This window comes from Macaca mulatta, chromosome 19, assembly GCF_049350105.2.
Source record: "Macaca mulatta isolate MMU2019108-1 chromosome 19, T2T-MMU8v2.0, whole genome shotgun sequence".
Taxonomy (NCBI): domain Eukaryota; kingdom Metazoa; phylum Chordata; class Mammalia; order Primates; family Cercopithecidae; genus Macaca; species Macaca mulatta.
Genome location: NC_133424.1, coordinates 47,963,558 through 48,483,932, shown reverse-complemented (window position 1 = coordinate 48,483,932; position 520,375 = coordinate 47,963,558). Strand labels below are relative to the sequence as shown.

Sequence of the window (520,375 nt, the reverse complement as noted above, 5' to 3'; positions counted from 1 at the left end):
GTGAGGATGGAGCAAGAAGGCTCTCACTAGATGCCAGCACCTTGATCTTGAATTTCCCAGACTCCAGAACTATAAGAAATAAATTTCTGTTCTTTATTATTTACCTAGTCTGTGGTATTCTGTTAAAGAGGCAAAAAAGACTAAAATAAAGAAGCGGAGTGTGCTATTAAAAATCCCTAAAAATGTGGAAGGGGCGTTGGAATTGAGTAATGGGCAAACGCTGGAAGAATCTGGAGGAGCAGGCTAGGAAAAGCCTATATTGCCATAAATGAAGCATTAAGAGTGATACTGGTGAGGGCTCAGAAGACAAGAGCTATAGAGAGAGCCTACATCTTAGAGATTATTTAAGTGGTCATGAACAGAATGTCAGTAGAAATATGGACCATAAAGGCTATTCTGATGAGGTATCAGATGGAAATGAGGAATATCTTATCGGAAATTGGAGGAAAGGCCATCATTGTTATAAAATGGCAAAAGACTTGGCTGAATTCTGTCCATCCCTGAGGGCTCTATCAAGGAAGAAGTTAATAGCAATGAACTAGGTAGGATATTTGGCAGAAAAAAAAAATATTGAAGGAGCTGCATGGCTTCTCTTAATTGCTCTTAGTAAAATGTGAGAAAAGAGAAAAAAATCGAAGACATAATTTATAATTAAAAGTGAAGCAGAATATAAAGATGTGAAAAATGTTCAGCTTGGTCATGTAAAGAATAAAAAAGGATATTTAGATGAAAACCAAGGGTGTGGCCAATTGGCTATTCAGTAAGATTAGTATGGCTAGAAGGAAGCCAGGTTCTGTTCATCAAAATAGTGGGAGGATGACCCCAAAGACATTTTAGAGATCTCTGAGGTTGCCATGCCCACCAAAGGCCCAGAGTAGCAGGGCTTTGAGGGCAGAAAGGTTTTGAGAAAAAGGCCAGTGTGCCCATGGTACCCTGAGGCTCACTGTCCAGGGCTGCCTCGGGTCTCTGCTCCCTGCATTCCAGCACAGCACTCCGCTGCCTCTGCTGTGGCTCAAGCTGGCCCAGGATGTCATTCAGGTTGCTGCTCCAGAGGGCACAAGTGGTGAACTTTGGTAATGGCCACATGGTGCTAATTCTGCAGGTGTGCAGTGCAAGAGCTGTGGAGGCGTGGCTTCCTCCACTTAGATTTCCAGCCTGGGAAAGTTGCAAGCATGCAACTTCAACATGTGACAGCTGAAGAATGGGCTGCACCCAGCAAAGCTGTGGGGGTGGGGCTGCTCAGGGATTTGGGGGCCCAACTGCTTCCCTAGTGTGTAGAAAGTAGGACATGAAGTCAAAGATCATTCTCAAGACTAAAAATTTAATACTGTTTGCCCTTTTGTGTTTTGGACTTCGTTGAGACCTGTTACATCTTTCTTCTTTCCTATTTCTCCTTTGGAATCAAAATGTCTGCTCTATGCCATTGTATTTTGAAAGCACAAAACTTGTTTGATTTCATAGGCTTACAGCTGGAGGTAGATTTGCCTCAGAATGAATTGTGCCTTGAGTCTCACCTAGATCTGATCTGGATGAGACTCTGGACTTTAGACTTTTGAGATGATGCTGGAATGAGATTTAGGGGCTATTAAGAGAGAATTAATATATTTTTCATGTGAGAAAAACAAAATTTCTGGGGGAGGGGGTGCTACAGGTAGAATGCTATGGTTTGAATGTGTATGTCCCCTTCAAAATTCATAGGTTAAAATCTTATCTCCAAATGCTATAGTATTAAGAGGTGGGGACTTTAAGAGGTAATTAAGTCATGAGGGCAAAGTCCTCATGGATGGGATTAGGGCCCTCATAAGAGGGATTGAGGTTGAAGGGAGCTCTCTCTTGCTATCTTGCCCCTTCTGCCTTCTACCATGTGAGGATGCAACAAGAAGGCCCTCATCAGATGCCAGCATCCTGATCTTGGACGTCCCAGACTTCAGAATTATGAGAAAATAAATTTATATTCCTTTTAAATTACTCATCTCAGGTATTCTGTTATAGCAGCACTAAACGAACTAACACACCCAAGATGCAGAGGGCCTTTTAAACGTGAATCAAAACTAAGAAGCCTTAAAGGAACAAATTGGCAAATTAGATAATATAAAAGTCAATTTTTCATGGCAAAAGGACCATAAACAAATTCAAAAGACAAACAGCAAACTGGGAGAAAATAGTTGCAAGTCACACAAAGTACTCATTTCCCTGCTATATGAGAAAAACCCTAGAGTCCAGTTGAAAATTGGGCAAAAATATCATGAGAGTTCACAGAAAAGAAGTGCAAACTCATTCAGAATAAGAAAAAAGCCCCAAATTAAAACTACATTGGGAAATTGTGTTCTACCTATCAAATTGATAAAAATCCAATAGTTGGTTGGCTTGAGCTAACAGACAAGGACTGAGAATACCTTTTCTTTTTATTTTTTTCTTTTTTTCTTTCTTTCAAGACAGAGTCTCGCTCTGTTGCCCAGGCTGGAGTGCAGTGGCGTGATCTTGGCTCACTGCAATTTCCACCTCCCAGGTTCAAGCGATTCTCCTGCCTCAGCCTCCCAAGTAGCTTGGACTACAGGTGCACGCCACCATACCCAGCTAATTTTTGTACTCTTGGTAGAGACAGGGTTTCACTATGTTGGCCAGGATGGTCTCGATCTCTTAACCTCATGATCCGCCAGCCTCGGTCTCCCAAAGTGCTGAGATTACAGGTGTGAGCCACCACGACTGGCCTCCATATACTTTTCTTTTTTTTTTTTTTTGAGACGGAGTCTCGCTCTGTCACCCAGGCTGGAGTGCAGTGGCGCAATCTTGGTTCACTGCAATCTCCACCTCTCAGGTTCACGCCATTCTCCTGCCTCAGCCTCCCGAGTAGCTGAGACTACAGGGGCCCGCCACTATGCCAGGCTAATTTTTTGTATTTTAGTAGACATGGGGTTTCACCGTGTTAGCCAGGATGGTCTTGATCTCCTGATGTCATGATCCACCCATCTCAGCCTCCCAAAGTGCTGGGATTATAGGCATGGGCCACCAAGCCTGGCCTGGCCTCCATATGCTTTAAAAATAAACATGACAGTTATGAAAATTGATCACATATGAGGCAGTAAACGAAGCCTCATTCAGTTCCAAAGAATAAATGTAAACATCAGACTATCCAGCAATAGCATTAGAAAAAGATAGCCAAGCCTTTTAAATTAAAAAAAATACATAAATTACAAAACATGAAAATGAATAACAATGAAAACATTAAATGCCAAAATTGTGGGACATAGCTTATGTAGTACTTAGAGGAAAATTACAGCTTTAAATACATTTATCAAGAAAAATAAAAACCAAATTCTCAGTTTACAAGTATGGAATACGAGGAATAGAGCACACTAAAAGAAACAAAAAAGAAATTATAAATATAAAGAAATCAATAAAATAGAGAATTAGAAAAAAATAAGCTATCCTGGCTAACATGGTGAAACCCCGTCTCTACTAAAAATACAAAAAACTAGCCGGGCGTGGTGGCGGGCGCCTGTAGTCTCAGCTACTTGGGAGGCTGAGGCGGGAGAATGGCGTGAACCCGGGAGGCGGAGCTTGCAGTGAGCCGAGATCACGCCACTGCACTCCAGCCTGGGAGACACAGGGAGACTCCGTCTCAAAAAAAAAAAGAAAAAAATAAGAGAAAAGGATAACAAAACTGATACAGGGTTTTGAAAAGATCGATGATCAATAAGTTACATAAACCTCTGTTGGCCGGGCACGGTGGCTCAAGCCTGTAATCCCAGCACTTTGGGAGGCCGAGACGGGCGGATCACGAGGTCAGGAGATCGAGACCATCCTGGCTAACACAGTGAAACCCCGTCTCTACTAAAAAATACAAAAAACTAGCCGGGCGAGGTGGTGGGCGCCTGTAGTCCCAGCTACTCGGGAGGCTGAGGCAGGAGAATAGCGTAAACCCGGGAGGCGGAGCTTGCAGTGAGCTGAGATCCGGCCACTGCACTCCAGCCTGGGCCACAGAGTAAGACTCCGTCTCAAAAAAAAAAAAAAAAAAAAAAAAAACCTCTGTTAAGGCTGATATTCAAAAAATGAGCAAAGATTCAAATAAGAAAATGAAAAAGATACAAATAAGAAACGAAGTTAAAATAATAAAAATATTATAAAGGACTATTTGTAAGAAAAGTTGATAACCTAACAAAATGAATATATTTGAATTAACCTAATAAACTGAAGTCATATATAGAGACATTCCTTCCGGGAAAAAGAAAAAAAGTCTCAAGGCCAGATGGATTTATAACTAAATCTTAACTTTTATGAATGGAGTTGATAAATTATTTGATAAGGGATAAACAGGGTAAGAATAAACACTTCATAGAAAGTGTCCAAATGAGTGACAAGTATACAGAGATGTGCTCTAATTCACCAGTAGTCCATAATAATGCAAACTAACACATTCAAGAACGAGTGTTTGCAAGGATGTAGAAAGAGGTGCTGCTGGTGAGAATGTAAACAGTTGCAGCCATTCTAGGAAGCAATCTAGTTGTTCCTGGTAACATTGAGTGTACAAAAAAACTCTTTATCCCACTAGCCAATTGCCAGGCAAATAGTCTAATCTAGTTCCAGTCTGCAAGAATATTCTCTGTGGTGGCCAGGAGTTGTATCCATCACTACAGGAATAGATAAGTAAAATGTAGTAAATATAGACAGTGAATTACTACACAAATGTTAGAAGGGATGAACAGTATTAGAGCACTGTGCACAGAGAAACACGAAAAATCTAAAAATCAGTTCTCACTAGGAAAACATGAATTTGTAGCATAGTACCATTCGTACTATGGGAATACACATTCATTTAAGAATGCATATCAAACATACCTGTGTGTTTGCCTATGAAGAACAGGAACTGGGAATGATGGAGGGAGGAACCAAGAAATTGGTGTGACAGTAAATTATTTTGATAATGTACTATGAATTGAAGTCTTAAAAAAAAAAAAAATCAATGCAAAATGAAAAAAAAAAAAAAAACAAAACCAAGACCTCTGCCTATCTTTTTCTTTTCCTGGTCTCTGTTAATAAAAGTCAGCATCTTGGCTGGGTGCCTGTAATCCCAGCCCTTTGGGAGGCTGAGGCAGGTGGATCAACCGAGGTCAGGAGTTTGAGACCAACCTGGACAACATAGTGAAACCTGGACTCTGCTAAAAATATAAAAATTAGCCGGGCATGGTGGCAGTGATTGTAATCCCAGCTATTCAGGAGGCTGAGGCAGGAGAATCGCTTGAACCCAGGAGATGGAGGTTGCAGTGAGCCGAGATCGCACCACTGCACTCCAGCCTGGGAGACAGAGCGAGACTCTGACTCAAAAAAAAAAAAAAAAAAAGAGTCCTAACAGTCTCAAATATCAAGGCTGGGTGTGGTGGCTCACACCTATAATCCCAGCACTTTGGGAGGCCGAGGCTGGCGAATCACCTGAGGTCAGGAGTTCAAGACCAGCCTGGCCAACATGGCGAAAACTTGTCTCTACTAAAAACACACAGACAAAAAATTAGCCGGGTGTGGTAGCAGGTGCCTATAATCCCAGCTACTCAGGAGGCTGAGGCAGGAAAATCACTTGAACCCAGGAGGCAGAGGTTACAGTGAGCCGAGATTGTGCCATTACACTCCAGCCTGGGCAACAAGAGCAAAACTCCATCTTGAAAAAAAAAAGGCCGGGCGCGGTGGCTCAAGCCTGTAATCCCAGCACTTTGGGAGGCCGAGACGGGCGGATCACGAGGTCAGGAGATCGAGACCATCCTGGCTAACATGGTGAAACCCCGTCTCTACTAAAAATACAAAAAACTAGCCGGGCGAGGTGGCGGGCGCCTGTAGTCCCAGCTACTCGGGAGGCTGAGGCAGGAGAATGGCGTAAACCTGGGAGGCGGAGCTTGCAGTGAGCTGAGATCCGGCCACTGCACTCCAGCCCGGGCTATAGAGCGAGACTCCGCCTCAAAAAAAAAAAAAAAAACAAAACAAAAAAAAATACATATATATCCAGAGGGAGCTCTTAAGAGACTCTGGAGCTGCAGCTACCACTCCAGGATCAGAAAGATGGGCTGGGGCCACTGCTGTTTGGGACTCAACCCATGTATGTAGAAGCAGGACATGGGCTGAATTCACAATTCCGTCCCCTATGAGTAGCTGGCTTTCAGGGACACAGTCCAACTCTTGTGACTGATTTTATCATTAATAATAACCCCATTGTTAACTGTTTACAAATTACATTCTTTCGATTAATCCTCACAAAAAATCAAAAGGCTAGAATTATTATTCCAGTATTACAGATGACTAAACTGAGCCTGAATCACTTATTCGAGATCTCCTGACAAAGAGTTGACATCCATATGTAGGTCTAACTCCAAAGTCCCTACTTGTCCCAATATCCAAAGAGCTGATCCTTTCACTACTCTTTCTCGAAGAATATGTGAGGAATTACTGTGTAAATGCCTAAGAAAGCTGTCCAGGAAGGTGACTTATTCCTCTGTTAGTGAAGTATCGCCACCTCATGGCTTCCAGCAGTCTACTTTTCTCCACCAGCCAATCTATTACCTCCCTGTCTCGAGTTTTGTGAATAAAGTTGAAAATCTTAGTAGTGTATAACAAAATATATTGAGACAGAACTAGAAATTAGCATGAAACCATGTTCTAAAAAGGAAACATTTTTTTCCCCAGCGATCTCTAAAAGGGGCTCAATCATAATGGCAGCAATTTTGTCCAAAATTCAAGTACTGGAGGGAGCAAGGGGTTTTCTTAAAGTAATCCCCAGTGGCTAAATTCTGACAATTAAGCATCAACATTAAATACACTATAATTAAGTGAAATTTGTTTAGATCTTAAAAGGCCATAAATTCATCTGAGTCAAGTGTTAAAATGTAACACATAAATATGTAGACATGATAAAATGAGAATAAATTAGTAAGTATAAAGTGTAAATGTATATATACCACTAAAGATTTCCTTCCCATTAGTTATAAAGGCATATAAATGTGTCTATAGGTGGGCATATATATGTAGTTTGGATAGATGGATGGATGAGTAGGTAGGTAGGTAGGTAGGTAGATAGATAGATAGATAGATAGATAGATAGATAGATAGATAGATACATAGATACATAGATACATAGATACATAGATACATAGATCTCTCTCTCTTCACTCAAAAGTTAACTTCAGAAGAGGCCTTCCCTGGCTCCCCATCCCTTCCTTCACCTCTTTCACCTTGGAATTTACTTTCTTACCTATTATATATTTTACTTACATATCTTTTTCTTTGTCTTCCTCATTAGAAATTAGCTCTCTGAAGGCAGGAATTTTTGTCTGTTTGGTTCACTGCTGTATCTCCGTTGCTTAGATTAGAACAAAGCCTGGCACACAGTAGGCACTTAATACAAAAAATTTAAATAAAATACACATCTTCAGATGCACATACACACACATAAACAGAAACCTCTAGATGATCCCAATAATAATCAAATATTAATAAAGCATAAATTTTCACTAATCCTAAGAGATCAGGTCAATATATCACAAGACAATGGGTTGTACAGTTGAACAGAAACAAAATTTAGTACCTCATTGTGAGGAGAAACATCAGATTGTAAAATACAAACACTTATGCTAAAGACATGGGTATAAAAGATTTTATCAACATTACAAGTGAAGTTTAACTGTATAAACAGAGAATGAACCAGTGGCTTAGGTTTACATCACTCTGGAGGATGAAATCAGGTGCCAAACTTAGATCAAATATCAATTAGTAGCTGTACACAGTGGCTCATCCCTATATTCTCAGCACTTTGGGAGGCTGAGATGGGCAAATCACTTCAGGCCAGGAGTTCGAGACCAGCCTGGGCAACTGGTGAAACCCCATCTCTACAAAAAAATGCAAAACTTAGCCAGGTGTGGTAGAGCACACCTCTAGTCCCAGCTACTCAGGAGGCTGAGGTGGGAGGGTCGCTTGAACCCAGGAAGTTGAGGCTGCAGTGAGCCATGATTTTGTCACCGCATTCCAGCCTGCGTAACAGAGTGAGAACTTGTCTCAAAAAAAAAAAAAAAAAAAAAAAAAAAAAATCAATTAGTGAGTAACTCAGACTCTTCTTACTGGTCTGAGTCATTCTTCAAGCTTGGTAAGTTTACTGTAACCTTGTGAAACTTTCTGAAATAAATTCTTACTCAGTGCTTGGAAATTATAAAAATAAATATCCCTATATCTCCAGGAAATAGTTTTAAAAAATAAAGAAATGATGACATGAATTAAGCCTATTAATATATTTCAGATTAGATGTAACATCAGTTTGGAAATTTTTTTTTTTTTTTTTTTTTTGTGACGGAGTCTCGCGCTGTGTCACCCAGGCTGGAGTGCAGTGGCGCGATCTCGGCTCACTGCAAGCTCCGCCTCCCAGGTTCACGCCAATTCTCCTGCCTCAGCCTCCGAGTAGCTGGGACTACAGGCGCCCGCCACCACGCCCGGCTAGTTTTTTGTATTTTTAGTAGAGACGGGGTTTCACCATGTTAGCCAGGATGGTCTCGATCTCCTGACCTCGTGATCCACCCGCCTCGGCCTCCCAAAGTGCTGGGATTACAGGCTTGAGCCACCGCGCCCGGCGGAAATATTTTATAATCATATTTGTTTCTGTTCAAGGTTTGAAGTATTGAGTCACGAAATCTGTATTATAATCTGTTAAAGGGAATTTGAATATTTATGAAAAATAATTTTCAGATTGTATTAGATATAAGTATAAACTGAATATTAAACAAATTATGAGAGTAGTAGTCACTGTTTCACTGTTTAACATATAAATCCTTCATTCTTTCCTCTTTCATTTGTTCTGTTTTTATAGATGCTCTTCAGGCAATGCCCAGTATTCTTACTGGTTCTGACTGTTCAAATGGCCCAGCTGCCAAAGCACCAGTTTATTTCCCTACATCCATTCAGATAAAAAAGAAATGTATTGCCCCACACTTTCATCTTCCTCATTACTCCCAATAATGGAAATGATTTAGTCTCTAAAAATTTTAGGCATTCATTGCTTTAGTTTTACCATTTGTTAAAAATGACTCATTCTTTCTGCCAGCCATATCTTTGTCTGATATCTCTAGCTGCAAAGAAGTTATCCATAAACTTCTTAAACCAAATTTATTTACTTATTTATTTAGAGAAGGAGTTTTGCTCTTGTTGCCCAGGCTGGAGTACAATGGCACGCTCTTGGCTTACTACAACCTCCACCTCCCGAGTTCAAGCGATTCTCCTGCCTCACCCTCCCAAGTAGCTGGGATTACAGGCATGCGCCACCATACCCGGCTAATTTTGTATTTTTAGTAGAGACGGGATTTCTCCATGTTGGTCAGGCTGGTCTCAAATTTCCAACTCAGGTGATCTACCCGCCTCGGCCTCCCAAAGTGCCAGGATTACAGGCGTGAGCCACCGCACCCAGCCTTAAACCAAATTTACAGCCCACCCTCAAAATACCTCATTTACAATTTAATTTTATTATATTCTGCCACAGAATATGTTTAGACCCATACTGAAAGAAGAAAATCAAGTAATTCCTTGAAGATGAAGAGTCATTCATTAAACAAATGAAACCATTATTCCCTTAGCTTTCCATTCTCTCTTTACAGGTACATGGTGAGTCACTGTGACAAATGATTTCAACTCCTTAAGGGGAAGCCTGTTAAAGAATTTTACTTGGTGAATTTTAAAATATTCATATTGTGAAAAAAGCTAAGAAACACTAAAATAATTTTATCGACAAATAAAATGTAACAATTATCTCAGTTTTATGAAGGCTGTGTATCCAACTTTGAAAAACTTGTTATATCATAAGGTTTCTCCTCAGTATAAATAATTATGTCACGAAAAAAATTAAGGCTTTCTCTTATGTATAGCAAACATAGAATGTGTGAATCAGCACTCTAATTCCATGAGGCAAAAATCTAATCCAAATTAAGAAAAAATAAATAAAAGGAAATTTATTGGATCACAAAAAATGAAAAAGGATGGTGTAGCTGTCAGGAATGACTGGATCCAGGAGATCAAACAATATCATCAGATTTCTGTCTCTCGTCTCCATTTTCCTCTGTTAGATTTCTCTTTGGGAAAGCTTTCCTCATGAGTGGCAAAAAGGCTCCTGGTGAGTTTTTAATCTTATTAAATCCTTGAAACTTGCAATTCCAGAAAAAAATCTCTTACTACCCATAGGAATACTCGCAAAGGACTTCATTGATCCAGACAGGGCCATTTGCCAATCCCTTATCACTAGGTTGGGGGAAATAATTGGCCAGCCTGTGACCAATCCACTACTGTCCCTGATTAACAGTTTCACCAGAATCATATGCATTGAGGGTGGGGTAAGCCAGGTACAGAACAGATCAAAAAGTAACAGATGTGGCCGGGCATGGTGGCTCACACCTATAATCCCAGCACTTTGGGAGGCGGATCACCTGAAGTCAGGAGTTCGAGACCAGCCTGACCAATATGGTGAAACCCTGTCTCTACTAAAAATACAAAAATTAGCCAGGCATGGTCACAGGCACCTGTAATCCCAGCTACTCAGGAGGCTGAGGCAGGAGGATTGCTTGAGCCCAGGAGGCAGAGGCTGCAGTGAGCCAAGATTGCACCACTGCACTCCAGCCTGGGCAACAGAGCGAGGCTCTGTCTAAAAAAAAAAAAAAAAAGTAACAGATGTCTACTACTGAGCTACTTCAAATAATGGATACTCATGAACTGAAATATGAACTACATTCAAAGAATTACTAACCAAGAAGAACTCACTAATATTCAATAAGGACTGAGTGGTAACCAAATGTTTTCTTTCCTATACTTGTTATAATCAAAGCGTTTCTCTATTATGAATTCTTTGATGTCGTCTAAGGGCTGAGACACAGCTAAAATTATTCCCACATTCATTACATTTATAAGGTTTTTCTCCAGCGTGAATTCTCTGGTGTAGTCTTAGGGACAAGATCTGATGAAAAGCCTTCCCACATTCATTACATTCATAGGGTTTCTCTCCAGTATGAATTCTTTGATGTTGATTAAGATATGAGCCACAACTGAAGGCCTTCCCACATTTGTTACATTCATAGGGTTTCTCTCCTGCATGACTTCTCTTATGGTGAATTAGAACTAAAGCATCACTGAAGGCTTTCCCACATTTACTGCATTCAAATGGTCTCTCTCCAGTGTGAATTCTATGATGTCGATTAAGTTGTGAGTCAGTCCTAAAAAACTTCCCACATTTGATGCACTCATAGGGCTTTTCTCCGGTATGAATTCTCTGATGTTGATTCAGGTGTGAGCGATAGCCAAAGGTCTTCCCACATTCACTACATTTGAAGGGTTTCTCTCCTGTGTGAATTCTTTGATGCAGAGTAAGGGCTATGCGTCTGCTGAAGGCTTTTCCACACTGATTACATTCGTAGGGTTTCTCTCCCGTGTGAATCCTCTGATGTTGATTAAGGTGAGCACTCTGTCTGAAGGCTTTGTTACATTCTTTACATTCATATGGTTTCTCACCTGTGTGAATTCTCTGATGTTCAACAAGGAAGGCATAACGGCTAAAGGCCTTCCCACATTCATTGCATGCAAACGGTTTCTCTCCAGTGTGGATCCTCTGGTGTTGAGCAAGGTGAGCACTCTGTCTGAAGGCTTTGTTACATTCCTTACATTCATAAGGCTTCTCCCCAATATGAGTCCTTTGATGTTCACTGAGAAAGAAGCCATGGCTAAAGGCTTTTCCACAGTCATTGCATGCGTATGGTTTCTCTCCACTGTGAATTCTCTGAGGTTGAGTAAAGAATGAGTAACAGCTAAAGGCATCACCACATTCACTGTATCCATGGGGTAATTTTCCAAAATGAGTTGTCTGATGTTGAGCAAGTAATGAGTGGAAACTTAAGAGATTTGAAAAATCATTACTTTCATAAGGTTTCTCACCAAGAGGAATTCCTGTATCTTTACTAAAGTATGTACTCTGGTTGAATTCTTCACATTCATTACCTATCAAAGATTCCTTCTCAGCACGGAGTCTTTTATATTCAATTATGACTGAATTTTGGGGGAAGAGTTTATCATAAATATCAAATTTATGTACTTGCTCTATGGTAGGAACTTTCTGTTGCGTTAAAAATACTGATTTCCGGGGTATGCTTCTCCCAAAATTACTAAATTCATTGTGTCTTTTCCCAGTAGAGATTTTCTTAACAGCTGTCACTTGCATGAAATGCCTCTCCGCATTTCCCTCATGTAGCTCAAATTCACCCTTACATTTCCAGGCTTCTCTGAAACTGGAGCATTCAAGGCCATGACTTGTTAGCCTTTCCATTATCATCTCCTGGGATATTTCATCTTCATCAATGAACCATTTTGGAGATAATTCCTTGATTTCACACCAAGACTCCCAGTCTGAAAAATATCAAGAAAGGAAATGTCTCCTTTGTTCCTTTGCTATGAGGAAGAAAATTGTTATAGAAGAAATGGAAGAATTTAACTGGGGGGAAGGAGGGTAGAAAGTATGTGATTCTAATAGCCCAAATATGGCCATGCGATATGATCAAAAGACAATGGAAGCACAAAGAATAAAGAGAGCTGAGAAGGGAAGGTATATGTGTTGATGGTAGTAGAAGGTGGTAGTTGGGGAAACAGGTAAAACGCAGGTCATCAAAAGGTAGGCAAAGCTAAATGCTAACAAGATAAAGAATTGAGGATGTCTGATTAGATCACAGCCAGTTTCCCTGCCTCTAGTCTTTAAAGCCTCCAGTTCATCCTGCACTGGTATTCATAAGACTGAAAACTTCATGAGGGCAGGGACTGATGTTCACTCCTTTTTCTTCTACTGTTGCACCCAATGCCTTGGACAGTGTCAGCATGTTGTTAAATGGATGACTGCTGCCAGATTAATCTCATGGCATCTTTTCCCACTAATGCTGTTCAACAACTTCTAAGATTTTTATCAGGGTCCAGGGAAAATTTACATATATTTTTTCTCAGTGACTAAAATAAACCTATCCTTTGTTAGGTCCATCAGCTTTTCTCATCATTCAGGGAAAATGATGCCTATTGAGAAGATACGTGATACTTTCAGGAGAGGATATTGGTTGGAGTAAGGTAGAAAGAAAACCATTTTTTAGAAGATGATCTCAAAAAATGAGAAAGTCCTTTTCACACCACAATAATCAGCCAATATGTTCAAATACATAGAACCTATCAGTAGGTCCAAAGTACCTACTGAAGGCGGGAAAGCCTGACACAAGGTCTTTCTACCTTTTGTAAATTCTGAGAGCTCAAGCCTGTGCAGATGATAATTCCATGTGGCACACAATGAAGGATAAGCTAATATGATATAGATTATTACAGGTATAAGTGTCAGGAAAAAAGAGATCGAAACTCACTAGCTTACTTAAGGAATAATTCTTGGAGAATATGAGCTTGGTGTTCAAGGCTATAATCAGGATTCCAAAATACAGTGGCTATTCAGCGACAGAGACATTTTCATGTTTAGATGTGGTTAGGGATTATTTTAGAACCACATATTTTGGCATTTGGAGGTTAAATGGATACAGTCTTTGCCATAACAGTTTCTCATCTGTTGAAAAGTAAAGCTATCGGCCGGACGCGGTGGCTCAAGCCTGTAATCCCAGCACTTTGGGAGGCCGAGACGGGCAGATCACGAGGTCAGGAGATCGAGACCATCCTGGCTAACACGGTGAAACCCCGTCTCTATTAAGAAATACAAAAAACTAGCGGGGCGAGGTGGCGGGCGCCTGTAGTCCCAGCTACTCGGGAGGCTGAGGCCGGAGAATGGCGTAAACCCGGGAGGCGGAGCTTGCAGTGAGCTGAGATCCGGCCACTGCACTCCAGCCTGGGTGACAGAGCGAGACTCCGTCTCAAAAAAAAAAAAAAAAAGAAAAAAAAGAAAAGAAAAGTAAAGCTGTCTCCAGTATAGGTCAGAACGAAATTGAAAAGGAAGTATTATTCATCTGTGTCTTTCTTCTTTCCAATACACCCTTCACCCAAGGAAAGCCTCATCCCTATCAGTCTGTCCTAAGCACCGCCTTGGATTTTCTTACCTGTCTTTACCCAGGCCTGAGAGGCCTTGTTCGCCTATCCTTTGTTAGGTCCATACCATTCATTCTTTCCCTAGAAATACAACTACTTCTGATCCCTCACTCACTTGCCTGGATCTCATCTCTCGTAGGCATCACCTGAAGCCACTATACTCCATCTTACCAAAAATAAGTCTTTACTCCAGGCAAATAGCAGATTTATACAATAACTAACTTAATGCTGAATAAAAGAAGCCTGATGGGAGAAGACTAGATATTTTCCAACATGGGAGACTCTGAGGTGCCTGAAGCTCCAACCACTATCTTTACACATAGACTTACAGATTGGATCCCCTTGATTAAAAGACTGTATGCTATCCAATATGGTAGCCACTAAGTATATGCAGCAATTTAAATTTAAATAACATTTTTAAAAGTCAGTTCCTTAGTCACACTAGCCACATTTTATGTACCCAAAGCCAAATGTGGGTAGTGGCTACTGTATTAGAAAGCACACATATAGATTATTTCCATCATCACAGAAAGTTCTACTAGAGGCTGAGCATGGGGGTTCCTGCCTGTAATCCCAACACTTTGGGAGGCCGAGGCTGGTGGATCACTTGAGGCCAGGAGTTCAAGGCCAGCCTGGCCAACATGGTGAAACCCCGTCTCTACTGAAAATACAAAAATTAGCTGGGCACGGTGGCTCACATCTATAATCCCAGGTACTCAGGTGGCTGAGGCACGAGAATCCCTTGAACAAGGAGGCGGAGGTTGCAGTGAGCTGAGATCATGCCACAGCACTCAGCCTGGGCGACAGAGCGAGACTGCCTCAAAAAAAAAAAAAAAAAAAAAAAAAAAAAAAAAAGTAAGTTCTACTAGACAGAACTGGACAGAGATCCACATTAATATGACAAAGATCTTATGGTAAATGAGGAAACAACAGTAAAACAGGGGAAAGAGTCCGTTAAAGGGAGAGAACAGAGTTTTGAAAAGAGAAAATGGATAGTGGTAAGAACTATCTTATACATCTCAATAAGCTGAGGAATATGAAAATGAAAAAGGGTACCTGCATTTAGCTAAACTAGAGGGGTAGAAGCCAGATTGCAAGTGATAAGACAGTGGAAGAGAACCTGAGGTGAAGGCAGTGAGTTGAGATGACAACTGCTATGTAAGTAATTGGAAGAGAGAAGGGAGTATGGTTGGCAAGAACACAAAAAAAGTCCTATAAAATGCTATGAAATTCTTCTAAGCAAGATTTAAATGAATCAATGTAATATATAATTGCAAGAAAACAAAAAAAATAATATATGCATACATTTTTACCACAGGTTAATTTATATCAGGTCAGTTTCAACCAGAATTCCATAAGGATTTTATTTCCAAACTTAAGAAAATTATTTTAAAGAAACTTGGACAAAAGTAATCAATAATATAAAAGAAAATTATGAACAAAAAAAGAACATTCCAAAACCAATAATAGGACCTAAGCTCTTGCATTTTATACCTTTCTTCCATCAAAATCTCCGTGAAAGAACTCAACCAGGGTTGACTTGTAAAATTATTTATCATTGTGGAAAAGGTCAAGAAAAAATATCCAGAGAAACACACTTAGAGCATTAAAACCTGCAAGACACAGAGAACACAGTGAAGGGGAGCACGGCCTCCTCACTACCATCCTGACCACATCTGGTTGAAGGGAATGAATTTGACATCAACCTTGAAAACTTGCGTGTGGGAGAAAACACCACAAAGTCAAAAGGCAAGGGACAATCTGAGAAAAAACAACTAAAACATGTATTATAGAAAAATGAATAATGTCCAGAAAAAGACACATTCTCCAAAATGCAAGTATGCCAGCAATCCCAACAGTTTGGGAGGCCGAGAAGGGAGGATCGTTTGAGCCCAGGAGTTCTATACCAACCTGGGCAACACAGTGAGACCTCATCTCTACAAGAAAAATAAACAAAAAATCTAACCAGGTGCAGTGGTGCACACGCTGAGGTGGGAAGATTACTTGAGTTCAGGAGGTAGAGGCTGCAGTGAGCCAAGATCATGCCACTGCGCTCCAGCCTGGGCAACAGAGTGAGAACCTGTCTCAAAAAACAAAACAAAAAAATGTATGAGCACGTAATTCACAGAAGAGAAAAACTTTATAGACAATGCATTCCTAGACAGATGCTCAGTAATATCACTAGTAAATTAAAACCATAAGAGCATTTCCCTTCCTCGTGTCAGCAGAAATTTCAGTTAGACAATATTAAGGACAATATCAAAAACTTAAGTTGAAGAATATCAAGAGAGGAAGAAAAAGCCATTCTCAGACACTGTCATTGTTAGTACGAGCATAAACTGATACAATCACTTCCCAGAACAAGTTGAGTATCTTGTAAATTAAAACATGCACTTCCATGTTCCAGCAATTTTACTTCAAGGTACACATTGTGTTGTTTGTTTTGTTTTGTTTTGAGACAGGGTCTTGCTCTGTCACCTCGCCTAGGCTGGAGTCCAGTGGCACTATCATAGCTCATTGCAGCCTTGAACTCCCAGGCTTAAGTGGCCCTCCTACCTCAGTCTCCTGAGTAGCTGGAACAATAAGCACACGGCACCATGACAGGCTCATTTTTTTATTTTTATTTTTTATTTATTTTATTTTTTTATTTTTTTCCGAGATGGAGTCTTGCTCTGTCGCCCAGGCTGAAGTGCTGTGGCACAATCTCGGTTCACTGCTACCTCCGCCTCCTGAGTTCAAGCAATTTTCCTACCTCAGTCTCCCGAGTAGCTGGGATTACAGGCACACACCACCACGCCTGGCTAATTTTTGTATTTTTAGTAGAGACAGGGTTTCACCATGTTGGCCAGGCTGGTCTCGAACTCCTGGCCTCGTAATCCACCTACTTCAGCCTCCCAGAGTGCTGGGATTACAGGCATGAGCCACCACACCCAGCCTGAAAGTGCTTTTTAAAAACTATAAAACCCAGAAAATATAACATAAGACAATATATAGGATTAAGCCCAAATTTATCAGAAATGTAATTAGACTTTCACCTATTAAAATGAAAAGATAATCAGACTGGTTTATAAAGTAAAACTCAAATCTGTATTGCATATAAGCCCTATACTTAAAGTTATCTTAAAAAGTTGAAAATAAGGCCGGGCGCGGTGGCTCAAGCCTGTAATCCCAGCACTTTGGGAGGCCGAGACGGGCAGATCACGAGGTCAGGAGATCGAGACCATCCTGGCTAACACGGTGAAACCCCGTCTCTACTAAAAAATACAAAAACTTAGCCGGGCGAGGTGGCGGGCGCCTGTAGTCCCAGCTACTTGGGAGGCTGAGGCAGGAGAATGGCGTAAACCCGGGAGGCGGAGCTTGCAGTGAGCCGAGATCTGGCCACCGCACTCCAGCCTGGGTGACAGAGCGAGACTCCATCTCAAAAAAAAAAAAAAAAAAAAAAGTTGAAAATAGGCCAGGCACGGTAGCTCACGCCTGTAATCCCAGCACTTTGGGAGGCCAAGGCGGGTGGATCACAAGGTCAGGAGTTCAAGACCAGCCTGGCCAATATGGTGAAACCCCGTCTGTACTAAAAATACAAAAATTTTGTATTTTTATACAGTGTACAAAAGTGTACAGGCATACACCTGTAGTCCCAGCTACTTGGGAGGCTGAGGCAGGAGAATCACTTGAACCCAGGAGGTGGAGGTTGTAGTGAGCTGAGACCACAAAAACTGCACTCCAGCCTGGATGACAACAGCAAAACTCTGTCTCAAAAAAAAAAAAAAAAAATCAGTCAGGCGTGGTAGCTCACACCTGTATAATCCCAGCACATTGGCAGGCCAAGGAGGGTGGATCACCTGAGGTCAGGAGTTTGAGATCAGTCTGGCCAACATGGCGAAACCCTGTCTCTACTAAAAATACAAAAATTATCTGGGCATAGTGTTGAGCACCTGTAATCCCAGCTACTCAGGAGGCTGAGGCAGGAGAATCACTTGAACCCAGAAGGCGGAGGTTGCAGTGAGGCAAGATCACACCATTGCACTCCAGCCTGGACGACAGAGCACGACTCCATCTAAAAAAAAAAAAAAAAAAAAAAAAAGCATGAAAACTCAAGGAAACACATTCTCCCATAGAGCCTTAGGAAGGAATGTACACTGCTGACATCTTGATTTTAGCTCTGTAAGACCTAGTTTTTACTTCTGACCTCCAGAGCTATAATAAATTTGTGTTGTATTAAGTCACTAAATGTGTGCTAATTTATTACAGCAGAAAAAAAAAACTAAGCAGACAACTTTTCTGGAGGGGAATGTAGCAATTCCTTATAAAACTACATATGTATGGCCAGGTGTGGTTGCTCATGCCTGTAATCCCAGCATTCTGGGAGGCTGAAGTGGGTGGATCACAAAGTCAGGAGTTCGAGACCAGCCTGGCCAATATGGTGAAACCCCATCTCTACTAAAAATACAAAAATTAGCCAGGCGTGGTGGTGCAAACCTGTAGTTCCAGCTGTTCAGGAGGCTGAGGCAGGAGACTCACTTGAACCCAGGAGGAGGAGGTTGCAGTGAGCCGCGATTGGGTCACTACACTCCAGCCTGGTGACAGAGCGAGACTCTTGTCTAAAAAAAAAAAAAAAAAAGTGTATATGCACTCACTCAGCAATTCCACATCTACGAATCCATGCTGAAGATACAGCCTCAACAATAAAAAATATATATAAGTTCAAGGTTATTCATCACAGCTTTTGCAACTGTAAAATATTGCGAACACTAAATGACCATACATTAGTGTAGCTGAATAAATTATGATAACGGGTACATAATGAAGTATTATGAAGCAGTCAAAAAATGAAGAAGGGCAGGGCATGGTGGCTCACTCCTCTAATCACAGCACTTTGGGAGGCTGAGGCAGGCATATCACTCGAGATCAGAAGTTCAAGACCATCCTGACCAACATGGTGAAACGTTTTCTCTACTAAAAATACAAAAATTAGCTGGGCATGGTGGTGCACACCTGTAGTCCCAGCTACTCAGGAGGCTGAGGCAGGAGAATTGCTTGAACACAGGAGGCAGAAGTTGCAGTGAGCCAAGATCCTGTCACTGTACTCCAGCCTGGGTAAGAGTGAGACTCTGTCTCAAAAAAAAAAAAAAAAAAAAAAAAATGAGGAAGATCTTCACGAACTAATATAAAGTGATCTCCTTTTAAGTGATAAAAGCAAAATGTATCTATAGCACACTATTTGTCATATAAAGAAGATACAAGAAACTACACATGTAACTGCTAATTTGTGCAAGAGAAACATTTATTTCAAGGATAAACTTGAAACTAAGGAAATTGGTAACATACAAGGGGTGGGTGGGAAATGGGTAGGAAGAAGCAGGGAAAAAGAATAAAGTAGTAGGAACAAGGAGGGCACAATACTTTTTGGAGATCTACTTTATACTATTTTATATAGCTCTGATCTGAGAGGCATAGTAATGTTTTAGATACCAAAAAAAAAAAAAAAAATTAAAACTAAGCAGGACTTAGTAGGAATGCAAAATAGAACATTTGTTATAAACAGTAACAAATGGGCTGGGCAGGGTGGCTCACACCTGTAATCCCAGCACTTTGGGAGGCCAAGGCTGGCACGGATCATGAGGTCAAGAGATTGAGACCATCCTGGCCAACATGGTGAAACCATGTCTCTACTAAAAATACAAAAATTAGCTGGGGGTGGTGGCACACGCCTGTAGTCGCAGCTACTCAGGAGCCTGAGGCAGGAGAATCGCTTGAACCTGGGAGGCAGAGGTTGCAGTGAGCTGAGATTGCACCACTGCATTCCAGCCTGGGGACAGAGGGAGACTCCATCTCAAAAAAAAAACCGTAACAAATGGACCTAAAATAACTAACCTAAGTAATTTTGGAAATAGTATTTTTGACTGGACAATATAAGACTGAAACAAAAAGTACTATACACGAATACCTAAATCTAGTTGTTAAATTTGTTTCTCTGGCCGGGCGCGGTGGCTCAAGCCTGTAATCCCAGCACTTTGGGAGGCCGAGGTGGGTGGATCACGAGGTCAGGAGATCGAGACTATCCTGGCTAACATGGTGAAACTCCGTCTCTACTAAAAATACAAAAAACTAGCCGGGCGTGGTGGCGGGCGCCTGTAGTCTCAGCTACTTGGGAGGCTGAGGTGGGAGAATGGCGTGAACCCGGGAGGCGGAGCTTGCAGTGAGCCGAGATCACGCCACTGCACTCCAGCCTGGGAGACACAGCGAGACTCCGTCTCAAAAAAAAAAAAAAAAAAAAAAAAATTTGTTTCTCACAGAGAAATAGGTTAGAAATTCTGAAAGTACTTTATGTGTATACTAAAATTGAACAAATAGGTAAATATATTTTTTCTCATTATGAGAAAAAGAAATTACAAATAAGTAAAGGAGGAAGGCTACAATAAACCCTGTAAAGCAGGACTATAAATCAAGTTATTCATATAAACTGATAGTTTTAATAGATAAAAAGATAGAGGTAATAAAAAATGGAAAAAAAAGAGGCAGAAATAAATATAGGGGTGTGTATGTAAATATCTATCCATCTATCTATCCATCTATTTCCTAGCTCTATCTATCTATCTATCTATCTATCTATCTATCTATCTATCTATCTATCTGTTTCCTAGCTTTAGCTGCTGTCAGGGCCAGTAGCCTAGTGACATCCCAGTAGCCTAGAGCATACCTAGCTTGGTTTCTAAACACCATTTCCCAATAAAGCAATGAGGGCTCCTTGGAGAAGTGGTTGATTCAAGGCTGGGGCAAGGAAAATAAGAGAACCTGGAATACCTTGTGCCAGAAGGAAGGATGTGCTAAAAAAATGTACAGGGGCATGTCAGAAGGTCAAAGGAACCAAAGTGAAGGAGATTCCAACATTCAAAGCTGGAATGATTTGAGAAACAAAATAATGATTCATTGGATTTACTTCATAGAAATAAAAATCCATAAATCTAAAAATAAATCCATTTAAATTTTATGAAGTCATTACATTTTATGAGGTAAATTAGGTTTACCTCATAGAAAAAAATCTGTAAAGGCCGGGCGCGGTGGCTCAAGCCTGTAATCCCAGCACTTTGGGAGGCCGAGACGGGCGGATCACGAGGTCAGGAGATCGAGACCATCCTGGCTAATATGGTGAAACCCCGTCTCTACTAAAAATACAAAAAACTAGCCGGGCGAGGTGGTGGGCGCCTGTAGTCCCAGCTACTCGGGAGGCTGAGGCAGGAGAATGGTGTAAACCCGGGAGGCGGAGCTTGCAGTGAGCTGAGATCCGGCCACTGCACTCCAGCCTGGGCGACAAAGCGAGACTCCGTCTCAAAAAAAAAAAAAAAAAAAAAAAAAGAAAAAAATCTGTAAATATAATTGAATATATAAGTAAATGGATTGGAAGGAGCAGCTCTTCCTACAGAACAATCACAATTAATATACATAAAGAAAAGAGGGAAATGGAAAAAAATCAACATTAGGTTAATAACACAGTAATAACAGTTGAAGAGATCCAGCAATAAATGCTAAAATAAATGGGTAAAAATTACAGAAGAAACTGAATAATCTCAAAGTATCTCCCCCAAGATATTTCTTAATTACAAAGAGAAAAATAAGAAATTTATAATGGAGAAACCAAGCAGACACTACCTTCACTAAGTGTTCAAACTTAACATCACCAATAATAAGACATTATCGATATTATGCATCCTTTGGAATGATGCACTGAGAGAGAAACAACATTATTTCTGTGACATTTTTTGCAAAAATGCATTACCTCAATCTAATTATAAGAAAATATCAGATAAATCAGATAGATCCAAATTGAGTGCATGCAAATATAATGAGCCATTTGTGCAGAGTGAAGCATATCTGAGGGTTCCAGGAGAGATTACTCCAAGAAGATGCAGTCAATAGATCACCTAATATATCCAAGTATCTTGAAAGATTCAGACAATTGATGATAAGTCGGGAATTGGATTAGGGATATGTACATATAAACTAAGCAAAAAAAAAAAAAAAAAGGACAAAATTCCCAAGTCATTATTAACTCCATGGAAAACAAAAAGGTGTAGAGAAAAAGTAACTTGGCATATGCACAGCACAGCTATTACTAGCACTAAATGGCCATAATAAAATAAATGCTGAATAGTGACTTAATCAAAATTATGACATTGAGATGATGGGGGATGGGAAATGTGTGTATTTGTGTGTGTGTACATGTGTTGAATTCAGGAGAAGAAAGTGCTAACTCCTTCTTTTATTTTCTTTTTTTTTTTTGAGACACAATCTCAAAAGGCTGGAGTGCAGTGGCACGATCTCGGCTCACTGCAAGCTCCGCCTCCCGGGTTCACGCCATTCTCCTGCCTCAGCCTCCCAAGTAGCTGGGACTACAGGCGCCCGCCAGCATGCCTGGCTAATTTTTTGCACTTTTAGTAGAGACAGGGTTTCACCGTGTTAGCCAGGATGGTCTCAATCTCCTGACCTTGTGATCCGCCTGCCTCAGCCTTCCAAAGTGCTGGGATTACAGGCGTGAGCCACCACGCCCGGCCTCCTTACTTTCTTATAAGAAGATATCGAATAAAGGCTCACCCTGAAAAAACAATCAAGAGTAGCAACATTAACATATTTTTGGAGATATGAAGGGAACACCAAAAGAACTACAAAAGAAAAGAAAGTGGATCGCTCTAGGAAGAGGGAAACTGGGAAGCCAGGAACAAGAATTCCTTTTTTAAGGGAAAAAGCCTTGTATAGGCTTTTTGGTGTGAAGGTAATTGTGTTTTTTGGCAAAACGGCAATTATTTTTGCACCAACCTAATGATACTACTTGATTTTTTAAACAATGTGCGTACATATCTTTCATAATTCTGATAAAAATAAAAACTCCGAAAAAGAAATCTGGAAATGAAATATAATTCTAACTGTAAAGGGAAAAGAAGAGCTGAGAAGGATTGAGATTCAAGGTATAGGTGGAAGACTAGAGAGCATAATTTGATAGAAAGAAAAAGAAAAAACCCCAGGGTGTGGTGAGGTTTCTAGGGAAGCACATACTAGGGAGATTTCAGTTCTCATCCCACCTGAAGCCCAAAAGAGTTTCCTACTTACTACGTGGTCGAGTACCTTACAATAGTCCTCCCTGCCTGGTGATCTGTCACTCACCTGCACAGTGACCCTGTGACATCTTTCTCTCCACCATCCACGGCTCCTTCCCTTGCTCCAGTAAGGAGATCATGTTGGGCTTAGAAATGGAGAGTCCTGTTCACAGGGAAAGAAAATGAGAGCAAGAGACAGACAGACATACAGACAAACAAATCAACATGCCACAGCTGTTCTAGGACACAGACCCAATCTCTCGATCATCAGGCAAGAATGGACATTAGAGGAAGGGCTAGAGAATGGAATGATGCTTGTGTGGATGAGGAGGAGGATGAAGCTTCTGCCATGGCAGTGGTTCTCAAAGTGCTACAGCAGCTGCAGCCATCACCTAGGAACTAATTAGAAATGCACATTCTCAGGCTCCAACCCAGAAGTATTGCGTTAGAAACTACAGTGGCTCTCGAACTTTAATAGACATCAGGGTCATTTGCAGAGCTTATTAAAACCCAGACTACTGAGCCTACTTCCAGAGTTTCTGATTTTGTAGGTCTAGAATGGGGCCTCTTAATTTGCATTTTAACACATTCCCAGGACATGTTGATGTTGCTGTTCCAAACCACCATTCTATGGCAAAGGGAACTACCCATTTCCAACTCTATGAAATTACTTCATACACCAGGCGCAGGGGCTCACGCCTGTAATCCCAGCACTTTGGAAGGTCGAGGTGGGCGGATCATCTGAGGTCAGGAGTTCAAGACCAGCTTGGCCAACATGGAGAAACCCCATCTCTACTAAAAGTACAAAAATTAGCCGGGCATGGTGGCGGGTGCCTGTAATCCCAGCTACTCAGAAGGCTGAGGCAGGAGAATCGCTTGAACCTGGGAGGCAGAGGTTGCAGTGAGCCAAGATCGCGCCACTGCACTCCAGCTTGGGCGACAAGAGCAAGACTCTGTCTCAGAAAAAAAAAAAAAAGAAATTACTTAATGTGTTCAGAATGTCTGCCAAAAGTAAATTAATTAATTAATTAAAATTTAAGAAACTTAAAAAGTTAAAAATATATACATATTTCTTTTTGTTTTTGTTTTTGTTTTTGTTTTTTTTTTGTTTTTTTTTGTTTTTTTTTTTTTTTTGAGACGGAGTCTCGCTCTGTCGCCCAGGCTGGAGTGCAGTGGCCGGATCTCAGCTCACTGCAAGCTCCGCCTCCTGGGTTCACGCCATTCTCCTGCCTCAGCCTCCCGAGTAGCTGGGAGTACAGGCGCCCGCCACCTCGCCCGGCTAGTTTTTTGTATTTTTTTTAGTAGAGACGGGGTTTCACCGTGTTAGCCAGGATGGTCTCGATCTCCTGACCTCGTGATCCGCCCGTCTCGGCCTCCCAAAGTGCTGGGATTACAGGCTTGAGCCACCGCACCCGGCCTTTTTTTTTTTTTTTTGAGACGGAGTCTCGCTCTGTCGCCCAGGCTGCAGTGCAGTGTCCGGATCTCAGCTCACTGCAAGCTCCACCTCGCGGTTTCACGCCATTCTCCTGCCTCAGCCTCCCGAGTAGCCGGGACTACAGGCGCCCGCCACCTCGCCCGGCTAGTTTTTTTGTATTTTTTACTAGAGACGGGGTTTCACAGGGTTAGCCAGGATGGTCTCGATCTCCTGATCTCGTGATCCGCCCGTCTCGGCCTCCCAAAGTGCTGGGATTACAGGCTTGAGCCACCGCGCCCGGCCAAAAAAATATATACATATTTCTAATCATTTCCTGGGGACAGGAAGTAGAAAGGCAAGAAAGTGCTTTTAAGATGTCTTAAGATGTCCTAGATATTCTCAACAGAGGAAGCAAAAACACTCCAGAGGAAGATTGTTAAATGATGGGGGAGAAACATCCTTACCAAGCCATACCAAGTTCCTGTAGTTCTCCAACATGACATCTCTGTATAAATCCTTCTGAGATGGCTTCAGCCATTCCCACTCTTCTTGGGAAAAGTCTAGCGCCACATCTCTGAAGGTCACCAACCCCTGAAATAAAAAAATTCTTGTTCACCAGGTGCCCAGACACCCATATGGTCCTAGCCAAAAAGATGCATTTGGCCAGAGTTCAAAGCTCTAAGTGACGCAAAGAAAATAATTATTGGAGAACAATTACATGCTGAGGTTTGTCAAATACTTTAAGAGAAGAGAAATATTAGAAACAGACTCACCGTTTGATAATTTTACATTTTTGTAAAAAAGACATATACACAAAATTAGCTTATAACAAGAAACAGCGAAGACTAAGTTGTATGTTACATATACTAACTATAAAGAAAATCTTATATGGGGGATTCCTTTATATTCCCCAAATTGAGACATCAGATGGGGCACAATAGGAGAAAGGCCTTGAAAAGGGTATGGCCTGAAAGTTAGACTTTATATGTAGTCTGTGACTTAGTATATGTGAAGTATATGTGAAGTGACTTAGAATTTTCATTGGAAGGTTATGCAAAAAATCTGGAAAAAACTTACATGTTCAAAAACAGAATTCAGGCTATAGCACTGAACTGAAGGCTAAATGAAGGGAGAGATATTTGTTTTATAAGCTGATATATATCCAGTGTCTATTACAAAACTGATCACATTGTAAACTCTCAGTAAACATTTGCTACTCAGGGAATAAATGGTGATGTTTCCTATAAAATGTCCATACAAAGAAAGAGTATTCAGTGCTTAAAAATGATAGGGTTTATGGCCGGGCGCGGTGGCTCAAGCCTGTAATCCCAGCACTTTGGGAGGCCGAGGCGGGCGGATCATGAGGTCAGGAGATCGAGACCATCCTGGCTAACACAGTGAAACCCCGTCTCTACTAAAAAAAAATACAAAAAACTAGCCAGGCGAGGTGGCGGGCGCCTGTAGTCCCAGCTACTCAGGAGGCTGAGGCAGGAGAATGGCGTGAATCTGGGAGGCGGAGCTTGCAGTGAGCTGAGATCCGGCCACTGCACTCCAGCCTGGGCAAGAGAGCCAGACTCCGCCTCAAAAAAAAAAAAAAAAATGATAGGGTTCCAGTCTGCACAATATGTTCTCTTTTTCTTATCAAAAATAATGAAATATCAGGCCAGGCATGGTGGTTCATGCCTGTAATCCCAGTACTTTGGGAGGCCAAGGCAGGCAGATCACCTGAGGTCAGGAGTTAGAGACCAGCCTGGCCAAAATGGTGACACCCTGTCTCTACTAAAAATACAAAAATTAGCTGGATGTGGTGGTATGTGCCTGTAGTCCCAACTACTTGGGAGGCTGAGGCAGGAGAATTGCTTGAAATCGGGAGGAGAAGGCTGCAGTGAGCCGAGATCGTGCCACTGCACTTCCAGCCTGGGTGACAGAGCAAGACTCCATCTCAAAAAAAAAAAAAAAAAAAAGAAATATCAAATATGGTTATTCTACATAGTGGAAATAGGGCTGAATGTGTCTAGGGAAAAAATTACACAACTCCATAGTGTTGTATAACTTCCATGTGCTCCTCTACTCTTTTCTGAGTCCTAGGAGGCTGACTGCATCAATAAACTCCCTTGTCCCATCCCATATTCTGTTGGGTTCAGCCACAAGCAAGAGATGAAAGGAAGGTAAGTAAGGCAGAATACTTAGTCCCCTGGCTCCCTCCCTGGGTGGGAGCGCCACCCTGGGTGGTCTCTGTCTTTCAATCAAAATTCAGAGCACCTGTCAGGGGCCTCCTCCACCCAGCTCTCTGTCTCTGGATTCAAAGATCTAGGGTTAGAAGTAAGAGAGTTATGCTGTTATGAGCCCTGGAGTACAGCACGATCCTTCATAGTTTCTCTATGTCCTGATAATATATTGTAAATAGTCACCTTTTGATTGCCTTGCTAGAACCCTGATTGATAAAACATGTTGACACAAAGTACTTCTCACATATGGCCAGAGAGTCCTCAAAAGCACTGCAAAACCACTCTACTATGCTTCCCTAATAAATTCACTCTCCCCATCTCCTGATAACTATTTCATTACTCTGTCATCAACTCATCTCGTTCTCACTTTGAACTTCCTCATCCTCCAGCCACCATATGTACTTACCCTTCTGTATCTGTACTGATAGCTGTATATTCTGTCTGCCCTCTGTGACTATGGATAAAACTCTAGGCCGGGCGCGGTGGCTCAAGCCTGTAATCCCAGCACTTTGGGAGGCTGAGACGGGCGGATCACGAGGTCAGGAGACCGAGACTATCCTGGCTAACATGGTGAAACCCCATCTCTACTAAAAATACAAAAAACTAGCCGGGCGTGGTGGCGGGCGCCTGTAGTCTCAGCTACTTGGGAGGCTGAGGCGGGAGAATGGCGTGAACCCGGGAGGCGGAGCTTGCAGTGAGCCGAGATCACGCCACTGCACTCCAGCCTGGGAGACACAGCGAGACTCCGTCTCAAAAAAAAAAAAAAAAAAAAAAAAACTCTAGGCTTCAAAGACCAGTCCCTCCACTTGCCCACACAAAGACATTTTCACCTCTCTCCCTTGTACTACCAACTATTCTTGCTTTACTGGATCATTCCAATCAGCAAAAAAACTGATGCAATGTCTTCCATCTTGTAAATAAATACATAGATAAATAAATAAATAAGTTCCTTTTCCGTGATCTCACTCTAGCTATTTCCCCATTTCTCTACTCCTCTTAATAACAAAACTCTTCCGATGAGTTGTCTAGACCAGTGTTATCTACCGGAAATATTTGAGTCACATATGTAATTTGAAATTTTCCAGTAGTCACAGGAAAAAAATAAATAGAAAAAAATATCATTTTTATTTAACCCAATATGTTGAAAATGTTATCATTTCAGCATGTAATAATATAAAAAAATTAATGAGATTTCTTACACTTTTTTGTACTGAATCTTCAAAATCTGGTATATACTTTGCACTTACAGCGTATCACAATTTAGAGTACCTCATATGTGCCTGCTGGCTACACTACTGTAAGTCTAAATTCACTGTCTTTGTTCTCACCTTCCTCATTTTCCATTCTCTTTTTTCTGCTTTTTTTTTTTTTTTTTTGGAGATGGAGTTTCACTCGTGTCACCCAGGCTGGAGTGCAATGGCATGATCTCAGCTCACTGCAACCTCCATCTCCTGGGTTCAAGTGATTCTCCTGCCTCAGACTCCAGAGTGGCTGGGATTACAGGCATGTGCTACTACGCCTGGCTAATTTTTGTATTATTAGTAGAGATGGGGTTTCACCATGTTGGCCAGGCTGGTCTTGAATTTCTGACCTCAGGTGATCTGCCCGCCTCAGCCTCCCAAAGTGCTGGGATTATAGGCATGAGCATGAGCCACTGCACCAGCCTTTTTTTTTTTTTTTTTTTTTTTTTTTGAGACAGGGTCTCACTCTGTTTCTGTTGCACAGGCTGGAATGTATACCACATGAATCATAGCCCCTTGCTGCCTCAAACTCCTGGACTCAAGTGATACTCCCACCTCAGTCTCCCAAGCAGCTGGGACTATAGGCATCTGCCACCATGCCTATGTTTTTGGATTTTAGTATCAAATATTTTTTTAGAGACGGAGTCTCCCTATGTTGCCCTGCATACATAGTGGGTCTTGAACTCCTAGGCTCAGGTGATGGTCCTGCCATCTTGGCCTCCCAAAGTACTGGGAGTACAGACATAAGCCACTGCACCCAGCCTCCATTCTCCCTTAAACCCACCACAATGATGTCTTCATCCCAGTCATTCAATGAAGTAGCTCTTGTCCAGAATATTTCTATGTTACCAAATCCAACGGTGAGTTCTCAGTCTTCATCTTCTTCAGTCCCTCTCAGAGGAACTTGGCTCAGTTGATCATCCCATCCTTGAAATACTTTCTCCTCTTGGCTTCCAGAACCCACACTCTTCTGGTTTTCCTTCTACATCAGCTCTTCTCAGTCTGTTTTGCTGGTTCCTCCTCTTCTTGTGTGGCTCTAAATGTTGAACATCCCAAACTCAGTCCTACAACCTATTTCCTACCTACATTCACCACAACCTTGCCCTCAAGATAATCTCACCCTGTCTCATGCTTTAAATACACTAAGGATGGCCGGGCGCAGTGGCTCGCACCTGTAATCCCAGCATTTTGGGAGGCCTAGGCAGGTGGACCACAAGGTCAGGAGATCCAAACCATCTTGGCCAACACAGTGAAATCCATCTCTACTAAAAATACAAAAATTAGCTGGGCATGGTGGCATGTGCCTATAGTCCCAGCTACTCAGGAGGCTGAGGCAGGAGAATCACTTGAACCCAGGAGGAAGAGGCTGCAGTGAGCCGAGACTGCGCCATTGCACTCCAGCCTGGGCGACAGAGCAACACTCCGTCTAAAAAAGAAAGGAAGGAAAGAAAAGAAAGAAAAAGAAAGAAAGAAAGAAAGGAAAGGAAGAAAAAATACACTAAGGACTCCCAAATTCACATCTATAGTCCTGAACTCCAGATGTATAATCAGCACTCCATTTGGATATCCAAAAGGTCTCTAAATATATCCAGAACTCAATTCTCTTTTTTTTTTTTTGAGATGGAGTCTTGCTCTGTCACCCAGGCTGGAGTGCAATGGCGCAGTCTCAGCTCACTGCAAGCTCCACCTCCTGGGTTCACGACATTCTCCTGCCTCAGTCTCCCAAGTAGCTGGGATTACAGGCTCCTGCCACCACATCTGGCTAATTTTTTGTATTTTTAGTAGAGACCAGATTTCACCGTGTTAGCCAGGATGGTCTTGATCTCCTGACCTCGCGATCCACCCGCCTCAGCCTCCCAAAGTGCTGGGATTATAGGCGTGAGCCACCGTGCCCAGCCTTCAGAACTCAATTCTTGATGTCCAGCCCACTTCACATTGTCTTTCCAGCTCAGTAAATGGCATGCCTATTCATGTAGCTGCCTAGCCAAAAATCTCTGTAGGCATCCTGACTTCTTCCTCTCACACACCACAACTAATCCTTGATCAAATCGCATTTTCTATCTCCAATGTATACCCAGAATCTCACTAGCTCCAACGCCACCACCATGGCCCAGGCTGCTATCACCTCCTGTCTGGATTACTAAAACAGTCTCCTGACTGGCCTCCCTGCTTCCACCTTTACTCCCCTGCTATCTGTTTTCACTTTAAGGCATAAATCAAATCAGATCACAAACGCTCCAATGAACTTAACTCTCCTTCACTTAGAACCAAATTCAAAGTTCAGATCATGACTTGAAAGGGCCTACATAATTTGGTCCCCAGCATTCCTCTGACATCATAGTGATCATTTCTCTTCAAGGACAGACTCATTGCTATCCCTGGAACACACCAAACACGCTCCCACCATAATAACTTTGTACTCCTTCTTTTAAAGCTCTTCCCCAGATCTCCACAAAACTTACTTGCTACTTTCACTGAAGTTTTGCTTTGCTAAATGTCACTTTCTCAGAGAGGCCATCCTTGACCTCCCTATTTAATAGATGAGTCAGTAATCAACCTCTATCCCTTATTTCACTTGCACCTCATCACCAACTCAAGAAATCATCATCCATCTAAAGAGGACAGCTCTGCTCCATCACACAGGTGAGCATAACGCTGAGTAAAAAAGATATGGCCGGGCGCGGTGGCTCAAGCCTGTAATCCCAGCACTTTAGGAGGCCGAGACGGGCGGATCACAAGGTCAGGAGATCGAGACCAGCCTGGCTAATACGGTGAAACCCCGTCTCTACTAAAAAATACAAAAAACTAGCCGGGTGAGGTGGCAGGCGCCTGTAGTCCCAGCTACTCGGGAGGCTGAGGCAGGAGAATGGCGTAGACCCGGGAGGCGGAGCTTGCAGTGAGCTGAGATGCGGCCACTGCACTCCAGCCTGGGCGACAGAGCGAGACTCCGTCTCAAAAAAAAAAAAAAAAAAAAAAGATATTAAATGTTTTGTAGAAGGATTATATGAACAAAAGGTGGAGAGAGAAAAGTGGAGGGGTGCTCATTGGGCTATTTGTGACTTTCCCTGTGGTTCCAAAGTCCTGAAAAATGAGGTCAAATGTCTGAAAACAAAGCAAAAGAGCATGCTTACCTGGGACATGGCTTTACAAAGCCCCACAGCCATTCCTCCTTCTTCAGTTTTCTCTTCTGAAGAAGAACAAAGTCCTGAGAAGGGAGAGTTAAGGAAGAAATGATGGTGTGTCAGCCCTATGTTTTTGGTCCAAGACCCACAAAATGGAACTATTGCCCCTTTCTTCTCCCTACATGGGCCAGTCTCACCTTTTCCAAGATCTGGCAGGGGGTGGCGCGGGGGAATCCAAAGCTGAACTTAACTCTCAAAGTCTTGACTTATATTAAGCGTCGCCTGAACTCAACAAAATCCAAAGTCTGTCCTACGGCCAACAAGGTGGTTCATGATCCAGCCCCTGGCTGTACCTCTGACCTAATTTCCTACCCTTTTGCCCCTTGCTCACCACACTCCAGGCACACGTGTCTTTCTGCTGTTACTCAAACACTGCGTACACCCCTCCTTCAGGGTTGTGACCTTTTCCTTCTGCCTGGAACCTTCTCCCAGACACCAGTATGGGCCACTCCTCTTTATTCCTATATGCATTCAGGTGTCCCTTCATCAGAGGGACTTCCCTGAAAATTCTACCTAAAAGGAACCCCTGTTCCAGGTACTCAATTTTTCTTTACGCTGAATTATTTTTCGTCTTAGCGTTTATCACCACTGGACATGTTACATATAGCTTTGTTTCATTGTTTCTCTTCCCATACAAGATTATAAGATCCAAGAGAACTAGGTTTTGTTTGATTCACTGGTGTATTCTAATGACAGAACACCACCAAACCATGGTAGTTTCTCAAAAGTATTAGATAAATGAAGAAATTTTACTATGCCTCATGTAATATAAATATACCATGTTAACTCATGCTGTGTTAGGCAAGTAATTTTAATTTTCCTGTGCCTCACTATCAGACTAGATCCCACATAATTAATCCCATGATCTCACATACACATAAAATTCTCACCCAATCACAAACATACACACATTTACACAATCATAGGCATAATCTCTCTCACACACACAGCCATATTAGCACAAAGACAGAGACTGTCACACATAGGTATCTATGTCACACATAGGTATCATTGTGTCATTATCTCATTTAATCCTCAGAGCTACTACTCCACAAAACTATAAAGATAGGTATTAATATCTCCACTTTACTGGTAGTAAAAGGGAGGTTCCAGAAGCTTAAACAACCAACTCAAAGTCAGGGGTCCAACTGAAATGTGACCCCAAAACCAGTCCTCTTTTGAAAGGGCACGATGTCTGAATGGGGAATATTCAACACAACCTGAGTAATCAATGCCATATATTCCTCAGAGAGGCATCTTTAGAGATGGCAGATGTTACCTTTATTTCCCTATGGAAATGCAGCCTGAGGGAAACATTGCCAAATTTTAATACTACAGGAACTACAAACTGGGCAGTCTGAAGTAAGTTCCTTGTCCTCTTAGGGTCAACATTTCTTCATCGTCAAAATAGGGACAGGCTGGGCACGGTGGTTCACACCTGTAATCCCAGCACTTTGGGAGGTCAAGGTGGGCAAATCACTTGAGCCTAGGAATTCAAGACCAGCCTAGGCAACGTGGCAAAACCCTATCTCCTCAAAAAGTAGAAGAATTAATCGGGCGTGGTGGCATGTGTCTGTAGTCCCAGCTACTCGGGAGGCTGAGGTGGGAGGCTTGCTTGAACCCGGGAGGTAGAGGGTGCCGAGAGCCGAGATTGCACCATTGCACTCTAGCCTACAGCACAGAGCAAGACTCTGTCTCAAAAAGAAAGAAAGAGAGAAAGAAAGAGAGAAAGAAAGAGAGAAAGAAAGAGGAAGGAAGGAAGGAAGGAAGGAAGGAAGGAAGGAAGGAAGGGAGGGAGGGAGGGAGGGAGGGAGGGAGGGAGGGAGGGAGGGAGGGACAATTGTGGTTGACCTAGAATTCAGTATACATCACCCCCTAATTTCACCCCCTAATTCTGGACTACTTTGCACTAGACAACTCAGTCCCTAGCAGTTATTTCCTTAGTGTAATGCAGCTTGAAATTGTCCATACAAGCTTCTGCAGCAGGGCGCGGCGGCTCAGGCCTGTAATCTCAGCACTGTGGGATTCTCAAAAAAAAAAAAAAAAGCTTTTGCAACCTGAGAAGAGAATCAATGTAGTCTTCTTAGAATCTGGGAGCAGAAGCCTTAAGTAGCGCCTGCATAAAAGAAACTTCAGTTTGTTTGTTTTGTTCTGATAGCTGTGTATCTCTTGGGCAATCAATCAATCAATCAATCAATATGTTTTTTGTTTGTTTGTTTGTTTTTTGAGATGGAGTGTCACTCTTGTTGCCCAGGCTGGAATGCAGTGGTGTGATCTCAGCTCACTGCAGCTTCCACCTCCCGGGTTCAAGTGATTTTCCTGCCTCAGCCTCCCAAGTAGCTGGGATTACAGGTGCGTGCCACCACGCCCAGCTAATTTTTGTATTTTTAGTAGATATGGGGTTTCTCCATGTTGGCCAGGCTGGACTCAAACTCCTGACCTAGTGATCCGCCCACCTCGGCTTCCCAAAGTGCTGGGATTACAGACGTGAGCCACCATGCCCAGCCTGGGCAATATAAAAGTTTGGAATGAGCCATTAGTCTCCAAAAAGAAGGTATGATGGAAAAAAAAACAACTTTGTTTTTATGTAGCACCCAGACCCAGGTTGACTTTCCACTCCTTCCCTCATTGGCTACATGACCTCAGGCAAGTTAATCCATCTCTCAGAAACTTTCTTTTCCACTGTGAAGATTGCATGAATGAACACCTAGGGCAGAAAGGTGCCACCCTTGTTCCTGCTTGGATTCTACACACATTTGGAAATGAAATAATATTTTTCTTTATCAACTGAGAAGGTCAAAATAAAAAACTCAGCACACTTGGTACATCAGAAAAAGAGCCATGGGTCCAGACTCTCAGCACCAAATATGGAAGAGTTTTGAGAAGGATAAAGCTAAAATCTCAAACTCAATAACCTAAGGAGAGGAAGACTGGGCTTTCAGATTAGGCTTCCCTCCCCCAGAAGCAGCTGAGGATAGCCTCACTAGAATGTTTTTAGACTGAGTCCTGTCACTCACAAGGGGACAGAAGGAAGAGACCCATATATAAGTTCCCATGTTCTGAAGGTTCCTATTCCAAGACCAGACCATCTTTTCCAAAACCCTCAAAACCCAGGGCTACCATTTTTCACACTCTCAATGTGGGAAAGAACAAGGGAATTTAGTAATTAAAGGGGGGAACTTGACTGGACACAGTGGTTCAGGCCTATAATCTCAACACTTTGGGAGGCCAAGGTGGGAGGACTGCTTGAGCTCAAGTTTCAGACCAGCCTGGACAACATGGCATGAAGTCTCTACAAAAAATAAAAATAAAAACAATTAGCCAGGCATGGTGGCACGTGCCTATGGTCCCAGTTTCTTGGGAGGCTGAGGCAGGTGGTTTGCTTGAGCCCAGGAGGTCAAGGCTGCAGTGAGCTGTGATCACACCATTGCATTCCAGTCTGGGTGACAGTAAGATCCTACCTTGGGAAAAAAAAAAACAAAAGACCTGGCGTGGTGGCTTACGCCTGTAATCCCAGCAGTTTGGGAGGCCGAGGCAGGTGGATCACTTGAACCTGGGAGGCAGAGGTTGCAGTGAGCCGAGATCACACCATTGCACTCCAGCCTGGGCAATAGAGTGAGACTCCATCTCAAGAAAAAAGGAAAAAAAAAAAAAAAAAAGAGACCGCTAGAGCTAAACTGCTTGGGTTTGAGTTCTGTTGCTGTCACTTGTTAACTGTGTGAACTTGGGCAATTTTAATATTCCTGTGCTTCCTAAGTCAATCCCACAATCTCATATACACACACAAACTCTCACTCAATCACAAACATATACAGAGTCACACAAACACACCCATAATCTCACACAATACACAGCCACATAAGCACAAAGATAGATGGTCACATACAATTACACCAACAGAGATAAACAATCACACACAATCGCACACATAGCAGCATACCACACAAGTCACACATCTTGTCACAATTACCCATACAAAACTATACCTACAGAGGCAGATGGTCATAGTCGCACAATCACACTTGCTGTCACACACATTCAAACGCAGTTGTATTCGCAGAAACAGGTGGTCACATAACCACACACATGCATTTACACACACAATGTCACACCGCAGCCTCTCATAAACACACCTGCAGCTACACCTGCAGAGACAGTCACACACAAACGCACATATTCACAGTTTCACCCCCAGACACAAATGGTTACAGTCACACACAACCGGGCGCACGCGCACAAACACACACAGTGACACAAGATGACATTCTGTCACACCCGCAGCCTGTCACATAGTTGGTAACACAGTGAAACACACACGGCCTCCCCAGCGACTCCTACCGGGTTCCCATCCCTGGCGCGTCCGGTCCACCCGGAGCCTGCCCTTGACCTCCCGCTCTCGCTCGGGGCCCGGCCCCACTCACCTCCCGGCGCCGCGGGCTCTGCAAACGGGCCCCGCGACCAAGACCCGCGACGTCACCTCCCAGAATCCTCCGCGAGGAGGAGCGAGGCGAGGACTGAGGCGTGCAGGACTCTGAGCTCTGCGAAATCTGCCAGCGACACCGCGTTCCCCATGGACCCCGCGAACCACGAGCCCCAGAACGCTTTGCGCCACGGCCGTCATCGTTGAACTACACCTCCCAGAGAACCCCGCGGCCCCCTCCTCTGCGCGCCTGCGCCGCGGGGGCTGGCACCGGAGAGGGCTGTGTGAGGTCCCAGGCGCTCAAGTGAGCGTGAGCTGCTGTGTAGGGAAGAGCGGCCAGGCTGCGCGCTGGGCTGATTGGTTGAATGCTTGGGTGTGGTGGTTCGTGTGTGACTGTTGCTGCACACCTTTATGCTTGCTCACGAAAGGAGCGGCGGATTTTGTCAGTGCAGGGAGCTTCTGTATTTTAAATCACGTCCCGTGATTGTGGGTAGCTGAATGTGAAAGTGATTGTGGATGAAAGAGACTATGGCTGACATTGGGGGTGACCGTTTCTGTTACTGTGAGGATACCACTGATCCGATGTGTGTATCTCTGACTGTCTCCCGGTCTCACTGTTCCTTCTCCCCCATCTCCTGCCATGGGCCGGGTTTGTGGTTTTGTTGTTGTTGTTGTTGTTGTTGTTGTTTTGAGGCTATCTTGGCGCTCGCTCACTGCAACCTCCGCCTCCCAGGTTCAAGCGATTCTAGTGCCTCAGCCTCCCCAGTAGCTGGGACTACAGGCGCCCGCCACCATACCCGGCTAATTTTTGCATTTTTAATAGAAAAGGGGTTTCTCCATGTTGGCCAGGATGGTCTGGAACTCCTGGCCTCAAACCATCCGCCCACCTCGGCCTCCCAAAGTGAGGGGACCATAGGCGTGAGCTACCACGCCAGGCCTGTTATCCTCATTTTTATGCCCCATCTCTGCCTGTACCTAATGTGATGCCAGTCACAGAAGGGTGATTAGATTTCATTAGTCTGAGGTTGCTTGTTTGCACCAGAGCCGTAAGTAGTTTGGTAGCTGATAGCCCTGGTGTTCCTCCTGCTGTTGTTTCCATCTTTTCACACTACAACTCTAGGACCCAGCTTTAAGAAAACTGCCCACAGTCAGGACAAGAATGTGAGCCCCTGAGTGAAAAAGTTCCAGACTAAAGCAGCATTCTTCCCCATCCCCAGTCCCTGAAAGATCTGAAAGGTGCATCCATGTCAAGATCTTAGTAAGTCGGGCGCGGTGGCTCAAGCCTGTAATCCCAGCACTTTGGGAGGCCGAGACGGGCGGATCACGAGGTCAGGAGATCGAGACCATCCTGGCTAACACAGTGAAACCCCGTCTCTACTAAAAATACAAAAAACTTAGCCGGGCGAGGTGGCAGGCGCCTGTAGTCCCAGCTACTCGGGAGGCGGAGGCAGGAGAATGGCGTAAACCCGGGAGGCGGAGCTTGCGGTGAGCTGAGATCCGGCCACTGCACTCCAGCCTGGGTGACAGAGCGAGACTCCGTCTCAAAAAAAAAAAAAAAAAAAAAAAAAAGATCCTAGTAAGTCAAGATTCTTATGTGGAGCAAGGGAAAGTTCTTGAGAATGCCTCCTTGGAGAATACGTCCTCCAATCCCCTGCCACAGAGAGCCCTCTAATTGCTAAGGCTAGAGAATCTTCTACAAAAGGAATATGGGTATTAGAACTGATTGCTGTTTACTCTGTGAAATTATTACTTTCAGAAGAAATCAGATTTTTTTTTTAAGGCTCTACAAACATGTAATGGTTGGGTTGCTTTAATGGGGAAATTTACAAATTCAGTGTTTTTTTGGATGATAATTGTGGTCTGGTACTTGACAATTAGATTAAACAGTTCTTCTCTGGACTTCATTATCAGGAAAGTTAGAGATCATCTTGGATGTTTCATACCAAGGTGCTGAAATTTAAGATTCTCCATTCTTTTTGTAGAGACAGGGTCTCTGTCACCCAGGAGTACGGTGGGGCCATTTTGGTTCACTGCAGCCTTGACTTCCTGAGCTCAAGCAATCCTCCCGCCTCAGCCATCCAAGTAGCTGGTACCACAGATGCATGCCACTACGCCTGGCGAAGTTTTTAATTTTTTGTTGGGGTGTATATGACTATCTCCTTATATGTCAGTGATTATTGGAAGGACTTTTGTCCTTTATTTTTCTTATATCACCAAGTCCAACACTAGTTTGAGTTCGGTCATTTCCACAGATTAGGCAGTGGTTCTGAAAGTATGCCAACCATGTGGCTGCACTGCTAAAACAAATAATGGTAGTGCTCTGTTCATCATGGTCTAGTCAAGAAAGCACAACCACAGGGGAATTTAATTACAGGAAACTGATGACGTAATGTTGAAGGGCTGAAAGCACAAAGGGAGAAATTTGTAACTTAAGGAAACAGCTAACACTCTAGAGCTTGGAGAACAAAAAGGAAGAGATGGATTTGCCACAACCTAAGAGCTCTGAGGAGGGGATCTCAGCCCGGCAGTAACTGGTTTTGGCAGTCTAGTGCCTAGGGAAAGATAAAGCATAATTTTCTTTGGCCTTTCTTATTAAGATCTTTTAAATGAATCCATACTGTAGTATTAATGCCAGTGAAGAACCTCTCTACACAATAATTCATGAATTTCAAATCCATATAAATAAAAAATCCGGCCAGGCGTGATGGCTCATGCCTGTAATCCCAGCACTTTGGGAGGCCAAGATGGGTGGATCACGAGGTCAGGAGATCGAGACCATTCTGATTAACACAGTGAAACCCCGTCTCTACTAAAAATACAAAAAAATTAGCTGAGCATGGTAGCAGGCACCTGTAGTCCCAGCTACTCGGGAGGCTAAGGCAGGAGAATGGCGTGAACCCGGGAGGCGGAGGTTGCAGTGAGCTGAGATCACGCCATTGCACTCCAGCCTTGGCAACAGAGCGAGACTCAGTCTCAAAAAAAAAAAATTCTGGAGAAGATAATTTGCATTTAATGGGTGACTTCTAAGATCCAAGAACTGTGTAATTTCCTTTGTAAATGTTCTCATTTGTTACAATACTAAAAAATTAATATTTTTATCCAATCTTACAGTTGGGGGAATTGGGGTACAGAGGTGTGACAACTTAAAAAAGTCCAGATATGCTGGTATGGGACAGGAAGCAGCACTATTTACTTCTCTTTGGCATACATGCCCATGAAGGTAATAAGGCTGATCTTCCTTTATCAGAGCAGTGGTCTTTAAAATGTTTTGCTCTATTCCTCTTGAAACAATTTCAAAAAATAATAAAGCCTTTTTACATTGTTAAATAATGCAAAGATATCATTTTTAGCATTTTTTGTGTGTGTGTGAGATGGAGTTTCACTCTGTCGCCCAGGCTGGAGTGCAATGGCACAGTCTCGGCTCACTGCAACCTCCACCTCCTGAGTTCAAGTGATTCTCCTGCCTCAGCCTCCCAAGTAGCTGGGACTACAGACACGTGGCACCACACCTGGCTAATTTTTGTATTTTTAGTAGAGATGGGGTTTAGCCCCGTTGGCCAGGCTTGTGTCGAACACCTGACCTCATGATCCGCCCGCCTTGCCCTCCCAAAGTGCTGGGATTACAGGCATGAGCCACGGTGCCCAGCCTCTAGCATATTTTTAATACTGATATTTTAAAATAAGATTTTTAGGCTGGGCACTGTGGCCCATGCCTGTAACCCCAGCACTATGGGAGGCCTAGGCGGACGTATCACTTAAGGTCAGGATTCAAGACCAGCCTGGCCAACATGGTGAAATCCCCTCTGCACTAAAAATACAAAAATATGCCGGGCGTGGTGGCGGGTGCCTGTAATCCCAGCTGCTCAGGAGGCTGAGGCAGGAGAATCGCTTGAACCCAGGAGGCAGAGGTTACAGTGAGCCAAGATCATGCCACTGCACTCCAGCTTGGGCAACAGAGTGAGACTCTTATCTCAAAAAACAGTAATAATAGGACGGGCGTGGTGGCTCACGCCTGTAATCCCAGCACTTTGGGAGGCCAAGGTGGGCGGATCATGAGGTCAGGAGACCGAGATCATCCTGGCTAACACAGTGAAACCCCGTCTCTACTAAAAATACAGAAACAAAATTAGCCGGGCATGGTGGCGGGCGCCTGTATTCCCAGCTACTCAGGAGGCTGAGGCACGAGAATGGCGTGAACCCGGGAGGCGGAGCTTGCAGTGAGCTGAGATCGCACCACGGCACTCCAACCTGGGCAACAGAGTGAGACTCCATCTCAAAAAAAAAAAAAAAAACAAAAAAAAACAAAAAACCCAAGTTATAATAAATAAATAAAAAATAAAATAAGATTTTTATATCATTCTTTAAAACCCATGCAGTGGAATCTAAATATCATTGCAATTTTATAACCACCATCATTCATTAAACATACATGAGCCAGCTCTTTTTTAACATTTATAGGTGCATGCACTGTATCTTTTTCTTATAATCATTTCCATTCCACTTTTGCCACTGAAATTTTATCTTAATATAATAATTGATAGGTCAGGTGTGGTGCCTCAGGCCTGTAATCCCAGCACTTTGGGAGGCCAAGGCGGGTGTATCACTTGAGGCCAGAAGTTTGAGATCAGCCTGACCAACATGGTGAAACCCCGTCTCTACTAAAAATACAAAAATTAGCCAGGCTTGGTGGGAGGCACCTGTAATCTCAGGTATTCAGGAGCCTGAGGCACAAGAATTGCTTGAACCCTGGAGGTGGAGGTTGCAGTGAGCCTAGGTCTCACCACTGCACTCCAGCCTGGGTGATGGAGTGAGAATCCATCTCAAGACAAAACAAAAATAATAATAATAATTGCTTACCCTTAAAAGTCTTAAACTAATTACCGTTTTATTTCGCTGTAACAAAAATGAAATTGTACTTTTTTTCTTCCTACCAAAGGTTCTGTCAAAAAATTATAAAGATTCATTTTATTATTATTATTGTTTTTTTAGATAAAGTCTCCCTCTGTCAATAGTGTCTCACTGCAACCTCCACCTCCTGGGTTCAAGCGATTCTCCTGCCTCAGCCTCCCAAGTAGCTGGGATTACAGGCACCCGCCAGACGCCTAGCTAATTTTTTTTTTTTTTGAGATGGAGTCTTGCTCTGTCGCCTACACTGGAATGCAGTGGTGAGGTCTAGGCTCACTGCAAGCTCCGCCTCCTGGGTTCACACCATTCTCTTGCCTCCACCTCCCGAGTAGCTGGGACTACAGGTGCCCGCCACCACGCCCGGCTAATTTGCCCAGCTAATTTTTGTATTTTTAGTAGATACAAGGTTTCACCATGTTGGCCAGGATGGTCTTCATCTCCTGACCTTGTGATCTGCCCGCCTTGGCCTCCCCAAGTGCCGGGGTTACAGGCATGAGCCATCGCTCCCGGCCTATTTTATTATTATAATTATTATTTCTCAATTGGTCAAAATAATATATTTAACATTTTAATATTATTAAACATACAAAAGGCCACACTTTGGCCCTCCTCTAGTCAAGCAGTTCCCTTCCTGGTGAAAGTCCATAGGCAGAAACATGCCTGTGAAGATCTCACCTTCTTTTCAGACCATGCTCTGGGTATCCAAATTCCTTGGATTTCCTGTTCAAATGGACTCCAGCCTGCTTCCAGAGCCTGTATCTCTTGTGTCCAAAGCCCCTTCCCGCGATCTGTCTTCCAAAGATGCAATGTGCTGCCTATCCACAAAATGTGGCCAAATGAGAGCAATTTGGTAAGGCTGGACAGAGCTTAGATATGCAAACTGGAGTGTCCACATGTGGGAACAGACTTCTTATGATGTGGGACAAGGATGGCGGTGGGAACAGAAGGGGACTGGCTGGGGACCTCCATCTGTACTGTTGACCCAGGTCTCTACATGTCAGTGGCAGGCTTGTTTATGTATAAACTATTTTGGAGACCACTGGTCTTATGATGGTGGTGGTTTGAATTAGGGTCATCACTGGAAGAGGCAATGAGAAATTGTCAGATTGGGATACAGTTTGAGTGTAGAACTAACAGAAGTTGCTGATGCTTGGTTGTGAATATAGGGAAAGAGAGAAGTTCAATATAATGCCTAAATGTCTTGAGCCCCTTGATAAATGGTAGTGTTATTTACTAAGATAGGGGAAAATGAGTATGTGGCAGGTATCTAGGAGGGGGTGGGTGATGAGGTATCATGTTAAGTCGCAGATGCTTGTTGGATATCAAAAGAGTAATATCAAGTAGGCATTTAGATATATGTGTGTGGAGCTCAGTGAAATATTGGTACTAGAGATATGAATTTGGGAATTTCAATTAAGATGCTTTTAATAGGAAGTTATACAATGCTCAACTGAAAGTAGCTTATACAGTAAATATATTTATTTCCCCACTTAGCAAGAAGTTCAGTCGACTTAGCAGGTGACCAGTTGTAGCAAGAATCCTTCTTCCTGCTCTGCAATCCTCAATGTATTGGCAGTGTTGCTTTATGTGGTTGCAAGGCGGCTGCAACAGCTCAGGTACTCACACAATGTCTTCATTCTGTGTCTAGTTCCGGAATGAAATACTTTTGTTTTGTTTTTCATTCTTTCTGGTCTTTTTTTTTTTTTTTTTTTTTTTGAGATGGAGTCTTGCTCTGTTGCCCAGGCTGAAGTGCAGTGGTGCAATCTTGGCTCACCACAACCTCTACCTCCTCAGTTCAAGTGATTCTCCTGCCTCAGCCTCCCAAGTAGCTGGGGTTACAGGTGCGCCACCATGCCCGGCTAATTTTTGTATTTTTAGTAGAGATGAGGTTTTGCCATGTTGGCCGGACTGGTCTCAAACTCCTGACCTCAAGTGATCCACCTGCCTCAGCCTCCCAAAGTGCTGGGATTACAGGCGTGAGCCACTGCGCCTGACCCGCAAACATTATCTGACTATACTTAGATAACCACTGTTACATAATAATTAGAACTAAATGAAATAGCTATTTTAAAACTTACTAAGATCAGGCATAGTGGCTCATGCCTGTAATCCCAGCACTCTGGGAGGCCGAGGCGGGTGGATCACCTAAGGTCAGGAATTCAAGACCACCCTGGCCAACATGGGGAAACCCTGTCTCTACTAAAAATACAAAAATTAGCTGGGCATGGTGGTATACACCTGCAATTGTAGCTACTCAGGAGGCTGAGGCAGGAGAATCAGTTGAATCCCGGAGGCGGAAGTTGCGGTGAGCCAAGATCGCACCACTGCACTCCAGCCTGGGTGACAGAGTGCAACTCTGTCTCAAAATAAATAAATAAATAAATAAAAATTTAAAAATAAATAAAATAAATAAATAAGTAAAAACTTACTATGACCTCTTTTAAAATTGAACATTTTAATGGTCACCATAACAGACTTGTGGATTTGAGGTGATATTGTCTCATACTGTTTACCATCTGTTCTTCAAAATTTTCTTTGTGCAGTGTAGTCTACTACTTACCGTGAGAATGGTAGGATGGACAGTGGTTACTCTGGGACAGATTTCTGTTTGTTTTAAACATTTAGAGCTGTCATCTCAGATGGGAAAGATAAGACAATAGTGAATGGCTTTCTAGACACAGACTGGAAAATCATCAAAACAGCAGACTCCGAAGAAACCACATAACTGAATACTTTGTGATGCTTGCCTCCTAATCAACTTCCAAGTTTGCACGCAGATTTTAGTACCAGGCCAGGTCCAGGTGGACAGCTCAGGTTATCTGCCTCAGTTTTCTCTCCTGAGAGGTTCTGAACAGAGGGCCTAATGTCAACAGGGTTGGGGCTGGGGCTGGGCCAAAGGATAGAATGTAGCTTTCTACCCCTTTCTTAGAATTCCTGTTCTCTTTGTGTGGCTCCATGGAAACCGTATTCCAGGGTTTGTATGGAACAGGGTTGGTATCTTTTTAAATCTATTTGAGTCTTCAGGTAGCATTTGTTCTATTTTTTGCTAGCAGTTTTTAACAATTTAATACAAAATCTTAGTTATATGTATGAATTAAATTGAAAGCTGTGTACTATCACACTGGCCTTTATTATTATTTTTGAGACAGTCTCACTCTGTCGCCCAGGCTGGAGTGCAGTGGGCAATCTCAGCTCACTGCAATCTCCGCTTCCTGGGCTCAAGCAGTTCTCCTGAGTAGCTGGTATTACAGCCATGCACCATCACGGCCTGGCTAATTTCTGTATTTTTAGTAGAGATGGGGTTTCACCGTGTTGTCCAGGCTGGTCTTGAACTCCTGGCCTCAAGTGATCCACCCGCCTCAGTCTCCCAAAATGTTGGGATTATAGGGGTGATCTACCACACCCAGTCACACTGGTCTTTAAAAAAAATAAAAAGTTGAAAGCTGTGATATTCTTTCTAAAAGTTAAACACTAAAAGAATATGTTTACCTTTGAAATCATTTTGTGACATGATTTTATGGAAGAGAATAATTAAATTCTAAGACTCTAGGGAAATAAAACTCAATAGTTTTAAAACTATTATAAAATAGTTTATCTCAAAGTATTTTTCTTTTTCTTTTTTTTTTTGAGATAGAGTATCGCTCTGTTACCCAGGCTGGAGTGCAGTGGTACGATATCAGCTCACTGCAACCCCCGCCTCCCAGGTTCAAGTGATTCTCCTGCCTCAGCCTCCTGAGTAGCTGGGACTACAGGTGCCCACCACCACACCTGGCTAATTTTTGTATTTTTTTTTTTTTTTTTTGAGACGGAGTCTCGCTGTGTCTCCCAGGCTGGAGTGCAGTGGCGTGATCTCAGCTCACTGCAAGCTCTGCCTCTCGGGTTCACGCCATTCTCCCGCCTCAGCCTCCCAAGTAGCTGAGACTACAGGCACCCGCCACCACGCCCGGCTAGTTTTTTGTATTTTTAGTAGAGACGGGGTTTCACCATGTTAGCCAGGATAGTCTTGATCTCCTGACCTTGTGATCCACCCGCCTCGGCCTCCCAAAGTGCTGGGATTACAGGCTTGAGCCACCGCGCCCGGCCTAATTTTTGTATTTTTAGTAGAGATGGGGTTTCACCATATTGGCCAGGCTGGCCTCGAACTCCTGACCTTGTGATCCACCCACCTCGGCCTCCCAAAGTGCTGGGATTACAGGCGTGAGGCATGACACCCGGCCTCAAAGTATTTTTCTGTTGAGAAGTATGAAAGCCAGCCCATGAATTGCCATGGGGGAGGGCTGGGAAAAGCAGGTCATGCCAAGTACTCCACCTAGGATAACACTTCATAATTTTTTACCAGATCTTCTCACTCTACTCACTCAGATGTTGAACAAAAATTAAGACCCTAACATCTCGTATCATTTTGGACAGTGATGCCCTAACTTTAACTCCTATGGATACTGCGACTTTGGGATATACATTTTTTTCCCTAAATTGATAGCCAACAACACAAACACTGAATCTTGTGATTGCCATTTTCACATCAATTTGAAATCCTGCTTTATCACTTTCAAAATGCTCATATATGGATGGGTTTGTTTTTCTATGTTTTTAAATATGGTTCTAAAGAGCTATTCTAAAAACCTGTATGTGAACCAAGACATGTTACTATATAGTTTCTATATTTTCCTACTGATTCTTGGTAATTTAATTATCTGAATAAAATTCAGAATCATTCAGTCTAGTTCCATAAAAACAAAACAAAACAAAACTGGGACCTAACCTAGTATTTTAAGTTAATTTGTTGAACACTGCCATTAAAAAACATGTATGTTCCCAACCAGAAGAATGGTACATTTTACAATGGTTGGAAATATTTAAACTCAAGAATTACCTGTAGGATGTTGTTTGGTAATTCAAAGGAGAATAGAAAGTAATTTCATTTTCTATTTCTGCATATTGTGTTTTTATAAAGAAAACACACAATACACTTCTAGTCTAAATACATCAGCCAATAAAAATATCTTCAATGTGGATTCAACCCAGAAACCAGAGAAAACCCCAGAAGACTTAAGCAAAGGTAAGGTATTTTTTTTTTTTTTGAGACGGAGTCTCGCTCTGTCGCCCAGGCTGGAGTGTAGTGGCCGGATCTCAGCTCACTGCAAGCTCCGCCTCCCGGGTTCACGCCATTCTCCTGCCTCAGCCTCCCGAGTAGCTGGAACTACAGGTGCCCGCCACCTTGCCTGGCTAGTTTTTTGTATTTTTTAGTAGAGACGGGGTTTCACCGTGTTAGCCAGGATGGTCTCGATCTCCTGACCTCGTGATCCGCCCGTCTCAGCCTCCCAAAGTGCTGGGATTACAGGCTTGAGCCACCGCGCCTGGCCAGGTAAGGTATTTTTAAAAATGGACCTCTTCCTAAAACCTAGAGCTAGGATACTTGCAGTCACCTAGATATTATATAATAAAACAATCTTCTACCCATGGACTATGCCTGTCTCCATGAATTAACTAATCCCCAAACTCTCCCGAGGCCGACTCTGTGGGGTCATGGTCTGGGGAACACAGAGTAAATCAGCCACGGTGTCTTCCAAGTCTCTTGTTCCCAGTTAGGACAGACAGACATCACAAGACAAGCTCTAGTGTTGTGGTTTTGAGGCAGAAATGAGACAAAGAAGAAAATAAAATTTAAAAAGAGAAAAACAAGCTTTCTGTATTAGGCTGACTCACCCTAAAGGCGGCAGCAGGCAAAGCCTGGACCCAGGCAAAGTCTTGATAACATTATCAAAGAAGCAAAGGCTCGAAGGAATATGCTGTGTAGACTCTCCCAGCACTCCCTCAACATAAGGATAAGAAAAGTTCCCCTTAGAATCCCACCTCCCTCCGTGTGATTGTACCTTGCTCTGCAAGTTTATGAGGTTATAGATTCCTGTTTTCTGTAACTAGTAACTTCAAGTATTCTGTTTTATCTAAGCAGCACAGTGCAAGTTTTAAGACATGCCTGAGCAGGCCTGGGCTGCAGCCATCTGGGCGCCACAGCAAAGGTTATGAGATAAGCCCATGCAAGGCTCTTTTGAGCAAACCTAGATAACAGCCATCTGGGCTGCATAAGCAAGGGTCATATGTGATCCTGAGTTATGCACCTGTCACAATTTGATTAACTGCCTTTGTTCTGCCTCTGTATCCTGGCTTTTGCACCACTACATTTTGCACCACTGTAAGCTTGTTTCAAGTTAGCCCACCCACTTTTAGAAGTGTGTATAAAAGTCAAATGCTGTCTTTGTTCTGGGCCCAATTTTTGGATGTTAATCCCCTGGGTCTGAGTGCACTCAATAAATCATCTTGTCTCACCCTGTGGTCTCTCTGGTCCTCCTTCATACCGGCAATAGCTTCTGTAACATCCAGTATACAGTGGAAGGAATGTTCAAGTGTACCTGCAAAATGATACTGGAATAGTATTCATTTCCTCATTTCAACCTATTTAAAAGTACTCTCTCCATCAAAGTTACTGACACAGGATTTTTCTTAGCCATATTGCCAACCGAGGACCTCCACAGCGGGCGACAACCCCCCGCCTTGACCTCACTTAGCCCTGGGCCTGCCACTGGAGGTACCCCGCCCTCTTGGCTGCCTGTATTATTATAGCTTATACCCACGTTCAGCGGTTCTGAGCACTTGTCCTGAGTCCAAGAAGAATGAGGATACACTGACAATTGAAGGGTGAGGATGGGTAGAAAAGAATTTTATTGAGTGAAAGAACAGCTCTCAGTGGAGAGGAGATGCAGGGAGTGGTCCCCAACTCCCACAGCAGGGTGATTTCTCTCCCACTGTGGCTGAGACTGGGTCTTTTATGGGCTCAGAATAGGGGAGTACATGTTGATTGGTTTGCAAGTATGCAAAGGCATCACTCAAAGGTGGGCACAGCAGTGTAAAAACCAATTAGAAAAGGACAGGAATATGCAAAATAGGTGAAGGGTTGGGATCAATCGGATGAAAGCACACCAAATGGGAAGACAGGTTCTCAATTCAGTATGAGGATTTAGCTGAGACTGTCTTCAGCTTTAAGGTTGTGTTTCACCGGGTACCTACCCCTATCTGTCTGGGCATTTGACTGCCTCTGGCCACTATCATTACCTGACCAGGCTTTCACAATCCACCATCCCCAGTGAGGAAGGGCAGGGCTCCTGAAAATGAGCCATCAATTCTCCTTCAGGTGGATGGAGATACAAGTCTTACCAGTACAGTCTCATGCACAATCACACATACAATGTCTCCACTTTGGTATCTAGCAATGGCTGACAAAGCCACAGCGCTGTGTGCATCCTCTGGTGTCTGATGAAGTATGACTCCTGGGTAAGGCTGTACCACATTCCCTGTACACATGAAGTTTCTATCCTGAGTGTGTCCTCTGATGTCTGATAAGGTTGGACTTCCGACTAAAGCCCCGCCCACACTTTCTGCAAATATAAGGCTTCTCTCCTGAATGTGTCCTCTGGTGTCTAATGAGGTGTGACTGCCGGTTAAAGCCTTGCCCACACTCCCTGCACACATGAGGCTTCCCCCCTGAGTGTGCCCTCTGGTGTTTAATGAGAGTTAACTTAGCACAAAAGCCTTGCCCACACTCCCTACACACAAAGGCACCTGAGTGTGCCCTCTTGTGCCTAAACAGGTTAGGCTTCTGCCGAAACCTTCTGCCACACTCTCTGCACATAAAAGGCTTTTCCCCTGAATGTGTCCTCTGGTGTGAGACGAGGGTGGACTTATCATTAAAGCCTCGTCCACACTCCCTGCATACAAATGGCTTCTCCCCTGAGTGTGTCCTCTGGTGTGTGATGAGGGTTGATTTCCGGGTAAAGCCTCGCCCACACTCTGTACATACAAACGGCTTCTCCCCTGTGTGTGACCTCTGGTGTTTGTTAAGGTTTGACTTCAGGCTAAAGCATTGCCCACACTCCAGGCAGGCATAAGGTTTAACCCCTGAGTGTGTCCTCTGGTGTGTTTTGAGGTTTGATTTCCAGCTAAAGTGACGCCCACATTCTGTGCATACATAAGGCTTCTCTCCTGTGTGTGTCCTTAAGTGTCTGATGAGGTGTGACTTCTGGCTAAAGCCTTGCTCACACTCCCTGCAAATGTAAGGCTTCTCTCCTGAATGCGTCCTCTTGTGTCTGACCAGGTGTGAATGCTGGCGAAAGCCACGCCCACATTCCCTGCAAACATAAGGCTTTTCCCCAGTGTGCGCCCTCTGGTGGGTGATGAGGTTTGACTTCAGGCTAAAGCTCTGCCCACATTCTTTGCACACATAAGGCTTGAGCCCTGAGTGTGTCCGCTGATGTGTAAAGAGGTTCGACTTCCAAGTAAAGCCTCGTCCACAATCCTTGCACACATAAGGTTTCTCCCCTGAGTGTGTCCTCTGATGTGTGATCAGGTTTGACTTCCAGGTAAAGCCTCGCCCACATTCCCTGCACACATAAGGCTTTCCCCCAGAGTGCGTCCTTGGGTTTTTGATAAGGATTGACATACTGCCAAAGCTGTCTCCCCACTCAGTGTACATGTAAGCTGTCTCCCCAGTTTGTGTCTTCTGGAGGCTAAGGAGGTTTGACTCCTTGATAAAGCCTGGCCCAAACTCTTCATATTTGATTTCTCCAAATCCTGAGATTTCTAAACCATGCAATACTTTGTCTGTTTCCTCAAGGTCTGCCTTCCTTTCAGGGCTGGGTCCTATATCCACCACTGTGTTGTCTTTCTCGGACCGTGCTGGCTGTTCTTCACGTGGGCTGGAGAGTGCCTTTGAAGTGCCACTTTTGCTTACTCTCCCAAACAGGAGTCTGGAGTCTTCTCCCTCTTGAATCCATTCCGTTTTGCCACTCAAGCAGAATGGATCTTGCTGTTCTTTCTGATCTTCCAGATAGTGTTTACCCAGCTGGAGAGGATTTCCTGCCCATAAACTTGAAAACAGCTGAGAGAGATGACTCAGCCACACATGTTGGCTGAGAGCTTGCTGATTGGAGAATATCAGAGGGCAGGAGGGGCAAAGTCGAATTTCTGGCTTTGATTCTGCTGAAGAAAGAACATTTTCAGAAGGGTCATAGGCAGGGCTGTGTAGGCAATTTTGCCTTGCCCATTGGTCATTCATAATATATTTACATCACAAGCTATCTCCCAGCTAGACAAACTTCCCAGGATCTATTTTTCATTTCACATCATGCATTACACTTTCTTTTTTTTATTTTTTAAACAGAGTCGTTCCTTCACCCAAGCCAGAGTGCAGTGGTATGATCTCAGCTCATTGCAACCTCCGCCTCCTGAGTTCAAGCGATTCTCCTGCCTTAGCCTCCTGAGTAGCTGGGATTACAGGTGCCCGAGACCACGCTCAGCTAATTTTTGTATTTTTAGTAGAGACAGAGTTTCCCCATGTTTGCCAGGCTGGTCTTGAACTCCTAACCTCAGGTCAGCCTGAGGCTCCCAAAGTGCTGGGATTATAAGCGTAAGCTACTGTGCCCAGCCCTATGCATTACATTTTCTTTTTTCTTTCTTTCTTTTTTTTTTAAGATAGAGTCTCGCTCTGTCGCCCAGGCTGGAGTGCAGTGGCGCGATCTCGGCTCACGGCAAGCTCCGCCTCCCGGGTTCATGCCATTCTCCTGCCTCAGCCTCCCAAGGAGCTTGGACTATAGGTGCCCACCACGACGCCCGGCTAATTTTTTAATTTTTTTTATTTTTAGTAGAGACGGGGTTTCACCATGTTAGCCAGGATGGTCTCAATCTCCTGACCTCATGATCCCCCCGCCTTGGCCTCCCAGAGTGCAGGGATTACAGGCGTGAGCCATCATGCCCAGCTTACATTACATTTTCTATTGCAGGAGTTGGTAAACTCACCTGACAGGGCAAATCCAACCTGAATCCTGTTTCTGTATGGCCTGCCAGCTAAAAATGGTTTTTACCTTTTTAAGGGGTTGAATTCAAAAGACGGAGACAGAGAAAAGAGAGAGAGGAAGGAAGGAAGAAGAAGGAGGAGAAGGAAAAGGAGGAGAATAAGAAAGAAGAAGTGACAAATATTGCACGTGTTCTCAAAAACTTAAAGTATGACGCCTGTAGTCCCAGCACTTTGGGAGGCCGAGGCAGGCAGATCATGAGGTCAAGAGATCAAGGCCATCCTGACCAATATGGTAAAACCCTGTCTCTACTAAAAATACAAAAATTAGCTGGCCATGGTGGCATGCACCTGTAGTCTCAGCTACTTGGGAGGCTGAGGCAGAAGAATAGCTTGAACCCGGGAAGCGGACATTGCAGTGAGCCGAAATTGCACCACTGCACTCCAGCCTGGCAACAGAGCAAGACTCTGTCTCAAAAAAAAAAAAAAAAAAAAAAAAGGAGGGGACAAACAAAATGAGGAGAAAACAAATGAAAGCCATCTTAATTGGAAAGGAAGACGTAAAAAAAAAAATCTTTTGTTCACAGATTATATAATTTTGAATGTATAAAATTTCTTTTTTTTTTTTTTTTCTTTTTGAGGCGGAGTCTCGCTCTGTCGCCCAGGCTGGAGTGCAGTGGCGCGATCTCGGCTCACTGCAAGCTCCGCCTCCCGGGTTCCCGCCATTCTCCTGCCTCAGCCTCCCGAGTAGCTGGGACTACAGGCGCTGCCACCACGCCTGGCTATTTTTTTTGTATTTTTTTAGTGGAGACGGGGTTTCATTGTGTTAGCCAGGATGGTCTCGATCTCCTGACCTCGTGATCCGCCCGCCTCGGCCTCCCAAAGTGCTGGGATTACAGGCTTGAGCCACCGCGCCCGGCCAAAATTTCAAAAAAGCAACTAGAAGTCATAATTGTACTTAGGTCATATAAGATAAATATATAAAAAACAATTATATTTCTATATACTAGCAATGACTATTCTAAAAATGAAACTGAGAAAACAATACTATTCACAATACCATAAAAATAAAATGCTAAGGAATAAATGTGACAAAGCAGCACAAAGTTTGTAAACTGAAAATTAAGGCTGGGTACAGTGGCTCGTGCCTGTAATCCCAACACTTAGGGAGGCTGAGGCAGGAGGATTCTTGAGACCAGAAGTTTGAGGCTGGCTTGGGCAACACAGTGGGATGAAAGAAAGAGAAGAGAACGAGAAAGAGAAAAGGAAAGGAAAGGAAAGGAGGAAAAGAAGAAAGATTTTAAAAAAGAAAATTAACATTGTTGAGTGAAATTAAAGCTCCAAATAAATAGGGAGACAGTCATAGACTGGAAGGTTCACTATTATTAAGATGGTGATTCTCCCCAAAATTTATCTGCAGATTCAACATAATCATCATATCAGAACCACAGCAGGCTTTTGGTTTTTTTCCCTTTTGGAAATTGACAATCTGATCCTAAAACTTACATTGAAATTCAAAGGACATAAAATAGACAAAACAACTTTTGAAAAAGAAAATAAAATTGGGGAGTGTACACTTCTAACTTCAAGACTTAATATAAAGCTATAGTAATGAAGATAGTGTGCTACTGTCATAGGAGGAAGATGGAGATCATGGAACAAAATTGGGAGACTAGAAATGAACACTTAGATTCACAGTCAGCTGATTTTTGATAAAGGTGCCAAGGTAATTCAATGGAGGAAAGGATACTCTTTTTTTGTTTTGTTTTGTTTTGTTTTGTTTTTTTGGGACGGAGTCTCGCTCTGTCGCCCAGGCTGGAGTGCAGTGGCCCAATCTCAGCTCACTGCAAGCTCCGCCTCCTGGGTTTACGCCATTCTCCTGCCTCAGCCTCCGGAGCAGCTGGGACTACAGGCGCCCGCCACCTCGCCCGGCTAGTTTTTTGTATTTTTTTTTAGTAGAGACGGGGTTTCACCATGTTAGCCAGGATGGTCTCGATCTCCTGACCTCGTGATCCGCCCATCTCGGCCTCCCAAAGTGCTGGGATTACAGGCTTGAGCCACCGCGCCCGGCCAAGGATACTCTTTATATGAGATTGTGAGGACAACTGAATATTCACATGCAAGAAAATGAATTTAGACTTTCACCTCAATTGATACACAAAAATTAACTAAAATGGATTGTAGCCCTAAATGTAAGAGCTAAAACTATAAAACTTCTAGAAGAAACCAATGAAGAAAATCTTCATAACCTTGAGTTAAGAATAAAGTTCTTAGTTACAATACCAAAAGCACAACCTATTTTAAAAATTGGTAAGTTAAGCTTCATCAGCATTTAAAACTTTTGTACCTGAAATGAAAATGAGAAAATGAAAAGATAAGCCACAGACAGGGAGAAATACCTGAAAATCCTACATTGATATAGGACTTGTGTCTAGAATATACTAAAAATTCTTACAATTCAATAAGAACACAATCTAATTTTAAAATGAAGAAAAGAATTGAATAGGCATTTTACTAAAAAAGATATGCAAATGGTTAATAAACAATGAAAAGGGCCAGGCATGGTGGCTCACACCTATAATCCCAGCACTTTGGAAGGCCAAGATGGGTAGATCACCTGAGGTCAGGAGTTCTCGACCAGCCTGGCCAGCATGGTGAAACCTTGTCTCTACTAAAAATACAAAAGACAAAAATTAGGCCTAAAAAAAAAAAACAAAAATGAAAAGATCAACATCATCAGCTATTTGGGAAATGCATTAAATGCACAATGAAATACCACGACACACCGCTAGCATGTCTATAATCAAAATCAGTGACAATACCAAGTGCTGACAAGAATGTGGAAAAACTAAAACCCTAATATATTGGTAATAGAAATGTAAAATGGTACAGGCACTTTGGAAAACATTTTTCCAATTTTTTTTTTTTTTTGAGATGGAGTCTCACTCTGTCACCCAGGCTGGAATGCAGTGGCACGATCTTAGCTCACTGCAACCTCCGCCTCTCAGGTTCAGGCGATTCTCCTGCCTCAGCCTCCCAAGTAGCTAGGATTACAGGCACCTGCCAACACGCTCAGGTAATTTTTGTATTTTTAGTAGAGATGGGGTTTCACCATGTTGGTCAGGCTGGTCTCAAACCCCTGACCTCAGGTGATCTACCTGCCTCAGCCTCCCAAAGTGCTGGGATTACAGGCATGAGCCACCGCACCCAGCCCCAATTTTTAAAAAGGTTAAACATAAACATACCATACAACCCAGCAATTATACTCCCAATTATCTACCCAAGAGAAATGAAAACGTATGTGCACACTAAGACTGGTATATGAGTGTTCATAGCAACACTATTCACAATAGACAAAAAGTGGACACATTCACATGTCCATCAATGGGTAAACAGAAAAACAAAATGTGGTATATCCATACAAAGGAATACTATATAGCAATAAAAAATGCATTACTGATACATGCTGCAACTTGAATGAACATCAAAAACATTATGCTAAACAAAAGAATCCAAGTATAAAAGACTATATATTTCGGCCTGGCACAGTGGCTCACACCTGTAATCCCAGCACTCTGGGAGGCCGAGGCGGGTGGATCACAAGGTCAGGAGATCGAGACCATCCTGGCCAACATGGTGAAACCCTGCCTCTACTAAAACACAAAAAATTAGCCAGGTGTGGTGGTGTGCACCTGTAGTCCCAGCTACTCAGGAGGCTGGGCCAGGGGAATCACTTGAACCCGGGAGGTGGAGGTTGCGCCACTGTACTCCAGCCTGGCATGGGTGGTGTACACCTGTAGTCCCAGCTGCTGGAGACGCTGAGGCAGGAGAATGGCATGAACCTGGGAGATGGAGCTTGCAGCGAGCAGAGATCATACCACTGCACTCTAGCCTGGGAGATAGTGTGAGACTCTGTCTCAAAAAACAATAATAATAATAATAAAAAGTGAGAACTGGCTGGGTGCAGTGGCTCATGCCTGTAATCCCAGTGCTTTGGGAGGCCAAGGCAGGTGGATCACCTGAGGTCAGGAGTTCAAGACAAGTCTGGTCAAGATGGTGAAACCCTGTCTCTACTAAAAATACAAAACTTAGCTGGGTGTGGTGGCACACACCTGTAGTCCCAGCTTCTCGGGAGGCTGAGGCAGAGAACTGCTTGAACCCAGGAGGTGGAGGTTGCTGTGAGCCGAGATAGCACCACTGCACTCCAGCCTAGGCAACAGAGTGAGACTCCATCTCCAAAAAAAAAACAAAACTGACAACTGAGGAATTGTATTCTAAAATGTCAGTGTTCAATAAATGTGATTCATCACATAAACAGAATTAAAAACCATATGATCATCTTAACAGATATAAGAAAAGCATCTGATAAAATCCAATATCCCTTCATGATAAAAATCTTCAACAAACTAGGTATCAAAGGAACATACCTCAAAGTAAAAGGAGTTATCTGTGACAAACCTACAGCCAACTTCGTACCAAATGGGCAAAAGCTGAAACCATTCCCCTTAAGAATTGGAACAAGACAAGGATGTCTGCTGTCACCACTCGTATTCAACTTAGTACTGGAAGTCCTAGAGAGAGCAATCATGCAAGAGAGAGAAAAGGCATCCAAATAGGAAAAGAGGGAGTCAGATTATCTCTGTTCTCCAAGAATCCGATACCTAGAAAATCCTATACCTAGAAAATAATTCTATACCTAGAAAACTCTAAAGATCCCTCCAAAAGACTCCTAAACCTGATTTTAAAAAAATTCAGTAAAGTTCCAGGATACAAAATCAATGTATAAAGATCAACAGCATTTCTATACACCAGTAACATTCAAGCTTAGAGCCAAATAAAGAACAAGATCCCATTTACAATAACCACATGAATGCAAACACACACAAAATACCTAAGAATACATCAAACCAAGGAGGTGAAAGGTCTCTGCAAGGAGAACTACAAAACACTGATGAAAGAAATCACAGATGACACAAAGGGAAAAACATTCCACGCTCACAGATTGTAAGAATCAATATAGTTAAAATGATCATACTGCCCAAAGCAATCTAAGATTCAATGCAATTCCTATCAAATTGCCAACATCATTTGTCATTCTAACATTCTAATTCTAATAGAATTAGAAAAAAACAATTCTAAAATTAATATGGGACCAACAAACCTAACTAGCCAAAGCAATCCTAAGCAAAAAAAACAAAGCTGGAAATATCATATTACCTGACTTCAAACTATACTAAAAGGCTATATTAACTGAAACAGCATGGCATAAGTACAAAAACAGATATATAGATCTATGGAACAGAATACAGAACCCAGAAGTAAAACCACACACCTACTACCAACTGATCTATAAGAAAGTTGACAGAAATAAACAATGGGGAAAGGGCACCCTATTCAATAAATGGTGCTGGAAAAACAGGCCAACCACATGCAAGAGAATGAAACTGGACCCTTCCCTCTCATATACACAAATCAACTCAAGATGGATGAAAGACTTAAATGTAAGACCTCAAACTATAAAATTCCTAAAGGAAAACCTAGGAAAAACTTCTCTGGACACTGACCGAGGCAAAGAACTTATGACTAAGTCCTCAGAAGTGATTGCAGCAAAAACCAAAAATTGACAAATATGATTTAATTAAGCAAAAGAGCTTCTTTCTGCACTGCAAAAGAAACAATCAACAGAGTAAAAAGACAACCTACAGAATGGGAGAAAACATTTGCGAACTATGCACCTTATAAAGGACTAATATCCAGAATCGTAAGGAACTTAAGCAAATCAACAACAAAAACCCAAATAACCCCATTAAAAAGTGAGCAAAGGACATGAACAGGTACTTTTCTTTTCTTTTCTTTTTTTTTTTTTTTGAGACCGAGTCTCGCTCTGTCACCCAGGCTGGAGTGCAGTGGCCGGATCTCAGCTCACTGCAAGCTCCGCCTCCCGGGTTCACGCCATTCTCCTGCCTCAGCCTCCCGAGTAGCTGGGACTACAGGCGCCCGCCACCTCGCCCGGCTAGTTTTTTTTTTTTTTGTATTTTTTAGTAGAGACGGAGTTTCACCGTGTTAACCAGGATGGTCTCGATCTCCCGACCTCGTGATCCGCCCGTCTCGGCCTCCCAAAGTGCTGGGATTACAGGCTTGAGCCACCGCGCCCGGCCGAACAGGTACTTTTCTTTTTTTTTTTTCTTTTTTTTTTTTTTTGAGACGGAGTCTTGCTCTGTAGCCCGGGCTGGAGTGCAGTGGCCGGATCTCAGCTCACTGCAAGCTCCGCCTCCCGGGTTTACGCCATTCTCCTGCCTCAGCCTCCGGAGTAGCTGGGACTACAGGCGCCCGCCACCTCGCCCGGCTAGTTTTTTGTATTTTTAGTAGAGACGGGGTTTCACGGTGTTAGCCAGGATGGTCTCGATCTCCTGACCTCGTGATCGGCCCGTCTCGGCCTCCCAAAGTGCTGGGAGTACAGGCTTGAGCCACCGCGCCCGGCCCGGAACAGGTACTTTTCAAAAGAAGGTATACAAACAGCCAGCAAACGTTAAAAAATGCTCAAAATCACTAATCATCAGAGAAATACATATTAAAATCACAAAGAGATCTTGCTACCAGTGAATGATGGGAAAAGAAAACCCACAATGAGAAAGGCCATCTCACACCAGTCAGAATGGCTACTATTAAAAAGTAAAAAAAAAAAAAAAAAAAAGATATTGGTGAGGATGCAAAGAACATGGAATTCTTATATATTGTTGGTGGTCATGTAAATTAGTTAAACCTCTATGGCAAACAGTATGGAAATTTCTCAAAGAAATACAAATAGAACTACCATTCAACCCAGCAATCCCAAGACTGGGAAAATAAATTGTTCTACCAAAAGACACCCACACTCGTATGTTTATCACAGCACTATTCACAATAGTAAAGTCATGGAATCAACCTATGTGTCTATCAATAGTGGGTTGGATAAATAAAATGTGGTATACACACACACCATGAAATACTATGCAGCCATAAAAAAAGAATGAAATAATGTCCTCTGCAGCAACATGGATGCAGCTAGAGGCCATCATCCTAAGTCAATCAATGCAGAAACAGACAATCAAATAACCTATGTTCTCACTTACAAGTGGGAGCTAAACAATGGGTACACATGGACATAAAGATGGAAATAGTAGACACTGGGGACTCCAAAACAGGGCAAAAAGGATGGAGGTAAGGGCTGAAAAACTACCTATCAGGTACTATGTAAACTATTTGGGTGATAGATTCAATAGAAGCCCAAAACCCAGCATTACATAATATACCCATGTAACAAACCTGCACATGTACCCTCTGAATCTGAAATTAAATAAATAAATAAATAAAATGTCAATGTCATAAAAGACAGAGAAAGATTATTGAAATAATAATTTCCTTCCCTTAATAATAACTAAGGGAAGGTAAACAGACATGACATGAAAATGAACTAACTAACCTTGGACTGGATTATGTTCTGGAAAATAAAAAAACATATTATTCTATAGTGTTGACAAAATTATAATACAAATGGTAGGTAATAGGCAAAATTACTGTATCAAAGTTAAGTTTACTGAGGTTGATAACCACACTTGTTATATGAGAGAATATCAATATTCTTAGAAAACTCACAGAAAAAGTTTTAACAAACACTTACAGGCCAGGTGCAGTGGCTCACACCTGTAATGCCAGCACTTCGGGAGACCGAGGCGGGCAGATCACGAGGTCAGGTGTTCAAGACCAGCCTGACTAACATGGTGAAACCCCATCTCTACTAAAAACACAAAAATTAGCCGGGCATGGTGGCGTGCACCTGTAATCCCAGCTACTTGGGAGGCTGAGGCAGGAGAATTGCTTGAACCGAGGAGGTGGAGGTTGCAGTGAGCCGAGATCGTGCTACTGCACTCCAGCGTGGGTGACAAAGCGAGACTCTGTCTCAAAAAACAAAAACAAAGAAAAAAACAAAACAAATACATATGAACATACATATACATATACACATACATACATATGCACTGAGAAAGGGGAAGGATGGAGAAAGGGCATGCATGCAAAAGAGCACATGAATAAATGATGAAGCAAACTAAGTAAAATAGTAGGTCATTTTATGATGCCGTTTACATAATAACATATATGCCACATGTCTTAATCTGTTTTGTATTGCTATAACAGAATACCTGAGACTGGGTAATTTACAAAAAAGTTTATTTGGCTCACAATTCTGGAGGCTGGATGGTAGCCCATTTGGTGACGGTCTCGTGCTGCTTCAAATCACAGCAGAAAGAGGAAGGGAAAGCAAGCACATGCAAAGAGGCCAAACATCAGAAGAAGCCTTGTTTTATAACAACTTGATCTCACGAGAACCAACCGAGTCCAAAAGAACTAACCCAGTCTGCATAAGCCATTCGAGAAGGCGGAGATGCCACAACCAAATACCTCTTAAAGGCCCCACCACCTTTCAATACTGTTAAATTGGCAATTAAATTTCACCATGAGTTTTGGTGGGGACAAACCACATCCAACTCACTGCACCATATATATTTATTCTACTATTTTTATTTTTGCAAATATTCTGTAATTTTGAAGCAATTTCCAAAAATCAATTCAAAAATAAGTATGAGGGCTGGGCGCGGTGGCTCAAGCCTGTAATCCCAGCACTTTGGGAGGCCGAGGCGGGCGGATCACAAGGTCAGGAGATCGAGACCACAGTGAAACCCCGTCTCTACTAAAAATACAAAAAATTAGCCGGGCGCGGTGGCGGGCGCCTGTAGTCCCAGCTACTCAGGAGGCTGAGGCCAGAGAATGGCGTGAACCCGGGAGGCGGAGCTTGCAGTGAGCCGAGATCGCGCCACTGCACTCCAGCCTGGGCAACAGCGTGAGACTCTGTCTCAAAAAAAAAAAAAAAAAAAAAAAAAAAAAAAATAAGTATGAGGAAGCCCACTAACGAAAATGCCAGCAGACTGAAGTGGTCACAAGAACCTTCCAGAAGAAAACAATAAGACTGGATAAAATATAACAAATAACTATTCAAAGGCACTGGAAAATATACACAACTAGCCAGAAGATGGGGAAGAGTTTATGCTAAAAAAAAATCGCAACAGAAAGGGGTAATAATTTTGTTTGTGGCTTTCTTGCCTGAGAGCACTCCTAATACCTACAGAAACAAGAGGAGGGGAGGGGAGGGGAGAACAGGGGAGGTAAGGGGAGAAGAGGGGAGAGAAAGGAAGGGGTGGGGGAAAGAAAAAAACAATAACTGAAATTTTAAAATTCATTAGACAGGTTTAGTAGCAAACAGAAAAAGAAAACAGATGAGTGAATTTGAAAATAAATTAATTAGAAATTACCTATATCCAACCACCCCTCAAAAAAGAGAGGAAAAAGATTGAAGAAAAATGAACAGAAGCTTATGAGATACTATGAATCTTCAGAAACACATTTCCAGCGGTCCAATATACAGGTAAACTGGAGTCCTAGAATGAAAGGAAAGAGTAAAAGGGACAGGAAAAATATTGAAATAATAGCCAAGTATTTCTCACAGTGAGTAGAAAATATAACTTAGAGAGCCAAGAAGCTTCATAATGCTCAAGTAGTAGAAACACAAAGAAAACAACTCTTAGAAACATCACCGTCAAACTGTTAAAGGCCAAAGATAATGAGAAAATCTTGAAGATAGCCAGAGAAGATCAAAATAGAAAAGAACAATATAAAAATTACTCAACAAAAACTATAAAACTATGAAAGCCAGACGACACTGCAATGCTAGAGAAAAATATGTTAACCAGCGATTCTATCTCCAGTTAATTTTCACAAACTGAAGAGGAAATAATCTTTTCAGATTAAAATGGAAAATCCGATGCCGGGTAACTGTACTAAACGTTAAAGGAAGTCCTTCAGGATGAAGGAAAATGGTATCAGGAGGCAACTTGTATCTACATTAAGGAGTGAAGCGTATAAGAAATGTGACAGATATAAAGCACACACACATATTTCTACATATATTTCACTTAATTTCTTTAAAAATACATATTACTATACGATGGCTTAAAAATTGTAACACTGTAGTATTCGGTTTAGGATTAGCCAGGCCTGATGGCACGCACGTAGTCCCAGCTATTCGGGAGGCTGAGACAGGAAAATTGCTTGAGCCCAGGAGGTGGAAGTTGCAGTGAGCCGAGATCGTGCCACTGCACTCCAGCCTGGCGACAGAGCAAGACTCCGTATCAAAAAAAAAGCAAGTAGGGGCCGGGTGTGGTGACTCACGTCTGTAATGCCAGCATTTTGGGAGGCCAAGGCAGGTGGATCACTTGAGGTCAGCAGTTCAAGACCAGCCTGGCCAACATGGTGAAACCCCATCTCTACTAAAAATACAAAAATTAGACAGGTGTGGTGGCACACGCCTGTAGTCCCAGCTATTCAGGAGGCTGAGGCAGGAGAATTGCTTGAACCTGGAAGGCGGAGGTTGTAGTGAGCCGAGATCATGCCACTGCACTCCTGGGTAGGTGACAGAGTAAGACTCCATCTCAATAAAAAAATTTAAAAAGCAAGTAGGTAGGCCACAGATTGGAACATCTGATAAAGAGTTCATCTCAATGATTTATTTTTAAAAATTCAAATTCAAGGCCGGGCGCGGTGGCTCAAGCCTGTAATCCCAGCACTTTGGGAGGCCGAGACGGGTGGATCACGAGGTCAGGAGATCGAGACCATCCTGGCTAACACCGTGAAACCCCATCTCTACTAAAAAATACAAAAAAAAACTAGCCGGGAGAGGTGGCGGGCGCCTGTAGTCCCAGCTACTCAGGAGGCTGAGGCAGGAGAATGGCGTAAACCTGGGAGGTGGAGCTTGCAGTGAGCTGAGATCCGGCCACTGCACCCCAGCCTGGGCGACAGAGCAAGACTCCGTCTCAAAAAAAAAAAAAAAAAAAAAATTCAAATTCAAATCAACAAGAAAAGGCAAAAAGAATGGAAAAGGCTTCACAGAAGAGCAAACATCAAGGCCAGTCAAGGAATGAACATATAAAAAGATGCTCAAACTTAAAACTAATTAAATTACAGCTACTATGAGAGGCTATTTCATATCCAAAAGATGATCAAAACCTGAAGTCTGACCACACAAAGTATTAGGGAGGATGCAGGGCAACTAGAATCCTCACACAATAAAATGCTATGTGAGTGTGAGCAATTGCTATAGATTGAATTCTGTTTCCCCAAAAATGACATATTGGAGTCCAAATCCCTAATATCTCAAAAGATGAACTTGGCCGGGCGTGGTGGCTCAAGCCTGTAATCTCAGCACTTTGGGAGGCCGAGACGGGCGGATCACAAGGTGAGGAGATCGAGATCATCCTGGCTAACACGGTGAAACCCCGTCCCTACTAAAAAAATACAAAAAATTAGCCGGGCGCGGTGGCGGGCGCCTGTAGTCCCAGCTACTCGGGAGGCTGAGGCAGGAGAATGGCGTGAACCCGGGAGGCGGAGCTTGCAGTGAGCTGAGATCCCACCACTGCACTCCAGCCTGGGCGACAGAGCCAGACTCCGTCTCAAAAAAAAAAAAAAAAAAAGATGAACTTATTTGGAAACAGGGTTGTTGCAGATGTAATTAGTTAAGGTGAGGTCATTAGAGTGGGCCCTAATCCAATATGAATAATGTCCTTACAAACAATGGAAAGTTGGACACAGAGACAAGCACACAGGGAGAATGCTATACGAAGATGAAGGCAGAGACTGAGGCGCTGCTCCTCCACACCAGGGATTGCCAGCAAACCACCAGAAGCTAGAGGAGAGGCATGGGACAGATTCTTCCTCACAGTCCTCAAAAGGAACCAACCCTACCAACACCTTGACCTCTACTTCTAGCCTCCAGAACTGTGAGAAAATAAACTTCTGTTGTTTAAGCCACTCAATCTGTGGCACTTTGTTGTGGCAGCCCTAGAACACTACTACAACAGCTTTGGAGAATAGTTTGGCATTACTTTGTCAGATTGACCAGGTGCATATTCTTTCACTCAGCTGTCCTATTCCTAGGTACACATCCTAGATAAACGGGTGCTTATGTGCCCAAGGACATATCTATGAGAAGGTTCACAGCAGCATTCTTTAATTGGTCAAAAGAATACACTGTTAAAAATGGAATGGATAAATGAATTGTATTGTAATTATGCATATAATACAATATTATATAGCCATAAAAATGAATGAAGCAGAGCTACATATACCAACATAGTACAAAATTAGTCTCAGTGAAGAAAACAAAGCACAGAAAGGTATACATAATATGACGACATTGATATAAAGTTTTAAAATATGCCAAACAACAATATACATGATTTAGCGATTCATACATATGAAGGAAAGAATAAGGCCATGCATGAGAATTATAAATCCCTAATATTGAAAAACAATTCCATTGGAGGGATGGGTATAGGATACCATCAGGGAAGGGGAAATGGGGGTTTCAACTGTTTAGATAATTTTTTATTTCTTAAGCTGGGCCACTGGCACGTGAGTATGTATTTTATTATTAGTCATAGCTTAAGTATTGTGTAATAAATTATGGGAATTGGAGAGGTGGAGATAATCAATTAATCTTGGCATAAGAGTAGCTAGAAAGTATCTAGAAGGGTCGTAGACTTAACATTCACGGGGTAGATGCAGTTTTTAAGATCAGGTGAGAAAGAAGACTGTGAATGAGGAAAGACTAAGCATTACAGAGAAAACAAGTGAGGAATGGAGGCTTCCTGGTGTAGGAAAGAGACAAGGGAACCAGGGAAGTCCCTCCCTCAACTGAAGATTATGTTCTGGAAGGAAGACCATGTCAGGCAACCTTCCTCTTGGCTTCGGAGGCCTGGAGAAGAGCTTCTTCCCAGTATCTGAGAGATGCCTCCTCCTTCTCTATCTGCCAAGCTGTAGATTATCCCATCTACCCCACACTCACACTCACCTGGACAGAGGTCCAGCGAACATTTTCTCTCCTCTCTCCAGGGCTCTTCACCTCGCTCCAGCTGAGCAATGAGCTTTGGTTTGGAAGACGGAATTTCTATTCATAGGGAAGAAAATGAGGACATTGTTGGTTATGGGCTCAAGAGGGCATTCTAGAACTCAGAGCTGAAATGGGTGAGGCAACCCAGAGGATACAAAAGACCTATGAATAGTTCTGTCTCTGAAGTAGAAGGGTTGACTAAGGAAAGGTGACTCCAATCAGAAAGACAGCATATTATGAACACTTGGTGGATGAAAAATTTCCTGGGTTTGGAGCAAAATAAAGACAGAGCGCAAGCCTTGGGAAACAGGTCTGGAAATGGAGTGTCATCCATAACATGAATAAATCAATCTATCTGCTTGCAATTCTACTAAATCCAGATTTACCCAGAGGAAAAAGGTAAATTATTTTTAAGCTCAACTCTAAGGGAAAGGTGCTCTGCAGGTAGCCCTTCCTCACGATGAGTGGAAAATACTCTGTAGGGCAGAGTTTAAGTGCCAAAGGAGGCCGTTCTTACCCAGTGAGACCAGGTGGTTATAAGTCTCCAGCATCACCTCCCTGTGCAGGGTCCTCTGAGCAGGGCTCAACAATCTCCACTCCTCCTGGGTGAAGTCCACAGCCACATCCCTGAATGCCACGGATGCCTTTAACACAAAACACACCTCTGCTCATCCAGGAGCCTATCTTTCCCTTCCAGTTTAGAATGAGAGGTCAAGGCCAGGCCCCATGGCTCATGCCTGTAATCCCAGTACTTTGGGAGGCTGAGGTGGGCGGATCACCTGAGGTCGAGAGTTCGAGACCAGCCCTACCAACATGGAGAAACCCCATCTCTACTAAAAATACAAAATTAGCCAGGCGTGGTGGCACATGACTGTAATCCCAGTTACTTGGGAGGCTGAGGCAGGAGAATCGCTTGAACCTGGGAGGCGGAGGTCGTGGTGAGCTGAGATTGTGCCACTGCACTCCAGCCTGGGCAACAAGAGCAAAACTCCATCTAAAAGAAAGACAGAAAGACAAAAAGAAAAGAAAGGAAAGAAAGGAAGAAAGAAAAGAAAGGAAAGAAAGGAAGGAAAGGAAAGAAAGGAAGGAAGGAAGGAAGGGAGGAAGGAAGGAAGGAAGGAAGGAGAGAGAGAGAGAAAGAAAGAGGAAAGAAAGGAAAGAAAGAGGAAAGAAAGGAAAGAAAAGAAAGAAGAATGAGAGGTCGAAAGGCTTCCCTAAGGGAAGCAGAAAAGATTTCTACACCCTACTTTGGATTGTGACCTTGGCACCAAGGGGTGAAAGACCATTGTTCTTCTATCTCTGCCGAGCCAGCATCATTTATGCACCTATTACTTACTGTCAATATCCCAGGCTAGCTGCTATGGAGGATAAAAGCAAACAAAACCAAAGCCCTTACAAGCTAGAGAGAGTTTTAAAATTAGGCAGGGAGAAGAAGACACCACACAAGCACAACTAAATAGTAAAGAATCATCTTGCTGAGTTTGAAAATTTTCTGAGACTACTTGGTCTCAGTATTTGTTCTACTTGAAGCAGTGGCGCCTCTGGGGTTTGGGGGCAAATAACTCACCAATATATATAGTTCCTACAGCAGGACTCACTCCTTCCTCTACCAAATGCTGCCACATGCCTGCTCAGGCCTAAGGAGGGAAACTGGGTGGTGATGAAGAGTGTGGACTCAAACCACACTATCTGGATTTGGAACCCATCTCTGTCCCCAACTAGTGTAACCTCAGGCACTGAATTAGCTGCTCAGCACGTCAGTTTCTCCTGTGAACTAAAAATAACAGTGCTTATCTCAAAGGGTTGTGGTTAGGATTAGGATTACTGTGAAGGGCTCAGACAAAATGCCTGGTGCAGTCCCTGGTTGTTCTATGTAAAATTCCACACCCTCACGCGGGTTTCATTCCCCTCGCCTGCTTTACTGTGTTCCCTTAACTCTAAGATAATACATGATATTCATTTCTACTTTCTGGCTTCCCACTAGACATCAGTTCCATGTGCATGGCTGGATCACTGTGATTGCCCTGGTGTCTATAACAGAATCTGCAAATACTTAGCCGTCAGATATTTTTAAATAGCCGAAAATGATTTATTATTATTAGACAAGCAACAAAGTTTCAAACGAACCTCTGCTACCTAGAAAGCTGTACTTTGGAGGATGGGAATATATAACCGTCCTTGGCATGGAAGTTCGGTGAGATTTCCAAATGAGTCTGGAAACCTAGCACTGGGATTCTTCCCTGCCCAACACTTACTCTCTTTGGGTACAATCTATAGTCCATAGAGGGGTTTAATTTGACCATATACTGCTTTAAAACTTGTGTTTATATCAATTAAATGTTGGAAGATTTCATATGAAAATCTCAATCTGTGGGTTCTGTTAAAAGTCCATAAATCTGACCACCCTGGGCACTGCACTGCTATAGGACCACAGTTGGCTGACGGTGACTCATGCTGGGGGTCTATCAGCCGCAACACACTATTGGAGACTGCCTCACCAGTGTCATTCATTTAGGCATATGCCTTGTCTCTTTGATTTGATTTTGCATCCCCTTCTCAGAATGCCTCCATCACTCCTTGAGGGTACGACATTGTGTCTCTAAAACTAATTCCACACTGTACCCTTCCCAGGGAATCCTCCCTACATTTCCTGTCCCCTACCAGCTCCATTATTCTACACTGGCTGGCCTATGAAATGGCCTTAAGACTCTACCCATACCCAGTTATACTGATAGCTGTCTCCAAACCCAGCCACTCCCAATGCACTGAATCACAAGAGGAGGGCACAGATGAGTGACAGCTTTGGTTCTCACACCTCATCTCTCTCTGGCTATACTTCAGAGCTACCTGGGTGGTGTTTTAAATTATGGATTCTTGAGTCCCACCACAAATCAATAAAACCAGGAGGCCTGGGGGCGGTGGCTCTTTGGGAAGCTGAGGCGGGCAGATCAGGAGGCCATGAGATCAAGACCATCCTGGCTAACACGGTGAAACCCCATCTCTACTAAAAATACAAAAAACTAGCCGGGCGTGGTGGCGGGTGCTTATAGTCCCAGCTACTTGGGAGGCTGAGGCAGGAGAATGGCATGAACCCAGGAGGCGGAGCTGCAGTGAGCCAAGATGGCGCCACTGCACTCCAGCCTGGGCGACAGAGTTAGACTCTGTCTCAAAAGATAATAATAATAATAAAATAAAAAAACAGGGGATGGGGCTTTTGTACTTCTAAAGGCTCCTAAAAGTAGAGTGATAGTTGTGAATCACTAGGTCAGAGAAATTTCAAGAGGGAGAGGTCATGTAGGATTGAGGATCAGGAAAAGCTCATGAGAAGGAGGTACTCACTGTTGAATCTAGGTGGTGGTAAGTGAGTGTTCAATGTATAGGGCTTCCTGGTTTTTTCCATATGTCTTAAACTGTTTATCATTAAACACTGGAGAGAAAAAGACTATTCAGGTACCTGCCTAGTCGCTGTTGTGATTTGCTTTTACAATCCCTTCTCAGAACATACACACATACACCCCTTGAAAATCTCCAGTGAAGGAGCTACATTACAGAGCAACTAATGTTACTTTACTCACATTTAATACAACCGGTTATTCCTCCAGCCCTGGAACAACTCATGGTTTGTCTGTGAACCATGTATGTAGGGGGCATTGTAAACACTGTATGGCTGACCCTCATGATCCACTCCAAATCTCTCCCACGGAGTAGAAACACAGTTAGAAGCTTGGGGGAGTTAATTCATCCACTTGCCAGCTGAAAAGTAAATATATGAAAAATGAATGGTAACCAACAGGCCACAAGAAGTCTTACTGCAGGATTCTAGCAAAAGACTTCTGATTTGTAAGATGGAGTCACAGGAAGTCAGCACTTTTCCTGATGCTCAGAAACATGGGCGCAGATTACCCAAGAGGCAGCAGGGCTTAGTGCACTGGCTCAATGTGTGGTCCCTGAACCTGCAGCACTAGCATCCCCTGGGAACTTGTTAGAAATAAAAATTCTCAGTCCCCATCCTAGGGCTACTGAATCAGAAACTGCAGGGGGGAGGCCCAGCAACCTGTTTGAACAAGGCTTCCAAGTAATTCTGATGCACACTAAAGTTTAACAACTACTCAGTGGCTAAAAGCACAAACTTTGGAGACAAACTGTTCAAATTACAGTCCCCTCTCTTAGTTATCTTATCTACTTAGATATCTTAGTATCTGTGTCTCAATTTCCTATAAAATCGATATTATAATGGCCCTTATAGGGCCATTGTGAGAACTAAACAAAGTTACTAATGGGAAACATCCTATGGCTTTGAGGGGAACCAGCCTGGATGAGGCTGACACTGTAGAGAACAGGTTAGACTGTGGAGACGAAAGAACCCCAGTCCTTGGTAAGCTTATGGAGCTGAAGGACCAACCCCAAAGTGCACCCTCTCTCTGAACTTCCTTTTATATGGGCTAAGTTACTTATTGTTTAGAACAACCTAAATTAGGTTTACTGTTGCCTGTGGCCAAAAGCATTGTATCTAACCAGTGGGTGGGTACAGTGATGGCCCCAGTGAATCATGCCTCCCTGTTTCTACCCTTCATGCAATCTCCTCCTAAACTAACCCTGGGCTTGGCTATGGGACTTGCTTTATCCAGTGGGACATCAGCAAACATGATGCAAGCAGATGTTTGAGAGGCATTTGAGTTCAGGGCTGGCCTTCTCTCTGTGCAAGAAACCTTGAGACCACCATATGAATAATCTGAGCTTACCTGCTGAAGAGGCCACATGGAGGAGAACCAGGAATCGAAGCATCCCAGCCAACCAGGCTGTCAACCACCAGACAGGTTGAGACCATCCGGCTCTAGCTGAGCAGCCTACAGCCACATGTGGATGCCAAGAGGATCAGCCCAGCCATGCCGGGCCTACTTGCTGACCCACAGGATTTTGAAAAAATGATTACATTTTAAGCCACTAAGTTCTTTTTTTTTTTTTGAGACGGAGTCTCACTCTGTCACCCAGGCTGGAGTGCAGTGGCGTGGTCTCAGCTCACTGCAACCTCCGCCTCCTGGGTTCAAGTTATTCTCCTGCTCCCACCTCAGCCTCCCAAGTAGCTGGGACTACAGGCGTGTGCCACCACATCCGGCTAATTTTTATATTTTTAGTAGAGATGGGGTTTCACTATGTTGGTCAGACTGGTCTCGAACTCCTGACCTTGTGATCTGCCCGCCTCGGCCTTCCAAAGTGCTGGGATTACAGGCAAAGGCCACTGCATCTGGCCTAAGCCACTATGTTCTTTAGGCCACTAAGTAGGTACACAGAAGTGAAGTGCTACCATAACAAAATGCCTAAAACATGTGGTATTAGCTCTGGGAGCAGGACATGGGCAGAGGCTTGGAAAGCATCCAGGAAAACTATTAACACAGGCTGGAAAAGCAGTAAACAAACTGCTAGTGGGAACTGGAAAAGGAGTGAGGAAACTGATATGGCAGCTTGAACAAGGCAACTCGTATTATATATTACCAAAGCTATTGCCTGCATGAACTTGGAAAACAGAAAATATACCTGATGAACTTTTGGATCTAGCTAAAGAGATCTCCAGAAAGCCTGTTAAAAGCTTCAGTTGGGCTGGGCGTGGTGGCTTACATTTTTAATCCCAATACTTTGGGAGATCAAGGCAGGCGGATCACCTGAGGTCAGGAGTTTGAGACCAGCCTGACCAACATGGACAAACCCCGTCTCTACTAAAAATACAAAATTACCCAGGTGTGGTGGTACATGCCTGTAATCCCAGCTACTTGGGAGGCTGAGGCAGGAGAATTGCTTGAACCTGGGAGGCGGAGGTTGCAGTGAGCCGATACTATACCATTGCACTCCAGCCTGGGCAACAAGAGGGAAACTCTGTCTCAAAAAAAAAAAAAAAAAAAAAGAATTCAGTTGGATGTTTCTAGCAACATACAATAATATCCAGAAACAGAAGAGCTGAAGAAGTAATTATACAGCTTGCAAGCATAATTTAGAGGAAATATAGACAAGTCAGGACTTGCTAGCTTGGAAATAAAATTGTTTTACATCTTCAGTCTCTCCAGCTGGCACATGTCTCAAAATAAAAAGATAAACTCAGATTAAAGATCGAATCAAGAGTTTGCCTAAAAGACCCAAACTTTAGGACCTCTGAAGTGTTAAGGGGATGCCTAGTGGAGTCTCCAAGCTAGACAAAAAGACTTCTGAGATTCGTATGGGCATTGTCCCATAGCACCGACATCTTGCCAAAGATGAGAGGCCTATTTGACTGTGATTTCAGCTTTTGCTTAATAGAGCAGTCCCAAATGTGGTACATGGGAAACCCATAGAGCTTTCAAGGAAGTCCGAAGGATCTGAAACAGTTAAAAATGAAAAGGCCTCCTCCATGCCTAATTCCTGTCCTTTCTGAATGCGAGCATCTACCGTAGTGTCTCTCACCGCTGTATGTTAGGTAGGGAGTGTTTGGGGTGGAGGGAAACAAATGACTTGCCTTTTTAGTATACAGGTATCTGACTTAAAAAGGATCCACTGAAGAAGCTTTAGCCACATCCAGACTGTCACACAAAAGCTACTGGACTTTTGAATTTGAAGATGAAACTTTTGGGGATCTTGGGAGGGGGGTGAGTTTATCTTGCACACGGTAAGGGTATGAATCATTGGGACCAATAAATCATGTCTCCCTGTATCTACTCCCTTATGTTATTCCCTCCTATGATGACTCTGGACTTGGCCATGTGACTTCCTTTGGCCAAAAGGACATCAGTGAACATGACAAAAGCCAAAACGTTAAAAGTACTTGTTAACTGGGGCTGTCCTCTCTTCCTGTGTAGAGAAACCCAAGACCGTTTGACCAAGCCCAAGCCCACATGGAAGAGAACCAAGAAGAAACTAGGCACCCCAGCCAACCAGCCTCCTGTCACGCATGGATAGTCCTCCAGCCCTGGTCAAAATGCCAGCTGACTGCAGCAAAATGACAAGACCAGGTGAAACCTGCAAAACCTACCTGCACCCAGCCCAAAATATGAACCTACCCAATTATGTGCTAATAAGTGATTTTGTTTTAAGCCATTGATGTTTAGGATTGTTTATTATACAGCAAAGGCTGATACACTGATAGAGCGATCACCTTATATGAAAAATACTTGGTGACTAACGTGACCGTTGGCTTGCTGGGATGCCCATGATGTCAGAAACTCCTAAGCTAGTCTTGGAGAGCAGCAGATTCAGTCTTCTTCCTGGGAAGACTCCTGGGCATGAATTCATTAAATGGGAAAGCGAACAACAGATTAACCTGACCTACTTTTATTTTTCTCCTCTTTTTTCAGCTGAGTGGATAAAAAGTAAATGTATCTAAGTTAAAAGTATACATAAGCCGGGCGCGGTGGCTCACGCCTGTAATCCCAGCACTTTGGGAGGCCGAGGCGGGCGGATCACAAGGTCAGGAGATCGAGACCACGGTGAAACCCCGTCTCTACTAAAAATACAAAAAAAAAAAAAATTAGCCGGGCGCGGTTGTGGGCGCCTGTAGTCCCAGCTACTCGGGAGGCTGAGGCAGGAGAATGGCGTGAACCCGGGAGGCGGAGCTTGCAGTGAGCTGAGATCCGGCCACTGCACTCCAGCCTGGGCTACAGAGCGAGACTCCGTCTCAAAAAAAAAAAAAAAAAAAAAGTATACATAAGATGACTCCCCTGTGATAACAATAAACACATTTTCAGAATGAACAATCAGAACATGATGTCAGACAACAGGATAAAACATTTGAAATGAGGACTATTCTAAATATCTAGGATACTGAAATGAGGCACTAAAGGTTTCTGAAAAGTGATGTTACTGCAATGTTGGGGAAAATGAGGATTACAGAAACATGTAGTAGGTGGCAAAGAACCAAGTCAACATTTGGAAACAAATCAGGGCACTATGTGAGCTTTCACATGAGAGAAGAAAGAAATCTGAGTTGACAGGTCTACCCTGGTAATCAAAATCTGCACAGTGTAATAATTAAAAAAAAGACAAATAAAAGTTGCATAGTAGGGCTGGGCGTGGTTGCTCACACCTGTAATCCCAGCACTTTGGGAGGCCGAGGTGAGTGGATCACCTGAGGTTAGGAGTTCAAGACCAATCTGACCAACATGGTGAAACCCCATCTCTACTAAAAATACAAATGAACCAGGCATGGTGGTGCATGCCTGTAATTCCAGCTACTTGGGAGGCTAAGGCAGGAGAATCACTCGAACCTGGGAGGCAGAGGTTGCAGTGAGCTGAGATCATGCCATTGCACTCCAGCCTGGGCAACAAGAATGAAACTCAGGCCAGGCACGGTGGCTCAAGCCTGTAATCCCAGCACTTTGGGAGGCCGAGACGGGCAGATCACGAGGTCAGGAGATCAAGATCATCCTGGTTAACACGGTGAAACCTTGTCTCTACTAAAAAATACAAAAAACTAGCCGGGCGTGGTGGCGGGCACCTGTAGTCCCAGCTACTCAGGAGACTGAGGCAGGAGAATGGCGTGAACCCGGGAGACGGAGCTTGCAGAGAGCCGAGAGCCGGCCACTGCACTCCAGCCTGGGGACTCTGTCTCAAAAAAAAAAAAAAAAAAAGAAAAGAAACTCCATCTCAAAAAAAATAATAATAAATGAATAGAATAAAATAAAATAAAAATTGCACAGTATAAAGCAACACATGGTGAAGAAGGGAGTCTCAGAAAAGAAAGAAATAATTGGAAGTTCAAATTCTTTAGAACTGGCAGGGTTCACGGCTGGCCGCAGTGCTCATGCCTGTAATTCCAGCACCTTGGGAGGCCAAGGTGGGTGGATCACTTGAGGTCAGGAGTTTGAGACCAGCCTGGCCAATATGGTGAAACCCTGTCTCTACTAAAAATACAAAAATTGGCCAGGTGTGGTAGTGGGCGCCTGTAATCCCAGCTACTCAAGGGGCTGAGGCAAGAGAATCACTCAAACCTGTGAGGCAGAGGTTGCAGTGAGCTTAGATCGATCCCAGCCTGATGCAGTGGGACAGAGTGAGACAGCGAGACTCTGTCTCAAAAAAATAAGTAAAAAAATAAAAAATAAAACAGCTGGGCACAGTGGCTCACACCTGTAATCCCAGCACTTTGGGAGGCCCAGGCGGGCAGATCACGAGGTCAGGAGATCGAGATCCTGGATAACACGGTGAAACCCTGTCTCTACTAAAAATACAAAAAATTAGCCGGGTGAGGTGGCGGGCGCCTGTAGTCCCAGGTACTCAGGAGACTGAGGCAGGAGAATGGCATGAACCCAGGAGGCGGAGCTTGCAGTGAGCCGAGATCGCACCCCACTGCACTCTAGCCTGGGCGACAGAGTGAGACTGTCTCAAAAACAAAAAACAACAAAAAAGAACTGGCAGGGTTCAAATCTCCAACTGGTGTGGTTGCCCAGTGCTTCAAAACAGTCATTTCTATTCACCTTGTCATATATTGTTTTGAGAATAAAAACCTATATAAGAATTTCCTGTACAATGCTGATTATAGAAGTATTATTTGCAACAGTTAAATATTGGAAACAGGAGTCCACAAATTGGGAAACAATGGATGAGTTCATCCATTCAATGGATTACTATGGAAATTATTTTCAGTGGGATAAGTACTGGCTGTTCCTACACCTTTAAAAATCGGGCTGGGTACATACACTGCCAGTAACTTTACTACATTATGATTTTACCATTAGGGCCTGTCAAAATATGTGTTTGTAGGGGTGTGTGTGCATATAAAATTAAATTAAATCCCAGTGAGAAAGGAATCCTAAAACAAAAATGCAAGACTCCTGAGTGTGCAGGCTGTGTTTTACCCATCATTAACTGTTATCTACTGAGTGTTCTGCACATAGCAGACACTCAAGTTTGTTGTATGGCATCAAGGAAAAGGAAAAATGCTAAGGAAAAAAATAACATAATGTGCCTGCTAGTTCATCTCATTGTTACAAATTTAACACAAATTTTAATTTATCTTCTTAGGCAAAGGTCCTTGGCAGTAACACCTAATGTCCTAAGATAGTCTTGCTTTGATTATTTTGTATAATTCAGATGTCATGCATATCAAGAGTACCTGGATATTCGACCCAACGCCCCTGAAATATGTGATTAATCACATGCCTATAATAACACACCAAAGCAAACAATGGAAACTCCTTTGTTACTTAGTTCCTTCAAATCATTTATTTAAGGTTGTGATTCCTTCACGCACCAAACATTTCATGTGTGCCAGACATGAGAGGCACAGAGGTTTCATCTTAAACAACTATTTAAATGCTCATGCCCTTTAATTTTTCCTAAGTAAATATTCTGTTAAAAAGCTACATTGAAGAACATGTCGTTTCTGTTTCTGTACAGGATGCAGTTCCGGGTGGACCTACTGAGAACAAAGAAGGTGGCAAAGGAAAAGTCAGCTACCACAAACTTCTGACTTTTCCCAGCCAATCAGAAAGAATGTTTCCCTGATAACACTGGGAGAGGTGAAGAAAGTACACACAAAAAGGCTGGGTGCGGTGGCTCACGCCTGTAATCCTAGCACTTTGGGAAGCTGAGGTGGGCAGATCACCTGAGGTCAGGAGTTTGAAACCAGCCTGGCCAACATGGTGAAACCCCATCTCTACTAAAAATACAAAAATTAGCCGGGCGTGGTGGCACGCGCCTGTAATCCCAGGTACTCCGGGAGGCTGAGGCAGGAGAATCGCTTGAACCCAAGAGGCGGAGGTTGCAGTAAGCCAAGATCGTGCCACTCCACTCCAGCCTGGGCGACAGAGCAAGACTCCGTCTCAGAAAAAAAGAAAGTACACACAAAAAATATTCAGTGTTACCTTGGGAAATGTCCTGAATTGGATTTCTTATGTATTCCTAGTATTAATACTTTCAAATGAATTAAATATTTTAGAAATGAGAAACAGAAGTCTCAGTGTTGCTCTGATAACATCCAGGAATGCATAATCCCCACCACAGGAGTCCACAATTAAGAAATCTCTTTTCCTGTCTAAATTCCACTCAGATTTCTTCATAAGAATAGTGAAGACAAATCTGAAATAACCAAGTTAACCCATATCAAAAATGACTGTTAACCAGCCTGGCAACTGTGGTGGTGCTTGAGCCACCATACCTGGCCAAGGTTGATTTTTAAATATGCATAAGGGGCCGGGTATGGTAATCCCAGCACTTTGGGAGGCCGAGGTGGGTGGATCATGAGGTCAGGAGATTGATACCATCCTGGCTGACATGGTGAAATCTCGTCTCTACTAAAAATACAAAAAATTAGCCGGGCGTGCTGTCGAGCGCCTGTAGTCCCAGCTACTAGGGAGACTGAGGCAGGAGAATGGCGTGCACCTGGGAGGTGGTGCTTGCAGTGAGCCAAGATGGTGCCACTGCACTCCAGCCTGAGTGACAGAGTGAGACTCCCTCTCAAAACAAAAACAGAAACAAAAACAAAAAACCTTCAGCAAGTCCGCTGGCCACCATAATCCTTATACACTGTAGCGACAGTCCAGCCTCTGAAACTAACTATGCTTCCTTGCCACCTCCCACTGGAATGCCTTCCCCCAGTCTCCAACTTACCAAACCAGTCAGGGGCAACTGAGACAGCCCTACTTCTAGGAGTCCTCCCCAAGCATTTGAAATCACAGGCATCTGTGCTGTCCCTGCCCTTCATCCACATCACCAAACAATTATGCATGTATGTCTCTTTACTTTTATTTAAACTGTTCCATATGTGTTGTTCACAATTAACTATTTCATGAGTGACTGTGGTATGGATGGAACAGAAAGGAATGCTGAGGGAAGACTCCTGTCAGAATGAGCCACTCTTCCAGGACTAGGAATGATCTCAAAGGTAAAATTCAGGTCAGACTATGTTAGGAGTCGAAAAGACCAAAGGGATCATGCCCAACTCAGCATTTCACTGGAGGTTATATAATCAAACAGCAAACTGTTTACCATGAATGCAGGATGTGAGCAAACTCACACTGCACCTGACACCAAAAGGTTTGCTGTGGGCCATCACTGCCTGGCGCTGGGCTCCTTGAAGTTATCTACCAGGAAATCTAGCGCCCATTGTTGGAAGGATGCAGTCTCCCAATTGAGAACCAAATGGCCAACTGACAATTACCTGACATTCATCCCCCTTTTCTCGTTATCTCTTTTACCAATAAATACGGGAGAGTTGTGTAAAGCTCAGGGCCCTTGACCACTAGAGACAAAGTGCCCCCTGACCGCTTCTTCCAAATATACTCTTTCGTCTCTTGTTTTTTATTCCCTTTGTTCTGTCCACCAGGTCCGTGTAGGTTAAAAGTGGCGCCCCGGACAGCGACAGAATCGGATGCTCTACAAGACTTTATCAAACTCCTCCTTGTTCTACAGACTAGTAATGACTAGGACTAGGAATGACTTTGCCCAATACCAACAAGGCAGCCTCCAGGACAAAAGGTAATGGAACCCATTCTGTTGACAGCCAAGATGGAATTACAGGTAATTCTCACCTCTTTTTTGGCTCTCAGGAGCCCTGTGGCCATTTTCCTGGTCTCCTGCGTGCTCTTCCTGGAGAAGGGCAAAGTCTCAGAAGACAGATCTGGGGATGTGAAGAGAAATAAAAGAGTGGCCTAGGTGGAAACTGCCTCCCCATGAGATGAAGCGCAGACCGCTCCAGAGCCCCATAGTTGGGGTCGGGGATGTCACTGAAATCACCGGGGCAGCCAATTCCCATCCAGAGGGGGCCCAGGATGACCCAACACCCTCAAGCTCAGCCGCAAGCTCGGGCCAGGGAGTGAAGCCCTTGTCCCCAAACAACAGAGTGAGGGTTTGTCTCTAACCCTGTGGACTCCAATGAAAAGAAAATGGCCTGGAGGTGCCCACAGGAGAGCGTCCGAGTTCTGAGCCAGCTCTGTGGCTCCCAGCCTGCGTCCCCATGAGTAATACAGGGACACGCAGAGGGGCATGCTGCCTGCCTATAGGGCACTCACGGAACGCGGGTGCACGCTGCAGATCCTGAAGCCGAAAGTCAGGTAACAAGGTGCAGATGGGTGGGAGAGACCTGAAGCGGGAGGCCTTCCCGGATCCCAAAAAGCCTAACGCCGGGCCCACCGACCGGACGGGCTTCTGACGTCAACGCTACACACTGAAGGAGGATAGGGAGGGGGCGGAAGTGACCGCAGAGGCCTCTGGGGATTGTAGTTTCGAAGCTAGAGAGGCGCCGGCCACCACACCCAGCTAGGTTATTTTTTGTATTTTTTTAGTAGAAACGGGGTTTCACCGGGTTAGCCAGGATGGTCTCGATCTCCTGACCTCGTGATCCGCCCGTCTCGAACTCCCAAAGTGCTGGGATTACAGGCTTGAGCCACCACGCCCGGCCCTAATCACCTCTTAAAGGCTGCACTGGTCATCACTGCTGCATTAGGGGTTGAGTTTCCCACGCATGAACTTCGGGGAACACACTCAAACCACAGCAGTCCTCATGGAAACCTTCCAGAAAATCTGTGTGCCTGGCACTCCGGAATCCCTCTTTTCCACCCCTTCTCCCTGCAGCTCTAACATCGTGTCCCTTCATTATTTTCCATCTGAGCATAGGAAAGAACACTTTCCTACATTACACTTTACATTCCTGCATTACACATTACACAAAGAACACTACACCCATTTCTTATGAACCTTTCCTACACTAAAATAATTCCATCACTCAGATAGAAATTTGCAAAAATAAATTTTCATTTTTGACATGAGAATATAATTTAATGGAAACCCTAAAATACACAGAAAATAAAAATAATCACCAAAAATGTTCCATGAATCAAAGCAACACATATAGTGAGATCTTATATCCTAAAATATATAGACCTAAATATGTTATTTTAAAAATCGAGGAAGAAACACAAGGAACTCTATACACACCTTTAAAAATATGCTGTCTAGCCGGGCGCGGTGGCTCACGCCTGTAATCCCAGCACTTTGGGAGGCTGAGGCGGGCGGATCACAAGGTCAGCAGATCGAGACCACGGTGAAACCCCGTCTCTAGTAAAAATACAAAAAATTAGCCGGGCGCGGTTGTGGGCGCCTGTAGTCCCAGCTACTCGGGAGGCTGAGGCAGGAGAATGGCGTGAACCTGGGAGGCGGAGCTTGCAGTGAGCCGAGATCGCGCCACTGCACTCCAGCCTGGGCGACAGAGCGACACTCCGTCTCAAAAAAAAAAAAAAAAAAAAAAATGCTGTCTAGTTTAATTCTAGAATTAATTTGGAATTCTGTTAAGAAAGATATATTTTAATAGGAAAAGTAAGTCATTAATGTATCAAAGAAAACAATCATTCTTGTATTGCAAATAAATGCCCAACCAAGACAAAAAGGCACGTCACATCTTATGGGAAAAGATGGAAATGAGGGTGAGAGGAAAACTGTGACCCTTGAATGTAAGACAGAAAAAAGTCAGGGCAGGATGTTAAGGAATTGGAAATGATTCTCCAAATTAAAGGAATATGAGACAGAAAGAGGAGAGAGGGAGGCAATAGTCTCCCTCCAGGGGTGTGGGGGTATCTCCCTTTCAAAGGGCTGTTTCCTGTATTAACTGACTCCCCATTAAGAAAATATATATATACTGACAAATTATATTGTACCCCATAAATTGTATATGTTTGTTCAAAAATATTTCAAAGAATTTTTTTTGGCTGATTTTTATCTATCTTCTAAATTGTATATATTTATGGGGTACAAGGCCGGGCGCGGTGGCTCAAGCCTGTAATCCCAGCACTTTGGGAGGCCGAGATGGGCGGATCACGAGTTCAGGAGATCGAGACCATCCTGGCTAACACGGTGAAACCCCGTCTCTACTAAAATACAAAAAAAAATTAGCCGGGCGAGGTGGCGGGCGCCTGTACTCCCAGCTACTCGGGAGGCTGAGGCAGGAGAATGGCGTGAACCCGGGAGGCGGGGCTTGCAGTGAGCTGAGATCTGGCCACTGCACTCCAGCCTGGGCAACAGAGCTAGACTCCGTCTCAAAAAAAAAAAAAAAAAAAAAAAAAAATATTTATGGGGTACAAAATGATGGTATGATTTTTCATTACAGTGTGGAATGATGAAATCAAATTAACCTACCCATTACCTCAAATACTTGACCTTTTTTTTGTGATGAGAATGCTATTTATCACTTTCATCATCACCTGCTGATGACATCCATGCTAGGGACAGGAAAGGCTCCACACTCCCAACAGACTCCCTCCAATAGACACTGGGGATGTGAAAGTAGATGGGAATAAAGGAGGAAGAGAGAGCAGTGGGGATGTACATAAAATCACCCTCCAGAGCTGTGCTGTCCAATAAGGCAGCCACTTGACACATGCGGCTGCTGAGCACTTGAAAGACTGCTAAGGCCAGGAGCGGTGCCTCATACCTATCATCCCAGCACTTTGGGAGGCCAAGCCAGATGGATCACTTGACGTCAGGAGTTCGAGACCAGCCTGGACAACATGGTGAAACCCTATCTATACAAAAAATACAAAAATTAGCCGAGTATGGTGGCGAGCACCTGTAGTCCCAGCTACTAGGGAAGCTGAGGTGGGAGAATCACTGGAACCTGGGAGGCGGAGGTTGCAGTGAGACGAGATCATACCACTCACTGCACTCCAGCCGGGGCAACAGAGTGAGACCCTATCACCCTATCTTAAAAAAAAAAAAAAAAGGTCTGGGCACGGTGGCTCACACCTGTAATCCCAGCACTTTGGGAGGCCAAGGCAGGTGGATCAGCTCGGCCTCCCAAAGTGCTGGGATTACAGGCGTGAGCCACCACACCCAGCCTCTTTTTAACTTTTCTACAGTGACTACTAGAAAATCTAAAATGACGTATGTGTCTGGCATTGTATTTCTACTGGAAACCACTGCTCTAGATAGAAATGGTCTCTGGGGAGGCAGAAATATGAGAACCACAAGAGAGGTGGATGGAGGGAAGTGACAGACACATCTGGTGGGTACCTTCAGGTGCTGACAGCGGGAACCCAGGAGATTCGGGTGTGGACAGGCCCCATCTATGCACAGCAGGAGAGGAGCATGGCTGACACTAGGGGTGCTGAGCTGACATACAGAACTATTCAGCTTTATAAACATGTGAAAAACATACCGCTAAGTCACTGACAACCCACAGAACAAATCGTAACAGAAATGAGAAATACACTTAGGAACAAATGAAATGATATATAAATATCCAGTATGAAAACTGGCTGGCTTAAGAAACAAGCCTTTTCTCTCCAATACAAGTTCAAATTATAAGAGAAATGAGGGCCCAAATCAAAAACCCAAGATTGCTGTGATGCTTCATTTTGAAGCAGGAACCTCATTGTCATGCTGGGTTTGAAGGTGCCCTCTACTGTCCCCTCTATTCTTTGCCCTTTTTGATGAAAAGTTGCCTTTCTTGTTAAGTTAGAAATCCGTAGCAGAGAGAAGACTGAGGAAAAACCAAATTTGGGTATTTAAGAAAGTAAAGTTCAAAATGGCCTGCTAAAGAGAATGAATCTTGATGGAAAATATAAAATACTTCTTTACAAACATTAAAGAAAATTCTAACAACCAAAATGTTTGGAATTAGGGTAACTGAAATGGCAGTTTAATCCTCCTGAAGGAATTTTAATTTATCACTAACAGTACTTTAAAGCTAGGGGTAGAAAATTATTTTTATAGCTTTTCGCAAGCATTAAAGCTAAAAATCCAAATTCAGGTCTGTCTCTGATGGGAACGCCTCCTAAAAACAGAAGAAGCCTATAGGACTTTAGCCTGGAAACTACTCAGGGAATCTGGAATATTTCCTCAGGGGTTATCTACAATTGAAACCTGGCAGTAATTAAAAAAACAAAACAAAACAAAACAAAACAAAACAGATAACCTTGGGATATGGCTGGAGGTCTACAGGTGGGTCATTTTATATCCTGAAGTCTAAACAAGATGATTATGGCCCCTTCAAATGATGTAAACAAAAGGAGAATAAATTGGAAGAGAGCACAGATGAGTGGTTTACAGGGAGTACCTGCTTTTTTTCTTCTGGTTTTCAGGTCTCCTTGTTGCTGAGGGATCCAGCCCCAGCTCTAGACCAAGAAATGGGAAGATTTTAGAGTGACTAGTGATCTATCATCTACAATTATTAAACATTCTCAGCAGTTTATGCAAAAGATAACAAAACCACTGCAGATAACTAAGACTAGGTAATACATATCTGTTTCCCAAATACCTACCCACAAGCTGAACGATTTTTTTTTTTTCTGAGACAGAATCTTGCTACGTTGCCCGCGCTGGAGTGCAACGGCAAGATCTCAGCTCACTGAAATCGCTACCTCCTGGGTTCAAGCGATTCTCCTGCCTCAGCCTCCCAAGTAGCTGGGATTACAGGTATGCGCCACCACACCTGGCTAATTTTTGTATTTTTAGTAGAGATGGGGTTTTGCCATATTGGCCAGCCTAGTCTCAAACTCCTGACCTCAGGTTATACACCCACCTCAGCCTCCCAAAGTGCTGGGATTACAGGCGTGAGCCACCGGGCCCGGCCAAGCTGAACGGTTCTAAGATGCTGGGATCATTGCCTCTATTACCACCACGACATCAGGTCACAACCAAACCATCAAGCATGAAACAGACAGAATGTTTCCACTCCTAATCCACTGTGTGGAAAAGCCCAGAGCTTACCCATTGGGGCGCTGCATCAGAAGAGGCGCACATGCACCAGGGTGTGTGTTTGAATGGAGGTATCAAAGTTGCATCCCCATAGCTCCTCTGTTCACGGGCACTGCAGTCTGTGGCCTCATGTCCTTTGGGGGACATAGTGGGAAGGTAACCCACGTGCCAGTGGAAAGAGACACTGTGGGACTTTGCCCTGATTTCTCAGGGGCCTTTTCTCTTTTCCCTTTGGGTTATGTGTAGACTTCCCACTGTCCACCTGACCACTCTCGTGCAGCCCAAAACCATAGCCTAAGTCATCAGCTAGGCCTTTCTTGGTGTAACTACTGAAAGGTGAGTCTTACCTGTTCAACCTCTAGAGAGATTCATCCAAAATCTGGACCTACAAGAATAAAAAAACAAGATTTGCCTGAGTATGTTTGGCCTCTCCCTTCTGTGGGACCCCCTTAAGAACCATCAGCCCCTCTTTGCTCAACAACTCCTTGTGACCCTCCTTCAGGATCACAGGGCAAATCCCACTGGCTCCACACACTATAGCCCAGTACAGACACACAGAGAAAAAGACCCAAGAGAACCCACTTTAATACAAAGTCAGGGAGGGGTGTCCACCATGAAATGTTCAAGCTTGCAGTGGGTGGCAGAGGTAGTGCGTCCTGAGACTCCAGATCCTAGTGGAGGTGGGAGGCGGACATTAGGCTTTGAGGAGACGTGTAGGCCAAATTACATCTGTGCAAACTCACGCACAATGAAATTTACACCAGATCGGGTGAGGTGGTTTAGAAATGACAGAAAGCAGAGGAAGAGGCTGACAATATGGGCTTCTCTATAAAGCATGAGGACAGTAAATGACAGCAACAGTCCCGGAAGTGTTTATAGCACATTCCTTCAATTAACAGGGCAGTTACAGCAGCAAGGACCAGATGGGGGCCAGGCACTTCCCCTGGGGCAACCGATGTAAACTTGGAAATCAGTCTCCCTTGGTGTCACCATTTTTCTCATGATGAATTAAATATACAGAGAAGTTCACTGATGGGTTTGGCATCAGAAAGCTGATAAAGGCTGGCTCTGAACCTAAACAGCGGCTGTTGGTTTCCCAGGCATATACCGAACGCTCATTGACTAAAAATCACCCTCATTTGATAAGCGCAAAGAAACTCACATTCCACATCCAAGTTATCCATTCTGGTGGGTATTTGCTCTGTAAATTACATACGACAGAAGAAAAAGAAAATGAAAACTCAGGAAAGTAAACACACTTCTAAACTCATGAATGGTAAAATACAGGAATACAATCCCCTTGAGAATTCATCAGAATATCCAAAGAAAATGCAATATATATGAGGGTAAAAAGGCCATTTGGCAAAGCCTGAAAAGTGAGTCAAAAATCTGGTTTACAAGGATTTGTAAAAAAATACGTATATACGTACGTGTATATATATATGTATATATATGTATATATGTGTGTCTGTGTGTGTGTGTGTATATATATATTTTTTAGACTGAATCTCGCTCTATGCCCAGGCTGGACTGCAGTGGCACAATCTCAGCTCGGCTCACTGCAACCTCCGCCTCCCAGGTTCAAGCAATTCTCCTGCCTCAGCCTCTTAAGTAGCTAGGATTACAGGCGCCCGCCACCACGCCCGGCTGATTTTTGTATTTTCAGTAGAGACAGGGTTTCACCAAGTTGGCCAGGCTAGTCTTGAACACCTGACCTCAAGTGATCCACCCGCCTAGGCCTCCCAAAGTGCTAGGATTACAGGTGTGAGCCACCGCGCTCAACCCACCAAGATTTTAAAGGAGTTAAGAAGACAGAATCATTACCGTTATAAAAAAAATCAAAACCCACTTTGGGATGCCGAGGCGGGCGAACCACGAGGTCACGAGATCAAGATCATCCTGGCCAACATGGTGAAACCCCATCTCTACTAAAAATACAAAAGTTAGCTGGGTGTGGTGGCACGCGCCTATAATCCCACCTACTCAGGAGGCTGAGGTAGGAGAATCACGTGAATCCAGGAGGTAGAGGTTGCAGTGAGCCGAGATCATGCCACTGCACTCCAGACTGGCAACAGAGCCAGACTCCGTCTCAAAAAAAAAAAAAAAAAAAAAAAAAATCAAAACTAGGATTATATTTCATAAAGGAAATCCCAATACCTCCTTAGCTGGCTGTTTCTTTCACAAAAGTTACTCTATATATTATACGTGCCCCCAAAATAAGATTTTAAAGAAATTGGGGGAGAAACTGCTACTGAGGTACCAAAACCAGGAATTTAATTCCTTTAAAACAATTCCAAAGTAACTTGCTATGCCTTTCACAGAAACAGAAACGTCTCAAAATAAGTGTTTTATTAAGCCTGAGAAGTTGCTGTTGTTAGGACAATCAAAACTAAAAATTGGTTTATTTAGTAACAACAACAACAACAAAAAGCCATTTTAACTGGCTGTCCTTATCGAACACATCCTACTAAATAATACAACTGGCAAAAAGTGGGAAATTTTAAAGGTCGGGGAGCCATATTATAAACATAATCTAAACCAGGAGTTTATTTTATTTAATAAACCTAAACCCGGCAGTCACTCCCTCCCCTCGGGGCATTCTGCAACAAAACACCTGCTGAAAAATAAAAGGATGTTTTACCTGAGTGGGCTGAAAAGTCCCCGTTTTTATACCTTTAATCTCTAGATCCTATGGGTCAGAGGTCGTGAAACTACATCAGCCCCAGTCCGGGCGCCCATGAGACCTGTGGACGGCCAGGGAAGGGCCTGGACGCAGCCTGGGCCCCAGTTTCTGCCGTGGCGATGGCCGACTGAAGGCCAGGACTCCCCGACGCTGACCCTCCAGCGTCCCATGTTTGGCAGACGCTCGGCCGCACACCCCAAAGTTGCTGAGCCACGATTCCCGCTGTGCGCCTGGATGGCGCCTGCAGACCCAGCGTGCGCTGGGCTCCTGGATACTTGGGGGCGGGCTTCCGAAAACGGTGACCAATGGGAAACGCGACCAGTTGTTAATAGGCAGACAGTCTGTATCCAGGCAACACAGAAAGAAGGGAAAGTGGCAGTCACACTTAAGTAGACAGATCTTTTAGCCAATGGACGTGCAAGATAGGGGAGGTTTGCTCCATATTGGGCATTAAGAAGCGCTTGGGCCGACCCGCCTCCAAGTCCTGGGAGGACAGTTCAAATTATGGAGGAGGGGGCAGGTGCTAGGCAGCAGTGGCAAGGGGAGTAGCGGGGAGTAGGGGAAGCACGAGATCATGTACCTTTGCCGCTCAGATTACCAAGCCTGTGACTGAGAATCGGTGTCTTCCTTGCAAGGTTTCAATCTGAGGCTCTTGGGAAGAGGGCAGAGTTGGAGACTGATGGAAGCGCGGTGGGGAGAGGAGCGGGTGAAGGGAGAGTGGAGAATGTGTCAGGCGGTGTCTTTATTCCTGGCACCTCACTTAGCCTGCTCGAGTTTCTCAATCTATTCCAGGAGCACTCTCTTGACCCTGCAGGGGCCTGAAAGGGAATGTTGGTCGCCAGTGTCTGCTTTCTTGGACTGGATTGGAATTGGTCCCACGAATTTAGGCATTATGATACATTGCTGCTTTTAGACTCACTTGGTTTTTACATTGTGCTTTTCCTCTTTCCCTTCAGGAATTTAAAATGTTCTCTTTGCTTTATCTATTTAATTATATATGATTGCCTTGAAGATTTCGGCTTGAATTAAAATTACATATATGTTTTTTGCCTGTCTTTATTATTAAAAAATAATAAAATAACACATGTTCATAATGAAAATGAAATATTACAAATAAATATAAAGGAAAGGCATTATTCCCCCTCCAGTTCCACTCTTGAAATAACGAGTTAACAAGATGATGAGCATCTTCCCATGATATTCTCCACGATTCATGTATTTGCACACACACAGAAGCATATACAGTAGTCCCCCTTTATCCATGGTTCTACTTGCCACAGTTTCAGTTACCCACAGTAAATTGTGGTCTGAAAATATTAAATGCAAGATTCCCGAAAGAAACAGTTCATAAGCTTTAAATTGTGGGCTGTTCTGAGTAGCGTGATGAGATATCTCACTGTCCTGCTTTGTTCTGCCTGGGATATGAACAATCCCTTTGTTCAGCAGATGCATGCTGTATGCGCTACCCATAGTCGGTGAGTAGCCAACTTGGTTATCAGAATGACTGCCGCAGTATCACAGTGCTTGTGTTTAAGTGACTCTGATTTTTACCTAATGATGGCCCTAAAATGCAAGAGTAGTGATGCTGCCAATTTAGATATGCAGAACAGGAGCCCTAAAGTGTTTTCTTTAAGTCAAAATGTGAAAATTCTTGACTGAATAAGGAAAATAAGTCGTGTGCTGAGGTTGCTAAGATCTATGGTAAGAACAAATCTTCTAGGTGTGACAGTGTAAGGAGGAAAAATAAATTTCTGCTAGTCTTGTTCGTTGAACACCAAGCTCAAGGTACAGCCACATGTGTGGTAAGTGCTTAGTTAAGATTAAAAAAAAAAATTAAATTTGTGCTTGGAAAACAAGCAGAAGTGTGTTCTAATTGACAGCAATTGGGTCAATACTATCCACACTTTCAGACATCCACTACGGGTCTTAGAACACATCTCCTGCAGGTAAGCAAGGGCTACTATGTAACGTTTCCTTTTTTATTATAAAGCATTTTCCTTTTTTAATGTAACAATTTGCCTCAGATACCACTTCGGGTACAAAGATATTAGGATACCTTTATAGAAGATAAGGAGTTAACTCATTCTTTCTAAGAGTTAAAAGTATCTTCCAGTATCTTCCATTATATGAGTATTTAAGATGTTAAAGTACTTTTGCACCAAAAATAATGCTAATTTTTTTTTTTTTTTTTTTTTTTTTTTTTTTTGAGATGGAGTTTCACTCTTATACCCCAGGCTGGAGTCCAATGGTATGATCTTGGCTCACTGCAAACTCCGCCTCCCCGGTTCAAGCAATTCTCTTGCCTTAGCCTCCCAAGTAGCTGGGCTTACAAGTGTGTGCCACCACGCCCCGCTAATTTTTGTATTTTTAGTAGAGACGGGGTTTCACCATGTTGGCCAGGCTGGTCTCAAACTCCTGACCTCAAGAGATCCACCCACCTCAGCATCCCAAAGTGCTGGAATTACAGACGTCAACCACCACGCCTGGCCTGTAAATATTATTTTACTTACATGAGTTTTTACTTCTGCTGGGACAAATTGCACGAGTAAACAAATATATGTGTATGTAATGTAATATATGTGTATATATAATTATATATGTGAATATACAACTTAATATATACATGTACATAAAATAACATACACAATTTAACATATACACAAATATAGGCTGGGTGCAGTGAGTCACTCCTATAATCCTAGCACTTTGGGAGGCCAAGGCAGGGGATTGCTTGAACCCAGGAGTTTGAGACCAGCCTAGGCAACATAGTGAAACCCCATCTGTACAAAAAACACAAAAATTAGCTTGGTGTGGTGGCATGCACCTGTAATCCTAGCTACTTGGGACGCTGAAGTGGGAGAATCATTTGAGCCCAACAGGCAGACTTTGCAGTTAGCCGAGATCATGCCACTGTATTCCAGCCTGGGTGACACAGTGAGACTCCATCTCAAACAAAAAGTCAAAAACAAGTGTTGCTGGTGAGGCTGTGGAGAAAAGAGAATGCTTATACACTGTTGATGAGAGCGTAAAATAGTCCAGCCAGTGTGAAAAGCAGCCTGGAGATTTCTCAAAGAACTTAAAACAGAGCTACCATTTGACCCAGCAATCCCATTACTGTGATCTACCCAAAAGAAAATAAATCATTCTACCAAAAAGACAAATGCACTTGTATGTTTATCGCAGCACTCTTCACAATAGCAATGATATGGAATCAACCCAGGTGCCCGTCAATGGTAGACTGGATAAAGAAAACGTGGTACATCAAACTTATCCAACCCACGCCCCATAGGCTGCACGTGGCCCAGGATGGCTTTGAATGCAGCCCCGCAATCCACCCTCATCCAAAATGCACAGCAATGATTGGACATGTTGGTTATATTTTAAAGACCCTTCAACTAGGAAGTAAAGGGTATAAATGAATGAACAGTGATACTACAGCAGATAGGATAATAGTCCAAGTTTATTTATAAAATATATCCCATTCTGTCAAATACTGCTAAAAAAAAGAAGGGTTCATCTAGAAGATGTTGAGGTTAGATCATACATTTTCATTGACAGAACTTCAGTTATTTGAACTTTAGCAATCTCATGTGAATTATATTGTATTGTATTCCAAAAATCCCATGCTATCCACATCTATTTGGTTCCTGAGTTTAGATACTAAGAAATACTGTTATCTAAATCAATTTGATTTTTAAGTTTCAGAAAGTAGAAAGTTTATCAGAATTGGTTTTTCCTAAATTCATGTGACAAATACTTATTTTCAATGGGTTACTAGATTTGATTTGCTAATTTATAATGTTGTATTTTCATAACTGTTTCTGGACAAATTGTTTTGGGTTCTTCTATAGGTTTTAACATCAGGATTATGACAAATTTATAAAAATAGATAATTTGCTATCTCAGTCTATGTCCTGGAAGAGTTTCCCAAGACATTTCATAGATTTCACTAATAAAAATCACTACCTTGGTGTCTTTTTTAGTGCAGCAATTTGACATTTAAAATATATTTTAAGAAAATTTTTATTTTATTTATTTTTGAGACAGAGTTTCACTCTTGTTGCCCAGGCTGGAGTGCAGTGGCGCGATGCCTGCTCACCACAATCTCTGCCTCCCGGGTTCAAGCCTTTCTCCTGCCTCAGCCTCCCGAGTAGCTGGGATTACAGGCATGAGCCACCACACCCGGCTAATTTTTTGTATTTTTGTAGAGATGAGGTTTCTCCATGTTGGTCAGGCTGGTCTCAAATCCCCGACCTCAGGTGATCCGCCCGCCTAGGCCTCACAAAATGCTGGGATTACATGTGTGAGCCACTGTGCCTGGCCGGTCTTATTTTTTAAATAAGTGTATTCTGGAGAGAAGTCTATTAAGATTTTATACCTCCAGTTAATTCTGATGTCATCAACTTACTAAAAATCACAGACATTTTCCAGATTTTCAGATATATTATAAAAATGTCTATAATACTAACTTTTAAGTTTGTTGTTTTTAAATTTTTTTTTTTTTGGTAGAGATGCGGGGAGGGGGGTCTCACTATGTTACCTAGACTGGTCTTGAACTCCTGGCCTCAAGCCATTCTCCTACCTCAGCCTCCCAAAGTGGTGGAATTACAGGCATGAGCCACTGCACCCAGCCTTAAGTTTTTAAATTGAGATCAAATTCACACAGCATAATATTCACCCTTTTAAGGTGTATAGTTGAGTGACCTGTAGTATATAAACAAAATTGTACAATCTTTACCCATTCCACATTTTCATTACCCCAAATGATACAGCTCTTTTAAGTTTAAATATATAGTCATTTCAATTTCTCATATACAATATTGTTTGTCATCCTTATTTCACCTCTGGAATCATTAAAGTTTGTCTCCTTTTTTTTCTCTTCCATCAAATATCAAATTTTGGATTGAGATCCAGTTTTTTTCTTTCAATTATTTCTGCCTTTTAAAATAATACTACCTCCTTCCTCCCACAATTCATTTCAGCTTGTTTTAGTTTCTTGGGTTCTGTATTTTATTTATTATTCCTAGAATACAATATATGCATGAACATTAGGTTATAAAACTTCCAATACAACTTTTACTGCCACTCGCAGGTTTTTCAATTGTTTTCATTTTCGTGTACATTTAAATAATGTATATTTTAGGGATTTATTCCTTAATCCATGTTAATTAAGAGGGAATATTGAATTAATAATCAGATATTTGATGGCTATCCTATTGTACTGCTTCTTCTGGTCAAATAATGTGGCCAGTATGTTTTCTGCGTTTTGGGGGGAAATATTAGAAAAAATGTTATAATCTCTTCCTGCTTTTTTTGACAGCTGTGCTTTCTACTACTCATCATATTTACAGGGTTTCAGACTGGTATGCTTTTATTTATGTATTTTCAGACACAGTCTCGCTCAGTCACCTAGTCTGGAGTGTGCAGTGGCGCAATCTCAGCTCACTGTAACCTCTAACTACCAGGTTCGAGCAATCCTCCCACCTCAGCCTGCTGAGTAGCTAGGATTACAGGTGTGCAACACCATGCCTGGCTAATTTTTTTTTTTGTATTTCTAGTAGAGACGGGGTTTCACCATGTTGGCCAGGCTGGTCTCGAACTCCTGACCTCAAGTGATCCACCCACCTTGGCCTCCCAAAGTGCTAGGATTACAGGTGTGAGCCACCATGCCCGGCCTCAGACTGGTATTCTTTATGTAAAGATGAAGTCTGAGAAAAGACTATGCACACATACTTTTTCTCTTCCTTTTAAAATTCCATGCTAAATAATAATGATGGGGAAAGTCTTCGTTATACTCATTACAAGTGTTTCTCTTTTTCCATCATGAATTATAAATTTCCCAAAGGTAAACAACATGGTTAAAATCCTTTCCATAAATCCTAATGAAGATACTTATGATAATGAATATATCACTGATAATACTGGAAAACTTTTACTAAACCTATATTATGTGATAACAGTTTGAGGTACTTTACATTTATTAATTCATTGACTCTTCACAGCAATCCAATACATACAGCCTGATTATATATACCTAGACATAATTTTTTAAAACACCACTAATGGCCAGGCGCAGTGGCTCACGCCTGTAATCCCAGCACTTTGGGAAGCCAAGGCGGGAGGATCATGAGGTCAGGAGTTCGAGAGCAGCCTGGTCAATATGGTGAAACCCTGTCTCTACTAATAATACAAAAATTAGCTGGGCATGGTGGCGCACGCCTGTAATCCCAGCTACTCGGAAGGCTGAGGCAGAAGACTCACTTGAACTTGGGAGGCAGAGGTTGCAGTGAGCCGAGATTGCGCCACTGCCCTCCAGCCTGAGCAACAGAGTGAGACTTGGTCTCAAAAAACAGAACACCACTAATATCTTTAAGAAAAAATAATTGTCCGGACGTGGTGGCTCATGCCTGTAATCCCAGAACTTTGGGAGGCCGAGGCGGGTGTATCACGAGGTCAGGAGTTCGAGACCAGCCTGGCCAACGTAGTGAAACCCTGTCTCTACTAAAATTACAAAACTTAGCCAGGCATGGTTGCATGTGCCTGTAGTCTCAGCTACTAGGGAGGCTGAGGCAGGAGAATCACTTGAACCCAGGAGGCAGCAGTTGTGGTGAGCCGAGATCATGCCACTGCACTCCAGCCTGGACAACAGAGTGAGACTCTGTCTCAAAAAAAAAAAAAAAAAAAAAAGAGAAGAAAAACAACAACAACAAAAATTAATACCTGGATTGATAAACACCACTTTCATAACAGTGTCACTTTCTAGTATGGCATTGGGATTAGGACTGATGGAAAGGAACAAAACAAGCTCACAAGGAGAAAATGTGGATAATTTTGGCAATTAAAATAAATGTTTTAAAAGTAAAAATGAGCATCCAATGAGGTCAGTTTTTTTTTTTTTTTTTTTACAGAATCTCACTCTGTCCTCCAGGCTGGAGTGCAGAGGCACCATCTCAGCTCACTGCAACCTCCACCTCCCAGGTTCAAGCGATTCTCCTGTCTCAGCCTCCCAAGTAGCTGGGATTACAGGCGCATGCCACCACGTCCAGCTACTTTTTTGTATTTTTAGTAGAGACAGGGTTTCACTGTATTAGCCAGGATGGCCTCAATCTTCAGACGTTGTGATCTGCCCACCTCGGCCTTCCAAAGTGCTGGGATTACAGGCATGAGCCACTGTGCCCAGCTGAGGTCAGCTTTTATAGCTGCAAAAATTCAGAGGCAACCATAATGAGAATAGTCATTTTAAAGTCATTAAATATATCATGAAAATAAAAAAAATTTATATTTACTGAAATGGCACTCATGAAATCTTTGGCATGATAAAAGCAGTGAAAGGTATGGCATGCATATCATAATTACACTTCCTTAAAAAAGCACAGTATAGCATGATTTTCTCTACCAAACTGAGAATAGCCATCTATAAGTATGATTACAATTAAGTTTGGCTTTCTAGCAAGTTTTTGTTTTGTGATTTTGGCTTGACAATTAAAAATGTAAATTTGTAAAATAAAAAGGCCGGCTGCAGTGGCTCACGCCTGTAATCCCAGCACTTTCGGAGGCCGAGGCGGGTGGATCACCTGAAGTCGGGAGATGGAGACCATCCCGGCTAACATGGTGAAATCCCGTCTCTACTAAAAATACAAAAAATTAGCTGGGTGTTGTGACACATGCCTGTAATCCCAACTACTTGAAAGGCTGAGGCAGAAGAATCGCTTGAACCTGGGAGGTAAAGGTTGTGATGAGCCGCGATTACACCATTGCACTCCAGCCTAGGCAACAAGAGCGAAACTCCGTCTCAATAAAAAAGGAATAAAGCCAAGTGCAATTGCTCACGCCTATAATCCCAGCACTTTGGGAAGCCAAGGCAGGTGGATCACCTGAGGTCAGGAGTTCGAGACTATCCTAACCAACATGGAGAAACCCCATCTCTACTAAAAATACAAAATTAGCAGGGCGTGGTGGCACACGCCTGTGATCCCAGCTACTCAGGAGGCTGAGCCAGGAGAATTCCTTGAAGCCGGGAGGCAGAGGTTGTAGCGAGCCAAGATTACACCACTGTACTCCAGCCTGGGCAACAGAGTGAAACTCCGTCTCAAAAAATATACAAAATAATAATAAAAAGATTAACACTGACTTCAAAAAGTTAAACCTCCACAAGGAATTTAAAAATATTAAAGGTCACACAAATATTAAAGGTCACTTCAAATGGTGTGACACTGGTGCAAACACAAATACACAGATCAGAAAAGATTGCCCTAAAAACACAAGCAAATATAAACAAGAGTATAATGTGTCACCAAGAAAGCAGAACAAAACAATGAACCAAAGAATTACAGAACAGCTGGCATTGGTATGTGACTGGAGGAGAGAGGGAATGTCAATTTAGACTCCGAATTTATAACCTGGAGTGAAATACATTTGGATACACAATTTAAATACAAAGTTTTAAAAAACCTGTGGAAGACAGTAAGCATCAGACGTGATTTTTGGTTTAAAAAATGAGGAAGGTGACAGGGGCTTTAATTTTTATTATTCATTAGTATGAATTCCCTGATGACGAATGAGATCCGAGCCACTACTAAATGCCTTCCCACATTCCTTACAGTTATAGGGCTTTTCACCAGTGTGAATTCTCAGATGTCGAGTAAGGTTTGAGCATTTATTAAAGGCCTTTCCGCATTCATTACATTCATACGGCTTTTCATCCGTATGAATTCTCTGATGCTGGAAAAGTTGTGAGTTCTGAGTAAAGGCCTTCCCACATTCAAGACATTCAAAGGGTTTCTCACCAGCGTGAATTCTCTGATGTTGACGAAGCTGTGAGCTCTGAGTAAAAGCCTTTCCGCATTCCTTACAATCATAGGGTTTCTCACCAGTGTGAATTCTCTGATGATTAGTAAGTGCTGAGCCACTACTAAAGGCTTTGCCACATTCCTTGCACTCATAGGGTTTCTCACCAGTATGAATTCTCTGATGTTGAACAAGCTTTGAGCTCTGGGTAAAGGCTTTGCCACATTCCTTACATTCATAGGGTTTCTCACCTGTATGAATTCGCACATGCTGAAAAAGTTGTGAGCTTTTAGTAAAGGCTTTCCCACATACCTTACATGCATAAGGCTTTTCACCGGTGTGAATTCGCTGATGGTCAATAAGATTTGAGCAATAACTAAAGGCCTTCCCACATTCCTTACATTCATAGGGTTTCTTACCGGTATGGATTCTCTGATGTTGAGAAAGGTATGAGCTACAACTGAAGGCCTTTCCACACTCCTTACATTCAAAGGGTTTTTCGCCAGTATGAATTTTCAGATGCCGAGTAACATGTGAACCACAACTAAAGAATTTCCCACACTCTTTGCATTCATAAGATTTTTCACCAATATGAATTCTCTGATGTTGAATAAATTGTGAGTTCTGACTAAAGGCCTTTCCACATTTCTTACATTCAAAGGGTCTGTCTTCATTATTCATTATTTGCTGGAGAGTAAGGAATGTCTGTTGAATAAATGTGGGCATGTATTCAGGAGTGAATATTTCTTGACTGAAATGCCCATTTGGATATCCCAGTTGTTTTGCAAGGCGGCTTCTATATTCCAAAACATCTCCAAAACTGGAGTACTCAAGGCCATGCTTTGTAAGTCCCATTATCTCCCTCTGGCATAATTCTATTTCATAAACTTCCTTCTTTAGAGATAATAACTTGGTTTCACACATTGATTCCAGATCTGAAAGAAAATAAAATGGTAAATGTTTTTTCCTATTTGTGAAAAGTTAAACTTTTATAATAGAAATGGAAAAATTAAAGAATAGCATCTACTAGGAAATGACACAGGGTTCACAAGGATATCTGTGTTATCTGAAAAAATGGACAAGAAAGACAAATAAATTAGTAAGATAATGCGGGAAGCAGGGGAAGGTAACTATGCAAATAAGTTACTACAATGATACTCAAATACGGATGTGGATCAGAATCACCTGGAAAGGCTGGTAAATATACAATGGTTGGGCTATTTTCCATATTAAAACATGACTAGCCATATATATGATATATGATATACATGTCATATATGATATACCTATATCCATATAAGTATGCATGTGTGTATATACGTATATCATACAATATGTGTAACATGAAGTGGGTCATTTTCTAGCCTCCATTAAAGGTCTCCTGAGAGAAATAAATGCGTACGGGGAAGATTCCTTGGCTCTCAGGTATAATAAAGCCCCACACTGAGCTTCAAAAACACCTGGAATTTCCTGACAGGAGGTCTTTGTTATGCTAATAAGGTAGTTCAAGGTGGGACCTTAGAAAGCTTCAGGGTGGGGTCTGATTGCCTGAAACACTAGCTTGTGATTAGAAGGTTGGGATTTTCAGCTGGCCTGATCTCTGAGGAGAGAGAGGCTAGAGATTGAGTGGCCAGGGATTTAATCAATTGTGCCTGTGTAATAAAACCTCAAAAAAAATGCTGAGCAGTAAACTCAGTGGAGCTTTCTGGTTGGTAAACACATTGATGTGATAGGAGCAGGACAAACTGACTCCAAAGGGAGAGGGCATGGAAACTCTGTCCAGTTTCAGATCTTGCTCAAACATGTATCCTTTATAATAAAACTGTAGCTTTAAATACAGAGCTTTCCTGATTTCTATGAGTCACTCTAACAAATTATTGAACCTGAGACCTTGGAGACCCCTTAATTTATTGCTGTTAGCTGGCTGATCTGCAGGTGGCCTGGGGACTCCCAAGACTTGCAGCTGGCATCTGAAGTGAGGACAGTACTATGGAAGACTATGAGGGCTGCACATTCTGAATAGTGTCACAGGTGAACTGCAGTATGCCCAGTTGGGGTGGAAACAGAATAAGTTCTTTAATAAAGGATACAGTGGATACAATACGAATGTGGTGGCCGGGCATGGTGGCTCACGCCTGTAATCCCAGCACTTTGGGAGGCCGATGCAGGTAGATCACCTGAGGTCAGGAGCTCCAGACTAGCCTGGCCAGCATGGTGAAACTCCGTCTCTACTAAAAATACAAAAATTAGCCGGACGTGGTGGCATGTGCCTGTAATCCCAGCTACTCGGGAGGCTGAGGCAGGAGAACTGCTTGAACCCAGGAGGCGGAGGCTGCAGTGAGCTGAGATCGCGCCACTGCACTACAGCTGGGTGACAGAGTGAGACTCCGTCTCAAAATCAAAAATAAATTGGTAACCGTGGGTTATTCACATGAGGGAATGTCCGGAGCTGCACGCCCCGGCCATAGCGAATAATAATTGAGGATTAAACGCCTGAGCTATATTCATTTCCACCCCACACCTTCTCCCTATCTTTGCCTTTTTTCCCCTGTACTAATACCTCATTAAAGATGGCGCTCGGCCAGGCGCGGTGGCTCAAGCCTGTAATCCCAGCACTTTGGGAGGCCGAGACGGGCGGATCACGAGGTCAGGAGATCGAGACCATCCTGGCTAACAAGGTGAAACCCCATCTCAACTAAAAAATACAAAAAATAACTAGCCGGGCGAGGTGGCGGGCGCCTGTAGTCCCAGCTACTCGGGAGGCTGAGGCAGGAGAATGGCGTAAACCCGGAAGGCGGAGCTTGCAGTGAGCTGAGATCCGGCCACTGCATCCCATCCTGGGCGACAGAGCGAGACTCCCTCTCAAAAAAAAAAAAAAAAAAAAAGATGGCGCTCTTCCTGCTTCTTCTTCACTCACTTTTCCCGCGCCCGGGAAAATTGTTACTTAATAGCGCAAGCGCAACATGACTTCCGGACCGGAGAAACCGAAACTAACCTGGCCACGCCCTCCGCAATGAGATCATTTCCGCCTTAGCCCAACCCCTTCCCTTCCAAGTGTATATAAGGCAGTGCATTACTGCCATTAAATGAGACTTGATCAGAGCACTGTCTTGTCTCCATTTCTCGTGTCTCTTGTTCCCCAAATTCCCACCCCCTCCTCCAGGGCCTGCTCTGACTATCCCGCGGGCCGGGATAAGGGAAGAGCTAGATGTAAGTCTAATGTATTGAACTAATTTGATGTAAGTGTGTAAGTGGCAGATAGGGAAACTCAGAATATTTTATATGCTGGGGATTTAATGGAAATATTGTTTGCCTTGGAATTTTGAGATGCTGATCTTATGGGAGAGGAGACTTGCTCATGTACCACCACAGTGAATGAGAGAGAAGACAGCTAAAGTTTAAGGAAGATGGAAAGAAATTAAGACACAGTACAACATACTGCCATAGAAAGATAACAGGAACCAGAACCAGATTGATGAGAGCTGGCTGCCAATTCTGATACTTAATTGTTGTGTGCCACAAGCAATTATTTAACCTCTAAGCTACCATTTCTTCACCTGTAAAAGGGCAATAGTCCTTAACTCATGATTACTGGGGGGTTACAGGAAAACGCACATACATGTTTTGGAGTAAAGTGTTCAGGTATTATTATGAAACAATTTCTTACTAAAAATGGGGATATTAGGCAAATTAAATGGTTTGAAGATATCAAAATGAAGCCTATTGGAGTATCTTGAAACAGGAAGAGGGAATTAATTCCAACACAATCTTTTTCCTCCTATCTCTATATGATCTTGCAATAACTTTTTTTGAAACGGAGTCTCACTCTGTCACCAGCCTGGAGTGCAGTGGTGCGATCGCAGCTCACTGCAACCTCTGACTCCAGGGTTCAAGCAATTCCCCTGCCTCAACCTTCCGTGTAGCGGGGACTACAGGCATGCACCACCACGCCCGTCTAATTTTTTGTATTTTAGAAGAGATGGGGTTTCACCATGTTGGCCAGGATGGTCTTGATCTCCTGACCTTGTGATCCACCCACCTCGGCCTCCCAAAGTGCTGGGATTACAGGCGTGAGCCACTGTGCCCGGCAGATCTTGCAGTAACTTTTATCTAGTTAAGCTCCCAAGTAAAGTTTTAAAACTGCCCTCTTCTGTTTTCCACTGCCAATGTCATCTTCCAAAGCAGAATCAACTCTTTATCCAGACCAGTGAAGTAGCCTCCTCAACCAGTCTCCCCACCAAGCTCTCTCACCCTTTAATCTATTCAGGGAATAATATCATTTGGTTTAGGCTTCCACAGCTCAAAGTCCAAACTCCTCACAATCTCCTGCAAAGGCTGAATGCTGTGGTTCCTGCCTGTCTGTCCAAACCCTGACTCACACTCCACTCCTACTTGATCCTGGGGCCCACCAACACAGGCTTTTAGTCTTTCAAACACACCAAGCTTTTCCCCATCAGAGCCTTCACAGGGATTCTTCTCTCTGCCTGGAGTTTTCTTCTTTAGTAAAACATTAAACAAGACCTAGTGGCAAGCCTAGTACTACAATAATTCTGAAGTAGGAATGAGCATAAATATTTCAATATGCCTACAATAACAGTAACATAATATGAACGTATCTGTGATTTCCATTAATGTCAAAGTCACAGGAACGACTACTACTACTACTACTACTATGGTTTGTCCCATACACCATGATAGGAAGAAATGTTATATCTCAATTAGAGGTTATTAAATATAAAGATGTATTTTTGAGCTGGGCACAGTGGCTCATGCCTGCAATCCCAGCACTTCAGGAGGCCGAGGCAGGTGAATCACAAGGTCATGAGTTCAAGACCAGCTTGGCCAATATGGTGAAACCCCATCTCTACTAAAAATACAAAAATTAGCCGGGCACACTGGCAGGCTCCTGTAATCCCAGCTACCCAGACAGCTGAGGCAGGAGAATTGCTTGAACCTCGGGGGTGGAGGTTGCAGTGAGCCGAGATCACACCACTGCACTCAAGCCTGGATGACAGAGTGAGACTGTCTCAAAAAAAAAAAAAAAAAAAAAGAAAAGATGTATTTTTGATTCTCATCCAAATTCATGGACTCCCTGAATTCTACCTAAAGGAATCCAAAGTTAGGAACCCCTAGAGCAAGAATGATCCTTTACAAACATGATCATGTCACTCTGCTAAATCATTCAATGGATTTACATCTCATTTGGAATAAAATTCAAGGTCCACAAGACCCAAAATCATCTACAGGTACATCTAATTCTCACCCTGACCTGCACCCAGCATGCAAACACTCATAAGCCTGCTACTTTCCTGATCTCCTCTTCTACAATTCCCGCTTTGCTCATTCAATTTCAGCCACAATGGTGGCTGCCAAAAAGCTCTGAACTCGAGTACTTGGTTCTTCCTGTTCCCTTTGCCTGAATCTGTCCTAGCAGATATTTATATTACCTGTTCCCTCACTTCATTCAAGTCTTTACTAAAAGAACACCTCATCAGAGGCCTTCTCTAGCCTCTCTTCATAGCACTTATATATCACCCACCACCTGACATTTCATATACACGTGGACATATAATAATATAGAACTACAACATATTAATATATGATATGTTATTTATACTATACCAATATATTAGTTACATATAGATAAATACAAATGATATATAATTCCAAAAATATATTTATATATTATATAATATTAATGTCAAGCTAATATTGTTTTATGCATATATACTTGACATTTATTTTATTTTCTGCTATGGTTTGAATGTCTCTCCTTCAAAATTCAGCTGTTGCCAATGTGATAGTAGTAAGAGGTGGAGGCCGGACACAGTGGCTCAAGCCTTTAATCCTAGTACTTTGGTAGGCCCAGGTGGGTGGCTCGCTTGAACCCAGGAGTTAGAGACCAGCCTGGACAACAACGCGAAACCCTGTCTCTACAAAAAATAAAAAAATTAGCAGGGCGTGGTGATGTCTGCCTGTGGTCCCAGCTACTCGGGAGGCTGAGGTGGGAGGATCACCCGAGCCCGGGAGGTTGAGGCTGTGGTGAGCCATGATCCTGCCGTTGCACTCCAGCCTGCGTGACAGAGTGAGACTCTGTCTCAAAAAAAAAAAAAAAAAAATCCAAAAACAAAGAGGTGGGGTCTTTAAGAGATGATCGGGCTTTGAGGATCCATCCCTCAAGAATGGGTTTAAAACGGGTGCTCTTATGAAGGGGCTTGATGGAAGGAGTTGGCTCTCTTGCTCCTAGTGCCTTCTGCCACACGAAGATGCAAGAAGGCCCTCGTCAGATGCCAGTGCCTTGATCTTAGAATTCTTAGCCTCCAGATCTATGAGAAAATAAATTTCTGTTCTTTATATATTACTTAATGTGAGGTATTCTGTTGTAACAGCACAAAATGGACTAAGACATTTTCTCTCTTACCCTCTAGAATGTAGGCTTCAGAAGTGCAGAACTTTAGAATGCCTTCATGAATACTATAGTCCCAGCCCTTGGACCAATGCTTGGTGCATAGTAATGCTCAATAGTACTCTTCTGGTTCTCCTACTTCATCCCAAATCTCTCCTGCTCTGCCACCTCTTCCTGTTTAATATAGGCACACATTCTTTTTTTTTTCTTGGCCCCAACAATATCTCTATACATGGTAACTGCAGTCACTTCCAAGGCTCCACCTATACTTCAATAGGGATTAATTCCACTTATACATAGTTAGCCTTTGACTTTCTGCTAAACTCTTTATCTCATTTCTCTTTTATACTACTCTACTTTGTGGAAGTCATATATGTATATATTTTAGCACCACTTTTGGACCTTGAGTTCGTAAAGGTAACATAATCAGTAAACTGTAGCACCTGGAAGATTCCCTTACACAAACCAGGAAATTAAAAAAAGTTCGATAAAGGAAACATTGAAGACAGTCTGATAAAACAGGTCACTGACAGGCAGCTATAATGAAGACCAGTACTTGGGCAAGATGTGTGTGTGCGTGTGCGTGTGTGTGTATATTCACCTGTGTGTATACAGATGCAATTCCATCATTTTGGGGAGTGGTAGTAGAAAACACCTGCACAAGTTTAAAAAATGCAGAAGAGGGGCCGGGCGCAGTGGTTCATGCCTGTAATCCCAGCACTTTGGGAGGCTGAGGTGGGTGAATCAGGAGTTTGAGACCAGCCTGGCCAATATGGTGAAACCCCATCTCTACTAAAAATACAAAAATTAGGTGGGCATGGTGGCACGTGCCTGTAGACCCAGCTACTCAGGAGGCTGAGGCAGAAGAATAGCTTGAACCCGAGAGGCAGAGGTTGCAGTGAGCCGAGATCATGCCACTGCACTCCAGCCTGAGCAACAGAGCGAGACTCCGTCTCAAAAAAAAAAAAAAAAAAAAAAAAATGCAGAAGAGGAAGAAAAAGAATTAGCCAGGCATGGTGGCACATGGCTACGGTCTCAGCTACTTGGAAGGCTGAGGCAGGGAGACTGCCTAAGCCCAGAAGTTTGAGCCTACAATGAGTTATGATCATGTCACTGTACTCCAGCCTGGGTGACAGAGCCAGGCCCTTAAAAAAAAAAACAAAACAAAAAAACAGAGAGAGAGTAAAAGAAGCTAGCAAACAGCTGAATCTAAAATATGGGTAAAAGAGGGTTTTTTTAAGAGGAGAAGTGAAAGGTACCTTCTACTTGAAATTAAGAGGAGAGTTGGAGAGGAGTAGTAGAAAGAGTGGTAAGTGAGGAAAAGGGCGAAACAGGTTACTTAACAACTATGCTAAAAGGACTTAATTTGCTACACTGGCCTAGTTTCTTGATGGGAGCTTCAGAGACAATATCTCAAAGGTGCTGTTTCCTCCTGACCAGCTGAGTTCTGACCTGTCATGCCTTTCTCCTGTCCAGTCATTTCTCACTTACCTGAACACAGGCCTCTTGTAAGCTCTCTGCCAACCATCCAGGGCTCTTTCCCTTGTTCCAATAAGGAGATCACTTGAGGCTTAGGAGTGTAAAGTCCTGCTCACAAGAAAAGATATGGAATATGGTTATGCTGTGGGTAAATGAGATCCAGTCCCTTGATGATCAAGGAAGAGATGCCACTACAGGAACAGCCAAAGAAAGATGAAGACGAAGCCTCAACCACAGCCCACTGGAGTTGCCCATTTCCCATTCTTCCTTTTCATTTCAGCTCAAACCATTTGTTTGGTAATAAAGAATAGAAATTCAGCCAGTAACTTGAGAAGCAGCTGAGAAATTCACTGTGGAAGAAGCAGACATTCCAGAGGAGAACTGGGAATCACTGGTACGGATGCCCTTACCCATTGAAACCAGATTGCTGTAGTTCTCCAACATCACATCTCTGTATAAGTCCCTCTGAACAGGGTCCAGGCAGTCCCACTCCTCCTGAGAGAAGTCTATGGACACATCACTGAACATCACTGATCCCTGAAACAATAAACATACGTCTTACTTGTGTAATTAAAAAAATATATCAGCGACTACTGTGCTTGTACTGTGGGGTAATACAAAATGAGTAGGCCGGGCGCGGTGGCTCAAGCCTGTAATCCCAGCACTTTGGGAGGCTGAGACGGGTGGATCACGAGGTCAGGAGATGGAGACCATCCTGGCTAACACGGTGAAACCCCGTCTCTACTAAAAAAATACAAAAAACTAGCCGGGCGAGGTGGCGGGTGCCTGTAGTCCCAGCTACTCGGGAGGCTGAGGCAGGAGAATGGCGTGAACCCGGGAGGCGGAGCTTGCAGTGAGCTGAGATCCGGCCACTGCACTCCAGCCTGGGCGACAGAGTGAGACTCCGTCTCAAAAAAAAAATAAATAAATAAATACAAAATGAGTAATTATATTGGTGTCACTGAAAACCTGTATCTTTAGATCTCAGAAACAGATGCAAGAGTAGGAAGTTTATATTAAATTCCTGACTCTGTCCATTGAAAAGGAATAGAAATGATGACTAATCTAGTAGCAACGAGCATCCCTAGTGTCTAGATTGTGGTTTCTTTTCTTTACTTTTTTTTTTTTTATTTTATTTTTATTTTTTATTTTTGAGACGGAGTCTCACTCTGTCACCCAGGCTGGAGTGCAGTGGCCGGATCTCAGCTCATTGCAAGCTCCGCCTCCCAGGTTCACGCCATTCTCCTGCCTCAGCCTCCCGAGTAGCTGAGACTACAGGCGCCCGCCACCTCGCCAGGCTATTTTTTTGTATTTTTTAGTAGAGACGGGGTTTCACCGTGTTAACCAGGATGGTCTCGATCTCCCGACCTCGTGATCCGCCCGTCTCAGCCTCCCAAAGTGCTGGGATTACAGGCTTGAGCCACCACGCCCGGCCGTTTTTTGTATTTTTTAGTAGAGACGAGGTTTCACCGTGTTAGCCAGGATGGTCTCGATCTCCTGACCTCGTGATCCACCCGTCTCGGCCTCCCAAAGTGCTGGGATTACAGGCTTGAGCCACCGCGCCCAGCCACTTTTTTTTTTTTTTTTGAGACAGAATTTTGCTTTTGTCACCCAGGTTAGAGTGTAGTGGCGTGATCTCCGCTCACTGCAACCGCCTCCTGGGTTCAAGTAATTCTCCTGCCTGAGCCTCCTGAGTAGCTGGGATTACAGGCACGTACCACCACACCTGGCTAATTTTTGTATTTTAAGTAAAGACAGGGTTTCACCATGTTGGCCAGGCTGGTCTCAAACTCCTAATCTCAGGTGATCCACCCGCCTCGGCCTCCCAAAGTGCTGGGATTATGGTGTGAGCCACTGCATCCAGCCTAGATTGTGGTTTCTAAGTATCATTTTCAAATAAAAGAAACCAAGGTTCTTTGGGAAAAGAACTAATTTCATGAAATCCACAAGAGCAAATTTTACAAAATGCACAGGATGAGTCTGAACGTCTTGTTATACCAAAAAGCAAGAAAGCAACCAAAAACTGTTAGGATCATGCTGATAAGACTAGAGGCCACCTTGAAGACACTCCCACTGGCCAACACTGTTACAACTCGCATATCAAATTATTATAATTTTTTTTGTAATAGGATTTATAAATTTAGGGTTTGAAAATCTTACAAAATTATCTTAAGCCACATTAAATAATTCTATCTTGACAATGACATTGCAAAACTAATAAAATGAAGATACTAGAGATATTACGTAAAAAGTACAGGGAAATGAGGCACATGTTGGGGGAAATCTAGAGAAAATGTGGTATTTGGGTATTTAGATTTTTTTTTTTTTTTTTTTTTGAGACGGAGTCTCGCTCTGTCGCCCAGGCTGGAGTGCAGTGGCCGGATCTCAGCTCACTGCAAGCTCCGCCTCCCGGGTGTACGCCATTTTCCTGCCTCAGCTTCCCAAGTAGCAGGGACTATAGGTGCCCGCCACCTCGCCCGGCTAGTTTTTTTGTATTTTTTAGTAGAGATGGGGTTTCACTGTGTTAGCCAAGATGGTCTCGATCTCCTGACCTCGCAATCCGCCCATCTCGGCCTCCCAAAGTGCTGGGATTACAGGCTTGAGCCACAGCGCCCGGCCTAGACGTTTTATTTGTATTTTTGTTTCATTAGCAACTAATGCTTGAGGCATCTATTTAATAAAATAGATGTGGGCCGGGCGCAGTGGCTCACGCCTCTAATCCCAGCACTTTGGGAGGCCGAGGTGGGCGGATCACCTGAGGTCGGGAGTTGGAGACCAGCCTGACCAGCATGGAGAAATCCCGTCTTTACTAAAAATACACAATTAGCCGGGCATGGTGGCGCATGCCTGTAATCCCAGCTGCTTGGGAGGCTGAGGTAGGAGAATCGCTTGAACCTGGGAGGCAGAGGTTGTGGTGAGCAGAGATCGCACCACTGCACTCCAGCCTGGGTGACAAAAATGAAACTCAATTTCAAAAAAATAAATAAATAAAATAAAAAAATAATAAAATAGACGTGTATTTTCTTTTTTTTTTTTTTTTTTTTTTTTGAGACGGAGTCTTGCTCTGTCACCCAGGCTGGAGTGCAGTGGCCGGATCTCAGCTCACTGCAAGCTCTGCCTCCCGGGTTTACGCCATTCTCCTGCCTCAGCCTCCCGAGTAGCTGGGACTACAGGCGCCCGCCACCTTGCCCGGCTATTTTTTTTTTTGTATTTTTTAGTGGAGACGGGGTTTCACCGTGTTAGCCGGGATCGTCTCTCGATCTCCTGACCTCGTGATCCGCCCGTCTCGGCCTCCCAAAGTGCTGGGATTACAGGCTTGAGCCACCGCGCCCGGCCACGTGTATTTTCTTTAATAAAAAGAAAGCTTCTTCCCCTCCTCAATGTAGAAATTGGAACAAAGATATGCCAAACCCCTATTAAGACATTTCCCATGGGATTAAAAAATCCCAGGCCAGGCGCGGTGGCTCACGCTTATAATCCCAGCACTTTGGGAGGTCAACACGGGGGGATCACGAGGTCAGGAGTTCGAGACCAGTTTGACCAACATGGTGAAACCCCGTCTCAACTAAAAATACAAAAATTAGCCAGGCATGGTGGCATGAGCCTGTAGTCCCAGCTACTCAGGAGTCTGAGACAGGAGAATCGCTTGAACCTGGGAGACGGAGGTTTCAGTTATCCAAGATTGCACCACTGCACTCCAGCCTGGGCAAGAAAGCGAGACTCTATATCAAAAAAAATGAAGTGGTGTAATCCCAGCACTTTGGGATTACACCATCCCAACATGGTGAAATCTCGTCTCTACTAAAAATACAAAAAACTTAGCCGGGCGGAGTGGCAGGCCTGTAATCCCAGCACTTTGGGAAGCCAAGGCAGGTGGATCATGAGGTTAGGAGTTCAAGACCAGTTTGGCCAACATGATGAAACCCCATCTCTACTCAAACTACAAAAAAATTAGCTGGGCATGGTGGCGGGCGCCTGTAATTCCAGCTACTCGGTAGGCTGAGGCAGAGAATTGCTTGAACCTGGGAAGTGGAGGCTGCAGTGAGCTGAGATTGTGCCACTGCACTCCAGCCTGGGCAACAGAGCTAGACTCCATCTCAAAAAAAAGAAAAGAAAAAGAAAAAAAAATTTTTGAGGAAAAAAGGAAAATGTCTTACTTATACAAAAAATACTAATTAGTTTTGTCAATAATTTATCTGACCAAAACGAAAATAGTTAATGTTTATCAAATAAGTAAAAAGTCAGTAATAATAGTGTTACAACTTCTGAAAAAATTTATAAAATTGAAAAACAGAGAAAAATTTCTCAGGCCATCAATTTTTCTCCCTTATTAAGGGAGAAAAAAGGTCTTCATGATTCTGCTAAAAGACCTCACCTAACAATGCAAGGGGTAGTCAGGGAATGTCTTAAATCTCTGTCCCATTGATGAATCATCCCCTTTTGCTTGTCCTATGCAGGAAGACTATTTATGGTCACGTTACACAGCAGCTACATGACCTGGTATAACACAACTATAATCAGTTTGCTTGTGCCTGACGCAAAAGTTCTCAACTCTTGGTCTGTGTTATGTCCAAAGCTATCCTTCATCTAATACATTCTAAACTACCCCCATGTGATCTTAGAGCATCAATCAAAGCTACAAAAAAGATATATGTAAAGTTATTTTATTTTTATTTTTTTGAGATGTCGCCCAGGCTGGAGTACAGTGGCGTGATCTTGGCTCACTGCAATCTCTGCCTCCCAGGTTCAAGGATTCTCCTGCCTCAGCCTTCTGAGTAGCTGGGACTACAGGAATGTGCCACCATGGCTGGCTTATTTTTTGTGTTTTTAGTAGAGATGGGGTTTCACCACGTTGGCCAGCCTAGTCTCTAACTCCTGACCGCAGGTGATCTGCTCGCCTCCACTTCCCAAAGTGCTGAGATTACAGGCGTGAGCCACTGCGCCTGGCCTTTTACAAATTCTTTAATAATTATTTTTCTGGTGGTAGAATTTTCTACAATATAGATACACTGGATAAGACTTAAAAGGTTATTCTGTGCTCTGATGGTGTGATCTAAATGACTTATGCATTGGCTGAATGTATTGGCTGAACCATTGTAAACATCCATTATCACTATCCTTAATTCTGAGATAAAGAAAACTTGATGATTCACAGAAATTCCTTACAATCCAAACTTCCTTGTCAACCTAAAATTGGACTTCTCTCCAGGATGTTCTTACAGAGTTGCAGAGATCTGTATCAGCCACCAACCCCATGATCCCCAAAGCTGCCTAAACCAGATTTTGCAACAATCCAACATTTGGAACTACCAGCACCACATTTCATCCTATCTTACTGGAGAATGCTACTCTGTACAGATAATCTTGGCTTTTCTATATTCCCATCTAAGTAACTCACACCTTCAACTCATCAAATAATGGTCCAGACAGGGTAAGTTCATTTTACAAATCTATTCTTGCTTCCTTGAGATACTTCATCCCCTATCATAGTCCTTGGGAAAGAGTTGAAAAAAAAAGATGCATAGGTATTTACGGAATGAAAATATTAATGCTGGTTGATTTATAAAAATAAAAGGGATACTTAGACATGGTATAGAATTATCTAGCTAAGAAGAAATGGGGATCAGGATTCTGAAGGGGAACTCTGTTAGCCAGAAATGTCAGGATAAGGAAAGCAATTGCTCATGTCTTTTTTTAAAAAAAGAAACCAAATGTCAGGAAGGGAAGAAAAAGCATCAACTCACCTCAGCCATGGCTTCCAGTACTGCAGACGGTTAGTCTTCCTTGCGGCTGTTCTCCTGAAAAAGGATAGTGTTCTGAGATTGCGTGACTGGGGAAGTAAAACCCTCTAGAAATCACCCCAGAGGCCAGATAAAACTACCTCCATACTTCTTGGTCTTAAGATATAACTCTAGTTAGTGGGAATATGGAACAAATCCTACTCCTTCCTTAACCCTATAAACCCCAGGCTTTAGCTGCAGCAAGATGGATCCTGGGTAACTGGATCCAAGGGAAGACAAGGACCCAGATTCATTCTCCCTCATGCAAACAACCTAAGTTCCTGCTTTAGCCAAGGGATTCGGGCCAGACCTTGTCCCACCTCAGTGATGTTGCTCTGAATCCACGATTGAGCTACTATGGCCTGCCCTGAGCTACTGACCTACTATGACCCAAGACTGAGCTATCATGACCTCCTTTGCAGCCCTCAGGTCCCCAAACTAGACTCATACAAATGGTGCCTTTTGGCCAGGAACACAGTGCACTCAGATCAGAAAGACCAAAGACTTCCCTAATCAAGTCTTTTTGTTTCTCAACCCTAAAAAAGTCAACTTCCCTCACCACATGCACACACACAACACCCGCATCCACCCCTAAACACAAAGGGATGCAGGGGGTACTAAGTCTTCTAGCTCTGTTTTATTTAAATATATATATATGCTTGTAATACCAGCTACTTGGAAGGCTGAGGCACAAGAATCCCTTGAACCCGGGAGGCAGAGGGTGCAGTGAGCCGAGATTGTGCCATTGCACTCCAACTTGGGTGACAGAGTAAGACTCTGACTCAAAAAAAAAAAAAAAAAAAGGCTGGGCCCAGTGGCTCACACCCGTAATCTCAGCACTTTGGGAGGCTGAGGCAGGTGGATCACCTGAGGTCAGGAGTTAAAGACCAGCCTGACCAACATGGAGAAACCTGTTTCTACTAAAAAAAAAAAAATTAGCCAGGCATGGTGGCACATGCCTGTTATCCCAGCTACTTGGGAGGCTGAGGCAGGAGAATTGCTTGGAGGTTGCAATGAGCCGAGATTGTGCCACTGCACTCCAGCCTGGGCAACAAGAACGAAACTCTGTCTCAAAAAAAATAATAATAATAAATTCAATCTTTTGCTGTTGCCAAAAGGTGAGGCTGTTTTTAAAAATATCTGTGCTCAAAGGACTCCTTTTAAGAGTCTCCTGAAAGGTGATCCCATTAGCCAACGAATGAAAACTTGCACAACAATAAACAGAATACTTCTGCCACTCCACCAGACTATGATAGTCTTTAACAGATATCAGTCAATTGAAATAGCTGTGAAATGCTCTAAGTCTACAATAATATGTAAGAAAAAAATTGTTTTAAAGTACACAAAAAAGGTAGGTGGATAAAAGTGTTTTTTTTTACATACAATAATTAGAGAGTGATTATCTATGTGTTTTTTTTTCATCCTGTTTTTTATAGTTCCAGTATTTGCGGCTTGTTTCCATCTATACAAGATAAAAAGAATAAACTCAGGAAGTTTGAAAAAGCCAGTTAGTCCCAGAAAAAGGAAAAACTGTACCAAAGTCAGAGGACCCATCACAACAGTGGCCTCACACAATATCCCAAGATAGGAGATTCACTGCAGTTAGTACACATACACAAAACCAAGGATAGAAATGGGATACAATAAAATAACAAATTAGCCAAATGTTCCAAAAGAGAGCTTAAAGCTTATGGCATACTGTGGGCGGCAAGCCAACCAGGTGTTAAGGCAAGAGACCTAGGGTACAAGCTGTTTTAGTATAATACACAAAATATATAGAATAAAAATAGTTGTACCAAAAATAAATTATAATTATATATAAATATTATTAATCATTAGTTTGTAGCATTACTCTTTATTCCAATAATAATCTTTGTGCTACAATTATAACCTATAAAAACCCAGGTCATACAGAGATAGAAACTAAAGGAACACGGTACAGAGATAAAAACTAAAGGGACACGGTAAAAAATGGCCCAAACAAAATCGTGAGCCCTCTGTTATGCCCAGACAGGGCCACTAGAGGGCTTCTTGGTCTAGCGGCAGCACCAGTGCCTGGGTAGGCACCCGTTACTTAACAGACTGGGAAAACGAGTCCCCCTTTCTCCAGAGGAGTTAAAACACACTGCTCCACCACCTCTCGTAAAAGGCCTGACATCAGTCAGGCCCGCCCACAGCCATCCAGAGGCCTAACCGTCTCCCTGTGATGCTGTGCTTCAGCAGTCACGCCCATGGTCTGCTTTCATGTTCTGCCCTGTACACCTGGCTCCGCCCTCTAAATAACAGTAACGAAATTAGTAAAAGTACTAAAGTCTTTAAAATACATTAAAAAAAATAATGATGTAAACTGTCCCCTCTCTCTCTCTGCCTCGGCGACCAAATAGGGAAGGGCCCCCTGTCCAGTGCACACATGACTCGCGTGACCTTACCTATCATTGGAGATTACTCTCACTCCATACCCTGCCCCTTTGCCTTATACACAATAAATAACAGCGTGACCAGGCATTCGGGGCCGCTACCAGTCTCCGTGTCTTGGTGGTAGCTGTTCCCCAGGCTCAGCTGTCTTTTGTTCTCTTTGTCTTGTGTCTTTATTTCTACAATCTCTCGTCTCCACACACAAAGAGAAAAACCCACAGGACCTGTAGGGCTGGACCCTACACATACTCAACCTATTATCACCTAGGAAGTAAACATTCTCTTAACAATATTAAACCCCTAATAATTACATAGTGATATTAATAAGGGAGATTTAAGTTTTTTTAAAATGCCTGGCTGGGTACAGCGGCTCATGCCTGTAATCCCAGCACTTTGGGAGGCTGAGGAGGGAAGATCATGACGTCAACAGGTCAAGACCATCCTGGCCAACGTGGTGAAACTCTGCCTCTACTAAAAATACAAAAATTAGCTGGGTGTGGTGGCGGGTGCCTGTAATCCCAGCTACTTGGGAGGTTGAGGTAGGAGAATCAGGAGGCCAAGGTTGCAGTGCACTGAGATCATGCCACTACACTCCAGCCTGGCAACAGAGCAAGACTACATCTCAAGAAAAGAATAAATAAATAAGATTTTAAAATACCACTAGCCCAGGTCAATGTATCTTAATAACAGGGGGATGAGCTGTAGTGAAACTGCAGACCATGCAAAAATTTAAAGCACATATCTTGTCCAATAAATGAACTGACTTACAAAAATTAAAATCTATATTAAAAATAGAAACTTACATGTCTGATGAAGTATAAAAAGAGACTCAGTCTCATGATCAACAGCTTAGGAAACTTAAATGCACATTACTAAGTGAAAGAAGCCAATTCAAAAGACTACATACTGTATGATTACAACATTCTGGAAAAGGCAAAACTATGGAGACAATAAAAAGATTAGGAGCTGACAGGGAGGGAGGATCAGTCAGGGCAGAGGTCTTTTAGAGCAATGGAATTAATATGCATGACATCATAATGGAGATACATGTCATTATACATTTGTCCAAACCCATGGATGTATAACACCAGGAGTGAACCCTAATGTAAACTATAGACTCAGTGATAATGATGTGTCCACATGGGTTCATGAGTTGTAATAAATGTACCACTCTGATGGGGAACGTTGATGATGGGGGAGACCATACATGTGCGGGTGAAAGAGGCATATGGGAAATCTCTGTACCTTCTGCTCAATTTTACTGTGAATCTGGAAGCACCCTAAAAAATAAAGCATATTAAAACAAATAACAACAAAAAAGTAAGTTCTGTCACATGCTACATGTTTGAACCCTGAGGACATTATGCTAAGTCAGGGATTTAAGCAATGTATTTAAAATAACTGGTGGCTCAAAGAATAAATTGCAATGGAAGTTAAAAATATTTTATCAGGTAAGGGGATCGAGACCATCCCGGCCAACACGGTGAAACCCCATCTCTACTAAAATACAAAAAAAACAAATTAGCTGGGCGTGGTGGTGAGCATCCGTAGTCCCAGCTACTTGGGAGGCTGAGGCAGGAGAATCACTTGAACCCAGGAGGCAGAGGCTGCAGTGAGCTGAGATCGTGCCATTGCACTCCATCCTGGTGAGAGAGCAAGACTCCTTTGCAAAAAAAAAAAAAAAAAAATTGGCTGGGTGTGGTGGCTCACGCCTGTAATCACAGCACTTTGGGAGGCCGAGGCAGGTGGATCACAAGGTCAAGGAGATCGAGACCCTATCTGTACTAAAAATACAAAAAATTAGCTGGTGGTGTGGTGGTCGCCTGTAGTCCCAGCTACTTGAGAGGCTGAGGCAGGAGAATGACGTGAACCTGGGAGGCGGAGTTTGCAGCGAGCTGAGATCGCACCACTGCATTCCAGACTGGGAGAGAGAGTGAGACTCCGTCTCAAAAAAAAAAAAAAAAAAAAATGTAAACTGAATGATAATAAAAAATAACACATCAAGGTAATTTATCAAAGCATTTAACTAATTCATTATTATATTGTATCCCATTACTACTTGGATTATTGTGTGTGTCTACTGACTAACTGCAGTGAATCCTCTTTCTATCTTGAGGTATTGTGATTAGAAAGAAGCCAGTCACAAAAAGACAAATACTTTTTTTTTTTTTTTTTTTTTGAGACGGAGTCTCGCTCTGTCACCCAGGCTGGAGTGCAGTGGCCGGATCTCAGCTCAGCTCACTGCAAGCTCCGCCTCCCGGGTTCACGCCATTCTCCTGCCTCAGCCTCCCGAGTAGCTGGGACTACAGGCGCCTGCCACCTCGCCCGGCTAAGTTTTTGTATTTTTAGTAGAGACGGGGTTTCACTGTGTTACCCAGGATGGTCTCGATCTCCTGACCTCGTGATCCGCCCGTCTCGGCCTCCCAAAGTGCTGGGATTACAGGCTTGAGCCACCGCGCCCGGCCAAAAAGACAAATACTATTATATATGATTCCACTTACAGAGGTATCTAAGGTAGTCAAACTCATAGAAACAGAAACTAGAACGGTGGCTGCCAGGGGCTGGGGAAAGAGGGAAATGGGACATTGTAGCTTAATAGTTATAATTCAGTTTGCAAGATGAAAAAGTTCTAAAGATCTGTTGTACAACAATACGAATATACTTAACACTGGAATGTACATTTAAAAATGACTAGCTTGGTGTGGTGGTTCACACCTGTAATCCCAGCACTTTGGGAGGCCAAAGCGGGTGGATCACCTGAGGTCAGGAGTTTGGGACCAGCCTGACCAACATGGAGAAACCCCGTCTCTACTAAAAATACAAAATTACCTGGGCTTGGTGGCACAGGCCTGTAATCCCAGCTACTTGGGAGGCTGAGGCAGGAGACCACTTGAACCTGGGGGGTAGAGGCTGCAGTGAGCCGAGATCACACCATTGCACTCCAGCCTAGGCAACAAGAGCAAAACTCCATCTCAAAAAAAAAAAATATTAAGATGGCTGGGCATAGTGGCTCATGCCTATAATCCCAGCACTTTGGGAGGCCAAGGCAGGCGATTATGAGGTCAAGAGTTCAAGACCAGCCTGACCAACATGGTAAAATCCCGTCTCTACTAAAAATACAAATTAGCCAGGCGTGGTGGCACGCACCTGTAATCCCAGCTAAAAAAAGATTAAGATGGTAAACTTTATATCGTGTTTTATACCACAATTAAAATGTAAACAAAATCACTAAAAGAAAAAAGCAAGCCAGGCATGATGGCATGTTGTCTGTAGTCCCAGCTACCTGGGAGGCTGTGGTGGGAGAATCACTGGAGCCCGGGAGGTCGAGTTTGCAGTAAGCTGTGACTGCGCCACTGCACTCCAGCCTGGGTAAGAGAGTGAGAGACCCATCTCTAAAAAAAAGAAAAAAACAAAAAACCAGAAAAATTTACATGTTCGATGAAGTATAAAAAGGGACCCGGTAAAATGATCAGTGGCTCAGATTCCAATGAGCTTATTTTGTGGAACCAAGTCCCAGGTACCAAACGCTAATTAATTGAGCCCTCAGTCTTTTTTTTTTTTTTTTTTTTTTTGAGACGGAGTCTTGCTCTGTCACCCAGGCTGGAGTGCAGTGGCCGGATCTCGGCTCACTGCAAGCTCCTCCTCTCGGGTTCACGCCATTCTCCTGCCTCAGCCTCCCGAGTAGCTGGGACTACAGGCACCCGCCACTTCGCCCGGCTAGTTTTTTGTATTTTTTAGTAGAGACGGGGTTTCACGGTGTTAGCCAGGATGGTCTCGATCTCCTGACCTCATGATCCGCCTGTCTCGGCCTCCCAAAGTGCTGGGATTACAGGCTTGAGCCACCGCGCCCGGCCGAGCCCTCAGTCTTTTTTTTTTTTTTTTTTTTTTTTTTTGAGACGGAGTCTTGCTCTGTAGCCCGGGCTGGAGTGCAGTGGCCGGATCTCAGCTCACTGCAAGCTCCGCCTCCCGGGTTTACGCCATTCTCCTGCCTCAGCCTCTGGAGTAGCTGGGACTACAGGCGCCCTCAGTCTTTAAGTTAAGTCTGTTGTTGGTTTAATTTTCCTATTATCAGATATGGGCAATTTTTATGTTACCTCATATTTTGTTTTGTTAGAGATTTATTAATTTCATTAATTCCCAAAACTAAGCTTTTGCCTTTGTTAATTTTCTTCATTGTACATTCATTTCGTATTTCAATATATGTTCGTTATGTACATCAAAACATGTATACCAAAATATATGCAATAGAAAATAAACTAAAAATTTGGGCCGGGCGCGGTGGCTCAAGCCTGTAATCCCAGCACTTTGGGAGGCCGAGGCGGGCGGATCACAAGGTCAGGAGATCGAGACCATGGTGAAACCCCGTCTCTACTAAAAATAGAAAAAATTAGCCGGGCACAGTGGCGGGCGCCTGTAGTCCCAGCTAATCGGGAGGCTGAGGCCGGAGAATGGCGTGAACCCGGGAGTCGGAGCTTGCAGTGAGCCGAGATTGTGCCACTGCACTCTAGCCTGGGGGACAGCGCGAGACTCCGTCTCAAAAAAAAAAAAAAAAAAAAAAAAGAAAATAAACTAAAAATTTTATATTTGGGCTTTTATTCTTATTATTTCCTAGATTTTAATTTTGGGGATTTAACTTACCAAACTTTTCCTTAGCTTCTTGAGATGAATACACAGATCATTAATTTTTCAACATTCATTTATTTATTTTTCTTTTTTTGTGTGTGTCGCCCAGGCTGGAGTGCAGTGGCGCGATCTTGGCTCACTGCAACCTCTGCCTCCCGGATTCAAGCAATTCTCTGCCTCAGCCTCTCAAGCAGACGGGATTATAGGCACCTGCCACCATACCCGGCTGATTTTTTTTGCATTTTTAGTAGAGATGGAGTTTCACCATATTGGCCAGGCTGGTCTTGAACTCCTGACCTCGTGATCCACCCGCCTCGGCTTCCCAAAGTGCTGGGATTATAGGCGTGAGCCACGGCGCCCAGCCAACATTCATTTTTTTCTAACATATGCATTTGCAGCTATATATTTTCCTCATATTCAGCTTTAGAAACATAATTTTGATGTTATTTTTCATTATCACTGTTTAAAATATTTTAAATATCTACTGCAATTTATTTATTATTTGAGTCACCAGTTATTTATAAATACATTGCTTAAATCCCAAACATTGGGATATCTCTTTGTGTTTTTTAAATTTAGAAATCGGGTCTTGCTATATTGCCCAGGGTGGTCTCAAATTTCGGGGATCAAGCGATCCTCCTGCCTTGGTCCCCCAAAGTGCTGGGATTACAGGCATAAGTCACCACACCTAGCTGGGATATTTCTAATTATCTTCTTGTTATTGACTTCTAGCTTAACCTACTCTGGTCAGGAAAGTTACAGTATTATTTCATTCCTTTGAAATTTATTGAGACTCCTTTTGTGGTCCAGCATATGATCAATTTGGATAAATGTCTCATATTCATTTGAAAAGCATGTATATTATGTAGTTGTAAGGTACACTGTTCTATACATATCAATCAGGTCAAGCTTGTCAATCACACTGTTCAAATACCATATAGCTTTATTGGGTTTGTCACTTGTTCTATCAGCTATTGAGAAGAGTGCTAAAAACTCTCCACTAAGATTGTGATTTATCTACTACTTCTTTTAGTTATGTCAAATATATTTGAAGCCATTTTATGAAGGCATATAAATTCAGAACTGTTACATCTTACTGATGAATTGATCTTTTTATTATAAACTATTCCTCTTTATTACTCTAGTAAAGCTTCTTGTTGTAAAATATATTCTTGTCATAAAGTTTATACTGCAGTTTGGAATACAGATTGATACCACTATTTCAGAAAACTGTCAGTATCTACTAAAGTTGAACATATATACATAACCTATGACCCAGCAATTTCTCTCCTAGAAATACACCCAAGAGAAATGCATTCATATGTGCACCAAAAGACACGTACAAGAATGTTCCCGGCAGCATTTTTCATAGTAGCCTCAATATGAAATCACATGCCAATCAATAATGGAATGGATAGGCCGGGTGCGGTGGCTCAAGCCTGTAATCCCAGCACTTTGGGAGGCCGAGATGGGCGGATCACGAGGTCAGGAGATCGAGACCATCCTGGCTAACACGGTGAAACCCCGTCTCTACTAAGAAATACAAAAAATAGCCGGGCGAGGTGGCAGCGCCTGTAGTCCCAGCTACTCGGGAGGCTGAGGCCGGAGAATGGCGTGAACCTGGGAGGCGGAGCTTGCAGTGAGCTGAGATCCGGCCACTGCACTCCAGCCTGGGCTACAGAGCGAGACTCCGTCTCAAAAAAAAAAAAATAAAAATAAAAATAATGGAATGGATAAGTAAAATGTGTTATATTCGGGCGGGCATGGTGGCTCATGCCTGTAATCCCAGCACTCTGGGAGGCCGAGGCAGGCGGATCACCTGAGGTCAGGAGTTTGAGACTAGCCTGGCTAACATGGTGAAACCGTTTGTATTAAAAATACAAAAATATTAGCTGGGTGTGGTGGCGTGCGCCTGTAATCCCAGCTACTCGAGAGGCTAAGGCAGGAGAATTGCTTGAACCCGGGAGGCAGAGGTTGTGGTGAGCTGAGATGGTGCCATTGTACTCCAGCTTGGGCAACAAGAGCGAAACTCTGCTTCAAAAAAAAAAAAGTGTTATATTCATACAACAGAATTTTAAACAGCAATAATAATGTGTTCACTATATTCATTATATCACCTATAACTAATGGATGAATTGTATATATTTATACTACACATTACTGCAGAATGCATTCATATTACATATAAAATACAATATTGAGTAAAAGAAGCCAAGCATCATGTCCAAGTGAGATTGACAGTAGGAAAAAAAAAGTGAAAAAAAAAAGAAGCCAAGCAAAATTCAAGTATAGGTAAAATGAGTCTATGGCCATGGAAGACAAAATAATAGTTACCGGCCGGGCGCGGTGGCTCACGCCTGTAATCCCAGCACTTTGGGAGGCCGAGGCGGGCGGATCACAAGGTCAGGAGATCGAGACCACGGTGAAACCCCGTCTCTACTAAAAATACAAAAAATTAGCCGGGCGCGGTTGTGGGCGCCTGTAGTCCCAGCTACTCGGGAGGCTGAGGCAGGAGAATGGCGTGAACCCGGGAGGCGGAGCTTGCAGTGAGCCGAGATCGCGCCACTGCACTCCAGCCTGGGCGACAGAGCAAGACTCCGTCTCAAAAAAAAAAAAAAAAAAAAAAAAATAATAGTTACCTTTGGGAGAAGTGGGTAGTGAGTGAACTGGACAAGACTTGGGCTTCTGTAATGCCAATAATGTTCTATTTCCTTATCAGATTTGAGGTCTGGTTAAAGGAATATGCTCACTTTTATGCAAGTTATCAGGTCATATACTTTGATTTTGTACTTTTTAGAATGTATGTTTTTTATATATATATATATTTGAGACAGGGTCTTTCTTTGTTGCCCCGGCTGCAAGACAGTAGTCCAATCGCGGCTCACTGCAGCCTCAACCTCCCTAGGTTCAAGCAATCCTCCCACCTTATCCCTGAGTACCTGGGACCATAGCAGCATGTAACCATGCCTGGCTAATTTTTGTACTTTTTGTAGAGATGGGATTTCACCATCTTGTCTGGGCTTGTCTCAAACTCCTGGGCTCAAGCGATCTACCCAGTGGGCCTCCCAAAGAGCTGGGATTATCATCATGCCTGGCCCAGAATGTATGTTATACTTCTTTTTTTACTTATTTTTATTTTCTTATTTTTTTTTGAGACGGAGTCTCGCTCTGTCACCTGGGCTGGAGTGCAGTGGCCAGATCTCAGCTCACTGCAAGCTCCGCCTCCCGGGTTCACGCCATTCTCCTGCCTCAGCCTCCCGAGTAGCTGGGATTACAGGCACCCGCCAACTCACCCGGCTAGTTTTTTTTTGTATTTTTTAGTAGAGACAGGGTTTCACTGTGTTAGCCAGGATGGTCTCGATCTACTGACCTCGTGATCCACCCGTCTCGGCCTCCCAAAGTGCTGGGATTACAGGCTTGAGCCACCGCGCCCGGCTAGTATGTTATACTTCTAAAATAACATGATATATCATGGTATCAGCAGATTCATTAAAGATTAGAATACCAGATAACCATGTGTTATAATACAAGATTACTATTATGTTAATAAACTGTTGGTAGGAATTTAATTTGTAAAACTATACTGTAGATCAGTTCAGCATTATCTAGGAAATTTGAAGATGCAAAATGTACTGTATGGCCCAGGAATTCCTTCATACACTTATATCCTAGGAAGGTATGCATGTATATATACTGGTATACGTGTAAAAACATTTTCACAGCAGCCCTATCATACAGGAAATAACCAATGTCTGAACTGCAGCTATGTATAACAGCGAGGGTGAGGCTAACAAACATAATATTTTATTTTTTTATTTTTATTTTTTAAGTTGGAGTTTTGCTCTTGTTGCCCAAGCTGGAGCGCAATGGTACAATCTCGGCTCACTGCAACCTCTGCCTCTAGGTTCAAGTAATTCTCCTGCCTCACCCTCCCGAGTAGCTGGGATTACAGGCATGTGCCACCATGACTGGCTAATTTTTTTGTATTTTTAGTGGAGACGGGGTTTCTGCGTGTTGGTCAGGCTGGTCCCAAACTCCTAACCTCAAGTGATCTGCCCACCTCAGCCTCCCAAAGTGCCGGGATTACAAGTGTGAACCACTGCGCCTGGCCCAAATATAATATTTTACAAGAAAGCCAAGACTCAAAACAACATTATACAGTACAATTTCATTTATATAGTGTTAAAAAGGTAAAACTAAACTATATTGTTTAGAGATAAGCAGATATGTGATAAAAACAAAACAAAACTTTTTTGAAAAAGTCAAGAATAACGATTACCAAAGTCAGGATAAGTGTTACCTAAAGAGGGAGGTAGGGTAAGTTTATTCTGGTGGAAGGACTGGAGGGCCCTTCTGGAGTGCTGAAGCAAGTTTTTGAGCAGAGGGTCTCTTTATAATTACTTCTTAAACTACACGTCTATATTTTAACTAGTTTTCTGTATGATGTAATATAAAGGGATTAAACAAAGAAAACCAAATATAGGCCAGGAGCAGTGGTTCACACCTGTAAACCCAGCACTTTGGGAGGTCTCACCTGAGTTCAGGAGTTCAAGAACAGCCTGGACAACATGGTGAAACCCCGTTTCTACAAAAATATAAAAATTAGCCAGGCATGATGGCAGGTGCCTGTAATCACAGCTACTCAGGAGGCTGAGGCAGGAGAATCACTTGAACTTGGGAGGCGGGGGTTGCAGTGAGCTGAGATCTAGGTATTGCACTCCAGCCTGGGTGAGCTGAGATCGCGCCATTGCACTCCAGCCTCGGCAACAGAGCAAGACTCCATCTCGAGACCAAAAAAAAAAAAAGAAAAAGAAAGAAAAGAAAACCAAATATAAGAACCATACATAATTTTTAGTGAAAATACAAGATATGAAACGGTAAATGTCATAAAATTCCAATCTTGAAAATAATGTATGTGTGCATAGGAAACTCACTAGAAGGAAATAGACCAAAATATTACTGGGTTGTTTCTGGATAGTAGATTTACTTTTGCTGTTTGTAACTCCCTATTTTCCAAATTCTTTGGAATTGTGTGGGTGTGTGTGAGACAGAGGAGGGCGGAGTGTGTGTGTGTTAAAAAAAAAAAACAAAACTTTAGCACACTGGGAAAAGTGTTCTATTTTCTAAATTAATAAGTGAACATTTTGTAGAAAGAAGTAACAGACTACTGGGCTCTCTGCGTCCACCCCAAGGCTTCTCATCATTTTCTTGAATAGAAACTTATAAGAACCAGGTCACTTGCTGACTCTATGTTAACCACGACTATCCAGAGAAGAGAAGCAAAAAGGAAACCCAATGCACCTTGTATTTGGTTTGGTCAACAGTCATTCTTCCTCTGGGTAACTCTCTGAGAATAGCAGAGCTGAAGAAGAAAGGAATCATGAGATGCCAGGCCTTTCTTGTGGCTCAGACTGAGCAGATCAGAGGTCATTCTGGATCTACAGCTACTATCTATGGAGAGAAGAAGGGATGGGGGAGGTCAGAGAAGTGTAGACGGCCCAGCACAGTGGCTCAAGCCTGTAATCTCAGCACCTTGGGAGGTTGAGGCAGGCGGATCACCTGAGGTGGGGAGTTCGAGACCAGCCTGACCAACACAGAGAAACCCCGTCTCTACTAAAAACACAAAATTAGCAGGGCGTGGTGACGCATGCCTGTAATCCCAGCTACTCAGGAGGATGAGGCAGGAGAATCGCTTGAACCGGGGAGACAGAGGTTGCGGTGAGCCGAGATTGCACCATTGCACTACAGCCTGGGCAACAACAGCGAAACTCCATCTTAAAACAAAACAAAACCAGAGAAGTGTAGGATGTCCTGAGCATTCTCGGTATCAGAGGGGTGATGTCTCTCCTCTCCAGGAGAATCTGTCCTGACCTCACAGGGAGAACTGGAGTCACAAAGACAGTCACAAGCACCCCATACCCAATGCTGCAGTCACCTAGCCACCATGGGGACCCACATACACCTCCACAGGCACACCTCACCCAAACAGTAACACTATATATGGTCACACAATCATTGTCCCACATCTACCTCGAGGATACACAGTCATACTCGCATGTATGCGAGACCCCCCAAACATAGCACCATTCAAAACCAGAGTGCTACAGATAGTCACAATATCACACTCACTACTGAGCCACACAGTCACAGTTCCCCCCTCCCCAGGACCCCTACTGAGCACTACACACAATCACACATTCAAAATAACACAATGACCATTAGGACGCACATATCGTCACCCCGGCACAATTACACGCACTTTCCAACCGCAGACACAGTGCCACATAAAGTTACATGGTCACACTCTCACATTCTCACGTTGTCACTCAGTAAGGCATCCAGTACACTTAAGCGCTGCTAACAGTCATACAAACACAATTACACACGCACCCCTCAGAGTAACACACAGTCACAGCCTCATCATCAGATTCTCTCCACACAAACACCCTCTACAATGTCACGCAAAGTTACACAGACACACACAATCACAGTCCCAACACGGGACACAGTCATACCTACACACACAGCCTTACATTGTTACAATCACACAACCACAACGAGTATATAAAATCACACCCGCGCACACAGCAAGGCACAGTTACATAAGGTAACACACACGTAAGTCCACGCCTCGCGCCCGCCTCCTCCCTACCCCCTTCATCAGCCCGACCAACTCATACATGCCTGACACTCCAAACCAGCCTGGTCAGTCCCTTCAAACTCCCAGGCACGCACCTGCGGGCCCCAGCCGAGCCCGCAAGACCCAGGCCGCTCACCGCGCACTTCCCCTACCCTTGAGGCCGAGGGTCCAGCAGGCAAATGAAACGGCTGCCTTGGACTCGCGGGGATCTCTGGGAAATACAGTCCAGAGTAGGACCGCGCGGAGAAGATGGCGCCCGGTCCTTCGGGTTCCTGCTGCTGCACAGTTCCGGGACATCCCTGCTCCCCACTCCGAACGGCTACTCTGCGTCTCCGTGATCCAGACACAGGCTCAGAGTGAAACTGCCATAGGACGCTGGCCCTGCACCCTGAAGACAATCTTCCTCCATGGTACCGGCCAACCCCAGGGAGTTCCTTGAGAAACAGGAAAAGGTCGCCAGCTTCGGGCCAGAAGTTGGTTAGAGCCGCAAGGACTTCTGGGAACTGTAGTCTAGAGCCGGAAGGGGTGAGGCGCTGCGGCAAGTGGAAGGAGGTCCCTTAAATGACTTTCTGCCCCAAGCCGACCCACAATGCAGAGCGCACCCAGGACCCACTCTACTAGGCGTTATAACCCTCTCTGAGAATGCTAGACTGTTTAAATCGTCATTTTTGCCTTCGTCCGTGGAGGAGCCACATACTGTATGATTGCATTTATATGAAATATTTAAAATAGGCAAATCTACGGAAAAGGAGTAAGAGTTTTTTAGGACTAGCAGGATTAGGGGAACTGTGAGTGGTAATAGCTAAAGGGTTGCTTTTTGGGGTAATGTAAAGCTTCTTGAATTAGATAATGATGTTTGCACAACTTGGAATACTCTAAGAATGACTGAATGGTACACCATAAACGAGCTAATGATATGATTTGTAAATTATATTTGTGTGCGTGTCTTTTAAAAATCAACTTTACTGAAGCATAATTTAGATACAATAAAATGCCCTCATTTTAAGTGAAACGTTTGATAAGTTTCAACGAATGTTTAAATCCTTGTCACCGCCATCATAATCAGGATATAGAACATTTTTAAAAATTAAAAAAATTTTAAGCTTTTTAGTTAAATTTCTGTGGGTATATAGTAGGTGTATATATTTATGGGGTACATGAGATTTTTGATTGTTTTGATACCGGCATGCAATGCGTACGAATCATATCATGTAAAATGGGGTGTCTGTCCCCTCAAGCGTTTATCCTTTGTGTTACTGGATATTTAATTTTTTAATTTTTTTTTATTTTTTGAGTTGGAGTCTAGCTTTGTCACCGAGGCTAGAGTGCAGTGGCGCGATCTCGGCTCACTGCAAGCTCAGCCTCGCAGGTTCAAGTGATTCTCCTGCCTCAGCCTTGGGAGTAGCTGGTATTACAGGCGTCCGCCACCATGCCCGGCTAATTTTTGTGTTTTTAGTAGAGACAGGGTTTCACTGTGTTGGCCAGGCTGGTATAGAATTCCCGACCTCGAACTTCTGACCTCGTGATCCGCCCGCATCGGCCTCCCAAAGTGCTGGGATTACAAGCGTGAGCCACCGCGCCCAGCGCATACAGAATATTTTTATTCACCGCCCTCCGCCCCCCAGATTGTTAAGTCGATTCCCACCTCCCCATCCCTGTATCAGGCATCTATTGACTATTCTAAGGAATGAGCAGTAGTATCAAATTATGTTTTTAATTTGCATTTCCTGATGTCAATGAACTTAGCATACTTTCATATACTTATTTGCCATTCTTTTATCTTCTTTTGTGACATCTATTGAAAATATTCGGCCGGGCGCAGTGGCTCAGGCCTGTAATCCCAGCACTTTGGGAGGCTGAGGCGGGCAGATCACCTGAGTTCGGGGGTTCGAGACCAACCTGATCAACCTAGAGAAACACTGTCTCTACTAAAAATACAAAATTGGCCGGGTGTGGCGGTGCATGCCTGTAATCCCTGCAGGAGAATCACTTGAACCGGGGAGGCAGAGGTTGCTGTGAGCCGAGATCACACTGTTGCACTTCAGCCACAGCAACAAGAGCAAAACTCCATCTCAAAAAAAAAAAATAATAATAAATATTATTTTAAAATTGGTTGTCTTATTATTGAGTTGTAACAGTTCTTAATATGTTTGGGTAAAAGTCAATTGCCATATATATATATTGCAAATTGCAAATATTCTCTCCCTGCCTGGGGCTTACCTTCTCAGGTTTTGGGTTTTTTTTTTTCTTTTTTTTTTTTGAGACAGGGTGTTGCTCTGTTGCCTAGTCTGGAGTGCAGTGGCGTGAACACAGCTCACCACAGCCTTGACCTCCTGGGTTTAGTAGATCCTCCTGAGTAGCTGGGACTGCAGGTGTGCACCACCACGCCCAACTAACTTTCTTGTGTTTTGTGGAGATGGGGGTCTCGCTGTGTTATTATAGGTGTGAGCCACTGTGCCCAACCCTCAGTTTCTTCATGATGTCTTTCAAAAAGCAGTTTTTACTTTTGATGAAATCCAATTTCTCACCTTTAAAATGTGCTTCATGCTTTCTGGTCTTTCTAAGAATCTTTGTTTCCCCTAGTGTTGTAAAGAATTTCTCCTAAGTTTTATTCTAAGGGTTGTATAGTTTTAGTTTTTATTTTTGGTCCATCAGCCACTTGAAGTTAGTTTTTGTGTATATGAGGTAATGTTCAAAGTTATTATTTTCCAGATGAAAGTTCAGTGGTTCTGGCCGGGCGCGGTGGCTCAAGCCTGTAATCCCAGCACTTTGGGAGGCCGAGACGGGTGGATCACGAGGTCAGGAGATCGAGACCATCCTGGCTAACACGGTGAAACCCCGTCTCTACTAAAAAATACAAAAAACTAGCCGGGTGAGTTGGCGGGCACCTGTAGTCCCAGCTACTCGGGAGGCTGAGGCAGGAGAATGGCATAAACCTGGGAGGCGGAGCTTGCAGTGAGCTGAGATCCGGCCACTGCACTCCAGCCTGGGCAACAGAGCGAGACTCCATCTCAAAAAAAAAAAAAAAAAAAAAGAAAGTTCAGTGGTTCTAACATCACATGTTAACAAAACTATCATTTTCCTCTTGAATGACCTCAACATCTAAAGTAGGCAGGATAACGCTCCCCCCAAAATACCCACATGCCAGTTCCTGGGACTTGTGAATGTACTATGTTACATGGCAAGGGGAATTAAATTAACAGGTAGAATTAAAGTTGCTACTCAGCTGACCTTAACATAGGGGGATTATACTGGATTGTCCAGTTAGACCCAGTGTAATCACATGGGGTCTGAAATGAGGAAGAAGGCATAAAAGTCAGTGTAGGAATTGTGCGCTGTGAGAAAGACATGACCAGCCATTATTGGGTGTAAAGATGAAAGGAGCCCATGAGCTGAAGAATGCAGGCAGCTTCTCCAACTTGGAAAAATGAAAAAAGCAGATTGTCCAGAGCCTCCTTTATTTGAGTCAGGGTCTCCCTCTGTTGCCCAAGTCGGAGTGCAGTGGTGCGATCTTGGCTCACTGCAACCCCTGCCTCCTGGGTTCAAGTGATTCTCCTGCCTCAGCCTCCCTAGTAGCTGAGATTACAGGCAACCACCACCACACTTGGCTAATTTTTTTTTTTTTTTTAAGTAGAGACAGGGTTTCACCATGTTGGCCAGGCTGGTCTTGAACTCCTGACCTCAAGTGATCTGCCTGCCTTGGCCTCGCAAAGTGCTGGAATTACAGATGTGAGCCACCTCACCCAGCCTTTTTTTTTTTTTTTTTTTAAGAGACAAGGTCTTGCTCTGTCACCCAGGCTGGAATGCAGAGGTATGATCATGGCTCACTGCAGCGTCAAACTCCCAGACTTAAGCATCCTTCCGCTTAGGCCTTCTGAGTAGCTGGGACTATCGGTGTGCACCACTACACCTGGCTAATTGGAAAAAAAAAATTATAGAGAGGGGGTTTAGCTATGTTGCCCAGTCTACTCAAACTCCTGGCCTCAAGTAATCCTCCCACCATGGTCTCCCAAAGTGCTGGGATTACAGGCATGAGCCACCACAACAGCTGTGTCATCCCAACCCCTCTCTGGGCCTGATCATGTAAAGAGGGCTTGCATTCCTCAGATAAAAAGTTTCTTTTCTTTTTCAACACTATGCGAAGTGAGATAAGCCAGACCAAAAGGACAAATATTGTATGAATCCACTTATATGAGGTGCCTAGAATAGGTGTATTCATAGAGACAGAAAGTAGAATTGAAGTTACGTACGTATAACCTCGTGAGGTTATATGAGGTACGTGATAAAGCCTCTATACTTAAAACAGTGTACTATTTGTGTGTGGTCAGAGAGACAGACCAAGGGAGGATGATGGGAAATATAGAAGTAAACATCCACAGCCAGGCGCGGTGGCTCACGCCTGTAATCCCAGCACTTTGGTAGGCCGAGATGGGTGGATCACCTGAGGTCAGGAGTTCAAGACCAACCTGGCCAACATGATGAAACCCCGTCTCTACTAAAAATACAAAGAATTCGTTGGGCGTTGTGGCACGCGCCTGTCATCCCAGCTACTCAGGAGGCTGAGGCAGGAGAATCGCTTGAACCTGGGAGGCAGAGGTTGCAGTGAGCCAAGATCGAACCACTGCACTCCAGCCTGGAGCAAAACTCCGTCAAAGAAAGAAAGAGAGAGAGAGGGAGGGAGGGAGGAAGGTCCACATAGATGCTTAGTATTTGATAACGGCAGCAGCTCAAATCACCACAGTCACATCATAAAGTTTTATGCAGCCGGTACACACATAGCAGAAAAAAAAAATGTCATCTCTACAGAATGACATTAATTCTAGAATATATAAAAAAATGGAAAGTATAGAACAGTATAACATAGTTTGTCTAAAAAAAGAAAAGGAAATCAGATTAGACATAAGCATTTGTTTATATGCACTAAAAAAAGAAAAGATAGCAAAAAAGAAGTATTGGAAACGTGAACCGGAAACAATACCTATAGTGGTAACCTATAGTGATTGGGGTGGCGGGGGGAGTGAGACTTGATATGTCTTTTTATACAGTTGCATAGGAAAAACAAACTGGTTTTTAAAAATATACTCTCACAACACTCAATACTTCCAGAATGTTTCATTTCTAACACAAAATATGTGGAGTTTTTCTGACACAGCTTCTCCAACCCTCCCTGCCTGGGTGTCCTACAATTGAATTCAAGTCTGACACTAACCTGAGTCAGCACAGACCTTACAGGTTAATTGCTCAGTCCCACAAGACTGCCCACCTCTTCAGATGCCAATGACAACTACTAAGTCACCTGATTACCAACAACTGTCTAGTTTGCCTGAAAATTAGAGGTTCCCATCATCCCCTTCTTGGATTTGATTCTACCAAACTTTTCAGGGAGAACAAATTCCAATATTTCTCAAACTAATCCAAAAAAATTGAAGGGGAAGGAATTTTTCCAAACTGATTCTGTGAGGCCAGCACCACCCTTATACTAAAACCAGACAAGGACAGAAGAAAGAGAAAACTACAGGCCAAGATCTCTGATAAACACAGATGCAAAAATCCTCAACAAAATACTAGCAAACCAAATCCGATAGCACGTCAAAAAGATTATATACATGATGATCAAGTGGGATTTATCCCAGGGAAGCAAAGATGGTTTAACATATGCAAATTAATACATGCAATACATCACATTAACAGAATGAAGGACAAAAATCATATGGTCATCACAATAGAAACAGAAAAAGCATTTGACAAAATTCAACATCTCTTTGCAATTAAAACAACAACAACAACAAAAAAAACTCCCTGGCCAGGCACAGTGGCTCACGCCTATAATCCCAGCTCTTTGGAGTCTCCCTCTGTCACCAGGCTGGAGTGCTGTGGCTCCATCTCAGCTCCCTGCAACCTCCACGTCCCGGGTTCAAGTGATTCTACTGCCTCAGCCTCCAAAGTAGCTGGGACTACAGGCGTGTGCCACCACACCCAGCTAATTTTTGTATTTTCAGTAGAGACAGGGTTTCACCATGTTGGCTAGGATGGTCTCGATCTCCCCACTGAGATGATCCACCTGCCTCGGCCTCCCAAAGCGTTGGGATTACAGGCGTGAACCACGTGTCTGGCCAAGGCTATTATTATTTTTATTGTTGCTGCCTGCTATAGCCATGCTTGAGGTAGCTAGGGTGGATGCTGATGGAGATTAAGGGGATTAAAATATCTATACCTCCCAAAGCCTCCTACGAGCCATTTCAAAGGGGATGCTTAGACTTCTAACCCCTCTTCCATGGTATCTCCTAGGAGAGGATTGTACTAACCCAACTTCTAACCTATTTCCTAATGTGTTTTCAACTATTAAAAATTGTACCTCCCTTCCTGCAGGATACTATCTATTGTGACATAACTCCCTCTTGCCTAGTGGTTTCACCCAGGAGTGAACTCGGATCCCAATCCACCCTTCTGAGTGGTGTCTCCAAAAAATAGATTGTACGATCCTAATGCCTCCTCTTATCTTCCTTATTTCTCTCAGGATCCCTGGCTTCCTTGTTCCCCCATGGTTTCTTCTAGGGAATCATTGTTTTCTGCAGTGTGCCCTAACCAAGGGCTAACTTAGCTATTATAAATATAACAGCCGGACGCGGTGGCTCACGCCTATAATCCCAGCACTTTGGGAGGCCGAGGTGGGCGGATCATTTGAGGGCAGGAGTTCGAGACCAGCCTGACCAACATGGTGAAACCACGTCTCTACTACAAACACAAAAAATTAGCTGGGTGTAGTGGCGCTTGCCTGTAATCCCAGCTACTCGGGAGGCGGAGGCAGGAGAATCGCTTGAACCTGGGAGGCAGAGGTTGCAGTGAGCCGAGATGGCGCCAGTGCACTCCAGCCTAGGCAAGACTCCGTATTAAAAAAATTAAATAAATACATAAATAAATAAAGCTCCAGATCCTATCTTCAGGAACGTCTTCTTCTTGGGTATAAGCGTGGCCAAACTATGGTAACAGTCTTGCATTCTACGTGAAAATCCTTGCCTTACTCTAGTCAACCCTGCAAGAGGCGGACTCCTCCACTGTACGGAATCGATACGCATCCAAGATGGCGGCCCACACGAATAAACACCATAAGGGCGCGGTTATATTCTCTGCCCGATAGCTCCGATTACGGAAACTGCACGATGTCTCTAAAGATGTGTCTGCGCCCTGTTGACTGTGGGCGGAAATTGCTTCCAAGTTAATTTGGAGCATGCGCAATATCAACAGACCACAAGGGGAAGTGCTAGAAGTCGGACCGGAAGTGGAAGTGGTCCCCGAGGGCTAGTTCGCCGCTGGTGTCAGGAGTATTTTCACGTTTTATTGCCAAGAGGTCTCTGTGATGATTTTGGTTGGTTGCAATTAGGAATTCTGTGAAGTCAGTAATAGAGGAGTTGTCTGTGGAATTAGTGATGGTGGTTTCGGGGCTCGGTGATGGGGGTCTGTGACGTCCGTTGATGGTTGTCTGTGACAGGGATTTCTCGGGTCATTGATGGGCCTCTTTGGGATCAGTGATTGGTGTTTAGGAGTCAGTGAGGGGAGTCTGTGGTCAGTGACTGAGAGCCTGCAGGATCAGCTATGGTGATCGGTGAGGACTGTGATCAGCTTGCTTTCTGACCTGAGTTAAAAGTTCAGTTCTTTCAGTTTCAGCCTGTAATATAAAGGTGAACAAGTTTTGATGTGTAGCAGTTTCCTATTGTTCAAATCTAAGTGTTTAAAATTTTTTTCCAGTAATTGTTTTTCTTTGACCCATGAGCCATTTAGAAGTGCGCTTTATGTTTCAATTAGTGTCTGTGGGTGATGCTTCAGTTGAACAATTGCTTTATGGCCTAGTTCTTCCTCATTTTTCATAAATGTCACATCTATTACATGAAAACAGTGTAATATGTTCTCTAATTTGTATTGTTATAGATGTTAATCCCATGTTATATGTATTATGTATCTCCTCACAGATTATTTTGTTGAGGAAGGTAAACTACTCACACTGGAAAAGTTATTTGTCCACCTGTCCTTTCTTCTTTCTGTCAGTTTCTGCTTTATATATTTAAAACTATATTATTGGCACCATTTGAGTGTACTGCTAATAACAGATATGACTGGCCGGGCCTGGTGGCTCAGGCCTGTAATCCCAGCACTTTGGGTGGCGAGGTGGGCAGATCACCTGAGGTCAGGAGTTCGAGACCAGCCTGGCCATCATGGTAAAACCCCGCCTCTACCAAAAATACAAAAATTAGCCCGGTGTGTGGTGGGCGTCTGTAATCCCAACTACTCGGAGGCTGAGGCAGGAGAATCATTTGAACCTGGGAGGTGGAGGTTGCAGTGAGCCAAGATCATGCATGCCATTGCACTGCAGCTGGGGCAACAAGAGTGAAACTCCATCTCAAAAAAATAAAAATAAAAATAATAGATATGACTAAATAGCTCAAAAGACATTATAGCAATTCAAGCCTTAACCAATAATTTATAAAAGAAATTTGCCTAAATGCTTTCCAACAGTGGATGTTGTTACTTTTTTTTTTTTTTTTTTTTTTTGAGACAGAGTCTTGCTCTGTTGCCCGGGCTGGAGTGCAATGCCCTGATCTCCGCTCACTGCAAACTCTGCCTCCCGGGTTCAAGCTATTCTCCTGTCTTAGCCTTGAGTAGCCTTGAGTAGCTGGGATTACAAGCGCTCGCCATCACACCTGGTCTGTTAACTTTTTTAAAGCTTTCATGATTCTAAGGAAAATTTCTCTCTAATTGTTCTGATGCGTTTTTCTTTTAGTTAAGTTGGTATCTTTTTGTTAATTGCCATTTGCTTCCTTTTCTCTGAATTTTCATACCTTTTCCAGTCTCTTTTTTTCTGGCCTTTTCTGCTTAGTGATTGCTAGAGTTAATGTTACAAGGAACCTATCGTCACATATTGAAAAAAATTTTTATATATATGTCAAATTTAATGGTTTATTTTAACATAATTAGGAAACATATAATCATAAATATCTGGGTTTTTTTTCTATTATAACTTCTGGGTTTCCTGTCATGTGTAATAAGATGCCTATCATCCTACCACAATGCTATACAAATGTATAGTCTGAAAATTATTTTAACATCCTTAGGGGTTTTAAAAAATGCATGTATTTGGCCGGGCGCAGTGGCTCAAGCCTGTAATCCCAGCACTTTGGGAGGCCGAGAGGGATGGATCACAAGGTCAGGAGATCGAGACCATCCTGGCTAACACGGTGAAACCCCGTCTCTACTAAAAAATACGAAAAAAAACTGGCCGGTTGAGGTGGCGGGCACCTGTAGTCCCAGCTACATGGGAGGCTGAGGCAGGAGAATGGTGTGAACCCGGGAGGCGGAGCTTGCAGTGAGCTGAGATCCGGCCACTGCACTCCAGTGCACTGCACAGAGCGAGACTCCGCCTCAAAAAAAAAAATGCATGTATTTAAATGTTTAGTGCTGCTGGAATTTGTCTACTTAATAGTGTGAAGTGGGTTGGGCACGGTGGCTCACGCCTGTAATCCCAGCTCTTTGGGAGGCTGAGGCAGGCAGATCACAAGGTCAGGAGATCGAGATCATCCTGGCCAACATGGTGAAACCCTGTCTCTACTAAAAATACAAAAAAATTAGCTGGGCGTAGTGGCATGCACCTAGTCCCAGCTACTCAGGAAGCTGAAGAAAGAAATTGCTTGAACTCCAGAGGCAGAGGTTGCAGTGAGCTGAGGTCGTGTCACTGCACTCCAGCCTGGCCACAGAGCGAGACTCCATCTTAAAAAAAAAAAAAATAGTGTGAGGTGGAGATCTAGTTTGTTTTATTCCAGGTGCATGGCCAATTGCGTGCACCAATTAGGGATATGTATACAATGAATGCCGTGTGCACTCTCAGTCACGTATCATTTTCATTTCATATATAGATCAATATTGTCTGATATATTATCTTACTTGTTTTGATTACATGGTTTTCTGTATTAAGTTTTAATATAGTACATGGGAATTGCTGATATTTATTGCATGATTCTTGCATGGCAGGGAGGCATTGAGTACTTTAAAAACATCATCTCATTTAATCTTAGTAACTGTGACACAGGCATTTTCATCCTTATTTCTGAAACAAAATCTGAGTAACTTCTTTCTATTCTCATTGGTGAAAAGTGGAACAGCTGCAGTTCAAATCCTCAGTAACGTTACTCTAAATTTCATGGCTTTTCCCATGTTTCAGCACTGTTCTCCACAGTTCTGAAGGTGTGGTTCTTGTACCAGCAGCATCAGCATTTCCTGGGCACTTATTAGAAAATAAAATTCTTACGTCCTACCTTAGACCCATCGAAGGGGTGAAGCTGAGAATTTTAAACTATGTTTTAACAAGCCCTCCAGGTGACTTGAATGCACACGTATGTTTGGGAACCACTGCTCTGGTTTCTAGCACAGGGACCTGCACCTTGATGTATCCAGGAAGTGTTTATGTGATGAATGTTGAATGACTATGTGGACATTGTTTTTCTAGGTTCTTGGGTGTCTCTGGGGAGTCCCTGAGCCAGACCTTCCTCCAGACTGCAGCCCACCTCTTCAGAGCAGCTCTGCTGAGTTCACAGATGACCACTAAACTTCAGGCACCCTAGAGAAAAAGGGTTGAGATCCAGTGTGGCCATGCCAGCTAGTTGGACCTCACCCCAGAAATCCTCAGCCCTGGCTCCAGAGGATCAGGGCAGCTCCTATGAGGTGAGGAGGAGGAGTCCCAGGGGGTGGAATTTCAGTCCGAGAGTAGATAGCTCTAATCTGTCACCAGAGCCTTAGGGCAGAGGCAGATAGGCCTTAGGAACCAGCTGGACTCTAGACTTGGTGCTCCTGAAAGAAAACTTGATCTTCCTGTCAAGAATGAACAACACGTGGGTAATGTCTGTATCTCTGGAGGCCGCCTGTATAACAGTGGAGAGGTGGACTGTCAAGGAAAACTGTTGTTTATTTTGTCATCACACTATATTGATGTTTTGGCTGCAAATAGAATTCCTCGTTATAAGTGACTTTTGTTTGATATTTCGAAAGCATTTTTTCATTTCTTCCTAAACCACCTCCTCAAACACAAATGTTTTCTCTATTTTCTTTCTGAAACTTGTTTTTCAGATGTTGCTTCTCCATTTCTTTTCTCTACCATTTTCTGCTATTTATTTCCTGCTATCCATTCTGGGTAACTTTGACACCTTTCGCCTTCCAGCCCTTCTGTTGAGCTTCTCATTACCGCTATCCACATTTGAACATAATGTTTTCATTTTTACAAACTCTAGTTTGTTTCCTTTTTTTTTTTTTTTTTTTTAAAGCAGAGTTTTGCTCTTGTTGCCCAGGCTGGAGTACAATGGTGCGATCTCGGCTCACTGCAGCCTCCGCCTCCTGAGTTCAAGTGATTCTCCTGCCTCAGCTTCTCGAGTAGCTAGGACTACAGGCATGCACCACCTCATCCGGCTAATTTTGTGTTTTTACTAGAGACAGGGTTTCTCCATGTTGATTGGACTGGTCTTGAACTCATGATCTCAGGTGATCCGCCTGCCTCAGCCTCCCAAAGTGCTGGGATTACAGGCATGAGCCACCACACCCAGCCCTATTTGCATGATTTTATATAATATTCACTCATGATTGAATCTTAGACATAGAAGTAACTATTACTCCAGGAGGCGGAGGTTGCGGTAAGCCAAGATTGCGCCGTTGCACTCCAGCCTGGGCAACAAAAGCAAAACTCCGTCTCAAAAAAAAAAAAGAAAAAAAAGAAGAGGAAGAAGAACTAGTGTCATTTTTACACAAACTCTTCCAGAAAATAAAAGAGGAAGACCACTTCCGAACTAACTTTGTACAGCCAGTATTACTGTGACATCAAAACCAAAGCACAAAAAAAGAACACTATAGACCAGTGTCTTTCATAATTTTAGATGCAAACATCCTCAGCAAAATATCAGCATACCGAATCCAGCAATGAATGAAAAGAATCATGTACTACAATAAACTGAAATTCACGGGGGGACCCTCTGTATCATTTTGTAATTCCCTGTGAATCTATAATTATTTCAAAATAAAAAGTTTAAAAAAAATACTCCTAAAGAAAGATTATTCCAAAGCATTTGGAATATTTTGGAGTAGTTATGACTGGAAGATCATTGACAAGACCCACTGCACAATTCATATGAGAGAATGTGAATTACAGTTGACCTTTGAACCACATGGGTTTGAACTGTGTGGGCCCATTTGTAACACAGATTTTTTTTTCAGTAAAATTACACTGAGTGTGCCTCCCTCTCCTGCCCTCCCTTCCACCTTCACCTCTTCCCCTTTTGCCACCCAAAACAGCAAGGCCAGACTCTCCTCTTCCTCCTCTTCCTCTGCCTCCTTAACCTGAAGACCATAAAGGCAAAGACCTTCATGATGATTCACTTCCACTTAATAAATAATAAATATATGTTCTCTTCCTTTTGATTTTCTTTAAAGCATTTTCCTTTCTCTAGCTGACTTTTATTATTAAAATACAAAATATAATACATATACAAAATATCGTGTTAGCCAGGCTGATCTCGAACGCCTGACCTCGTGATCCACCCGCCTCAGCCTCCCAAAGTGATGGGATTACAGGCATGAGCCACTGGGCCCGGCCAAGACAGCCTATTTCAATGGCCAGTTTTGAAAAATGAATAATTGACTGACTGTAGAACACCACAAATAGCTGGAATTCTTTGTTAGATTTCTGTGTTCCACAAATTATGTAAAACTAGATTTTTTTTTTTGAGACAGAGTCTTGCTCTATCATCCAGGCTGGAGTGCTGTGGCATGATCTCAGCTCACTGCAAACTCCACCTCCTGGGTTCAAGGGATTCTCCCACCTCAGTCTCCCAAGTATCTGGGACTACAGGCACGTGCCACCAGCCTGGCTAATTTTTTGTATTTTTAATAGAGATGGCGTTTCACCATGTTGGCCAGGCTGGTCTCGAATGCCAAACCTCAGGTGATCCACCCACCTTGAACTCCTAAAGTGCTGGGATTACAGGCATGAGCCACTGTGTCCGGCCCCCTCTGACATTCTTGCTTGGATTACAAGTGTGAGCCACTGCACCCGGCTAAAACTAGATACTTAATATGTGACCTATGTGAAATATAATTTCTTAGAAATTTCATATTACTCAGGTGTATACATTTGTCAGAAGGTCAAATGGCACAATAAAGATTGTTGCATTTAATTGTGTTGTACTAAATTTTACCTTATCAGATTAACAAATGTTACACCCCAGTTAATGATTTGCATTTTGTGGTGCTTAAGAGAAGTGTAGTGATGACTACAATTTACCCTGAAATACATAAAAAAAAAAAAGTAAGATGGATCAATGCGTGATGAAGCAAGTAGAGTAAGGTGTTAAATGTAGAGCTAAGTAGTAGATGTATAGGTTTTTACTGTACAATTCTTTCTAATTTTCTGAATGTTTAAAATTTTTCATAATAAGCTATTAGGGAAATGGGAGGCAGGTTTTTTAAAAAGGAAGTAAATTGGCCAGGCACGGTGGCTCATGCTTGTAATCCCAGCACTTTGGGAAGCCGAGGTGGGAGGATCACAAGGTCAGAAGATCGAGACCAGTCTGGCCAACATGGTGAAACCCAGTCTCTACTAAAAATACAAAAATTAGCTGGGTATGGTGGCACATGCCTGTAATCCCAGCTCCTTGGGAGACTGATGCAGGAGAATTGCTTGAACCTGGGAGGCAGAGGTTGCAGTGAGCCAAGATCACTCCATTGCACTCCAGCCTGGGCAAAAAGCGAAACTCCATGTCAAGGGGGAAAAAAAAAAAAAAAGGCCAGGCATGTTGGCTCACGCCTATAATCCCAGCACTTTGGGAGGTCAAGGTGGGCGGATCACGAGGTCACAAGGTCAGGAGATCGAGACCATCCTGGCCAACGTGGTGAAACCCCGTCTCTACTAAAAATAACAAAAATTAGCTGGGCGTGGTGGTGCGCGCCTGTAATCCCAGCTACTCGGGAGGCTGATGCAGGAGAATCGCTTGAACCTGGGAGGCGGAGGTTGCAGTGAGCCAAGATTGCACCACTGCACTCCAGCCTGGGTGACAGAGCAAGACTATGTCTCAAAAAAAAAAAAAAAAAAAGGAAATAAATTAAAAACAATGAAACCCACATTCCATAATCCCAAAATATAGTCACTCCACCCTGCAAAGCTGACTATGCACATTGAACAGGAATGTGCCCTTACAGGGATCAGTGTCCTTCAGGGATGTGGCTATCAATTTCAGCAGAGAGGAATGGCAGCACCTGGACCTTTCTCAGAGAAACCTGTACCGGGATGTGATGCTGGAGACCTACAGCCACCTGCTCTCAGTAGGTAAGCACAGTCACCTTGGTGTCTGAAAGCAGGCCTCACTGAGAGTGCTTTCATTCTCAGTTGATGAATGCTGTTGGCATCTCGAATAGGTGATGGTTTTGTCCTTTTTTCCTCCAGGGTTCTCGGTTTGTTTAGGGTATTCAGAATATTACCCTGTTCTCAGAGATATATGGTTACTTTCCTAAAGAACAAACTGTCATTGAACAATAAGACTGTATTGGCTGGGCTCTGAAACATAATTAGCTGGACCCAGACCTTTATCATTTCCCATGAACAGGGTATCAAGTTCCTAAACCAGAGGTGATCATGTTGGAGCAAGGAAAGGAACCATGGGCACTGCAGGGTGAAAGGCCACGTCAGAGCTGCCCAGGTGAGTGACGTGAGGTGAGTGTGACTCAGGTTAGATGGGAGACAGGAGGAAATCTCAGCTGTCTTGAAAAACACTGGAACCTGTGAAGTGCTGTTACTACCACTCTTCAGGAAGGTTCTGAATTTTTTGTATTGCTTTTTTTTTTTTTTTTTTTTTGAGACGGAGTCTCGCTGTGTCTCCCAGGCTGGAGTGCAGTGGCGTGATCTCGGCTCACTGCAAGCTCCGCCTCCCGGGTTCACGCCATTCTCCCGCCTCAGCCTCCCAAGTAGCTGAGACTATAGGCGCCCGCCACCACGCCCAGCTAGTTTTTTGTATTTTTAGTAGAGACGGGGTTTCACCATGTTAGCCTGGATAGTCTCGATCTCCTGACCTCATGATCCACCCGCCTCGGCCTCCCAAAGTGCTGGGATTACAGGCTTGAGCCACCGCGCCCGGCCGTTTTTGTATTGCTTGATGCCTCTCAGATCACTAAATGCCTTCTACCTGGATGACCTTCCTTGTTGATTATAAGTCATGTGCCAGTCAGCCTCATTAAAGATGTATCTTCATTATGTTCCTTTTCTGTAACATTCTTTTTTTCCCTACCTTCCATATTGTCCTAGAGTCTCTTGTTTACATCCAGGCATTCCCGGATCTGCTTTCGTTCAAAATTACTCTGTGTCACACACTCCCACTCCTGCTACACCCCTTTTATTTCTGTCTTTCTCACCGTAAGATGCCTCAGAACTTTATCTCTGGGCCAGGTGTGGTTGCTCATGCCTGAAATCCCAGCACTTTGGGAGGCCTTGGTGGATGTATCTCTTGAGGTCAGGAGTTTGAAACCAGCCTGGACAACATGGCAAAACCTCATCTCTACTAAAAATACAAAAATTAGCTGGGTGTGGTGGTGCATGCCTGCAATCCCAGTTACTTGGGAGGCTGAGGCGCAAGAATCACTTGAATCCGGGAAGTGGAGGTTGTAGTGAGCCAAGATCATGCCACTGCACTCCGGCCTGGGTGACAAAGCAAGACTCAATCTAAAAAAGAAAAAAAAAAAAAAAGAACTTTATTTCCAATCAGGCTTTCTAACTATTTTTGCTATAGGAATGGCCATGAGATTTCTCGTATCTTCCCAGTCTTTCAGGACTTTCATCCAGCTGATGACTTGGGAATCACTGTCACTTAATCTTTGGGAATACCTCTCTGCTGTGTTTGACATGACATGATTAATCACCCTTTCTCACATTTCCTTCTGATGTTGCTTGAGCATTTCCACACTGTTAGGGTCTCTCTGCCTGGTTGGCTTTTTTTGTTCGTTTGTTTGTTTGTTTGTTTGAGACAGAGTCTCACTCTGTCGCCCAGACTACAGTGCAGTGGTGCAATCTTGGCTCACTGCAACCTCCACCTCCCAGGAAATGATTCTCTTGCCTCAGCCTCCCAAGTAGCTGGGATTGCAGGTGCGTGCCACCATGCCTGGCTAATTTTTGTATTTTTATTTTTATGTATTTATGTATTTATTTATTTATTTTATTTTATTTTATTTTTTTTTTTTTGAGATGGAGTCTCACGCTGTTGCCCAGGCTGGAGTGCAGTGGCGCGATCTCGGCTCACTGCAAGCTCCGCCTCCCGGGTTCCCGCCATTCTCCTGCCTCAGCCTCCTGAGTAGCTGGGACTACAGGCGCCCGCCACCGCGCCCGGCTAATTTTTTGTATTTTTAGTAGAGACGGGGTTTCACTGTGGTCTCGATCTCCTGACCTTGTGATCCGCCCGCCTCGGCCTCCCAAAGTGCTGGGATTACAGGCTTGAGCCACCGCGCCCGGCCTATATTTATTTTTGAGATGGAGTTTCAGTCTTGTTACCCAGACTAGAGTGATCTACCCAGAATGGCGTGATCTCAGCTCACTGCAACCTCTGCCTCCCGGGTTCAAGTGATTCTCCTGCCTCAGCCTCCCGAGTAGCTGGGATTATAGGTATGAGCCACCATGCCCAGCTAACATTGTATTTTTAGTAGAGACAGGGTTTCTCCGTGTTGGTCAGGCTGGTCTCGAACTCCCAACCTCAGGTGATCTGCCCACCTCAGGCTCCCAAAGTGCTGGGATTACAGGCGTGATCCACCGTGCCCGGGCTTATTTGTTTTTGTCATGCTTTATGTTTATATTTCACCCAATGAGGTCTGAGTTTAATCATTGTCTTTAGTTTAGGACACACTATGACCATGAATGTGGGTAAAGATTCTGTCTTATTTTTGTGATAAAATCTCCTATTCTCTCTTTCCCCTCACCCATCTCCCTTCCCACCAGAAGCCACTGTTTTGTATAATGGAAGCATTTTTTAATTCGTGCATGTTGTAAAATTTAAAGTGAATTAGGGGCATGGATCATTAGTTTATATAAATCTTATTATGCTATATATCATGTTTTTTGCCTTACTTTTTCCATGTCTATTCATGGTGTTATCTGTTCATCTAGTTTATTTCTTTTAACTGCTGAATTGTTCCCCAGAATGTTTCACCATAAGTAGTGTCACACCCTCCTCATCTAATTACCCACGCTTACCCTTTTCTCTGTGTTCAATCTGGATGAGCCATTTTTACCTTCCCCTCTAGCCTCTGCTACCTGCTCTATGAGCAAAAAGTGACTTACTATCCCTTGAAAAGGGGCATTTGGATTCCAAACCTTTTTTCCAAGGAATCTCTGGAAAAAAAAAGACTTCTTTCCACAATGCAAGGGAAGATGATGACAGAGATGATGTGAGATTGAGATTGTATTTCATTCTAGAATAACTGTGACAGATTGATAACCAGATACAGTATTATCAGAAAAGAAAATAAATATCTAGGCCGGGCGCGGTGGCTCACACCTGTAATCCCAGCACTTTAGGAGGCCGAGACGGGCGGATCATGAGGTCAGGAGATTGAGACCATCATGGCTAACACCGTGAAATCCTGTCTCTATTAAAAATACAAAAAATTAGCCGGGCGCGGTGGCGGGCACCTGTAGTCCCAGCTACATGGGAGGCTGAGGCAGGAGAATAGCGTGAACCCAGGAGGCGGAGCTTGTAGTGAGTGGAGATCGGGCCACTGCACTCCAGCCTGGGCAACGGAGCGAGACTCCGTCTCAAAAAAAAAAAAAAAAGAAAAGAAATATCTAAGTGATGTTGCTTTAATCAAGAAAATATTGACTACAAATAGGCATTATGAAATAAGGCTGTCAGAAGAACAATTCATGTGAACCCAAACATATTGCATCCCCGTAAAAACCCTATCAATGTGATTCATTTGGAAATGGCTTGAAGCATAATTTAGATTTACACATTCATTATAGAAATGATGCTTCTAAGAATGTTAAGAAGAGTACTAAATATGGTAAAATGTCTTTCTATACTTACTGTGAATGTACTCCAACAGGAGAGAAATTATGGGACCATAATCAACATAGAAAAATCATTGGTTATAAACCAGCCTTCTCTCAAGATCAAAAAATTTATCCTAGGGAAAAATCCTATGGATGTGCCGAATTTGGAAAGAGCTTCACCTGGAACTCACAGTTCAAGGTACATCTGAAAGTTCCTACAGGAGAAACACTCTATGTATGTATTGAATGCGGGAGGGCTTTTGTACAGAAGCCAGAATTCAGTACACATCAGAAAACCCATATGAGAGAGAAGCCCTATAAGTGCAATGAATGTGGAAAATCCTTTTTTCAAGTATCGTCCCTTTTCAGGCATCAGAGAATTCATACCGGAGAAAAACTACATGAATGTAGTGAATGTGGGAAAGGCTTCCCTTATAACTCAGATCTCAGTATACATGAGAAAATTCATACTGGAGAGAGACACCATGAATGCACTGACTGTGGCAAAGCGTTCACACAAAAGTCCACACTCAAGATGCATCAGAAAATCCACACAGGCGAGAGATCCTACATCTGTATTGAATGCGGACAGGCCTTCATCCAGAAAACACAATTGATTGCACACCGAAGAATTCATACTGGTGAAAAACCATATGAGTGCAGTAACTGTGGCAAATCCTTCATTTCCAAGTCACAACTTCAGGTCCATCAACGCGTTCACACGAGAGTGAAGCCCTATATATGTACCGAATATGGGAAGGTCTTCAGCAATAATTCCAACCTCATTACACATGAAAAAGTTCAAAGTAGAGAGAAATCTTCCATATGTACTGAGTGTGGGAAGGCCTTTACCTACAGGTCAGAGTTGATTATTCATCAGAGAATTCACACTGGAGAGAAACCGTATGAATGCAGTGACTGTGGAAAAGCCTTCACTCAGAAGTCAACACTCACAGTGCATCAGAGAATTCATACAGGAGAAAAATCATATGTATGCATGAAATGTGGACTGGCCTTCATCCGGAAGGCACACTTGGATACACATCAAATAATTCATACTGGAGAGAAACCTTATAAATGTGGTCACTGTGGGAAATTGTTTACTTCCAAGTCACAACTCCACGTTCATAAACGAATTCACACAGGAGAAAAACCCTATGTATGCAATAAATGTGGGAAGGCATTCACCAACCGGTCAAATCTCATTACACATCAGAAAACTCATACAGGAGAGAAATCTTATATATGTTCCAAATGTGGAAAGGCCTTCACCCAGAGGTCAGACTTGATTACACATCAGAGAATCCATACTGGGGAGAAGCCTTATGAATGCAGTAATTGTGGAAAAGCCTTCACTCAGAAGTCAAATCTTAATATACACCAGAAAATTCATACTGGAGAGAGACAGTATGAATGCCACGAATGTGGGAAAGCTTTCAACCAGAAATCAATACTCATTGTTCATCAGAAAATTCATACAGGAGAGAAACCCTATGTATGCACCGAGTGTGGAAGAGCTTTCATCCGCAAGTCAAACTTTATTACTCATCAAAGAATTCATACTGGAGAGAAACCTTATGAATGCAGTGACTGTGGGAAGTCCTTTACCTCTAAGTCTCAGCTCCTGGTGCATCAGCCAGTTCACACAGGAGAGAAACCCTATGTGTGTGCTGAGTGTGGGAAGGCCTTTAGTGGCAGGTCAAATCTCAGTAAGCACCAGAAAACTCATACGGGAGAAAAGCCCTACATCTGTTCTGAATGTGGGAAGACCTTTCGACAGAAGTCAGAGTTGATTACACATCATAGAATTCATACTGGAGAGAAACCGTACGAGTGCAGTGACTGTGGGAAGTCTTTCACTAAAAAATCACAGCTCCAAGTGCATCAACGAATTCACACCGGAGAGAAGCCTTACGTGTGTGCTGAGTGTGGGAAGGCCTTCAGCAACAGGTCAAATTTGAATAAACATCAGACAACACACACTGGAGACAAACCCTACAAGTGTGGCATCTGTGGGAAAGGCTTCGTTCAGAAATCAGTGTTCAGTGTCCATCAGAGCAGCCACACTTGAGAGAAACAGTGTGGGAAAACCCCACTGAGGGTTGGGTCTGATTGTACACTGTTGCATGCAGCAGAAAAATATGTATATTATTGTAAATAGAAACAGTCACATCAGAATGTCACACATGGCTGTTCTGGAGAGGGCCCCTGAGAAGGCACTGAATGAAGCGAGGGACCCTTCCTACATTGTCACCATCCCCAGTAAACCTTGGGGCATTATTCATACTGACAAGGAACCGAGTCAGTTTGGTGAATAGGAAAAGCCTTCTCATAGAAAACGACAATAGAACACTGTTACCAAATTCTTCGTAAGAAAGATCATATTATGGGAATGATAATCCTATTTACTGTGGATTAGGTATAGTGCCAAGAGTTTGAATGGTAAGACAATATATATGATAGTGATGAATCCTCTGTAAGTTGTTTGTTCCAGAACACACTGTCTAGCAGAATTGTGGGTATTTTCTCATTCTTCTTTTGAATCCAACACAGTTGTGTATATCCAGTTCCCCACTGAGTATTTCTATCAAGCGAGAGATACTGCAATAAGACAAACTCCCTATGTTTTCAGACACAGACCTCAGAGTGTATGTTGAGTCCCCATTGTCATAGAAAAAGACTTGCAGACCCCTTCATTATCTGCCAGGACTGTCTCTGAGCCCCACAGGTCCTCAGCACATTGTGTTTGATACCCAGCACAGTGTTTTTTCTCTTTCTTTCTTTTTCTTTTTTTTTTTGAGACAGAGTCTCACCCTGTTGGCAAGCTAGAGTGCAGTGGCGCTATCTTGGCTCACTGCAACCTCTGTCTCCCGGGCTCAAGCAGTTCTCCTGCTTCAGCCTCCCGAGTAGCTGGGATTGCATGTGCCACCACGCCCAGCTAACTTTTGTATTTTTAGTAGAGACGGGGGTTTCACCATGCTGGCCAGGCTGATCTCGAACTCCTGACCTCATGATCCGCCCGCCTCGGCCTCCCAAAGTGCTGGGGTTACAGACGTGAGCCACTGCGCCCAGCTCAGCACAGTGTTTTGTACACTCCCACCACCCTCAAGAAAGCCTCTGAGGTTAGAATTTTCAGGTCATCTGGGGCAACTTAAATTCTTCCTTCTGCTGTTACAATTCTTCCCACTGAGTTGCCTTTCTTTTTTTTTTTTTTAATTTACTTGTTGCTGAGTTGAAGCCCAGCATTTTACTTTCCATAATGATGTGACTTTCATAAGTTGATAACTCATGAAATCAATCTTACTTTATGTGAGATATGAGATAAATCATAAATCATATGAAATAGATAACTCATGAAAACTAACCCCACCATATGTTCACTGTGTACTTGTGTCCATGTTCATCCCATGCACCCCAGAAGGACCTTGCCTGCCATGTGCCTCAAACATCAGTTCAGTTCCTGACTGAGGGCCTTTGTATTTGCAGTGCCCATTGCAAAGAGCACAATTCTTTATTTTATCTGTGACTTGTCCCTCATGTCTTTTTTTCCATGACACCTCCAAATTTCCAGCCCCTTACCCTTCCTCCTTTATTCTTCTCCCTAGCACTTTCCACCATACTGCCTGGTATATTTTGCTCATTTCTCTGTGGCTTCTACACTAGAAAATATTTCCCTTTTGTTCACCACTATGAGTCTAGACCCATGACTGCCATACAGCAGGCATTCCATAAATGCCCCTGTGGAGAGTTGACCTGTGCTTCTTGCGTGACTTCTGTCTGTTTTTTTCTGTGTTGCAGCATAAGAAGCACTAACAGGGAGAATCAACTTGCCTAAAACACACCAGGCTTTTTCACCTCCAGTCTGTAACTAGGCTATATCCCTTCTCAACCCTAAAGCTAAAAAGTCACTGTAAAACTTTTGGTCTGATGCTAAAGAAGGGAAAACAGGTACAGGAGATCCCATGTGAATGCTTGCTTCTAGGATTCCCTGCCATGATTCCAGAATCCCACAGCTCCAACGTGATTACAAAAGACTCCCTGCTCATTCTTCCTCAGCATGCACAGCTCTGCCCCGTCTCAGTTGCAACTCGACAGAGCCCCACTTACTGCAGAACCCAACCCACACATCTGCTCATCCTTCACTGAGAGGAGTGCCTGAAGCCAATAGCAGGGAACTAGAACAGACATGGGTGGATCTTCATTGGATATTAGCTATCTTGCCCTAGATAGGCGGCAGTGACCTTACAGATGCTGGCAGATGATCTGATTGGATGCGCAGTTGCTGGGTGGCCCCTCTGGAACTTGCAGAATGGTTTGGGGTCAGTCTATTGGCAATTCTGGGAGTGGGAAATATTTGGGCTCTGCAGAGATGGTTTCACCTTTAGGAAGGGCAGTATGGGGAGGTGAAGATGGGGCCCAAAGGGTAGAACATAGTCAAAGGGGCAGGGCCATAATGCCCCTTTAATTCCCAAGCCCTAGTTGGGCAGTGCTTGGTGACACATCCCATTACCTCACCTTACATCAATGTCTACTGAGCCATCATTAGCTCTGCTTCCTCACTTCTTCACAGTATCTGATGGCCCATTACATGCTGCTCAACATCTTAGACCAATGTCTGCTGACCGATTACCTCCCTTCACCTCATCCAGCACTGTGTCTGAAGCTTCACTATTCTTCCTGCAATTCTGGATATCTTGTGATACACTATGATCCCCAACTTAGGACAATGTCTGCTGACCCTCAGGAGGGTCCCTGGAGATCATCTCTTCCTTTTTAACATACCCTAGAACCAAGTCTGGTCCCCTTCATTATTCCCATTTTACCTTACTCCTAAGTGTATCACTCCTCATGAATTCCAGGAAATACGGAGGAAAACACATTTCCCTGTACATGACTTTCAATTATTTGTCCTTTATATTTATTGTAATGTAATATTTTAGTACTGACATATATATGTGTTTGTATACCCATTTATATAAAAGACTAGTTTTTAGAGAAGTTTTAGGTTCACAGCAAAACGGGGCAGAAGGTACAGAGATTTCCCACATATCCCCTACCCTCACGTGTACACAGCCTCCCCCATCATCAGCATCCGCCTTCAGAGTGGTACTTTTGTTACAATTAATGAAACTACATTGACGCTACCGGCCAAAGTCCATGGTTTAATTAGGGTTCAGTCTTGATGTGCATTCTGTGGGTTGAGACAGATGAGTAATGACATGTATGCATTATGATAGAAGGATAAAGAGCAGTTTTACTGTCCCAGTAATCCTGTGTTTTGCCTACACCCCTACACCCCTGCCTATTTTCTTTTTTTTTTTTCTTTTTTTTTTTTTTTTTGAGACGGAGTCTCGCTCTGTCGCCCAGGCTGGAGTGCAGTGGCCGGATCTCAGCTCACTGCAAGCTCCGCCTCCCGGGTTCACGCCATTCTCCTGCCTCAGCCTCCCGAGTAGCTGGGACTACAGGCGCCCGCCACCTCGCCCGGCTAGTTTTTTGTATTTCTTAATAGAGACGGGGTTTCACCGTGTTAGCCAGGATGGTTTCGATCTCCTGACCTCGTGATCCGCCCGTCTCGGCCTCCCAAAGTGCTGGGATTACAGGCTTGAGCCACCGCGCCCGGCCGCCTATTTTCTTTTGTCTCCATAATTTAGCCTCTGAACCATACAGTGTGCAGCCTTTTCAGATGGACTTGTTTCACATAGTAATGTGGATTTAAGTTTCTTCCATGTCTTTTCGTGGCTTGCTAGCCTTTTTTTTTTTTTTTTTGCATTGAATAATATGCTATTGTCTGGATGTACTGTGATTTATTTGTCCATTCACCTACTGAAGGACATTTTAGTTGCTTCCAAGTTATGTTGATTATGAATAAAGATGCTATAAACACCTGTGTGCAGGTTTTTGTGTGAACATGACCGTAATATTTTAAGGTCATATTTATTGAGGTATAATTTACATACAGTAATATTCACCCAGTGTAGAATTTTCAAAGTTTTGACAATTACATCATGCAGTCAATACCACAATCAAGACAGAGAAGAGTTCCCTCACTTCCCTACATTTCCTCCTATTACTTTTTAGTCCATCCCTTTCCCCACCCCCAGCCCTTGATCACAAGCCCATTTTCTGTCTGTATAATTTTACCTTTTCCACATGTTGTATAAATGGAGATATCCTGTGTGTGTCTCTGTGTATATATGTGTATGTATCTCTCCTTTTGAATTTGACTTGTTTCATTTAATGTGATGTATTTGAGATCCATCCATATTGTTATATGAGATAGAAATGGGAAACAAGGTGATGAAAAGATGATTGACATCTTTAATTATCAAGAAAATGAAAATGAAAACCATATGAGATACCTGTACACACCTTTTAGCATGCCTAACAATAAAGACATAATACTGAGTTGGTAACAATGCAGAGCAATGGAAAATTTCCTGCATTGTTGGTAGAAATGCAAAATGTTACATTCACTTTGGGCAAAAAGTTTGGCAGCTTTTTTTTTTTTTTTTGAGATGAAGTTTTGCTCTTGTTGCACAGGCTGAAGTGCAATGGTGTGGTCTTGGCTCCCCACAACCTCCACCTCCTGGGTTCAAATGATTCTCCTGCATCAGCTGCCCAAGTAGCTGGGATTACAGGCATGTGCCACCACGCCCGGCTAATTTTGTATTTTTTAAATAGAGGTTTAGTTAGGGGTTTCTCCATGTTGGTCAGGCTGGTCTGGAACTCCCGGTCTCAAGTGATCTGCCTGCCTCAGCCTCCCAACATGCTGGGATTACAGACGTGAACCACCATCCCTGGCCTTGGCAGCTTCTTATACTGTTAAACATACACTTATCATATGACCCACCAGTCCCGCTCCTAGGTATTTGCCCTAGATAAATGGAAAATTGTTTATATAAAACTATGTGTACTCAAATTTCACAGCAACTGTATAATTGCCAAAATTAGTAAACAACCCAAATGTAACAGTGGGTGATTAATCAAACATCTATACAATTGAATACTACCCCAACGTGAAAAGAAGTCATTTACTGACACTGGCTGCAACATGGATGAATCTCAGAAGTACTGTTTGATTTTACTATGTGATAATTTAAATGACATTTGAAAAATTATTGGATACTAGATTATAAAAATATAGATTTATGTATTTTAATTTTATGTGTGCATATCATTATACAGTGTATATTGTATTTACAGTATGTTATAGCATATTCTAATATTTATTATACCTTACTACAATAAAATGTTCCCATTTTATATAATATATAGTATCTATTGTATGATTATATAATTTTTATATTTTATATATCAAACTTTCACGTAACATTTCAGTTATTTCTACTTTTACATAATCACATTTAATGTTTATAGTATGAAGTTACAACCATAATAACAGGTCTTAGGGTTCGGACAGCCTGCAGTTGGAGGTGGTCAATATTTTTATTATTTGTCAAGAATCCCAATTCTGGCTGTTTTAGCATCCAGGAAGCTTTCTCCAGCTTTGGGCTTTTGCACCAACTGTGTTCTTTGGGCATACTCTGCTTCCCCAGTGCCCATGCATCGTGCTTTCTTCCCCCATCTTTGAAAAGCATCCACCCACCATTTGTATCTGAAGTAACACATCCTTTGGGGTCACTTGCTGCTGCATTATTTTGTATATATTTGTGTTGCAGGCATCACCATCTGACTTGATATTAAATATTTCTTTTTTTTGGTTTTTCATCCAACCTTTCCACTAGACCTCATGAGACCTGGACTTGGTCTGTCTTGTTTCTGCTGTGTCCAAGGCACCCAACACGGTGCCAGCACAAAGCAGACACTCAGTACGAGCTCGTTAAATGAGTTAATGAATAAACGAGCAAATGAATGAATAAATGAATGAATAATAACAATAGTTTTGACATTGACCAAATGCCCCACACAGATTGCCTAAATGCATGGGGAGGTGGTAGGATTAGTTCCAGGTCCTCTAATTCAAAATCTGATGCACCTCCCCATGCTTCAGCATACCCCAGCCCTAATTCCATGTGTGGGCAGTGCCCAACCACCCTGCCACCCTCCTCCCAAGTATCCTGCCTACATCCTTCCCCAGCATTCCACAAGGTCTCCCAACTCAGCCTCCTCTTGGTCACAGTGGCATACCATGTTGGTGGGGGACAGTCGTGAGGGACCCAAAGGCAGAGGTCTATTGCCATTGGCATCCACCCTAATACTTTCAATCCTGTACCCCATCATCAGTGCCATATGCTCCACCCCATTCACTGGAGCAGCCACTGGCAAATATGGAACCTAGGGAGCAAGAGGAATGTGGCAGGGCTGAGGGTTCTGGGCCTCAGGCACTTCATTGGAAAATGAATGTGATGCAGTGTGGCAGATGTTGACCCTGTGGCCAAAGTCAGGTGAAAGCCGTGATTGTCATGCACACTTGCCCTAATGTCAGAATGAATTGAGCCCTCCACCCTCAGGTTCAATGAGGCTACTGTGCCCATATGACTCTTATCTATGTTATATCCTACCCCACCCTATCCTGCTGCACTCCCCAGTCCCCCATATCATACCACTTACTAACTACAATACTTAATTCTATCATTATGTTGATTCCATTATTGATTTTAAGTATAATTATCATAATTTATAACTAATATCACAATCTTTGTCACTATTTGTTACATGCCTTTAATTATTAAGATACCATGAATAATATATTAACTCTGATGCTAAGAAATCCTGTTCCTTCTGGTTTCTGCCACCTTCAGATTGGAGTTTGCGTGAGCACAATAGCCTCAGCTCTAGGGGTAATGTTTTTCTCCCTCTGCAAAATCAACACAGTTAGATTACTTCCTTAGTGAAATTATTATGGTGGTATTTCAATATTTATTATAATAATAGATATTGCTGGCTGGGCGCAGTGGCTCACGCCTGTAGTCCCAGCACTTTGGGAGACTGAGGCGGGCGGATCACGAGGTCAGGAGATTGAGACCATCCTGGCTAACATGGTGAAACCCCATCTCTACTAAAAATACAAAAAATTAGCTGGGTGTGGTGGCAGGCGCCTGTAGTCCCAGCTACTTGGGAGGCTGAGGCAGAGAATGGCATGAACCCGGGAGGCGGAGCTTGCAGTGAGCCGAGATCGTGCCACTGCACTCCAGCCTGGGCGACAGAGCGAGACTCCGTCTCAAAAAAAAAAAAAAAAAGATATTGCTATTAAAACAAAAGCTGGTATTTTCTGTTTCCATCTGTGAAATAGGATAATGTAAGTACCACATCAATACAAGCATTTGAGTTATATTAAGTTTGTGACTGTAATAAACGCCAATCCTGAGAACCCAGTGTGTGCTAGTATACTCTGGAAAATGGGCCCGTTTATAATGCAGTGTTGTCCATTTATATGGTCTAAATGTCTGTGTCCCTTCAAAGTTCATATTAAGGCCTAATCCCCAGTGGGATAATCTTAAGAGGTGGGGCCTTTGGCAGATTATTAGGTCATAGTGGGGAAAAGAGAGAGAGATCAGACTGTTACTGTTTCTATGTAGAAAGAAGTAGACATAAGAGACTCCATTTTGTTCTGTACTAAGAAAAACTATTCTGCCTCGAGATGCTGTTAATCTATAACCCGAGCCCCAACCCTGTGCTCACAGAGACGTGTGCCGTGTTGACTCAAGGTTTAATGGATTTAGGGCTATGCAGGATGTGCTTTGTTAAAAAAGTGGTTGAAGGCAGTATGCTTGGTAAAAGTCATCACCATTCTCTAATCTCAAGTACCCAGGGACACAATACACTGTGGGAAGTACCCAGGGACACAATACACTGCTGCAGGCCACAGGGACCTCTGCCTAGGAAAGCCAGGTATTGTCCAAGATTTCTCCCCATGTGATAGCCTGAGATATGGCCTCCTGGGAAGGGAAAGACCCGACCATCTCCCAGCCCGACACCCCCAGCCCAACACCCTTAAAGGGTCTGTGCTGAGGAGGATTAGTGAAAGAGGAAGGCCTCTTTGCAGTTGAGATAGAGGAAGGCATCTGTCTCCTGTTCCTCCCTGGGCAATGGAATGTCTTGGTGTAAAACTCGACTGTATGTTCTATTTACTGAGATAGGAGAAAACTGCCTTAAGGCTGGAGGTGAGACGTGCTAGCGGCAATACTGCTCTTTAATGCACCCAGATGTTTGTGTACTTGTACATCAAGGCACAACACCTTTCTTTAAATTTATTTATGACACAGAGACCTTTGTTCACATGTCTTCCTGCTGACCTTCTCCCCACTATTATCGTATTGTCCTGCCACAGCCCCCTCTCTGAGATGGTAGAGATAATGATCAGTAAATACTGAGGGAACTCAGAGACCAGTGCCCGTTGCGGGTCCTCTGGATGCTGAGCACCGGTCCCCTGGGCCCACTTTTCTTTCTCTATACTTTGTCTCTGTGTCTTATTTCTTTTCTCAGTCTCTTGTCCCACCTGACGAGAAACACCCACAGGTGTGGACGGGCAGGCCGCCCCTTCACATTGGGAAACCAAACAAATTGTGTGACTCGCTTTATTGTAGTGGTCTAGAACCAAACCCTAAATATCCCTGAGGTATGCCTGTGTTTGTATAATACTATTGTTATGGAAATAAAAGGATCTCAGTCCAAACTCCAAAAGAGGGTTCTTGATCTCATGCAGGAAAGAATTCCAGGTGAGTTGTAGAGTGCAGTGAGAAGATATACTTTATTGAAAGCCATTCCACAAAAGAGTAGGGTGTCCTCAGAAAGCAAGTGGAGGAACATCCGTTAAGTTTTTCTTATATAGGGGTCTTGTCTATGTAAAGACTGAAATAAGCTGTGCCTATGCGTGGGTGGCCTGACATTATGACAAAATTTATTATTCTATTGATTTAAAGAAAACTATCCCTAAAATTTTAGTGTGTAAGTACATCAAAGTATAACTATAATGATCTTGAAAGCATTTATTGTTATGGGTATTGGACATCTGGACTTTCTGTTGTTCTAGAAGTTTGTCCTTGCAGGCATTACCGGGATGCTTCCTTCACTGTAAACATGTTAGGACCATGATTTGTGACTTGCAGTGAATGTGCCTTGCTAGTCTCAAGATGGAGCTGAACTTAAAATGGTGTCACTCTGGGTCTCTTAGGTTTCTGCTTCCCTAACACTATGACCATACCTGCTGTCTTCTTGATGTTTCCTTGTAAATGTTTTTAATTCCTTTATTTTTAAATTAAAATTTTACCATGAAATTTTCACACAAATACTATGGAAGAGAACATTATAATGAATTCTGTCTACTTATCACCCGGCTTTAACATTTGTCAACATTTTCTTTTGCAATACCATATACCCCTTCTCAGTGGAGTTTTTTTTTTTTTCTCAGTGAAGTTTTTAAAGCTAATATTATTCCACCCATAAATATTTCCACATGAATCCCTAAAAGATAAGTCATCTTCTTTTTAACAGAACTGCATTACTGACAAAATCAACAGCAATTCTTAGGCCCGTGGTAGAAATGTGTGTTCACTAATGGACTTCCACAGATGTTTTCTTAGACCATCCTTTGGGAGAAGAAAGAGAACCTGAGATCAGCAGAGTCTAATTCTCTAAACATATTTTTAAGCCGAGTCCCAGAGACAGACATAACTGGTCTGAAGGCATCCAGCATGCCCACATGAGTGTAGGTTCAGTTCCCTGAAAACAAGTTTCCCACCTGCTGGAACTGAACACATTGGGTAGATAACTTCCCACCACTGTCAGGTAGAACTTCCTGTCAGAAGCTGAGCTGTGAATAATGTTTAGGAGTTCACCAAGTGAAAGGAATTATATCTTTACAACTCCTCATCCACATCCTCCAAAAACGGGAGTAAAGAGGTGTTAAGCAGCTTCAGAATTTCCACAGAGGAGAAGCTAAAAGTCAGAGACTGCATTTAAAAAGCTTCATTGACATGGTAAGGCGATTGTTATTAATTATATTTTAACTTCAAGGTAAATGAAAACAGTTTTCTTTAGGTGCTTTTAGTCACACGTTGGCCATACTAAAGACTATTAGTGTTGTTATTATTGCTGCCTACTATAGTTGCACTTGAGGTAGTTATCTCTATTCACCTTCCCACCCGACTCAGCCCTTCAGAAGTGGACGCCTGGACTTCTCCTCCCTCCTCTGGTGGTATCTCCCAGGAGAGGATTGTATTAATACTCTCGGATTTCTACCCTATTTCCAACAGTGGTTTCTCCCATTAAAAGTTGTACCACCCTTCCGGCAGCCTACTACTCATTCACATGTCTCTCAGACTTTCAGGGTGGTTTCACTCAAAAGATGACTCCCATAGTGACCTTTCCACCTTTTCCCTGAATGGCATCTCTAAAAAGTGGACTGTACTATCCTGATTCCTCCTATCATCTGCCTGTGGTTTCTCCCAGGATCCTCTTCGCTTGGTGATTTTTCCCTGGTGGTTTCTTCCAGCAGGTAATTATTATCCTCAGTGTCCTGTATTCAGAAGGGTAACTTAGCTTTTCTAAATACAACATACAGCGCCAGACCCACATTTCCAGTAACTTTCGCCTCCAGAGTAGAAGCCTAGTCAGACAAGAGTCACACTCCAGCGTCCTATGTAAACTATACCTGCCTAGCTCTAGGAAACCCTGCCGGCGGCCAATTCCTCTGTTCTACGGAACGGATATGCTTCCAAGATGGGGGCCCACACGAATAAATACCACAAGGGCGCGGCCATGTTCTCTGCCGTACAGCGCCACGTTACGGAAACTGTGCGCTGTGTCTGCGCCCTGTTGACTGTTCGCTGAAATTGGCTTCCAAGTTTATTCAGAGCATGCGCCATATCAACAGCCTACAAAGGGGAGGTGCTAGAAGTCGGACCGGAAGTGGAAGCGGTTCTCCAAGGCTTTTTTGCCGCTGGTGTCAGGAGTATTTTCATATCCCAATACCGAGAAATCTTTGAGGTGATTTTGGTTGGTCACGACTGGGGTTTCTGTGGAGCCAGTAATAGGGGGTGTCGAGGTTGCCTGTGGAGTTAGAGATTGTTTTGAGGGTTCGGTGATGGGGTTCTGTGGCGTCCGTTGTTGATTGTGACGGATTTCTCGGGTCATTGATGGGGCTCTTGGGGATGAGTGATTGAGGTTTGGGGGTCAGTGATGGGAGTCTGTCGTCAGTGACAGAGCCTGTAGGGTCAGCTATGGTGATCGGTGAGTACTGTAATCAGCTTGCTTTCTAACCTGAGTTGAAAGTTCAGCGTTTTAATTTTCAGTCCCTTCTTTAATATAAAAATTCTCAAGTTTTGGTGACTCTTTGTATAAAAAATGGTTCAAATCTAAGTGTTTTTTTTTTCTTTGATCCATGAGTTATTTAGAAGTTCCTTTTTTGTTTTAAGTAATGTCTGTTTAATGCTCAAATTGAAAAGTTGCCTTATGACCTAGTTCGTGGACAGTTTTCATGAATGTCACATCTATTACATAAAAACGGTGTACTATGTTCTCTGATTGTATTGTGATAGATATTAATTAAGCATATATTCAAAAAATATATCTGTCTCCTCACAGATTGTCTGCTTAATTAATTAGAGGAAGGTAAAGTAGTCACTCTGGAAAGGTTCTTTGTCCATTTGTCCTTCCTTCTTTTTCTGCTTTATATATGTGAAATTATATTATTAGGAACAATTGTGTGCACTTTATTTATTTATTTATTTATTTATTTATTTATTTTGAGATGGAGTCTCGCTCTGTCGCCCAGGTTGGAGTGCAGTGGCGCGATCTCAGCTCACTGCAACCTCTGCCTAGTAGGTTCAAGCGATTCTCCTGCCTCAGCTTCCAGAGTAGCTGGGATTACAGGCGCGTGCCACCATGCCCAGCTAATTTTTTGTATTTTTTAGCAGAGACGGGGATTCACCATTTTGGCCAGGCTAGTCTCAAACTCCTGACCTCAAGTGATCCACCTGCCTCGGCCTCCCAGAGTGCTGGGATTACGGGCATGAGCCACCGCGCCCGGCCTCTGTGCATTTTTAATACGTTATAGATATGACTAAGTAGCTCAAAATATAACAATTCAAGCTCTACCAACAATTTATAAAATAACTCATTTTCCCAAATGCTTTTTCAGCAATGGATATTGTTGCATTTTAAAAGTTTTTAAAATTTTGAGGGAAAATTATATCTAATTGCTCCGATGCATTTTCCAGTTACTAAAGTTGGCATCTTTTTGGTTAATTGCCATTTGTTTCCTTTTCTGTGAATTTTCATATCTATTGTCCTACTTTTTTTTGTGGTATATTTTAACATAAAATTAGGAAATATCATCTAATCAAAATTATCTGATTTTTCTGCTATAGCATCTGTGTTTCCTCTTACGTGTAGTAAGATCCCTCCCAGCCCACGACAGTGTTATACACATATATACTTCTAAAATTTATTTCAATAATCTTTGGGATTTCACAAATACACGTAATTAAGTGATCAGTCCTGCTGGCATTTGCTTACAGTGAATAGTGTGTGATGGAGATCTAGTTTGTTTTTTTCCAGGTGGCCGGCCAGTTATATCACTGCCATTTATGCAATGAATGTCTTATGCACACTCATTTGAATACCACTTTTGTCACATACATAGATCAATATTGTCTGGTATATTTATTGTTTTACTTGTTTTTATTACATTGTTTTTATATTGTTTTAATATCTGATAATGCATGGTAATCGCTGATATGTATTGTATGATTTTTGTGTGCCAGGGAGGTGTTGAGCACTCTACAGTATTATCTCATTTAATTTTTTTAACTTTGAGATCAGCATTTTCATCCTCATTTCTGAAATTAAAAGTGAAGAAATGGCTGGGCACGGTGGCTCATGCCTGTAATCTCAGCACTTTGGGAGGCCGAGGTGAGCGGATCATGAGGTCAGGAGATCGAGACCATCCTGGCCAACATGGTGAAACCTCGTCTTTACCAAAAATTAGCTGGGCATGGTGGCACATGCCTGTAATCCCAGCTACTCGGGAGGCTGAGGCAGGAGAATTGCTTGAACCTGGGAGGTGGAGGTTGTAGTGAGCCGAGATGGCACCACTGCACTCCAGCCTGGCAACAGAGAGCGACTCCGTCTCAAAAAAGAGTGAAGAAACTTCTGTTCTCATAGGTGAAAAGTGGTAGAGCTGCAGTTCAAAAAATCTGCAGTGATGTTACTCTGTCTCTCGTGACTTTTCCCATATTTCACTGTAACTAATACCTATCACAGATTTTGTTAAATTTTATGTTCTCCACAGCGCTGCTTCTCAAAGTGTGGTCCCTGTACTGACAGCATCAGTGTTTCTTGGGCACCAGTTAGAAATGAAACTTCTTGGGTTCTACTTTTGACCTACTGAATCAGAAACTGTGGAGTAGGGCTGAGAATTTTTAACTGTGTTTCATTTAACAGGTCCTCCACGTAACTTGAATGCATACCTGTTTGAGAACCACTGCTTTGGTTTTTAGCTCAGGGACCTGCACCTTGATGTATCCAGGAAGTGCTTATGTGGTGAATATTAAATGACTAACTATGGGAACATTGTCTTTCCAGATTTCTGGGTGTCTCTGGGGAGCTCCTGGGCCAGATCTTCCTCTAGACTCCAGCCTACCTCTTCAGAGCAGCTCTGCTTGAGTTCACAGATGACTGCCAAGCTTCACACACCCTAGAGGAAAAGGGTTGAGACCCAGTGTGGCCATGCCAGCTCATTGGACCTCATCTCAGAAATCCTCAGCCCTGGCTCCAGAGGATCATGGAAGCTCCTGTGAGGTGAGGAAGAGGAGTCCCAGGGGGTGGAAATTCAGTCCAGGAGTAGAAAGCTCTGATCTGTCACTAGAACCTCATGACTGAGGGAGGCAGCTGGGCCACAGGAAGCAGCTGGACTCTAAGACCTGCTGCTCCTGAAACAAATCTTGATCTTCCTGTTGAGAATGAGCAACACGTGGGTAATGTCTTCATCTCTGGAGGCCACCTGTGTGACAGTGGAGAGGTGCATTGTCAAGAAAAACTGTTGTTTATTTTGTCATCACACTACATTGATCTTTGGGCTGTGGATAGATTTTCCTGGTTAGAAGTCACTTTTCTGTGGGATTTTCAAAGTATTTCTCTGTTTCTTCCGAAACTGCCTCCTCAAACACAAATATTTTCTTTTTCTTTTTTTTTTAATATCTGTTTTTTGGATATTGGTTCTCCTTTTTTTTTTTTCCCTCTACTGTTTTCTGTTTCTTTGCTGCTCTCTTTTTCAGGAAGCTTTGTCACATTTACCTTCCAGCTCTTCTTTTGAGTTTCTCATTACCAGTATCAACATTTTAATTCAACGTTTTAATTTTTAATAACTGTAATTTATTTTCTAAATATTCTTTTTGATTAGCATCTTGTTCTTATTTCATGAGTATAATTTTATTTCTTATACCTCTGGAGATATTGTGATAGTGTATTAGGAAAGTTTAGTTTTTTGAAAGGGAACATATACACTTAGTTCAAAAATATTGTTGGTAAAATGGGAATAATAGTAAAAAATAAAAATTAAAAGCCATTAGAAATATATTTAAAGGCAGCACACCCTGAAAAGTGTTATAGGAGGCTGGGCGCAGTGGCTCACACCTGTAATCCCAGCACTTTGGGAGGCCGAGGCGGGCGGATCACCAGGTCAGGAGATCGAGACCATCCTGGCTAACGCGGTGAAACCCCATCTCTACTAAAAAATACAAAAACCTAGCCGGGCAAGGAGACGGGCGCCTGTAGTCCCAGCTACTCAGGAGGCTGAGGCAGGACAATGGCGTGAACCTGGGAGGCGGAGCTTGCAGTGAGCTGAGATCTGGCCGCTGTACTCCAGCCTGGGCGACAGAGCAAGACTCTGTCTCAAAAATAAAAATAAAAAAAAAAAGAAAGTGTTATAGGAAACAAATTCAGGGGAAACATGAATGTGTGGTTGACCTACCTCTGTTCCCCACCTACCCCCATGTTTCTCAACATAAAGGACCAGTTTTATTCTTTTTCTTTGATTGCTTAGTTTTGTAAACAAGTAAAACCAGCTACACATTTTTTTCTATTTCACAAAAGGTGCCATAGTAGACTAAATTTTCACACATTGCTTTTTAAATATTTGTTTGGTAAAATACAGATTATATTATGAACTATGTAGCAGTAGACATTCTTATGTCTTTCTGTTGCATGTATAAGTCATAGTAGAATTTCATTTCAGGGTTTTAGTCACAGATAATAAGAATCTTAGCTGAATTTCACTGAACCTGTACTTCTGTTCTTTTTGGGAAATTTTATAATTGGGTATCTTAATCATTTTTATCTAGAAGATATCTAGAAGATACGAAGGGTAGATTGAAGCAAAAGTTGTAATTGGTAAAGGTATAATTGGCAGTCACTTTTCTTAGGCAGAGTAAGGAGACTTTTACTTTTGTGGTTTGAAGATGATTTCATTTTTGCCTGTGCTCAAGTACAATGACAGAGTGTTCTTGATTTTGTCTTCTACCATGGTGGTTAGAGATTGGTCTTGTTTGCTGTTGGTGTTCCAAGAGATTTTTTTTTTGTTTTTTGTTTTTTTTTTGAGACGGAGTCTTGCTCTGTCGCCCAGGCTGGAGTGCAGTGGCCGGATCTCAGCTCACTGCAAGCTCCCCCTCCCGGGTTCACGCCATTCTCCTGCCTCAGCCTCCCGAGCAGCTGGGACTACAGGCGCCCGCCACCTTGCCCGGCTAGTTTTTTTGTATTTTTTAGTAGAGACGGGGTTTCACCGGGTTAGCCAGGATGGTCTCGATCTCCTGACCTCGTGATCCACCCGTCTCGGCCTCCCAAAGTGCTGGGATTACAGGCTTGAGCCACCGCGCCCGGCCCCAAGAGATTATTTTTGTGTAGCGCCATGGAGAACACCATGAGTTAGCTGGCCCCTGCCAGGCTAGCTTCTAGCAAAACTGAGGTTTAACTGATAGTGCCAGGCTAACTCTCAGCGGTCAGGGGCTGCTTTTATCCTCATTTAAAAATAAAGGAATGAGCCAAAAGAAAGCTAGGGATGCAATTTAGGAATAGGTCAAAAGGAATGAGGAATTTAAGGTGAAAATCACTTAAAGTGATGAAGAGGATGGTTCATACTTACAAAAGGAATAATATACAAATAAAAGTTATCAAAGTAATAATGTATCTTAAGTTACATTAAGTAAAAATGAACAGAAATCATTAAATATGCCGGGCGCGGTGGCTCAAGCCTGTAATCCCAGCACTTTGGGAGGCTGAGACGGGCGAATCACGAGGTCAGGAGATCGAGACCATCCTGGCTAACACAGTGAAACCCCGTCTCTACTAAAAAATACAAAAAACTAGCCGGGCGATGTGGTGGGCGCCTGTAGTCCCAGCTACTCGGGAGGCTGAGGCAGGAGAATGGCGTAAACCCGGGAGGCAGAGCTTGCAGTGAGCTGAGATCCGGCCATTGCACTCCAGCCTGGGCGACAGAGCAAGACTCCGTCTCAAAAAAAAAAAAAAAAAAAAAAAAGAGAAATCATTAAATATACTATTGGCCATTTTAGTACACTACTCTAAAGGCAGACAAATAGAAATCATCATACTGATTGTTTTCTTTCTTTCTTTTTTTTTTTTTTTCTTTTGATGGAGTCTTGCTCTGTTGCCAGGCTGGAGTGCAGTGGCGCAATCTCAGCTCACTGCAACCTAGGCCTCCCAGGTTCAAGCGATTCCCCTGCCTCAGCCTCCCAAGTACCTGGGACTACAGGTGTGCACCACCATGCCCAGCTAATTTTTTGTATTTTAGTAGAGATGGGGTTTCACTGTTTTAGCCAGGATGGTCTCCATCTCCTGACCTCATGATCCACGCACCTCGGCCTCCCAAAGTGCTGGGATTACAGTTATGAGCCACCATGCCTAACCTTGATTCTGTTTTCTAAGAGCATTAAATTAGAAATAAAAAGTAAGGCCTGGGGCAGTGGCTCACGCCTGTAACTCCAGCACTTCGGGAAGCCGAGGTGGGTGGATCACGAGGTCAGGAGTTTGAGACCGGCCTGGCCAACATGGTGAAACTCATCTCTACTAAAGGTACAAAAAATTATCCGGGTATGGTTCCATGCACCAGTAATCCCAGCTACTTGGGAGGCTGAGGCAGGAGAATTGCTTGAACCCAGGAGGCAGAGGTTGCAGTGAGCCGAGATTGTGCCACTGCACTCCAGCCCAGGCGACAGAGTGAGACCCCGTGTCAAAAAACAAATGAACAAACAAACGAAAAAAAAAGCCATTTGGATAAAGTAGTGCATTTTAAAGTTTGTGTGGTAAGCTGGGTGTGGTGGCTCATGCCTGTAATCCCAGCACTTTGGGAGGCTGAAGTGGGTGAATTGCTTGAGCTCATGAGTGCGAGACCAGCCTGGGCAGCATGGTAAACCCCGTCTCTACAAAATACAAAAATTAGCCAAGTGTGGTGGTGCAGGCCTGTAGTCCCAGCTACTTGGGAGGCTGACATGGGAGGATCGATTGAGCCTGGGAGGTGGAGATTGCAGTGAGCTAAGATCATGCCGCTGTACTCCAGTCTAGGTGACACAGTGAGACCCTGTCTTATAAATAAATAAACTAAGTTTGTGTGCCAAGGCTAACCTGTGGATAGAGGGGAAAAACTATAGATTTAATTGCTTCTTTTCGGAATCCTGGACGTTTGGGGAAAAAAAAAGAAACCTAAGGTATGAGTTTGACAGAAACACAAGTTGCTTCTATGTGTTAACAATCAAGAAAAAGGAGTAAATATCTACATAATCAAAGACTGGGTGGCTGGGCACAGTGGCTCACACCTGTAATCCCAGCACTTTGGGAGGCCAAGGTGGGTGGATCATGAGGTCAGGAGACCGAGACCATCCTAGCCAACATGGTGAAACTCCGTCTCTACTACAAAAATTAGCCAGGTGTGGTGGTGCACGCCTGTAGTCCCAGCTACTCAGGAGGCTGAGGCAGGAGAATCTCTTGAACCCAGGAGGCAGAGATTGTAGTGAGCCGAGATCACTCCCCTACACTCCAACCTGGGCGACACAGCAAGAGCGAGACTCCGTCTCAAAAGAAAAAAAAGACTGAGCCAGCATGGTGGCTCACACTTTGGGAGGCTGAGGTGGGTGGATCTCTTGAGGCCAAGAGTTCGAGACCAGCCTAGCCAACATGGCAAAACCCTATCTCTACTAAAAATATAAAAATTAGTGCAGGTCTGCAATCCCACGTACTTGGGAGGCTGAGGCAGGAGAATCGCTTGAATCTGGGAGGCGGAGGTTGTAGTGAGCCGAGATCTACCACTGCATTCCAGCCTGGAAGACAGAGTTAGACTAAAAAAAAAAAAAGAATGTAACAAAACAGGAGAAACAGTTACTTCCATATCTAAGATTCAGACAATCATAAATGAATATTATATAAAGTCATGCCAAAAATATGAAAGTATAAACAAAAGGATAAAAGTTTACAAAAAATAGATATAATTGGTAGGAATAAATGGTTCAAAGTCCTTGAAGAAATTAAAATGTTGATTCAGCATTTCCAACACAGTAAAAAATAATGGAAAGGTCATGCGTTTTTACAGTTGGTTATTATGCTGAAGTTTTGGGTAAAGAATAATAGCTAAAATTATTCTCAACCTTGCTTTTGGTTTTTGTTTTATTTTGTTTACAGTGTTAACCTTGATGCCTGAAAGAACTGGAAATTATGAAGATAGATTCAGAAGTCAAATATGTTAACTAACTGCATTGAAGAGTAGAAGAAAACAATAGCCTAGTAGGTTTTTACTGGGACTAGTGAAACAACTGCTATTTTCTCAGCAACCCACTCCAAAGTCAAAGTCAGAACTAAAATTGTAAAATATCTCAAAAACAATAAAAATGCTATCTATATATCAGAAGCTCTGGTATATAGCAAAACTGTACTAAAATAATTTAGCAAAATAATTTATCTCATGCAAATGAATAAAAAAATCTAAATGAAAAAGATGAATTTCTTTTTTCTTTTTTCTTTTTTTTTTTTTTGAGAGATAGTCTTGCTCTGTAGTCAGGCTAGAGTGCAGTGAGGCGATCTTGGCTCACTGCAACCTCCGCCTCCTGGGTTCAAGCAATTCTCCTGCCTCAGCCTCCCAAGTAGCTGGGGCCAAAGGCGCGCACCACCATGCCCAGCTAATTTTTTTTTTTGAGACTGAGTCTCGGTCTGTTGCCGAGGCTGGAGTGCAGTGGCAGGATCTTAGCTCACTGCAAGTTCTGCCTCCTGGGTTCACGCCATTCTCCTGCCTCAGCCACCCAAGTAGCTGGGACTACAGGCGCCCACCACTGCACTTGGCTAATGTTTTGTATTTTCAGTAGAGACGGGGTTTCACCATGTTAGTCAGGATGGTCTCGATCTGCTGACCTCGAGATCCACCCACCTTGGCCTCCCAAAGTGCTGGGATTACAGGCGTGAGCCACCGCGCCAGGTTTGTTTTTTGTAATTTTTTTTAGTAGAGATGGGGTTTCACCATGTTGGCCAGGATGGTCTCGACTTCGACCTCATGATCCACCTGCCTAGGCCTCCCAAAGTGCTGGGATTACAGATGTGAGCCACCGCGCCTGGCTGAAAAGGATGAATTTCTAGAACACTACCCCACCAAATCTTTAATTACCATTTACCACATTTTACTTCTAGGTTTTAAGATTTTCATTTTTTAACTTTACTTTTGGCCAGGTGTGGTGGCTTACGCTTGTAATTCCAGTGCTTTGGGAGACTGAGGCGGGAGGATTGCTTGAGCCCATGAGTTTGAGACCAGCCTGCACAACATAGTGAGACCCTGTCTCTACAACTAAAACCAAAATTAACTGAGTGTGGTGGCAGTGCGCCTGTGATCCCTGCTACTTGGGAGGCTGAGATTGGAGGACTGTGTGAGCCTGTCAAGGCTGCAGTGAGCCACGACATTGCCACTACATCCAGCCTAGATGACAGTGTCTTGAAAACAAAAACAAAAACAAAAAACTTTACTTTTAATAAGATTAGGATTGCAGCACTGGAGAAATTTACTTTTAGAGAGATTATTACGGGTATTTTTTTGTTTGTTTTTTGTTTAGTTTTGGGATTGTTGCATAGGCACTTGAAAAAAATTTGATAGCTTATCAATAAGATATATAGCTATGAGGTTTTTATAGTAGTACTCATTTTTTTCTACTTTGTCTCATGGAACTGAGAGAAATTATTTAAAGTTTCCCACCACAAATGTATTTCTTTCTATATTTTCCTATAGGTTTTTTCTTTTCTTTTTCTTTTTCTTTTTTTTTTTTTTGAGATGGAGTCTTGCTCTGTTGCCCAGGCTGGAGTGCAGTGGTGCAATCTCGGCTCACTGCAAGCTCCGCCTCCCGGGTTCACGCCATTCTCCTGCCTCAGCCTCCCGAGTAGCTGGGACTACAGGCGCCTGCCACGAGGCCGGCTAATTTTTGTGTTTTTAGTAGAGACGGAGTTTCACTGTGGTAGCCAGGATGGTTTTATCTCCTGATGTCGTGGTCCGCCCGCCTTGGCCTCCCAAAGTGCTGGGATTACAGCCTTTTTCCTATAGTTTTTGTTTATAAATTTTGATGCTATGTAGTTTGGTGCACTGATAGTAAATACAGCATCTGAAACTCATTTCACATTGTGTCCTTGTTTAATATTTTTTCCCCTACAATTCAGCCCTATCTAATATTAAGGTGGAGGCTCTTATTTCTTTTCTGCATTGCATATTGGCAATTCCAGATATGCCTTTGGTCATTTTTTTAATGTCATCCTTTGGAGTTCTTGTGCTTTTTTTTTTTTTTTTTTTTCTGGAAAGATGCATTTTATGTCATGCTTCTGATGTTGCTATTTTATAAATCTTTCACTATATACTCTATATTTGTGCTTTGTTTCTGTGTGTCTTCCATGTAATTTGGAATGTTTGGATTTCTTTTTTTTTTTGGTGTGTGTCATCTTTATAACGTTAACTTCTTGAACTAAATATTTGAATCTACTCTTTAAGACAGTATTTATTAAATTTGTATTATGAATAATGATAACAGTTCTATAGTGCCACTTCAAGTATTCTTTTGTTCATTGGATGTTTTTATTAAACTCCTTTTATTTTTTTTTTCTATTTTTCTTTTAAAAAAAACTTTATTTCCATCTCATGTTGCTTACTTGTCTTAATCTGCTCTTTGCCACCTTTTGTTTTTGCAGGGTCTTTTTATTTTTTTTTTAGGGAGACTTTTATTTTTGTGTTGCCTTTTTTTTTTTTAACTGAGTTCTGTTCATTTATTTTTCAGAAATTTATATCACTATCTTCTTAGTCTGTTTTTCCATAAGTAGTTAATTGTTTTAGTGAATTCCTTGAATTCATGGAGGATATGATTTCTTCTGTTGTATGTCAATTTATTTCTAGTGTAATCCTCTTAATCTCCTCTTTTTTTTTACTCATAGCATCTTTGTACGTCAGATGTTTATTATCTTTGAATGAGGAGATTTCTTCCTGACAAACTGTTTGTGTAAGATCATTTGGTGAGGTGTCAAAACTCCATTCCAGGCTAACATGACATTGTCTTGATTCCCCATTACATTTTTTGATGACATGAGTTTTGGGGTCTGGGGGTTCAGTGTGTGTAGGGTATGAATATGCAAGTGTGTGACGAAGAGAAGATTAGAGCATGCATATTCATTTCAGGTATATAGGAAACTTTTTGTTTTAACTTTTAAGTGTATAGGTACAAGGGCAGGTTTTTTACATAGGTTAACTTGTATCATGGGGGTTTATTGTATAGACTTTCATCACCCGGGTATTAAGCCTAGTACCAATTAGTTATTTTTTCTGATCCTTTTCCTCCTTTCACCCTCCACCTTCCAAAAGGCCCCAGTGTGTGTTGTTCCCCTCTTTGTGTCCATGTGTTCTCATCATTTAGCTCCCACTTATAAGTGAGAACATGTGGTATTTGGTTTCTGTTCCTGTGTTAGTTTGCTAAGGATTATCACCTCCAGCTCCATCCACGTTCCTGCAAAATACATGATCTCATTCTCTTTTATGGCTGCATAGTATTCCATGGTGTATATATATACACTACATTTTCTTTATCCAGTTTATCACTGATGGGCATTTAGGTTGATTCTGTGTCTTTGCTGTTGTGAATACTGCTGCAGAGAACATGTGTGGGTATGTGTCTTTATAATACAATGATTTATATTCCTTTGGGTATATACCCAGTGACAGGATTGCTGGGTCAAATGGTATTTCTGTCTTTAGGTCTTTGAGGAGTCACCACACTGTCTTCCACAAGGCCTGAACTAATTTACACTCCCACCAACAGTGTATAAGCCTTCCTTTTAATAAATGGAGATGTTCTAAGCCTCATAAACAGAATCAACACACATCACAAAGAAACAAATTGTGATCTATGAAAACAATTAAATGAATAAATTTTAAAAGTGGCTTTTAAGAATCATACTTTTAGGCTGGGTGTGGTGGCTAACGCCTGTAATCCCATCACTTTGGGAGGCCCAGATGGGTGGATGACCTGAGGTCAGGAGTTCAAGACCAGCCTTGCCAACATGGTGAAACGCCATCTCAACTAAAAATAGAAAAATTAGCCAGGCATAGTGGCTGGCACCTGTAGTCCCAGCTATTCTGGAGGCTGAGGCAGGAGAATCGCTTGAACCTGGGAGGCAGGGGTTGCAGTGAGCCGAGACTGCGCCACTGCACTGCAGCCTGGGTGACAGAGCGAGCCTCCATCTCAAAAAAAAATAATAATACTTTCAGATATTAATGATCACAAGTATCTTTAATACATTTCTCTCTCCAAGTTCTTCCTTTGTGTTCATGCCCTCTCCTGAATTCAGAGACCTGCTCATACATATGACTTTTTCTTTCTTAGAAAAAAGTGAGCCAGAGGAAAAATGTTATTAAGAAAGTCAAAAGGAAGATATTTATATTGAATATTCATGAAGCGAAAGTGGATAATCGTAAAGGTTTTTATCTTTGTCATCTTCACATTGAGCAGACTGAGGAGTAGGAGGAAAAGGAAGGTTTGGTTTTGCAGGCTCAGGTGGCAGACGTGGAAGAGGTGGAGAAGGTGGAAGGGGAGGCAGGAGAGGCATGCACACTGTGTAACTTTTATTGAAAAAAATTCATGTGTCTGTGGACTTGCACAGTTCAAACCTGTGTTGTTTCAGGGTCAACTACAATTTATATTCTGTCTCATCAATTGTGCAATGAGTCTCTGATCTTCCAGTCTTGTCTATTCCCAAATGTTATGTATGTTTTGAAAATAATCTTTCTTTAAGTAATATATATATTTCAATTTTTAATTTTGAAATTATTATAGATACATAAGGAGTTAGAAAATACAGTACAAAGAGTTCCCCCATAAATTCCAGTTTATTGTGGTACATGATACTTTTTACTGATTCTTGAATTCAATTTGCTGACATTTTGTTGGGAATGTTTGTATTTAAATTCATGAGAGATATTAGGTTTTTTTTTTGTGTGTGTGTGTGTGGTTTTTTTGTTGTTGTTGTTGTTACTGTGTTTGTCTGATTTTGACATTGGAGTGATACCAGACTTAAGAATATTAGTTTGGGGCTGGGCACGGTGGCTCACGCCTATAATCTCAGCACTTCGGGAGGCCGAGGCAGGCGGATCACGAGGTCAGGAGATTGAGACCATCCTGGCTAACATGGTGAAACCCCATCTCTACTACAAATGCAAAAAATTAGCTGGGCGTGGTGGTGGGCACCTGTAGTCCCAGCTACTCCGGAGGCTGAGGCAGGAGAATGGCATGAACCTGGGAGGCGGAACTTGCAGTGAACCGAGTTCGCACCACTGCACTTCAGCCTGGGCGACAGAGCAAGACTCCGTCTTAAAAAAACAAAAACAAAAACAAACAAAAAACCATATATACACACACACACACACACACACACACATATATATATATATATATATTAGTTTGGAAGTGTTTCTTCTCTTTTCTGGAAGAGATTATGTAAAAGTGACACATTCTTCTTTATAAGTTCGATAAATTCTCTGGTAAAAGCTGGGTATGCTGGCATGTGCCTGTAGACTCAGCTACTCAGGAGGCTGAGGCAGGAGGATCGCTTGAGCCCAGGAGTTCGAGGCTGCAGTGAGCTATGGTCACACCACTGCTCTTCAGCCTGGATGACAGAGCAAGATCGTGTCCCAAAAAGAAAAAATAAATAAAATTAAAAAGAATAAAAAAAAGAAGAATTATCTGGCAAAACTATCTGGCTTAGAGATTTCTTTTTCAGGAACTTTTAAATTATAAATTTAACTTAATGTAATGGTTATAAGATGTTCATCTTATCCATTTTCAAAGGTTTGAGTTTTGGTAGTTTGTGATGTTTGAGGAATTGGCTTATTTTTTCTAAGTTATTGGATTTATTAGCTTGGAGTGTTTATTTTTCTCATTGTATTTTGTTTTATTTATTTATTTATTTAGTTAGTTATTTAGTTAGTTTTTTGAGACGGAGTCTCTCTGTGTCGCCCAGGCTGGAGTGCAGTGGCGCGACCTCGGCTCACTGCAAGCTCTGCCTCCCAGGTTCATGCCATTCTCCTGCCTTAGCCTCCCCAGTAACTGGGACTACAGGCATCCGCCATCACACCTGGCTAATTATTTGTATTTTTTTTTAGTAGAGACAGGGTTTCACTGTGTTAGCCAGGATGGTCTCCATCTCCTGACCTTGTGATCCACCCACCTTGGCCTCCCAAAGTGCTGGGATTACAGACTTGAGCCACTACACCCAGCCTTCTCATTGTATTTTAAATGGTTGCTACATCTATAAAGATATTTACTGTTTTATTACTAATATTGATGTCTTTTTATCTTTGCCGGTCTGGTTGACTAATAGACCAATCAATGAATTTGTCGGTTTTATTATCTGTTTTGTGTTACAATGATTTTTCTATCTTTTGTTTTCAGTTTTATTGATTTCTACTTTTTATTATTTAGTTCCTTCTGCTTGCTTTTGAGTTCTTTTGCTCTTCTTTTTCTAGTTTATTATTTATTTATTTATTTTTGAGACAGGGTCTGGCTCTGGTGCCCAGGTTGGAGTGCAGTGGCGCCATCTCGGCTCACTGCATCCTCTGCCCTCCCAGGCTCAAGTGATTCTCCTGCCTTAGCCTCCTAAATAGCTGGGACCACAAGCACGCACTACTACACCTGGCTAATTTTTGTATTATTGATCGACATGGGGTTTTGCCATGTTTCCCAGGCTGATCTTGAACTCCTGGGCTCAAGCAATCCTCCCACTTCGGCCTCCCAAAGTGTTGGGATTACAGGAGTGAGCCACCATGCCTGGCCTCTTTTTCTAGTTTTTGGAGGTAGAAGCATACATTATTGATTTGTAGCTTTTTCCCTTTCTAATGTAATCCTTTAATACTATAAATTTCCCTCTCAGCCTTGCTTTGCCTGCATCCCACAGATTTTGATAGGTTGTGTTTTTACTGTCTATACATAGAACTCTATGTATTTTAAATATTATTTTGGTGATGTCTTCTTTGACCTGTGGGTCATTAAAGAAGAGTGCTATTAATTTTCAAATATATTTTTTTTTTTTTTTTTTGAGACGGAGTCTCGCTCTGTCTCCCAGGCTGGAGTGCAGTGACCGGATCTCGGCTCACTGCAAGCTGCGCCTCCCGGGTTCACGCCATTCTCCTGCCTCAGCCTCCGGAGTAGCTGGGACTACAGGCGCCTGCCAACTCGCCCGGCTAGTTTTTTTTTGTATTTTTTTAGTAGAGACGGGGTTTCACCGTGTTAGCCAGGATGGTCTCGATCTCCTGAGCTCGTGATCCGCCCGTCTTGGCCTCCCAAAGTGCTAGGATTACAGGCGTGAGCCACCGCGCCCGACAATTTTCAAATATTTTGTGAGTTTTCAAGGTTGTTTTTATTTGTTATTTATTCATTTGCTTGGCGATTTTCTCTGTTTTGTTTCTGGTATTAATTTTTGTTTGATTCCCTTGTGGAACATACTTTGTATTGTTTTAATTCTTATAAACTTGTTGAGGTTTGTTTCACAGCCTAGGATATGGTTTATCATGCTCACTTTTCTATGGGTGCTTGAAAAGAATGTGCATTCTACTGTTGTTTGTTGCAGCTGCCTTTTCTATAACCTTGATGATGTCCTGTCTAGTATTTTGATAAATTGCTAAGGTGAGGGAGGGATATTCAAGTCTCTAGTATACTTTCTTTAAATGTATATAGCTCCATGTGGTAATAGACATTCCTTTAATTGTGCAATTCCAAGTTAGATTTTTTTAATTTGGAGGATCATGTATTTTGTTTTCAATAAGCATTTTGTTATGAAAAAAATTAAATATATGCAAAAGTAAAGATAATAGTATAAAGATTCCTTTCACTGATTGTCCCTGTCACCCAGTTTCAGTCGTTATCAACATTCTGCCCTTTTTTTTTTTTGAGTTGGAGTCTTGCTCTGTTGCCCAGGCTGGAGTGCAGTGGCACGACCTCAGCTTACTGTAATCTCCACCTCCTGGATTCAAGTGATTCTCGAGCCTCAGCCTCCTGGGTTCAAGTGATTCTCGTGCCTCAGCCTCCTGGGTAGCTGGGATTACAGGTGTTTGCCACCATACCCAGCTAATTTTTGTATTTTTTGGTAGAGATGAGGTTTCTCCAACAGGCTGGTCTCAAACCCCTGACCTCAAGCAATCCACTTGCCTTGGCCTCCCAAAGTGCTGGGACTACAGGCATGAGCCCCCACACCTGGCCCATTCTGCCATTCTTACTTCATCTGAAACCACCTCCCATTCAGCAGCTAGATTATTTTAAAGCAAATCTAAGAAAAACATGTTTTGTCTAAAAATGCCTTGATACATGTCTCAAAGAGATATGAATTCCTTTTTTCTTTTTTCTTTAGCATAACCAGGAAGCTAATGTCACACAACAAAATAACAGTAATTCCTTGATACCATCTAATACCCACCATTTGCATTTCTCTAAATTGTCATAAATATGTTTTTAAGATTGGTTCATTTTAATTAGGAGCGAAAGTCCACAAGTCGCATTCAGTTAGTATGGCTCTTAAGTCTCTATTAATAAAGAAAATATTCCCTTCCATGTCCATTCTCTTGTAATTAATTTTTTGAAGAAGTGGGTCATTTGCTACCTTCTGAATTTAGCTGATGTCTTGGTCTTCATATTGTTCAGTATGTTTCACTCTCCCTCCCATTCCTGTGAATAGCTTGTTAGATCTGGAGGCTTGGTGAGATAGGGGTTTGGATTTTATTTTTTGGCAAGAATACTTCATGAGTAGTGTAATGAAATTAATTACTATGCCATGCCAGCAGGCCTACGAGAGCTGGTTCGTGGATGCAGATGTTACTAACTGATCTGTCCATTGTACACTTCCCTCAGCCTTTCAACTGAAACATTCCAACAGCCATTAATGATTATTGGCCCCGTTATTTCATTAGTAGTTATACATGGTGGTATTTTAATTTTATCCTAACTTCTTTATTTATTAGCTAGAATCATTCTATAAAGAACTTTTCCAGCCGGGCAAAGTAGTTCACACCTGTAATCCCAGCACTTTGGGAGGCCGAGGCAGGTAGATCATGAGGTCAGGAGATCGAGACCATCCTGGCCAGCATGGTGAAACCCTGTCTCTATTAAAAATACAAAAAATAGCCCGGTGTGGTGGCAGGTACCTGTAATCCCAGCTACTCGGGAGTCTGAGGTAGAGAATTGCTTGAACCCAGGAGGTGGAGGTTGCAGTGAGCCAAGATCGTACCACTGCACTCCAGCCTGGGTGACAGAGTGAGACTCTTGTCTGAAAAAATAAAAAAGAGCTTTTCCTCACCAGCTGTTTGGTTATCCTGTAATACAGAACTTTAAAAAACATTTAGATATAAATCTGATTACCTTAATTACCATTACTGAAAGTAAAAATTCCATCCTTTGACCAAACTGTTTTTCCTATACTGCTTTTCTGACACATCAGGCAGACTTCTCTCCATTTATATAAACCTGTTTGCTGTTCCCTAAACTTGTAGTGTATTTTTCTATCTCTAGACCCTTTATTCTCGTCTTTTCTGGGCATTGTCCCCCTCACCCCATATTCTGGGTTACACTTTGTATCTTCCAAGTTAAATTCGTCAACTCTATGGAATGTAAACTTACTCCCTCATGTAACATGTACTCTTTGTTTCTTTGGGCCCTCAGTGTGTTCCACATAAGGCATCTGCTTTCCAATAACTTAATGAATTTGTTATGTCTTCTTTTTTAAAAAACTTCATTTTTTAAAAATTTATTTATTTATTTTCTAATTTATTTTCAAAGTCTTGTTTTTTTTTTTTTTTTTTTTTTTTTTTGAGACGAGTCTTGCTTTGTCGCCCAGGCTGGAATGCAGTGGCGCAATCTCAGCTCACTGCCAGCTCCACCTCCCGGGTTCACGCCATTCTCCTGCCTCAGCCTCCCGAGTAGCTGGGACTACAGGCACCCGCCACTACGCCTGGCTAATTTTTTGTACTTTTAGTAGAGATGGGGTTTCACCGTGTTAGCCAGGATGGTCTCGATCTCTTGACCTTGTGATCCGCCCACCTCGGCCTCCCAAAGTGCTGGGATTACAGGCGTGAGCTACCGCACCCGGCCTATTTTCCACGTCTTTTAAGTTGCTAGAAGATTGGACACATTATTTCTGTGTTCCCAGGGCTAGCATAAGGGCTCGTCCTAAACTGATCAGAAAGTGTATCGCAGGTTATTCATCTAGTTGCTAGGAAACTAAAACAGCTTATTCAATTGCCAGTTTTGAAAAATGAGTAATCGACTGACTGTAGTAGAGAACAAATAGCAGAAATTGTTGTTGGGATTTCTGTGTTCCACAACATACATAAAACTATTTAATATGCACATATATAAAATATTTCTTAGAAATTCCCGGATTATACAGGTGTATACAGTTGTCAAAACTTTAAATGGTAAATTAAAGATTGGTCCTTTTAATTGTATGTCAATTTTACCTAAGAAAGGTTAACAAGTTTTACACCCTAGTTCATGCTTTCCATTTTGAAGTATTAGGAGAGGCTGGGCGCGGTGGCTCATGCCTGTAATCCCAGCATTTTGGGAGGCTGAAGCGGGTGGATCACCTGAGGTCAGCAGTTCAAGACCAGCCTGGCCAACATGGCAAAACCTGTGTCTACTATAAATAAAAAAATTAGCTGAGTGTGGTGGCGCATTCCTGTAATCCCAGCTACTCGGGAGGCTGAGGTAGGAGAATCGCTTGAACCTGGGAGGCAGAGGTTGCAGTGAGCCAAGATCATGCCGTTGCATTCCAGCCTGGGCAACAGAGCGAGACTCTGTTTCAAAAAAAAAAAAAAAAGAAGTATTAGGAGGAAGTGTGGTGTCATCTGCAGCTTACTTTGAAATGTACAAAGAAGCAAGATGGATAGATAAAAGAATGGCTTAGATGTATGATAAAGTAAGTAAAGTGTTAATGATAGATTCTAGGTGGTAGGTACACATTTCTTACTGTACAATTATTTTAAATTGTCTGTATGTTTGAAAATTTTCATAATAAAGTATTAGAGAAATGGGAGTGAGTTTTTAAAGAGAGAATGTAAATTTAAAACAACAAGAACCGTATTCCATATTCCTAAATATAGTCTCTCCAACCCCCTGAACTGACTATGCACATTGAACAGGAATGTGCCCTTACAGGGATCAGTGTCCTTCAGGGATGTAGCTATCGATTTCAGCAGAGAGGAATGGCGGCACCTGGACCCTTCTCAGAGAAATCTGTACCGGGATGTGATGCTGGAGACCTATAGCCACCTGCTCTCAGTAGGTAAGCACAGTCACCTTCATTTCTGAAAGGAGGCCTCACTGAGAATGCTTCCATTCTCATTGATGAATGCTATCTGCATCTTAAATAGGTGATGATTTTGTCCTTGATTTGTCTAGGATTCTTTATTTGTTTAGGGCACTCAGAATATTACCCTGAAAAGTTATGGTTACTTTTCTGAAGAAAAAATCTTCATCAAAGAATAAGAGTTTATTGGCTGGGCCCTGAAACACAATTAGCTGGACCCAGACCTTTATTATTTCCCATGAACAGGGTATCAAGTTCCTGAAGCAGAGGTGGTCATGTTGGAGCAAGGAAAGGAACCATGGGCACTGCAGGGTGAGAGGCCACGTCAAAGCTGCCCAGGTGAGTGAAGCGAGTGTGACTCGGGTAGATGGGTGATGGGAGGAAATCTCAGCTGTCTTGAGAAACACCAACACCCTTGGCATACTATTAAGATGCTTTTTCTGGAAAGTTCTGAATGTTTTTGTATTGCTTGATGCACCTTGGCCTCTCAGATCACTAAATGCATTCTCCCTGGATGACTTTTGTCATTTTTTTTTTTTTTGTCACAGCTTCAGTCACAGCCTGGGCTGTATTGTCTAGTCTGGAGTGCAGTGGCATGATCGCAGCTCACTGCAAATTCTACCTACTGGGTTCAAGCGATTCTCGTGCCTCAGCCACCCAAGTAGATAGGATTACAGGTGTGTGCCAGCCACCATGCCCAGCTAATTTTTGTATTTTTAGTAGAGGCAGGGTTTCACCATGTTGGCCAGGTTGGTCTCGAACACTTGACCTCAAGTGATCCACCCGCCTCGGCCTCCCAAAGTGCTGGGATTACAGGCGTGAGCCACTGAGCCTGGCTGACCTTTGTCACTTCTGTGTTCTTCTTTGGCTTTGTGGATTCTGAATCATGTGCCAGTCTGCTTCATTTATTTAGGAGAATTAAGAGATCTTTCTTTCTTGGTTATACTCATTTTCTTTAACATTCTTCTTTTCCCCTACATTCCCCATAGTCCTAGAATTTTTCTTTTACCTTACGACATTCACGGATCTGCTTTGTTTCAAAGTTACTCTGTCACACACTCCCACTACTGCTAGTCACCTTTCTTTTCTTTTTTTTCTTTCCTTTTTTTTTTTTTTTTTTTTTTTTTACTTTGAGATGCCTCAGAGCTTTCTGTCCAATCAGCCTCTCTTTTTGTTTTCTGCAGAGGAGTGGCCATGAAATTTCTTACTTCTTCCCAGTCCTTCATGCCTGGATAAGCTGATGACTTGGGGGTCACTGTTACTTAATCTTTGGGATTATCTTTCTGCTGTGTTTAACATGATTAATCGCCCTTCCTGACCTTTCTTCCTGATGGTGCTTGAGTGATTCCCCATTGACCAGGGTTCGTTTTTGTTGTTGATTTTGATTGCTTTATTTTTATAGTTTACCTGATGAGGTTTGAGTTGAATCATAGGCCTCAGTTTAAGATACACTATCGTCATGAGTCTGGGTCAGGATTCTCTCTTATTTATTTTTTGATTTATTCCTTTTTCTGTTTCCCCCACACCCATTTTTCTGCCTGTCATAAGCCACTGTTTTATATGATGGAAACATTTTTGATTTCATGCATGTTGTAAGTGAATTAAGAGTTTGGATCATTCGTTTATCTGAATGATGCTGTGGTATATATAGTGTTTTTTGCCTTACTTTTTCCACATCTGTCCATGGTGTTATCTGTTCATCTAGTTTATTTCCTCTAACTGCTGAATTGTTTTCCAGAATGTTTCCTATCAACACTATCACCGCCTTCCTCTTCACGTTACTCACCCTCACCCTTTTCTCTGTGTTCAGCCTGGATGAGTCATTTGTACCATACCCTCTAGCCTCTGCTAGCTGCTCTTTGAACTAAAATCACCTGTTTCTCATTTGAGCAGAGGAGTTTAGGTTTCAGACCTTATAGCAGGGAATCTCTGAAGAGGTTTCTTCCCATATTGAAAGAAAAGGGCATGATGAAAGTAGTGTGAGATTCTATTTTAGTCTAGAATAATTGTGACGATTGGTGACAAATAGAGAGCTATCAGCGGAGAAAATAAATATCAAAATGATGTTGCTTTCATCAAGAAAATATTGGTAACAAAGAGGCATTATGACTATAAGGATAGTAGAAAAATAATTCATGTGAACTCAAACATCATTTCTCCTCCCAAAAGACCCCATCAATGTGGCTCATTTGGAAATAGTTTAAAGCATAATTTAGATTTATACAGTCATAATAAAAATAATGCTTCAAAGAATGTTAAAAAGATTACCAAATGATAAAATGTCTTCCTATACTAACCATGAGTGTATTCCAACAGGAGAGAAATTATGGGACCATAATCAGTGTAGAAAAATCCTCACTTATAAACAAGTATCCTCTCGACCACAAAAAGTTTATCCCGGGGAGAAACCTTATGAATGCGCTGAATTTGAAAAGATATTCACCCAGAAGTCACAGCTCAAAGTACACCTGAAAGTTCTTGCGGGAGAAAAGCTCTATGTATGTATTGAATGTGGGAAGGCTTTTGTACAGAAGCCAGAATTTATTATACACCAGAAAACCCATATGAGAGAGAAACCCTTTAAATGCAATGAATGTGGAAAATCCTTTTTTCAAGTGTCGTCTCTCTTCAGACATCAGAGAATTCATACCGGAGAGAAACTCTATGAATGCAGCCAATGTGGGAAAGGCTTCTCTTATAACTCAGATCTCAGTATACATGAGAAAATTCATACTGGAGAGAGACACCATGAATGCACTGACTGTGGCAAAGCGTTCACACAAAAGTCCACACTCAAGATGCATCAGAAAATCCACACAGGCGAGAGATCCTATATCTGTATTGAATGCGGACAGGCCTTCATCCAGAAAACTCATTTGATTGCACACCGAAGAATTCATACTGGAGAGAAGCCATATGAGTGCAGTAACTGTGGCAAATCCTTCATTTCCAAGTCACAACTTCAGGTCCATCAACGCGTTCACACGAGAGTGAAGCCCTATATATGTACCGAATATGGGAAGGTCTTCAGCAATAATTCCAACCTCATTACACATAAGAAAGTCCAAATTAGAGAGAAATCTTCCATATGTACTGAGTGTGGGAAGGCCTTTACCTACAGGTCAGAGTTGATTATTCATCAGAGAATTCACACTGGAGAGAAACCGTATGAATGCAGTGACTGTGGAAAAGCCTTCACTCAGAAGTCAGCACTCACAGTGCATCAGAGAATTCATACAGGAGAAAAATCATATGTATGCATGAAATGTGGACTGGCCTTCATTCAGAAGGCACATTTGATTGCACATCAAATAATTCATACTGGAGAGAAACCTTATAAATGTGGTCACTGTGGGAAATTGTTTACTTCCAAGTCACAACTGCATGTTCATAAACGAATTCACACAGGAGAAAAACCCTACATGTGCAATAAATGTGGGAAGGCATTTACCAACCGGTCAAATCTCATTACACATCAGAAAACTCATACAGGAGAGAAATCTTATATATGTTCCAAATGTGGAAAGGCCTTCACCCAGAGGTCAGACTTGATTACACATCAGAGAATCCATACTGGGGAGAAGCCTTATGAATGCAGTACTTGTGGAAAAGCCTTCACTCAGAAGTCACACCTCAATATACACCAGAAAATTCATACTGGAGAGAGACAGTATGAATGCCACGAATGTGGGAAAGCCTTCAACCAGAAATCAATACTCATTGTTCATCAGAAAATTCATACAGGAGAGAAACCCTATGTATGCACCGAGTGTGGAAGAGCTTTCATCCGCAAGTCAAACTTTATTACTCATCAAAGAATTCATACTGGAGAGAAACCTTATGAATGCAGTGACTGTGGGAAGTCCTTTACCTCTAAGTCTCAGCTCCTGGTGCATCAGCCAATTCACACAGGAGAGAAACCCTATGTGTGTGCCGAGTGTGGGAAAGCCTTTAGTGGCAGGTCAAATCTCAGTAAGCACCAGAAAACTCATACCGGAGAGAAGCCCTACATCTGTTCTGAATGTGGGAAGACCTTTCGACAGAAGTCAGAGTTGATTACACATCATAGAATTCATACTGGAGAGAAACCGTACGAGTGCAGTGACTGTGGGAAGTCTTTCACTAAAAAATCACAGCTCCAAGTGCATCAACGAATTCACACCGGAGAGAAGCCTTACGTGTGTGCTGAGTGTGGGAAGGCCTTTACTGACAGGTCAAATTTAAATAAACATCAGACAACACACACTGGAGACAAACCCTACAAATGTGGCATCTGTGGGAAAGGCTTTGTTCAGAAATCAGTGTTCAGTGTCCATCAGAGCAACCATGCTTGAGAGAAACAGTGTGGGAAAACCCCACTGAGGGTTGGGTCTGATTGTACACTGTTGCATGCATGCAGCAGAAAAATATGTATATTATTGTAAATAAAAACAACCACATCAGAATGTCACACATGGCTGTTCTGGAGAGGGCCCCTGAGAAGGCACTGAATGAAGCGAGGGACCCTTCCTACATTGTCACCATCCCCAGTAAACCTTGGGGTATTATTCATACTGACAAGGAACCGAGTCAATTTGGTGAATAGGAAAAGCCTTCTCATGAAAACGACAATAGAACACTGTTACCAAATTCTTCATAAGAAAGATCATATTATGTTAATGATAATCCTATTTACTGTGGATTAGGTATAGTGCCAACAAATTGAATGATAAATCAACATAATACGTAGTTATTTTGATAGTGATGAATCCTAAGTTATGTAAGTTGTTCGTTGTGGAACACATTGTGTAACAGACTCGTGGGTGTTTTTCTTTCTCGTTCAAATTTACCACAGTTGGTCATTTCCAACCCTCATTCAATATTTCTATCAAGAAAGAGATGCTACAATGAAAAAAGAAAAAACCTTCATGTATACAGATATAAACCTCAGAATGTATGTTGAGTCCCCATTGTCATCTAGCACCAAGACTTGCAACCCCCTCAGTATCTACCAGGACTGTCTCTCAACCTCACAGGCCCTCAGCACGTTGTGTTTTGACCCCCAGCACAGTGTCTTGTGAACTCCCATCGCCTTCAAGAAAGCTTCTGAGGTAAGAATTTTCAGGTCATCTGAGACAACTTAAATCTCCCTTCTGCTTTCGCAGTTCTTCCAACTCAGTTGCCTTTTTTTCTTTTTTTTCATTACTTATCACTGACTTGAAGCTTAGCATTTGGCTTCCTTAATGATGTGACTTTCATGTAACAGATTAATAACTTATGTGAAAATCAACACAACCATATGGTTAGGGCTGGAAAGGACCACAATGCCTGGCTATTTTTCCCATTTTACCTTACTCTTAGATGTGTGTCACACTTCATCAGTTCCAGGAAATAGTTTCTGGAGATCTCCTCATTACCTCTTTTACAATCACCTCACTCCAGCATGATGTCTGTTACCTCCTCCCACTTGTGACCACGTCTAGTAAGGTCCACTCTCCATTCTGCGTGATGACCACTTATTACAATCCTCAGAATCGGGGACAGTGGTGTGCCCCCCGCAATACAATGGTTACTATCTCCTGATACTTTTATTACACTTCTAGCAGGATGTCTTGTGGTCCCCCTTATTGATTTTTCCCTCAGAATGATCTCCCATTACTCACCTAGCAGTATCTAACTGTCCCTAACCCAGCATGTGGGAATGCCTTCGATACGGTGGATGCTGTTGACTTCCTTCCTTTCATTCAGGTAAGGGCAGTGGCTTACAATGAACCATAATGTCCACCTTTCCCAACTGTATTTTGGAGCCTCTTCTGTCCCCTTCTTTATAGGACCCCAGTTTAAAAAAACAAAAACTAGCCCAATGTCTATTGATGCCCATTAATCACTAACACAGTGTCTGACCCCTCCTTAAATTTTGATGGTATCTCTTGGCTCCCCATTGGCCCCTGTTAATCCAATGTCTGCTGATTCCCAACTTCCCACATTGCTTCATGAGGTGCCTTAGTCACTCTTGCCTACTGTACTTTCTCCAAAATTGCATCTCCATGTTTGCTTGATCATGATCCCTGGAAGATGGTGATGAGGACGAGGTCCCAGCTTCATAGACCATTTCCTCTGAGGTCCCCCCAAGGCACAATGGAATGATGGACCCAGGGTGGGCCAAGGATGATCTGGAGATCTCAGGAGATCACAAGCTGGGCTTCCTGTCTACTACATGAGTAGTGGTGTGAGCAGAACAGTGAAAGCTGTCTATGTTGGTTCAAATTCTGGTGCCAACACTGATCCACGTAGGGACTCTCAGCCTTCACAGAAACCTCCTCTGGGCCTCAATTGCCTCACTTGTAAAATGGGATTATGGGAGAATGAAGTGACTTTTTTTGGGTCACCTGATAGAGGGGATCTGAGCCAGCAGGGCCCAATGAGAGCATCCTGTTAATATTAGTCATCAGTCAACATAAGCATCTGACTATCCTCCGTATGCCCAAGCCTTATGAAGGGAAACAATTTGTTGTAAATGACTTTTGATTATTTCTCTTATATATGTATTGTAACAATATTATAGTACTTACATCTATGTGTATATGCATATACCCATATGTACAGAAGGCTCTATTTTTTAGAGTGGTTTTAGGTTCAAAGCAAAATTGGGTAGAAATTACAGAGGTTTCCCATATATCCCCTGATCCACATATGCATAGCCTCCCACATTATCAGCATTCCTCTCAGAGTAGTATATTTGTTATAATTGGTGAACCTCCACTGACACTCATTGTCACCCCAAGTCTCTAGGGTTCATTCTTGGTGTAACACCATAGAATGTATCTTGTACTTTCCGCTTGTTGGAACAAGTGGATCATGGCACGTATCCACCGTTATACACAGAGTAGTTTCACTGCCCTAAAAATCCTCTGTGTTCTGCCTGTCTTCCCTTTGTCCCCTCTAACCCTGGCAACCTTTTTTCTGTCTCCATAGTTTTACCTTTTACCGTTTATATCATATAGTTGAAATCATACAGGTTGTAGCCTTTTCAGATTGACTTCTTTCACTTAGTAATGCAGATTTAAGTTTCCTCCATGTCTTTTCATGGCTTGATATTGCACTTCTTTTTAGCGCCAAATTATGTTCCATTGTCTGGAGGTTTATTTATTCACCTACTGAAGGACTGTCGGATGCTTCCAAGTTTTGGCAATTATAAGGAAAGCTGCTATAAATATCTGTGCAGGCTTTTTGTGTGGACATAACTGAAATATTTTTAATGTTATATTTATTGAGGTATAATTTACATTGAGTAATATTCACACTTTTTAGTGTAGAGCTCTGAGTTTTGACAATTGTATCTAATCATGAAATCAACATTACAATCAAGAGAAAGAACTGCTCTAATTTCTTTCTTATCATATATATGCATGAAATGTGGACTGGCCTTCATTCAGAAGGCACATTTGATTGCATATCAAATAATTCATACTGCAGAAAAACCTTATAAATGTGGTCACTGTGGGAAATTGTTTACTTCCAAGTCACAACTCCATTTTTCATAAATGAATTCACACAGGAGAAAAACCCTACATGTGCAATAAATGTGGGAAGGCATTCACCAACCGGTCAAATCTCATTACACATCAGAAAACTCATATAGGAGAGAAATCTTATATATGTTCCAAATGTGGAAAGGCCTTCACCCAGAGGTCAGACTTGATTACACATCAGAGAATCCATACTGGGGAGAAGCCTTATGAATGCAGTACTTGTGGAAAAGCCTTCACTCAGAAGTCACACCTCAATATACACCAGAAAATTCATACTGGAGAGAGACAGTATGAATGCCACGAATGTGGGAAAGCTTTCAACCGGAAATCAATACTCATTGTTCATCAGAAAATTCATACAGGAGAGAAACCCTATGTATGCACTGAGTGTGGAAGAGCTTTCATCCGCAAGTCAAACTTTGTTACTCATCAAAGAATTCATACTGGAGAGAGGCCTTATGAATGCAGTGACTGTGGGAAGTCCTTTACCTCTAAGTCTCAGCTCCTGGTGCATCAGCCAGTTCACACAGGAGAGAAACCCTATGTGTGTGCCGAGTGTGGGAAGGCCTTTAGTGGCAGGTCAAATCTCAGTAAGCACCAGAAAACTCATACGGGAGAAAAGCCCTACATCTGTTCTGAATGTGGGAAGACCTTTCGACAGAAGTCAGAGTTGATTACACATCATAGAATTCATACTGGAGAGAAACTGTATGAGTGAAAGAGACTTTTTAGTCCCTTTTCCCACTCCCAGACCTTGGCAATCACCAGTCTGTTTCTGTCTCTATAGTTCTGCCTTTTCCATAATATTGTATAAGTGGAGTCACTGTGTGTGTGTGTGTGTGTGTGTGTGTGTTTTGTATGTGTATATATATCTCCTTTTGAGTCGGAGTGCTTTCATTTAACGTGATGTGTTTGAGATTCATCCATATGGTTATATGAAAACAAATGGAAAATAAGGTGATGAAAAGATGCTCAACATCTTTAATTATCAGGAAAATCCAAATTAAACCGCAATGAGATACTGCTATAGAATGGGCTTTTAGAATGGCTAAAAATGAAAATGTACCATACATTGGCGAGAATACAGACTGATGGAAATTTCCCTGCGTTGCTTGTAGGAATATAAAATGGTCTGTCCACTCTGCACAAAAGTTTGGCAGCTTCTTACACTATTAACCATACATTGATCATATGACTCAGCAACCCCACACTTAGGTGTTTACCTTAGATGAAATAAAAATTCTGTTTACATGAAAACCTACACTCCAATGTTCACAGCAATTGTATAATTGCCAAAATGAGGAAACAACACAAATGTACATCAGTGGATGAGAGATTAAACACATTGTGTGCACCGATTCTATGGAGGGCTGCTCAGATATAAAAAATGGTTTATTGACACCTGCTACAACATGGATGAATCTCAAAAGTACTGTTATATTTTACCATGTGATAACTTGAATTACATTTGATAAAAGATTTATAAATGTAAATAACTAGATTTATATATTTTAATTTTATATGCACCTGTCATCACATACTATAGGAAATTGTGTCTACAGTATGTTATATAGCATATTGTACTATTTATTACTGTATATTCCTTCAATAAAATAGTTTGTATTTTATAGAATAGTACCTGTTTTATAGTATATATTTTATTTTATATGATTACCTAATTTTAATATTTTACATATCAAACTTTCACATAATATTTTGGTTATTTCTACTTTCACATAGTTGCATTTAATGTTTGTAGTGTAAAGATAGAACTACAATAAAAGAGGCTATAGGGTCCAGAGAGCCCGCAGTTGGAGTTAGTCAACATTTTTATTTGTCAGGCATCTCAATTCTGGCTGTTTTAACATCAAGGATGCTTTCTCTGGCTTTGAGCCTTTTCATTGACCGTTTTGAGAGTACTCTGCTTCTCCAGCACCCATGCATCTTGCTTTCCTCTTCCACCTTTGGAGTGCTTCCACCCCCATGGCATCCTTCCATTGAGGTAACACATCTCTAGGCTCACTTGCTGCTCCCTTATTTTGTACTATATTTGCATTGCAAATACTACTACTATCTGACCTGATTAAATATTCCTTTTTTTTGGTTTCTCATCCCTCTTCCTCACTGGATCATCAGCCTTATGAGACCCAGACTTTGTCTGTCTTGTTTCTGCTGTATCCCAGGCACCCAGCACGGTGCCAGCTCAAAGCAGACGCTCAGTACAAGCTTGTTAAATGGATGAATGAATAATAGCAATAATATTGAGGTTGACCAAATGCCCCACACAGATTGGTTACATGCGTGGGGAAGTTGGTGGGGTGGGTTCAGGTCTTCTAATTCAAGATTTAATGCCTCCTCCCACCATGGTCCAGCACACCCAGCTCTAACTCCACATCAGGGCAGTGCCCAACTGAGTATCCTACCTACCTACATTCCCCACTGTTTACAAGATCTCCTAACTTAGCCTCCTCCTGGTCACAGTGTCAGGCCACGTAGAGGGGGAAAGGGGCAGTAGTGGGAGATCCATAGGCAGGGGGCCACTCCCATCAGCATCTACCCTAGCACTTTCTATCCTGTATCCCATTGTCAGTGTCATCTGCTCCACCTCCTCCACTTGAGCAGCCGCTGGAAATTGTGGAACCCCAGGAGCAAGAGGAATGTGGCAGGGCTGAGAGTTCTGGGGCTCAGGTGCCTTGTTGGATAATGGATGTGACGCAGTGTGGCAGATATTGACCCTGTGGCCAAAGTCAGCTTAAAGCCAAGGTTGTCATGGACACTTCCCATAATGCCAGGATGAATCACACCCTCCACCCTTAGCATTCAACTGGGCTACTAGTGCCAAATAGTGACTATTTTTTTAGTTTTTTCAGATGGAGTCTCGCTCTGTCGCCCAGGCTGGAGTGCAGTGGCGCGATCTTGGCTCACTGCAACCTCTGCCTCCCAGGTTCAAGGGATTCTCCTGCCTCAGCCTCCGAGTAGCTGGGATTACAGGCACCCGGCACCACACCTAGCTATTTTTTTTTTTTTTTTTTTTTTTTTTTTGAGACGGAGTCTCTCTCTGTCCCCTGGCTGGAGTGCAGTGGCGCAATCTCGGCTCACTGCAAGCTCTGCCTCCCGGGTTCCTGCCATTCTCCTGCCTCAGCCTCCCAAGTAGCTGGGACTACAGGCGCCTGCCACCGCGCCCGGCTAATTTTTTGTATTTTTAGTAGAGACGGGGTTTCACCGTGGTCTCGATCTCCTGACCTTGTGATCCGCCCGCCTCGGCCTCCCAAAGTGCTGGGATTACAGGTGTGAGCCACCGCGCCCGGCCTAATTTTTTGTATTTTTAGTAGAGACGGGGTTTCACCACATTGGCCAGGATGGTCTCGATCTCCTGACCTCATGATTTGCCCACCTCAGCCACCAAAGCTTTGGGATTACAGGCCTGAGCCACCGCACCCAACCCAATGTGACTATTATCTATGGTATATCCTACCCCACCCCACTATACTCTACTCCACATTCCTCATATCATACCATACCATACACCATGCCATACCATACCACTTACAGTTATACTTAATTCTACAATTACATTGTTTCTATTAATGATTTTAAATATAATCAACACAATTATACTTTATAACAAATATCAGAATCCTTGTCATTATTTATTCTATGCCTCTAAATTATTCAGATATCATAAATAGCAACGTATCAATTCCGATGCTGAGAAATCCTCTGTCTCTGCTAGTTTCTGCCACCTTCAGGTGTTTGTTATATAAACACAGGAGTCCCATCCCTGGGGTGATGTTTTCCACCCTCTGTGAATTCAGCACAGTGAGGTTGTAACCTTAGTGATTTTATTATGGTGTTATTTTAATATTTATTATAACAAGGAATACTGCTATTAAAACAAAAAATGGTGTTCTCTGTTTACATTTGTGAAAAGGACAATATAAGAAGCACATTAGTACAATCATTTGAGTTATATTAAGTTTGTGCCTACAATAAATGCCAATCCTGAAAACCCATGGTGTGTTCCATTATATTGTGGAAAATGGGCACATTTACAATACAGTGTTGACTGCTGCTATGGTCTAAATTTGTGCCTCCCCCCACCAAATTTACATATTGAAATCAGTTTCCCATTGAGATAATATTAAGAGGATGGAGTCTTTGGTAGGTGATTAGGTCATGAGGGTTTTGCTTTCAGGAATGCAATTCATGGGCTTACAAAAGAGGGCCAAGGGAGTTTCTCTTCCTTTCTGCCATGCGAGAACACAGCAAGCAGTCGCCATCTATGAAGCAGACAATCCTCGCCAGACACTGAATGTGCTGGCATCTTGATCTTGGACTTTTCAGCCACCAGAACTGTGAGCAATAAATTTTTCTTGTTTATAAATCCCCCAGCCTAGGGATTTTGTTATAGCATCCCAAACAGACTAGGACAACCATATTAATTATTTGTCGCTAGTTGTATGTAACATATTACTCAAAACTTAGTGGCTTAACGTAATAATAAACACTTATCCTCCCACACACTCTCTGAGGGCTGGAAATCTAGGCACAGTTTAGCTAGGTGATTCTGGCTCAGGAACTCTCATGAGGTTGCAATCAGGATGTTGGCCGGAATTGCAGTCATCTGAAGGCTAACTGGGGCTAATTGGATCTGATTCTAAGCTCACATGACTATGAGCAGAAGGTGAAAGCCTCAGTTTCTCACCTCATGGAACCCACCATAAGAATACTTGAGTGTGTTCACCACATAGTGAATGTATTGGTTACAGTGGTCAATTCTATTTATCGTGAAAGAGGACTTTGTACAGAGTTTGAATATCAGGAGATAAGATTGATTGAGGGCAATCTTGGAGGCTGGCTACCACACTGATATTGTGGTTATTTGCATTTATGTTACCATTATCGTTGCAATTGATACCACTGTTGAATAATGACAATCTTGTAACCCAGAGGGAAATAGTCTGCACATTATAAGGTCTTTGTGAAGCATAAATGATGTGGCACCCAGTACACAGTGCTAATTGTGATGACAATAATGATGACAGCAGATTTTAGTTAAGTGTTTAATGTGTACCAGGCCATGTTCTAGGTTCGTTCAATCCTCTAATGCTTGAGATGAGCACAATTATACTTGTTTCCCGCACAAAGAATGTGTCACGGAGGAATAAAGGAATTTTCCAAGATCACAAAACTTGTAAATAGCACAGGGAAATTCAAACCCAGGCTGGCTGACTACAGAGTCCATTCTATTAACCCCTATGCAATGCTGCACCTGAAAGGACATCATTACTGTGATCACTCCCAGGCTTGGTTATAGTGTATGTGATCATGCTGTAGTTATAAAGTAGTACAGTGGTAATAGTGTAGCCATAATACTTCTCCTGAGAAGGCTGGTTACTCCTGCATCCCCGCCCCATAGGAAGAGGACATTGTTAACATCATCATTATCATTATTTTAATATTATAACCCTGCCTATTATAACAGTGACATACACTTACATCTTTACATGATATGGCTTTATGTCTTACTTACTCTCCTGGGAGTCTTTCCCTAAGATTTATAAACCTAAAATCCTAAACCACTCCCTGACTGAATGGACCCCCTTGTGGCCAAGGGGACCCCAGAAAACTCTTTTTGTTGTTGTTGTTTTTGAGACAGAGTTTTGCTCTTGTTGCCCAGGCTGGAGTGCGGTGGCACCATCTTGGCTCACTGCAACCTGTGCCTCCGAAGTTCAAGGGATTCTCCTGCCTTAGCCTCCCGAGTCGCTGGGACTACAGGCATGCACCACCACGCCCAGCTAATTTTGTATTTTTAGTAGAGATGGGGTTTCTCCATGTTGGTCAGGCTGGTCTTGAACTCCCAGCCTCAGGTGATCTGGCTCCCTCAGCCTCGCAAAGTGCTGGGATTACAGGTATAAAGCCGCCGTGCCCGGCCCCCAGAAAACTCTTAAATACTTAGTTCCCAGCCATGACAGGATGGAAGGTTAGACAGGCCTCATTATACCCTTCTCTTTTGTGGTTTAAATATAACAACTGACCAACATGAATGCTAAAACAGAGATCATAAGATTGACAGAACAGATGCTTTGTGGCAATAAGACATAAACTGGACGCAAGGCCATGCCAGGCAAGGAATAGGTCACATCTCCCTATACTTAAGGAATAAATTATTTTCTGACCAGGCGCGGTGGCTCACGCCTGTAATCCCAGTACTTTGGTAGGCTGAGGCGGGAGGATCACCTGAGGTCAGGAGTTCGAGACCAGTCTGACCAACATGGAGAAACCCGTCTCTACTAAAAATATAAAATTAGCTGGGCGTGGTGGCACATGCCTGTAATCTCAGCTACTCGGGAGGCTGAGGCAGGAGAATCACTTGAACCCAGAAGGCGGAGGTTATAGTGAGCTGAAATCATGCTTCTGCACTCCAGCCTGGGCAACAAGAACGAAACTCCGTCTCAAAAAAAAAAAAAAAAAAAAAAAGAATAAAGTATGTTCTAACTGCCACAAGGTTTTTTTTTTTTTTCCTCTCTGGCAGCTAAACAAGCACTGGCCTCAACATAAACAATATTAAAACAATTTTCAGCTCCACCAGATGCTGACTGACCCCACCCCCTATTCCACCAGCTGTAACTATAGCTTTGACCGGACAAGAGACTAACTTCAGTAACTTTCTCCTGATGAAAAGACCACTGAGCACAGACTGGTCCTGGCTAGTATACACACACTGCGCACTTGTATGGCTTCCTGACCTGAAAAGACCTTTTGATATATAGTAGAGACAGGGTTTGTACTAAAAAAAAAAAAAAAAATTAGCTGGGCGTGGTGGCACACAACTGTAGTCCTAGTTACTCGGGAGGCTGAGGCAGGAGAATCGCTTGAACCCGAGAGGCAGAGGTTACAGTGAGCCGAGATCCCACCACTGCACTCCAGCCTGGGCTACAGAGCGAGACTCTGTCTTAAAAAAAAAAGTAACTAAAAAAAAATAAAATGACTCTGCTGAGTTTGTGTGTAAGGCAGGTGGAAGAGTCCTTGATTGTAAACATAAGCTTATAGTTCTGGGAATTGGCAGTCAGCTGCAGTCACTCAATGGAAGGCCGCAGTGCGGAATGTCGGGAATACGGGGCCAGCTTCCCAGGTCTCACCTGGGTGCTGTAATATAAAGCTGTCTCTTCTGGCTCTGGAATGATATTGCGGAAGAATAAAAGTGATTCCACGCAGTCTCCAGTTTGGCCAAGAAGAAAAATGATTCATCTAACAGGTGGGATGAGGGTCTCCCTCAATGGGAACTGAAAACTTCAAAGTAAAAGTAAAGAAGCTTCCAGAACCAAGGGTAGCTCCAGGCTTTTGGTTGTTGAAGCTTTATAGTCAGGAACCCTATCCACCTGTGTGACGTGTGATGGTTGTGGTTAACGTCACACATGTCAAAGGAGAGGAGTATCCTTTGGAGGGTGCTATGAACTAAACTGTGTCCTCCCAAAATTCAGAGGTTGAAGCCCTAACCCTCAATGTGGCTATTTTGGAGATAGAGCTTTTAGGAGGTAATTGAAGTTAATTAAGGTCATAAGGGTGGGATCCTCATCTGATAGAATTGGTGGTCTTACAAAAATAGGAAGAGGGGCTCTCTCTCTCTTTCTGTCTGTCTCCTGCATCTAGGAAAAGCCATATGAGGACATAGCAAGAAGGCAGCCATCTGCAAGCCAGGAAGAGAGCCCGCACCAAAAGTGGACCATGCTGGCACCTTATCTCGGACTTTCCAGCTTCCAGAACTGTGAGAAAATTAATTTTTGTTGTTTAAGCCACTGAGTATATGCAATTTTGTTATGGCAACCCAAGTTAAGATAGAGGAAATATTGATTAGGTAGGATCCAATGGAGCTACCCTTTTTACCTTCCCTTCGTGGGCCACTAAGTACTGATATGGATATGTTAACTTTAAGAAAAACTACAGATTTTTTTTCTTTCTTTCTTTCTTTTTTTTTTTTTTTGAAATGGAGTCTTACTCTGTTGCCCAGGCTGGAGAGCAGTGGTGTGATCTCGGCTCACTGTAACTTCCGCCTCTCAGGTTCAAGTGATTCTCCTGCCTCAGCCTCCCGAGTAGCTGGGATTACAGGTGCATGCCACCAGGTCTGGCTAATTTTTTTGTATTTTTAGTAGACATGGGGTTTCACATGTTGGAACTGTCTTGAACTCCTGACCTCAAATCATCCACCCACCCTGGCCTCCCCAAATGCTGGGATTACAGGCGTGAGCCACTGTGCCTGGCCATACACTATTTAAATGTAAAAAACAGAGGAGACTTTATTTTTTATAAAGGGTTGCAGCCAGCAAAGTGGCCGTCCACAGACTGGGTAGTGTGCCTCTGGCCACGACCAGAAATAGGCATTCCGAAGGAGGAAGTGTTGGGGCAGGAGCCTGATGCTGAACAGGTTGACTAAACATACATATTCAACATATTATGCATTTGTCAAAACTCAGCAAATGGTACACTTAAGATTTATGCATTTTGTTGCATGCAAATTGTACATAAGAAACATGCAACAATCATTAAAAGACAGAGACTGTCAAAGTGCATATAAAAATAAGACCCAATTATTTGTTGTCTACAAAAAAACTCATTTAATTGCTTTTCTCTTTTTTCCCAAGTTTTATTTTGGATTGAGCGGGTACATGTGCAAGTTTGCTAGATGAGTATATTGTGTGATGCTGAGGTTTGGGGTACACATGATCCTGTCACTTGGGTAGTAAGTTTACTACCTAATAGGTAGTTTTTCAGCCCATATCCTCCTTTCTCTCTCCCTCCTCTAGTCATCCCCAGTGACTATCGTGCCCATCTTTATGTCCAGGTGTACTCAATGCTTAGCTCCCACTTATAAGTGAAAGCATGTGGTGTTTGGTTTTCGGTTGCCACGTTAATTAGCTTAGGATAATGGCCTCCAACTGGATCAATGTTGCTGCAAAGGACATGATTTCACTCTTTGCTGTGGCTGTGTAGTATTCCATTGTTGTGGCTGTGTAGTGTTCCATGGTATGTATGTAATACATTTTCTGTATCCAGTTCACTATTGGTGGGCACCTCGGTTAATTCCTTGTCTTTGCTATTGTGAATAGCACTGCAATGAAGATGAACATATGAGTGCATGTGTCTTTTGGAAGAGCAATTTATTTTTCCGTTGTGTATATACCCAGGAATGGGGTTGTCAGGTCAAATAGTAGTTCTAGGGTCTTTGAGAAATCTCCAAACTGCTTTCCACAGTGGCTGAACTAAATTTACATTCCCACTAACAGTGTATACGCATTCCCTCTTCTGCACAGCCTTGTCATCACCTGTTACCTTTTTTACAATCGCCATTCTGACTGGTGTGAGATGGTATCTCATTGTGGTTTTGATTTGCGTTTCTCTAATGATTAGTGATGATGAACATTTTTTCATGTTTGTTGGACACGTGTATGTCTTCCTTTGAGAAGTGTTTGTTCATGTCTTTTGCCCATTTTAAAATTGATTTATTTGTTTTTTGTTTGATTTGTTTAGGTTCCTTATAGATTCTGAATGTTAGACCTTTGTTACATGCATAGTTTGTTAATATTTTCTCTCATTCTGTAGGTTGTCTCTTTACTTTGTTAATAGTTTCTTTTGCTATGTAGAAGATCTTTAGTTTTATTAAGTCCCATTTGTCAATTTTTGTTTTTGCTGCAATTGCTTTTGAAGACTTAGCCATAAGTTCTTTGCCAAAGCTAGTGTTGAGGAGGGTATTTCCTATGTTTTCTTCTAGGATTTTTATAGTCTGAGGTCTTTTTTATTTTCTTTTTTCTTTTTTTCACCCTGTCACCCAGGCTGGAGTGCAGTGGCATGATCTTGGCTCACTGCAACCTTTGCCTCCTAGATTCAAACCGTTCTCCTGCCTCAGCCTCCTGAGTAGTGGGGATTACATGCACCTGCCATCATGCCCGGCTAATTTTTGTGTTTTTAGTAGAGACGGGGTTTCACCATGTTGGCCAGGCTGGTCTCAAACACCTGACCTCAGGTGATCGGCCCGCCTTGGCCTCCCAAAGTGCTGGGATTACAGCTGTGAGCCACCGCACCTGGCCTGAGGTCTTACATTTAATCTTTAGTCCACCTCAAATTAATTTTTGTACATTTTGAAAGATAAGAGTCCAGTTTCATTCTTTTGCATATGTCTAGCCAGTTATCCCAGCATTGTTTATTGAATAGGGAATTCTTCTGCTTTGCTTATTTTTGTCAACTTTGTCAAAGATCAGATGGCTGTAGGTGTGTGGCTTTATATCTTGGTCCTCTATTCTGTTCCATTGGTGTATGTGGGTTTGTGGGTTTTATTTATTAATTACCAGTATCATGCTGTTTTGGTTACTGTAGCTTTATAGTAGTTTGAAGTTGGGTAATGTGATGCCTCCAGATTTGTTCTTTCTGTTTAGAATTGCTTTGGTTATTTGGCCTCTTTTTGGTTCTGTATAAATTTTAGAGTAGTTTTTCTATTTCTGTGAAAAATGACAGTATTTTGATAGGAATAGCATTGACTGTAGACTTCTTTGGCCAGTTAACTGGCTAGAACACATTTTATGAACAAAATAGACATATCAGTAAAGAAACAGAAAACATTAAAAAGAAATTCTGGAGTACAATAGCTGAAATAAAAAAGTCCCAAGGGGTTCAAAGGCAGATTTGAGCAGGCAGAAGAATGAATGAGCAAGTTTGAAGATATGGAAATTAAAATAATAAAGTCTGAGGAACAGAAAAAAAAAGAGTGAAAAAAGTGAATAGACCTTAAGAGACCTTTGGGACACCATCATATAGACCAATATTTGCATTTTGGGAGTCAGTACTATCTAAGGCAATCTACATATATTTTATGGAGAAATATAAAAATTTATCATAAAATTCATATGGAATCTGAAAGGACCCCGAATAGCTAAAACAACCTGGAGAAAGAATAAGGTTGGAAGGCTCACATTTCCTGATTAAAAACTTACTGCAATGCTACAGTAACCAAAATAGTGTGGTACTGGCAAACAAAAAGACATATAAACCAATGGAATAATAGAGATCTCAGAAATAAACCCTCACATATACGGTCAAATGATTTTTTGGCAAGTGTGTCAAGACCATTCATTTCCCTCACTGGGGGAAAAAACAGCCTTCTGAACAAAAGTGTTTGGAAAAACTAGATACCAACATGCAGAAGCATGAATTTAGATCCTTACCTAATACCATATACAAAAAATAAAGTAGAACAAATACCTAAATGTAACAGCTTAAACTATATAACCCTTAGAATAAAACATAGGGCAACAGCTTCATGACATTAGATTTGGTTCTTGGATATGACACAAAAAGCACAAGCAACAAAAGAAAAAAATAGAAAAATTGGCCTTCATTAAAATTTAAAACTTTTGTGCATCAGAGGATACTATCATTAGAGTAATATGGCAACCCACAAAATGGGAGAAAACACTATTGGCAAATCATTTATCTGATAAAGGACTATTACCCAGAACATACAAAGAACGTCTAAAATTCAACAATAACCAAAAGTAAACAAGTCAGTTAAAAATGACAAAGGACTTCAACAGACATTTTCCCAAAGGAATAGTCTGTATATTGTAATACATTAATAAGCACATGAAAAGATGCTTAACATCACCAATCATTGGGGAAAGGCCAACTCAAACCAGTGTTAAGCATAAGCTTCTGTAAACTTGACGCTTTCACATCTGCCCTAGATGTATGTGCTGGACACATGTTGTTCTGTGCAATCCAACAATATGTCTGTATTACCTTGTCTTGGTCTCCTGCCTCCTTCATCCCACCCTGCTTCGGAGTCCTCCTCCCAGGAATGTGCCTTTAAAATACAAATCAACCAACCCAGAATCCACAGCCCCAACCACTTGCCTTATTAAGCTCTCACAATCTGGGCCACTAAACACTTGCTCTAGCCACCCCAGGGCCACATATGAAACCACTAGGGCCAGCCCTTATACCTCAGAGCCCATTGAAATTATTAAAACTAATGAATCCTAAACCTGCATATCCTGCCTCTCTAGTTCCTTTCCAAGGAAACCACAATATGGGTTCTTGTACAGTTCTTTGTGCATTCAAGTTCTAGTTTTACTAATGTCTCCCATTTGGTAAAAAGTCCCTCAAAAAGAGACTGAGAAGGATTACATGAGAATACCCTTTCTACAAAGAAATGGTCAAAAGTGTTTAATGCCAGTGATAGCTCATCTAAACCAGTCATGGCCAGTTGAAACTGGTAAAAGCTGGTCAATACTAGCCATAACAAGTCAGAAAGAGAATAAAGTAACTTCAGTCTGTCAAAACTGATGGTAGCCAGACAGAGCCAGTCTGAACCGTTTGTGGTCAGGTGAAACTGGTGTAAACTTGTTGGAAATGGCCAAGACCAGTCAAAATTGACAAACCAATTGTGGCCAGTCAAAACCAGTCCAAGCCAGTCAAGGCCAGATACAGCCTGTTGTGAACCCAAAGTATCTGAGACAGGTCTCAATCAATTTAGAAAGTTGATTTTGTCAAGGTTAAGGACACCCCGTGACACAGCCTCAGGTGGTCCTGATGACAGGTGCCCAAGGTTTTTGGGGCACAGCTTGGTTTTATACATTTTAGGAAGACATGAGACATCAATCAATATGTGTAAGGTATACATTGGTTCAGTCTGGAAATACAGGACAACTTGAAGCGGTGGGCTTCCAGGTCATAAGTAGCTAAGAGGCAAATTGTATTCTTTTGAGTCTCTGATTAGCTTTTTACTGAATCATTCTGGCTTAGTGAATTTGAATTTTTACGTAAATAATAGGGCAGAGAAAGCAATCAGATATGCATTTGCCTCAGGTGAGCAGAGAGGATACTGCGTTCTGTTCTTTGTCTCACACCTGTGAAGATAAGCTATCAAGTTACCTCACCAGCGTTAAATTCAACAGAACTGTTTTAGGGTAAAGCTCTTGAGGCCCATAGAAATTTCCTTGTGGACAAATTGTGAGGGAGGTTTGTATAATAGATTTTTATCTTTGTAGCTATCGCATTTAGAAATAAAATGGGAGACAGGGTTTGCCCGATGCAGTTCTCAGCTTGACTTTTTCCTTTGGTTTAGTGATTTTGGGGTCCCGATATTTATTTTCCTTTTACACTAGCTACACAGATTTTGGGCAGTTGAAACCAATCTACACTATTTGGAACCAGCCATGACCAGTCAGAACCAGCATTAACCAATTATGGTCATTCCAAACTGGCTGCCACCAGTCAGAGCCGGTCTTAACCATTTGCAGTCAGTTGAAATTGATCCAAACCGATTGGAACCAGCCAAGACCAGTCACAATTGGCTTAAAATGTTTCTGGCTTGGCCAGGTGCGGTGGCTCACGCCTGTAATCCCAGTACTTTGGGAGGCCGAAGCAGGTGAATCACGAGGTCAGGAGTTCGAGTCCAGCCTGGCTAACATAGTGGAACACCTTCTCTACTAAAAATACAAAAAAATTAGCTGGGCATGGTGGTGGGCACCTGTAATCCCAGCTACTAGGGAGGCTGAGGCAAGGAGAATTGCTTGAACCTGGGAGGCAGAGGTTGCAGTGAGCCGAGATTGTGCCACTGCACTCCAGCCTGGGCAACAGTATGAGACTCCATCTCAAAAAAAAATATGTTTCTGGCTTATAAAAACTAGTCAAAACCAGTGCTCAAAATTGTACAATTATTAGCAAACACCAGGAGTTATGTTTGGGTCCCATTAGTTAATGCAAAAAAGCCAATCAGTGAGATGAGTAATCCCAGGGAAGCAGGCTTATTATTTCCCAGGTGACATCAGCCTGTGAGATGGGAGTCAAATCTCAAATTCGTCCCTCCTCCTTGATTAAAGTTAAGGGTTTAAATAGCTCAGAATAAAAACAGGAGGGGAAAGAAGAGGAGTTGGTCAACAAGCAGCAAATGTATTTCATTGTACAAATACAAGTTTCTCAAGCTTCAGTTTTATGGACATCCAGCTTGTTGGAAAATTGGGCTGGTTTCACAATGAAAGAGTGAAAAGTATTCCAAGTCTAAGGGAATGTAGAAGATCTCCTTTAATCTATAATAGTGAAACTTTCTTCAAAGGGTTTTGAGTGTTTCTTGCTTGTGTGTCTAGATGTCTCTGATTTTGTAAGAAATATGTCAAAAAGAAACTGACAAGGCCTGCATGATGCTATAGCTTCTACACTGAAGTGATCAAAACCTGTTGAGGCTTGTTATACTCCATCTATACCAATGTGGCTGGTTGAAATCAGTGTAAACCTTTCGGAACTGGCCAAGAGTAGTCAGAGCTGGCATATGCAGATTTTGGCTGGTCAAAACAGGTGCAAGCTGGTCAAGGTTAATTATAGCCCCTCTAAAGTGGTTGTAGCCAGCTGAAACCATTCTAAGTTGGTTGGAACCAGCTATGACAAATTGGAAGTGGCATAAATTGGTGCTTATTTTTTCAAGCCAGTTGTAGCCAGTCAGAGCCAGTATCAGTCAGTTTTGGCCAGAGGAACTGGTCAGAACTGGCAAGACCATTCAGAATAGGCATGAACTGATTTTGCCCAATCAAAACTGCTTCAAGCTGCTCGAGGCCAGTAATACCCAGTACCAACCAGTTTTGACCAGTTGGAATTGGTCTAAGTTGGTCAGAATCAGCTTAGACTGATCACAATTGGCATAAAACAATTCTAACTTGTGAAAACCAGTAAAAACAGTGCTCAAAATTGTACAATGAAAGAGTGAAAAAGATTCTAAGGTCTAAGAGAAAATATGGAAGGTCCTTTTTCATCTACAATAATGGTAATTCCCCTGTAGGTTGTCAGTGGTTCTTGTTTGTGTGCTCAAGTTCTAATATTTCTCATGTCCCTCATTTGGTAAGAAGTCTCTCATAAAAAATGACAAGGGTTGCATGAGGATATAGATGATATAAGAAAGTGGTCAAACCTGTTGAGGCCATTTTTACTGGGCATTAAACAGTTGTGGCCAGTTGAAATGAGTCTAATGTGATCAAAACCAACAAAGACCACAACTGGCATAAACTGGTTTTGGTCAGTCAAAACAGGCCCAAGCTGGTCAAATTCACTATAGTCACACTAAACAGGTTCTGGTCAGTTGAAGCCATTCTAAACCAGTCAGAACCAGCCATGAAAAACTAGAACTGGCATAAACCAACGCTTATTAGTCCAAACTGGCTGTAGCTGGTCAGCACTTTGTAAGCGTTGTATATCTGTGTGTGTGTGTGTGTGTATTTGTGTGGGATGTGTTTGTGTGTGTGTGTCTTCTCTTTGTGGTATCTGGTGGGACAAATGTTCCTTGTGCACTGGAGGAGGTTTCTTTCAAGTCTGGATTCCTTCTGGTGTACCTCTCCTTGTGTTTCTGCTTGGGCTGTGTGTAATGTTTTCTGTGTGGTTCCAGCTTGTGTTTTGTTAAGGCCTGGGGTAGGAGGGGGCCTGCCTGGCACCAGGAGGAATAAAAATAACCTTGTCTGTGGAGAGGCCAACTTTTCTAAAATAAGGTGACAATACCACATCCAGCAACAGAAACCTCACAGGAACATGTTTTCCATGAGCAGAAGTGGTGTAGTCAGATGTCAAAGAAGGTGCTTCTAACTCCATTCTTCCTTTCCCTTAATAGTCACATCAAAAGTCACCATGATTGAATACTGAGAAGAACACAATAACGTGCGAACAATCTCTTTAAGTCAAACTGCAGCCTTTCTGGCTAGGTCACAAGTTTTGCACTCATTCCTGCATCCACATGGCAGTGGCAGTAATTTCCCCTACATCGCCTCTGTTCTCTTACTATGCCCTCTATCTTTTATTATCTTCCATATTTCTGATGGGTCTAGATTTTTTTGGTCTGGCTCAATCTTATCAACAAACAATATTTCTCAGTTCACCAAGGACAATATTCTAGGGGATCCTTTAATGAGTGTTTCCTTCTCCGCACATCTTTAATTATTGGGCAGGTGTGATGATCATGGAGCTCTAGGTTTTCATAGCTTTCACCAAAAAAAAAAAACAAAAAACCAAAAAGACACTTTCTTGCAATATCCAATCAGATGACTGCATGATTCACATAGGATGAGAGGTAACACCCATGGCTGGCCTTTGCCTTCTAATTAAGGTTGTCTTTCATTTTTTTCATTCTTGAGGGATATCAAACTCCCCTGTTCCTGGATGTGACTGCTTTCCAGCACTGAATCCTTTGGCTGCCATTAATTTTTTTTATTGAATAAAAGGGACTGGGGATTGGCTGGATGCAGGTGAGGCTGTGTTAGGTGTCCCCCGTGTTGGAGTTGGGCATGGGTACACTTTACAGAAACCTCATGGGTCTTCTGGCAGGAATCCCCAAAGGTGGTTTGGACTCCAGCACAGGCCCTTTTTCAGTCTCAGGAGTCCTTTGTTTCTTCTTTGTTTTCTTTTTTAAATTTTTTTTTATTTTCTCAAATGATGATTTTTCAAACAAAATTTTTTTTTTATTATTATTATACTTTAAGTTCTAGGGTACATCTGCACAATGTGCAGGTTTGTTACATATGTATACATGTGTCATGTTGGTGTGCTGCACCCATTAACTCATCATTTGCATCAGGTATATCTCCTAATGCTATCCCTCCCCCCTCCCCCCTCTCCCCTCCCCACAATAGGCCCCAGTGTGTGATGTTCCCCTTCCTGTGTCCAAGTGATCTCATTGTTCAGTTCCCACCTATGAGTGAGAACATGCAGTGTTTGGTTTTCTGTTCTTGCGATAGTTTGCTGAGAATGACGGTTTCCAGCTGCATCCATGTCCCTACAAAGGACACAAACTCCTCCTTTTTTATGGCTGCATAGTATTCCATGCAGTTTTTTAATCTGGATTAAGAAAGTGCCACTTTCTTAATCCAGTCTGTCACTGGTGGACATTTGGGTTGATTCCAAGTCTTTGCTATTGTGAATAGTGCTGCAATAAACATACTTGTGCATGTGTCTTTATAGCAGCATGACTTATAATCCTTTGGGTATATACCCAGTAATGGGATGGCTGGATCAAATGGTATTTCTAGTTCTAGATCCTTGAGGAATCACTACACTGTTTTCCACAATGGTTGAACTAGTTTACAGTCCCACCAACAGTGTAAAAGTGTTCCTATTTCTCCACATCCTCTCCATCACCTGTTGTTTCCTGATTTTTTTAATAATTGCCTTTCTAACTGGTGTGAGATGGTATCTCATTGTGGTTTTGATTTGCATTTCTCTGATGGCGAGTGATGATGAGCATTTTTTCATGTGTCTGTTGGCTGTATGAATGTCTTTTGAGAAGTGTCTGTTCATATCCTTTGCCCACTTTTTGATGGGGCTGTTTGTTTTTTTCTTGTAAATTTGTTTGAGTTCTTTGTAGGTTCTGGATATTAGCCCTTTGTCAGATCAGTAGATTGTAAATTTTCTACCATTCTGTAGGTTGCCTGTTCACTCTGATGGTAGTTTCTTTTGCTGTGCAGAAGCTCCTTAATTAGATCCCATTTGTCAATTTTGGCTTTTGTTGCCATTGCTTTTGATGTTTTAGACATGAAATCCTTGCCCATGCCTATGTCCTGAATGGTATTACCTAGGTTTTCTTCTAGGGTTTTTATGGTTTTAGGTCTAACATTTAAGTCTCTAATCCATCTTGAATTAATTTTCATGTAAGGAGTAAGGAAAGGATCCAGTTTCAGCTTTCTACTTATGGCTAGCCAATTTTCCCAGCACCATTTATTAAATAGGGAATCCTTTCCCCATTTCTTGTTCTTGTCAGGTTTGTCAAAGATCAGTTAGCTGTAGATGTGTGGTATTATTTCTGAGGGCTCTCTCTGTTCTGTTCCATTGGTCTGTATCTCTGTTTTGGTACCAGTACCATGCTGTTTTGGTTACTGTAGCCTTGTAGTATAGTTTGAAGTCAGGTAGTGTGATGCCTCCAGCTTTGTTCTTTTGGCTTAGGATTGTCTTAGCAATGCGGGGTCTTTTTTGGTTCCATATGAACTTTAAAGCAGTTTTTTTCAATTCTGTGAAGAAAGTCATTGGTAGCTTAATGGGGATGGCATTGAATCTATAAATTACCTTGGGCAGTATGGCCATTTTCACAATATTGATTCTTCCTATCCATGAGCATGGTATGTTCTTCCATTTGTTTGTGTCCTCTTTTATTTCACTGAGCAGTGGTTTGTAGTTCTCCTTGAAGAGGTCCCTTACATCCCTTGTAAGATGAATTCCTAGGTATTTTATTCTCTTTGAAGCTATTGTGAATGGGAGTTCATTCATGATTTGGCTCTCTGTTTGTCTGTTACTGGTGTATAAGAATGCTTGTGGCCGGGTGCGGTGGCTCAAGCCTGTAATCCCAGCACTTTGGGAGGCTGAGACGGGTGGATGATGAGGTCAGGAGATCGAGACCATCCTGGCTAACATGGTGAAACCCCGTCTCTACTAAAAAGACAAAAAACTAGCTGGGAGAGGTGGCAGATGCCTGTAGTCCCAGCTATTTGGGAGGCTGAGGCAGGAGAATGGCGTAAACCTGGGAGGCGGAGCTTGAGTGAGCTGAGATCCGGCCACTGCACTCCAGCCTGGGTGACAGAGCGAGACTCCGTCTCAAAAAAAAAAAAAAAAAAAAGAATGCTTGTGATTTTTGCACATTGATTTTGTATCCTGAGACTTTGCTGAAGATGCTTATCAGCTTAAGGAGATTTTGGGCTGAGACGATGGGGTTTTCTAAATATACAATCATGTCATCTGCAAACAGGGACAATTTGACTTCTTCTTTTCCTAACTGAATACCCTTGATTTCTTTCTCTTGCCTGATTGCCCTAGCCAGAACTTCCAACACTATGTTGAATAGGAGTGGTGAGAGAGGGCATCCCTGTCTTGTGCCAGTTTTCAAAGGGAATGCTTCCAGTTTTTGCCCATTCAGTATGATATTGGCTGTGGGTTTGTCATGAATAGCTCTTATTATTTTGAGATACATTCCATCAATACTGAATTTATTAAGAGTTTTTAGCATGAAGGGCTGTTGAATTTTGTCAAAGGCCTTTTCTGCATCTATTGAGATAATCATGTGGTTTTTGTCTTTGGTTCTGTTTATATGCTGGATTACATTTATTGATTTGAGTATGTTGAACCATCCTTGCATCCCAGGGATGAAGCCCACTTGATCATGGTGGATAAGCTTTTTGATGTGCTGCTAGATTTGGTTTGCCAGTATTTTATTGAAGATATCTGCATCAATGTTCATCAGGGATATTGGTCTAAAATTCTCTTTTTTTGTTGTGTCTCTGCCAGGCTTTGGTATCAGGATGATGTTGGTCTCATAAAATGAGTTAGGGAGGATTCTCTCTTTTTCTATTGATTGGAATAGTTTCAGAAGAAATGCTTGATTGGAATAGTTTCAGAAGGAATGGTACCAGCTCCTCCTTGTACCTCTGGTAGAATTCAGCTGTGAATCCGTCTGGTCCTGGACTTTTTTGGTTGGTAGGCTATTAATTATTGCCTCAATTTCCGAGCCTGCTATTGGTCTATTCAGGGATTCAACTTCTTCCTGGTTTAGTCTTGGGAGAATGTAATACAAACTACCATCAGAGAATACTATAAACACCTCTACACAAATAAACTAGAAAACCTAGAAGGAATGGATAATTTCCTGGACACTTACACTCTCTTCTTTGCTTTCTTGGGGTTCCTCAGTGCCCCTTGATAGCATGCCTGGACACCACTGTCTGTCCTGGTATTACCCCAGCTGCCTCACAGACACACTCCCAACCCATCTTCCCCTATGGAATGATAGTTCCAGGTGTGGTTGCCTTTGCCCCACCTTGCATTTGTCCTCATTTCCACATTTCCTGGACAGTAGTGAGAAGCGGGAGCCCCTGGGCTTTGAGGCCAGGGCAGGGCCCTGCTAGGGCCAGGTTGAAGGGAGGCAGTGAGCTCATGGGTCAGTGAATTTTTTGCTGATACCTTCCTTGGGGAACTTAGGTGTCTATGTGCCCCAACAGCCCCCTCCATACCTCACCAGATTTTATTCTCACCCCCATCTGACCCAATTTCTGCCCACACCATCCAATCCAGAATCAGATCCAAAGAGGAGTAAGGAGTGCCCATCTCCTGTCCTGAAGCTCTCCTTCCACCAGGAACTCAGAAAGAAGTCCAGTGAAGTGGGGATTGAGGACAGGATGGTTAGGACAGGTCTTCTGTCCCACACAACCTCTTTTCCTCCACCAGTGGAGCAGGGGCCCTCTGTGGCAGTTCCTTGGCGTTGGGCTCTGGCTTGTCTTTTCCAGGGGTTCAACAGGATGTTCTTGGGATTCTAGGCATCGTGGAGGGCTGAAAAGGCTGAAGAAACATCAAGGGGAGCCCCAGAAATGCACTGTGGGATCCCAGCCTCAAGCCCGCCTAGATAGTGTGAGTGAGTCTCCCCAAAAGTTGTCCCTCCTGTCACCTTGAGGACTGGCCTGTGTCTCAAGGCTGCTCTCTTCCTGGAGGGACTTCCTCACAGAGAGCAGAACCCTACAGCCTCAGGAACTGCCTGAGTGTGTGTTTCTGTGTCACTGTTGTATGTCTGTGTGTATGAATGTAATTTTGTGTTTTTGTATGTCTATGTGTGGTGTCTAGTGAAATAGTCTTCATTTTGCGTTTGTTCCCAGTTCCATATGGCAGTTGGCTGTGATTTATCATGGGTGAGCTCTAGCCTGTTCCATGACCTCCATCTTTTTTTGTCTTCCCTATTTCTGATGGGTCTAGATTTTTGTCAGGCTCAATCTTATCAACAAAAATCATTTTTCCGGTTCATCAGGGACAACATTCTTGGGGATCCACTTCCATAGTGCTTCTTTCTCCACATTTATTTGTTAATGATTGGGCAGGTGTGATTATTATGGAGTTGTGGGTTTCCATTCCTTTTACCAACAAGCTGACTCTGTCTCTGTGCCTGTTCAAATGGCTTCATTAGTCACAAGATGATTATCTAGCCATAGTCAGTCTTGTCATTCTAATAAACATTGTGTTCAATTTCATCGACATTTTTCTTTTCCTTTTTGAGTGATACGTACTTTTTCCCCTTTGTGACTGCACTGGAGTCAAGCCTTTTCAGGTCTGCAGTTCTTCTATTTAACCTATTCCTGTATTTCCGTTTGACCCTCGGCTTGTGATTTTTTTTTTTTCCATTATGGTTCCTGTTTGGGTATTTTAGAGCTTGCATTATTTGCTGTTTGCCTCTGATTTAAAGGGGAGTCCAAAGGGCATACCTTAAGCCCTAATTTTGACCTTTAATGGAGTGTCCAAGGCAACCCAGTTGTGATTATTCAGACCTGAGTAAGGGAAGATAGCAGCCAGCTCTTTTTCTGGCACCAACTCCACCTTTCTCCTTGCTTCTGTGTGAGCCTGGTGTCTGGAAGTTCAAACTGATCCTCCAACAGCATATGTACGTGGCACTAGCAGTGAATTTGCATCTCAGTGACCTCTGTGGTTGCCCTGGATGAGTCCCTGCAGCATTAGATCCAGGAACTCTGCAGCTGTATATTGGGTTTAGGTTCTGGCCTATTTCCTTCAAGAGGTCAAGCAGAAGTTGCAGGGATTCTAGGTGTTGAGGAAGCTGACCAGGCTGACAAAACTTCAGGAGCAAAGGATACACCATGGGATCCTTCCCTCAGACTGATCTGAGGGCGTGCATGTGACTCTCCTGCAGTGTTTCCACTGTTACCTGGAGGCTGGGCTAACATGTGTGCCTGTGGCTTGCTGTGTCCCTCATGCAGTGTTCTCTATACTCATCCTCAACTATCTTTTCAAGCTTTTGCTTCTATCACTCCAAAGTCAATCCACCAGAAATCAAGAAAAAAAAACCTGTGTTCTTCTCAAGGTTACTGATACAGAAAATGATAAATTCAATAGCCATTTCAAACCTCGTGTTGTATAATCAGTCTGCCAAAGCTATCTGATACCTGTTGATTCTCCTTCAATTCACTTTTATTTGACTTTGGTGATTCCACAGTTTCTTGGTTTTCTTCTATTATTGGTTCTTTTTTTTTTTTTTTGAGACAGAGTCTCACTCTGTAGCCCAGGCTGGAGTGCAGTGGCGCAATCTCGGCTCACTGCAGGCTCTGCCTCCTGGGTTCATGCCATTCTCCTGCCTCAGCCTCCCAAGTAGCCGGGACTACAGACACCCGCCACCATGCCCGGCTAATTTTTTGTAGTTTTTTTTTTTAGTAGAGACGGGGTTTCACTGTGTTAGCCAGGATGGTCTCGATCTCCTGACCTCGTGATCCACCCACCTTGGCCTCCCAAAGTGCTGGGATTACAGGGGTGAGCCACCACACCCGGCTCTTAGTTTCTTTAGTGTTGTTTATTGTTGAACTCTTAATGTTTGAATGCTCCATGATTCAGTCCTTGCTGTTCTTTACCTTTTCTATACTAAAATCCTTAATCATTTAAATGAATATGGGCAATACCTACTAAAGTAATATAATATCAATTTTGGTATATCTCATACATCAAGTGCCTATTCACTACTGCCATTTTGTGTCTTAAAGACATCTAAAGATTCAACATATTCAGTTGAACTCTCAATCTTCCCCTAAAACCCTGCTGGAACTGAAGTTTTCCCCATCTTGGTTGAAAACCTTGTATTCCCAGATGCTCATGACTAAAACCTTTGAGTTAAAGTCACCCTGGACTTGTCTCTTTTACTTCTAGCCCTTAAACAAATCTTGCTTGCTGTCACATTTACTATATACCTAGAATACAACCAATAACCACTATACCCATTGTTACCTCTTCTTCCTAAGCCATGATATCCTCTTTCATCTGAGTTACAACAACTTCCTCCTCGATTTTTTTTTTTTTTCAACAGCCGTGTTTCCCTCAAAATAAAGTATCTACAATGGCTTGCACGCTTGGCAAGATATGGCTCTCTGTTCTACTCTAGCAACCATCCCTTTGCACAGTGTTCTTCAATAACTTCCCCAATTTTCCTAAAACACTTCAGCATAGTTCCATTGTAGGACCTCTCTCCTCTGCCTGGAGTCACCACACTCCTTCAAGTCTTGGCTCAAGTCTATCTTTCTTGATGGTCTACCTTCATCTCTGTATTTCACAAAGCAACCTAAATGATCATATCCCTCCATCTTTTGAATGACTTTTTCCCCATAACACTTATGTTCTAATGTACTCTGTATGTATGATTATCTTCTCCTGTTAGAATTGTTCACTGACAAATATCCAAAACACCTAAGATAGTGGCTGGAATATATTAAGTACCTAATAACTGACCACCTTTAGAACAATAGGCTCCTGTGAAGAAAGCGTAACCATGCTTACTAGAAGACTGCCTTTGTATGCATTGGCACTGGTCTAATTTCTTGTTCAGATTGTCACATTAAATCATTGTAAGTGGATTAAGGGTAGAGGACTGAGGGCCTGCCATCATAGATAACATCTTACCAAAGCAATATTGCTTTCAATTGCTGCTAGTGGGCTGCCTAGGTCTACTCTAAATTTATCTCGTTCACAAGACATTACTGAAAGCAGCAAGGAACATGTAACACACATATTCTGAATCACTTCTAGCATTTCTTCTAACATTACAGCATCGACTTGATATAAAGCATGCTTGTAAGAGTGGGAGGCAGTGACAAAATGTCCTATTACAAGGATCTTCCAATTCCTAGCTTAATTTGGGCAGTTCCTCATTCTCAATGGCCCTAAGTCAATACCCCATTTGAGATTTCTTTTACCCATAGCATCCCACTTCCAGGTACAAAATTTTATTTCCTTAAGAATTTTTATTGCCAATAACAGAACTACAATAGCATCAGCAAATAAGAAGTTTAATTTCATTTAAAGAAACACAGGAGGCAAGCAGACCAGAGCTAGTATGGCTGTTTCACAAAGTCATCTGGGTTGCAGACTCCTGTATTTCTGCTCCATGATCCATAACACCCAGATACCATTCTCAAAGTCCCCATGAATAGTGTCAGAGCTCCAGCTTAGATGTCCACATTGTAGGCAGGGAAAAAAAGACAGGAAAAATGGATTTCATAAATCTCCTACTCATATAAATACCACTTCTATCTTGTTGACCTGCAAGAAAGGCTGAGATAGTTTTTCAGCCCAGAATTTTGTTAATAAAAAAGAGAAAATAGATATAGGGTAGGAAAAAAGCAGTCTCTATCACAAACTCTCATTACTTTTCATTGCAAAATAGTCTGTAATATCAGTTCTTATTTTACTTCAAAAGCAATACATTCAAGTTTTAAAAAATTTCGTAGATTTATTAGACTTTGGATCTTAGACTTTGTTAAATCACTTCACACCTTGCCCCAATTCTCTAACAGCTGTGCTCAATAATCCACTGATTAAATCCACTGGTTGTTTTTTTTTTTTTTTTAACAGTATGAATTTCCTCTTATAGCACTAATGGATGAGATTTAAATGACAGCTTTCTCACATTCATTATGGCATACAGTGCTCTCCACCCAAGTCATCTAGTATGTGTTGATAAAAGGTTTCTCAATATTCATTACACTCATAAGTGCTCTCCTCTCATGCAAATTCTCTAAAATAACACTAGTGAAAATGGTAGCTAATATTTGTGGTATGCTATGTTCAAGGCACCATTCTAAGAGCTTTTACATGTAATAACTTAATACTTCCAAGAATCTTATAATAAAGGTAATATACTTAGGTCTATCTTAAAATGATTAAACCAAGGTAGAGGTTAAGCATGATCCATATAACAAAAAGATCAACTAGTAGAGCTAATAATTTTGAAAAAGATACTTGTTTTCAATATGGCTAAAGGGCTTCCTACCTTTACTATATTAAAACTATTCTCCAATTTGCTAATGTGTAATAGGTTTCCAGTAATGATAGGTTTTTCTATATGAATGACACTAACATTTTTTCTCTCACATAAATTCTCTGATGCTGTGCTTTATGAGGCAAATATGCGCCCATATTCACATTTGTGAGAATTCTTTGCTGATAACAACCAGAGAACCTCTTCATAGTGATCTCAAAAAATCAGACAATTCACATGTAAACTTGAGAGTCACGACTAAGGTCAATCCCACATTCCTTATATTCAAAAGATTTCTCACTGATATGAATTCTCTGATGTTGAGTTAGCTGTGAACCACGAGTAAAGGCCTTCCCACATTCCTTACATTGATATGGTTTCTCACCAGTATGAATTCTCTGATGCCGAGAAAGATGTGAGCTCTGAGTAAAGGCCTTTCGACATTCTCTGCATTCATAGGGCTTCTCACCAGTATGGATTCTCTGATGTAGAGTAAGCTGAGAGCCATGACTAAAGGCCTTGCCACACTCCTTGCATTCATAGGGTTTTTCTCCAGTGTGAATTCGCTGATGTTGAGTCAACTGTGAACCACGAATAAAGGCTTTCCCACATTCCTTACATTGATACGGTTTCTCACCAGTATGAATTCTCTGATGTTGTATAAGTAGTAAGCCACGCGCAAAGGCCTTTCCACATTCATTACACACATAGGGTTTCTCACCAGTGTGAAGTCTTTGATGTTGGGAAAGATGTGAACTCTGAGTAAAGGCCATTCTACATTCTTTACATTCATAAGGTTTCTCACCAGTATGGATTCTCTGATGTTGAGTAAGCTGTGAGCCACGAATAAAAGATTTCCCACATTCCTTACATTCATAGGGTTTCTCACCTGTGTGAATTCGCTCATGTTGAGTAAGTTCTGAGCCACGACTAAAGGTTTTTCCACATTCTTTACATTCATAGGGTTTCTCACCAGTATGAATCCTCTGGTGTCGTGTAAGGAGTGAGCCACGATTAAAAGCCTTTCCACATTCCTTACATTGATAGGGTTTCTCACCAGTATGTATTCTCTGATGTTGAGTAAGTTGTGAGCCATGACTAAACATCTTTCCACATTCCTTACATTCATAGGGCTTTTCATTGGTATGAATTCTCTGGTGCTGAGTAAGTTGTGAGCCACGGATAAACGCCTTCCCACATTCTTCACATTTATAGGGTTTTTCACCAGTATGAATCCTCTGATGTTGCATAAGTAGTGAGCCGCGAATAAAGGCCTTTCCACATTCCTTACATTCATAGGGTTTTTCCCCATTATGAATTTTCTGATGTTGAGAAAGCTGTGAGCCACAAATAAAAGCTTTTCCACATTCCTTACATTCGTAGGGTTTCTCACCGGTATGAATTCTCTTATGCAGAATAAGTTGTGAGAGCTGAGTAAAGACCTTCCTACATTCTTTACATTCATAGAGCTTTTCACCAGTATGCAGTCTCTGGTGTAGTGTAAGTTGTGAATTCTGAGTAAAGGCCTTCCCACATTCTTTACATTCGTAAGGTTTCTCACCAGTATGAACTTTCTGATGTCGGGTAAGTTGTGAGCTACGAATAAAGGCTTTCCCACATTCTTCACATTTATATGGTTTTTCACCAGTATGAATTCTATGATGTAAAATAAGTTGTGAGCTTTGAGTAAAGGCCTTCCCACATTCCTTACATGCATAGGGTTTCTCACCAGTATGAAGTCTCTGATGAAGACTGAGTTGTGAATCACGACTAAAGGCCTTCCCGCACTGCTTACATTCATAGGGTTTTTCACCAGTATGAATACTTTGATGTTGTGTTAGGTGTGAGGCTCGTCTGAAGGCTTTCCCGCATTCCTTACATTTATAGGGTTTCTCAGTAGAATGACATCTTGAATGTTGAGATAAGTAAGTATGCTGGTTGAAAATGGACATTTTGTCATATATGATCATCCCTTGCCTGAAATACTCCTTCTGATTTTCTTGTTGCTTCTCCATCTTGCCTTTGGCTTCCAAATAATCCCTGGATTTGGACTCTTCAAGATCACAGTTTTCAAGTCTGTCGCTCATTTCCCATTGGGATAATTTTGTTTCATAAGTGTTCTTTTCTGGAGATAAGTCCTTACTTGCACACCTTGAAGGCAAGTCTGAAAGATAAGAGAGAATAAAAAAAATTGAGAAATATAACTTCTATAGCAAATACAAATAGGAAAATAATACCCATAAGAAATAACAAACACACATGAGTTTCTTTCAAATATTGATTACTATGACCCATGATACCTATCTTTCACATCACAACGTACTATATACACAGTTTCATAAAACAGTACCTCCCCTGCTTTCTATTCTGTTCTGCAATATTTCTACTTTTTTCAATTTCTCTCTCTCATACACACAGACAAAACCCACTAAACTGATTTCATGGTACAGTAATGTTCCTATCTAGAATTTAAAAAAAAATTAGCTTAGAAGGATCTCATATATTAATATATGAAAAGGGCATCTGAGAGATTAGAGAATAATGAAAACTCACCTAGAATATAATGGAAGAGATTGAGAAAAATTTTAAAGTGAGTAGTTCCCAAGCTTTGATGGGGATCAAAATCACCTGGGGAGCATGCTAAAATTATAGCTGTCCAACATTACACCAGACTAACTGCTAATGAATCAGAAAAAGATCCTGGAGATCTCTACTTTTAATACTTCCTATTAACTGATTCAGATTCAGACCATAATTTTCTGTATCTGCTTAATACTTTTTAGTAGCTTCCATGTTAAACTTAATATAAAATCCAAACTCTTCAATGACTTTGACTTATTTCTCCTTCCATGGTCTTGTCCTTGCTTATGTATCTGTTGAGCCTTCTCAGCTTTGCTCCTTATTTGCCAGAAAAACTAGCTTCCTTTCAACTCTGAAAAAGTCACAGACCCTTTTCAATTAAAAGCTAGCCAGAGCCTATTCCATTCCTTTGAACTGCTCTGGATAAGACTATACAAACGCTCTTTCTCATTCTTCAGGTCTCAATTTAATAATCAGTCCCTAAATCTTAAACATTCATTTCTTGTAATTTAGGTAACTTAGACCAACCTTCTAGATGACAGCAATTACACAAATTGAACAAATTATAAAATGCACCTGAGTGAAGGCACTGGCACAGTAACATAAGAATAAAGACTGGGGGGCTAAAAGTTGAAAAATATGAGAAGTCAAAGAGATGAGCCCAACATTTGGGTCCACGTTTCCACTCAGAGAAGTCTTACAATTCTAGAAAAAGCACTTAAGAGGGGTAGAAACTAAGCAGTGTTTTGCACTGTGTCACAGGGCTGGGCAACAATAACTGGAGGACAGGGCCTGCCATAAATTCTTTATACTTTGGGCTGGGAACCCTGAGGACTACACTGAGGAATAAAGGAGAAACAGCAGACCAATCTGGACAGAGTCTGAAGTCTGAATCATCTTTGAATCGTCTCAAATTCAAAAATTTGGATTAAGGTGATTCAACACTGTTTGCCATAGCAAATTTAAATCTTTATGGATTTTGTATCATGTTATCCAAGGACTGAAATTCTGTAACTTTTCTTTGTGATGTCTAGCACTCAATAAAAACCAGGTGAATGAAAGCATAAGACAACTGAAAAACAGAAGAAAAAACAAAAGAAACTCTGACCTATAAGGACTCAAATCATGTATCCACCCACCATCATACTTCTGTCACTCCTAAATACCCTTGTCCTTTTCCTCTGTAATCAACCCTCCATACCACCCTAGTGGTATATGCCTAGAAACCAGTAATCTGTGGTTTCCCTATAACTTCCTTATAGATAGAAACAAAAGCACCTCCATACTAAATCTATGATCCTATGTGCCTCTCCAATTGCTCTTTAGCTCCCCCTATCCCTTTCAAATAGGACACTAAGTTACTTTTGTTTACTTATCCTCACTTCACAGTTTCCTTTGTTCCTTCATGCCTTGCCTCGTGTCTTCTCTTATTTGCTTGTCTATTCAAGGACAATTGTGTGTGTTCTGGGAAGAATACATCCTAGAGTTCCCAATCACTACTACAGGTCTAAAACATAATGAAAGGGTTCTATAATCTCATGGAATGTTGGAGAGAAAAAAGGCAATTATTCAGGCCAGACGCAGTGGCTCATGCCTGTAATCCCAGCACTTTGGGAAGCCAAGGCAGGTGGATCATTTGCGGTCAGGAGTTTGAGACTAACCTGGCCAACATGGTGAAACCCTGTTTCTACTAAAAATACAAAAAGTTAGCCAGGCATGGTGGTGGGTGCCTGTAGTCCCAGCTACTTGGGAGGCTGAGGCAGGAGAATCGCTTGAACCTGGGAGGTAGAGGTTGCAGTGAGCTGAGATCGTGCTACTGCACTCTAGCCTGGGTGACAGTGTGAGACTTCATCTCATAAAAACAAACAAAATACGAAATCAGCTGGGTGTGGTGGCAGGTGCCTGTAATCCCAATTACTTGGGAGGTTGAGGCAGGAGAATCACTTTAACCAGGGAGGTGGAGGTTACAGTGAGTCAAGATCTCACCACTGCACTCCAGCCTGGGCAACAGAGTGAGACTCCTTCTCAAAAAAAAAAAAAAAAAAAAAAAGCAATTATCCAATATAAGGGAAGGAGTCTGCAGTGATAAAGAATATATTTCAGTTGGAAATACAAATCAAGAAACAGAACACAAAAAAATCTCAAACACTGTTGCTAAGAATGCAAAACACTGTAACTATGGTAAAAAAAAAAAAGTGGTAGTTTCTTATAAAGTTAAGCATACATTTAGTGTATGATACAGTGGTCATATTAGTAGATATTTACACTTATGCTCACACAAACATCTATATGTCAAAGATTATAACAGCTTTATTCAGAAGTGTCCCAAACTGGAACTACCAGATGTCCCTCAAAAGGCGAATGAATCAACAAACTTTGGCACTTCCAGACACTGGAACATTACTCAGCAATAACAAAAACGAAGTATTGATTCATGCAACATTACTCAACATTAACAAAAAATTACTGATCCATGCAACAATATGGATAAATCTTAAATATATTTTGCTAAGTGAAAAATACCATATTTTGATTCTATTTATATGACATTCTTGAAAAAGCAAAACTATATGGATGGAATTTGGTGAGTAGGTTTCATAGGCTGGGGATGGGGAAAGGGGAGGGGTTGACAATGAAAGGAGAAAGCATGAGGGAATTTAGGGATGGTTAATAGAACTGTTGTATATTATGACTCTGATAGTAGGTAGATACACTTGGTATCTGAATGGTATATCAGATTTCCCAACAAACACCAATAAATGGTGGATAAATATGACAAACATCCTTTTAAAAATACAGACAAGGTTAAGGCTGGGCACAGTGGCTCATGCCTGTAATACCAGCACTTTGGGAGGCTGAAGTGGGTGGATCACGCAGTCAGGAGATTGAGACCATCTTGGCTAACAGGTGAAACCCCGTCTCTACTAAAAATACACAAACACACAAATTAGCCAGGCGTGGTGGTGTGCACCTGTAGTGCCAGCTACTCAGGAGGCTGAGGCAGGAGAATCACTTGAACCTGGGAGGTGGAGGTTGCAATGAGCCAAGATTGCGCCACTGTACTCCAGCCTGGGTGACAGAGCGAGACTCCGTCTCAAAGACAAGGTTAAAAGAAAATAAAGATCAAGCAATGAAGTGAGAGCCAGAAACTGGAGAGGTGAACATGCTCTGAAGTTAGAGCCTTCATGTCCTACCCTTGGGACATTTGCTGGTTTCAATAGCCTAAGGTTGTGTCTTAGTGTTCTGAAAAAATTCAAGAGACAAGCCCTTCACCCACAAAAGGGCAGGGATTAGAAATAAACCACTTTACAACATTGGAACCTATTCAAGGCCTAAAGTTCAGAGACAGGAAAAAATCCATCTGCCCTCAGTCTTGGCCATTTTTCAAAAATTGACTTTTACTGTGAGTTGGGGAGCCAAAATTAATAAATACAAAGATAGTTAATGGGAAAGTGCAGAAGCTAGATGGATAGAAATTAGGTGGCTACAACAATAATGCACCTTGCTCAGACCAGATGATCGTGGAGGTAAGGGTGGAGGAAGTGAGGTATCATTAGATAGTGGATATATTTTGAAGGTATACTAAAGAGGATTTGTTGGGGGAATGGACATGTAACATGAAAAGAGAAGACAAGGAAGACTATGCATGTTTTGCCTGAAAGGCTAGAACAATCGAAGTGCTACTTACTGAGAGTTCCTGACTGTGATGGGGCAGATCTGGGAGAGAATGTGAAGAGTCTGGTTTTGAACTATTAGATGTCAAATGAAGAGTTCAATAGACACATATGTACAAGTATGTGACTCTAGGGAGGTGTCTGGATTACAGATATAAGTTTGAAAGTCATCACGAAGTAACATTTAAAGCTACAAGATTTGATGAAGTCACCCAGGGCATACCTTTATATACAAAACAGAAGGGGAAGGATGAAAAAGGGAAGTTTGAGGATTGAACCCTGGGTCACTTCAGGTAGATGGGAAGGAAACAGCAATGGAGACTAAGGAGGAGTAGCTAAATGAGGAAGGAGAAAAATTAAGAGAGCACGGAACCCCATAAGCCATGTGAAAAAAGTGTTTTAAGAAGGAATGATTGGTTATGTCAAATGCCGAGAGATGAGGTGAAATGGTGCAGTCTTTTTTTTTTTGAGACGGAGTCTTGCTCTGTCACCCAGGCTGGAGTGCAGTGGTGCGATCTCTGCTCACTGCAAGCTCCGCCGCCTCCCGGGTTCACGCCATTCTCCTGCCTCAGCCTCCTGAGAAGCTGGGACTACAGGCACCCGCCACCACGCCCGGCTAATTTTTTTTTTTTTTTTTGTATTTTTAGTAGAGACGGGGTTTCACCGTGTTTGCCAGGATGGTCTCGATCTCCTGACCTTGTTATCCGCCTGCCTCAGCCTCTCAAAGTGCTGGAATTACAGGCGTGAGCCACCACGCCCGGCTTTTTTTTTTTTAATGGAGTCCTGCTTTGTCGCCCAGGCTGGAGTGCAGCCGTGTGATCTCGGTTCACTGTAACCTCCACTTCCTGGATTCATGTGATTCTCTTGCCTCAGCCTCCAGCGTAGCTGGGAATCCATGTGTGTGCCATCACACCTGGATTTTTTTTTTTTTTTTTTTTTTTGGTATTTTTTTTTTAGTAGAGATAGGGTTTCAACCATGTTGGCCAAGCTGGTCTTGAACTCCTGACCTCAGGTGATCCCCTGCCTTGGCCTCCCAAAGTGCTGGGATTAGAGGTGTGAGCCACTGTGCTCAGCCTAAATGGTGCTTCCTAAATTAAAAATGGCTTTATTAGCAATATGGAGATTACGGGTAATCTTCACAAAAATAGTTTTGGCAGAATAATGGGAGCAAGTTCTGACTGAACCAGATTCAAAAGAATGAGATAAAAGCTGGAGTTAGGGAATATGGAAAATTATTTTGTATTTTTCTGTAAAAAGTAGCAAAGAAATGGAGCTATATCAAGAGGAAAATGTATGTCAAAAGATTTGTTTTTGTTTTTTTTCCTTTTCAGATAGAGGAAATTATGGCATGTTTGTATGCTGATGAAAATTATTGTAAAAGATATGGACAAGTTCATGTTAGAGGAGACAAAGGGCAGGCAATTGCTGCAACAGTGTCAAAATATGAGAAGGAATGGAATTCAGTAGACAAGTGCGGGTACTGGGCTTAAGTAAAGGCATAAAAAGGTTACATGTCAATAGGAAAAGAGGTCGAATGAATATAGATGAAGGTAGGCAAACAGACAAGGAAGCAGGAATCTTTCTTCTCTTCTGCTAGCTTCAGTTTTCTTAGTGAAATCAGCTCAGGGACATCATCTAAGAGCCAGGCAAGAGAATAAATAAATAGTCACGACCATTATATAACTAACAACTTAGCTCCTAAATAAACAAAAACTAGCAGACATACAAAGAAATTAATCACAGTCATAGTAGAGAATAGAATATAAACAGACCAAAAATAAAAACAAGGAAGACTATAACATAATTAATATAGGTAGAGAAAACTGACACAAAATGTTTTCAATTATCACATTAGCATAAAACTAAAAATTATGAAAACATAGAAAAAACATATAATCCTAGAACTAAAACAGTTCTATATGATGTTTGTTATAGACAGAAATAAAAATAAAATTTTAAAACAATTTAGAACTAAATAGCAAAAGAAACTGTGTGAAATCCCATGAAATCAGCTAAAATTGTATCCAGGGAAATTTACAGTCTTAAGTGCATTTACTAAAAAACAAGAAATATTATAGTTAAAAACAAGAGAATTAAGATTTCACCTCAAGAAGTGAGCAAAAAGCATAACTAAAACCCAAAATATGAGAGAAAAATCAGAAAATGAGTAAATCAGAAATGTAGAAACAGCAGAAATAATTAGCAAAACCAAAATACCAAAATTCTTTGAAAATATCCATAAATAATACAAAAAAAGGGATGTGCAGAAGAAAATTAGATTGAGCACAAATCCAAAGCACTGGAGAGAAAAAAGAAACCATAAATTTAGGAGTTAAAAAATGTTTATGAGAGATTATGGGAGTGATGTCAGCAAGATGGCAGAAATAGGAGATAACCCACTCATATCCCCTCACAACAAGAATTCTGCACCCATCCACAGATCAATGTCTCTTTGCAGAAGCTTTGGAATTCAGGTAGGAGGTTGTAAAACTCGGGTAAAGCCCAAGACCTAGGGAAGTCATTTTGAGAGTGCAGACTGGCAGCCAGGTGGCTGATCTCCCATGCTGATCCCAGGTTCAAGCTTAAAAATGGCCCCATTCCCCAGAGGAATTGGCCACGGCCCCATTTGGCCTTGGGTGTGCAATCAAAACCATCTGCCAAAAGGTTCAGGAGGAATCATGCACACTAGTGTCTAGGTGGAGAGTCTCTTATGCCTACTGATGATAGTCCTGGTAGTGAACCTCACAGTTGCTCTGTGGCTTAGCTCCAGCCTCCTCAGCTGGGGTGCCAGCTCAGAACTGCTCATATAAGGATCCAGAGTAAGATTCATCCGTGTCTCATGGTTTGGGAGTTGGAGTCTTCACAATGGGCTCACCAACCTCTGTCCCACAGCAGATCTTGAGGAAGCCCAGTCTTTGCCTTAAGCCCTCCTGCAATAATTGGAGAACCATCCCCTCTGGGTAGACAGGGTGGGAGACACACCCATGTGGGCTGAAATGGGCTCATCAGCTGCCATCCCACAGCACATCCTCAGGGGGTCCAGCCGCAGCTCCAGCACTTCCCACTGCAGTCAGGGAACTATGCCATCTGTGCGTGGAAGCCTCTGTCACAGCAGATCCTGAGAGGGCCCAGTCTAAGCTCTAGCCTCTCTTGTTGTCATAGAACTACCCCATCTGTGCAGAGACATGCTGGGAGATGTGCACCTGTCTAAGCCAACAAGATAGGCTTGCCAGCCTCTGTCCAACAGCAAATCCTGAGGGGGCCCAGTCTCAGCTCCAGTCCTCTCACTGTAATTAGAGACCTATCTTGCCTGTGCAAGGACCTGCTGAAGGCACACCTATCTGGGCCACCAGGACAGTCTTCTGGGCTCAGGTCCCTGTCTGGACTCCCATATAGCGCCAGGTGGAGAGCCACAACAACCTTGGAGCCCTTGCAAGTCTAGCAGGAAGCCTGGGCTTAATGCCCTCTAATGCTGAGATGGATGCAGTGGTTATAGGCTCAAGGGAATACACCAGAAAGTCTGTTTAGAATGTCTGGAAGGCCTTTGGAAGAAGGATGGGCACAAACAAAGCCAGACTGCGAACTCTTTTTTTTTTTTTTGAGATGGAGTCTTTTTGTGCCACCCAGGTTGGAGTGCAGTGGCATGATCTCGGCTCATTGCAACCTCTGCCTCTGGGGTTCAAGCAATTCTCCTGTCTCAGCCTCCTGAGTAGCTGGGACTACAGGCACACACCACCATTGGCCGGCTAATTTTTGTATTTTTAGTAGAGATGGGGTTTCACCATATTGGTCAGGCTGGTCTCAAACTCCTGACCTCAGGTGATCCACCCGCCTCAACTTCCCAAAGTGCTGGGATTACAGGCATGAGACACCAGGTCCAGCCTGTGAACTGTTGAATAAATTGCTTAGTGCGCAGACATCATCACGTGTCCAGAAACATCAAGAACATTCAGGAAAATATGAGCTCATCAAATGAACAAAATAAGGTGCTAATGACTGACAAAATCAATGTACAAAAATAAGTAGCATTTCCATACGCCAACAGGAAGCTGTGAAAAGAAAATCAATCCCATTTATGATAGCAAAAAAAAAAAAAAAAAAAACCACCAAAAAACAAGGAATAAATTTAACCAAAGAGGTGAGAATTTTACAATGAAAACTATAAACACAAAAGAAATTAAAGAGGAAACTAATAAATGGAAATATATTCCATGTTCATGGATCAGAAGAATTAACATTGTTAAACTGTCCATACTATCCAAAACAATCTACAAATGTTATGAAATCCCTATCAAAATACCACCAATGACACTTTTCACAGAAATGCAAAGAACAATTCTAAAATTCATAAGGAACCACAAAAGTCCCCAAACAGCCAAAGCAATTTTTTTTTTTTGGAGATGCAGTTTTACTCTTGTCACCCAGGCTAAAGTGCAATGGCACACTCTCGGCTCACTACAACCTCCACCTCACAGGTTCAAGTGATTCTCCTGCCTCAGCCTCCTGAGTAGCTGGGATTATAAGCACCCGCCACCATGCCCAGCTAATTTTTTGTATTTTTAGTAGAGATGGGGTTTCACCATGTTGGCCAGGCTGGTCTCAAACTCCTGGTGTCAGGTGATTCACCTGCCTCAGCCTCCCAAAGTATTGGGATTACAGGCGTGAGCCACTGTACCAGGCCACCAAAGCAATCTTGTACAAAAAGAACAAAGCTGGAGGCATCACACTCCATGACTTGAAAATATACTACAAAACAACAGTAACCAAACAGTATGGTATGGCACAAAAACAGATACATAGACCAATGGAATAGGATAGAGAACCCAGAAAAAAAAAATCCAAGTATTTGCAGCCAACTGATTTTCAACAAGAAGGTCAAGAACATTCTTGTTGGAATGTTGGAAAAAGGACACTTTCTTGGGTAAATGGTGTGGGGAAAACTGAATATCCACCTGCAAAAGAATGAAACTAGACCCCTATCTCACCACTTAACTCAAAATGGATTAAAGACTTAAATGTAAGACTGGAAACTATGAAACTAGTAGAAGAAAACACAGGGAAACAGACACTGATCTGGGCAAGGATTTTTTAAGACCTCAAAAGCATTGACAAATGTGAAAACATAAATGTACTACATCAGAGTAAAAAGCTCTGTACAGCAAAGGAAATGAGAGTAAAAAGACAACCTACAGGCTGGGCATGGTGGCTCACGCCTATAATCCCAGCAATTTGGGAGGCTGAGGTGGGCAGATCATGAGGTCAGGAGATTGAGACCATCCTGGCTAGCACAGTGAAACGCTCTCTCTACTAAAAATACAAAAAATTTTTAGTGTGTGGTGGCACGTGCCTGTAGTCCCAGTTACTCCGGAGGCTGAGGCAGGATTATCACTTGTACCTGGGAGGCAGAGATTGTAGTGAGCAGAGATTGCATCACTGCACTCCAGCCTGGGTGACAGAGCGAGACTCCATCTCACAACAAAAAAGAGACAACCTATAGAATGGGAGAAAATATTCACAAATTATGCATCTAATAAGGCGTTAATACCAAGAATATATAAGAAAGTCAACTCAATAGCAAAAAAAAATCTGATTAAAAAATAGTCAAAAGATTTGAATAGACATTTTTCAAGACATATAAACAGCTAACAGGTAAATGAAAAAATGCTCAACATCACTAATTATAAGGAAATGCAAATCAAAGCTACAATCAGATATCACCTCACTGCTGTTAGAATGGCTACTAAAAAGACAAAAGATAACAAATGCTGGTAAAAATGTGGAAAAAGGGGGAACTCTCATACACTTTTGGTGGGAATGTAAATTAGCACAGCCATTATGGGAAATAGTATGGAGGTTTCTCAAAACAGTAAACATAGAACTACCATATGATCCAACAATCTAACTACTGGGTATATATCCAAATGAAAAGAAATCAGTATGTCAAAGAGGTATCTGCATTCCCATGTTCACTGCAGCACTATCCACGATAGCAATAACATGGACTCGAACTCAGTGTCCATCAAAAGATAAATGGATTTTCAAAAAATGTGGTATATATGCAGAATAGAATACTATTCACCTATAAAAATGAAAAAAATCCTGTTATTTTTGACAACTTGGATGAAGCTAGAGAACATTATATTAAGTGAAATATGCCAAGAACAGGACAAATATCACATGATCTCACTCATATGTGGAACCTAAAAAAGTTGATCTTATGTAAGTAGAGAGTACAGTAGTGGTTACCAGATGCTGAGGGGGTGGCTGGGAAGAGATTGGTCAATGGGTACAAAGTTATAGTTAGATAGGAGAAATAAGTTCTGATGTAATATTGCACAATAAGGTGACTATATAATCAACAAAAATGTCCTGAATGCTTTCAAATAGCTAGAAGAGAGCATCTTGAATGTCCTAACCACAAAGAAATGACAAGTGTTTGAGGTGACAGATATGCTAATCATTTGATAATTACACAATGTACATATGTATAAAACATCACACTGTGGCCCATGTGTCAACTAAAAATAAAACTTTTAAAAGTGTTTATGAAAAAATCTATTAACAACACAACAGTAAATTAGAACTGGATGAAATAGATGAAAAACATGAAAAATAACCCATGAAGATAAAATAACTGATATACAGCAATAACTACATAAAAAGTTTAAATTTGAGCTCAGTGTCTGTGCTCCTAAAAGGCAATAGATACCTACGACTGATGATCATTTCTATCTGCTGGTCATTGTACCTGTTGTATCTAATATTCAAGGCAATAGATTCCAGTGAATGGTAGGTTTACTGGCAATATTATCCAAACATTAAAGAATATATAGGCCAGGTGTGGTAGCTTATACCAGTAATCCCAGCACTTTGAGAGGCCAAGGCAGGTGGATTGCCTGAGCCCAGGAGTTCGAGACTAGTCTGGGCAATGTGGCGAAACCTCATCTCTACAAAAACTATAAAAATTAGCCAGGCATGGTGGCACGTGCCTGTAGTCTCAACTAGGATCACCTGGGCTCAGGGAGGTGGAGGCTGCAGTGAGCTGTGATCGGGCCACTGCACTCCAGCCTAAGTGACAGAGTGAGACCCTGTCTCAAAAAGAAAAAGGGATATATAATTGCAATCATACATTGCTGTTGTTGAACATATAAAAATATGGTAATCTACCCTAGTCATTTTACAAAGTTAAATTAACGCATATAACAACATTGAAAAATGACCTCAGGAAAACGAAAACAATCTCGTGAACAAAAGTAAAATTTTTAAAGAAAATATTAGCAACATAGAATCTAGCTGTGTATTTAAGGGATAACACTTCATGATCATATAAACTTTATCCCACAAATGCAGGAATAATTCAACATCAGAGTCCATTTTCCCACATAAAGAGCTTAAAGAATAAAACAGCATTATTTCAAGAAATGCAAAAATGTTTTAAATATATTCTAAGACCCTTTATTAAAAGTTCTCTAAAACTAGAATTAGGTAAAAACCTAGTTAAGAGTATTTACCAGATGCCTATAGAAATGTATTTAATAAACACTAGAAACACTGCCAATAAAGTTTGAGAAAAGAATGATTTGTTTTCAAATTCCGCTAGAGGGTCCTACTGAATACAGTTGCCTTTTTTTTAAAGGTACAAACAGAAAAGGAAGAGACCACATATTGCGTGTAGAGAGCAAAACTGTCCACCTAGAAATCCACTATTATCCACTGAAAAACTATTAGATATTTCCATGAGATTTTCAATTTATAGAAATCAATACGTTCTCATACATAATATACATCGGTATTAGCCATTTAGAAAATGTTACAGAACAAAATATTCCTATTCATAATATAAACAAAATGTACTGAGAAATTGCTTAAGAAATGTGCAAGGTCTTTTAAGAAACAACCATCCCAGCACTTTGGGAGGCCGAGGTGGGCAGATCACAAGGTCAGGAGTTCAAGACCAGCCTGGCCAACAGAGTGAAACCGTGTCTCTACTAAAAATACAAAAATTATCTGGCTGTGGTGGTGGGTGCCCATAGTCCCAGCTACCTGGGAGGCTGAGGCAGGAGAATCGCTTGAACTGGGGAGTTGGAGGTTGCAGTGAGCTGAGATCATGCCACTACACTCCAGCCTGGGTGACACAGCGAGACTCTGTCTCAAAATAGAACAAAACAAAACAAAAAAAAAACAGAAAAAACCATAAAACTTTACAGACAACATAAAAAGAAAAGCAGATTTAGCATGTTCAACAATAGAAGGATTCAATATTGTTAATATGTAAATGGTGCATCAGATTTCTTAAAAAACACCAATAAATACTGGAAAAATATGACAAATGTCCTTTTAAAAGTATGTGAAGCATAAAAGAAAGTAAAGAAGATCCAAGGGTGCTACAATGAAGTAGGAACCAGAAAGTAGAGGGGGTAAACATGCTCTCAAGTTACAGTTACCCTTGGGATATTTGTTGATTTTAATTACCTAGATGTTTGTACCTTAATGGTCTGAAAAATTTCGACAGACAAGACCTTTCCTCAACAAAAGAGCAGGGATTACAAATTAACCTCTTCACAAAATTGGAAATATTCAAGGCATAAAGTTCAGAGAAAGAAAAGCAAATCCATCAAACCTTAAAGGAAAATGACAAGGGACTTCTCAGTCTTGGCCTGGACTCTCAAAGAAAAAGAGAAAAAAAGTGCTATGGATAATTCATCATTACACAAGAGTCCCCATGGATACAAGAAACAGCAAAATTAGACCTGTTTCCCAGAAATTGGGATTGTATGACACATAAGTGCTGGAAATATATGAAAGTATAAGATAAAAACCACGAGAAAGGGACCAGTTAAAAAAAAAAGACCTGGGAGAGGGAGAATGTCAAACATCTAGAAGTAAAACAATATAATCAATTACGTTTAAATCTTAAAGAAAAAAATCTTAAAAGCAGCCAGAGAAAATACAGATTACTTACAAAAGGAATAACAATGAAACAGATGGCAGACTTCTCAAGAGCAACAATAGAAGCCAGAAGACAGTGGAATAATATCTTCAGAGTGCTGAGAAAAAAATAATTGTCAGTATAGAATTTTATACCTAGTGAAATCATCAGGCAAGAATGACAGTGAAACAAGGTTATTTTGCAACAACGACAAAAATAAACACAGCATTTATTAACAATAAGACAGTCCAGGGGTGGTGGCTCACACCTATAATCCCAGCACTTTGGGAGGTGGAGGTGGGTGGATCACCTGAGGTCAGGAATTTGAGAACAGCCTGGTCAACATAGTGAAACCCACTCTCTACTAAAAATAAAAAAATTAGCTGAGCATGGTGGCGGGAGGCTGAGGTAGGAGAATTGCTTGAACCCAGGAAGTGGAGGTTGCAGTGAGCCGAGATCACGCCACTGCACTACAGCCTGGGCAACAAGAGCAAGACTCCATCTCAAAAACTAACCCAAAAACCAATAAGCCTTCCCTAATATATTTCATGATAAATAAAATATCCCAGAAGGAAGATATAATGAAAGAGGAATAGCATACAAATAAAAAATAATTACGTCAACAAATCCACAAGCAAACATTGCCATTTTGAAACAAAAATAACGCCCATTTTGTAGGTTAAAAAAAGAACAGAACTAAAATATCACACAATAATACAAGACTGGAGAAATAGATCAAAGTTAAAGCATTCCCATATCCTTTACATTATCTTGAGGAAAGTTAGACATGAATTTTAGACTTCGCTAAATTACGTATGTATCTGTCAAGTGTCACAAACAATAATGATAACTGAAGTACCAAAACAGGCAGAAATACCCCCAAAATATTCGGCAATGGCAGAAATGCTCTTCTGTTTTTCATCTACAAATCAACAAAGATATTTCTTTCCTTTTTTTTTTTTTTTTTTTTGAGACAGAGTCTCGCTCTGTCGCCAGACTGGAGTGCAGCGGCGCGATCTCAGCTCACTGCAACCTCTGCCTCCCAGGTTCAAGCGATTCTCCTGCCTCAGTCTCCTGAGTAGCTGGGATTACAGGCATGTGCCACCACACCCAGCTAATTTTTGTATATTTAGTAGAGACGGGGTTTCATCATGTTGGCCAGGATGGTCTTGATCTCTTGACCTCGTGATCTGCCTGCCTCAGCCTCCCAAAGTGCTGGGATTACAGGCGTGAGCCACCGTGCCTGGCCTCAACAAAGATATTTCTAAGTGATAATAGCCACTATTGATAAAGTTTATAATAGGTATACTTTGCTGGTATACTTCTGATAAAAATTCTGTGACAATAAAATATATATTTGACATAGAGATGTCAATTTCTTATCTCTCCTTAGAACCTCAACTAATTGCCACAATGGTTACCAGTTTATTTCACAGTAGATACTATTATTGATATGTGTGTTTTTCAACTTGCTGGCCTTGAAATCCTAGGGGTGGAGATAGAACAAGTTTATTGCAAAGCAATATGCAAACCAAATATTGTATATGGACTGAATAAACAAATTTTAGTATCCATCAAGATATATAATGCCCATTGAATATATAATTTTTCAGATGCAATTACAATGAATAAAAACTACAAAATATCATGGGTATTAAAAGGAATTAGGTACACATGATAAAAATTTAAAGATAACTTTTAAAAATATATAAATATTGTATGTTTTCCAAACAAAACAAGGGGGAAATGGAGTTGCAAAACAAAACAGGATTGTGTCCACCCTGATTAAGGAGGGAGAAATATTTTTAAGCCCATAAGATTAAAAGAGGAAACAAAAAGCATAAAATAGGGGATAAATAAATCCAAGTATATTGGTAATAAATTAAATGGAGCGAACATTCAATTTAAAAAATTTTCAGATAATATCACAGTGCAGTGGTTATCGAACATGGCTAAACATTTGAAAAACCTAGAGAATTTCAAAAAATAATGATACTTGTGTACCATGCCTAGAGATTGTTATTTAATTGGTCTGGGGTGTGGCTTGGGCTGTGAAATTTTTTAAAAGACCGTAGCTATTTCTAAAGTACACACAAGTTTGGCAACTGTTTCCATATTATTTCCGCACAATTCAATGGCTTTTAGTATACCCATTGAGTTGTGCAACAATCACAACAATCTGATTTTTAAACATTTTTTCACCCCCAAAAGAAATGCTGTCTGTGCTCATTAGCAGTCACTTCTCATTTCCCCACTCCCCATTCTCCATCTGTTCTACCTCTTCCCCATCCCCAGTGCTGGGTAACCAGTAACCTACTTTCTGTCAGTATAGATTTGCTTATTGAGGACACTTCATATAAATGCAATCATATAATATGCAGTGTTTGTATCTAGCTTCTTTCACTTGGCATGGGATATAGTTTGGATGTTTGTTCCCTTCAAATCTCATGTTGATGTCATCTAATGTTTAACGTAATCCCCACTGTCAGAGGTGGGGCTTGGTGGGAGGTGTCTGGATCATGGGGATGGATCCCTCATGAATAGCTTGGTGCCATCTTTGTGGTAAAGAGTGAGTTCTTGGCCGGGCGTGGTGGCTCACACCTGTAGTCTCAGCATTTTGGGAAGCAAAGGTGGGCGGGTCATGAGGTCAGGAGTTTGAGACCAGTCTGGCCAACATGGTGAAATACCATCTCTACTAAAAATACAAAAATTAGCTGGGTGTGGTGGCAGGTACCTGTAATCTCAGCTGCTCGGGAGGGTGAGGCAGGAGAATCGCTTGGGCCTAGGAGAAGGAGGTTGCAGTAAGCAGAGATTGGGCCATTGCACTCTAGCCTGGGCGACAGAGCAAGACTCTGTCATGAGTTCTTACGCTATGAGTTCGCGCGAGATCTGGTTGTTTAAAAGAGCCTGGAACTTCCTCCTCTGTCTTGCCATGTAACGTACCGACTCCCCTTCCCGTCCACCATGACTGAAAGCTTCCTGGGCCTCACCGGAAGCCAAGCAGATGTTAGTGCTATGCTTGTACAGCCTCCAGAAGCATGAGCTAAGTAAATCTGTCTTCATTATAAATTACCCAGCCTCAGGTATTTCTTTATAGCATGTTTCCAAGGTTCATCCGTGTTAAAGCATGGATCAGAACTTCATTCCTTTTTATTGCTGAATAATATTTCGTTGTAAGAAAATAGCAAATTTTATTCATCCATTCGTTGATGGACATTTGGGTTGTCCCCACTTTGTGGCTATTGTGAATATCAAGATATAGTGCACTTCTGCCTCCAAATCTTGAGAATGCCTGGTACTGTCAAGCATCTTAATTTTTGCCAATTTATAGCATGTGCAATAATTATATCATTGTGGTTTTAATTTGCTTTTTCTTTTTTTTTTTTTTTGAGATGGAGTCTCCCTCTGTCACCCAGGCTGGAGTGCAGTGGCACAATCTCGGCTCACTGCAACCTCCACCTCCTAGGTTCAAGTGATTCTCCTGCCTCAGCCTCCTGAGTAGCTGGGATTATAAACACCTGCCACCATGCCCAGCTAATTTTTGTAATTTTAGTAGAGACGGGGCTTCCCCATGTTGGCCAGGCTGGTCTCCAACTGGCCTCAAGTGATCCACCCGCCTCAGCCTCCCAAAGTGCTGGAATTGTAGGCATGAGCCACCACGCCCAGCCTAATTTGCATTTTTTTCCCCTTGAACTGCCAATAGATACCTTTTACCAAATTTTTCAGTATTGTTATTTATCTTGTTCTTATCAATCTGTAAAAGCTTTTTCTATTCTGATACTAATTTCATTGTTGTCTATATGCAGTGCAAGTATCTCCACCCAATTCATGGCTTATCTTTTACTGTCTTTATAGTGTCTTTTGATGAAGAGAGTAATTTTCATGTAGCCAAATTTATCAATCTTTTAATGATTATTTTTAAAAAGAACTAAATAGAACCTTTAGAAATTATTTGGTTTCCTTTCAAATCTGTCCCTTTATGAAAATCTATTAGTCATCATTTTTGTGGTTTAATTTCTTTATTTCTTTAAACTATCACCAAGAGCTTATAGCTACATCTAATCATTCTACTATGTAAAGATTTTTGCCATGTAATATGTTGTTTCTTCAGATTACCTATTACTCATCTGTGACCCATTTCCCTGTGGGTTTGATGACCTTTATGAGCTCACCTTTTGTTGATCTTAACTTATGAGAATTCTAAAGGCCTCTTACTTTCCTCTAGAGATTTGCAATTGCTTTAAATGGGATTCAGAAGGCACCACTTTAGAGAATAAAATTTCAGTCCTTTTTTTTCCATCGCCTAACCATCTTTCTTATTATTCTAGTATTCACTTTTCTCTGGACATAATGTTTCTCTGTTCCTCCTACAAAGTTAATACCCACCCCAAGGCCTTTACACTGCTCTCTCAGATACTGGCTTGTCTCATGCCCTTACTTTAGTCAAGTTTTTGTTCAAATATTACCTCTTCAGAGAGGATTTTCCAAAATCTACCAATTTAAAATAGGCCATTCCAACCCCTCATTATTCTTTACTTGCCTACTTTTCTTTACCTTTATTTGTACTGCTTATCACTACCTGTTGTTATATTGATATTTATTAAATACATGCATACATATGTATATACATACATACACATATACATAGAATTTTGTTTCCTCATGTATTTTGTATTTCTCCCACAAGAAAGTGTTTCAGCAGAGTAAGAACCTTTACTAGACCATTATTTCTCCAATGGCTACTATAGTCCGTGGCAGAGAATAGGCCTTCAATAGATATATTTTGGATAAATGAACAATATATTAAAGAATAAAGACAGTAAGTCTAAATTCAAAGAAACAGTCTGGAAAGGAATTGACTCCCAAGTTTACATAAAAGTGTTGTCATTGGGGAAGAGGAAGAGCCATTCCCTCTTTTGTTTTATTTTATTTATTTATTTATTTTGAGACTGTGTTTTGCTCTTATTGCCCAGGCTGGAGTGCAATGGTATGATTTCGGCTCACCACAACCTCCGCCTCCCGGGTTCAAGGGATTCTCCTGCCTCACTCAGCCCCCTGAGTAGCTGGGATTAATAGGCATGCACCACCATGCCCGGCTAATTTTTTGTATTTTTACTAGAGATGGGGTTTCTCCATGTTGGTCAGGCCGGTCTTGAACTCCCGACCTCAGGTGATCTGCCCGCCTCGGCCTCCCAAAGTGCTGGGATTATACACGGGAGCCACCGCACCTGGCCAACCGTTCCCTCTTTTGAAAGTGGGAAGAATTATAATAAAAGACCAACAGGGAAAGGAGGTAGTAGAAATTAGGTAAGAGTCTTTAGGAAGATCATGCTGAAAAACCCTTGCTTTTCTCCTCAAGTCACAGGTTTTTTTTTTTTCCCACACAACTTGGGTCCTCTAGGGACATGTATTAATCAATAACTTCCTAAATGCTTCAGAGGAGAAAGGAAGGAAGAGGCATGAGACAGTTTATTCCACCACAAGGAATAAAGTGATCATCTAGATTGGAAAATCACTTATTAAAGTTGTAATTGATATGGATTTTGTTTCATATAAGAATACTACAGAAGAAAACAAAGTTTCTTGGACAATCACAGGTTTCCCCTCAACTATTTTCTAGTAACAGATGATTCTAGCATATTCATTCAATGTCCAATGCAAAGTTCTTTTTTTTTTTTTTTTTTTTGGAGATGGAGTCTTGCTCTGTCACCCAGCCTGGAGTACAGTGATGTGATCTCAGCTCACTGCAACCTCCATCACGGGTTCAAGTGATTCTTCCTCCCTCAGTCTCCCGAGTAACTGGGATTACAAGCACACACCAGCACGCCCAGCTAAATTTTTGTATTTTTAGTAGAGATGGGGTTTTGCTATGTTGGCCAGGCTGGTCTTGAACTCCTGACCTTGTGATCTACCCAGCTTGGCCTCCTAAAATGCTGGGATTACAGGCATGAGCCATTACGCCCAGCCCAAAGTTCTTAATATGTAATATTCAACTACCAAGAACATATAAGACAATGTGTTTGTTCTAATTAATGGCTTGTGTTTGAGTTGTTGGTGAAATGCATTGATCCACTCTATCACTATACAAATATGTAAACTCTTATCAGAAAAAACATACATCTCTGCATCTATTTTTTTAATCTGTGACTGGGCCTGTGAATTATTTAGAGCTCCTTTAGCAGATCTAAACTGTAACGATGTATAAGCTGTTTTATCTGCCAATATTCCAAGTATCCCAAACTTCAAATCTAGCCCTTTGATCATCAAGGAAGATGGCAGAAAGACGGTATCAGAAGGCAGTGGTAAGGCTTTCTGAAGGATGGAAAAGATAAAGGTGCCCTGAGAAACCATGTCTACTTCCAGTAATTTCAAACTCCTCCTTTGAAAAGAATAAGAAATTCAGTTAATTACTTAAAAAAGAACCTTGAAATAACAGCAGAGAAAGCAGCCATTCCAAAGGTAGATCCTGAAACATGAAGGCCAGATTCCTTACCTAGTGATACCAAGTTGCTGTAGTTCTCCAACATCACATCTCTATACAAATCTCTCTGAGCGGAGTCCAGACATTCCCACTCTTCCTGAGAAAAGTCAATGGCAACATCTCTGAACATCACTAATTTCTGAAACAACAAACAAAATGTTAGTTTTGGAAATTTTAAAAATGCTTTTTTTTTTTTTTTTTTTGAGACGGAGTCTTGCTCTGTCACCCGGGCTGGAGTGCAGTGGCCGGATCTCAGCTCACTGCAAGCTCCTCCTCTCGGGTTCACGCCATTCTCCTGCCTCAGCCTCCCGAGTAGCTGGGACTACAGGTACCCGCCACTTCGCCCAGCTAGATTTTTGTATTTTTTAGTAGAGACGGGGTTTCACCGTGTTAGCCAGGATGGTCTCGATCTCCTGACCTCATGATCCGCCCGTCTCGGCCTCCCAAAGTGCTAGGATTACAGGCTTGAGCCACCGTGCCCGGCCAAAAAACGCTTTTTCTTTTTTTTCTTTTTTTTTTTTTTTTTGAGATGGAGTCTTGCTCTGTCGCCCAGGCTGGAGTGCAGTGGCGCAATCCCGGCTCATGCAATCTCCGCCTCCCAGATTCAAGCAATTCTCCTGCCTCAGCCTCCTGAGTAGCTGGGATTACAGGCACCTGCCACTGCACCCAGCTAATTTTTGTATTTTTAGTAGAGATGAGGTTTCATCATCTTGGTCAGGCTCGTCTCGAACTCCTGACTTTGTGATTCACCCGCCTCGGCCTCCCAAAGTGCTAGGATTACAGGCGTGAGCCACTGTGCCCGGCCAAAAAAAAATACTTTTTCAGTGGAGAGGGAGATGAAGGGGACCCCTCCACAAAGCAAGCAACACAGCACACGGGCTGAAAAGTACACATATGTTCCTGATTATTCCTATTGCTATAGTTTTGTTGTTGTTGTTGTTTTGGAGACAGGGTCTCATTCTGTCACCCAGGCTGGAGTGCAGTGGCGCCATCATAGCTCACTGCAGCCTCGAACTCCTGGGCTTAAGTGATCCTATCTCAGTCTCCTGAGTAGTTGAGACCACAGTACGTGCCACTGTGCCCTGATAATTTTCAAATTTTTTTGTAGGGACAGGGGTCTTGTTATGTTGCCCAGGCTAGTCTTGAATTCTGGCCTTAAGGGACCCTCCTGCTTAGGCCTCCCAAAGTGCTGGGATTATAGTTGTGAGCCACTGCTCCTGGCCTGCTATACAAATTTTCTGCATATAGAACATCTTACTTTACAGATAAGTCTGGGAATAAAGTAAATGCTATGTCCCAATTAAAAGAAATAGCATACACAAGCATTCTATACAATATGTATATTGTGTATCATACATTCAAAATAAATGTAAGTTTCTTTCTTCACTATTTAAGGAATAAACAAAATAACTGGGAAAATTTTTCTGTAAAACCTTATAAAATAAGATCTGTATAAAATTAAAGAATTTATTGAAGCTCCAGGTTCACCACTAGATCAGCGTACCATATCATAAACATTTTCCTTGTCATCAATAATTTAGTAAATATTTTATAGGCTACAGAATAGCTCCTATATAATGAACATATCTGACGTAACAAATGCTCATATTTGAACATTTTAGGTGGTAAAAATCTTGTATTTCTTGATTCTCAGAGTTTATTATTCTTAACTTCTGCTGGTGAATGATCATCTTCATTATGATCATATTTACCGTTCATCCGTAAATGTAACTTTTTCATCATTCTAAGCAATAGAAAGGTGAAAAACATAATCCAAATTTATACATTCAAGACCAGCACATAATGTCAAATTTCAGATTGATCCATATTAAATTATATGTTCCTAGGGAAGATCCCCGATCTCTCTGTATTCAGTCCCTAATCATTTTCCTAATCTTAAAAACTCATAAAGCATGAGCTCCTGCCACATATCGAGAGTGAGCCCAGTCAAGACCAACTCCTGTCTTGTCTACCTGTGAACTTAGATCTAAAGAGAAGTTCAAAAGGTTTTCACGTGTCGTGCCATTTAACAACCTCCTCAACCTTATGAAATCAGGGAACTCTGCTTTTGTTAGATCAGTGTTCCTAGTCAAAGATGCTGACCCGATTGTTGAGTAAGTATGTGACTAAAGGTTAGATTAAAAAGACACACTTAGGGAAGACACTATCACTTATCAGAATGGGACAAACTAAGGAGCACATTCCTGAGTGAGGTCAGTTAGGAATGAAGCTTCAGGAGTAAGGAATACACACACATACTCTGTAAAAAAGTAAATGAAGAGAGCACAAAGAAACTCCAGTTTACCCGAGCCATGGTTTTTAGAGCTGCAAGAAATGATCAGTCCTCTTCTGGGTTCCTATCTTAGGAAAGCACAGAGTCTGGACAATGCAGAGCTAGGGAGGAGAAAGCAGAAACGTGAGACCAGGTGTTTTGCAAAGTAACAAATAATTCAGTTGGAATTATCTTTGTTGTTCTTTTCTTCCTGTTTCTCCCACTCCCAAAACACACACTAAGGGGGACAGATACATGTTGTGGTTCTCACCTTGATCAAACTCAATGCTTTCTATACACAAAAAGAAAATATAACAACGTCTCTACCACTTCTGAAATGAAACTCATAGGTAATAATAACACATCCATAGATGTCAAAAATGGAGATAATGAACAACTTAGTATTTCAATATATTTATGATCATACACAACTACATTAGAAGGCACAAATAATTAAATGCTTATGCTTACAATTACTTATAATGAAATTTAGACTTATAAAATGACAATATGTAACTAAGTATGGTCGACACATTTTATATTTGACATTTTGAAATAAAGGCTAAATATATGTGTGTTCATGTGTATGTATAGAATAAGTAGAAATGCATTATCTATAAATGGAGGTTTCTATACGTATTTGCCATGGGCAAGACAAATGTCACAGCTAGCATTGCCATCAATACTGTAACTTTTTGAAATGGTTAAAAAAAAACTCAGTAAATTTCTTAAGCAAAGTACAGCCTTTTTCTCAACCAAATCATGGTTGCATTCCTGGAAGATACAGCTAATAGTAAAACCATCCAATAACAGGCAAGTAGGTAAATTCAGCAAATTGAAGAAGTCATGCACAAAAGCATTATGTAAGATATTCCAGACCCGGATAATTATAAACATACTGTTTCCAGGTATGGTTCTCAATTTTGCAAATCACAATTTTTTGTAATGCACTGATGGACAACTAAATCATAAGTTGGTAAACTACTGTCTACCAACTAGTTTTGTAAGTAAAGTTTTATTGGAATAGGTCCACACTGATTCAGTTATGTAGTGCCTTTGGCTACTTTCACACTACAGCAGCAGAGCTGAAGAGTTGCAACAGAGACCATGTGGCCCACAAAGTCATGTGAAATGTCTAGCCCTTTACAGAAAAAGCTGGGTAATCTCTAACCTAGATCCGAGACCTCACTCCTTCAAAAGCTAGAAGTCGGCTGGGCGCAGTGGCTCGCGCCTGTAATCCCAGCACTTTGGGAGGCCTAGGCGGGGGGATCATGAGGTCAGGAGATTGAGACCAACCTGGCTAACACAGTGAAACCCCGTCTCTACTAAACATACAAAAAATTAGCCAGGTGTGGTGGCGTACGCCTGTAGTCCCAGCTACCCGGGAGGCTGACGCAGGGGAATGGCGTGAACCCAGGAGGTGGAGCTTGCAGTGAGCTGAGATCACGCCACTGCACTCCAGCCTGGGCGACAGAGTGAGACTCCGTCTCAAACAAACAAACAAACAAAAAAGCTAGAAGTCTTTACCCTCAACCCTGTTACTTTAACATTCAACAGTACCTAGATGTATTTCCAAAACACCCTCTAGGGAGAATAACTGCTCCTGCAGAGAGTCATTGATATAGGTATTCAATACATTTTTAATTGAAAATTCGACTTCTTCAACATATAGATTTTTGCAAGAGATACTTGTGCCCATCCTAACAACCTAAAAATAATTCAGATAAGATGAAAAATAATAATTTCTTTTAAATTCATTAGAGAGCTGAGGGCACAAATTTAAAAGACCTAAACTCCAAAAAAGTGCCAAGCTCTTTATTTAAAAACAATTTTTTTTTGAGACAGGGCCTTACTCTGTCACCTAAGCTGGAGTGCAGTGGCATGATCATAGCTTACTGTAACCCTGAACTCCTAGGCTCAAGTAATCCTCCCAACCCAGCCTTCGAAGTAGCTAGGACTGCAGGCATGTGCCATCATACCCAGCTAATTTTTACTTTTTTTGTTGAGATGGGGTTTTGCTACATTGTCCAAGCTGGTCTTGAACTCCTGGCCTCAAGCAATCCTCCTGCTTCAGCCTCCCAAAGTGCTGAGATTATAGGTATGAGCCACCACATGTGGCCCTAAGCTCTTCTTAAGAGCCACATATGGATGCTCCCATCTATGGCAGAGCTTAAACTAAATTGTACCAATAATAGTGCAACCATTCCAATAAAAATACAGTATTAAGATAAAAACTCAAGTTCCAACTATATGCTCTTTACAAGAAGCACATTTTAAATATAAAGATGGGCCGAAAGTAAAATGGGAAGATACACCATACAGACACTAATCACAAGAAAGCTTGTATGCCTATATTAGTATAAGATAAAATAGACTTCAAGATAAAGAGAAATACTAGCAATAAGGAGGATCAACTCATCAAGAAGACAGCAATCCAAATGTAGAGATTTAACAACGAAGCTTCAAAATGTGTGAAGCAAAAATTGACAGAACTAAAGGAAGAAAGAGGCAAACCCACATTCAGAGTTGGGAATTTTAAGATCTTTTGCTCAGTAACTGATAGAACAAGTAGACAATAAAATCAATAACAATATAGAGGATTTATATACCACTATATCAAGTACCTTGGCCAAGTTGATAAATATCTATTAATAGAATACCACATCCACTTACCAAAATCTAAGCTGGGCTGAAGAGAACTGAGCTGCAAGGTGTTGGAATAAGTGATTAACACAACCAGCCTTTAATCACTTAGCAATCACTTAATATAAGAGGCTAACCCAGAGAAAGCGCTGAGTACTCCACTGTTTCACTCCCCCAACCCCAACCATGAAATAGCACCTGGAGAGGGTCAGAGAGGGTCAGGCAGATCAGTGCAAATGTGGATCAGTGCAGAAGTGAGTCATCTCACTGCTAAGGGAATGCAGAACAAAAGGCTCCTGTCATTCATTTTATGGACTGGGACCAGGGGACAAGAAGACACAGGAAGGGCTAAGAGTGAAAAAGTAGTGAGTACTGGCTGGGCACGGTGGCTCATGCCTGTAAGCAACCCCAGCACTTTGGGAGACCGAGGCAGGAGGATTGCTTGAGGCCAGAAGTTTGAGACCAGCCTGGGCAACATAGTAAGAATCTGTCTCTACAAAATAATAACAACAATAATAATAATAATAAAACATCAGCCAGGCGTTGTGATGCAAACCTGTAGGCCTAGCTACTTGTGAGGCTGAGACAGGAGGATTGCTTGAACTGCCCAGGAGTTCAAGGCTGCAAAGAGCTATGATCACACCACTACACTCCAGTCTGGGTGACAGAGCAATACCCTGTCTCCAAAAATATGTTTTAAAAAAGAAAAGAAAAGAAAAAAGAAATAAAGAAAAAAATTAAAACTACCGAGTACTAAGAGTGGAAAAAAAGTGTCTTCAAGGTTTCCCCTCTCCTCTAGATTAGGATGTCCTCTTGGCAGAGGCACCTGATAAAGAGGCCTCCTAATGGAGATGCCTGGGTTAGGAATGTAAACATGCATAACAACATAGCTGGTCCAGGAGGCCTGAGTCCTGAACTGCAACTCTCTTTAGAGACTGTAATGCACTAGATGTGCACCAAGTCTGCTGCGGGGAGGCCAGCTTTCCCCTGTGTAACCTGCCAGGAATGACTTGGTGGAGCCTGAGGGCCCACACATAGGATTTTGGCAAGAGTCAGACTCTTCATTAACAACTGCGTATGGAAAGGTCATCAAAATAAACCAGATGCTGGGTCATAAAACGAGTATCAGTAAATATTTTAAAAACTGAATTATACAGAGAATATACTGTTGTCAGTGTCCACACATTATTAAATTACAAACTGGTAACAAGAATCTCCAAATATTTGGAAATTAAACATACTTCTAAATAACCCATGCAAAAAGACATTGGAAATATGCTGAACTGAGTGACAATAGAAACACATGTATCAGATTCTGTGAGCTGCAACAAAAGCAGTATTTAGAGGACAATTTATAGTATTAAATGCTTATGTTAGAAAAATGATTTAGGCTCCCACTTTGGGAAGCTGGAAGAAGAGGAGCAAATGAAGACCAAAGTAAGAAGAAAAGAAATAATAAAAATAAGCACAAAATCCACAATATAAAGTAGATTACAATACAGAATATCAACAAACTCAAAAATTGATTCTTTCAAAAGATTCATACAGTTTATAAACCCCTACCAAGTTTTCAAAAAAATATATTACCAAAGTACAGACTGGACCACAGATTTTTTAAGGCTTTAATTAAAAAGATAATACAATTCTATGCCAATAATTTTGGCAGTTTCAATGAGAAACACAAATTCCTTAAAACAAAAATTGCCAAAATTCACACAAGAAAAAACTGAAGTAAAAATCATCCCATGGATATTAAAGAAACTGAATGTGTAGAAACAAACAAACTGCCACAGAGAAGGCCCAGATGGCTTTACTGGTAAATTCTACCAACATTTAAGGCAGATATTCTTTCACAAATGTTTTCAGAAAACAGAAAACGGAGATAGCACTCTGTTCTACATCTTGAGGCCAAATAACCATAATACTAAAACCTCACAAAGATATTACATGAAAAAAAATTACAGTTCAATAGCCTCTAGGAAGACAGACATACAACAAAGTTATAAAGTATTACCAATCAAATCTATTTGACTTTGGAACCACAAGTATGTTTTCTATAACTATAATCACAAAATTAAATCAAAATGAAAAAAAAATCTCTAAGAACCAAAAGCAAAATGAAACAAACTTATCTGTGCATACAAAGCTGGAAGGTTAAACATATAAAGGAAGTGATTATTTTCAGGAACTTTAAAATATAGTCATTTGACATTAGACCCAATATAACCTACAAACAAAATAACTATAAACTGTTTTTCAAAGTTGTCTTAAGAGTTTGTTATGTTATAACTTTATGAAGTTATGTCTTAGAGTTTTTCAGTAGTTATACTGTTATTAATATTGGCATTGTTAGTCTAAAACTAATATATATATATAACCTGAAATGATTAACACACACATATATCAATGAGAATCTTAGTATCATTAATCATTACGAATTAAGATTTTTCTCAGATTATAAAAGAAACACAAATATAAAATCAAAGATAGTGAGAAAAACTATAACCTTTTAATTCAATTGGAAATATCAGTATACACTCAGAATTTTTTTTCTCCTTCTAAAAAATTTGTATTTCACCAGCTCTGTTAAGGCTATAAGCAATGACAACTAGGAGCAATGAGAGTTCCTACTATCCTGGTTTTGACTTCTTAAAAGCACTTCTTATAAAAGGAACCAGGGCCCCATAAATAAGTGGCTGATTTTATGTTTGGGACAGGAAATTGTACAAAATAAGCCTAGAATACTCTGTCAGAACAGAAAGTCTGGAATCTGCCAAAGACTACTAGGGTCATGTCAAAAAGAATAAAAAGGAATCCAAAAGTAGACAAATCGGAGAGGGTAAACCTTCCACTTGCCATACATGGAACAATGTGAGCGTTAATAAGAACAGTTATTGTTACAGACCAAAACATAACAGATATGTTTTAATCCACAAGTTAATAATAATAGTTTAAAGGAAAAACATGGAATAAGCTTTGAGAGATGCTGAAAAATAAAAAGAGAAAAACCAATCTTTTATTCTAGTTTTGTTTTTTTTTTCTTTTTGCATAAACTATTCTTCAGGTAACCAAGAATACCTGACACTGATAAAGGATGGCTCCCTTTATAGATATATTCCAGCTCATAAATGCAGAAGAATTAGAATATCATTTTGTAACCCCTGATAAAATAACATATTCACATAAAGATATCAATAGCTGGTTGTTAACATCACATAAAGGAAAACAACCAAATACTATGCACCACTGCACCACTTCAGAGAAGGCACATCACTATGTATGATGGATTAGTGTTAAAAAAAAAAAAAAAAAAAAAAAAGCAAAAACGGGGCCAGGTGCGGTGGTTCACACCTATAATCCCAGCACTTTGGGAGGCCAAGGCTGGCAGATCATGAGGTCAGGAGATTGAGACCATCCTGGCCAACATGGTGAAACCCTGCCTCTACTAAAATACAAAAAATTAGCTGGGCATGGTGGGGCGTGCCTGTACTCCCAGCTACTCGGGAGGCTGAGGTAGGGGAATTGCTTGAACCCAGGAGGCGGAGGTTGCAGTGAGCCAAGATCACGCCACTGCACTCCAGCCTGGCGAGAGAGCAAGACTCTGTCTCAAGAAAAACAAACAAACAAACAAACAAACCAAGCACAAACAAACAAAACTCTTAAACTTGATCAAGCCTTTAAAATTAAATACCGGTTTACAAGAAATACAGGGTCAGAGGAACATGTTAAATGACACCACAGACCAGCAATCAACAAAATCCAGAATATGGGTAACTCTACAGGAAATTTCTGTTTCTGGCACAAACAAACTGTAAGAAAGAAAAAGTGAAAGAACCCAGAGATTAGAAGAATATTTAAGAAACATATGTCATTATTACAACAAATAGACATTGCCTCGGTCTCCCAAAGTGCTGGGATTACAGGCATGAGCCACCACGCCTGGCTTTTTTCTTTTTAGCAGTAATGATACTATGTTTTTTTTTTTTTTAATTTAAAAGTTCTTACCTTTTACAGATATATATTAATATATTTAAGGATGAAATTATACATCTGAAATCCACTTTCAAGATAACCTAGGTGGCGCCCAAGATGGCCGAATAGGAACAGCTCCAGCCTCCAACTCCCAGCGTGAGCGACACAGAAGACGGGTGATTTCTGCATTTTCAACTGAGGTACTGGGTTCATCTCACTAGGGCATGTCAGACAGTTGATGCTGGTCCACTGGTGCAGCCTGACCAGTGAGAGCTGAAGCAGGGTGAGGCATTGCCTCACCTGGGAAGCGCAAGGGGGAAGGGAATTCCTTTTCCTAGCCAAGGGAAATTGAGACACACAACACCTGGAAAATCGGGTAACTCCCACCCTAATACTGCGCTTTACCAAGGGTCTTAGCAAACGGCACACCAGGAGATTATATCCCACACCTGGCCCGGAGGGTCCCACCCCCATGGAGCCTTCGTCATTGCTAGCACAGCAGTCGGAGATCTAACTGCAAGGCAGCAGCGAGGCTGGGCGTGGGGGGAGGGGCGCACGCCATTGCTGAAGCTTAAGTAGATAAACAAAGCTGCCAAGAAGCTTGAATTGGGTGGAGCCCACTGCAGCTCAAGGAGGCCTGCCTGCCTCTGTAGACTCCACCTCTGGGGACAGAGCATAGCTAAACAAAAAGTAGCAGAAACCTTTGCAGATGAAAAAGTCCCTGTCTGACAGCTTTGAAGAGAGCAGTGGATCTCCCAGCACAGAGGTTGAGATCTGAGAATGGACAGACTGCCTGCTCAAGTGGGGCCCTGACCCCTGAGTAGCCTAACTGGGAGACATCCCCCACTAGGTGCAGACTGACACATCACACCTCACATGGCTGGGTACACCCTGAGATGAAGCTTCCAGAGCAGGAATCAGACAGCAACAGTCGCTGTTCAGCAATATTCTATCTTCTGCAGTCTCTGCTGCTGATACCCAGGCAAACAGCGTCTGGAATGTACCTCAAGCAAACTCCAACAGACCTGCAGCTAAGGGCCCTGACTGTTAGAAAGAAAACTAACAAACACAAAGGACACCCACACCAAAACCCCATCAGTACGTCATCATCATCAAAGACCAAAGGCAGATAAAACCACAAAGATGGGGAAAAAGCAGTGCAGAAAAGCTGGAAATTCAAAAAGTCAGAGTGCATCTCCCCCTCCAAAGGAATGCAGCTTGTCACCAGCAACGGAACAAAGCTAGACAGAGAATGACTTTGACGAGTTGAGAGAAGAAGGCTTCAGGCGATCAAACTTCTCAGAGCTGAAGGAGGAACTACGTAACCAGCGCAAAGAAACTAAAAACCTTGAAAAAAGAATGGATGAATGTATAACTAGAATAATTAATGCAGAGAAGACCTTAAAGGAACTGAGATGAAAACCATGACATGAGAACTACGTGACAAATGCACAAGCTTCAGTAACCGACTCCATCAACTAGAAGAAATATTATCAGTGATTGAAGATCAAATGAATGATATGAAGCGAGAAGAGAAATGTAGAGAAAAGAGAGTAAAAAGAAATGAGCAAAGCCTCCAAGAAATATGGGATTATGTGAAAAGATCAAATCTACGTCTGATTGGTGTGCCTGAAAGTGACAGGGAAAATGGAACCAAGTTGGAAAACACTCTGCAGGATATCATCCAGGAGAACTTCCCCAACCTAGTAAGGCAGGCCAACATTCAAATTCAGGAAATACAGAGAACACCACAAAGATACTCCTCAGGAAGAGCAACTCCAAGACACATAATTGTCAGATTCACCAAAGTTGAAATGAAGGAAAAAATGTTAAGGGCAGCCAGAGAGAAAGGTTGGGTTACCCACAAAGGGAAGCCATCAGACTAACAGCAGATTTCTTGGCAGAAACTCTCCAAGCCAGAAGAGAGTCGGGGCCAATATTCAACATTCTTAAAGAAAAGCATTTTCAACCCAGAATTTCATATCCAGCCAAACTAAGTTTCATAAGTGAAGGAGAAATAAAATCCTTTACAGACAAGCAAACGCTTAGAGATTTTGTCACCACCAGGCCTGCCCTACAAGAGATCCTGAAGGAAACACTAAACATGGAAAGGAACAACAGGTACCAGCCATTGCAAAAACATGTCAAAATGTAAAGTCCATTGATGCTAGGAAGAAATTGCATCAACTAACGAGCAAAATAACCAGCTAATATCACAATGACAGGATCAAGTTCACACATAACAATATTAACCTTAAATGTAAATGGACTAAATGGTCCAATTAAAAGACACAGACTGGCAAATTGGATAAAGAGTCAAGACCCATCACTTTGCTGTATTCAGGAGACCCATCTCACATGCAGAGACATACATAGGCTCAAAATAAAGGGATGGAGGAAGATCTACCAAACAAATGGAAAACAAAAAAAAAAAGCAGGGGTTGCAATCCTAGTCTCTGATAAAACAGACTTTAAACCATCAAAGATCAAAAGAGACAAAGAAGGCCATTACGTAATGGTAAAGGGATCAATTCATCAGGAAGAGCTAACTATCCTAAATATATATGCACCCAATACAGGAGCACCCAGATTCATAAAGCAAGTCCTTAGAGACTTACAAAGAGACTTAGACTCCCATACAATAATAACGGGAGACTTTAACACCCCACTGTCAACATTAGACAGATCAACGAGACAGAAAGTTAACAAGGATATCCAGGAATTGAACTCAACTCTGCACCAAGCGGACCTAATACACATCTACAGAACTCTCTGCCCCAAATCAACAGAATATGCATTCTTCTCAGCACCACATCGCACTTATTCCAAAATTGACCACATAGTTGGAAGCAAAGCACTCCTCAGCAAATGCAAAAGAACAGAAATTATAACAAACTGTCTCTCAGACCACAGTGCAATCAAACTAGAACTCAGGACTAAGAAACTCAATCAAAACCGCTCAACTACATGGAAACTGAACAACCTGCTCCTGAATGACTACTGGATACATAACAAAATGAAGGCAGAAATAAAGATGTTCTTTGAAACCAGTGAGAACAAAGATACAACATCCCAGAATCTCTGGGACACATTTAAAGCAGTATGTAGAGGGAAATTTATAGCACTAAATGCCCACAAGAGAAAGCAGAAAGATCTAAAACTGACATCCTAACATCACAATTAAAAGAACTAGAGAAGCAAGAGCAAACACATTCAAAAGCTAGCAGAAGGCAAGAAATAACTAAGATCAGAGCAGAACTGAAGGAGATAGAGACACAAAAATCCCTCCAAAAAATCAATGAATCCAGGAGCTGGTTTTTTGAAAAGCTCAACAAAATTGATAGACCGCTAGCAAGACTAATAAAGAAGAAAAGAGAGAAGAATCAAATAGACGCAATAAAAAATGATAAAGGGGATATCACCACCAACCCCACAGAAATACAAACTACCATCAGAGAATACTATAAACACCTCTACACAAATAAACTAAAAAACCTAGAAGAAATCGATAATTTCCTGGACAGTTACACTCTCCCAAGACTAAACCAGGAAGAAGTTGAATCCCTGAATAGACCAATAGCAGGCTCGGAAATTGAGGCAATAATTAATAGCCTACCAACCAAAAAAAGTCCAGGACCAGATGGATTCACAGCTAGAATTCTATCAGAAGTACAAGGAGGAGCTGGTACCATTCCTTCTGAAGCTATTTCAATCAATAGGAAAAAGAGGGAATCCTCCCTAACTCATTTTATGAGGCCAACATCATCCTGATACCAAAGCCTGGCAGAGACACAACAAAAAAAGAGAATTTTAGACCAATATCCCTGATGAACATCGATGCAAAAATCCTCAATAAAATACTGGCAAACTGATTCCAGCAGCACATCAAAAAGCTTATCCACCATGATCAAGTGGGCTTCATCCCTGGGATGCAAGGCTGGTTCAACATATGCAAATCAATAAACATATCCAGCATATAAACAGAACCAAAGATAAAAACCACATGATTATCTTAATAGATGCAGAAAAGGCCTTTGACAAAATTCAACAGCCTTTCATGCTAAAAACTCTCAAAAATTCGGTATTGATGGAATGTATCTCAATAAGAGCTATTATGACAAACTCACAGCCAATATCATACTGAATGGGCAAAACCTGGAAGCATTCCCTCTGAAAACTGGCACAAGACAGGGATGCCCTCTCTCACCACTCCTATTCAACATAGTGTTGGAAGTTCTGGCTAGGGCAATCAGGCAAGAGAAAAAAATAAAGGGTATTCAGTTAGGAAAAGAAGAAGTCAAATTGTCCCTGTTTGCAGATGACATGATTGTATATTTGGAAAACCCCATCATCTCTGCCCAAAATCTCCTTAAGCTGTAAGCAACTTCAGCAAAGGCTCAGGATACAAAATCAATGTGCAAAAATCACAAGCATTCTTATACACCAGTAACAGACAAACAGAGAGCCAAATCATGAATGAACTCCCATTCACAATAGCTTCAAAGAGAATAAAATACCTAGGAATTCAACTTACAAGGGATGTAAGGGACCTCTTCAAGGAGAACTACAAACCACTGCTCAGTGAAATAAAAGAGGACACAAACAAATGGAAGAACATACCATGCTCATGGATAGGAAGAATCAATATTGTGAAAATGGCCATACTGCCCAAGGTAATTTATAGATTCAATGCCATCCCCATTAAGCTACCAATGACTTTCTTCACAGAATTGGAAAAAACTGCTTTAAAGTTCATATGGAACCAAAAAAGACCCCACATTGCCAAGACAATCCTAAGCAAAAACAAAGCTGGAGGCATCACGCTACCTGACTTCAAACTATACAAGGCTACAGTAACCAAAACAGCATGGTACTGGTACCAAAACAGAGATATAGACCAATGGAACAGAACAGAGAGAGCCCTCAGAAATAATACCACACATCTACAGCCATCTGATCTTTGACAAACCTGACAAGAACAAGAAATGGGGAAAGGATTCCCTATTTAATAAATGGTGCTGGGAAAATTGGCTAGCCATAAGTAGAAAGCTGAAACTGGATCCTTTCCTTACTCCTTATATGAAAATTAATTCAAGATGTATTAGAGACTTAAATGTTAGACCTAAAACCATAAAAACCCTAGAAGTAAACCTAGGTAATACCATTCAGGACATAGGCATGGGCAAGGACTTCATGTCGAAAACACCAAAAGCAATGGCAACGAAAGTGAAAATTGACAAATGGGATCTAATTAAACTAAAGAGCTTCTGCACAGCAAAAGGAACTCAAACAAATATACAAGAAAAAAACAAACAGCCCCATCAAAAAGTGGGCAAAGGATATGAACAGACACTTCTCAAAAGAAGACATTCATACAGCCAACAGACACATGAAAAAATGCTCATCATCACTCGCCATCAGAGAAATGCAAATCAAAACCACAATGAGATACCATCTCACACCAGTTAGAATGGCAATCATTAAAAAGTCAGGAAACAACAGGTGCTGGAGAGGATGTGGAGAAATAGGAACACTTTTACACTGTTGGTGGCACTGTAAATTAGTTCAACCATTGTGGAAAACAGTGTGGCAATTCCTCAAGGATCTAGAACTAGAAATACCATTTGACCCAGCCATCCCATTACTGGGTATATACCCAAAGGATTATAAATCATGCTGCTATAAATACACATGCACAAGTATGTTTATTGCAGCACTGTTCACAATAGCAAAGACTTGGAATCAACCCAAATGTTCATCAGTGACAGACTGGAATAAGAAAATGTGGCACATATACACCATGGAATACTATGCAGCCATAAAAAAGGATGAGTTTGTGCCGGGCGCGGTGGCTCAAGCCTGTAATCCCAGCACTTTGGGAGGCCGAGACGGGCGGATCATGAGGTCAGGAGACCAAGACCATCCTGGCTAACACGGTGAAACCCCCTCTCTACTAAAAAATACAAAAAACTAGCCGGGCGAGGTGGCGCGAGCCTGTAGTCCCAGCTACATGGGAGGCTGAGGCAGGAGAATGGCGTGAACCCGGGAGGCGGAGCTTGCAGTGAGCCGAGATCCCGCCACTGCACTCCAGCCCGGGCGACAGAGGAGACTCCGTCTCACAAAAAAAAAAAAAAAAGGATGAGTTTGTGTCCTTTGTAGGGACATGAATGCAGCTAGAAACCATCATTCGCAGCAAACTATCGCAAGAACAGAAAACCAAACACTGCATGTTCTCACTCATAGGTGGAAATTGAACAATGAGATCACTTGGACACAGGAAGGTGAACATCACACACCAGGGCCTATTGTGGGAAAGGCCACCGTGACCTATTCACCCTCCACTTCCTGTCTCAGAATCTAAACGTGGTCACCTTCGAGTAGAGAGGCCTGCCCACCCTCCGTGGGCAGTGCCACCTGCAGATGACACACGCTCTCCACCACCTAACGCAAACCATGAGAATTTGCAACAGGGGAGGAAAAAAGAATCAAAACTTCCAAGGCCCTGCTTTTTTTCTTAAAAGTACTTTAAAAAGGAAATTTGTTTGTATTTTTTATTTACATTTTATATTTTTGTACATATTTTGTTGAGGTCAGCCATTTTTAATGATCTCGGATGACCAAACCAGCCTTTGGAGCATTCTCTGTCCTACTTCTGTCTTTACTTGTGGTATGACCATGTTCATTATAATCTCAAAGGAGAAAAAAAAACCTTGTTAAAAAAACAAAAATGACAACAGAAAAACAATCTTATTCTGAGCATTCCAGTAACTTTTTTGTGTATGTACTTAGCTGTACTATAAGCAGTTGGTTTGTATGAGATGGTTAAAAAGGCCAAAGATAAAAGGTTTCTTTTTTTTCCTTTTTTGTCTATGAAGTTGCTGTTTATTTTTTTTGGCCTGTTTAATGTATGTGTGAAACAATATTGTCCAACAATAAACAGGAATTTTATTTTGCTGAGTTGTTCTAACAAATAAAATAAAATAAAATAAAATAAAATAAAATAACCTATGTTGTTTTTTAAAGGGGGGTGTGGGAGAGGTGGGAGAAGAAATAGGGGTATAGATGAAACATGTTTAGCCATAAATTGATATGTGTTGAAGTTGAGTGATGGGTAGGGTATATGGGATACATGACACTACACTTACTTCTGCATATGTTTTAACTTTTTCCATAATAAGTTAAAGAAAAAAGACTTGAAGAATGGACTCTATATATGAACGATTCATTCCAGAGGATGGTTTTTCCAGTCATTGTTATTTTCTCCTTTGTGTCTTTCTTTTTGTATTTTCTAAATCATGTTGGCATGATTTAGAAACTACTTTGATATCAGAAAACAAAGAAAGCAGCCTCCTGAAACTCTAAACAAGGACATGTAATAGTTTTAAAAACAAAAGATTCTCACTAAATTTGGAGAAAAAAAGAATATTTAACAGCACATGCTCTTAGACAATTTTTTAAAAGTTAGGTAATGGAGGAAAACATTAGAAAGGAGAAAAATGAAGAACTGTACCAACTTTATTATGACACAGAGTTGCAATTTATGCAGAACTTACAAAAATAAACTAAAAGTAGGCCACTTCTACAAACTTGCCCCAAATATAAACTTCCACAGATAGAAACAACATATAGTTATTAATTGCTACATTATGTAATGGTAAAATACTAGAAAAAAAAATGGCCATCCATTAGAGACAGGCTGAATAACTATTCTACCCACACAAGAGAACATACAGCTATAAAAATAAATGAGGAAGACCTTTATAGGCTCCTATAGAGTTATCTCCAGGATACAGTAATGTGTGAAAAAGAAAAAAGGTACAGAATGGAGTACATAGAATATTCCTTTTAATTAACAATAAAAATTGCATACATACACATATATATAAACACATATATCATTTAAAAGAAAAATAAAAGTAAAAACCAATGAGAAATACAGGTAGTTATCTATAGAGGGAAGAAGGAAGCAGGTAGAGGGGACAGAAATGGACACTAGACTTCCTCAAATTCATCTTATTCTGTTTTGATTTTGGATCTATGTTACGTAATTTTAAAACAAAATTAAATCATAGTGGGAGAAAAGCAATCCCTAAACATGAAAAGCAATATAAAACAAATGAGCCTAACTGCATTTCCAGTTGGCAGCTTAACCATATGAGAAGTATTATTTTAGGTGACTTTTAAACACAGTAATTTGATTATAGATCCCTAGTGGGCTATATCCTATCAAACTCCAACAGGACTTTATATTGTTTTTCTATATTCATATGGTTGGTAAAAATATTGGTATTGTTATTTTGAAGCTCTTTGTTTCAACCCAAGAGAAGGCAGAAAAGTGAGAACAGGAAATAAAGAACAGATGGGATAAATATAAAACAAATGGCAAAATGATAGATTTGAACCAAACCATATCAGTAATCACACTAAATATAAATGGACTAAATACTCCAATTAAAAGATGGAAATTGCTGGTTTGGTGTGATTGTTCATGCCTAAAATCCCAGAAATTTGGGAGGCCGAGGCAGGCAGATCACCTGAATTCAGGAGTTTGAGACCAGCCTGGCCAACATGGTAAAACCTTGTCTCTACGAAAAGTACAAAAACAGTAGCTGCGTGTGGTGATGCACACCTGTAATCCCAGCTACTTAAGAGGCTGAGGCAGGAGAACCACTTGAACACAGGAGGAGGAGGTTGCAGTGAGCCGAGATGGTGCCACTGCACTCCAGCCTGGGTGACAGAGTGAGACTCTGTCCCAAAAAAAAAAAAGATGGAGATTGCAAAGTTGAATAAAAACATAGACCCAAATACATGCTGCCTATAAGAAATACACTTGAAATATTAAAACACAAGCAGGTTAAAAAGGATAGAAAAAGATATACAATGCTAATATTAATGAAAAGAAAGCTGGAATGTCTACATTAAATTTCAAGCAAAGTAGATGTTTGGAGCAAAGAATATGAGGGATAAGGAAGACCATTTCCTAATGATAAAGGGGTCAATTCACCAGTAGGATGTAAAAATCTAAAACCTTTCTATACCTAATAATAGAGCATCAAAATACATGAAGCAGGCCAGGCATGGTGTCTCACACCTGTAATCCCTGCACTTTGGGAGGCCGAGGTGGGCAGATCACCTGAGGTCAGAAGTTCGAGACCAGCCTGGCCAATATGGTGAAACCCTATCTCTACCAAAAAAAAATACAAAACTTAGCTGGGCATGGTCGTGCCCGCCTGTAATCCCAGCTACTTGGGAGGCTGAGGTAGGAGAATCACTTGAACCTGGGAGGTGGAGGTTGCAGTGAGCCGAGATCATGCCACTGCACTCCAGCCTGGGTGACAAAGCAAGACTCTGTCTCAAAAAAACAAACAAAAAAATACATGAAGCAGAAACTGAAAGAAACTACAAGGAGAAAAATCCAACAAACAAAAAATCAGTAAAGATATGGAAGATTTAAAAAAATACTATCAACCTACCTGACCTAGTTGACATTTACAGAACATTCCACCCAACAACCACAGAATATAGTCTTTTCAAGTGCACATGAAACATTTACTAAGATGCATCAAATTCTGGGTCATAAAACAAATCTTAATAAATTTAAAAGGATTCAAATCATACAAAGCATATTCTGTGAACACAATGTAACGAAATTAGAAATCAGTAACAAAAGATCTCTAGAAGATCCTCAAAATACTTGAAAACACGACAAATCAAAATAACCTATAAGTCAAGAAATCAAAAGGGCAAATTAGAAAGGATTTTTTATTTTTTTGAGACAGAGTCTCGCTCTGTTGCCCAGGCTGGAGTGCAGTGGCTTGATCTCAGCTCACTGCAAGCTCTGCCTCCTGGGTTTACACCATTCTCCTGCCTCAGCCTCCCTAGTAGCTGGGACTACAGGCGCCCGCCACCTCACCCGGGTAGTTTTTTGTATTTTTTTAGTAGAGACGGGGTTTCACCGTGTTAGCCAGGATGGTCTCGATCTCCTGACCTCGTGATCCGCCCGTCTCGGCCTCCCAAAGTGCTGGGATTACAGGCTTGAGCCACCGCACCCGGCCCTAGAAAGGATTTTTGAACTGAAGGTAGAATAAATGAAACAAGATTGGAAAGTAATCGCTTTTTTTTTTTTTTTGAGACAGAGTCTCGCTCTGAGGTCCAGGCTGGAGTGCAGTGGTGCAATCTCAGCTCACTGCAAGCTCTGCCTCCCAGGTTCACGCGATTCTCCTGCCTCAGCCTCCGGAGTAGCTGGGACTGGAGGCGCCCACCACCACGCCCGGTTTTTTTTTTTTTTTTTTTTTTTGTATTTTTAGTAGAGACGGGGTTTCACCTTGTTAGCCAGGATGGTTTCGATCTCCTAACCTCATTCCATCCTCCTCGGCCTCCCAAAGTACTGGGATTACAGGCATGAGCCACCGCACCAGGCCATGGTCGTTTTTAAGCTAGGAATATTCATTATACTTTTATGTACATTTGAAACTTTCCATAAAAAGTTAAAAAACCAAAATGGTGCTGTATCAGAAATAACACAATAGAGCTCTTTCCCTTTTCAAATAACACAATGGAGCTATTTCCCTCTTCCCCTTTTTAAATCCATGAGTCTCGAATCCATTCTTCCTAAACTTAACCACTATTGAGATGTATCTATCCCAATTAATGGCACATTTTCTTTGCTCTCAATCTACCAAAAATTGCCTTGCCCCTCTATCATGTGAGAAGGCAGGAAATTTCAAAAAGAAAACAAAGATGTCTATGTCCTGTAATAACAAATGTATTTCAGGAAACAAAGAGGAAATACTCACCTTGGACATTGCTACTGAAACAGCCATTCTTTCTCCTCTGGGCTCTACTCTCAGAAAAAGAAAAATGGAATGAGATATTATGCCTTTCTTGGGGAATATGCTAAATTATAACATATCCTCTTCCTCCATCCTCAATCTCATTTAACATAAAGAAAAGTCAGGAGGACACTAGAACAGGTCCTTCTACCTTCTGTATCAGAAAGAAGGGCCAGGTCACAGCTGTCTTGGGCTTGAATTTATTTCTGGATTCAAAGCTGTACACTGGAGACAGCCCTGCAGTGGAGTGCTTCAGGTTCAGAACTGGGTTGCTGTCTCCTAAAGCACTCCCTCTGAAACTTTTCCCACGCCTGGAATCCCATTACATTTCCAGTGGTCTTTTTATTTATTTATATATATATTTTTGAGACTGAGTTTTGCTCTTGTTGTCCAGGCTGGAGTGCAGTGACATGATCTTGGCTCACTGCGACCTCCACCTCCCGGGTTTAAGCAATTCTCCTGCCTCAGCCTCCTAAGTAGCTGGGATTACGGGCATGCGCCACCACACCCGGCTAATTTTGTATTTTTAGTAGAGACAGGGTTTCACCATGTTGGTCAGGCTGGTCTCGAACTCCCGACCTCAGGTGATCCACCCGCCTCCGCCTCCCAAAGTGCTGGGATTACAGATGTGAGCCACCACGCCCAGCATCCAGTGGCTGTCTTGAAGGTATTATCAGCCCTAAAATTCTCATCCCAAGACCAGGTCTGTGGCTCGCAAATAACTCCTGTTCTTCACTCAGGTGTCCAAATGTCTGACTTCCTTATTTCTTGCCACTTCCTTGCATCCAATCCCCTTAAGGCTATAAGGCAAGAGGACGCAGGGAAGAAGTCGTGAACCCATAACTACATTTCCCAAGGTGAACCGAGGATGGATACAGAAATAAAGCAATACAAGCTATGTATGAAAGGGCAACCACTGTGGTCAAAACAAAAAGTCCTTAAGTCCTCAGAGCCACATGGGAGGAGCACAGCCACATGGGACTCATAATCCATAGGCCGACCTCAGCCCCAAATGAACCCCAGAAATACCAAAAAGAAATTTACTTCTGTACTGAACTAAACCCCCATAAGGTCACAGACTATACAAATGGCCACATAAAGTCACACATAATCACATTTCCACAGTTACACAGCTAGAGGCACAATCACCCAATTATGCTACATTGTTAGACCACCTCGTGTCAAACAAAATCCCTTTAAGTCAAGGCATATAATTACATCCAAGCACCTTGTCAGAGACACCGCCAAAAACAACCTTTCAAAGCTGCAATTTTAGTCTCTTTACACAGTCAGGAAAACAGCACACACAACCCCACAGTCACACACAATCAGTCACCCAACCAAGTACCAGATCAGGGAAACACGCGGTCACAAACACCGTGTCACAGCAACACTGTCACACACCTTAACTGGCAAATCCGTCACACGATATCAGGTTTATACACAAACTCAAAGTGACACAAGCACATCCAAACACTCTTGTCACAACTGTCACACACTTCATAGTCACAGGCAAACTCCAATTATACACGCGGCACACACACAATCACAGTCACGTAAGTATATCCCAGCCAGGTAAGCAGTCACAAACACCCTCAGAGTCACAAACAACTCACAGTCACACAAATGTTCATACACAAAACCACAGCCACACACGTCCAGTGTATGCACAGGCAGTCGCCAATACCAGGTAGGCTGTAGCCTGCACACAAAACCGGAGACACGGCCACACGAGTAACCCCAGCGACGCTTTCTCCGCGCATGTCCGCTCTGACACCCCGGACACTCCTACCTTGACAGAGATGCAGTTAGGGTCCAAGATCTGGCGCCCGGGTTCCAAGCCCGATTTCGGGTTCGCCAGCCCAGCAGGTGCGGAGCCAAGCTCCTCCACAGACGCGGCCCTCTCCCCACGCGAGGCCTCCAAATCTCGCAAACTAACGGAAATGAAGCCGCGCTCCGGACGCAGTGCCTCTGGGAAATGTAGTCCAGTGCTCTGGACACGGTGCCTCTGGGAAATGTAGTCCAGCGCTCCGGACACGGTGCCTCTGGGAAATGTAGTCCGGCACTCTGGACACGGTGCCCCTGGGAAATGTAGTCCAGCGCCTGGCTGGCCGGCCAGGACGTGAGGAGGCCCGGGCGGCTCACCTCTCGCGGGCTAGTGGACTCGGCCTGCCGCGCCCCAGAGGTTTCTGGGAGTGCCCGCCCGCCCACGTTTGGTGCGCAGGCGTTAGGCGCTCAGGGCCTGCCAGAGCGAGCTCTGAGTGGTTCCGGGGTCTACCCCTGGCAGGAGAGAGGGTGGGACCGGCCGTCCAGGCAGGTGCGAGGCAGGAGCCGGGGCCGGTGCGGGGACCCGCCAGAACCTCGGATTTGCAGAGGATCGTCTGTGTGCCCTGCCAGGCCCTTGGGGTGTGTGTGCGTGTGTGTGACAATGGGAGATGCCGGGTGGACCGAGAGTCTTTCCGTGACCGGGTGTGTATGGTTGTTTCTGCCTGTGTGTGATTCTTCCTGCTGTGGGGTGTGAGGTGATTTGTACTTTAAGCTGCGTAGTAATGGGATTTTATCACTGTGTAGAATCGTCTGACAGTAAGATGATTCTACACAGCTCTCTACCATGGTTTGCTTATGAAGGGTATCTGCATGTATATCTGCTTTTTTGTGTGTGTCCGTAATTGACTGGTGATTTGTGTTATATAAACGTGCTTTCCTTGTGCTTGTATTTCAGTGTCTGTAAGGGTGCCAAAAGCAAATGAGCTGTGTGTGATCGCGTGTGCCAATGAAAATACTATGGCCAGGTTATTTCTTCCTTAAGTAGTAATGTAATCTGGAAAAGATAATCAATTTATCTGACAAGTGATTTAGACATGATTTTTCTATTGGATCAAATATATGTGTTATGGGGAAGAATCCAAAATTAACGTAGTTTTTTCTTTGTTTTTAGAAAGATTATTGCAAAACCAGTCCTAGGGTAAACTGCCTTTTCCTCTGCCACAGTAGGCCAAAAGTAGATATCCATTATTTTCTAATTAGAGGGTAAAGTTTCTGCTATTACTGGGTAAGGTTGAGAGGCCATCAACTAATAAAACAATAAAATTATGTTATACATAAGAAGAGTGAATTTTAGGACAGTACAGCACTAGTCAGATTTCCCAAATTCTAGGTCAAACACTTCATTTTCTGATGAGAAAACCTTGATTGGCAGAAAGTAACTTAAGGCTGTAGAGTTTGTTGGTAAACCTGAACTTATTTTTACTTACTTCAAGACCTCTTGACCTTTTACGATTTTTGAATAATCAAAAACTTGTGAACTTCCAGCACAGAGAAGATAGAGTATAATTTCACCACTCCTTCAGAGGGAAAAACATTAATAAAAGTTGGTCTTTCAAGACCATATATCAAATACATTGATCTCTTCCTGGTAATGTGACTGGAATAGCAAATTTGGGGACCAGAATTCTTGAGTGAATGAACCTGTGTGTGTGATCAGGCATAGCTATGTGAAATACAGATAATTATATTGCACTGAGATATAGTGGGTCAAAGTCGGGCAAGAATTATGTCCGATTCACATGCAGACGTATGTTTATTGCGGCACTATTCACAATAGCAAAGACTTGGAACCGACCCAGATGTCCATCAATGATAGACTGGATTAAGAAAATGTGGCACATATGAACCATGGAATACTATGCAGCCATAAAAAAGGATGAGTTCATGTCCTTTATAAGGACATGGATGAAGCTGGAAACCATCATTCTGAGCAAACTATTGCAAGGACAGAATACCAAACACTGCATATTCTCACTCATAGTTGAACAATGAGAACACTTGGACACAGGGTAGGGAACATCACATACCGGGACTTGTCGTGGGGTGGGGGCCTGGGGGAGGGTAGCATTAGGAGATATACCTAATGTAAATAACGAGTTAATGGGTGCAGCACACCAACATGGCACATGTATACATATGTAACAAACATGCACGTTGTGCACATGTACCCTAGAACTTAAAGTATAATAAAAAATAAAATTAAATAAAAATAAAAATTATGTCCAATTATATATGGGAGATATATACTTTTTTTGTTTAAGAGGTGACACACATTCTGGTTTCAAATTGAACAGCATGCATTGATCTTGAGCGACATCTGTGTGATTCTGGGTCACTACTTTTGGCTTTTGAATAGTTACCATGAGTGCTTGCGAGAAAAAGGAAGCTATCCCTTAAAAGTAAAAAACAATTGTTCACCTGAGATGAATACATTCCATGTGGATGGGCTTCTTGTATATTAAACTTCTGACATTTTATATGTGTTGATATAACGTGATTTTTTTTTTTTAAAGTGTAGGCAGCTTTTCAGATTCACAAAGAGGTACTTTAAGTTAAAAAGGTTAAGACCATCAGAAATGTAGACTGCAGGAAGTGAGAAGAGTTTGTTAGAATATTATGTGATATAATTAGTATAAAAATAGTATATATTTTATAGAAGGATACACACCAAACTCCTCGTTAATGGTAACCTTTAGGGAGAGAAGAGAGAATTTAGGGTGAAGGGGGAGAAGTAAATGTCAAAGGGAACTTAAGCATTATGGATCATTTATCTCCGTTTTTTTTGTTTGTTTGTTTTTTTGAGACAGAATCTGTCTCAAAAAAGACTTAGAACCAACCCAAATGTCCATCAATGATGGACTGGATTAAGAAAATGTGGCACATATACACCATGGAACATTATGCAGCCATAAAAAAGGATGAGTTCATGTCCTTTATAAGGACATGGATGAAGCTGGAAACCATCATTCTGAGCAAACTATCGCAAGGACAGAAAACCTTGCCTGGGCTGGAGTGCAGTGGTATGATCTCGGCTCACTGCAACCTCTGCTTCCCAGGTTCAAGTGATTCTCCTGCCTCAGCCTCCCGAGTAGCTGGGATTACAGGTGCCTGCCACTACGCCCAGCTAATTTTTTGTATTTTTAGTAGAGACAGAGTTACACCATGTTACCCAGGCTGGTCTCGAACTCCTGACCTCGTGATTCGCCCGCCTTGGCTTCCCAAAGTGCTGGGATGACAGGCGTAAGCCACTGCGCCTGGCCTCTCTCTCTCAACAAGGTAACATCACTCATATATTTAAAATTTAATTTTAAAATATAAAAGTCTGCCGGGTGCGGTGGCTCACGCCTGTAATCCCAACACTTTGGGAGGCCGAGGCGGGCGGATCACGAGGTCAGGAGATCGAGACCATCCTGGCTAAAACGGTGAAACCCCGTCTCTACTAAAAAAAAATACAAAAAACTAGCCGGGCGAGGTGGTGCGCGCCTGTAGTCCCAGCTACTCGGAGGCTGAGGCAGGAGAATGGCGTGAACCCGGGAGGCGGAGCTTGCAGTGAGCCGAGATCGTGCCACTGCGCTCCAGCCTGGGCGACAAAGCGAGACTCCGTCTCAAAATTAAAATAAAATAAAAATAAAAATAAATAAATAAATAAAATAGTCAATGGAGACATTGGTTTTGGAGCAAGGAAGTGAGCCAAGGAAACTAAACTGTGGAAGCAGACAAAATCCAGAAAAACTTACATCTTAGGAAGACTGCAGAGAGAAGGGAATAGTAAGGCAACAATTTTTCATAGGCCTGAGGTGCCTTGTTTATGAAATGCCAGTTTCATATTTGTGTCCTTATGACCCATTTTGACCTTGCTGACCTTTGACGATTAGTTTTCTCTTCAGCCCAGCTACTGGATTCAGCTCTGTTAGAGTGGCTGCCCCTAAACAGCATCGGTAAGTATGTTCTCTTTCCTGGCACTGGATTATTTTGAGAGTCTTTGTCGATGTTGGCAAATGATTTTGACCTTCTTCCAATAGATTAGGTTTATGCCAGCACATATGGGTCCAACATTTAATCAGCAGTCCCAGGAAACTATCTGAGGCACTCTGATATAATTACTTTTCCCTAAGTGTTTATTTTGAAAAATGTTAAAGCTACAGGAAAATTAAAAAGAATAGCTTAATGATTTGCATTGTGTATCCTTTACTTAGATTCACCAGTTTATAACATTTTGGACCATTTGCTTAATCTCTGTCTGCATGTATTTACATATTTTTATTTTTTGTTCAACATTTATGGGTAAGCTACAAATATTATATATTTTACCATTAAGGATTTCTTTTTTTTTTTTTTTTTTTTTTTTGAGACGGAGTTTCGCTCTGTCGCCCAGGCTGGAGTGTAGTGGCCAGATCTCAGCTCACTGCAAGCTCCGCCTCCCGGGTTTACGCCATTCTCCTGCCTCAGCCTCCCGAGTAGCTGGGACTACAGGCGCCCGCCACCTCGCCCGGCTAAGTTTTTGTATTTTTTAGTAGAGACGGGGTTTCACCGTGTCAGCCAGGATGGTCTCGATCTCCTGACCTCGTGATCCGCCCGTCTCGGCCTCCCAAAGTGCTGGGATTACAGGCTTGAGCCACCGCGCCCGGCCACATTAAGTGACACATAATTTCAGTTTGATCCATTACTGGTGATACTAAATTTTATTACTTTGGTTCACGGAGTATGTGTACCTGATTTCTCCATGGTAAAAAATACCTTTTTTTCTTTGAGGCCAAGAAGTAATCTGATGGGGATATTTTGAAACCATTTCCTGAATAGCCTTTTACCTAATGGTTTTAATAATCATTGATGATTCCTGTCTAAATCAGTTATTAAGTTAGGAGTTGCAAAATGGTGATTTTTAATTTTACCATTCCTTCTTGTATATAAAAGAGCTTTGCCTTTCCCTCTATACCCCTTTATTTTTGCTCTTTTGAGTATCACTATGGCTCATGGATTTTTATTTTTTGTCCAAAGTACTTTAGCCTGTTATTATCATTCTCTGTGTTGCTCAAATTGTTCCAAATTGGACTGTAAGAACCCCTGACGCTGGTGCCTGTGTCCCCAGTTGTCTTTGAGCACTTCCTTACTTTTTGGCACAGGTCTTTTTTTTTTTTTTTTGAGATGGAGTCTCGCTCTGTCACCAAAGCTGGACTACAGCGGCATGATCTTGGCTCACTGCAACCTCCACCTCCCGGATCAAGAAATTCTCCTGTCTCAGCTTCTCAAGTAGCTGGGATTAGAGGCACCTGTCACCATGCCCAGCTAATTTTTTATATTTTTAGTAGAGACAGGGTTTCACTATGTTAGCCAGGCTGGTCTCAAGCTCCTGATCTCAAGTGATCCACCCGCCTCGGCCTCCCAAAGTGTTGGGATTACAGGTGTGAACCACTGCGCCCAACCTGGCACAGATATTTCATACTTACATTGTACATTCCCTGTCCCAGACCTGGAATTAGCCACTTTGTGAGAATTTTTGAGATGATCTTTTAATCTATATTCTCAACAAAGAAATAGTTAAGTAATTTATAGTACACAGGGAGTGGAATGTTATGCATCCAATAAACATAGGATTGTAAATTTTAAATTAACAAGCTGAATCTTAAAATTTTACTCAGTATTATGTCAGTGACATTTTTCTTTTTTCAAGAGATGGGGTCTCACTCTGTCACCCAGGCTGGAGTGCAGTTGTGCAATCATGGCTCATGGTAACCTTGAACTCCTAGGGTCAAGTCAACCTCCCTCAACCTCCCAAAGTACTGGGATTATAGGCATGAGCCACCCTGGCCAGCCCTAGGAAAAGAAAACTTTTTAAACCACCAGAGGTGTCACAATCAAAAGATAAACATATCTTTTCAAATGCCATTAAATATTTGTACAGTCATATCAAAAATGTCACTACAATTTTGTAATCTGTTTTTTCATGTTTTAAAACACAAAATACTGCAATGAAATGCATATACCTTTTAAATGTTCATATTTTAAAAGACATCAGTATTTTGAAATGATGGAAAGCATTTTGAATATTACAAATTAAAATTTGTTAATATGGTGTATTTTAACTGGAACATATTAAAGATTACATAGTGTTTATTGATCATAATTCTTTTTAACCATTCTACTCTTGTTGAATTGAGAATCCTGAAATACATATGAATAGTTCCTCATTCACAATGGCCATCTATGTCATGAATCTTGACCCTGGCTTTGTGTGATTAACAAGTTTTCATTGCAGTGGCCAGTGACTTTCAAGACTTTTCCTAAAAGGAGTAGAGATAACTGAATTCAGAGAGATTATTTACAGATTTTATGTTGGAAACTAGAAGAATCCATCTGGCTAGGGAAGGACATCTTCTCCCCCAAATTAAGATTTACCATCTGGAATATCTTCTTCCTTTGTGAATCCTACGGATTCTGTGTGCTTGCCTGAATTTTTGTCCCTTGTTCTCAGAAAATAATTAGAGCTTTGCAGAATTGTGTGGAGGCAACTCTGACTGTAGCTTTCTCTAGCCCTTCCTAGGATGGCCTTGCTTCCCTGACAACCATGGAAATGGGTCTCAATTCCACAGTCAGAGTCTGATCAATTTCTTATCTTTTACTATACGCAAGATGGTTTCTAAGTTTTTAAGCCAATTATAATTTCCATATCAGATCATGGAAAAGAAAGACATGATTAAAAAAGAAATGAAAGAGTCTTGGTGAGGGAGGAGACATCGTAAAGTGAGAGAAGCTCCTTATAAGTCTTTCAACTCTCACATCTATTTAGATGCAATTACAGCCCTGTAAAGAATACCGGCTCAATTTAAAGCTTGAAATCAAATAGTTACAGGATTTAAGTCAATATTTTGGTAGATGACATTCAATAAAAATATAAGTTAGATAAACTACATCAATTAAAACCAACAGCAACAAGCTTTTCATGAGTAAAAAGAAAAACTCAGGTTGGCCCCAGCCCTGGGGCTACCTAACCTGACAAAACTTTTCACACTCTATGTGTCAAAAAGAAAAAGAAAATGGCAGTTGGGAGTTTTAACCCAGACTGTAGGGCCCTGGCCAAGGCCAGTGGCCTGTCTCTCAAAACAACTAGATGAGGTTTCCAAAGGCTGGCCCCCATGTCTAAGGGCCTTGGCAGCAATGGCCCTGTTAGCACAAGAAGCAGATAAGCTAACTCTTAGGCAAAACCTAAACCTAAAATCCCCCCATGCTGTGGTGACTTTAATAAATACCAAAGGACATCATTAGCTAACGAATGCTAGACTGACTAGATACCAAAGCTTGCTATGTGAAAATCTCCGCATAGCCATTGAAGTTTGCAACACTCTAAAACCCGCCACCTTACTCCTGGTATCAGAGAGCCCAGTTAAACATAACTGTGTAGAAGTGTTGGACTCAGTTTATTCTAGCAGGTCTAACCTCCGAGACCATCCTTAGACATCAGTAGACTGGGAGCTGTATGTGGATAGAAGCAGCTTTGCCAACCCCTGCCAAGTGACTCTTAAGAAGACGACAAGCCCTGCTCCAGTCACACCCGGAAGCTGACTGGTCCACGCACAGCCAAAGCATGAGGAAACTCACTGCGGGACTCATTTTCCTTAAAATTTGGACTTGTACAGTAAGGACTTCAACTGACCTTCCTCACACTGTTCCCAGTACATACATCAAGTCACTGAGGTAGGACAAAAGATTGCTATAGTCCTATTATTTCATAGTTATTATAAGTGTACCGGGACTCTAAAAGAAACTTGTTTTTATAATACTATTCTATCCAAGGTATGTAGCCCAGGAAATAACCAACCTGATGCGTGTTATGACCCATTTTAAGCCTCCCATGATCACAGTTTTTAAAATAAAATTAAGGACTAGTCCTTTTCTAAGGGACACAAGTAAAGTAATAGCTGGAACAGAAGAAAGAGGAGTCCCCAAGCATATAACCCTAAAATTTAATACTTGTGCCACTATCAACAGCAATCAGCATAGAATGAGATGCGGTTCTTTAAATTAAACAAAAAAGTTACACGGCAGGAAATAAGTTTATCTGCCACGAATTAAGCTCATGTGGAAATGTAATTACTGGTCTTGTGTCATCTAGACTACTTAGAAAAAGGATGAAAAAGATCCTGTTTAGCTCCAAAAAGGAGAAGGCAGCCCCTCCTGTACGAGTGGAAGCTGCAACCCCTTGAAATTAGTAATTACAAATCCCTTAAACCCAAGGTAGAAAAACGGAGAACACGTATCTGTAGGCATCGATAGAAAAGGACTAGATCCTAAAGTAAATATCATAGTAAAAGAGGAGGTTCGTCAATTCTCTCTGGAACCAGTATTTCAGACTTTCTATGATGAACTAAATGTGCCACTACCAGAGACTCCAGGAAAAACCAGAAATTTGTTTTTGCAATTAACCGAGCATGTAGCCCAGTCTCTAAATGTCACTTCATGTTATGTTTGTGGAGAAACTGTAATAGGCGATCAATGGCCATAAGAAGTCCGAGAATTAGTGCCCACAGACCCATTCCTGATAAATTCCCAGCCCAAAAGAATCACCTTGATCACTTCTAGGTTATAAAAGTCTCAATTGTTAGACAATATTGCATAGCTAAAAAAAAAAAAAAAAAAAGGAAATTCACTCATTCTGTAGGATGACTTAGTTGCCTAGGACAAAAACGGTGTAATGGTACCACAAACACAGTTACATGGTGGAGTTCAAACCATATAGATAAAAATCCATTCAGTAAATTTCCAAAGTTGCAGACTGTTTAGGCCCACCCAGAATCCCCCTGGGACTGGATGGCCCCCACTGGGCTATACTGGATATGTAGACATAGAGCCTACACTAAGCTGCCTGACCAGTGGACAGGTAGTTGTGTTATTGGCACTATTAAACCATCTTTCTTCCTACTGCCCATAAAAACAGGAGAACTCCTAGGCTTCCCTGTCTATGCTTCCTATGAAAAGCAAAATGTAGCCATAGGTAATTAAAAAGATGATGAATGGCCTCCTAAAAAAATTATACAATACTATAGGCCTGCCACTTAGACACAAGATGGCTCATAAGGATACTGGACCCCCATTTACATGCTCAACCGAATCATACATTTGCAAGCTATTTTAGAAATCATCACTAATAAAGCCTTGACTATTCTGGCCTGGCAAGAAACTCAGATAAGAAATGCTATCTATCAAATTAGATTGGCTCTCGACTACTTGCTAGCAGCTGAGAGGTCTATAAGAAATTTAACCTTACTAATTGCTGTCTACACGTAGATGATTAAGGGCAAGTAGTTGAAGACATAAGGATATAACAAAACTGGCACAGGTGCCCGTACAAGTGTAGCATGGATTCGACCCTGACACCATGTTTAGAAGGTGGTTCCCAGCACTAGGAGGATTTAAAACTCTTATAGGAGTTATAATAGTAAAGGAAACCTGCTTACTGCTCCTTTGTTTGCTACCTGTACTTCTTCAAATGATAGAAAGCTTCATTGCTACCTTAGTTCGCCAAAATGCTTCAGCACAAGTGTACTATATGAATCACTATCAATCTATTGCACAAGAAGGCATAAAGTAGCAAACACAAGAGTGAGAACTCCTACTAATAAAAAGCGAGAGTCTCAAAGCAGGGAAATGAGGAAAGAGAGACCCTCTCATATTGTTTTATATTGTTTAATACTCAGAAAAGGAAAGAGAAGCAAAACTAAAGGCAGGTAGCCCAGCGCCTAGCAACCAGACCCGAAACCAAGGAACCTGACCCGAAACCAGGCCTGGGCCTGCCTGACCTAAGCCTGGTAGTTAAAATTTGACCCCTGACCTAGCAACTGTTGTTATCTATGGATTCCAGACATTGTATGGAAGAACATTGTGAAACCTCCCGTTCTGTTCTGTTTCACTCAGACCACCAGTGCTCGAAGCCCCGTCACGTACCTGCTGGCTTGCTCAATCGATCACGACCCTCTCACGCAGACCCCCTTAGAGTTGTGAGCCCTTAAAAAGGACAGAAGTTGAGCACCTGACGAGCTCGGATTTTAAGACGCTAGCCTGCTAATGCTTCCAGCTGATTAAAGTCACTCCCTTCACTATCTCAATGTCTGAGGGGGTTTGTCCATGGCTTGTCGTGCTACACCTCCATCTCAAAAGCCAGCAATAGAGGGTCAAGTCCTTCAAACATTGCATCTCTCTGATCCAGGTGGGAAAGTGTTGGGAAAAAGGACTGAGCCCCGAACAAAGAGTTAAGTTACCTTTTAAGCATTTCATCAGGTGGAGGTGGGGGGAAGGGGGGAGATCTGTGCAGGTGGAAGCACACTATAAAAGCAAGAAACAAAGGCACTTATTCAATTGAGACATGCATTATATCATTTCTTACTTTTCAAGGAAAAACACGTTTTGCAACTTGAGTTTAATCTGTCTAGGGACTTTGCAGCTGCACAGCTAGGGAAACAGGGTCTTCACAATGCCTGGGAAGGGAGGAGAGATAAGGCTCACTAGCCACAGGAAAACAGGCAGTTAATTTTTTAAAGGACTCCAGCTCTTTCTCTTAGGGGGAACTGGGTTTTCTCACATACAACTAAGTTTTTGCTTACACACTCTTTAATTTCTTTTAATTCCTGTTTCAGGGGTGATGTAGCATTAGGTCAGCAATTTACTTTCAAATGGTTCAGTAACAAGCAAGTTCCTTATGCTATACTTGCAACTTTCTGTAAGTTTGTGATTGGATGGATGGATGGATAGATCAAAGAATGAAGTATGGAGCTAGCTTAAAAATATCTTCTGGGCCGGGCGCGGTGGCTCAAGCCTGTAATCCCAGCACTTTGGGAGGCCGAGACGGGCGGATCACGAGGTCAGGAGATCGAGACCATCCTGGCTAACACGGTGAAACCCCGTCTCTACTAAAAAATACAAAAAACTAGCTGGGCGAGGTGGCGGGCGCCTGTAGTCCCAGCTATTCCGGAGGCTGAGGCAGGAGAATGGCGTGAACCCAGGAGGCGGAGCTTGCAGTGAGCTGAGATCCGGCCACTGCACTCCAGCCTGGGCAACAGAGCCAGACTCCGTCTCAAAAAAAAAAAAAAAAAACTTCTAAATTATACTTTTAATATAAAAATAATTTTTAAAAATCAACATTGAAGCTCCATAGGATTTTTGTCAGTCATGCTTGTACATATTGGTGCCTGCAAACGGTGTAGTTATTCTTGGCTTTTTGATAGACTTTAAAATTATTTCCCCACAAAGTTCCTCCAGATGATCTGAACTACCTGGAGATTCTTAGTCTGCCTTTCCTAGAGCTGCTAAGCAAGTGGGGTTTTTCATGGCTTATTTTTTCACCCATCCCCTCGCTTGGCCATCTCAGGATTCTACTGTCTCCCACGAAGAAGAAATGATGAAGTCCTATGTGAATTTTAAATGATGTATTTATTTTATTATCTTGTTCTATAAGGCAGGTAAAGTAGATCACAATAATCTCAACAATAAGATGGAAAACCCTAAGTGAATCAAAATTAGTCAGGAAAACATAAGTGATTAAGGAGAAACTTGCAACTAGAAATATACAGAAATAAGTTCATTAAGAATTAAGCTTCAAATTTGAATCTGGCCTTCATAGGAAAAACAAGTTAGCACATAAAGCTAAAATTAACAAAATTCATTATATAGTTTGCACTGTCTTTCATGAAAAAGTCTGTTAATTTCTCAGAGGAACATAAAAGATTTTCATGGACATGAAGTAAAATACTTTGGCTAAGTTTTAAAATTGTGGTCCATAGCCCTCTCCATCTCTTCTTTGCTCTGGTCTCAAAAAATGAGATATTCCTCCTCTTAAAAGTAATGTTTTGGCCGGGTGCGGTGGCTCAAGCCTGTAATCCCAGCACTTTGGGAGGCCGAGACGGGCGGATCACGAGGTCAGGAGATCAAGACCAGCCTGGCTAACACGGTGAAACCCCGTCTCTACCAAAAAAGACAAAAAAAAAAAAACTAGCCGGGCGAGGTGGCGGGCGCCTGTAGTCCCAGCTACCCGGGAGGCTGAGGCAGGAGAATGGCGGGAACCCGGGAGGCGGAGCTTGCAGTGAGCTTAGATCCGGCCACTGCACTCCAGCCTGGGCGACAGAGCGAGACTCCGTCTCAAAAAAAAAAAAAAAAAAAGTAATGTCTTTTCTGTTTTTCATCCCATCTTTCCTATGGCTTCTAGAACCCTTCCCCACTAGTTAATACTTACACTTAAATATATTACATAGTTCTTTCTTTACTGTGTGATTCCCCTTACGTGGTTCTCCACATCTGAGGAGACAACAAACATACCAACCATTCTTCTGTTCACGTGTCCAGTTAGTTACTTTTAATAGTGTAGAGGTCAAAGGCAAAGATTTTTTTTTTTTTTTTTTGAGACGGAGTCTCGCTTTGTCGCCCAGGCTGGAGTGCAGTGGCCGGATCTCAGCTCACTGCAAGCTCCGCCTACCCGGTTTACGCCATTCTCCTGCCTTAGCCTCCCGAGTAGCTGGGACTACAGGCGCCCACCACCTCGCCCGGCTAGTTTTTTGTATTTTTAGTAGAGACGGGGTTTCACCATATTAGCCAGGATGGTCTCGATCTCCTGACCTCGTGATCCGCCCGTCTCGGCCTCCCAAAGTGCTGGGATTACAGGCTTGAGCCACCGCGCCCGGCCAAAAGCAAAGATTTTAGACGTGAAAAGATGTAGATTTCAATTCTCATTCCACTACTTTCTGTGTGACGTGAGCAAATTATAGTTACTGAAATTGTCAGTTCCTCAGTTTTATGACCTAAAAGCGAGGCTAAATCTATAGATGGAAGTTTTTTGAGAATTAATGAGTTGTTAAGTTGCTCAGAGCAATGATTGTCACCATTCAACGTTGAATTAACGTTTGCCTCATTTCTTCCTCAGAAACTTACGACTCAGATCTTGGTGATTTGTCTCATCTTATGTGTATTGTTCCTGTAAGAAAGTCCTCAAAGTATGGGGTATGTGGATGCCTCGATTTCTTATTTCTATCACAAATTAAAATATTTTTCCTTATTTTTACATTCCTTTGGAAATTAAGTTTTTGTTTTTTTAAAATTGGTTTTATGAGAGGTAAACTTAAAATCTGGCCATCATGGCTCTTTTTTAAAAAGACATCTTAAATATTTTCCTTTGCTTCATCATATTGTTTTCTCATGATGCTAATTAGAATCATCTGACAACTTGAAAACAATTTTCCACTTATGAATCCTTTTTCTTTGCTTGTTTCTCAACTGGTACTTGTCCCTACACCCCTCTTTGTATCCCATTCCGCATAGCATCAATGAATTATCACACCCCACTGCAATGGCTATAATGGTTTCAGTCATCATTATACACTGATGAATATCAAATTACTCATTTGCATTCCAATCCCTACTTGAGCTCCTAATGAGCATACATAATGGTCTGATGGATATCTTTACCTAGTTATTCTATAGAAAACTTGAATTTTACATGTCCAAAATTTTATTCTTCTCTTCCTTTTACCACTTTCTGCCACCAACACCCTTTGCCATATACCCTGTCCTGATGAATCACACAACCATCTTTTCAGCCATTCCATCTCTGTTATTTTCCAACATGAGATCGCCTTAAGTATATCATGAACCTTTAAGTTACCTGTACTTAGAGAACACATTCTATATGACTTATTCTCTCCTAGAATATGAAATAAAACTAGACAAATATTAGGCATCTATATAGCTTCTGATGAATTCAGACTCCTAAATGCTTCCACGTGTCACCCAGTGCTCTCAGACTGATCAGGAATGTGTTGTTACAGGGAAGAGTAACATTCAAGGATGTGGCTGTTGGCTTTACTCAGGAGGAATGGCAACAATTGAAACCTGCTCAGAGGGGTTTGTACAGAGATGTGATGCTGGAGAACTATAAAAACTATTCACAGTAGGTAAGGATAATCTCTCTGAAAATCAGATTCTCTATTTCTGAAATGTGAAAGGTTTTTAAGTGGCATAGTGGGTACAGCCTTGAGTTGTTGAATTAAGATTCTTATTTCCTTTGTTCATATATATTTCAGCTATTGTTGCATTTCACAGGACACATAATAGTATATCCCTAGAAACCATGCCTTCCTCATTCATCAGAGGCTCTGACAGTCCCCATACTCATCCTAAATTCTGGGATCTTCTTTGTCCCCAGCATTAATAGGTAAGTCATACACCTTCTGATAAACAGAATTTCCAAGTTTTGTGTTTTTAGTAGAGACGGGGTTTAACCGTATTGGCCAGGATGGTCTCGATCTCCTGACCTTATGATCCGCCCACCTCGGCCTCCCAAAGTGCTGGGATTACAGGCGTGAGCCACCGCGCCCGGCCTAATACAGGTTTTAGCTGTGTAGGTGCACTTATATGTGGGTTTCTTCAAACCAAATGTGAATAAAATATATAGTATATTCAGGCTGTGAAGCTCGTGTATATGGAGGGCCGTTTTTCTTTTTCTTTTTTTTTTTTTTTTTTTGAGATGGAGTCTCACTCTGTCGCCAGGCTGAAGTGCAGTGGCACAATCTCGGCTCACTGCAACCTCCAACTACCTGGTTGAAGCAATTCTCTTGCCTCAGCCTCCCGAGTAGCTGGGATTACAGACATGTGCCACCACGCCCAGCTAACTTTTGTACTTTGAGTAGACATGGGGTTTCACCACGTTGGCCAGGCAGGTCTCGATCTCCTGACCTTGTGATCCGCCCGCCTCGGCCTCTCAAAGTGCTGGGATTACAGGCGTGAGCCACCGCACCCGGCCGACTTTACTTTTTTTTTTTTTTTTAATAGCTGACTTATTTTGGATGCTGTCCTTTTCCAAGTTTGGTAAAAGGGTAAGGATAGCCTCACAGCCATGACTTTTGTATCTTGAAGAGGTAGAAGACTGTAAGATAATTTCTCTAGTATTAGAGAAATTATGTGGTGTAGCTCTTTAATCAGTTTCTTCTTGGTTCTTATTCAGGAAAATAATACTTTTCTAGGATTTCACACATACTATAACAAGCTGAATATAAACATACACTATAAAATGCTGAATGTAATATGTGTTACATATACTTTACTAAATCAAAGTTGAATATATATTTCAACCATATATAAGAAAATGCTTTTTCTACAATGTCGGATGCACTATAAAAAGCTGAATATAAACTTTACTAAAGTTGAATGTGTGTATATATAAAAATGTCTTTAAAAATAATTTTCCAGGACTCAGATACATTGTAAAAAGTGGAGTATAAACTTACAACATATGAAGGCAGGTGCAGTGGCTCATGCCTGTAATCCCAGCACTTTGGGAGGTTGAGGTGGGCAGATGACTTGAGGCCAGGAGTTCAAGACCTGCCTGGGCAACATGGTGAAACCCTGTCTCTACCAAAATTGGAAATAAATTAGCTGGGCATGGTGGTAGGTGCCTGTAGTCTCAGCTACTCGGGAGGCTGAGGCACAAGAATTGCTTGAACCTGGGAAGTGGAGGTTGCAGTGAGCTGAGATTGTGCCACTGCACTCCAGTCTGGGCAACAGGGCAAGACTCCATCTGAAAAAATAAAATAAATAAATAAATAAATAAATAAATAAATAAAAATAAACTTACAACAACTCATGCACCAAGTCCAGGGAAAGGGCAGTTCTTAATTCTTTCATCATATCAACAATGTTGGCTGGGAGTGGTGGCTCATGGCTGTAATCCCAGCACTTTGGGAGGCTGAGGCGGGAAGATCATGAGGTTAGAAGTTAGAGATCAGCCTGGCCAACATAGTGAAACCTCGTCTCTACTAAAAATATAAAAATTAGCCGGGCATGGTGGCGTGTGCCTGTAGTCCCAGTTACTCGGGAGGCTGAGGCAGGAGAATCGCTTGAACCCGGGAGGCAGAGGTTGCAGTGAGCCGAGATCACGTCACTGCAATACAGCCTGGGTGACAGAGTGAGACTCCGTCTAAAAAAGAAAAACACAAAACAAAACAAAAAAACAATGTCAAGAACACACATTATTCCAACCTATTCCGTGCCAATCTCAGACTCTTGATTCTCTGCTTGCAAAATGCCCACAATTCCAGGTGTCACGGTGACATACAGACATGTATCTTGTATTTAAGCAGACCATTTTCTCCCATTTTCTTAGGAAACAAAATTTAACTGAAACCCATTTGCAGACTTTTGCACAGATCTTCTGTATCCAGGGCTATAATAGGTGTGACCAGATGCAAGGCAAGCTAGGAGATCAAATATCTGGCATTTACAGACTCAGGAGAGCAGCAGGCAATCCTGCCAAAAGGAGAATGGTTAACACCAATGAATATGCAACTAACTATGCTTGAGTTTCTTTTCTTTTTTTTTTTTTTTTTTTTTGAGACGGAGTCTTGCTCTGTCGCCCAGGCTGGAGTGCAGTGGCGCGATCTTGGCTCACTGCAAGCTCCGCCCCCCGGGTTCACGCCATTCTCCTGGCTCAGCCTCCCGTGTAGCTGGGACTACAGGCTCCCGCCACCACGCCTGGCTAATTCTTTTTTTGTATTTTTAGTAGAGACAGGGTTTCACCGTGTTAGCCAGGATGGTCTCGATCTCCTGACCTCGTGATCCGCCCGTCTCGGCCTCCCAAAGTGCTGGGATTACACGCGTGAGCCACTGTGCCCGACCTAGTTTCTTCTTTATAGGGTGCAATGCTTTTCATTTCAAAGTCTTGTGTTTTGTTTTTGCCTTCCATTGATTTTTCTAGAGCTTTTCTACATCCAAGGGTTGAATGTTTATTCATTCACTCTCATTCCTTGGATCATTCACACATTCCTATGATCAAATATTTACTGAGAACCTGCTAGGAACAGGGAGCACACAGGGTAAAGTCGGAATGAATCCTGGTCCTTAACTGGCCGTTTTCTATACATATTAATTTTCTTGAGAGTATAGCTTTGTTCACACCCTATACATTTCCATACGTATTCCCTTTGTCATTCATTCCTAATAAGGCCTGCCTTGACATCTTTTTTTTTTTTTTTTTTTTTTGAGATAGAGTCTCGCTGTTGCCCAGGCTGGAGTGCAGTGGTGTGATCTCGGCTCACTGCAACCTCTGCCTCCCCTGTTCAGGTGATTATCCTGCCTCAGCCTCCGGAATAGCTGGGATTACAGGGGCCTGCCACCACGCCTGGCTAATTTTTGTATTTCTAGTAGACACGAGGTTTCACCATGTTAGCCAGGATGGTCTCCATCTCCTGACCTCATGATCCGCCCGCCTCAGCCTCGCAAAAGTGCTGGGATTACAGGCGTGAGCCACCTCGCCTGGCCAAGACGGAGTCTGGGCCAGGATGGAGTGCAGTGGTGCGATCTCGGCTCACTGCAACCTCCCGCTTCGGGTTCAAGCGATTCTCCTGCCTCAGCCTCCTGAGTAGCTGGGACTACAGGTGTGAACCACCACGCCCAGCTAATTTTTGTATTTTTAGTAAAGACGAGGTTTCACCATGTTGGCAAGGATGGTCTTATGTCCTGACCTCGTGATCCACCCTCCTTGGCCTCCCAAAGTGTTGGGATTACAGGTGTGAGCCACTCCACCAGGCTGACATCCTTTTTAATATAAAAATTATTTATACAGGTAGTTTTCAAATTTTCTAGTGGAGAAATGAATTTTGATTAAGGCTGTATTATTTTTTAATTCTGCAACCTCTGCCTCTCGGGTTCAAGCGATTCTCCTGCCTCAGCCTCCCAAGTAGCTGGGACAACCGGTGCACGCCACCATGCCCGGCTTAGTTTTTGTATTTTAGTAGAGATTGGGTTTCACCACATTGGCCAGGCTGGTCTCGAACTCCTGACCTTAAGTGATCTGCCTCCCCTTGGCCTCCTAAAGTGCTGGAATTACAGGCGTGAGCCACCGCGCCCAGCCTTTTTAAAAGTTTTAATAAATCATCTAAATATTCCACCTGACTTCACAGCAACTCACTTTTATTCTACTGGGTTTCTTTACATTACGAATCCCCTAGTAAGGCAAAAGGGTGAGCTATAAATAAAGGCTTCACAGTATTAAATTTTTCTCCAGAAGGAATTACCTAGCCTTCAATAAAGAAAAAGAGATGATGCAAGATGTTCCTATAGTCACTGCATATATAAGTCCTTCTTCTCATGTCTAATAATGCACGATTAAGAAAATAACAAAGAAAAACAATAAATGCCTTCATTTAGCACACTTTCAATACTAGACAGACACTGCTTTAAATAATATAAATGTATTTAACCGTCACAATGCAGCTAAGAAATATGGTGCTAACAGTACTAATTTATAAATGAGAATATGTAGATGCAGTTAATAAATTCACCCTAAAAGAAATGTTATAATGATGAGGGTGAGTAAAAAGTAAACATTGGTTAAATCCTTTCCCACATTGATTCAGCTCCAGTTAATTTTAGTGAATTAGCTTGCAAATATTTAACAAGATTTATGTGGGATGAAAGAATCTGCTGAATTTTAAATCCTACTATAGGCTTCCTCAAGTACTGTCAGATGAATACTTTGTTAGCTAAAGCAAATTGGTGTCCCATATATATGGCCTTTACATTTTGGGTTTTTTTTTTTTGGCGCAATCTCAGCTCACTGCAACCTCCGCCTCCCGGGTTCAAGAGATTCTCATGTCTCAGCCCCCCAAGTAGCTGGGATTACAGGCATGTGCCCCCATGCCCAGCTAATTTTGTATTTTTAGTAGAGATGGGGTTTCACCATGTTGATCAAGCTGGTCTCGAACTCCTGGCCTCAAGTGATCAACCCACCTCAGCTTCCCAAAGTGCTGGGATTACAGGCATGAGCCACCATGCCCGGCCCCATCTTTTTTTTTTTTTTTTTGAGACAAGAGTCTCGCTCTGTCACCCAGGCTGCTGTGCAATGGCATGATCTTGGCTCACTGCAACCTCTGTCTCCTGGGCTTAAGCAATCCTCCTGCCTCAGCCTCTTAAGTAGCTGGGATTACAGGCGTGCACCACCACGCCTGGCTAATTTATATTTTTTGTAGAGAAGGTTTTTCACCATGTTGCCCGTGTTGGTGTCAAACTCCAGGACTCAAGCAATCCACTCACCTTGGCTTCCCAAAGTTCTGGGATTACAGGTGTGAGCCACTGTGCCCAGCCTGCATAAATATATATATATATATATATATATATATACACACATACACACACACACACACACACACACACACACACACACATACACACACGTATATATTTTTACTTATTTTTGAGACGGAGTGTTGCTCTGTCACCAGGCTGGAATGCAGTGGCACGATCTCAGCTCACAGCAACCTCTGCCTCCCGGGTTCAAGTGATTCCCGCCTCAGCCTCCCGAGTAGCTGGGATTACAGGCACGCACCACCACGCCTGGCTAATTTTTTGCATTTTAGTAGAGACGGGGCTTCACCACGTTGGCCAGGATGGTCTCGATCTCCTGACCTTGTGATCCACCCACCTCAGCCTCCCAAAGTTCTGGGATTACAGGCGGGAGCCACCCGCGCACGGCCTGCATTTATATTTTGAATCATCTCATTTCCCCTAAGGGCTAATGACTGCTGCTGAGAAAGGTCTGAATGATTAACTTCTCTCAGCACATTCACTGCCCTCCTCTCCCCGTTATGAATTCCCTGAGGTTGACTTGGTTCTGAGCCACCAAAAAGGTCTCCCTACTTTTTTTTTTTTTTTTTTGAGACGGAGTCTCGCTCTGTCCCCCAGGCTGGAGTGCAGTGGCCGGATCTCAGCTCACTGCAAGCTCCGCCTCCCGGTTTCACGCCACTCTCCTGCCTCAGCCTCCCGAGTAGCTGGGACTACAGGCGCCCGCCACCTCGCCCGGCTAGTTTTTTGTATTTTTTAGTAGAGACGGGGTTTCACTGTGTTACCCAGGATGGTCTGGATCTCCTGACCTCGTGATTCGCCCGTCTCGGCCTCCCAAAGTGCCTACTTTCTTTACATTCATGGAATTCTTCAATTTTTCACCAGTTGTATCATGATGTGTAACAAATTCTGAAACACAAATAAATCTCCGCTAATTCCTAACATTTATAAGGTGTCTCACACTTAGAATTATGGGTTTTTATTTTTCCAAATCAGTATGAATTTTCTCATGTTAATCAAATTCTGAGCCATCCCTCATTTCTTCATTCACTCCTGGTTCCTGAATGAATTCTTTGATGTTGACTAAGGTGTGAGGCCCGAATAAAGGCCTTTGCACACTGCTGACATTCATATAGTTTCTCACCAGTATGAATTTTCTGGTGTCGACTAAGTTCTGAACCACGACCAAAGGCCTTCCCACACTCCTTACACTCATAGGGTTTCTCACCAGTGTGACTTCTCTCATGATGAGTGAGTTCTGACCTTCGAATAAAAGCCTTCCCACATTCCTTACACTTATGGGGTCTCTCCCCAGTGTGAACTTTTTGATGTCGAACAAGTTCTGTGCTACAAGTAAAGGCCTTTCCACATTCCTTACACTCATAGGGTTTCTCACCAGTGTGAGCTCTCTGATGTCGGGTAAGTTCTGAGCCATGACGGAAGGACTTCCCACATTCCTTACACTTATAGGGTTTCTCCCCAGTATGGACACTCCGATGTCGAATAAGATGTGAATCAGAGATAAAGGCTTTCCCACATTCCTTACATTCATGGGGTTTCTCACCAGTATGAATTATTTGATGTAGACTCAGCTGTGAGGCACAACTGTACACCTTCCCACACTCCTTGCATTCATAGCGTCTTTCACCAGTATGGATTATCTGATGAAGGCTCAGTTGTGTGTCATAATGAAAAGCCTTCCCACATTCCTTACATTTATGGGGTTTCTCACCAGTATGGATTCTTCGATGTCGAAAAAGGTGTGAGGGACGGGTAAAGGCCTTCCCACACTCCTTACATTCATAGTATTTCTCATCAGTATGGATCCTCTGATGTAGATTAAGCTGTGTGGTGGATGGAAAGGCTTTCCCACACTCCCTACACTTATAGGGTTTCTCGCCAAGATGCATCCTCTGATGCTGACTAAGTTGTGAGCTGGAATGAAAGGCTTTCCCACATTCCTTACATTTATGAGGTTTCTCTCCAGTATTAACGCTCCGAGGTTGAGTAATTCCAGAATCACGATTAAAAGCACATTTGTTATTTTCACTATGGTTTTTGCTTTCATTAAGCCTCTGATGCTTAATCAAGTCTGATCCACCATTAAAGATTTTCCTATGTTCTCCACATTTAGGGTCTTTTTTCTTATTATGAATTATTTCATGTTGAATAGGACATGACTGGCACCTGAAAGCATTCTTACATTTCCTGTATTCATAGGATTTCTCTTCAGTATGAATCCATTGATGTTCTCTATGGGCTGTGCACTGCACGGAAGTAAATGGTATTACAGCTTGTCTGAAATGTCCCTCCTGGAGACCCTGTTGTTTCTCCACCTGGCATCTGATTTCTCTGATAGCTCTGACCCTCTCCTGTTGCAGTGATCTAATTTCATAAATGTTTTCCTTTGGAGAGAAATTCTTGGTTTCTCTTCCAAACTCCCAATCTGTAAAATAACAAGAAGAAAATGGGAGGTATTTTCACATTGCAGGACAAAGAAAAGTTCTGAAGTAGAAATGACAAACTAAAAATAGTTAATAATTCTTTACACGGCAATTTAAAAAAAAAAGGGAAGTGAAAAATGAGAAAATGAGGAGCTTTTGGGCTCAAGCAATCTGCCCACCTTAGCCTCCCAAAGTGTTGGGATTACAGGTGTGAGCCACTGCACCCAGCCACATCTCTGATACTTTTAAAGACCCTTGTGATTACACTGGGCCCACTTGGATAACCCAAGATCCTCTCCCTAACTGAAGTTGAGCAGATTTGCAACCTGAATTCCCCCTTACCATGTAAGAGTAACATGTTCACAAGTTTCAGAGATTCAGATATGGACATCTTTGAGGGGGTCATTATTCTGCCAATATTGGCTTATAATGTATAAATATGTAATTTGTATGACAATAATAGTACAAAGAAGGGAGGTGGGAACAGAAGTATTTTGGAGCAAAGTATTTATATAAGATTAAAGTTAAGTTAATATTAATCCAAACTAGATTGTTTTAAGTTGAAATGCTAATTGTAATCTTGAAGGCAACCACTAAGAAAATAATTTCAAAGACTATTGTATAAGAAACAGTATAGGAACAAAAATGGTACTCTAGAAAATATTTAGGTAATATAACAGAAGGTAGTAATGGAAGAATAGAGGAATAAAACAATAACAACACAAATAGAAAGCAAATACCACAATACCAATTGTAAATCCCACCCTATCAGTGTATTAAATGTAAACACATTAAACACTACAGACTTTGTTAAACACTACAAGAAGAGGTTGGCAGGATGGATTAAAAAAAAATGTGATCCAAGTATATGCAATCTACCAGAGACACACTGTTTTTGTTTTTGTTTTTTGAGACACAGTCTCACTCTGTCACCCAGGCTGGAGTGCAATGACATGATCTCAGCTCATTGCAACCTCCACTCCCTGGGTTCAAGTGATTCTCATGCCTCAGCCTCCTGAGTAGCTGGGACTATAGGCATGGGCCACCATGCCTGGCTAATTTTTTGTATTTTTAGTAGATACAGGGTTTCACCATGTTGGCCAGACTGGTCTCAAACACCTGACCTCAACTGATCTGCCCACCTCTGCCTCCCAAAGTGCTGGGATTACAGGTATGAGTCACCATGCCCAGCCCCCAAGACAAACTTTAGATTCAAGGACACAAATAGTTGAAATGAAAGAATGGAAAACGATATACCATGCAAAGAGTAACCACAAATGAGCTAAAATAGCATTACTAATACCAGACAAAATAAACTTTAAGACAAAAATTGTAACCAGTGAGAAAAAAGGATATTTTGGCCAGGCACAGTGGGTCATGCTTGTAATCCCAGCACTTTGGGAGGCCGAGGCAGGCAGATCACAAGGTCAGGAGTTCAAGACCAGACTGGCCAACACAGTGAAACCCTGTCTCTACTGAAAATATAAAAATTAGCTGCGTATGTTGGCAGGCACCTGTAATCCCAGCTACTCGGGAGGCTGAGGCAGGATAATCACTTCAACCCGGGAGGTGGAAGTTGCAGTGGGCAGGGATTGTGCCACTGCACTCCAGCCTGGGCGACAATGCTAGACTCCATCTCAAACAACAACAACAACAAAAACAAATCAGAAAAAAGGGTATGTTATAATGATAAGAGGATATAATGATAGTCAGAAAACTGTAACAGTTGTAAGTATATATACACCTAATAACACAGGCCCAAAATACGTAAAGCAAGAATTAAAGACAGCAATAGACAATTGAACAAATTGAAGACTTCAATACTTTACTTTCAATAATGAATAGAATAGCTAGGCAGAAGATCAACAAGGAAACAGAAGGCTTGAAAAACACTATAAACCAATTAAACTTAAGAAGACATTTGTAGAATACTCCACTCAACAACAGGAGAATACACATTTTTCTCAAGCACGTATGGAACATTTTTCAGGTTAGACCATATATTAAGCCATAAAACAGCCCTCAATAAATGTAAGAGGACTGAAATCACACAAAATATGTTTTGCAACTACAATGGAATGAACTTAGATATCAACAGCAGAAGGAAATTTGGGAAATTCACAAACATGTGAAAATTAAATAACATACTCCTAAATAAGCAATGTGTTAAAGAAGAAATCACAAGAAAAATTAAAAAATATTTTGAGATAAATGAAAAGTCAATATACCAAAACTTATGAAATGCAGTAAAAGCAGGGCTTAAAGGGAAATTTACAGCTAAAAACACCTATATTAAAAACAAGAAGAAAAAAAAAAACAGATATCTCAAATCAACAATCTAACTGTGTATCTTAAGGAACCAGATAATAAAGAATAAACAAAAACATAAAGCTTCCAGAAGGAGGGAAATAATAAAAGATAACAGCAGCCATAAACAAAATAGAGAATAGAAAAACAACAGAGAAAATCAATGAGACCAAAAGCTGGTCCTTGGAAAAGATCAACAGAATTGGCAAATCTTTGGCTAGATTGACCAACAAAAAAAGAGAGAAGTCTCAAAATACTAACATCAGGAATGAAATAGGAGATATCACTACTGACCTTATAGAAATAAAAAGGGTTATAAGGAACTCCTACGAATAACTATATGCCAATAAATTAAACAACTTAGACAAAATGGACAAATTCCTAAAAAGACCCGAAACTACCAAAATTGACTCAAGAGGAAACAGAACACCTGAATAGACCTATACCAAATTAAGAGACTGAATTAGAGTAAAAAAATCTTCCCACAAAGAAAAGCCCAGGAGCAAATGGCCTCACCCAACATTAAAGAAAACTTAATATAAATCCTTCATGAACACTTCAAAAAGACAGAAGACAAAGAAACATTTCCTAATTCTGAGGCCAGTATTACCCTGATATCAATCAGACAAAGCAAAGATATCACAAGAAAACTACAGACCAGTATCTTCAACAAAAAAGACCAAACCAGATCCAACAGCTTAGAGAAAGGATTATATACTACATCTAGGTAAAATTTATCCTACAAATGCAAGGTTGGTTCAACATCCAAAAGTTTATCAATGTAATCAAACATATTAATACAACAAAGGACATCAACTACAGATGTCTTAATAGATGCAGAAAAGGTAACGGAAAAAAGTATTCTAAAATCCTTTCATGACAAAAATACTCAACAAACTAAGAGAAGAAGGGAACCTATATACAAATGTTCATAGCAGCTTTAGTCATACATAGTAGCCTAAAAGTAGAAACAACCCAAATGTCTACCAACTGATGAATGAACAAAATGGTAATATCTATACCATGGAATACAATTTGGCAATATAAAAGAATGAGACACTGGTATATGTTACACTATGGATGAACTTTGAAAATATTCTGGTAAGTGAAAAAAGCCAGTCATAAATTATATGTTGTGTGATATCATTAATATAAAATGTCCAGAACAGGCACATCTATAAAGACAGAAAGTGATCAGTAGTTGCTTGGGGTTGGGTTTGGGCAGTGACTGCTAACGGGTATGGCGTTTCATTCTGAGTGATGAAAATGTTCTACAATTAGACTGTTGTGATGGTTGCAAACTGACTAAAAATTACTGAACTTTAAATGGATGAATATTATGATATATGAATTTTATCTCAATAAAACTGTTTTTAAAAGTCAGGACAAAACTGGACCCAAAATGCAAGTAAAATGGTTGTCACAGGGGAAGAAAGAGGGCACTTCCTCTCTGAAATGAGGGGGAAGTATTATAGGAGGTGAGCAAGAAAGCCTGGTAAATGGAGCTGAAACATCCTTACTTTCTTTTTTTTTGAGATGGAGTCTCGCTTTGTCACCCAGGCTGGAGAGCAGTAGCGTGATCTCGGCTCACTGCAACCTCTGCCTCCTGGGTTCAAGCAATTCTCCTGCTTCAGCCTCCCAAATAGCTGGGACTACAGGCACCTGCCACCATGCCCAGTTAATTTTTGTATTTTTAGTAGAGACAGGGTTTCACCATATTGGCCAGGTTGGTCTTGAACTCCTGACTTCGTAATCTGCCCGCCTTGGCCTTTTTTTTTTTTTTTTTTTTGAGATGGAGTCTTGCTGTGTTGCCCAGGCTGGAGTGCAGGGGTGCAATCTCGGCTCACTGCAACCTCTGCCTCCCAGGTTCAAGCAATTCTACTGCCTCAGCCTCCTGAGTAGCTGGGATTACAGGCATGTACCATCAGGCCCAGGTAATTTTTTTGTATTTTTAGTAGAGACAGGGTTTCACCATGTTGGTCAGGCTGGTCTCCAACTCCTGATCTCAAAAAAAAGCCTTCCAAAATGCTGTGATTACATCCTTACTTTCTCCTCCCGATCTCAAGCATTTTTTTTTTTTTTTTTTTTTGAGACAGAGTCTCGCTTAGTCGCCCAGGCTGGAGTGCAATGGCGCGATCTCGGCTCACTGCAAGCTCCGCCTCCCGGGTTCACGCCATTCTCCTGCCTCAGCCTCCCGAGTAGCTGGGACTACAGGCGCCCGCCGCCTCGCCCGGCTAATTTTTTTTGCATTTTTAGTAGAGACGGGGTTTCACCGTGTTAGCCAGGATGGTCTCGATCTCCTGACCTCGTGATCCGCCCGTCTCGGCCTCCCAAAGTGCTGGGATTACAGGCGTGAGCCACCGCGCCCGGCCTGATCTCAAGCATTTTTAAGCAGCTTTCCCACCAAAATCTCCAAAGTGCTGCCTTCTCACAGATGAGCTAAGTGACCAACTGCTATGGCCTCCCCATTCCGGTTCATCATCACTCACCTGGACACCATTCTTTTGTCTCATTCCTCTTAACCAACCAGGGCTCTTTCTTCTGCTCCAATAAGGAGATCACATTTGGCTTAGTATCAGAAAGCCCTGCTCAAACACAAAGGGAACAAGGTTTTGTTGTGGGTGTCAGAATTAAAAATCAGTCCCTAATTATCAAGAAAGAGGAGCAGGTAGATTAAGGGTCAGAAGAAAGAGTAAGGGTCAGAGCACCAGGGAAGATAAAGGTGCCTAATGGAACAGCCTATTTCCAGCTTCACAAGAGACAAACCATTCTTTTGGTGAGCAAGAAACATTAACTCATCCAGGTACTTGAAAAGCACTTGTGACAAACTCAGAAAAAAGAACGTAAGAATTCCAGAAGGCCAATTCTGTGTTTGGCGGGGCGGGGAGTGTGCAGAGGGGCAGATAAAGTTACCTAGTAAGACCAGGTTGCCGTAATTTTCCAACATTACATCTCGGTACAAATCCTTCTGAGCAGAGTGCAAGCATTCCCACTCCTTTTGAGAGAAGTAAATGACCACATCTTTGAACTTCAAGTCCTGAAATCACAAATAAATATAACATTTGTGAAATTCATGGACAAAATCTTTAAGACAATATAAAAGAAAATGGAGAAAGCAATTCAGTAGGGAAGTTCCATTAGGAAAACAGGCCATACTGGCCCCATTCAACATGGATGGGTCAGTGTGGAAACAGGGGTGATCAGAGTCAAGTGCCCACATGGTTCTTGGGCATGCCTACTCCTGCAGAGGTAGCCTCTAGGCACTTCCATTATCCACCCACGTCGGAGAATAAACTAAGTCCATGTGGCCGGGCGCGGTGGCTCAAGCCTGTAATCCCAGCACTTTGGGAGGCCGAGGCGGGCGGATCACAAGGTCAGGAGATCGAGACCACAGTGAAACCCCGTCTCTACTAAAAATACAAAAAATTAGCCGGGCGCGGTGGCGGGCGCCTGTAGTCCCAGCTACTCAGGAGGCTGAGGCAGGAGAATGGCGGGAACCCGGGAGGCGGAGCTTGCAGTGAGCCGAGATCGCGCCACTGCACTCCAGCCTGGGCAACAGCGTGAGACTCCGTCTCAAAAAAAAAAAAAAAAAAAAAAAAAAAAAAAAAAAAAACTAAGTCCATGTAAGTGGTTTTTCCCAATTAAATGAAACTGTGCTTGCAAATACACAGCACACCCTATGTTAAGCACGCAAGCTTCTCATTGCCTCTTCCTCTTTCCCATTCAATAAATTAAACCCTAAATCAGTTTTCTACATCACCATTCTTAAATAGACAGCAATTTTACTGGCTGCATGATTCCTCATATAATGTTCTTATTTTGAGGAAGTCGGTTGGAGAAGTTCCCTAAAGGTTATTTTGCAGTTATGATAGTCATTATTTTTCAACAATTTATTTTATTTATTTTATTTTATTTTATTTATTTTATTTTATTTTGAGACAGTCTCACTCTGTCGCCCAGGCTGCAGTACAGTGGAGCAATCTCAGCTCACTGCTACCTCTGTCTCCCAGGTTCAAGTGATTCTCCTGCCTCAGCCTCCTGAGTAGCTGGGACCACAGGCATGGGCCACCACACCTGGCTAATTTTTGTATTTTTAGTAGAGACAGAGTTTCACCATGATGGCCAGGCTGGTCTTGAACTCCTGGCCTCAAGTGATCCGTTCGCCTCGGACTCCCAAAGTGCTGGGATTATAGGCATGAGCCACCGTGCCTGGTCATTTCTCAACAATTTGCACATCTGGCTAAATTGTTCCTGTTACCACAAATGTCCCCAACCATACTCTCCTTGTTCCTTAGCTACCAGAACTGATGGAGAAAGATCCAGACTCACAACGATGTCACACGAGGTGCGCACATACTACACAAGTTCAAAATGGACACACTTTATCCATCTGGCACAGACTCCTTGGGAATATCCTGTAACTCCATACAATCTACGTATCTCAGGATATCCCCAGTCCTAAAATCCTCAGACAGCTAGAGATACTGGCTGATACTGAGACTGCAACACAATAAATCAACATCAATTCCTTTCTTGTCTAATGAGAAAACTCAAGTTTGCAATATGTGATTCCACTTAACCATTCATTTCCACTTCATCAAATCACAGCTCCAAGAAGGGAGGTATGAAAATTTCCATCAGGGATTGGTTTTCCTACTCCATCAGTACTCTCAGTGAAAGAATATGAATCTAAAAAATGCTAATCCTAGTATAGTGGCTCACTCTTGTAATCCCAACACTTTGGGAGGCCAAGGTGGGAGGATTGCTTGAGCCCAGGAGTTCAAAACCAACACAGTGAGATCCTGTTTCTATAGAAAAATCCAAAAATTAGCCGAGCAAGGTGGCACGTACCTGCAGTCCCAGCCACTTGGGAGGCTGAGGCAGGAGGAGCTCTTTGAGCCTTGGAGGTTGAGGCAGCAGACCCATGATTGTGCCGCTGCACTCCATCCCGGGTGACCGAGCAAGACATTGTCTCAAAAAACCAGAAATGCTAAGAGGTTTGCTGATAAATACCTAAACAGTTCTTGGAGAACAGAGGGGCCCTTAAGAGACAGCAGCCTTGGCCAGGCATGGTGGCTCATACCTGTAATCTCAGCACTTTGGGAGGCCGAGGTGGGTGGATCACTTGAGGTCAGGAGTTTGAGATCAGCCTGGTCAACATGGTGAAACCCCGTCTCTACTAAAAATACAAAAATTAACCAGGCATGGTAGCGTGTGCCTGTAATCCCAGCTACTGGGGGTGCTGAGGCAGGAGGATCGCTTGAACCTGGGAGGCGGAGGTTGCAGTGAGCCAAGATCGTGCCACTGCACTCTAGCCTGGGCAACAGAGCAAGACTCCGTCTCAATCAATCAATCAATAAAAGAGATAGCACCCTTTGGTAGCATTACTGACTATAATGGGAAGAACTGGAGAACAAGTCCCTGGGGAAGGGAAGAAGTTTTAGGAAAAAGAAATCTGCTCAATCTGTTCAAATTTTCTAAAGCAAAAAGAAGGCATTCAGAAGCAGAGAGCAGAACAGTTGTTACCAGAGACGGGGTGGGGGTACAAATGCGGAGATGTCAGTCAGTGGGTACAAAGTTACAATCAGGAGAAATGAATTCTGGTGTTCTATTGCACAGTAGGGTGACTATGGTTAATGATAAAATATTGTATATTACAAAATAACTAGAAGAGGCTTTTGAATATTCTTACCACAAAGAAATGACAAATGCATGAGGTGATGGATACACTAACCACCCTGACTGGCTCTTTATACAACATAGATACGTACTGAAACATCAAATTGTACCCCATAAATATGATCAGGAAGTGCTAGGATTACAATGTGTCTGATACGGTTTGGATCTGTGTCCCCACTCAAATCTCATGGGGATTTCTAATCCCTAATGTTGGACGTAGGGCCTGGTGGGAGGTAATTGGAACATGGTGGTGAATACTTGATGAATGGCTTAGCACTGTCCCTTTGTTGTTGTTCTCGTGATAGTAAGTTCTTACGAGATCTGGCTGTTTAAAAGTGTCTAGCGCCTTCCCTGCTTCCTTCTGCTCTGGCCAGGTGAAGTGCTGGCCTCTCCTTTGCCTTCCACCATGATGGTAAGTTTCCTGAGCGCTCCCAGAAGCTGAGCAGATGCCAGCATCATGCTTCCTGAACAGCCTGCGGAGCTGGAGCTGTAAGCCAATTAAACCTCTTTTCTTTATAAAATCCCCAGTCTCAGGTATTTCTTTATAGCAATGCGAGAAGGGACTAATACAGTGTTAATTAAAATAAAAAATAGAAAAGAATGCATTCAGGCCAAGTGTGATGGCTCACGCCTGTGATCCTAGCACTTTGGGAGGTGGAGGTGGGAGAATTGCTTGAGTCCAGGAGTTTAAGACCAGCCTGGGCAACATACCAGGACCCCGTCTCTACAAAAAATAAAAAAATTTAAAAATTGAAGACTGCAGTGAAGGAGAGGAGACATACTAACACATTGATAATAGCTTTTACAACTACAAAATTTATACCCTAGGTTTTTACTAGAGAAAGCCTGGGAAAGCAAAACTGGAAGAAAAAGCAAGTAATGGGGATTTCATTGATCTTTTTGGATAAGAGAATTTTGATGACAAAATTCACCAGACTGACCTTAAGGTCCCCAAAGGCCTGAGAATGAATCCCTTCACCCCATCCCTGCTTTTGGTACTCCAACACACACACACACACACACACACACACACACACACACACACACACAGAGTCTGCTTTTTTTTTCTCTCTGAGATTTGAGAAAGAATGAACAAGCCTTTGTCTTTCTTGAATCCCAGGGAATCCAACTATAGAAAAACAGATTCAGAAGAAACAGCTTTCCCACTGTCAGGAGCTGATCAGAGCCCAGGGCCTGGGCTCCCTTTCGTACAACCTGGATGTCTGTGAGACCCTCAGCCATGGAAGGCACCCCAAAGACTTGAGGGAGCCCTCAAGGCCCAGGAGCACAGGACACCTAGGCAGGCCCAGCTCTGGACAAAGATTTCTACAACAGAGGGTTCCAGCCTCCCCCAAGCCTAATAGAGATAGGAGGAATAAATTCTAGTGTGCTACGCACCAGCCACTTCCTGGGCTTTGCTCCTATATCCCAGAACTGAGGCCTTTGGAACTAAAACTAAAACCTCTTTGGAACTAAAACTAAAGTCTTCTGCAAAGACTCTGCAGAATCAGCAGCACTGAGCCAGACAACCCACAGGATCAGGAGGCCCTTAGCAGCCTCAGCAGAGCTCAATTACCCAGATACACAATGCAATGGCTTCCCATGAGACCATAGTTCCAGGAATCCTCATCGTCAGTACATCCCGGTTCCAACCTGAGATTACCCATGGCTTTCCTGCCTGACATTCTCTCTTGCTACTACCCCTAACCTTACTGCTGATAGTGTAGTGCACACTGCATCTCAAGGACAATCAATGTACTTTAAGCACTTTAAGTTCCTGGTGCCTACATATATTAATCCTCACGATAAGGTCATGAATCCTAACTGAAAGGAAACTTTAGCTTGGAGAAATGAAGTCATTTACTCAAATCTGCAGCTACAGTGGCATTGCTGGGTTTTGAATCTACTGAGAAATAGCCAAGTCTGCACCTGGCTGCCTTCTAACTTCTGGCTCTTGTAGATGCAACCTGAGAATTTCCTGATCCTTTGAAGGAACCCTCAGCTGGCCCCTGCACTTAGGGGAGCAGAAAATGCTAGGTCTGCTGTGTTTGTCACTGCAGATCACAGCAGTCTATGAAGGGAGATCAAAGGGGTAGAAGGGAATGGGAAGAGAGGAGCAGCTGTGTCAACAAAAATCCTCTTATCCAAAAATACCAATCAAATCCCCATGACTCTGGCTCTATGTGGGCACTGGGGTCGCAGATAACTCTTACTTAGCATACATTTGCCCTTAAAAAGCTCAGTCACGGAGGGGGAAAAAAAAGAAGAGAAAATCAATCATAGGACACCAGGCTCTGTGGGGGACTAGTTACTACGTCCAAATCACCAGCTGAAAAATAAGAGATTGAATATCAAAAATACTTTAGAATGCAAGGATGAGTTGACAGAGAAGTAATCTTCAGCAGATAAAACTATGTCAAAATGCGAACAGAGAGGCATATGCTGAGCCACTGAGGCTTATTTTCCCCAGGGAATGTCTATAGAGCCCAGATGACCATAAGCTTTGACATTTATGATCTTAAGGAGCAAGGGGAGAGGAGATCAAGCCTACACTGGCCAAGTGGGGGGTCTAATTAATTCCACACTACAAAGACCTGGGACCTCTAGAACCGTGCCCTTAGAGTAAGGGAAAACTAGATGTAGCATTCCCATTCTTAGAGTCTGCTAGGAAAACTGCCTGACTTGAACCTTGGCAGACGGTGGAAGGGAAACATTTTCCCCTGAGGAACTGTAACTACAAGCCAGCCCTCACACAGGCCTGCAGTTCACATAACGATACTAAGGTGGATCTAAAACACTTGCCATCTGTGTTTACTTTATGGTGGTCCTGGTTTGGCAGGGCTCCTAGTAGAAGCAAACACAGACCTGCCCTAGAGGAACAACCTTTAATCAGGCCCTAGAGGAACAACCTTTAATCAGGCCTCAAGAATCTATGGGTAGAATTCCAAGGAAAATAACCTATTAGTCAAAAATAAAAGCAACACAACATTGTGAATGCACTAAATGTCACTGAACTATGCACTTAAAAATGGTTAACTATATATTATGTGAATTTTGCCTAAACAAAAAATGAATTAAAAAAAAAATGGCCAGGTGTGGTGGCTCATGCCTGCAATTGCAGCACTTTGGGAGGCCAAACTGGGCAGATCACTTGAGATCAGGGGTTCAAGACCAGCCTAGCCCATCTGGTGAAACCCCATCTCTACTTAAAATACAAATTAGCCGGGCATGGTGGCGCATGCATGTTGTCCCAGCTACTCGGGAGGCTGAGAAACAAGAATCGCTTGAACCTGGGAGGTGGAGGCTGTAGTGAGCCAAGATTGTATCAGTTATCCAGCCTGGGTAACACAGTGAGACTGTGTCTTAAAAAAAAAAAAAAAAAAAAAGGAAAGAAACATACAAAGAGGCATAATTCCATGAACAAAAAGGAAAATCACTCATGCAATTGTTTTAACTTTTCATTATGTTTGAAAATTTCCCTAATAAAATGTTGAGAGGGAAGAGGAATTACCTCCGTAAAAGATTCATATATTATATAGATAATGCCAAAAATTATAAAACAAGCATATTACATGTTTTTAAAATGGAGGAAATGTAATAAGAAAACTTCATAAAGATGACAGAGGATTTCAAAAAAGGAAAAGAAATAAAAACATAAAACAAAAAACATACTTAAATCATACAATGGCTAGAATAAATCTCTCTGAAGAGAAAAATTACTGTACTGAAAGGTATAAAAAGAGATTATGCAGAATGCAATTACAAAAGACAAATGAGGCCAGGCACGGTGGCTCACGCCTCTAATCCCAGCACTTTGGGAGGCCAAGGCGGGTGGATCACGAGGTCAGGAGATCGAGACCATCCTGGTCAACACGGTGAAACCCTGTCTCTACTAAAAATACAAAAAATTAGCTGGGCATGGTGGCGGGTGTCTGTAGTCCCAGCTACTTGGGAGGCTGAGGCAGGAGAATGGCATGGACCCGGGAGGCGGAGCTTGCAATGAGCCGAGATCCGGCCACTGCACTCCAGCCTGGGCAACAGAGCCAGACTCCGTCTCAAAAAAAAAAAAAGACAAATGAGCAGATGTACAGAAGAGAGATTAAGAAGATAATGTGAGATAGCTTAATAGATATTTAACTGAAGTTCTAGAAGGAGAAAGGAGAATTAAGAAAACGGCAGTATTGGAAGACAGGACAGCTAAGAAATTTTCAGAATTGACAAAAGCAGATTCAGGAAGCCCAGTAAGTCTTAAACAGAATAAATAAAAATAAACTCATGCCTAGACAATCAGACCAAAACTGCAGAGCACTAAATACAAAGAGAATACGTGAAAAGCAATTTGGGAACAAAGGTAGATCATCTACATAAAAAAAAAGGCTGATTGACAGACAACTATTTAATCAACTATTAATAACAAAAATGTAAACCGGAAGACAGCGAATGTCCCAGTGTGAGGGTAGAATACCTTTCACAAATGAGGGCAAATAAAGACATTAAAAAAAAAAAAACCAAAATCAGAGAGAAATTTACTGTTTATTCCATCTAAAGGAAAGTGATCCCAGATGGAGAGCCTGAGATGTAAGAAAGAATGGTGAACCAAGAAAGTGGTAAATACATGGATAATCTAAGCTAACACTCAATACATAAAATTTTCTTATGGGTTAAAAAAAGATAGAAGGAAAATACCTGACAATAATGTAAGTTGTTTGATTAGTTAGAATATATCCTACTTCCTTATTTACCAAGAATATAAGAATATTTTTTAGTTTTAGACACTAGTAAGTTAAGAAAGTGTATTAAAATTTCTAAGGTAACTACTAAATAAACACAAATAGCTTACAACTTTCAAACTCACAGAAGGGAAAATAAAATGAAGATAAGAAATACAGAAAAGGGAGAATAAAAAGCACAAAAATGATACCTTCAATTATATCAGTAATTACAAGTACTGTAAATATACTAAATACTCTTGTTAAAGAACAAAGTTGGTCAAAGTTGTCAAAAACCAAAGCCCAGCTCTCTGCTGGTTATTAGAGACACATCCAAAACATAAATATTCAGAGAGATGAAGTTAGAAAAGGATAACTTTATGCTTAAATAATAAATAATATACACATATTATACATACATATACATATGCATAAATGAAATAGAAACTAAGAGACAAACCCTAATCATAATGGCAGATTTTAACAAAACACTAGAAATAACTGATAGATACAACAGACAAAAAGTCAATAAAAACAGAATATTTAGATACCAAAATTATTAACCTTGATCTAAAGGCTGCATATAGAACAATGCACTCAATTCAAATAACATTCTTCTCAATCATATGTGGAAGATTTTGAAAAACTGACCACACTGGACCTTAACGCAAGAGAAAAACGTTTTGCATGAATGAATACATACTAAGAAAACGATGCAATACTAAGACACAACTGCCTCATGGGCAGGGGGAGGATGGGGGTAGTAAATGGCATAGAAGAAAGGGAATAAACAAATAATCTGAAAAGAGTGGCCTTGCTCACACCATTGATAATATGAGTACTCCAAGATCCTACCATAGGAAAAAGAAAAGGAAAACTGATATATTTTATGAAGCTAGACCAGAGGTCAGCAAATTTTTTTTGTAAAGGGCCAAATAGTAAGTATCTTAGGCTCTGTGGGACATACCATCTCTGCTGCAACTCCTCAACTCTGCCATGCAGCACAGAAGCAGCCATAGATGTTATATAAACGGATTAATGTGAGCCGGGCGCGGTGGCTCAAGCCTGTAATCCCAGCACTTTGGGAGGCCGAGTCGGGCGGATAACGAGGTCAGGAGATCGAGACCATCCTGGCAAACACGGTGAAACCCCATCTCTACTAAAAATACAAAAAAACTAGCCAGGCGTGGTGGCAGGCGCCTGTAGTCCCAGCTGCTCGGGAGGCTGAGCCAGGAGAATGGCGTGAGTCTGGGAGGTGGAGGTTGCAGTGAGCAGAGATCGCGCCACTGCACTCCAGCCTGGGCGATAGAGCCAGACTCCGTCTCAAAAATAAATAAATAAATAAATGGATGAATGTGGTTATGTTCCAGTAAAGCTTTATTTATGAACACTAAAATTTGAATTTCATACAATTTCCATGTGTCATAAAATATAATTCTCTTGATCATTTCCCCCAACCACTTAAAAATGTAGAAAACAATCTTGGTTCACAGGCCAAGGCCACAGTTCTCCTGGGATAGAGTAACTTGTTAAAGACATTATGAAGAACTGAAATTACTGGCCAGTCTTACACATGCCACAGATTTAAAATTCTAAGCAAGTTATTAGCAAACTGAATCCAGTAATATGTAAAAATTTATCACACATCATGGCTAAGTTAGGTTCTTCCCAATAAAAGGTGCATACGATACTGGAAATAAATTAAAATTATTAGGCACATTAACAGATTAAAGAGAAAACACTTAGGATCATTTATTTTTACTTTCTTTTTTTTTTTTTTTGAGATGGAGGTTTGCTCTTGTTGCCCAGGCTGGAGTACAATGGTGCCATCTTGACTCACTGCAACCTCTGCCTCCAAGGTTCAAGCGATTCTCCTGCCTCAACCTCCCAAATAGCTGAGATTACAGGTGCCCACCACCTCGCCTGGCTAATTTTTGTTGTTGTTGTATTTTTAGTAGAGACAGGGTTTTGCCATGTTGGCCAGGCTGGTCTCGAACTCCTGACCTCAGGTGATCCACCCAACTCAGCCTCCCAAAGTGCTGGAATTACAGGCATGAGCCATCGTGCCCGACCAATCATTTCAATGGAGGCAGAAAAGGCATTTTAAAAATGCAATATTCCTTCATGATAAAAACTTAAGAGCAAATTAGCGATAAAAAAGCAATGTCCCTAACCTGATAAAGTACCTCTACAAAAAAAAAAGCCAAGTGCAAACATAAGTAAAAGTGAAGTATCTAAAACTGTGAATAAGACAGGGTTCCCATATTCACCATTCAAAACTGTTCTGGGAGGTGGAGCCAGAGCAGCAAAGTAAGAATTAAAATAAGGTTAAAAAAGAAGGAAAGAAATCAATACTAATAGACGAAGACAATTATTTACAACTAAAACGTGTCTTTATTCATCAATGATATGATCAAGTTGCATGACCCCACATCCAAAAGAATCTACAAGATGTGAGAATAAATAAGAGTTAAACAAGGTGGAGGGATATAAAATTAACATCTCAAAATCAACTTCAATAATCTGTCATGGGAGTTTTAAGAAAAAAAAAATCAATGGCAAGTCTATATACCAGAAACAATGAGAAAATTATATTATATTTTATTTTATTTACTTTTTTTTTTTGAGACTGGGTCTCGCTCTGTCACCCAGGCTGGAGTGTAGTGGCATAATCATAGCACACCGCAGCCTCATCCTCCTGGGCTCAAGTGATTCTCCTACCTCAGCCTACCAAGTAGCTGGGACTACAGGCATGTACCATCATGCCTGGCTAATTTTTTATTTATAGTAGAGATGGGGTCTCGCTATGTTGCCCAGGCTGGTCTCAAACTGCTGGGCTTAAGTGAGTCACCTGCCTCGGTCTCCTTAAGTGTTGGGGTTACAGGTGTGAGCCACAGCACCCGGCCTATATTCTAAAATTAATGTCATCTAAGAAAACCACAAAACATAAAAGTACCTAGAAATAAAATTAACAAAAGATATGTAAGACTCTAATTATAAAATATTATTAAAACCATTTCACAAGACTCAAATAAGCAGAGTTATTTAGAGGCAGAGGAAGACTCAATACTGTGAAAATGTCAACTTTCCCCAAATTGATCAAAGGTGTAGTGCATTACAAATCATTATCCCGGCTGGATTTCTACAGAACTTGATCGGTCAATTCTAAAATGTATATGAAGCCAAAGCCTAGGAACAGCTAAGACCTTTCTAGAGAACAGGACCATGGTAGAGGAATGTGACTTACCAAGTATCAGACATTACTAGAATGCAGTCTTTAGGCGGTATGGTTTCAATAGACAAACAGACTGGCAGATTAGAAAGGAGAGCCCAGAATAGACCAACATATATATACGGAAACTTAATTTATGACAACTGTCACTGAAGTACAGAGAAAGAAGGACTCTGTAGTAAGGAAGTCTGGCCTTTGTCCTAGCTCTTGGGAAGTAACCTCTAAACACTTCGAATTTCCTGAGTGATAGGAATGTCTTTGTTATTTATGGTGGGCCCCTAAGACCATCTCTGTTAGTTTATGCTCATGAGATGACTAGGGCTTGGGGCTGGCCACACCTACCTCTACCATGTAATCGGTCTTGGGACTTTGAACCATGTGATATCAGCTTGACTTTCAGGCAAGGAGGGAGGACAGATGCTGGAAACTGAGTTCGTGCACATGGAAAATGATTCAATCAATGATGCTTATGTAATGAAGCTTCAGTAAAAACTGGGCACTGAAGCTTGAGTGAGCTTCTCTGGTTGACAATACTCTGGGTGTACTGCCAAACATCAATACTGGGAGGCTAATACAACCCAATGTATCCTTTCCCTGTTATAAACGTGACTGTGAATATAACAGCTTTCAGTGAGTTCTGTGAGTCTTTCTACTGCATGATTATACCTAAGGGTGGTGGTGGTGGAAACACCTGAATTTCTAGCTAGCTGGTCTGAAGTGAGAGTGGTCATGGGAACCCCTTAAGTTGTAGCTGGTGCCTGAGTGATGGCATCTTGTAGGGACTGTTCCCTCAGACCCTGCAGTTTGCCTAATCCTTTACAATAAATTGCCTTTTCAATAAATGATGTTTCAGATATTAGTTATCCAAATGGAAATACCATACCCTACAATTAATTCCAAGTGAACTGAAGACTTAAAAGGCAAAATAATATCATTTATAGAAAACAGGGAGAATATCTTTACTCTTAGGAGAGGAGAGATTTCATACACAAGATGTAAATAAATTAAAGAAAATAGCGTTAAATATGATGGCATTAAAATTGAGAATTTCTACCATCATTTAAAGGTTAAAGTAAGAAAGCATGCACAGCACATATAACTGACAAGGACAACAATCCACAATACTTAAGAAATGCACACAAAGCATTAAAAGGAACAAAAACTCTGGAAATATAAAAATCAATAGAAAAATCAGAAATGACATAAAATTGTACTTCAGAAAAGAGAAAACATGAACGCCAATAAGCATGAAAATGGTGGTGGGGGGGGCTCAACCTCATTTAGTACCAAAATACGCAAATTTGAAATCAAAATAATATATATCAACTCATACCCAAGTGTGGAAAGATTTACAAGTTTAATAATACCAAGTGTTGGTGAGGACACGAAGTAAAAGGAATAGTAAATGAGTATAGTAAACACTTTAGAAAACAGATGGGCAATGTCTAGTAAGGCTGAAAATGCATATAACCTATGAGCTAGCAATTCCATTTCTAGTTACATATTTACAGAAATTCTTGCACAGGATACAATAAGAGGAGTTCAAGAATGTTCACAGGAGTAATGTACACAATATCAATGAAAAAATGTATTCATACAATGGCTGGCTATACAGTAGGATAAGTTTGCAAGGTGAATGAATCTCTTGAACACTTGTTGGAAGACAAGTAACAGAGTTGCAGAAGAATCCAAACAGTATGATTTCTTGACATCAAATTAGAACAGGAAAATAAACACATATGGTTAAGACTGTAAAGAAAAACAAGGAAATGCAAAACACAAAATTCAGAATAACAGATATCTCTGACAGCTAAAGAAGGGGATTTGGATTGGGATGATCAAAGCACACATGGGATTTCTAACATTAGCATTCTACCTCTTAACATGGGTGTTCAGTCCCCCTTAATATGTTAAACATGTTCTACTATTCAATATTTAATAAAAGCAGGGTTTTTTTTTTGTTTTTTTTTTTTTTTTGAGACGGAGTCTCGCTCTGTCACCCAGGCTGGAGTGCGGTGGCCGGATCTCTGCTCACTGCAAGCTCCGCCTCCCGGGTTTACGCCATTCTCCTGCCTCAGCCTCCCGAGTAGCTGGGACTACAGGTGCCCGCCACCTCGCCCGGCTAGTTTTTTGTACTTTTTAGTAGAGATGGGGTTTCACCGTGTTAGCCAGGATGGTCTCGATCTCCTGACCTCGTGATCCGCCCGTCTCGGCCTCCCAAAGTGCTGGGATTACAGGCTTGAGCCACCGCGCCCGGCCATAAAAGCAGTTTTAAAAAGACAGTTACAGGCCAGGCGCGGTGGCTTATGCCTGTAATCCTAGCACTTTGGGAGGCCAAAGTGGGCGGATCACCTGAGGTCGGGAGTTTGAGACCAGCCTGACCAACATGGAGAAACCCCGTCTCTACTAAAAAATACAAAATTAGCTGGGCGTGGTGGCACATGCCTGTAATCTCAGCTACTTGGGAGGCTGAGGCAGGAGAATCACTTCAACCCGGGAGGCGGAGGTTGAGGTGAGCCGAGATTGCACCATTGCACTCCAGCCTGGGCACCAAGAGCGAAAAAAAAAAAATACAGTTACAATATAGTATGATAAGGACTATAAGAGATACAGTAATTGAGACCAAGAGCAACCACAAGACTGACGCAGGCTTCATAGATGCTGGTTCTTGACCTAGGTTCCGTAGAACCTAGAGAAAGGTGTGGCAATGGATAAAAGCCCTTCTTGTGTTTCTTGTACAATGGAGGCATGAGATAGACTGTGCATTCTGGGAACTGCTAGTAGTTTAACATCACTAGGGTAAAGTCAGAAGGGAGTGGAGAGATGAGGCTGAAAAGAAGGATCAGATCCAGAGACATTTAGACTTGTTCTCACAGGTGAAAAGAATTAACTGAGGGGTTTTTAAGCAGGATATGTTGCCTCCCATTAAAAGAATCTTGTTATAGGAAGTAAGAAAATAGTGACTTACTTAGGTTGAGGGGTGTGGGGAAAGTTTCACGTAACATGTAGAAAATTAACTGGGACTTAGAAAAGGAACAGAATTCCAACCAGCAGAAAACAGATTGAACAGCACTCCAAATAGAGAGAGCAGAAGATGGAGACCAATTGCATCCTGTGTTTCTGAGGAGCAGAAAGTTAACTGAGATAGCTGATGAGGGGTTCTGAGGGAGGAGTAGAGAGAAGTGATGTTGGAGAACTCCATAGGAGTCAGGACAGGAAATGTTTTGAATGGCAGGTTATACCTGCCAGGACTAAACACATCATCTTTGCTCACAACTTTACTCCAATGCTAGGCTTTGTGCTCTGCTAAATACAGAATGTGCTTTTTAATAAACACACAATGAATGTGAAAGAGCTGGAGATTTATCCTGAAAGTAACAGGCATTCACTGAACAAAATTTAAAAGGTGACATCACTGGACTATCTTAGTGGCAAAGAGTAAAAGTGGAGCCAGGGAGCCCAATTAGTTCAATGTAGCATCTACTCCCACAAGGCAAAAGACAGTGGAGTGAGGCCCTAGTGCATAAGCTCACAGAACAGGAAAAGAAAAGAAGCAATGACACTGGGCACTTCACTGGATGTTGGGGAGACCAGAAGGTAGGAGCTAGGGGACCCCAGGTCGCCAGTGTAAGTGCAGGTGAATTTCCAGTATCATCACATTCCCCAAACTGAAATTATGAGGAAGTCCATGGTCACAGAGCTAGCAAATGGCAGAAATGGGCTAAGATTCTACCCTTTCATCACAGTGCACAGCCTCCCATTAGCAGGGACAAAGGGCAATGAATATTTTCAGGAGAGAAGACACAGGGAGAAATAGACAGTGAAGGGTTGAAGGGCAAGGGGAACTGAAGCCTCCTCCCCGCCGGTGTGCAGGAAATGGATGGGGAGGGGTGGTGATCTTCTGATAATCTTAGGAAGATTTTGGCCTCTACAGGAATGGGAAGAGAAACTCAACAAATTCTTACAGAATTCTGAAGAAAAGTAAAAGAGAAAGAAACAGATTAATTCAGAATAGAAAATATGTTTCTTTAATCTTAGAGTGAAAGTAATTCTTGATGACTGGCCAGAATTAACGAAGTAAGTGCTACATCCAGACATATCCGGAAAAAAAAAAAAAAAAAAAAAAAAAACCCTTAAATTTCACATCCTACAAATACCATGCCACTCTTTAAAATATGTTACTTCAAAGTCGCATAAAAAATCTAAATAAAGAGCGCGGCGCGGGGCCGGCGGCGAAGGTCCAGGGTGGAATCGACTTCGCTGCGGCCGCCTCCGCAGACCCACCTTGGCCGCGCGGCAGGGGGCGCGCAGAGCCCCGAGGGAGCGAGTCCCCGTGCGTGGCGGCTAGGCGGCTTTCCTCCTTGAGAGGTCCGGCTCCCGGCTCTCCGGACCCGCCTGGCGTAGACAGCGGCTCCCAGGAATGGCTTCGTGGGCAGCGGCATGGAGGAGGTGCGCCTGTCGGTACTGACCCCCTTGAAGCTGGTTGGGCTGGTGTGCATCTTTCTGGCGCTGTGTCTGGACCTGGGGGCGGTGCTGAGCCCGGCTTGGGTCACAGCTGACCACCAGTACTACCGTGTGTGGGAGTCCTGCCGGAAACCCGCCAGCTTGGACATCTGGCACTGCGAGTCCATGCTCAGCAGCGATTGGCAGATTGCTACTTTGGCTTTACTCCTGGGCGGTGCTGCCATCATTCTCATTGCATTCCTGGTGGGTTTGATTTCTATCTGCGTGGGGTCTTGAAGGCGCGTTTCTATAGACCTGCTGCCGTCATGCTTTTTGCAGCAGTTGTTTTACAGGTTTGCAGCCTGGTCCTTTACCCAATCAAGTTCATTGAAACTGTGAGCTTGAAAATGTACCATGAGTTCAACTGGGGTTATGGCCTGGCCTGGGGTGCAACTATATTTTCGTTTGGGGGTGCCATCCTTTATTGCCTGAACCCTAAGAACTATGAAGACTACTACTAGAACCAATAGTCTCAAAGTAAAAATAACCACCACCATCCAACAAAAGGATTACGTCTGCATCTTTTCTAACTTTCTATTTTCTAAAACACTTGTGGAGCATCAAGCAGTTTGCTCAGTTGATTTAATCTTTTTTGCCTTTTGGCTGTCAACATCATAACCAGCTTTTACATCCATTTTAGAAATCTGCACAAATTAAGAGAGCTGATTAGACAGGCAAATGCTGCAAACTTCCAATATGTTCATATCGTTTTTCTTGACAAATGAAGGGTCTGTATGACAGCAACCATTGTGAGAAACTAGTTGGAATGAGATTTGCCTCAGTCTCCTATTGCCTGCAGGGGAGCAGTTGGCATAAGCAACATTTAGAAGTTCCTTTGTGCTGACAAGGATTCCACTGTTAGAGCCCTTACTGCCTGCTTATCCTACCCAATGACTACATTGGCTGTTGGTTGTTTGCTTGAATGAGCCCTTGAAAAATGAACTGCCCTTCAGCATCTAATGGGAGTTGTGAATGTAACTGGTTAATGGTACACATTCCACCTTCAAGAATACTCTTTTTAATGGGAGGTTATGCTTTGGCAATCAGCATCTCCCTGGGAGGAGAGTCAAGACTTGGAGACATGTGCTTCTCATTATGTGGTTAGAAATTGGTGCCTCAGCCCTATCTAGACTGGGGAAAAATTGAGGATCTCTGTTTTTCCTGGGGCAAACAGAAAGAAATCTGCATGAGTTGCTTTTGTACCCTTTAAATCATTTGCCAAACATTGCAGCAAACAAGTGTGCATATGTAACAAGCTTCCATGTTTTTATAGAAGGTGAGCCATTAGTATAAATGGTAATTAGTTGTTCCTTAACCCTCCACATACATTGCCTATTACACATAAAATTAATATTTACTCTAGTGAAGTGGTTTGAACACTAACCTTGTATGCATTGTTAAGAGGCTTAGATTGTTCATACTTATTTACCATACAAAAGTATGGTACCTTAAAGCTTTTGCTCTATGTTCTTTACTGTTTCACTGGAAAGTGTTAATAGAGTTGCCTAAGAATAAAAATTGAAATGGTGTTAATCTGAAAATTAATGATTCTCTGTAAGCACTGTAGTTGAAAGAAGAATAGCAATTAGGATGATCATTTTGTGTAAAATTCGTTAAAATAGAAGGCTATTTTTTTTTGCAAGTATTTTAAATGTCTTCATTTTTTAAAAAAAGGAATAGCGATAGATTTATATAAATATCTAAATGTCTCAGTAGAGGAGTAGAATTCATCTGGTTATCACCTGGTCCTCTGAAGTTAATTGATGGGCTAACCGATTTGTGCACACACTTAGGGTGGATTTATGTTAAGGGAATTACTTACTGACTGTTCAATGGAAGGAAGTATTAATAATAGGGAATAAGTTTGCAACTAATCTCATGCTGCAAACTTGTGTTAATTCTGTTTCATATACAAATTTGGATAGCTTAATTATAAACATATTTTTATATCAAATATACAGTTCTAATATAAAAGTTATAAATAATTATTTTTGTTAACAAAGACACTAAAACAGTATGTTCTGGTTTTGGCCCTCTTGCAGAAAGAAACATTAGAAAAATTACTTAAAAAGTAGCTATGTGTTACTGTATTGCAAAATCTGTTAAGAGCAGGACCACATCGATAGTATTTAATAATTTGTTTTACCTCCCAAAGCACAGTTCTACTTTCAGCTAGTCTTAAGAATGGTTGCCAAAAACAACAGCCAAAAAAAAAACAAAAAAAACCTACTTTATTATCCAAATGCTAAAAAACACACTTATGACTTTTCTATAAAATCACAAATATGAAGTACCAGGTTTAGTCTTACTTTAGCAATGATAGACAAAAGCGAATAAATACATCATAGACAGAAACCTTTATAAAAATATACGATTCTGTAAAGAATCATTAGAAATTATGAGTGGAAATTTTCCAGAAAGATAATATTATAGAGTCTTTTGAAGCAAGTTTTTGAGAAATAGTAAAATGTGGGGCAGACTGTCTTGCAGTTAATTGCATATTGTCAGAGCAGCCTGAGAAATACAATATTTGGATAGGGATTTCAGCAACTAAACATTCTCTGTTCTGAGATCTCTTTATTCCTGAATAATGAAAGAATAGTAGTTTGGTGCTGACACTAATGAGTCACTTCTCTTGGTCCTACTAGAGGATGCAGTGTCCTGTTAAACCAGTATCACATCTTATTTATTTATTTATTTATTTATTTATTTTTTGAGACGGAGTCTCGCTCTGTCCCCCTGGTTGGAGTGCAGTGGCGCGATCTCCGCTCACGGCAAGCTCCGCCTCCCGGGTTCCCGCCATTCTCCTGCCTCAGCCTCCTGAGTAGCTGGGACTACAGGTGCCCGCCACCGCGCCCAGCTAATTTTTTTTTTTTTGTATTTCTAGTAAAGACGGGGTTTCACCGTGGTCTCGATCTCCTGACCTTGTGATCCGCCCGCCTCAGCCTCCCAAAGTGCTGGGATTACAGGTGTAAGCCACCGCGCCCGGCTAAACCAGTATCACATCTTGAGTCTTACCAAGTTTTCATTCTCTGTCAATATGACAAGCTCAAAGTGACAGGATATGTTATAGGTTGAGGCACACATATTTGCAGTTTACTGAAAACTAGATTTCTTATGTGACTTTTTTCCCTTCCCAGCAAAGAGCCCTATGCTATATTTCTACCATCACTGATATTTGGAAGTGTTTCATTACTAACAATCTCAGTACAACATGAAAATTGTTGCTTCTCATCTGAATTACAATTTTGTCTATCAGAATAAACACAAGTGAAATTTTCACCTACATTAACATCATGTCTTTGCAGCTTTAGGTTTGTTTGATGTGTTCTTAAGCAGAATTGTTAGCCACAAACCCACTGTTAGATATCTATGGATATAGAGCTATATCTATAGATATAGGTATACACACACATATATACTCACACATATAGCATAAAATACTCAGCAGGGCTAGTTATTCCAATTTCTTGCACAATTATTTAGCTTTTTGTAAGTTCAACATGTAAATTTTAAAGACATAAATATAGAGAGACTTATGTGTGTGAATATAAATGATATATATGGATTAGCATGTACCTGTATATTACTAAACATGCAATGAACTGACTGGTAAGTGACGTCTAATTGTATGGCTAGCAATGTAATGTATTCAGACTGTATTTTTGTACAGAGCAGCACACTCTAACCTGTGCCTCTGTGTCCTCTTTAATGCCTAAAACTGTGCCTAGAAATTTCATCTGTCTTAAAAAATAAAATATACTTCATGCTGTTTATGCAAAAAAAAAAAAAAAAAAAAAAATCTAAACACTCCAAATTTGGAATTTTATAGCCAACATTCTCTGGTCAGATTATCACAGGAGATACCTTGAAGACTAGATTGTTTGGATAAAAGGCAAAGTATTTTAGGAAAATATAAAAGTAACTATTCTTTTTTTTTTTTTTTTTTTTTTTTTTTGCGACGGAGTCTCTCGCTCTGTTGCCCAAGCTGGAGTGCAGTGGCCGGATCTCAGCTCACTGCAAGCTCCGCCTCCTGGGTTTACGCCATTCTCCTGCCTCAGCCTCCTGAGTAACTGAGACTACAGGCGCCCGCCACCTCGCCCAGCTAATTTTTTGTATTTTTTAGTAGAGACGGGGTTTCACCGTATTAGCCAGGATGGTCTCGATCTCCTGACCTCGTGATCCACCCGTCTCGGCCTCCCAAAGTGCTGGGATTACTGGCTTGAGCCACCGTGCCTGGCCAAAAAGTAACTATTCTATTTTTGTGGTAAGACAGACCATCCGGCATAGCATAAAGGGAAAAAAATTTAAGAAAATAGTTGATTTATCTGAATACATTTCTGAAAACTAGATGAATCTAAAAGCACACAAAATAGATTAACTGTGAAAAAATATTTCTAAAACAACTTATAAATGACAAAAAGAAAATATGCTGAACATATGAAATGCTTAAAATAAATTAAAAAAGATAGCATTCTTTGACAAGTGGGCAAAGGAAGTCAGTAGGTGATTTCGAAATCCCAGCTCTACCATTTTTTTTTTTTTTTTTTTAGACGGAGTTTTGCTCTTGTTGCCCAGGCTGGAGTGCAATGGCACAATCTTGGCTCACCGCAACCTCCACCTCCCAGGTTCAACCGATTCTCCTGCCTCAGCCTCTGGAGTAGCTGGGATTACAGGCATACACCACCACTAATTTTGTATTTTTAGTAGAGATGGGGTTTCTCCATGTTGGTCAGGCTGATCTTGAACTCCCGACCTCAGGTGATCCACCTGCCTTGGCCTCCCACAGTGCTGGGATTACAGGCATGAGCCACTGCGCCTGGCCAGCTCTACCATTTTTAACTGTGTAACTTTGAGGCGAGTGACCTGATTTCCTCAGTAGTCAACTTAGAATAATACTCTATTTCATCGAGTCTGAGATGTCACTGATTACAAGGCCCTTATAACTTTATATACTAGGAAAGAAAAAAAAATGCCATCAGTGAAACTATGACTTGCCAAGAATTTTTGTAAAGCCCATTTTGATTTCAGAGAGGTTAAAATGTGGAAAAAAGTGCATCAGAGAATTAATGAAATATAGTCATACCTGTCTAATAGGGTTGTTACATGGATTAAACAAGATCACATCTGTAAAGAACGTCCAACTATAAGTGGCTCAAAGTGCATGCTCAATAAGTTAGCTACTTCTATTAGTAGTATGAACCCACTCTGAAAAAAACAAAAAATCACATGACCACACATACAAGCAGACAAAATAATTTGAAAACATTAATAGTGACGATCTGGATGGTGGCACCATGGATAGGTGACTTAAACTTTCTTCGTGACTCCCTCAAGTTTTCGAACTTTTGCAAAAATTGTATATCACTTTAATCATAAGAGGGCATTCAGGTTATTTCTATCTTGAGGAAAAACTATCTGGAGACAAAGTGGACAGGTAGGCATTCCAGGCTATAAGAAATTGAGGCCAGGCATGGTGGCTTACGCGTGTAATTCCAGCACTTTGGGAGGCCGAGGCGGGGAAATCACAAGGTCAGGAGTAGGAGACCAGCCTGACCAACATGGTGAAACCCCCATCTCTACTAAAAATACAAAAATTAGCTGGGCATGGTGATGCATGCCTGTAGTCCCAGCTACTCAGGAGGCTGAGGCAGAAGAATTGCTTGAACCAGGGAGGCGGGGGTTGTAGTGAGCGCAGAGCATACCACTGCACTCCAGCCTGGGCGAGAGAACAAGACTCTGTCTCAAAAAAAAAAAAAAAAAAAAAAAAAAAGAGGTTTGGCGCGGTGTCTCATGCCTGTAATCCTAACACTTTGGGAGGCCAAGGCAGGCAGATCACGAAGTCAAGAGATTGAGACTATCCTGGCCAACATGGTGAAACCCTGTCTCTACTAAAAATACAAAAATTAGCTGGGTGTTGTGGCGTGTGCCTATAGTTCCAGCTACTCGGAAGGCTGAGGCAGAAGAATCGCTTGAACCTGGGAGGCGGAGGTTGCAGTGAGCTGAGATAGTGCCGCTGCACTCCTGCCTGGCGACAGAGCAAGATTCCGTTGGGAGGCCGAGGCGGGCGGATCACGAGGTCAGGAGATTGAGACCATCCTGGCCAACACAGCGAAACCCCGTCTCCACTAAAAATACAAAAAATTAGCCAGGCGTGGTGGCATGCGCCTGTAATCCCAGCTACTCAGGAGGCTGAGGCAGGAGAATCGCTTGAACCCAGGAGGCGGAGTTTGCAGTGAGCCGAGATTGCACCATTGCACTCCAGCCTAGGCGACAGAGGAGACTCGATCTTAAAAAAAAAAAAGAAAAAGAAAGAAAGAAATCGATAAGCAGGCCAGGCAAGATGGCTCTCACCTGTAATCCCAGCACTTTGGGAGGCCGAGGCGGGTGGATTACCTGAGCTAAGGAGTTCGAGATCAGCCTGGGCAATATGGCGAAACCCCATCTCTACTAAAAATACAAAAATCAGCTGGGCGTGGTGGCATGTGCCTGTAATCTCAGCAACTCGGGAGGCTGAGGCAGGAGAATCACTTCAACCCAGGAGGCGGAAGTCGCAGTGAGCCGAGATCACGCCACTGCACTCCAGCCTAGGCAACAGAACGAGACTCTGTCTCAAAAAAAAAAAAAAAAAAAAAAAAGATAAGCAAAGCCTATTGCATATTGCATATGACCATGGAGGGGATAATGTAGAAATTAGTGAGACTGAAAAAGCTAATTCTGTTCTTCAATTTCCCTGCCAAATCACTGAGGCATGTTCTCTGTCAACACTGTTGTGAGCATGAATAAAATCCAGGGAAGTGGAAATTCTATATCAGATGAGACAATGTTTGCAAAATAGCCCTGGGCTGCTTTAGGAAAATGCTCCATAAATGCAGTTTCCTCCCCTCTTCCCCTTTCTTCAAATCATGAATGTAAATCTTTTAGATAAATTTCTGAAATAGGACACTGTCCTGAAAACCAATAAGTCCTTTCCAAGAAGAAAATGTCAAATGCAACTTACCTCTGCCATCACTTCAGATGCACGGCAGTTCTCTCCTCTTCTGGATTCCTAAAGAAAGATGTGGGAAAACACTAAGAAGCCGTAAGACAACAATCCCTCCCTGAACCTCTCGGGAGGCCAAACTCCTACCCCACCCCAGGCACTGAAAGGGAGACCAAAGAAGCTGCAACCCCACCGCCCTCTGTCATCCTCACAATGAAGTGCAGGTGACCTTAGCGGCCCAGACAGGAGTCCTGGGAGGGCCCCCCTAGACCGTAGCCTTCTTCCTCCCTAAGAGACTAACTTGGGAAACTTTCAGGCCTAGTGTCTTACACTGAACCCAAAAGTGTGTGGTGCCAAGACACAGCTTAAGTGGACCCACCTGTCAGGGTCTCAAACTCCTGTCCTTTAGGCTGGGGTCACCTTTATGGGCCTAGATCCCTGGTGGCTACTGGGTGAAAGAACAGAGAAGTGGATATAGCAGGAACTCTCTAACCCCAAACCCTAGAACCATTTCCACCCTCAACACACACTAGAGATAGACCCGCTGGCGGGAAGGCCATTCACAGAGATTCACTACCTACTTAGCAGTTGCAGTTGGAGTTTGGGTAGAAGGCCAGGACCCATCCACTGGGCCGACCCCGCCCAGCATATCCCCCAGAATGTATAGCGAGGGTGTCCCGCCCCCTCCCAGGCCTCCCAAAGATGGGGTCGACAACCCGGCACCATGGGGCTCGCCCGCGCACACGCTCACACTTACGTGCTCAGCCACACAGAATCCCGTGCAGACAGGGCTCCCACCACAGCCCAGCGGGCACATCGAGCACAGATCGCCAAGCACCTGTTGCTGGGCGCACAATCCAGGTCCGGGGAGAACTGCAGTCTTTTAGTCCAGCCAAGAGGACGCAGGGCCGCGATACCCCAGACCTCCTAACATTCCCAGCCCGCTCCTGCGCCAGCCTCACACCACACTCACTCCTTGCAGTCGCGCGGCCCCACACTGCCCTCTCCCGACCTGGGGGCCAGTAGCCCTGACACTCTCCTCCCATCCCGACTGCACTGCCCCGACACTCCCTTCCTTCCCCATCGCACAGCCCTGAGCTCCCTTAGCGGTGAAGCCCGGGCATGCAGTCCGCACATCTCCGAGAGCCACATGACTTTTAAACTCCAGACAACCCCAGTCCCGCGCCGGGACGCCTCACCGCCCCCTTCGGCGTGCTAGCACTCAGCTCTGAACAAGTTCATCCCAACCCAAGGAGCGCCGCAGCCCGGGACGTTCCAGCCCTTTGCGTTCCAACCCCCTCCAGGTCACGCGGACTAGCCCCCTTCGGCCGGAAGTGGTTGGGCCGCGGGGCCCCCTGGGAAATGTAGTCCAGAGGTGGGTGCGCCACCAGGGGCCTGGACAGCACTACGGTCACTGGCACTCACCGTCATGTCCAGTTCCCCGACTCCAGTGAAGCCAAGGCCAGACTGCCCAGACGCGCCAGAGCACCCTCCCAGGACCTGGGCAAATACACAGGCCCAGGCAGCAATAGGTGGCCGCTGACGGCTAGAAAAAGGCTGTGGGGCCGTGGAGGCTTCAGAAAAATGTAGCCTCAAACGCGGGAAGGGGCGGCCCGGCCCGCCGCTAGGGCTTCCAGAGTCGGCGAAGTTAACCCGGCTGCAGCCGCCCTTGCCCCAAACGGAGGGTCAGGGAGTGGGGTTTGTGTGTGTGCCCAGAGGCCTCTCAGAAGTGCAGTGAAAAGCCAGGGAGCAGACCACCCAGGGTTCCCTCCACAGGGAGCCGCGCTTTGGGGTGGATCAGAAGAGGGCGACTCCTGGCCATGCCACGAATTAGGAGTCGGCCCGGGCCTGGGGCTTCCATGACCTGGGCCACAATCCCGATAAAGACGGGTGGCTAAGTTTGGGCTGGGAATTCATTCCCCAGCCCAGGTCTTCTGGCATCTCAGCATTTAAGTCACTAATGTCTGCTCGGGCCGGGCCACAGGCTGGCCTGGAGGGCGTCAGGGAAAGGACCTGGCCTAGCGGTTTGGGGATGTGGCCTAGGAAAGACTGAAGCGGGGCAGTCACAGGCTCAGGATGCCGAAGGGACTGGAGGAGGATGAGGGATACTTGGGTCTGCAGTGGAAATAAAAGAAAACCAATGTAATGGGCTGCAACGTCATTATTTTAGGATTAAGTTGCAGATGAATATTTAATGACAGAAGTACGTTCGAGAAATACTTTAGGACGTGGAAAAGTGTAACTAAAATAAACCATGTATACTATATTTTAAAATGTTACAGGCCTGGCGCGGTGGCTCATGCCTGTAATCCCAGCACTTTGGGAGGCCGAGGAGGGTGGATCACAAGGTCAAGAGATCGAGAGCATCCTGGCCAACATGGTGAAACCCTGTCTCTACTAAAAATACAAAAATTAGCCGGGTGTGGTGGCATGTACCTGTAGTCTCAGCTACTCAGGAGGCTGAAGCAGGAGAATAGCTTGAACCTGGGAGGCGGAGGTTGCAGTGAGCCGAGACTGTGCCACCGCACTCCAGCCTGGCGACAGAACGAGACTTAGTCTCAAAAAAAAAAAAAAGAGTTATAAATAGGTTGGGCGCAGTGGTTCACGCCTGTAATCCCAGCACTTTGGGACGCCAAGGCGGGCAGATCACGAGGTCAGGAGATTGAGACCATCCTGGCCAACATGGTGAAACCTCGTCTCTCCTAAAAATATGAAAATTAAACCAGCGTGGTGGCGCACACCTGTAGTCCCAACTACTGGGGAGGTGCATTCCAGCCTGGCAATAGAACGAGACTACATAGGCACTTGGGCAATAATAGCTGTAAAGTTAATTGTTAACAGTAGTTAATTTCTAGGACGTGTAATTGTGACTTTTTTTCTTTTCAGTTAAAAAGTAGTCCCTTATATTTTTGGCCATTATAGTTTCTTTCTTGTGAAACATTACTTATAACATTTCATTAAAAAAAAATTCTTAAGGATTTCTAGTTTACAAACTAGAAAACAAAATACTGGACCAAAATTTAAAAATCCACAGTTTAGTACTAAAAGATAAACTAAACACAAGACTGATAAACAAGAGCAAAATAAAGCAAAAACATTAGAAATGCACAAAAAACAAAAAGCAAAACAAAACCAAAAAAAAACCATAGAGTTTAAAAGATTTTTTTTTTTTTGGAGACGGAGTTTTGCTCTTGTTGCCCAGGCTGGGGCGCAGTGATGCCATCTCAGCTCACTGCAACCTCTGCCTCCCAGGTTCAAGTGATTCTCCTGCTTCAGCCTCCCAAGTAACTGGGATTACAGGTGCCTGCCACCACAACTGACTGATTTTTGTATTTTTAGTAGAGACGAGGTTTCATCATGTTGGCCAGGCTGGTCTCAAACTCTCGACCTCAGGTGATCTGCCCCCCTTGGCCTCCCAAAGTGCTGGGATTACAGGAGTGAGCCACCGTGCCCAGTCCCGACTTTAAAAGAATTTTGAGGCTGTTATGTACAACTCTATAACCATGGTAAGGGAAATTGTAGATTTTCTAATGAAATTTAAATCACTGATTTCTACTAAGAAGTAGAAAATCTGAACAGTATTTAAGATACTTTAAAGTATGTACAATTGAAAAGGTACCATACCTAGGTGGTTGTAGCTGAATTTTAGCTAATTTTTGAACTAATATTATTCTATTTATATCTAATTTACATATGCTATCCAATGAATTTTTGTCTAAGTGGCATAAAATTTATTAAAGACATGGCTGGGCATGGTGGCTCATGCCTGTAATCTCAGCAGTTTGGGAGACCGAGGTGGGAGGATCACTTGAGGCTCGGAGTTTCAGACCAGCCTGGACAACATGGCAAAACCCCCTTTCTGCAAAAATTAGCTGGGTGTGGTGGTGCACACCTGTATTTCCGGCTACTGGGGAGGCTGAGGCTGGAGGATCACTTGAACCCAGAGGCAGAGGTTGCAGTGAGCCAAGATTGCGCCACTGCACTCCAGCCTGGGCAACAGAACGAGACTGTCTCAAAAAAAAAAAAAAAAAGAAAAAGAAAAAGAAAAGAAAAGAAATAAAGACAGGCCAAAAGAAGAGTATTATCATTTGTGGTTACTGACACAAAAGTTTCAAATAAAAGGCTGATTTCAATAATGTATAAAATGTATACAGTATGTCAAAGGATTGAGAGGAAAAAGAAATTCACGAATGATGCCAATAAGATGAAGTGGTAGAATAATGATCCAAGATGTTCAAATCCTAATCCCCAGAACCTGTGAATATATCTTACATGGCAAAAGAGGCTCTGCAGCAGATATGCTTCAACTAAGAATCTTGTGATGGAGGCTGGGCATCGTGGCTCATGCCTGTAATCCCAGCACTTTGGGAGACCGAGGCGGGCAGATCATTTGAGGTCAGGAGTTTGAGATCAGCCTGGACAACATGGTGAAACCCAGTCTCTACTAAAAATACAAAAATTAGCCAGGCATGATGGTGTGTGCCTGTAGTCCCAGGTACTTGGGAGGCTGAGGCAGGAGAATCACTTGAACCTGGGAGACAGAAGTTGCAGTGAGCCAAGATCACGCCACTGCACTCCAGCCTGGGTGGCAGACTGAGACTTGATCTCAAAAAAATAAAAATAAAAATAAAAAAGAATCTTGAGATGGAAAGATTATCCCGGACTACTGAACAGGCCGAACAAGGGTCCTTAAAAGAGGAAGGCAGAGGGGTCAGAGTCAGAGAGGAAATCATAACAACAAAAGGGAGGATGTGCTTTGAAGACAGAGGAAGGGGCCATAAGCAAAAGAATGCAGGCAGCTTCTAGAAGTTGGAAAAGACAAGGAAATAGATTCTCTCCTAGAACCTAGAGAAAGAAAACGATTGGCCGGGCGCGGTGGCTCAAGCCTGTAATCCCAGCACTTTGGGAGGCCGAGATGGGCGGATCACGAGGTCAGGAGATGGAGACCATCCTGGCTAACACGGTGAAACCCCGTCTCTACTAAAAATACAAGAAAATTAGCTGGGTGAGGTGGCGGGCGCCTGTAGTCCCAGCTACTCGGGAGGCTGAGGCAGGAGAATGGTGTGAACCCGGGGGGGCGGAGCTTGCAGTGAGCCGAGATCGCGCCACTGCACTCCAGCCTGGGGCACAGAGCAAGACTCCGTCTCAAAAAAAAAAAAAAAAAAAAAAAAAAAAAAAAGAATACGGTTTTATGACACCTGGATTTTAGACCACAGGACTCGTTTCTCACTTCTGACCTCAGTATCTGGATGAAGAAATCTTCCTTCAGCAGGAAGAGGTTGGAATGACCTGTCATTCATCAAAAAACCATATCCTTGATAAGTCTGTCCTTCCTTACTTGAGATATTTTCTTTCACTCTCTTCCAACTAGGATATAGAACTTTTGCATTCCTTCTCCCAAAGCTTCCTCTCTTATGGCAACGAATCAGAGAACTGGTTCTTTAGTTCTGTTCCAGTGGGGTCTTTGGGTACGTCCCCAATCACCTCAGTGCCTTCCCACTTTGTAGACACATTTATTTCATTGTTTATTTTGGAAAGTTTCAAATCTCCAGAAGCATTGAAAGAATACTACAAAGAACTCTTATTTGGGCCGGGCACGGTGGCTCACGCCTGTAATCCCAGCATTTTGGGAGGCCAAGGTGGGTGGATCAGGAGGTCAGGAGATGGAGACCATCTTGGCTAACACAGTGAAACCCCATCTCTACTAAAAATACAAAAACTTAGATGGACATGGTGGCACGTGCCTGTAATCCCACCTACTCAGGAGGCTGAGGCAGGAGAATTGCTTGAACCCAGGAGGCGGAGGATGCAGTGAGCCGAGATCCTGCCACTGCACTCCAGCCTGGGTGACAGAGCAAGCCTCTGTCTCAAAAAAAAACAATAACAAAAAAACCTCTTATTTGTGCTTGTCCCCTAGATTCACAAGTTGTCAACAATTTGCCACTTTTGATTCTCTACCATTTGAAAATAAATTCAAGTATCATTATACTTCCGTACAAATTTTTTTTTTTTTTTTTTTTTTTGAGGCAGGGTCTGGTTCTGTTGTCCAGGCTGGAGTGCAGTGGTGTGATCTCAGCTCACTGCAACCTCTGCCTCCTGGGTTCAAGCGATCCTTCCACCTCACCTCAATCAGTGTGCAGAATAGCTGGAACTACAGGTGCATGTCACCACACCCAGCCACTGCGCTCAGCTGAGTGTATCTTCTAAGGGCGTTTTCCTACCATATATCACTAAACAGTGTGTTTCACACATATGTCACTAAACACAATATCATACACACCACACAACACAGTGTCTCACGCTGACATCCCATGCATATCTAACCACATCATGATCACACTCAAGGAAATTAACAATAATTCCACAATTCATCCATATTTAGATGTCCCCAAAATGTCTTGTATGTATTTTTCTTTAAGCAGGACACAATCTAGGTTATTGCATTACATTCTTCTCTTAAGTATCTAGTCTACTTGTTCTACCAAATGTCTCACATTCTGGGTTTGTCGAGTTTTTCCTCATGATAAAATTTAGGTTAAACATATTTAGTAAGAATACTACATAGATGACTCCAGGATAACCACATAGATCACACAAATAGACACATGAAATTTGGTCATTTCACTATTAGCAATGCTAAATTTGATCACTTGGCTAAGGTGGTAATGGCCATGTCTCCATTGTTATTTTCCCCTTTTTAATTGGTAAGTAACCTGAGGGATGATAACTTCAGACCATATGAATCTCCTTTTTTCTAACAATCATATGCGTGTGTGTGTGTGTGTGTGTGTGTGTGTATATATATATATATATTTTTTTTTTTTTTTTTTGAGACAGAGTCTCACTCTGTTGCCAAGCTGGAGTGCAGTGGCACGATCTTGGCTCACTGCAACCTCTGCCTACTGGGTTCAAGCGATTCTTGTGCCTCCCAAGTAGCTGGGACTACAGGCACCTGCCACCACGCCCGGCTAATTTTTGTATTTTTAGTAGAGACGGGGTTTCACCATGGTGGCCAGGATGGTCTCCATCTACTGACCTCGTGATCCACCTGCCTTGGCCTCCCAAAGTGCTGGGATTACAGGCGTGAGTCACTGCACCTGGCCCATATGCATATTTAATATAAGGTATATGTTACATTTTCATGTAAATTAATATGTGTTACTCTTTCATATAAATTTGTATTTTTCTTTCATATAAATATGAATAATGAAATTACATTTTCTATGTGTACTTTCTACTATGTGTGGATATTATGGTGTACAGCTGACACACATATATACATATTATTCTTCAGTGTTGGATAATTGATTCATGTTATATGCTTTGTAGGACATCTTAGATATTTTATGGGATAATTTCAAATACAACCAATTTTTTATTTTGTTCCTGGGTTTTCAATTTAGCCCACAAGAAAATACAACACCACTGTTAACAGATATGCATTTTCATGTTGTTGAGATTCTCCATCATGCCCAGTGTTCCATTCCAAGCACTAATAGGGCAAAAACACCTGTCTTGGAGAGAAAGATGGGATTCTTTACTGTGGACATCATGATCTGCCATGGAGACAAGACCATTGTGGTGAAACAACTCATTATGCTTTTGCTTGATGGCAAACTGTCCTGCCTTATGAGACTTTAAGGAGTTGGGTATCATGGAAAGCTTGTGTGAAGGTCTTTATGAATGATGGTGGGCTATTGCCAGAAATAGATGAGAAACGTTTTGTATCAGCAGCCAGCTTCTGTAGTCAGTTTGTATCAGTCTGGATACAGTCAGGAAACAGAAACTACAAAGAAATTTTCTTTTTTTTCTTTTTTTTTTTTTTTTTGAGACAGAGTATTGCTCTGTCACCTAGGCTGGAGTACAGGGGTGCTATCTCAGCTCACTGTAATCTCTGCCTCTCAAGTTCAAGTGATTCTCGTGCCTCAGCCTCCCAAGTAGCTGGGATGACAGGCACGTGCCACCATGCCCAGCTAACTTTTGTATTTTAAGTAGAGACGGAGTTTTATCATGTTGGCTGGGCTGGTCTCAAACTCCTGACCTCAGGTGATCCACCTACCTCGGCTTCCCAAAGTATTGGGATTACAGGCGCGAGTCACTGTGCCTGGCCCAAGGAATTTAAACAGAATTATAATATAAAGAATTATTAAGCAATGATAGGACAGAAACTATAGGGGCATGAGGAGACCTCTAAAAGGCCCTTTAGAGCTGAGGGAAGAGTACCCAAGAGAGAACATACTTGGAAGGAGGTCTTTCCCAAGGGTGAGTTTCAAACCTCACTGAAGATGTGGTTGTAGCTCACTGTGATGCTGGAGAAGTTTGCTATGTTGCCAGGTACTTAAAGATAGTTGGAGGTCAGGAGTTCGAGACCACCCTGGCCAATGTGGTAAAACCCTGTCTCTACTAAAAATACAAAAATTAGCTTGGTGTGGCCACGCGCACCTGTAATTCCAGCTACTTGGGAGGCTGAGGCAGGAGAATTACTTGAACTGGGAGGCAGAGGTTGCAGTCAGTCGAGATCACGTCATTGCACTCCAGCCTGGGTGACAGAGCAAGACTCTGTCTGGAAAAAAAAAAGTCCTTGATCACACACAAAACTGGGGGGATGCCATAATGGTGGAGAAAGCATTCTGTAAGTCCATGGTTGTGATGCTGGCAGCAGCATTATGGGCAAGAAAATAAAATCTATATCCAGAATATCTGTTTATACTTATAAGAATGAATCTCTGTCTAATCCATGATAGAACAGACCTAATGTAATTGGCCTTCTACCAGGTGGCTGGCTGGTTCCAAAAGGGAATGCTGCTATATCAGGGACTCAATGCTGGTCTCTGCTGTTGACAAAAATTAAGGGAAACGACTGTGCTAGCTGATTATGTCCCTTTTATTAAGGAAGAAAATGCTTTCAAATACCCATTACCCCCAAATATTTTTGCTTATATCTCACTGGCCAGATTTATGACGCATGGTAGTCCTCAAATGGAAGGCAGACAGGCAAAGAGATAAAAGGATGTCCAACTTGTCCTTTTATAACAGCATTAATCACACCCATGAGTGTGGAGCTCTCACGAGCTAATCACCTTGTAAAGGTTCCACCTCTTAATACTGTTATAATGGCAACTAAATTTCAACATGAATTTTGGACGGGACAAATATTGAAACCATAGCAATAATCAAAGATTCCCAAGAAAGTAGGATAACATTTACATCCTTAATGAAAATTTCAAGCCCAGTTGTACAAGTCTTTGTATAGATACAAGTCCCTCCTATAGCACTTGCTTGTCCCCAAAGACTAAAGACCATTGTCACAACTAGGAGAGCGCAGAAGTTAATTTTTTTTGTTTGTTTGTTTTGTTTTTTGAGACGGAGTCTCGCTCTGTCGCCCAGGCTGGAGTGCAGTGGCGCGATCTCGGCTCACTGCAAGCTCCGCCTCCTGGGTTTACGCCATTCTCCTGCCTCAGCCTCCTGAGTAGCTGGGACTACGGGCGCCCGCCACCGCGCCCGGCTAATTTTTTGTATTTTTAGTAGAGACGGGGTTTCACCGTGGTCTCGATCTCCTGACCTTGTGATCCGCCCGCCTCGGCCTCCCAAAGTGCTGGGATTACAGGCGTGAGCCACCGCGCCCGGCCGGTAATTTTTTTATTTAGAGGTGATGCTCTTCCACCTCTAACACTGGAGGTATCAGTCACCTCAGGGGACATGGTTGTCATCTGCTACAAGCTCCACCACCTCTTGTATCTACTTTCATTTCATTATTTTGTTTATTTATTTATAAGAGATAAGGTCTCACTCTGTTGCCCAGGCTGGAGTGGTAATCATGGCTCATTGCAGCCCCAACCTCCCGGGCTCAAGGATCCTCCCATCTCAGCCTCCCAAGCAGCTGGGACTACAAGTGTGTGTCAAAACATCCGCCAAAATTTTTTAAACTTTTTTGTAGACACAGGGTCTCACTATGTTGCCCAGGCTGGTCTTGAACTCCTGGGCTCAAGCAATCTTCCCATCCTGGCTTCCCAAAGTGCTGGGATTATAGGCATGAGCCACTATGCGTGGCTCACCTCATTATTTTGACTTAAAAGATCAGATAGGCTCAGATACCTCATATTTCAGAGAACACTTAATAGGTTATCCTCGGCCTCCAGTACTTGTTTCTTTAAAGGATATCCAGAAACAGCAGAAATCAAGCTTGGGTTCTGGACACCAGGAGATCTTACAAAGTTACTGTCCACTACGTAACAAGAAAGTAATTATTTCACACAGGTTCAGAAGCGAATTAACAAATGTTTATGTGACTTGGGCCTTTCTTTCTGTCTTTCTTTTTTTTTTTGAGACTGAGTCTTGCTCTGTTGCCAGGCTGGAGTCTAGTGGCGTAATCTCAGCTCACTGCAACCTCCACCTCCCAGGTTCAAGCGGTTCTTCTGCCTCACCCTCCTGAGTAGCTGGGACTACAGGCGCCCACCACCACGCCCAGCTAATTTTTGTATTTTTAGTAGAGATGGGGTTTCACCATGTTGGCTAGGATGGTCTCGATCTCTTGACCTCATGATCTGCCTGCCTCAGCCTCCCAAAGTGCTGAGATTACAGCTGTGAGCCACTGCGCCCGGCCAACTTGGGCCTTTCTAATACATGAAAAGGTATTGCCAATGTTAAAAGACAACTCTGAAATAGGGCACCAGTCATAGCATAGCCCTCTACCAAACTCATTTAATAGAGACTGTATTGGGAGTATCTCATAAAATGCTGTTCATGTTGCTGTCAGTTGTTAAATTTAGTTACAGGAGAAACAGCAGCTGGTTATATGTTAACACTGAAATGTCTTTAGGACACGGTCATTAATTATGCCCCTGGAGCAGCTGTTGAGGCTTTGCTTTGCCATTTATTTTGGCACTCTGCCCAAAGCCTAGTGCAGCTGACATTCATCAGTGTGCGTACATAAAATTGCCACTGGGTTAATATTTCCATCGTTTATCAAGCTAAGAAAAATGAAGCTGCTGAGACTGAATTGACAGGTCTGAAATTAAGAATTTTCATAAAATTCATATTTCCTATACTACCTAGCCAATCCAATCCTTGGTATTTATCCAAAAGAAATGAAAACATACATCTATACGAAGAATTTTTACACAAATGTTCATGGTAGCCTTATTTTTGATAGCCTCCAAACTGGAAACAACCCAACTATTCATTAACAGGTGATTGTGGTACCATTAGTTAGCAATGAAAACCGATTTAATAAAATTATGGATGAAAACTTCCAAAGCCTAACAAGATATTCAGACATCCAGATACAGAAGGCTCGCAATACGCAAGGAGATAAAATGCAAAAAGTTTTTCTCCATGGCACAATTATATTCACATTGTTTCAAGTCAAACAAAGATAAAGAGTGAATCCTTAAAAGAAAAAAAAAGCATCTATAAGACTAATAGAGGATTTCTAAGCAGAAACCTTACATGTCAAAACAAAATGGGATGATATATTTAAAGTGCTAAAAATAAATAAATAAATAAAACTAGCCAAGAATGCTACGTCCAGCAAAATTATCCTTCATAAACGAAGGAGAAATAGTCCTTTCTAGACAAGCAAATGCTAAGGAAATTTGTTACCACTAGACTGGCCTTATAAGAAAAGCTGAAGGCTGGGTGTGGTGGCTCACTCCTGTTATCTCAGCACTATGGGAGATCGAGGCGGGTGGATCACTTGAGGTCAGCAGTTTGAGAATAGCCTGGTCAACATGGTAAAAGCCCGTCTCTACTAAAAATACAAAAATTAGCCATGTGTGGTGGAGCATGCCTGTAATCCCAGCTACTTGGGAGGTTGAGGCATGGGAATCACTTGAACCTGGGAGGTGGAGGTTGCAGTGATCGGAGATTGCACCACTACATTCCAGCCTGGGTGGCAGAGTGAAACTGTCTCAGAAAAGAAAAAAAAGAAAAAAAAAAAAAAAGAAAGAAAGAAAGAAAGAAAAGCTCAAGGGGGTCTTAAACCTGGAAGCAAAAAAAAATAACACTGTAACATTTACTATCATGAAAATAAGTGAAACTATAAAACTCACTGGTAAAGTAAACACATAAAGAAGAAAGAGAAAGGACTCACATGGTACTACTACAGAAGTCTACCAAGCCACAGTGACCATAAGAAAACAAGTAAAAAAAACCCAAAAAACATAACACAACAAAAAAGGCTGGGCATGGTGGTTTAAATCTGTAATCTCAGCACTTTGGAGCCGGAGAGAGGAAGATCATTAGAGCCCAGGAGTTCAAGACTAGCCTGGGCAACACAGTGAGACTCCATCTCTATAAAAATAAAAAAAATTAGCCAGGCATGGTGGTGTATGGGGGGCTACTTGTGGGGCTCAGGTGGGAGGACTGCTTGACCCCAGGAGGTCTCAAAAAAAACCCAACACCCAAACCAATTAACAATATGATAGAGACAAAACTTCATATGTCAATAACAACTGTGAGCCAGGTCGGTGGATCACGTCTGTAATCCTAGCACTTTGGGAGGCCGAGGCAGGCGCATCACCCGAGGTCAGGAGTTTGAGACCTGCCTGGCCAACATGGCAAAACCCCATCTCTACTAAAATACAAAAATACCCAGGTGTGCTGGCACATGCCTGTAATCCCAGCTACTCGGGAGGCTGAGGTAGAATAGCTTGAACCAAGGAGGCAGGGGTTGCAGTGAGCGCCATTGCACTCCAGCCTGGGCAACAGAGTGAGACTTCATCTCAAAATAATAATAATAATAATAATAATAACTTTGAACATATATGGATTAAATTCCCCACTTAAAAAATAGAGAATGGCTGAATGGATTTAAAACAAAAATGATCCCCAAATATCCTACTTAAAAGAAACTCACCTTACTGGTAATGACACATATAGACTGAAAGTAAAAGGATGAAAAAAGATATTTCATGAAAATGGAAACCAAAAGTGAGCAGAAGTAGCTATACTTCTAACAGATTAAAGAGATTTTAAGTCAAAAAGAGTAAAAAAAAAAAAAAAGACAAAGAAGGCCATTATATAAACGTAAAGTGATTAAACCAGCAGTGGACATAACAACTCTAAATATCTATGCAGCCAACACTGAAGTACCCAGATTCATAAAGCAAATATTACTAGATCTAAAGAGAGAGACTGCAATACAATAATAATGAGGGACTTCAACATCCCATTCTCAGCATTAGTTTTAAAAAATTAGACAGTTTTTAAAAATTAGATTTAAATTAGACTTTAGACCAAATGCACCTAACAGATATTCACAGAACCTTTCACCCAACAGATGTAGACTACACATTATTTTCACCAGTACATGGAACAATCTCCATAACAGGCCATTGAGTAGGCCACAAAACAAGTCTCAACAAGTTTTTAAAAGCTGAAATCTTATCAAGTATCTTAGACCACAATGGAATAAAACTAGAGATCAACACCAAGAGGAACTTTGGAAAGTATACCAATAAATGGAAATTAAATATCATACTCCTGAATAACCACTAAAGATTACAACCAAAATGAAAATTGAAATTTTTTTTTTTGAGACGGAGTCTTGCTCTGTAGCCCGGACTGGAGTGCAGTGGCCAGATCTCAGCTCACTGCAAGCTCCGCCTCCCGGGTTTACGCCATTCTCCTGCCTCAGCCTCCGGAGTAGCTGGGACTACAGGCGCCCGCCACCTCGCCCGGCTAGTTTTTTGTATTTTTAGTAGAGACGGGGTTTCACCGTGTTAGCCAGGATAGTCTCGATCTCCTGACCTCGTGATCCGCCCGTCTCGGCCTCCCAAAGTGCTGGGATTACAGGCTTGAGCCACCGCGCCCGGCCTTTTTTTTTTTTTTTTTTTTTTTTTTTGAGATGGAGTTTCACTCTTGTTGCCCAGGCTGGAGTGCAATGGCACGATCTCGGCTCACTGCAACCTCCGCCTCCCAGATTCAAGCAATTCTCCTGCCTCAGCCTCCCGAGTAGCTGGGATTACAGGCAAGTGACACCACGCTTGGCGAATTTTTGTATTTTTACATGGTGAGCCACCATGCCAGGCTGAAGAAAAGTTTCTGGAAATAACTGAAAATGAAAACACAACATTCCCAAACCTGTGAAATAGGGCAAAAGTAGTGCTAAGAGGGAAGCTTATAGCAATAAATGTAGAATGCAATCAAAAAAGTTGGCTGGGCACGGTGGCTCATGCCTGTAATCCCAACACTTTGGGAGGCCAAGGTGGGCGGATCACCTGAGGTCGGGAGTTCGAGACCAGCCTGGCTAACATGGTGAAACTCCATCTCTACTAAAAATACAAAAATTAGCCGAGCATGGTGGTGGGTGCCTGTAATTCTAGGTACTCGGGAGGCTGAGACTGGAGAACCGCTTGAACCCGGGAGGCAGAGGTTACAGTGAGCTGAGATTGCACCACTGCACTCTAGCCTGGGCAACAGAGTGAGGAGACTGTCTCAAAAAAAAAAAAAAAAAAAAAAAGTAGAACAATTACAAATTAACAATCTAACAATGTACCTCAAAGAACTAGAAAACAAGAACAAGCCAAAAGAAAAGAAATAATATAAGATCAGAGCAGAATTAAATGAAATGGAGACTAAAACATTATGAAGGATCCACAAAATGAAAAGTTGGTTATTCAAAAAGATAACCCAAATTGGTAAACCACTAGGTAGACTAACCAAGAAGAGAGAAGATCCAAATAAGCAAAATTAGAAATGAAGAAGGAGACATTACAACTGATACTACAGAAATACAAAAGAGCGTCACAGACTTATAAGCAACACTATACTGACCAACTAGAAAACCTAGGGAAAACAGATATATTCCTGAAAACATAAAACTTACCAACACTGAATGAGGAGGAAATATAAAATCTGAACAGACCACTAGGAAGTAGTGAGATTAAATCAGTAATAAAAAGTCTCCCAACCAAGAAAAGTCCAGGGCCAATTGGAATCACAGCCAAATTACACCATACGAAGAAGAACTAATACCAATTCTCCTGAAACTATTCCAAAAAATCATAGAGGAGAGAATTCTCCCCAACTCATTCTACAAGGCCAGGATCATCCTGTTACCAAAACCAGGGAAGGACACAACATCAAAAGAAAACTAAAGGCTGATATCTGACCAAAAGTAGATGCAAAAATCCTCAACAAAGCACTAACAAACCAAATCCAATAGCACAGCAAAATGATAATACACCACAATCAAGTGAGATTTATACCATGGATGCAAAGATGGGTCAATGTATGCAAATCAGTTAACATGATACATCACATCGGAATAAAGGACAAAAACCACATGATCATCTCAATAGATGCAGAAAAAGCATCTGATAAAATTCAACATGCTTTCACAATAAAAACTTCAACAAGCTAGGCACAGAAGGTATATACCTCAGAATAATAAAGGTTATATATAACAAACCCACAGCTGACACCATAGTGAATAGGGAAAAGCTGAAAGCATTTCCACTAAGAATTGGAACAATGCCCACTTTCACCACTCCTATTCAACATAGTACTGGAAATTCCAGCCAGACCAATCAGGCAAGGGAAAGAAATAAAAGGTATCCAAATTGGAAAATAGCAAGTCAAACTGTGCCTTTTTGTTGATGATATAATCCTATATCTAGGAAAATCTAAAGACTCCACCTGGCTGGGCGTGGTAGCTCACGCCTGCAATCCCAGCACTTTCGAGGAGGCTGAGGCACAAAAGAATTGCTTGAACCCGGGAGGTGGAGGTTTGCAGTGAGCCAAGATTGTGCCACTGCACTTCAGCCTGGGTGAAAGAGAGACCCTGTCTCAAAAAAAAAAAAAAAAAAAAAAAAGAAAAGAAAAAACAAAAAAAGAATATTATGAACAAGAATAAGAGTATAAAGCATATTATGACAATAAATTTGATAATCTATATAAAACAGAATAATTCCTTGAAAGACACAATCTGTCAAAACTCACCAAGAATAGACAATCCAAACAGGCCTGTATCTATTAAATAAATGGAATCAATAACTATTAACCTTCTAAAATAGAAAGCATCAGGCCCAGAAGGGTTTACTGATTAATGCTCCCAAACATATAAGAAAGAAATTTTATCAATTCTCTACACTGTCTTCTAGAAAAAGGAAGTATTTCCTAACTCAGTCTATGAGGCCAGCATTATCCTAATACCAAAACCAGGAGAAACATATTACAAGAAAAGAAAACTACAGAACATCATCTCTCATGAATATAGATGCAAAAATACTCAATATTAGCAAATCAAATCCAGTAATATATAAAAAGAATTATACACCACAATCAAGTGGGATTTATCCCAGAAATGCAAGATTGATTCAATGTTTGAAAATCTATTAATGTCATTCATAACATCAAGAGGCTAAAGAAGAAAAATCATATAATCATGTCTATAGATGCAGAAAAATCATTTGACAAAAATCCAACACTCAATCACAATAAAAGTCAAAAATTTAGGAATAGAAGGGAACTTCCTCAACTCAATAAGGCAATCTTTTGGTCTCTTACAATCCTTCAAAATCTGAATCTTAAAAAATTAGCTTTATATTTAATAGTAAAGAGACTTGAAATACTTTAAATCAAACCCACTCCAAACCACTGAGTTATATACCATTATTTTCCAGTATTTTCACAGCATTTGAAAACCTTGTAAGTCAATTTTGCTCTTCTTTTCCACTGCCAATATTTATTTCTATTTACCCACATATTTAACATTTTCCTTATCCATCTTCCTTTTTTCGCAAGTCCTCCATCTGAGACCACTTACGGACAGCATGCCAATGCTTCTCCTTGGCCTGTCTATACACCTCTTTAGCCCATGACATCAAGTTTTTGAAGAAACCACGCCAAATGTCAAAACAGCAGTTAAAGAACAGTCTGGGGCCAGGCATGGTGGCTTATGCCTGTAATCCCAGCACTTTGGGAGGCCAAGATGGATCACCTGAGGTCAGGAGCTCAAGACCAGCCTGGCCAACACAGCAAAATTCCATCTTTACTAAAAATACAAAAGTTAGCCAGGCATGGTGGCAGGTGCCTGTAATCTCAGCTACTTGGGAGGCTGAGGCAGGGAGAATCCCTTAACCTGGGAGGCGGAGACTGCAGTGAGCCGAGATCGCACCACTACACTCCAGCCTGAACGACAGAGCGAGACTCCATTTAAAAAAAAAAAAAAAAGAACAGTCTGGAAATCACTAGGGAGCCTTGAGATTGAAACTATTTCCATATTTTTCCTTCTTTTGATCTCATTTGCTCATGAGTATAGAATGAGTTTCCCAGTCTACATGTGACTAAATGTAGAAGCAGATATGAGAACCCAGCTGTCTGCTTTTATTTAAAGTATTTGAAAATTGTGTAACAATGACGCTATTTTTTTTTGTTTTGGAAATAATTATTTTTCATAATTTCCTAAAAATTTATTATTTATATTAACATGTAATGAGTTTATTAGTTTCAAATGAATCAAAAATGGTTTTTGGTTGAGTGCTGTGGCTCACACCTGTAATCCCAGCACTTTGGGAGACCGAGGTGGGCAGATCATTTGAGGCCAGGAGTTCAAGACCAGCCTAGCCAACATAGTGAAACCCAATCTCTACTAAAAATACAAAAATGTATCTGAGCATGGTGGTGCACACCTGTAATCCCAGCTACTCAGAAGGCTGAGGCATGAGAATTGCTTGCGCCTGGGAGGCAGAGGTTTCAGTGAGCCAAGATTGCATCACATACTCCAGCCTGGGCAGCAGAGTAAGACCCTGTCTCAAAAAAAAAAAAAAAATTTTTTTTTAAATTTCAATTTGAGGACTACTGTTGCAAAATGCCTACTGTTTTAAGTCAGTTTCCCAGGAAAAGAATCTGAGATGGAAATCTATGGTAGGGTTTATTGGGGAGATCTCTTGGGAACATCAGCAGTAAGGAAATGAATAAAGAAGAATTGGATGGAAAGAGAAATTAAACTGATGTAGTTGAAATTTGTTCCCTGGGGAGCTCTAGAGCTGTGACTGCTCTTCAGAGTTGCTCTAAACTGAGGCAATGTGGGCCAAGCTGCCTGCAGGGAGACAGTGTAACCTTGCATAAGGCAGCTCCTTTCATCCAACAGCAATTCCTTAGAGGAATTTAGCTGTGAGTTGTCAGCAGCCAAGATTCTCAGAAGTTGGCAGCACAAGTGCCTCAGTCCTGAAGGTGGAATCTTGAAAAGTCTGAGGTATAGCTTACACTCGAGTTCCCACAGGGATCAGGATGAAATCATCCGTGGCAGGACTGTGCCTGCGATCATACCCTTGACTTACTTCTCTTTCTTATTCTGCTTCCTCCATTCTCTTACCCCTCTTACTGAAAGCACTTCCTTAATAAATCACTTGCATAGGAATCCTCATCTCAAAGCCTGCTTCTGGGAAACAGCTGAAAAGAAAGTCCATCACACATCTTGATTCCACCCCCAACATCTACCCTAAAATATTTCTCCCCAACCTGCTGCATTTTTATCAAATGGTCCACCGTCCAGCCAGTTTCTTTCCATTAAAACATAGGAGTTATCCTTTATCTCTTTACTCCTCATCTTTCCTATGAACTCATTATGTTGAATCACCTCCAAAATGTATCTGAAATCTACCAATTTCTACTGCTGTGTCTAATCCAAGCCACTATTAGTATATTTTATTCTGTGTGTTTTGAGGCCATTCACAGGAACTGGACCTCTTACGAAGTCTGAACTCTAGAATGGAAACTCTCTAGGCAGTAACTCAAGTGTGTTTAGGTAAAGAAGAATTCACCATGATTTAATTAATGATTTTTTTTTCAAAGTTTATCTCAGTCACTTATATCTATCTTATTATTTCTACCCCCTAGGACAGAAGGAAAAAATGAATTTACAAAGACCAGATCATCTGCTTGCTGACACAAGGTCAGTAAAACACCCTTTTAGACCTATTCTGAGGCACTTTACCTCACCTGATAGGCTCAGCCAGTCTTACTGGGGTGAGAGAGGCCAAAAGAGAAATCTAAGGTTGTCCTTATGGGCCTTAAGTGGAATTTTACATTTCTCTGTTGACTCCAAAGCTATGTAAAGAAAGGGGCAGAGGATTTAAGGCATATAAAGTACAGGCCAAAACAAAAACAAAAATTAAAAAGAAAACTCACAAAGAAAAACAACTGTTTAGACCAAAAAAAAAAAATGTCTCACAAATACTTATACAGGGTTACTTGTGTGGATACATGAAATGTGAAAACTATTTTTTGAAAAAAGGTTTACAGGCTGGGGATGGTGGCTCACAGACCAGCTTGAACTACATAATGAAACCCTGTCTCTACTAAAATACAAAAATTAGCTGGGCGGGTGCCTATAGTCCCAGCTATTCAGGAGACTGAGGCAGGAGAATTGAGCCCAGGAGGTGGAGGCTGCAGTGAGCCAAGATCATGCCCCTGCAATCCAGCCTGGGCGACAGAGGGAGACTCCCTCTCCAAAAAAAAAAAAAGTTTACAGGCTGGCGCAGTGGCTCAATGCCTGCAATCCCAGCACTTTGGGAGGCAGAGGTGGGCGGATCACCTGAGGTCAGGAGTTCGAGACCAGCCTGGCCAACGTGGTGAAACCCCAGTTCCATTAAAAATACAAAAAAAAAAAAAAAAAAATAGGCATGGTGGCGCGTGCCTGTGGTCCCAGCTGCTCAGAAGGCTAAGGCAGGAGAATCACTTGAACCCAGGAGGCAGAGGTTGCAGTGAGCCGAGATCACACCACTGCTCTCCAGCCTGGGTGACAGAGCAAGACTTTGTCTCAAAAAAAAAAAAAAACTAAAAAACAGTTTACACATAAATATTGGGTATGCTGGCAAAACTGGATTTAGTATAAAACTTACTGAAGAAGGGACTATGAAATGATAATACTCATTTAGATATTTCAGTTTTAGTAAGTTGTAATTGTTTTCACTAAAGTCAGTCCCTGCTGTTAAGTCACCATCGGTCTTCAAAAATACCTAATAACAATCAAAACTGATAGTCACGGTTGTACTTCACAACTTTAGTTTGAGATTTACTTTTGGGAAATTAACTTCAAACAAATGTAGTTCATGTTCAATCATAAAAGCTAAAGATCCCTTTTCATAAACACCCCCTATTTTTATCTCCTTTTTATTATTTTTATTCTTTTGAGGTAGAGTCTTGCTGTGTTGCCCAGGCTGAAGTGCACTGGCGTGATCTTGGCTCACTGCAACCTCCACCCCACTAGGTTCAAGTGATTCTCCTGCCTCAGCCTCCTGAGTAGCTGGGATTACAGGCACGCACCACCACGCCTGGCTAATTTTTGTATCTTTAGTAGAGGTGCGGTTTCACCATATTGGCCAGGCTGGTCTCGAACTCCTGACCTCAGGTAATCTGCCTGCCTAGGCCTCCCAAAGTGCTGGGATTACAGGCATGAGCCACCACACCCAACCTATCTCCTTTTTATTTTTATTTTTTATTTTTTTGAGAAAGGGTCTTACTCTTGTCATCCAGGCTGGAGTGCAGTGGCACGATCTTGGCTCACTGCAACCTCTGCCTCCCGTGTTCAAGTGATTCTCCTGCCTCAGTCTCCTGAGTAGGTGGGATCACAGGCACCCGCCACCATGTCTGGCTAATTTTTGTATTTTTAATAGAGTTGAGGTTTCATCCTGTTGGCCAGGCTGGTCTTGAATTCCTGACCTCAGGTGATCCACCCACCTCGGCCTCCCAAAGGGCTGGGTTTACAGGCTTGAGCTACTGCGTCTGGCCCTATCTCCTTTTTAAAAAGGCATTAGCAGCTTTCTGTATTGTATATCAAATAATACTGCAGAGATGGCATAATAAAAACATCACCTCTGTAAGGGTTGGTTCATGTATTGTTACAAAGAATGAGACCCTTCAAGAGGAACTCTATTATTAGTGTTCAGGATCTGAGTTCACCACCATTTCCAACCAAAACTGGATGGGCTGTGTAAGTCAAGAGTTGTAAAAAGAATAAAATGGTCTCTAGGTTAAGACCAACACACTTTTACACAATTGCTTATGGCCACCTCAGGAAATAAAGATTTCTCATCTCAAAATATTGTTATAATTAACAATGATATTAATGCCTATGCTGGTTGTATGGAAAATTACAGGGCAAGAAAACAAATATTGCAAAGTCACTTTCTCAGGAAAAATCTTAATCTCTCCACAATGACTAAATATATCAGTAATCAGTTAGCTATGAACCTAATAAATTTGCTGTCTAGTAATACTGGCTACACTGAGAGGACAGGCACCATGAGTAGTAGACATGATGCCCTGAGCTAGTAAATAAAAACACATTTCATTTGTTATACTGCCATCTGATTTTCAAAGTTTTAATAATTATTTACTTGAATCTAAGATATCATCAGTTGAAAGGAGTCCAATTTCAGAAATGTTAAAATATAGAAAAACAGCATCATCAAGTTGCTAAAATGTGCTAATTTCACATTATATAATAAACAGGAATATTCTAATTGCTAATTTTCTAGAGATATTTTTCATAAAATAGTTGAGCATCTGATAGGGCATATGAATCCATTATAACATTTCCTTCTATGGGCACAGGCTTCCCTTGGCCTATTCTGAGAAAGAACTAGAAAAACACTGTTACAAGTAAACATTCATATTATCATTGTGTATCATTAGCTTTTAAGATTTATTTTATATGCTACCAGTCTTTTTTTAAGGCATAAAAATTACAAGCAAAGCTCAAGTCTCCTTTTAATCAACAGCCTCAAATTCAATCTCCAGAGACAATGCTATCAATAATTGGGTATGTATCCTTCTATTCTATTTTAAATAGTTTAACATACACTTTTCAATAATAGAAACAGTTGTTCTTTATAAATGATTTCATTCCAATTTACATAAATATTATTATACAATGTTTCATTTGTATTTTGATTTTTTTACTCAACATTGTTTTAACTATCCATGTTATACAATACGGATCTGGGTCACTGTTTTAAGTGCTGTATACTATTCTATCATTTGAATATATCATATTTTATTCATCATTACCCCAATGACGAATAGGTTATTTTCAAGGCAGATATATGTCTATATATTTCTTTTTTTTAAGAGATTGGGTCTTGCTATGTTTCCCAGGCTGGTCTTGAACTCCTGAGCTCAAGTTATCTTCTTATATCAGCCTCCAAAGTAGCTGGGATTATAGGCATGTGCCACTGCATCTGGTTATACATATGTACATATATCATATAAATATTTCTTATGCATTATTTGTGAGTTTCTATAGGATGTATACCTAGAAGTGGAATTACAGAGTCCTTTTTTTTTTTTTTTTTTAAAAAAAAAAGGCTCCCTGGCCTCAACGTCATAGACAATAACCTCTATTTTCTTCCAATGGTTTCAGTTTGGCTTTTCAGATTCCAGTATTTAAATCCTTTAGAATATTAATCTTTTGGACAGGCACAGTGGCTCAAGCCTCTAAACCCCAGCACTTTGGGACGCCAAAGAGGGCAGATCTCTTGAGGTCAGGAGTTCAAGACTAGCCTGGCCAACATGGTGAAATCCCATCTCTACTAAAAATACAAAAAAAAAAAAAAAAAAAGGAACCCAGGAGGCAGAAAGGCTGCAGTGAGCTGAGATTGCACCACTGTACTCCAGCCTGGGCGACAGAGTGAGACCTTTGTCTCAAAAAAAAAAAAAAAGAATATTTATTTTTTAATATGTCATAATGTTGTAATTTTAGTTCCTCTAATACGGGGAGTCAAATATTCCCAGCAATTTTATTGACTAGGTCATCATTTCCCTACTAATTCATGATGTCAGGTCTAACATACCCCAAGTTCACACATATTCATGAGTCTGCTTCTGGATATTCTATTCTTTAAAATCTGCTTATTTACCTACTAATGTACTAATACCACACATTTTTAAATGACTATAACTTTATATTATACAGTGAGGGTGTTTCCTCTGTTCTTTTCAAAATTGTCTCAGCAATCCATACACTTCTACTTCACATGAATTTTGTAATCATTTTTGAAAGATCCTAGATTCTTAGTAGATTTTGTTTGGAAGTGCATTCAGTCTATAGATTTTTAGAATTGGAGGTTTTTATAATACCGGGTTTTTCCATCTATGTATATGGTATTTCTCTCCATTTATTCCAGTCTTACATCTTTTAACAAAGTATTAAAATTTTTCCATAAAGATCCTGGTTTTTTGAGCTTATGCCAAGATATTTTAAGTAAAACATGGGTTGAATTTAAGAGGGCTTCTTCCATTTAATATACTCGGTGTCTCTCACCTGTATGACCTCTCTTATGTATAGAAAGGGATGCTCTTTGAGAGAATGCTTTCCCACATTCATTACATTCAAAGGGTTTCTCACCAGTATGACTTCTCATATGTATAATAAGTAATGAGCACTGAGAAAAGGCTTTCCCACATTTATTACATTCATAGGGTTTCTCCCCTGTGTGACTTCTCACATGAAGAGTGAGGGATGAGATTCGAGAGAAGGCTTTACCACATTCATTACATTTGAATGGTTTCTCTCCCGTATGAATTTTTTCATGTTCAAGAAGATTTTGTCTCTGACTGAAAGCTTTCCCACATTGATTACAATGATAAGGTTTCTCTCCAGTATGAATTTTCTCATGTTCAGTGAGGTTTGATTTCTGACTAAAGGCTTTTCCACAGATTGTACATGCATAGGGTTTCTCACCCGTATGAATTCTCTGGTGTCGAATGAGGTTTGACATCTGAATAAAGGCTTTCCCACATTCACTGCATTCATAAGGTTTCTCTCCAGTGTGAATTTTCTGATGTGTAATGAGATTTTCTTTCCTGCTGAAGGCTTTTCCACATTCCTTACATTCATAGGGTTTCTCAGCTGTATGATTTCGCATATGTACGGTAAGGGATGAACTTTGAGAGAAGGCTTTCCCACATTCGCTACATACATAGGGTTTCTCACCAGTGTGACTTCTCATATGTATAATAAATACTGAGCATTGAGAGAAAGCTTTTCCACATTTATTACATTTATAGGGTTTCTCCCCCGTGTGACTTCTCATATGCAGCGTAACAGATGACATTCGAGAAAAAGCTCTACCACATTCATTACATGCATACGGTTTCTCCCCAGTATGAATTTTCTCATGCTCGATAAGATTTTGCTTCTGGCTGAAGGATTTCCCACATTCCTTACATTCATAGGGTTTCTCTCCAGTGTGAATTCGCTCATGTTCAATGAGATTTGATTTCTGACTGAACGCTTTCCAACAATCCTTACATGCATAAGGTTTCTCCCCAGTATGAATTCTCTGGTGTCTAATAAGGTTTGACATCTGAATGAAAGCTTTTCCACATTCATTACACTTATACGGTTTTTCCCCAGTATGAATTTTCTGATGTGTAATAAGATTTTCCTTCCTACTGAAGGCTTTTCCACATTCTTTACATTTGTAAGGTTTCTCTCCAGCATGAATTCGCTCATGTCTAATGAGGTCAAATTTATGACTGAAGTCTTGTCCACACTGATTACACTTAAAGGGGGTTACAACATAGGATGCACAATGGTAAAATGGTTTCCCAAACTCATTACATCCATTCTGTTTCTCTCTTATACAGCCTTTCTCATATCTAAGTAAGTCTAAATTATGCTCCAAACCCTTATCAAGTAAGTCATGGTCATAGAAGCTTTGTCTTGAAGTAACAATGTCTGAACTCAGAGGAAATATTTTCGCAACTTTTTTACATTCAATGACTTTTTCCTTTATCAGAATTTTCTTGGAGATGGATGTGACTTTCCTCACAAGTGTTTCCTGTTGCTTCTTGATCTGTTCATCAACTTCCCAAACTTCTAAAATGGAGGACCAGAAATTATTACTTGTGAATTATTCTACCACTATACTGTTAATAACATATCAGAAACTGGCTAATGTGGGGTTTAATCTTTGATGTTGGTCTAGTCAACCAATATGAAAGAAAGCTAAGAGTAAATGTTCCTAGTTCCTAAGGTTTGAGAAGTTAACTACTACATCAAACATATGGAGACAAAAACTGGTATCTGTAGGTCCAAGTAGCTTTGATTGATTTGTAAAGTGTCCAAAAACAGTGCAGAAATCAGCAAAACGAATAGAATAATTAAAATGAAAGGGTGAACACAAAAATGACTGACAGGGAGTCAAACGGCTAAAGAGCAAAATTAACATTTGTGATTAAACACACTGGCTTGAATGCATGTATTTTTCCTCCTTCCTAAAATTCCATTAAAATGATAGTGAAAAAATAAAGGGTTAAATCCATAAGAAAAAGGAGACATGAGTGTAAAAAAGGTGAACAAGAGATTTTAACATAATACTGCAAGATGAGAAGCATTTAGAGAACCATAAACAGAATAGCAAAGCTATAAAGTATCATGAAGATGCAAATGACAATAAGCAACAAAGTGATTTGGCCAAAAATCACTGGAAAGGCTCAAGAATTGGAGAATCCAGGCACTCAAAAGGTAGGGATAAACAAGCACAAGGCAAGGATGTTCCCTTGCATTACTGCTTTTTAACATTGTACTAGAAGTCCTACCGAATGCAACAAGAAAAGGAAATAAAAGCTATTCAGATTAGGAAGGAAAAACGAAACAAGAACTGTCTTTGTTCACAGGTGATATGATCATCTATGTAGGAAATCCAAAAAAAAAAAAAATCAACAACAACAAAAAACCCCTGCTACAACTAGTAAGTCAAAGGCTGACAAATTTGCAGAGCAATAGGAACTCTCACACATTGCTGGTGGGACTGCAAAATGGTATAGCCACTTTGGAAGACAGTCTAGCAGTTTCTTACAACATTAGACATACTATTACCATATTATTCAGCAACCATGCTTGGTATTTACCCCAATGAGTTGAAAACTTATGTCCATACAAAAACCTGCACATGGATATTTACAGTAGCTTTATTCCTAATTGCCAACACTTGGAAGATGCCCTTTACTAGGCGAATGGATAAACTGTGGTACATCTAGACAATGAAATATTCATCAATGATTAAAAACATGTGCCATCAAGTTATAAGAAGACATGGAGGAACCTTAAATGCATGTTGCTAAGTGAAAGAAGCCCATTGGAAAAGGCCACCTACTGTATGATTCCAAACTGGAAAAGGCAAAATCATGACCAGTAAACATATCAGTGGTTGTCAGAGCTTATGGGAGAGGAAGGAATAAATAGGGGGAAGACAAGGGAGTTTTAGGGCAGTGAAAGTATTCTGTACCATACTATAATGGATCTGAGTCATTAAACATTTATCAAAACCCATGGAATGTACAACACCAGGAGTGACCCTAATGTAAATTACGGACTTTGGGTAATAATGATGTGTATAATAATAACAGTAATGCAGGTTCATTGACGGTAACAAATACACCACTGTGGTGCAAGATGTTGACAGTGGGGAAGGCTGTATGTGTGCTCGGGCAGTGGGTATTCATATACTTCGTACTTTTTCATGAGCTCTGTACACTACTCAGTTTTGTCATGAACCTAAACCCAGCCTAAAAGATGAAGTTCATTAATTTAAAAAACCAGATGCACTGGGCTGTACCTGTATTCCCAGCTATTTGGAAGGGTTGCTAATGGCCAGGAGTTTGAGACTAGTCTGGGAAACAGCAAGACCTCATCTCAAAAAAAGGGGGAGTGGGTAGGATAAGAGTGGAACTAAAAAGAAGAGGATTAAAGTCTGAGTAGGGAGCAGTTACACACCAAGGCAAGAGTTATGGATCTGCTTAAGTAACATGTATTCCAATCTCCCACCATGCTTTTCCATCCTGTAAAGGCTGAGGCAGTTAAAACTATGTTTCCTAGACATAACTGCATGTAGAGTTCCCAAGTGATTTAGATTCACCATACACTCTAACATGAGTGAGATCAACAAATCCTTTCTGTTATTTAGCCTCATGAATGCTGGCATGTACCTACACATAAGAGATAAAAAGATTAAAAGGAACAACAGATGCTGCCATTTGGGGCCCCACACAAAACTTCTAGGTTCAGCCTGGGCACGGCAGCTCACGCCTGTAATGCCCACACTTTAGGAGGCCGAGGCAGGTGGATCACCTGAGGTCAGAAATTCAAGACCAGCCTGACCAATATGACAAAACTCCATCTCTACTAAAAATACAAAAATTAGCTGGGTGTGGTGGTGTGCACCTGTAATCCCAGCTACACAGCAGGCTGAGGCAGGAGAATTGCTTGAACCTGAACCTGGGAGGCAGAGGTTGCAGTAAGCCGAGATTGTGCCACTGCACTCCAGCCTGGACAACAGAGTGAGACTCAGTCTCAAATAAACAAACAAAAAACCTTCTAGGTTCTGATCCAACCATTCTGTAGTCCACTAGTTAAAAAAACTTAGGCAGGGCATGGTGGCTCACACCTGTAATCCCAGCACTTTGGGAGGCCAAGCTGGGCGGATCACCGGAGGCTGGGAGTTTGAGACCAGCCTGACTAACATGGAGAAACCCCATCTCTACTAAAAATACAAAATTAGCTGGGCGTGGTGGTGCATGCCTGTAATCCCAGCTACCTGGGAGGCTGAGGCAGGAGAATCACTTGAACCTGGGAGGTGCACGTTGCGGTGAGCCAAGATTTCAACTTTGCACTCCAGCCTGGGCAATGAGAGCAAAACTCCATCTCAGAAAAAAAAAAATAAATAAAAATAAAAATAAAAATAAAATTTTTTTTTTATCCTCTTTAAAATTTAGAATTTTGGAAGCTGTTTAGAATTTCCCTTTTATCCCTTCAGGCATCAAAATGAGGTAAACTAATAACAATGATGGATTCCTTATTTAAACAAAGAATTTTGAGAGTATCATTTAAATTAAAAATACATAGAAAACAGAAAAATAAGACAAGTAGTAACTCTAGGAGTGACAAAAAGTTTAAGTATATGTAATTAAAAGTCATTTCTTGGCTCAGTAGTAAACAATATGTCAACAATCATAACAAAGTAAGTGGTGAAACTGAATTAGCTAAAAATTGTGACGTATCTATATTCCAGAAAAAAAGGAAAGGAGAAGTGATTGATAATGCTACTAAACCTCATCTTCCATTTATATCAAGTTGATAAAAACTGACAAATTATCAAACAGCAGCATATTTAGGGAAATCCAGATTCTACCCTGTCCCTGAAACACCAATTCCTGCTTTGCCCTCTAGATAACCATTTTTATTAGTACTTAGATTATTATTATTGTTATTATTATTATTATTTTGAGACAGAGTCTCGCTCTGTCACCAGGCCAGAGTGCAGTGGTGCAGTCTCGGCTCACTGCAACCTCCACCTCCCGGGTTCAAGCGATTCCCCTGCTTCAGCCTCCCCAACAGCTGGAACTACAGGTGCACGCCACCACACCCAGCTAATTTTTTGCATTTTTCAGTAGAGACGGGGATTCACCATGTTGGCCAGGATGGTCTCCATCTTCTGACCTCATGATCCGCCTGCCCCAGCCTCCCAAAGTGCTGGGATTACAGGTATGAGCCACCACGCCCGGCCACTTCTTGTATTATTCTTCCATCATTAAAAAAAAACATACATACAAACAAACACACACACACACACACATATATATTTATCATACATTTCCTTATATATAGTACATATACACACATATATCATATGTACTGTTGGCCCTTGAACAACATGGGGATGGGGTGCCAATCCTCCACATAATTGCAAATCTGTTTCTAACTTCTGACTCTCCCAAAACTTAACCAATAATAGCCTACTGTTGACCAGAAGCCTTATTGAAAACATAGTTGATGAACACGTATTTTGTATATGTATTATACACTGCATTTTTACAATAAAATAACCTGGAGAAAAGAAAATGTTATTAGGAAGAGAAAATACATTTACTATTCATTAAATGGAAGTGGATCATCCTAAACATCTTCATCCTCATCATCTTCACACTGAGTAGGCTAAGGAGGAGGTTGGTCTTGCTGTCTTGGGTAGCAGAGGTGTAAGAAAATCAGCATATAAGTGGACTCGTGCAGTTTAAACCCAAGTTGTCCAAGGGCCAATTGAATTTTTATACATATTTTACACACTAACACACACTCTTCTGTCTCTCTTCCCATCTATTTGCACAAAAAAAATAGCATATTCTAAACAACGTTCTGTACACTGAGTTTTTTTCACTTACATGTCCTGAAACCATGACTTCTCTGACTGTAACTTTAGAGTTGTGACATTAAAATCATGCACATATTTTACATATGAAAAAATAAATCAAAAAAAGAAAGAAAGTCAAAGCAATCCCTAAAAATAGAAAAAAACCGGAAACAAGTAACCCTACTTATCAAATGAGGGCTATAATCACATAGAAAATTACTTCAAGTAACCTTAAACATAGTAGTTTGACTATATATCCCTATTAGAATATAGTCTAAGGAGGAAACCCCAAAGAAATCTTAAACTACATTTAGTTGCCTTTTTATTATTAGTAATATTAGTATTACTGTTAATTTGAAACTAATATATAAAGAAAGAAGATAGATTAGTCAGTGTTACTCCCTAAGGGTCACTTGGCAATGTCTGGAAGGTCTACAGATATTTTTGGTTTTCACAATTGGGAAGATGATGGGGAAAAAGAGGGATGGTGCTACTGTTATCCAGTGAGTAGAAGCAGGCATGCTGCTAAACGTCCCACAGCACACAAGGCAGTCCCCTAGAGCTAAGAATTATCTGGCCCAAAATGTCAATAGTGCCAAGAGTGAGAAATATATATGAACTAAGGAAATAATGTAATAAGGAGCCAAGATTTTCAGCATAAAAGGTAAAAGGGCCCTATACTTTTTAATTTTAATTGTACGTATCTATAAATTCATATATATTTTTCTTTTTCTTTTTTGTTTTTTTTTGACATGGAGTTTTGCTCTTACTGTCCAGGCTGGAATGCAAAGGCACAATCTCAGCTCACCACAACCTCCGCCTTCTAGGCTCAAGCTATTCTCCTGCCTCAGCCTCCTCAGTAGCTGGGATTACAGGCATGCACCACCACGCCCAGCTAATTTTGTATTTTTAGTAGAGACGAGTTTTCTCCATGTTGGTCAGGCTGGTCTCGAACTCCCAACCTCAGGTGATTTGCCTGCTTTGACCTCCCAAACTGCTGGGACTACAGGCATGAGCCACCACACCTGGCCTATTTTTTTCTTTTTAAAAGATGCATTTTTCCTAGCTCTGTCCACTTAAAACCTATAGAACCAGTAACTCAGTACTAAAGAGCAACCATAATACTCAGACTGCAGTCTCCACAATATCATTTCCTGCTAAAAGAGATAAAAGTTTTTAAAGAAATGGCTATTTCCATGTCTGACCCAGGAAATTTACAAGATTAGCCAAAGATCCCTCTTGCTAAAGATAAGACAATTTGAGTATTAATATATGGGCCTGGTGCGGTGGCTCATAACTGTAATCCCAGCACTTTGTGAGGCCAAAGCAGGCTGATTACTTTGAGACCAAGAGTTTGAGACCAGCCTGGCCAACATGGCAAAACCCAATCTCTGCTAAAAAATTCAAAAATTACAGGTGTGGTAGCACACACCTGTAATCCCAGCTACTCAGGAGGTGGAGGCACGAGACTCACTTGAACCCTGAAGGCGGATATTGCAGTGAGCTGAGATCACACCACTGCTCTCCAGCCTGGGCGACAGAGCAAGACTCTGTCTCCAATAATAATAATAATATATGAAAAATATTATTTATATGCCTATAATATATTCTGATGCTCAAATTACATAAATTTATAATGATTTAACTTGACAAATTTGGAAACCTCTAGGGCATCAATCATTATTCTAAAAGCTTTTAAAGAGAAAGAGTATTTCTTTTTCCTGGCTTGAGAAACTGTATTCAGTGAAATGAAATAGTTAATGAGAGAGTTTTTCTTTACAAGAGAATTTCAGCTAATAAAAGCAAAAGATGCTCTAATAAAATAATGGATCTAGGCTATGATGGTCAATAGGTGCTAAAACCCTTAAGTGAAAGGTTGATAGAAATCACCAACATAGGAGGATTTGGCCTGACAACACAAGGATCTACTGATCAATCTCAATTATATTTGTAAGTGGGACAAACCGACATAAGATGCAATAGGATGTACACAGCATCACCTATGAAGTACACTTGCCAAAGATTTGAACCTGCATCGAGTAAAGCCAGATTACAGGAAAAATGGGATAAAGAAGCATGTCATAAACACCACTAGGAGGTTAAATGCCAAATCCAGAATAAGGTACATCTAGAGCAGGGGTTGGCAAACTATACCCACAGCCTGCTTCTGTATAGCCTGTGAACTAAGCATGTGCAGATTTTATCTGGATCCTGATTCAAATAAATCAACCATAAACAACATTCTTGAGACAATGAAATATATAACAGAGACTAAGTAGCAGATAGTAAGAAATTATTACTAATGTTGTTAAGTGTGTTAGAAATATTGCAGGATTAAAAAACTCTTGGCAATACATATAGTAGTATTTAAAACAAAAGGTAAAGTAGTTCAGCAAAAAAGCAAAACACAAGTGGAGTGGGGGTATGACAGAAATAGAGTAAACAAATCTAAGAAAATGTCGATAACTGTTGAAGCTGAGTGATGAATACATGAGGATTCCTTCTATTAGCTCTCTATTCTTTTTTTTTTTTTTTGAGACGGAGTCTGGCTCTGTCACCCAGTCTGGAGTGCAGCAGCGCGATCTCGGCTCAACTGCAAGTTCCACCTCCTGGGTTCACGCCATCTCCTGTCTCAGCCTCCCAAGTAGCTGGGTCTATAGGCACCCGCCACCACGCCCAGATCATTTTTTGTATTTTTAGTAGAGATGGTGTTTCACCATATTAGCCAGGATGGCCTCAATCTCCTGACCTCATGATCTGCCCATCTCAGCCTCCCAAAGTGCTGGGATTACAGGTGTGAGCCACCGTGCCCAGCTCCTTTATCTCGCTATTCTTATGTTTGAAAATGACTACAAAAACATTTACAGACCGGGTGCGGTGGCGCACACCTGTAATCCCAGCACTTTGGGAGGCTGAGGCAAGTCAGGAGTTCAAGACCAGCCTAACTGACATGGTGAAACCCCGTCTCTACTAAATACAAAAAATTAGCTTGGCGTGGTGATGTATGCCTGTGATCCTAGTTACTTGGGAGGCTGAGGCAGGAGAATCACTTGAACCTGGGAGGCAGAGGTTGCAATGAGCAAAGATCACGCCACTGCACTCCAGCCTGGGCAACAAGAGCAAGACTCTTTCTCGGAAAAAAAAAAAAAATTACAGAGCAGTATAAACATTTGCTTTAAAATATGTAGGTCGACAACAAAAGAGATAGTTTTAAAAAGTCAAAAATAATTGACCAATGGAGGTGAAATGTGAGGTCAGAGCACAGCATTGCTATAATCTGATATTTCTACTGGCTCTCTAAAACAAGCAATGTATAAGGTATACTTTGAAAAAACTAAAAATGCATATTACAAAGGAAAGAAATGGCATAAGAGAGAAATAACAGCTACATTAGGTGAAGAGAAACAAATGATAACCCAAGTTCTCATTACTTTTGCCTAGATTAACTGTCATACGATCCTGACAAGTCTATCTTGCGTGCAGTCTGCATACCACAAGCAAATTAATTTTCATAAAGTTCAAATTCCTTTATTTCTATATAAACATATTGAAGATTAGTCTGTCCAAACCAAATACGATCCAAAATTGGTAATAAATATGGAGAGAGCTCCAACTTTCCATCTAATTGTGATTCATTTTTATATGTGCTTAAAGAACAAGGCATATTAGAAATAGGAAGGTCTAATTTTATTGAATAAAAAGTATAAAGCTGATCAGGAGGCAAGTCATCTTTGATTCACCACAGTGTTCTAATAGCAGGTCCTATCATCTTATCCTATGTTTATTTCTACACACTGAAACTGCCTTTATATCAAATTCCATTGTGTTTTAACTTTTTTCTTTCATACCATCATCCAAAATGATAACATTCCTACATCATTACTTCTACAATGGTTTTCCATGCCCCTGGAGTTCCGTCAACTGTGGGTAACTTAAAATCCAAATAACTAGATGTTTTTTAACCTTCATATTCTGTTATCTTATAAGCCTCTGCTTATAACTGACTATTGTAACCTTGCTGCCACCATGCACAGGGCAAAACTATAGCCTCAGTGATTAAACAGGGGAAAAATTAAACTAAATTGACAACAAAATTTTCAAAATAAAAGACAGCAAAAGAGAACATGAATGCTGGCAAAATTCAGAACTTTCTGACTCTACAATGCAAAACTCATCCTTGATTTCAATAATCTCTTACAATCTTCTCTCCCCTCCAGTCAGGCCATGTTTCTAATTTTACCCCACAAACAAACACACTAATTTTATTTTCCAAACATTTTGTTATGTTTTCTAATTTTTAATAAGTCTAAATAATCTATAGATCTTACAGGAAAATGGCTTCAATGCCAAGCTCTTTTCAAAAAGAAAAAGAAAGCCTCAATCTTGTTACTCCTTCTACAGCCCTTCTCTTAAAACTTTCTAGGTGTTCTTTGTCTGGTTTAGTCATTTACTAAATTGCATTCACATTCAATTTAACATTCAACACTATCTCATGTGACCATGCCCTGTCTTTCTAACTCTAGCCTGATTTCTTCCACATTTATTTTAAAATCTGTAGGTAAACATTTTAAAACAACCAAAAATAAGGAAAATCTTCCCAAATATAGCTCTGCATCAATCATGACTCATTTATAGGAAGAATTAAAGTTCTTCTTTCTCCAGATGGACTAATAAACAAGTGTTAGACATTAAAACATGAAAACATACAGAAGATGTAATATGTTTTCAGATTCCAACCACTCTGGTAGACATGTAATAGAAAGTTAGTTGAGAGAAGGGCAAGACCAATGTAGGCTGGAAATACTGAGGACCATTTACTAGAAAATGAGATTAAAGTTAAATAACTGCTAGAACTTAGGTAAGAGCACTCATAATTAATGGCAGAGATATGAAGAGTTTCAAAATTCTGGAGGCATTAAAGATAAATATTCCAATGCTGTCATTTCTAGAGTTAAATACCTATTTAATAGCATGAACACAGATATAGCATGAAGGTACTCTGAGGAAAAGGAAGTCTACTGTACTTCAGAACTACTTTGGGTGATGTCCAGTGAGAGTTGAGAGAGGAGTCATTTAAAAGATATTTTATAAGGGAAGAAGAAATAAACAATAAACCAGAACCAAGGAAGAATTTGAATCCTTTAGAGAAGCACAAAGAAGAAAGACATTTCCAAGAAGGGTGAAATGGATCAAATACAGCATAGAGGACTTCCTGTTTCAATATGGTAGAATTAAACATCTCTGGCCGGGCGCGGTGGCTCAAGCCTGTAATCCCAGCACTTTGGGAGGCCGAGACGGGCGGATCACGAGGTCAGGAGATCGAGACCATCCTGGCTAACATGGTGAAACCCCGTCTCTACTAAAAAATACAAAAAACTAGCCAGGCGCGGTGGCAGGCGCCTGTAGTCCCAACTACTCGGGAGGCTGAGGCAGGAGAATGGCGTGAACCCGGGAGGCGGAGCTTGCAGTGAGCTGAGATCCGGCCACTGCACTCCAGCCTGGGCGGCAGAGCGAGACTCCGTCTCAAAAAAAAAAAAATAAACATCTCTGTCTCCTCTCCACTCTGCAAACATGGAGAAGAAGAAACAAAAAGAAAATACATCTTCTGACCAGGTGCAGTGGCTCACACCTGTAATCCCAGCTACTTGGGAGGCTGAGGCAGGAGAATTGCTTGAACCCAGGAGGCGGAGGTTGCAGTGAGCTGAGACTGTGCCACTGCACTCCAGCCTAGGTGACAGAGTAAGACTCCGCTTCAAAAAAAAAAAAAAAAGAAAATACATCTTCAATGAACCTTAAAGACAGCTAAACTCCATCCCCAGAATAGGAGGAAAGAACAGAAAACAGACTGGATTAGGCAGAGAAGAAACACAGAGATAGCAGTTTCTGTTTCTTATCTCAAACAAAAAGTACAAGGAACAGAGTTCTCTAAAACAGAGGCACCCCCTTGTGGGCAGAATTAATGAGTCATTTTTTTGCCAGATGTCAAGATTGCAGCAGGAACAAAACGGACTTCATCTGGCCCTGACGAATGGTACAAAGGCAGGCCTGAAGAAGGAGATGTGAATAGCCAGTATTCTTATATAAGCAGTTTGTTAGCATAAGAAGATGGAAGAGACACAGTTCTACAGGAAATATGCAAATAATAATCTCTCTTTAACTTGGGAGAATGAAAGGGTAAACCAACTCTCAACACAAAACCTTGTATGATAAAGGAGGTCAGTGTGAGGTATCCAGGCTTCTTACCAACTCAGAGCATTTTTCTGGACAGTCTTCAACACTATCCTTCTGTAAACAGTGGGTACAGCAGGAAATACCTTCATCCAAAGATGACAATGATAACCATAAAAGAAATGAGCATGAAAGCTATATGACAATGTTTCAAGGAACAAAAACCATAAATCCACAAGTTGAAAGGAAAAGCTGATACTGAGTGATCAATTCCAAGACATAACCTCACAAAGCCACTTAAGCTTTAAAGAAAAAGAAACCTATAGGCATCCCAGAAAATAAGTCACCCACGAGAGGAAATAATCACGCTTCAAACTTCTTCAAGCAACATTTGAATCTAGGAAACAACAGAGAATTGTCTAAATCCCTCAGGTAACGTCTACAAAACTCTTTGGAAAAGAAAGTATGGCTCAAGAATTTTACACGTGGCCAACTATCAACCAAATGTAAAGGTTAAAAAGATACTTTCCCATATGCAAAACCTCAGGGACTCTAGTTTCCATGAAATTATAAGCTCATAAAGACAGGATTTTGTTCAGTACACTGTTATATATCCATACCTAGAATGGTATTTCATCTTTGTTCTTACTATTATAAATGTAGTTTTCTTTCCTTAGTATCTTCTATTTGGTTGTTGAAGTATATATGAAAGCTATTGATTTTTATTTGTAGGGTTTGATATCCTACCACCTCACTGAGTTCTCTTACTATTTGTTATACTTTCTCAATTGGTTCTCTTGTGTTTTCCAGGGCTATAATCTCATTATGTGTAAATAAGAATGATTTTATAGCTTTCTTACCCATATTATAGATATACAAAAGCAACAATGGGAAAACTTGGAAAGCTCCATTTCTATAGGACACAAAAGTAGATATGAAAATCTGAACAGAGTGTGTTCTTAGACAGAAAACATTGGCATTAAAGAGATGTTAAATTTCTGAAAGTTAATTTATATATTTAGCACAATCCCAATAAAAATTCGATGTAATCCCAGCACTTTGGGAGGCCGAGATGGGCGGATCACAAGGTCAGGAGATCAAGACCATCCTGGCTAACATGGTAAAACCCCGTCTCTACTAAAAAATACAAAAAACTAGCCGGGCAAGGTGGCGGACGCCTGTAGTCCCAGCTACTCGGGAGGCTGAGGCAGGAGAACGGCATAAACCCGGGAGGCGGTGCTTGCAGTGAGCTGAGATCCGGCCACTGCACTCCAGCCTGGGCGACAGGGCGAGACTCTGTCTCAAAAAAAAAAAAAAAAAAATCGAACAGGTTTTTCTCTGGAAATAGACAGTTAAGTCTAAAATTCATATGGTAAAATAATCAAAAATAGCCAGGATAAGTCCAAAAAGGAAGTGTATGCAACTGTGGAAAGGAAGGGACTGTGTCAAGGATAAGAAGATTTGCTTTTGCACAAAAGGTATACTATTGGTATTATAGGTATAATACTGGTTATATTTTTTAACCAAGTATGGACCTCGTGTATTTTCAAAAAAATTAAAGGAATGGAAGGCGGGAATAAGCAGAAAGGAGATGCCATGGGATTTCTAAGCCAGAAACTTTTATATTTCTAAGCCATGGGATTGTCAGGGTTGTGAAGTACAATGGGAAGCGAAACTATTGTTAACCAAACACAAGTCTGAAGCTTTTTAAAATGGAAAGAAGGAAAGAAATGAAAAGAAACCTAAGTGTGAAACATGTTTTAAAATTACTACACAACCATGAAATACTGAGTGCATAAGGAAATGAAACCATAAACATAAAGGAAAGAGAGTGCCCAAGGATCATAGAGAGGAACAATAATCCTGAAAGGAAGGCTGTGAATGAATTAGGGAAGGATGGTATTATGAAATTGGATAGGGCTACTGGCCCTCTACAATTTAAAAGAGGAAAATATCTGCAATATAGGAAGAATAATATCTAAAAATGTCACAGTAATCTAAAGCACTCCATCCCATTTGTCACTCTAGAAGAATAGGGCCTTTAAGAAAATCTTGGAAACTGTGAAATGATATCAACCCTTCACTGAACAACTCTCATGTGGCTTTCTCTTTCAGAGCTGCTTTTCACTTATTCACCTGGACAGTGCCTCCCAAATATTTCTTCCTCCATCACCCAGGGCTCCTCTTCTTGCTCCAACTTGAATATCACATCCGGTTTGGTGACTTGACAGCCTATTACAAGAAATAGCAAAAGACGTGGATGTTAATGCTGGTGACGACCATCCAGATCTTGGGCTAAGTCCAAGTTTGAGGGTTCACAAAAGATGAGGATGAACAAACTTACACAATGACACAAAGTAATTAGCCTTTAACACTGAAGAGTGGAGCACATACAGTCATGTGGAGAAAGGAAAGGCTACAGTTATCTGGCAAGTTACAGTCTTCACACATTTCAGAAATGGAAAAGAATTTCTCTGTTAAATTGCAAAGCTACCAAGCTACCTTACCCACTGTAACTAGGTTGCTGTAGTTCTCCAGCATCACATCCCGATACAAGTTCCTTTGAGCAGGTTTCATCTGCTCCCACTCCTCCTGGGTAAGGTCAACAGCCACATCCTTAAATGTCACTGTTTCCTGTAAAAACATAATGCTAATTAATCTGAAGTCATCAAAATTAGGAATTGTGATCAAAACATGTAAGAACTTGTTTAGCTGGTACTCAGGGGTCAGAGGTCATTAAAAACCTTATCAGGTCTTCATATTTACCTAATTTTACATTATATTGTAGGGAAAATAAAGCATAGCAGAAATATCCTTGAAGGGTATGTTAATTATTAAGTCAGCAAACTTATTCATTCATCATCTATTATGCAGGAAGCTAGAGTCAGTGGTCACTAATTTTTACTCGGCTGTGACAGAGATGGAAGAATTGGACGTGACTCACAGGTAACTGGCTCAGAACCTGTCCAGATGTTTATGTGATCCAGGGGGAAGGGGAACATGGCAGAGAGTAGAGAGGTAAGAGAAATAAGGCAAGAGGAAGGAGGAGAGGCATGAAAATTTGAACATGTAAAGTATGAAATTCCTACAGGACAGGGTGTCCAATCTTTGGCTTCCCTTGGGCCACATTGGAAGAATTGTCTTGGGCCACACGTAAAATACACTAACACCAGCTGATGAGTTTAAATAAATAAATAAATAAATCACAAAAAAATCTCATAATGTTTTTAAGAAAGCTTACAAATTTGTGTTGGGCCACATTCAAAGCTGTCCTGGGCTGCATGTGGCCTACCGGTCGTGGGTTGGACAAGCTTGCTATAGGACTTTCAGATGGAAATACTCACTATGCAGTTAGATATAAGAAGAAGGGAGATGAAAAGTTTTTAGTCATCAACCTAAGATTGGGAGCTGAATCCATGGCCAAAGGATGTGAGCAGCTGTAGAAAATATACATGGTGAGTAATACAGCTAAGGACAGAGTCCATAGTTAACCATCGAAGAAAGGGAGTGAGGTTTTAGTCTTTTGTTTATTTACAACCAAAGGATGGGAATTAAATCTATGGGAATGATATAACAGAAACCAACAAACAAATGCCAAATTTCTAAAAAAGAATGTGATTTGATCAATAGTGTCTAGCTCTTCCCATTAAAATAATTTTATATCCAAGTAAGGAAATAAAGAAAAACCTTTTAAACTGCAAAGGTTCTCTAGGGAAAAAAAAAAAAAAAAAAAAGCACCACATAGCCACACTTAGGGGAATTTATTAAAGAGATAGTACAAATGGGACAAGATAAAATGGGAAATACAAATGGAAATCACCAAAGGCTGAATTTATTTTATTTTATTTTATTTTATTTTATTTTATTTTTCAGATGGAGTCTCGCTCTGTCGCCCAGGCTGGAGTGCAATGGTGCAATCTTGGCTCACTGCAATCTCCGCTCCTGGGTTCAAGCAATTCTCTTACAGCAGCCTCCCAAGTAGCTGGGATTACAGGTGCCCACCACCTCACCGGGCTAATTTTTGTATTTTTAGTAGAGACAGGGTTTCACCATGTTGGCCAGGCTAGTCTTGAACTCCTGGCCTCAGGTGGTCTGCCCACTTCAGCCTCCTAAAGTGCTAGGATTACAGGCGTGAGCCACCACGCGCGGCCCAAAGGCTGAATAATGTCTCTGAGAAACTATCTCTATGATGTTGAGATCATTACTATCATTAATATTATCACTGTCATCTACTGACTACTTGTTATGTGCTAGACAATGCTATAATATTTTGTTACATTAACTTTTAAAATTCCCCTAATAAGGCTATAAAGTAGCTACTATTATTATCCATTTAGAAGGTAAGAATACCTTGATAAGTTTAATATATAGATAAACACTGGTGAGAAGTTTTTAAAGATTAAAATTTCTGGAAATTGCCCTAAAGGCATATAGCAAATAAAGAACCATTTAATAATAATAAAAAACCACTAAAACTTAATAAAAACTGTAAGAGTCTGTGGCATTTGAGCCACAATCTGCAGGTTTAAATGCTTCTTACCAGTTATGCTTGTTTTACTGTGGATTAGGTCCATGGAATACTTTCCATTGCTATCCTGGAAGTGGAATTCCTCTCAACTTTTTATTTTTATTTTTTTTCCTCTCAACTTTTTAAAACTTACCATTCTATTGTTTATTACATGTTCTTTTTAAATCCCAAATTTGAATAATTGTATTATTTTTCTTGTTTTAGGCTTGACAAATGTGAAGAGACAAGGAAATGAATTTATTTGCAACAGAGTTATGGCAAAGTTCAAGCTTAAGGGCGCACTCAGAAACAACGGAGATTTTGGTGGAGAGCAATTAAGAGAAGGTGGTAATTCTTTGTATTTATTTATTAGTTTTTTTTTTTTTTTTTGAGACGGGGTCTCGCTCTGTCACCCAGGCTGGAGTGCAGTGGCCGGATCTCAGCTCACTGCAAGCTCCGCCTCCCGGGTTCACGCCATTCTCCTGCCTCAGCCTCCCGAGTAGCTGGGACTACAGGCGCCCACCACCTCGCCCGGCTAGTTTTTTGTATTTTTTTTTAGTAGAGACGGGGTTTCACTGGGTTCGCCAGGATGATCTCGATCTCCTGACCTCATGATCCACCTGCCTCGGCCTCCCAAAGTGCTGGGATTACAGGTGTGAGCCACCGTGCCTGGCCACACCCAGCTAATTTAAAAAAATTTGTTGTAAAGACTGGGTCTTGCTGTGTTAATCCAGCTGGTCTCAAACTCCTGGCCTCAAGTGATCCTCCTGCTTTGGCCTCCTAAAGTGCTGGGATTACAGGTGTGAGCCACCATGCCTCACTTTCTTCAAGATACACAATGGAACAAACATATTCTTTAAAATAACAAAGTTTAGGCCGGGCGCGGTGGCTCAAGCCTGTAATCCCAGCACTTTGGGAGGCCGAGACGGGCGGATCACGAGGTCAGGAGATCGAGACCATCCTGGCTAACACGGTGAAACCTCGTCTCTACTAAAAAATACAAAAAACTAGCCGGGCGAGGTGGTGGGCGCCTGTAGTCCCAGCTACTCGGGAGGCTGAGGCAGGAGAATGGCATAAACCCGGGAGGCGAAGCTTGTAGTGAGCCGTGAGCCGAGATAGCACCACTGCACTCCAGCATGGGCAACAGAGTGAGACTCTGTCTCAAAAAACAAACCAACAAAAAAAAAAAAAACAAAGGTTACAGCAAGGGAATAAAGATAACTGAAAATCAGTTCTGTGTGTATGTGCTGACTGGCAACTTTTTTAAAATTTTTTTTCCCCTAAAGTTACATAACCATTAAACAAATATTCTTCTTTTAAAAACTTGAGATGGTACATGACATTCTTTTATACTTTTCCTGGCCATTCTGCATGTTTTTATTTTTCAAACGTATTCTAGACTCGGCTTGAATAAACTTGTCTAATTCTAAGAAAAATGATTTAGAATTGTTATTGAGATTCAGATAAATCTATGTAGGTTAAAGACAATTTACATTAATTTAATAATGATGGATCTTATCCAAAAAAGGGTATTTAAAAAATTTGTTCAATTCCTCTTTTATATCTCAGTAATAATTTGAAGGTTTCATTCTCCCATGTACATCACATACATTTCTTTATTTTTTTCTTTAGGGTTTTTTTCCAGTCTGAGCCTCATTCTTCCATTTCATTTTTGATGGTGTGGTTTATAGAAAAAAATGGTATTGATTTTTGTATATTAATTTTGTGTCCATAGTTCAATCATCTCATGTTTCTCTTCTGTTGCCTAAAAACATAATCGTATCATTTAGATATCATAATTTTGAATGTACCATCCCACTTTTTACTTCGTTTCCCTCCCCTTATGTGTAGGCATACAAAATTATATAGATAACTGTGGTAGCACTGGCAAGCTGGATGGGTTCCTGACTAGTGGGAAAGTGCCTCATTTTTACAAGTAAACATGGTACCAGCTTTTAGCTTATTATCTGCATGTATATGTGTTGTATGCATGTGAATAATTTCTTAAAAGTATCATGGTAAGAAAGTGTTCTTTTATTTTTACTTTATAAATAGGTCCTTTTGAAATCACAGGTTCTGAGTTTAAAAATTTTCAGCTCTATACATCTGATTGTTTTTCTCTTGAATATAATAATTTATATTAATAGATTCCCTTAAATGGAAACATCTTTAATTGTGACAGAAAATATATTTCAGTACAGGGGCAATGGCTCATGCCTGTAATCCTAGTACTTTGGGAGGCTGAGGCAGGTGGATCACTTGAGGTCAGAATCACTTGTGGTCAGCCTGGCCAACACCGTGAAACCCTATCTCTACTAAAAATGCAAAAACTTAGCCAGGCGTGGTGGTGTACACCTGTAATCCCAGCTGCTTGGGAGGCTGAGGCATGAGAATCACTTAAACCCAGGAGGTGGAGGTTGCAGTGAGCCAAGATCACATCACTGCTCTCCAGCCTGGGCAACAAAGCAAGACTCCATCACCAAAAACAAATAAATAAATAAATAAATATATATCTTTTTATAGATATCTTTATATATATACACATATATATATATGTATTTTTGCTCAATTCTTCTCCAATTAGTCTGTGCAATTCAACGAAAATCCCCAACAGGATTTCTTCCTAGAACTAGATAAACTAATTCTAAAAATCAAATAGAAGCCCAGAGGTCCCAAGGTAGCTCAAAAATTTTTGAAAAACTAAGAATAATGTATGTGCATAAAGAAGTGGTAAAATCATTGCCCATATAAAGTAATAGTAATTAAACCAATGTAAAACACACACATACAAGTACGGTACCGATATAAATGTAGACAAATAGATTAAAGAAAAAGTAAAAGCCTAGAAACAATCATTTATGTATACAGTAAAGGTGGCATCACAAAGGAAATATTTACTTAATGAATGGTGTTGGAACAACTAGTCTTCTACATGCAAAGGTAATTCTACTAATAGAATTATCAGTAAATTCCTATCTCAAACCAATTACAATATTATAATCCAGTTGGATTAAAGACTAAATATGGAAAACAAAGCTTTGGACAGAGATTATCTCAATGATCTAATATTAATTAGGAAAGATATCTTAGAAAAGATCAACATTGGCAACTCATGAAAAAAGACTAAATATTAATTGTTGCATATTTTGACTGAATTCTATTATGTGTACATATTTATCATACATTAAACGTAATTAACTTCAGTGTCTATACAACAAAAAATAAATGATAACATAAAAGTGACAGATTGGGAGAACGTAGCTGCATAAATCCCAAGTCCTAATACTGAAATAGGCATTCTTAAAATATTCTAATATCAAATAGAGAAAAAACTATTATTAAAAATAGACAAACAATATGAACAGGTAATTGGCTTTTGTATTTCTTCACTCATAATGAGCCTCCATCTGTACAGTAATGTAGAGTGTGGGCCCTAGAGTCAGACTGTATGGATTTGAATCCTGGGTTTATGACACACTGATGCACAATGTTATGTAAGCTTCTTAACCTCTGTGCTTCATTTCCTTTATCTAAAAAAATTAAATAATATGTACTTTATAGACTTCTGATAATAATTACACGAAATAAGCTATGTAAAGCACAATATACCTGGCACATAGTAATAACTCAGTAAAGCTATAACAGTTGGTCCTCCATATCTGTGGGTTCAATATCCATGGATTCAACCAATGGCAGACCAAAAATATTTGAGAAAAAAATAACAATACCTATCATTTACGGGGTACTTGTTACATGTATTTAACCTTCCCAACATTCCTATGGGATAAACACCATTATTATCCCCATTTACAGACTTACAGATGCAACTGAGTCACGAAAAGATTAAGAAACTTGTCCACAGTCATGCACTTCATAAGTCACTGAGGCGAGATTTAAACTCAAGCCTGTCTAGGGCCACAGAGGTTTGTCTAGGGCCACCGCACCAACAGAAGTAATTGGATGAGCCATATGATCATATGGTCAAAAGAAGTATGTGTATATGTTTCATGATGGGCAAGACATACATAAGCTGACGAAAAAGAGGCAGTTAAGCAGAAAACATTCAAAATGTAGGTGTGTGAGTGACGTCAGGGATGGAAACAAAAAGAATCAAGAGCAGAGAATATGTAATTTTGTAAGATGAGGATGAAGACTGTATCTTCTGAGACCATAAAAAAGATGTGAAAAGCTATGGATATCAGAACTATAAGACTTTGCCATACAATATTAGTATAATTTAGCTCAACTTGGATTAAAATTTCAATTGAAGAAAATATATACATAGGATCATTTGAAAGGTATGTGTTCCACTTCCTCTTCCAGATAATTTAAATTTTTGAACTTTGGCCAAGACTGACTTTTAAAAGCTGAGCTAAAAATTGTAAGAATTAAGGAATTACAGGTGTCCCTAGGAAACCATGGAGAACTGGTTCCAGGATCCCCACAGATACCAAAATCCACAGATGCTCAAGTCCCTTATATAAAATGGTGTAGTATTTGTACATAACCAATGTACATCCTCCCGTATACTTTAAATCATCCCTAGATTACTTATAAAACCTAATATGTGATTTCGATGTAAATAGTTGTTACATTATATTGTTTAGAAAATGACAAGAAAAAAGTCTGTACATGTTCAGTACAGATGCAACCACCCATTTTTTTTCAAGTATTTTTGATTTGCAGTTGGTTGAATCTATGGAAGCAGAACCTACAGACACAGAAGTCCAACTATATTTTAGAGTTTCTTTTTGACCAAGGTGCCAATGAAAAGTCTTTTCTTCACTTAAATAATTGTAAGTTTTTCCTCATAAATGGTGCAACTTATGGAATAAACTTAAGTGTCCCAGTTTGCTTTGACTCTCCAGATCATATTTAAATTTGAACTCAACTTTAATAATTCTGTATGTACCTGCTTCCGCACAGCCACATCTCAAATTTCCCCGGGTTCTGATTTTCTATCTGTATTTTTTCTCACTTTGATTTTCATCAATTTATTTTTTCCAACATATTGGTAGGTTACAATAACCCACCGTAACTGCACTGCAAAGTAACGCAGGAAACAAATAAATGCTTAAGACGTACAAGAGGCCTGGTTGTATCCTCTTCTTCCTCGGAAAGGGCAGACTCCTGAGAATACCAAGCTGAAGGAAGAGAAACAAAACAGATTTGCTTCAAAGTTTCAGACAAAGGAATATAGAAATCTACAGTACCAGGTGGCTATAAGACCCTCTACAGATGAATGATCCTTGAAACAATGAGAAATGTTAACCGCCATCTAGCTACAGAGACACTGAAATGGACACGGATAGCTAATTTAATCATATGGGGTCTGATGGGGATTTCTGGAGGGCTAAGTATATAGTGCCCAGTGAATCTATTGGCAATATTTTATCTCCCTAGAATCTTGCTGTTTTATTTCTAACAGGAAGTTTATCTTAAGTACATAATAACAGATACCCCAAAAATTTAAAGATTGGGATGACCTTTAAAATGCTTTTATTTTTTTCTTTTTTTTTGAGATGGAGTCTCACTCTGTCGTCCAGGCTAGAGTGAGTGCAGTGGCCTATCTCCGCTTATCGCAACCTCTGCCTCCTGGGTTCAAGCAATTCTCCTGCCTCAGCCTCCCGAGTAGCTGGGATTATAGGCATCCACCACTATGCTTGGCTAACTTTTTTGTATTTTTAGTAGAGACAGAGTTTCACCATGTTGGCCAGGCTGATTTCAAACTCCTGACCTCAAGTGATCCATTTGCCTCAGCCTCCCAAAGTGCCAGGCTTACGGGCGTGAGCCACCACGCCTGGTCTAAAATGTTATTTTTTAACCATAAAGAATTTAAGGCCTGGCGCAGTGGCTCACACCTGTAATCCCAGCACTTTGGGAGGCCAAGGCGGGCGGATCACGAGGTCAGGAGTTCGAGACCAGCTTAGCTAATATGACGAAACCCCGTCTCCACTAAAAATACAAAAATTAGCTGGGCCTGGTGGTGCATGCCTGTAGTCCCAGCTACTTGGGAGGCTGAGGCAGGAGAATCGCTTGAACCCAGGAAGCGGAGGTTGCAGTGAGCTGAGATCGCACCACTGTACTTCAGCCTGGGCGACAGAGCAAGACTCTGTCTCTCCCCCCAAAAAAAAGAACTCAGAAAAAAAAACCTTCATCAGAGACTGGCTACAGGTAATGCAGAACATTCATATGATAGAATGCAATACAGTCATGATTCTAATGACATTTTTTAAAAACTTGATTTATTTTTCCCCCTAAAAAATTCAGGACCTTGGCCGGGCGCGGTGGCTCAAGCCTGTAATCCCAGCACTTTGGGAGGCCGAGACGGGCGGATCACGAGGTCAGGAGATCGAGACCATCCTGGCTAACATGGTGAAACCCCATCTCTACTAAAAAATACAAAAAAAACTAGCTGGGCGAGGTGGCGGGCGCCTGTAGTCCCAGCTACTCGGGAGGCTGAGGCAGGAGAATGGCGTAAACCCGGGAGGCGGAGCTTGCAGTGAGCTGAGATCCGGCCACTGCACTCCAGCCTGGGAGACAGAGCGAAACTCCGCCTCAAAAAAAAAAAAAAAAAAAAAATTCAGGACCTTTTGGTTAAAAAGGAAAGCCTGAATACCTGCGTTTATTAATATTTCCACTCTCTCCCAAACCAATCGTAATGTTAATAAAGGAAAAAAGGAGGCTAAAACTCATAAGGACAAAGAATATAGAAGACTTCCACAGATAAGAGCGAGCTGTCAACAAAATGTGGGAAGCTAGAGAACAGACAAATGAGTGGTATCTAACTTAACCAGAGAAAGGCGAAGCTTAAGTAAGGGTGGGAGGAGGGTGGGGAAGCCATGGCAGGACCCTAGAAAGGTTCAGGAATGGAGCTACTAAGTATTTCTGCGGACTAGAGGTTGGGAGTAGGGCTGAAAACCAGAAAACCAAACGTAAGATGTCATAAAAAGATGTTAAGATTGCCTGATGTCTTCTTTTACCCAACATGGCATAGTCACATTTCCCTCACATTGGCAACAGGAAAAACTAAAGATTTTTTTCTCTAGATATACTGAATGAGACAAGCTCTGGATTTCAGGCATATCAGATTCAGATAAAGGTGGGGTTGAGGCAATGCAGAGAAAAAAGAATTAAATAAAAGTTCTCATATTGCAAGATGAGGTGCCTAACATGCCCACTTCCTTCCTTTGTCTGTCTCCCAAAAAGCGGGAGTTCTGGCTTGTACTCCTCAAGCAAAATCTAGGAATTCTTGCTGGGGAAACTGACTAGCCCAAAAGAAAATGCTTACAGATCCTGACATCTGGTCAACCTTCAACCTCCAAAAAATAATACCATATTAGAAAGAAGGGCAAGGAGAAGAGTGTGTTGGGGTGGAGGTGAAAAGGAAGGGGTTAGGTAGTGAAAGAGAGCTAAATCCTTAACTCCATTATCAAAAATCAACAGGAAATATCTAAAACTGAGAAATCAAGCATTAGCAGTATAAGAATGTTATTTAGAAAAAAAGGAGGTGAATACCAGAATATTGAGACGAAAATGTGCAAAGTGGTTGCCTTTCAGGAATGGGAACAGGGGACGAGGATGGATGGAATAGGAAGCTTTTGTTTATGTTATAGTACAGCATTTAAAGATCTATTTAAATATACTCTTTAAGAAATAAAAATTGCTTTTCAAAATTTATTTTTAAAAAATCAAATAGTCAAATGAATAAGATTAAAAACAAATGTCTCCCCTGCACAGTCAACTCACACACGTGACCTTTCTCGGTAGGAGTAATGCATTTCTTTCCACTGTCCCCAAATGTAGAACCTTTCTCTCCTAAGCTCTGTCCACCTATGAGCCACCTCACCTTTCCTTTCCACCATGTGGCTCAAATGCTCCATTGTTACACAGCTATTGCTGATCACTGAAGGTTGAGATGTCATTCAGACTTTGCCTGCTCTGGGCAGAAGGGTCAAGACAGGCTCCAGCAACTCCAGGGTCCACTCTCTTTCAGGACTCTCCAGCCTCTAAGGCAGGTCTCAGGTCAGGTCTCCTTCCATGATAGACACCTGTTCCTCAGACTTCTATTTGCACTGCAGATGTGTTTTATCCTTGTGGGGCCAGGACCTGTGGATTAGGATATAAATCTAATTTACCTGGTGCCTTTTCACTGGCTCCCTGTGATAACCAGCTTCCAAGATGGCCACCGGTGATCACTGTCTTCTGGTATTCATTCCTTTGTAGATCCCTCCCACCCTGAGTATCTTTGACCTTCACAACCAATAGGATATTGCAGAAATGATGGTGTGTGACTTCTAAGGTTAGGTTATAAGACATTAGGGCTTCTGTCTTGCATGTTTGGATCATGTACGTTGAGGGAAGCCAGCTGCCATACCATGACGACACTCAACCAACCCTACGGAGAGGCCTCCTGTTGACAGCTAACACTAACTTGGAAGCCAGCTGTCTTGGAAGTGAATCCTCCAGCCCCAGTGCAGCCTTCTGATGACTATAGCCCAGCTGACATCTTGACTGCAACTTCATGAGATATCCAAGCCAAAATACCCAGTGAAGACACTTCCCACAGAAACTGTGAGATAATGTTTATTGTTGTTTAAGCCACTAGTTTTTGAAGTAATTTGTTACACACTAATAGATAATTAATACAGCTTCAAACACTAATCTTCCTTATTTGTAATTCATACGCTCTGGACACACTGACCAGAGGTGTAAACAAAGTTATGTTTACCTATCTGTTTTTCAAATATCTTCTATGTGTCTAAAAGTATATGCTCGATGAGATGACAGATATAAACCTGAGTCAAAAAACACCCAGATTTGCAGCAACCCCAAATTTGGCAAGAAAGAGAGTTTCATTCAAAGACCAGCTATTCCATTCCATTTCTGTATTATCTTGGCAATTGAGTTAAGAGAGAACTGCAATTTAGAATTCCAAGTCTCTTCATCTGAAATGACAATTATACTCATGTCACAATAATATTGGATGAATATATGAAATGACTATTAAGATATATGAATTTAGGCCGGGTGCAGTGGCTCATGCCTGTAATCCCAGCACTTTGGGAGGCCGAAGCGGGAGGATCACGAGGTCAGGAGATCGAGACCATCCTGGTTAACATAGTGAAACCCCGTCTCTACTAAAAATACAAAAAATTAGCCGGGCGTGATGGCGGGCGCCTGTAGTCCCAGCTACTCAGGAGGCTGAGGCAGGAGAATGGCGTGAACCCAGGAGGCGGAGCTTGCAGTGAGCCGAGATCGCGCCACTGCACTCCAGCCTGGGAGATAGAGCAAGACTCCGTCCCAAAAAAAAAAAAAAAGATATATGAATTTAGCAGCTGCTATGAGTCTTTATTAGGTAAAGGGTAAAAAAAAATATGTAACAAAATAGACTAATTTTTGCCCTGTATGATAAAACAAATAAAACAGAAAACATTCAATTATAATAGGTTTTGAGAAGTGCTATGCTTGAAATATCCTCCTAATACCCCTAACACGCTCACTTTTTTTTCATGACAGTGATCACTTTCTTTCTTTTTTTTTTTAGACGGAGTTTCGCTCTTGTTGCCCAGGCTGGAGTGCAATGGCACGATCTCAGCTCACTCCTGATCTCAGGTGATCCACCGGTCTCGGCCTCTCAAAATTCTGGGATTACAGGTATGAGCCACCACACTCGGCTGACAGTGATCACTTTCTAACAAACTATTAATATATATAGTCATGCATCACTTTGCAACAGAGATATGCTCTGAGAAATGTGTCATTAGGCAATTTCATCATTGTGCGAATATAAGAGTGTACTTACACAAATGTGGATGGCATAGCCTACTACCCACCTGTGCTATATGGTACAACCTATTGCTCCTAGGCTACAAACCTGTATGGCAGGTTAGTGTAGACAACTGCAATACAAAGGTAAATGTTTGTATATCTAAACATACCTAAACACAGGAGAGAAATTGTAAAAATATAGTATAAAAGATAAAAAATGGTACAGTGGAAAGTTTAAATGGAAAGTGGAATTACCATGAATGAAACTTGCAGAACTGGAAGTTGCTCTGAGTGAGTGAGTGGTGAGTGAATGCAAAGGCCTTGGACACTACTATATACTACTGTAGACTTTATAAACACTGTACACTTAGGCTACACTAAATTTATAAAATTATTTTTATTTCTTCGAATTGTTGAATTAGCCTTGGCTTACTATAACTTTGTTACTTTATAAGCTTTTCCATTTTTTTTTTGAGACAGAGTCTCGCTCCATAACCCAGGCTGGAGTAATGGCACGATCTTGGCTCATTGTGACCTGTGCCTCCTGAGTTCAAGTGATTCTCCTGCCTCAGCCTCCCAAGTAGCTGGGATTACAGGCGTCTGCCACCACGCCCGGCTAATTTTTGTATTTTTAGTAGAGACGGGGTTTCACCATGTTGGTCAGCCTGGTCTCTAACTCTTGACCTCAGGTGATCCACCTGCCTTGGCCTCCCAAAGTGCTGGGATTACAGGAGTGAGCCACCATGTCCAGCCAGCTTTTCAATTTTTTAAAACTATTTGACTCTTAGCACATAGCTTAAAACACATTGTACAGCTGTACAAAAATATTTTCTTTCTTTATATCCTTATTCTATAAGCTATGTTCTTAAAATTCTTTTTTAACTTTTTGAATTTTCTTGTTAAAAATTAAGACACAAACACCCATTAGCCTAGGCCTACAGTGTCCAGGATCATTGGTATTGTCATTCACCTCCACATCTGGCCCCACTGGAAGATCTTCAGGGACAATAACACACATAGAGCTATCACATCCTATGACAACAATGCCTTCTTCTGGAATACCTCCTGAAGGACCTGAGGCTGTTTTACAGTTAATTTTTTTAAATAAATAGGCATATGCTCCAGACTAATGATAAATAGTATAGTAGGCACATGAACCAATAACATATTTATTATCATTACCAAGTATTATGTACTGTACATAATTTTACGTTATACTTTTATCTGACTGGCAGCAGAGTAGGTTTGTTTAAACCAGCATCACTGCAAACACGAGTGATGGTATTGTGCTACAGTGTTATATTGGCTAGAAAGTCACTAGGTGACAGGAATTTTACAGCAGGGGTCCTCAACCCCTGGGCCATGTACCAGTACCGGTACCGTACTGGTTCCTGGTTAGGAACCAAGCCACACAGCAGGAAGCGAGCAACAGATGAGCGAGCATTACCGCCTGAGCTCCACCTTCTGTCAGATCAGTGGTGGCATTACAACCTTACAGGAGTGTGAACCCTCTTTTGAACTGTGCATGTGAGGGATATAAGTTGCTTGCTCCTTATGAAAATCTAATGCCTGATGATTTGAGGTAAAACAGTTTCATCCTGAAACCATAACCCTCCCGTCCCCTGGTCCATGGAAAAATTGTCTTCCACAAAACCAGTCCCTAGCGCTAAAAAGGCTGGGGACCACTGTCTCACAGGACAACTGTCATATATGTATATAGTCCATACATATACGGCACATGAGTATAGTTTAGTTATATATACTGTCCACCCACCCCCCACAACATAAACTCCAGGAAAACAAGGACTTATTTTTGTCTGTTTTTGATATTGATAGTAGGTGCTCAAAAATATGCTGATAAAATGGTTCAGTCATTATCAAAAACACTATGACAATCAAAGATGAAAAACAGACATTACCACATGTATATATAAAAAATTGAAAGCAGGGACTCAGTTGTATACCCATGTTTGTAGCAGTGTCACTTGCAATTGCCAAAAGGTAGAAGCAGCCCAAGTATCCAATGATGAATAAACTGATAAACAAAATGTTTATCCATATATGACATACTTATTATTCGGCCTTAAAAAAGGAGGACATTCCAATACATGCTAATATGGATGAATCTTGAGGACATTATGCTAAGTTAAATCAGGGTCACAAAAGGACAAACAACATATGATTCTGCTTATATGAAGTACCTAGAATAGTCAAATTCAGAGACAGAAAGTAGAATGGCAGATGCCATAGGCCGGGGGAAAGCGGGGGATAGAGAGTTATTGTTTGATAGGTACTGGGTTTCTGTTTTGCAAGAAGAAGAGTTCTGTGGATGGATGGTGGTGATGGTACCATAACAATGTGAATGTACTTCATGTCACTGAACTGTACACTTAAATATGGTTTAGATGGTAAATTCTACGTTGTATATTTTACCACAACTGAATATATATATATGTATACAGTTGGTCCTCCTTATCCACGGGTTCTGCATCCTCAGATTCAATCAGCCTCAGATAAAAAATATAGTTAGGCCTACGATAGTTGTGTCTGTACTGAACATGTACAGTACAGATTTTTTTCTTCTTATTCCCTAAACAATAAAGTGTAACAATGATTTACATAGTATTTACATTGTATTAGGTATTACAAATAATCTAGAGATGATTTAATGTATACAGAAGGATGTAGGGACTTGAGCATCTGTGCATTCTGGTATCCATGGAGGGGTCCTGAAACCAACCCCTCCTGGATATGAACCGTATATAGAATAAATGGGCTACTACTACTAATTTGGGGCTTTAACACTAGAAGAGAAGGCCAGGCACAGTGGCTCACGCCTATAATCCCAGCACTTTGGGATGCTGAGGTGGGCAAATCACGATGTCAGGAGATCTAACACGGTGGCTAACACAGTGAAACCCAGTCTCTACTAAAAATACAAAAAATCAGCTGTGTGGTGGCACATCTGTAGTTCCAGCTACTCCGGAGGCTAAGGCAGAAGAATCGCTTGAACTCAGGAGGCAGAGGTTGCAGTGAGCCGAGACCGTGCCACTGCACTCCAGCCTGGGTGACAGAGCGAGACTCCGTCTCAAAAAACAAAACAAAACAAAACAACAACAACAAAAACTAGAAGAAAATAATATACCAGACAAGAATAACACAGAAATTGGCGGATATTTTGGAGTTCAAGTATTTTAAAGTCTTAAGGTTGAGTTTTGTTAAGTATGCATATTAAAAATAGAAGGATAATAGCAGAAACCAAAGTAGGGGAGAAAAAGGGATAAGGTGAATTTGCCCAATAAAAAAAGATATATGTGCAACTATTATATGTCACTCAAAAATGTTTAAGGCATAATAAATAGAAAATAAAACGTTTATACGAGCAATCATGATAAATGCCACTGAATTATACTCACCTATTAAAATAACAGTCAAACGGGATAAACGGATGTAAACCCAGCAATATGCTCCTCACAAGACACAAATCTGAAACATAAAGACACAAAGGGGTTAGAAAATGAAATTCTTAAGAAATACAATAAAACTTGAAAAGCAATATTATCAGACAAAAGCGAACCTGGACTAAAAGGCACTCACCAGGATAAAGAGGTATGTTTCTTAAGGTGGTAGACTGGAATTTTAGTCCAATTCCTCACCCCCTCTAATAGATTATATATTCATACTCTTTGGAAGGTAACTTTGCCCTCCAATTGTGGGCATAATTGATTTTAGGCTTAGCCATGTGACTTGTTCTGGTTAAGGCAATCTCTCTTGTGCTCCGGTGACCCATCATGAGCAGAGCATGCCCTGGCAATAAATGTGCTTTTGGCCTGAGATCCAGAAAGAACAGATGCGGAGCAGATCTTAACTCGTCGCGCAGCCTATCCACTCAGCCAAGCCCCACCTAGATCAGCTGAACACCGTCAACGCGCCAGCCTGTGAACAGGAGAATAAGGACTTGCTGTTGTATGGCATTGAGTTCAGGGGTGGTTTTTAGACATCATTATTATCATGGCAATAGCTAACTAATATACATAAAAGCAGCAAGTCGTAAGAGAATAATGAACCTGAAAAGTTCACCAAGGAATACTGGAAAACTACAAATTGTAGGGTCAAGGACTACTAGGGTAAAAAAGACAGCAAAGGAGAGGAGTGGCCAACAGGGAGAGAGGACCAGTAAAAAACAAATAAGTGTTTTTCAAGTCGTTATCAACTATGCCAAATGCTACAGAGAAGCCAGCTCAAGACAAGAACTACTAGACATATTACAATCACGCACACTTCGCCACGCTCACACTCACTAGAGCCTTAATCACAATCACACACATATCACACATTTCATCATAATCACGCGCAACCAAACATCACAATCACCCCATCACAATCATTCGTGCCGTCACACTCACACACACAACCACACACCCACACTAACTCCCTTCACAGTTTTCTGTCCCAACAACTGCAACCACTTACCAGTAGCGTACCCTGAGCACTCCCCACTGCCGCTACTCGGGACACTCTGGGCCTAAGTGGCTCCGTGTCCCGTCAGCCGCGAGTCCCTTGCTCGCCCCCTGCAGCGGGGACTTGGCAGCGTCACCTGCCGGAAACACCCGAATGTTCATCCCACGCGCAGTTTCTGAGATTCTGGGTGAAGGGGACCCACAGATAGGTGTGGAACAGACGCCTAAAGCCCCGAACCATCCCTCCACGTCCGCGACGTTTCCGAGGACAACACCTCCCAGCAGGCCCCGCGGCCCCACTCAACATCCGGCCAGAACACGTCTGCGTTTCCTGTGTGAGAGTGAGGCGTGGGCCAGGTTCCCGGGGAGGCTCATCTCCATTGCCCAGCGCTACAGCCACCCGCAACTCTGAGGCTCAGCTGGATGTTGAGAGTTGAGGGAGCAGCCGTTTCGGGTGGGCCCAGGCGAGGAGCTGACAGGAATCGGCGTGGGTCCCGCTCTGGACTACATTTCCCAGAGGGCCTGGTGGCCTGCCACTTTTCTCGCAGGAATTCGAACGTTTCGTCACTCCTGGCGGGACTCTTAGATCTGGGAGGTGAGATATTTTGGTCCCCGGGAGAACTGGCTCAGGTCTGCAAGTTCCCATCCGGGATGACTGGAAAGGGCTTAGTTGAGGATACCGAAGGCTGGTGGGGAGCTGGCGCCTTGGGCCCGTGTGGGCAGAGCTGCCTGAAACGGGGAGGTTGTGTTTGGGAGGCCAAGGCGGGCGGATCACGAGGTCAAGAGATCGAGACCATCCTGGCCAACATGGTGACACCCCATCTCTACTAAAAATACAAAAATTAGCTGGGCTTGGTGGCGCGCGCCGGTAGTCCCAGATACTAGGAGGCTGAGGCAGGAGAATCACTTGAACCCGGGAGGCGGAGGTTGCTGTGAGCCGAGATCGCGCCACTGCACTCCAGCCTGGCGACAGAGCGAGACTCTGTCCCCACCCCTCCAAAAAAGAGGGGAGGCTGTGGAATTGTCTGGGAGATAATAACACTGCGGCTTATGTGCGGATATGGGATACCTGTCACTGGAGGGGTTGTGGCTGTGTGTACCCGTGGTGATGTGTGATTGTGACTGCGACAGTGTGGGGTGCCTACGATTGTGCAGCTGTAATTGTGTTTCCTATGGTGTGTATGTGATTGTAACTGTGTTGCCGTGTGTGGCTCCGTGTGTGCAGGTGAGACGTGCATGTCGCCTTGATTTAAGTGTGACTGTCCCTAACTGTATGTGGCATTCTGTGTATGAGTATGAGGTCCCGTCAACTGTGCGATTGTGACTCCAGAGCTCTGTCTCTAGGAAACCTCTCTGAGGTCTGGTGGTCAGATTCGAACCCTGGACAGCAGTGAACACAGCCTTTCCCCTGAGCCACTGGAATTGGACAGGATGCCCCATTCTACTCGGATCTCCATTCCCCATGTGTGGTGGGTAATGGGGCTGGGGAAGACCGCTTACTTGACTAATTTGGGTACCAAGAAAAACCTGGTGTCTCACAGTTACTCTTCCCTCTCCCAATTTTACCTTTCTCCAGGTGTCACCAAGAAGAGGCGGAAAGAATGCATGATGAACTTCTACAAGCAGTATCCAAGGTGTGTTGGGGTTTCTTCTTTTTCTTCTGAAAATTCTTGCTTAATAAAGGAATGTCATTTAATTCTAGGTCCCTATAATTTTCCCATCACAGAAAAGGATGGTTGCTCCACTTATGCTTGCTGAATTTTCTTCTCAAATATTTATTATGATTTAAAAATAAAAGGATGATTAGTTTAGAGATCTCAAAAATACAGTATTACCAGGAAAAAATAAAATTTGACCACTCAGATAACTAGTGTTAATATTTTAATGTGTTTTCATTATTAGTCAAGAACCAAATTTTGTTTCATTTGCCATTTGATGTTTACATTTTTACAAAAAAAGTGTCATAAATATGATCCCACGTAATCATTTTCAAATTCTCTAACATTGCTGTCAGTTGCCTGTCGATATTTTCTGCATGATCAAACATACTAGCTCCTTAGTTTTCTTTGGAGATGTCTTTCCTATAGTCCTCACTTCTTATGTTCCTAGATGCTGTTCTCTCAGTCTGCTGCTGGATGGTGTTCTAGGATTTGCCTTTTATAATTATACTGGCACTTTCATCACCATTTTCATGTTAGTTTTCCAGTGTCTTAATATAGTACCTTTTCTTTTTCCTAATTTACTCCCTAGTTTTGATGGAACATGTAGCCCAGTAGCTTCCTAAGAAAAGCCACATTGGAAATACTTTTATCATTCCCTGCAGATTTCAAATTGTCTTGATTTAATCTTCATAGTGGCTTAGTAATCTGATTGGAGATAGAATTCTATTTCAGAATTTATTTTCCTTTATAATATTAAAGGAATTACTTGTTTTTTTTCTTGTTTCAAATGATGCTATTGAGAAGTCTATTGCCATTCTGATTCCTGAAAACTTATGTCATCTGTCTTTTCTTCCTAGAAGCTTTTAGAAACTTTCATTTTTTTTTGAGACTGAGTCTCGCTCTGTCACCCAGGCTGGAGTGCGGTGGCCGGATCTCAGCTCACTGCAAGCTCCGCCTCCCGGGTTCACGCCATTCTCCTGCCTCAGCCTCCGGAATAGCTGGGACTACAGGCGCCCGCCACCTCGCCCGGCTAGTTTTTTGTATTTTTTTTTAGTAGAGACGGGGTTTCACCGGGTTGGCCAGGATGGTCTTGATCTCCTGACCTCGTGATCCGCCCGTCTCGGCCTCCCAAAGTGCTGGGATTACAGGCTTGAGCCACCGCGCCCGGCCCGAACTTTCATTTTTGTTTTGCCCTGATATTCTGAATTTTTACTCCAAGTATTATGAGATGTGTTTGAAAGCTCCTCCCATTTTCCTGTCTCTTGGGGCATAAAGGGAAAGTGGGGAGGGGGAAGAAACTCACTAATTGAACTGAATGCATGCTGTTTCCTATCACTGGAAAAGTCCAGCCTACTTGTACATCCCTTTGTACACAGGACATATATCTTCTGATATGATAGGATTCACCCCCTTTAATTTTGCTTACTCTGTCCTTTCTTGCCACCTCTACCACCATCTTTTTCTTTTCTCCTTCCATTGTGAAAGCATGTTTGTTGTTTCAGGGGTCAGTGATGTTCAGGGATGTGTCCATAGACTTCTCTCAAGAGGAATGGGAATGCCTGGACTCTGGTCAGATGAATTTATACAAAGAAGTAATGTTGGAGAATTTCAGCAACCTGGTTTCAGTGGGTAAGGATAACTATTCCCCAAAATTCAGAGTCTGCCCTTGTAAATGTCTCCTTTCTCCACTGTGAATTATTTGCTTCATGTAACCAGCTGAATTTCTGCTCCCTCTTCCCTAAGGAATGGTTTGAGTTGAAATAGAATGGAAGAGTTGGAAGTGGGCAGCTCCAATGGGCTGCGGCTGAAGCTTCATCTTCTCCATCTTTCTCTGGTCCTTCTTGTAATGTCATCTCTTCTTTGATCACTAAGGGACTCGATCTGATTTCTGGGGAGCCCAGAGCATAACCATGTCCCATGTCTTTTCTTGTGAGCAGGACTTTCCAATTCTAAGCCAGCTGTGATCTCCTTATTGGAACAAGGAAAAGAGCCCTGGATGGTTGACAGAGAGCTGACTAGAGGCCTGTGTTCAGGTAAGTAAGAGATGATGGCTCAGGAGCAGGGCTATGAAGAGATATACTTCTGAGATGTTATCAGGAAGCTCCCTTTAAAGGCCCGAAGCCTCTTCCATGTAAGGTATCCCACTTTTTTTTTTTCTCATACTTTCTCCCTAGTCCAATATAGTAAGTACCTCCCTGGCTATAATTATGCTATAATTATTCTATCCACATTTTAGGTTTCATTCCTTCCTATGATACGCTATGTTTAGAATTGTATAACAGTAGACACTCCTACCCTAAGAAATAGATGTGTGTAAGTGCGTGTGTGTGTCTTTTTCTTTCCCTGTACTTGTTTTCATTTTCTCTACTTTCAGCTATTTAACGTCTTTGACCAGTTCATTCTGGATTTAATAGCTCATTCTTTCATTTATCAAACATTTGATTATTTCTTACTTTAAAAGAAATTGAAGGATAACATACACACATAAAACTACATGACTATGAGTGCATAGCATGGTGAAATTGAGAATGGTGAAACCACTACTAGGACAATAAGTGGAACATTACTAGCACCTCAGAACCCCTTCTCTGCCTCTTCCCAATCATCAGCCTCTTTTTCCTCTCCCAAAATAAATACCATCCTGATATTTAGCACCAGGGATTCGTTTTGCCTATTTCTGAACTTAATGTAGATGCAGTTGCACAGTATTTAGTCTTTTGCCTTTGGCTTTTTTTGCTCAACATGTTGTTTATGTGACATATCTATGGTGCTGCATATATCTGGTGTTAGTTCATTCTTACTGGCTATGTTGTATTTCACTCTATGAATATACACATATATATTATTTATTTATTTATTTATTTATTTATTTATTTATTTTTTGAGATGGAGTCTTGCTCTGTTGCCCAGGCTGGAGTACAGTAGTGTGATCTCGGCTCATTGCAACCTCTGCCTCCTGGGTTCAAGCGATTCTTTTGCCTCAGCCCCCCGAGTAGCTGGGACTACAGGCCTGTGCCACCACGCCCAGCTAATTTTTTGTATTTTCAGTAAAGACAGGGTTTCAACATGTTGGCCAGGCTGGTGTCCAACTCCTAACCTCAGGTGATCCACCTGCCTCGGCCTCGCAAAGTGCTGGGATTACAGGCGTGAGCCACTGCGTCCTGCTTCATTCTATGAATATATTTTAAATTATGCTTTATATATTATTAATTACTATAAGTGACCTTTCTACTGTTGACAGCTGGTTTGTTTGCAGTTTTTAGCTATTACACATAATGCTGCTGTGAACGTTCCTGTGTGTAACTTTTGGCAAATGTACGTACACATTTCTTTTAGGCATATACATAGGAGTGGAATTACTGAGCAATAGGATATATGTGTGTTCAACATTAGTAAAGATACCAATTTTCCAAAGTAGTTATACCAATTTGCAGTTCTAGTAGCAGTATGAAGGTTGCCATTGCTCTGTATTCTTACATTCTTACCAGTTATTATTGCCAGGCCCTTTAATTTTAGTTATTCTGCTGTGTGTGTTCTCTGACATGCCTGTTTAAGTTTCTTGGCTAAACTTAGTCGGTTGTCTATCTTTTTCCTGTTGCTTTCTTTTTTTTTTTTTTTTTTTTTTGAGTTTGACAAATTTGTTGGTACTTTAGTAAAGACATTCATCTCAGTCATTTCTCTCTTCCAGCTTGACCTTAGGTTAATATTTCATTTGGGTCAAGAAAATAATACGTAGGAGAGGTATGTTATTTTAACAAACGGGAAAATGGACAAAAAAGGGATAGTTTGCCTACATTAAAGTAAGTTAAATTCATGTATCTTGATATAATTAAATCATGTAAGAACTAAGAGTTCTATATACATTTCCATCGTTTTACTTGGGCTTATTCTAAACTTAAATGCTAGTGAACAAAATGTTAGGAATATACGCAGGCTGCTTCTCTGGAGTTATTACCAACTAAAAGACTTCAGCAAGCAGTTGCCACCAGTAAAACAATCTGAAGCTGCTTCCAAATATAATATTGTAGGAGTTTTCAAGGAAATTTTTATACTGTATGCTTCTTTTGTCTGTGACTATGCTTTTAAAGATGTGTTTAACTGTCACATTTTTTTAAAAGTTCATATACAATACAAAAATACAAAACAGACACCCTACAATACACAAATCTAACAAAGTACATGTGGTGAGATTCCAAAAAATGTTTGAAGATGCATTTTCTTTCCTTCAATTTCAGTATCTACAATGTGCTTTTTCAGAGGCCGTTGGTCAATATGTATGCATTTAAAATAAACTATACAATTTTACTAGTAAGAAAGCCGATAGTTAAGTTCAATTCAAATTGGAGTTCACAAGTTAGTAATTTAAATCCTTAGACAAGGTTACAGAAAGTGCATCTTCTTATTTTCCATCTTCATACAATGTTTTTTTTTTTTTTTTTTTTTTTGGTGTTTATACCTTTTAAAAACTAAAAACAGCCAAATATTTAAGCAATATGTAAATTTAAATTTTTGGTGGTGGTTTGTGTTTTAAAAGAAACAGCTTCCTTATGATTTGCCTCAAGTTCTGGTGGAAATGCTTAAAGGAACTAGCTAATAAACAAAAAACAAGAGAAGCACATTCAAAATACTGATTTACTTTGGTAGCAAATGGTTTTTCTTTGAAGACTAATGAAGATAGACAAGACCCATTAAGGTGAAGTGGACTATTTCAAATATTCAACAGTTTACATTAAAAAAAAAAAAAATTCTTTTAGGAGCTAAGCATCTGTATCCACTGATAGCAATGCAATACCTAGTTTATGATGACTTGAAACAAAACAAATGCCCATAAGGAAAAAAGCTGTATTTTATCTAAATTTATTTTCAGTGAATAGTTCAGTAACATTTTCCTCCCAATACAATACTCCCTCTCTTTATAAGGCTGTTCCTGGGAGCCAAACAAGTTTAGGTAATAAGGAGTTAAGAGAGTAACTGCTTGCAGTTTTAAATAGACAATAACTTTTTGCTTCCCTCTTAATGTGCTAATAGTTGTGTCTAAAAAAATATGCAATTCTTAAAAAGGTACCATTTCTGATTTCTTTATTATCTGTAACCTTTGGAAACTAATCACATGAAACTACAAAACTAGCAAATGTCTTGAAATCTGTATATAACACATAAATTACCTCTAATTTCAAACTCTCATTTATTAGTGTACCCCTCAATCTTTTAAAAAAATGAAAAAGAAAAAAAAAGCAGCTCCAAAGATAGTCTTATACCATTCTTTAAAAAAAGAAACTGTTCCTTTTAACTTTACACCTACCCCACACCCCAATTTCAAAACATCATTTAATTGTCTTGGTCATGGACATTTCCAAGATGAGATTTTATATTTCGCTCCCACAGCTTCTAGTTATCAGAAAACCCATGTTTTCCTTTACTGAAGGAGTTTGGTCCAGCTGATGCTGGTGTATCCCTTCCAATATTCTTCATCCTCATCTTTGCTTCTGGAGGCATTTCCTCTGGTTCACTATCTTCATCTTCATTAAAAGCTGCGGCTACTGAAAGAGTTTTTGGAGTAAGAGTTGGAACAGTTTCTTTAGGCTTACTTGATCCAAGTTTGATGGATATGGCTGATGCTTTCTTTGTCGTCTGACTACCTATGGCAAATCCAAACTTGGAAATCTTTGTAGGCTTTGTTGGGAGGTCGGCGGCTTCTTTTTCAGCTGATCGCTTCTCAGCGCTGCGACTGGAACTTTCCCCTCCGTTACTCCGGCGGCTCCAGCTCGCTGCAACTTTTCAGGCTTCTCCTCTCCTGCCTTCCCGTCCGCCATTTTAGAATTCTTTTTATATTCTATGTATCAGGCCTGTGTTTGGTTATACATGATGTAAATATCTCCCACCACTTTATATTTTGTCTTTTACTCTTTTAATGGTATCTTTTGATGAACAGAAGTTAATTAATTTTAATGTGGTCACAGTTACCTTTTTCTGTATAGTGTTGCTTTTTTGTGTCCTGGGTAGGAATCATTGCCTACCCTAAGGTCATGAAGATATTTCCTATGTTATATTCTAGTAGCTTTATTGTTTTACTTTTTCCATTTAGATCTACTTTTCTGAAGTTGGAATTTGTATGTGTTGTGAGGTAGGGGTCAAATTTCATTTTTTTTCCATGTGAATATCCAGTTGACTTCTTAGTGTTTATTGAGATGACTGTCCTTTTCCCATTCTCTATAGGACTACCTTTGTCATAAATACTGTATTCCTATTTCTGTGAGTCTGTCTCTGAATTCTGTTCCTTTGGCTTATTTGTCTATCCTTGTGCCAATAGCACACTGTATTAATACTGTAGCATGTAATAAATCTTATCTGGTAGAGCAAGTTCTCCTACTGCTTCTTAGTCCTTTGCATTTTCATTGTAAATTCTAGAATTAGGCCAGGCACGGTGGCTCATGCCTGTAATTCCAGCACTTTGGGAGGCCGAGGTGGGTGGATCACCTGAGGTCAGGAGTTTGAGACCAGCCTGGGCAACATGGTGAAACCCCATCTTTACTAACAATATAAAAATTAGCCAGGCGTGGTGGCGGGCACCTGTAATCCCAGCTACTCAGGAGGCTGAGAGAGGAGAATCGCTTGAACCCAGGAGGCGGAGGTTGCAGGGAGTCAAGATCGCACCATTGCTCTCCAACCTGGGGGACAAGAGCAAATCTTGGTCTCAAAGAAAAAAAAAAAGTTAGAATTAGCTTATATAGAGTCATTTGAAACTTAAAATGGCAAGTTATACTTTGCATGAGAATATTAATATCAGTTTATGGAGAATTAAGATTTTTAAATAGAAAGTCTTGTAAAAATGTTTGACTTTTTAATTTTGTACACTAGTCTGCTAGGTGCTGTACAGTTTAGAAAATAAGTAGGCTTATTAAGAAACTTGTTATCTAATGCAGGAGCTAGAACATTGCTGTAAATAATTTCTACAGAATAAGATTCATCAATGAGAAGATCAAACAGGAAGCTCAGAAGAAAGTTGTAAAACAGTCAAAAAATATGGAAGTGGAAATTCATCCAAGTAGAAGTTAATGGTTGGAGCCCTAGAAGTAGATGTTGTTACCTATAGAGTTAGCGTTGGAAATAGAAGATCCATGCCTCCCTTGAGAAAGAATTCTAGATTTAACGAAGCTCTAGGAACCTAGGGAGGAGTTTGTGAATCTTCACTTTTTCCCAGTTATCAGTTGATCTTAGCTGCTTTTAAGTATTTTATTTCTGTCTCGTAGCACTTTTCCTCCCTACCAACTTGCTAATTCACCCCCTTCTTAATCTTACCTTAACCTTGTACCTTTCTACTTGAAAGGTGGTCTCTGTTTATTCCTTTTTCATTTTAAAATAATTAATTTTCATTAAAGTAATATATTTACAGAGTTTGAAATCACAGTGTTATAAAGCTTATATTGAAAAACAGCAGCCCAGGCCAGGCGCAGTGGCTCACACCTGTAAACATAGCACTTGGGAGACTGAGGCGGGCGGATCACTTGAAGTCAGGAGTTTGAAACCAGCCTGGCCAAGGTGGCAAAACCCCATCTCTACTAAAAATAAAAAAATTAACTGGGCATAGTGGCAGGCGCCCGTAGTCCCAGCTACTTGGGAGGCTGAGGCAAGAGAATCGCTTGAACCCAGGAGGTGGAAGTTGCAGTGAGCTGAGATCATGCAGCTGCACTCCAGCCTGGGAAACAGAGTGAGACTCCATCTCAAAAAAAGAGAAAAAAGAAAAACAGCAGCCTGCTTTTTCATGTATACATTCCTACCCTGACTGCCCCGGTCCCTCTCATCAAAGACAATACATTTTCAACTCTTACTTTCATTCTTCTGATACCTAACTTCAATTTTTGCATAGTATGTTTGTTTTGTCATTTTGTGATACATCAAACTGTAAAAGTATTTCCTGATGTCTTGTTCTGATAGTTGAGATCTGGTCTCTGGTAATCACCATATGTATCTTGACTATAGCAATATTCATAGTTTATATCCTGATTACACAAATGTTGTTATAACTTTCCTGTTACCTACTTAATGTGCATCCCCATTTGTGTTATGCCTTATGTTTATTTGTATTGTAGTTTGTACTTTCTATTACATCTTTGCTTAATAATAGTCACTTAGGAATGTTTTTACATACTCTTCCCAAGTTCAAATACTGAATTGAAAATAAACCCATCAAAACTGAGATGTCTTTTTTATGTATCAGTTTTACATTTTGGAACAACTAGTTTTTTAAAGACAAAACTATTGTTATTATTATTTTTTTTTTAGACAGAGTTTTACTCTTGTTGCCCAGGCTGGAGTGCAGTGGTACAATCTCAGCTCACTGCAACCTCTGCCTTCCAGGTTCAAGTGATTCTCCTGCCTCAGCCTCCCGAGTAGCTGGGATTACAGGCACCTGTCACCATGCCCGGCTAATTTTTTTATTTTTAGTAGAGACAGGGTTTCACTGTTGGCCAGGATGGTCTCGAATTCCTGACTTCAGGTGTTCCACCCGCCTTGGCCTCCCAAAGCGCTGGTTTTACAGGTGTGAGCCACCATGCCTGACCTGTAATTTCCTTGATAACAAAAGCATATCTATTACATTTCTGTTATGATTATTCCCAGATAGTCTCAGCTACTCAAATTATAATGTTTAATCACAGAAAAATGTGGGCGGTAGGTAATTTAGAACTGTGATACATAAACATTTTAACGGACTCCTAAGTTCATGTGATACCACTCCCCCAATAGCCACCCACGTTCCTTATAAGCCTTTATAAAAAGGACAGAAATGTCTTTTTGCACATTTGTGCCCTGCACATACCATAACTAAAGTTAGCCTTGACCCAAATACAAAACAAAAAAACCCCATGTATTTATTTACATTACCCAAAGGTATAGCATCCTCTAACATAAAAAACAAGGCATACATATGAAATAATAATGGCATATACGTTAAAACTATTCTTGGGAATCAATGTTTTAATACCTTATGTTAGAAGTCATCCAAGTTTTCGAGGATTATCTATTAATTTTTCTTAATTCCATTGTCTTAAAGTTAACTAAAAATCTTGACTATTATATTTAAACTGACACACTACAGAGCAACACAGTTACTTTTTTTTTCTTCTTTTTTTTTTTTTTTTTTGAGACAGAGATTTTCTCTGTCGCCCAGGCTGGAGTGCAATGGCGTGATCTCGGCTCACTGCAACCGCCGCCTCCCAGGTTCAAGCGATTTTCCTGCCCCAGCTTCCTGAGTAGCTGGGATTACAGGCATGCGCCACCATGCCCAGCTAATTTTTGTATTTTTAGTAGAGACGAGGTTTCACCATGTTGCCCAGGCTGGTCTCTAACTCCTGACCTCAAGTGATCCACCTGCCTCGGCCTCCCAAAGTGCTGGAATTATAGGCGTGAGCCTCCGCACCGATTTGGTTTAACACATAATTGTATAGTTTTTATAATTTTATTTTATTTTATTTTATTTGAGACACAGTCTGGCTCTGTTGCCCAGGCTGGAGTGTAGTGGTGCATCTTGGCTCACTGCAACCTCCCACACACCCACCTCTCCCAGGCTCAAGTGACCCTCCCACCTCGGCGTCCCTAGTAGCTGGGACTATACAGGTACACGGCACCATGACCGGCTAATTTTTGTATTTTTTGTGGAGATGGGATTTTGCCATGTTGCCCAGGCTGGTCTCGAACTCCTGAGCTCAAGTAATCCGCCTGCCTTGGCCTCCCAAAGTGCTGGGATTACAGGCATGAGCCATAGCATCCAGCCTAGTTTTTGTAATCTTAAAATTTACATTTTGCACTGATGAAATCAGGAGGAAGATATATAGTTATTTTTAAACCAGAATTATTAAGCCAGTCTTTTTAAAAATTTGTTTTTGAGCTAGCAGTTCTTGTGAGGTTGTGGCGTTATTTTTGCGGGGGAGGGGGGAATTTGTTTTGTTTGCAATTTTATAATTAGTTTATGTATTTGACGATCAGTGAGTGATTAGTTCTCATCCCATTGACTCTCTGTAGATTTTTGAAAGATGTAACAGGTACATAGGTAACCAAAGTATAGAGCTTATTTGGTGAATCGTCATCCCCATTACGTTTTCTGGACAACCTCACACGGATTCGTTATGGGACATTCCGAATTCGTTATGGGACATTCCGGATTCGTTATGGGACATTCCTGATTCCTTTGGTCCAGGCAGCTTTGTTGAGCCTGGTATCAATGCGCACATCTGGAGTTCCCATCTCCCTCATGGCAAATTTCTGAATCTCTTTGAGTGCCCGAGGGCACACTTCTTGAAGCCCACTCCATGGATGCGCTTGTGCATATTGATGGTGTACTTTCGGGTCACCACCTTGTTCATTGCAGAACGGCCCTTTTTTCTTCTCGCCACCCTTCTTTGCGGGAACCATTCTGCCATGTCCAAGTTGGAAAGGCTTGTTTTTTTTTTTAAGCCTAGCACATTCAAACTTTTAGAAGTTTTCTGTGACTATCTTTGCACTACAGTCACACACCTGAATAGCCCACAAAGCTGAAAATATTTGCTATCTTACTCTTTATAAAAAAGTTGCCTAACCCCTGCTGTCTATGAACCAGAGTAGCGCTCCTTTAATTTTTTTGTTTTATTTTCAGCTTTATTAAGGTATAATTCACATACCATACAGTTCACCCATATAAAATGTACAATTCAGTGACTTTTAATATAATAGAGTTGTATAAACATCACCATAATCAATTTTAGAACATTTTTATCACCTCAGAAAAACCCCTGTACACTCTAGCTGTTACTCCCACCCCTCTCCAGCCCCACGCAACCATGAGTTGATTTTCTCTATGGATTTGCCTATTCTGGACATTTCATATAAATGGAATTGTACAATATGTGGTCTTCTGCAAATTCCCTGTTTCATAACTTAATGCTCTTCAAGGCTCATCCATGTTGTAGCATGTATCAGTATTTCATTTCTTTTTATTGCCAAATACTATTCCATTTTATGGATATACCACATTTATCCATTGATCAGTTGATGGACATTTGGGTTTCCTCTTTTAGGCTATTTTGAATAATGTTGTATGAACATGTCTGTAAGTTTTTGTGTGGACATAAGCTTCCAGTTCTTTCAGGTTTCTACCCAGGAGTACAATTGCTGGGTCATATCATAACTCTGTGTTTAGCTATTTGAGGAACTGCTAGACTCTTTTCCAAAATGGCTACACCATTTTACATGCCCACCAGCAGTGTATGATGGTTCCAGTTTCTCCACATCATTTGCTAACACTTGTTATCTTTTTTTTTTTTTTTTAGACAGTCTTGCTCTGTTGCCCAGGCTAGGCAACAATGTCAGTTCACTGCAACCTCTACCTCCTGTGTTCAAGCAATTCTCTTGCCTCAGTCTCCTGAGTAGCTGGGATTATAGGCTTATGCTACCACATCCAGCTAATTTTTGTATTTTGGTAGAGACGATGTTTCACCATGTTGGCCAGGCAGGTCTTGAACTCCTGACTTCAAGTGATCCACCTGCCTCAGCCCTCCAAAGTGCTGGGATTACAGGAGCGAGCCACCACACCTGGTCTGTGTTTTTATTTATTTATTAATCTTTATTTTTAATTTTTTGGGTACACAGTAGGTATGTATATCTATGGGTTACATGAGATATTTTGATACAGGCATGCAATGCTCATATCAGAGGAAATGCGATATCCATCACCTCAAGCATTTATCCTTTGTGTTACAATCTAATTGTACTCTTAGTTTTTAGGTTTTTTTGTTTTGTTTTGTTTTGTTTTTTAAGATGGAGTCTCACTCTGTCACCCAGGCTGAAGTGCAGTGGTGTGATCTCTGCTCACTGCAACTTCTGCCTCCCGGGTACAAGTGATTCTCGTGCGTCAGCCTCTCAAGTAGCTGGGACTACAGGCATGTACCACCACACCCAGCTAATCTGTGTGTGTGTGTGTGTGTGTGTGTGTGTGTGTGTGTGTTTAGTAGAGATGGAGTTTTACCATGTTGGCCAGGCTGGTCTTGAACTCCTGACCTCAAGTGATCCACCCACCTCAGCCTCCCAAAATGCTGGGATTACAGACATGAGCCATCATGCCCGGCCTCTTTTAGTTATTTTTAAATGTTCAATTAAATTATTTTTGACTACAGTCACCCTGTTTTGCTAGCAAATACTGTTACTCTTTTTTATATGTGTTTAAACAATTTTTTTTTTGTATATGAATCTTTTAAAAAAATTATTGTATAAATTCTAGGTGTACAACATGAAGTTCTGATACACATACATATTGAAATAATTACTGTAGTTAAGCAGGTCATATCAAATAACTATAATTTTTTTCTTTCTTTTTTTGTTTAGGGTAAGAGTACTTAAAACCTACTTTCCTGACAAATTTCTAGTATACAATAGAGTATTACTAACTGTAGTCCTCCTGCTATACATTAGATTTCTCATGAGCTTTTTTTCCTAAGTTTTTATTGATACAAATTATACATATTTATGGAGTACAAGGGATAGATTGATGCATTCATACAATGTATAAGGATCAAACCAAGGTATTTAGATACCCATCACTCTGAATATTTATCAATTGTTTTATATATATATATATATATATATGTATTTTTTTATTTTACTAATAGAATGTGTGCGGTGTCATTTTTTTTGTGTATGTGAGAGAGTTTCACTGTTAGCCAGACTGGAGTACAGTGTCATGAGAACAGCTCACTGCATCCTTGAACTCCCAGGCTCAAGGGATTCTACCACCTCAGCCTCCTAAGTAGCTAAGACTGTAGGTGCATGCCACTATACCTAGCTAACTTTAAAATTGTTTATAGAGATGGGGGTCTCCCTGTGTTCCCCAGGCTGGTCTCAAACTCCTGGCCTCAAGTGATCCTCCTGACTTGGCCTCCCAATGTGCTGGGATTACAGTTATGAGCCACTGTGGCCCTGCTATTAAGTTTTTTTGGTTCCTTGTGAATTGTGGATATTAGTCCCTTCTCAGGTGAAGAGTTTGCAAATATTTTCTGCCATTCTACAGGTCTCTTCACTCCGTTGATTGTTTCCTTTGCTGTGCAGAAGCATTTTAGTTCAATATAGTCCAATTTGTCTTTTTTTTTGTTGTTTGCCCCTTATTGAAAATATCTTTAAGGTCTTATCTAAAATATATTTGCATATTCTTCTGAAGTGTTTCCCCTATGTTTTCCTCTAGTAGTTTTATAGTTTGGGGTCTTATAGTTAAGTACTTAATTCATTTTGAGTTTATTTTTGTATATGGTGAGAGATACAGTCTAGTTTCATTCTTCACTCTATGGATATCGAGTTTTCCCAGCACCATTTATTGAACAGGGTGTCCTTTTCCCAATGTCTGTTCTTGGCACCTTTGTCAACCATCAGTTGACTATAAATACATGGATTTATTTGTGGGTTCTCTCTTCTGTTCCTTTGGTCTTTGAGTCTGTTTTTATGACAGGACCCTGTTTATGAAAGTACCCTTTATTATGCTGTTTTGGTTATTACAGCCTTGTAGTATATTTTGAAGTTCGATTCTTCCACTTTTGTTCTTTTGCTACAGATTGCATTGGCTATTTGGCATCTTTTATGATTCCCTACAAATTTTAGGATTTTTTTTTGTTTTTGCTGTTCATGTAAAAACTGACTGGTATTTCAGTAGGTATTGCATTGAATCTGTAGATTGCTTTGGGAAATATGTTCATTTTAACAATAGTTCTTCCAGTGCATGAGTATGTAAATATCTTTTTATTTGTTTGTGTTGTCTTCAATTTCTTTCATCTGTGTTTTGTAGTTTTCCTTGTAGAGGTCTTTCACTTCATGGTTAAATTTGTTTCTAGGTTGTTTTTTGTAGCTATTATATTAATAAATGGGATTGTTTTCTTGATTTGTTTTTCAGCTAATTCATTATTGTGGATGTATAGAAATCCTTTTTTTGTTTTTGTTTTTGTTTTTGTTTTTTTGAGACAGAGTTTTGCTCTGTCTCCCAGGCTGGAGTGCAATGGCATGATCTCAGCTCTCTGCAGCCTCCGCCTCCTGGGTTCAAGCAGTTCTGCCTCAGCCTCCTGAGTAGGTGGGACCACAGGTGCCTGCCACCACACCTGGCCAATTTTTGTATTTTTAGTCAAGACAAGTTTCACCATGTTGGCCAGGCTGGTCTCAAACTCGTGACCTCAAGTGATCCACCCACCTCGGCCTCCTGAAGTGCTGGGATTATTGGCGTGAGCCACCATCCCCAGCCTACTACTTGTTTTTGTATATTGATTTTGTATCTTGCAACTTTACTGATTTCATTGATCAGTTCCAAGAATTTTTGGTAGCATCTTTAGGTTTTTATATATATGTAAGATCATGTCATCCGTAAAGGGACAGTTTTACTTTCTATTATCCAGTCTGGATGCGTTTTATTTCTTTCTCTTGCCTAATTGCTCTGGATAGGACTTCCAGTACTATACTGAATAGCAGTGGTGAATGTGGGCTTCTTTGTCTTGTTCTAGTTCTTAGAGGAAAGGCTTTCGGCTTTTCCCCATTCAGTATGGTGTTAGCTGTAGATTTGTCATATATGGTCTTTATTATGTTAAGGTATGTTTTTTAATGCCTGATTGTTGAGAGGTTTTTATAATGAAGAGATGTTAAACTTTAGCAGATGCTTTCTCTGCATCTATTGAGCTGATCATATGGTTTTTGTCCCTCATCCTGTTGATCTGATACATCATGTTATTGATTTGCTTATGTTGAACCATCCTTGCACTTTTCAGGAAAAATCTCACTTAATCGTTGTATATTATCTTTTTGTTGTATTATTGGATTTTGTTTGCTAGTATTTCATTGAGGGGTTTTGGGTCTATGTTCATGAGGGATATCAAATCTTTTTTGTTGTTGTCGTCATGTCCCTCTCTGGTTTTGGTATCAGGGTAATGCTGGCCTTGTAGAATAAATTAGGAAGAATTCACTCCTCTTCCATTTTTTGGAATAGTTTGAGAAAAATTTAGGTTAGTTATTTGTAATTTTGGTAGGATTCAGCAGTAAAGCCATTTAGTCTTGGGCTTTTCTTTGTTGGGAGACATTTTACTACTGCTTCAATCTCGTGACTTGTTATTAGTCTGCTCAAGTTCTTCTGCTCTGTTTCTTCCTGGTTCAATCTTGGTAGGTTTTCATGTATCCAGAATTTTTCTGTTTCCTCTAGGTTATCTGATTTGTTAGCATATAGTTGCTTGTAGTAGTCTTTGATGATCTTTAATTTCTTAATTGACCCAGTGGGCATGCATGAGCAAGCACATTGTTTAATTTCCATGTATTTGTGTGGTTTACAAAGTTTTTATTATTGATTTCTAGTTTTATTCTAGTGTAGTCTGAGAAGATACTTGATATGATTTTGATTTTTAAAAATTAGTTATAACTTGTCTTATGGCCTAACATATGGTCTCTTCCTGGAGGATGTTCCATGTGCTGATAGGAAAAATGTGTATTCTGCAGCTGTTGGATAAAATGTTCAGTTAGTGTCTGGTAGGCCCATTTGGTCTAATGTCCAGTTTAAATCCAAAGCTGTTGATTTTCTATCTAGACGAACTGTCTAATGCTGAGAGTGGGATGTGGAAGTCCCGTACTATTATTTTATGGGAGTCTATCTTTTTTTGTTGTTTTATTGAGACAGAGTCTCGCACTGTCGCCCAGGCTGGAGTGCAGTGGCACAATATTGGCTCACTGCAACCTCTGCCTCCCAGGTTCAAGCAGTTCTCCTGCCTCAGCCTACTGAGTAGCTTGGATTACAGGTGCATGCCACCATGCCCAGATAATTTTTTTTTTTTTTTTTTTTGAGACAGAGTCTTGCTCTGTCACCCAGGCTGGAGTGCAGTGGTGCAATCCCAGCTCACTTCAGGCTCCATCTCCCAGGTTCATGCCATTTTCCTGCCTCAGCCTCCCAAGTAGCTAGGACTACAGGTACCCACCACCACGCCTCGCTAATTTTTTGTATTTTTAGTAGAGATGAGGTTTTACCATGTTAGCTAGGATGGTCTTGATCTCCTGACCTCTTGATCCACCTGCCTCGGCCTCCCAAAGTGCAGGGATTACAGGCATGAGCCACCGCGCCTGGCCACACCCAGCTTATTTTTGTATTTTTAGTAGAGACAGGGTTTCACCATGTTTGAAAGGCTGGTCTTGAACTCCTGACCTCAAGTGATCCTCCTGCCTCAGCCTCCCAAAGTTGGGATTACAGGCATGAGCCACCACACCCAGCCCTATCTCTCTTTTTCGATCTAATAATATTTGCTTATATATCTGGGTGCTGCAGTGTTGGGTGCCTATAAATTTAGAATTTTATATCTTCTGGCTGAATTGATCCCTATATCATTCTATAAAGACCTTCTTTGCCTCTTCTGCAGTTTTTTACTTAATATCTGTTTTATTTAAGTACGGCTACTCTCACTTGCTTTTGGTTTCTGTTTGTGTGCCGTATTTTTTTTTTTCATCCCTTCACTTTCTGTCTGTGATTTTATAGATAAAGTGAGTTTCTCACAGTCAGTATATAGGTGAGTCATATTTATTTTATCCATTCAACCAGACTGTATCTTTTAAGTGGGGGATTTGGCTGTTTACATTCAAAGTTATTATTAATAGGTGAGGATTTATTCCTAATCTGTTAATTTTTTGTATGGTTGTTTTATATCCTTTTTCTTTTCTCTTATCATTTGGTTTGGTGGTTTTATGTAATGGTTACATCTGAGTCCTTTCTCTTTCCATTGGTATATCTGCTCTACCAGTGAGCTTATTTTCATTTGTTTAATGATGGTAGATATGTCTTTCACTTCCAGATGTAGGACACCCTTTGCCATTTTTGATAGGGTAACCCTAGTTGTGACAAATTTTCTCTGTTTTTGCTTCTCTGGGAAAAACTTTCTCCTTCATTTTTGAAGGATGGCTTTGCTAGGTATAGTATTCTTGGCTGACAGTGCTTTTTCTTTTAGCACTTTGAATATCTCATCTCATTCTTTCCTGGCATGGAAGGTTTCTGCCAAGGTATCTGCTACTAGTCTGATGAGGGTTCTCTTATATGTGACTTGATGCCTGAGGGTTCCCTTATATGTGACTTCATGCTTTTCTCTTGCTTTTTTTAGAATTCTCTTTGTCTTTGACTTTTGACAGTTTGACTGTAATGGACCTTAGAAGACCTTTTTGGATTGAATCTATTTGGGCATCATTGAGCCTTCTGTATCAGGATGTCTGTATTGCTTACAAGACTTGGAAAGTTTTCAGTTATTATTTTGTTAAATAGGTTTTTATGCCTTTGCCCATCTCTTCTCCTTCTAGAATACCCAAAATTTGAATATTTGGTTGCTTTATGATGTCCCATATGTCACCTAAGCTTTCTTCAGTTTTAAAAATTACTTATTATTTTTTACTTTTGTCTTCCTGGATTACTTTTAAAAACCTGTCTTCAAGTTCAGAAATTCTTTCTTCTGCTTGATCTAGTCTATTGTTGAAGCTCTCAATTGTGTTTATTTCATTAATTGAAATTTGTCAGCTTCAGGACTTCTGTTTGGTTCTTTTTCTTGATATCTATCTGCTGAATTTCTCATTCAGATCATGAATTGTTTTTCTGGTTCTTTTGGTATTTATCCATGTTCTATTGGGTCCCACTGAGCTTCTTTAATATCATTATTTTGAATTCTTTTTCAGGTACTTGATAGATTTATTGTTTGTTGGAATCTGTTGCTGGAGAATTAATTGTGTTACTTTGGAGATGTCATGGTTCCATGCTTTCTCATGTTTCTTTTATCCTTACATTGATATCTATGTATTTCTTGTTCTGGTCATTTTTTCCAATTTTATGGATTTGTTTTCATAAGGAAAACCTTTTTCCTGTACATGTATTTATAGTGTTGGTTGGGTAGGTTGTTTTGGCTTTGTTCTAGGTGGATGCAGTGGTATAATCTCCATATGATTTCTTTGGCTGCAATCAGTGGCAGCAGTGTCTGTGAGTTCCTCAGTGACTTAGGGTTTGGTTGTTAGTGGAAGCTGTGATGAGGCTTTTCTGGGATAGGGATGCCAGCTATGCTGGTCTGTAGGCCCCAGTGGTGTTGGTGATAGCCTGGGCATGCTGGATCATGGGGCCCAAGGTGGTGTATTCAGACACTTGGTAGCTGCTCCATGAAGGTTGATCCCTGGGCCTCCAGATTGCTTGCTCAGGTGCTGGCAGTAGCAGCAGTGGGCCAGGAAGGAAGGCAGGTCCTTGGGCTCCTTGTTGGCATGTATGGCATTGATTATGACAATAACATTAGTTAGCCAACTCTTTGGGCTTTGAAGCAACATATGCAGGCACCAGCAGTGGTAATGGCAAGCTGAATGGGCCAGTCTCTGTTCCTCTAGGTGGTGTGTACATTTTGATGCTTGCAGTGGTGTTGGCAGCAGGCTAGGCTGGCCTGTCCTCGGGTCACTGGCAGGGCTGTATGGATGCTAGTGATGGTGGGTGGGCTGAGTCAATCCCTGGGCTCCCAAACGATAGATGGTGGGCACTGGCAGGCTAAGAAAGCCCATAATTAGGCCCCCAGAAGATATGTTCAGGCATTGGTGGGAGTGTGAGGAGTGAATTCATCCCCACACCCCTGGACATTGCATATAGGCAGTGGCAGGGGCAGTACCAGGCATGGAAACCCTGTCTTCTCACCCTCCGAGTGGTGCATGTGGATTCAGGCTATGGTGGGTAGGGTAAGTCAATTCCCATGCCCCCAGACAGCATGCTCGGACCTTGGTGGCACATTGGCTCTGCCTTTCCTCATTTGCAGGGATGGTTGGTGCATGTGGGCACCAGCAATGGCCAGCAAGGTCAGTCGATTCCCAAACCCTCAGATGATGTGCGGAGGCAGCAGCTTTGGTGGGCCAGGTAGGCTTGATGTTAGGCCCTTTGATGCTGCCCAGCACTAGTCTTAAGGCCCCTGAAGGCACTTGCAGATGCATAGGGACCCAGCTGCTTGGAAGTAGTGGTGTTCCTGTAAGTGGCAGTGGCCCCAGGCAGGTGACTCTCAGGCTCTGGGGAGCACACACTTCAGCTCCCGCTGTCCCAAAGGCAGCTTCCAACTCTGTTGTACTGCTCATTCCCCAGGGTGTAGGACTCTGAGTGCTGTACTGGAGTACTGGGGACCTAGCCACACCAATGGTTCTAGCCATCATTGCAATGCTGTAACCCTCTACATGGACATGGGGAGAAGCCAGCAGAGCTCCATGGATGTAGAGATGGAAGAACTGTTGAGTCCCTGGGCAGGATGTAGTCTAGTGGGAGCTGAGCTCCCAAAATGACACCATGCTGCAGTTGCTTGGGTTTGGGGAGGGACCCAGCATGAACTCTCTATCTAGAACAGTATTGTGTAGACACTGGGCAGCTCCCTTTACTAGTCTTAGGGCCATGAGGGCTGAGGGGCTGTTTTGTGGCTAGGATTGCAGGAGTCCACAGTGGGAATGTGGTCTCCCTTACCTTTCCCCTGGGCTCCAAGCTGATCCTGGCCAGGCCAACTGCTTTGCTTCTCTCTTTGTGCCTCAGAGGTTCCCTGTTACTTCCCTGCTGAATTCCAGTGCTCTGTCATAGATGCTCAGTTTGGTGTGTGATTATCTACTCGCTGTTTTGGTCCTTCTTTGTGGAGGAGGTAAATGCTGGGTGCCTCTAGTCATCCATCTTGTAACTCCACTCCAAAAATGTATTCTTGAGAACAATAAATCTAGACTCATTTATTGCCTCAGTAATTCTTTAGGTAGTTTGCCAGGAGCTGAGTATATATTAGTGAAAACATAAAACATTTCTTGATTTTGTTGGATCTATGCAGATTATATAATATTACAAATAATAAGTGCTATTAATAAGAAATAGCAGGAAGATCTGAGGCCTAATAACAGGAAGACCATAATTTAGACTGAAGATCAGTTATGGCCTTCTAGAGATATGCTGTTTGAGCAGAGGCTCAAATGATGAGCAGCAATTAGCAGGGCCAACAATGGTGATAGGATGAGGGGTATGCCAGGTAAAGGGGAGATGTGTGTGGAAAGGCCCTGAGAGGCAGGGAGAACTTGATGTGCTTGACGGACTGAGGCTTCTTGAGCAAGTGGAAGTGGAGTATAACACAAGGTTGAAGAGGTAGGTAAGAGCCTCATTATTGGAGTCTTCTTGGTAATTACCAAGGAGTTTAGATTTTCAGTAGGGCAAAGCGAGACAAAATACCATATCAGTTGCTGAATGGATTAGAGGGTGCTGGAACATACTGGGGAGACCATTAGGAGATTCCTGTAGTGGTCTAGGAAAGAGGGGATTCAATAATTAAATAAGGACAACTTTAAGAGATTTTTAGGGACTCACCCAGACTAAGTTTGGCCAATGATCATGTGGAGGGAGGACTTGAGATAGTCTAGCTGGCTTTATTTTGATGTCTTCAAGCCACTTCATTTGCTCAGTATCTGTTTTTGCTATGGCATTCTTTCATAATAATAGCTACCAATACTGAGTGCTTACTTTACATCAGATTATTTACATACATTATTCTTCATCTTTTTAGCAATCATGAGTTAAGTGTCATTCCCATTTCAATAAACAAGGAACAGAGGGCTCAGAGGTTAAGTAATTGCCTTAAAGCATAGAACTGGGGCTCACAGTTTATATGTTGACATGGACTTCCTTTCTTCTCATAGAGTACATTTCATCCTGTCTTAACTCTCTTGTGTCTCAAACTTGAGCTGTCTTCCTTCTCAGTCACTGCTATGACTTGAATGATTCATTTCTTTCTCCCAAGGTCAACATCACAGAATTCCAGAGCAAATTATTTTCAGTGAGTCCCTAACCCATATCATGCTTTATGCACAGAAGAGATTTACCTGTCTACTCTTCCCACCAGTTGTGTTCAGCATATTACATTTGTTGGAGGCTAGTGATTTGCCAGTATACCCTTGCACAGTCACTGAACTCCACCCACCCCTGCCATTTAAGCCTTTCAACACATTTATTATTCTTTTTTTTTTTTTTTTTTTTTTTTTTGAGGCGGAGTCTCACTCTGTCGCCCAGGCTGGAGTGCAGTGGCGCGATCTCGGCTCACTGCAAGCTCCGCCTCCCGGGTTCCCGCCATTCTCCTGCCTCAGCCTCCCGAGTAGCTGGGACTACAGGCGCCGCCACCACGCCCGGCTAATTTTTTTTTTTTTGTATTTTTAGTGGAGACGGGGTTTCATTGTGTTAGCCAGGATGGTCTCGATCTCCTGACCTCGTGATCCGCCCGTCTCGGCCTCCCAAAGTGCTGGGATTACAGGCTTGAGCCACCGCGCCCGGCCACATTTATTATTATTATTATTATTATTTTTTTTTTTTTTTTTTGAGACAGAGTCTCGCTCTGTCGCCCAGGCTGGAGTGCAGTGGCCAGATCTCAGCTCACTGCAAGCACCGCCTCCCGGGTTTACGCCATTCTCCTGCCTCAGCCTCCCAAGTAGCTGGGACTATAGGCGCCCACCACCTCGCCCGGCTAGTTTTTTTGTATTTTTTGTAGAGACGGGGTTTCACCGTGTTAGCCAGGATGGTCTCGATCTCCTGACCTCGTGATCCTCCCGTCTCGGCCTCCCAAAGTGCTGGGATTACAGGCTTGAGCCACCGCGCCCGGCCCACATTTATTATTCTTAATAGTCCTTTGATGAGGTCTGACAATTATCTACAAATTGCAAAACATACAGTATCATGCTCTGTGTATGTGACTATATGTTTATACATGTATATATAATTAGAATCTCTTACTCACAGTGCATGCCCTGGAGCAGAGGCGGCATCCTGCTGGCCTGTCCTCCTCCATGGCCCTCCAGCTGAACCCCTGCCAGGCCATGCTAATGGCCTTGCAGTTGGAGCGCCACGAGCTGTATGATGAGGAGACACAGAGCTGGGTCTCAGGCAGCGTCTGTAGGAGATCTGGGGTGGGGGCAAAGAAAAATAAAAATAAAAAATTTGAATCTCTCTATAATATGGAAGATGGTGCTGAACACTGTGTATTCACCAAGGCTTAAGGTGACTGTGGTTCAGACCAAAATTTGAGGATCATAGAGGTCATCTACTTTCCAAATCCATATCCTCAGCTTCTTTTATTACCTCTCCTAACGTCTATGCTTTTCTTGTCAATTTTACAGATTGCCTAGCCACCTTTGAAAACTAAATGTGTAATTTTTCAGATATTCTTTTCAGTTTAATCCTCCCATTTCATTTTTAGAAGTTTTAACTCGCTCAGAATAGGAAAATGTATTTGCCTTTGTATTTTCTTTCAGATCTGGAATCAATGTGTGAGACCAAGATATTATCTCTAAAGAAGAGACATTTCAGTCAAGTAATACTTACCCATGAAGACATAACTACTTTTATTCAGCCCACATTTCTTACTCAACCTCAAAAAACTATGAGTGAAGAGAAACCATGGGAATGTAAGATATGTGGAAAGACTTTTAATCAGAAATCACAATTTATTCAACATCAGAGAATTCATTTTGATGAAAAACCCTATGAATCTAAGGAGTGTGGGAAGTCCTTTAGTGGTGGCTTACTCGTTACTCGACATCAGAGGATTCACACTGGTAAAAAACCCTATGAATGTAAGGAATGTGGCAAGGCTTTTAGTTGTAGTTCATATTTTTCTCAACATCAGAGGATTCACACTGGTGAGAAACCCTATGAATGTAAGGAATGCGGAAAAGCCTTTAAGTATTGCTCAAACCTTAATGATCATCAGAGAATTCACACTGGTGAGAAACCCTATGAATGCAAAGTATGTGGAAAAGCCTTTACTAAAAGTTCACAACTTTTTCTACATCTGAGAATTCATACTGGTGAGAAACCTTATGAATGTAAAGAATGTGGGAAAGCCTTTACTCAACACTCAAGGCTTATTCAGCATCAGAGAATGCATACTGGTGAGAAACCTTATGAATGTAAGCAGTGTGGGAAGGCCTTTAATAGTGCCTCAACACTTACTAACCATCACAGAATTCATGCTGGGCAGAAGCTCTATGAATGTGAAGAATGTAGAAAGGCCTTTATTCAGAGCTCAGAACTTATTCAACATCAGAGAATCCATACAGATGAAAAACCATATGAATGTAATGAATGTGGGAAGGCCTTTAATAAAGGCTCAAACCTTACTCGACATCAGAGAATTCACACTGGTGAAAAGCCCTATGACTGTAAGGAATGTGGAAAGGCTTTTGGTAGTCGCTCTGACCTCATTCGCCATGAGGGAATTCATACTGGTTGAATGACAGAAAGCAAAGTAAGACTGTTTTGTTAACCTTTATAATATTTTTTTTTAAAAACAGGTAATGAGAACAAATTAGGATACACATTATCAAAGGCTCTCCTACATAATAGTTTTTAAAGGATACAATAACAAAGTACCAAGTACCAAAAACTTGGTGACTTAAAACAAGATAAATTTATTCTCTTACAGTTTAGAGCCTGGAAATCTAAAATCAAGGGTGCTGACAGTTTGGGTTCCTTCTGAGGTCTCTGAGTGAGGATCTGTCCTATGCCTTTTTCTTAACCTCTGTTAACAGCTGGCAGTCCTTGGCATTCCTTGGCTTTTACATACATCATTCCAATGTCTGCCTCCATCTTCACATTGCATTCTCCCTGTGTATCTCTGTGTATGTCTTTTCTTTTATTTGGACACCAGTCAGGTTAGATTGGGGTTACCTGGTAACCTCATCTTAACTTGATTACATCTGTCAAGACCCTATTTCCCAGTAAGGTCACATTTACTGGTACCAGGGGTTAGGTCTTCAGCATATCTTTTTAGGGGACACAGTTCAACCCATAATACCCTGTTAGAATGATTTTGTCTAATATATTTGTAATTTCCTTTTACATATAAATTGTTAGTCAAATATATTTTATTTTTATTTTATTTTATTATACTTTATTTTGAGACAGAGTCTCGCTCTGTTGCCCAGGCTGGAGTGCAGTTGCGCAATGTCAGTTCACTGCAGCCTCCGGCTCCTGAGTTCAAGTGATTCTCGTGCCTCAGCCTTCCAAGTAGCTGGGATTACAGGCATGTGCCACCATGCCCGGCTAATTTTTTTTTTTTTTGTATTGTTAGTAGAGACAGGGTTTCACCATGTTGGCCAGGCTGGTCATGAACTTCTGACCTCAACAGATCTGCCCGCCTCGGCCTCCCAAAGTGCTGGGATTACAGACGTGAGCCACCACGATGGCCAAAACAGACTTTATACCAACAAAAATTAAAAAGGACAAAGAAGGCCATTTATAATGATAAAGGATAAATTCAACAAGAAGATAAAACATTCCTAAATATGTATGCACCCAACATTGCAACACCCAGATCCATAATACAAATACTACTAGACCTAAGGAAAGAGATAGACAGCAATACAACAATAGCAGGGGACTTCAGCACTCCATTGACAGCACTAGACAGATCACTGGGACAGAAATCAACAAAGAAACTCTGGACTTAAATTGGACTCTCGACCAAACGAACCTAACAGACATCTGAAGAACATTCTACCCAACAATCACAGAATGTATACTCTTCTCTTCTGTGCACGGAACATTCTCAAAAACAAGTCATATGCGTGACCACAAAGCAAGTATCAATAAATTAAAAAAAAACAAAATCATATCTAATATCTTCTCTGACCACAATGGAATAAAAGTAGATATCAATACCAAGAGGAACTCTCAAAACTATATAGTTACATGGAATTTAAACAGCTTCCTCCTGAATGATTGTTGGGTCAATGATGAAACTAAGGTGGAAACTTAAAATTTTTTGAAATAAATGAAAATAGAGACACAACACACGAAAACATCTGAGATATAGCAAAAGCAGTGCTAAGAGAGGATTTTATAGCATTAAATGCCTACACCAAAAAGATAGGAAAATCTCAAATGAATAGCCTAACGTCACATTTCAAGGAACTAGAAAAAAAAAAAAAAACAAACCCAACTCAAAGCTAGCAGAAGAAAAGCAATAACAAATATCAGAGCAGGCGAAAATGAGACTGAGAACAAAAGAATGCAAAAGATCAATAAAAGAAAAAGTTGCTTCTTTGCAGAGGTAAAACTGACACCACTAGCTAGATTAACCAAGAAAAAAAGAAGGTTCAAATAAATACAATCAGAAATAATAAGGTGACATTATAACTGATAACATAGACATATAAAAAATCAGCAGACTATATGCACATATTAGAAAACCTAGAGGAAGTGGATAAATTCCTGGAAACACATAACCTTCCAAGATTGAACCAGGGAGAACTAGGAATCCTCAACAAACTACTAATGAGTATTGAAATTGAATCAGTAATAGAAAAAATCTTGCAACAACAAAAAGCCCAGGACCAGACAGATTCACAGCTGAATTCTACTAGACAGGCAAGGAAGAACTAGTACCAGCACTATTGAAACTATTCCAAAAATTATAGGAGGGAATCCTCCCTAACTCATTTTGCAAAGCCAGTGTCATCCTGGTACTGAAGCCAAGCAAGGGTAAAACACACAAAATAACTACAAGCCAATATCCCTGATGAACATAGACATCAAAACCTTCAGCAAAATACTAGCAAACCAAATCAAACTATGTAAAAAAGATAATAACAGCACAGTCGAGTGGATTTTATTCCAGGGGTGTAAGGATGGCTCAACATATGCAACTCAATGCATGATTCATCACATAAACAGAATTAAAAAACAAGCCAGGCATGGTGGCTCATGCCTGTAATCCCAGCACTTCATGAGGCCAAGGTGGGCAGATCACCTGAGGTCAGGAGTTTGAGACCAGCCTGGCTGACATGATGAAACCCCGTCTCTACTAAAAATAGAAAAACTGGCTGGGCGGGCGTGGTGGTGGGCGCCTGTAGTCCCAGCTACTTGGGAGGCTGAGGTAGGAGAATTGCTTGAACCTGAGAAGCGAAGGTTGCAGTGAGCTGAGATAGTGCCATTGCACTCTAGCCTGGGCAACAGAGCAAATTGCTTGACGTGGGAGGTGGAGGTTGCAGTGAGCCGAGATTATGCCCTTGCCCTCCAGCCAGGGGGCAATAGAGCGAGACTCCATCTCAAAGAAAACAACAACAACAAAAAAACCTATTGAGTACAATGTACGTTATTTAGGTAATGGGTACATTAAAAGCCAACACTTTCCCCACTACACTATATATGTATGTAACACAGCTGCCCTTGTAACTTCCTAAACCTATAAAAATTTTTAAAAATTAAGAATAAAAGGCAAATTAAGAATGCTTTTTTAAAAGGTTGAGGCATTATGCTAATAAGGTACCGTGGATTTCAGAGGGCAGAGTAGAAAGATCACAAGAATTTAGTGTGGTAGATGGGAACGGAAAATGGGTGTATAAATTTTATTGAAGTTAGAGCCCTGGGTTGAGGAATGACCTGGGAGTACTGGATATTGTAGAGACAGATATCATCAGGGCAAAGAGATTAAAGATTTTTGCCTTGACGGTTTCACACTATATTGTGATAGTAACACTGTATATGTTGGGAGATAGAGCAGGAAACATCTTCTCTGGAATATGTATGCTATTAAATGTTTTATCAAACTTTTGATCAAACAAGACAGGAGAACAATTTACAATTTCATTTCTATTTCTATGTTATGAGAGAAACATTTGTTCAGCTGTTTAACAGGCATGTTCATGTTACTATAAACTCTTCTGTTTCTCCATCACATTGTTGGTCATTTTTACTGATTACAAACTTCTTTATATACTTAAGAAATATATATATTTCTTTATATAGTAGGGTTAGTGTTTGTCATGTGTTGTTGTTTCAGTAACTTTTCCTAATCTTTTGGCCTTTTTGGTATTTTTTAATAAGCAGAAATCTTTTTCACATGTAAAATTTACAGTTTTTCCTATACACCACATAACATTATTTTTTCTCTTTATATTAATATTTCTGCAGATTTGGAGTCATCCGAGAATTTAAATTGTACCTCAGACAAAATCATGAGAATTACTTTGGGGTCACTGTTACTGGCTCTAGAGTTCAGGAGAACCAACAAGTAAAGTTGTGCAATTAGATGCAGTAAAATGTTGAAGAGGACCAAAATGATTCTGAGTCTCGAATCTGAGTTTGAGCCCAGCATGTCAGAAAACAGTGGTCTGGGTTCTACATGTGTTCCTTTTGTAAAACATGGATCTAATATCATAGATGTAAATGACTCCATGTAATATTTTTCAAATCATGATAAATCTGGCCCTGTGGATACACAGGGATGACTATTTAGAAATAATTTGTTTTTTTGTTTTTTGTTTTTTTGAGACGGAGTCTCACTCTGTTGCCCAGGCTGGAGTGCAGTGGCACAATCTCGGCTCACTGCAAGCTCCGCCTCCTGGGTTCACGCCATTTTCCTGCCTCAGTCTCCCGAGTAGCTGGGACTACAGGTGTCCACCACCATGCCTGGCTAATTTTTTTGTGTTTTTAGTAGAGACAGGGTTTCACCATGTTAGCCAGGATGGTCTCAATCTGACTTCGTGATCCGCCTGCCTCGGCCTCCCAAAGTGCTGGGATTATGGGTGTAAGCCACTGCGCCCGGCCATTTAGAAGTAATTTGCGTACTCAACTTCATTCTCTGTCTATTGTAAAATACACAATTTATTTTAGAACAGTTTTAGATTTACAGAATAATTATAAAAGTAATACAGAGAATTCCCATATACCCTATACCTAGTTTCCCCTACTACTGAAAACGTCTTATATTATATGGTACATTTGTTACAATTAATAACAAGTATTGGTACATTATTATTAGTTAAAGCTTACACTTTATTCCAAATGTTCTTAGGTTTTTAAGCTTTTCTTCCTTTTTTTGTTCCAGCATTCTAAGCAGGAGAACACATTGCATTTAGTCATCATTTCTACTTAGGTTACTCTTGGCTATGACAGTTTCTTCCTTGTTTTTTTTTTTGTTTTTTTCTGAGACGGAGTCTGGCTCTGTGGCCCAGGCTGGAGGGCAGTGGTGCGATCTCGGCTCACTGCAAGCTCCGCCTCCCGGGTTCCCGCCATTCTCCTGCCTCAGCCTCCCGAGGAGCTGGGACCACAGGCGCCGCCACCACGCCCGGCTAGTTTTTTTTGTAGTTTTAGTAGAGACGGGGTTTCACTGTGTTCACCAGGATGGTCTCGATCTCCTGACCTCTTGATCCACCCGTCTCGGCCTCCCAAAGTGCTAGGATTACAGGCTTGAGCCACCGCGCCCGGCCAATTAGTTAAAGCTTACACTTTATTCCAAATGTTCTTAGGTTTTTAAGCTTTTCTTCCTTTTTTTGTTCCAGCATTCTAAGCAGGAGAACACATTGCATTTAGTCATCATTTCTACTTAGGTTACTCTTGGCTATGACAGTTTCTTCCTTGTTTTTGTTGTTGTTGTTGTTTGTTTTTGTTTTGAGATGGAGTTTTCTTTTGTTGCTTAGGCTGGAGTACAATGGCGTGGTCTCAGCTCACTGCAATCTCTGCCTCCCAGGTTCAAGCGAATCTCCTGCCTCAGCCTCCCAAGTAGCTGGGATTACAGGTGCCAACCAGCACGCCCAGCTAATTTTTGTATTTTTAGTAGAGACGGGGTTTCACCATGTTGGCCAGGCTGGTCTTCAACTCCTGACCTCAGGTGATCCACCCTCCTCAGCCCTCCAAAGTGCTGGGATTACAGGCACAAGCCAGAGCGCCTGGCTCTCTTCCTCATTTTAAATGATCTTAACTATTTTGAGGAGGCCAGTATAGCATAGAATATTCCTCCACTAAGATTTGACTGATGTTTTTCTCATGATGAGACTGAGGTTGTTTGCAGGAGGAAGATCACAGAGGTTAAGTGCCATTTTCCTCATAGATATCAAGGATTCATACTATCAGCATGATGACTTTTTGTTGGTCTTGATCACCTGAGTGAGGGAGTGTTTGTCAAGTTTCTCCAGTGTAAAGTTACTCTTTTCTCCCTTTTCCCATACAGTAGTCTTTGGAAATCACTATGCACAGCACATACTTAAGGAGCAGGGGGTTATGCTCCACTTCCCTGAGGGCAGAATGTCTGCATAAATTATTTGGAATTCTGTACTGGAGATTTATCTCCTCCATTTATTTAGTTATTTATCTGATAATATAGTCATATCAGTATGAATGCATGGATATTTATTTTATACTTTGGGTTACAATCCAATACCACTTTATTTGTTGTTCAAATTTTCCAGAAACTGAGCATAGAAGTGATAACATCTAAATCACTGTGGCTATGCTGTTGTGAACGCCCTGAAGGCTACACAGACAGACAAATCAGGAGGTTATTATAAATATCTAAGTAACATATAGCCATGGTTAGGATCAGGATGTTATCAGGAAAGGTGATGAGAGGTGGGTAGAACTGCAATATAACCAGGGGGAAAGAATTTACTTTTCAATACATAATGCTGGATTAACTTGGATATCTGCAGGAGTACTGATAATTAAACTTGACCCACTAAATCTCATACTGTACATCAAACTTGTCTCAGACTTCATTCTATGTGTCTCTTCCTGTGGTTTGTTGAAATATGTATCCTTTCACTATAATAAAGTTGTAATCATAGGCCAGGCACAGTGGCTCACGCCTGTAATCCCAGGCAAGATATGAGTGGTGAAATAAAACCTCTAGGGGAAGAAAGAATGCCTTCATGAGTTTGTAGGCATGAAACACACACACACACACAAACATTTAAGACTCAAAGTTCTAACCATATATAGAAAAAGGCTGATAAACAGGAGTTAATTAAAATTAAAAACTCCAATTCATCAACCCGTACCTTTAAGAGAGTGGAAGTGCATACCACAGAACAAAAGGTATTTGCAACATACATATCAACTCAGATCCAGATCCAAAATACACAACTCACACAAAGCAATAAGGAAAAGACACGATACGCATTTAAAACGGCCAAAGTCTAACCAACCCTGCATACAAGATACCAAAAAAGCTAGTAAGCAAGCATATGAAAAGGTATTCAACATTATTAGTCACTAGGAAGTGAAAATACAACTTTCTACATACTTATATAACAGTTATATATCTCTATATATAACTATAGCAACTAACATATTAGTATAGTCCTATTAGAATGGCTATACAATACTAAGTGTGAAGAGTATATAGAGCAAATGAAACCCTTACAGATTCTTTGTGGGAGTGTAAATTTGTACAATTACTTTGGAAAACTGACATTTACTAAATATAGGCCTATCTCTGACTCAGCAATTCCATTCTGAAGTATATTGCCAATAGAAAAGAGTAAATATGTCTACATAAAGACACGTATAAGAAGGTTCCCAGAGCTATAGAAACAATACAGATACCCACCAACCAAAGAATGAGTAAGTCAAAGTATATTCCTGTATAGTGATAAATTAACTTCACCCAAAGAGAGGCGTTGCCTTTGCTGTGAGTACTGGGAGGTAATCTCTAGGCCTCTGGAATGTCCTGCTCAATAGCAGTGTCTTGGTTTGGCTGGGTTCTTTGTTGGCCACCCAACAGTATAACATGTGATTTATGATGAGTGCTTTGAGACATGCTATCTCAGTTTTGACTTCTGGAGATGGCAGACAAACAGTACTAGACAAACCAGCAAGAAGGGCAGAAAGACAAAGGTCCGCTATGTGGGCAGGGCAGGGTTATCAAACCCCAAGAAAAACACTGGAAACCAAAGACTAGGGTGAGCTTCCCTGGATTGCAACACTCTATTTTATTATTCCACATTGTAGATGGAAGGAGGTATCACCATCCAGGACTGCATAGAGATAGGATGACCAGAAGATTCATCTTTGGACCCCTCTTAGACTTCATTCTATGCGTCTCTTCCTCTGGCTAGGTGTAATTTGTACCCATTCACTATAATAAAGCTGTAATCATAGGCCAGGCGCGGTGGCTCACGCCTGTAATCCCAGCACTTTGGGAGGCCGAGGCGGGCAGATCACTTGAGGTCAGGAGTTTGAGACCTGCCTGGCCAACATGGTGAAACCTCGTCTCTACTAAAAGTACAAAAATTAGCTGGGTGTGGTGGCAGGCACCTGTAATCCCAGCTACTCAGGAGGCTGAGGCTGGAGAATCGCTTGAACCCAGGAGGGGGAGGTTGCAGTGAGCCAAGATCGTGCCACTGCACTCCAGCCGGGGTGACAACAGCAAGACTCCGTCTCAAAAAAAATAAAAAAATAAAAATAAATTAATAAAGTTGTAATCATAAGTATACTATTCTCTTGCGTTCTGTGAATTATTATACTGAATTATCAAGGGTAGTCATGACAACTCCCAAATTTGTAGTCAGCTGGTCTGAAGTATGGGTAGCCCTTGGAACCTCTGAACTTGTGGCTGGTGTCTAAAATGAGCGCAGTCTTGTGGAAACTTTTCCCTCAGACTGCAGTTTCCCTAACTCAATGTAATTCCCATAAAACACTAATAAATAAAAATGAATAATCTATTATGTCTGAGAGAGCCATCCTTATTGTTGCATGAAATAATGTTGAGCAAAAGAAACCAGACACAAAAAGGGTTCAGCGTACTATTCCATTTACATGAATTGGAAAAACATGTAAGCTTATCTGTGGTTACGGAAATTAAGAGAGGGGTTATTTCTGGGCAGTGGAGTATTAACAGCAAAGCAGCACAAAGAAGCCTTCTTAGGCTGCAAATGTATGTCAGTCTGGGCAGCGCTTACATAGGTGTACAATATTACTTCATCAAGTATAACACTTAGGATTTATGCTATTTCCATCAGTATTTTATATACCTAAATAAAAATGAATTCAAGTAGAAGTGTAGAGAAGGCTACTGAAGGTAATGAGTGTGGAGTTCAAGGGAAACAAACCCATTGGGGTGAAATCACCAAGGAACAAATAAGTATAAATAGTAAATGTGTCAAAGGCTGAGTCTTAGAAAACTTCAATCTTCAGGGAACAGAGAGATGAAGAGAAACAATGCATTAAATGACCATGACGAGTAGCTACATAGGAAAAAGCAACAGAATTTGAGAATTTTAGTTACTTTTCTGCTCTTTAAAAGAAAAATATATTTTAAAAGGTGATTTCATAGGAATTGAGTAAGCCTGCCTATAGATGTATAACGTGCTCCAATTAAAATACAAAAACCAATTGGGTTAAAAATAAAACACTAACTATATGGTGTTTATAAGGACATATACCTAGAACAAGCTGACACACAACAGACCTAGTGTGGCTCTACTGGCCAAAGCAGAATTTTCAATATTAGAGAAATATGAATTCAACATCATAGTGAAAAATACAGCAATCAAACATAAAAAAAACCTCTATATTAACCGAAGACCTTAAAATAATATAGATGGGCATTTTGTGCCCACTTTTCAGAACTAAACAAAATACCAGAGGATATATAAATAATGTAATCACCAAGCTTAATATAATTAAATAGAACTTTGTGTTTTATAGAGAATATATATCATGGCCGGGCGCGGTGGCTCACGCCTGTAATCCCAGCACTTTGGGAGGCCGAGGCGGGCGGATCACAAGGTCAGGAGATCGAGACCACGGTGAAACCCCGTCTCTACTAAAAATACAAAAAAAAAAAATTAGCCGGGCGCGGTTGTGGGCGCCTGTAGTCCCAGCTACTCGGGAGGCTGAGGCAGGAGAATGGCGTGAACCCGGGAGGCGGAGCTTGCAGTGAGCCGAGATTGCGCCACTGCACTCCAGCCTGGGCGACAGAGCGAGACTCCGTCTCAAAAAAAAAAAAAAAAAAAAAAGAGAATATATATCATTTCACATCATATATCTATAAAACATATTAAAAACCTAACCTGTATTTGGCCACAAATAATAAATTAATGTTTTAACTTTTTAATTAAGTTTCACAGATCACGCACATTATAATTTCATATGCTAAATCTTTTTCACAAGTTTTTGAAAATTTAGAAACACACACAAACATACAGACACCTACATAACTAGTGAATCAAAAAGAAATCAAGATTAAAATAAGAATTATCTAGAAGTTAATTTTTTAAAAAACTATGGGGCCGGGTGCAGTGGCTGACACCTGTAATCCCAGCACTTTGGGAGGCTGAGGTGGGCAGATCACAAGGTCAAGAGATCGAGACCATCCTGGCCAACATGGTGAAACCCCGTCTCTACTAAAAAATACAAAAATTAACCGGGCATGGTGACGCACACCTGTAGTCCCAGCTACTCAGGAGGCTGAGGCAGGAAAGTTGCTTGAACCTGGGAGGTGGAGGCTGCAGTGAGCTGAGATCGCGCCACTGCACTCCAGCCTGGCGACAGAGTGAGACTCCATCTCAGAAAAGAAGAAGAAGAAAAACTATGGGCCCCAGATATAGCAATATTCAAAGGAAATCTTGTAGCCTTAAATGCTTTCAATTTAAAAGGGACTGAAAATATATTAACTAAGCATATGTACTCAACAGAAATACACACAGATAAAAAGAAAATAGTGAAATATATTTTTGAAATAGAAAAAGCAAACAAAAATAGTCAAAAGCATGAAGAAAACCCAGATAAGATTTTTTAAAAAAAAACAAGTAAAATGAATGGGACTCCTTCAAATCAATTTAGAAGAATAAAGTGGTTTAAAAATAAAACTATGAGTAGAAATACAAATATATAGAGAGACTGAAAACTGAAAGCCAATTATGTTTGCCAATATCAACAAATTTGAAAATCTAAAGAAATCATTAAAATCATTGATGAAGTAGTTTATCAGTTCTAAAATGCACTTTTTACCCAACATTTTAGTCTCTGAAAGTGGGATTCAATATATATCTACAACAGATTAATCTGCAGGATTTTAAAAATTAGTTGTGGCCGGGCGCGGTGGCTCAAGCCTGTAATCCCAGCACTTTGGGAGGCCGAGGCGGGCGGATCACAAGGTCAGGAGATCGAGACCACAGTGAAACCCCGTCTCTACTAAAAATACAAAAAATTAGCCGGGCGCGGTGGCGGGCGCCTGTAGTCCCAGCTACTCAGGAGGCTGAGGCAGGAGAATGGCGGGAACCCGGGAGGCGGAGCTTGCAGTGAGCCGAGATCGCGCCACTGCACTCCAGCCTGGGCAACAGCGTGAGACTCCGTCTCAAAAAAAAAAAATAAATAAATAAATAAATAAAAATAAAAAATAAAAAAAAAATAAATAAATAAAAATTAGTTGTATATTTAAAGTGATGCATTTTATATGTGGCATCTTAAGAGTTCATAAGTTAGTCTGTTTTTAATCATTTCTTTTCCATATCTTTTAAAAATTAAAAAACTTAATTATCTCGAATTTAAAAATTATAAAATATACTAATGCTGATATATTTTCATCTTTTGTTCTTTCCGATGCAAAACGTGATTGAATGCCAAAATATTCACTCAGGGGACCTGACTGGGGGGTAAGGGAGTATAAAAGAGACTTTGGCCACAGGGTTTTTTTCCCCAGCCTTCCTGTAGTTTTTGCTTTATATCCCTTATATAATACCCATTTCTATGCCACTTTGAGTCAATTCTCGTGATTAAAATCCTTTTACTAAAATGTTCATTTTAATTTTCAAAATAATTATTAAAAGGTTACGTGTAATAGTAATAAACAAAAGCTGAGTATCCCTTATCCAAAATGCTTGGGACCCAGAAGTGTTTTGGATTTTGGAATATTAGCATTATACTTACCAGGTAAGCATACTTAATCCAAAAGTCTGAAATTATCTTTGAGCATCATGTTGAGCTCAAAAATATTGGAATTTGGAGCATTTCAGATTTTGAATTTTCAAATTAAAGGATGCTCAACCTGTAATCTGTAAAGTCTGTAGAGCAATGTCATTTTGGCATTTATGTTCATATACCTTTATTTATAAGAACTGCTACTATTTTGTTTTCAAAACAGCAGGTTGTGATTATTGATCTAGATTTTTTTATTCTAAAATTAGTTTTCCCTCCCATTTTCCTTAGGGTTTTTGTTGTAGTTATTCTTTCTCCAGCTTCTTGGGTTATATGCTTGGTTTCTTTATTTACAATTTCTTTAATATTCTAACAAATGAATGAATTTAGAGCTATACAATTTCCTCTCTATATTACAGGTCCTCATAAGTTTTGCTATGTAATCTATTCAGTGCCATTTATTTAAAAAATAATTTATTTGATTTTAATTAATTTATTCATTTATTTTTAGAGACAGGTCTTACTCTGTTGTCCAGGCTAGAGTGCAGTGGCACAATAATAGCACACTGAGGCCTTGAATTCCTAGGCTCAACTGGTCCTCCCACCTCAGCCTCCAGTAGCTGGAGGCCACCATACCTGGCTCATTCTTTTTAAAACTTTTATTGTAGAGACAGGGGCTTGCTATGTCACCCAGGCTGGTCTCAAACACCAGGCTTCCAGCAATCCTCCTGCCTCAGCCTCGCAAAGTGCTGGGATTGCAGGCATGAGTTACTATGCCTGCCTGCATTTTATTTTTAAGCAAAGAATCATGCAGATGAGTACTGAATTAGTATTTGGATTTCAATGAAGAATATTGCCATAGTTTTTTTACTTCTACCCTGGTACAAATTTTATAGTGTATTTGTCTTCTCACATTTTGTAATCTTATTATATTTTCTGTAGGACAAATGACTTTTTTTTATTTCTATTTTTTCTGAGACAGAGCCTTGCTCTGTCACCCAGGTTGGAATTCAGTGGTGCGATCTTGTTTCACTGCAACCTCCACCTCCCAGGATCAAGCAATCCTTATGCCTCAGCCTCCCGAGTACCTGGAACTACAGGCACACGCCACCATGCCTGGCTAATTTTTGTGGGGCTTTTTTTGTTTTTTTTTTTGAGATGGAGTCTTGCTCTGTCGCCCAGGCTGGAGTGCAGTGGCCGGATCTCTCAGCTCACTGCAAGCTCCGCCTCCTAGGTTTAGGCCATTCTCCTGCCTCAGCCTCCTGAGTAGCTGGGACTACAGGTGCCCACCACCTCGCCCAGCTAGTTTTTTGTATGTTTTAGTAGAGACGGGGTTTCACCGTGTTAGCCAGGATGGTCTCCATCTCCTGACCTCGTGATCCACCCGTCTCGGCCTCCCAAAGTGCTGGGATTACAGGCTTGAGCCACCACACCCAGCCAATTTTTGTATTTTTAATAGAGATGGGGTTTCACCACGTTGGCTAGGCTCCTGGCCTCAAGTGATTCACCCACCTTGGCCTCCCAAAGTGCTGAAATTACAGGCGTGAGCCACTGTGCCTGGCAGCAAATATTCTTATTCAACAAGGAATGAATGTCAGTCAAACTTTGCCTACATTCATTTAAATGAATGTCTTTCTCCATTACAGGGTCTCTGTTGTTGAGTAAGGTATGGATCATGGCTAAAAGTTTTTCTGTAAATAATAAAAATGAAGCTTGAGAAGATAATGGTGATGGGTAACATTCACTAAGCATTTCTTATGTGATAGGCACAATTATAGAATCCACACAACAATGCTCTTAGGTATTCTGATTCTACCCACATAGGTATGTTACAGATGCATATAAAAGGATCTAGAAGAATAAGTAAATTGGTTAACAATGCAAAGGAACTGAGGCCAGGAATGCTGCTCAAAGGCAAGGCCAGCTTTATCTGTAATGTAAAAATCTTTTATATGCAAAAGCAATTGACACATTATCTCTGAAATGAACAATAAATAAATAATGCAGACACACTGAAAAGGGGCCATCAAGGTAAGTGTTTGTAATGGCAAAATTTTTAATACTTGACAAAATTGGGGTTTGATAAAGACAGGTGAATACTATAAAGCCAATAAAATGGTAACAACATATTTACAGACAAAAAATACTAAGGGCTGGTTATAGTATAGCATAATCACACCTTGTTTCCAAAACAATGAGAGAGATAGTATTAAAGGATTTGCTCCAAAAGTTTGACAGTGATTATCTGTGATTGGTAAGATTACAGGTAACCATATCCTTTTTTTCTTCTTATCTACATTATGATGAGGGAAAGCTGTTTTGCAGAATGGAGAGTACAATTTTATAAAAGGAAAGTAAACAATCTTCTAAAACAAAAGGTACAGGTATTAAAGGATACTTAGAAGTAACAGTTATTCACCATAAACAGGATGAAACATAGATACATATACGCAAATTTAAAAAACAAACACTGGGCCAGGCACGGTGGCTCATGCCTGTAATTCCAGCCTCTGGGACACCGAGGCCGATGGATCATGAGGTCAAGAGATCGAGACAATCCTGGCCAACATGGTGAAACCCCGTCTCTAATGCAAATACAAAAACTTAGCCGGGAGTGGTGGCGGGCACCTGTAGCCCCAGCTACTCGGGAGGCTGAGGAAGGAGAATCACTTAAACCCAGGAGGTGGAGGTTGCAGTGAACCAAGATTGTACTCCAGCCTGGCAAAAGAGTGAGACTCTGTCTCAAAAAAAAAAAAAGAAAAAAAAAAACACTGACCTGATATCCAAACTTTATGTGAATACAAATGTAACTTACCATCAAATAGTCAATAAAAAACAATATGAAATGGACAAGGTTATTGAATAAATGGTGTTAGGACGATAATCAAGAAAGAAGAAAAGGATAAATTTAGACTTGCAATAAATAACTTTTAGATGAATCAGTAATTCTGTATAATACAAAAAAAAAGATCATTGAAAAAATATAGTAGGGTTAACCCAGAAATGAGTTTTCCAATGTTTAAAATAGAGGCAAAATACAATAAATGATTTTTTTTTCATTTTTAATATTCACAAGTAAGAATTTTCCAAAGTAATGAAGGAATGAATATAGATAAGGATCTTCAAATATTTATTTTATTTGGGGTGATTTTTTTCCTGTATAAATTTTCTTAGACTGACTAACCTGTGAAGCATAAGTAAGGCATCTGTACCTTAGTTCTATTTGTAGAGATTTTCACCACTATGAATTTTCTTATGTCATATATTTAGAGTCCTTCCTTCAGCACATAATTTCAATTCATAGTCTCCAATTCACAGAGTTTCTTACCATTATGACTTTTCTTATGTTGCTGAAACTCTGAACCCCTCCCATAAGCCTTCCCACAGTTCTTACATTCATAAGGTTTCTCACCTGTATGAATTCTCTGATGCTGAGTAAGGCTTGAGCCACTACAAAAAGCTTTCCCACACTCCCCACATTCATAGGGTTTCTCACCAGTGTGTATTCTCTGGTGCCGATTAAGAGCTGAACCACTACTAAAGGACTTTCTACATTCTTTACATTCATAGGGTCTTTCACCAGTATGGATTAACTGGTGTTGGATAAGTTTTGAGCCACTACCAAAGGCCTTCCCACATTCCTTACATTCATAGGGTTTCTCACCAGTATGAATTCTGTAATGTTGAGTAAGGTCTGAACCACTACTAAAGGTCTTCCCACATTCCTTACATTCATAAGGTTTCTCACCAGTATGCATTCTTTGATGCTGAATAAGTTTTGAACCACTTCTAAAGGCTTTCTCACACTCTTTACACTCATAGGGTTTCTCACCAGTGTGAATTCTCTGATGTTGAGTGAGATCTGAGCCACTATTAAAAGCCTTCCCACATTCCTTACATACATAAGGTTTCTCACCAGTATGAATTCTCTGATGTCGTGTAAGGGCTGATCCAAAACTAAAGGCCTTCCCACATTCATTACATATGTATGGTTTCTCACCGGTATGAATTCTCTGATGCCGAGTAAGGGCTGAACCACTGCTAAAGGCCATTCCACACGCTTTGCACTCATAAGGTTTCTCACCAGTATGAATCCGCCGATGTTGAGTAAGGTTTGAACCACTGCCAAAGGCTTTACCACAATCTATACATTCATAAGGTTTCTCACCTGTGTGAATTCTGTGATGCCGAGTAAGGGCTGATTCAAAACTAAAGGACTTCCCACATTCCTTACACTCATAAGGCTTTTCACCACTGTGAATGATCTGATGTCGAATAAGGCCTGACCCAAAACTAAAGGCTTTCCCACATTCCTTACATTCATAGGGTTTCTCACCAGTATGAATTCTCTGATGGTGAGTAAGGTTTGAGCCACTACCAAAGGCCTTCCCACATTCCTTACATTCAAAAGGCTTCTCACCAGTGTGAATTCTTTGATGGTAAGCAAGGTTTGCACCACTACCAAAGGCCTTGCCACATTCTTTGCATTCATAAGGTTTCTCACCAGTATGAATTCGCTGATGTCGAATAAGGACCGATACAAAACTAAAATCCTTCCCACATTCCTTACATTCAAGGAGTTTCTCATCAGTATGAATTCTCTGATGCTGGATACTGAAAGTGGGCATGTCTTCAGGAGTAAATATCATTTCACTGAAATGTCCTTCCTGAGATCCCTGTTTTCTCTCAAACTGGCTTTTACATTCCCAATCACCTCTGAAACTTGAACACTCAATGCTGTGTTTTGTAAGGTTTTCCATTATCTCCCATCAGGATGATTCTATTCCATAAATATCCTTTTTCAGAAATAATTTCTTGGTCTCAACTTTGATTCACAGTCTGAAAGAAAATATAAAAGCAAACATTCACTTTTTTGTGTTCTGGGAGAGATTAAACGTTTATAATAGATACGAAAGACAACTACAGTTTAATTTTCATAAAAAAATGAGTTGCTTATACAGTTCTCACATATGACTGGGGCAATTTGACAAACAGATTAGGGAAGCAGAGAAAATGAGTAAAAGTCAGACTAGAAAGTGAAGGAAGTATTCAGGAAACAGATTATTTTTAAACAGTAGTTTAAAGTTCCCTATAGACTTTGAAAGCTTGGTAATTATACAGATGTCTTGGCCCTGTCTTAATTTCCTAAGAGATGAATCTAGTGTTATAAACATTTACAAATGAGAGTAATTCTCATATTCATTTATCAGGGTTGTTTGGAGTACCACATTTTTCCTGGGGTGGAAAATCTGGGATGATTCAGTAATAAACATAATTTTCAGATAAACTAATGGAGACAGAAAATAAAGATAATCCACAAAGAGCAGTTTCTGAGTGAAAGACTAATGTGCTAAATGAGTATGGAATGAGCTATGGAGAGGGAAGATTCATCTGTGGTTAGAATGTGGTTTGTTATGGTTAAGTTTGCCTCCAAATTCTATGATGATAACATTGAGAGAAGAAGGAGCTCAGTAAGGGCTACAGCAGAGGAACAGAATCTAGTTTTAACATGAGAGGAAAGGGAAGACAAGACAGGAGGCAATGTGATACTACTAGAAGATTGCAAGAAAGATGAAGCTATATAAAGATGAAGATACATAAATATCCTGAACCTCATCTTTGATGATTATGGAATGATTCTGATCATACCTAATCTACTTATATACTTGCATAAAGTAACTGTGCAGTGCTTATTATTTTGGGAGATTTATTTGCCACAAAAGTAGAGACTAGGAAAGGAAATGGATTTAAAGATACCATCTAAGGTCCTGAGTTAATACCTCAAACCCCAAAAAGTGAAAACATTCCAGCATCAATCTCTTTCTACAATTCACATAACAATCCTGTTTACAGCAGGTCTAAATATGTCTTGAAATTGTTCTTCCAATCTCCAACTGGCTAATCCAAATCAAAATTACCTTTTGCTTGGACACTAAAGCAGCATTTCTTCTAGCTTCCTGCATTTCCAGTTTTGCACCCTTAGCACCCAGAGTGATATTTAGCCTGGAATTGTTCTGCTCAAAATGAACTTGCTCGTAAAAGTTCCTCAGTGATCTGCCTGTCTCTACAACCTAATATCCCTCTCTGCACCCCCCCACCCAACAATAAGCTGTAGCCACAGTGGCCTTCATAGTTCTTCAAATGCACAAAACTGTACCCACCCATCCCCATCATGATTTCACCTGCCTGAAATGGCCCCCTATATCCACTGCCCCTCCTCTTGGCCTTGCAAGTTTCTGGCAATGGTTTAGATCTCTGCTAAACTATATATCTTTAAAATATTTCCTGCATGTTCAGTCTTAATTATGCACACTCTATCATCATTTCTCAGAGCTCTTTTTTCCTCTTTTCTTTGTGTTTTGTTTTGATAATGGGCAATTTACACATCCATTCCCTACAGTTAAATTTTTCATATTTGTTTGAATGCTTGTTTAATCTCTGCTACAATAGAGCCAAGCTTCATGAAGACAAAGATAATATCTGTTAATTTAATCAACTTGAACTCTGGTACATGAAAAAAACTAAATGCATTTATCGAATAGCTAATATAATAAATTATTTTCAAAATGTATTATCCTTACAAATAAACACATAAAAACTAGATTTCTCTAAACGTAGGACATAATTTCTCTGAAAAAGGGCAGTGGATCATGTGCATTTATCCCTGTACCCTTTCCAAAACCTCACTAAAAGGAATGAAAAGGAATTTGTAAAAAGGAACAAACCCACCACATAAAAGGAAATTAAAGAGGAAGCTGCAGCAACAAAACATTTTAAGTTAATTAATTAATTTATTTATTTATTTATTTATTTTGAGATGGAGTTTCGCTCTTGTTTCCCAGGCTGCAGTGCAATGGCGTGATCTCGGCTCACCACAACCTCTGCCTCCCGGGTTCAAGCGATTCTCCTGCCTCAGCCTCCTGAGTACCTGGGATTACAGGCATGTGACACCATGCCTGGCTAATTTTGTATTTTTAGTAGAGACAGGGTTTCTCCATGTTGGTCAGGCTGGTCTTGAACTCCTGACCTCAGCCTCCCAAAGTGCTGGGATTACAGGCGTGAGCCACCATGCCTGGCTCCTTTTTTTTTTTTTTTTTTAGACAGAGTTTCACTTATGTCACCCAGGCTGGAGTGCAATGGCGCAATCTCAGCTCACTGCAACCTCTGCCTCCCAGGTTCAAGTGATTCTCCTGCCTCAGCCTCCCAAATAGCTGGGATTGCAGGCGCCCACCACCACGCCTGGCTGATTTTTATATTTTTAGATGTGGGGTTTCACCATATTGGCCAGGCTGGTCTCAACTCTTGACCTCCAGTGATCCACCTGCCTCAGCCTCCCAAAGTGCTGGGATGACAGGTATGAGCCACCATGCCCAGCCAACATTTTAAGTTGAAAGTGTAAGATAAATGATGACCAACCAAAAAAGATATAATCTTAACTAGAAGTAAGGAAAGCCCACATATAGTTACACTTTTTTGTGTGTAAAAAAGTGTATGATTTATGCTGCAGAACCCCAGAAAAACTTAAGAAGTGGAGGGAACTAAGTACCCATAAAAGTCTAACAATCAACATACAAAAATTTAGCATACAGCTTCTTAGAGCCCACTCTAAATTACAAATAGATCACCACCTCATGAAGATATGTGTACCCACCCACATGTTCAAACCAGTATTATTCACAATAGCCAAGACGTGAAAATAACCTATGTGTCCACTGATGAACAGATGAAGAAATTATGATACCTATAAATGAGTATTATTCATCATTAAAAATGAAAGAGATCCTGCCATTTGCCAAAACAGACATGAAACTGGAGGACATTATGCTATGTGAAATAAGGGAGACAGAGGAAGAGAAATACGGCATGATCTCACTTATATTTAGAACGTAAAAAAAAAAAAGTACAGAAATAGCATACAAAATGGTAGTTACCAGGGACTGTCAAGGAAAAAATGGGGAGATGCAGGTCAAAGGATACAAAGTTTCAGACATGTAGAATGAGTAAGTCTAGAGATCCAATGTACAACATGAGGGCTATAGTTAATGACATTGTATTGTATTTGAGATTTTTGATAAAAGAGTAGATTTTTAGGTGCTTTTGCCACACATACATAAAAAGTGTAACTATGTGAGATGATGAACATGTTAACTTGCTTGACTACAGTCACCATTTCATAATATGTATCAAAACCTCATGTTGTATACCTTAAATATATACAAAAACAACATAATCAAAAAATAGGCAAATATTAGATATTTGAGAAAAGCCTGTAAGATAAAAGACAGTAAACAAAGCAACCAAAGGAATTCAGAAGACAGACTACATAGGAGAACAAAGAAAACCTCAAGTCACAATGTATATTCTCATAGGATGTGAGAAGCTATTCCACATGATACAAGAATAGAATAATATGAAAGAAATATTAAGTGAAAAAAAGTATTCATAGAAAATGAAAATATAAAGTGGGAATAAAAACAAATCATTCAAAAATAAATAATAAAATCTCTTTAAAACCCATCAAAAAAGATACAGGAAAACAGGAAAATATGGGAGATCAAGCAACAAAGTCCACCATCTACTGAGAAGAAATCATTTTTAGCAGTTTGCTAAGAATCTATAAAGCGTGCTAGAAGAAATGGAGGAACCCGAAAATCACCATTTTAAAATCATCAATAGGATAAAAGATTTAGGCAAGGATCCTCAATGGATTCTTTTTTTTTTTTTTTTTTGAGACAGAGTCTCGCTCTGTCGCCCAGGCTGGAGTGCAGTGGCGCGATCTCGGCTCACTGCAAGCTCCGCCTCCCGGGTTCACGCCATTCTCCTGCCTCAGCCTCCTGAGTAGCTGGGACTACAGGCGCCTGCCACACGCGCCTGGCTAATTTTTTGTATTTTTAGTAGAGACGGGGTTTCACTGTGGTCTCGATCTCCTGACCTTGTGATCCGCCTGCCTCGGCCTCCCAAAGTGCTGGGATTACAGGCGTGAGCCACCGCGCCCGGCTAATGGATTCTAAAATTGGATAATGAATTGCGCTGGGGAAAAGGATATTCACTTGATCTCACAGAATCACTCTACAGATTATTTATTAATTATAAAGGGAAAAACATATACCTGTATAATAGAAAGATTTGGTACTCACCACCTTAATCTTAAGTGGTAAAACTTGATGCCTTAGTCTACTTGTGTTGCTATGAAGGCATAGCTAAGGGAGGGTAACTTATAAAGGAAAGAGGTTTATTTGGCTCACAGTTCTGCAGGCTGTACAAGATGCATGGCACCAACATCTTCTTCTGATGAAGGTTTCAGGCTGCTTCCACTAGTAGAAGGCGAAGAGGAGCTGGGATGTGCAGAGATTATGTGGAGAGAGAGGAAGCAAAAGAGAGGGTCGAGGGAGGTGCTAGGTTCTTTTTAACAACCAGCTCTTGGGGGAACTAATAAGAGCAAGAACTCACTCACCCACTGCCCCCCAGGAAGGGCATTAATCTATTCATCAGGGATCCACCCCCATAACAGAAACACCTGCCATTAGGCCCCACCAACACTGGGGGAAATTTTCAACATAAGATTCGGAGGGGACAAACATCCAAACTATAGCACTTGGAATCAATAGTAGTGGAGCAACCTGACAATATGTTCCTCCTAATGTAATACAATGAAAGATGTACCATCATACCACCTATGTGGTATGCTTGCCAAATATATTTACCTGAATCTAAGCTTCCTATACATGAGAAAGCCAAGAGACAAATAAAGGTTATGGGACATTCTATAAAATAATTGTCCTGGATTCTTAAAAAAATTCAATGTCATATAAAGCAGGGCCAGGCATGGTGGCGCATGCCTGTAATCCCAGCACCTTGGGAGGCCGAGGTGGGCAGATCACCTGAGGTCAGGAGTTCGAGACCAGCCTGACCAACATGGAGAAATCCCGTTTCTACCAAAAATACAAAATTAGCCAGCTGTGGTACTGCATGCCTGTAATCCCAGCTACTCAGGAGGCTGGGGCAGGAGAACCATTTGAACCCAGGAGGCGGAGGTTGTGGTAAGACAAGATCGTACCATTGCACTCCAGCCTGGGAAACAAGAGTGAAACTCTGTCTCAAAAAACACCGAAAAATTCATGTCATATAAAACAAAAAATGAGAGACTGCTCCAGAATAAAAGAGACTAAAGAGATCCAATGACAAAACCAATATATAAATCTTGACTGGATCCTAGATCACGCAAACACACACCCAAGTAAAACAAACAAACAAATAAACAAAGAAACACAATAGCAGCTAAATAAAGAGAGTTTGAAAACCACTGGAGCTGTCTAAACATAAAATGCTTAAGAATATTAGTAAGTCCATTTTAATTTTCTTAGGTTGGAGATATATTGTTAATACTAAGGAGATATATGTTAAAATTATTAATGGTAAAATGTGAAGATGTCCCCAACATATTTTCAAATGACTCAGAAAAAAATGTGTATGTATGTGTATTAATAAAGATAAAGGAAATGTGGCAAAATGGCAACAACTGAAGAATTTGGGTGATGGATGATAGAGTCCGAATGTTTGTGTCCTCCCAACCCCCAAATGAAATGTTGAACTTTAGGTATTAATGTAATGGGGTAAGGAGGTACGGCCTTTGGGAAGTGATTAGGTCATGAAGGCAGAGCCCTAATGAATGTAATTAGTGTCCTTATAAAAGAGGACCCGGAGGACTGCCTTTCCCTTTCTACCATGTGAGGACAGAGAGAAGGTGCCAACTATGAAGCAGAAAGCAGGTCCTTACCAGACACTGAATCTGCCAACATCTTGATCATGTACTTTCCAGCCTTCACAACTGTGAGAAATCAGTTTCCTTTGTTCATAAGATAACTAGTTTATGGTATTTTGTTACAGTGGCCCAAACAGAGGAAGAAAATGGGTATTCAGAATTCATTGGAATAGTCTTTTTTTTCTCTCTGTTTGAAATTTTTCAAAGGAAATAGAAAATACAGATTGTTCTAAAAAGTAGCATTAAGGGAAACTTCCCAGACCTGAAAGACATGAGTCTCTCCATATTTAATGGGCCCACTTGGTATGTAGCATTAAAAAACATGATTTACATTTAGATATATTTTTATTAGGTTCTAGGACACTGGAAACAAAGAAAATACCCTAAAAGGCTCCAAAATGCAAAGACAGGGTATAAACCAAAGACCAGGAATGAAAATGGCTTTGGAGTTCTAAATAATACTATAAGACAGAAATCATAACTTTAAAATTCTGAGGAAAAATATTTTTAATGTAGAATTCCATGTCCTGCCAAGGAATCAATATAGTGGTTGAAAAAGATACTAGAACTCACAAAATTTAATTCTCATTCATCCTTTCTCACATGCCACCAATATCAAGAAGAAGAACCAGACCAAGAAACAGGAAGGCAAGGAATCCAAGAAACAACACAGAAGGGCAGTGAATTTAAGAAGACAGAATTCTAGAGTAATAGTGGTACAAGCAGTCAGTAGAGAAAAAAAGGATCGTAGAAGAGATGTTTCTAAACCTAAGAAGCTGACAGAATATACCGGGAAGAGATTTATTTTCCAGTAGATTTTGAATATAAATTAGTGATAAATATATGGACAAAAAGATAATATTAATTACATGGAAAACAAAGTTGTGTAACAATATAAGTGTGATTCACAGCTCACTTATGAATAAAATCTGTTAAAAAGATGCAAGCCACAAAATGGGCGATGATATTTACAAAATATTTAACTGTCAAAGAACTAGCATGTAAAATATAAGATCTTTCTCAAATCATTAATAAAAAGCTAAATGGGCTGGGTGCGGTGGCTCAAGTCTGTAATCCCAGCACTTTGGAAGGCCAAGGCGGGCGGCTCACTTGAGGTCAGGAGTTCAAAACCAGCCTGGCCCACATGGTGAAACCCCGTCTCTACTAAAAATACAAAACCGTTAGCCAGGCATGGTGGTGCACCAGGCGTGGTGGTGTGTGCCTGTAATCCCACCTACTTGGGATGCTGAGGCAGGAGAACTACTTGAACCCAGGAGGTGCAGCTTGCAGTGAGCCGAGATCATGCCACTGAACTCCAGCCTGGGCAACAGAGCAAGACTCAGTCTCAAACAAAACAAACAAACAACAAAAAAAGCTAAATGATCCAAGAGAAAAGAAACCACTAAATAAATAGGAAGACATTTTCATTTTCACTCCTGGTCTTGTTTGTGCCCTGTGTAATAATTTGTCAGGTCTTTGTCCTAGGGTTCCTAGCACAGAGCTAGACATGTCTTTGTTATGGATCACACCTGAGTTTATGCTAATGTGGTAACTCATGGTGGACCCCTGAGTAGCTTCGGAATTGGGGCAGTCATCAAAAATATTTTTAGCTAGCCCAATCTCTGAGGAAGAAAGTGGGGCTGGAGACTGGGTTCAATCATGTGGCCAATGATCAATCATGCCTCCATAATGAAATTCCACCCCAAAGTTCAGTGGAGCTTCCTTGTTGGTGAACATATCAATGTGTTTGGAGGGTGACACACCTGCTTTTACCAGGAAAGGGCATAGAAACTGTGTATAGATCCCTTTCAGACCTTTCTCTATGTGTCTCTTTACTGGGCTGTTCCTAATTTGTATCCTTATCTTTCATAATAAAACTATAATTTTTAGTGCATTCCTGAATTCTGTGAGTTGTAGTAAATTACTAAATGAAGGGGGGAGGGGGAGGGAGTCATGGGAACTTACTGGAATTGTAGCTAGTTGGCCTAAAGTAAGGGCAGATTTACTGGGGACTATATGCTAAAACCTATGGAGTCTGACACTAACTCTGGGTAGCTAGTACCAGAACTGAATTGCAGTACATCAGTTGGAGATGCAACAGATTAAAATTCCATGTTCATGGATTGGAAGACTTAACATGAAGATGAAAATACTCGCTAAAATAATCTGCAGATTCAATGCAATCTCTATTAACACTTTAGTGACCTTTGAAATGAAAAGCCAGGCCGGGCGCGGTGGCTCACGCCTGTAATCCCAGCACTTTGGGAGACTGAGACGGGTGGATCACAAGGTCAGGAGTTCGAGACTAGCTTGGCCAACATGGTGAAACCCTGTCTCTACTAAAAGTAAAAAAGTTAGCTGGGCGTGGTGGCACGTGCCTGTAATCCCAGCTACTCAGGAGCCTGAGGCAGGATAATTGTTGGAACCCAGGAAGCGGAGGTTGCAGTGATCCGAGATTTTGCCACTGCACTCCAACCTGGGCGACACAGCAAGACTCCATCTCAAAAAAGAAAAAAAATGAAAAGTCACTCCTCAAATCCATATGGAACTGCAATGCGTGCCCAAAATCCATATAGAACTGCAATGTGTATTGAAAATGAAAAAGTAGGACTCACTTCTTCCAATTGTAACACTTACTACTACAAAGCTACAGTAATCCATAGGACTGGCATAAGAACAGACTTGTAAACTAATGGAATAAAACTGAAAAACCAGAAATAAACCCAAACATCTATGACTAATAGATTTCCCAGAAGGACAGTAAGTCCACTGCATGGAGAAAGAAACGTCTCTTCAACAAATGGTATTGGGACAATGGGATAAACACATGCAAATATAAAATGTGAGCTTGAGATGGATCAACAACCTAAACAGAAGTGCTAAATCATAAAACTCTTTCAAAAAAACAGGATTTCTAATTCTTCATGACCTCAGATTTCGCAGTTAATCCTTAGATTTGACACCTAAAGCACAAGCAATGAAAGAAAAGAATACATCCATTTAAATTCATCCAAGTTAAAAGTCTGCACTTCAAACGGGTACAGGGTATTTCGACATGCAGATGAAAAAGGTTTAAAACTAGAGAGAATCGATAGTTGCACAATATTATGAATACAGCAAATACCACTGAAGTTATACTAAATACCACTGAATTATGTGCTTTAAAATGGTTAAGTGTATCTCATGTGAATTTTGCCTAAATGAACAAATCTTGGGAAAAAAATGGGAAAAGGAGAAAAAAGATAATGCAAATGAAAAGATGTTCTGTTGTATTAGTAGTCATGGTCATGCAAATTAACACCATAATTAGATATTACTAAGTATATTAGGTAGGTAAAAAGTGTGACTATTCCAAATGTTGGTAAAGATGTGGCAAAAATGTGGCAAAGGCGGCGGCAAATATACACTGTTGGAAGTAGACTACTTTTTCATACAACCACTTTGAAAGAATTTGGTTATCTAGGCTAACATGCATATTCCCTATTACCCAGCAATTCCACTCCTAGGTAAAACATCCACTAGAATGTTCATAACAGTTTTATTAAGAGTAAAATGCTGGAAACCACCAATTATCCACATAAAAAATATGTTGGACAAAATACACTGTGATACAGTCACAAAGGTTATGAAATAGTGGAGATAACAAGATATATCTAAACTATTAAACATGGGCCAGGTGTGGTGGCTCACGCCTGTAATCCTAGCACTTTGGAAGGCCGAGGCAAGGGGATCGTTTGAGGTCAGGAGTTCGAGACCAGCCTGGCCAACATAGTGAAACCCCGTCTCTACTAAAAAATACAAAAAATTAGCTAGGCGTGGTGGTGCATGCCTGTAATCCCAGCTACTTGGGAGGCTGAGGCAGGAGAATCACTTGAACCGGGAGGTGGAGGTTGCAGTGAGATGAGATTGTGCCACCACACTCCAGCATGGGCGACAGAGTGAGACTCTGTCTCAAAACAAAACAAAACTTAAAAAGGACACATATATTATAATTCAATTTATATAAGTTTAAAAGCAGGCAAAGCTGTATAATATTCTTTAGGGAGTTACACAAAGTTGGCAAAAAATTGTAAGAGCAGAGAATGATTTTCACAAAATCTACTTAATAGTTACACTTCAGTGGAGAGAGAGTGAAAGAGATGAATTTGGTTTGGGCAGGCAGATGGCTTTGTGGTACTAGCGATGTTGTATTTTTCTAATCTTCATGGTGGTTATATGGGTATTATCACTTAACCTAAAAAGATTTTATGTATCTGAATATATAAAATACTTCAGGAAGAAAACTCAAACTTTGAGGGGAAAAGAAGAAAAAAGAAACAGAAAGAACATGTTTCAATTTATCTGAAGAAAGTAGTCTAATAGCCATGATACCAAATAAGGCAAAATACTAAATATGAAAAGAGAATAACTTGGGGCTAATATAACTTATGAATACACACACACACACACACACACACACACACGCTAAATAAAACTCTAGCAATCTGAATACAATAATTAAAAAAGCAAACTTTATGAATAAGTTGATTTTATCCAAGGAATACAAGGTTGCTTCAACATTAAAAAATTGCTTAATTATATTAACAGATTAGAGAGAAAAATGCACATTTGTCTACAACAATCAGAAAATCTGATAAAACCCAACATCCAGTTACTGTAAGAAGAAACAAAATTTGAACAAGCTATGAGTAGAAGGTAATTTCCTCATTCTGGCGAACAGTACCTACAAAAACCAGGAAGGGACACATCAAATATGTGCATGTCCATAAAGGTTGTAGCAAATAAAACATGTAAGTACTAGAAAGCAAGAAACAAAACTGATGTTTGCAGATCTTATGATTGCCTATATGGAAAAATTCAAAAGATATAATCATCTATCCATTTAAAAAAGTATTATACAAAAAGTAGCTGGGTGTGCTGACACGTGTCTATAGTCCCAGCTACTCAGGAGACTGAGGCAGGAGAATCACGTGAACCTGGGAGGTGGAGGTTGCAGTGAGCCGAGATCGAACTACTACACTCCAGCATGTGTGACAGAGACTCTGTCTCTATAAATAAATAAATAATATATATATATATATTTTTTTGAGACGGAGTCTTGCTCTGTAGCCCGGGCTGGAGTGCAGTGGCCGGATCTCAGCTCACTGCAAGCTCCGCCTCCCGGGTTTACGCCATTCTCCTGCCTCAGCCTCCCGAGTAGCTGGGACTACAGGCGCCCGCCACCTCGCCCGGCTAGTTTTTTGTATTTTTAGTAAAGACGGGGTTTCACGGTGTTAGCCAGGATGGTCTCGATCTCCTGACCTCGTGATCCGCCCGTCTCGGCCTCCCAAAGTGCTGGGATTACAGGCTTGAGCCACCGCGCCCGGCCAATAAATAATATTTTTGAAAAGTATTATATCCCTATCTCATGTCATACCTAAACAGCAAAGTCAGTCCTAGATAAATGATTTACAATTTTAAAAATGAACTTTAGGCCGGGCGCAGTGGCTGCTGAGGCAGGAGAATGGCGTAAACCCGGGAGGCGGAGCTTGCAGTGAGCTGAGATCCGGCCACTGCACTCCAGCCTGGGCGACAGAGCGAGACTCCGTCTCAAAAAAAAAAAAAAAAAAAAATGAACTTTAAAACTCTTAAAAGACTATATGCCAGTTGTCAATGTATTGCCCCTAAGTTCCAAATTCACCCTTTATTCACCATTTTTTCACTCTGCAAAAGTAGACCTGGGCTATAGAAATATTTTTCCTTGCCAGAACAATGTTAAGCTTTGCCAGTAGTGGATGTCTGAAAGACACTGCAAGAGGAAGGGGCATTCCCTTCCGGTTCTGGTGTGTTTGCCTGGCAGGTGGCTCCAGCATCCAGGTCCACCTCCTGCAGCATATTCAGTTTCCCCAGTGCCCAGTTCCTGCAGCATGAGTGACTTTACCAGGCTTCCTCAGTCAAGCAGCTTCTCTAGCTCCCGGCTCTTAAAGTACACAGTGGCCAGCAGCACCCAGTAGCCTCGTCTGAAAGTTTTGTAGCAAATGCTTCTGGTAAGACAACCCAGTCTGCCCCACAGGATGGATTCCTGGCAAATTCTAGAGGGCAGATTTCCAGCAAATTCCACAGCAGGAACAGGACATGGCTAAGGCAAGTGAGGCACAAAACTTGAGGCATTCGCTCTCAGATGCCAACCCTGCACATATAACCTTGACGATGACTGTCTTAAGAATGCGGAACCCAGAATGCAAAATTTGAGGCATTCCGTCTCAGCGTCATGCAAGTGTAGCTACATCTGACGGTGAGTGCTTCTCACTGTCTCACTTGCCTCATCTTAGTCCCAGCCCTTTACCACAGCAATTACTGTCATTCAGTAAGCCACAGATGTGCACTCTCCAACAAGGCCTAGATGTTAGCCTTGGGAGGGCTTCTTCCTTCCTTGGACTCTCTACCATTAGTAGTGGCTGCTCTTATTATTATTTTAAAAAATTTTTTTAGAGACAAGGTCTCACTCTGTCACCCAGGCTGGAGTCACCCAGGTACCCAGGCACAATCATAGCTCACTGCAGCCTCAAACTCCTAGGCTGAAGCCATCCTCCCTCCTTAGCCTCCCAAGTAGCTAGGAATACAGGCACATGCACCACACCTAGCTAATTGGCTGTTTTATTTTTCTTTTTGTAGAGACAGGATCTGGTCTGAAACTCCTGGCTTTAAGCTATCCTCCCACCTCAGCCTCCCCAAGTGTTGGGATTACAGATGTGAGGCATCAGGCCCGATCAATGGCTGCTCTTTATGGCTATAATTCCCATGGTTTTTTGAGTTTCCTTTACTTCTTACTGGTCAATCCTTTGTTACTCTAGTTCCATGATAGTTAATAATTTTTTATATTTAACTTTCCTAGTTCAAATTACTGTGTGTTTTCTGTTCCTTGATTAGATATTGACTGCAACAGAATTGGTACCTGATGTGGTTCCAGGTGAAAGGCCTGTAAAGATGGAACTCTGGGATTAGTTTGGTCACGCCTTTTAGTATCTTTTTGCTAATCCTTTGGGATTGACTGCAGTGCAGAGTTCCATGCCAATGGGATTTGGGTTGGTAGAAATTCATGGCATGCAGTAACGTTACAATGAATTAGGCCATGGTTGATTGGAATGAAGTGTCAATTAAAGCACATGCCTTGGGAGCTAAACAGTTGCTGTACTTGACCATTATGGCAGTAATGATATAAGGACTGCGGTGTGGGATGGATTAACTTACGTTAACTTAAATGCATTAAGAGAAGCCGGTAAGTTCAGGTTTATTAACTCTCAGTTCAAGTCACAATCTGAGAATGAAAGCATTTCCATAAAAATCCTAAAAGAATCTCCCCTTGGCCAGGCGCAGTGGCTCAAGCCTGTAATCCCAGCACTTTGGGAGGCTGAGATGGGTGGATCACGAGGTCAGGGGATCGAGACCATCCTGGCTAACATGGTGAAACCCTGTCTCTACTAAAAAATACAAAAAAAACCTAGCCGGGCGAAGTGGCGGGCGCCTGTAGTCCCAGCTACTCGGGATGCTGAGGCAGGAGAATGGCATAAACCCAGGAGGCAGAGCTTGCAGTGAGCTGAGATCCGGCCACTGCACTCCAGCCTGGGCGACAGAGCGAGACTCTGTCTCAAAAAAAAAAAAAAAAAGAATCTCCCCTTTCTTGTAGCCATAGGGCTGACATTGCTGAAAAACACACAATTGCTCAGTTTGCTGAATTGTGATGAATGTTGAATTCACAGTCTTGTCAAATTTATCATGTGAAAGAAGACTGACTGGCAAAGAATGGGATCCTGAAATTTGGAGTTGAGACATATGGATAGGACCCAGATGAAACTGGCAATCTTGAACTCCTAAGTCACTGTGGTGACCTCTCTTACTAGTGGAAATAACTTGCAATCCAGCATTTGAGAAATTAGTTTTCCTCTGGTTGAAAACCCTAAGATAACATAACCTGGAGTAGTGCAAAGGGCATGCTCATGCTCTGTAAGATCCACCAGAAATGTTCTGTCTGCTGAGATAGTATTTAGGAATGAGCCTGGAACATCTTCTCATTCCAGGAAGTAAGGAAATGCTCAATCCTCATTATACATCTATAATGAGGGTCCAATCTCAGCATAACCCAGGGAGACAGGTATATAGTATGACCCAGGAGGAAATAACTCACTGTATTAGTTTGCTAGGGCTGCCATAATAAAATACCACAGACTGGATGGCTTAAATAACAGAAATTTGTTTGTTCACAGTTACGGACATTAGTCCAAGATTATGCTGATTGTAGCTTTGGTTTCTTCTGAGGCCTCTCGCCTTGGCTTGCAGATGGTCTGTTTCTTGCTATGCACTCACATGGTCTTTCCTCTGTGTCTATCCTTGACATCTCTCTGTGTGTCCAAATTTCCTCCCTTATAAAGATAGGAGTCAGGTCAAATGAGTGCTCACCTTAATAGCCTCATTTTAACTGAATTATCTCTTTAAAGACCCTGTTTCCAAATACATTCACATTCTAAGGCACTGGGATTTATGCTTTCAACATATGAATTTTGGAAGGGACACAGTTGAGCCCACAAATACTCACCAAAACAAGGGTTGTGGGAGGAGCAGAGTGATGATGCTCTAACTTTACCTTTATGCATAGTTTTAACTTTTTTTTTTTTTTTTTGAGACTGGATCTCACTCTGTCGCCCAGGTTGGAATGCAGTGGCATGATCTTGGCTCAATGCAACCTCCGCCTCCCGGGTTCAAGTGATTCTCCTGCTTCAGCCTCCCGAGTAGCTGGGATTACAGGTGTGCACCACCACTCCTGGCTAATTACTGTATTTTTTGGTAGAAATGGGGTTTCCCTATGTTATCCAGGCTGGTCTTGAACTCCCGCCTCAAGTGATCCACTTGCCTCAGCCTCCCAAAGTGCTGGGATTACAGTCATGAGCCACCGCACCCAGCTAGTTTTAACTTTTGGAAGCATGCTAATATTTTTACATACTCATACAATCAAGTCACCAAGAATACAGTAACAAAAAAGGCCAAATGGTAGGAACAAACTTAAATGTATTTCAAATGAATAACAAAAGCAAACTTAATGGGGGAAAAAACCAAATCCAAGTAAATTAGAACACAATATTTTGACTATGTACTCCCAGTCTAAAGATAAAGAGAAGTTGGCCGTGTGCGGTGGCTCATGCCTGTAATCCCAGCACTTTGGGAGGTCAAGGTGGGTGGCTTGCTTGAGGTCAGGAGTTAAAGACCAGCTTGACCAACATGGCGAAATCCCGTCTCTACTAAAAATACAAAAATTAGCCGGGTGTGGTGGTGGGCGCCTGTAATCCCAGCAACTCAGGAAGCTGAGGCAGGAGAATCGCTGGAACAGGGAGGCGGAGGTGGCAGTGAGCTGAGGTCATGCCACTGCACTGCAGCCTGGACGACAGAGCGAGACACCGTCTCAAAAAAAAAAAAAAAAGGCCAGGCATGGTGGCTCATGCCTGTAATCGCAGCACTTTCGGAGGCGGAGGCAGGTGGACTGCAAGGTCAAGAGATCAAGACCATCCTGGACAACATGCTGAAAACCCGTCTCTACTAAAACTACAAAAAATTAGCTTGGTATGGTGATGCATGCCTGTAGTCCCTGCTACTCAGAAGGCTGAGGCAAGAGGATCGCTTGAACCCAGGAGGCGGAGGTTGCAGTGAGCCAAGATTGTGCCACTGCACTTCAGCCTGGAGAAACAGTAAGACTCCATCTTAAAAATAAATAAATAAATAAATACAAACAAAAAGATAAAGAGAACTATAAGCAAATACTGAACCCTACTTAGTATGCTTGATTTTTACTATAGTAGAGGTTAGCATACTCACATTCTGTATTTATAAATTCTAGACTTGAACAAATTCGTAAATATAATGAGGATAATGGAAGCCAGGTTTCTAAGTCCTACAGAAGGAAGATACAAATATGGAACACGTTGTGACAAGAATGAACACTGCAGTCCCATCATCTAGATCTTGGTTTCCAAATATTCACATTCCAAGGAACCAGAGCTCTTTAGAGAAACGACTCATTCCAGGCTGGAGCTAAGACAGTATTTAGGAACGAGCCTGGAACATCTTGTCATTCCAGGAAGTAAGGAAATGCTCAAAGAATAATGAAGACAAGTCAAAGGAACACAGAAGCCAGCTGGAATGCGTTCCTGTTGGCCAAATCTGGGACAATTTGAGTATAAAAATAAATAACAGATTATAACCCATTGAGGAAAGTAAACATCTATGAATTCATATTGACATAAACAAATGAATAAGTAGGAGAGAAGGGAAAGCTCTTCTTTATAGCAGAATGCCAACTAATTAATACAGACAAAATAATGGCAATAGAAATCAAACAAAAAAACCCCTCCCATTATTACTATTACATCTTACTAATAACAGACCCAGGAATAATTATCAATGGGTGGATGTTAAACTAGTGGGGAAAAGTTTGGTGACCAGTTATTTATACAGTTACAAAGTATATCTCCACAAATTATCTATTAATTACAAATAGACAACTGTCAATATTACAGTGGAGAAACATGGTAGATATCCCCTTAACAAATTATCAAAGTTAACAGCTCCAGAAATGGAATAAGTCAACATCATGAATCTCCCAAGATGATGCAGCAAGAAGGATACGATATTACCTTTATGCTATTCCTGCCACAAAATTCATAGCCTGAATGTAAGCATGATAAACCATAAGACAAACCCAAATTAAGGGACTTTTTACAAAATAACTGGCTTCTCCTCTTCAAAAATGCCAAGATCATGAAAGACAAAGAGGGAGCAACTCTTCCAGATTAAAGAAGACTAGAGAGACATAATTAATAAATTTAAAGTGTGATTTTAAAGTGGATCCTGGATAGATGAGGGGAGAGGGTAGGGTAGTTTGTTATAAAGAACATTACTGGGATGAGTCAAAAATTTTAAATATGGATTAGAGTATCATATAAATGTTAAAATTTTAATAACTGTACTGTGGGTTATGTAAGAGAATATTCTTGTTGTTAGGAAATAAAGGGGCAAAATATCTGCAACTTAGTCTTAAACGGTACAGGTAAAATGTGTGTGGAGTGTGTGTGTATGTGTGTGTGTGTAGAGATAGAAGGAGAGAGAGAGAGAAGAAAACAATTTCATATGAGAATGATAATGCAAATAGGCAAAAGGTAACAACTGGTGAATGTGAGTAACTGGTATGCAGGAATACTTTATGCTATTCTTGTAACTTCTATAAGTTTCAAATTTAATAAAAATTTTAAAGTTAACAAAACATATTCCTAAATAATTCTCATGTTAAATATGAAACTAAATGGAAACACAAATAGCCTAAAAATGAGGTAAACAAGAGCAAGATACATATCAAACACTGGACATCAAGAAATTACCAGATAAAAAGTAATTGATAGAATTAAATGCCTGTATAAAAATAATATAAAACAGATTTGAATTCAATATCACAACAAAAGAATCTCAACATTAAAAAAAGCAAAAGAACTGGTGAAGATAAAAATAAAACATAAAAGGCTGGGTGCGGTGCCTCACGCCTATAATCCCAGCACTTTGGGAGGCCGAGGCAGGAGGATCACTTGAGGTCAGGAGTTCGAGACCAGCCTGGCCAACAAGGAAAAACCCCATCTCTACTGAAAATACAAATATTAGCTGGGTGTGGTAGTGTGTGCCTGTAATCTCAGCTACTCAAGAGGCCGAGGCAGGAGAATCACTTGAAACTGGGAGGCAGAAGCTGCAGTGAACTGAGATCTTGCCACTGCACTCCTATACTCCAGCCTGAGCAACTCACTCTGTAAAAAAAAAAAAAAAATGCAAAAAAATTTATGATTTACAAAACCCAAAGCTTTTGAAAGTTTTTTTTTGTTTTTAAAAAGAAGACTGCTGATTAAACGTGGTATGTGTATGTACCATATACTTTAGGTTTTCTCTCCCTCAAGACACCACTCAGATGACCAGTGTATTTTCATACAATAAATTGCTAGCAAGTGCACAGGTATGGCAGATATTGTTGACTGCCTCCACCAAAACTACTCCTTCCGCCACTTTCTTGATATATGACTTTGATTTTTCTTCCACAGTTACTGTGCTCAGCTCCATAAAATGAATCACGACTGTCTAACTCAGCGATTCTCATTCGTGAGTGTACATTAGAATCACTTGGGTAGCTTTTTATTTTTTATTTTGATTTTTATTTTTTGAGACAGCATCTTACTTGATTTTTTTTTTTTTTTTTTTTTGAGACAGCCTAAGCTGGAGTGCACTGGTGCAATCTTGGCTCCCTGCAACCTCTACCTCCCAGGTTCAAGGGGTCTCCTGCCTCAGCCTCCCAAGTAGCTGGGACTATAGGTGCCCACCACCACACCCAGCTAATTTTTGTATTTTTGGTAGAGACAGGGTTTCACCATGTTGGCCAGGCTGGTCTCGAACTCCCGACCTCAGGTGATCCGCCCACCTTCCTCCCAAAGCACTGGGATTACGGGCGTGAGCCACTGCACCCGGCCTCTTGGGTAGTTTTTTAAATATTCCAAAGTTTGAACCCATTCCGCATCAAATGAAATTTTAATGTTTTCTATCAGCTTCTGTGCATTGAAGTCATCAGTTCTCAATTGCGGTAGTGCATTAGAGACATCTGGTGACCTTTTACAAATTGGGGTTGGCTAGTCCAAGTGCAAGTGGTGTTTACAACTAATTGATCGATCACAACCAGTTACAGATTTCTTTGTTCCTTCTTCATTCCCACTGCTTTGCTTTATTAGTCATAAAATGATAATGAGAAAAATGGTGATGCTCAGGCCATACCCCAGACCAATTAAATCAGAATTGCTGAGAGTGGGACCAGAGGTTAGCAACCAAGGTTAAGAATAGCTAGCTTAGGCCGGGCGCGGTGGCTCAAGCCTGTAATGCCAGCACTTTGGGAGGCCGAGACGGGCGGATCACGAGGTCAGGAGATGGAGACCATCCTGGCTAACACGGTGAAACCCCGTCTCTACTAAAAATACAAAAAACTAGCCGGGCGAGGTGGCGGGCGCCTGTAGTCCCAGCTACTCGAGAGGCTGAGACAGGAGAATGGCATGAACCCGGGAGGCGGAGCTTGCAGTGAGCTTAGATCTGGCCACTACACTCCAGCCTGGGCGACAGAGCGAGACTCCGTCTCAAAAAAAAAAAAAAAAAAAAAAGAATAGCTAGCTTAGGCCAGACGTGGCTCATGCCTATAATCCCAGCCCTTTGGGAGGCCTAGGTGGGCGAATCACCTGAGGTCAGGAGTTGGAGACCAGCCTGGACAACATGGTGATACCCCATCTCCATTAAATATACAAAAAAAATTAGCTGGGCATTGTGCCAGGCGCCTGTAATCTCAGCTACTTGGGAGGCTGAGGAAGAATTGCTTGAACCCAGGAAGTGGAGGTTGCAGTGAGCAGAGCTCATGCCATTAAACTCCAGCCTGGGTGACAACAGCGAAACTTAGTCTCAAGCAAACAAACAAAAAAAGAATAGCTGGCTGAAATGAAATGAAATCATTATTTGTTCTAAGTGCTATTTTGTACCTTTTGCAGCAATAAGTGACCTAACTGGTAGTTAGAAAAGCTGATTCTGTTAGAGACAACTGAGTGTACTGTGAAGTGATCAAGCCAATTTGAAATTTAATTTGGAAGTATTTACTGACATTTAAAATACATATACTCAGCCGGGCTCACGCCTGTAATCGCAGCACTTTGGGAGGCCAAGGCAGGTGGATCACCTGGGGTCGGGAGTTTGGGACCAGCCTGACCAACATGGAGAAACCCTGTCTCTACTGAAAATACAAAGTTAGCGGGATGTGGTGGCACATGCCTATAATCCCAGACACTAGGGAGGCTGAGGCAGGAAAATTGCTTGAGCCCTGGAGGCAGAGGTTGTGGTGAGCCGAGATTGTGCCATTGCACTCCAGCCTGGGCAACAAGAACAAAACTCCATCTCAAAAATAAATAAAATAAAATAAAATAAAATACACATATGCTATTATTCCTATAATTTCACTTTTTAGTGAAATGTACATGTATGTATATATGTATGTACTTAAATGCATAGAATAAAGGTTAACAAAATGAATAATTAACCAATAATAGTGGCTACGTTTGGGTAGATACCTCGGATTGGGGACTGTGGCTGCACAAGACTTGAGCCCCTCTATAATATATAAATTATTTTTATAAGAAAAATATATTCATTAATTATGTATATAATTATAATTTTACTGAAAAGGAAAAAAACAAGCACTAGCATTTGGCCAAAGTAGATGGTTATTTAGAAAGGCAATAATTTGTAAGCAAACTATATTCAACAAAAAAGACTTGGTGAAATAACTCTATGAGGCCATTACAATTCATGATAAAGATAAATGTTAACATGGACAGCTGTTTATATGTATTTTGGCATAATAAACACAGGTTACACAGATCAATAGCTACACAATGATCATATTAAAAAAAGAATTCTAAGTATTTGCTAAAACAATTTGATGGTAGCTACATCTAATTGATAGGATTACAGATGACCTTTGTTTTTTCTTTATCCTACTGTTTTCTAAATTTGTTGTAATAAGGAAACAAATTTAGAAATGAAAATAAAGAATACAGCAATCTTTTTTGTTTTTATTGTTTTTTGGAGATAGAGTCTCATTCTGTCACCCAGGCTGGAGTGCAGTGGCACGATCTTGGCTCACTACAGCCTCTGCCTCCCGGGTTCCAGCGATTCTCCCGCCTCCCGAGTAGTTGGAATTACAGGTACCTGCCACCATGCCCTGGCTAATTTTTGTATTTTTAGTAGAAATGGGATTTCACCATGTTGTCCAGGCTGGTCTCGAACTCCTGACCTCAGGTGATGCACCTGCCTTGGCCTCTCAATGTTCTGGGATTATAGGCATGAGCCACTGGCCTGCCCAAATACAGCACTCTTAAGAAGTGACACATTTGATCATGTATTCAAAGGTTTTTGAAAGAAAATATAAACATGGTTCAGGAAGAAGCACAGAGACATAAATCAAAACTGGAAAAAAAATTCAAATATATAACTATTTGAATATCACTATTTATAATATCACCAAGTAGGCAGTACAAAGTAAGGGAGAAGCAAGTAAGTTATCACTGAATAAATGATATGGGAATAAGACTAGGTAAATGAGAAAAAACTGAATATAGATCCCCAAATCAAAGCAAAACAAATTTAAAATGGATTGAAAAGTTACATATAAGAGAACTGAAAGTCAAAATCCTGTTCTAAATGATTTACAATGTAGGTAGGGAGCAAAACTTACATATAAGATATTTTGGGAAAAACCAAAGCTATTTAGTTAAATGCTTTCTATTGTAATTGCTATAGAGGTCCCAAGAATGAAAAGTAAAGAAGGGAAATAACATTTACTCAACACCTGATGTGCATCAAGTGTTGTGCACATAAATTATTTCAATGTTGACAACACTGAGAGAAAATTATTATCTCTTCTTCACAGGTTAAACAACTCACAAGTGGTATGGGTGAAATCAGATGCCACATTTTTCTGATACTTAAGATCACGTTCTTTATGCCGTATTACAGAGAGATAAGACTAGTATGAGTAAAATAATCTGAGATGGGCGGGCGCGGTGGCTCAAGCCTGTAATCCCAGCACTTTGGGAGGCCGAGACGGGCGGATCACAAGGTCAGGAGATCGAGACCATCCTGGCTAACATGGTGAAACCCCGTCTCTACTAAAAATACAAAAAACTAGCCGGGCGAGGTGGCGGGCGCCTGTAGTCCCAGCTACTCCGGAGGCTGAGGCAGGAGAATGGCGTGAACCCGGGAGGCGGAGCTTGCAGTGAGCTGAGACCCGGCCACTGCACTCCAGCCTGGGCGACAGAGCGAGACTCCGTCTCAAAAAAAAAAAAAATAAATAATAATAATAATAATCTGACATGATTTTTTTTCCAATGAAGACAATATGTGAACTAAAGAGTTGGTAAGAAAAGATGGCAAAGATGTAGAGGCAGAAATTACCTCATATAGCACAGTGGAGGTGAGAGGTGAGGAAGAGAAAAGGGTAGTTAAAAAAGAAACGTGGGCCGGGTGCGGTGGCTCACGCCTGTAATCCAGCACTTTGTGAGGCCGAGCTGGGTGGATTACCTGAGGTCAGGAGTTCGAGACCACCCTGACCAACATAGAGAATCCCTGTCTCTACTAAAAATACAAAATTAGCCAGGCATGGTGGCACATGCCTGTAATCCCAGCTACTCGGGAGGCTGAGGCAGGAAAATCACTTGAACGGGAGGCAGAGGTTGTGGTGAGCCACGATCACACCATTGCACTCCAGCCTGGGCAACAAGAGTAAAACTCCATTAAAAAAAAAAAAAGGCTAGGCGCGGTGGCTCACTCTGTAATTCCCTTTGGGAGGCCGAGGCGGGCGGATCATGAAGTCAGGAGATCGAGACCATCCTGCCTAACACAGTGAAACCCCATCTCTACTAAAAATACAAAAAATTAGCCGGGCGTGGTGGTGGGCACCTGTAGTCTCAGCTACTCCGGAGGCTGAGGCAAGAGAATGGCGAACCCAGGAGGTGGAGCTTGCAGTGACCCGAGATCGCACCACTGCACTCCAGCCTGGGCAACAGAGTGAGACTCTATCTCAAAAAAAAAAAAAAAAAAAAAAAAGAAACGTGGCAAGTGAGAAGAGTAAAAGATACCATAAAAAGCAGGCTTGATTGTACCAGATGTTACTAACACAAAAATATTAGGCAATAAATATCTACATTATAAAATCTATACCTGATTTTCATATCCCCCACTTCCAAAAATGTATTTGAGGAGTCCAAGAATAAAAGAAAATATTAAAAATATATTAGTACATAAAGAGCTGGAGAAGATAGGAGTGGGAGGATACCATATATAAAGAACGTCTCACCCACAGCTTTGTCTTTCCTCAGGTACTGTTACCAGTAACCTGCTTATTGGCTCAAAGGTCCAACCCTTTGTCTGGAGTCCAAGATTGATTTGAGGGAAAAGGCAAGCTATGTTTCTGCTCAACTCCAGGGTGAAGTTAGAGGTCTGAGGAAAGAACAAGGTGCATTTAAATGAAATTCAAGTTTTGGAAGACATCAGAAAGGGAATTTTCAATTTCTTTCTTGTACAACCTAGCTGTTCAAGTTACCACACATTTCAGTCTTTCTAATAAAGCTGCTTTTCGAGGAGGAGGAAGAGCAGGAGCAGGAGGAGGAGGAGGACAAGGACAGGGAGGAGGAGATAGGCGCTCAATATTAAAAAAAAAAAAAAAAACCCAGGCTAAAATTATGATTGATCATTATCTGAACTGCTCAGATTCCAGACAGTCAATGCCAAAGGAATACTCTGTACAATGAATTATGTGATTCCTACTTGCCTAGAACTATTTATAGGAGATAAGCAAGACCTTGCTGAGAAACACTAAGACCTACATCAACTGAGAGGCTCATGTTATTAGAAGAGTGCCCCATTGTCTCTTGGGCCTTTTGGTTAAGATCAAGTGTAGAAGAGTTTCCAAATTTCTACTCATAAAATTATACATACAATGCAATTTCATCAAAATTCCAAGAGACGTTTGGGTGCAACCAAGCTAATTCAAAAACTGACATGAAAATGCAAAGAAATACAAACAGCCTAGACACTCTTGAGGAAAAAGAAGGTGAGTGTACTTGCTCCAAATACAAAGTTGCAGTGAGTAAGACAGTATGGTATTACTGTGAGGAGTGACAAATAGACCAGTGGAACAGAATCCAGAAATAGACATAGACATATATGTTTACTTGATTTTTTTACTAAAATGGCGCTGCATATCAGTGCAGAAAATATTAACTTTCCAATAAATGATACCATAATAACTGAATACACACCTGGGGGAAAAATGAAATTGAATCCTACCCTACAAAAATTCCAGGTGGTGTAAAGACCTAAACGTTAAAGCCAAAATCCAGAAAGTTTTCGGCTTGGCTAGGTGCGGTGGCTCACGCCTGTAATCCCAGCACTTTGGAAGGCTGAGGTAGGCAGATCACCTGAGGTCAGGAGTTCCAGACCAGTCTGACCAACATGGAGAAACCCTGTCTCTACTAAAAATACAAAATTAGCCAGGCGTGGTGGTGCATGCCTGTAATCCCAGCTACTTGGGAGGCTGAGGCAGGACAATCGCTTGAACCCAGGAGGCAGAGTTGCGATAAGCGGAGATAGGCCACTGCACTCCAGCCTGGGCAACAAGAGCTAAACTCCATGTCAAAAAAAAGGAAGGAAGGAAGGAAAGGAAGGAAAGGAAGGAAAGGAAGGAAAGGAAGGAAAGGAAAGAAAGAAGGAAGGAAGGAAGGAAGGAAGGAAGGAAGGAAGGAAGGAAGGAAGGAAGGAAGGAAGGAAGGAAGGAAGGCAGGCAGGCAGGCAGGCAGGCAGGCAGGCAGGCAGGCAGGCAAGTTTTTGTCTTTAACACCAAAGAAAATCTTCATTACCTTAAGGTAGACAAAAATTTCTTAAACAAGACTAACCATAGGAAATGATATTATTAAAATGAAACCCAGAACTTCTATTTGTCAAAAGGCACCACATAGAGTGAAAAGCCAAACCAGAGCAGGCGAAAACACTTATCACACATACAACTGAAAAAAAAAAGATTAATTTACAGAAGATATATACACATATGTACAACTGCTGCAAATCAGAGAAAAAAAACCCAATTAAAAATTGGTCAAATATTTGAACAACATCTTATAAAAGGGGACATTCAACTGCACTCCAGCCTGGGCAATAGAGACTCAGTCTCAAAAAAAAAGGGGGGGGATATTCAAATGGCCAAGAATCAGTGCTCAACTTTATTAGTAATAAAGGAAATTTAAATTAAATATAAATTAGACACCCACCAGATTGGCAAACATTTAAGAGTTTTATGATGCCAAGGGCTAGCATAGAGGTGGAGCTAAGAAAACTCTTGTAAACTGCTGGCAAAAGTACAGTATCTTTAGAGAACAGTTTGGCAATGTTTGGTAAAACTGAAGATGTACAAACCCTACCTATCAGCATTTTTTTTTTTTTGAGATGGAGTCTCACTCTGTTGCCAGGCTGGAGGACAGCGGCATGATCTCGGCTCACTGCAACCTCTGCCTCCAGGGTTGAAGCGATTCTCCACAGCCTCCCGAGTAGCTGGGACTACAGATGCACGCCACCACGCCCAGCTAACTTTTGTATTTTTAGTAGAGATGGGGTTTCACCATGTTGGCCAGGATGGCCTCGATCTCTTGACCTCATGATCTGCCTGCCTTGGCCCCCCAGAGTGCTGGGATTACAGGCATGAGCCACCGTGTCCAGCCACTATTAGCAATTTAATCACTAGGTATATACACTACAGAAATGCAAGCAAATGTGTACTAAAATATGCACACAAAATGATCATAGTCACACTGCCTGTAGTAGCCAAAAATGACAAGATAAATGTCCATCAAGAGTAGAAGGATAAGGCCAGGGACAGTGGCTCATGCCTGTAATCTCAGCACTTTGGGATGCTGAGGCAGGCAGATCACCTGAGGTCAGGAGTTCAAGACCAGCCTGGCCAACATGGTGAAACCACATCTTTACTAAAAATACAAAAATTAGCCAGGCCCGGTGATACACACCTGTAATCCCAGCTACTTGGGAAGCTGAGGCAGAAGAATCACTTGAACTCGGGAGGCGGAGGTTGCAGTGAGCCAAGATCGTGCCATTGCACTCCAGCCTGGGCAATAGAGCGAGAATCCGTCTCAAAAACAAACAAAAAAGAGTAGAAGGTAAGTAAATTATAGTATGTCCATATAATGGGATAGTATACATATAGCAATAAAAAATGAACTGTTAGCTGGGTGTAGTGGCTCTTGCCTATAATCCCAGCATTTTGGGAGGCTGAGGAGGGTGGATCACCAGAGGTCAGGAGTTCGAGACCAGCCTGGCCAACATGGTGAAACCCAGTCCCTACTGAAAATACACAAGTTAGCCGGGTGTGGTGACACGTGCCTGTAATCCCAGCTACTCTGGAGGCTGAGTGAGGAGAATCGCATGAACCCAAGAGGCAGAGATTGCAATGAGCCGAGATCTCGCCACTGCATTCCAGCCTGGGTGACAGGGCAAGACCCTGTCTCAAAAAAAAAAAAAAAATTAACTGTCACTTTTATTATGTAGTCTTTTGTGAAAAAAAGAAACAAAAGAATGTCTATTCATACAAAGTTAGAAAACAAACAAAAATTGCACTTCTATGCCTTTGGGATTAATTCATAGGTACTAAAGCTCTAATGAAGGGCAAAGAAATGACCACAGTGGTTATCATCACAGAAGCACAGTGTTGTTTGTGACTGTGGAGGAGTAGAGTAGAGGCTTCTTCAGTGATGGATGTATTCTAGTTATTGATCTGGGTACCCCTTACATGGATCTTTATAATTACTTGTTAAACTGCACAAGTTGGTATTTTACTTGTTTTTTGGTTTTTTGGTTTTTTTGAGACGGAGTCTTGCTCTGTCGCCCAGGCTGGAGTGCAGTGACCGGATCTCGGCTCACTGCAAGCTCCGCCTCCCGGGTTTACGCCATTCTCCTGCCTCAGCCTCCCCAGTAGCTGGGACTACAGACGCCCGCCACCTCGCCCGGCTAGTTTTTTGTATTTTTTAGTATAGACGGGGTTTCACCGTGTTAGCCAGGATGGTCTCGATCTCCTGACCTCGTGATCCGCCCGTCTCGGCCTCCCAAAATGCTGGGATTACAGGCTTGAGCCACCACGCCCGGCCTGTATTTTACTTGTTAAGCTGAACAAGTGGGTGTTTTACTTATTAAACTGCACAAGTGGGTCCCATTTCTTTACCGAATTTGAAGAAAAAAGCTGTTGGCATTCAAATAAATGTTATGGATCTCTAAAAATATTTTCAAAATATACTATGTGGGAAAATAATTTTATGTGAAAATGTAGGATATAAAATGGCAAATGCTGCATGAATTCAATTATGTTTTATGTGCATATATAAATTTTCTACATCAGGGATTTCTGTCCTTTTGAAATTATTTAAAACAATCATGTTTTACTTTTATAATCTGAAAGAAATCACATTTTTTAAAAAGATAGCATAAAGAAAAATTAAAACCGAGTGCGGTGGCTCACACCTGTAATCCCAGCACTTTGGGAGGCTCAGGCAGGCGGATAGATCGTGCCCAGGAGTGCAAGACCAACCTGGGCAACAAGGTGAAACCCTGTCTCTACTAAAAATAGAAAAATTAGCCGGGCTTGGTGGCATATGCCTGTAATTCCAGCTACTCGGGAGGCTGAGACAAGAGAATTGCTTGAGTCCGGGAGGTGGAAGCTGTAGTGAGCCAAGATCGCACCACTGCATTCCAGCCTGGGCGACAGAGCCAGATTCTGTCTCAAAAAAAAAATAAAATAAATAAATAAAAGAAAGAGAGAGGAAAAAAAAAGAAAAATTAAAATTGTCTGACAAATTAGTAAGAGAAAATCCGGTGTTGGAGGTGGGGTTTGAAGACACCACATTTTCTCAAAAGGGAAATTCCAGGGATCAGGTCATCTGATAAGCAAGAATTTTCAAGAGAAGGAAAGCAACTATGTCCTGACAAAGAAAAAGGGATTTCAGGAAACAAGAGGAAAGGACAAGCTACCTTGCAGGTGCCTTGAGGATGTTCAACAGTCATTCTTTACTCCTCTCCGGAGGTCTCTATCCAAGCAGGGCAGAGCTGAGGAAGGAGAAAGGAGTCAGGAAACATCAGGTTCTTCTGAGAGAGATCCGGTTTGACTATGTCAGAAGTTATCTTGGCTACCCTACTGCCCACCACCTACAGAGTAAAGTCAAAGAAGTCTAGGACATCCTGCTCAATCCGGGCAGGGTCAATGCCGTTCTGGGCAGAATCTGTTTCTGAGCTCACAGAGGTCTCCAGTGGCTGAAGTCACAAAGACAGAGACTCCCCATACCTACATTGGCTATATAGACACATAGTCACACAAACTCACTCACTCACATCATGGGGACATAAACGTCACAGGCACCCCAAACCTAAACACAACAGGCTGCACATGGTCACACAATCACACACTCACACACACCACGGGGGCAGACACGGACACAACTGCAGAGTCCGTGGACATCTCTCACTCAAAATCCCAGCGACATACACCTTGGGGTCGCAATGACAACAAAGTCACACGCACCCTACATCAACAATATCACCAACACGCGCGCGCGCACACACACACGGAAGCAGCCACAAACCTCACAAGGCATACTACACACAGTTCCGCAAATGGTAACAAACACACACACACGCCAAGGGGACACACAGTCACAACCGCGGTCCAGGAACCTCACACTCGCAAACACAGTGTCCAACCCGGTCACAATTAAACTCCACTGACACCCGCACAAACAGAAACAAAAAGTCCTCCCCGCCCTCACAGTTCCATACACGGTCGCACAGATACACGCCCACCATAGAGACACCCCCAGTCACAACCGTACACACTCTTCACAATCGCTCCTTAGCCTGCTCCCTACGCAGCCCACACAGGTCGGGAGTTCCTCTCGCCCCAGGCTCCGAGCAGCCTCACTTACGCGTGTTCGGGTAGGGTCAGCTCCACTCCACTAGAATCCAAACAAGCCGACCCCAGCTATCTCACAAAGCCCCAAGGCCGCCAGCCCAAACCCGCGGGAAGATCCCGCCCACTCCTCAAGAGACTATCTAGTTATCGCGGGAGAGAGCCCTGAGCCTAGAGGCTTCTGGGAAGTGTAGTCCAGAAAGCGACAGGTTGCCGAAAGCTACAGCCCAGCCATCCCGATTCCTGTGGCGCGGAATCTGGCACCAACAAAACTAAATATTTGGGGTGAGCTGCCCATCGGAGCCTTCCGGGAGTCTCACCTGACAAGGACTCCCTAGACCAAGCTTTAGTCAGGCTCCTCTGAGCCCTTTTTGTTTGGCCAGACCTCCTCCATAGCCTGCGAACCCCACTTCAGCAAGAATCCAGCTAAGCCAGTTTAGCAACAATCCCCCCACCCTTGATACTTGAGTTCCTCTTAGTAATTTACCATGCTTTAATTCCTTCACCCAGCCCGTTAGTTATAAATCTCCAGCTGCTGTTGTATTGGAAGTTGACTATTGCAACAGTCTTCAACCAAGTCCTTCTTGCCTGTTTAACTCCTCTGGAGCAAGTTTTCTTTCACCCCGCCCAGCCTCAGAGGGCGGCTCCCGGGCTTCCGCCCCTCCCCGGGAGACATACTGGACCGCAAGGTCTCCTGGGAAACGTAGTCCAAGCCTCGCCGGAGACTGGATGGGCCCAGCCAAAGTAAGTGGGCTGCGTCCTCTGGGTCCTGAGGCGGGAGTCTGGCCGCAGTGACTAGACTAACTGTGCCCCGGAGGCTGCTCGGAATTCCACTTAATGCTGGAAGCACGCAGACGCTCTTGAGGCGGGCAGCTGCGTAGCGTGTGGAGGAGCCGGGAGAGTGCACTCCAATATGGGACCTGAGCGTCTGAGACCGAATCAGGATGGGGAGTCGGAAGGGGACAAATCTGCGATCCCAGTCACGCATGCGAGACTGGGCAAAGGAAGGCTCGAGTGTGTGTAAGACTGCGGTGGGACTGCTTGTGCTGGTGAGATGAGGGGTGTCTGGGTAGTTGAGTGAAAGAAACCGCGTGCCAGTAAGATTGGTGCATGTGTGAGAAAGGTGAGGTCAAGATGTGTGCACCTTTGCGGGTGGGGAGGTCATATGGAGTGTGTGGAGGCTGGGGGCAAGATCGTGTATGGATCTGTGTGTGAATGTGTGTAATCACCTAAATGTGGGTCACTGCATGGGTAGCTGATACTGTGACTGTGGAGGAATCTGAACCTCCAAGTCTCATTTTCTCTTTAAATTGTGATAAGTTTGTATCTTCCTGGAGCAGCAATTTCAAAGGGGGGAAGCTCCATTATTGATATAATAAAATAGCATTTTTATGTAAACATTTAACATTCAGACATTTCTTTTGAACTAGAAAACAAAATCAGTATGAGTACTCAAAGTAGTTTTTAAAAAAAAACCCGTCATTATGCATATGGGGAAGATAAATTGTGAAAGGGAAACTTCCTTTTTTCACTATAATCTTGTTTAAATTTTTAAAATCAATGTGATGACTTATTTGAAAACAAATATAAAATTAAAAAACTGACAGAAAGGGGAACTAGGAGGAAATCAATAACTCTTTAAGCTAGAAACTTTGGGAGGTGGCAGAGGTTGCTGAAATATGATGGCGGGAAGTATATGACAACAGGAAATGCTGACGTAAAATCTAATCCTGAAGCTTTTAACAATGGCAGGAAAGGCTGGGCATGGTGGTTCATGCCTAGTGATCCCAAGCACTTTGGAAGGCTGAGGCAGGAGGATCACTTGAGCCCAGCAGTTTGAGACCAGCCTGAACAGCATACTCTCTACAAAAAAAAAAGAAAAAGAAAAAGAAAGAAAGAAAGAAAGAAAGGAAAGAAAGAAAGAAAGAAAGAAAGAAAGAAAGAAAGAAAGAAAGAAAGAAAGAAAGAAAGAAAGAAAGAAAGAAAGAAAGAAAGAAAGAAAAGCATGAGTGCAGTGGCTCATTCCTGTAATCCCAGCACTTTGGGAAACCGAGGCGGGTGGATCACTTGAGGCCAGGAGTTCAAGACCAGCCTGGCTAATATGACGAAATCCCATCTCTACTAAAAATACAAAATTAGCCAGACATGGTGGTGTGTGCCTGTAATCCCAGCTGCTAGGGAGGCTGACGCAGGAGAATGGCTTGAACCTGGGAGACAGAGGTTGCTGTGAACTGAGATTTGCAGCCCCTCCCACCCCCACACCCCATCTCTGTATGGGGGAACTTCTTCCTACTGTCTTCTCCCTTCCTTCTTGCCTATTAAACTCTCCACTCCTTAAAACAAAACAAACAAAGACCCAAAAAACAAAAACAACAAAATTTGGACTATACAGGGAAGCGATCTATACCTAATGTGGCTCTGTTGCTCTAGTTCTCCAACATCACATTCCTGTGCAGCTCCGTCTGAATATCTTTTAATTGTGGCTAAGACTCTTGGTTGAATGAGGCAATCACATTTTTGTATGTTTACCCCACCAATGTCTCCTAAAGAACAGAAAAAATTAAATGCCTGTGGGAGGTCTGGGAAATAAGCTGTTTGAACAGAGCCCTTTGTGTTTTTATGGAGGCTTCATTACGTAGGCATGATTAACTAAATCAGCAGCGATTGGTGATGAGTTCAACCTTCAACCCTTTTCCTTTCCCCAGAAGTCACCGGGTAGGGCAGAACTTTCCAACCTTCTCATCACATGTTTGGTTGCCCTATCCTGTGGTTATGTAGGGGCTTTCCCAACATCACCTCATTAACTCCCTTGTGGTTGAAAGGGATTGGTTATGAACAATAAAGACATCTTTCACATTTATTACTCTGGTGCTATTTCAGGAACTGAAGTGTCTTAGTCCCTTAGTACTTCTATAGCAAAATACCTGAGACTAAGTAATTTGTAAATAACGGAAAATTATTTCCCACAGTTCTGGAGGTTGGGAAGTTCGAGATGCCAGCAGGATTGGTGTCTGCTAGGTCTGATCTCTGCTTCCAAGGTAGGACCTTGTTGCTGCATCCTCCAGAGGGGAGGAATGCTGTGTCCCCACTTGTCAGAAGGTACTGAAGGGCTGGACTCATTCCCTCAATCCGTTTTTTTTTTTTTTTTTTTTTTTTTTTTTGAGACGGAATCTGGCTCTGTCGTCCAGACTGGAGTGCAGTGGCGCAATCTCGGCTCACTGCAAGCTCTGCCTCTCGGGTTCACGCCATTCTCCTGCCTCAGCCTCCTGAGTAGCTGGGACTACAGGCGCCCGCCACCACGCCCGGCTAAGTTTTTGTATTTTTAGTAGAGACAGGGTTTCACTGTGTTAGCCAGGATGGTCTCCATCTCCTGACCTTGTGATGTGCCCTTCTTGGCCTTCCAAAGTGCTGGGATTACAGGCGTGAGCCACCTCGCCTGGCCTCCTCAATCCTTTTTTTTAAAGCACGAATTCCATCTATGTAGGCTCTTCCCTCATAATCTAATCACCTCCTAAGGACTCCACTTCTTTTTTTTTTTTGAGACAGAGTCTCTCTCTGTCGCCCAGGCTGGAGTACAATGGCGTGATCTTGGCTCACTGCAACGTCCCCTCCCCGGTTCAAGTGATTCCCCTGTCTCAGTCACCAGAGTAGCTGGGATTACAGGCACATGCCACCAAGCCTGGCTAATTTTTGTATTTTTAGTAGAGACGGGGTTTCACCATGTTGGCCAGGCTGGTCTCAAACTCCTGACCTCAGGTGATCCGCCCACCTTGGCCTCCCAAAGTGCTGGGATTACAGGCGTGAAGGGCTCCACTTCTTAATCTAACATATTGGCAATTAAGTTTCAATATATTAATTTTGGGGACACATTCAGAACATAACCAAGGACAAAAGAAGAAGTGTTTTTCTTTTGTTTTGTTTCTTCCCAAGACAGAGTCTTACTCTGTTGCCCAGGCTGGAGTGCAGCGGTGCAATCTCAGCTCACTTCTACCACTGCCTCCAAGGTTCAAGCAATTCTGCCTCAGCCTCCTGAGTAGCTGGGATTACAGATGTGCGTCACCACACCCAGCTAATTTTTGTATTTTTAGTAGAGACAGGGTTTCACCATGTTGGCCAGGCTGGTCTCGAACTCCTGACCTCGTGATCTGCTCGCCTTGGCCTCTCAAAGTGCTGGGATTACAGGTGTGAGCCACTGAACTCGGCTAAGAACAAGTGTTTTTTTTTTTTTTTTTTTTTTTTTTTTGAGACGGAGTCTCACTGTGTCGCCCAGGCTGGAGTGCAGTGGCCGGATCTCAGCTCACTGCAAGCTCTGCCTCCCGGGTTTTTACGCCATTCTCCTGCCTCAGCCACCCGAGTAGCCGGGACTACAGGCGCCCGCCACCTCGCCCGGCTAGTTTTTTGTATTTTTTAGTAGAGACGGGGTTTCACCGTGTTAGCCAGGATGGTCTCGAACTCCTGACCTCGTGATCCGCCCGTCTCAGCCTCCCAAAGTGCTGGGATTACAGGCTTGAGCCACCGCGTCCGGCCAAGAACAAGTGTTTTAACAGAAAATACTCTGTTTAGGAAACTACAAGGGCTTTAGGATGCATGAGCCAAGAACCATGGATATGGATGAAGACCAAAATATATATTTCTTATTACATCACAGTATCAGAGAGGTATAGACTCAGGATTGGTTGGTTTGCATATGTAAGCTGTGATCACTGGAAAATTGTGATTATCTTTAGGAATTAGCCCAAGAGGGCCGGGCGCGGTGGCTCAAGCCTGTAATCCCAGCACTTTGGGAGGCCGAGACAGGCGGATCACGAGGTCAGGAGATCGAGACCATCCTGGCTAACACGGTGAAACCCCGTCTCTACTAAAAAATACAAAAAACTAGCCGGGCGCGGTGGCGGGTGCCTGTAGTCCCAACTACTCGGGAGGCTGAGGCAGGAGAATGGCCTGGACCCGGGAGGCGGAGCTTGCAGTGAGCTGAGATCCGGCCACTGCACTCCAGCCTGGGCGGCAGAGCGAGACTCCGTCTCAAAAAAAAAAAAAAAAAAAAAAAAAAAAGGAATTAGCCCAAGAGGAGCAGCCTCTCCCTGTTTTTTTGTAAGGTCACCAAATGCCAGAGCATCAAGAATACAGAAAATAAGAAAATATAGTTAATATAATTGGCCTCTTGATGAATGAGTGCCAAATAGACTAATACAGAATCTAAGGAAATGCAATTAAAACACAGAGTCTATGTAAGTATTTACTGTCCACAAATGGTGAACTAATCCCACAGTGCTGGGATTACATGCGTGAGCCACCACACCCAGCCTGTTGCTTCCACTAATCTATCTTTCTATCCTTCACCAAAACACACTGTCTTGATTACTTAGGGCATCTCAACCTTGGACCATGATTTGGGACTGGATAATTCTTTGTTGTGGCAAGCTATCCTGTGCTTGTAGTGTATTTAGTAGCATCCCTGACCTCTGTCCTCTAAATGCAAATTGCACCTCTCCAGTTATGACTACCAAAAATTTCTCCATACTCTGCCATATATCTCCTGGAGAACAAAATCACCTCTGGTTGAAAAACATCATGGTAAAGCTTTGAAAATATTAATAATAGTTATTTTAAATTCCTTTTTAGATAGTTCCAACATCTACATCATATCTTTTCATTTTCTTTTCTTTTAACTTTTGAGATAGGGTCTTGCTTTGTTGCCCAGGCTAGAGTGCAGTGGTGCAATCACAGTTCACTGCAGCCTCAGACGCCTGGGGAAATCCCATCTGAGTCTACCTCTGTTTGTTTGTTTTTGCTTTTTGCTTTTATGTCTTGAGAGTGTCATGAGTTTTCTTGCCTTTTCATGTGTCTTGTAATTTGATGTTGTTGTTGAAAACTATACATCTTTTGCTGGGCGCGGTGGCTCAAGCCTGTAATCCCAGCACTTTGGGAGGCCGAGACGGGTGGATCACGAGGTCAGGAGATCGAGACCATCCTGGCTAATCCAGTGAAACCCTGTCTCTACTAAAAAATACAAAAAAGTAGCTGCGTGAGGTGGCAGGCGCCTGTAGTCCCAGCTACTGGGGAGGCTGAGGCAGGAAAATGGCGTGAACCCGGGAGGCGGAACTTGCAGTGAGCTGAGATCCGGCCACTGCACTCCAGCCTGGGCGACAGAGCGAGACTCCGTCTCAAAAAAATAAAAAAAATAAAAATAAATAAATAAATAAAAGAAAGAAAGAAAAAGAAATGATCACATAGAATGGGCATTTGTTCTTGAGATACCAACACTTGTGTGGAGTTATACTGACCTTAGACATTTTATGCACTTCAAGTATTTTCTGTTTCACAATAAAAACAAAGAAGAAAACTTTTAATTATCTGATGAGTTTGAAAGTACTGAAAAAAATTACTCCTCTGTCAGAAAGTTTAGATGTAGATCTAAATGATGTACATCTAAAAGAGAAGCAAATAAAACATGGCAAATGTGTACTTCAGCAAAAAGAATGGCATGAATAGAATTTATAAAACAATACTAATGTGACTATAAACATTAATTGAAACCAAACACTTTAAGGGCGATTGGAGGATGGGAATAAGGTATTAGGAGGGGTTCTCATGGATTTCCAGGCAGGGTACCCCTGTAGGGCTGGGCACGTAGCTGTGTCCCATGGACCGTTTCTCCTTCGTTCTATCCCAGGCTGGTACTTGTAGGATAAGAGGTGTCCACCCAGCTGGGCCGAGGCTCGGGCAGAGACGGGACAGACAAGCCACTTGCTTGGCACAGTCTTGTAGGACTTTCCCGCCACACCACATGGGTCAGAGGCCCACGCAGCGAGCTCCTGCTGAAAATAACCGCACCATCCCCTGGGGGCATTTCTGCAGTGTTCCAGGCTCTAGACTACATTTCCCAGAGGCCCTCGGGGCCAAGGTTACTTCCAGCCTAAGATGGCCTGGGCTTACTGTCCTGTTCCCAGGGCTGGGCGCCGTTTGCAGAGGTAGGGCAGCCTGCAGGCCTCCGCTGAAGCTTCCTAAACGCGGGCTGGGATTCTGGAAGTTCTCGGCCGCAGATGTGAGCGGTGTGTGGGCGATGTCTTTGCCCAGCGAGGGGATGGGTCTCAAATCCAGGGTCCGTTAATGGTGACCACGGTGTCCCAGTCAATTAAAGGCGGCCCAGGCTCTGAACTACATTTCCCAGAGTGCACCGTTCCCCGGGCAACTTCCTGTCAGCGCTCTGTGCCTTTAGGGATGATAGGGAGATCGCGGAACCTTCCACCATCAAGGGACCCTAGGGCCGGGTGAGTGACTCTGACACACAGAAGCCGAATGACTCCGCAGGGCCCGAGGCCGGGGCTGAGGGGAGTGAGGTGCTAACGTCTTTGGAGTTGGTGACTTTGCCGGCCAGGGAGCGTGGGGGCGAGCGATCGCGATGGGAGCTGTGGATGCGAGAGCGAAATTGATGCAGGAGCGGGGCCGCGACGGGAGCTTCTCGTGTGTGTGTGTGTGTGTGTGTGTGTACGCACGCGTGTACGCGCACACGACGATGACGGGCGCTGTGTGTGACCCTAATGGACTATTTAAATGTGACTGTATGTACGTGATACATATGACTGCGTCGCGTTGTGCGTGACTACGTTCGTAAAGGTGGTGATAGCCGCTATGGGGCCAAAAACAAAGAATTGAGCCTTGCAATGAGTGACATAGTCCTTCGTGAATGTGTAGGGAGCAGTTTTTGTGCTGGCCGGTAGCTGGATTGGAGTGAGGGCAACCTAGAAGGAGGGGAGAAGAATGGGAGACAGTGTAGACAACATAGTTCAAGAGTTTCTCAGTAAATTAGGGCAGAGAGGCCGGGCGCGGTGGCTCACGCCGGTAATCCCAGCACTTTGGGAGGCCGAGGCGGGCGGATCACAAGGTCAGGAGATCGAGACCATGGTGAAACCCCGTCTCTACTAAAAATAGAAAAAATTAGCCGGGCGCAGGCGCGGGCGCCTGTAGTCCCAGCTACTCCGGAGGCTGAGGCAAGAGAATGGCGTGAACCCAGCAGGCGGAGCTTGCAGTGAGCCGAGATTGTGCCACTGCACTCCTGCCTGGGCGACAGAGCGAGACTCCGTCTCAAAAAAAAAAAAAAAATTGGGGCCGAGAAATGGAGCAGCAGGTGGGGGAAGAGGGCTGGGGAAAACAACCCATCAACATGTTGGAAATGAGCCATGAGAGGGGAAAAGTCCAGGCAAGGATAAGTAAACAAGGCTCATCTGTGTGGGTGTAGTTAAAAATGCAAGAATTTAAAAAATAGAAAAGGATAATCGCGCTGCAGAGAGGAGCCTGTGTTTGGTAGAGGTCAACAAAAGTGACATGTGGTGAGTTATATATAATCTCATGGCAGGAAATTCAAAACTAGAGTTTGTGGAGGAGGGAGAAGGGTCTGAAGGTAATGAACAACAGGGAGGCCGGCCATCTGTTCCATTTTCAGACCCACTGGTAAGAGGCTGTAGCCGGGGAAATGTTGAGAGGGCTGCAAAGTCCTCTAGATAGAGCCTGGTTTCTGTTAGACTCAGAATGTTAGGACGTGTTCACGGAAGTGGCTGAAGATAAAAGAGGGGTTGGTTGTTAATGAATTATGAATTCCATTATGAAGGCATACAGGAAAAGTGTTGAGAATTGGGAAGAATGAGAAAAGGGGACAAATGGGACTTGATGGAGTACAGTGTCTGAAAAGACAGTTGACTAGAAATTCGGGGCTTCTTATAGTAGACAAATGTAAATACAAGGTTGGATTGACACTTATTCTGGTTGGATTCAAGTCAGTTTTTGGAGAGAGAACGTTGGGGTAGTGAAAGATGATTTCTTGGGTGTGAGAAATAAACTTACCTGTCCCAAAGAATGGACTCAGAGACCCGGAGAACAGCGAAAGTGAGACTTTTAATGATGGTCTTGCAAGATCGGTGTCTCATAGGCACACCCAACAGTTTCAACAAGCAATTTATCCCCTAGTGCACAGGTTCCTCCCCTGGTTCCTCATAGGCTGAGTACTATGGGGTCACAATCTTCCCGGGCATTGCCTATTGATTGTTGGGTAGGGGCTTCAGGTGTTTTGTTTTTTGTTTTGGTGCAATCTCGGCTCACTGCAACCTCTGTCTCCCAGGTTCAAGCGATTCTCCTGCCTCAGCCTCCCGAGTAGCTGGGCCTACAGGCACGTGCCACCACGCCCAGCTAAGTTTTGTATTTTTAGTAGAGATGGGGTTTCACCATGTTGGCCAGGATGTTCTCGATCTCTTGACTTCGTGATCCACCCACCTCAGCCTGCCAAAGTGCTGGGATTACAGTCATGAGCCACTGCACCCGGCCAGGTGTGTTTTTTTTTTAGGCTTGTCTTGCTGCATTTGGTTGCAGCCCACAATGCATTGCAACCCTAGCTAGTTCAGGGGCTCTTCAGGTATTTGACTTATGACCTAAGTAGCTGGGCAGGCTGATAAGAGCAGACAAAACGAGCTATTTTGCAGGCTAGCAAACTTTCGTCTTAGACTAAACTTTGGTTTGGGTGAAGGCAACTAAGTGGGGGAAAGGGAGAAAGCGGGAGGCTGACAAGTAGGCATCATGTATTCAAGCAGGGGCCTAGTATATCCTGTTTCTTCTGTAGTTTGCTTACCTACACTGATTCTAGGCACTTTGTCTTGGAAATGGACCACTGTATACATTATTTCCTTCACCGAGTATCTCTCAGAAGGAAGTTTAAGATAGAAGCCATAAAAGTGGTCAAGGTAGGCAGAATGATGGCCCTGCAACCAATGTTTACTTCCTAATCCCTGGAAACTAGGACTATGGTACTTTATATGGCAAAAATGACTTTGCAAAGGGGATTAAGTTAAGAACCTTGAAATGGGGGCGATTAACTTGTTGGACCAATATAATGACACAGGTCCTTAAAGTCAGTGAACCTTTCCTGGCTGAGTTTAAAGTCAGAGGGAGGTGTGACCGCAGAAGAATGGTCAGAGAGATGCCACATTGCTGGCTACAGAGAGGAAGTGGGCCTTGAGCCAAGGAATGTTGGTGGCCTCTAGAAGCTGGAAAACATAAGAAAACGAACTCTCCCCTGGAGCTTCCAGAAAGGAACACAGCCCTACCAACACCTTGATTTTAGCCTAGTAAGACCCAACTCAGACTTCTACTGAACTATATGATAATAGATTTGTATTATTTTAAGCCACTACCTCATGGCAGTAGAAAACTAATACAGTGGTATAGTGTCTTGGCCTCAGTGTTGTGGAGGAGTCTTGATCCCTGTGACATAAGAGGACCTCAGCCTGTATTGATTATGTCGAACACTTCCAGTAAAGTAGGTCCCCACTTCACCAATAATATAATTTACAGTTTTGCTATATTGTGTTATTTTTAAACTTTGGAACTTAGTGAACTTTTATTTGTGATCTAACATCTGGTCAGTCTATACTTACTTTTTGCCTTGCACTTGATTTGTCTTGGATTGAGAGAGATGTATTAATGAAATTGTATTCTATTTTATTTATTTTTATTTTATTTATTTATTTATTTATTTATTTATTTTTTTGAGACGGAGTCTCGCTCTGCCACCCAGGCTGGGGTGCAGTGGCTGGATCTCGGCTCACTGCAAGCTCCGCCTCCCGGGTTCACGCCATTCTCCTACCTCAGCCTCCCGAGTAGCTGGGACTACAGACGCCCACCACCTTGCCCGGCTAGTTTTTTGTATTTTTTTTTTTTTTGAGACGGAGTCTCACGCTGTTGCCCAGGCTGGAGTGCAGTGGCGCGATCTCGGCTCACTGCAAGCTCCGCCTCCCGGATTCCCGCCATTCTCCTGCCTCAGCCTCCTGAGTAGCTGGGACTACAGGCGCCCGCCACCGCGCCCGGCTAATTTTTTGTATTTTTAGTAGAGACGGGGTTTCACTGTGGTCTCGATCTCCTGACCTTGTGATCCGCCCGCCTCGGCCTCCCAAAGTGCTGGGATTACAGGCTTGAGCCACCGCGCCCGGCCTTTTGTATTTTTTAGTAGAGACGGGGTTTCACCATGTTAGCCAGGATGGTCTCAATCTCCTGACCTTGTGATCTGCCCATCTCAGCCTCCCAAAGTGCTGGGATTACAGGCTTGAGCCACTGTGCCCGGCCCTTATTTATTTATTTTTTTGAGACAGAGTCTCCCTCTGTTGCCCAGGCTGGAGTGCAGTGATGTGATCTCGGCTCACCGCAACCTCTGGGTTCAAGCAATTCTCCTGCCTCAGCCTCCTGAGTAGCTGGGACTACAGGCGTGTGCTACCATGCCCGGCTAATTTTTTTTTGTATTTTTAGTAGAGAGGTGGTTTCACCATATTGGCCAAGCTGGTCTCGAACTCCTGACCTTGTGATCCGCCCACCTTGGCTTCCCAAAGTGCTGGAATTAGCCACCCCACCCGGCCGAAATTTTATTTCTTATATAACCTGTAACTTTTGCTTTATGAAAGTTGTTGTTGTTTTGTTAGTTGATATACAGATATTAATGATTGTTATATGCTTATTATGAATTGCAGCCTTTAGCATGCTCAAGATCATGGCCTCTGCTTATTTTTTGGTTTGTATTTGCTTTGTAATATGCTGTATTTCTTCCTAACTAGGCTTTTTATTGAAGTTTATCATATATACAGACAAGACATTATTCTCATGAATAATCATGATGAGAGCATTCTTGCACTTGTCATTTTGTGTTTACATGTATGCATTTCTATTGGGTTATTTCAAGGAGAGGAATTAGTAAGAGTATGTGAATCTCCTTAAGCAGATACTGTCAGTTTTCCCAAATGGCTGCACCAGTTAAAAGTTCCCATCAACAGTTTATGCAAATTCCAATTGATCCATCTTCTTGTTAACACATGGCATTGTCAGACTGTAAAATGTTTGCCAATATGGTGGATATGTAGTGATATTGCATTGTGGTTTTCCTAACTGACGACTAAGGAAGTTGAGTGCTTTTGTTTTCATGTGCATTGTCCATTTGGGTATCTTCCTTTGGGAAGTGCCAGTTCAAGTTCTTAGCCTAGCTGTTGGGGAACTTGTCTTTCATTGTTAATCCTTCAGAGTTCTTCGTATAATCTGAATGTGAGTCCCTTGTCAGCTTTGTGTATTGTATATATCATCTCTTAGCCCAAGGTTTGCATTTTCACTCACTGTCTTCTCTTTTTTTTTTTTTTTTTTTTTTGAGATGGAGTTTCACTCTTGTTGCCCAGGCTGGAGTGCAATGGTGTGATCTTGGCTCACCACAACCTCCGCCTCCCGGGTTCAAGTGATTCTCCTGCCTCAGCCTCCTGAGTAGCTGGGATTACAGGCATGTGCCACCACATCTGGCTAATTTTGTATTTTTAGTAGAGACAGGGTTTCTCCATGTTGGTCAGGCTGGTCTCGAACTCCTGACCTCAGGTGATCTGCCCACCTCAGCCTTCCAAAGTGCTGGGATTACAGGCATGAGCCACCGTGACCAGCCCACTCACTCTTTTCTGATGAACAGAAATTGCTTTTTAAAATGTCTGATCATTATCATTTTTCTCTTATGGTGTATACTCTCTTTATCTTATTCAAATCTTTGCTTATCCCCAAAGTATGAAGATATTCTGTATTTTCATCTATATTTATCTATCACATGTAGGTATATAAACCTGGAAATGATTTTTGTGTATGTCATGAGGGGAAATCATGATTTGTTTTCCTCATATAAATTCAGTTGACCTGGCACCCTGTATATTGAAAGACCATCCTTTCTTCCATGCTATTTGCTCTGAAATCTACTGTATCTGATATTAGAGCCACCTGAACATTATTTTGATTATGATTTGCATGGTATATCTTTTGCTATCCTTTTACTTTTAAGCTTCCTATACCACTATATTGGGGGGAAACTGACACCTTGAAAATTATCAGCCTTTCATCCCAAGAATATGATAAATTATTTCATTTGTTTAGGTCTTCTTTAATTATTTGTAGTAATTAATATAAAAACATTGTACAGGCCGGGCACAGTGGCTCACACCTGTAATCCCGGCACGTTGGGAGGCTGAGGCAGGTGGATCCCCTGAGGTCAGGAGTTCGAGACCAACCTGAACAATATGGTGAAACCCCGTCTCTATTAAAAATACAAAAATTAGCTTGGCATGGTGGCTGGCACCTGTAGTCCCAGCTACGCGGGAGTCTGAGACAGGAGAATTACTTGAACCCAGGAGGCGGAAGTTGCAGTGAGCCGAGATTGTGTCACTGCACTCCATCCTGGGTGACAGAGTGAGACTCTGTCTCAAAAACAAACAAAAAGACATTGTACATTACATATATTGTTAGATTTAGTTATAGGAATTTGAATTTTTCCTGCTAAGTGCTGTCATTTTAAATTTAAATTTCCTACTTTTTGTTTGTATGTTGAAATTTAGTTGACATTTTGCCCTGTTTGACTTACATTTGTATTCACATTTTTTTTTGTTTTGTTTTGTTTTGTTTTTTTTAGACAAGGTCATTCTTCTGCTTAGTCTGGCCTCAAACTCCTGGCCTCAAGCAATCCTCCTGCCCTGGCTGTACTCTTTTTTTTTTTTTTTTTTTTTTTGAGACGGAGTCTCGCTCTGTCGCCCAGGCTGGAGTGCAGTGGCGCGATCTCGGCTCACTGCAAGCTCCGCCTCCCGGGTTCACGCCATTCTCCTGCCTCAGCCTCCCGAGTAGCTGGGACTACAGGCGCCCACAACCGCGCCCGGCTAATTTTTTGTATTTTTAGTAGAGACGGGGTTTCACCGTGGTCTCGATCTCCTGACCTTGTGATCCGCCCGCCTCGGCCTCCCAAAGTGCTGGGATTACAGGCGGTACTCTTAAACATTTCTAAATTTCTTCCCCTTGATTTTCAGCTTGAAATGACACCCTTTATCTCTCAGTTACCACAATTGAGGCAATCAGTAAGCTAGAGCTAGTCTATTTTCTATTCTCTAATCTTCATTTCTATATTAGTTATCTATTGCTGTAAAACATATTACCCTAAAATAGCAATAAATATTTATTATCTTAACACCATTTTTTGTGGATCAGGAGTTCAGGAGTGGCTTACCTGGGAAGTTCTGGCTCGGGGTCTCTTGAGGTTGCAGTCACACTCTTGGCCAGGGCTGCTATCAACTGGGACTAGAGGATCACCTTCCAACATGGCTCTCATGTGGCTATTGGCAATAGACCTCAGTTTCTCACCATCTGGACCTCTCCATGGGGCTTCTTAAGTGTCCCTTTGACATGTCAACTGGCTTTCTCCAGAGCATAAGGTGGAAGCCACAGTATCTTTTATAATCTATCTCATACCTATCATTTCCACAGTACCTTATTGGTATACAAGTTAATCCTATTCAGTATAGGAGGCAGATACACAGTGTTGTGAATACCATATACTGGGTACCTTTGGGGCTATCCAGGATGCTGGCTACCATAATTCCACTCTATTTTATTTAGATTTGCATTTAAATATGTTCAGCATCATTACTATTCTTTTGCTGAAACTTTCACTATTGTCTCTTTTGTGGCTGGAATATGTCTTCTAGTAGTTTCTTCTCAAAGAGCGCATATCAACAGTATTCCCTAAGTTGTGTCATATCAAAGGATATGAAACTCCTTATATCCTTTGTACTCGAATGACAGCTTGGCTGGATATAAAAATGTTTTGACTCCTTCGTTTGTTTTTTTCACAAGTATATTGGAAGATTTACCCCACTGTTTGGGGTACTGAATTTAGCACTGGAGAAGTCTGATGACAACTGAATTTCCTTTTTCTTATAGGTGACTTTATATTTTTATCTTGATTCCCCATGAGTTTTAGTCAAATAATTTTATTAGGTAATGTTTTGGTACTATTTTGGGTCATTTTCACCTGTAATATGGTTTTACTTTTCATGATTTATATTTATACTTTATTTTATGAAATTCGTCTTGAGTATTAAAACTGTAGTTTATATATATATATGATATACAGCTAAAACCATAGTTTTAGATATATCCTCTTAATTTGGATTTCGTCTTTAGGTGCTCTGCCTTTTACATATTGGATCTCTCTTTTCATTTCTTCTTCAAATGATTTTCATACCTTTCTTTGTTAAATTTTGTTCTGTTCATTAATTTCTGTATTCTTTGTTCCATACTATACTTTCTGTGGCATTTGTCAGATCTTATGCACCTTGTAGTTGATTTATTTATTGATTAGAGATGGGATCTCACTGTGTTGTCCAGGCTGGCCTCAACCTTGAACTCCTGGACTCAAGCAATCCTCCAGACTCAGTCTCCCAAGTAGCTGGGACTATAGGCACATGCCACTGCACCTAGCTAGTTTATTCTTCATTTCTGATGTGATTTAGCCTATTTTCTCTTTCAGTCTTGAATTCTACTAACTCCCACCTATGGTCTATCTATTACTTTCTCTTCTTTCCTGAGATCACATATTTTTGCTTGTGGTCTTGTTTTAGAGCTGCAATTACATCATACTTTTTTAAAAATCAGACTGCAATGTTGGGTGATAATTTTCATCTTCTCTGACTTTTTTAGTGAGTTTTTTTGTACATGGGGAATTTTGACACACTTTTAAAACTTTGCTTTTTGTGGGTATTTATTTATTTATTTATTTATTTATTTTGAGACAGAGTCTTGCTCTGTCGCCAGGCTGGAGTGCAGTGGCGCAATCTTGGCTCACTGCAACCTCTGCCTCCTGGGTTCAAGTGATTCTCCTGCCTCAGCCTCCTGAGTAGGTGGGACTACAGGCACATGCCACCACACCTGGATAATTTTTTGTATTTTTAGTAAGGACAGGGTTTCCCCGTGTTAGCCAGGATGGTCTCAATCTCCTGACCTCGTGATCTGCCCACCTCAGCCTACTATCTTAGGCATGTTATATCTAATTTATATTTTGGAGAGGATGTAATAGATTTTTCTGGAATAGCTGTCACTGGTATTTTCCTGAGAAAAAAGTGAATGGGGCAAGGGTAGTTTTTAAGGTTTTTTTGCTCAAGAGTTTCTTCCTCTGTTACCCCAGAAGAAGACAATTTTTAAAAAATTTGGCTCCCTTTGAATAGCCAGGCCTTCTCTGCCATTCAGAAGCTCAACTGGTTCAGGAAGACTCCTATTATCAGCTCTGAGTTTACCCAGTGTCTTCTGCTATAATTAAGGAATACAGCCAAGTCCCCAGCTCATTTTATGAGGCCAGTATTACCCAGATACTGAAACCAGAGAAAGTATATCTCATAAGAATATGGGTGTAAAAATCCTCAACAAAGTACTAGCAAACCAAATCCAGTAACATCTAAAATGAATTATATAACATGACTGAGTGGGATTTATCCCAGGAATGCAAGGTTGGCTTACCATCAAAAGTCAATTAATGTGATGTATCATATCAACAGAATAAAAAACAAAAATCACACAATCATCTCAATAGAGATAAGGCATTTGACAAAAGCCAATACCCTTTTATGATTTTTAAAAACACACACACTCTACAAACTAGGAATAAAGAGGAATTTCCTCACCCTGATATCTAGGAAAAACCCACAGCCAACATCATACTTAATGGTAAAAGACTGGATGTTTTCCCTCTAAGATCAGGGACCAGACAAAGATCCCCACTTCTGTTTAACATTGTACTGGCAATTGGGGAAGTAAAAGAAATAAAAGACACTAGAGTAAAGATTGGAACAGAAGTAAGAGCATCTCTATTTGCAGATGACATGATCTTCTGTATAGAAAATAAAACTTATACTCTGAAAACTACAAAATAGATATTCAAACAAATTTTTTTTTTTTTTTTTTTTTGAGATGGAGTTTCACTCTTATTGCCCAAGCTGGAGTACAATGGCATGATCTCGGCTCACTGCAACCTCCGCTTCCTGGGTTCAAGTGATTCTCCTGCCTCAGCCTCCTGAGTAGCTGGAATTACAGGCATGAGCCACCACGCCTGGCTAATTTTTGCATTTTTAGTAGAGACGGGGTTTCACTGTGTTAGCCAGGATGGTCTCGATCTCCTGACCTCGTGATCTGCCCACCTCCGCCCTCCCAAAGTGCTGGGATTACAGGCATGAGCCACCACGCCCGGCCTCAAACAAAAATTTTTACATGAATGTTCATAGCAGCATTTTAAAAATAATTGTTGGCTGGGCATTTTAAAAATAACTGTCGGGAGGCGGAGACTGTGGTGAGCCCTGATAGCACCACTGCACTTTAGCTGGGGCAACAAGAGCAAAACTCAGTTTCAAAAATAATAATAATAATGTCAAAAGGTGGAAACAACCCAAATTTCCATTAATAGAAGAATGGGTAAACAAAATGTGTTCTATTCATCTACAGAAGTAGTATTCAGACATAGCAAGGAATGAAGTACTGATTCATGCTACAATTTGGATAAACCTTGAAAACCTTATGCTAAATGAAAGAAGCCAGTAGCAAGTCCACATATGTTATTCCATTCATATGAAAGTCCAGAATAGGGAAATCTATAGAGACAGAAAGTAGATTAGTCATTATTTAAGGCTAAGTATGGGGCAAGTGTGGTGGTGGGGAGGCCAGGTAGTGATATAGCCTAAGGGGATAGAGGTTCTTTTTGAAGTGATGAAAATATTCTAACATTGACTTATGGTTGCACATATTTGTGAATATACTAAGAAGCACTGAATTGTTGACTGTAAATGGCTTAATTGTATGGTGTGTGAATTACATCTCAATAAAGCTTTTTTTTTTTTTTTAAATGAATATAGCCAATGTGTTTTTGCCACCTTGATCCCCCTGACATCTTCAGGCCTCCTTTTACCACCTCCTTTTGACATTATTCCTGCTCACAGACCCTTTCATTGAGGATATGGTCTACTCCCCATGGGAATGGATATTTCTCATTTGTTTTGCCTTGTAGCATCACTGTGCCTTCCACACACATTCCGTTCTTTCATTTTCTTTTCACATTTCCAAATAATTTGGAGTCTGTTCATTTTCTTAGTTTCCTGGTGGTTGGGATTTACTTTGATTTTCTTGTTTCTGTCTACATGGTTTCCAGGAGGAGGAATATCAGGATTAGAACTAGTTATTGGCTAGACATGGTGGCCTACACCTGTAATTCCAGCACTTTGGGAGGCTAAGGTGGGAGAGTATTTCTTGAGGCCAGGAGTTTAAGACCAGCCTGGGCAACATAGTGAGACCCCGTCTCGACAAAAATAAAATAAATTAGCCAAAGTGGTGCATGCCTGTAGTCCCACCCTATTCAGCAGGCTGAGGTGGAAGGATCACTTGAGCTTAGCAGTTTGCGTCAACAGTAAACTGTGATTGCACCACTGTACTCCGGCATGACTGACAGTTTAGATGCTGTCTCTAAAAATATTTTTTTTTCTTTTTTTCAAGATGGGGTTTCGCTTTTGTTGCCCAGGCTGGAGTGCAATGGCGTGATCTCGGCTCACTGCAACCTCCGCCTCCCAGGTTCAAGCGATTCTCCTGCCTCAGCCTCCTGAGTAGCTGGGATTACAGGAATGCGCCACTATGCCCGGCTGATTTTATATTTTTAGGTAAGACAAAGTTTCTCCATGTTGGTCAGGCTGGTCTCGAACTGCCGACCTCAGGTGATCCACCTGCCTTGGCCTCCCACAGTGCTGGGATTACAGGTGTGAGCCACTGTGCCCGGCTAAAAAATTTTTTTAAATTATTTTAAAGAACTAGTTTTTTTCTTAAAACTGTGTAATAGTCACTTTCAAGTTCTTCATGTTCTCAAACACAAAATATATTTTAGTTCACAATTTATTCTCCAGCCCTCCACTCTTGGAAAAGTTCTTAAAGTTCTCTATGCCGCTGAAGCTTTCTGTCTCCTAGGACCAATTCATACTACATGCTTTACATGGAATTTTTATGAACGCCTCAGATTGTCTTTACCCTCTCACACCAACTTTATCTTTAATTAGAAACATTTTTAAACCTTACTTTAAAAATGCAGAATGCTTTCTTATTACGTCTGAAATAAGGTCCAAGTGCTATAGCCTATTTTTTTAGAGCTTTTCATAACAGGATCCCTGCTTTATACATCCCCACCTGCCACTGGTCTTTCCTCTCACTCTGTGTTCCTCGAATGCACAAAGATACCTTTGCTTGACTGGCACATGTTGTTTCGTCTGCTAGGATATCCCCCTTACCTTGCCCTGTCTTCTCTGATGAGCCCCTGTGGAGGAGAAGTTAAATATTAAATTTGAACTCAGTTGAACATGGACACAAACAGTGGTCACCAAGTCCCAGGACAGGTTGTGTGAGCCCCCTGAGGCACTCATCCAGTGCTGTTTCAGAGAAATCTCTATTTCAATCTATTCCTATACATTAGTTATTGAAAAACAACAGACAATCGCAAAAACGACTTGACCTTTTTGTGTTCCTTGAGCCCAGTCGTGAATCAGGGCCCTTGTGACTGGGCCTCATGCCAAACAACTTGTTACAAAAAGAGCTAAGGTCCCAGACTGCGCCAAAGCTTCACGAGACCTCTCCTCGTCTGTGCACAGAGGGGTGGCCGACGCTGGAGCCCAGACTGTTGCTTCCCAGTCTGGTGATGAATCCTCCATAGTCTGGTGAGTGTAATGTGTGACCCTGGAGCCCAGGCTGTTGCTTTCCAGTCTGGTGGTGAATCCTTCACAGTTTGGTGAAAATATATATATATGTATATGTATGTGTGTGTGTATATATATGTATGTGTATGTAAGTATATATATATTTTCCCTTCTCCCCTTCTCATTGCAATTTGCTTATTATATCATTTGCAATATCTGCATTGCCATTTACGTGGGATAAAGGTTGTTTACTCTTAAAGGTATTGTGTGTGTTTCTTTTCTTCTCCCCTCGCGCATTTCCCACACAGAACAGCCCCTCAAGAGTCAGCTGAAGTACCATCTCCTACAGGAAACTTTCTCTTAAAAACTAGTTTTGGTTTGGGCTCCTTAGAACTAGTTGGCTCCTTTCATAACCACGATTACCTTTATTTCCTACAGTATTGTAATTGCCTCTTTACTTTTCTGATTGTGAATTCCTTGATAGTTAGTCCTGCAACTTATTTATCTGATTCCCTTTTGCTAAGTGCAAAGCTAGACTCAGAGAGGCTTCAATATATTTCTTTAATAATAGTCCTTGCTTCACAAAACTGACTGCTCGCCCAACCCAGCCTTCCTTCCATCTTTGCGTTCCTTTCATGAAAAAGTCACCCTGCTGCTCAGTGTCAATGAAAACACAGGAGGCAGAGATCATGGGCTGCTCCGATAAGGGAAAGGTCCAGCTCATCCTTCACTCAGTAAAATAAAAAATCCTGAAATCCAGAGGTGTTCCAAGTGAACAAGCTTTGCATTCAGCAAACCTATGATATTTCCTAATAGTGAATTTGAGCAAGTGACCCATTTCCTGATCTTTTAAATGAGACAAGTAACTGACATTCATAGGTGGCTTGAGGATAAATGTTAATGTATGTATATATGAGTTTAGGGCAAGCCAGAATTGACTTATCTAGTAGTATCCTGATCCCATGTCATGATTTTGGCATAAGTGATTAGACTGAAACTTCATCCTGCTTTTGTTGACTCTCTCTGGTTTTGGATAGGGCCAGGATTTCTTCAGGTTCCTTCTGACCTACCTCCAAGGAATAAAATGGCATTCCTGTTTGTCCATTTGAGCGCTCTGAGAAAGGCCTGACCTCGTGATTTTTTCTTTCTAGCTCTGCTTTCCCAGCACACTGCCTCACCAAGAGAAGAACCCAGAGAAGGACTGGTAGACTTGGAATGTTAAGTCATGGTCCATGTGAGTTGGAATTGCCTCTCTCCAAAAATATAACCCATTTATATCAAATCATGTGAATATTTTTATTGCTTATCCTTAACTGCTTACTTGAATCACTACTGATAGTCATAAGTAATGACTGAAACAGTCCAATGCTTTCCCTAGATATCTCTTTTCTCCAACCAGTATGACCAAATCTATCCACCAGGGCTTTCAGTATCTCCTGTGTCCTAATCTGGCAGAGCACTGAAGAGGAGAAATACATTTCCTTAAGGGGAACAGTAAAGACTTTTCATTTCAAACCCGTAGCTTAACAAGATGGGATGGAACAATTAAAGGGGACATACTACATAAAGGCTTTTATTTACTCTGTAGAATGGGATGTTGTATTTAATCAAGATGGGAGTAGGTATGTGGCCCTTTGTGATGTTTTCCTTAGCCAATACGATGGGAGGTTGAGTTCAAAGAGATCTGGAATTTTCCAGGAAATTAATGAGAGATTAATATAATTAACAATCCAGGGTTAGTTATTCCAGGCTGGTATAGCCTCTCAGTGGTGTCAACAAAAAACTCATTTGATGACTTTCACAGTAACCTCTTATGACACTGAATTTGCTGACTGTCAGCTGCTTAGCAAAGAGCCTGGAGATTCTACACATTGTCCATAGAAAATAATATTCAGGGAGTGTATCTCTTGAGAATTCTCTCAATTTAAACTAATAGAAAATTCAACTAAAAGTAGTAGCTTAAGCAAAGGACAGTTACCTGGGCCAAAGACTGTATGCACAAGTCTGTTTGTGCACAGTAGAGACTCCTTACAACCAACAAAACCCCCTACTTTTCTCACATAATAAATCTGGGGTTCTTCCAGGCTGTTGTAGCCTCTCAGTGGTATCAACAAAAAACTCATATGATGTCTGTTATTCTGGGCTGCCATTCTGATGTTTTGGTATTTGTGATTTGAAGATCATAAAGATGTGGTGACTGAGCAACAGGAGTTTTTACGAGTATGTAGCCAGGTGCAGTGGCTCATTAGGACTTTGGGAGCCGAGGTGGGTGGATCATTTGAGGTCAGGAGTTCAAGACCAGCCTGGCCAACATTGAGAAACCCTGTCTCTACTAAAAATACAAAAAATTAGCCGGGCGCGGTGGTGCGCATACGTAATCCCAGCTGTTAGGGTGGCTGGGGCACAAGAATCACTTGAACCTGGGAGGCAGAGGTTGCAGTGAGTCGAGATTGCACCACTGCACTCCAGTCTGGGTGACAGAGCAAGACTCTGTCTCAAAAAAGAACAAAAAAAACGAGCATGTAGACACTTGGCTTTAGTCACGCTTATTCCCATGTCATTTCCCCTGAAACCACAGGCAGCCAACTCCAGTTTTTTCCCCAGTATATGCCCTACTCCCTGCAGTGCCCCTTTCCAGCCTTTCCCCCTTCATCTAAAGGGGTTATTATTTTTTAAAAGTTCACCATTAATACCTGGACTTGTTCTTTCAATAGCTGATGATGTTCAGGGATGTGGCTGTAGATTTCTGTCAGGAGGAGTGGGAGTGCCTGGACCTGGAACAGAGGGATTTATACAGAGATGTGATGTTGGAGAACTACAGCAACTTGGTCTCACTGGGTAAGATTTGGCATTTACCTTAGAAATTCCTGCTTTCTGTATTGTGATTTTTTTTTTAATTGTCTTTTAAATGTCCAGGGTAACTTCTGACCTTTGTTTTCTGGAAAATGGTTTGTGCTTTGTAAATCTGGCTATAGTTATCATCAGTGGGCACCTCCATCTTTCCCATCCTTTATAACTTATTTTTGCCCTGCCTGTAATTGTTTCTCTTCCTTAGTAACCAAAGAAGTAGTCGCAAATTTTAGAATCTTTACAATGTGGTTCTTTGCTGTTTCTTATCTTCTGGGCAGGTCTTTGCATTTATCAGCCAGAAGTGTTCTCTTTATTGGAGAAAGGGAAAGAGCCCTGGAAGATTTTGAGGGATGAGACAAGAGGACCTTGCCCAGGTGAGTGAGGGCTGAACAGGCACCAGGAGGCCATTGTTGTGGACAACAGCTCAGCTGCATAGTGAGGCAGCAACACCTCTAAAATACTGGTCTGGAATATCCCCTTAAGACCAAAAAATGGGCCAAGTATGGTGGCTCACGCCTGTAATCCTAGCACTTTGGTGGGTTGCCTGAGCTCAGGAGTTTAAGACCAGCCTGGGCAACATGGTGAAACCCCATTTCTACTAAAAAATAAATAAATAAATACAAAAAATGAGCCGGGCATGGCGATGCGTGCCTATAGTCCCAGCTACGTGGGAGGCTGAGGCAGGAGAATTGTGGAACCAGAGAGGCAGAGGTTGCAGTGAGCTGAGATCATGCCACTGCACTCCAGTTTGGTCAACAGAGTAAGACTCTGTCTCGGGATAAAAACAAAAACAAAAACAAAAACTGGCTGGGTGCCGTGGCTCACTCCTGTAATTGCAGCACTTTGGGAGGCTGAGACAGGCAGACCACCTGAGATCAGGAGTTCGAGACCACCTTGGCCAACACGGTGAAACTCCATCTCTACTAAAAATACAGAAACTAGCCAGTGTGCTGACACACACCTGTAGTCCCAGCTACTCGGGAGGCTGAAGCAGGAGAATTGCTTGAACCTGGGGGGCAGAGGTCACAGTTAGCTGAGATTTTTTTGAGACTCCATCTCAAAAAAAAAAAGGTCTGAGGCCTAGATAGAGACAAAACTTTTTCCAAAAGAACTTTCTCTTCACTCCAAACACTGGTCTATTTTTGTGCTCTCATTTTTCACTCATGTAACAAAAAGGTAAGTACCATTCTTTTCTCCAGTGGCGCTTATTTTATCTATGATTTGGATCAAGTTCCTTCCCATCTCCCTTTTTTGAAATTTAGATTTTCATAAAATTCTTCATTCTGTAAAAAAACAAAACCAAACCAAACATTTTTGACCTCATTTTTTAAATTTTACCCATCCCTTTTGAATTTTTCTCATTTTTCCTAGCTTCTCCTTGATTGTACATTGCCTGCATTTGTTAGTTCATTCTTATTAGTTCATTCTTTCAACCAACATTTATGTATTTGCTCATTTTAGGTTTAACAGAATTAACAAAGAATATATTATCTCTTAAGAAACTTTTTGTTCTCTTCTGTGACTGGAGCATGGCCATACATTTCTGCATACAGGGAACATTAAGAGAAGACCTAATAGACTGCTTAGCTGAAAATTAGAGTAATGGGTGATAACAGTTTCTGGTCACAGTGAGGAGGAAGTGGCAGAAGAACGGTTAGGGCACATGAAGTACAACCAGAAGAGCACAGTGTCATAAAAGACAAGCCCAGCCAGGCGTGGTGGCTCATGCCTGTAATCACAGAATTTTAGAAGGTCGAGGCGGGCGAATCACCTGAGGTGGGGAGTTCAAAACCAGCCTGGACAACATAGCGAAACCCCATCCCTACTAAAAATACAAAAATTAGCTGGGCATGGTGGTGGGCACCTGTAATCCCAGCTACTTGGGAGGCTGAGGCAGGAGAATTGCTTGAACCCAGGAGGTGGAGGTTGCAGTGAGCTGAGATTACGCCACTGCACTCCAACCTGGAGTGCAGTGACAGAGTGAGGCTCCATCTCAAAAAAAAAAAAAAAAAAAAAAAAAGACAAACTCTGACTTGTCTAGTTCCCCATATTCCCCAGCTTTTCCTCTCTAATAATCATCATCATCTACTGATTATTCCACACTTATCCTGTGTCAGGCACTTAATAGAAATAGCATATTATTCCTAATCCTTGCAACAAACCTCTGCAAAGTGATGATTTATTCCTTTTTATGATATGAAAAATTAAGAGCTCAGTCAAGCTCAGTAATTTTCCAATCACCTAAAAAGTAGTTTTAGTAAAGAGAACTGGAGTCTGAAACTGCAGTTTGTCCTCTTTCCATTGCAGTACATTACTGCTCATACTTCATAACTAAACTGCCTTTCAATTCATTGAGTCACTGCTAGAGTACTTGCTCTGTCCCCCAAGAAAAACTGAAAACAATAGTACTTGATCCTAAATATATATTTAAAAAAATGAGTCACGGAAGAGTCCTACTTATTCTCAGCTTTTGCCTGACTCCTTCCCCCTTGAAAAAAATTCTCAAACTAATTTTTTGTTGTTGTTAAGACAGGGTTTCACTCTGTCACCCATGCTCGAGTGCAGTCGTGTGATGATGGCTCCCTGCAACCTCAACCTTCTAGGCTCAGGTGATCCTGCCACCTCAGCCTTCTAGGTAGCTAGGACCACAGGCATGCACCACCATTCTTGGCTGCTTTTTTATAGAGATGGGGTTTTGCCATGTTGCCTAGGCTGGTCTCGAACTTCTAAGCTCAAGCAATCTGCCTCAGCCTTCCCAAGTGCTGGGATTACAGGTGTGAATCACTGTACCTGGCTTCAAACTATTTTTCTGTCTAAACTATCACCCATAATTATCTCCTTTAACCTAAATACAGCATACCTTGGTATTGAGATCCTAGTTTGGTAACTCTGGATCAGATTGCTTCCCTCATATTGGACTGATACTCTGCCATTTCCCAGCATTCCTGTTTTTAAGCTCTGAATTATATAAGACATTCACCATAGTACTTGCAAACTTGTAGATATTTTATGACTTATTATTCTGTTATTGAGGTGATACCTGGATAATCATTTTTTATTGAGCTCCTCAGATGAATATGATCAAAATAAAATATACTTCTCATCACTTGACTCAACTTACATTATTTCTTTTAAATTTCTACTTATTTCTTGCCCTTTTTTCATATTGCTCATATTTGAGAATTTTTTAAGCCATTCACTTCTCATATGCTTTATTTCAATATTTTCTACATCTATTTTAGAAGTTTTATTGCTTTTTGCACATAAAACAGTATGATGTTTTTATCTTATTTTTCAGACATGCAGTCCAGGTGTCAGACCAATAAGTTATTACCAAAAAATGGCATTTGTGAGAGAGAAATAGCCCAACTGGAAATAATGAAAATTTGTAAAAACCACAGCCTTGAATGTTTATGTTTTAGAGGTGATTGGGAAGGCAATGTTCAGTTTCAAACACTACAAGATAATCAAGAGGAATGTTTCAAGCAGGTGATACTCACCTGTGAAAAAAGGCCCACTTTTAACCAGCACACAGCCTTTAATCTACACCAGAGACTTAACACAGGAGACAAACTGAATGAATTTAAAGAATTGGGGAAAGCCTTTATTTCTGGCTCAGATCATACTCAACATCAGTTAATTCACACAATTGTGAAATTCTGTGAAGATAAAGAATGTGAGAATACCTTTCTTCCTGATTCAGAAGTTACTCAACATCAGACAGTTCGCACTGTTAAGAAAACATATGAATGTAAAGAATGTGGGAAGTCTTTTAGTTTACGTTCAAGTCTTACTGGTCATAAGAGAATTCATACTGGTGAGAAACCTTTTAAATGTAAGGAATGTGGGAAAGCCTTTAGATTTCATTCACAGCTTAGCGTCCATAAGCGAATTCATACTGGTGAGAAATCTTATGAATGTAAGGAATGTGGGAAGGCCTTTAGTTGTGGCTCAGATCTTACTCGACATCAGAGAATTCATACTGGTGAAAAACCCTATGAATGTAATGAATGTAGAAAGGCCTTTAGTCAGCGATCACATCTTATTAAACATCAGAGAATTCACACTGGTGAAAAACCTTATGAATGTCAGGAGTGTGGGAAAGCTTTTACTCGTGGATCACACCTAACTCAGCATCAGAGAATTCATACAGGTGAGAAATCTCATGAGTGCAAGGAATGTGGAAAAGCCTTTATTCGTGGTTCAAATCTTGCTCAACATCAGAATGTTCACGTTGGTAGGAAACCTTATGAATGTGAGAAATGTGGGAAAGCCTATATTTGGAGCTCACACCTTGCTCGACATCAGCGGATTCATACTGGCAGGAAACCTTATGAATGTAAGCAGTGTGGGAAGACTTTTACTTGGCCTTCGTATCTTGCTCAACATGAGAAAATTCATAATGAGAGGAAATCCTATGAATGTAAGGATTGTGGAAAGACCTTTCTTCATGGCTCAGAGTTTAATCGACATCAGAAAATTCATACTGGTGAGAGAGACTATGAATGCAAGGAATGTGGGAAGACCTTTCTTCGTGGTTCAGAACTTAATCGACATCAGAAAATTCATACTGGAAAGAGGCCATATGAATGTGAAGAATGTGGAAAAGCCTTTCTCTGGGGTTCACAACTTACTCGACATCAGAGAATGCATACTGGTGAGGAACCTTATGTATGTAAAGAATGTGGGAAATCTTTTATTTGGGGTTCACAGCTTACACGACATAAGAGAATTCATACTGATGCAGAACCTTATGGATGCAAGAAAAGTAGCCACATCTTTAGTCACCATTCATATTTTACTGAACAAAAAATTCATAATGGTGCAAATCTCTGTGAATGGACAGACTATGGGAACTCCTTTAGTCATGAGTCAAGCTTTGCTCAACACCAGAATATTTACACTTTTGAGAAATCCTATGAATTTAAAGATTTTGAGAAAGCATTTTCTTCGAGCTCTCACTTCATTTCACTCTTGTGAAATATTATATAAAAGTGTAGGAAGGGCTTTATTCATGACTTCTTAATTGCTATCATTTATTTTTTTCTCTTGAGGAACCCCACAAATGTAAGTAATATTGGAAGGCATTTTAACAGGGCACACATCCAGAAGCAGCAGCAGATAATTCACCATGCAATCAATATAGGAAGGAAATTACTGATCATTGCAGAATATCAGGGTAAAATTTTATGAGATGATAGCATTAATTCTTTTTGAATAATTCTCAAAACATTCTTATCAGGGATGTTCCATAAAGAATTTACATATAATTCGGCCAGGCAAGGTGACTCACGCCTGTAATCCTAGCACTTTGGGAAGCAGAGGTGGGTGGATCACCTGAGGTCAGGAGTTCAAGACCAGCCTGACCAACATGGTGAAACCCCGCCTCTACTAAAAATACAAAAATTAGCTGGGCATGGTGGCACACGCCTATAGTCCCAGCTACTTGGGAGGCTGAGGCATGAGAATTGCTTGAACCTGGGAGGTGGAGGTTGCAGTGAGTCAAGATCACGTCACTGCACTCCAGCCTGGGTGACAGAGAAAGACCCCATCTCCAAAAAAAAAAAAAAAAACCCCCACAAGAATTTATATATAATTCATTTTGGAAATCTTTCATCATTAGCAAAATTCTGTTGTATTTCCACAAAAATCATGTAATTAATTAATCTAGAAAAGCCTTGAACTATGTCATACAATTTATTTGGCATGTCTTGTTTCAATATATCTTGCCTCTATATGTTTTTTGGAAAGTATCTTAAATCTATGTCTGTTTAATCTTATTCATTAGATTGTAAGGGTTGAATGATTTGAGATTTACGTGACTTAGTGACTGTTATTTGTATTGGTATTAAGCCATTTTATGAGAGGAGGACTTTAAGACAATGATGATAGATAAATATGTCATCTCTATTTATGTCTTATTGAACATCAGAATGTTAATTCTGAAAAAAATCAGTAAAATACAATGAAGAAAGCTTTGGATGAGTATTAATTTCACATGCTACATCAAAAAAACCTATAAAAGAAAGCCTTGTGACTTTAGTGAAAGTAGGGTTGTTGAGTGTTCAGCAGTTTTTTAAAAGACATTCAGAAATGATTTCTCTCTAACAAATTTCTAAAGCCAAGTGTCATATAATTCATTTTTCACCACAGTTATAACTCAGAAACTAGCAGATAGCCATATGGATTCTTACCTCTTGGAAATTTAGTACTACATATAAACCATTCTTAAAGAGCAAATAAAAAGTGAAATTACAGATGATTTAGAATGATAATGAGACCTATATTTTAAATCCTATGAAATAACTAAAACAGTTATCAATAGAAATTGCTGTGTATAAAACCAAGACGACTGAGGGCAGTTTGTTTATCATCACCACTGTATCCCCAGCACTTAGGACAGTGCCTGTAGTGTTATAGGGCCTCAAATATTTATTGAGTTAAATAATGATTTCTCAGCAAGGTAGAATAAGAATACCCAAAAGAATGAATGGAAAGGCTTAATGAAAAGCTGAAATCAAGAAATAAAAAACCATATATGTTTTTCATCAACATCTAGTCTTTTGAAGAAAACTATTATTTATTAGGCTTTGTCAGTGCTATAAGAAAGGAGAAATGGGATATAACTATATGTTTAGGGGATATTTTTTGGTATTAACATAAGTATGTGAACTCTGTTAGACATGATTTTTATATGTGGATGGTTTTTTTTCTAGGAAAACATTATTAAATGTGATTCAGTTTCAAAAACAACCAAAAAAGTTCAAAACATAGAAAAAAATGTCATGTAAGATGAGGCTGAGCACAGTGGCTCATGCCTGTAATCCAAACAGTCTGGGAGGTTGAGACAGGAGTATCACTTGAACCCTGGAGTTCCCGACTTGCCTGGACAACATAGGGAGACCCCCATTTCTGCAAAAAATTAATTAGCCAGGTGTGGTAGCACATGCCTGTAGTCCCAGCTACTCAGGAGGCTGAGGTGAGAGGACTGCTTGAGCCCAGGAGTTTGAGGCTGCAGTAAGCTGTGATCACCCCACTGCACTGCAGCCTGGGTGATGGAGCAAGACCCTGTCGAACATATAAGACAACAAGCATATAAGACTAAATAACTGTACAGAAGTAGATGGGATAGCTCTTGAACATCAAATTCCAGAAAAAATTTCACTCATGAAGATACATGAAAAAAACTAACATAGATGAACCCAAGATTTAATCAAAGAATAACATAGGAGATATTTGCTTATATTGTTTAAGCTCTGAGCAAGATGGATAATTTTTATTTTTGAGGTGAAGTCTCACTCTAGTTGCCCAGGCTTGAGTGCAGTGGGGCGATCTTGGCTCACTGCAATCTCTGCCTGCCAGGTTCAAATGATTCTTCTGCATCAGCCTCCCAAGTACCTGGGATTACAGGTACCCTCCGCCATGCCTGGCTAATTTTTGTATTTTTAATAGAGATGGGGTTTCACCATGTTGGCCAGGCTGGTCTTGAACCCCTGACCTCAGGTGATCCGCCCGCCTCAGCCTCCCAAAGTGCCAGGATTACAGGCGTGAGCCACCGTGCCCAGCCTGGATGGATAATTTTGAATGATGAAAAGTTACTTTAGGCCGGGCGTGGTGGCTCAAGCCTGTAATCCCAGCACTTTGGGAGGCTGAGACGGGCAGATCACGAGGTCAGGAGATCGAGACCATCCTGGCTAACACGGTGAAACCCCGTCTCTACTAAAAAAATACAAAAAACTAGCCGGGCGAGGTGGCAGGCGCCTGTAGTCCCAGCTACTCGGGAGGCTGAGGCAGGAGAATGGTGTAAACCCGGGAGGCGGAGCTTGCAGTGAGCTGAGATCCGGCCACTGCACTCCAGCCTGGGCGACAGAGCGAGACTCCGTCTCAAAAAAAAAAAAAAAAAAAAGAAAAGTTACTTTATCAATTTCTTCTAAGTGAAGTTCTTGGTATCTTTTAGTGTTACATAAGTTAAGAAATGGTGGGTATATGTACACATATTTAGCACACTTACAAGTCAGACCTTTAACAGGTAGTTCCCTCCTAAATTACTGTCATCTATGGAATTGCACAACTTGCGTGAAAAATAATTTTTTGTTATGTAACTTTATTATAATCCATTTTCATTCATGTTGAATAGATTTTTAATGTGACAAGTACACTGAGAAAAATAACATTTAGAAGTTTTTTTTTTTTTTTTTTTTTTTGAGACGGAGTCTTGCTCTGTAGCCCGGGCTGGAGTGCAGTGGCCAGATCTCAGCTCACTGCAAGCTCCGCCTCCCGGGTTTATGCCTCAGCCTCCGGAGTAGCTGGGACTACAGGCGCCCGCCACCTCGCCCGGCTAGTTTTTTGTATTTTTAGTAGAGACGGGGTTTCACCGTGTTAGCCAGGATGGTCTCGATCTCCTGACCTCGTGATCCGCCCGTCTCGGCCTCCCAAAGTGCTGGGATTACAGGCTTGAGCCACCGCGCCCGGCCAACATTTAGAAGTTTTGTTTTGTTTTTTTGAGGTGGAGTCTCACTGTTTCGCCCAGGCTGGCGTGCAGTGGCGCGATCTCAGCTCATTGCAACTGTCTCCCCGGTTCAAGTGATTCTCCTGCCTCAGCCTCCCGAGTTGCTGGGATTACCAGCACGTGCCACCACGCCTGGCTAATTTTTGTATTTTTAGTAGAGACTGGGTTTCATCATGTTGGCTAGGCTGGTCTTGAACTCCTGACCTCAAGTAATTTGCCTGCCCTGGCCTCCCAAAGTGCTGGGATTACAGGCATGAACCACCGCGCCCAGCCTAGAAGTTATTTGGTAAATCTTTGTCCACATTACTCTTTCTGCCCATCTATATACAGATAAGTATGGTTCATTCCCTTTTGGTTAGGGGAGGTTTTTTTTGCTGGCCCAGACTGCCTTGTTGAGTTTGGTGTCTGTGTGCATAGCTGGTGCTCCCATCCCCTCCATGGTGAATTTCTGGATCTTCTTGAATGCTTGAGTTGTGTGCTTATTGAACCTCTACTCCATTTATATATTTTTGAATGTTGATAATGTCTCTAGTCTGCCTCATGTATGACAAAACAGCCCTTTATTTTTTCCTAATCACCTTTCTTTGCAGGAGACATTATGCTGGAACCATTTTGAAAATGAAGAACTTTTTGATAATTAGTGTTGGTACAGGTTTATAACCTTTTTGGAAAAAAAAAAAAAGATTAGAATCGTTCCTGGCAGTGTAAAGCAGGATAAAGTCCCAATAAATCAAGAGATATAAATGTAAGAACAAAACAAAAAGAAACTTTACCAGTACTAGAAGTAAACATGGGCGAATTTCTTTATGACATGGGAATTAGGAAATCAATAACTGTGACTCAGAAATCCAGTAAAAATGAGGAAGAATCAATAATTTTTTGTAGGACTAAAAATATAAACAAATGAAAATGACAAATTGGAGATATCTGCAACTTATGTGACAGAGTCATTCACTTAATACATGTAAACATGTAAAAACTGAGATGTGAAAGATCCTACAGCCTGATATAGAAATAGGCAAAAGACATAGATATTTTATATGAAAAGATAAAGACCCTTAAACCTTTAAGAAGATGCTTCATATTCCTCATAAAGAAAATGCAATTTATATTGCATATCACTTTATGACAATCAGATGAGCAAAAATCCAAAAGTATATTAAAATACTCATATTGGCAAGACTGGAGAAATAATTCATATTGTGAAAATGTGAAACTGTACAACTCTTATAAGAGGGAACTGAATAATGTCCATGTGCAATCTTACATGCATATATCATGTGACCTAGGCTGCTGCTTCTATCCAGAAGATACACTGATAAGATTATGAAATGTAGTATGCACAAAGGAGTGTAAATATTTGTAAATGCAACAGACTGGAAAGATTTCCAGCAATGGATGGGCTGAATTAACTCTCAGATATATACGTACAAGGTGTATTGTACAACTGTATATTTCATAATCTTCAGATTATGTTATATAAAAAATAGGAGGGTGTAGAATAATGTGCTAATTTTTGTGAGAAGGGAGGACCGCTATATATGTTTATACTTTCTCTTTTTTTTTTTTTTTTTGAGATGGAGTCTCACTCTGCTGCCTAGGCTGGAGTGCACTTACACAATCTTGGCTCACTGCAACCTCCGCCTCCTGGGTTCAAAAGATTCTCCTGTCTCAGTCTCCTGAGTAGCTGGGACTACAGGCATGCGCCACCATGCCCAGCTAATTTTTATATTTTTAGTAGAGACGGGGTTTTACCATGTTGGCCAGGATGATCACGATACCTTGACCTTGTGATCTGCCCGCCTTGGCCTCCCAAAGTGTTGGGATTATAGGCATGAACCACCGCGCCCAGCTATGTTTATACTTTCAAAACACAGTGGAAGGATAAGCCAAGACCTAATCAAAATGATGAAATAATAGGTGGGAGCGGGGTGTGGTGGTGCACGCCTGTAATCCTAGCTACCTGGGAGGATATGTTAGGAGGATCCCTTGAGCCCAGGAGTTCAAGTGCAACCTGGACAACAGAGCAAGACCCCTGTCTCTTAAGAAAAATTAAAATACAACCCATAGGTGGGAGAGAGCAAGGTTGGAAAGTAGCCACCTTTGATTTTACCTTGTTTTTATCTGAGAATCATTTTACAACCTCACAGTAAAGAATATTTCCTAGACAAAACATTTTAACTAGAAAAGTGTGGCATATTCCTATTAATTTTATTATTCTATTGACTGAAAGTCACCATTAACAGAATGAACAGATGTCTGCTTCTAGTCAAATGGAGAAACAGACCAGATTTACCCTTATATCTGTAAATACTAAAAAGCTAAACAAAATAGGTGAAACAATGGTTTTTAAGACATCGAATATACAAAAATGTCAATTTTCAATGAAGAACAGTGATCCCTGAAAAAACAGAAATAAATTTTTCCTACAGTTTTTCCAGACTACTGCTGGGAGGGGTAACTCAGGCAGAGCCTAGTGGTCTCCTAGTGTTGAGATAGAATGAGGAATCTGAAGTCTTTTTTTTTTTTTTTTGAGATGGAGTCTCACTCTGTCACCCAGGCTGGAGTGCAGTGGCCAGATCTCAGCTCACTGCAAGCTCCACCTCCCGGGTTTATGCCATTCTCCTGCCTCAGCCTCCCAAGTAGCTGGGACTACAGGAGCCCGCCACCTCGCCCGGCTAGTTTTCTTTGTATTTTTTAGTAGAGACGGGGTTTCACCGTGTTAGCCAGGATGGTCTCGATCTCCTGACCTCGTGATCCGCCCGTCTCGGCCTCCCAAAGTGTTGGGATTACAGGCTTGAGCCACCGTGCCCGGCTAGAATGAGGAATCTGATGAGGCCAAAGTGGCCAGAGTTGACAAGGCAAAACACTGACGAGGAGAGAATTGCACAAAAATCTACAGAGGATCTTCCTTAAGTTCAGCTAAATATTCATCAAAACATGTGTGTGTGAAAACTACCTGAACCCAGGGAAAAATAACTACCTTAAAGGATTAGAGGGAAGAATCCACAGAGCTCAAAAAGGTCCAGGAATAATTCCTTTTCCCAACAGCCAAAGTGGAAAATAAAAAATTACTAGGCATCGGCTGGGTGTGGTGGCTCAAGCCTGTAATTTCAGCACTTTGGGAGGCTGAGGCAGGCGGATCACCTGAAGTCAGGAGTTTGAGACCAGCCTGGTCAACAGGGCAAAACCCTGTCTCTACTAAAAATACCAAAAAAAAAAAAAAAAAAAAAAAAAAAAGCCAGGTCTATAATACCAGCTACTCAGGAGGCTGAGGCAGGAGAATCGCTTGAACCTGGGAGACGGAGGTTGCAGTGAGCTGAGATCACACCACTGCACTCCAGCCTAGGCGACAGAGCGAGACTCTGTCTCAAAAAAAAAAAGAAAAAAAAATTTACTAGGAATCCAGCATTCATTAAGGAGAATAATTCAGTTAAAGAGGAAGAGAATTCTGGGATTCTGGGAATTTCCTTAACCAATGAAGAGTATGTGTGAGAAATCTACTGCTAACATCATACTTAATGGTAAAAGCCCAAAGATCAGCAAAAAAGAGGACACCTGGTCTCAACACTTCTACTAAGCATTATACTGGAAGTGCTAGCTAGTGCAATAAACGAAAGAATACAATGTATCCAGACTGGAAAGGAAGTAAAATCATCTTTATTAACGGATTATATGATGGTCTATATAAAAAAAATCTGATGGTATCTACAACACTAGAACTAAATGAGCTTAGTGAGATTGCAAAATAAAGATCAATATATATAAAGCAGATGATTTTGCATGTACTAGCCATGAACAATCTGATCCTTAAAACCTTAAATGCCATTTATAACACCATAAACAGTATGAAATACATACTGATGCATCTGGCAAAAGAAGTGCAAAATATATACTATAAAAATTAAACACACTTCTAGGAGAACCTGAAAAAAGACCTAAACAGAGTTATACTGTGTTCAGAGATTAGAAGACTCAATACTGTTAATATGTCAGTTCTTTCCAAACTGACCTATAGATTCAGTGAAATTCCAATTTGAATATTGGGGAGGCTTTTGTTTTGCAGAAATTGGCAACCCAATTCTAAAATACATAATGGACATGTAAAGGACCTAGATTAGCGAAAACAACTTTTAAAAATAATTTTGAAAGTTGGAGAATAGGTCGGGCGTTGTGGCTCATGCCTGTAATCCCAGCACTTTGGTAGGATGAAGTGGGCAGATCACCTGAGGTCAGGAGTTCAAGACTAGCCAACATGGCAAAACCCATCTCTACTGAAAAAAAAAAAAAAAATTCAAAACCAGTATTATACTTCATAAAGGAAATTCCAAAACCTCCTTAACTGGTTGTTTCTTTCACAAAAGTTACTCTACACACGTGCCCCAAAATTAAGATTTCAAAAACATTGGGGAAAATACTACTACTAAGATATCAAAACCAGGAACTTACTTCCTTTAAAACAATTCCAAACTAACTCGCTGTGCCTTTCACAGAAATTTCCCACAATAAATATGATTTTATAAAGCCTGAGAAGTTGCTTCTGTTAGGACAACCACCAAACCTAAAAATTGGGTTTAATTAGCAACAACAACAAAATGCCATTTTAACTGGCTGTCCTTATCAGAGACAGTCCACTAAATAATACAATTGGCAAAAAGTGAGATTTGTTAAGGGTTGGGGTGCTTTATCACGAACATTATATAAACCAGGAATGTATTTTATTTAATAAACTTCAACCTGCCGGTCACTCCCTCCCTTCGAGGCGTTCTGCAACAAAACACCTGCCTAGAAATAAAAAGGGCGTTTTACCCGAGTGGGATGAAAAAGCCCCGTTTTTACCTTTAATCTCGAGACAATACGGGTCAGAGGTCAAGAAACTGTGTCAGCGACAGCGAGGGCGTCCGTGAGTCCGGTGGACTAATGGGGATGGGCCGGGACGCAGCCCAGGTCCCAGTTCCCGCCCTGGCGATGGCCGATTTCCTACCTGAGGACGATGAAGGCGAGGACTAAACGCCGCTGACCCTCCGGCGTCCCATGTCCAGCGGGTGCTACAGCCCCCGCTTGGGTGGAACAGCCCAAGACTGCGGAACCACACTTGCCACTGCGAACCTGCACACCATCTGCACACCCAGCCTGTTCTGGGATTCCGGAAACGCGAAGGCGGGCTTCCGGAAACGGTGACCAGTGGGAAACGCGATCAGATGTGACTAGGCGGACAGTCCGTTTCCAGCCAACACAGAAGGAAGGGACGCTTTCAGTCAGCCTCAAATAGACGGAGCTTTCAGCCAATGGATGTGCAGGTTTGCTCCACATTAGCCAATAAGAAGTGCTTGGGGCCGACCTGCCTACAAGCGCAGCAAAAGCTTTCCTCCGCGTATCTGCTGTGGAATGCCTACCCGCGCGCCAAACCCAAACTTTGCAGTCAGTTTGGTGCTGTTTCCTACACTTTCATGGAGATTTGCAGCAGGCGCAGGAGACCCTCCCACCTGGCCCATGCCCTCCGCCCGGTGAACACCGAGACCCAACCTTGTTCACCGCCAGTCCCAGTCTTGTGATCAACAAACAGGCTAGTAAATTATAAAAATTAAAAATAGGCCGGGCGCGGTGGCTCAAGCCTGTAATCCCAGCACTTTGGGAGGCCGAGACGGGCGGATCACGAGGTCAGGAGATCGAGACCATCCTGGCTAACACAGTGAAACCCCGTCTCTACTAAAAAATACATAAAAAAACTAGCCGGGCGAGGTGGCGGGCGCCTGTAGTCCCAGATGCGCGGGAGGCTGAGGCAGGAGAATGGCGTAAACCCGGGAGGTGGAACTTGCAGTGAGCTGAGATCCGGCCACTGCACTCCAGCCTGGGCGACAGAGCTAGACTCCGTCTCAAAAAAAAAAAAAAAAAAAAGAAAAAGAAATATAGCCGGACGCAGTGGCGTGTGCCTGTAATCCCAGCTACTCCGGAGGCTGATGCAGGAGAATCGCTTGAACCGGGGAGGTAGAGGTTGCAGTGAGCCGAGATCGCTCCACTGCACACCAGCCTGCGCGGCAAGAACGAAACTCCGTCTGAAAATAATAAAATAAAATAAAGGAAATGGGGCTGGGCGCGGTGGTTCACGCCTGTAGTTCCAGCACTTTGGGAGACCGAGGCGGGCAGATCACTTGAGGTCAGGTGTTCGAGACCAGTCCGGCCGCCAACATGAAACCCCTGTCTGTACTAAAAAAACAAAAATTAGCCAGGCGTGGTGGCGGGCGCCTGTAATCCCAGCTACTCAGGAGGCGGAGGAACAAGACTCTCTTGCACCCGGGAAGCGGAGGTTGCAGTGAGCCGAGATCGCGCCCCTGCGCTCCAGCCTGGGCGACAGAGTGAGACTCCGTCTTAAAATAAAATAAAATGAAATGAAATAGGCCGGGCGTGGTGGCTCAGGCCTGTAACCCCAGCACTTTGGGAGGCCGAGGCAGGTGGATTCCCTGAGCTCAGGAGTTCGAGACCATCCTGGGCAACGTGGTGAAACCCCGTCTCTACTAAAAATACAAAAATTGGCTGGGCGCGATGGCTCACGCCTGTAATCCCAGCACTTTGGGAGGCCGAGGCGGGTGGATCACCTGAGGTCGGGAGTTGAAGACCAGCCTGACCAACATGGAGAAACCCCGCCCCTACTAAAAATACAAAATTAGCCGCGGTGGTGGCGCATGCCTGTAATCCCAGCTACTCGGGAGGCTGAGGCAGGAGAATCGCCTGAACCCGGGAGACGGAGGTTACAGTGAGCCAAGATCACGCAATTGCACTCCAGCATGGGCAACAGGAGCGAAACTCCGTCTCAAAAAAAAAATTAGCCACCCGTGGTGGTGCATGCCTGTAATCCTAGCTACTTGGGAGGCTGAGGCAGGAGAATCGTTTGAACCCAGGAGGCGGAGGTTGCAGTAAGCCGAGACCGCGACATTGCACTCCAGCCTGAGCGAGAGGATGGAAACTGTCTCTAAATAAATAAATAAATAAATAAATAAATAAATAAATAAAAAGGAAATGACAAAAGGAAACATTAATGCATGAAATCAAACAAATGCTTTCGCTGACGAGCTCCATCTATGCAAAACTGAACCTAGGAAAATGTGCACGTTTCTAACTTGCAATTCTGGAGGACAGAGCTGGGAGGGAGCATGAACTTGATTTTCTGTAATTTAAGAGTTGTCAGTAAAGTCAGTGTTTGCAGGCATTTTCAGTGTTCTGTAGTGGGCTTCAGTTCCGATGGCAGTGTGGCAGGCGAGGTTTCTATTAGCAACCAGAACAGTTTCCACTAACCCTTTACTATAATTGTGATGAATGCATAAGTTAAACGTTAAGGAAATGGAGAAACTGGTGCCTGAGTGTGGGGAAAAGAAAGAGAGATCAGACTGTTACTGTGTCTATGTAGAAAGTCCACATAAGAGACTCCATTTTGTTCTGTACTAAGAGAAATTCTTTTGCCTTGAGATGCTGTTAGTCTGTAACCCTAGCCCCAACCCTGTGCTTGCAGAGGCATGTGCTGTGTTGTCGCAAGATTTAATGGATTTAGGGCCATGCAGGATGTGCTTTGTTAAACAAATGCTTGAAGGCAGTATGGTTGTTAAAAGTCATCACCATTCTCTAATCTCAAGTACCCAGGGACACAATACATTGCGGAAGACCACAGGGACCTCTGCCTAGGAAAGCCAGGTATTGTCCAAGGTTTCTCCCCATGTGATAGCCTGAGATATGGCCTTCTGAGAAGGGAAAGACCTGACCGTCCCCCAGCCCGACACCTGTAAAGGGTCTGTGCTGAGGAGGATTAGTGAAAGAGGAAGGCCTTTTTGCAGTTGAGATAAGAGGAAGGCATCTGTCTCCTGCTTGTCCCTGGGAATGGAATGTGTCAGTGTAAAACCCGATCATACGTTCTATTTACTGAGATAGGAGAAAACCGCCTTATGGCTGGAGGTGAGACATGCTGGCTGCAACACTGCTCTTTAATGCACCGAGATGTTTGTGTAAAGTCAAACATAAATCTGGCCTATGTGCACATCAAGGCACAGCATCTTTCCTTAAACTTATTTATGACACAGAGATCTTTGCTCACGTTTTCCTGCTGACCCTCTCCCCACCATTACCCTATAGTCCTGCCACATCCCCCTCTCTGAGATGGTAGAGATAGTGATCAATAAATACTGAGGGAACTCAGAGACCAGTGCCAGCGCGGGTTCTCTGTATGCTGAGTGCCGGTCCCCTGGGCCCACTGTTCTTTCTCTATACTTTGTCTCTATGTCTTATTTATTTTCTCAGTCTCTTGTCCCACCTGATGAGAAACACCCACAGGTGTGGAGGGGCGGGCCCCCTTCACCTGAGTATCAGGGATGGAGTGCAAAAACAAACCCATTAAGACCCTGCCTGGGTCTTCTCAGACCCTAAAGTCTGATAGAATAATAATAGCATTCTTTTTTTTTTTTTTTTTTTTTTTTTTTTTGAGACGGAGTCTTGCTCTGTAACCCGGGCTGGAGTGCAGTGGCCGGATCTCAGCTCACTGCAAGCTCCGCCTCCCGGGTTTAGGCCATTCTCCTGCCTCAGCCTCCGGAGTAGCTGGGACTACAGGCGCCCGCCACCTCGCCCGGCTAGTTTTTTGTATTTTTAGTAGAGACGGGGTTTCACGGTGTTAGCCAGGATGGTCTCGATCTCCTGACCTCGTGATCCGCCCGTCTCGGCCTCCCAAAGTGCTGGGATTACAGGCTTGAGCCACCGCGCCCGGCCCAATAATAGCATTCTTATACATTCACCTCGGCCTGTCTTAAGATTCAGAAACTTTCTAAGACTCTAGAGAAATCTTTCCAGATCCTAGACCCTAGTTAAAGATTAGATGTTGGTTGAATGCAACACTCCTGCTTGTAGGTGCAATCCCACCATAGCATGGAGCTTAAGATGTTTATAAGCACTAGAAAAAAACTTGTAACTTTGAGTTGCTCTGGTGAGTTACTTGGCCCTTCTCCACCTAACCGGTTGCAGAAATAAACTTCCTTCTTTCCCAGCCTGTCTGCATCTTATTGGACAATTGCGACTGACCGGCTCAGCAAACTCCTCTTTTTTGTGGTTATCTGGGACTCCTTTGGGAGGGAACATTTTAAATTTTCCATTTCAAAGAGTTCTACTGGCACTCTGGCAGTATTTTCCTCTGCCTACCCTGGGACCTGAGTTCTCCTGGACTCGAATCTCCAGCCACAGAGTCCAGAAGCCCACACCTCCACATTCTGTGACTGTTCCCCAAACACAGGCAGAATTTGCAGAAAATGTGCATAAAAACCTTGGAATTCTTCGCAATAAAACTCCACATTACAAACTGGCAAGAATGGAGGATTTTAGCCCGAATAGGTTTTTCCTCTATTTGAAGCCAATAATTTCCCTTTTACAATTTTGAAGTTTCAAAATCAATAAGCACTCCCCGCCCCAGGTTTATCCTTATGTAAAGTGCCCCCTCTGCACATGCAACATTTAATAAACCTTGAAAATATGATGCTATGTGAAAAAAGCCAGTCACAAAACACCACAGGTTATGTAATTCCATTGAAATAAAATGTCCAAAATAGAACAATACATAGAAACAGAAAGTAGATTAGTAGTGGCCCAGGATTAGGGAAGTTGGGGGGAAATGGAGGGATATGGAGTTTTCTTCAGGGTAATGAAAATGATCTAAAATTTATTGTGGTGATATTTGCACAGTTGTGCAAAAATGCACAGTTGTGCAAATACTGAAAACCGTTGAATTTTACACTTTCAATGGGTGGCTTCTGTGATATGTTATGAATATTTCTCAATAAATCTTCAAAAAAAAATAGTGCCTGTGTGTGTTTTTATGTATTGTTCCTCCAGAGTCCAGTCCTTTTTTTTTTTTTTTTTTTTGAGACGGAGTCTGGCTCTGTAGTCCAAGCTAGAGTGCAGTGGCATGATCTCAGCTCACTGCAAGCTCCGTCTCCCGGGTTCACGCCATTCCCCTGCCTCAGCCTCCCGAGTAGCTGGGACTACAGGCGCCCACCACCATGCCCGGCTAATTTTTGTTATTTTTAGTAGAGATGGGGTTTCACCGTGGTCTTGATCTCCTGACCTTGTGATCTGCCCGCCTCGGCCTTCCAAAGTGCTGGGATTACTAGCGTGAGCCACACCGCATCCGGACTCCAGTCCACATTTTTACACTTGATGAAGAAATTAAGATTTTGTTTCTTCTTCTTTTTTTTTTTCCTTTTTGAGACAGAGTCTCCCTCTATTGCCCAGACTGGAGTGCATTGGCATAATCTGGGCTCACTGCAACCTCCAGGCTAATTTTTGTATTTTTAGTAGAGACAGTGTTTCACCATGTTGGCTAGACTAGTCTCGAACTTCTGACCTCAAGTGAGTCCTGCACGTTGGTCTCCCAAATTGCTGGGATTACAGGCATGAGCCACTGTGCCCGGTCAGGACCATCTTATTCTACCTTAATTTCTGACGCATCAGCTCAGTGGAAATTTTACATTAGGTCCCAAAGTTACTCTTTTTAAGATTTTATCAGCTGGGTGCAATAGCTCACACCCGTAATCTCAACACTTTGGGAAGCCAAGGTAGGAATATCAGTTGAGCCCAGGAGTTCAAGGTCAGTCTCTGCAACATAGTGAGACCCACATATCTACAAAAAAAATTTTTTTTAAATTAGGCGGATGTATTGGTACATGCCTGTGGTCTCAGCTACTAGGTAGGCTAAAGTGGGAGGAGCACTCGAGCCCAGAAGGTCGAGGCTGTGGTGGCCATGATTATACCACTGCACTCTAGCCTGGGTGACAGAGTGAGACCCTGTCTAAAAAAATTTTTTGTGTAATTAGAATTTTTTTTTTCGAAAATAAAGTATACACTTAGTGACTTGATACAAATGAATGACTTTTATAATCCACAGAAACCAAAATGAATAAATAAGTAAATAAAATCCCATAGCCATTCTTCTTATGTGAGTCTCTGGTGTTTCTGAGTTGTAAGAATTATGAATTATTATTAATAAATATGCATGACAAGGACTCAATAAGGGATAGGCATTAATAAATTGCAATCCACACTTACTGGGGTAAGGCCTTTAAAGATGTCAAGAAAAGGAAAGAAAAAGAAAAGGCATTGAAAAACTGCATTGCCTACTAAAACGCTAAAGTTTACCTAAGTCCATTAATCAGCACACACACACACACACGGTGGGTGTGTAAAATGGTCAACACAGTCTCCCCTGAATGTATCGTCTTATTAATAGGTCTGTGGGGGTAAGAGATGAAGTTCTATAGATCCTGGATTCAGGGATGGGGAATCTGTGAGGTCCCTGGGGTGATAGAGGAGGGTCTGTAGATTAGTGATGGGTGGTCTTTGGGATAGTGATGAGGTCCATGGAATCAATGATTGTGGGTATGTAGGGTCAGTGATAAGGGAATCTGGTGTGAGTGATGGGATGTGTGTGGGATCGATGAGACAGTGTGAAATCAATCCACGAGAGCCAGATTTGTGGTGTCATCTCTCAGGGTGATGCATCCTGATTTGTGTGTCAGTGGTGGGGTCAGTGTGTGGCTGTCACGTTCCTGCCACTGGGTGTTCAGGGTCCCACCAAGTGCACAGATTCCCTTACCTGGTCCTGGCTGGAGAGGCTCTTCTCAAGGACTCCTCACATGAAAGGTGGGTGGGCGGCTGTTTTGGGGTTGTTTTTTGTTTGTTTGCTTTTTGCCGGGGGTGGGGGTTGGCTTTTTCTTTTGGGTTTGGTTTTGACTCTTAGAGGCCACAGACACATGCAGCTTGCAGGAAGAAATTTTTGTCTGGGCGGTCGCTAGGTCCTTTGGGCCAAGCTATCTAATGGGAGCGAAGCTAACCATTCCCTCGGCGCGGTTCAGATCTAGACGGTACCTTTAAGGTGTCCACAAGGGGGCATGCAAGTGGGTGGTGGCTTTGAGTGGCAGGTGGGCGGGAAGAAACAACTAAGAGCCGCCCTAAACCGTCAGGCGCCAATGGGAGGTGCCTCTGGGCTGTGAGAGGCTGGAGGAGGCGGGACCTCCAGACCCAGAGAGTCCGGGCACAGAGCCTGTTACTGCCAGACGCTGAGACGTTGCCATGGGAACCAAGGGCCTTTCGGGTCACACCAGAGCCTTTCTCAGACAATTCTTTCCGTAACCTGCGAGCTCCTGTCCAGCGCACGCCCCTATGAAAGCCTAGCGTGCCGTCTCCCGCAGAGTCTTCTTTGGTCTGAGAGCCACTTGTTTCTTACATCCCTGCGCTAATATCGCCGTCTGCTCCTACCTACCCCAGGCATTTGCCGCAAGCTGGTCCTCTCTTTCCTGACAGGCGGGCCATCTCTCCAGCTTCTGGGAGGACAGTTTAAATTATGGAGGAGGGGGCAGGTGCAGGGCAGCAGGGCCGAGCGGAGTAGCCGGGAGTTGGGGAAGCAGGGGTTTATTTTTCTTTGTAGCTCAGATTCCTAAGCCTGTGACTTTGAGAATCGGTGTCTGCCTTGCAACATTTCAATCTGAGGCTCCCGGGGAGAGGACAGAGTTGCAGCCGGATGGAAGCGTGCTGGGGAGAGAGGTGGGTGCAGGGAACATGGAGAATGTGTCAGGCGGTGTCTTTATTCCTGGCACCTTACTTTGCCTGCTGGAGTTTCCCAGTCTGTTCCAAGCGCACTCTCTCGACCCTGAAGGGACCTGAGGGGTGATGTTGGTCGCCAGTGTGTAGCTCCCCCGGACTGGATTGGAATTGGTCCCACAAACTTTTTTTTTTTTTTTTTTGAAGGACTCTCGCTCTGTCACCCAGGCTGGAGTGCAGTGGCGCGATCTCGGCTCACTGCAACCTCCGCCTCTCGGGTTCAAGCGGTTCTCCCGCCTCAGCCTTCCGAGTAGCTGGGATTACAGGCGCATGCCATCACGCCCGCCTAATTTTTGTATTCCATGGTGTATACGTACCACATTTTCTTTATCCAGTCCACTGCTGATGGGCATCACATATGCAACTATACTACTAGGCTACAGTAACCAAAATAGCATAGTACTGGTACAAAAACAGACACATAGACCAACGGAACAGGTTAAAGAACCCAGAAATAAAGCCACACACCTACAACCATCTGATCTTTGACAAAGTCAACAAAAACGAGCAATGGGGAAAGGACTCCCTATTCAACGAATGATTCTGGGATAACTGGCTAGCCATGTGCAGAAGATTGAGTCTGGGCCCCCTACCTTTCATCGTATACAAAAATTAACTCAAAACGGATTAAAGATTTAAATATAAGGCATCAAACTATAAAAATCCAGAAAGACAACCTAGGAAATACTCTTCTCGACATCGGCCTTGGTAAGGAATTTTTGGCTAAGTTTCCAAAAAACCAATTGCAGCAAAAACAAAAATAGACAAGTGGTACCTAATTAAACTAAAAGCTGGGAGGCCGAGGTGGGCGGATCACAAGGTCAAGAGTTTGAGACCAGCCTCACCAACATGGTGAAACCGGGTCTCTACTAAAAACACAAAAATTAGCTGGGCATGGTAGCTCACACCTGTAATCCCAGCTATTCAGGAGGCTGAGGCAGGAGAATTGCCTGAACCTGGGAGGCAGAGGTTGCAGTGAGCTGAGATTACGCCAGTGCACTCCAGCCTGGGCAACAGAGTGAGACAAGGAAAGGAAAGGGAAGGGAAAGGAAAGGAGGAAAGGAAAGGAAAGGAAAGGGAAAGGGAAGGGAAAGGGAAGGGAAAAGGAAGGGAAAGGGAAGGGAAAGGGAAGGGAAAGGGAAGGGAAAGGGAAGGGAAAGGAAAGGAAAGGAAAGAGAGAAAAAAGGAAAAAAGAAACAGAAAGAGAGAGACAGGGAGAGAAAGAAAAGGGGAGGAAGGGAAAGAGGGAGGAAAGAAAATGGTCACAGTAACTTATAACACTTGGAGGAACTTTGCATTTATGTTAGTGGGGTAGTGGCAGTATATGGGGCAAGAACATTTTGTTGTAGATGAAGATGTTACATTTGATTGTGGAAGGAAGGTGTATGTTACTGATGAGATGTCAAAAGATAGATGATAGGAAGCATTTGTTCTGTTTTTCTGGTCACTCAGTATCTTTTGAATATTTAAAAAAATTTTTTGAGACAGGGGCTCACTCCGTTGCCCAGGTTTGAGTGCAGTGGTGCCGTCACAGCTCACTGCGGCCTCAGACTCCTGGGATCAAGCAATCCTCCCACCTCATCCTCTCAAAATGTTGGGAACACAGGCGTGAGCCACCACTCCCTGTCCCTTTTGAACATTTTTGCCAGCTCTAGGAAATTTCTTCAGTTCCTTGGACTCTTTTGAAGAAGGGCATGTGACTAAGTCATGTGTCTAAGTTTCACCAATGAAACTCATATCAAGATATTTCAAGATTGATCAACTTACGGTTTCACAAGGAATTCATTTTGTGGGCAAGGGTGGAGGCAGAGGTTCCAGCTTTCACAGGCAAGAGTAGTTGCTCATACATCATGTATCAGGTGCAGACGGCACATCAGTGGCAATTCCCATAGTTCTTGTGCCAGCAGGAGAGGCAGGCCACTTACTCACTATACCCGTCCCATGGCATAATTTTGGGCATAGTTCCTAGAAGCCTGTGACTCTGGATTTCTATCGCTCCCAATCATTCTGAGAGCTACCTACCTTTTTGGATTAATTACCAAAGGCTGGGACTGTTGCTTGCAATTAGAAGCCTTGAATGTTAAAGTATTAAACAATAAAACAGGCCAGGCCTGGTAGCTCACGCCTGTAATCCCAGCGCTTCGCAAGGCTGGGGCAGGTGGATCGTTTCAGCCCAGGAGTTTGAAACCAGCCCAGGCAGGCCGGGCGCGGTGGCTCAAGCCTGTAATCCCAGCACTTTGGGAGGCCGAGACAGGCGGATCACGAGGTCAGGAGTTCGAGACCATCCTGGCTAACACGGTGAAACCCCGTCTCTACTAAAAAATACAAAAAACTAGCCGGGCGAGGTGGTGGGCGCCTGTAGTCCCAGCTACTCGGGAGGCTGAGGCAGGAGAATGGCGTAAAAACCCGGGAGGCGGAGCTTGCAGTGAGCTGAGATCCGGCCACTGCACTCCACCCTGGGCGACATAGCGAGACTCCGTCTCAAAAAAAAAAAAAAAAAAAAAAAGAAACCAGCCCAGGCAACATGGCAGAACCCGGTCTCTACAAAGAAATACAAAAATTAGCCAGGCATGGGGGCGTGCGCATGTAATTCCAGCTGCTTCAGAAGCTGGGGAGGGAGGATCATCTGAGCCCGGGGAGGTCGAGCCTGCAGTACCGTGATTGCACCACTGCACTCCAGCCTGGGTGACAGAGCAAGACTGTCTCAAAACAAAACAAAACAAAAAAGCAAATAGTAAAAATCATACATTTCCTTCCTTTAACCCCCCAGCCCTCCAGCATGTGGTTTAGAGGTATTTCATTATTGGATAATGATATTCACTTGGGTGACTAGAAAGGCAGGCTATGAATACAACTGGTATCTTAATTGAATTTGGGGAGTTGTTTAATTAAAACTACATACAACTGGCAGGGTGCTGTGGCTCATGCCTATACCCAACACTTTGGGAAGTCGAAGTAGGCAGATCACTTGAGGCCTGGAGTTTGAGACCAGCCTGGTCAACATGGTGAAACTTTGTGTCTACTGAAAATACAAAAATTAGCTGTGTGTCACGGCCCATGCCAGTGGTCCCAGCTACTCAGGAGGCTGAGGCACAAGAATCGCTTGAACCTGGGAGGCAGAGGTTGCAGTGAGCCGAGATCATGCCACTGCACTCCAGCCTGGATGACAGAGTAAGACTCTGTCTCAAAAAACCCAAACTGGCCGGGTGCACTGGCTCACGCCTGTAATTCCAGCACTTTGGGAGCCTGAGGCAGGTGGATCACGAGGTCAGGAGTGCAAGACCAGCCTGGCCAAGATGGTGAATCCCCGCCTCTACTAAAAATACAAAATTAGCCAGGTGTAAGGCCGGGCGCGGTGGCTCACGCCTGTAATCCCAGCACTTTGGGAAGCCGAGACGGGCGGATCACGAGGTCAGGAGATCGAGACCATCCTGGCTAACACGGTGAAACCCCATCTCTACTAAAAAATACAAAAAACTAGCCGGGCGAGGTGGCGGGCACCTATAGTCCCAGCTACTCGGGAGGCTGAGGCAGGAGAATGGCGTGAACCCAGGAGGCGGAGCTTGTAGTGAGCCGAGATCGCGCCACTGCACTCCAGCCTGGGCAACAGCGTGAGACTCCGTCTCAAAAAAAAAAAAAAAAAAAAAAAAAAAAAAAATTAGCCAGGTGTGGTGGCACATGCCTGTAATCCCAGCTACTCAGGAGGCTGAGGCAAGAGAATCACTTGAACCCAGGAGGCAGAGGTTTCAGGGAGGCGGAGGTTGAGGTGAGCCGAGATCGCACCATTGCACTACAGCCTGGGCAACAAGAGTAAAACTCTGTCTCAAAAACAAACAAACAAACAAACAAACAAAGGTTTGTGATAATCTGTGAAATATATTTTGAAATGAATTGGAATTCTATACAGTACTATTCACACCCCAATACTCCTAATATTTCCTTTCCCAGATGATGACCTGGCACTCTTCCTAGGGCTTGATGTCTCCATACAGGTCCCCAATACAATTATTTGTGATTCTGAGTCAATTCACTGTCTACATGGGTGACAATGCAATGCTCTTGTTGTAAAGTAGCAATACTTTATTTATCATTATTATTTTTAGGCAGGGTGTCACCTCTGTCACCTAAACTGGAGTGCAATTGCATGATCACAGCTCACTGCAGCCTTCACCGCCTGGGTCCAAGTGACACTCCCACCTCAAACTCCTAAGTAGCTGGGACCACAGACCCATTCAATAATAAATTACTGAATTTATTTTGTGGAGACAGGTCTCCCTAGGTTGCCTAGGCTGGTCTCAAACTCCTAGGTTCAAGTGATTCACCTGCCTCAGCCTCCCAAAGTGCTGGGATTACAGGCATGAGCCACTGCATCCAGCTCCTCTAGAGGAAAGCCACCATATCCAGCTAATTTTTGTATTTTTAGTAGAGACAGGGTTTCACCATGTTCGCCAGGCTGGTCTAGAACTCCTGACCTCCAGTCATCTGCCCGCTTCAGCCTCCCAAAGTGCTGTGATTATAGGTGTGAGGCACCGTGCCCAGCCAACTGCACAAAATTTTACTCCTTGGTATTTACTTTCTCTCGAGTCTTATGGGCAGCATTGATCATTTCATAGAAGATAAAAAAAATCTATGCAAGATCAGGCCATGCGCCTTGCTTTATTTTTTATTTTATTTATTTTGAGACGGAGTTTTACTCCTGTTGCCCAGGCTGGAGTGCAATGGTGTGATCTTGGCTCACCGCATCCTCTGCCTCCTGGGTTCAAGCGATTCTCCTGCCTCAGCCTCCTGAGTAGCTGGGATTACAGGCATGCGCCACCATGCCGGGCTAATTTTGTATTTTTACTAGAGATGGGATTTCTCCATGTTGGTCAGGCTGGTCTCAAACTCCCGACCTCAGGTGATCTGCCTGCCTCGGCCACACCTTGCTTTATTAATTCCAGTGACCTTTACCTCTATTCTACTCAGACATCCGTGCTCATTATCATATTCCGGAGTAGTACGTATTTTAGCAATCTTGTTCACTTCTACTTGAAAACATTTTTTCAGCTCAGATATCACCTTTTCCAGAAATGAGCTACTTTTCTTCTAGCTTTTCCTAGAACCATGTGCTGACCTTGACTATAGTACACACTTCATTCCATAGATCTTGTAAGGAAGTTGAATGAATACTCCTGAATTTCCAGCATCCATTACATTATCAAGTATGTACTGACATTCATAAGTACTTCAAAAATTAAAGAATGAACATATGAATGAATCAAACCAAGGCACAGATGAGTTGTATATCTGTTTGTGGTAGATGAAAACAAAAGTTACTCATGGTCCTTGGACTTATATTTCTGTTCCCCAGCAGTTTTCAAGCATGTAACTGAGTACTTCCTATGTTCCTAGGAGCTGGAGATAGAGATGAGTCAGGTCCAAACTGCACCTTTGTAGAGAACATACTATATGTGCAATTGAACATGTACGTGGTTATGATACTGAAAACAATAAGAATGTAGGCCGGGCACAGTGGCTGATGCCTGTAATCCCAGCATTTTGGGAGGCCAAGGCTTGGAGATCACCTGAGTTCAGGAGTTTGAGACCAGCCTGCCCAACATGTTGAAACTCCATCTCTACTAAAAGTACAAAAAATTAGCTAAGCATGGTGGTGGGCACCTGTAATCCCACCTACTCAGGAGGCTGAGGCAGGAGAATCGCTTCAACCAGGGAGGCGGAGGTTGCAGTCAGCCAAGATCATGCCTCACACCACTGCCCTCCAGCCTGGGCGACAAGAGTGAAGCTCCGTCTTAAAAAAAAAAGACAAAAAAGAAGGCCGGGTGCGGCGGCTCATGCCTGTAACCCCTGCACTTTGAGAGGCCGAGGTGGGCGGATCACCTGAGGTTGGGAGTTCAAGACCAGCCTGACCAACATGGAGAAACCCCATCTCTACTCAAAATACAAAATTAGCTGGGTGTGGTGGTACATGCCTGTAATCCCAACTACTCAGGAGGCTGAGGCAGGAGAATTGCTTGAACCTGGGAGGCAGAGGTTGCAGTGAGCCAAGATTGTGCCATTGAACTCCAGCCTGGGCAACAAGAGTGAAACTCCGTCTCAAAAAAAAAAAAAAAAAAAAAAGAAAAAGAAAAAAAAAGAAAAAGCACTGGCCTTGGAAGTTTCTTTAGGTTAGCTCCTGTATTCTATTTGTAGCATGGCTTTATCAGGGAGTTGGGGTGCGGCACTAATTCCTAACTTTCTGGCACTATAAAATGTTTTGATTCATCTGGTATTTTCCCTGATCCAGATGTGGAATAAACCATGTATTTAAAGATCCTTGGTTTCTTTTATTGAAGAGTATTATTTACAAAGCACCAAAATCTTGGGCTGGGTAAAGTGGCTCAGGCCTCTAATCTCAACACTTTGGGAGGCTGAGGCAGGAGGATTCCTTGAGGCCAAGAGTTCAAGACCAGCTTGGGCAACACAGTGAGACGCCATCTCTATTTTTAAAAAGAAAACAAAAACAAAATCACCAAGATCGGGGTGACAGGTGTGCTCATTGCTACTAGTGTGTCATTGCTTCTAGGCCCTCTTAGTGGGCAGAACTAGGAAATATATTGTATGTATACTAACACACATACCTAATTATATTTTTATTTAGCCTTACTGCAAGTTTTTTTTTTTTTTTTTTTTTTTGGGATGGAGTCTTGCTCTGTCGCCCAGGCTGGAGTGCAGTGGCGCGATCTCGGCTTGCTGCAAGCTCCGCGTCCTGGGTTCATGCCATTCTCCTGCCTCAGCCTCCCGAGTAGCTGGGACTACAGGTGCCCGCTACCACGCCCGGCTATTTTTTTGTATTTTTAGTAGAGACAGGGTTTCACTGTGTTAGCAAGGATGGTCTCGATCTCCTGACCTCGTGATCCGCCTGCCTTGGCCTCCCAAAGTGCTGGGATTACAGGCGTGAGCTACCGCGCCCGGCTTTTTTTTTTTTTTGAGACAGGGTCTCACTCTGTCACCCAGGCTGCAGTGCGGTGGCATAATCTCAGCTCAATGCAACCTCCACCTTCCAGGTTCAAGTGATTCTCCTGCCTCAGCCTCCTGAGTAGTTGGGACGATAGGTGCATGCCACCATGCCTGGCTAAGTTTTGTATTTTTAGTAGAGACAGGGTTTCACCATGTTGGCCAGGCTGGTCTGGAACTCCTGATCTCAGTGGATCTGCCCCCCTTGGCCTCCCAAAGTGCTGGAATTATAGGCATGAGCCTCTGTGCCTGGCCAAGCATTCTTAATGGGTGTGATATTGCCCCTAAGAGGGTGAACATTGGTTACTTAAGGTAAAATGAATTATAGTAGTTGTAATGGTTTGTGGCCTTCCACAGAATTTTTTTTTTTTTTTTTTTGAGATGGAGGCTCACTCTGTCACCCAGGCTGGAGTGTGGTGGCACAAGCTCGGCTCACTGCAACCTCTGCCTCCTGGTTTCAAGCGATTCACCTGCCTCAGCATTCCAAGTAGCTGGGATTACAGGTATGCACCACCACGTTTGGCTAATTTTTGCATTTTTAGTAGAGACAGAGTTTCACCATGTTGGCCAGCCTGGTCTAGAACTCCTGACCTCAAGTGATCCACCTGCCTTGGCCTCTGAAAGTGCTGGGATTGCAGGTGTGAGCCACCGTGCACCTGGCCTATTGCACAAAATTTTACTCCTTGGTATTTAATTTCTCTCAAGTCTTACGGACAGCATTAAACATTTTATGGAAGATGAAAAATCCATGCAAGATCAGGCCATGCACGGTGGCTCACACCTGTAATCCCAGCACTTTAGGAGGCCGAGGAAGGCAGATCACTGAAGGTCAGGAGTTCGAGACCAGCCTGGCCAACATAGTAAAACGCTGTGCCAACTAAAAATACAAAAAAATTACCCGGAAGCGGTAGCATGTGCCTGTAATCCCAGCTACATGGGAGGCTGAAGCAGGAGAACTGCTTGAACCCAGGAGGCAGAGGTTGCGGCAAGCCGATCGTGCCACTGCACTTCATCCTGGGCGACACAGCAAGCCTCCATCTTAAAAAAAAAAAAAAAAAAACTATGCAAGATCAGTGCTACAAAATGATGGCAAATTGATGGCTATAATCAGAAAACTTTTTCTTGATTGAATGCTCTATCCCAAAGTTATATGAGAGGTGGTCTGTGTGTGTCTATTGGCTGCCTTGTGGATAGTATTTATGATTGATCCTCAGTGCTTTGGGAATTACGTAAACTAGTTTATATTATGAAAATAATTCAACCTAGCATTAATTGTGTTAAGGGCTGAAAATGAAAAACGTTGACTACATCTGAATGAATGAATATCTGGCTTACGGGTTTTTTTGTTTTTGTTTTTGTTTTTTGACACGGAGTCTCACCCTGTTGCCCAGGCTGGAGTGCAGTGACATGATCTCAGCTGACTGCAACTTCTGCCTCCTGGGTTCTAGCAAGTCTCCTCCCTCGGCCTCCTGAGTAGCAGGGACTATAGATGCATGCTGCCAGACCCAGCTAATTTTTTGTATTTTAGTAAAGACGGGGTTTCACCCTGTTGCCTAGGCTGGTCTCGAACTCCTGAGTTCAGGCAATTCACCTACCTCGGCCTCCCAAAGTGTTAGGATACAGGCGTGAGCTACCACGCCCGACCTAGCTTACAGTTTTACTGAAAACCCCATTTAACTCAAAACAGCTTGTTTCTTATGAATAACAGTTTTGTTTTGTTTTGTTTTACAAACAGGGCTATGAAACCATTAAGATTTGTGGATCATTGGAAAAAGAAACATCCTGATAAAGTCGAGAAGCAGAATATTTAAAAAGTTTAAAACAGAATTTTGAACTGTAACACTGCTACTTCCTTATTTACTAAGGACAAGTGGCCAGGTGAGGTGGCTCACACCTTTAATCCCAGCACTTTGGGAGGCTGAGGTGGGTGGATCCCTTGAGCCCAGGAGTTGGAGACCAGCCTGGGCAATATGGTGAAACTTTGTTTCTACTAAAAACACAAAAACTAGCTGGGCATGGTGTGTGCACCTGTAATTCCAGGTACTCGGGAGGCTGAGGCAGAAGACTCACTTGAACCTGAGAGGCGGAGGTTGCAGTGAGCCAAGACTGCAGCACCACACTCCAGCCTGGATGATAGAGTGACACTCGGTCTCAGAAAAAAAAAAAAAAAAAAAAAAAAAAAGGATAAGCAAACAAATTATGATGAAATTATTGCCTTATAAAATTGCAGAAATCGGCTGGGAGGCTGAGGCAGGCAGGTCACCTGAGGTCAGGAGTTCAAGACCAGCCTGGCCAACATGCGGAAACCCCACCTCTACTAAAAATACAAAAATTAGCCAGGCATGGTGGCACACATCTGTAATCCCAGCTACTCTGGAGGCTGAGGCAAGGAGAATCACTTCAACCCGGGAGATGGAGGTTGCAGTGAGCTGAGATCATGCCACTGCACTCCAGCCTGACTGACAGAGCAAGACTCTGTCTCAGAAAAAAAAAAAAAAAAAAAAAATTGCAGAAATCATTGTAAAACCCTGTAGTGCTTATATAGTTGCTGAAACTGACATAGGACCCACATGTGAGACCATAACTTCAGTAGTGATGTATCACATTGCCACTATTTAATGATCACTCCTACTGAGCAATAATTCAATTCAAAGATGCATTAATGAGATGTCAGGTAATACCAAAGAGTAGCTGATAAATCAAGTAAGTTTCCTACTCAGATTAATGAAACCAGTTACTGACAGTAAGGCCTGACAATAGGACATGTTTGTTATTTCAATAATGACTGCAAACTAGAAGAAGAGATATTGTTTGTAAAATACTTAGACACTGACCGTAGCAGAACATCTATTCTTGCCGCTGTAAAAACTTGGTGTGGGACTGGGTGCAGTGGCTCACACCTGTAATCTCAGCACTATCATCTCCTCATATGATATGGAAAATGCCGACTTCTACATCCTAAATCTAAACTAATTTTCTACTCACTTGCTAAGCTTCAGTCACACCAGGCTGCTTTCTGTTTCTGGAATGCTCTAAGTGCTCTCTGATTTTTCAGGGTCTTTAGTGTAACTGTGCCTCTGCTTGGAATACCCTTCTACACTGCTGACCAAAGCTCAACATCTGTCCTACCAATGCTACGGGAAGTATCCCTCAAGTTACTGCTTATACCACCTATTGATTTATTTCACAGTATTGATCACAATATAAAATTACCTCATTTTCTCTTTTACTTTAAAATCTTTTTTTTTCCTCCCAGACTAGAATGTAAACCTCATGTAGGCAGCAGGCATGTCTGCTTACTTTTCTTTTTGAGATGGAGTTTTGCTCTGTCACCCGGGCTGGAGTGCAGTGGTGCGCTCTCAGCTCACTGCAACCTCTGTCTTCCAGGTTCAAGTGATTCTCCTGCCCCAGACTCCCGAGCAGCTGAGATTACAGGCGGCCACAACCACGCCCGGCTAATTTTTGTATTTTTAGTAGAGGCAGGGTTTCACTGTGCTGGACAGGATGGTCTTGAACTCCTGACCTCAGGTGATCTGCCTGCATGTCTACTTACTTTTGATAAGTATCTTTACTGATTGATTGAGGCAGAGTCTCACTCTGTTACACAGGATGGAGTGAAGTGGTGCAATCATAGCTCACCGTGGCCTTCAACTCCTGGCCCCAAGAGATCCCCGCAACTCAGCTTTCCCAGTAGCCGATACTAAAGGTACATACTACAAGGCCTGGCTAATTTAAAAAGTATTTTTTAGCCGGGCACGGTGGCTCAAGCCTGTAATCCCAGCACTTTGGGAGGCTGAGACGGGCGGATCACAAGGTCAGGAGATCGAGACCATCCTGGCTAACACGGTGAAACCCCGTCTCTACTAAAAAATACAAAAAACTAGCCGGGCGAGGTGGCGGGCGCCTGTGGTCCCAGCTACTCCGGAGGCTGAGGCAGGAGAATGGCGTAAACCCGGGAGGCGGAGCTTGCAGTGAGCTGAGATCCGGCCACTGCACTCCAGCCTGGGCGACAGAGCCAGACTCAGTCTCAAAAAAAAAAAAAAAAAAAAAAAAAAGTATTTTTTGTAGAGATGGGGTCTTGCTTTGTTACCCAGGCTGGTCTTGAACTCCTGGAGTCAAGCAATCCTCCTGCCTTTCTAAAGCTTTTACTATTTGAATTAAAATGAACAAATCAGGAAATGAGCAGTCTGTCTCCGAAAACTGACTTCTCTCCCCAAAGACACTGCATGTAACATTATTTTATTTTTTTTTTTTTTTTTTTTTTTTTTTGAGACGGAGTCTCGCTCTGTGGCCCAGGCTGGAGTGCAGTGGCGCGATCTCGGCTCACTGCAAGCTCCGCCTCCCGGGTTCACGCCATTCTCCTGCCTCAGCCTCCCGAGTAGCTGGGACTACAGGCGCCCACAACCGCGCCCGGCTAATTTTTTGTATTTTTAGTAGAGACGGGGTTTCACCGTGGTCTCGATCTCCTGACCTTGTGATCCGCCCGCCTCGGCCTCCCAAAGTGCTGGGATTACAGGCGTGAGCCACCGCGCCCGGCCGTAACATTATTTAATAATAAGATAGTGGCCAGGCGCGGTGGCTCACACCTGTAATCCCAGCACGTTGGGAAGCCGAGGCGGGTGGATCACAAGGTCAGGAGTTCAACACCAGCCTGGCCAAGATTGTGAAACGCCGTCTCTACTAAAAATACAAAAATTAGCTGGGCACGGTGGCAGGCACCTGTAATCCCAGCTACTCGGGAGCCTGAGTCAGGAGAATCGCTTGAACCCGGGGGGTGGAGGCTGCAGTGAGCTGAGATCATACCACTGCACTCCGGCCTGGGTGACAGAGTGAGACTCCGTCTCAAATAATAATAATAATAAATATGATGATAGTTGGGCTGGGTACAGTGGCTCACACCTGTAATCCCAGCACTTTAGGAGGCTGATGCAGTCAGATAGCTTGAGCCTAGGAGTTTGACACCAACCTGGAGACGGTGAAATCCCATCTCTATAAAAAATAAGAAAATTAGCTAGGTGTGGTGGCACATACCTGTGGTCCTAGCTACTTGAGAGGCTGAGGTGGGAGAATCACTTGAGCCCAGGAGGTTGAGGCTGCAGTGAGCTAGGAATGCAGCATTGCACTCCAGCCTGGGCGACAGAGCAAAAGGCTGTCCCAAATAACAACAATAATAATTGGATAGTAACAAATGTGTGACTCCAACAAGTCTGCTGCAAAACAATGCTATAAATAATGAGAAAAGAGACAATGCATGGCTGAGAGCAGTGGCTCACACCTGTAATCCCAGCACTTTGGGAGGCTGAGGCGGATGGATCACGAGGTCAAGCGATTGAGACCAACTTGGCTAACATGGTGAAACTCCATCTCTACTAAAAATACAAAAATTAGCCAGGCGTGGTGGCGGGTGCCTATAATCCCAGCTACTCAGGAGGCTAAGGCAGGAGAATTGCTTGAACCAAGAAGTCGGAGGTTGCAGTGAGCCGAGATCGCGCCACAGTACTCCAGCCTGGCAACAGCAGAGACTCCATCTCAAAAAAAAGAAAAAAAGTGATGAAAGATAACAAAACTACCAGATGAAGTGAGAAATTACAACATCCAACTAAAAGGCATTTCAGAAAGAAAGAGAGAAAAATGAATGGAAGAAACCTTCACAGAACAAACAAAAGGCAATTTCTAGAAACAGATCATGAGTCTTCAAAATATTAATACAAAGGTCCACTGAGCACCTTGTACAATGAAAGAAACAAGAACCACACTAAAATACATTTCTGTGAAATTTCAGAAAACTAGTATGAAGAGACAATTTTAAATGTTTTTGTAATTATTATTATTATTATTGAGGCAGGGTCTCACTCTGTCAACCAGGCTGGAGTCCAGTGGCGTGATCTTGGCTCAACTGCAACCATGGCTCCTGGGTTCAAGAGATTCTCCTACCTCAGCCTCCTGAGTAGCTGGGACTACAGGTGCATGCCACCTCACCCAACTAATATTTTGTATTTTTAGTAGAGATGGGGTTTCACCATGTTGGCCAGGCTGGTCTCAAACTCTTGACTTCAGGTGATCTGCCCACCTCGACCTCCGAAAGTGCTGGGATTACAGGTGTGAGCCACCACGCCCGGTCTATTTTTACTTTTATAAAAACAGTCTCCTTATGTTGTCCAGGCCGGTTTTGAACTCCTGAACTCAAGCAATCCTCCTGCCTCGGACTCCCAAAGTTCTGGGATTTACAGGCATGAGTCACTGAGCCTGGCCTTTAAATGCTTTTTTTTTTTTTTTTTTTTTTTTTTTTGAGACGGAGTCTCGCTCTGTCGCCCAGGCTGGAGTGCAGTGGCCGGATCTCAGCTCACTGCAAGCTCCGCCTCCTGGGTTCACCCCATTCTCCTGCCTCAGCCTCCCGAGTAGCTGGGACTACAGGCGCCCGCCACCTCGCCCGGCTAGTTTTTTTATATTTTGTAGTAGAGACGGGGTTTCACCGTGTTAGCCAGGATGGTCTCGATCTCCTGACCTCGTGATCCGCCCGTCTCGGCCTCCCAAAGTGCTGGGATTACAGGCTTGAGCCACCGCGCCCGGCTAAATGCTTTAAAAGACAAAGAACAGTAACACAACACAAATCAAATTGTAATCATATTTTAAGATAAACACTGTTAGCTAGCAGGCAGTGTTATATAATTCAAAATTCTAAGTGAAAACCACATTCAACCTAAAATTTCAAACCTAGTTATCAACCAAAAAAGGTAGAATACAGACACTGTCAAGCTTATAAGGATCCCAGACTTTTATCCCAAATTCACTTTTATCAAAGTAAACAAAATAAGAATGTGCTTTTTACAAAAATGAGAAGCTAAACCAAGAAAAAAAAAAAAAAAAGACATAAGCTCCAAGAAACCAGTGACCCAATATAAGAAAGAGGCACAGGAAATTCCCGAGATGATCAGGTGCTGGGTATCTATTTATTTATTTAATTTTTTTTGAGACAGGGTCTTGTGGTGTCACCCAGGCTGGAATGCAGTGGTGCCATCACAGCTCACTGCAACCTCGACCTCCCAGGCTCAAGCCATCCTCCCAACTCAGTTCTTTCGCCAGCTGGCTTCTTTTTACTTATTCATTGATGAATCCCAAATACTAATTTATTCACCCTACAGTGGTGAAAACTCTTAGAATTATCTTCACTAAGTAATAAAAGTTAACATCATCAAAAATGGAACACATTGACACTGTGTGTCTCCTGATGGGATAAACCGCATTAATTATATGGTATTCCTTCCAAAGATGTATAAAAGATGAGGTACATCCAAATTAAAGAACACTCTACAAAATAACTGTCCCGGCGCGGTGGCTCGTGCCTGTACTCCTAGCACTTGGGGCAGCAGAAGTGGGTGGATCTCTTGAGCCCAAGAGTTTGAGACCACACTGGGCAACATAGCAACACCCCATCTCTACAAAAAATAAAAAATTAGCCAGGCGTGATGGCGCAGGCCTGTAGTCCCAGCTACTCAGGAGGCTGAAGCAAGAGGGTCCCTTGAGCTCAGGAGTTCGAGGCTGCAGTGAGCTATCATCGCGCCATTGTATTCCAGCCTGGGCGATAGAGCAAAGCCCTGTCTCCAAAACTAAAACCAAAAAACAAAACCCCCGAAAACTCACCATCACCAAAAACAAAATAAGTAACCTGTATTCTTTGAAAATGTCAAGGTCGTGAACAGGTAGGATACACAGAAAACAAATAGGTGGAAGATTTAAATCGAAACATTTTAGTAGTTTCATTAAATGTACAGAGGAGAGTATGTGCCTATCATTGGGAGTCTAAGATAAAAGCACGGATCTCATAACAATAAATTACTTTGAAATCTTCTTTCTTGCTCAGTACAGCTCCGGCCGCGGCGCCGCCTGGCTCTCGTATTCCTGGTTCTCGGCGGGCTGTGGGGCCTCCGCGCCGCAGCCACAGCCGTTAGTCTTGTCGGGTAGGTGACTCCTTCAGTGAGCAGCGGCAGCGACAAGAAAGGCCTGGCGGGGCTGCACTGTCTTCCCACCTACCCGAGGACCCTGAGGAGAAGCCTCCGGCCCCGAAGGAAGCCTGGAGCGCTGGGCCAGCCTCTGCCGCCGCCATGTTGGACTGGAGGCACGCACGCTCCCAACGCTCTGCGCAAATCACCGCGAGAGCGCCTGGGGCCTCTGGTCGTTTGACCGCGTCCTTGGAACCCGAGGAGACTTGCCGTTCCCGGGGGAGGGTGTGTGTGTGAGTCGGGGGGCGGAGGCCGTCTACGCCAACGTAGGGGCGGGGGGAGCCGAGATTAGAGCATCAGCCTGAGGGAAGCGGTGCTTCTGGTTCTCCGCTCCGCCTCCGATCTTTCAGCGAGGCCTCGGGCCAGTCATCTCGCCCCCTCGTACCTCAGTTTTGCCATCCGTGAAGTGGAGCTGGGCCTGCCTGACTTACTCGTTCATCAGGGGAGGGGGCCTTGAAGCTCTGGGAGCCCTTTCAAAGGACGTTGCCTTCCACGAAATCGTACCTATCGTTATTCACTCTGCGGTAACCACCCGGATTTGAGTTGGGGGTGTTTGCACGGTCATTCAGCTTCCTCTTCACCCTCCTGCCGTTCGTCTTCCCCTCCAGTTTATCTCCTGAAAGACTTTGAAAGTGAGCCTTGTCTATTATTGATAAGCTCCTGGCCCGGCGCGGTGGCTCACGCCTGTAATCCCAGCACTTTGGGAGGCCGAGGCGGACGGATCACGAGGTCAGGAGATCGAGGCCATCCTGGCTAACACTGTGAAACCCCGTCTCTACTAAAAAATGCAAAACAAAATGAGCCGGGCGTGGTGGCGGGCGGCTGTAGTCCCAGCTACTCGGGAGGCTGAGGCAGGAGAATGGCATGAACCCGGGAGGCGGAGCTTGCAGTGAGCCGAGATTGGGCCACTGCACTCCAGCCTGGGCGACTGAGCGAGACTCCGTGTCAAAAAAAAAACAAAAAAAACCGGCCGGGCGCGGTGGCTCAAGCCTGTAATCCCAGCACTTTCGGAGGCCGAGACGGGCGGATCACGAGGTCAGGAGATCGAGACCATCCTGGCTAACCCGGTGAAACCCCGTCTCTACTAAAAAATACAAAAAACTAGCCGGGCGAGGTGGCGGGCGCCTGTAGTCCCAGCTACTCGGTAGGCTGAGGCAGGAGAATGGCGTAAACCCGGGAGGCGGAGCTTGCAGTGAGCTGAGATCCGGTCACTGCACTCCAGCCTGGGCGACAGAGCGAGACTCCGTCTCAAAAAAAAAAAAAAAAAGATAAGCTCCTGTAGGTGTATGTGGCATTTCCCTTAAAACATGCAGATCAAAGGAAAGGCAATCTTCTTCCCACCCTACAAAGCAGTTAACTTCGCAGAGGCCACCCCTTGTATGGAAAAGAGAGCGAGACTCCGTCTCAAAAACAAACAAACAAACATAAAAATAAAAAATAAATCTGAAACATGGATGTTCCGTTGATTTAGCAGACCTAGCTGACCACACAAGGTGCTCTATTGTTAGGCTGCATCACGGGCCGCAAAGACCCAGGTATCTATCCAGTTGCTAGAAACCATCATGAGAGTTAGATACCACTTTTCTGCTGGAAATACAGACCATTTCCTGAAGCGGTATCGTTGAGGTAAAACATAGGCCTTTTGCAATCTTACATTTTGAGTAAGGCCAAACCTGCCTAGTGTTATAAAACCAGGCAAAAAACCCAGATACCCAGTCTTGCAGGATAGAAATGTGTGACTAAAATGAAGCATCGATCTGAGAAGACTACAAATTAGCGGGAACGATTGGACAGGAGCATGCTATACATTACTTAGATTAATGTTGAGATTTAAGAAGCCAGGATATTGGTTTGTTTGTGAGGGGTGCCCATCTACTTTATGTAAGAGGCTATAAACTACACTTTCAGTTTCTGCTTAATCCTTGCTCAAAAAAGGAATAATTTCTTATTCCAAAGTAGACATTGGTACATCTTTTACTAGGTACATAATTTAGGATCAGTCTAATAAAGCTCCTTAGAAGTACTTACAGTACACCCTCACAAGGGTGTACCATCTATCCATTATTTAAACAGAAATTAAAATTCTACCTTCGTGGAGAAATTTGCCAAGTTTTAATGGATTCAATACTCATTAAATACTTTTAGCCTGGGGCCAGGCGCGGTGGCTCACGCCTGTAATCCCAGCACTTTGGGAGGCCAAGGCTGGCGGATCACGAGGTCAGGAGATCGAGACCGTCCTGGCTAACACGGTGAAATCCCGTCTCTACTAAAAATACAAAAAATTAGCCAGGCGTTGTTCCAGGCGTCTGTAGTCCCCGGTACTCGGGCGGCTGAGGCAGGAGAATGGCCTGAACTCGGGAGGCGGAGCTTGCAGCGAGCCGAGATCGCGCTACTGCACTCCAGCCTGGGCGACAGAGCGAGACTCCGTCTCAAAAAAAAAAAAAAAACTTTTAGCCTGACTTGATCTTTAACATAATTATTGGTGTAAAACAATGGCTTCTGTGGAAAGTTAAAGTTTTAGTGGTTTGCTATTTGTAAAATACAGGCTTTTTCATGTATCATATTAGCATATAAGCTGGCTTAATGATTAGTACTGATCTTAAAGTTGCTAAGACACTAGATATCTGTTACTTTGTAATTTGAGTTTTTTTAAAAATACCGAAATTGGCTTTCCGATGTGTGAAAAGGACTATTTATTAGATACTTCTTTTTAAATTTACATTCAATTAATTAAAGCTGGACTCTACTCTTTATATTCTTAGGCTTGGTTTACTATTTATATGTTTCGTAATAAGTGTATAAAAATAATACCTTTGACTTTGTATATATACAAAAAGAAATATTCTTTCTTGCTTTAAAAGGCATGTTGGATTTGCATTCTAGCCCAGAATAAATATAACTATTTTAACATAAAAATCTATTTATGTTGTTTATCAGATATTAGGGTTGTTTTTCCCTCTCCTGTCAACCTCCAAATAAAATCGATGCTCCAGAATGATGCCCTTTTATCATAATTTTACAAATACCTGGCTCCAAGGTGACTACCTGATACAAAGATACAATGCTGGTCTCCCAAACAGGCAACCCACGTTGACACTCACACAGCTTCCACTCACACCTGCGATCACAAGGCAGCATCTTCGGGCCCTCGTCGCCCACGAACCGCTCCCAGAGAGCATCCGCGCACAATCTCATCCCATCCACGATTTTGATTCCTTTCCTTCCGCTTCTTCAACCCGATCCGGGACGAGACTATCAGGTCCCATCTCCACCTTCACCTTCATTTTCAGCGCAATGCAGACTAAGCCCTGGACTCACCCATATACAGATTGAACTGTCCACTCAGTGTTTCATCCCCTCTGCATTCTGAGGGCGAGTTAGCATCTGGGTATGTGAGTTCCAAACTAACAGCCAGGACCAGGCTTGGAGCGAAGAATGCTTTGGCTCGCATCGTGGCTGGGTTGACCGTGTCTCTGCCCCGGACTACATTTCCCATCGGTTCTACCGCTTGCAGCTCCTTCCGCCGAGAACCGGAAGCACGTTTTCCTGCGTCGTACCCCAGATAACAGAGCTGCCAGGGATAATCAGGCCTGGCCAGTCTAGCGGGCGAGCCAGCCCCATAGCGAGCCGCTCGGCATGAGGGCTCTGCGATCCTCGGTGCAGAGGAGCGGTAAATGGAAACAAGCCCGGCTTGGCGATGAGAGGTGTAGGGAAGCCCGCAGTAGGGCTCTGGACTACATTTCCCAGAGGATCCCGCAGGCCAACACCACGTCTCGCGAGATTTCGGCTTCCTCTTAGCCAGGTGGCGGGACCGTTTGCTGTGCCGAATTAGCTGCCGCGGAAAGCTGAGGGTGAGGAATCCGGCTCCGGTCATTTTGTGTGTGGAGGGCTGAGGAGAAGATTTTGCGTGTGTGATCGCCATGGTTGCCGCGGGTCTTCGTAGTCTGTGACTGTGGCTGTGTGGTGCTGACTCTGGGTGATCAGGTGGGCGCTTGTGACTGTGCGCGCCCGGAGTGGATGTGTGTCCCGAACGAGCCTTGTGGCGCGTGCGGATGTGGAGAACCGGTGACTGGGTGGTTGGACTGCGTGTCCCGGGGTGGGTGTTTGACTTTACCTGTGTGTGCTGTACCGTGTGTGCGTGAGTTGCAGGTCTGTGGCTGTGCAGGTGCAATTTGTGTGGCCCCTTGGTGTGTGTGAGAGACCCCTTGGTGTGTGTGAGGCCCCTTGGTGTGTGTGAGAGAGGAAAGTGCGATTGGCTGTGAGGCAGTGGGGAAGTGGATATAGGGAGGTGTGTGTGCGATTGGGGCTTTGTGTGTCCCCTTGAGAGAAAAAAACCCGTTAGGCAGTTAGAGTGGGTCCTTGATAAAACTCCTTTAAACAGAGAAACAGCCAGAAAAATCAGGCTGCAGGCACAGATAAGGAAAACTCGCACAGGGGGTTGTTCTAAAGACATTCCTCAGCTGCGCTGATAAGGGACCGAGGCCCAACATAGAAACGCCTTTGTCCTTTGTGTGACCAGCGGGCTTCCAGGAAATAGTCGCTTCTTTTGTGGGCATGTACACGGTGGGGTGTTAGATTTTGAAGGGAAGGTGAGGGTTAAAGAAAGAGAGAGTTGGCGGCTCTATGGCGGGGACCAACTAAATCCCAGAGCCCACTGCCGCTCACTGGCTGGGGTAACTACAGGCCTGAGCAGGAGGGGTCTGGGCGGTATGGCTTGTTGCCTGGGAGAATGTTTATAAGGATGTTTCTTGGGCCTTTGCCCAGCAGGATGTGATAAGGAAGTCAGGCGGTTGGGAAGGATGTTTTTCACAGCCCAAACCACAGTGGAATGTTTCCCTCTGACCAGGATCTGTGAAATGGTGGGGGCTTACAAAATGGTGCAGCTTGGACTAACAGGTTCCGGCGGCCACTTCCTTTTTTGGATATGCTTTAGACTGAGCCCAGCCTCTTTGAATCATAACTTCAGTCCCTGATTGGTTCCGAGCCAAGCTTTCACTTCAGCCCCTGATTGGTCCTGGGCCAAACTTTCACTTCAGCCCCTGATTGGTCCTGCGCCAAACTTTCACTTCAGCCCCTGATTGGTCCTGCGCCAAACTTTCACTTCAGCCCCTGATTGGTCCTGGGCTAAGGTTCCAGGGCCAAGTTGAGTAGTGCTTTCTCCCAGACAGCCCACAGACCGACCAGTCAGCAGATTCCTCCCCTTTCCAGTTCATAAAAGCCCCAGATTCAGCCTCCTAGTTGGCAGCCCTCTTTCGGGTCCCCTCCGCTGGACAGAGCTTTCTTCTTTTGCTTATTAAACGTCCGCTCCGACCTCATCCTTTGTGTCCATGTTCCTTAATTTTCTTGGCCGTGAGAGAAAGAAGGCAAAAAGAGCCTTTACCCTAACAACTCAATTGCTGGAGAGATTAGTGCATATTCTATGTGGCATCACACACCGTAGCCCTGGGATTGAAAGCCATGCAGTTTATGGGATGGTGTTAATCTCAGTCCAAATAGGTAATAAGATCTTTTGCTTTGCTGTATTTTAGGGTAGGAATGAGATTGGGGGCTTGATCAATAGTTTGTACCAGTAGGACCAGGGATTTGCCCAGTCATCTGTGAGTAAATGCTTCGGCCAGTTTCCATGTCTGTATTGAATTAAATGCTCATACGGTTCTGTGATTTTCTCAAATACAGATTTGGTCTTTGTCCCTATTTCCTCGCATACAACTCCTAAAATCCTTGGAATCTCCTAAGTACTGGCTTTTTTTTTTTTCTTTTCTTTTCTTTTTTTTTTTTTTTTTTTTTTTGATGAAGTCTAGCTCTGTCACCCAGGCTGTAGTGCAGTGGCGCGATCTGCACTCACTGCAACCTCTGCCTTCCGGGTTCAAGCAGTTCTTCTGCCTCACCCTCCCAAGTAGCTGGGACTACAGGAATGCGCCACCACGCTGGCTAATTTTTGTATTTGTTTTTTCAGTAGAGACAGGGTTTCACCATGTGGGCCAGTCTGGTCTCCAACTCCTAACCTCAGGTGATCTGCCTGCCTTGGCCTCCCAAAGTGCTGGGATTACAGGCATGAGCCACCGCACCCAGCCTTTGGGTTTTTATATGTCAGCAATTGACCGATAGCTTCAGGATGGGGGCTGGTCATCAGAAAGACCAAGGCAGGATTAGAGGGTTGGGACTTCAGCCCCTACCCTCCCACCCCTGGGGAGTGGAGGGAACTGAGGATTAAGTTGATGGCAAGTGGCCAATGGTTTAATCAATCATGCCTGCGTAATGAAGCCTCCTTACAAACCCAAAAGGAGTGTATTTGGAGAGCTTCCAGAGAGCCTAATACATGGAGGTTCCTGGAGGGTCGTGCCCAGGGAGGGCATGGAAGGTCTGTGCCCCTTTCCACATACGTCACCGTAGGCATCTCTTCATCTGTATCCTTTGGAATATCCTTATAATCAGCCAGTAAATGTGTTTCCCTGAGGGTCCGTGAGCCATTTTATTCTAGCAAATTAATCTAACCCAAAGAGGGGGTCGTAGGAACCCCGAATTGAACCTGTCAGTCAGAAGTTCTAGAGGCTGGGACTTGTGACTGGTGTCTGAAAGGGGAGCAGTTTTGGGGGCTGAGACTTCAACCTGTGGGGTGACGCTATGTCATGGTGTATAGTGTTAGAATCGAATTGGTGGACACCCAGCTGGTGTCTGCTGCAGAACTGATTCCTTGCTGTTGATGGAGAGAAATCTCATATTTTGAGGCCACAGAAGTCTTCTGGGTTGATTGTTGTGGTTTTGGTGTGAAGCAGAGGAAGAAACACAGTTTGAGTTTTTTCCAAATGGGTTCACATTGGGGGTTCTCAACCTCGAATCCATCAACCCCATTGCTGAATTTTTATTTATTTATTTATTTTTATTTTTGAGGTAGGGTCTCACTCTGTCTCCCAGGCTGGAGTGCAGTGGTACGATCTCGGCTCATTGCAGCCTTGATCTCCTGTGCTCAAGTGATTCTCCTACCTCAGCCTGCCAAATAAGCTGAAACCAGAGGTACACACCAGCACTCTGGCATAATTAAAAATAATTTTCAGTAGAGAAGAAGACTCACTATGTTGCCTGGACTGGTCTTGAACTCCTGAGTTCAAGTGATCCTCCCACCTCTGCCTCCAAAGTGCTAGGATTACAGGGATGAGCTACCTCACCTATCACTGATTTTCTCTTTTCTTTTTTCCTTTTTTTTTCTTTTTTCTTTTTTTTCTTTTTCTTTTTTTTTTTTTTTTTCTGAGACAGAGTCTCACTCTGCCCACTGCAGCCTCTGCCTCCCAGGTTCAAGTGATTCTCCTGTTTCATCTTCCTGAGTAGCTGGGATTACAGGTGTCCACCACCACACCCAACCAATTTTTTACAGGGTTTTACCATGTTGGCCAGGCCAGTCATGAACTCCTGATCTCAGGTGATCCACCCACTTTGGCCTCCCAAAGTGCTGGGATTACAGGTGTGAGCCGCCACACCCGGCCTTTTTTTTTTTTTTTTTTTTTTTTTTTTGAGACGGAGTCTCGCGCTGTCGCGCAGGCTGGAGTGCAGTGGCCGGATCTCAGCTCACTGCAAGCTCCGCCTCCCGGGTTTGCGCCATTCTCCTGCCTCAGCCTCCCGAGTCGCAGGGACTACAGGCGCCCGCCACTTCGCCCGGCTATTTTTTTGTATTTTTTTTTAGTAGAGACGGGGTTTCACTGTGTTAGCCAGGATGGTCTTGATCTCCTGACCTCGTGATCCGCCCGTCTCGGCCTCCCAAAGTGCTGGGATTACAGGCTTGAGCCACCGCGCCCGGCCAACCCGGCCTTTTTTTTAAGACAGGGTCTCAGTCTATTACCCAGACTGGAGTGCAGTGGCAGGATAGTGGCATACTACAGCCTTGACCTCCGGGGCTGAAGGGATCCTCGCACCTCAGCCTCCCAAGGAGCTGAGTTACAGGCATATGGCACCATGCTGGGCTAAAATTTGTATTTTTTGCACAGACAGGGTTTCGCCATGTTGCCCAGTCTGATCTTGAACTCCTGAGCTCCAGCAATCTTCCCACCTGAGCCTCCCAAAGTGCTGGGATTACAAGGAAGAGCCACCGCACCCAGCCTATCACTGCATTTTTAAAGGGAAGGAGGACTATAGTGAGATTCACTAAGGGTTACAGAAAAGGTAGAACCCTAGATAGATTTAAAGACAGAGATTATAATATACTTGAGATGATAATATCCAAACTTAGCTTTCCTAGGTAGGGAAATTTGAAGTACATCAGGCTATAAGGTGGCATACTGTGCAACTAATTAAAACTGTGTTTGAAAGAGAGCAAATACATTTTCATTATTATGAGTAATATTAAGCAACAATGAAAATAAATAGAAATACTCAAGAAATTGTTACATTTAAATCCTCCTTTTTTGGAAAGAGAAGTATTGATATTTTTAAAGATTCTAATCAAAATTTCTCTTTAAAAAAAATTGATTCGGCGGGGCGCGGTGGCTCATGCCTGTAATCCCAGCACTTTGGGAGGCTGAGGTGGGTGGATCACAAGGTCAGGAGATTGAGACCATCCTGGCTAACGTGGTGAAACCCCGTCTCTACTAAAAAAAAAAAAAAATTAGCCAGGCGTGGTGGCGGGCGCCTGTAGTCCCAGCTACTCGGGAGACTGAGGCAGGAGAATGGCGTGAACCCAGGAGGTGGAGCTTGCAGCGAGCTGAGATCACGCCACTGCACTCCAGCCTGGGCGACAGAGTGAGACTCCATCTCAAAAAAAAACATAAAATAAAATAAAATTGATGAGTCTATGGAAATAGGGAGGGAATAACGTATGTTTATTGAACACCTAATATTCCACTTACCTGAATGTCATTTATTCTTTATTATAGTTTTGTTGTTGTTGTTGTTGAGACAGGGTCTTGCTCTGTCACCCAGGCTAGAGTGCAGCAGGGTAGTCACAGCTCACAGATGTACACCACCATACCTGGCTTTTTTATTTATTTATTTATTTATTTATTTTTTTTTTTTTTTTTTTTTTTTTTTTTTTTTTTTTGAGACGGAGTCTTGCTCTGTCGCCCAGGCTGGAGTGCAGTGGCCGGATCTCAGCTCACTGCAAGCTCCGCCTCCCGGGTTCACGCCATTCTCCTGCCTCAGCCTCCCGAGTAGCTGGGACTACAGGCGCCCGCCACCTCGCCCGGCTAGTTTTTTGTATTTTTTTTAGTAGAGACGGGGTTTCACCGTGTTAGCCAGGATGATCTCGATCTCCCGACCTCGTGATCCGCCCGTCTCGGCCTCCCAGAGTGCTGGGATTACAGGCTTGAGCCACCGCGCCCGGCCTTTTATTTTATTTTATACTATTTTTGCAGGCTTGACTTAAACTTCTGGGCTAAAGCGATCCTCCTGCCTTGGCATCCCAAAGTGCTGGGATTATAGGCATAAGCCAGTGTGCTCAGCCACTATTACAGTCTTGATAGTAGAAGTGTCTCAGTGTACTGGAAAACTTTGTCTAAATTTCAAAAAAATATTAAAAAACACATTGCTGTTATTTGGCCAACACGGATTTCTTTGCTCCATCATTGTTTATTGGCATTATTAGCCTGTTGACTTTCAATTTCCTTAAGTCCCTTCTGTTCCATTTTTGGTTTTTTTTTTTTTTTTGGTCCCCCAAATAGAAGTTTGTTTTTTTTTTTTTTCTGATACGGATTCTCACTCTTGTCACCCAGGCTGGAGTGCAGTGGTGCGATCTCAGCTCACTGTAATCTTCACCTTTCAGGTTCAAGCGATTCTCCTGCCTCAGCCTCCTGAGTAGCCTAGATTACAGGCATGCGCCACCATAGCCCACTGATTTTTTGTATTCTTTTTTTTTTTTTTTTTGAGATGGAGTTTCACTCTTGTTGCCCAGGCTGGAGGGCAATGGCACGATCTCTACTCACTGCAACCTCTGCCTCCCGGGTTGAAGCGATTCTTCTGCCTCAGCCTCCCAAGTAGTGGGGATTACAAGTGTAAGCCACCAAACCCAGCTAATTTTTGTATTTTTAGTAGAGACAGGGTTTCGCCATGTTGGCCAGGCTGGTCTGGAACTCCTGACTCAAGTCATCTGCCCACCTCGGCCTCCCAAAGTGCTGGGATTACAGGCATGAGCCACTATGCCTGGCTTTTTTGTGTTTTTATATTTATTTATATTTTTTAATTTATATTTTGATACGGAGTCTCGCTCTGTTGCCCAGGCTGGAGTACAGTGGCACGGTCTTGGCTCACTGCAACCTCCACCTCCCAGGCTCAAGTGATTCTCCTGCCTCTGCCTCCTGAGTAGCTGGGATTACAGGCACCCACTACCACACTTGGCTACTTTTTGTATTTTAATTAGAGACAAGGTTTCGCCATGTTGGCCAGGCTGGTCTCGAACTCGTGACCTCAGGTGATCTGCCCCCCCGCCCCCAGCCCTCAGCCTCCCAAAGTGCTGGGATTACAAGCTTGAGCCACTGCCCCTGGCCTTTTTTGTATTTTTTTTTTTTGAGACGGAGTCTCGCTCTGTCACCCATGCTGGAGTGCAGTGGGGCGATCTCAGCTCACTGCAAGCTCTGCCTCCCGGGTTCACGCCATTCTCCTGCCTCAGCCTCCCGAGTAGCTGGGACTACAGGCGCCCGCCACTACGCCCGGCTAATTTTTGGATTTTTAGTTGAGATGGGGTTTCACCGTGTTAACCAGTATGGCCTTGTGATCCACCTGCCTCGGCCTCCCAAAGTGTTAGGATTAAGTAGATACCAGGTTTCACTGTGTTGATCAGGCTGGTCTCGAACTCCTGACCTCAAATGATCTACCCCTCTTGGCCTCCCAAAGTGCTGTGACTACAGGCATGAGCCACCACATGTGGCTAAAATATTTATATTTTGATGGACATAGTTCCCCAATTTTTTCCTGTGTGTTTGTGTTCATTTTAAGGAATGGTTGATCACATTCAAATAGATTCGAGTTTAGAAGTAAGAAATGAAACCACAAAGAAAAAGATAGGCTTCAGTAAAATGCACATAAATTAAAATTTCTATACAGCCCACTTCCTTGAAGGAATTTAAATGTGGACAGATTGGAGGGGAAACATTTGCAGCAAAAATCATAAGTAGAAGGAAACAATGGTTAAGTACACAGTGCAGTAGCCATTTAGGAAAGTTATAAGCCATTTAAATGCCACATATAAGGTGTTTTTGATGATAAGAAAAAAATCAAAGTGTAAAGGGGAATACAAAATTACATGTGTACTGTGGTCACATCTGTATTGTTCTGTGTATGGAAAACAGACTGGGGAGAAATAGCGTTAAGTCCTAATAGTAATTTTCTTTTTCTCCCTTTTCTTCTTCTTGTTTTTTCTTTTGCCTGTCTCCCTCAATATTGCATATCTTTTCCGTTGAAAAGTATTGTATTATATATCTAGCAACAAGACATTCGTTTCAGATTTTTTGGTTTTGTCTTCAAGGAACATTCTTCTGCATACAACTTCATACTTTTAAAATTCTCTGGCCTGGCTCAGTGGCTCATGCCTGTAATCCCAGCACTTTGAGAGGCCGAGTGGTGGCTGGGCGCGGTGGCTCAAGCCTGTAATCCCAGCACTTTGGGAGGCCGAGACGGGCGGATCACGAGGTCAGGAGTTCGAGACCATCCTGGCTAACACGGTGAAACCTCGTCTCTACTAAAAAAAATACAAAAAACTAGCCGGGCGAGGTGGCGGGCGCCTGTAGTCCCAGCTACTCGGGAGGCTGAGGCAGGAGAATGGTGTAAAAACCCGGGAGGCGGAGCTTGCAATGAGCTGAGATCTGGCCACTGCACTCCAGCCTGGGTGACACAGCGAGACTCCATCTCAAAAAAAAAAAAAAAAAAAAGAGAGGCCGAGTGGAGTGGATCGCTTGAAGCCAGGAGTTCAAGACCAGCCTGGCCAACATGGTGAAACCCGGTCTCTACCAAAAATACCAAAATAATTAGCCAGGTGTGGTGGTGTGCACCTGTATTCCCAGCTACTTTGATGGCTGAGGCACAGGAATCACTTGAACGCAGGAGGCAGAGGTTGCAGTGAGCTGTGATCACCTCACTGTACTCTAACCTGGGCAACAGATTGAGACTTGTCTCAAAAAAAAAAAAAAAAAAATTATTGGCTGGGCGTGGTGGCTCACACCTGTAATCCCAGCACTTTGGGAGGCCAAGGCGGGCCGATCACCAGAGGTCGGGAGTTTGAGACCAGCCTGACCAACATGGAGAAACCGCATCTCTACTAAAAATACCAAATTAGCCAGGTGTAGTGGCGCATGCCTGTAAACCCAGCTACTTGGGAGGCTGAGGCAGGAGAATTGCTTGGACCCAGGAGGCAGAGGTTGCAGTGAGCCAAAATCGCACCACTGCACTCCAGCCTGGGCAACAAGAGTGAAACTCCGTCTCAAAAAAAAAAAAAAGAAAAAAACAAAACTTTACTTTGGATAAGTACTTAGAAATGGAATTTCCAGGTTAGCCACTAGATATTATTAATGGATTTAATATGAAAAACCTTTACTTGAGGATATATAAACCTTTAAAAGACAGGGTCCCTATTCTTTAGTTATAAATAAAGCAGCATTTGTAAGGTAATATTCAGAAAACAGCTGGGCGCAGTGGCTTAGGCCTGTAATCCCAGCACTTTGGGAGGCGGAGGCAGGTGGATCACGAGATCAGAAGATCGAGACCATCCTGGCTAACACGGTAAAACCCCGTCTCTATTAAAAACATACAAAAAATTATCCGGGCGTGGTGGCGGGCACCTGTAGTCCCAGCTACTCAGGAGGCTGAGGCAGGAGAATGGCGTGAACCCGGGAGGTAGAACTTGCAGTGAGCTGAGATTGCGCCACTGCACTCCAGCCTGGGTGAGAGAACGAGACTCTGTCTCAAAAAAGTAAATAAATACAAATTCAGAAAACATCAGATAATATCATATAAAGTCCTCCTGTTCATGCTGATGACATTGGATGGCCAGTTAAGGATGACGCTTCATTCTGTCCCCTGCAACCACGGTCCTGTCATGACCAAATGATACTGCCCCTATGAGACCGCTGTGGATGTGAAAGCATTTCCTCAAGTTAGCTTTTTGGCCTGCTGGTTTTAATCTAATGATGGGATATCCAAAGTGAAACTAACGGAGTGAAATGATTGTGCATCTGTTGGGGGTAATCAGAGACAGCTAGAGCAAGGGCAGACACCTGCTGAACTCATCTCTCCTAAGAGCGGAAGCGAGCAGCAGTGTTGCTAGCAGGGCTACTGCGCATCTGTACACGTGGCTCCAATGGTTCTGACTTGTTTTTTTTTCCCAGTATGACCCTAATACATGGGGCAAGTTAGAAAATCAGAGTTGGCCGGGCGTGGTGGCTCACGCCTGTAATCCCAGTACTTTGGGAGCCAAGGTGGGTGGATCACTTGAGACCAGGAGTTCGAGACCAGCCTCGGCAACACAGTAAAACCCCGTCTCTACTAAAAATACAAAAATTAGCTGGGTGTGGTGGCAGGCGCCTATAATCCCAGCTTCAAGAGGCTGAGGTTGCAGTGAGCCGAGATCAGGCACTTCAGCCTGGGTGACAGAGCGAGACTGTCTCAAAGAGAAAAAAAAGGGGGGAAAGGAAAGAAAAGAAAATCACAGCTTGTTCGCCACTTGCAGCTAAAGCAACAACACACATGCACAAAAATTATTCAGTAAAAGCAAAACAGTTTTAACGTATCTTGAGATTTTGTTTTATATCCAAAGGAAGACTCTATCTTTTATGTTTGAACTACCCTTTGGAAAATGCCTTCTATATAACAAATGTTGTAATTCTCTTCTAATTGGACCTTGAGGTCTCTCAGGAGAATGGGTATAAACTCTAGTCTCACCCTAATGGGGCTCTAGGGGAGGGGCTTGTGGGTCTTTACAGTAGCCTTTCACTGGACATTTATTTTTCCTGGCCAACAGCCTAATGCTCAAGTGTCTGACCCATGGCCAGGTGTCTCACAGGAAACTTGTTTATACTGGCAGATGCCTTGCAACTTTTGTCTGACCTGTGTGCAGTTTATTCCTACCATGATACCCACTCTTTTTTTTTTTTTTTGAGACGGAGTCTCGATCTGTCACCAGGCTGGAATGCAGTGGCGTGACCTTGGCTCACTGCAACCTCTACCTTCTGGGTTCAAGCAATTCTCCTGCCTCAGCCTCCCGAGCAGCTGGGACTACAGGTGCGTGCCACCACGCCCAGCTAATTTTTGTATTTTTAGTAAAGACGGGGTTTCACCATGTTGGCCAGGATGGTCTTAATCTCTTGACCTCGTGATCTGCCCGACTCAGCCTCGCAAAGTGTTGGGATTACAGGCGTGAGCCATCCAACTTGACTTTTTTTTTTTTTTTTTTGAGGCACATCTTGCTCTGGTGCCTAGGCTGGAGTGTAGTGGCAGGATCACAGCTCACTGCAGCCTCAACCTCCTGGGCTCAAGCAATCCTCCCACCTCAGCCTCCCAAGTTACTGGGACTACAGGCATGTCCCACCACCTCTGGCTAATTTGTATATGATACATATTTTTGTAGAGATAGGGTCTTGCCATGTTGCCCACCTGTGATTACAGGTGTGGGTTACCACACCCAGCCAATGTACATTTAATTATCGAAGTGCTAGCTATACTATTTTATGGAAGTACTAATTAGCGAAGTGCATTAGAGGTTTTTTATTGTTTTTGTTTGAGACAGAGTTTCGCTCTTATTGCCTAGGCTGGAGTGCAGTGGTGCAATCTCGGCTCACCGCTACCTCAACTTCCCAGGTTCAAGCAATTCTCCTGCCTCAGCCTCCCAAGTACCTGGGATTACAGGCATGTGCCACCACCCCCGGCTGATTTTGTATTTTTAGTAGAGACTAAAATGGTCTCTCCATGTTGGTCGGGCTGGTCTCAAACTCCCGACCTCAGGTGATCCATCCGCCTTGGCCTCCCAAAGTGTTGGAATTATAGGCCTGAGCCACCACGCCCGGCCAATAGAGGTTTTTAAACTTTTTGTAGATAGTTTTGAAAGATCCTGTCTTCCTTTAAGAAATGAGAAAAGGCTGGGTGTGGTGGCTCATGCCTGTAATTCCAGCACTTTGGGAGGCCAAAGCAGGTGGATTGCTTGAGCTCAGGAGTTTGAAAGCAGCCCGAACAAATGGCAAAACCTCGTTTCTACTAAAAATACAAAACATTAGCTGGGCATGCACGCCTATAGTCAAAGCTAACACAAAGGCTGAGGTGGGAGGATCACCTGAGCTTGGGAAGTTGAGGCTGCAGTGAGCTGTGATCATGCCACTGCACTCCAACCTGGGCAACAGAACGAGACCCTGTCTCAAAACGAAAACAAAAAAAAATGAAGCAAGAAGGAAAAAAAATAACAAGAAAGAAAGTGGTAAGGGAGGAGTGCCTATTTATTAAGCTTTTGTTGTAAATAGTAATTTGCATATCAGATGTTTACTGTAATATTCTTTCAGTTTTGCCTGGCCTACAGCTTGCTGTGTGCTTTTGTACTCTGTTTCATTTATTTAGGAAATAATATATCAATGTGTTTTATTCATTCTCAGCTCTAACCATGGAATATTGGGATTGCCCCATTCTGTGAAGGAGGTTTGCCGGTCGCAACAGGAATATTCATGAACATGGAGGTACTTTGTTTAAGTTACACTAACTTTTTTACTCTTCCCCACTCTCATCCTATCCAGTCTGCTCACTATATTCTTCCATCCTTCAGCACCCTTCTATCTCTTCCTTCATCTTAAAAACCTTTCCTTTAATTTCAACAGCGCTGCATGGGTTTGTCATTTCAGGGGTTGGTCATGTTCCAGGATCTGTTTATACACTTCTCTCAGGAGGAATGGGAGTGCCTGGACGCTGCTCAGAAGGACTTATACAGAGATGTAATGATGGAGAACTACAGCAGCCTGGTCTCACTAGGTAAGGATGTCTATCCGCAAATAACTCATGAATTTTGGGTGTACCTTTTAATTGTCTGGGTGAATTTTTACCTGTTGCCTAGGGAATTGTTTTGTTTTGTAGATTAAGAGATGGGCAGCTCTTTGGGGTCCCTCCATCTTCTCCATGCTTCAGACCTTTACACCTTTCTCTAGTCCTTCATGAGGACTAAGGGACTAACTTTGAATTCAGGAACAACAGGAGTATGTCTTACTTCTTTTCTTTCTCTTTTTTTTGAGACAAAGTCTCACTCTGTCACCCAGGCTGGAGTGCAATGGCGTGATCTCAGTTCACTCTAACCTCCATCTCTCGGGTTCAAGCGATTCTCATGCCTCAGCCTCCTGAGTAGGTGGGATTATAGGCATCCACCACCATGCCTGGCCAATTCTTGTATTTTTAGTAGAGACAGGGTTTCACCATGTTCGTCAGGCTGGTCTTAAACTCCTGACCTCAAGCAGTCCACCTATTTTGGCCTCCAAAATGCTGGGATTACAGGAGTGAGCCACCATGGCTGGCCGTCTTACTTCTTTTCTTATAAACAGGTCTGTGTATCCCAAAGCCTGATGTGATTTCCTTACTGGAGCAAGGGAAAGAGCCCTGGATGGTTTCAAGGGACGTCCTGGGAGGATGGTGCCCAGGTGAGTAAGGACTGAGCAGATGGGGAAGACACTGCTGTTTAGAACCCAGCCTGTCAGGGAGGCAGCACCATACAGGTATTGGTTGAGGAGTCTCTTCCTTAAGGTCCATTGTAAGGGTTGTGGCCTAAGAAACATGGAGAAAAGTCATAATACCCCCCAACACACACTTTTAAAAATGTATTTATTTATTTATTTTGAGATGGAGTCTCACTCTGTCGCCCAGGCTGGAGTGCAGTGGTGTGATCCCGGCTCACTGCAACCTCTGCCCCCGAGTTGAAGCAATTCTCCTGCCTCAGCCTTTGAAGGAACTGGCATTATAGGTGCCCACCACCATGCCCAGCTAATTTTTGTATTTTTAGTAGAGATGGGGTATCTTTTTTTTTTTTTTTTTTGAGACAGAGTCTCACTCTGTCGCCCAGGCTGGGGTGCAGTGGCCAGATCTCAGCTCACTGCAAGCTCTGCCTCCCAGGTTCACGCCATTCTCCTGGCTCAGCCTCCCGAGTAGCTGGGACTACAGGCGCCTGCCACCTTGCCCGGCTAGTTTTTTGTATTTTTTAGTAGAGATGGGGTTTCACCGTGTCAGCCAGGATGGTCTTGATCTCCTGACCTCGTGATTCGCCCGTCTCGGCCTCCCAAAGTGCTGGGATTACAGGCTTGAGCCACCGTGCCCGGCCAGAGATGGGGTTTCACCATGTTGGCTAGGCTGGTCTCGAACTTACCTCAGGTGATCCACCTGCCTCGGCCTCCGAAAGTGCTGAGATGACAGGTGTGAGTCACTGCGCCTGGCCAAGAATCCCCTTTTACCTTCACCTTTTCAGTCTCTACTACCCTCTTGTCATAATTTCTTCCCATTTCTTTTTTTTTTTTTTTTTTTTTTTTGAGACGGAGTCTCGCTCTGTCGCCCGGGTTGGAGTGCAGTGGCCGGACCTCAGCTCACTGCAAGCTCCGCCTCCCGGGTTCCCGCCATTCTCCTGCCTCAGCCTCCCGAGTAGCTGGGACCACAGGCGCCCGCCACCTATCCCGGCTAGTTTTTTGTATTGTTAGTAGAGACGGGGTTTCACCGTATTAGCCAGGATGGTCTCGATCTCCTGACCTCGTGATCCGCCCGTCTCGGCCTCCCAAAGTGCTGGGATTACAGGCTTGAGCCACCGCGCCCGGCCTCTTCCCATTTCAAAGAATAAAGTTACCTTCTTCGGGAGCCATCTCTTTCCTCTATCTTGGAGCTACTTCTTTCCCTTTGAAATTTAAACCTGTATTCTTGCTTTAAAGAAAAATCTTGCCAGGCGCGGTGGCTCACGCCTGTAATCCCAGTACTTTGGGAGGCCGAGGCGGGCAGATCACGAGGTCAGGAGATGAGACCATCTTGGCTAACATGGTGAAACCCTGTCTCTACTAAAAATACAAAAAATTAGCTGGGCGTGGTGGTGCGCGCCTGTAGTCCCAGCTACTTGGAGGCTGAGGCACGAGAATGGTGTGAACCCGGGAGGTGGAGCTTCCATTGAGCTGAGATGGCCCCACTGTACTCCAGCCTGGGCGACAAAGCGAGACTCCGTCTCAAAAAAAAAAAAAAAAGAAGAAAAATCTTTCAAAATATATTTATTTTTCATATTGATCCTTAACTTTTTTTTGTCTTGTCTTTTCTTGTCTAGTTTTCCTTTGATGCAGCCATTTCATTCATCAATGGATATTCATTCACTTTTTTTTTGAGATGGTTTCACTCTTGTTGCCCAGTCTGGAGTGCAATGGCACGATCTTGGCTCACTGCAACCTCCGCCTCCTGGGTTCAAGCGATTCTCCTGCCTCAGTCTCCCGAGTAGCTGGGATTACAGATGCACGCCACCACACCTGGCTAATTTTTGTGTTATTAGTAGAGACGGGGTTTCACCATGTTGGCCAGGCTGGTCTCGAACTCCTCACCTCAGGTGATCTACCCACCTCAGCCTCCCAAAGTGCTGGGATTACAGGCGTGAGCCACCGCGCCTGGCCTTTTTTTTTTTTTTTTTTTTTGAAACAGCGTCTTACTCTGTCACCCAGGCTAGAGTGCAGTGGCGTGATATTGGCTCACTGCAACCTCCACTTCCTGGGTTCAAGTAATTCTCCTGCCTCAGCCTCTTGAGTAGCTAGGACTACAGGCACGTACCACCACACCTGGCTACTTTTTGTATTTTCAGTAGAGACAGGGTTTCTCCATGTTGGCCAGGCTGGTCCTGAACTCAACCTCAGGTGATCCACCCGCCTCAACCTCCCAAAGTGCTGGGATTACAGGTGTGAGCCAGCATGCTTGGCCTGATTCACTTTTGATCAACATTTATTGACTTAAATCATGAAGCCTTCTTTTCTTGGTGGGTGACAGTTACAGAAGATACAAGCTCTCAGAATTACAGTCTAATAAATTTATTTATTTATTTATTTAGAGACAATATGTTGCTGTGTTGCCCAGGCTGGAGTGCAGTAGAGTGATCTTGGCTCACTCCAACCTCTGCATCCTGAATTCAAGCAATTCTCATGCCTCGGCCTCCCAAGTAGCTGATATTGCAGGCGCGTGCCACCATACCTTGCTAACTTTTTGTATTTTTAGTAGAGAAGGGTTTTGCCACATAGCCTAGGCTGGTCTTGAACTCCTGAGCTAAGGCAATCTGCCCACCTTGGCCTCCCAAAGTGCCAGGATTGCCAGCATGGGCTACCATACCCAGCCTAATAAAGGGTCTAGATCATGTGTATAAATCACTTTCTAAAAAGTAGACTCAACCAGGAGATTTCTAATATGGTGCTTAGAAGAAAGAGCTGAAGATATAATGTGAAGGAATAGGATATGGCTGCTTTTAGGAGGAAAAGGTACACAGAAATGATTATGTATAAAAGAGGACAATAAGTTAAATATAGAAGACTTAAGTGTCAAGGAAAAGGGAGTGATCCATTTTCAATAAGTTGGTGACAGTCTTAACATGGGCAAAAATTGGGCTGTAAGTAGCATAGACTGAGGGATTTTTCTTTTGAAGTAGAAAAGGTAAGGCATTGCCGGGCGCAGTGGCTCATGCCTGTAATCCCAGCACTTTGGGAGGCCGAGGCGGGCGGCTCACCTGAGGTTGGGAGTTTGAGGCTAGCCTGACCAACATGGAAAAACCCCGACTCTACTGAAAATACAAAAAAATCAGCTGGGTGTGGTGGTGCATGCCTGTAATCCCAGCTACTCGGGAGGCTGAGGCAGGAGAATCGCTTGAACCCAGGAGGCAGAGATTGTGGTGAGCCGAGATGGTGCCATTGCACTGCAGTCTGGGCAGCAAGAGTGAAACTCCGTCTCAAAAAAAAAAAAGAAAAGGCATTTTATTTTTCAAAATGTGCTTTTAAGTAATGCAAACTATCCATTTTAAAAAGTGTTTTAATTGTGGGATATAGATAACTTTATTTTCTTTTATCCATAGAACATTACAAAAATTTTTTTTTTATTATTAACTTGATTATGGAAGTCTTTGAACATACACAAAAGTAGAAAGGATGGTGGAATGGACATCCCCCAAATCTATTTCCTAGCTGCAGTAGTTATCAATGAGTTTCCATGTTTCCAGTCTTACTTGATCTATGCCTGTTGACCTCTGCACCTTCCCTGGAGTTTGTTAAAGCAAGTCCTGGATATCATGAGTTCAGTACTATTAAATGTATAGGTAGCTTTTCAGTGTTTCTTCTCCTGTTTTTGTTTTTGTGACAGGGTCTCTCTGTTGCCTATGCTGGAGTACACTGCAGCCTTGACCTCCAGGACTGAAGTGATCCTCCCACCTCAGCCTCCTGAGTAGCTCAGACCACAAGCACACACCACCACACCTGGTCAATTTCTAATTTTTTTTGTAGAGATGGGTTCTCCCTATGTGCCACAGGCTGGTCTGGAAGTCCTGGGCTCGAGCAATCCTCCTGCCACCTCACTTTCCCAAACTGCTGGGATTACAGGCATGAGCAACTGTGCCCAGCTTGTTTCTTCTATTTAAAATGACTGCTCTGAGGTATCTTTATTTAAATGGACATTTTCATATTTAATCTTTCAGATGTGAGATTCCTGGGCCAATTTTTTTTTTCTTTTTTTGAGACAGAGTCTTGCTCCGTTGGTAGGCTAGAGTGCTGTGGCACGATCTGGGCTCACTGCAACCTCCGACTCCCTGGTTCAAGTGATTCTCCTGCCTCAGCCTCCCAAGTAGCTTGGATTACAGGCACGTGCCACCTTGCCCAGCTAATTTTTTTTGTACTTTTAGTTGAGATGGGGTTTCACCACATTGGCCAGGATGGTCTGGATTTCCTGACCTCGTGATCTGCCCCGCCTCAGCCTCCCAAAGTGCTGGGATTACAGGTGTGAGCCACCACCCCCGGCCTGGTTTAAACTTTTTAAAACTCATGACAGTCTAGGACAGAAATGCATGAAACACTGGAGCTACCTCATACAACTCAGTTCAGACAAGTATTCGTAGCTGGTTAGTTAATTTAAAAGTTTAAAGTGAAAAGATCTGATATGCCACGACCATATGAATTTAGATGACAGCATTTAATCAGAGATGGGTGGATCACTTGAGACCAGCCTGGCAAATGTGGCGAAATCCCCTCTGTACTAAAAATACAAAAATCAGCCCGATGTGGTGTTGCATGCCTGTAATCCCAGCTACTCAAATGGCTGAGGCACAAAATTGATTGAATCCGGGAGGAGGAGGAGGAGGCAGTGAGCCAAGATCACACCACTGTACTGCAGTGTGGGTGACAGAGTGAGACTCTGTCTCAAGAAAACAAAAAAAGAACTTTTTAATTTTCATGATACCTTTTTTTTTTTTTTTGAGATGGAGTTTTGCTCTTATTGCCCCGGCTGCAGTGCAATGGCGCCATCTCGGCTCACAACAACCTCCGCCTCCCGGTTTCAAGTGATTCTCCTGCCTCAGCCTCTGAGTAGCTGGGATTACAGGCATGCAACACCATGCCCGGCTAATTTTTGTATTTTTAGTAGAGATGGGGTTTCACCATGTTGGTCAGGCTGGTTTTGAATTCCTGACCTCAGGTGATCCACCTGCCTTGGCCTCCCAAAGTGCCGGGATTACAGGCGTGAGCCACCACGCCTGGCCTCATGATACCATTTTTTTTTTTTTTTTTTGAGACGGAGTCTGGCTCTGTCACCCAGGCTGGAGTGCAGTGGCGCGATCTCGGCTCACTGCAAGCTCCGCCTCCTGGGTTTACGCCATTCTCCTGCCTCAGCCTCCCGAGTAGCTGGGACTACAGGCGCCCGCCACCTCGCCCGGCTAGTTTTTTGTATTTTTTAGTAGAGACGGGGTTTCACCGGGTTAGCCAGGATGGTCTCGATCTCCTGACCTCGTGATCCGCCCGTCTCGGCCTCCCAAAGTGCTGGGATTACAGGCTTGAGCCACCGCGCCCAGCCCATGATACCATTTTTAACCCATGAGCTTTCATAAATGTTTTGCCTTTTTAAAAAAATTTTTTTTTTATTTTTTGAGACAGAGTCTTGCTCTGTTGCCCAGGCTGGAGTGCAGTGGCATGATCTTGGCTCACTGCAACCTCCACTTCCTGGGTTCAAGCTATTCTCCTGCCTCAGCCTCCCGAGTAGCTGGAATTACAGGTGCCCGCCACCATGCCTAGTTAATTTTTGTATTTTTAGTAGAGACGGGGTTTCACCATGTTGGCCAGGATGGCCTCAATCTCCTGACCTCAAGTGATCCACCCGTCTCTGCCTCCCAAAGTGCTGGGATTACAGGCATGAGCCGCCATGCCCGGCCAATGTTTTGCCTTTAAATTTTTCCCATTTTTATAGTAGTTTTTATTACTGAATTTATTTATTCATTTACTTACTTACTAGTCTCTGATAGCACGGCAAAGCATCTTGTTTGAAAATGGGCTCCCTGCTGGGAGTTCTGCTTCATTTTGTATACACACTATACCTGTAAGGTATGAGTCATCATTTAAGGTTTTAGTTTTTTATGTGAAGGGATGACACAAAGGTTCTTGCAATCCAATTTCAACAGATGGTCTATGAAAGCTGTGCTGTTCTATACAGTAGCCACTAGCTACATGTGGCTAATTAGATTTAACTGTCAAGTAATTAAAATTAAATAAAATGAAAAATTCACTTCTTGGTCGGGCCCCTAGTGACTAACACCTGTAACTCCAGCGCTTAGGGAGGCTGAGGCAGGAGGATTGCTTGAGTCCAGGAGCTCAAGGCTGCAGTGAGCTGTGATCACACCACTGCATTCCAGCCCAGGTGACAGAGCAAGACCCTATGTCAAAAAGAAAAACAGGCCGGGTGCAGTGGCTCACACCTGTAATCTCAGCACTTTGGGAGGCTGAGGTGGGCGGATCACTTGAGGTCAGGAGTGGTCCGGTCAACATGGTGACCAGCCTAATCAACATAGTGAAACAACATCTCTATTAAAACAAACACACAAAAAATTAGCCAGGTGTGGTGGCCGGCACTTGTAATCCCAGCTACTCATGAGGCTGAGGACGGAGAATCACTGGAACCCAGAAAGTGGAGGTTGCAGTGAGCCAAGATCACACCACTGCACTCCAGCCTGGGTGACAGAGCAAGACTCTGTCTCAAAAAAAAAACTAAAACAAAAAAACTATATTTCCTGTTTGTGCTTTCTTTTTATGTTTCATCTTTTCTACTTCATTATTTGGTTTTATTTTCTTACTAATTTTTAGAAGTGATTCATTCATTCATTTTTTCATTTATTTATAATTATGGTAAAATATACATAGCATAAATGTGTTACTATTTTAACCATCTTTAATTGTATTCATATTGTGCAACTGTCATTTCTAGAATTGTGCACATTCATTTCTAGAACTCCTGAAATTCCAACATAATCATGACAGATCTACCCATTCGGGTTAAGAAGAGGCTTCTGTTTACTAGTTATCTCATTGTTAGCATATCCCAACGGACCCCTGCCAAAGTTCGCCCCTCAGATAAACAAAAGCTCAACACTATAATGCATGGGAATATTCATTGCTGGCTAGGAACAGACCGTCTGTGACACTGCCAGGAAGCGTCAAACTAGCCACTCAAATGAAAATGTGCCTACACTTGGAATGAGTAATCTCATTTTTGGACTGTCTACTACAGAAATAAAAGAAGTAGCTAATTCTGATATATACAGAAACACATTTCCTGGAATAGCAGTAACAATCTAAATGGGCATTAACAAAAACTGTGATGGGCCAGGCGTGGTGGCTCACGCCTGTAATCCCAGCACTTTGGGAGGCCAAGGCAGGTGGATCATGAGGTCAGGAGTTCGACACCAGCCTGGTCAACGTGGTGAAAACCCTGTTTCTACTAAAAATACAAAAAATTAGCCAGGTGTGGTGGTGCGCACCTGTAGTCCCAGCTACTCAGGAGGCTGAGGTAGGCAAATTGGTTGAACTCAGGAGGCAGAGGTTGCAGTGAGCCGAGATCATGCCATTGTACTCCAGCCTAGGCAACAGAGCTAGACTCCCTCTTGAGGGGGAAACAAAAAACAAAACAAAAAAAAAAAACTGTGACATTATGGTATATCCACATAATAGGATATTATGCAGCTATTCAAGGAAATGATGTAAATCTGTAAATAGCAACTTTAAAACTATCCTTGATCTATTGTTATCTGCGGGCAAAAGTTGCACACCAGTGTGTATAGGACAATTCTATTTTTATAAAAGGAAGAAAACGCACACATTGATACACATACATCATATATGAATGGGTGAATATGTGGATGTGCATAAACTTGGGAAAAGAAACACTCCAGACAAGTATGCATTCCTCTGGGGGTAGAAAATCATGTGTTTCAAACAGAAAGAAACATTTGCAAATACACATCTTCCTGGAAATAAGATGATGTAATGTGCTGAAAGTATAGTTCAGATCTTAATGAACAAGTAGGTGATATGGCACTTAAAACATTGGCTTAAGGCCGGGGCGGTGGCGCACATCTGTAATCCCAGCACTTTGGGAGGCCAAGGTGGATCACAAGGTCAGGAGACTGAGACCATCCTGACCAACATGGTAAAACCCCATCTCTACTAAAAACACAAAAATTAGCTGGCGTTGTGGCAGGCACCTGTAATCCCAGCTACTCAGGAGCCTGAGGAAGGAGAATCGCATGAACCCAGGAAGCAGAGGTTGCAGTGAGCCAAGAATACGCCACTGCACTCCAGCCTGGCAACAGAGTGAGACTCCGTCACAAAAAAAAAAAAAAAAAAAAAAAAAGGCTAAAAACTAGATATATATAAAAACTATCTAGTTGCTTTATTTACTAGTGGTGTCAAGACTAACTTCTTTAAGCATTATTGAACATAATAATTCTCTTTAATATTAGTATTTGAAGCCTTTTGGTTCTGTTTCTGCTGTTTTTTTCTTCATGTGATTTCTCATTTCCTGTATGTGTTAGACTTGTTGTTGTTTTTTGTTTGTTTTTTAATTGCAAAGTGCTCTCTTTTTCCTTGAAAAAAAATTTTTTTTTTTTTTGAGATGGAGTCTCGCTCTGTTGCCCAGGCTGGAGTGCAGTGGCCGGATCTCAGCTCACTGCAAGCTCCGCCTCCCAGGTTTTACGCCATTCTCCTACCTCAGCCTCCCCAGTAGCTGGGACTACAGGCGCCTGCCACCTCGCCCGGCTAGTTTTTTGTATTTTTTAGTAGAGACGGGGTTTTACTGTGTCAGCCAGGATGGTTTCGATCTCCTGACCTTGTGATCCGCCTGTCTCGGCCTCCCAAAGTACTGGGATTACAGGCTTGAGCCACCACGCCCGGCCTCCTTGAAACTTTGTGAGAATATTTTGAGGGTTGAGTTGAGGTTGATTTTGTCCACAGAGATTTTGCGTTTGCTTTTTGCACAACCTGGCCCATAGGACAATTTTTATTGTCATCACTTAGCATCAAAGGAATTTGTAGGCCAGGCGCATTGGCTCACGCCTATAATCCTAACACTTTGGGAGGCCGAGGTGGGTGGATCACTTGAGGTCAGTAGTTTGAGACCAGCCTGGCTAACATGGTGAAACCGTTTCTGTACTAAAAATAAAAAAATTAGCTGGGCATGGTGTGCCTGTAATCCCAGCTGCTTGAATGGCTGAGGCACAGAACTGATTGAACCTGGGAGGTGGAGGTTGCAGTGAGCCGAGATCGCACCACTGCATTCCGGCATGGGTGACAGAGCGAGACTCTGTCTCAAAAAAACCAAAAAAGAATTTTTTAATTTTCATGATACCATTTTTAACCCATGAGCTTTTGTAAATGTTTTGCATTTAAATTTTTTTCCCATTTTTTTATTCCTGAATTCAACCTTAATTGCACTGTAGTCAGTACTTACATGGTCAATATGAGACCAGTTTCTGGAAATGCGTTAAGACTCAGTTAATGCACTGGTGCATTGTCAGTGTTTTTGCGGGGATGGGGATTCACGTGTTCTTGTGCTTTCTTTTAATTTTTGCGTGCAGAATTCTCACACGTTCAACATATCATGCTTGTTAATTTGATGTAAAGATACTCTGTATCCTTTTCATATTTTCTGGGTGCTTGACCTCTCAGTTTTAAAAGAGGTGTATTGAAATCTCCCACAATCAGCCAGGTGCAGTGGCTCACGCCTATAATCCCAGCACTTTGGGGGGCTGAGGCCTCCAAAAGGGATCATGGGGTCAGGAGTTCAAGACCAGCCTGGCCAAGATGGTGAAACCCTGTCTCTAGTAAAAATACAAAAAATTAGCCAGGCGCGGTGGTAGGCGCCTGTAATCCCAGCTACTTGGAAGGCTGAGGCAGGAGAATCACTTGAACTCAGAGGGCAGAGGTTGCAGTGAGCCAAGATCGTGCCACCACACTCCAGCTGGGGTGACAGAGTGAGACTCAAAAAAAAAAAAAAAATCTCCCACAATCAAGATGAAGCCTAATCTTTTTGTATTTTCTCAATTTTTACTTTACATATTTAGAGTTTATTTTACTGGATGCTTACAAATTTAGAATTGTTAAATCTTTTTGGTGAATGAACATTTTATTATGTAGTAATCCTGTTTATTCCCAATAATATTTTCACCTTGAAGTCTATTTTTTTCCAGTGCTAAGACCCTAGCTTTCTATTCGTGAATACTTGCCTGATTTTCATTTTCTTAGTTTTTACTTCAACTTTTTTGTGTCTTCATGTTTTTTAGATACTTTTTATTTTAAAAGGGTTGAAATTTACTTTTTCTTTGTTTACATTCCTTATAATTACTGATGTATTTGGATTTTTTTTTTTTTTTTGAGACAGGTTCTCTCTCTCTGTTGCCCAGGCTGAGTGCAGTGGTGCAATCACAGCTCACCACAGCCTCAACCCCCTGGGCTCAAGCAATCTGCATACCTCAGCCTCCTGAGTAGCTGAAAATAAAGGCATGATCCACCTCTCTTGGCCTGTTTGAATTTTTTTAACCAGCTTATTTTGTTCTATTTGTCTCACTTTTCCTGTCTTCTGTGGCCTGTTTTATTTTACATTGTTTTAGATTTGAGGTTTTAAAAAAATCTGATGCCCGTACTTAGTTTGATTCCACTGATTTGGAAGTTGAAAGCACAGACTCTGGAGCCAGACTTCCTCCATTCAAATCCTAGCTCTGTCATTTAATACCTCTATGACTTTTGGCAATTTACTTAACCTCTCTGGTCCTCATTGGCAAATATATACGCTATTCACAGCATTCTAAATGAGCTTATATAGTAAATGTGTAAAGCAGTAAAATTAGTGCCTGGCACATAGCAAGCATGATGTGTAAGCTATTTTTTTTTTTTCTGTTCATTTTGTTCTTATTGGGATTTCATCATGCGTAGTTTTTTTAAGAGTCAGGTTCGTTTGTCACCCAGGCTGGAGTGCAGTGGCTTGACTACAGCTCATTGCAGCACTGACTTTCTGGGCATGGGTGATCCTCCTGCCTTAGCCTCCCGAGTACCTGAGGCTACAGGCACATGCCATCACACCCGGCTCTTTTTTTTTGAGACAGTGTCCCAAGCTGTTTCCCAGGCTAGTCTTGAACTCCTGGGCTCTGGTAATCTTCCAGCCTTGGCATCCCAAAGTGTTGGGATTACAGCCATGAACCACCATGCCTGGCTTGTAGAACTTCTACTTTTTTTTTTTTTCCCCTGAGATGAAGTCTCCCTCTGTTGCCCAGGCTGGAATGCAGTGGCACGATATTGGCTCACTGCAACCTCTGTCTCCTGGGTTTAAGCAATTCTTCTGCCTCAGCCTCCTAAGTAGCTGGGAATTCAGGCGTGCACTACCATGCCTGGCTTATTTTGTATTTTTAGTAAAGTCGGGGTTTTGCCATGTTGACCAGGCTGGTCTTGAACTCCCTGATGACCTCAGGTGATCCACCTGCCTCAGACTCCCAAAGTGCTGAGATTACAGGCATGTGCCACCGCACCCTGCCCCATAGAACTTTTAAAATTTACCATCCATGGCACTCATTGCACCTGACTCAGATTTTTTTTAGAAAACCTCATCACTTCTGAATAAATTTTAGCTGTTACATCTTGAATACAGTTTGCTCCCTGTTCTTTCAGTATTACTTTCAGGAAGACAAATGAATTCTTTGACTTTTCTTTATGACTCTTAACCTTGCTTTTGCATTTCTAATTATTTAATCATTCCAGTGAGGTTTTGATGTTGATTTCTTTCTCTCTCTTTTTCTCCTTGAAATTTATACGTTGAAGAAACTGGATCATCTGTCATTTAACATTTAGCTCCCCTCCCTTTATTCCTTTCTTTCCTATAAACAGACTGTGATATTAGTATTGTGTATTTCATCAAGAAGCACATATCTGGTTGTTTCTGTTTTTGTGATGTTAGTAGCCATTCCTCATCTCATCCCCTAAAAATTACTAGGTAATTTTAAAATTGTCCTTATGAACACACAGATTTAAAAAATATTTCATGTGATTTATTGTAATTACATTATAATGATTACAGTTATTATTCTCGAATTCATGCTCAACTTGTCCCATCTTTGGCCAATGGGACCCTCTTCACAATGGTTCCTGAGTCTTTTTGACATGACCCTAGGGGTCTTGAATAAGCTTCTTTGCTTTTCTAATATGCCAGCTTTTTCCATGCTCATAATGCACCTTTCTGTCCTAATCCCAAGATGCTCCAAGGAACCTAGGTTCTGTGTAGTAAGAAATGGTATTTAGAGACAGTAATCTGTCATTAGCGTGTTCATTGCTGCTGGATTGGTTGTTTCTAAGGCTTCAATGGATGAAGATGGAAAGTATTTTTTAAAAATCATGATTGCACTCTTATACTGCCAATTCAAATTCATTCATTGAATTTTAAGTTTCAATGATTTATTTTTTAATTTTTAGATACCCCATTTGTGTCTTTTACAAAAACTTGCTTGGCCTTTTTGCTAATGAGATATTACTTTCTCACTTTAAAAAAGTAAACTTTAGGTTTTAGGATAGTTTTAGACTTACAGAAACGTTGTCAGGTAAGTACAGAGATTTCCCATATACATCACATGTAGTTTCTCATTAACATTGTATGTTTGTACATTTGTCATAATTAACTAATTAATGTTGATCCTATTCAATAATAACATCATTGAAGGAATGTGGTTATTATTTACCTTTCCTATGGTGCTGAGATCTATTATTATTAATGGAAACTCCTACTTTACTCAGATTTCTTTATCTTTTTTTTTTTTTTTTTTTTTTTTTTTTGAGACAGATTCTGGCTTTTGTTGCCCAGGCTGGAGTGCAATGGTGCGGTCTTGGCTCAGTACAGCCTCAGCCTCCCGGGCTCAAACGATTCTCCTGTCTCAGCCTCCCGAGTAGCTGACATTACAGGCATGGGCCACCACGCCTGGCTAATTTTTGTATTTTTAGTAGAGACAGGGTTTCACCATGTTAGCCAGGCTGGTCTCGATCTCCTGACCTTGTGATCCGCCTGCCTCAGCCTCCCAAAGTGCTGGGATTACAGGCATGAGCCACCACACCCGGCCTCCTTAGCTTTTACCTAATGTCCTTTTTTCCTATTCTAGGATCTTGGCTAGGAGAACACATTGCATTGAGTCATTATGTTTCCCTTGGCTCTTTGACAGGTTTTCAGGCTTTCCTTGTTTGTGATTATCTCAATAGTTTTGGAGAGTACTGGCCAGGTATTTCGTAGATTATCTCTCATTTTGGGATTTGTCTGGTGTTTTTCCAGTGATTAAACTGGAGTTCAGTATTTTTAGAAGGAAGATCACAGAGATAAAATGTTGTTCTCATCACATCATATAAGGGTACATACTATCACCATGTATGTACACTATCTTTTTTTTTTTTTTTTTTTTTGAGACGGAGTCTCGCTCTGTCGCCCAGGCTGGAGTGCAGTGGCGCAATCTCGGCTCACTGCAAGCTCCGCCTCCCGGGTTCACGCCATTCTCCTGCCTCAGCCTCCCGAGTAGCTGGGACCACAGGCGTCCGCCACTGCGCCCGGCTAATTTTTTCTATTTTTAGTAGAGACGGGGTTTCACCATGGTCTCGATCTGTTTTTTTTTTTTTTTTAAAGACAGAGTCTTGCTCTGTCGCCCAGGCTGGAGTATAGTGGCACAATCATAGCTCACTGCAACCTTGAACTCCTGAGCTAAAGCAATCCTCCTCTCTCAGACTCCCAAAGTGCTGGGATTACAGGCATGAGCTACCACGCCCAACACATTTTTACTTCTTTAGGACATTATTTTCAGTTTGTCTCCCTCTTCTACCATAGATGTTTTTATTTTATTTTTTTTTTTTGAGACAGAGTCTTGCTCTGTCGCCCAGGCTGGAGTGCTGTGGCCGGATATCAGCTCACTGCAAGCTCCGCCTCCCGGGTTCCCGCCATTCTCCTGCCTCAGCCTCCCGAGTAGCTGGGACTACAGGCGCCCGCCACCTCGCCTGGCTAGTTTTTTGTATTTTTTAGTAGGGACGGGGTTTCACCGTGTTAGCCAGGATGGTCTCGATCTCCTGACCTTGTGATCCGCCCGTCTCGGCCTCCCAAAGTGCTGGGATTACAGGCTTGAGCCACTGCGCCCGGCCAGATGTTTTTATTTCTACTCAACAAGGAAATGCTATGTTTTTGCTTTCTGTTTATTTTTCAGACTCGGAGTTTAGATGTAAGACCAAAGATTCATGTTTCCCAAAAGAAATCTATGAAGTAACATCATCTCAGTGGGTGAGAATGGAAAAATGTCACAGCCTTGTGGGCTCCAGTGTCAGAGATGACTGGGAATGCAAAGGCCAGTTTCAGCACCACGATATAAATCAGGAACGATATTTGGAAAAAGCAATAATGACTTACGAGAAAACGCCAACTTTCTGCCTACAGACATCTCTCACTCTGCATCATCAGATTAATCCTGGAGAGAAACTGTATAAATCCATAGAATGTATGGCTTTTAAGAATGGCTCAGAACTTACACAACAGCAAGAAACCCATACTGGTGAAAAACTCTATAAATGTAAGGGGTGTGGAAAGGCCTTTTGTCATTTTTCCTATTTTGTTAAACATCAGAGAATTCATACTGGGGAAAAGCCCTATGCATGTAAAGAATATGGAAAAGCTTTTATTTCTGGCTCACATCTTATTCAACACCAGAAAATATATATAGATGAGAGACCTCATGAGTGTCAGGAATCTCTGAAGGCCTTTAGACCATCTACGCACCTTATTCAACATCGGAGAATTCATACTGGTGACAAACCATATGAATGTAAAGAATGTGGGAAATCTTTTACTTCTGGCTCAACACTAAATCAACATCAGCAGATTCACACTGGTGAGAAACCCTATCATTGTAAGCAATGTGGAAAATCTTTTACTGTTGGCTCAACACTAATTCGACACCAGCAAATTCACACTGGTGAGAAACCATATGATTGTAAGGAATGTGGAAAATCTTTTGCTTCAGGCTCAGCACTAATTCGACATCAGCGAATTCACACTGGTGAGAAACCCTATGACTGTAAGGAATGTGGAAAATCTTTTACTTTTCACTCAGCACTAATTCGACATCAGCGAATTCACACTGGTGAGAAACCCTATGATTGTAAGGAATGCGGAAAATCTTTTACTTTTCACTCAGGGTTAATTGGACACCAGGTAATTCACACTGGTGAGAAACCTTATGATTGTAAAGAATGTGGGAAATCTTTTACTGCTGGCTCAACACTCATTCAACATCAGCGAATTCACACTGGTGAGAAACCCTATGATTGTAAAGAATGTGGGAAATCTTTTGCTTCTGGCTCAGCACTACTTCAACATCAGCGAATTCACACTGGTGAGAAACCCTATTGTTGTAAGGAATGTGGAAAATCTTTTACTTTTCGCTCAACACGCAATCGACACCAGCGAATTCACACTGGTGAGAAACCCTATGATTGTAAAGAATGTGGAAAATCTTTTGCTTCTGGCTCAGCACTACTTCAACATCAGCGAATTCACACTGGTGAGAAACCCTATCATTGTAAGGAATGTGGAAAATCTTTTACTTTTCGCTCAGGGCTAATTGGACATCAGGCAGTTCACACTGGTGAGAAACCCTATGATTGTAAAGAATGTGGAAAATCTTTTACTTCTCGCTCAGCACTAATTCAACATCAGCGAATTCACACTGGTGAGAAACCCTATCACTGTAAGGAATGTGGAAAATCTTTTGCTGTTGGCTCAACATTAATTCAACATCAGCAAATTCACACTGGTGAGAAACCCTATGATTGTAAGGAATGTGGGAAGGCCTTTAGACTTCGTTTACGACTTACTCAACATCAACAAATCCATACTGGTGAGAAACCGTATCAATGTCAGGAATGTGGGAAAGCCTTTATCAGTGTCTCAGGACTCACCCAACATCACAGAATTCACACTGGTGAGAAACCCTATGAATGTCCGGAATGTGGAAAGGCCTTTAGACAGCGTACATACCTTAATCAACATCAGAGAATTCATACTGGTGAGAAACCTTATGAATGTAAAGAATGTGGGAAATCTTTTACTTTCTGCTCAGGACTAATTCAACATCAGCAAAATCACACTGGTGAGAAACCCTGTGATTGTAAGGAAAGTGGGAAATCTTTTACTTCTCACTCAACACTAATTCAACATCAGCAAATTCACACTGGTGAGAAACCCTATGATTGTAAGGAATGTGGAAAATCTTTTACTTCTCACTCAACACTAATTCAACATCAGCAAATACACACTGGTGAGAAGCTCTATGATTGTAAGGAATGTGGGAAATCTTTTGCTTCTCATTCAACACTAATTCAACATCAGCGAATTCACACTGGTGAGAAACCCTATCATTGTAAGGAATGTGGGAAATCTTTTACTCTCCGCTCAGCACTAATTCAACATCGGCCAATTCACACTGGTGAGAAACGCTACAGTTGTAAAGAATGTGGGAAATCTTTTACTTGTCACTCAACACTAATTGAACATCAGCGAATTCACACTGGTGAGAAACCCTATCATTGTAAGGAATGTGGAAAATCTTTTACTTTTCGCTCAGCAATAATTCAGCATCAGCGAATTCACACTGGTGAGAAACCCTATGATTGTAAGGAATGCGGGAAGGCCTTTAGACGTCGTTCAAAACTTACTCAACATCAACGAATCCATACTGGTGAGAAACCTTATCAATGTCATGAATGTGGGAAAGCCTTTGTCCGTTTCTCAGGACTCACAAAACATCACAGTATTCACACTGGCGAGAAACCCTATGAATGTAAGACATGTGGGAAGTCCTTCAGACAGCGTACACACCTTACTCTACATCAGAGAATTCATACCGGTGACAGACCTTATGAATGTAAAGAATGTGGGAAGTCTTTTACTTGCGGCTCAGAACTAATTCGACATCAGCGAACTCACACTGGTGAGAAACCTTATGATTGTAAGGAATGTGGGAAGGCCTTTAGATGTCCTTCACAACTTAGTCAACATAAACGAATCCATACTGGTGAGAGAACTTATCAATGTCCAGAATGTGGGAAAGCCTTTTTCTATGCCTCAGGACTCAGCCGACATCAGAGTATTCACACTGGTGAGAAACCCTATGAATGTAAGACATGTGGGAAGGCCTTTAGACAACTTACACAGCTTACTCGACATGGGAGAATTCATGACCTAACATAATTAAAGTAGGAAACCGTTCTCATGCCATTTGTCATGGATCATCAGCAGATTCCATATGTGGGTCAAATACAATGGATGTGGGAATTCCTTTTACTTCATATTCACTTTTTCCAGAATTAGGACCTTTTTTTTTTTTTTTTTGACATGGAGTCTCGCTGTCGCCCAGGCTGGAGTGCAGTGGCACTATATTGGCTCACTACAAGCTCCACCTCCTGGGTTCATGCCATTCTCCTGCTTCAGCCTCCCAAGTAGCTGGGACTACAGGCATCTGCCACCATGCCCAGCTAATTTTTTTGTTTTTCTATTTTTAGTAGAGACAGAGTTTCACTGTGTTAGCCAGGATGGTCTCGATCTCCTGACCTCGTGATCCACCCAACAAAATTAGGACATTTAATACTAAAAGAAATTGATAATGAGTGTAGATGAGTTTTCTATCATGATTCAAAGCTTGTTGAAGTTATACAAATTCATATTAGAGAATGTGGTCAATGACAAAAGACAACCATTTACTACCTATGTGACATTAGGCTAATTATGTAAATTCTCTGTGCCAAAATTACTAATTGGTAAAATGTTGATGGTAATAGTTGTTTTTGTCTTTTGTTTTGTTTTGAGACAGAGTCTTGCACTGTTGCCCAGGCTGGAGTGCAGTGGCACTATCTTGGCTCACTGCAACCTCTGCCTCCCGGGTCCAAGTTATTCTCCTGCCTCAGCCTCCTGAGTAGCTGAGATTACAGGCATGCGCCAGCATGCTGGGCTAATTTTTGTATTTTTAGTAGAGACGGGGTTTTATTGTGTTGGTCAGGGTGGTCTCAAACTCCTGACCTTGTGATCTCCCTGCCTCAGCCTCCCAAAGTGCTGGGATTACAGGCGTGAGCCACTGTGCCTGGCTAGTAATAGTTTTTTTTTATAATAAATAAGTGTGACTACATTTTTCGTGTTTGACTACTGGCTTCTTTTTAAGCCTCACTTCCGTGTCTACTTCCCTGTCTACTTTAGCCCATATCTGCAAAGGTGGCTAAGAGAGCCCTTGCTGGAAAGAAAGCAAGCAAAACTAAAGTCTGTGTGCACCTTCTCCTTTGGATCCACTGGGCAATTTATATTAGAAATTCCAAGCCAGGCGAGGTGGCTCACATCTGTAATGCCAGGACTTTCAGAGGCTGAGGTGGGTGGATCACCTGAGGTTAAGAGTTCAAGACCAGCCTGGCCAACATGTTGAAACCCCATCTCTACTAAAATACAAAATTGGCCAGACATGGTGGCGTATATCCGTAATCCCAGCTATTCAGGAGGCAAGGCTGGAGAATCGCTTGAACTCGGGAGGCGGATGTTGCGGTGAGCTAGTCAGTGGAGCAGTCAGAACACACACAGTGTTTATCAATTAAGTTTGTAGTCAGAACACACACCACGTTTATCAGTTATGTTTGCTGTCTTGTATGGACACAGTTTGTGATGCCCTAAAACAAGTAGTGGTGCCAAAGATAATCATAGGCCACCATAACAGATAAAATGACAATGAGAAAGTTGAAATATTGTTGGGATCATCCAAATATGAACACATGCTATTGAATAAATGGAGCCAATAGACTTGTTCACTGCATGGTTATGTCAGAGGCATGTAAACCAGAACAACTTCTTGAATAGGAGCTGTGTAAAATAACACTCAAACCTACTGGGCTGCATTCCTAGACAGTTAAGGCATTCTAAGTCATAAAATGAGATAAGAAGTCAGCATAAGATACAGGTCATAAGGACCTTGCTGATAAAACATCTTGCAGTAAAGAAATCGGCCACATCCAAGATCGTGACAAGAGTGATCTCTGGTCATCCTCACGGCAATACTCCCAGCAGCACCATGACAACCAGCTAAGTTTTTATTTTTTATTTCAGTAGAGTTGGAGTCTTGCTTTGTTACCCTGGCTGGTCTTGAATTCCTGTCCTCAAGCAATCTTCCCACCTTATGAATGTAAAGAATGGCCCACCTTGGCCTCCCAAAGTGCTGGAATTACAATCATGAGCCACTGCACCTGGCCCTTTTTTTTATTGAGATGGAATTTGGCTCTTGTTGCCCAGGCTGGAGTGCAACAGCACGATCTCGGCTCACCGCAACCTCCGCCTCCCAGGTTCAAGCGATTCTCTTGCCTCAGCCTCCTGAGTAACTGGGATTACAGACATGCTCCACCATGCCAGGCTAATTTTGTATTATTTAGTAGAGAAGGGGTTTCTCCATTTTGGTCAGGCTGGTCTCTGAACTCTGGGCAGGGCTAATTTAGATAAGGTAGTCAGGAAAGGCATTTCTTACAAGGTGGTATTTGCATGAACGTAGACATATGGTTGCATTTTATTATATGTAAATTATACTTCAATTAAGTTGATGAAAAAATCTTATCAACTATTCACTTCGGATTGTTGTATTTCATTCTATTTAAATCACACTTGTGTTTTAAAAAGTCAACACTTGTCTACAACTTACATATCTGTTGATTTGTACTTTTTCTAATATGTTTATGGATGATTTAAAATATATATATACACATATCTTTTAAGGTTATTTTAAGGTTAATCAATTGACGCTTTGTCTCAATTGATTCTTTTGTCTCAATTTGTAGTCAGTTGAGGTTTGTCACAATTTATGGAAACAAATCAAATGTTTGTTCTCAAATTCTTACTCTGTCATTTATTATTTCTTCTCCATATTTTTGTTACTGCTTCCTTGGAGATATTTAAACATAAATGTATAGAGAGAGGGTTAAGATGGAGAAGTACTTTTTACAGTTCAGTTGTCTTTTTTGTGTGTGACAGGTTTTTGTTGTGTTGCCCAGGCTGGAGTGCAATGCCACAATCTTGGCTCATTGCAGCCTCAACTTCCCGGGCTAAGTCGATCCCCCACCTCAGCATCCCAAGTAGCTAGGACTACAGGCACACACCACCACGCCTAGCTAATTTTTGTATCTTTTGTAGAGACAGGGTTTCACTTTGTTGCCCACGCTGGTCTTGAATTCTTGGGCTCAATTGGTCCTCCCACCTCAGCCTCCTAGGTGCTGGGATTACAGGTGTGAGCCACTGTGTTCAGCCAATATTCTGTTTTATGTTTTTACTTTTCACTTTTAAAAATTAACTCCTTTTATGAAAAAAGTAGAATTTTTAAGGAGCAGAGAAAAGCACAATGAAGACAGAAAAATCTCCTGTATATTCTTATCGACCAAAGATGATCTATTCAGGGGGTAAATGCTTTTTTCTTTTTTTTTTTTTGAGACGGAGTTTCGCTCTTGTTGCCCAGGATGGAGTGCAATGGCGTGATCTCGGTTCACCACAACCTCTGCCTCCCAGGTTCAAGCAATTCTCCTGCCTCAGGCTCCCGAGTAGCTGGCATTACAGGCATGCACCACCACGCCCAGCTAATTTTGTATTTTTAGTAGAGAGGGGGTTTCTCCATGTTGAGGCTGGGCTCAGACTCCTGACCTCAGGTGATCCGCCTGCCTCAGCCTCCCAAAGTGCTGGGATTACAGGCGTGAGCCACCGTGCCTGGCTGGTAAATCCTTTTAGTAGAGGAGTTTTGTTTTTTTTTTTTTTTTTTTTTGAGACAGAGTCTGGCTCTGTCGCCCAGGCTGGAGTGCAGTGGCGCGATCTCGGCTCACTGCAAGCTCCGCCTCCCGGGTTCATGCCATTCTCCTGCCTCAGCCTCCTGAGTAGCTGGGACTACAGGCGCCCGCCACCGCGCCCAGCTAATTTTTTGTATTTTTAGTAGAGACGGGGTTTCACCGTGGTCTCAATCTCCTGACCTTGTGATCCGCCCGCCTCGGCCTCCCAAAGTGCTGGGATTAAAGGCGTGAGCCACCGCGCCTGGCCTGGAGTTTCAATATTTCTAGTCTGCCATAGTACTAGAAAGAAAAGAATCATTACTGACATCTTTACGACATTGAGTTTTTCTCTTGTACCTGGTATATCTCTTTATTTCAGTAGGTATTCTTTTATGTGCTTCAGTAAGTCTTTATATTTTTAGCATAAAAGTGTACACATTTCTTGTTTTACTTATTTCTAGATACTTTATGGTTTTTGTTTATAATACGATTGGGATATTTTTTGTTATGTAATTGATTACTATTACTATGTACTAAACTATTGGTTTTTGTCTAAGGATTGTAACATTGATGAACTACTTTAGTAGATGAAATGGTTTCTTCATGAGATTGAATTGTCTAAAGAGATGTTGGTATTATTTGTAAATAAAAGTATTTGCCTATTCCTCTCTATATGCCTTCTTTTCTTAATTTATACTTGTAGCTTGGATTATATGTCTAATATTGAATGTCTACAACACTAATTAGTTTCCTCATCTTGACCCTTTCTTTAAGTGAGGTTTGTTGTTGTTGTTGTTGTTTTCTTGTGAGACAGGGTCTCACTCTGTCACCAGGCTTGAGGGCAGTGGCATGATCACTGCTCACTGCAGCCTCAACCTCCCAGGCTCAATCAATCCTTCCACCTCAGCCTCCCAAGTACCTGGGACTACAGGTGTGCACCACAATGCCCAGCTCATTTTTGTATTGTTTGTAGAGATGGGGTTTTGCCGTGTTGTCGAGGCCAGTGTTGAACTTCTGGGCTCAAGCAATCTGCCCTCCTCGGCCTCCCAAAGTGCTGGGATTACAGGTGTGAGCCATTGTGCCTGGCCAAGGGAATATTTTTAATGTTCACCATTAAGGATGATTGCTGTAGGTTTACGGTTTTATTAATTAAAAATATTTTTGGCTGTATTTTTAATTGTATTTCAATTTAAATTTTAATTGTAAAAATAATTTTGTATTTTTAATACAAAATTAGCTGGATGTGGTGGTGGGCACCTGTAATCCCAGCTACTCGGGAGGCTGAGGCAGAGAATTGCTTGCACCCGGGAGGCAGAGGTTGCAGTGAGCTGAGATCGCAACACTGCACTCCAGCCTGGGTGACACAGCAAGACTCCATCTCAAAAAAAAAAGAGAGAAAATGTAGTTTATGTACACAAGGGAATAATATTCAGCCATAAAAAAAGAATGAGATCCTGTCATTTACAACAACATGGATGGAATTGGAGATCATTATGTTAAGTGAAGTAAACCAGGCACACAACAACAAACATCACAGGTTCTCACTTATTTGTGGAATCTAAAAATCAAAACAATTGAACTCACAGAGAGAGTAGAAGGATGGTTAATGGAGGCTGAGAAAAGTCATGGGGGAAGTGATGAGGGTTGATGGGTACAAAAAAGGTAGAAAGAATGAATAAGACCTACTATTTGATAACACAACAGGGTGACTACACTCAATAATAATGTAATTGTACATTTAAAAATACCTAAAAGAGTATAATTGGATTATTTGTAACACAAATGATTATTTGCCTGAGAGGATGGATACCCTATTCTCCATGATGTCATTATTATACATTGCATTCATGTATCAAAACATCTCATGTACCCTATAAATATATACACCTACTACTATACACTGTTACTGTGTCTATTTAGAAAGAAGTAGACATAAGAGACTCCATTTTGTTTCCAGTTGCATGGGGTATCTTTTTCCATGTCTTCACTTTCAATCTGTGTGTATTTTAGTAGGTGAAGTGGGTTTCTTGTCAGCAGCATATAGTTTTGTTTTATCTTTATTCATTCAGCCACTCTGCCTTTAACTGGGGAATTGAGTTCATTTACATTCAGTATTATTTTTGATAAGTAAGTACTTACAACAGCCATTTTGTTGCTTGTTTTACTCCTCTCCTCCTTTCTTCTTTCCTGTCTCCCTTTGTGATTAAGTGATTTTTCTCTGGTAAGGTGTTTTAATTCATTGCTTTTTATTTTTAGTGACTTTTTCATAGGTTTTTGCATTGTGGTTACTATGAGGCTTACAAAAAACATATTATAGATACAGTAAATTATTTTAAAAAGATGACAACCTATCTTAGATCACAAATAAAAGAATAAAATGAAAAAAATTTTCCACACTTTAACCCCTTCCCCCCATATTTTTACTTTTAGTTCTCCAAATTTGCATGTTTATATTACCTCTCTCTTAACAGGTTGCTGTGGCTATTATTGTTTTTGATAGATATGTCTTTTTGGCCTCATGCTAGAGTTATAAGTGAATTACACACATTTATAGTAGTAGAGTATCCTGGGTTTGTCTGTTTCCTTCATTTTACTGGTAGGTTTCATACCTTCATTGAAAAAAACTTTTTGCACATTAATGTTCTTTCTTTCAGATTGAAAAACTCCTAGGCTGTGTGCGGTGGCTCATGCCTGTAATCTTAGCCCTTTGGGAGGCCAAGGCAGGCAGATACTTGAGCTCAGGAGTTTAAGACCAACCTCTGCAACATGGCAAAACCCCATCTCTACAAAAAAATACCAAAATTAGCTGGGCATGGTGGTACACACCTGTAGTCCCAGCTGCTCAAGAAGCTGAGGTGGGAGGATTGCTTGAACCTGGAAGGTTGAGGCTGCAGTGACACAAGATCGCACCACTACACTCCAGCCTGGGTGACAAAGTGAGACCCTGTCTCAAAAAATAAAAAAGAAAAGGACAAAAAAGAAAAAAGAAAAACTCCCTTTAGCATTTCTTGTAACATGGGTATGGTGGTGGTGAATTCTCTTAGCGTTTGTTTGTCTGGCAAAAACGTTCTCATTCATATTTGAAAGCTAACTTTGCTGGATATGGTATTCTTGGATGGCAATGTTTTTTCTTTTGGCACTTCTAAAATGTCATTTCACTCCCTTCTGTCCTGTATGGTTTCCACTGATAAGTCTGTTGCCAGATGAATTAGAGCTCCTTTAAATGCCATTTGTTTACTTTCTCTTACTGCTTTCAGGATCATCTCTTTTTCCTTGACCTTTGAGAGTTTATTATAATGACTTGGGGTAGTTACATTTGGGTCAACTCTGTTTGGTGTTCTCTGACCTTCCTATACCTGGATATGTATATCTTTCTCAAGTTTTGGAAAGTTTTCTTTCCAAAGAATGGAAAGTTATTAATATTTTTAAAAATAATCTTTGTACCCCTTTCTCTTGCTTAAATCTTTCTTGAACACCAATGATTCTTTTTTTTTTTTTTTTTTTTTTTTTTTTGAGACAGAGTCTCACTCTGTGGCCCAGGCTGGGGTGCAGTGGCTGCATCTCAACTCACTGCAAGCTCCGCCTCCCGGGTTTACGCCATTCTCCTGCCTCAGCCTCCCGAGTAGCTGGGACTACAGGCGCCCGCCACCTCGCCCGGCTAGTTTTTTGTATTTTTTAGTAGAGACGGGGTTTCACCATGTTAGCCAGGATGGTCTCGATCTCCTGACCTCGTGATCTGCCCATCTCGGCCTCCCAAAGTGCTGGGATTACAAGCTTGAGCCACTGCACCTGGCCAAATACCAACGATTCTTAAATTTGGTCTTTTGAGGTAATTTTTTACATCTTATAGATGATCTTTGTTCCTTTTCATTCTGTGTTTTTTTTTCCCCCTCTTTCTGTTTTCAAATAGCTTATTTTGGAGCTCATGGATTCTTTCTTCCATTGCACCCATTCTGCCATTGAGAGCCTATAATGAATTGTTTAGAAAATTCATTTTTTAGTTGCAAGATTTCTGGTTTTTTCTATTTTTTTCAATTTCTTTGTTAAATTTCTTTGATACATTTCTGAATTGCTTTTCAGTCTTATCTTGGAAATCACTAAGTTTCTTTAGAACTGCTATTTTCAATTTTTGTCAGAGAGCTCACATATTGCCATCTTGTTAGGGTGAGTTACTGGTTTCTTGCTTTGTTCATTTGGTAAGATCATGGTTCCCTCTTTAGGTGTGTTTCTTATGGATGTACACTGATGTCTTTGCATTGAAGTATTATTTATTTATTCCAATGTTCTCTGGCTTGTTACAATTTTTACTGGACATATTTGCTTAGAGGTTCTTTATCATGAGGTTACTGCCTCCTTTTCAGCTCTAGGTGGTGCCTTAAAACCTGGTTTGCCTTAGCTTTAGTAACAGTTGGAGCAATTCACTTCCTTAATGGGGTAGGTCCTAAAGAGGGTATTCTGGCTCGCTAGGGGTTTGTGCCCAAGAGATCTGTGGAGTGAACCTCCTACAGCATGGTGCTGTTGACTAACCACACTGAGTTTAAACAAGATCTACATGTTGGGCTTAGAGGATAAAGCTCTTATATATCTTTTTTATTTATTTATTTTGAGACGGAGTCTCACTCTGTCACCCAGGCTGGAGTACAGTGGCATGATCTTGGCTAACTGCAAGCTCCGCCTCCCTGGTTCATGCCATTCTCCTGCTTCACCCTCCTGAGCAGCTGGGACTATAGGCGCCCGCCACCATGCCTGGCTAATTTTTTGTATTTTTAGTAGAGACAGGGTTTCACCGTGTTAGCCAGATGGTCTCGATCTCCTGACCTCGTGATCCACCCACCTCGGCCTCCCAAAGTGCTGGGATTACAGGCAAGAGCCACCGCACCTGGCCTAACCACACTGATTTGGCATCTCCTCTGGCCAAGTTACAAACCAGAGTTTCCCATGGGTTAAGACAAGGCCAAGATGGTGGGGAGGCTGGTGGTGCGCCTCAATCTCACTTTTTCCACTACAGAAACCATGCGTTGAGGGGAAATTTTCTACATGTTTGGTGCCAGGCAGAATGGGGGAAGAGGTGTCATGGGTGTGGAAGTCTGATTCTGCTACCACTCCTCAGAGATTTTTCACTTCTCTGTAGCTCCAGAACTGACTGATCTTCATATCTGAGTTCTAGGATATTGTTGGTGATAATCTTGGTGATGCACACTTGTTTTTGGTTTTCTGTTGGTGGGCAGTGAAGCCAGTTTTCTTCTGCTCCGTCATTTGGAACGAGTAGTCTTCAAACACTTAAATTTTAGAGCCAATGACAACCTATTTGCTTTATCACCAACCTCACCACATACTCTTTCATTACTCTCTAAACTCTTTGCCTCCTTCAAGTTGTGTAAAAACATTATTGAAATATATTTCTAACGTACATTATTTTCAATTCATCACTTATCTCCACGGTTTTGGGTTTTTTTCCCCTGGTGCAGGAAAACATCTGTTTTCTTGCTTTTTTCAGGTTTGAAGACCAGGTATGACATAAATACATTATTTCCAGAAGAAAAAAATTTGAAATACATTAGCTGGAATACTTTACAAAGAGAAGCTGCCCACTGATGCTACTTGGATACCCCCATTGGTATTGTTCACATAGGATAACCAAGATATATTTTTTCCTTTTAGATACCAGTTAAGATAATAACTTTGCTCCTTATTGTTCTGTGATCACTGATTCTTTAATATTGCTATAAATTTGGGAATTTAAATGTATTTGGTGTGTTTCAAATATAAATTATTTTTATAAATATAAATGTAAATGTAATTTATATTTATTCAAATGTAAATGTATTTGGTATGTTTCAAATATAAATTATTTTTATATTTAAGCTTGATTTGTCCTATCCTTGGTCATTGGGAGCCTTTCCAAGTTGGCAGTGCTTTGTCATTAATCTACTGATTTTTTAAATTACCTTTGTTATTATCTGGTATGACAAAATACTGCAGGCTCATTAAAAATTTTCTGCCCATACTTGGAATCAGCCACTTCTCCAAAGAAATCCTGGTTTCTTTTAGCAGGAAATGGTCCATAAATACCATAATGTATGTGCTAGTGATATGCATTACTGCCGGACTGGTCAAAGTGATACTCCCACCAATTAAAATTCAGGAATAGAGAGTATTTACTTACTTTTCCTCTATTTCATGCAATTTAATTAGAATCATTGTTCTTAATAACCTCAATTCAGATTTATCTGACGTTTCCTCATTTTAGATACAGGTTATACATTTTAAGCAGAAATACCATTACAGCAATGATGTTGTATCCTTCTCAGTGCATCTCATTAGGAGGCACATGGCATTGTTTTATCTATTATTGGCCTAAAGAAAAAAACCAAATGAACAAACAAATAACAGGCCAGGAGCGGTGGCTCATGCCTGTAATACCAGTACTTCGGGAGGCCAAGGAGGGCAGATCACGAAGTTGGGAGTTCAAGACCAGCCTGACCAACATGGAGAAACCCCATCTCTACTAAAAATACAAAATTAGCCGGGTGTGGTGGCACATGCCTGTAATCCCATACCCGGGAGGCTGAGGCGAGAGAATTGCTTGAACCCAGGAGGTGGAGGTTGTGGTGAGCCGAGATTGTGCCACTGCACTCCAGCTTGGTGACAGAGTGAGACTCCGTCTCAAAAAGGAAAAAAA

General features: G+C 42.0%; 13 protein-coding genes, 9 long non-coding RNA genes and 2 pseudogenes across 132 annotated transcripts; 14 read left to right on the top strand and 10 right to left on the bottom strand.

The window, feature by feature from the left end:
* Nucleotides 1-9,118: 9,118 nt before the first annotated feature.
* On the bottom strand, nucleotides 9,119-35,656 carry ZNF527 (zinc finger protein 527). 12 transcript variants are annotated; one of them, XR_013410546.1, is made up of 6 exons: nucleotides 35,631-35,656; nucleotides 31,159-31,232; nucleotides 25,023-25,149; nucleotides 23,212-23,307; nucleotides 10,549-12,402; nucleotides 9,119-9,265 (listed from the first exon to the last, which is right to left on the bottom strand). XR_013410546.1 is itself a non-coding variant. In XM_077982542.1 (6 exons), the coding sequence occupies exons 4-6, from the start codon at nucleotides 25,054-25,056 to the stop codon at nucleotides 10,829-10,831; spliced, it is 1,704 nt and encodes a 567-aa protein (XP_077838668.1). In that variant the 5' UTR covers nucleotides 25,057-25,149; nucleotides 28,812-29,063; nucleotides 31,159-31,232; nucleotides 35,548-35,656; the 3' UTR covers nucleotides 9,470-10,828. The 12 variants fall into 12 exon arrangements, 8 of the variants coding, with proteins under 8 accessions (XP_077838668.1, XP_077838667.1, XP_077838664.1 ...); XR_013410547.1 differs by having other exon boundaries at nucleotides 9,119-9,180; nucleotides 10,650-12,402; XR_013410549.1 differs by having other exon boundaries at nucleotides 9,119-9,180; nucleotides 10,650-12,402; nucleotides 25,033-25,149.
* Nucleotides 35,657-47,231: 11,575 nt separating this feature from the next.
* ZNF875 (zinc finger protein 875) lies at nucleotides 47,232-453,936 on the bottom strand. Of its 36 annotated transcripts, XM_077982452.1 has the most exons (12): nucleotides 83,645-83,929; nucleotides 82,166-82,204; nucleotides 81,351-81,388; nucleotides 80,363-80,420; nucleotides 78,740-78,830; nucleotides 77,251-77,370; nucleotides 76,326-76,480; nucleotides 75,846-75,934; nucleotides 66,933-67,110; nucleotides 63,875-64,001; nucleotides 63,319-63,414; nucleotides 47,232-49,567 (listed from the first exon to the last, which is right to left on the bottom strand). In XM_077982452.1, the coding sequence occupies exons 10-12, from the start codon at nucleotides 63,906-63,908 to the stop codon at nucleotides 47,901-47,903; spliced, it is 1,797 nt and encodes a 598-aa protein (XP_077838578.1). In that variant the 5' UTR covers nucleotides 63,909-64,001; nucleotides 66,933-67,110; nucleotides 75,846-75,934; nucleotides 76,326-76,480; nucleotides 77,251-77,370; nucleotides 78,740-78,830; nucleotides 80,363-80,420; nucleotides 81,351-81,388; nucleotides 82,166-82,204; nucleotides 83,645-83,929; the 3' UTR covers nucleotides 47,232-47,900. The 36 variants fall into 36 exon arrangements, with proteins under 36 accessions (XP_077838578.1, XP_077838584.1, XP_077838583.1 ...); XM_077982458.1 differs by lacking the exon at nucleotides 76,326-76,480; XM_077982457.1 differs by lacking the exon at nucleotides 76,326-76,480 and having other exon boundaries at nucleotides 83,677-83,929.
* ZNF383 (zinc finger protein 383) lies at nucleotides 92,197-132,776 on the bottom strand. 16 transcript variants are annotated; one of them, XM_077982577.1, is made up of 7 exons: nucleotides 132,701-132,776; nucleotides 114,520-114,760; nucleotides 109,799-109,833; nucleotides 106,103-106,156; nucleotides 100,769-100,895; nucleotides 100,371-100,466; nucleotides 92,197-93,408 (listed from the first exon to the last, which is right to left on the bottom strand). In XM_077982577.1, exons 4-7 carry the CDS (start codon nucleotides 106,109-106,111, stop codon nucleotides 92,213-92,215), a joined length of 1,428 nt encoding a protein of 475 aa, XP_077838703.1. In that variant the 5' UTR covers nucleotides 106,112-106,156; nucleotides 109,799-109,833; nucleotides 114,520-114,760; nucleotides 132,701-132,776; the 3' UTR covers nucleotides 92,197-92,212. The 16 variants fall into 16 exon arrangements, with proteins under 16 accessions (XP_077838703.1, XP_077838700.1, XP_077838697.1 ...); XM_077982574.1 differs by lacking the exons at nucleotides 109,799-109,833; nucleotides 114,520-114,760; nucleotides 132,701-132,776 and adding exons at nucleotides 111,055-111,114; nucleotides 115,656-115,777; nucleotides 119,912-120,029; XM_077982571.1 differs by lacking the exons at nucleotides 109,799-109,833; nucleotides 114,520-114,760; nucleotides 132,701-132,776 and adding exons at nucleotides 118,478-118,627; nucleotides 118,736-120,029.
* LOC144337472 (uncharacterized) lies at nucleotides 113,232-120,302 on the top strand. Its single transcript, XR_013410636.1, has 2 exons — nucleotides 113,232-113,382; nucleotides 117,823-120,302. It is a non-coding gene; the product is annotated as an uncharacterized LOC144337472 (long non-coding RNA).
* On the top strand, nucleotides 125,631-140,341 carry ZNF585B (zinc finger protein 585B). 5 transcript variants are annotated; one of them, XM_077982393.1, is made up of 5 exons: nucleotides 125,631-125,660; nucleotides 129,346-130,526; nucleotides 134,043-134,169; nucleotides 134,447-134,539; nucleotides 137,925-140,341. In XM_077982393.1, exons 2-5 carry the CDS (start codon nucleotides 130,455-130,457, stop codon nucleotides 139,940-139,942), a joined length of 2,310 nt encoding a protein of 769 aa, XP_077838519.1. In that variant the 5' UTR covers nucleotides 125,631-125,660; nucleotides 129,346-130,454; the 3' UTR covers nucleotides 139,943-140,341. The 5 variants fall into 5 exon arrangements, with proteins under 5 accessions (XP_077838519.1, XP_077838520.1, XP_001105277.4 ...); XM_077982394.1 differs by lacking the exon at nucleotides 125,631-125,660 and adding an exon at nucleotides 127,118-127,164 and having other exon boundaries at nucleotides 130,312-130,526; nucleotides 134,081-134,169; XM_001105277.5 differs by lacking the exon at nucleotides 125,631-125,660 and adding an exon at nucleotides 127,118-127,164 and having other exon boundaries at nucleotides 130,312-130,526.
* LOC144337446 (uncharacterized) lies at nucleotides 127,118-145,141 on the top strand. Its single transcript, XR_013410609.1, has 2 exons — nucleotides 127,118-127,997; nucleotides 144,586-145,141. It is a non-coding gene; the product is annotated as an uncharacterized LOC144337446 (long non-coding RNA).
* Nucleotides 150,723-178,831, top strand: LOC100424957 (uncharacterized). Of its 2 annotated transcripts, none has more exons than XM_077982396.1 (6): nucleotides 150,723-150,819; nucleotides 153,418-153,633; nucleotides 169,542-169,668; nucleotides 169,939-170,031; nucleotides 172,009-174,782; nucleotides 177,230-178,831. In XM_077982396.1, exons 2-5 carry the CDS (start codon nucleotides 153,562-153,564, stop codon nucleotides 174,024-174,026), a joined length of 2,310 nt encoding a protein of 769 aa, XP_077838522.1. In that variant the 5' UTR covers nucleotides 150,723-150,819; nucleotides 153,418-153,561; the 3' UTR covers nucleotides 174,027-174,782; nucleotides 177,230-178,831. The 2 variants fall into 2 exon arrangements, with proteins under 2 accessions (XP_077838522.1, XP_002801246.1); XM_002801200.4 differs by lacking the exon at nucleotides 177,230-178,831 and adding an exon at nucleotides 158,518-158,619 and having other exon boundaries at nucleotides 172,009-174,142.
* On the top strand, nucleotides 157,062-159,474 carry LOC144337464 (uncharacterized). Its single transcript, XR_013410628.1, has 2 exons — nucleotides 157,062-157,634; nucleotides 159,408-159,474. It is a non-coding gene; the product is annotated as an uncharacterized LOC144337464 (long non-coding RNA).
* Nucleotides 177,244-178,831, top strand: LOC106994730 (uncharacterized). Its single transcript, XM_028839043.2, has one exon. The coding sequence runs from the start codon at nucleotides 177,244-177,246 to the stop codon at nucleotides 177,919-177,921; it is 678 nt and encodes a 225-aa protein (XP_028694876.2). The 3' UTR covers nucleotides 177,922-178,831.
* Nucleotides 200,970-245,324, bottom strand: ZNF420 (zinc finger protein 420). 6 transcript variants are annotated; one of them, XM_077982477.1, is made up of 7 exons: nucleotides 245,181-245,324; nucleotides 243,353-243,396; nucleotides 225,975-226,063; nucleotides 223,682-223,808; nucleotides 217,222-217,306; nucleotides 202,391-204,169; nucleotides 200,970-201,192 (listed from the first exon to the last, which is right to left on the bottom strand). In XM_077982477.1, exons 6-7 carry the CDS (start codon nucleotides 204,090-204,092, stop codon nucleotides 201,077-201,079), a joined length of 1,818 nt encoding a protein of 605 aa, XP_077838603.1. In that variant the 5' UTR covers nucleotides 204,093-204,169; nucleotides 217,222-217,306; nucleotides 223,682-223,808; nucleotides 225,975-226,063; nucleotides 243,353-243,396; nucleotides 245,181-245,324; the 3' UTR covers nucleotides 200,970-201,076. The 6 variants fall into 6 exon arrangements, with proteins under 6 accessions (XP_077838603.1, XP_014979086.3, XP_077838601.1 ...); XM_015123600.3 differs by having other exon boundaries at nucleotides 200,970-204,169; XM_077982475.1 differs by lacking the exon at nucleotides 217,222-217,306 and having other exon boundaries at nucleotides 200,970-202,660; nucleotides 202,829-204,169.
* LOC144337456 (uncharacterized) lies at nucleotides 245,650-255,309 on the top strand. The gene is made up of 4 exons (XR_013410619.1): nucleotides 245,650-245,705; nucleotides 249,103-249,153; nucleotides 250,361-252,907; nucleotides 255,125-255,309. It is a non-coding gene; the product is annotated as an uncharacterized LOC144337456 (long non-coding RNA).
* On the bottom strand, nucleotides 265,271-295,453 carry LOC100427346 (uncharacterized). Of its 5 annotated transcripts, none has more exons than XM_077982551.1 (6): nucleotides 294,921-295,453; nucleotides 294,182-294,229; nucleotides 292,268-292,389; nucleotides 271,972-272,095; nucleotides 271,548-271,643; nucleotides 265,271-266,753 (listed from the first exon to the last, which is right to left on the bottom strand). In XM_077982551.1, exons 4-6 carry the CDS (start codon nucleotides 272,003-272,005, stop codon nucleotides 265,351-265,353), a joined length of 1,533 nt encoding a protein of 510 aa, XP_077838677.1. In that variant the 5' UTR covers nucleotides 272,006-272,095; nucleotides 292,268-292,389; nucleotides 294,182-294,229; nucleotides 294,921-295,453; the 3' UTR covers nucleotides 265,271-265,350. The 5 variants fall into 5 exon arrangements, with proteins under 5 accessions (XP_077838677.1, XP_077838678.1, XP_028694869.2 ...); XM_077982552.1 differs by lacking the exon at nucleotides 294,921-295,453 and adding an exon at nucleotides 294,543-294,606; XM_028839036.2 differs by lacking the exon at nucleotides 292,268-292,389 and having other exon boundaries at nucleotides 294,543-295,453.
* LOC144337455 (uncharacterized) lies at nucleotides 284,628-286,808 on the top strand. Its single transcript, XR_013410618.1, has 3 exons — nucleotides 284,628-284,831; nucleotides 285,104-285,152; nucleotides 285,221-286,808. It is a non-coding gene; the product is annotated as an uncharacterized LOC144337455 (long non-coding RNA).
* On the top strand, nucleotides 286,854-287,694 carry LOC144336770 (transmembrane protein 47 pseudogene; annotated as a pseudogene).
* ZNF568 (zinc finger protein 568) lies at nucleotides 315,462-418,501 on the bottom strand. 11 transcript variants are annotated; one of them, XM_077982516.1, is made up of 11 exons: nucleotides 418,387-418,501; nucleotides 416,969-417,043; nucleotides 412,239-412,381; nucleotides 371,636-371,799; nucleotides 347,345-347,683; nucleotides 347,164-347,233; nucleotides 341,826-342,085; nucleotides 339,062-339,120; nucleotides 331,977-332,103; nucleotides 331,606-331,701; nucleotides 315,462-318,992 (listed from the first exon to the last, which is right to left on the bottom strand). In XM_077982516.1, the coding sequence occupies exons 7-11, from the start codon at nucleotides 341,899-341,901 to the stop codon at nucleotides 317,410-317,412; spliced, it is 1,941 nt and encodes a 646-aa protein (XP_077838642.1). In that variant the 5' UTR covers nucleotides 341,902-342,085; nucleotides 347,164-347,233; nucleotides 347,345-347,683; nucleotides 371,636-371,799; nucleotides 412,239-412,381; nucleotides 416,969-417,043; nucleotides 418,387-418,501; the 3' UTR covers nucleotides 315,462-317,409. The 11 variants fall into 11 exon arrangements, with proteins under 11 accessions (XP_077838642.1, XP_077838646.1, XP_077838641.1 ...); XM_077982520.1 differs by having other exon boundaries at nucleotides 315,462-318,989; XM_077982515.1 differs by lacking the exons at nucleotides 347,345-347,683; nucleotides 418,387-418,501 and adding an exon at nucleotides 417,916-418,008.
* On the top strand, nucleotides 348,532-379,471 carry ZNF829 (zinc finger protein 829). Of its 5 annotated transcripts, none has more exons than XR_013410590.1 (7): nucleotides 348,551-348,802; nucleotides 349,784-349,841; nucleotides 351,371-351,497; nucleotides 351,806-351,901; nucleotides 372,150-373,144; nucleotides 376,813-377,776; nucleotides 378,231-379,471. XR_013410590.1 is itself a non-coding variant. In XM_001113276.5 (6 exons), the coding sequence occupies exons 2-6, from the start codon at nucleotides 349,639-349,641 to the stop codon at nucleotides 373,127-373,129; spliced, it is 1,299 nt and encodes a 432-aa protein (XP_001113276.2). In that variant the 5' UTR covers nucleotides 348,532-348,802; nucleotides 349,552-349,638; the 3' UTR covers nucleotides 373,130-373,741. The 5 variants fall into 5 exon arrangements, 2 of the variants coding, with proteins under 2 accessions (XP_001113276.2, XP_014979125.2); XR_013410592.1 differs by having other exon boundaries at nucleotides 376,813-377,795; nucleotides 378,251-379,471; XR_013410591.1 differs by having other exon boundaries at nucleotides 376,813-377,806; nucleotides 378,251-379,471.
* On the bottom strand, nucleotides 355,037-355,798 carry LOC144337443 (PEST proteolytic signal-containing nuclear protein-like; annotated as a pseudogene).
* On the top strand, nucleotides 363,105-366,334 carry LOC144337454 (uncharacterized). Its single transcript, XR_013410617.1, has 3 exons — nucleotides 363,105-363,683; nucleotides 365,099-365,935; nucleotides 366,082-366,334. It is a non-coding gene; the product is annotated as an uncharacterized LOC144337454 (long non-coding RNA).
* On the bottom strand, nucleotides 386,570-418,532 carry ZNF345 (zinc finger protein 345). 7 transcript variants are annotated; one of them, XM_077975654.1, is made up of 5 exons: nucleotides 417,916-418,008; nucleotides 416,969-417,043; nucleotides 414,958-415,079; nucleotides 412,239-412,381; nucleotides 386,570-389,376 (listed from the first exon to the last, which is right to left on the bottom strand). In XM_077975654.1, exon 5 carries the CDS (start codon nucleotides 389,295-389,297, stop codon nucleotides 387,831-387,833), a length of 1,467 nt encoding a protein of 488 aa, XP_077831780.1. In that variant the 5' UTR covers nucleotides 389,298-389,376; nucleotides 412,239-412,381; nucleotides 414,958-415,079; nucleotides 416,969-417,043; nucleotides 417,916-418,008; the 3' UTR covers nucleotides 386,570-387,830.
* Nucleotides 418,092-446,255, top strand: ZNF790 (zinc finger protein 790). Of its 14 annotated transcripts, XM_077976409.1 has the most exons (7): nucleotides 425,105-425,170; nucleotides 436,251-436,411; nucleotides 437,274-437,452; nucleotides 438,583-438,665; nucleotides 440,146-440,269; nucleotides 440,560-440,655; nucleotides 443,580-446,255. In XM_077976409.1, the coding sequence occupies exons 4-7, from the start codon at nucleotides 438,657-438,659 to the stop codon at nucleotides 445,259-445,261; spliced, it is 1,911 nt and encodes a 636-aa protein (XP_077832535.1). In that variant the 5' UTR covers nucleotides 425,105-425,170; nucleotides 436,251-436,411; nucleotides 437,274-437,452; nucleotides 438,583-438,656; the 3' UTR covers nucleotides 445,262-446,255.
* Nucleotides 453,937-460,523: 6,587 nt separating the features above from the next.
* Nucleotides 460,524-469,467, bottom strand: LOC144337457 (uncharacterized). Its single transcript, XR_013410620.1, has 2 exons — nucleotides 469,342-469,467; nucleotides 460,524-461,668 (listed from the first exon to the last, which is right to left on the bottom strand). It is a non-coding gene; the product is annotated as an uncharacterized LOC144337457 (long non-coding RNA).
* A 675-nt stretch (nucleotides 469,468-470,142) lies between these two features.
* On the top strand, nucleotides 470,143-476,504 carry LOC144337458 (uncharacterized). The gene is made up of 2 exons (XR_013410621.1): nucleotides 470,143-470,285; nucleotides 476,274-476,504. It is a non-coding gene; the product is annotated as an uncharacterized LOC144337458 (long non-coding RNA).
* Nucleotides 476,054-490,622, bottom strand: ZNF850-DT (ZNF850 divergent transcript). Its single transcript, XR_013410597.1, has 3 exons — nucleotides 489,856-490,622; nucleotides 479,726-482,426; nucleotides 476,054-477,023 (listed from the first exon to the last, which is right to left on the bottom strand). It is a non-coding gene; the product is annotated as a ZNF850 divergent transcript (long non-coding RNA).
* Nucleotides 480,198-514,365, top strand: ZNF850 (zinc finger protein 850). Of its 3 annotated transcripts, none has more exons than XM_077982391.1 (6): nucleotides 480,198-480,258; nucleotides 491,959-492,039; nucleotides 492,202-492,328; nucleotides 492,889-492,984; nucleotides 507,075-509,852; nucleotides 513,368-514,365. In XM_077982391.1, the coding sequence occupies exons 2-6, from the start codon at nucleotides 492,028-492,030 to the stop codon at nucleotides 513,526-513,528; spliced, it is 3,174 nt and encodes a 1,057-aa protein (XP_077838517.1). In that variant the 5' UTR covers nucleotides 480,198-480,258; nucleotides 491,959-492,027; the 3' UTR covers nucleotides 513,529-514,365. The 3 variants fall into 3 exon arrangements, with proteins under 3 accessions (XP_077838517.1, XP_014979066.3, XP_077838516.1); XM_015123580.3 differs by having other exon boundaries at nucleotides 507,075-510,762; nucleotides 513,732-514,365; XM_077982390.1 differs by having other exon boundaries at nucleotides 507,075-510,967; nucleotides 513,926-514,365.
* The last annotated feature ends 6,010 nt before the right edge of the window (nucleotides 514,366-520,375 follow it).

What these genes read in the sequence shown, in the direction of transcription:
- ZNF527 (XM_077982538.1), bottom strand. Translation starts at nt 31,191, where the DNA reads ATGGCTGTGGGGCTTTGTAAAGCCATGTCCCAG. An exon ending in CAGGAACTTGGTATGGCTTG is followed by an intron (nt 23,308 to 25,022) that starts GTAAGGATGTTT and finishes CCCTGTGAACAG; the next exon opens with GACTCTCCATTTCTAAGCCC. An exon ending in GTCACAGGGTCACTGTGCAG is followed by an intron (nt 12,403 to 23,211) that starts GTGAGTGACAGA and finishes GATATTTTTCAG; the next exon opens with ACTGGGAGTCTTGGTGTGAA.
- ZNF875 (XM_028839044.2), bottom strand. Translation starts at nt 76,272, where the DNA reads ATGGGGACGCAGGCTGGGAGCCACAGAGCTGGCTCAGAACTCGGACGC. An exon ending in TCCTGAGAGCCAAAAAAGAG is followed by an intron (nt 64,002 to 75,845) that starts GTGAGAATTACC and finishes TTTGTGTTAAAG; the next exon opens with GCATCCGTGGCATTCAGGGA. An exon ending in TTCGCTGGACCTCTGTCCAG is followed by an intron (nt 49,568 to 63,318) that starts GTGAGTGTGAGT and finishes TTCTTTCTTCAG; the next exon opens with CAGAATCAAAGCCAGAAATT.
- ZNF383 (XM_077982577.1), bottom strand. An exon ending in CAGCAATCTGGTTTCAATGG is followed by an intron (nt 100,467 to 100,768) that starts GTAAGGGCATCC and finishes TCTTGTGAGCAG; the next exon opens with GACTTTACACTCCTAAGCCT. An exon ending in TACAAGAGGCCTGTGTTCAG is followed by an intron (nt 93,409 to 100,370) that starts GTAAGTGAGAAA and finishes ATTTTCTTTCAG; the next exon opens with ATCTGGAATCAATGTGTGAA.
- ZNF585B (XM_077982393.1), top strand. Translation starts at nt 130,455, where the DNA reads ATGCCAGCTAGTTGGACCTCACCCCAGAAATCCTCAGCCCTGGCTCCA. An exon ending in ATCAGGGCAGCTCCTATGAG is followed by an intron (nt 130,527 to 134,042) that starts GTGAGGAGGAGG and finishes GTGCCCTTACAG; the next exon opens with GGATCAGTGTCCTTCAGGGA. An exon ending in CAGCCACCTGCTCTCAGTAG is followed by an intron (nt 134,170 to 134,446) that starts GTAAGCACAGTC and finishes TCCCATGAACAG; the next exon opens with GGTATCAAGTTCCTAAACCA.
- LOC100424957 (XM_077982396.1), top strand. Translation starts at nt 153,562, where the DNA reads ATGCCAGCTCATTGGACCTCATCTCAGAAATCCTCAGCCCTGGCTCCA. An exon ending in ATCATGGAAGCTCCTGTGAG is followed by an intron (nt 153,634 to 169,541) that starts GTGAGGAAGAGG and finishes GTGCCCTTACAG; the next exon opens with GGATCAGTGTCCTTCAGGGA. An exon ending in GCCACGTCAAAGCTGCCCAG is followed by an intron (nt 170,032 to 172,008) that starts GTGAGTGAAGCG and finishes GTATTCCAACAG; the next exon opens with GAGAGAAATTATGGGACCAT.
- LOC106994730 (XM_028839043.2), top strand. Translation starts at nt 177,244, where the DNA reads ATGTGCAATAAATGTGGGAAGGCATTCACCAACCGGTCAAATCTCATT.
- ZNF420 (XM_001104516.5), bottom strand. An exon ending in CAGCAACTTGGTATCACTAG is followed by an intron (nt 204,170 to 223,681) that starts GTAAGGAATCTG and finishes CTTATCTTTCAG; the next exon opens with ACTTGCCTTCAAGGTGTGCA.
- LOC100427346 (XM_028839035.2), bottom strand. Translation starts at nt 294,980, where the DNA reads ATGTGCCCGCTGGGCTGTGGTGGGAGCCCTGTCTGCACGGGATTCTGT. An exon ending in CATCTGAAGTGATGGCAGAG is followed by an intron (nt 272,096 to 294,181) that starts GTAAGTTGCATT and finishes TTGTGATTTCAG; the next exon opens with GACTTGAAGTTCAAAGATGT. An exon ending in GACAAAAGAATGGTGTCCAG is followed by an intron (nt 266,754 to 271,547) that starts GTGAGTGATGAT and finishes GTTATTTTACAG; the next exon opens with ATTGGGAGTTTGGAAGAGAA.
- ZNF568 (XM_077982516.1), bottom strand. Translation starts at nt 341,901, where the DNA reads ATGACATCTCAACCTTCAGTGATCAGCAATAGCTGTGTAACAATGGAG. An exon ending in AGGATACAACCAGGCCTCTT is followed by an intron (nt 332,104 to 339,061) that starts GTACGTCTTAAG and finishes ATGTTTTTACAG; the next exon opens with GAAACAGTGACATTTAAGGA. An exon ending in CAGCAACCTAGTTACAGTGG is followed by an intron (nt 331,702 to 331,976) that starts GTAAGGTAGCTT and finishes TTCTTGTAATAG; the next exon opens with GCTGTCAAGTCACCAAACCG.
- ZNF829 (XM_015123639.3), top strand. Translation starts at nt 348,859, where the DNA reads ATGACTGGAAAGGGCTTAGTTGAGGATACCGAAGGCTGGTGGGGAGCT. An exon ending in ATCTCCATTCCCCATGTGTG is followed by an intron (nt 349,677 to 349,783) that starts GTGGGTAATGGG and finishes ACCTTTCTCCAG; the next exon opens with GTGTCACCAAGAAGAGGCGG. An exon ending in CAGCAACCTGGTTTCAGTGG is followed by an intron (nt 351,498 to 351,805) that starts GTAAGGATAACT and finishes TCTTGTGAGCAG; the next exon opens with GACTTTCCAATTCTAAGCCA.
- ZNF345 (XM_077975652.1), bottom strand. Translation starts at nt 389,297, where the DNA reads ATGGAAAACCTTACAAAACACAGCATTGAGTGTTCAAGTTTCAGAGGT.
- ZNF790 (XM_015123575.3), top strand. An exon ending in CAGCAACTTGGTCTCACTGG is followed by an intron (nt 440,270 to 440,559) that starts GTAAGATTTGGC and finishes TCTTCTGGGCAG; the next exon opens with GTCTTTGCATTTATCAGCCA. An exon ending in GACAAGAGGACCTTGCCCAG is followed by an intron (nt 440,656 to 443,579) that starts GTGAGTGAGGGC and finishes CTTATTTTTCAG; the next exon opens with ACATGCAGTCCAGGTGTCAG.
- ZNF850 (XM_015123580.3), top strand. An exon ending in CAGCAGCCTGGTCTCACTAG is followed by an intron (nt 492,329 to 492,888) that starts GTAAGGATGTCT and finishes TCTTATAAACAG; the next exon opens with GTCTGTGTATCCCAAAGCCT. An exon ending in CCTGGGAGGATGGTGCCCAG is followed by an intron (nt 492,985 to 507,074) that starts GTGAGTAAGGAC and finishes TTTATTTTTCAG; the next exon opens with ACTCGGAGTTTAGATGTAAG.